Source organism: Mesoplodon mirus (genome assembly GCF_964341445.2).
Source record: "Mesoplodon mirus genome assembly, chromosome: 11".
Lineage (NCBI taxonomy): Eukaryota > Metazoa > Chordata > Mammalia > Artiodactyla > Ziphiidae > Mesoplodon > Mesoplodon mirus.
In genome coordinates this window covers 87,438,922-88,015,637 of record NC_138987.1, presented here as the reverse complement: position 1 = coordinate 88,015,637, position 576,716 = coordinate 87,438,922, and the positions used below count along the sequence as shown (strand labels likewise).

At 39.2% G+C, this 576,716-nt stretch overlaps 2 protein-coding genes and 2 pseudogenes across 16 annotated transcripts; 2 read left to right on the top strand and 2 right to left on the bottom strand.

Annotated features, from left to right (window-relative positions):
* The first annotated feature begins 105,710 nt into the window (after positions 1 to 105,710).
* On the top strand, positions 105,711 to 342,356 carry PLEKHA5 (pleckstrin homology domain containing A5). Of its 13 annotated transcripts, XM_082636504.1 has the most exons (31): positions 105,711 to 105,952; positions 106,102 to 106,181; positions 108,488 to 108,545; positions 248,681 to 248,764; positions 250,224 to 250,344; positions 252,770 to 252,874; positions 255,216 to 255,288; positions 261,992 to 262,092; positions 265,121 to 265,236; positions 269,391 to 269,858; positions 274,993 to 275,458; positions 279,404 to 279,487; positions 282,253 to 282,372; positions 283,208 to 283,261; positions 300,629 to 300,709; positions 305,872 to 305,907; positions 306,424 to 306,486; positions 307,670 to 307,750; positions 307,884 to 308,033; positions 321,142 to 321,243; positions 323,938 to 324,049; positions 324,955 to 325,001; positions 325,768 to 325,956; positions 326,783 to 326,900; positions 330,011 to 330,129; positions 333,287 to 333,496; positions 334,372 to 334,512; positions 335,039 to 335,163; positions 337,837 to 337,982; positions 339,356 to 339,461; positions 341,468 to 342,356. In XM_082636504.1, exons 1-30 carry the CDS (start codon positions 105,861 to 105,863, stop codon positions 339,448 to 339,450), a joined length of 3,837 nt encoding a protein of 1,278 aa, XP_082492630.1. In that variant the 5' UTR covers positions 105,711 to 105,860; the 3' UTR covers positions 339,451 to 339,461; positions 341,468 to 342,356. The 13 variants fall into 13 exon arrangements, with proteins under 13 accessions (XP_082492630.1, XP_082492626.1, XP_082492631.1 ...); XM_082636500.1 differs by lacking the exons at positions 282,253 to 282,372; positions 283,208 to 283,261; positions 300,629 to 300,709; positions 305,872 to 305,907; positions 325,768 to 325,956; XM_082636505.1 differs by lacking the exons at positions 282,253 to 282,372; positions 283,208 to 283,261; positions 300,629 to 300,709; ... (1 more) ...; positions 325,768 to 325,956; positions 339,356 to 339,461.
* Positions 278,135 to 278,415, bottom strand: LOC309812131 (ubiquitin-like protein 5; annotated as a pseudogene). The gene has a single exon. The product of its transcript is annotated as a ubiquitin-like protein 5 (transcript).
* On the bottom strand, positions 316,091 to 316,963 carry LOC309812096 (COMM domain-containing protein 7-like; annotated as a pseudogene). Its single transcript has one exon. The product of its transcript is annotated as a COMM domain-containing protein 7-like (transcript).
* A 42,235-nt stretch (positions 342,357 to 384,591) lies between the features above and the next one.
* On the top strand, positions 384,592 to 441,156 carry AEBP2 (AE binding protein 2). The gene is made up of 9 exons (XM_082636514.1): positions 384,592 to 385,319; positions 404,487 to 404,694; positions 410,246 to 410,353; positions 425,671 to 425,857; positions 427,354 to 427,478; positions 432,525 to 432,592; positions 434,675 to 434,788; positions 437,120 to 437,146; positions 437,707 to 441,156. The coding sequence occupies exons 1-9, from the start codon at positions 384,652 to 384,654 to the stop codon at positions 437,750 to 437,752; spliced, it is 1,551 nt and encodes a 516-aa protein (XP_082492640.1). The 5' UTR covers positions 384,592 to 384,651; the 3' UTR covers positions 437,753 to 441,156.
* The last annotated feature ends 135,560 nt before the right edge of the window (positions 441,157 to 576,716 follow it).

Below are 576,716 nucleotides of genomic sequence, written 5' to 3'. Positions count from 1 at the left end.
TTTCCCTGGGTCTCTCTCATGGACACGTAAGGTATACACGTTAATAAACTGCTGTTTGCTTTTCTCTTGTCAATCTGTCCCTTATTACAGGAATCTCAGCCAAGAACTCAGAAGGGTAGAGGGAAAATTATGTTTCCTTCCCTCCAAAGACAAAATGGGAGAGGCGCAAAGGGGTACACAAGCTAAATTGTCCTCCTCCATATTAGGAAGTTAATTGTTCATGCCTAAAACTGAAAAAATAGGAAATAAGAGTATAAACATGGTAATAGCTAAAAGAGTTAAAACTGGTTGCCCCTTTAGAGGAAGGATAGAGAGAAAAGAGAGGTAAGAGAGGAGACTTTTCAGTTTTATTGTAAGCCTCATACAACTATTTGACCTTTTAAATTACTCCTGCATAGTTTGAGAAAAAAAATAAAATCAAGTTAAGAAAATAAACTTAGTACAATGTAGGAGTCAAAATTTAGTAAATGTTTCTAAATTTCTTCTGACAGACAATTTCTGCCCTACTCTGTTTTCTGACACTCAAAGAGGAGCAAAAGCCTTCTTGGGGCTTTCCTCTTGTCCCCACAACCCCTCTCTGTCCCCAGCAGAATGCCTCAGACCCTGAGACTCTGGGCTTCAAGTTCAAAGGGACAGACGGGAGAGTCACTGGGGATGCCTCATCCTAATTCTCCCGTGAGATTTGGGCAGAGTTGTTTTCTCTATGATCGAGTCTGCAGAAAAAATCTCTCTCGATCATCTAGAAGTTTCTACTATGTGTAAGGTTGCCATGTCTTTGCCTGTGTTTTGATAACATACCCGTGAGCTTTTGGGCATCATGCTTTCACTTATTCAGTCATTCATTCATTCAAAAACAAATGTTTAATAAGGCCCTGCTATGTGCTAGATACTTACTATTAAGTTTCTTAAAATTATTTTTCCTCAATGTATGGTTTTCATACCTTAGGGATTAAGATATTTCAATGGTCTTTATAATTCCTACCTTTTTGTGTGTTAATTAGAAAAGGCAACCTTCTGTGATGTAATGATTAATTAAAATAAGGATAAACTAGATTATCTTAAGAAAAGAAAAGCTCCAAGATTTACTTTCTAAATTTAGATCAGGTCAGTTTAAATTTTCTCTTAACCAACATGTCAGTGGCCTCTCTTGTCACAAAAAAATAAAAATGTTAACATTTATCTAAAAGGGTTATCCACCTCCTACTGCTGGTTTATGAGCAAACAAAAATGTTAACATTTATCTAAAAGGGTTATCCACCTCCTACTGCTGGTTTATGAGCAAACAGACTTCTGCATTTCCTCTCAAGAGAGAAAAGTACATTTACAGAGTAGAATAGTATTTTGAAGTACTAATCCATGTATCCTCACTCCATCCCACATCACCCCCACCTCTTAGTTTCCAGTTATGGACTAAATGTTTGTGTCTCCCAAAAATTCATATGTTGAAGCCCTAATGTGATGGCCTTTGAAGGTGGGGCCTCTGGGGGTAATTCGATCATGAAGATGGAGCCCCCATGAGGGAACTAGTGTCCTTATAAAAAGAGAAAGAGAGCTGCCCTTTTTCTCTCCTCTCCATCATGGAAGGATACAAGAAGACGTGTATCTACAAGCCAGGAAGAGGGGTCTCACCAGACACTGAATCTGCTAGTGCCTTGATATTGGACTTCCCAGCCTCCGAAACTGAGAGAAATAAATGTTTGTGGTTTACATCACCCAGTCTATGATATTTTTGTGATAGCAGCCTGAACTAAGGTTACCCAAAGCAGGAATTGAAATCCCAAAAGTGGCCACCTGCCAAGCAAATCAGGAGCCCACACTCCAGAGACAGCCCATAGGAATATACACCTTCTGTTATCCACATCTCCATCAATACTAGCTTTTCTAACTAGCATAATGAATGTTAGAAACAAGGTCTCATTGTGGAAACGAGTGGAATTTCAGATATGTTGTTCAATGAACAGGATATGAAAGTCCACCCAGGGCTTCCCTGGTGGTGCAGTGGTTAAGGATCCTCCTGCCAATGCAGGGAGACACAGGTTTAAGCCCTGGTCCGGGAAGATCCCACATGCCGTAGAGCAACTAAGCCTGTGCACCACAACTACTGAGCCTGCGCTCTAGAGCCTGCGAGCCACAGCTGCTGAAGCCCGTGTGCCTGGAGCCCGTGCTCCGCAACAAGAGAATCCACCACAATGAGAAGCCCGCGCAGCGCAACGAAGAGTAGCCCCCGGTCACCGCAACTAGAGAAAGCCCGTGCGCAGCAACGAAGACCCTACGCAGCCAAAAATTTTTTTTAAAAGTCCACCCAGGCCTGTAACCTGTACCCTCAAGGATAATGCCCAAGGCTTGACCCACAACTGAACCTGTGTCCAATCACTGAGTCAGAGGACTTCTGGTTGCCTCATGTGACTCCAAGTGTACAGAATTCTGCCTCTGGATATTGCTGCATCTGCTTCAAGTAAACATTTTATGAAAGAGGTAGTTGGAGCACTTCAAAAGAACAGAGAGCTGGGACTTCATCGATCTTACGGAACAGTTTGTATAAATGTTTTTGAGCCTGCTTGCCAATGAATTTTTTTTAATAAGGTCTGTATTTGTGGCATAATTTATGGAGAGTAAGTCAGTTTTGTGGTGGTTACTATTATTTACTAAAATAACCTAAAGCTGTATGAGACTAAACTGGCTTAGGTTTACAGAATTAGTTGACAGAGAGTGAAGAGCCCTGAATGAAATTTGTAGTCATGACCAGGGAACAGTGCAGCATAAGAAAGCTTGGATCATATAGCTGAGAATTACTAGGAACATGAACATCTCAACAGAAGCTACTGTAGTGTAGTGACTACATCTGGAAACCATACACGATGACCTCAGCAAATGACAGCATGGACAACTACTAACCAAGGCCCAGATACTTCCTCCTTCCCTGGAGCCAAGAGGCTACTTAAATGCAATCAGAGAATTGCCTGCATTAAAATTTGAAGTGACTAAGTTTGCCAGGAATTGACTAAAACTATGGTTACTGCCATCAGGAAGAATCGAGTCTCTAAATAGATACTAAACTGGAATTTAGAAAAAAAAAGTCTAAGACTTTTCCTTTCTTGCACATATGAGTTTTGGATTTTGAGAAATTCATACCCACTATATGCCACACGAGGAAAAACAATTCTGGGTCTCTCTCAGTTTTTCTCTCCAAGATCTTTTAAGACTTGACACCTCTGTTGCGTTTTCTCCTCTAGTTAGGTCGTCAGGAGTGACCCCATGATCCCCCTAGACTCTTCTTTGTAATCCAAAGTCTGGTTCAAAGCCCAGAAAAGGGATGTTCACATCTTGCTGAAAACCAGGGAGAAAAGAAAGACGGCATCTTAAGTACGTAGGTATGTGTCTTAGCTTGCGCTTCTATAACAAATACCATAGATTGATGGTCTAAAGAACAAACATTTATTTCTTACAGTTCTGAAGGCTGAGAAGTCCAAGGTCAAGGTGTCAGCAGATTTGGTGTCTGGCAAGAGCCTTCTTCTTGGCTTACAGGCAGCCACCTTCTCACTGTATCCTCACATGGCAGAGAGAGAGATCATCTTTCTCACGTCTTTTCTTATAAGGGCACTAATCCCATGCACTGGGGCTCAACACTCACAAGCTAATTACCTCCCAAAAGTCCCACCTCCAAATATCATCACATTGGGAATTAGGACTCCAATATATAAATTGGGGGTGGGGGGACACATTTAATCCATAGCAGTATATATTGTGGCAGGGAGGAAAGTGGTGATGAGGAAAAAGTTATGTTGAATTCACCTCCCAGGAATTTTACTTCCTGAGGGAAGCAGGTAGAATCATCTTGCATTCAGCAAAAACTTAACTATCAGCCAGCATTAGGAAAGCACTAGTTTCACCAGGATGAGTAAAATATTTTCTGACATCAAATAAGGAGACAGACCATATAATGTGCTAAGTGCTGTGATGGGGTTAGGTACAGAACCAGAGTTGGGGGATGGAGAGAGCCCAGCTCTGACTGGGGGCATCTGAAAAGCCTTTCAGAAGTGATGAGATTGAAACTGGGTTCTAAGTTTCACCAGCAGAGAATGGCCTTGCCAGTGAGCAGTAACAGAAGATGTCAAGGCAAAAATGAAAGAAAAAGCATGGCGTGTTAGAAATGGTGACAAGTCCAGGGGTCAGAAAGTATGTGGGTGGACTAGCAAGACTATGCTAGAGGGTGAAAGTGTGGTCAGATTGCTAAGACTCATGAATGCTTTTCTGAAGAGATTGGCCTTGATGAGGTCAGCCAGGTCATCCAATGAGCCTGCAGGTCCCAAAGAGGTGCCCTAATGGGAGCACAAAAAACCAGAGCTCTGGCCCCCTCCACTCCACCCCAGACCACTTTGTATCTTTTATATATCTCTTATATTTCTAATTTGAAAGTAGAACTCCGCTGTTATTTTTAAGTTTTAAAATTGCTCATATAAGCAAATGAAAGTCATGAAAGATCTTTAATTAGGGAAGTTAAATGACCATGTTTACATTTCAGACAGCTAATTCTGGTTTCAGGGCAGGAGGAAAGATTAGAGAAAGGAGACATAAGAGGCAGAAAAGTCATTAGTTAGACTGTTAAAATAGCCCATACAAGGAATGACAAAGGGTCCAAACCAAGGTGGTGATAGTACGAGTGTGAACAGATGCAGGAAGAGGGAACAGATTCTAGAGACATTTTAGAAATTGAATGAACAGCCTTTTACAAGTCCTATTACACATGTAGCAGATTTCAACAGCATTTGGGCCTAGCAGGCAGGTAATCTGCTTTACCTTTACTTTGGTGGATTCATTTGCTTCACTTCAACTCCAGTGTATTACCACAGGGAGGTGAGTTAAGGACCTCTGGCAACATTCCAAAGTCCAGGTTGTTGAAGGTATTACAGTTTGTAGACTGATGTGACTTTGGAAAACAACATTAAATTTAGTGGCTTATGTACGAACATAGGAAAAGTCACCAATGCAGAGTGTCCGTTTGACTTATCAATTCCAGAAGACTGATGTGGTATTTTGTTGTCTCTTTTCTTCTCTCTTTCAATTTCTACAAGTAATATTTTTTCCAACCCTAAAAAAAGGAATTTGAAAAAAAATAAATTTAGTAGTAAATAAAGTAAGCCATAGATATAGTTCATTTTGTTGTTGTTGTGTTATACTATTTGTCATGATATCACATGATAGAATGGTTTACTAAGACGGATCCTTACCGTGTTCTGGCCTTATAGGCAGATAGAACAGACTGTTGACTCTATTATGATTTGAGATATGGTGATGAGTTGCTCAACCCTTATTCGCACATTCAGTCATTCAGTAACTACTTACTAAGCATCTACTTTGAAAAAGGTCTTATGACAGGTAAGCATAGTGGAATACAACACAGATGTAGTCTTAGGCTAGTAGAGTTTTCAGCCAGCCAGAGAGACAAACATTAAACAACCAGTTGCACACTTAATTATTTGACCACTATTGTGATAACTGCTTTGAAAATGAAAGAAAAGCTACAAGAGAGTCTAGAACAGGGGACCTCACCTAGTCTGCACTTCTGCGAGGGAGTGACTCTTGATGGGTGAGCTGAAGAACAGGCTGCTGCTTCTGCAAGAAAATGGAGAAGAGGGCCTCCCTGGTGGCGCAGTGGTTGAGAGTCCGCCTGCCGATGCAGGGGATACGGGTTCGTGCCCTGGTCTAGGAGGATCCCATATGCCGCGGAGCGGCTGGGCCCGTGAGCCATGGCCGCTGGGCCTGTGCATCCGGAGCCTGTGCTCCGCAGCGGGAGAGGCCACAGGAGTGAGAGGCCCGCGTACAGCAAAAAAAAGAAAATGGAGAAGAGATATTCAGGCAGAGTAGGTGGTGCAAAGCAGGCATATATGCACCGAGCAGCTGGAAAAGGCCATGGTGGCTGGAGGGCGGAAATCAACAGGAAGACTGGCCCGATGCACAGATTTGTACGCCTCGTTGGGGCTTGGTTTTAGCCAGAAGGCCAAAGGAACAGCTTCAACGGAATTTAAACAGAGGGTGTAGTTATCAGACATTTTTTTAAGGTCTTCTCCAACTTCTTGGTGAAAAATAGATTGGAGTGAGACAGAAGTGGATTCAGGGAGACCACATAAGTGGCTCTTGTCAGAAACTTCACCAGATTTCTCAGCTGCAGACCCTGATGCCAACAACCTGAGTTCCGGGAATAATTTTAACCAGAGCAGAGTGTACATACAGTTAGGCTCAGATACACCCAGCAGCAGAGTCTGGAGTGTATCTTGCTGTTGAGTTTGATGTCCTGTGCCTCTAGGCCACAGCCTTTGCCACTGCAGATGTGTGGGCCTGGGCCATGTGCCAGCCACTCTTTCAGGGTTTCCTTCTTCCTCATTTGCTACACATGGCTGAAGCCTCTTCCTAAAACCTGCCCCTGACCTCTGCCTGGCTTCACCAGTCCTTCACTTCTGTAGTCATTCATCACACACTGGATGGGCCTCTTAGAATAGCACGGTCTTCCAGATAGAGTTCTTTTCTACCAGCCGCTTCTACCTCAGCTATTGGTTCCCTCACTGGTTTCAGCCCTGCCCTAGGTCAAGGTCCTCACCTGGTCCCTCCCCTCCCCAAAAGTGCCTCTGAGGCGAGGCTGTCAGAATGATACAAAGTAAACTACAATAAGTAGCACACAATGGTGGGTTACCTATCTAGAAGCCTTTCCCTTTAGCAGAAGACAGCTTTCTTATTTCTTTTTCTTCTGAGAGAGCAAGGTAAGATTTATTATTTGTTAACAGTTGCACCAAAAATTCCAGTGTGGCTGAAGCACTGATGCATACGGTTATCAAAAGAATCAGGAACATGTTTTATAGCAATAAATATCACTCAGATTTTTTTCTCAAACATGTTTCATTGTTTAGGTCTTTTTGCTTTTAACTGGCCTGAGTGTCTGACTCCCATGTTTCTCTGGATTTCCTGCAGTACAAATGATACACCTCAGTGAAGAGAGATACCAGGATGTGAAAAGAAGAGAGTCAATTTAATCTGCATTTAATCTGTAGCAGGTGTGCTGTTGGATTTAGTAAGCATTTCTGGGTAAGCAGTGTTTTTTTTTTTCTTTCTTAGGAAGAGGCCTTGAATCACATGAGCAAAATTTAAGTAAAAACATGAAATATAATCTGAGCAGGATACAACAAATAATTCTCTACCCGTACACTTTCTCTACACCTAAAAGAAAAGAGTTAGAGGGGAAAAGTTTTCTCTGAGCTTGCTAGGGTACATTTCTTTTTCTTTTGTTTCCTCTTTTCCTTTTCCAGTCCAGGCAAGATGGGACCACCCATAGAAATTAACTAACATCTCATTTCCTGAGTCTGAAATCTGAAAAACATTCATAAGTTTCAGGATAACATCTTTTTACATCTGTGTTTGTGGTTCTGTTTTAAACACCTTTTTCTAAAAATAGAATTCTCAGTATGACCCGAACAAACAGGGACTGGGTGAAAAATGTTTCTGCCAGATTGTGAGATTGATGTGAATTAAAGTAGCTGAAATGTAAGCCCATGTTATTGTAATCTGAAGTGTTAGAGCGTGCCCTTCAGCTAAGAAATGCAAAATATTTTCAAAACAAGCATCATGTGACACTCAGCAGATTGAGTCATATTATAGCAGCTCTCCAGAGGAGGTAATTTGTTGTGCAGAGACTTTGGGAAGTTTTGCTAAAATATTGACCTTTTATTTCCTAATGCGGCTCAGAATTCTCAAATTTTTGATGCACTTGTTTTACATTTTGTTCTGTTAACCGGATTGCTGTCAAAAATTCTAAGGAATCTTACTATCTTTTAAGATAGAAGGGATAGCAAAAAAGATGTACAAAAAAAGAACAACAGAGTTTCAGGTGTTTTGATTTAACGCTTTTTATGCATGCGGTTTTGAAGTTCCCAACCATACTATTAACTTACCTACTTCAGCACTTTGTAACCTGTCCTCAGATTTGGGATTTTCTTTATCCTTTCTTCCATGTACTCTGATAGCACATATGTTATAATCTGTAGATTAGTTTAGTTTTTCTGCAATGATGAAAACATCAAAGAGTTTTAGTCACTTGAGCTGCCAGTTAGAAATTGAAGCTTCCAGCTCCACCTGAGCAGAAATAAACAAGCCCCAAAAGGAAAGGTGAGTAGGAGCCAGAAAGAGATCCAATGGCAAAGCCTCTGTGGGAAATATGGAAGAACAATGTTATTTTTGCTTACTAGATATGTGAGCACAGTGCGAGGGAGACCAAAAGCTGAGGCTGGACAAAAACAAGAAGCAGAGGCTTTGACTTATATCAAAATTGGTCAGGAGAGAGGCAATTGTCCTTTTCAAATAATTTCCAAAAGAGCTTCCTACCTAACAATACGCCCTCCATTCAGTTCATCTTTTGTCTTCTATTCCTTTTATTTCCTTTGGGGTTTTTTGTTTGCTTTGTTTTGTTTACATAGATGCTTAGCTTCTGGCTCTCATCATTTCTCAAACTCCAGCTCAGTGACTTTTTTTTTAATAACAAAGGACATTCCCAATTTAATGAATGAAATTAATTTTCAGATTTAAGAAATCCAGTAAATCTCAAGAAGAGTAAATATGAGCAGAAACATGCTTAGGCACATAATAGATAGAAGGCTGAAAACCTAGGAGAAAAAAACTTGAAAGCAGACAGACAAAAAATGGCAACTCTACATAAAGCAGCACACAATTTGAATGATGTTGATTTCCTACCAGAAACTATGGAGAAGAAAAACAACATCAAAGAGGTTTAAAAAAATCTGCCAAGACAAAATTCTGCATCCAGCATAAGTGTTCTTCAGGAACAAAAGCAAATATAGACATTTCAGGTAAATGAAAACAAAAAAAACTCAGCACAAGCAAACCTGAACCATAACAAATGGAAAAAACAAGTTTTTCAAGTTGAAGGAAAATTATACCAGACGGAATTATATATATATTTATATATATAATCATAAATAATTTGTATATTAAGTAATATATAATTACAAATAGATAATTTGTATGCACATTTGATCATTTTCATATCTTTCCTCCATATTTTTTAGCTGGGAGAATTAAAGAGGAAAATTGTTTTGTCAGTTTTGAATAAAAGATTCTTTAAATTCTATAGTGCTCAACAATTTTCAGAAGTTTCACACATGTGATTTCATACAATCCCACAATAACCTTTTTTTTTTCAAATTCCAACTCAGTGACTTTTTTTATTTCTTTGTATTCAGTAGGTTATTCCTAGGCATCTGATATCTTGTGGCTATATTTTTAACACCCATAGTAAGATTTTAGATATGTTCACTTATTTTTTTAATTAGTCCTCCGTCCAGAGCCAGCTCCCTCTGTTATTCTGTGCTGGCTCAAAGCTCTGACTCATCTTCCTGGTAAGATGCTGCCTATCTTTGCCAAAGAAAAAAGACCCATCTCTGAAGGAGGCAGAGCTAAAAGTTCTCCAAGGGCCCAATTTCTGTGAATTCATAATCCAAACATATACAACATAAGTGAAAGCTGAACAATTACCTCATAAATGTTGGAGAACATATTTGAGGTAGGGCTGTATGTGTCTGTGTTTAATTATCTTTATGATTAACAGAAAAACACTTTCGAAGGACTGAAACATTTTTAGTTCATCTAACCAAAGGAAGATCAAATTTGTATAGGGCCTTTCAACTTAAAGGGGTACTCTTTAAGAAAAAGAACACAGAATTAAAACTAGAAAATTAGGAACAAAAGTGAATATATGTTTGGAAAGAAAAATAAATCACAATTAAATACATTTTAAAAAACAGATAAATACATTAAACATCATACAATACAGAAAATAACTATTTTATTAATTAATTGCCTGTTAAGCCTCTCAGATACAAGTTTCTATTTTTTGGCTTCATACTCTGAAAAATATATACAAAATTAATTGTAACACAAAAGGAATTAAAATACAGTTTTAAATTGTTGCTACATTATATTGAGCTGCATAAATATGTAATCACATTACTCTTATACTATATACATTAACTAAGTTGATGAATATGCATAGGTATCTTGTCATCAGAGTGCCTATTTTTTCAGTCTGTATTTCTTTATTGTTGGCAATTTTGTGTACTATTTCATCTGGAACTGCTCAACTTTCCAAGGACAAAGAATGTCAGATACTATACGAAGTGATCTGACATATTAGAATGAAATGCACAGTCTGTCAAGAGACTTATTCTTACTTAATATTACTGTTTGTAATATTCGTATATTTTGTAACCTATAAACACAAGAATTATTAGATAGATTTTATTTTGTGTGATTCTCATCCAAAAAAGAAAAAAATATCATACATTTATCGTTGTACATTCTGCATTATTAAGTATGTTACTGACAGGAGAGAACGACCATTTTGATTAGGTGATAATGGGAAGGGGGATGTTTTGCTTACAATTCTACACTTCTGATGCTTAGAAGAATTTTCCACAGACTAGCTTCTGGCTTCCTGATTTCTAAGTCCTTTTTCTCTTCCATAATCCACATACTTCAGTGCCTGGTGCTATAGGACACATTCATATCACAACATGACTCCACTCTTGCACTTTCATTTTGTAATGCCAGATAGTCCGCAGAAGTTTCCTGGAAGCAATTCTTCCAAAGAGATGGCAATTATACATGGAAGTGACTGTAAATTTCTGCATCCCCAAAATGCCTGACACCAGAAGAAGGGTGCAGGAAAGAAAGTATTAGTGGAGACAGGAGTCTTAACCAATTGTAGTTAAAAGTTTGTAAATTTTACAAAATCATATGACCATGTGAACACATGGCTAGGGCCTTCCCAAGGCCTGGGAGGGAGCCATGCAAGGAAGGGCCTTGAAATGCAAGCTCCATCAGCTTCACAGTAAAGTTGCTTCTGCATCTAACCTCACTGACCTTTTAAAACAGGATGGTTAGACTCCTGGTTTCCTGCATATAAGGAGCTTAGAGGTTGTCACACCATCCTAACCACGAGTAAAAAGCTAAACAATTCTTCTCAGATCCATCAGAAGTCACAGGGTAAACTGCTGTCCCAAAAGTTGGAGAGACAAACAGGTGGATACAGAGAATCACAACTTACCAGAGCAGAAACCCACAAGCACAAACTTCTGTAGGAACCAGTAGGAAAACATAAACCATAAATTGAAGAATCCCTGTAGGTTCAGTGTGGACAAGTCTGAGAGCTAAAAACTGTTAGGGGCCCATTCATTGGGGATGGGGGAGGGGTATTTCCACACTTTTTTGAGTTTTACCTCCAGGAGCTCTATCAGGTCCTCACCGTAAAGAGTGGATACAAGTATCCTCATGCTTTCAGCAGGGAAAAGGGAAAAGGAAACTTTTAAAATATACCAGAGCATTCTGTTCTTCTTACAAGATCTGCCCTCAAGAGAAACGATTTTACAAGAGCCTAACCTATAGGGGTTTTATCAGAGCCTAACTGAGCTGAGGGAAGGGAAATATCCACCTCCAACTCCCTCTAACCATCCTGTCCCACCTAAGGGGGGAGGGGACTGAGAAGTACTGCTGAAGTTCACAGTCCAGGGGCACAAGCTCACCAAAGACTGAGACCTAATCATGGGACTATAGAGTGCTTCCCCTCTCCCCACACCTTACCACTACATTACTAAAGATCTATTTACTTAAGTTTCTTTTACCAAGTACCTCATGTCCACCTTTCAACAAAAACTTTCAAGACATACTAAATAGCAAAAAACATAGTTTGAGGAGCCTGAGCAATATCAGGATCAAAGTCAGATATGGCAGGAATGTTGGAATTATCAGACCAAGAATTTTAATAACTAAGATTAATATGTAGACAACTTATAAGTAAACAACATTAAGAACACATGGATAGTGTAAGCAGAAAGATGGAAAATCTAAGAAACAATCAAAAAGAAATTCCAGAAATCAAAAACATTGTAACAGAAATAATGATTTAGTAGACAGACATAGTTAAAGAAAGAACCTGTGAGCTTGAGGATATAACTGTATAAATTTCCAAAACTGGAAAACAAAGAGAAAAAGACTGAAATAAAGTAGAACAAAATATCCAAAAACTGCAGGACAAGTAAAAAAGGTGTAACATGTGTAATGGAAATACTAGGAGAAGAAAGAAACAATTTGAAGCTATAATGACTGAGAATTTCCCCCAATTAATGTCCAACACCAAACCTCAGATCCAGGAAGCTCAGAGAAAACCAAGCAGGATAAAAGCAAAAAACAGACCCTAAAACCCTACAACTAGGCATATCATATTCAAACTTCAGAAAAAAGATATAGAAAAAAATCTTGGAAAAAACCACAGGAAGAAAATAACTTACTTACAGAGAAACAAGATAAGTATTACATCCAACATCTCAGAAATGATTTAAGCAAGAAGAGAATACAATAAAACATATAATGTGTTGAGAGGAAAAAACCCACCAACCTAGAATTCTGTATCCTGGAAAATGATCCAGGAGTAAAAGTAAAATAACTTTTATTTTTTATTTTTCTTATTCTTACTTAAAATTGAGATTTAATTGACATATAACATTATATTAGTTACAGGTTCAAGTAACTTTTGAACACAGCATTTTAATACTATACCTTCATTCTAAATAGAAAGAACTGGAAGATGGTGGAAGAGTAAGACGCGGAGATCACCGTCCTCCCCACAGATACACCAGAAATACAGCTACACGTGGAACAACTCCTACAGAACACCTACTGAACGCTGGCAGAAGACCCCAGACCTCCCAAAAGGCAAGAAACCCCCCACATACCTGGGTAGGGCAAAGCGGAGAGATCCGCACACAGAGGATCAGTGCCGAGCGGCACTCACCAGCCCGAGAGGCTTGTCTGCTCGCCCGCCGGGGCGCGCAGCGCTGGAAGCTGAGGCTCGGGCTTCGGTCAGAGCGCAGGGAGAGGACTGGGGCTGGCGGCGAGAACTCAGCCTGAAGGGGGCTAATGTGCCACAGCTAGCCGGGAGGGAGTCCGGGAAAACTCTGGAGCTGCCGAAGAGGCAAGAGACTTTTTCTTCCCTCTTGGTTTCCTGGTGCGCGAGGAGAGGGGATTAAGAGCGCTGCTTAAAGGGGCTCCACGGACGGGCGCGAGTCACGACTGAAAGCGCGGAGCCCAGTGACAGGCGTGGGACGCTGGGGCTGCTGCTGCCGCCGCCAAGAAGCCTGTGTGCGAGCGCAGGTCACTGCCCACACCGCCCTTCCGGGAGCCTGTGCAGCCCGCCACTGCCGGGGTCCCGGGATCCAGGGGCGGCTTCCCTGGGAAAACGCACGGCGCGCCTCGGGCTAGTGCAACGTCACGCCGACCTCTGCCGCTGCAGGCTCGCCCCGCACTCTGTGCCCCTCCCTCCCGCCCGGCCTGAGTGAGCCAGAGTCCCCGAAGAGGCTGCTCCTTTAACCCTGTCCTGCCTGAGCGAAGAACAGACGCCCTCCGGCGACCTACACACAGAGGCGGGGTCAAATCCAAAGCTGAGACCCAGGAGCTGTGAGAACAAAGAAGAGAAAGGGAAACCTCTCCCAGCAGCCTCAGAAGCAGCGGATTAAAGCTCCACAATCAACTTGATGTACCCTGCATCTGTGGAATACATGAATAGACAACACATCATCCCAAATTGAGGAGCCCGGAGTCAGTGCTGTGCCTCTGAGGTGGGAGAGCCAACTTCAGGACACGGGTCCACAAGAGACCTCCCAGCTCCACATAATATCAAACGGCAAAAATCTTCCAGAGATCTCCATCTCAACACCAGCACCCAGCTTCACTCAACGACCAGCAGGCTACAGTGCTGGACACCTTATGCCAAACAACTAGCAAGACAGGAACACAACGCCACCCATTAGCAGAGAGGTGGCCTAAAATCATAAAAAGTCCACAGACACCCCAAAACACACCACCAGACGTGGACCTGCCCACCAGAAAGACAAGATCCAGCCTCACCCACCAGAACACAGGCACTAGTCCCCTCCACCAGGAAGCCTACACAACCCACTAAACCAACCTTAGCCACTGGGGACAGACACCAAAAACAACGGGAACTACGAACCGGCAGCCTGCAAAAAGGAGACCCCAAACACAGTAACATAAGCAAAATGAGAAGACAGAAAAACACACAGCAGGAGAAGGAGCAAGATAAAAACCCACCAGATCTAACAAATGAAGAGGTAATAGGCAGTCTACCTGAAAAAGAATTCAGAATAATGATGGTAAAGATGATTCAAGATTCTATTTCCCAGATCCAAAATCTTGGAAATAGAATAGACAAAATGCAAGAAACAATTAACAAGGACCTAGAAGAACTAAAGATGAATCAAGCATCGATTAAAAACACAATACATGAAATAAAAAATACTCTAGATGGGATCAATAGCAGAATAACTGAGGCAGAAGAACGGATAAGTGAGGTGGAAGATAAAATAGTGGAAATAACTGCTGCAGAGCAAAATAAAGAAAAAAGAATGAAAAGAACAGAGGACAGTCTCAGAGACCTCTGGGACAACATTAAACGCACCAACATTCGAATTATAGGGGTTCCAGAAGAAGAAGAGAAAAAGAAAGGGACTGAGAAAATATTTGAAGAGATTATAGTTGAAAACTTCCCTAATATGGGAAAGGAACTAGTTAATCAAGTCCAGGAGGCACAGTGAGTCCCATACAGAATAAATCCAAGGAGAAATACGCCAAGACACATATTAATCAAACTGTCAAAAATTAAACACAAAGAAATCATATTAAAAGCAGCAAGGCAAAAACAACAAATAACACACAAGGGAATCCCCATCAGGATAACAGCTGATCTCTCAGCAGAAACTCTACAAGCCAGAAGGGAGTGGCAGGACATACTTAAAGTGATGAAGGAGAAAAACCTGCAACCAAGATTACTCTACCCAGCAAGGATCTCATTCAGATTTGATGGAGAAATTAAAACGTTTACAGACAAGCAAAAGCTGAGAGAGTTCAGCACCACCAAACCAGCTTTACAACAAATGCTAAAGGAACTTCTCTAGGCAAGAAACACAACAGAAGTAAAAGACCTACAATAACAAACCCAAAACAATTAAGAAAATGGGAATAGGAACATACATATCGATAATTACCTTAAATGTAAATGGACTAAATGCTCCCACCAAAAGATACAGATTGGCTGAATGGATACAAAAACAAGACCCATATATATGCTGTCTACAAGAGACCCACTTCAGACCTAGAGACACATACAGACTGAAAGTAAGGGGATGGAAAAAGATATTCCATGCAAATGGAAACCAAAAGAAAGCTGGAGTAGCAATTCTCATATCAGACAAAATAGACTTTAAAATAAAGACTACTAGAAGAGACAAAGAAGGACACTACATAATGGTCAAGGGATCGATCCAAGAAGAAGATATAACAATTGTAAATATTTATGCACCCAACATAGGAGCACCTCAATACATAAGGCAAATACTAACAGCAATAAAAAGAGAAATCGACAGTAACACACTCATAGTAGGGGACTTTAACACCCCACTTTCACCAATGGACAGATCATCCAAAATGAAAAATAAGGAAACACAAGCTTTAAATGATACATTAAACAAGATGGACTTAATTGATATTTATAGGACATTCCATCCAAAAACAACAGAATACACATTTTTCTCAAGTGCTCATAGAACATTCTCCAGGATAGATCATATCTTGGGTCACAAATCAAGCCTTGGTAAATTTAAGAAAATTGAAATTGTATCAAGTATCTTTTCTGACCACAATGCTATGAGACTAGATATCAATTACAGGAAAAGAGCTGTAAAAAATACAAACACATGGAGGCTAAACAATACACTACTTCATAACGAAGTGATCACTGAAGAAATCAAAGAGGAAATTAAAAAATACCTAGAAACAAATGACAATGGAGACACGACGACCCAAAACCTATGGGATGCAGCAAAAGCAGTTCTAAGAGGGAAGTTTATAGCAATACAATCCCACCTTAAGAAACAGGAAACATCTCGAATAAACAACCTAACCTTGCACCTAAAGCAATTAGAGAAAGAAGAACAAAAACATCCCAAAGCTAGCAGAAGGAAAGAAATCATAAAAATCAGATCAGAAATAAATGAAAAAGAAATGAAGGAAACGATAGCAAAGATCAATAAAACTAAAAGCTGGTTCTTTGAGAAGATAAACAAAATTGATAAACCATTAGCCAGACTCATCAAGAAAAAAAGGGAGAAGACTCAAATCAATAGAATTAGAAATGAAAAAGGAGAAGTAACAACTGACACTACAGAAATACAAAAGATCATGAGAGATTACTATAAGCAACTCTATGCCCATAAAATGGACAACCTGGAAGAAATGGACAAATTCTTAGAAATGCACAACCTGCCAAGACTGAATCAGGAAGAAATAGAAAATATGAACAGACCAGTCACAAGCACTGAAATTGAAACTGTGATTAAAAATCTTCCAACAAACAAAAGCCCAGGACCAGATGGCTTCACAGGCGAATTCTATCAAGCATTTAGAGAAGAGCTAACACCTATCCTTTTGAAACTCTTCCAAAATATAGCAGAGGGAGGAACACTCCCAAACTCATTCTATGAGGCCATCACCTTGATACCAAAACCAGGCAAGGATGTCACAAAGAAAGAAAACTACAGGCCAATATCACTGATGAACATAGATGCAAAAATCCTCAACAAAATACTAGGAAACAGAATCCAACAGCACATTAAAAGGATCATACACCATGATCAAGTGGGGTTTATTCCAGGAATGCAAGGATTCTTCAATATACGCAAATCAATCAACGTGATACACCATGTTAACAAATTGAAGGAGAAAAACCATATGATCATCTCAATAGATGCAGAGAAAGCTTTCGACAAAATTCAACACCCATTTATGATAAAAACCCTGCAGAAAGTAGGCATAGAGGGAACTTTCCTCAACATAATAAAGGCCACATATGACAAACCCACAGCCAGCATCGTCCTCAATGGTGAAAAACTGAAACCATTTCCACTAAGATCAGGAACTAGACAAGGTTGCCCACTCTCACCACTCTTATTCAACCTAGTTTTGGAAGTTTTAGCCACAGCAATCAGAGAAGAAAAGGAAATAAAAGGAATCCAAATTGGAAAAGAAGAAGTAAAGCTGTCACTGTTCGCAGATGACATGATACTATACATAGAGAATCCTAAAGATGCTACCAGAAAACTACTAGAGCTAATCAATGAATTTGGTAAAGTTGCAGGATACAAAATTAATGCACAGAAATCTCTGGCATTCCTATATACTGATGATGAAAAATCTGAAAGTGAAATCAAGGAAACACTCCCATTTACCATTGCAACAAAAAGAATAAAATATCTAGGAATAAACCTACCTAAGGAGACAAAAGACCTGTATGCAGAAAATTATAAGACACTGATGAAAGAAATTAAAGATGATACAAATAGACGGAGAGATGTACCATGTTCTTGGATTGGAAGAATCAACATTGTGAAAATGACTCTACTACCCAAAGCAATCTACAGGTTCAATGCAATCCCTATCAAACTACCACTGGCATTTTTCACAGAACTAGAACAAAAAATTTCACAATTTGTATGGAAACACAAAAGACCCCGAATAGCCAAAGCAATCTTGAGAACGAAAAATGGAGCTGGAGGAATCAGGCTCCCTGACTTCAGACTATACTACAAAGCTACAGTAATCAAGACAGTATGGTACTGGCACAAAAACAGAAAGATAGATCAATGGAACAGGATAGAAAGCCCAGAGTTAAACCCACGGACATATGGTCACCTTATCTTTGATAAAGGAGGCAGGAATGTACAGTGGAGAAAGGACAGTCTCTTCAATAAGTGGTGCTGGGAAAACTGGATAGGGACATGTAAAAGTATGAGATTAGATCACTCCCTCACACCATACACAAAAATAAGCTCAAAATGGATTAAAGACCTAAATGTAAGGCCAGACACTATCAAACTCTTAGAGGAAAACATAGGCAGAACACTCTATGACATAAATCACAGCAAGATCCTTTTTGACCCACCTCCTAGAGAAATGGAAATAAAGACAAAAATAAACACATGGGACCTAATGAAACTTAAAAGCTTTTGCACAGCAAAGGAAACCATAAACAAGACCAAAAGACAACCCTCAGAATGGGAGAAACTATTTGCAAATGAAGCAACTGACAAAGGATTAATCTCCAAAATTTATAAGCAGCTCATGCAGCTCAATAACAAAAAAACAAACAACCCAATCCAAAAATGGGCAGAAGACCTAAATAGACATTTCTCCACAGAAGATATACAGACTGCCAACAAACACATGAAAGGATGCTCAACATCTTTACTCATTAGAGAAATGCAAATCAAAACTACAATGAGATATCATCTCACACCAGTCAGAATGGCCATCATCAAAAAATCTAGAAACAATAAATGCTGGAGAGGGTGTGGAAAAAAGGGAACACTCTTGCACTGCTGGTGGGAATGTGAATTGGTACAGCCGCTATGGAGAACGGTATGGAGGTTCCTTAAAAAACTACAAATAGAACTACCATATGACCCAGCAATCCCACTACTGGGCATATACCCTGAGAAAACCATAATTCAAAAAGAGACATGTACCAAAATGTTCATAGCAGCCCTATTTACAATAGCCCAGAGATGGAAACAACCTAAGTGTCCATCATCAGATGAATGGATAAAGAAGATGTGGCACATATATACAATGGAATATTACTCAGCCATAAAAAGAAATGAAATTGAGCTATTTGTAATGAGGTGGATAGACCTAGAGTCTGTCATACAGAGTGAAGTAAGTCAGAAAGAGAAAGACAAATACTGTATGCTAACACATATATATGGAATTTAAGGAAAAAAAATGTCATGAAGAACCTAGGGGTAAGACAGGAATAAAGACACAGACCTACTTGAGAATGGACTTGAGGATATGGGGAGGGGGAAGGGTAAGCTGTGACAAAGTGAAAGAGCGGCATGGACATATATACACTACCAAACGTAAGGTAGATAGCTAGTGGGAAGCAGCCGCATAGCACAGGGATATCAGCTCGGTGCTTTGTGACCGCCTGGAGGGGTGGGATAGGGAGGGTGGGAGGGAGACGCAAAAGGGAGGGGATATGGAAACATATGTATATGTATAACTGATTAAGTTTGTTATAAAGCAAAAAATTAAAAAAAAAGAAAAAAAAATAAAGAGAACTGGAAGTAAATATTAAACATATGATTTTTAATATATATATTATAAAAGAGGGAGAGAGGTCAAGAAATAGATAAGGGATATATGTGTATGCATGTACATGTGTATGTGTATGCACATACATATTTCTTAGCAATGTCTGTTGAGAAAACCTAGAGGTAATCACTCCCCAGTAGCAAGGAGAACAATTAATGACCAGATTTTGACTTCTAAATATATTTTGTACTGAGAGGAACCACGACTCCTTAGAGAAATGGTTGATTTCATCCTGGGACAGAAAAAATAGAAGAGGAACTGTGAATATCTTGTGCCAAAAAGTAAGAAAGGGCTTCAAAAATGTCCGGGATGGCAATAAAACACAGGAACAACTTTTTTTAATAGTCACAAAATTTATTATGTTAAAAAGGCAGATTAGAAAATGGTATTACGGTATTATCTAATTTTTTAATTTTTATGAATATTTTGCTTTTATAAATAGCTTGAATAAACATACACTAAAACATTACCGTTAAATCCAAGGAAGAAGGGATATATGTATACATGCGACCGATTCACTCTGCTGTACAGCAGAAACCAACACAACATCGCAAAGCAACTACACTCTGACCAAAAAAAATTTTTTAGTTAAAAAATGTTACCATTAACTATCTTCATGTGTAAGAACTATGGAATTTTCTTACATGTGTGTATGTGTGTGTGTGTGTGTGTGTGTGTGTGTGTGTATGTATATACTTTTTTTTTTTGGCCACGCCATGTGGCATGTGGGATATTAGTTTCCTGACTGGGGATGGAACCCGCGCCCCTGCATTGGAAGCTCAGAGTCTTAACCACTGGAATGCCAGGGAAATCCAATTATGGAAATTATAGTTCATTAATTAACTAAACACAGGAACCATTTTGAAAAAGATGTTACCTAGCCAAATCTAAAAATCACTATATTAAGATTAAAATAATTATATTATTATTTTAGGAAAATAAATATACTAACAGATTAAAACTCATTAAAGGAAATAAGAATCCATGAATTTATACTAATATAGAAAATATATGAATGAATGAATGAGTGAATGGGAAGAGAAAAGGCTTTTATATGACAAATATCAATTGATTTAGGCAAAAATCATCAATCATTAAACTACTGGATGAAAGTTTGGTGATGAATCGAGAGACTTGTGTAGACTTACAAAATATTATCTCCCCTGAAAATACTTGTTAATTAAAAGGAGAAAAGTAGAAACTTTACAATGGAGAGAACTCTAACCAAATGATCAAAGTGAACATCACCGGTGTTCAGACAAATCAACGTCATGTGCCTTATAATACAGGGCACTGAGAAGCACACATCACTTCTGTGGTATTCCTACCCAAAATACATAACCTCAAACTAATCACAAGGAAACATCAGACAAATCCAAACTGAGAAACATTCTACAACAATAACTGGCCTGTGTTTTTCAAATATATCAAGGATATGATCAACAAAAGCAGACTGAAGAACTTTTCCAGATTAAATTAGACTGAAGAGATGTGACCAGTGCAACATGTGATCCTGGAGGAACACTGGACCCCATTTTTTCTTTTTCTTTCCTTTTTTATTTTTTCTTTTAAAATTAAGAACTTCAGTTCCTTCAAAGATATTAAGAGAATAAAAGATATTGTTAAGAGATATTGTTAACAAAATATTTTCTCCACTGGGAAATCACATATTTGATAATCGGCTTGCATCCAGATTATATGAAGAATCCTCAAAACTCAACAATAAGACAACAAACGATCCAATTTTTTTAAGTGGGCAAAAGATTTGAACTGACACTTCATCAAAGAGGTTATATGCATGGCAAATAAGCACCATGAAAAGACACTCAACCTTTCTAGTTATGAGAGAAATGCCCATGAAAACCACAGTGAGATACCACTACCTACCTATTAGAATGACTAAATTAAAGAGTGTAAAAAGTGTTAGCAAGACTGTGGAGCAACTGGAGGTCTCATACAGTACTGAGGGAATGTAAAATGGACCAACCACTTTGGAAGACAGTTTGGCAGTTTCTTAAAATGTTAAATATATGCTTATCATGTGACCAAGCCATTCCACTCCAAGGTATTTATTTACCCAAGAGAAATGTAAGCATATGTCCACACAAAGATTTGTACATAAATGTTCATAGAAGTTTCATTTGTAATAGCCAACCACTTTTCTTCTACCTTAACTGATATAAAATCTAATCCAAGTCACATCATCTCTAGCTTTAATTATTATAATAACCCCTGCACTGGACAAAATGTTTGTGTCCCCCAAAATTCATATTTTGAAATCCTAGCTCCCAATGTGATGGTACTTGGAGGTGGGACCTTTGAGAGGTAATTAGGTCATGAGGGTGGAGCCCTCATGAATGGGATTAGTGCTCTTATAAAAGGGACCCCAGAAAGCCCTCTCTCCCTTTCTGCCCTTTGAGGATACAATGAGACAGTCGGAGGAGGCTGGACGTCTGAAGTCAGAGGGCCAGCATGGTCAGGTTCTGGTGAGAACCCTCTTCCTTCTGTTGGTTATAAGCCACTTATAAGCGACCCAGTCTAAGGTGCTTTGTTATAGCAGCCCAAACTAAGACACCCCATAATTGGTCTCCCTATGGCTGCCCTGACCCCAACCCCAGCAGTGTATTCTCAACATAACAGCAAAGTATCTCTCAAAGCATTAAGTCCTACAGGAGTACTTACATAATCCGAACTGCCTGCCCCACCTGTCTATCTGACTTTATCCCTTATCACTCTGCGGTTTTTTGTTTGTTTGTTTTTGGCTGTGTTGGGTCTTCGTTGCCCGGGCTTTCTCTAGTTGCAGCGAGCTGGGGCTACTCTTCCTTGTGGTGCACGGACTTCTCACTGCAGTGGCTTCTCACTGCAGTGGCTTCTCTTGTTGCAGAGCACGGGCTCTAGGCGCGGGGGCTTCAGTAGTCATGGTGCACTGGCTTACCTGCTCCATGGCATTCACTCTCCTTCTTACTTCTCAGTTCCAACCACATTATCTCCTTGCTTTTCCTCAAACACAGTAAGCATGCTCCTTCTTCAGAGATTTTTGCACTTACTGCCTAGAAACTCTTTGTCCAAATATCCACAACGACGACTCCCTTACCTCCTACGGGTCTCTGTTCAAATACCATCTTCTCACTGGAGATTCTTTCAGATAAACCCATAGAAAATAGCTAGTTCCTCACTGATACCCCCATTCCTCTCCCCTTTCTCTGTACTACTCCTCACCATCCAACATGGTGTGTATTTACTTTTTTAGTTATTTTCTGCATGTTCTCACCACCACTAGAATATAAGCTCCGTGAGAGCAAGAACTTTGTTCACTGCTGTATTCCCAAACAACTAGAATAGTACCTGGTAAGTAGATATTCAATAAATTCTTGTTGATTGGATGCATCAGTATTGTAACTGCATTATCTTTAATCTTTTGTTTGACATCTACAAATTGGTAAAGGTTTCCTGACCTATTAGAAGTAACTCAAGTGAGAACTTTTATGTTAAATTTACTTTGTTCCATATTTTATGGGCTTTTTTTTTAAGTGACTTGTCATTGTCTATTCTTCCTTCCCTCATCCCTACCACCTTAGTTCATTTCATTTCAAATGTGGCAATACTCTCTGATCATACATCCAAAGTGTTATGCTATTTTCTCTTCTTCATTTCTGAAGGTCTGTAATAGCTGAGTAGGGGAAGAAGGATCAGACCTAGTGCTAAAATGTATGGTAGACATTTTCCTAGTTCTTGGGAAGGAATGAGTAATTTTAAGAGGTAGAGAAAAAGAGGAAAGAAAAGAAAAATGGCTCTTCCTGGCAGCACTATTTCCTAACCCTGATTCTTTGGTTACTCAGTACATAGCATTTGAGAGCTGCTGCTCTTATAATGTCCCTCTACATTATCACGATGATTGAAAGGCATAATTTGATCACCTGCAGTTTACTGTTAAGGATGCATAGTAGTTATCACAATGCATAACTGAATTAATAGAGCAAGAATTTGTCCAGAATAGCTGCCACTGTTGTTTAATCTCCAGTTTCTGATCATATACCACTGGTCATTCCCCACACTTAACTAGCACAGTGTATGCTTCTTGCTGTGATGCCATTTTCTAACCCCGTCCTGCTGAGGTAACTTAGTTGCTTACAGAAAGAAAGCTGCCTCGGGAGTGGCTGAGATTCTTTGCTGCTTACAAAAAAAGAAAAAAATTATGCTATGACCAATGTGAATAATGATAGATAACTTGAAAAGGGCCAAAGAATTAAAAACAAGAATAAATCCTGAGGATGGATATTTGACAAGCTTTTGGCTTATAAAAGAAGAAAATCTAAGAAATTATAGAGGGAAGACTATTTTGATCTTCCAACTGGGGGTGGAGAAAAAGGAAGAAAAATGAAAACTACTAAGTAGAAAAAGGACTTACATTTGGGTAGTTATTTCCTTAACTTAGAATGAACAGGGTTGAAATTAAATAGATACTGCTGACAAAAAATGATTCCACTGGTAGATATCTTTGATATCAAGCCTCGCTATAGATGGGGATGTTAATCCTGCTCATTTCCAGTCTTCCCCACCTTGGATTAACTTCCCCTAGTTGCCATATACCTCTCTTCATGACCTAAATACCTAAAATGAAAGTCTGTCTCGATTATTATTGTTTCCCTAAATGGATCAAAACACTGCATATTCTGACTACAAAACAGGGTGTCAGAACCCAACAAATGTTTGCCACAGGTGTTTTTAATCCTAAAAAATTACCATTTCACACAAAATACTATAAACCACTCTTATACTCAGAGATCGTTCTGCAAGATATATGCCCTCTATCCAGAGTACCAGAAAGAAAACACAACACTTTTTCCCTTTGATCCTCTTCCCTCTTCCTACACAGACTTAATGAAGATATCTGCCTGACAATAGTCAGCCTGTCAAATTAGACAAGAAACAGCCCAATTTTCCTTGTTATCTGCAAAAAAAAAAAGGAAAACAAAAAGGATTTCAGAAATATATACACTTTATTTGGCTTTCAGCCCGTTCCTTGCTGATTATAAGAAGAATGAATAATGCTGAATGATTTTACAATTCTCTTACTTTTGATGCTCCCTCCTGAAAAAGGAAACTTTATTACTACTAAAGCCCATAAGCAGCATGCATAAAACAGGGAGAGAAGTTGCCACAGAGGAAAGTGGATAGTAAACATAAGTGGCTCAAATGCTTGATCCACTGTGCAGAAAACTCTACCTGTTAGAATGGAAGAAGGTAGTTGAATAGAAAAAAGGAAAGCAGGTTCCCAAAGGGCTTGAAAATCAATTCCAAGCTTCCACAAATAACTAGACCTGCTGATGACATACGTAAAAAGCTGACACAGTCATGTCTATTCCCCATGTAGCCTCTCTTGTCTTTTTCCACCATTCAAATTGATTCCTTCTCTTCTCTCCTCCTTTTCTATAACATTTCAAGAGCAGCCCTACATATAATGCAAAAACAATGACAAAATAGAGATCATCTCTTGTGTCCATTTGAGAATTTCTTGTTTGCATATACTATTGTATATTCTTATTAGACAGATATACTTAGATATGTGTTATCTAGGATTATTTCCTGTGACAAATAAGTCCATAATTGATACTATTTGATGGATTCATAAAGTTGTCTTTACTTTTTTTTAACATCTCTATTGGAGTATAACTGCTTTACAATGGTGTGTTAGTTTCTGCTTTATAACAAAGTGAGTCATCTATACCTATGAATATATTCCCATATCTCCTCCCTCTTGCATCTTCCTCCCACCCTCCCTAGCCCACCCCTCTAAGTGGTCACAAAGCACCAAGCTGATCTCCCTGTGCTATGCAGCTGCTTCCCACTAGCTATCTATTTTACATTTGGTAGTGTATATATGTCCATGCCACTCTCTCGGTCCCAGCTTACCTTTCCCCCTTCCCGTGTCCTCAAGTCCATTCTCTACATCTGCATTTTTATTCCCATCTTGCCCCTAGGTTCTTCAGAACCTTTTTTTTTTTTTAGATTCCATATATATGTGTTAGCATATGGTATTTGTTTTTCTCTTTCTGCCTTACTTCACTCTGTATGACAGACTCTAGGTCCATCCACCTCACTACAAATAAATTGGTTTTGTTTCTTTTTATGGCTGAGTAATATTCCATTGTATATAATAAAGTTGTCTTTAGACTCAATTTCCCTACGACATTTCAACTGATAAGCAACCCAATCCAAAATATTAATTCCATTATGGACATTGATCTTTATTGGCTGCCCAATCCATTCACCTTCCCCTGATTCTTTTGGGAAACTGCCTCTCCCCTGTTGTATGTTGTTATGGTGGAAAGACAATTGCATGGCTTTGGAGGCCAAGGGACCCAGGTCCTTTTTCTGGTAGACCCAAGGGTCAGACATGTGACAACCTCAGCCAACGAGGTTCTCTCTCCTGGGACTATAAATCCTGAGGGTGTGATGCAAGAATGAAGAAACCATTGTAGAGATGATTTCATTTCACTGGCAGCAAAAGAGAAGAGTTGTGCAAAGCAGGTGTCTTTTGCCATGGTGTCGTTGCTGTCCTTCCTGGTCCTCTAAAGCTCTCTTTGCTCCTCTCTGTTTCCAGGCTTAGCTTCTCAGCCTCCTTGCCTGTTATCCCTACATACACAAGCACCATATCTATCCCCATCCCTGCCATCATAGTCTTAAATAAATTCCCTTTTAAGTTAACAGCATTCAGTTTCTATTGATCATAATTAGAGAAACTGATAGAATACCCTAGAGATAAAAGTGAATCTTCAAAAAGTAATTTGCAAAATCTTTCTAATTTCCGTGGAACTACATGTAAGGGGAAAATTTGATAGGATGTTTCTCTGCTACATAGGGAAATAGAACACATGAATTATTCACATTTAAATACTCTCAGGATGTTCTGGGAAAATAGGAGCCAAACGTTAAGAGAAAAGGGGCCAGTATTGATGTAAGAGACCTTTTCTACATGTTAGGTCAGAGTCAGTGAGATATTAACAGATAAAAACAGGGGTATTTATCTTGACATACTGTGAAGACTGAAACATCTTAAAATTTCTCTAGGTTAGGGAGAGTTCTGGATAAAAGGCCAAAAGGTCAGAGTAATGGCAATGGAGTGAGTGGATGTGACAAGAGGACATGTCATCAATAGCCCCAACTAATACTTTTGCTGACAGGCAGCTGAGTCATGAAATGACAGTGAGCAAAGAACTGTGAATGAGTGGAGAGAAGCCCATGGATGAGCAGAGATCACATAAGAAGACAAAATTGCACATTCCCAGACAAAAGTTGATAATGGCTCCACTTGCTTAATACTAGTTATTAATTTGACTGAGAAACTTCAATATTTATCACTAATTTTATTCGGAATTTACTTTGATATCTGTCTCTATCTCTAATTTTTGTAAATATTATTGGAAAAAAACTCAAAAATTGTGATTGCTGTGAGAAAGTGATTTACCATAGTGTGGGCAATACAGAGCTTGCAAGTAAATGCAGTGCTTGTGTGTGTGTGTGAGAGAGGGAGAGACAGAGAGAGAGAGAAAAACAAACGTAAGTATACAGAAAAGCAATGGGGCAAGGAGAATGAAAGAAAACTCAATCCTGAATTGCCTGAATCAAGTTTCATACTGGAAAGAAATAAAAGCAGACATGAAAATTGCAAATGCTTAAGAAGTAATGGGAAAGAAAAACATAACAGAATTCTTATGTAAAAACTCTGTTAAAAAGAAAGAAGAGCAGGAAAAAAGTAACAGAACTGACTGAAGAAGGAGCAAGAGAACTAAAAATATATTACAATGTAAGAATAGAGAGATTCAGGAAAAATGCTATATATATGTCAAGGAAATTGCTGACAAGGAAAAGGCCTTTGGACTTCCCTGGTGGCTCAGTGGTTAAGAATCCACCTGCCAATGCAGGGGACACAGGTTCGAGCCCTGATGTGGGAAGATCCCACATGCCTCGGAGCAACTAAGCCAGTGCACTACAACTACTGAGCCTGCGCTCTAGAGCCCGCAAGCCACAACTACTGAAGCCCGTGTGCCTAGAGCCTGCACTCCGCAGCAAGAGAAGCCACTGCAAGGAGAGGCACATGCACCCCAACGAAGACCCAACACAGCCATAAATAAATAAATAAATAAATAAATATTTTTTAAAGGCCTTTGGATTGAGTCATACATATGCGTATTACTACAGCATTCATTTTTTTCTGATTTTTAGTGAAAACACATTCATCATTAAATTTGATGAAATACTGAAGAGCATTTAGAAGTTACCATAGATCTATTGATGATATTTCACCACCATGTAATTATTTCGGAGACCAGGCTGAATATATATGCATGTCTATTTCAGTGGCAAGAATTACTGAGCCAGGGATGTGAAGCCCTATAGCATCAAAAGATGTGTGCTTGACCAGCATGAATGAAACAAAAGGAGGTGAGTCCAAAGTCAATCATAGGTGCAGTTCTACAAATTATGATTTGTTTCATTATTGTACATGGTAAGAAAAACACTTTGGAGACAAACAAGCTTGCGTTCAAATTTGAGCTCAACTCGACTCTTTTCTGGGTGTGTGACCTCAGTTATTCAATCTCTTCAAGCTTCACTACTCTCATCTGTTTAAAAAAAAAAGGCAAATACTATTTTCTTCAGTGAGGGTTGCATTTGATAGAATAAAAGTATGGTTGGTGATATAGAAAGTGTTTAATACTAGAGTTATTGTTTAATACCTGGAGCTATGTAGTAAGATTTCACAAGCTTCAACTTGTTATTTCCCTCCTTTCCTCACCCCTACCACCATCAGAAGGAAAAAAAACCCCAACAGAAAAACCTCACCTGATACTCAGATGGAAACCTGAAAATTCCATTTTAGATTAAACATTAGGCTAGAGATTGTGTACCATTTTCAAGTTTAAAACATACTTTAAAAAATGTGACATATTAGCTTTGTCAGTCATTTCTACCTCAATTGATACATTTATGAAATCCTTGGCTGAGACTGTATTTTAATGGAGGTAGAAGGTCCATGAAAGACCTGAACCCATTTGCAATGGTGGCATGGATGAGAAGAAAAAGGGGAACCTGGGAGCACAGCGACAAATTTTACCTACTTTATGGTTATTTTCTAGGGACTAAGAGAGTTTAGACGTGTTATTTTGGAGGGAAAAAAAAGTCTGTTTGATATTCAACAGTTATGACATCGTAGTGTGCCATGAGGGTAAAATGTGAAAGCTTTTATTAATATTCAGGCATTCATAATACATTTTTATTTATACATAGCCTTTATTTCCAGAGCTCTTGGGACTTTGCAGACACATTACATTTCAGCCTCCATTTATCTTCACAAGTGTGTCACTAAAGTGTGTAAGGAGGAGGTATAACTCTATTATCTTCAGATTACAGATACAGGAAAGAGCAGACACAGATAAAGCAATTTGTCTATGGCCTCACTACACGTAAGTTGTTGAGCAAGGCATAGAACCAGTCACGTAATAGATACCTCTCCTGTCAGATAAGGACACCAGGGCCCTATCCCAGCTGGGACATGCCTTTTTCTGAACGTTTAGTATCAACAGATGGAAGGATGCAAGGTGGCGTCCTGTTCAGGGAAATCAAAATGAACAGTTCAGTCTCCAACAAATCATTGCAGGTATGGTTTCTGTGGATTTGGTGGCTGTTTGGTGGAGGCAGGAGTTGAGAATGGTCTAAAGTTCAGAGCAGCTTTATTGTCCATTAGATGAGCGTCTGTATAAAGCCCTTGGGGCCCTCCCCTGCTGCCCCTCCCGTCATACGCTCCTTTCACTGGCTTCAAACCTGGTGTTGCTGAGTGAGTCCCTCTGCAGCTCTACCACAGCTGAATGGGTCCTGAATCTTAAGCTGGCGTCTCCAGCCACCAAAACGGAATCACACTGCAGCCACTCTTCAAGGTATAACTTAGCACATACAGAGCTCTGGCTGTGAGCCAGTTCTGAGGCAAGACTTTCACTTTCTCTTTCCATCAGTTATTTTTATCTCAAAGGTCACCACCATTCAGAAGAAAATAAAGGAACACCCAACATGAATATTTTCACATGGGGTAATAAACAAGTACTCATTTGTTATTTTTGTTTATAAAAATCTACTTCCCGACTTCCGGGTAAGATGGCGGAAGAGTAAGACGCGGAGATCACCTTCCTCCCCACGGATACACCAGAAATACAGCTACACGTGGAACAACTCCTACAGAACACCTACTGAACGCTGGCAGAAGACCCCAGATCTCCCAAAAGGCAAGAAACTCCCCACATACCTGGGTAGGGCAAAGCGGAGAGATCCGCACACAGAGGATCAGTGCCGAGCGGCACTCACCAGCCCGAGAGGCTTGTCTGCTCGCCCGCCGGGGCGCGCAGCGCTGGAAGCTGAGGCTCGGGCTTCGGTCAGAGCGCAGGGAGAGGACTGGGGCTGGCGGCGAGAACTCAGCCTGAAGGGGGCTAATGTGCCACAGCTAGCCGGGAGGGAGTCCGGGAAAACTCTGGAGCTGCCGAAGAGGCAAGAGACTTTTTCTTCCCTCTTGGTTTCCTGGTGCGCGAGGAGAGGGGATTAAGAGCGCTGCTTAAAGGGGCTCCACGGACGGGCGCGAGTCGCGACAGAAAGCGCGGAGCCCAGTGACAGGCGTGGGACGCTGGGGCTGCTGCTGCCGCCGCCAAGAAGCCTGTGTGCGAGCGCAGGTCACTGCCCACACCGCCCTTCCGGGAGCCTGTGCAGCCCGCCACTGCCGGGGTCCCGGGATCCAGGGGCGGCTTCCCTGGGAAAACGCACGGCGCGCCTCGGTCTAGTGCAACGTCACGCCGACCTCTGCCGCTGCAGGCTCGCCCCGCACTCCGTGCCCCTCCCTCCCTCCTGGCCTGAGTGAGCCAGAGCCCCCGAAGAGGCTGCTCCTTTAACCCTGTCCTATCTGAGCGAAGAACAGACGCCCTCCGGCGACCTACATGCAGAGGCGGGGCCAAATCCAAAGCTGAGACCCAGGAGCTGTGAGAACAAAGAAGAGAAAGGGAAACCTCTCCCAGCAGCCTCAGAAGCAGCGGATTAAAGCTCCACAATCAACTTGATGTACCCTGCATCTGTGGAATACATGAATAGACAACACATCATCCCAAATTGAGGAGCCCGGAGTCAGTGCTGTGCCTCTGAGGTGGGAGAGCCAACTTCAGGACACTGGTCCACAAGAGACCTCCCAGCTCCACATAATATCAAACGGCGAAAATCTTCCAGAGATCTCCATCTCAACACCAGCACCCAGCTTCACTCAACGACCAGCAGGCTACAGTGCTGGACACCCTAAGCCAAACAACTAGCAAGACAGGAACACAACGCCACCCATTAGCAGAGAGGTGGCCTAAAATCATAAAAAGTCCACAGACACCCCAAAACACACCACCAGACGTGGACCTGCCCACCAGAAAGACAAGATCCAGCCTCATCCACCAGAACACAGGCACTAGTCCCCTCCACCAGGAAGCCTACACAACCCACTAAACCAACCTTAGCCACTGGGGACAGACACCAAAAACAACGGGAACTACGAACCGGCAGCCTGCAAAAAGGAGACCCCAAACACAGTAACATAAGCAAAATGAGAAGACAGAAAAACACACAGCAGGAGAAGGAGCAAGATAAAAACCCACCAGACCTAACAAATGAAGAGGTAATAGGCACTCTACCTGAAAAAGAATGCAGAATAATGATGGTAAAGATGATCCAAGATTCTATTTCCCAGATCCAAAATCTTGGAAATAGAATAGACAAAATGCAAGAAACAGTTAACAAGGACCTAGAAGAACTAAAGATGAATCAAGCATCGATTAAAAACACAATACATGAAATAAAAAATACTCTAGATGGGATCAATAGCAGAATAACTGAGGCAGAAGAACGGATAAGTGAGGTGGAAGATAAAATAGTGGAAATAACTGCTGCAGAGCAAAATAAAGAAAAAAGAATGAAAAGAACAGAGGACAGTCTCAGAGACCTCTGGGACAACATTAAACGCACCAACATTCGAATTATAGGGGTTCCAGAAGAAGAAGAGAAAAAGAAAGGGACTGAGAAAATATTTGAAGAGATTATAGTTGAAAACTTCCCAAATATGGGAAAGGAAATAGTTAATCAAGTCCAAGAGGCACTGAGAGTCCCATACAGAATAAATCCAAGGAGAAATACGCCAAGACACATATTAATCAAACTGTCAAAAATTAAACACAAAGAAATCATATTAAAAGCAGCAAGGCAAAAACAACAAATAACACACAAGGGAATCCCCATCAGGATAACAGCTGATCTCTCAGCAGAAACTCTACAAGCCAGAAGGGACTGGCAGGACATACTTAAAGTGATGAAGGAGAAAAACCTGCAACCAAGATTACTCTACCCAGCAAGGATCTCATTCAGATTTGATGGAGAAATTAAAACGTTTACAGACAAGCAAAAGCTGAGAGAGTTCAGCACCACCAAACCAGCTTTACAACAAATGCTAAAGGAACTTCTCTAGGCAAGAAACACAACAGAAGTAAAAGACCTACAATAATGAACCCAAAACAATTAAGAAAATGGGAATAGGAACATACATATCGATAATTACCTTAAATGTAAATGGACTAAATGCTCCCACCAAAAGACACAGATTGGCTGAATGGATACAAAAACAAGACCCATCTATATGCTGTCTACAAGAGACCCACTTCAGACCTAGAGACACATACAGACTGAAAGTAAGGGGATGGAAAAAGATATTCCATGCAAATGGAAACCAAAAGAAAGCTGGAGTAGCAATTCTCATATCAGACAAAATAGACTTTAAAATAAAGACTACTAGAAGAGACAAAGAAGGACACTACATAATGGTCAAGGGATCGATCCAAGAAGAAGATATAACAATTGTAAATATTTATGCACCCAACATAGGAGCACCTCAATACATAAGGCAAATACTAACAGCAATAAAAAGAGAAATCGACAGTAACACACTCATAGTAGGGGACTTTAACACCCCACTTTCACCAATGGACAGATCATCCAAAATGAAAAATAAGGAAACACAAGCTTTAAATGATACATTAAACAAGATGGACTTAATTGATATTTATAGGGCATTCCATCCAAAAACAACAGAATACACATTTTTCTCAAGTGCTCATAGAACATTCTCCAGGATAGATCATATCTTGGGTCACAAATCAAGCCTTGGTAAATTTAAGAAAATTGAAATTGTATCAAGTATCTTTTCCGACCACAATGCTATGAGACTAGATATCAATTACAGGAAAAGAGCTGTAAAAAATACAAACACATGGAGGCTAAACAATACACTACTTCATAACGAAGTGATCACTGAAGAAATCAAAGAGGAAATTAAAAAATACCTAGAAACAAATGACAATGGAGACACGACGACCCAAAACCTACGGGATGCAGCAAAAGCAGTTCTAAGAGGGAAGTTTATAGCAATACAATCCCACCTTAAGAAACAGGAAACATCTCGAATAAACAACCTAACTTTGCACCTAAAGCAATTAGAGAAAGAAGAACAAAAACATCCCAAAGCTAGCAGAAGGAAAGAAATCATAAAAATCAGATCAGAAATAAATGAAAAAGAAATGAAGGAAACGATAGCAAAGATCAATAAAACTAAAAGCTGGTTCTTTGAGAAGATAAACAAAATTGATAAACCATTAGCCAGACTCATCAAGAAAAAAAGGGAGAAGACTCAAATCAATAGAATTAGAAATGAAAAAGGAGAAGTAACAACTGACACTACAGAAATACAAAAGATCATGAGAGATTACTATAAGCAACTCTATGCCCATAAAATGGACAACCTGGAAGAAATGGACAAATTCTTAGAAATGCACAACCTGCCAAGACTGAATCAGGAAGAAATAGAAAATATGAACAGACCAATCACAAGCACTGAAATTGAAACTGTGATTAAAAATCTTCCAACAAACAAAAGCCCAGGACCAGATGGCTTCACAGGCGAATTCTATCAAGCATTTAGAGAAGAGCTAACACCTATCCTTCTGAAACTCTTCCAAAATATAGCAGAGGGAGGAACACTCCCAAACTCATTCTACGAGGCCACCATCACCTTGATACCAAAACCAGGCAAGGATGTCACAAAGAAAGAAAACTACAGGCCAATATCACTGATGAACATAGATGCAAAATTCCTCAACAAAATACTAGCAAACAGAATCCAACAGCACATTAAAAGGATCATACACCATGATCAAGTGGGGTTTATTCCAGGAATGCAAGGATTCTTCAATATACGCAAATCAATCAACGTGATACACCATGTTAACAAATTGAAGGAGAAAAACCATATGATCATCTCAATAGATGCAGAGAAAGCTTTCGACAAAATTCAACACCCATTTATGATAAAAACCCTGCAGAAAGTAGGCATAGAGGGAACTTTCCTCAACATAATAAAGGCCACATATGACAAACCCACAGCCAGCATCGTCCTCAATGGTGAAAAACTGAAACCATTTCCACTAAGATCAGGAACTAGACAAGGTTGCCCACTCTCACCACTCTTATTCAACCGAGTTTTGGAAGTTTTAGCCACAGCAATCAGAGAAGAAAAGGAAATAAAAGGAATCCAAATTGGAAAAGAAGAAGTAAAGCTGTCACTGTTCGCAGATGACATGATACTATACATAGAGAATCCTAAAGATGCTACCAGAAAACTACTAGAGCTAATCAATGAATTTGGTAAAGTTGCAGGATACAAAATTAATGCACAGAAATCTCTGGCATTCCTATATACTGATGATGAAAAATCTGAAAGTGAAATCAAGGAAACACTCCCATTTACCATTGCAACAAAAAGAATAAAATATCTAGGAATAAACCTACCTAAGGAGACAAAAGACCTGTATGCAGAAAATTATAAGACACTGATGAAAGAAATTAAAGATGATACAAATAGACGGAGAGATGTACCATGTTCTTGGATTGGAAGAATCAACATTGTGAAAATGACTCTACTACCCAAAGCAATCTACAGGTTCAATGCAATCCCTATCAAACTACCACTGGCATTTTTCACAGAACTAGAACAAAAAATTTCACAATTTGTATGGAAACACAAAAGACCCCGAATAGCCAAAGCAATCTTGAGAACGAAAAATGGAGCTGGAGGAATCAGGCTCCCTGACTTCAGACTATACTACAAAGCTACAGTAATCAAGACAGTATGGTACTGGCACAAAAACAGAAAGATAGATCAATGGAACAGGATAGAAAGCCCAGAGTTAAACCCACGGACATATGGTCACCTTATCTTTGATAAAGGAGGCAGGAATGTACAGTGGAGAAAGGACAGTCTCTTCAATAAGTGGTGCTGGGAAAACTGGATAGGGACATGTAAAAGTATGAGATTAGATCACTCCCTCACACCATACACAAAAATAAGCTCAAAATGGATTAAAGACCTAAATGTAAGGCCAGACACTATCAAACTCTTAGAGGAAAACATAGGCAGAACACTCTATGACATAAATCACAGCAAGATCCTTTTTGACCCACCTCCTAGAGAAATGGAAATAAAGACAAAAATAAACACATGGGACCTAATGAAACTTAAAAGCTTTTGCACAGCAAAGGAAACCATAAACAAGACCAAAAGACAACCCTCAGAATGGGAGAAACTATTTGCAAATGAAGCAACTGACAAAGGATTAATCTCCAAAATTTATAAGCAGCTCATGCAGCTCAATAACAAAAAAACAAACAACCCAATCCAAAAATGGGCAGAAGACCTAAATAGACATTTCTCCACAGAAGATATACAGACTGCCAACAAACACATGAAAGGATGCTCAACATCTTTACTCATTAGAGAAATGCAAATCAAAACTACAATGAGATATCATCTCACACCAGTCAGAATGGCCATCATCAAAAAATCTGGAAACAATAAATGCTGGAGAGGGTGTGGAAAAAAGGGAACACTCTTGCACTGCTGGTGGGAATGTGAATTGGTACAGCCGCTATGGAGAACGGTATGAGGTACCTTAACAAACTACAAATAGAACTACCATATGACCCAGCAATCCCACTACTGGGCATATACCCTGAGAAAACCATAATTCAAAAAGAGACATGTACCAAAATGTTCATAGCAGCCCTATTTACAATAGCCCGGAGATGGAAACAACCTAAGTGTCCATCATCGGATGAATGGATAAAGAAGATGTGGCACATATATACAATGGAATATTACTCAGCCATAAAAAGAAATGAAATTGAGCTATTTGTAATGAGGTGGATAGACCTAGAGTCTGTCATACAGAGTGAAGTAAGTCAGAAAGAGAAAGACAAATACTGTATGCTAACACATATATATGGAATTTAAGAAAAAAAAATGTCATGAAGAACCTAGGGGTGAAACAGGAATAAAGACACAGACCTACTAGAGAATGGACTTGAGGATATGGGGAGGGGGAAGGGTAAGCTGTGACAAAGTGAAAGAGCGGCATGGACATATATACACTACCAAACGTAAGGTAGATAGCTAGTGGGAAGCAGCCGCATAGCACAGGGAGATCAGCTCGGTACTTTGTGACCGCCTGGAGGGGTGGGATAGGGAGGGTGGGAGGGAGACGCAAAAGGGAGGGGATATGGAAACATATGTATATGTATAACTGATTAAATTTGTTATAAAGCAAAAAAATAAAATTAAATTTAAAAAAAATCTACTTCCCTTGTTTCTTGAGAAAAAATGAAATGAGATGGTAGAATAATTATTAAAACTGAATCTTTAAGAGTAAATGGTTAAGATCATTTATTTTGGATAAAAGTATGAAAAGATGTCTAAAGCTTTAAATCAAAGTCTTTCTTACTGCTTATGATTGTGAACAGCTTGAATTTAGGTAAGAAAAATGACATTCAAAAATTTGGAACGAGGGAGCTTCCCTGGTGGCGCAGTGGTTGAGAGTCTGCCTGCCGATGCAGGGGACACGGGTTCGTGCCCCGGTCCGGGAAGATCCCACATACCGCGGGAGCGGCTGGGCCCTTGAGCCATGGCCGCTGAGCCTGCGCGTCCGGAGCCTGTGCTCCGCAACGGGAGAGGCCACAACAGTGAGAGACCCGCGTACCAAAAAAAAAAAAGAAAAAAAAATTGGAATGGGGGACTTCCCTGGTTTTCCAGAGGTTAGGACTCTGAGCTTCCAGTGCAGGGGGCGTGGGTTCAGACCACCTTCTTCCAATTCCTCCTCCTACCAACTCTTTTTTTTTTTTAATTAAGAAAACTGCTCTTTTAGAGCAATTATAGCTTTACAGCAAAATTGAGGGGAAAGTACAGCGATTTCCCATAAAACCCCCGTCCCCACACATGAACAGCCTCCCCCATTATCCACATCCTCCACCAGAGTGGGACATTTGTTACAACTGATGGACCTACACTGACACATCATAAGCACCCAAGGTCCACAGTTTACATTACGGTTCACTCTTTGCGGTGCACATTCTATGGGTTTCGACAAATGTATAATGACACGTATCCTTCACTGTGGTATCATATAGAGTATTTTCACTGCACTAAATATCCTCTGTAATCAGCGTATTGATCCCTACCCACTTCGCCAATCCCAGCGAACACTCATTGCTGATCACTGATTTAACTGTCCCCATAGTTTTTCCTTTTCCAGGATGTCATACACTTGGAACCATATACTTTAAGACTGGCTTCTTTCACTCAGTAATACACATTTAAGTTTCCTCTGTGTCTTTTCATGGCTTGATAGCTACTTTCTTTTTAGTTCTGCATAATGCTCCACTGTCAGGATGTACCAGAGTTTTTTTTATGCATTCAGCTACTGAAGGACATCTCGGTTGCTTCCAAGTTTGGGCAATTTTGAATAAAGCTGCTATAAACATTCATGTGCAGGTTTTTTGTGGACATATATTTCCCACTCATTTGGTTAATACCAAGGAGTGCAATTGCTGGATCACATGTTTAGTTTTGTAAAAAAAAAAACACAAAACTGCTCCAAAGTGTTTGTACCATTTTGCATTCCCACCAGCAATAAACGAGAGTTCCTATTTTTCCACATCTTTGTCAGCAATTGGTGTTATCAGTGTTTTGGATTTTGGCTGTTCTAATAGCTTGGTAGTCTAACTCATTGTTGTTTTAATTTGCAGTTCCCTAATAACATATGATCTAAAACATCTTATCATCTGCTTATTTGCCATCTGTATACCTTCTTTGGTGAGGTCTCTGTTCAGACTTTTGCCTATTTTTTAATCTGGTTGTTTTCTTATTTTTGACTTTTAAAAGTTCTTTGTATGTTTTGGATAACAGTCCTTTATGAGATGTGTTTGCAGGTATTTTCTCCCACTCTGTGGCTTGTCTTCTCATTCTCTTGACAGTGCCTTTTGTAGGGAAGAATTTTTAATTTTAATGAAGTCTACCTTATCAATCATTTCTTTAATGGATCATTCCTATGGGTATCTAAAAATTCATCACATACCCAGGGTTATCTAGGTTTTCTCTATGTTATCTTCTATTCGTATTTTTTTTAATTTAATTTTATTTATTTATTTTTATACAGCAAGTCCTTCTTAGTCATCAATTTTATACTTATTAGTGTATACATGTCAATCCCAATCTCCCAGTTCATCACACCACCCCACCCTCCCATCGCTTTCCCCCCTTGGTGTCCATACATTTGTTTTCTACTTCTGTGTCTCAATTTCTGCCTTGCAAACCGGTTCATCTGTACCATTTTTCTATGTTCCACGTATATGTGTTAATATACGATATTTGTTTTTCTCTTTCTGACTTACTTCACTCTGTATGACAGTCTCTAGATCCATCCACGTCTCTACAAATGACCCAATTTCGTTCGTTTTTATGGCTGAGTAATATTCCATTGTATATATGTACCACATCTTCTTTATACATTCGTCTGTCGATGGGCATTTAGTTTGCTTCAATGACCTGGCTATTGTAAATAGTGCTGCAATGAAAACTGGGGTGCATGTGTCTTTTTGAATTATGGTTTCTTTTGCATATATGCCCGGTAGTGGGATTGCTGGATCATATGGTAATTCTATTTTTCATTTTTTAAGGAATCTCCAGACTGTTCTCCATAGTGGCTGTATCAATTTACATTCCCACCAACAGTGCAAGAGGGTTCCCTTTTCTCCACACCCTCTCCAGCATTTGTTGTTTGTAGATTTTCTGATGATGCCCATTCTGACTGGTGTGAGGTAATACCTCATTGTAGTTTTGATTTGCATTTCTCTAATAATTAGGGATGTTGAGCAGCTTTTCATGTGATTCTTGGCCATCTGTATGTCTTCTTTGAAGAAATGTCTATTTTTTTCTTCTGCCCATTTTTTTTAATATTGAGCTGTTTATATATTAGGGAGATTAATCCTTTGTCCACTGATTCCTTTACAAATATTTTCTCCCATTCTGAGGATTGTCTTTTTGTCTTGTTTGTAGTTTCCTTTGCTTTGCAAAAGCTTATAAGTTTCATTAGGTCCCATTTGTGTATTTTTGTTTTTATTTCCATTACTCTAGGAGGTGGATCAAAAAATATCTTGCTGTGATTTATGTCAAAGAGGGTTCTTCCTATGTTTTCCTCTAAGAGTTTTATAGTGCCCAGTCTTACATTTAGGTCTCTAATCCATTTTGAGTTTATTTTTGTGTATGGTGTTAGGGAATGTTCTAAGTTCATTCTTTTACATGGAGCTGTCCAGTTTTCCCAGCACCACTTATTGAAGAGACTGTGTTTTCTCCATTGTATACCCTTGGCTCCTTTGTCACAGATTAGTTGACCATAGGTACGTGGGTTTATCTCTGGGCTTTCTATCCTGTTCCATTGATATATATTTCTGTTTTTGTGCAGGTACCATATTGTCTTGATTACTGTAGCTTTGTGGTATAGTCTGAAGTCAGGGAGTCTGATTCCTCCAGCTCCACTTTTTTCCCTCAAGACTGCTTTGGCTATTCGGGGTCTCTTCTGTCTCCATACAAATTTTAGGATTTTTTGTTCTACTTCTGTAAAAAATGCTATTGGTAATTTGATAGGGATTGTATTGAATCTGTAGATTGCTTTGGGTAGCATAGTCATTTTCACAATATTGATTCTTCCAATCCAAGAACATGGTATACCTCTCCATCTTTTGGTGTCATCTTTAGTTACTTTCATCAGTGTCATAGATTTCTGCATACAGGTCTTTTGTCTCCGTAGGTAGGTTTATTCCTAGGTATTTTATTCTTTTTGTTGCCATGGTAAATGGGACTGTTTCCTTAATTTCTCTTTCAGATATTTCATCATTAGTGTATAGGAATGCAAGAGATTTCTGTGCATTATTGTATCCTACAACCTTACCAAATTCATTGATTAGCTCTAGTAGTTTTGTGGTGGCATCTTTAGGATTCTCTATGTATAGTATCATGTCATCTGCAAACAGTGACAGTTTTACTTCTTCTTTTCCAATTTGGATTCCTTTTATTTCTTTTTCTTCTCTGATTGCCATGGCTAGGACTTCCAAAACTATGTTGATAATAGTGGCGAGCGTGGACATCCTCGTCTTGTTCCTGATCTTAGAGGAAATGCTTTCAGTTTTTCACCATTGAGAATGATGTTTGCTGTGGGTTTGTCATATATGGCCTTTATTATGTTGAGGTAGGCTCCCTCTATGCCCACTTTCTGGAGCATTTTTATCATAAATGGGTGTTGAATTTTGTTGAAAGCTTTTTCTGTGTCTATTGAGATGATCATATGGTTTTTCTTCTTCAGTTTGTTAATATGGTGTATCACATTGATGGATTTGCATATACTGAAGAATCCTTGCATCCCTGGGATAAATCGCACTTGATCATGGTGTATGATCCTTTTTATGTGTTGTTGGATTCTGTTTGCTAGTACTTTGTTGAGGATTTTTGCATCTATATTCATCAGTGATACTGGTCTGTAATTTTCTTTGTTTGTTGTATCTTTGTCTGGTTTTGGTATCAGGGTGATGGTGGCCGCATAGAATGTTTTTGAGAATGTTCCTCCCTCTGTTATATTTTGGAAGAGTTTGAGAAGGATGAGTATTAGCTTTTCTCTAAATGTTTGATAGAATTTGCCTGTGAAGCCATCTGGCCTGGACTTTTGGTTGTGGGAAGATTTTTAATCACAGTTTCAATTTCATTACTTGTGATTGGTCTGTTCATATTTTCTATTTCTTCCTGGTTCAGTCTTGGAAGGTTATACCTTTCTAAGAATTTGTCCACTTCTTCCAGGTTGTCCATTTTGTTGGCGTAGAGCTGCTTGTAGTAGTCTCTTAGGATGCTTTGTATTTCCGCAGTGTCTGTTATAATTTCTCCTTTTTCATTTCTAATTTTATTGATTTGAGTCCTCTCCCTCTTTTTCTTGATGAGTCTGGCTAATGTTTTATCAATTTTGTTTATCTTCTCAAAGAACCAGCTTTTAGTTTTATTGTTCTTTGCTATTGTTTTCTTTGTTTCTATTTCATTTATTTCTGCTCTAATCTTTATGATTTCTTTCCTTCTACTAACTTTGTGGGGTTTTTTTGGTCTTCTTTCTCTAGTTCCTCTAGGTGTAAGGTTAGATTGTTTATTTGAGATTTTTCTTGTTTCTTGAGGTAGGCTTGTATAGCTATAAACTTCCCACTTAGAACTGCTTTTGCTGCATCCCATAGATTTTGGATCGTTGTGTTTTCATTGTAACTTGTCTCTAGGTTTATTTGATTTCCTCTTTGATTTCTTCAGTGATGTCTTGGTTATTTAGTAACATATTGTTTAGCCTCCATGTGTTTGTGTTTTTTACATTTTTTTCCCTCTAGTTGATTTCTAATCTCATGAATGCCATGAGATTGTGGTCAGAAAAGATGCTTAATATGATTTCAATTTTCTTAAATTTCCTGAGGCTTGATTTGTGACCCACAATGTGATCTATCCTGGAGAATGTTCCATGTGCACTTGAGAAGAAAGTGTAATCTGCTTTTTTGGATGGAATGTCCTATAAATATCAATTAAATCTATCTGGACTTTTAAAGCTTGTTTTTTCTTATTAATTTTCTGTTTGGATGATCTGTTCATTGGTGTGAGGTGTTAAAGTCCCCCACTATTATTGTGATATTGTCAATTTCCTCTTTTATAGCTCTTAGCAGTTGCCTTATGTGTTGAGGTGCTCCTATGTTGGGTGCATATATATTTATAATTGTTATATCTTCTTATATTGATCCCTTGATCATTATGTAGTGTCCTTCCTTGTCTCTTGTAACATTCTTTATTTTAAAGTCTATTTTATCTGATATGAGTATTGCTACTCCAGCTTTCTTGTGATTTCCATTTGCATGGAATATCATCTTCCAACCCATCACTTTCAGTCTGTATGTGTCCCTAGGTCTGAAGTGGGTTTCTTATAGACAGCATATATAGTAGTCTTGGTTTTGTATCCATTCAGCAAGCCTGTGTCTTTTGGTTGGAGCATTTAATCCATTCATGTTTAAAGTTGTTATTGATATGTATGTTCCTGTTACCACTTTCTTAATTGTTATGGGTTTGTTTCTGTAGGTCCTTTTCTTCTCTTGTGTTTTCCACTTAGAGAAGTTCCTTTAGCATTTGCTGTAGAGGTGGTTTGGTGGTGCTGAATTCTCTTAGCTTCTGCTTGTCTGTAAAGCTTTTGATTTCTCCATCGAGTCTGAATGAGATCCTTGCCAGGTAGGGTAATCTTGGTTGTACGTTCTTCCCTTTCATCACGTTAAATATATCATGCCACTCCCTTCCAGCCTTTAGAGTTTCTGCTGAGAAATCAGCTGTTAACTTTATGGGAGGAGTTCCCTTGTATGTTATTTGCTGTTTTTCCCTCATTGCTTTTAATAATTTTTCTTTTTCTTTGATTTTTGTCAGTTTGATTACTATGTGCCTCGGTGTGTTTCTCCTTGGGTTTATCCTGCCTTGGACTCTCTGCACTCCCTGGAGTTGGGTGGCTATTTCCTTTCCCATGTTAGGGAAGTTTTCGACTATAATTTCTTCAAATATTTTCTTGGGTCCTCTCTCTCTCCTCTCCTTCTGGGACCCTAATAATGCAAATATTGTTGCGTTTAATGTTGTCCCAGAAGTCTCTTAGGCTGTCTTCATTTCTTTTCATTCTTTTTTCTTTTTCTGTTCCGCAGCAGTGAATTCCACCATTCTGTCTTCCAGGTCACTTATCCGTTCTTCTTCCTCAGTTATTCTGCTATTGATTCCTCCTAGTGTAGTTTTCATTTCAGTTATTGTATTGTTCATCTCTGTTTGTTTGTTCTTTAATTCTAAGTGTTTGTTCTTTAATTCTTCTAAGTCTTTGTTAAACATTTTTTGCATCTTCTCCATCTTTGCCTCCGTTCTTTTTCTGAGGTCGTGGATCATATTCACTATCATTATTCTGAATTCTTTATCTGGAAGGTTTCCTTTCTCCACTTCATTTAGTTGTTTTTCAAGGGTTTTATCTTGTTCCTTCATCTGGTACAAAGCCCTCTGCCTTTTCATCTTGTCTGTCTTTCTGTGAATGTGGTTTTTGTTCCACAGGCTTCAACATTGTAGTTCTTCTTGCTTCTGCTGTCTGCCCTCTGGTGGATGAGGCTATTGAAGAGGCTTGTGCAAGTTTCCTGATGGGAGGGACTGGTGGTGGGTAGAGCTGGTGGTTGCTCTGGTGGGCAGAGCTCAGTAAAACTTTAATCCACTTGTCTGCTGATGGGTGGGGCTGGGTTCCCTCCCTGTTGGTTGTTTAGCCTGTGGCGACCCAGCACTGGAGCCTACCTGGGCTCTTTGGTGCAGCTAATGGCAGTCTCTGCCAGGGCTCATGCCAAGGAATACTTCCCAGATCTTCTGCTGCCAGTGTCCTTGTTCTCGTGGTGAGCCACAGCCACCCCCTGCCTCTCCAAGAGACCCTCCAACAGTAACAGGTAGGTCTGGTTCAGTCTCCTATGGGGTCACTGCTCCTTCCCCTGGGTCCCAATTCACACACTTCGTTGTGTGTGCCTTCCAAGTGTGGATTCTCTGTTTCCCCCAGTCCTGCAATCAAATCCCGCTAGCCTTCAAAGTCTGATTCTCTTGGAATTCCTCCTCCCGTTCCCAGACCCCCAGGTTGGGAGGCCTAACGTGGACTCAGAACCTTCACTCCAGTGGGTGGACTTCTGTGGTATAAGTGTTCTCCAGTTTGTGAGTCACCCACCTAGCAGTTATGGGATTTGATTTTATTGTGATTGCGCCCCTCATACTGTCTCATTGCGGCTTCTCCTTTGTCTTTGGTTGTGGGGTATCTTTTTTGGTGAGTTCCAGTGTCTTCCTGTTGATGATTGTTCAGCAGTTAGTTGTGGTTCCATTGCTCTCACAAGAGGGAGTGAGTGCATGTCCTCTACTCCGCCATGTTGAACCAATCTCCTCTACTAGTTTTATAGTTTTATGTTTTATAATACATTTAGATCTCTGATCCCTTTTGAGTTAATTTTTGTCAAAGGTGAAAGATCATCTCTAGTTTCATTTTTTGCATGTGGCTGTCCAGTTGGTCCATTGCCATTTGTTGATAAGATTATCTTTGCTTAATTGTATTTCCTTTTCTCCTTTATCAAAGGTCAGTTGACTGTATTTATGGGTCTATTTTGGGGCTCTCTATTCTGTTCTATTGATCAATTTGTCTATTCTTTCACCAAGACCACAGCGTCTTGATTACTGTAGCTCTGTATAAGTTTTGAAGTCAGGTAGTGTCAGTCCCTTAACTGTTCTTTTCCTTCGATATTGTGTTGGCTATTTGGGGTCTTTTGTCTCTGCATATAACCTTTAGAATCAGTTTGTTGATGTCCAAAATATAACTTGATGGTATATTGTTTCGTATTGTTGCATCTATATATCAATTTGGGAAGCGATGACATCTTAATATTGAGTCTTCCTATCCACGAACATGGAATACTTCTCCATTTCTTTAGTTCTTCTTCGATTTTGTTAATCAGAGCTTTGTACCTTTCCTCATATAAATCTTGTACATATTTTGTTATTTTGTACCTAAGTAATTTATTTTGGGGGTGCTAATGTAAATGGTATTGTATTTTTTAATTCAAGTTCCATTTATTCATTGGTGGTATATAGGAAAATAATTGACTTTTGTATATTAACGTTGTATCCTGCAACATAATGACTTACAAGTTCCAGGAATTTTTTTTTATCAATTCTTTTGGATGCTCTATATAGATGGCCATGGCATCTGTGAAAAAAGACAGCTTTATTTCCCTTTTCTCAGTTTATATACCTTTTATTTCCTGTTCATGAGCTGTTTGTTGCATTAGCTATATCTTCCAGTATAATATTGAATGTGAGTGGTGAGAGGGGACATCCTTGCCTTGTACTTGATTTTACTGTGAAAGCTTCAAGTTTCTATTAAATATGGTGTTAGCTATAGGGTTTTCGTAGATGTCCTTTATCAAGTTGGGAAAGTTCCCATCTATTAAAAGAGAGTTTTTATTATAAATGAGTTTTAGGTTTTATCAGAAGCTTTTTTTCTGCATCTGTGATAAGATCATGTGATTTTTCTATTTTAACCTGTTGATGTGATGAACTATATTAATTGATTTTTAAATGTTGAACCAGCCTTGCATACCTGGGATAAATTGCACTTGGTCAGGGTGTATAATTCTTTTTATACATTGCTGGATTTGATTTGCTGCTATTTTGTTTATGATTTTTACATCTATGTTCATGAGAGATATAGGTCCATAGTTTTCTTTTCTTACGATGTCTTTGTCTGGTTTTGGTATTAGGGTAATGCTGACTTTATAGAATGAATTATCAAGTCTTTCCTCTGTTCATATCTTCTGGAACACATTGTAGAGAACTGGTATAATTTCTTCCTAAAATGTTTGGTTGAATTCACCAATGAACCCATCTGGACTTGGTGCTTACTGTTTAGAAGGTAATTAATTCAATTTCTTTAATAGATTCAGGCCTATTCAGATAGTCTATTTCTTCTTGTGTGAGTTTCAGCAAATTGTGTCTCTCAGGGAATTGGCCAACTTCATCCAGGTTATCAAATGTGTGGGCATAAAGTTGTTGATAGTATACCTTTATTATTCTTATAATCTAATAACATCACCTCAAAATATGTAGAGCAAAATTTGATCCGAGCTACAAGGGTAAGTATTCAAATCCACAATAAAAGAAACAGTTTTTTACACAACTTTCATTAACTTATTAGAATAAGAAGACAAGAATTCAGGAAGGATATAGAAGAATCAAATAATATTATAGCACACCTGACCTTTTCCAATGCACATGGATTATTTACAAAAATTGTGCTCTCATGAAGATAGCTGAGAATAGGAAATTAAATAAAATAATTTAAAATGAAGGAAAGCAGACAGCTGCATGCAAAGCAATTAAGTTAAAACACACCCTCATGCCATACACAAAAATTAACTCAAAATGGCTTAAAGACTTAAATATGAGACAGGACACCATAAAACTCCTAGAAAGGAACATAGACAAAACATTCTCTGACATAATCATACCAATGTTTGCTTATGTCAGTCTCCCAAGACAATAGAAATAAAAGCAAAAATAAGCAGATGGGACCTAATAAAACTTATAAGCTTTTGTTTTCACAGCAGAGGAAAACATAAACAAAATGAAAAGACAACCTACAGACTGAGAGAAAATATTTTCAAATGATGTGACTGATAAGAGCTTAATCTCCAAAATGTACAAACAACTCTTACAACTCAATAACAACAACAAAAAAACCCAATCAAAAAATGGGCAGAAGACCTAAATAGATATTTCTCCAAAGAAGACATACAGATGGCCATTAGGCACATAAAAAGATGCTCATCATCACTAATTATTACAGAAATGCAAATCAAAACTATCATGAAGTACCACCTCACACCAGTCAGAATGGCCATCAGTAAAACATCTATAAATAACAAAAGCTGGAGGGGATGTGGAAAAAAGGAAACCCTCCTACACTGTTGGTGGGAATAAAAATTGATGCAGCCCCTATGAAAAACAGTATGGAGGTTCCTCAGAAAACTAAAAATAGAGTTGCCATATGATCCAGCAATCCCAGTCCTGGGTATATATCCAAACAAAACTATAATTTGAAAAGATACATGCACCCTGTGTTTGTAGCAGCACTATTTACAATAGCCAAGACATGGAAACAACCTAAGTGTCCATCAATAGATATTATCCAGATGAATGGATAATGAAGATATGGGGTGTGTGTGTGTGTGTGTGTGTGTGTGTGTGTGTGTGTATGTGTATTACTCAGCCATAAAAAAGAATGAAATAATGCTATTTACAGAAACACAGATGGACCTAGACATTATCATACAAAGCGAAGTATGTCAGAAAGAGAAAGACAAATACCATATGATATCACTTATACATGGAGTCTAAAATACAAATACAAATGAACATATCTACGAAACAGAAACAGACTCACAGATATAGAGAACAGACTTGTGATCGCCAAGGGTGAGGGGGATAGGGAAGGGAAGGATTTGGGATTAGCAGATGCAAACTATTATATACAGAATGGATAAACAAGTTCCTATTGTATAGCACGGGGAAATATATTCAGTATCCTGTGATAAACCATAATGAAAACAAATATGAAAAAGAATATGCATGTATAACTGAATCACTTTGCTGTACAGCAAAAATTAACACAACAACAACAACAAAAAAAATTAACACAACATAGTAAATCAACTATACTTCAATAAAATTTTTAAGAATAAATAAAATGAAGGGAATATAAAGGTAAGAACAGGGCTTAAGGTCTCTGTCACATATTCTTGTGTGTATGCGTGTTGTTTTGTTCTGTTGTTTTGTTTCATTTTGTTTTTAACAACATTTAAAAATGTAAAAATTATTCTTAGCTCACTGAGCCAAACAAAAACAGGCCATGGGTCAGATTTGGCCAGAGAGTTTTCATTTGCTGACTCCTGCAATAGATCATACAGACATTAAAATGATCATAAAAGGATATTATGAAAAACTTCATGCCAATAAACTTAAAAATTAAGATGACATGGACAGAAACACAAGCTACCAAACAAACAGAAGAATAGAAAGCCTAAGTTGTTTTACAACTATCAAAGAAACTAGATTGTTAATTTAATTCCTTTCCACAGAGAATAACAACAGGTCCAGATGGCTTTGCTGATGAATTCTTCCAAACACTTAAACAGACTTTTCTAGAGAACAGTAAATGAGGGACTATTTCCCATCATATTTGAGGGAACTTAATAACCTTGATATCAAAACATGACAAAAACATCCTGAGAAAGAAAAATTCCAAGCCAATGTCACCCAGAACAGATTGAAAAAAAATCCAAATAAAATATTAACAAATAAAATTTAGCAAAATATAAAAATTTGGGTTTATTTCAGGAATACAAAATTGATTGAACAGTTAAAAATCAAGCAATATAATTTATCACATTAATGGAATAAGAGAAAAATCATATGACTATCAATAAATGGAGAAAATATTGTGATAAAATTCACTATTTATAATGAAGATTCTTAGCAAACTAGGAAGAGAAGGTAATTTCTTTATTTCAGAAATAGTATCAGGGCTTCCCTGGTGGTGCAGTAGTTGAGAGTCTACCTGCCGATGCAGGGGACACGGGTTCGTGCTCCAGTCCGGGAAGATCCCACATGCCGCGGAGTGGCTGGGCCCACGAGCCATGGCCGCTGAGCCTGCGCGTCCGGAGCCTGTGCTCCGCAGCAGGAGAGGCCACAACAGTGAGAGGCCCGCGTACCGCAAAAAAACAAACAAACAAAACAAAACAAACAAAAAAAAATCTATTTTATCCACATCAGTGTATACATGTCAATACCAATCTCCCAGTTCATCCCCCACCACCACCCCCCACTTTCCCCCCTTGGTGTCCATACATTTGTTTGTTCTCTACATCTGAAAGTCACTTATTTTATGAAGAAAAGGGAACCACCCTTCTCATGCCAACATACTAGCTGCTTGAATAAAGTTCAGTGGTCAAGGCTGGGGAGAAAAGGATGTATTTCTGATGCCAGATAAAACAGAATAGAAAAATTCCAGGTTAGATACTAGAGAAATCTCTTAATGAAGATATTTTTCAGGCTAGAGCAACCTCCCAAGGGAAATGATTTGGAGTGACATCCCTTGAGACATTTAAATTCTAGTGGATAAAATACCCAAACCCACCACGAAGAAACACTCTTTGTAGAACTCATGGGAGAATTACTGGGATTTATAATAGGCCTTTTCTAAGAGGGAATTAGCCCAGGAGGCAGACCTGCTGTTGAATAAATATTATTTTTAATAGAGTGTGGCTGTATTGTCACTCTATTCCTTCTTCTTTGGAGAAGACCATGAATGGGTAGGGTAGGCAAAAATTAATAGGTTTATTTTTAAGCAGTAGATTTCTTCACCAAGCCTTCCTAATTATGTGTTTCCTCAAGAAACTCACATTTCTATTCTCATTTTCTTTTAACTATTTTTTAAATGTTATCTACCCCTAGGACTTCCAGCCCCTTTCTCTAGCAAATCAGCGTGTAACAGAGAAGAAAAGTTCAGAATTCACACAGCTTTCAATGTCAGATGCTGAAATTTAATCTCACCTTTTTCGAGTAGAATGAATTTAATGGTGACCCTCCATGCTAAGGCTTTCCCACTGCAGGGCTGACACATCACAGCCCTAATTAAGCATAAAGCCTTCCACAATGAGTACATCCCTTGTTTGGAATCAGCCTTTATATGTTAAAAAAACAAAACAAAAAAAAAAAACCCTGCCTTCTAAAGAGCCTTCATTTAAAAGTACAATTGCCATATCCTGTAAGCCCATTGATTTTTCTTCATTGTTAAGATGGAGAAAGTAAACAGAATTTCATATTTACTCATTTCATTTTCTGATACCTTTGCTCCAAGAGCTCCGCAATTCGGTCCCACGTGGATGAGAGGCTGCTATTTCCAGAGCTTGTCCGTGGAGATGACTGATGAATGACCAGACAAAATTCTGATTAATGCTCTATAATTAGGAGTTTGCTTCTACTTCAAGAGCTTTTTTTAAGTCCACAATTTTGACCACACCATGTTTTCTTCCCCTTGGTAATTGCTGAAGTTCGACAGCCACTGTGTTTGCTGCCTGTAACATATGGCTAATTGAATCTGAGCTGGGGAAAGGATGACCAGATTGTTAATTATGATCCACTCCACAGATCTGAGGCCTGAATAAATAGAAAACAAGGAAAATGCTGCTGAGCCAGAAAACATCATATCAGTGTTGAGTGGTTGTAGCAGGTTTCAAGTATTCCCAGAAATGCCTGAAGATCACTTCTTTATGGTTTGCTCTTTCTGTCTTTTAATCACAGAAGGCAGATAAAGATTAGACAGAAATTTGCCTTCATCTGTGTGGTTTTTGCAAGTCTGGACACTGGACACCTGATACATAGTTTCCTGAAATTCACACAATCTTACATTGGAACACTTTGCATTTCTAATAAGACAAAGACTGGATTTGCATCTTGTCGATTCTTCCCCATCCCCACCACTCCAGTAACGAAGATACACGTATGTGGACGAAAAATGTCACCTGCCGTATCAGTAAACAAAGGATGTTGTGACCATCAAGCCATCAACCACTGCAGCCCCCCACCCCCTGACTGTGCACCCTGAGGAGATTCAGGATGGAGAAAAATAGGATACTGGCCCTAGATGGTTAAGGTGTGTATCAAAGGAATGCTTTCAATGAGCCCAGACTCTTGCATCTTCCCATACATAGAAAAGTGCTAAATTCATTAATTTGAGTTGTTTGTTTTTCCTTCAATTGAAGAAATCTTTTGATGTTCAATACCTGTTTTGTTTTTTGCAAAACTTCTATATATCCTGGCTTGTCCCTTACCTCTTCGGAGCAGTCCCTCAGAGCTATCTGAAAGGCTACCTCCCAAGCTTAACTCCTCAACAAGTTCACCAAATAAAGCCTAATTCTCAGCTTTTAGGTTATGCATTTTTTTTCGGTCGACACACATATATTTTTAAAAGTGTACTTTGATTTTAAATGAATTTTTCTATAGCAGTTAACATAATGTAACATACCTCCTCTGTATTGCCTCCCCTAGAGATAGGGGGAAAGCAATAAATGAAACAAACGAAGAATATTCACTCATCAAACATTTTTGCTGAATATTTAGCAGTGTAAGCCAGTACTAGGTGTCGAAAGTGTATACAGATGATAAGACACTTTCTCAACTTTTTTTTAACCTTGTGGAGGTAAGCAAGGTGAGCAGTAGAAGTAAAATGTGAGGTAGGTTGTGGTATGTACATAAGAAAATATTATTTTCTTAATGTCCCTCACAAAGATGCATAGTAGGTGTTCAATAAAATCAACTGTAAATTAATAAAGGAAAGAATGAATATAATATACAGTTATACTTGATCTAGAGAGAAGTCACTTCTGATTGTGGGGTTCTAGAAAGGGTTTTGTAAGGAAGTAAATTTTTTGTTTTAAGTCTTAAATAAAGGAATAGGTTTATAGTGGATATGATGGGAGTCGCTCTACTGAGATGGCTCAAGCATAGAGGAAAAAAGATATAGGATATATTTGAGTGGCACAATAGATGTAGTTTGTTAGAGAAAGTCATATAATACTTCATATTTTGCAACGTGTCATAAATTTTAAAGATACATGAAAAAGAGTTGTGTAAGATAGACCTAGAAAGGTACATTGGGAACAGATCTTGGATGACCTTGATTACAGGCTAATGATCATGATAAAAAGCAGTGTTCCATCAATGTCTGTGGGCTAATTCAAATCTTAACCATTCATTCATAACAGGAAATGTTCTCTCCAAAATCTCTCAAGAACTCATATATTGGAATTAACATATTATGGTGGAAAGGATAAAGTTTGGTTCTAGCTGGAATTCATTTTCGGGATAAACCTGAAAGATAGTAGAGGTACCACTGAGAATAAACTCCATTGAAAACAAACATGCATGTTAGAAACCTGGTTCCTTCCACCTTTTTCTTAGCAGCTTGCCAGCTATAACTAAAAATAATTCAGAAATTTAATTTAAGGAACGATATCTATGGTGTCTTTTCTGTTAACAATCATATTTTTGTTGCAAAAATTTAGAAGAAGAAATTATCTGATTTAAAAGCTTGGTAGTGCTGAAAACACAGTTTCTTTGTAATTTTTTTAACATCTTTATTGGAGTATAATTGCTTTACAATGGTGTGTTAGTTTCTGCTTTATAACAAAAGTGAATCAGCTATATATATACATATATCCCCATATTTCTTCCCTCTTGTGTCTCCCTCCCTCCCACCCTGCCTGTCCCACCCCTCTAGGTGGTCACAAAGCACTGAGCTGATCTCCCTGTGCTATGCGGCTGCTTCCCAGTAGCTATCTATTTTACATTTGGTAGTGTATATATGTCCATGCCACTCTCTCACTTTGTCCCAGCTTACCCTTCCCCCTCCCCCGTGTCCTCAAGTCCATTCTCTATGTCTGCGTCTTTATTCCCATCCTGCCCCTAGGTTCTTCATAACCTTTTTTTTTTTTTTAGATTCCATATATATGTGTTAGCATACGGTATTTCTCTTTCTCTTTCTGACTTACTTCACTCTGTATGACAGACTCTAGGTCCATCCACCTCAATACCAATAACTGAATTTCATTTCTTTTTATGTCTGAGTAGGCAAGAATAAGTTTCTTTGTAATTTTGTGGCAAACACGACCAGTTGTTTACACAAACAGCTGTTCTTCCCTAATAGTATATTAACATTCATAAAACCTATTATTCTTCACAGGAAACATGGTCACCTGGAGACTTTCAAAAATAAAGTGTAAATTTTCATCTTCCCTTGCTAGTATAATTAGGTGAATAATTTCTGGCCAATAATATGTAAGCAGAAGAATTGTGTGGGGCTTCCCTGGTGGCGTAGTGGTTGAGAGTCCGCCTGCCGATGCAGGGGACACGGGTTCGTGCCCCGGTCCAGGAAGATCCCACATGCCGCGGAGCAGCTGGGCGCGTGAGCCATGGCCGCTGAGCCTGCGCGACCGGAGCCTGTGCTCGGCAACGGGAGAGGCCGCAACAGTGAGAGGCCCGCGTACGGCAAGAAAAAAAAAAAATAGAATTGTGTGCAACCTCTGGGAAGACAGGAGATGTGACTTTCTTCATCCCATTCTCCATCTTGCCGTCTGGAATGTGGACCTGATGGCTGAAGCTTGATCAGCATCTTGGACCAGGAGGTGGCCTAGAAATAGGAACAGAGCGAGATCTGGGAAGGCACTGGGTTCCAGAAGATTATGTAGATACCATGTCGCTTTAGATTGCTTTCCTGTGGACTTCATTTATGGGTACGGAAAAAAAATTCTATATTGTTTAAGCTACTATTATCTAGCGGTTTTTATCACTTAAAACTGAATCTGAACTTAAGTAATTTAAAGTTTGAGAAAGAATGAAAGTAATATATAAAGCATCCTATGGTAAGTTAAACTGCTGATAAGGAAACATTCACTCTTCCTCTTTCCATCCAAGGCATATGCTTCCATATCCCATTGGTGTTGGATTTGATCGTGTGACTTACTTTGACCAATAGATGAGTAAAGGCTTGAACTGTGCCTATGCGGCTGGGCTTGCCCTCTTGCTCTCCTTCTCATTGCCCTGGGAAAAATGTCCACTGGATAGCCATTACCCCTTTGACCCCAGTCTTATAATGAACACTCATGTAAGACACCTAAGCCCAGCCCTCAGCTAAAGCTTGGAGCAGCTGAACTCCAGATGACACCAAACGGGTAAACAAGAAATAAATGCTTGCTGTTTTATGCCATTGGATTTTGTGATTATTTATCATCCAGCATTAATGGACTAATGGACGTCTTCTCCCATTCAAATTTGTCAGGATTTTATGCATTGAGAACTGCACTCTGTGGTTTTCAACCACCCAGAAATCATCATTACAATTCATTACAGCATTAGACCAGCAGATTACCAGCCTTTTATTGCCAGTAAAGTGACTTAAAGGGATGAATATTTAATTCGTATTTACGCTATAGTACGCCCCACGTAATTAAGGTCAGAATTGAGTTATATGGGATGGCAAGTCCTTTCTATGCCCATTGGCTTTTACAATTGTGACAGTTTCAAATAGAACTCATAGACCCAGTTTGTCTGGAAATGTGACAATTTAGTAACCAACTGCCTTTGCTGTGACCACCAGAGCATTTGAAGGTTTCCTCTTGTATTTATACACTTGGAAACAGAAATCACCTCACACCATTTACTTTCTGATTTCTCTCATTCTTAGCAACTGATGCAATAATCATTCTTGTTGAGGACATCAATAACTACTTTACTACAGGTAATGACAACAAAAGAGGTGCAAATTATCGCAAGATAGGTAATCCTTCTCAAGAGAGCTTTTATAGTTTTATTACTCTGTCTGTAAAACTTTTCAGCCCCCAGGATCCAGTGTGGATTCTGGAGCTATTTGCTCAGATATCTGAGGAGGCTGTCCTCTCCTGATCTTCTTAAATAAAACTTTTCTTTATTTGTTCAGCTCTCCTAGCTCTCCCTAGCCACCATCACAATATATGTGGACGTCTTTCTCCTCTAGAATCCTGACTTATCAACAGTGGCTCCAGACACTTGGTTGTGGACCCATAGGACTAACAGGTTTCCACAGCCCCTCTCTATGAACTCATCCTTTGTGATCTGTGTGCTTGCCTTCTTGGCTTTTCCTGCAGTCCTTGACTTTTCACCCATACAGTAGATTGGTTAGTGATTCTCCCTTCTCTCATTCCCTCCTTCCCTTTTCTATAATAAATCTCTTGTTCTAATACTACTTATAATGGCTTTTATTTCCTGATTGAACCCATTTGGGGTTTGATTTGGTTTTTTATTGAAGTATAGTTAATTTATAGTGTTGTGTTAGTTTCAAGTGTGCAGCAAAGTGATTCAGATATGTGTGTGTGTGTGTATATTCTTTTTCAGTTTCTTTTCTGTTATAGGTTATTACAAGATATTGAGTATAGTTCCCATGCTATATAGTAGACCTTTATTGTTTACCTATTTTATATACAGTAGTGTGTATATGTTAATCCCAAACTCCTAATTTATCTCCCCCCCATCCCCTGCTAGCCCCTTTGATAACCATAAGTTTTCTATGTCTATGAGTTTATTTCTGTTCTGCAAATAAATGCACTTGTATCCTTTTTTTTAGAGTCCACATATAAGTGATATCATATGATATTTGTCTTTGACTTACTTCATTTAATATGATAATCTCTAGATCCATCCATGTTGCTGCAAATAGCATTATTTCATTCTTTTTTATGGCTGAATAGTATTCCATTTTATACACACACACACACACACACACACATACACACCACATCTTCTTTATCCATTCATTTGTCATTGGACATTTAGGTTGTTTCCATGCCTTGGCTATTGTAAATAGTGCTGCAATGAACATTGGGATGCATGTATCTTTTCGAATTATAGCTTTCTCTGGATATATGCCCATTAGTGGGATGGCTGGATCATATGGTAACTCTAGTTTTAGTTTTTTGAGGAACCGCCACACTGTTCTCCACAGTGGCTGTATCAATTTACATCCCACCAACAGTGCAGGAGGAGCCCATTTGTTTTCATAGCATTTGCTTCCTACTATGTCCTGCTTCCCGGCCACAACCCCACTGCTCACTACTGCCAATCAAACAGTCCTTTTTGAGCTCCTGTGCATACAGTGGCATATAAAATCAAAGAGGGAGTCTTCTTGGATTTTGTGTTTCAGTAACCTACGCCCACAGTTCTTTAAGTGCTATGGTGAATTTATAGGACCTGTATGGCATATTTAAATTTTTGAGCTGTCAGATAGTGCACAAAGTACTACTATTAAGTTGTTTGGACCTAACCGTTTAATAAATGGAACTGTTAGGATTTCAGTATTTCATTTGTTTGTTTGCTTGTTGTTTATATGTTTGTCTGTTTAAGCCTACGGATGCCATGAAAAAAATTATTGACACACTAAGGACACCATAAACCTAGAAAGGTGGGGAACCTCTGTAGACTAGTAAGGACTCACAGCATAGGAACAGTTTAGCAAAAACATAAAGAGTAAGAGCAAGGCTTTTCCCTCGATAAGACCCCTGACTATTACAGGTCTCCTTGGCACAAGGAGGTGGGGTAATCAGGACCCAGCACTCTTGTCCTAGAACCAAGCTACTGTGAGATAGCAGAACTCCCAGATAAGTTTTGGGGATCTTAAAGCAAAGGAAACTTGAGCCCTATTTTATAACTAGTCCCTAAGTATTGGCAAGAGAGGGTCTTCGCAGCCTCCAGAGCTTTACAAATGCCAGCATGACCTGGGAGCAGCAATATGATTCTCAAAAGCCCTAGAAACGTGTGGATGTAACTGAGAGCCCTGCCAGACCTGAAGGCCTCATTTCAGACAGAAATGAAAAACGCACACCTATAACACCTATGTAAGCATATAAAATGGAAGTGATTTCACCACTATTACGGCAGGTGCCATTTTTAAGAGATTCTGCTTTCTTTTTTAAGAAAAATCTGTCCAAACACGAAGAAGAATTTTTTCAATACCCCTGACCAAGCGAGATTGTGGTTCAAACCAAAATCCACCATGCCCACTGTGATATATTTTATAAATATTAGAACTAGAAAGAGATACTAAGAATATTTGTCCAGTGGTTTTCAAACATTTTTAAGTTCAGAAACTATTTCTTAGATAGAATATTCCAAAAAGAATATTAATAGACCCCAAGAGATAAAAGTGGTATTATGCTAGCAAAATTTTTTTCTTAACTCAAATTTATAATACGTGTTTATTAAGAAAACAACCAATGAAAACAGTAAAGCAATTTTGCAAATACCAAGATTGAAGATTGAAAATTGAAGATTATTAGTGTTAGTTGTAGTCTTAAATCAGATAGGATGCTCAATTTATTTCTGTATTTTGCATTCTCCATTTCTGTTGCTCAAGATACATAGTTGGAAGTGGTCAGAACTTTTTAATAGCTTATCTGGTTATCTCAGATTATTCTTCAATGTTCTAATTATCTATTGCAATGTAATAAACCATCCTAAAATGCAGTGGCTTAGAAAATCATAACAATTCCAGAATTCAGGCAGAACTTGGATGGTTGATTCTTCTGCTCCATGTGGCTTTAACTGAGGTCATTCTTTAACAGTACTTAGCTGACAGATGACCACTCTGGAGTGATCAAAATTATTTCACTCACATATCTGATTCTTTGGTGGGCACAGCTGATAGGTGGGCTCAACTAGGCCCTTCCCCCTCCCTGCAGACTCGGGGCCTCTCCATGTGGTCATTCCAGCAAGGCAATCAAATTTCTTTCATAGTAGCTCAAGGATCCAAGAGTGAGTTCCAAGAGGCCTGGGCAGAAGCTGCAAGTCTTTTTGTGAGCTAGAATTTTAGAAAATCCTTTCCAATATATTCTATTGATCAAGCAAGTCACTAAGGCCTGCCCAGGTTCAAGTGGAGGGAGGAATGGACTCTAGCTCTCAATGGAGAAATGGCATATGCATACAAAGAGCTGAAGGAATTGATGGAGGCCCTTTGAGAAACCAGCTACCACATTCAGGAAAACCAATCCAGGCATTTGAAAAAAAAGTGAAGTTTTAATATTTAATAAGTAACAAATATCTACAAACATTTCTTAACTGGTAAATATTCAATGTAGAGAGAATCAGTGAACGGATTCTTCAGACTGTCATTGTTTGGTGGAAAAATAATTTTCAAATATATATTGTTAAATTATGACATGTTCAATGGCATCTTTTTCAAAACCCCAGGTTCTTAGATAATTTTGTCAGATATTTCTTTAAATTCTCAAAGTAATCAGATTGTGTTATTTTGTGTATCAAGCCTAAAGTTTGTTTTCATTTCTTTACTGACACTCTAATCTGTAGCTGTAATTCATTGGGATCTTGAATTGCCAAACAACCATGAGCTTCTTCATGTTCTATAACTAATTACCCATAGCAATACAAATAGTCCTGAAAAACCTGCAGCTGAAAATTTGAGTTGATAAAATTGAGATTAGTATGGCACTATGGAACACTGTAGGCAAAGATGCTAGAATCCTCCTAATAGCTAATGTTGGTCTCATACAACATATGATGACTAAGTAAGTACATTTTGGCAACACATTTTCTCTGAGGCATGAATCCCTTGGTGCTTCTTCCCCCCACCACTGCTCTTACACAGTCATTGAAGACATTCCTACATCAGTAATATTTGAAAAATGATTTTAACTCTTACCATTTCTTTCTGGTTCCTATGAATCATGTGTTTGACACAGCATTAAATCATCTTCTTATATGCATGCCAGAACATATCATAAATTAAGCAAAAATGAAAAATCCACAGTATTTGCAGTATCATCAGTTGAATTGTAAAGAATTTGTATAATCTCGGCTTCCTTACTAATATCTCAAGTTCAGTAGATACATTCTAAAATCCTCTCTAGAATATGTTATCAGATAATGTTACAGATCTGCTCCCATATTTGTTACTAGGTTGTATCAGTTATTTGTTGCTATGTAACAAACCACCCCAAAGATCAGTGACTCAAAAAGACAATTGATTATTTTTTCCCAATCTATGAATTAACTGGTCTGCTCTTCTGCTGGTCTTGACTGGGTTCACTCCTGTGGTTGTGTTGATCAGCTGACTTGCCTTGGGTCAGAAGGTCCAAGATGGTCTCACTCATATGTCTTGGGCCTTGGGTCTTGGTGTTATGTAAACCATTCTTTCTGTGTGGTTTCTCATCATTCAATAGCTAGACTTCTTGACATGTAGCCAGAACATTCTAAGAGGGAGAGGCTTTGGAGGTCTAGCGTCTGCACAGTATAACTTCAGAAACATTCTATTAGTCAAAGCAAGTCAAGAGGCAAGTTCAGGTTCAAGGGGTCGAAAAATAGACTCTACCTCTTGATGGGAGGATTGCATTTCAAATGATGTTGTAACTTGATAGAACGTAAAGGTATCTTGCAAAACTTCACTATGTATATCATATTGAAGATTTGGGCATTCTTATTACCACAAAGTCAAGTCCCAAAGATAAATAATGGTTTACAAAAATAATAATGCTTTGAATTTTTCACTGATACTTTAATCTGTAACTATAATTCACTGAGACCCTGAATGGCCAAACAAATACAAACTTGTATCATAGTGACTTTGAAGAGAATATTCTGCACATTGCTTTCATTTTGCACACTGCTGTCAGTATGGTCAATAAAATGGGAAGATGCATTCAGTACTTTGTAGTATGACTCATTTTATTCTGAGCCTAATCAATACTGCATGTCTATCCTAAAATGTGAGCCTGGTCGATATTATCATTTCCCTCATCACATTTGCTTTTTAAATGTCCTGCTTTTAACTAGCAATCTATTTCTAGTTGCAGGAGAATTTTTCCACCTCACCTAAAATAAACAAACAAAAGCAAATATACAAACCACCCAAAACATGTAACAACTTTATCATAAAGCTCAGATAACAAGCATCCAAAATGAAAAATAAGCATTTAAACACACTGCCAATTGCATTCTCAAGCAGAGATACAGAAAGTAGTCACTCTGGACTATTTCACTAATGATTATATGGTGAGTTGGAGGAGGCCAGGCAGAAGTGTGCGTTTCTGACTTGTCATTTCTTTGATGGCAGTCTCTGTATTCACTTGTATAATTGCATTTGAGAGGACCTGGGCCTGAATTTTCAGGAAATTTTCAGAATTTCCTAAAAAAACTCTATTCTTCTTGATCAAGGACACATATATAAGGCAGTTAAATATAAGCACAGGAATCCTTATTCCAGGGTTAACCAAAAAAAGAGGTTGATGTGACAGTGGGTGGGTGGTCTCAGATATGTTAAAATTTGGGATTTAACAGCCTTAGTTTGTACCAATTGAATTTTTATTAGTTAAAAATTACCTTTTAAATGTGAAATTTGAATCAAATTTCTTAGAATGGCTGTAGCAGCATGAAAACCACTGATCTGGTTGAAAAGTGTTTTGTAAGTAGACAACACAGCCCAAAGTTAAGAATCTTGCCCACAAATTAAGGAACTAGGGCAAAAATCCAGGTCATGAGACTCCCAGTCCATCATCTTACTACACTAGTGGCCTTCAGCTCTGATTTTTATCTAACATTGGTTCTTCTATGTGCTTTGACCTTGAATATCTAAAGAAGTTTGGAAAGAGAAGAGAAGTTTTGTTAAGATCACACAAAAACACAGTAATTCATATTTCCAAGAACCAAAAATGACATTGAAAAGTCACTCTTTTCCTATCAAGTTTGTGTAGATGTATATAATGTAATATATCACAAAGAAGATGCATCTTATATTCCCCTTAGGCCATGACAAAATAAATCCTCTTTTTAGTTTCCATTTACTTTAAGTTCTTAAATAAGTCAGGATGAAGAGCTCTAGCTAACATAAATTGTCAAAGTCTATTCTTATTTTAGGGCTCCAATCCTCACCAAACTATTTATTGATTTAATTGCTCAGATACAATACTACCTGGCTGGGATAGAGACCTAGTTTGCCAAATTTTCCAAAAGGACAATTTCTACTCCCTCAAAACTATAGAATTATTACTTTCCTGGGCACCCCTTGAACACTTTATGCCAAAAACTGAAGAAAAGACAATATGTAGTATTAAGGAGATTCTAGGAAGCTAGGTACTGTAAATTGTTTCGGTATTTCTAGAGGGCAATTTGGCAATGAGTATTAAAAAGTCATTTTAAAATTGTGCAGTTCCTTTGAGCAATTTTGCTTCTAGCAATTTAACTTAAAACAATAATCTCCCTATGTATATAAATTTTCCTATAAATATGTTAATCACAGTATTTTCATATCATCAAATTAGCAACCACCTAAATATCCAAGAATACAAAATTGGTTAAATAAATATACAAATACAAAATAATACAAAATTTGTTATTTGCTCAAATAAATATATGGCGTTATATCCATACATGAGCCAGTAGGCAATAGTGACTGAGATCTTAGTATTTAGAGTGATACAAATCTGGGTTCAAGTCACATACTACCTGTCTGACAGTGAGTAAGTTATTTAAATTTTCTAAGGCTCAGCTTCCTCATGTTGAAATAACCTTGCAGGGTTATTGTATTAAATAAGTATTTAAAGTATATATAGCTCTAGTATACAGCAAGTGCTCAGTGGATCTTAGCAACTAATATTATTATTGGTTTAATCGAATTGTTTGGGAGCCATTAAACATCATTTTATAAAAGAATCTTTAGTCATGCTGAGAGTAAGAGTTACAAAATTGTATATTTTGATGCTAAATTCATGCATGCATTCATTCTTACACTGAAAAAACAAAACCCCGCTGGAAGATAATCACCAAAATGTTAAAAATTACTACCTCTAAATATCCAAATTCTGGATGATTTTAATTTTCTTTTTCCATATATAGTCCAAACTTTATACATTAAACAATTTTTATTTTATGTATATATAGGGGGAAATACTGTTTTAAAACCCTTCATATCAGCTTGCTTAAACTGCACACTGCATTTTCTCATTTCCATTTTTACAGGAGGGGAAAGCAGTCCTCAGGCCGCGTGAGTCCCTAGTGGGATGGTACTGCTCTCTACCCCTGGAGGGATCTTCCGACCTCAGTGTAACACAAGTTGCAGGTTTTCATCTTTTTATTACTGTTTGATTCTATAGCCAGACAAATTGTTTTTATACTCAGAAACCTGATATTTTAATAATTTAACAAAATTTGAATAGTCAAATAATTTCCAGGGGCAAAAAGCAGGGTTTTATTCTGCCCTCCCCCATCCCTTTTTCCACTTTATAAATAAATACATGTTGCTTATTGTGGTGAGGAGATGGGACGTTGAAGCTCGGAAATAAATAAGGTATAGTTCTTACCATCAAAGAGCTCATAATTTTAAAGAAATAACATTTGTATTGCAGTTTGCAAAGCACTTTGCATGTATACCTTTAATTCCCATAGGAACACTGTAGGGGGTAGGATAGTATTATTATACTGATGATCAATGAAGACAGAGAGGCAGACTTCCCTGGTGGCACAGTAGTTAAGAACCTGTTTGCTAGCGCAGGGGACGTGGGTTCGCGCCCTGGTCTGGGAAGATCCCACATGCCGCGGAGCAACTAAGCCTATGCACCACAACTACTGAGCCTGAGCTCTAGAGCCTGCGAGCCACAACTACTGAAACCTGCGCGCCTGGAGCCCGTGCTCCGCAACAAGAGAAGCCACCGCAGTGAGAAGCCTGTGCACCGCAACGAAGAGGAGCCCCCGCTCGCCGCAACCAGAGAAAAGCCCACGCGCAGCAAAGAAGACCCAACACAACCAAAAATAAATAAATAAATAGATAGTTGTTGTTTTTTTTTTTTTTTGCGGTACGCGGGCCTCTCACTGCTGTGTTCTCTCCCGTTGCGGAGCACAGGCTCCGGACGCTCAGGCTCAGCAGCCATGGCTCACGGGCCTAGCCGCTCCGCGGCATGTGAGATCCTCCCAGACTAGGGCACGAACCCGTGTCCCCTGCATCAGCAGGTGGACTCTCAACCACTGCACCACCAGGGAAGCCCCTGAATAACTGATTTTTATGATTTAAACTCCAGTTTAATAGCTGAAGTGATTTTTTTTTTAATATTACGACAGAGCAATAAAATCTAACCAATGATCAATATTATACCAAGCTTCTCTTCATTTCCCCTTTGTTTTGAGAATTGTAACTGATCTGTATTCACTATGCTTTAAAATTACCACGTAGTGTAAAGTAGAAGCTATATTAAACTCCAAAGCGAAAAGATTTTAAGAAAATATTACAAAATTTTCCAAGCTTATCTTTAAAAACAACAACAATAACAATAACAAAAAACCCAGAAACAAGGAGAGAGTTTAAAGGCTTTTCAGAATTTCAGATAAGAGAGGATGAAGGCCTGAACTAAGTAGGTGATGGCAGACATAGAGAGGTGTGGACAAATGCAAGAAAGTTTGGAAATTAAAATCAGTAGAATTGGTGAATGAGCAGATGTAGAGAGCAAGAAAAAAGGAGTCGTTCTAGATGACTCCCACACCTTTGGTGTGGGTTACCATAAGTTTCTTAGTGTTACCAGCTGAGGGAAATAATAGGTGAGAATATAGAGTTTCGTTTTCGATAAGTTGAGTTTGAGGTTTCCCATAGGATCGTAGGGTAAAGATGGCCATCAAGATACACATCGCCAAGGCTTGGCGCAGACATGGGCAGATGTAGTAGCAGAAATCAGTTCTGATATAACCACTTAGGGAGGAAGTAGGAGAGTGAGAGTGAGAAGATCACTGGGTTTTGTGAGGCCACCAACATGTACTGGGTGGGTAGAAAAACAGGAGTTTCTGATGGAAATAGAGGACAGTAAAGGAATAGAAGGAAAATTGAGAGACAAAAAGTTTCAAGAAGAAAGGCTTCTTCATCAATGTGAAATGCAGCAGAAGATCCCGTAAGGTAAAGACAGGGAAGCATGGTAAGTTTTTGCACTTTAGAGGTCAGTGGTAACCCAGAAAAATTGCTTCAGAAAGTATTGAATTGTTCCACTTACTGTCTTAGCCCACTTTATTAACTTGTTAACTTCCTTTCATGTGCCCTACCCAAACAGTTGACGGCCTGATCATCGTGGCCCAGATTTTTAAGGAGTGATAATACATTCCAGGGCCTTCTTTTTGAGATGAAGCTTTCTGGTTTATCAAGTGGTGCTAATGGTATTTCTGGGTAGTTGCATTAATAATGGTACTCCATTCTTTTAGCTATTTTATGAACACTAATCTTTATTCAAAAGAAAATTTGAGGGCCTATAGGTTTTATTTTTACTTCGATAAAAAGTTGTAAATCTTCTATTGATACTGTGTTCTTTTTGAATTACATTCTTTGATATTTACAGGTAGTTCTTTAGAGTTAAAAGTGATGTAGGATAAGTCAATTATATCTCAATTAAAAAAATAATTTTTATAGTGATGTACGTGTGAGAAGACCATTTCTAAAGCATGATCCACTTAATTCAGCAGAGCAAAGAGAAATAGGAAAATATTCCCTAAAATTTTTAGAATTTTTAGAGGGGATATGGGGATATATGTATACATATAGCTGATTCACTTTGTTGTACAGCAGAAACTAACACAACATTGTAAAGCAATTATATGCCAATAAAGATGTAAAAAAAATTGCTTTATAGGACTTGCTTTATAAATCATTCATGTAGTTAATTCAAATACACATTCAAATATTTATTGAGTGCCAAATGCTTGCCATAGGTATGCACGATGTTATACGGGGGTAAAGAGGAATTAGCTACCTAACTTTGCCCAGGAATATCACAGAAGCATTGGAGATGAGAATGTTTGATCTGAGATTTGAAGAGTGAATGGGAGTTTGCCAGGTAGACCACCTGGTGATGGACCTTCTTTAATGAGGGAGCAGCTCTGTGTAAGATGAATCAGAATGGCTCAACCAAAAGTGGAGGAAGCAGGGAGTAAAATTAGAGGGCTGTTGCAGTTACAAGTTCAAGGGAGATAGGACTACTCTACTTTGTGACAGGTCCTGTGCCAGAAGCTGAACAGATTAAAATAGTGTAGTCTCTGATTTTAAGAAGCTCAATGTCTAGGGGGAAAAAAAAAAAAAAAGACATGCAAACACTTCTGTAAGAGACCACACAAAAGAAAGAAAACGGACAAGCAGGTACGATGGGAGAAACAATCTTCTCCTTTGATATGTGCTGTTAAGAGTTGAATTATGTCCCCCAAAATTCATATGTTAAAGTCTTAAACCCCCAGTACCTCAGCATGTGACCTAACTTGGAAAGAGGGTCATTGCAGATGTTATTAGTTAAGATGAGGTCATCCTGGAGGTGGGCTTCTAATCGAATATGACTGGTGTCCTTCTAAAATAGGGAAATTTGGAGAATGCACACACACAGGGAGAGCATATGAGATGAAGGCAGCCATTGGGATGATGTTTCTACAAGCCAAGGAATGTCAAAGATTGCCAGAAAACCACCAGCAGAAGGTAGGGGAGAAGCATGTAATAGACTTTTCCTCACAGACTTCAGAAGAAACCAACCCTGCTAACACCTTGATCTCGAATTTCTACCCTTCAAAGCTAAGACAATAAATTCCTGTTGTTTAAGCCACTTAGTTTTTTGGGAATTCCCTGGCAGTCCAGTGGTTAGGACTCTGAGCTTCCACTGCAGGGGGCACGGGTTTGATCCGCTGTTGAAAAACTGAGATACCACATTCCGTGAGTTGTGGTCAAAACAGAAAACAAAAACAAAAAAACAAAACAAAAGAACAAGCCACTTAGCCTGTAGTAGTTTGTTATGGCAGCCCTAGCAAACTGCTAAACATGCCATAAGCGGCCTCATTTTGTCAAGTCAGCCCAAATTCATAAAAGGTACTATGAGTGCAACTAGAAGTCCATGAAGAGCCCTGTAGCCAGAATAGTCTACCAAATACCCTAAAGTTGAGAAAGAATCATGACCATGTCATAACCAAATATTTTCCATCTTAGAGAGTTAATAGGTGGAAAATCAATAGAAACTCATTTTCCTGATGTCTGTTTCAAAAATCCTTTTCTTCCATTTCCTAGAGCCATTCACAAAATCTTTAAGTTGGGACTTCCCTGGTGCCACAGTGGCTAAGAATTCGCCTGCCAATGCAGGGGACACAGGTTCAATCCCTGGTCTGGGAAACTTCCACGTGCCACGGAGCAACTAAGCCCGTATACTACAACTACTGAGGCTGTGCTCTAGAGCCTGTGAGCCACAGCTACTGAGCCCATGCACCACAATTACTGAAACCTGCATGCTCTAGGGCCTACTTGCCACAACTACTGAGCCCACGTGCTACAACTACTGAAGCCCATGCGCCTAGAGCCCGTGCTCCGCAACAAAGAGAAGCCATAGCAATGAGAAGCCCTCACACTGCAACGAAGAGTAGCCCCTGCTCTCAGCAACTAGAGAAAGTCTGCACGCAGTAACAAAGACCCAACACAGCCATAAATAAATAAATAAATAAATAAATAAATAAATAAATTTATATTAAAAAAAAAAGATATCATAGGGGCTTCCCTGGTGGCGCAGTGGTTGAGAGTCTGCCTGCCAATGCGAGGGACACAGGTTCGAGCCCTGGTCTGTGAGGATCCCACATGCCGCAGAGCAACTGGGCCCGTGGGCCACAACTGCTGAGCCTGCGCATCTGGAGCCTGTGCTCCGCAACAAGAGAGGCCGCGATAGTGAGGGGCCCACGCACCGTGATGAAGAGTGGCCCCCGCTTGCCGCAACTAGAGAAAGCCCTCGCACAGAAGACCCAACACAGCCAAAAATAAATAAATAAAAAGATATCATAAGGAAGAAGAATCAAATTGTTAGTTTTGATAACCTATAATTCAATTATATATCATTTATTTCTCACAAATAATTCAGACTTTGTAGTGACCACGTTTTTAGAAAAGTCGATAATGTTAAATTGCATAATACATGAATTCCCACAAAGTCAAATATTTGTTCAAATTGCCAGTAGTGGGCTTCCCTGGTGGCGCAGTGGTTGAGAGTCCGCCTGCCAATGCAGGGGACACGGGTTTGTGCCCCGGTCCGGGAGAATCCCAGGTGCCACCGAGCGGCTGGGCCCGTGAGCCATGGCCGCTGGGCCTGCGTGTCCGGAAAAAATTGCCAGTAGTCTTCTAAAAATAGTTCTTTGTAAAAGTGTTCTCAATGGAGATTTTGATGAGTTTCAACTTGGAAAATTTATTTCTTCTTTGCCTTTCCTTTATAATCTTATTTTATTCTAAAATCAGCTTCAAAGAATAGCTTTTTAGAAGAACATGTTATAAATTAACTGCATTTATTCCATATGTTTTTCTATTATTAGGCATAATTATTTATTGCAAATGACTGTGACTTCTCTTAAGATAAAGTCTTCCATCTGGATGGAAATGTCTTCATTCACTGAAAATAAAAATAATAATAATAAGCTTTAAATGCTCTACCATAATTTTTTTTGCAAGTCAAAAAAAAAGCTGTCTTTTTAAATCACACAGTTGTACTAAAAATCCCTTAGGCCATTCATCATAAAAAAAATCTAATTCAGCATTTATGTAAGATGAATGCTGCTTTTATTGCCCTATTGTTTGCAGGCTTTTTTCTTAAATATGACACCTAAATCTCTGCTGTTTCTTAGTTCCTTTTCTCTCTATTTAGAGAAGATTTAGGTCACATTTTCTTAGCAAATTACAAATTTTCAGCATTAGACACTTGTTTTTCTATGTCTGTTTTTCTATTTCAGAGTATTATTTTCCTCCAGTATTTTTATTCTTTCCTTGTTTCCCCAGCAAAACTTTAGCCAGTGCATTTAATTTTATCTCACATGTTTGCTAGCCAAAGGCACATTTCCATATGCCTTGTTCTCACTATTTTTTTTTTTTTTTTTTTTTTTTTTTTTTGCGGTACGCGGGCCTCTCACTGTTGTGGCCTCTCCCGTTGCGGAGCACAGGCTCTGGACGCGCAGGCTCAGCGGCCATGGCTCACGGGCCCAGCCGCTCCGCGGCATGTGGGATCTTCCCAGACCGGGGCACGAACCCGTGTCCCCTGCATCGGCAGGCGGACTCTCAACCACTGCGCCACCAGGGAGGCCCCCTCACTATTTTTTTAAGAACAAAACTATTTCCCATAAAATTGTTTCCTCTTCACTGCCCCACCTACACACACACACACACACACACACACACACACCATCACCACCACCACCACCACCACCAACAAAAACAGCAACAATAAAAACTAGATCTTCCAGGCTGAAAAGCTGCTCAACAGCCTGTGGAAGTCTAGGCAGGTCTGGAGCAGAACAAGCCCTTGTTTACCAGGAGTAGCTAAGCTGATTGGCTGCTGATTTAGAACAGACCTAACCAGTGTTTCTGGAAAAATGAAATAAAGCTTCTGTAATGAACAAAAGGTAGTTATTATACCCTAAACTTCATAAGAAAGGTAAAGGACAGATTCCATTGACTTATTTCTTTTTCTAGACAAGGGGCACTGTTGAATTCCTGCTGAATTCCAGATTACTGGACCAAGTGAAGTTTCTCCGAATTATGAAATAAATAGTGCAAGATGAGAGGGCTAATTTGACATATCTGAGAAGAGCTAGTACTACTGCCGTCTCTTCACCTCCACTAAATGTGGCAAGTTAAAATTTCTTGTGGGGGGCCAGCATCACTGTGACTTTCATTGTGGGATTCGGTATGAAGAGGTCCATTTTGCTCTTGAATAAAAGCTTTATTCGTCATAGTGGTGCTTTTTGAACATTCCATCTGTCTTATTCTTCTGCTTCATTCTTCAGTTGTTCAGAATCCAGAAGAGGCAGAAAGGCACTATTTGGTGGATCTTCACAAAGACCCCCAAATTGGATGAATTGGCTACTAACATGGAGAAATAAAACAAAAGACGTGGAATTAGAGATAGAAAAAATATATACTCGAGAGGGGTCAGGACAGGTGGCAAAGGGCTTTACACTTTAGTGTACGGGCAGGACATTTTGACCTCAATGGTTTGTAGAGGCTTATTAGCCAAGTTGATTTAACAGATGGACAGATGGCTTTATCTGCTACAGCCTGAAAGTGAAGCTTTGAGTTTGGGGTCATACAGAATGATGACTACAATTTATGGCAGCTTTGTCCAAGGATAAGCAACTGCTAATGTAAGAGACAGGACTGCTTGCTGGGTTGGGGGGATTGGTGTCAGGTGGGAGAACACTCTAGTTAAGTGCAGCTTCCAGCAAACACCTCTTGGACCACTTGGACCACAGAGCAAAAGGCAAGGACCAGTGAGCTTTGCAAAGGTTTACAGGCCCCATGAATGTTAGTCTCGCAAACAACTGTGCCAGACAAGTGGGTTTTAGCAAGGATAAGGGCAGCCGCGAGATGCAGACTGCTACAATTTACTACATAGACACAGCTTTCCTTATGCCTTCCAGGAGAACATCTAACTAAGGAGAAAGAGCCTCAGTGCACAGGCCTTTAAGACATTAAAGGGTGTAATATGTTTTGGTGTTTTTACCTTGTTTCTCAGCCAGGCCTGAGACTAAATTAGACAGATGCATACTCTGTGTGCCCTGAGCATTAAGATGACTCTGACTTCAAAGATTCACTGCCAGTTTTAGGAATCTGCTGCTCCAAAGTCCATTCAGCACTGGGGCTGAGGAGGGAGGGAACTGTGCAGTGTCTAATCTTGACCTCATGTGGCTTGTGCATGGGTTTAAGTCATCCCCCACTGTATGATCTCAAGTTGACTCTGTACGTGGTAATTACATATGAGGGGAAAAACTTCTCAGCAGACAAGTTTCTTCATCCTAATGGGCACAAAGGAAAAATGGAAATTAAGAGGTTTTGAATATACTGTATGAGAAAGAAAGACCCTCCAAATGAGACCAGGTGACCAAAATGCCATCACTGCAAATTTCTGAATTTTGCGATGTCTTACCTGCCAATCTCAAAAAAAAAAAAAAGAAACCAGAATGCAAAAGCAGGTTTTTACCCTAGCCATGTTAAATGCATAATGCTAAAGGTAACTTCTTTTTGAGAGGCTTCTCCCAATTAAGATTCTAGAATGAACATTTCAGATATTTTGAACTCTTCAGGTGAGAATGATGGAAGTATATCTTACTGGCTCCAGCAGGAATCAAGAGTCAGGAGACCTAGCTTTGTTTCCTTCAATGATTTTTTTTTCTTCATCCTTGGTTTATATTATAAAACTAAGGATAGTTAGGTTTATCTTTAAGAAAATTTGAACAATGGCAGGTTGACTATTTGTACAGTACCTGGAACTCTAATCTGGAATATTCCAAGTACAGATGTGTTACATCCCTATAAACCCATCATAAGTTGACAATATCATAAGTCAAAATGCATTTAATACACCTAATCTACTAAACATCATAGCTTAGCTTAGTCTACCTTAAGTTTGTTCAGAACACTTACACTAGTCTACAGTTGGGCAAAATCATCTAACACAAAGCCTGTTTATGATAAAGTGTTGAAAAGCTTATGTAATTTATTGACTACTGTACTGAAAGTGAAAAAACAGAATGATAGTCTGGATACAGAATTGTTGTAAGTATATTGGTTGTTTACCCTCCTGATCACGTGGCTGACTGGGAGCTGTAGTGGCTGCCACTGCCCAGTATCATGAGAGAGTATCATACTGCATATCACTAGCCCAAGAAAAGATCAAAATTCAAAGTATGGTTTCTACTGAATGCTTGTCACTTTTGCACCATGGTCAAGTAAAAAAAAAATCATAAGTTGAACCATAGTAAGTCATGAACTGTCTGTATTGTTATGAGCACTATATTTTCAATAAAGTATTTGGAGATGCTTTTTATATGTGCCCTTTCTATAAGTAACACCTTCCTGTGCAGTGTAGTTTGTTTGTTTGTCTCTGGTTGCATCATTGTCTCCCTTTCTCCTAGCTTTCTTTCCCTGGATTTTAGTTCATGTTTTAATGTGAGCTCAAAGAAGTACAGTATATACAGAAAAAACTGACTATTGTTAGACAAAATACATGTAGTACAAAATGATTTTACCGTCATAACCCTTTTTCTTTTTTAAAGGAGGAAATTAAATGCAATGTAAATGCTACATTTTTTATAAAACATTACCTTTTTTTAAAAAGTGAATTCATGGGCCTCCCTGGTGGCGCAGTGGTTGAGAGTCCGCCTGCCGATGCAGGGGATACGGGTTCATGCCCCGGTCCGGGAGGATCCCATATGCCGCGGAGCGGCTGGGCCCGTGAGCCATGGCTGCTGAGCCTGCGCATCCGGAGCCTGTGCTCCGCAACGGGAGAGGCCACAACAGTGGGAGGCCCGCATACCGCAAAAAAAAAAAAAAAAAAAAAAAAAAAAGTGAATTCATTTAGTTTTACAGAATATTGCTGTTACAGATATTATTACACCACTATGCTTCTATAGAGCATCTCAATTAACCAGACAGCACAGTTCATGCATTATACCTGTAAGCAAAGAAATATCTGTTGGCTTTTTTTCAATCATTGCTTCCTTCACTCCATAAGACTACCATGTCACCAGGTGGTAGGCTGAAGCAGAAAAACCATGGTGACTACAGAAACTCTTCTAATGTCACTACTAGTCTATAACCAACACATTTACTGCTAATCATACTAGAGTGGCCCCAAGCCCATCTGCACCCTAAATCTAAAGTATAACAGACCCGGGCTTCCCTGGTGGCACAGTGGTTAAGAATCCGCCTGCCAATGCAGGGGACATGGGTTCGAGCCCTAGTCTGGGAAGATCCCACATGCCACGGAGCAACTAAGCCCATGTGCCACAACTACCGAGCCCATATGCCACAACTACTGAAGCTCACGCACCTAGAGCCCGTGCTCCTCAACAAGAGAAGCCACTGCAATGAGAAGCCCGCGCACTGCAACGAAGAGTAGCCCCCACTCGCCGCAACCAGAGAAAAGCCCGCTCACAGCAACGAAGAACCAACACAGCCAAAAATAAAATAAATAAATTTATAAAGAAAAGAAAAAGTGTAACAGACCTAACCTCAATTATAAAGGAAGGAATCCACCTGGGCATAATTCCATTGCTCTTAACTAAGATTTTGTTTGTTTTTTTGGTTTTGGCCTTACCGAGTGGCTTGCAGGATCTCAGCTCCCTGACCAGGGACTGAACCTGGATCACGACAGTGAAAGCCCAGAGTCCTAACCACTAGGCCACCAGGGAAGTCACACTCTTAACCAAGATTAATTTTTACTTCCAAAAGGAATCCAGAGTAAGCAGAAACCCGTTGTCATCCAGAATGATCACGTAAGACCTCATCTAAACCTAGATGGAAATATTCAAATCGAGTCTTAAAACATCACCTCTTTAGTGATTCATCTAAATTGATTCTTGTAGGCTGAAAATAAGGTGACCTCTTAGAAAAAGAAGTGGTTTGTCTAAGTTAGAACTCAGGTAGTGTGACTCTAGAATTCCTGCTCTGGACTTCTATACTACACGGTCCCTCTCTTAAAGAAAACACTGCTCAATGCCTCTCCCTGCTTAGGAGCAGCAATGAGACACCCCTTCTCTGCTGACATCTGACAAACTAGGTGCCCAGTTGCATCCCACTGATTCTAGACATTTATTTGGTAGAGCTACCACTGCTCTCTTGGCTCCTTCATCCCAAATTACTTTAAGAGTAACCAACACATCCTATGTCTTCCAGACATCGTTGTCCAGGGAGGCGTGTCTTGTCTAGGAAGAAAGTTGTGGATTTCTACACAACCTTTCTTTCGTCTCTCAGACGCGTCTTTCTATTTGTATGCAAATTAGACATCATAACGGTAAACTTCTCAAAGGCAGGGATGTGTTTTCAAACTTTTTTGCATTTCTCACCATGATGAGTGAACAGCAGGGCTTTTATAATTTTTGTTAATGTGGATTTAAGATTCTTTTCTTTGCACGCCTATGTATTTTTTTCTACATGTTCTTACACAATAGTAGAGGTGTCATGTTTAGTAGAGAAGTAAAAGACTTCTATATTTAAACCTTTCTCTCTTTACCTTCCACGTTATTCTGAAACTGGCTGTGTGAAACAGAATTCATATTTATGGCAAAGAAAGAAAAATTTAAACACAAAAATTCTTCTCTGCCCTCTGGCTCCCTCTCTGTGCATTGTGTATCCTCATTATGCATTGACCAGACCTCCCCCATCAGTACGAATACCTGCTCAGCCATAAAGAGCAACATTCTCCCAGCATCAATAAGACAACTCCTTAGAAGATAACTTTCCTTCTGGATCTTGTAAAGGGTCACACGACCCGCCACGATGGCACTTAAATCTGGATTATGTAAACTGTCAACAATACGTCATTTGAGGTACAGTCCTCTGTCTCAAAAAACTTATATAAACTGTGTCTTGACTTCTAACAGGCGGAACAATTCTCAGAGCTTTCTGAGAGACTCTTCCTGGGTTATAATCCTCAAATTTGGCTCAAATAAAATTTTCCAATTCCTTTTTAGGTCAACTGATTAATTTTTCATTTACAGCTGGTATGATCTTGTTACTTTACTGCCACATACTAGCGTATCGGTGTGACGTAGGATTTCATTTCTTATATTCTTATGGCATGAATTATTTAACACAACTTCTCTAGCCTTCCAACGTCATTCTTCTCTTTAATATCTAAAGAAGGATCAGAGCCTCCCTCCAAGGAATGCAGAAAGCCCAGTCCTTCCCCCAGACTTTATGAAGATACACAGGAAGTTCTCACATGTTTCACAAATCCATCCTGAGTGTTTTGTGTCAACTCCCTCTGGGCTGCTGCTTCAGATTCTCCACTGTTCACGCCTGGCTGAAGTTCTCCAGGCTCCTTAACCTCTCCAAAGTGTAGACACAGTTTCCTCCCAAAGCATAGAAATGGATTTCCCCCCACCTTGAATTTAGAAAACACAGTTAACACATTTTAGGATATTTTACTAAGGCTTGAAGAAGATCTAAGAGATTATAAAAAAGAAAAGAAAAACCTGAACATTGATGTGAGATGTTAATCCTAGAACCTAGAGTTTATTGACATGCCTCTTCACAGGGAATCAATCTCCTAGGGGATCGTCTCTTTGGGCCCTGGTCTACTTGCAAGTTTACAGAATCCACTTCATCTCCTCTGGCCAAAGTTCCCTTTTTGATCTCATTTCTTTCCCAAGTACCATATCCCCAAACACTGTCTCAGATTCAGCTAGAGGAAGGAGAGCCATGTCATATAATCAAAATCTCTTCTGAGAAGCATGTAGCCTCCCAAAGAAGTCAGCAGACTTTGGGATCTATTTTTGGTTTTTTGTGTATTTGTTTGTTTTGTTTTAATTAATTTTTGTTGGAGTATAGTTGATTTCCAATGTTGTGTTAGTTTCTGCTGTACAGCAAAGTGAATCAGCCATATAGATATATATATCTACTCTCTTCTAGACTCCATTCCCATATAGGTCATTACAGAGCACCGAATAGAGTTCCCTGTGCTATACAGTAGGTTGTTATTAGTTATCTTTTATATATAGTAGTATGTATATGTCAAAGGAATCTATTTTTGGATGCCTATCAATAGGCTTCCCCAAAGATAATGCTGGGTATTTCATTTACAAATACTCAACTAAAAGAAATATTATTTACTTAATTTACAAATACCTAACTCATGAAATATGAGTCCTTCCAAAACAAAGGAGGATGATACCCTAAAACAAATCCACCTTCCATCATTTATGAAGGAGTTGCAGGTAAGAATGCTTGGTGGTTTAAAACATTTTATTCCCACTTCCAACCATCAACAATTTAACTATTAGGATCTATGGTCCTAGATTACTGCCACAATAGTATTATGAACTCTCTTCTTCTTCTTTTTTTTTTTTTTTTTTTGCGGTACGCGGTCCTCTCACTGTTGTGGCCTCTCCCGTTGCGGAGCACAGGCTCCAGACACGCAGGCTCAGCAGCCATGGCTCACGGGCCCAGCCACTCCGTGGCATGTGGGATCTTCCCGGACTGGGGGACGAACCTGTCTCCCCTGCATCGGCAGGCGGACTCTCAACCACTGCGCCACCAGGGAAGCCTTCTCTTCTTCTTAAGCATAGTTATTTCTATTTGATTTTTCCTTTTCGTATGCAGAAGAGCTTTAAAGACTTGTATTTCCCCCTTTTCTTACATTTAAGCACTATCCTATCACAGTACAGCTTACTGGATAATTCCTAAGAAACGTCATATTTGCCCTGTTAGCTTTGGGGGATATTAAGTGAGGAAGGGACTGGCTTATGAACCACTTAAGAAGTAAACTTCAGAAAAGCACTTTTTACGAGGAAGAAGGGAATGGAGTATGTGGCATTTTGTTTGGCAAAAGTGTCACTTTTTTCCTTATTTATTTTTTAAATTAATTTTTATTGGAGTATATTTGCATAACAACAGTGTAAAAGTGTCACTTTGAAAAAAATCTGTGAGCCGTTGCTTTAAGGGAAGCTTGTGCTTTACCCATTGAACTTTGTCCTCTTGTGATGGGCGTGGTAGGTTTAGTTAGAAAGAAAGAAGGATCCTGGCAGCTTCTCCACGCTTATCTGGAATTCTGGTTGTTTCTGCAGTACAGGGGTAGTATTCAATTTTCATATTTGCTTTCTTTGTGTATTATAAATACTCCAATATCAGGAACTTGAATTCAGTAAGAGTTTAAAGAGGAGAGGGAACTAAATACATATATATGTATACTTAGATAGATAAAGATATCTATATAGATAGATATCTATATATATATATATCTAATATATACATATATATCAGATATATAATATACATGTGGTGTTCCTTGAAATACCTCCAAATGAAGGCAAAAAGGTTTGTATACTGTCTCAACAAGTTTATCATTTTTTTTTTTTTCTTTTTGCGGTATGCGGGCCTCTCACTGTTGTGGCCTCTCCCATTGCGGAGCACAGGCTCCGGATGCGCAGGCCCAGCGGCCATGGCTCACGGGCCCAGCCGCTCCGCGGCATATGGGATCCTCCCAGACCGGGGCACGAACCCGTATCCCCTGCATCGGCAGGCGGACTCTCAACCACTGCGCCACCAGGGAGGCCCAAGTTTATCATATTTAAAATTCTGCCTAACAGTTTCTGTGTAACCCTGTTAACCAACAGTTGATATGCCTATATTTCTGATAAAATTTGATCCCCGAATATATTTTAAATTTCAGCACTAGTGGAAAAAAATTGATTTTTACTGGCAAAATTAATTTCTTTCAGCTAAAAATTCACGTTTAGGCAGCATAACCTTGGGAAATGATGTGTTTTGTACTCATGTCTTTAACTCTAAAACAAACTTTATTGTTCTGTTTTTACCAAAAAGAAGTAATTACACAAATGCTATATATGTACATTACTAAGTACTTAAAATCTTAATTATAATTATACCTGAACTTCTGCTGAACACCTAGGGACAGCAAAGACATGTCTGAACAGGTAAATCAGCACTTAATTAAATGACATCTGTGGCGCATGTGTTACACCCTTATGAAGCTCCAAGTATGACTACTTTCTATTGCACAATTTTTAGAGCAGTAACTTTTTTTTACTAATGTTGCACAAACATGATAAGGACACGAAAGACATTTTTTTCCCTCTGGCCACTGAACTTTCATGAGAATGTTATGAGAACCGCCTTTCTTACCACACCAGCCCCCATCCTTGACTGTGTTGCCTAATAAAGACCAGATTTTCCAAATATTATGTTTTAGCTGAGTTTACAGCAGTCATAAGGCAGTTATTAGGAATCCTTTGCATATAGCAAGGTTTATCTTAATAGTATTTTGAACTGAATATAAGGAAACATCTTTAAAATCGCATTATCCAAAGAATCATACTTCAACAGTTTGGCTTTCTTTGCATGCTCCACAGTGTCTATTATTAGTAATTAACTTGTCCCCACCACCTACCATCCTTCTGGGGTGAGCAAGTCATTCCTTAAGAAACAGTTTGTGGGGAAAAAAGAGACACCTTAATGACCCTCTATGGGACATTTTGTTTCTCTTCAAATGGGACAAAAGTGGTTCTTAGATGTACTTTTACATAACCTCAGTGGCATGTTGAAGTATGGGAAGCAAAAGACATTTATGCAATTATTAAGTCTGTTGTATATGTGAGCAAACGTGAAGATAGAGCTATTATGTTTCTATAGCATTATTCTAATGTTTTGTCTTCATTTCCAATGCCCAGAGTCATCTTTGGAGAATGCCAAAATGTTCCCTTTATTATAATATATGGTTGGTTTGGTTTTTTTCTTTAAAGTTTGTATCTATTTCTCTCCTAGAAAAATACTGTTTTGATAAATGAATTAATGATTGCAATCAAAAACTCAGTTTAGTAAAATTTTACAGAAAAAGTTTTGGTGGCATCCAAAAGGAAAGATTTGACTGATATACGAACGTAATTGCTCATGAAATGGAAGCAGAAAATATATTACATTCATTGTAACCAAGGTAAGACAGTTAAGCCAAGGTATGACCATTGCAATTGCCATTCAAGCATGGCAGATATTTTGGCCTGGCCTACCGACTAGTGTCTCCCATTTTCAGGTTAATTTCCAGATTTTTTTTTCCCAGAATGATTTCTCAGGGCTCCACATCCCCTGCTTTGAGACAGGATGCTGTGGCTCCCATAATGTTAACTCTATTCTCTGGGGTGGCCCGACCTCAGCATAGGGCAAACCATTCTCAGAATCATTACTCTGTTCCCATGACCTGGACCTGATTAAACAAATTATAGTGGCAAGCCCAGAAGTATTCCTCCAACCAGTTAGGCAGAAACTTGGGACCTAAGCAAGAGACAAGTCACAAAGGAAAACAACAAAGGGGAGATAATTTCTTCAGGCATAAGGACAGAAAACTGACAGTGTAAACAGGGGGCAGAATTTGATAAGCCTGGATGGAGATGGTGAACAGCAGCAGGAAACAAATACAACATCATGGTATGACAAGCAATTACAGACTCTGCAGTAAGCATGCGAGCAAACCTGATATATTAGCTAGTTGAAATGTTCCAACTACCGAATCTATGAATCTAACAAAAGAAATAGAATAATAACCAGTGCTTAAATCTCATATCAAAACTGCCCCTCAGTGTAACTCTATACTGCCTGTTTTGTTTTCATAACTCATTTTCTGTGTTTCTAGGTCAAACTAGCTATAGTCCATCTTGTTTTAAAAGTTCACCACTCCAGACCCATCTCACTGGTTAAAATAAGCAATCTTTCTACAACTTGTAAACATAAAACTTGCCTGGAAATAGCCTATTTGTTTTTCCTTGGTAAATGTTAATCATTCCAAGTTAACAACATGAACTTGAAATTCAACTCAGTCTAGTTAGACATGAATTCAACTGACTTTAAAATTTTAACTGGCAAAAAATAATAAAATCATTAATACAAAAGAGTATAGGGACATTGCCTTATGAATATTCAAAATGGATATTTGCAAGTGTTCCCAAATAAGGCAAGTTGCAAGTATTTGATTTAATAGTATTTAGTAGTTTGTCTGTTCTACAACTACGTTATGTTGGGGAATTAACATCCATAGACAATCTCAGGGCCAAATTCTTTGTAATATCATTTTTATACAGTTAAATGGATTAATTAACAAAAAGATACTTATCTTTCTTCTTGAGACTATGATAATTTAGCCAACCTATAATCAATCAGTTTATACTTTCGATAGTCATTTACTGGGGACCTATGTATATGAAGCCCTCAGCTAGGGCCTGAAGATCACCATAGACAAGAGAAATATGTCCCAAACTCATTACAAGAGAAAAGGAGCTTCTGCAGCAGAGACATTTTTGCTTTCCCACAAGTCTCCTGCCATTTTGTGAGGAGGAGCTATTTCTCATTTTACTACTACATGGTGGGGCTTCATATCGTGGAGGAAAATGAAATAAGAATAGATATGATGGTAAAGTTTCTATGTGGGGCAGGGGAAGGGGATACACTAACAACTAGGTTCTTCCTTCTCTCTGGGGATTCCAACTGAATAAGGACAAAGGATGAGACAGTGACATGGCATGGGAATCAAGAAGGGGAGCCTCTAAGAGTCTCCCTTTTAACAGTGTGGTAACCATGAGTGCTTTGTTACCTGTACTGGTTTTGGTTATGGCTCATGTTTCTCCCAAGCCTTGTGCTTTCTGTTCTTCTTAAAGTATACATTAAAAAATAATAATAAGTAATGAGAATAGTTTTGTCCTTAAAGATGATACATAAAGTAATATTCATTTCAGGATGATTATTTTTCTTTGAATAACTCTATCTTTATAGCTTGTACCTCTAGCTCATAGTAACCATCAATAGAATAATGACATTTTTTGTAGATATTTTTCTTAGATTATTAGTGTGATTTACAAACATCTTCTATCAGATAACAACAGTAAGAAGAATCGTATGTTTGTGAAGTGTTTTATAGTTTACAAACACTTTCACATACATTATCTCATTTGATTAACAACCCTAGCAGGTGGCCAGGGCAGACATATTTATCCCTGCTCTAAAGAAACTGAGACTTAGAGAGGTTATGGAACTCACCTGAGACATCACAGTAACTAGTAGGGAGAGGTAGGTTTTAAACCTAGGTCATGTGTCTTCAAGCCCAGGTCATGTAATCCAGGTTCAGTTTCCTCTCCTCCATATTTTGCCTCCTGTATTATGACCCCGAGTGGATTGATTGGTACCATGACTTTTAGCCATCAGTGTTATAGATGTTGATAATATAGATGATTTTTTCTGATGTTTAGTTAGCATAATGTAAGTGATAGGGATTAAAAGTCACTAGCTACCACTGTACACAAAGCAACCTGAAAAATATGATTAAATCATCATGGAAAGAGTATTATGAATGACCAAAAAAAGCAAGAAAATAAAAGGACAATATCCATTATAACAGGTAATTTTTAAAATTGTTTATTAGGAGAAAAACATTTAATCTAAAAGTTTAATAAAATAAATCCCCCTCTTAGTGATTGGCTAATATATTAGCCTTCCTGGGGGTAATTTGTGTACTTTTTAAAGATCTCTGTTTGACAAAACATGCTGCAGAGAAAATATTTAAGCTATTTTTATTATTTATTTATTTATTTTTTTGCAGTACGCGGGCCTCTCACTGTTGCAGCCTCTGCCATTGCGGAGCACAGGCTCCGGACGCGCAGGCTCAGCGGCCATTGCTCACGGGCCCAGTCGCTCCGCAGCATGTGGGATCTTCCCAGACCGGGGCACGAACCCGTGCCCCCTGCATTGGCAGGCAGACTCTCAACCACTGCGCCACCAGGGAAGCCCTTAAGCAATTTTTAAATCACTGAGCCTTTCAGTGACTCTTGTCTACATTAGGTCAACATCATTCTCCATTTGATCCTTCTTATACTATTCCCTAAAGGCAACACATTAGCAACTTAGAACACCACTTCTGGATAGTTACTCTGTTTTCTCTCCCCTTTTTTGGATATTCAAATTAATAGAGAAATAGAATAATTTTTGAAATTCTTCTTGTTTAACTCAATTTACAACATTCAACATGTATGAAGCACCAGAAGCCAGACACAAGGAAATATGGAGACCAATTAAACTTGGTCTATGAACTCAAGAAATATGCAAGAGCAACTTCTCTATGAATAACAAGAGTTACTTGTAGCCTCAATTTATATTTAGTAGATAATATTTTGGGCTGATTCATCAGCACTTACCCCTTTTTGGACAATGCTTCCCAGCTATAGAGATGGGCCCTGTGACTGCCTTACTCACCAGGGCTGGTCACTGGCCCAAGCTGAACTAATTAGATTTTCCCTCCTGAATTTCAAATGAGGACACAGAAACTTGTAAATTAGCTCTGGTTATAGGTCAGGTACACCCAGGAAATGAGGGCAATGGATTGGCTAGGCATGACGCTAGGGTTGCCAGGTAAAATATAGGCATCTTGTATTTTTGTTTGCTAAATTTGACAACCTGACACATGTGCCATGTCAAGTGAAGAAAGCTGCTCTGTAAAAAGAGAATAGAGGACTTCCCTGGTGGTCCAGTTGCTAAGACTCTGCGCTCCCAGTGCAGGGTGCCGGGGTTCCATCCCTGGTCAGGGAACTAGATCCCACATGCCACAACTAAAGGCCCTGCATGCCACAACTAAAGATTCCACGTGCCGCAACTAAAAGATCCCACATGCCACAACAAAGATCCTGCACGCGGCAATGAATATCCCGCATGCCACAACTAAGACTGGCACAGCCAAATAAATAAATATATTTAAAAAAGAAAAGAGAGAGAGTGAGTAGAAACATAAAGATAAGGGAAATTAAAGTCTATGGTGAATGTGCACTGGGGGAGGGGATGAGACTGAGAGAAAGAAAAAAGCATATCAAGTGTTGCCTTGGTCACTGACAACTTTTCAGTCCTCAGCTCCAGTCCCTCGGGAGATTTGGCTGTATTTCTTACTTTGAGTTCTCTGAGATACCTTGCCTCTTTATAAGAGATTTTTCTTTTCTTTAGATAGCTTAGAGAAAATCTGTTCCTTATATCAAATATGTCCTAAGGCATGTATAATGTTCTCGCACTTTGAGGGAAAGTTCTTATTCTTTCACAGACTTTAAAGAATTCACATGGTCCATAAGATGTGTGAACGGGAAACTTGTTTCTTATTTATCAAGAGTAGGAAATCTTGCCTCTCTGTAATATATATCGTGAAAGGTCTGGATCAATACTTATAAAAAATTCTGTATTTAGAAACCTATTCAAAATAGGTCTTCTTGGTCTCCTTAGAAGTGTCAGTAAACTCATTTGATGCACTTCCTCAAGATGTTATTCTAAAATGTTGTGCTAAAAGTAAAAACTATGAAGTGGCTAAATTATGAAGCCTTCAGGTATTTTACTGGTTTCAGTTATGCGTATTCTTCCTATTCCCTTTCCTTGCCTCTTTCCTTCTCTCTTTTCTTTGCGTATCCTCCCTCCCCCATTCTCTAACTTCCCTCCCTAAGTTCCTCCTGAGGAAAAAAGAGCCATCAAAAAAAAAAAAAAAAAAAAAATCTCTAACACTTCAGTGTAAATTAGTCGAAAGCATTATTCATACTTGGAGTATTTGCATTTTAAAAAAAGACTTTCAGAGAGGGAAGTCAACAGAACATTTCTGGGCTTGCTGTGAGCGACAACTCTGCATAATGTAGAGTTTACATTAAATAGCATTCGTTAATGGACTGGGGACAGATCATGCTGAATGGTCAAGAAAAACATCCTGCTCTGGTTCAATCTACCCAAGCTGGGACAGGGGCTAGGGCTGGAGAAGACTTTGTGGGGTGGATCTGAGGAGAGGATCCACAGGGATGTAAGCCACTGACAGTTGTCAGCTGAGCAACAGCCCAACCCCCAGAAGAACAAAGAAACAGAGCTGACCACGGGCCTAAAGGAGGGACAAGAGATGGATTTAAAACATGCGCTTGGGGCTTCCCTGGTGGCGCAGTGGTTGAGAATCTGCCTGCCAATGCAGGGGACACGGGTTCGAGCCCTGGTCTGGGAAGATCCCACATGCCACGGAGCAACTGGGCCTGTGAGCCACAATTACTGAGCCTGCGCATCTGGAGCCTGTGCTCTGCAACAAGAGAGGCCGCAATAGTGAGAGGCCCGCGCACCACGATGAAGAGTGGCCCCCGCTTGCCACAGCTAGAGATAGCCCTTGCACAGAAACGAAGACCCAACACAGTCATAAATAAATAAATAAATAAAATTTAAAATAAATTAATTAATTTAAAAAACATGCGCTTGATAGTACACTTCTAGGGTCAGTAGTATGGAGAGGTCAAGTAAGAGGAAATACTACTGTAAGATTCTTGATCTTAAAGTGAACACAGATGGACAGACCTCTTTTTCTTTTTATTTATTTTTGGCTGTGTTGGGTATTCACTGCTGTGCGCGGGTTTTCTCTAGTTGCAGCGTTGCGGTGCGTGGGCTTCTCATTGCGGTGGCTTCTCTTGTTGCGGAACACGGGCTCTAGGCGCTCAGGCTTCAGTAGTTGTGGCACGCAGGCTTAGTTGCTCCACGGCATGTGGGATCTTCCTGGACCAGGGCTCAAACCCATATCCCCTGCACTGGCAGGCAGATTCTTAACCACTGCACCACCAGGGAAGTCCAACAGACTTCTTCCTTCTACCCATAAGTGATCAGATTGTTCCCTCTCTGCAAAAACATCTACCCCCTACCTGAAATTCTAGTAATTGCATGTTCTTTCCATTAATCAGCAATCTCTTGTTAGAGTTTTAAGGAGGATTAGCGGTCATTCATAACTAAATTTCATTAAAAAATAATCATTAAAAAAATAAAAATAGAAGCCAAAAAAGATGTTAAAAACAACTTAATGTAAACTATGAAGAAACCAGTCACTTCTTAGATGTATTATAAAATGTAGACATGTCTTATGGCTAATGAGGAGGAAGAATTAATTTTGGAATAGGGGTAATTTGAAGGGTAGGCAGGCCCAGTAATAAGAAGGCAACACTGATAACAATATCTGAAGTGCTGGAGTTATAAGACAAGAACTGGAAGACAAGCACAAAGGAAGCCTTCTAAATCAAGTTTTTTAGTTTAAATTTTCATCTATAGTTGATCTGCCCCCAAAAACACTACTCCTAGAAACCAGATCCTTCATGCACATTGCAACCTTTACTTCAAGTGGGTGCTGATCTACTCCAGGGTGCACAGCTCAGTGAGCAGAGGGGGTATAAATTCCAGCCCCATCCCCCCTTTTTCTTAGTTGGGCATCTTGTACACAACTCATACATCCTTACGTACAACAGTCCCTTCCCCCCTGCTCTCCTGCCCACATCGACACTTGCACACATCTACACAGTACTGAATGAAATGTGACTCATCCATCAAGATCCAGCTCAGTAGTACTTCCATTGCAATATTCCCTGGAGAGGCTTCTCCTCTATTACTTTATACAAGCCTTAGAGAAGCACCATGGGATAGTGACTAACAACACCAACTCTGAAGTCAAACTGCCAGTGTTTAAATCCCAGATCTGCCATTTATTAATTGTGTAATTGTCTGCCTGTTCCTTTATCTATAAAATGAGGGTAATGTAAGTAGCTACCTCATAAGTTTGTTATGGATATATAGCAAGTTAATACATGGTAAGTACTTAAAACAATGTTAGGTACATAATGAACATTTAATAGGTATTTGGAATTTCTATAACGCAGCTGATGCGGGATAATACATCATTTAGCCCATTACATTTTTGTTAGATTTGCATGAGTCTAGTTTTTCTGTTCAAGAAACAAATTTTACTCATTTTTGGATCCATAGTGCCTGGCAAAATACAGGCAAGAGGTTACTCAGTATTTTTTTTTTTTTAAAGAAGATGTTGGGGGTAGGAGTTTATTAATTAATTTATTTATTTTTGCTGTATTGGGTCTTCATTTCTGTGTGAGGGCTTTCTCTAGTTGTGGCAAACGGGGGCCACTCTTCATTGAGGTGCACGGGCCACTCACTATCACGTCCTCTCTTGTTGCAGAGCACAGGCTCCAGACGCGCAGGCTCAGTAGTTGTGGCTTACGGGCCTAGTTGCTCCTTGGCATGTGGGATCCTCCCAGACCAGGGCTTGAACCCGTGTCCCCTGCATTGGCAGGTGGATTCTCAACTGCTGCGCCACCAGGGAAGCCCCTTACTCAGTATATTTTTGATGACTAAATGAATAATCTTCTAGCACTTGGAGGCCAAGGAGATTCCTCCCTTGGGAAAACAGTGTTGCAGAGGTCCCAAAGAATACTGTATCCTGTGTTTCTGGCCTGGAAACCCCAGATCCACTTACGTGAAAAGTAGAGATGCAAAAGTGGAGATGGGCGGAGGGTGTGAACCTGTGGAGCTGAAGGAGAAAGCAAACTCACCAGAGTCTGAGGGCAAAGGAGAAAATGTCCTTGGATAGGAGACGAAGATCTTCCTTTCATATCCTAAACCGTGACTAATCTCCATTGAGAATCTCCTCTCATCTCCTTCATACAATAAAGTGAGATGGACCCTCGTGAAACTGGGCAAGTCTTTAATTGGATGGACTCAGGTATAATTGTAAATGCTAAACAGAGGTATTTCAGATTAGTCATATCTACATGTAGGAAGTTCACCAGGGACATTGAATGGCACTTAATAAACTGATTGGCACAGTGTTGGTACTCAATACATAAGTGCTGCATTGATCCACAAATGACAGAAAGGATAAAATAATGAAAGAATGAAAAGGGAGTAAATGAATCAATCAGTTGCGGGGGTCAATCCACAAACTGCACCATGTAGGTGACTGGTTAGCGGTATCTTCCAAACTGTGTCCCAAGGAACACTGGGTCAGGGACATGCTGAAAGGTTCGTAATCATTTACATTTGAAAAAGGCAGCAAACTATACCATGGAGATTTTTTTAAATGAGCATTAGCTTATTACGGACTCTGTTTAGCTTTGTGTGGTTAATAGCATGGAACGTTTTTCCTCTGTAGCATGTTCAGTCATCTGGCTCTGATTGCTGAGAAATGTGAAGAACTGAATAATCTCAAAGTTTGAGAAACACATAAAGCTAAAATTGAATTATAGGCTCCAAACATTAAGTATAATGCACATTCAAAAACAAGAGCCATTTCTGTTATGAAGCTGTGGCATTTTTCAAAATTTCTGTGGTAGTTAAATGCTGTTTTAATTTTTATGTTTAACATATTTTTATTATGTTAAAATATACAGAACATAAAATTTACTATTTTAACCATTTTTAAGTGCACAATTCAATGACATTAAGTACGTTTGCCATGTTGTGCAGCCATCATCACTATCCATTTCCAGAACTTTTTTTTCATCCCAAACAGAAACTCTATGCCCATTAAACAATAACTCTGCATTCTCTTATTCCTCCAGCCCCTGATAAACTCTATTATGCTTTTTTGTCTCTAAAAATTGGCCTACTCTAGGTCCCTTATTTAAAATGAATCATACAGTGTACGTTCTTTTGTCTGGCTTATTTTACTTAGCATTATACTATCAAGGTTCACCTGTGTTGTAAGATGAATCAGAATTTTATTCCTTTTTTATACTGAATCTATATTCCATTGTATGTATATACCACATTTTGTTCATTCATCCATTGATGGACATTTGGATTATTTCCACCTTTTGGCTATTGTGAATAATGCTGCTAAGAACATTGGTGTACAAGTATCTGTATGAGACCCCGTTTTCAATTCTTTTGCTTATGTACCTACAAGTGGAATTGCTGGATCATATGATACTCTTTTTGAGGAGCTAGAGTTTTTTAACTTTTTGAGGAACTAATGTTTTTATTTTTTATGTGACAATATTTTTCTTAATTTCAAAGTTAATGAAGTCTAGATTTTGCTATGCTATGCAGGAGTTTATACTATCAGATAAAATTTAACAGGAATTTTATTGAATCATAATATTTTATAGGAAAAAGCAATTTCTCCACAATATTTAAGGCTAAAGAATATTCTGGGCATGTGGTTGGAGGTGACTGATATAATCAAGTAACATTACATCTAGGAAATGATAAAGACAGTAAAAATACATTTGTTCCTCCTGCTCCCCTTGCTCCCAACTTCAGTCATGGGTCAATGCAAAATATATCCCCAGTGTCACTGTCTCAGTTTGGCATACTACCATGTAGCCCAAGTGTCCTCCTTTTTCCCTTTTGATGACTATTGCTTTGTCCTTATCTACCCAAGGATAAGGCAAAACTGATCATTTCTTTGAATGTTTACATCTTCAATGTTTCATTTTCTCACTTCAAAAAAAATTGTTGTTACAGTCTTAGTTAACATTTCCACATAGGTTAATTTTTTGTTAAAAGTTTTACCAACACCTCTCAATCCTGAAAATCTTCCATTAATAAGGAGATCTGAAATAAACAAAAGTTTCTGGAGTTTTTGGTATGATTGGATACATTTCATCCCTCTATAGGACCCTTTTCTGCTTACCATCTTCCTCCATTTTATAAGCATTATTTATTCCTGAAAATTTTCTCCTTGGATTAGTTCTTTAAAAAAAAGAGAGAGAGATAAAATGGTATATAATGTTATATTAGTTTCAGGTGTACAAGAAAATAATTTGATATTTGTATATACTAGAAAGTTATCACCACAATAAGTCTAGTTTCCATACATCACCAGGCAAATGACTCCCTTTAGCCCACTCTCCAACGCATTTCCCCTCTGATAACCACCAATCTGTTCTCTGATTGAGTTTTGTTTGGTTTGGTTTGGGGTTTTTTGTTTTGTTTTGTTTTGTTTTTAGATTCCACTTATAAGTGAAATCATACAGTATTTGTTTTTCTCTGGCTGACTAATTTCTCTTAACGTAACATCCTCTAGGTTCATCCAGGTTGTCCAAATGACAAGATTTCCTTCTTTTTATGGCTGAGTTATATTCCATTGTATATATATACCACATCTTTATCCATTTGACTATTGCTGGACATTTAGGTTGCTTTCACAACCTATTGTAAATAATACTGCAATGACATAGGGGCGCATATATCTTTTCAAATTAGTGTTTTCATTTTCTTTGGAAAAATACCCAGAAGTGGGATTGCTGGATCATATGGTAGGTCTATTTTTAATTTTTTGAGGAACTTCCATAGTGCCTGCACCAATTTACTTTTCCACCAACAGTGCATGAGTTTTTTTCTCCATATCCTCTCCAACACTTGTTATTTCTTTCTTTTTTTTTTTTTTTTGATAATAGCCATTCTAACAGATATGAGATGATATCTCATTGAGGTTTTGATTTACATTTCCTGGGTGATTAGTGATGTTGAACCTTTTTCCTTATGCCTTTTGGCCATCTGTATGTCATCTTTGGAAAAATGTCGATTTAGGGACTTCCCTGGTGGCACAGTGGTTAAGAATCTGCCTGCCAATTCAGGGGACATGGGTTCGATCCCTGGTCCAGGAAGATCCTACATGCTGTGGAGCATCTAATCCCGTGCACCACAAATACTTGCACTCTAGAGCCTGCAAGCCACACTACTGAGCCTGTGTACCACAACTACTGAAACCCACACGCCTAGAGCCCATGCTCTGCAACAAGAGAAGCCACCACAATGAGAAGCCCATGCACAGCAATGAAGACCCAATGCAGCCAAAAATAAATAAATAAATAATAAATACATTTATTTTTAAAAAAGAAAAATGTTTATTTAGATTACCTGCCTGTGTTTTAATTGTGTTGTCTGGGGACTTTCCTGGTGGTTCAGTGGTTAGGACTCTGCGCTCTCACTGCCAAGGGCTCTGGTTCAATCCCTGGTCAGGGAACTAAGATCCCACAAGGTGTGTGCCAAACACACACACACAAAAAACAAAAACAAAGCAAGCAACAAAAAAAAAACCTGTGTTGTTTGTCTTTGTTATTGAGTTGTATGAGCTGTTTATGTAATTTGGATATTAACACCTCATTGGATATTTGATTTCAAATATTTTCTCTCATTCAGTAGGTTGCCTTTTCATTTTGCTGATGACTTCCTTTGCTGTGCAGAAGCTGTTTACTTTGATGTAATACCACTTGTTTGATTTTGCTTTTGTTGCCTTTACTTTTGGAGTCAGATTAAAAATTCAACATCAAGACTGATGTCAAGGAGCTTATCATCTATGTTTTCTTCTAGGAGTTTTACAGTTTCAGGTCTTTCATTAAAGTTTTCAATCCATTTTGAGTTAATTTTTGTGTATGGTATAAGATAGTGGTCTAGTTTCATTCTTTTGCATGTGGCTGTCCAGTTTTCCCAGCACCATTTACTGAAGAAACTGCCCTTTCCCCATTATGTATTCTTGGCTCCTTTGTCATAAATTAACTAACCATTTATGTGTGGGTTTATTACTGGGCTTCTATTCTGTTCTGTTGAACTATGTGTCTGTCTTTATGCCAATACTATTCAGTTTTGATTTCTATAGCTTTACAATATAGTTTGAAATCAAGACTTTGTCTTTCTCAAGATTGCTTTGGCTTTTTGGTGTCTTTTGTGGTTCCATACAAATTTTTTAATTATTTGTTCTAGTTCTGTGAAAAGTGCCTTTGGAATTTTGATAGAAATTGCATGGAATCGGGAAGCATGTTGTTCAGTCTCCACATGTGTGTGTTTTTTCCAGTTTTCTTTCTGTAATTGATTTCTAGTTTTATACCATTGTGCTTGGAAAAGTTGCTTGATATGATTTCAATCTTCTTTAATTCATTGAGATTTGTTTTCTGGTCTGACATGTGATCTATCCTGGAGAATGTTCCATGTGTAGTCAGAAGAATGTGTACTCTGTTCATTCGTCTTTCCCCATCTTTTATATTTTACATATTTTTATTTTGTTTCCCTTAACCAACTACTGTAGTTATGGTTAATTTTACTACTTTTGTCTTTTAACCTTCACAGTAGCTTTATAAGTGGTTAATCTACTACCTTTACTTTCATATGTTTTCATATGAGATTTTACTTTCATATGTTTTCATATGAAATTTTACTTTCATATGTTTTCTTGTTTTAGTTAGTGCCTTTTTTTTCAGCTTAAAGAGGTCTCTTTAACATTTCTTTTCAGGCTGATTTAGTGGTGATGAACTCCTTTAGCTTTTGTTTGTCTGAAAAAAATCTCTCTCTCCTTCAATTCTGAACGATAGCCTTGCTAGGTAGAGTATTCTTGATTGGAAGTTTTTTTTCTTTTTTTGTTTTTTTTCCTTTCAGCACTTTGAATATAGCATGCCACTCCTCTGGTTTGCAAAGTTTCTGCTGAAAATCAGCTTATAGTCTCCTGGGGGTTCCATTGTACGTAGTAAGTTCTGTTTCTTCTTACCATCTTCCCCTACTTTATGATCATTATTTATCCCTGAAAAGTTTCTCCTTGCATTCGTTCTTTTAAGTTGAAAAAATATCACTAATTTTAATTGGTGTTCTATGAGCTGCAATTCCCCAAACCAAAAAGCAACATGTTTTAAAGCAAAATTTATTTCTTCTATATTCTCTAGATCCATGTTTTAGAAAGAGGGATTTCGCAAAATTCACAAGTAGTCCTTAGAATTAAACTGGGGCCAAGGAGGAAGCTCGGAAGGAGGCAGGATAGGAGAAGAGGTAAAACTACACTGAGGCCAAAAAGGACCATGAGCTCTGAGAGCTGTGAAGTGAAGAGAGAAGAAAGATACAGTGATGTTAAAAAAGGGATTTTAGTTGTTATTTGATTTGTTTTTGTGTTTTGCCAGGGAAAACTAAAGGGAGAAGAAACTATCATAGATATAATTCTTAACTCATAAACTCAATCTAACTGCATTGTAACAACGTTGGTCAAGTAAATGATTACAACAAATGCTACAAGAAGTGTTGTGGGTTTCAGAGAATTCACAGAAGACCAGTACTGAACAAAATTTTTTGAATATTTTCTGGAATAAGAAAGTATGTTTTAAGCTATAGAGCATAGATTTTTGTGATTGTTTTAGTGGTTGTCACTCTTAAGGAAAAGTAATTTTACCACCATCTTTATCTTTGAAGAGTGTACTAAACCAACTTTATGTATCAAATACTAAGAGATATAGTAGTTCCTAAACTATTTTCCTTGCAAATCTGGGGCACAGAGCAGGTATGGCAACTAGGATCAAAGAATTACATATATTTTTCCCATAGTCAGTGGACACTAAAAGTATAACAATTATGAATACCAACTTTTGAAAGTAAAAAAAAAATTGTTGAGATCCACTAGTGCAAAATATTTAGATGATATTTACAGACAAAAACAAAAGCAAAAAGATAGAAAATGGGATTTTAGAGTAAAGGAATGACCAGGTCCAATGGAATAGACTTTTTTAGGCAGCACACTCTTGTGACTTATCCAACTCCTTTTAGTAGTGTGTTGCTTTCAGTATTGTTCTAAAGGAATTGTCCTCTTAGATAGAATTTTGTTATTCTGAAGTTATAAGCTTTTCGCCAAAAATAATTACTATTAACATTTTCTTATAATCCTCTAGATATTTTTCTCTGCATATTTTTCCTTATAAAATTGGGGTTTTAAAATGGCATCAGATTATTCATATTATTTTTTCAGCTTTTTTGAAGTATAATTGACAAAATTAAAGATATTTAAAGTGTACAACATATAAGTTATGAAAAGCAGAGTCTCTGGCGAATGGTGACACTAAACACACACTAAGTAACAAGTACAGCAGCCAAAAGTCAATTATTCGATTTGGATGAATTTTTCAAAGCATAACCCCATCAGGTTAATTAACACATCCATCACTTCATATATTTATCACTTTTTTTTTGGTAAAAACATTTAAGTTTTACTCTCAACAGATTTCAATTATACAATACAGTGTTATCAACTACAGTCACTATGTTATATCCTCAGAACTTATTCATTCTTTCATCTTGAAACTGAACATTTGTACCCTTTTACCAACCTCTCCCTACCCCCTCATCCCCCCAACCCCAGCCCCTGGCAACCACTTTTCCAGTCTCTGTTTCTCTGAGTTCAACTTTTTTTCATATTATTTTTGTGTGTGCATTTCTGGCTTCTGTAATTTTATAATTTTTAAAGTTGCCTTTTCATTTCACAAAATATAATTATTATAAAAAGTTTTTTTCCTATACAGTTACAAATATAAAATGTTACCAAGTGAGGTTCTAAATGAACCCTTGTCCTAGGTATTTTTATGGATAGGGTCTGGTAGATCCATCCCTATGACAGTGCTCTGGGTGAATTGATTCTAACTTTCCTATCTAGACATTAAAAAACAGAGTCTCATCTGTACTCCCATGTTGACTTAAGCATTATTCACAGCAGCCAAGGTATGGAAATGTAATAGGGGAGAACAAATCTGACTCCATGTTGGATCTGTTCCTTTTACTGTAAACTTCATGCTCTGTTGCCTGTGCTTAGTCATGCGGCCTCTGTACCTTTTGTAAAACAAAGTTGCCTGTGGCCTGAAATATACAGGATAGCACATTCTCAAAGCTCTGAACTTTAAGAGTATAACACCTTTCTATTCATATAGAGATAAAAAGTTGCATAACAGAGAATAACATTTGTTTTGTTGGAGGTTTACAGGAGCATCGTGACCTGACCTACATGGACAGCTGCAAGAACAAAGGATTCCGACAACAAGAAGTTTGCAACAACTAACCATGTCCCTCCCTCACCTGGCCTCTAAAGATGCTTTGTGGAAACCCTTTGGGAAGTTTGGGGTTTTTTGTGCTCGAGCCACCCATCTCCTTGTGTGGCCCTGTAATAAACCTTTCTCTGCTCCAAAAAAAACAAAAACAAAAACCATAGTCTCTGGCAAATGGTGACACTAAACACACACTAAATAACAAGTACAACAGCCAAAAGTCAATTATTCCATTTGGATGAATTTTTCTAGAGCATCTATCCAGTAATACACCCACTCCTTCCTTTACCATACACAATTATACATAAATATCTTTAGTGTAGTTACAGAATGTTGGTATTCTGATTCCAAATTGACTTCTATTTGTTATAATTTAGCTAAAATCCAGTTTTTCATGAATAAAATGAATCTGTCTCTAAATTCTAAGTTTAGATAATTTATCAAGTGTATTGTAGAGTCAATTTATACTTCAGTTGGGAGATTAGATTATATGACCTGTAAGAATTCTTTCAACTGTAAGGGAAATATTTCAATTCACCCAAGTTTATGATGGACATTTAGTTTAGTCTATCATGAGGTTTTATATATGAACCTTAATTATTAATTTTTCCCAATGGTAAAATATGGAATTGCTGTGCTTCTCTAGGTATTTAAGAAAATGTAGATTTTCATAGTTAAAAACAGGTGAAAAGGGGCTTCCCTGGTGGCGCAGTGGTTGAGAATCTGCCTGCTAATGCAGGGGACACGGGTTCGAGCCCTGGTCTGGGAGGATCCCACATGCCGCGGAGCAACTAGGCCCGTGAGCCACAACTACTGAGCCTGCGCGTCTGGAGCCTGTGCTCTGCAACAAGAGAGGCCACGATAGTGAGAGGCCTGCACACCGCGATGAAGAGTGGCCCCCGCTTGCCACAACTAGAGAAAGCCCTCGCACAGAAACGAAGACGCAACACAGTAAAAAATTAATTAATTAATTAATTAACTCCTACCCCCAACATCTTAAAAAATAAAAAATAATAAAAAAACCTAAAAAACTAAAAAAATAAAAAAAAAACAGGTGAAAAAAATTTTTGTTTTATTATAAAAACAAAATATACTCAATAAAGAACTATTAGCAAATACAATGAAATGAGTTTCTAAAGAAAAAACTAATTACTAAAAGTTAATCACTGCTAACATTTAAGTATGTGTCCTTCCCTGCTTTTCTAGTTATAAACAGACAGCAAGTTATATATTACAAACATTTTCCCATGTTAATAGTCCTCTAAAACCATGTTTTTAAAGACCATATATTAACAGCATAGGTATACCAAAATGTCCCTAACAAAACCCAAATTCTTGGGCATTTATGAGAAAAAAAAAATCACTGTGATGAACAACTCTGTACATATAACTTTGCCCACATTTCTTATTATTGTCTTAGGATAAATTCCAAGAAGTATTATTTCTGGGCCAAAGAGTATACCCATTTTAAGACATTTGTCAAATATGACCAAGTTGCCTCCAGAAAATTAATACCTATTCACCTCTCAGTGGTAGTATATGAGCATTCCACCTTCCCCACAACCTCTGTAAAAATGGATTTTTTCCGCCTTAAATTCTTTTTCTGCACCCAGTGTTAAGTAGTACTTAAGGAAAGAAATTGTCTTATAATTGTTCCCTTGATTCTCAATACAGTGCCTGCCATATAGTCTGCATTCAAGAAATATTTATTAAATTAAAGAAAGAATGAATCAATATATATGATTCTAAGCTAAACATGAGGTGAATATGGAAAAGTAATAGAATGTAGAGGAAAAAAAGAAAAACTAAATTAGGAATCAGGAGGCTAGTTCCGCTCCTAACCAGTTTCATCATATCAGGCAAATAATTTAACCTGTCCAACCTCTTCTCAGGACTGGCTTCATGGACATGCATCGCTTACAGTCACATAGGGGCCTGCCCTCAGAGAGAGCTTCTGATTTGTTTAATGCTCTGCTGTCGCCATCTTGAAACGCCTAAAAATTTTTGAACAAGGGCCAAACATTTCCATTGATGCAAACTGTGTAGCTGGTCCTGTCTCTACCTCCTCATCTGTAAAACATGATTAAAAAAATGAGGCCCATTCAAGCCACAGCAATTGTGATGCGATGAGTTCTTCCTGAATACTACCCACGAGGCTACTGTTTAGGTATGTAAATATCTTGAAACAACTTTGAGAATCATTCTGATTGCTTGATGGAGATCCTTTGTTCTGTGAATCACTCAGCCCTTTTCTCTAACCCGTCTCTGTCAGTGGTTTCCTCCAGCCTCTCTCTTCTGAATCAGCTGCATTATTGCACTGGATTATACTGTATTTACACCTGCAGTACTGCAGCTCTTAACTTTTTAGGATGAAGGGACTGGGAAAGAGAAAGTTACTCCTGATGATAAATTCCTCTGGTGCGAAAAGAAAGAATTATCCAGTATAATTTTCTATAATGAGGGTATTGAGCAGAAAAAAAAAGAAAAACTTTGAAAAATCAATTTGAGCTTCGAAACTTTAACTCGCAGATAATCCAAATCATGGAATAGTATGGTTCCTTTCTTTCTTTCTTCCCTGCTGCCTTCTTTTCTTCTTTCCTTTATTCCTCCCTCTCTCCCTCCCTCCTTTCTTTCCTTCCTTCCTTTCTTCTTTCCTCCCTTCCTTCCTTCTATTTCTAAAAGCAATTCATCTCCACCCCCAAATTAAGTATCATTTCATAGACGAAAATTCTCATATACAACTCTTTCAGAAGGGAACAAAACTCCTGCTCCAGTTTTATTTTGGAGTAGTCATTTTGAAACTAAGTGATGGACTATAGAGGAAAAATCACTGGAAGTTGCCCAGAGATGGGAACAGCATGCAAATTACTACTAATTTAAATTACCTTCCTTTCTTCTCCACCCTAGAAAAATGCCGTGTTTATTTTAAAACATTTATATCTGAGCAGTTCAAGCTATTTCAAGATGTTATCTGTTTCAACACGCATAATGAAATGTGGTGGGTAAATATTCCGCCATTTTACAGAGAGATGGAAAGTGAAAACAACCGGCCCAAAGTGACACAAGGCTGAGATCTCTGAGCCTAATGTTCTTTGCTGCATCTTAAAATGTTTAATAAAGCACACTCCCGTGAATGAACTGGAACCATTTGGAAGCATTTTTTTAATGTTTCCTAAAATGTTTACTCTTAAGACTTCATTATACGTAAAACAAACTAGATGATATAAATCTACTTGACAGCTTGGTCTTGCCCCTAATAAGTAGTGCTTTTCTACAAAGCATATGTTTAGGAGAATGCTGATGATACTGGCATGGTTGGTATTCTGAGCCTCTCCCTGAGACCTGGGTAGACAGAACACAAACATAATGTAACACATGTCCATCAGTGCATAGTTTGCAAAGACACCTATCTTGGTCCAAGTTTTCTGTCAATTTTGATCTTTGTTTGCAATAATGTGAAAACACATTGGCAATGTGTAGTCGTAGGGAGTAAAGTAGTATGACTATTTGAAAGGTCAACTAACTTAACTGTTATAGTTCAAATTAAGATGTCAAAGAAATTGTCTAATCCCCAGATGAATTAAAGTGGCTTCTGTAAGGGCCTGCCTCACTCTCAGGAAATAACAACGTAAGCAAAGAGACCACCTGGTTCATCTAAAAAAGTCATTAGGTGTTATTCAGGCATAAGGCAAACTTTGTGTAAGTAATTTTGATGTGTGTGTGGAGATTCACACATTAATTCTTTCATTCTTTCAAAAAGTTATTATCTGACATGTACTAGGCAGTGTGTGATAAGGTAGATACACACACTACTTATCTGATGATACATCAGATAAGATTAGGTTGAGCTGAGAGCAGCAGCACATCTCCCCCTCCCCCCAAACATCATTAGCTTAATCAAGATAAAATTTAATTTCTCCCACACTTGTAAGTCTGAAGGAAGCAGTTTAGAGTTGTTATGTTGGCGCTGCTACCTGAAGTCCTTAGGGACCCAGGCTACATCCAGGTGTCTGCTCTGCATCCCTTGGGTGTGGCCTTTCTCTACTTCTTCCCAGATGGAGGTACAGCCATCCCATCCACACCCCAAGCAACAGATTGAAGAAGAGGAAATAAGAACCAAGTATTTGCCAACCATCTTTTAAGGAAATTTCCCATAATCTGCCATACATTTCTCTTTTTACATCCTACTCACCAAAACCCAACCAAAGAGCTCATATCTAAGTTAAAGGGTGCTTGGGAAATATGTCTTTAGTTCATGCATCCATGTACCCAACAAAGAAAATCGGGGGTATCTAAGAGGGGAGAAGAGATGTCGGGGAAATTATCAATTTCTGCCATGCATGGCCCCAAACCTCTTGTACCTAATACTCTAATAGAGCTAAAGGAGGGAGGAAGAGGGGCAGAGTCAGCTTACACTATAATTTACCAATTTCAAGATACTCTTCTCCCAAGGCAATAGAAATAAAACCAAAACTAAACAAATGGGACCTAATCAAACTTACAAGCTTTTGCACAGCAAAGGAAACCATAAACAAAACAAAAAGACAACCTACAGAATGGGAGAAAATATTTGCAATCAATGCAACCGACAAGGGCTTAATTTCCAAAATATACACACAGCTCATACGAGTCAACAACAAAAAAACAAACAACCCAATCAAAAAATGGGGAGAAGACCTAAAGAGACATTTCTACAAAGAAGAAATACAGATGGCCAATAGGCACATGAAAAGATGCTCAACATCACTAATTATTAGAGAAATGCAAATCAAAACTACAATAAGGTACCACCTCACGCTGGTCAGAATGGCCATCATTAAAAAGTTTACAAATAACAAATGCTGGAGAGGGTGTGGAGAAAAGGGAACCCTCCTACACTGTTGGTGGGAATGTAAGTTGGTGCAGCCAATGTGAAAAACAGTATGGAGGTTTCTCAGAAAACAAAAAATAGAATTACCATATGATCCAGCAATCCCACTCCTGGGCATATATCCAGACAAAACTGTAATTCAAAAAGATACATGCACCCCTATGTTCACAGCAGCACTATTTACAATAGCCAAGACGTGGAAACAACCTAAATGTCCATTGGCAGATAAATGGATAAAGAAGATGTGGTACATATATACAATGGAATAATACTCAGCCATAAAAAAGAATGAAATAATGCCATTTGCACCAACATGGATGCAACTAGAGGTTATCATACTAAGTGAAGTAAGTCAGAAAGAGAAAGACAAATACCGCTTATATGTGGAATCTAAAATATGACACAAATGAACCTATCTATGAAGCAGAAACAGAATCAGGGACATACAGAATAGACTGGTGGCTTGCCAAACGGGAGAGGGGTGGGAGAGGGAAGGATTAGGAGTTTGGGATTAGCAGATGCAAATATATAGAATGGATAAACAACAGGTCCTACTGTATAGCACAGAGAACTATATTCAATATCCTGTGATAAACCATAATGGAAAAGAATATGAAAAAGAAAGTATATATATATATATGTATAACTGAGTCACTTTGCTATACAGCAGTAATTAACACAACATTGTAAATCAACTATACTTCAATTTAAAGAACTATTAAAAAAAAGAAATCTTTGTAGAGGTAGTGTTATTTAACAACATAACTCAGGTAACAATTTCTCCAGGAAGGCCACCTCCACCCATGGTTGCAAGATGGATGTCCTTTTTTTTTTTTTTTTTTTTTTTTCAGTATGTGGGCCTCTCACTGTTGTGGCCTCTCCCGTTGCGGAGCACAGGCTCCGGACACGGAGGCTCAGCGGCCATGGCTCACGGGCCCAGCCGCTCCGCGGCATGTGGGATCTTCCTGGACCGGGGCACGAACCCGTGTCCCCTGCATCGGCAGGCGGACTCTCAACCACTGCGCCACCAGGGAAGCCCTGGATGTCCTTTTTACAAGCTCTCTTCCATCTTGTGCAGTATCTATCATAACATTTATTACCAATATGATATTTGTTTATCTCTTCTCCACTCCCTCCCACCCCAAGTTGATTGTAATGCCTTGAGGGCCATAACCTGAATTTGTATTCTTTCTATTCCCAAGTATCCCTAGCCTAGGATGTGACATACATTATTAGATTCAAGAAAAGTGTCTATTACTTAAATTGGATAAATAAATAAACTGCAGATAGAGGCTCTCTAATCAAATATAACAAAGCTAGTTACCATAGAGTAGTAGTATAAACAGAATTTCTCCAGCTATCAAAATATTTAGCACCAAACTTTTTGCTTATGAACAGAAGCGATTCTTTTATTTTCATCAATATTTAGAATATCATCTAATCGTCTGAGCATGTTAAATATTGTTGACAAACTTAGAACTCATTGCATTTTGTTGATGATGAATGTTATGACAATTATAAAAATTTAAAAATCACCCTATTATCAAGATTGCCCCCCCAAAAAACTCTCTTAAAATACTTTAGTAGAAAACATGAAGAACTATTTCTATCTTCTCTATACAAATGATAAAGCTGGGCTCAGAATGACACAAGTGGAAATAGACTAACACACATGCCTCTAACCAACATTGTTTCTTAGGTTTATACCCTATACAATTCTAGTGGGGCAGGCCTCCAGCAGACGACAAGACTGTCGCCAAAATGGATTCCATGGCTCAGTCTCTCCTTCCCTCTGTTACCCATACACAACTTTGAAAAAAGAGAAATTTCAGCTGATATGATTTTTTTAAAGCCTTTTTCATTTCGGACCTATTCATCTCCTATGTAATTATTCATAATTTTTTCTTGACTTTCTTAGGTCAAACATGCATGCTCTAAAAAAAAATGCATGTTCTTCAAATCATAAATTCAACTGTTGGGATACTTCTGAATTTACAGTTGCTTGGTTTTAAGATAAATGTATCCAAAATAGAAGAGCTTTGTTTAAAAGTCTCCAGTTTTTTTTCCCATCGCACTGTACACTGTTATGTTATGATTCATTCAATTACTAAATATTTGTTGAATACTAACTATGTACAAGGCAGTGCCTATGATAATACAAAAATTTGCATTCACATTACATTTTCCTTAATTGGGACTATACAATACATTACAATTAGCTACAGGTATTCTATTTTAGGTTACTATTTATATAATTCTACATGTAACTGAAACATAGACAATAAGTTGGAAACTGAGGAAAATTGGTTAAAAATCAAATATATACATATACATGTATGTGTACATAATTTTCTATATAAGATATGAGTTGTTGGGGGAAAATTTCTTGCTTTAAGCAAGTAGTCACTCAAAATATTAAAGAAAAATTCTCTATTCAGAGAGTAAAACACTAATGATGAGGAAGAAAATGACTCCTCGTCTTTCTTTTTTACTCCTTGGGCTTAGGGCATGAGATCTGATAACTTTTATCACTTATAGCTATACACATAATTAGTGATTGTAAGTTTATTTGTTTTTTCCTCCAGTTCATTCAACCATCTGATTTTCTAAGTACTACATATTATTTTTTATCAATATTACTTTTTCTAGGAAGAACTTATATTCAAAAGAAGTTTCCATAGGGCCCTTTAACAAATTACAGACAATGCTGAATCCTTTCTGTCCTTCAATATCTCACTCAATAGAATTCAAATCTTAGTATTCTTTAAGCCAGGTAGACAGCTCTATAGAAAGCAGCTATTTTCATACATTGCTATGCTGGTCTTGGGCCCATGCCATTTTTTTCTCTTCTATATGGGATATTCTATGAAAAGCTAAAGAGAATGTTAAACCTAAGAAAGGAAAGAAACATGACTCACTGGCGAGTTGCAGTAATAAAAAACAGAACTAAGTATCAAATAAGGAGTGCTTCATAAAATATAGGGCACTATGTAAATATCAGTACCATTATTCAGTCATGTAAGCAAAGTTTATTGAATGCTAAGTGATAAAGATAAATAAAATGTTTTCATTTAGGAAGTTAGGGAGGAGAAAGAGATGTAGACTATGAGAACAATTCAGTAGAGGAGATATGGCAACATGGCGCAAGGAGCAGCTAGGTTGGCCCAAAGGAATCAGGGATGGTTTCCTAGTGAAAGGAAGTCTTGAGCTAAGAACATAAACATAAGTAGGGGTTTGTTAGGTAAACAGAGAAGAGGACATTCTAGGGAGAGAGAGTAGTGTGTACAGAGACTTGAAAGAGCTTGGCTTGTTCAGAGAACAGTAGGCTGCCCCATATGGTGACCATGTAGGTAGGCAGGGCTCAGATCAAGAAGGGTCTCCAATGCCAGGCAACAGCCTTTGGATTTGTCTTCTAAGTTTTCTGAGCCACGAGAGGATTTTCTGCAAGAAAGGAACATAATCAGATCTGCATTTTTAAAAAGATCATTCTGGTAACGGTGATGAATGCTCATATTAGGATATGAGAAATGAGGAAGAGGGTAACTTGGTGATATATTTAATGAATAATTAATATAATTTATTAACTGACTGGTTGTGGGAGGATGAGTCTGAAGTTTCTGATGAATGAAGTTTCTGATGAATTTCTTAGTGAATGCTGGTACCATTCACTAAGAGGGGAACACACGGGATGGTGCAAGTATTTGGAGGAAAAGTGACTTGTTTGGGAATGTTGAGCTTGAGTACTGGAGGACCACCCAGAAGGAATATTCCAGAAGGAACATGTCTAGAAGGAAATTTGATATATGGTAAGGAGAGAGGTCTAGGCTGGAAATAAGATTTAGGAATTATTAACCTATCAGGCAGTGGTTCTCAGACATTAGTGTATATAAAATCACCGAAGTGGCTGTTAGATGCCCATTCCTTGGTCTAATCTTCAGAGGCTCTGGTTGAATGGTCTAGGAGAGGCCCAGGAATCAATACTGAAATAAGCTTCCTGGTGACTGTGCTGCAGATGGTCTAGAGCAAAGAGCAAGAAGAGAACTACAAGGAAGTGGCAGCAAGAACCCCAAAAGTGGAAAGTTTCAAGGAGTGGAGGTGGTGACATGAATACAGCAGGGAGGTCAAGAAATGTTGGAGCTGAGGGCTTCCCTGCTGGCGCAGTGGTTGAGAGTCCGCCTGCCGATGCAGGGGACACGGGTTCATGCCCGGGTCCAGGAGGATCCCATGTGCCGTGGAGCAGCTGGGCCCGTGAGCCATGGCCGCTGAGCCTGCGCGTCCGGAGCCTGTGCTCCGCAACGGGAGAGGCCACAACAGTGAGAGGCCTGCGTACCGTGAAAAAAAAAAAAAAAAAAGAAAAAGAAATGTTGGAGCTGAAAGCATCCAGTTGACTTGGCAGCCTTCAGGGGAGACACTGGTGACTCAGAAGAGCAGGTGCAGTGACGTGGTGAGAGCAGACACTGGCTGCAGTAGGTAGAGAGTAACTGCAGGTAAGGAAGAGACCTAGTGAATGAAGCTTGGCTAGGAAGGGAATCCCTCATGGACAGAATTTGAAATCTAATGTCCAAAGGACCAGGTTCAAGCCCTAAGGTTGCCACTTAATGGCTAGATTATATAATATCTTCATGGAGCCCATTTTCTTATTTATACTATGTTAATAATGTCTATGTACAGAGCCATATGTACAAGTTAAGTATAATACTGCATGTGAAAGAACTTTGCAAATTGCCCTTCCAAATTTTTCTATTAGCAAACTATTTGAGTAGCAGAAAATCCTAAACAGTTATATACAGCAGACATCTTACTTGTGTCTGTCCACTGCGACAAAACATCCCTACCTTCAGCTATTGGAGTGTTCACCCCATGAAAGCAGAGGACTTTAGAGCAAAAAAGAATCATACGTAATGTCCTAAATAGACCAATGCCCTTACTTTACACATGAGAATCCAGAGGTGGGAGACAGGAATGAAGGTTAAATGATTTATTCAAAGTCATACACTAATTCATGGCAAAGACGGGCATAAATTCAGCCAGACTCCTGACTCACTCTAGCCAGCCCCCTCCGCCTGCATAATAACATACTTCTTTTAATTCTCCACCATTTAAATTTTGGTCTTTCTCTTTTACAGCAAAGAGAGAAGAAGGTGATTGAAGCTTTGCTGACCGGGATAAAGGAAGAGGTGTTTAATTTGACCAAGTCCAGAGGTTCAGAGGTAAGTTCCTTGAATACATTTTTGATATCCATCCCTCTGAGTCTCCAAGCCTTGAAGCAGATGCCAACTCAGTCTAGAATCTCAGCTGTAGTGGAGGGATCAGCCAGCAGCAGGGTTACTAGAGCTGCTACATATTTCTTTCAATTAATCCCCGTTTATAGTTGAAGAGCTCTCCAAAACACTAACATTAAAAGACTGCAGTTCGAGATAGGCCTTGAGTGGTTCATGAGACACCCTTAGAAAGCAAATGCTAGAGAAGGTTTGCTTCTATCAGAAGGATAGAGATGCTACTTCCACACTATACTTAAATATGTACATCTCCATCTTCCTTTCTAAGCCGCCCAGAGCAGGCCAAGACTTTTGATTCCTCTCACCTAGCAGAATGGCATATATAGTAGGGATATATAGTAGGGATCATATACAGTAGGCATCATATATAGAAGGGATCCTATAGATGGTTATTGAATGAATGAGTGAAATAGTTTCATCCATAACTCTCTTATCAGTTTACTCCTTAACAGAAGAATCCCTAATAAATTGACTTCTGAATATTATTTTTCTTCCCTTAGACCCTCAATCTCCATCTTTTCTGCCTAGATTTCCACTAAGCTAATTGTAACCTCTATTTTGCCCTTCCTCACAACTTTTCCTGATACATAACACTCTATAGTTGGCCAGTTAAAGGAACTGTTTACAATATTCTTTATTTTGTGAACTAATAATGTAAAACATATATAAGGTAACACAAATATAGTTGGAAAGACAACCTAACCAAAGTCACAAAACTTTGTCGGTAGATTTGAACAAACATTAATGTGCATGAATGAGAAATGTTTCTTGATAGTAAAGAAGAAATTTCTCTCTAGAGCCTCTTGCTCTACTTTCCAGAGCTTACGCTTTTATCATTTCCTTTAAAAGGGGGAAAAACTTGATTTGCTGTTTTCTAAGATGTCACTTTGTTCTCTTTCCTTTCACATATTTTAAGAAACTTCCCTTTGAGTTTTTCTTGTCACAGTGTGTATTTATTCTGTTATATTTGAACTGGAAGCTCTTTAGGACAAGGATTGTCCTCTATATATGGACGGAGCGATGTTTACTTTTAGTGCTCAGTACTTTTAAACCTCTTCTTTTTTTCAGAGAAGGTGCACTAATCATAGGCTAATACACCTCAGAAAGGTAGATCATGATGTATGAAATGGAATAGTTTCATAAGACAGAAAATAAAAAAATACAATAAAATGCAGAGGTTAGATATGAGTTTAGGTCTGAATCAGTTATTGAAGAGGTACAGAGTGATAAAAAGGGAATATGTTACTGGGAAATAACTGTTGGGAGGTCAAAGCACTGGGAAGAAAATGAAATTCAATAACCATCTAAGTACTGACTCAAGGTTGGGAAGGATTCAGTGATGGGGAAGACATGATTCTTCGCCTCCTGCAGTGAAGAAAACACACATGTACACGCAACTAGAAAGCAAAGCGGACCTGCATAAGGCGACAAAGAAACAGAGAAAGGACATTCTAGGAAAATTTAAAGAACAATACAGCTTTACTCATTAAGGGTGAAAATTATTCAGAGTGCCTCACATTCTAATGTATGAAGCTGCTTTTATTGGTTCCCGGAAGTCACGAGGGCTATTATTTTCCCAAATCAGGAGCACTTTGTATACGCCTCATTTTGTATATTGCCACTAAGTTTTTTATTTACTGCCTTTCCTAAATTTTGGGACACATGGAATTGTACTTAAGATTTTAGGTTACTATTTAAGCACAGCAAATGTGATTTCATAAGATACACATTTTTATTAAGTGAATATCACTTTTTGAAATATGCCTTGCATTAATGGATCTTGTAAATCAAAGATTCACAACTAAAAGGAATATATAGTAGGGATCCTATAGATGGTTATTGAATGAATGGGTGAAACATATGACAACATATGGTCCACTTTACTTCTCAGCAGTATTTGTCAAAAAGTCAAATGCTATCGCTGGACTAACAGGTACTAGAATTCTAAAGTTATTATGATATTAAAGAGTCACTTTAGATTTTTCAGTCTGTAACGATAGTACAATATAAAGTCAATAGCTCTTGATTTTCTTGCTATGTTACATCCTGTGACCACTGACGGTAATGCGAAACATTTCCTGCTGTTCACTGATTAAAAAACCCCACATTTTTCCAGAGACTGGGCAGGAGATAAGATGTCAAGAAGTAATGAAATGAAAGAGGATAATGCAAAGGAACCAAAAAGAGAAAAACATTAAAGTGGTGTTATTTTTTTCCCCTGTGTATGCAGATGGACAGGAAAATTAAAGCAGTAATTGCAGACTCCTTTTCACCAAAGACAGAATGGCCTTGGGGAATTAGAGGATGAGAGAAAAAGTCCAGTGAAACTACATTCTCATCCAGGCTCCACCTGAGTTGCTGGATTTGGCCAAGGTCATTTACCCTTCTGTGCCTTAGTTTCTATAACTGTTGAAAAAGATTTTTTTTTTAAACAACAGATATTTATTTTCTTTATTTCTTGCTCCTTTTTAAAAAAAATTATATTGGATTAGTTGATTAACAGTGTTGTGTTAGTTGCAGGAGTACAGCAAAGTGATTCAGCTATACATATACATGTATCTATTCCTTTTCAAAATGTTTTCCCATCTAGGTTATTACAGAACACTGAGCAGCATTGTGCTATACAGTAGGTCCTTGTTGGTTATATAAATATATTTTATTTATTTATTTTTTAACATCTTTATTGGAGTATAATTGCTTTACAATGGTGTGTTAGTTTCTGCTTTATAACAAAGTGAATCAGCTATACATATACATATATCCCCATATCCCCTCCCTCTTGCATCTCCTTCCCACCCTCCCTACTCCACCCCTCTAGGTGGTCACAAAGCACCAAGCTGATCTCCCTGTGCTATGTGGCTGCTTCCCACTAGCTGTTTTATGTTTGGTAGTGTATATATGTCCATGCCACTCTCTCACTTCATACCAGTTTACCATCCCCCTCCCCGTGTCCTCAAGTCCATTCTCTACGTCTGTGTCTTTATTCCTGTCCTGCCCCTAGGTTCTTCAGAACGTTTTTTTTTTTTTTTTTGGATTCCATATATATGTGTTAGCATATGGTATTTGTTTTTCTCTTTCTGACTTACTTCACTCTGTATGACAGACTCTAGGTCCATCCACCTCACTACAACTAACTCAATTTCGTTTCTTTTTATGGCTGAGTAATATTCCATTGTATATACGTGCCACATCTTCTTTATCCATTTATCTGTCTATGGACACTTAGGTTGCTTCCATGTCCTGGCTATTGTAAATAGAGCTGCAATGAACATTGTGGTACATGACTCTTTGAAAAAGATTATTTGCCTCTTTAGTGATTGGGAAGATAATTCTTTAGGGGCCCCAAAAAGTGGTCAGAAAAAGGTGCTATGAGAAAACCAAGTAGTACTATTATTATTGAGCTGTGTATCCTGTTGGCATGAGTCATCTTGGGGCAAAGACACAGAAGCAATTCCAAGTGTGGCTGAGCATCAGAGACAATTAAAAGGAGGCCAGTGCACTAAGCGGGTGTTAAGGTAGATTTTAGTTGCATTGAAATCTGCCCTTTACTCTTTCAAAAAAACCAAAGCAGGGGGGCACTTTTAAAATAAGTAGAGCAATGTGATTATACAAATAGACTTTCGAAATATTAAAGCCAGTCTGAATCCATGGTTTGCCACTTAGTACTATGACCTTGGCAAGTTTCTTTAAACTTCATTTTTCCCATCTGTATAATAACATCTAGAGGGCTATTGTAGGGCCTTAAAAACGTACAGGGTTACAAGGACTCAAGAAAGTTAACTATTATTGTAATTTATAGGAGATAGAAGAAAGTAGAAATTCAGATTGATAAATAAGTGAATCTTTTAAAAAAGTAAGAGAAAAAGACAGGTTTGTATTTTATAAAACATTATATGATTCAAGGGGTCTAGGGAGAGGCAAACTTGTTTTGTCAAGTCTGAATCCACCCCTATTTCATGAGTCTACCGCAACCCGTCAAACCTATGATATCTCGCACACAAAACACAAACAGGAAAAACCTTCCGTGTGCTTCAACAAAAACAGCTTTCCATTTTAAAGCCACCTATATATATATATATATATATATTTTGTTTGTTTGTTTGTTTGAAAAATCTCTTGGATACCCAATAGCTCTTTTAAAACAAAGCTCAGATGCTGTGTCTCTGTTGTTTTAAAGAGAGAGCAATCAGAGGAGCGCGGATTACCTCCCTTTGAATCTCCCTGGGGGCTGGGAAGCCTTCAGGCAAAGCCCGGGGGGCAGGACGCTTTTTTTTTTTTTTTAAATCGATCTCGGAACCTTCGCTCTGGCGGCGGGGGCGGGGGTGGGGCGGGGGTGGGAGGGGTCTGGCCGCGGGGCGCGGCGCCGCTCACCCATCCCCCCCCCCCGAGCGCGCGGCTGGGCGGCCGGCCGGCGGCCGCGGAAGATGCGGAGGGGCGGCGGCGCGGGCCCTACCCAGCCCGGGCGGCGGGGCGGGCGCCGCCCGAGGCGGTAGGGCGCGCGCGGGGGCGCGCCGGGCCGGGGAGGCGCGCTCCGGCCGCGCTCGCTCCGCGCTCCCTCCGCTGGTTCGCTCGCTCGCTCCCTCCTCCCTCAGCAGCCTCGGCGGCAGCAGGAGAAGGCGGCGGCGGCGGCTGGGGATCAGACATGGCGGCGGATCTGAACCTGGAGTGGATCTGCTCCCTGCCCCGCTCCTGGACTTACGGGATCACCCGGGGCGGCCGAGTCTTCTTCATCAAGTAAAGAGCTGGGGACGGCGCGGGGGCCCGGAGGGGGCGGGAGGCTGGCGACAGAGGGGAGCGAGCCGGGTCGGTGCCTCTCCGGCCCCCTCGGCTCCTCCCGCGCCCCCACTCACGCCCCGTCTCGGCCCCTTCTCTCACCCCTGCAGCGAGGAGGCGAAGAGCACCACCTGGCTGCACCCCGTCACCGGCGAGGCCGTGGTCACCGGGCACCGGCGGCAGAGCACAGGTAACCCCGAGCCCGGCCGGGCCCGAGCGGAGTTGGGTTTCGCCGGGAGGAGGCTGCAGAGCCCTGGCCGCCCACCTCCAGCCGGCAACCTGCCCCGAGCCGCCGTCCCCGGGAGGCGGCGAGGTGGGGCGGAGGCCGGCGGGCGGGGGCGGCCGCAGGTAGAGGGGCCGGGGGACTTCCCTCGAGTCTCCGGACGCCCTTCTCCTCCCCCTTTGATCGCCACTAGCCCACGGCGCCCTCTGCCCCATCCCAACCTGCTCTTCCTCCACGCCCCTGGGTGGCCCACTCCCCTCCCCCGGGAAACCTGGGATCCTGAGTTTTTCCTCCCGCGGCCACTCCTGAGTCCTCCGAGCGCCCCCCGGGCCCCCCACCTCACCCCCCTTTCAACCTTTAGGAAGTCCTTTCCCACTCCCCTCCTGCAGCCCGGGACCCTGCCTCTCGTCTGCCGGGAGAATGTGTCCACATCCTCCCCCTCCTCCCCGGGAGCTGCCTCCCTCCTCCTGTGCGGCTTCCTCCTCCGAGGTGGGACTTGTGGGTAGGTGGCTGTTGGAGGAGGAGGAGCAGAGGAGTTTGGGGGTGCTTCGATCCTCTCCGCGACAGAGCGGCTTGGGAAATCAGCACGCTTTCCCTCGTGCCCCCGGAGGAGCAGCCGGGGCCGGGGCAGGCATTTGCAGCTGCAGTTGCTGGCCAGCCAGATTCGAAGTCCCCGGCGGCGGCACCGAGGTCGCACACACGGCCAGGAGGCGGTGGGCGTGCTGGGAGGTGTCCTGCGTGTGGGCACTGGTGCCGTAATAGGAGAGGGTCGCCGGCGAAGCATATCTTCCTGGTGCCTTGGGTAGCTTGTTTGAATGCTGCATGTGAGTTGAGCTGGAGGAGAGCTGATTGGAGCTTCAGTGCTGGTCTGGCTTTCTTTTGTCATTCTTTGTGTACATTCTTGAAACTTGTTTGTCTTTGAAACGTAACATGTGTTCTCTTCCTGGCCTGCCTCTGTTTCGGGTGATTGGAAAGGCTTGAGAGCAGTTTGGGTGGAAGGTGAGGCCGGCTTCAGAAGTCTGCAGAGCTTGCCCTCCGGGATACTTCTCCAACTCTGAGATTCTCTCTTAAAGTTGCCAGGATATTGAACAAGCCTGCCTTCTCTATTAAATTCTGGAGTTCAGCGAAGTGACTAATATCTCTAAATTTGCAAAAAGGTGGAGGAGGAAGGGGAAAGCTGGTATAGCAAGCATGATGAGGTTACATTTTTAAGGCATTTCTGACTAATACGGCGTCATATTTCTTAACTCCCCATGTCGTCTTTGACTTGAATGTACATTTCAGTGTTTTGCATACGTAAGTCAACTTTGATGGCCTCTTTGCCTTATGGATAGTAACAGGTTTGTGTCACAAGAGATAATATGATACTTATTTAGCCTAATCGTCTCGTGGAATTATTCCATGATTATTTTGGCTATGTGAAATATAAATCTTTATCCTATTTACCCCCAAGGATTTGATAACATTCACACCTCAGAAAATTTTATTATATGATTTCAGGTTAATTTTATTTTTGAGAGATGATCTTGATTTTTCTCTGGTTTGGTTTACTTTGACTTTGTACACACATCATCGGTTTTTTATTTCAGAGCGGTTTTTTGGTTAAATCCAAGACACTGGTCGTTTGTAAGTAATATGTAGCACAGAATGGTGCCATCCTTCACCTGCATTGTTGCCAGGTTTATTACTTGAAACTTCACATCTCTTAAAGTCAGGTCTGTAGAAACACACATGTATGTATAAGTATGTGATTTCAGATTTCTTTCCCCCTAATTAAGTACTTAGGAAGTTCTTTCTCATCAGTGACACTTCCTGGATGGATTCACTTATGTAGCTGAAAGATATGGTCTTACATAGACACAACATACCTAGGAAGAAGTGGGTGTTACCTTTTACGCATAGTCTTTTTCTTTGGTTTTGGGGGAGTTTTTGGCCTACCGTTCAAGGGTACTTACCTAGGATTACAAGGCATCCCTTTGCTTTTTTGGTGCCAGGGCGTAGTTCCTCTCCACTCTGATCAAAGTGTATAATTATGTCAGATAACCTCTAATATTGTTGATACTTTTCTGGTGGCTTTACATTTGAATTGCCATTTTCCCAAAAATGATATTATATCTGAGTTTTATTACCAGTCTAATGCTTTTTAGGGGGGTTACAAACCTACTTAATAAATGAAAAGAGCTGATCATGAAAAGGAATAATTAAAATGGTTTGAAACTTACTGTGCTGTTCTATCGAAGTAATACTAATGGTGAAATGTATGTTTTTTTTAGATTTGCCTACTGGCTGGGAAGAAGCATATACTTTTGAAGGTGCAAGATACTATATAAAGTGAGTTTTTTTAATTATGATTTTTTTCCTTGGTAATTCAAATGTGATTAACCTTTGGTTGTATGTCTCGGTATGATCATGATTTCTTAAGGTTTATTGTATTATATTGACTTTATGCTTTATGAGTGTTGGAATTTTGAGGTAAAAGATGACACTCTTAGTTTTCTTATGTTGTTTGACTGGACCTTCATTGATTTGGCAGTTAGATCATTTATGGCCACAGTTACATTTTGGTGCTTCTGTATATATTTTTGAGTGATAGAGCATTACAGTATTTTGTCTTTAGTATGTTACCTTTTTTTTTCTTTTTAAGTGAATTCTGCTCATGTGTATTTTGACCAGAACTATTAATAAGTAGCAAAAGTGGTGTAAAGCTAGATTACTGTTTGATGGACAATAACAGGACTGAAAGTAACAAATAAATAATGAATATTTCACAAACATCTGTTGGAGCATTGTTTGTAATTTGCCTCAGTTTATTTAAATATATCTAAGTTTTAAAAATACATATCAAAAAAATACATATCGAAATATTTTACTGGTAATTGTGTTTGAATAAAAAGGCTTTCATTAGCACTTACAAGGGACAAATGACCAGTCCTAACGTTAAGTTAATTCTATAGACTATTGAAATAATTTTCTGTTCAGAGGAGTTAACTTGATAGTACTTGGAGACAAATACAATGTTTGAGGGCAGTATTATATAGGAAAATTTTTTATCCCTCAAGGGAAAATAAAGGTGGTTTTATCTTCATTTTAAATTAGAAACTGTTTACTTAAGAGCTTGTTTTTGTTGTTTTAAAATTTTTTGTTTAATTTTAAGGAACTGAGGCTTGAAAGAGAATGCTTAAATACAAGATTTGGTTGAGATGTCAATGGTTTAATAATAATAACAGGTACCTAGATAAAGACACCTCTGTTACATTGGGCCCAGTAAGGTATTTTGCTAAGTGCCATTTTAAAGATGATGCCGTACTTCACTAAATTATAATTACCTATATGGTTTTAACATTTTTTAGAATGATATTTGCATAAAATGGTAAGGGATATGTATAGTATTAGCTATGCTTGCTTTTTTGGATGTAGAAATAGAGAAAGCAGAACTAAGATACAGGAATGGAGTATAGTTTCATGATGTGGTCCTTCTCTGGATATGTTTAATTTACATCTTTTATTTGGAGATTGTGCTGTGCATTGTTAGATGGCCTAAAAAATAAAGGCATGAGTAAAGTGCAGAGTCACCAAGTATTTTTTCTAGCGGTTATTTTTATCCTGAATTGAACTGAGTTTGTATTGCCATGAAAAGGGATGCTTCTTTTTTTTTTTTTTTTGGACAAAGTATTGATATTTCTGAAGAAAGACAGTTTTTTTGGTGGAGTTCATTTATTTTTATCCAGTATAATTTTAACTACTGTACCTTAAGCCTAGCTGATCTACAGAGTAGGAGTAACATTACAATTCTCAATATTATTTAAATGTCGGTGAATGTGTACATCCTTAGATGAATGTTTGACAGTACAAAATGTTATTATTCTGTGTGGGCCAAATATGTATGTTTTAATTTAGAAGTAAGCTGTTAGAAAGACTGAGTTTTCTTTTGTTTTACTAGCCGTTTTGATTAGAGTTTCTTGAGTGTCATGCCTAAGTAAGTTTCTTAGGCAAATGAGGACAATATTAAGAAAGTGGTAATAATTTTACTTTAACTCAGGATACATTTTTAAATTAGTGGGTTTTAATCATGTGGTATTGATAGCCAATCATTGTGTCCAAAAGTAGCAATAAAGAATTTATATTATGAAGGTAATTTGTTCTAAAATTGAGCATGTTTTAGAAATATACACTCATTAAACGTCAAGTAAAATAACCATTGACAAATACATGACTTGCTGAATGTTGGGTGCTACTTCTTTTCCTTTGTGGGTTATATCAGAAGACTAATTTCTTTTAAGATTAGTTAAATCTCTAATGTGGGCTGAAATTTCCTAGAAATTTTTTATTTACTTGTGTTGTTATGAGCAATTAGGGATGCCTGATCATTCTAATATAATAGGGGCACTACTTTTATCTTAAACTTCACAATTTACAGAGTGCTTTCACACATGTTACCACGTCTGAATCTCATTTTAATTGTGGATGTAGTCAGAAGAATTACTCTTTCCATTGTCACACCACATAATAAAACAACAGAAACATGCCTTTGGAATTTATGGTCTGCAAAGACAGCAAGATGAGAAACAGCAGGAACGTGAACTATATTTAGAATGTTCAGAGTAGGAGAAAGGATAGGAGTCTTCAGTAGGAAAGTGATGACTGTTGGTGGATATATTTCTCATTGTTGGTTCTTATTTAGATGAAGGAAGGAGGTTACTCTCAAATTATAAGAAAAACAGGTGATCTAGTGAGCAGGGTGGATTTTGTTCACAGGGGAAGAGGCAAGATGAAAGGCCAATAAAAGACACATTGACCATCTTGTTATTCCTAATCCTGCGTTCCTGGGAGGCTCCCAGAGCAAGAACCGAGACTGAAAGAACTTGAGTTGTTTCTACTTTAGTTCCCAAGTGAAGTACATTTAACTCTCAAATTATTTCTCTCCTGAACAAATGTTGGTGTTTGTTCAAAATGGCAGAAGAAGAATTTATCTTTGCATAGTATTTTGGTACCAACAACTGCATCCCTGTGGGCATTAAGGAGAAGAGCACACTTGTGGGGAAGAGTTGGAAGGCAGCCTTGACCCTCTAACACGTTGCGCTCAGTCTTCCCGTCTTTAAATTAGGCTGGCTGGAAAAGACAACTTCTCAATTCCAGCCCACTTTCAAATTCCTTTGAATTTTATACTATCCTGGGAATTTACAGTATTCTACAAAATAATGAACTCAAGTGCCAAGAAGAGATAATGTGGGAAATGTGGAAAGTTACTTAGCTTTCCTATCCCAGTTAACTGTTTAATCTCCCTCTTTAAGCTTTGTGCAGATAACCGTAGATAAGTCTAAGCAGAGCCAGAGCTGTGTTGTGCTTGCTGTCTTTCTGTTGCCGCATTTTGTGTTTTGTGTACTTATCTTTCAGGGAGAGCTGTGTGCACGCAGTTAACAGTGCTAACTAATGTCAACAGAGGAGCCGATCAGAGTTGAGTTGTATAGATTTGAGCTGGACAATCAGTTTATGTTATACAGTTTTTGAAATTGGTTCTTTCATGAAAATCTATAGTTCGGAAACAGAATATATAATATAGAGAAGGTATTTTACTTTAAATCAGTTTGGCCAGAAAATATTAAAATTTGAAAATTAATTCTATATTGTAAAGGTAAATATTTAGCTTTAATTTTTTATGAGAAAAGCTTGCTTTAAGCTAGCCAGCCTCTAAATTATTTTATTACTTGTGTGTGTGTGTGTAAATATATATACACAGAGTTTGAATTTGATTATTGTTTCCATATTGCTTTGTAACACTTAATTCATGCTTTTTATCTTTAGGAAGAATGCTGAAAATTGCCAGTGATTTTTATAATTTATAAAGTGTAGCTTTAAATATTCAAATAACTTAGCTCATAAAGTATAGAAGGTAATCTTATATATTTGAAGGTTATAAAACTTTCTGCTTACTCCTTGAAATATTACTTAATGACTCTGTAATGACAGGTCATGGTAGCTTAAAATGGATGTGTCATTGACTATTACTTTGTGCTTCAAAGCTTTAAGATGTTTAATTTAAAGGGCTAAGTAAATCTTAAAACAGTGCTCTCCTAATAGTGAGAAACTTTGTTCTAATTATTTAGAGGTCATTGTCTTATGTGGCAGGTTTGGGGATCAAAAAGTGTCTTTGCAGGGTAATAAAGTAGTATGTAAATTTTGTGAGGTTATATTTTCATATTGCTTTTTTCTTTTTTTTTTTTTTTTTTGCGGTACGCGGGCCTCTCACTGTTGTGGCCTCTCCCGTTGCGGAGCACAGGCTCCGGACGCGCAGGCTCAGCGGCCATGGCTCACGGGCCCAGCCGCTCCGCCGCATGTGGGATCTTCCCTGACCTGGGCACGAACCCATGTCCCCTGCATCGGCAGGCGGACTCTCAACCACTACGCCACCAGGGAAGCCCCCATATTGCTTTTTTCTTGATTTAAAAATTTAAGTTCTGAAAATTGAACTTTTTCTTAGATATGCAAATAGAGCAGTGTTTGATTTTTGACTAATGAAGTTTCATTTCAGTATCTGCTGTAGTTGGATCTAATGTGTGCTTAGAATTTCAAACTAATCTGCAATGATGGGAATTCTAGTATGAAATAGCCATTTAAGGTTGCAAGTGAGAGGAAAATCTGTTTCTTCACAGATTATCACAATTCAAACTATGAGTGAAGACAGGGAGCACAGCTGCCACAAGAATGAGAATATATTGCAATATATTTGATATTTAAAATGGGTACAGTAGTACTATGATATTATAATTAGATATAGCAACACAATGTTTCAGAACAATTCCTGGACGCGGTACATCTTTTTCGTATTCATAACAGAGTTTTTGGAATAAGTAATCCTTTTTAAAAAAATTTTTTTTAATTTATTTATTTGGTTGCGCTGGGTCGGCAGGTGGGCTCCTTAGTTGTGGCATGCAAACTCTTAGTTGTGGCATGCGTGTGGGATCTAGTTCCCTGACCAGGGATCGAACCCAGGCCCCCTGCATTGGGAGTGTGGAGTCTTAACCACTGGGCCACCAGGGGAGTCCCAGAATAAGTAATCCTTACATGTGTAAAGCACTTTATGCTGATTTGATAGGTACAGCGTAACAATTGAACTATGGTTTCAACCTTCAGGGAGTTTGTAGTATAGAGAAAAGCATGCAGTGTATTACAAAAGGGAGATGGTGTGGGCCCCATGGACTTGGTTAGTGTGAGGCACTTCAACACAGCATTCAGTGAATTAAATCCTCCCAGTAGCCCCTAGTTTTCTTTTTATCCCCGCCACCACCCCTTTTTCAGGATGAAACTGAAGCTTAACGAGGTTAAGGGCCTGTTGTAGGTCATATAGTTTCACTATGAGTCACTGGCATTCAAATTAAGGTCTGGGCTGAAACCCTTCTAGACCTAAAAATACAGGGCAGTATAAACAGCTCCTATAGTATGTGTCCCTCCATAAGTAGGTTGCTTGGGGACAGAAATACCATTTCAGAGAAATAAGTACAGTGGTTAGGTTAGTAGGCCAACCTACAAATAGAAGCTTGTTTCACCCCCTATAAACCTGTTGGCTAGTATTATTTTAGTAGAACCTTGGAATTTGGTCCTTCCTTTACATCCACTCAAGAGTGCTAGACACTGTTCTAGGTGTTTGGTGATACAACTGAGACCCGGCCTTCCTGGAGCCTACAGTCTAGTAGGAAAAAGAGACGTTAAAACAAAACATGGAACAAACATGTAATTTTAAAATGGCGTCTTCATAAAAGAAAAGCAGAGTGTTTTGTGGCAGATTAGGAAAGTTTACCATAAAGAACAGTGTTTCAGTGATAAAATGTGTTTAAGTTTCAAGGGTGGGGTGACAGGATTTCCAACTTTAGTGAATTTTATCTGGGATCTCATTGTCCTTTTTAGCCCCAGGACGGTTGCTCGGGACCAGGCCTGCTCAGTGCCTTCTTGTAGTGCCTGTCTACAGCTTAATGCCAGCATCCAGTGAGCCTCTGAAGAAATGGTGTCTGTACTGATGATGCTGGCCTCCACCCTCCCGAGGAGTTAATCGGGGTAGAACAGAGGAGTCCCCACAACTCAAGTGATTGCATTTGGAGAGCCCTTCCTGGATCTCTCAAATGATTTTCCCCTAATGTGGCTAGACCTCTTTCTTTGTTTTCTTCTTATTCTCAAAGCTGGTGTAGTTTAGGAAGGGGGAAGAAATGGGGAGTAGAGAAAGAATTGGTTGGAAGAGTCAAAGAGTTGGAGGCCTTGAAGACTGGTAGGATGTAAACATCCCTGTCTAGGCACCTCTGTCTGTTCTACAAAGACAAGGGGTTTCTCAGCACTTGTGGGTCAATACTCTCTCCTGGGACCTTTTCATTTTTCTATAACAGATATGTAGAAGCTGGGGTTAATGGTGAAAATTTACTTGTGTAGATGTGTATGCGTAAATTGGAGTTAATATAAAAAATGATGCTGGTTTTCCGTCAGACGGTGTCTTAAGAAGTCAGAGGAGGAAGAAGGAGCTTACTTAGGCCGGGCTGACGTGGAAAGGCTGGAAGGAAGAGGCAGGAGCTGAGCTAGGCCTTAAGGGCATGGATGGAATTCAGATGGGTTGAGATAGATGGCTGATAACATAAATTCATGGGGGTGGGGACATGTATAATATGTGTGATGAGTAGTGATAACTGCCCTGCTGGTAAGTGATTAGAAAATGCTAGGATAATGGGAAGTCAGGCGAGGAATTCTGTTACGAGTACTGTTCGTTGTTGTGTCTGGTCTTTGAATGTAAGGCTGAGATTTTTGTTTCTTGGCAAGCCCACTGCAGGTGTTTTTTGGTATAGCATTAATAGCTTAAAGCAAAGGTTTTAAGGGAGATTTTAATATAGGCAGCTTGGGTTAGAAAGGGGCAAACCTGGAATCGAGGAGTCCCGTCCTGGCTCTGTTGCTGTAACCTGGGAGTTAGTTGCTGGAACCAACTTGGTAGCAGTGGGAATGGAAAGGAAGGAGACCATTGATCAAAGATACTGAAGAGGAGTTGACAGGCCTTGGGAGTCTTGCTGAGCTGGGAGGTTGTCAGAGAGGTCAAAAGTTACACAGAAGCCTTTGTGTCTGAGTGGCTACAAGAATGATTGGTACCCTTGACCAGAATAAGGGAATAGGTGGTTGGGGGAAGCTCTAGGTGGAGGTGTTAATGATGATTTGGTTTTTGAGCTGCTTATCTTGAGAGGGCATAGCATTTTAGGTGGCTAAAATCTGGCCTTTCCAAAGGACTCCCGACATTATCTTCTATTCCTCCCTCATGAATAAGAAATACAAACCACCCCCCTCTCCCCTGCCCCCACAAAATGCTATCTCAGCTACCTAATTATCTCCAAACAGTATGTAGATCCAAGCCAGGAATGTCATATTCATCCATCCAATTATTCAGTCAGCAAACACTGACTGAGTACTGTGTGCCAAGTGCTTTAGGTTTTATGAACGAAACAGACATGGACCTTGATCTTAAGGAGCTTATAGTTAAATTAAGGAGAGAGCAGTATCATAATCACAAACATATAGTTGTAGACTGATAAACGCTATGAAGTGTACATCATGCTTTGAGCAGATGTATTGTGAGGACTCGGCCCAGTGTGGAAGAGGCCTTTCTCACAAACATAAGGAATAAGCCTTCCTCTGAAAGTTCAGCTGCGAAACCCCACAGAGTGATGAGAACAGAGCAGCGCGAAGTCACCTGAAAGATGAATTGATAGCATCCTGGGCTTGAGATTGGACCATAACCTGAGTGAAAGCGTTGCTATAGCTAAAGAAAGACTTGGGGTGGGGTTGGTGTGATGTGGAAATTTAGAAAAAGGAGAAAAGCTGCAGCAGAAGTTACTCTCTACTATCTAGTAGAGAGCAAGCCTAAGCCAATTGATTTTGACTATTATTCCAGTCCCATTGGCAAGGTCTTCCAATTACTCAGTTGTTCACTGATGCATTTTTTTCCTTCACTCCTCATTGATACATTTTGAACTCATAATTATGTGCCTTAGCAATTAGGTACAATCATTAAACAAAATAGACCAAAAAACTTTACCCTTCTGGGGACTGGGATGGTGGAGGAGAGAATATCAGAAAAAGAAAATATAAGGTTTATGGTATGTAAGAATATATAAATGCTGTAAGAAAAAAATTAGAGCAAGGTGTGTAGGATCAGAAGAGTGAAGAGGGATGGGTGTGGGAGAAAAAGACAGTGGAATCAGAGAAGGGAGAGCCCGGCTGCGTGGCGGCCTCCTTGGTTGATGTAATTGGCTGTTACACGGGGAGATGTGGAGCCGTCGCAGGTCTGAGCAGAGGAGGAGATGCGTGGTCTGGCTTCGCCCTTGGAAAGGGTCAGTCTGACTGTTGTGTGAAGGTGAGACTTTGGGGGCCTGGTGGAGCCCCTCCAGTGTAAGGTCACTCCCTCATCAGATTCTCTCCTTATATTTCTTTTTAACACTTAACAAGATCATGATTAAATATTTAATTGTGTAACCCCATATTTCTTTTAAGCTGCCAGCGATTATCAGTGCCATTGATTTAATAATAGTAACAGCTTTTCAGAGGGGAGAGACATAACCATATTAAATAAACTCCTTGATCCTTAATTCAGAAATAGTATATTGAAAAAGCACGTTTTAAAATCAAGTCAGTGCTTGCTTAATACCCGTTTGCCTACACTCCTTATGGTAGGTAAGCTTCATGAAAAGCAGCTCATTGCTGTGTTTTTAGTCCCTCAGCTTAAATTTTTCTCATAGTAGTTCCTCAGTAAATATTTGTTGATTGATGAATTTTGATGATGACAGTCAACTTCATTCCATGCTATTCAGAAACCTTGTAATGTGGCTCTTTGTGAAATTTAAATATTCTCTTTATGTGACATCTATCTGTCCTAATATGAATTAGGAAATCAGCTGTTTCTTGAGTTTGGCTTCTGTGATACTCCTCCAGGAGACAGATAGGATCTGCTCCTGATTGTGGGACCAGATCCAGGATCAAGCCAAGATAATGCAGGGACCTGTGAGGGCTGTTGGGAGACAGCTGAATCCCAGACCTTGCCACTGACCATACCATTTCCATTTAGAAACGTTCACAGTTCAGGCTGCTGTGGTTTGGAGAACGGGGGAGATATACTGTCATCATTAGTATGAGTAAAGCAAGTGTAGACCACTGAACTCAGTGGGTCCTAGAGAGGCCTGAGAGAAATAGAAATTAGCCCTCACGAGGTACAGGTGACAGACATTTCAGAGCCGTGCGGAGAATTCCTTGGTTACTTAGAAGTAGCCTCCTAGCTATATGGGAATTATTCTCTGAAGTGGTCAGTAATTGCAGAAGCACCCAAGAGAATCCCTCTGGATTGTTACCTCCTTGAAGGCAGAGACTGTGTCATATCATCTTTATGTTTCCAGCACTTGACACATAATAGGCAGTGAGATGTTTGAAATGAAGACCTATTACAGATTGTAAGAAAAACAAGTCATTGCCCAAATCTGAACATCCCAGGACACTTTTCTGCTTCTCACTTGTCATCTAGTCAGGATTCATATTGTTGTAAATGTCAATGACCCAAAGCTAACTATTTTATAAGCAAAAGCAAACTCTTTTCCCACATTAGTTCCAGGAGTGACACAAGTGAATCCTTCAAGTCCCTTCCTCACTCACCTTTTTTCACTTTAGAAAGCTTTTCTCCACTTAACCAGAAAAATGTTTGCCCACGGCCCCAAATTACACCCTTTTAACTTTTTAACCCAAAAGATAAGGTTTCCTCTCTATTCCTCAATAAAAAAAATCTTAGACAAGGACTTTGACCACCTTGTATTACATGCCCATTGCTGGAGTGAAGATTGGCCCTCTGGTCTTAAGTAATTTTCTGTCCTTGGCTGAAGCCAAGATTCTTATCAGCCAGCCTTCCAAGAAACTGTGTGATGAGGGAGGAAGGCCTGGTCACCTAGGAAGTCAGGGTGTGAAAGGCTGCATGATCAGAGATCTGCTTCTCCCTTGTATACAGTGCACAGTGCTAAAGGCCAGGAAGGCCACGAACCTGAGCATCTGCAGACTTCCTGAGAAGTGATATTATCAATGATTTTCAAGGATGCTTTCTGCCTTCCATTGAAGAAGAAGTAGTTGAAGATACATGCAGGGTGGTTCATGCCTGGACCCTGGAGAATGAAGAGGAAGAGTTAAATACTGAGGAAGAGGGCTTCCCTGGTGGCGCAGTGGTTGAGAGTCCGCCTGCTGATGCAGGGCACACGGGTTCGTGCCCTGGACCGGGAGGATCCCACATGCTGCGGAGCGGCTGGGCCCGTGAGCCATGGCCGCTGGGCCTGCGCGTCCGGAGCCTGTGCTCCGCAACGGGAGAGGCCACAGCGGCGAGAAGCCCGCGTACCGCAAAAAAAAAAAAAAAAAAATACTGAGGAAGAAGCAATAGAAACCAATCCTATACTGGCTGCCTTGAGCAAGGGGGATTGAGGAAACCAACTTCGATTTGGTACAAGTGACAGTACAGCCTTACTGTGATCAAAGCTGCACCCTGCTACAGTGGGCCAGGGATTCCCTCTGGTTCTTCTGAAATCACTGGCCACTTCAGAGAATAATTCCCACACAGTGTCAGTGACTGAGTAATGCTACCCAAACTTGCTTGCTACATGCCTCCCGTGGATGTTCTACATGCTTTTTTTCTCCCCGTCCCTTCCAAGTGACTAAGATTCTTTACACATATTATTTCTTTGGAACAGACATGGTCTTCAAAAGAGAATTTGCCTCTGAGATGAAAAATAGTTTTAGACTTCATATTGAGTGAATTCCATCAGCTTTTGCTGAACTTGGTTGAAGGTGCATATAATACCCATTTTATTAAATATTTACAATGAAGCTGTTTAACCTAAAATTTAAAACTTAGTAAAATAGGACAGTATGGCAGTCTTAAGAAGAAACAAGGAATTACTCCTTGCTCATTTTTCATAGTATACAAAGCAATGGTGGGGAGAAAGTAACTTGTTAAACTTAGTGTCAGGCTTTTTTCTCTGTTTGAAAATTCATCTGTTCCAGTTTTATTTTGAAAATCTTAATCTATCAGAGTATAGATGCATCTAATAATGATGGCATTTAAAAAAATTTAGTAAAGAAATGTCAGAATGATTCCAAATCTGTGTTTAGTGTGTGTCCTTTTTTCCAACCTGTTTTATAATGTTAAGTGTTTCTTTCTGATTATAGAAGTAAAACATTTGGAAAAAACTGAAGAGTATAAAGAAGGAGAAAATAAAATCACCTGGTCTCATTATGCAGAGAGAATTTCTATTAATATTTCAGTATATATGCAAAAATATTTTTAAAGATTTGGGTCTTATTGCTAATACTATGTCGAATGCTGTTTTCATTAAAGTTATATCGTGTGTCCTTATGTCATTATATATTTATTCAATGGAAGATTTTTTTAATAACTCTGATGTTCTATCTTATGAATATATAATAATCATCCCTCTTTTTTTAGATGGCTATGTTGTTTCCAACTTTTTGCTGTGAGAAAAAACCTTATATAACATATGCATGTCTGTTTCCTAGACTTGAAATTATTGGGATAGGGTATGAGCTTTTTAAAAGGTTCATTACTTAACATTTTGCCAAATTGCCCTCTTAAGAGATTTGTACAAAGTTATGTTCTCCCCTTGGTATATGAAGTGTATAAAAGTGCCCCTGTTTCTCCATACCTACAATAAATACTCTGGACAGATGAAATTTGAAGGTAACTGATGGAGAATCTGTGTGGGTTGTCATTAGTGATTCAGATAGTTTGGAACAGGGATAAATCTTTCAGTTATCTGTTGCTACATAACCAACTATCCCAAAACTTAGTGGCTTAAAACAACAATGATTTATAATTTCTCACCTTTCTTTGGGTTGACTGGGCTCAGTCAACCTGTGATATAACTGAGGGCCCTCCTGCAGATACATTCAGCTGCAACTTGGCTGGAATATCCCGTGTCTTCTCTACTTGTGGCCTCTCATTGCTTAGTAGTCTATCTAGAGTTTCTTGCTAACAATGCAGCTGGCTTCTAAGAGGGAACATTCCAAGAAGACAAGCCCCTGGGTGGAAGCGTTTATCAAACCTCTGCTTGCATTATGCTTGCTCATGTCCTGTTGGTCAAAGCAAGTCACATGACCAAGGCCAAAATCAAAAGTGGGAGAGAACTATACAAACCTGTGAATACCAGGAGATGTGGTTCATTGCAGACCGTTGATGTAATGGATTACCAGAAATAGTAAATAAGTTTCAACTAGCATTGCAACTCTAATTGATGAGCAATAGCGCTTTGGAACACTGTGTTTAGAAGAATTTGGAGATCAACTTCTGGATCAGTAGGAAAGCGTATTGTGACAAGTTAATGATGTTTGCAAGGGCTTAGGTGAGGAGGTTGGTATAATGGTGTATTTACCATCCTTAATTTAATATCTGAATTTATATCATAAAGCCACAAACATAAACATGAAAGGCAATTCAAGAGCTTACATGTAAGCCCAAATACTTTAAAAACATTGGAGTACTTGAGTAAAGTGAGCCTTAAGCTTTTATTCATCCTGGTTTCGTACTGACAATTAATACAACTGGTAGTATAAGATATCAATAATTGGGGCTTCCCTGGTGGCACAGTGGTTGAGAGTCCGCCTGCTGATGCAGGGGACATGGGTTCGTGTCCCGGTCCGGGAAGATCCCACATGCCGCAGAGCAGCTGGGCCTGTGGGCCATGGCCGCTGAGCCTGTGAGTCTGGAGCCTGTGCTCCGCAACGGGAGAGGCTACAACAGGGAGAGGCTACAACAGGGAGAGGCCCGCATAACGCAAAAATAAAAAAGATATCAATAATTGGCATCTTGTGCTAGATTAGTTTGCAAGATACCCGTATTTCACACCAGGACTGCTCTTTCCCATTGCTGAGTGAAAAAGCTGTAGCAGGGTTCATAGATGAGGAGCAAGTACCTATACTAGTGATTACAGCGGTGCCCAAGGTCATAATATAGGTGGGTGGATGGCTAGATGGATGGAGACATAATCTCACATATATACGTATTTGCATGTGTGAGTGTGTGATTTTAAGAGCTTTACTGAGTTGTGAACTTGACCCTTGGATTTACTCGTGTGATTTAACCAGTATTATCAGTGGCAATATTTAAGAGTAGGCACTATGGCCTATGCCAGTGGTCCCCAGCCTCTTTGGCACTAGGGACCCCTTTCATGGAAGACAGCCTTTCCACGGACGGGGTGGGGGTGTGGTTCAGGCAGTAACGCGAGCGATGGGGAGCGGCAGATGAAGCTTCCCTCGCTCGCCCGCTGCTCGCCTCCTGCTGTGCAGCCCGGTTCCTAACAGGCATTCCGTGGGAGACTTATAGGAAAATGTTACTATTCCTCCTGATACAGTAGTGTGGAGTCTCTTTCATGCTTTTCCCTCTCACCCCATACTCCGCTCCCCCAGAGGAGGTTCTGTGTATGTCAGCAGTTTGGTGTGTGTCCTCCTCCCCCTTCTTTGCATACCTATACATGCATACATGCATACATTCATTTATTTTTACCAAAATGAGCTTGCCCTATATGTACAATTCTTTGACTTTTCCTTTTTATTTAATACCTTAGATCTTTTCGTATTAGTACTTAGAAGTCAACACCGTTCTTTCAGTAGCTACAAAATATTCATTAATTATTTAGCTGGACATTAATTATTTAGTTGGACATTTAGTGTTTTTCCTTTTTTTTTCTCAGTTTCTAAAAATGTTGTCTTGAACATACTTATACATAAACTGTGGCCGTATGCAAATGTTTTTATAAAATAGATGTGGAAATTGCTGAGTTAGGCTGTATATGTATTTTAGCTTTTGATAAACGTAGTAAAATCCTGCTAAACACCATAAATAGGGTCTGAACATATTGAAATGATTAAAATGCATAATTATAAGATTAATGAAAAGCAGTATTTTTCATTAAGTTCATGGAGTCACACACAAAAAATAGGAAAGTGGTAGAAAGTGGCACATTGTGCAAAACTACATAATGAATCAGAAAGCCCCAAATGAAAACAGGGCATTCCCCTCCTAAATTCCTTTTGGAATTGGAGTTGGTCCAACTATTGGAGCCCTTTGACAGTCACATTCAGATTAATTTGTGGTTTTACTATTTGTGGTTTACAGTTAGGCCAACTTCCAAAAAATCTTTACCATCTTATCCTCGCATCATGCAGTGTGTAGGATTATTGTCTCCTGTATCCTTGTCAGCACTTGGTGTTACCAGCCTTAAGTTTTGAGTAATCTAATGGACAAAAATGGTATCTTGTTTGAATTTGCACGTTGTTGGTTTTGGCCATGCTTGTCATCTTTCCCTCTATTTGTTGCCTATTTGAGGCTCTTCTACAAATTGCCTCTTCCATATATTTTCTCTATTTTTCTGTTGTTATTTTTCTTAATGATTTATGTCATTATGTACTTTTTTGTATTTTTGATATCTGAGCCAGTTAGCTTAGTAGAGCTCTCCAAGGTATTTTTGCTGTGCACCCTGATAAGTAAAATATTTTTGGTTATATACTCTCATTATATGTCTTTATTTATAGATTATATACGTGTATTGTTGTCGGTCTGTGTCTTACATCTTAGTAAAGCTTATTTTTTCCTTGTTTTATTGTGTTTTAACAATAAGTGTAAATAGGGGTGCTAACCTGTCCACAGCCCAGTGTAGAGTCTAGTGTGCATTCACCTAGGAAATCAGGAGTTGTGAGCGAAATATGATTTAGGCCCCTTCCAGGCCAGTTAGGTTGGCCAAGAAGAGCACGCTCTCTGTTCTGTGACCACAGTGTGCATATCTGTAAGCCCCTGGCCACTGAGTACTCTGGTGAAGTGGAAAGTAGCCAAGGGTCAGACCTTGGCTCTGTTACCTTTATTAACCGTACAACTTGGAGAAAATTGCTTACTCTCACTAAGAACCAGTTTCTTCATGTGTAAAATGGAGAGGGTGGTCCTTGTCTTGCCTACTTTATAGGCTTATGATGTGAGTTAATCTATGTGAATAAACTTTGAAAAACTGTAAAACATGGGGTACATGTGAAATACCTGGATATTTATTTTGCAAGGTCATAACATTGGGTATATAAGACAACATACTTCAGGATCGTTTATGCTGGAAAACAGTTGAAAATGGCTGGCCTACTAATTGTGGTTCAGAAATATTTCAAGTCTTCATCGTGTGCAGATTTTAAACTTCTTGAAGGTAGAAACTATTACACATGATGGTCAGTAAGTTTTGTTGTTGATAGTGTATGTACATTTAATAATATACATATTTGGATTTTAAAATGTTTTCTATTGGGGCTTCCCTGGTGGCGCAGTGGTTGAAGAGTCCGCCTGCCGATGCAGGGGACACGGGTTCATGCCCCGGTCCGGGAAGATCCCACATGCCGCGGAGTGGCTGGGCCTGTGAGCCATGGCCGCTGAGCCTGCATGTCCGGAGCCTGTGCTCCACAACGGGAGAGGCCACAACAGTGAGAGGCCCAAGTACCACAAAAAAAAAAAAAAAAGTTTTCTATTTAAGAAAGCCCTGTGATTTAGGAATTAGAAATCAGCTTATTTATGAAATACCCAGTGGCACTAAGGAAGACTTTCTTGACAGAGTAAAGTAGCTGTTGTCCAGGGCTGCAGAGAAAAGGCAGGAGCTGGCATGAATATATTCTCCAAGGTAGTGAAGAACTCAAGGCATTGTAACGGTAGGGTCTCTCATGTAAGCGGTGGAACTGCATTATGAGGAAGGCGGTGTATGATACAGCGAACCCAGGAGTGATGATGAAAAGGCAGTTTTGAACGTGGATAATGCTGTTTTTAAGAAATGTGTTTTATAATTTTTTTAAAAAGTAAATGAATTTAACTAAAATAAATTATTATTGTCTGTAGAAGGTAGTGGATGGAGGGAGGAGAAATAAAAGAACTGAACCCCTTATCATTAATAAAAAAGAATAAGAAAATTGGGATTGCAGCGATGTAAATATATAGGTTTGAAATATTTTACAAGTATTGACACTCAGGCTCTGCAACGGTGCTGGAAAACAGGTGCTCTCAGGCCCGTGCTGCTGGCTGGCCAGGCCGGCCCATGACCAGTAGTGGCCTGAGTAGGCTGGGACTGAGCTGTGGGCAGTGGGCCAGGCGAGGTCACATTCCTTCTGAATACTCTCCCCTCCTTCCCTCTCCTTTGATTCTCATAACAACCCCATGGGGTAGAAAGCAGGACAGATCTAGCCCAGTTCAACTCACTAAACCTTTTATGCTCACCCAGATGAGTGGGAAGGGGCGGTGGCATGCTTACTTATTATATCTACTTTCAAAAACTTACTTAAAACTCTTGGAGGGGTAGAAGACAGTGTGCAAAAAACAAATGAAATCCTTTGTATATTTGGAAGAATAGATGTATTTCTCAGAAATAGTTCACACTGAGGAATTTCTGTATTTCAGAAAAGAATGATAAAAGCACTTTTTTTTTTCTTACACAGAGGAATTCCATGTCCATTTTGAACATTTACCTAATAATCTAGATTTCTACTATGTCAAGTCAGGCCCCCACCCCTACCCCCCACCCCCTTTATTCTTATGTGACTGATTTTCAGTCCAGCTGCTGTTCCTTTCTCAGTGGAGCTGCAAAAGAAACTCTGAATTGGAAACAGGCAGTATTATTGGTAAGAGAAATAAAATCTTTTGATGGGGTTCTACATCCTTTCTGTATCTACCCAGCCTGCTATTAAAGCCTTCTTGCAGAAGACCCTGAGATTAAAATATTTCACAATTTTTGGCTTCAATTCCTCAAAAACATTACAGAAGAAATGTAATAGATTATTCAAGTTGAATAGATATGATTAATCTTGCTGTGTCAGTTACTGCTGTATAACAAACTGTCCCCACACTCCGAGGCTTAAAATAATCACGGTATATTACTGAGCACAGGTCCCTGGGTTGGCTGGGCAATTCCTCTAGTTTCTGTTGCATTTATTCTTGTCTGAGATCAGCTGTGGGTCAAGCAGGAGGCTCTGCTGATCTTGGCTGGTCTAAGATGGTCTTTTCTGAGATGGTGGGAATGACTGGACTCTCTTGCATGGTCTCATTCCCAGTAGGCTTGCCCAGGCTTGCTCTTGTGATGAAGGCAGGTGTCCAAACATGTGAGCCTTAGTGCTCCAGGTCTCTTGAGGCCTGGGCTCAGAATTGGGGCAGCGTCACTTCATGCACTGCTTTCCATTGGCCAAAGAAAGTCTCAAGGCCAGCTCGAATTCAAGGAGTGGAGAGATAGACTCCATCTTTTGAGGGAAGTTGAAAAATCACATTGCAAATGTTGTCAGAATGGCCATCATTAAAAAGTCTACAAATAACAGATGCTGGAGAGGGTGTGGAGAAAAGGGAACCCTCCCACACTGTTGGTGGGAATGTAAGTTGGTGCAGCCACTGTGGAAAACAGTGTGGAGGTTCCTCAGAAAACTAAAAGTAGAACTACCATATGATCCAGCAATCCCACTCCTGGGCATATATCCAGACAAAACTATAATTCAAAAATACATGCACCCTATGTTCGTAGCAGCACTATTCACAATAGCTGAGACGTGGAAACAACCTAAATGTCCATCGACAGACAAATAGATAAAGAAGATGTGGTATATATATGCAATAGACTACTACTCAGCCATAAAGAAAGAATGAAGTAATGCCATTTGCAGCAACATGGATGCAACTAGAGATTATCATACTAAGTAAGTCAGAAAGAGAAAGATAAATGCCATATGACATCACTTATATGTGGAACCTAAAATATGACACAAGTGAACCTATCTATGAAACAGAAACAGAACCACGGACATAGGGAATAGACTGGTGGTTGCCCAGAGGTGGAGGGGTTGCTGGGGGAGAGGAGTGGAGTGGGAGTTTGGGATTAGCAGATGCAAACTGGTATATATAGAATGGATAAACAACAAGGTCCTACTGTATGGCACAGGGAACTATATTGAATATCCTGTGATAGGGCTTCCCTGGTGGCGCAGTGGTTGAGAGTCTGCCTGCCGATGCAGGGGACACGAGTTCGTGCCCCGGTCTGGGAAGATCCCACATGCCACAGAGTGGCTGGGCCCGTGAGCCATGGCCGCTGAGCCTGCGCGTCTGGAGCCTGTGCTCCGCAATGGGAGAGGCCGCAACGGTGAGAGGCCCGCGTACCGCAAAAAAAAAAAAAAAAAAAATCCTGTGATAAACTATAATGGAAAAGAATGTATATATGTATAACTGAGTCACTTTGCTGTACAGCAGTAATTAACACAACATTGTAAATCAACTATATTAAAAAAATTAACAAACAAACAAACAAGAAAAACAAAGGTTGTGGATGTTGGGAGAGGTGGAGAGTTGGAACCTTTTTGTAATCTGTATAGAACATGTGCCCCTAAATTTACTGAACCCATTTGAAGTTCATGGTTCCTCTGTCTCCAATAGGGGATTACACTTGGTCTTGGTCACACTGCTGATCATGTGCTTCAGCTATGTAGAAAATTAAGTGGACCTGTGTGTGTAAATCTCTTCTTTATTAAATCAGTTAGTTCCTAACTCCTATAGAGCAGGGTTATTTTTTTTTTTCCCTTTTCATGATGTGTTTAGTTGGTTTGGTAGTCTTCCTGGGCTTTGTCATTCTAAGGTTCAGAATGGGTCCTAGTGCCTCAGTTGTGGGGTGTGGCGAAGATATTGTAGGTTTCAGTGTATTTAAGAAAGCTCTTTCAAGTATATAACCTCCCCTGTCCTACCATATCCAGAATCCATTGACCAGGCACTTGCTGTCATATTACCTCCCATGTTTTATTTTCCTCCTGGTACTTAGCACTGGCTCAAATTCTTGTTCATATACTTTTTGGTTATTTGTCTCCCCTCACTGAGATGTAAGCTTCCCAAGAGCAGGGACCTCCTCTGACCTGTTCACTGCTGAATTCCCAGAGCTTAGAAGAGTGCCTTCCTCTCCTTAGCAGATGCTCAATAGAGATTTGTTGAATATTTATAATAAAAATTCTGTGATTAAACAAGTCCGCAGCTCAGTAAAACACAGCGTGTTATGTGCTATGTCTCTGGTGCATTGTAGACACTCATTAAGTGTTTATGGAACCTTTAGGGAGGGTCGTGGGCAGTGGGAGCTCAGAGAAAATGAATAGTTGGAGCCACCAAGGGTTTTTCCAGATGAATGCGATGAAAGACAGATGAGCAGGAGAGTTTAGAGTAAGATTGATTTGTTGAAATGTTAGACTGTTGGATTTCAGGCTGGGAACGAAGGAAGTGGAGCAAGAAGGAATCTGATGAACTAGAACAGAGATTCTCCCAAGACCAGAGACCCCACAGAGGGAGAGTAGTAAGACATGCATGCTGGAGTCTGGGGGTCGTGTTGATGCAGTATGATCGCTGATGCGCTGGTAATTTCAGATCATGTGCCAGGTTATGGGCACGATGGGGTCCTGGGATTAAGGAAATGAATGGCTCAAGTGGTTGAAGGACCTTGAGGAGGGGGGAATTGACAGCTGTTGTTTGAGAGGGTGCAGCAGGACAGCTGGTGTCCTTAGGGGGAAGTCCTTAACAGCCAGGCTATTGGGGGTAATGCTTTGAGGAGAGGTTTGCTAACAACGGAGCACCGCTTCCCCAGGAAGTTTCTTTACAAGACAGAGGCCGAGTGGAGGCTAAATCAGGCACAGACTGAGCAAAGCCTGGACAGACCCAGCAGGGATGGATTGGGAAAGGGACTGGAGATGGTATGAACTTGGGCATTGAGAGGCTTGATGGATTTAGTTTCAGTAGAATCTTAGAGAAAAGTGACCCTGGGACTAACCAGACAAGAGGCCGTGACTCATTTGGCCAAGGGTAGTGGTCAGCCTGGAAGTTGTGGGCTCTGCCTGTGTGCAGGGATTTTAGGTGGAGCTCATGGCAGTTTACATGAGTTCTAAACAGATGTGTCCTCATTTATTACTTCAGTATTTTCATGGTAGGTTTTTCAGAATATTTTAAGTATCTTTTAAAATTAGAAATGGCATTTTCTAAATGTAAACTATTAAAAAATGTGAAACAATGATATATGCATATACTAAAGGCCAATGATTTAATCAATTTATGTAGCGCTATTTATCATCTAAAATCTGAGGATTAGGATTTTCAGATTAGTATTTTAATCTATTTTTTGGTCATAAAGTTTTTCACATAGGTATTAATCAAAGTAGATATTTTAAATGTAAATATTTAATCTCTTCTTTTTGCTGTTAGTCATTTTGAAAGTCCAAACTGTGTGGTGAACCAGAGCAGAATTTCATAATCTTTAAACCACGAAGTTGCGTAATAGGCAACAAAGTAGGAATGACAGCAGTGGAAGATCTTACAAAGTCCCAGAACCACCTGGCAGTAATTTTAGGAAAAACTTTTGACTATAAGCTCATAAATAGGGACTCTGTAACATAAAGAATAATTAATAGTAATTAGTTTCTTGCCTTTTAACCCTTTGGTCAGACTTGTTCCACTGAAACGAGCAAGGCAGGTTAAAATAATGTACAGAATTTAAATTGTCTGCTTGTGCAATACAGGTGAGTTTATTTTACATAGCAACAAATTGTCTAAACTCTGTGGGTTTAGACAATAGACAAATGCTTATTTTACTACTACTTGTGTCTGATGCTAAGTACTTTTTTAAACTTCTTTTTTGAGTATGTGTTTTATTTAATTATGAAAAATTTGATACATACCAAATGAGTATAACATTTGTCTGACATAAAGAAAAATACGATGGTTGATCACTGCACCAGATACTCAGCTTTAAAAAGAGAACAAGTCTCAGACCTTTGGAGCCCCCTCTTGCCCCTCCTTGATGCCAGTTCTCTGTCATTCCCCCTACCCCTTGCCCCCATGGGCAACCACCATCCTGAGTGTTTATAACATTCCAATGGTTTTCTTTAAATTTTAACCACATATGTTTGAGTCCATATACAATTCATGGCTTAATTTCCCCAGCTTCTTCTTATAACTTCATAAAAGTGAAGACATTCTGTATGTGATTTGCTTATTTTGTTAAACATAATTATTTGTGAGATTCATCCCAAATTGATGTGGTTCATTTTTATGACTGTGTTCAGTGTATGATTATACTACAATACAAACATTATCCATTGGTGGACATGTGTTTGCTCTTTATTTTATGGCTTAATGTGAGCATTATCGTATGTCTCCTCATGCACATTTGCAAGTTTCTCTCAAACATATCACTAGGAGTATAATCGAGGTGGTAAGGTGTGTTTCGACTTCTTTGAATAAATCTAAATTATTTTCCAAAGTGGTTGTACTATTGTACTCCCTCCAGCAGTATATGAGTTTTTATTGCTTCATATCTTTGTCAGCACTTCATATCGTCCAACTTTTACATTTTTGCCAGTCTGGTGGTTGTCAAATGTTTCCTAATTGTGGCTTTTACTTTGAATTTCCCAGGTTAATGAAATTAAGTATCTTTTATTAGATTCATTGTATATTCATGTTTCTTCCTCTGGGAAATGTGCTTATATCTTTTGTCTACTTTTCTTTTCTTTTTTTTTTTTTTTACGGTATGCGGGCCTCTCACTGTTGTGGCCTCTCCCGTTGCGGAGCACAGGCTCCGGACGCGCAGGCTCAGCGGCCATGGCTCACGGGCCCAGCTGCTCCGCGGCATGTGGGATCTTCCCGGACCAGGGCACGAACCCGTGTCCCCTGCATCGGCAGGCAGACTCTCAACCACTGCGCCACCAGGGAAGCCCTGTCTACTTTTCTTTGTGTCTTTTTTCTTTGGATTTTGAGGACTTTTTTTTCTTTATTAAACATAGATAGTAATCTTTTGCAAATCTACTCTTTGGGTTTGTATCTTGCCTTCACTTTTTTTAAAGGTTATACTCCCTTTATAGTTATTACAAAATATTGGCTATATCCCCTGTGTTGTATAGTATATCCTTGTAGCTTATTTTTATACATAATAGTTTATATCTCTTAATCTACATGTATCTTGTCCCTCTCTCCTTTCCTCTGGCTACTGATAACTACTAGTTTTTTCTCCATCTCTGAATCTGTTTCTTTTTTGTTATATTCACTAGTTTGTTTTATTTTTTAGATTCCACATATAAATCATAGTATACAGTGCTTGTCTTTCTGTCTGACTTATCTCGCTTAGCATAATACCCTCCAAGTCCATCCATGTTGTTGTAAATGACAGAATTTCATTCTTTTTTATGGCTGCGTTGTATTCCATTGTGGATGTGTGTGTGCCTGTGTGTGTATGTATATAGAATCACATCTCCTTTATCCACTCATCTGCTGCTGGACACTTAGGTTGCTTCCATGTCTTGGCAGTTGTAAATAGTGCTGCTATCGCTGCTATGAACATTGGGGTGCATGTATCTTTTCCAATTAGTGCTTTTGTTGCCTTCACTTGTTTTTTGATAAATTTATTTATTTTATTTATTTATTTTTGGCTGTGTTGGGTCTTCGTCGCTGCATGCAGGCTTTCTCTAGTTGCGGCAGGCAGGGGCTACTCTTCATTGCGGTGCGTGGGCTTCTCATTGCCATAATTTCTCTTCGCAGAGCACGGGCTCTAGACGCACAGGCTTTGGTAGTTATGGTGCCTGAGCTCAGTAGTTGTGGCTCGCGGGCTCTAGAGTGCAGGCTCAATAGTTGTGGCGCGTGGGCTTAGTTGCTCCACGGCATGTGGGATCTTCCCAGACCAGGGCTCGAACCCGTGTCCCCTGCATTGGCAGGCGGATTCTTAACCACTGTGCCACCAGGGAAGCCCTGCCTTCACTTTTTTTTGAGGGATCTTTTGATGAATATATAATTGTTTATCAATCTTCTGTAAGTCATGGCAGATTTTTTTTTCTTTCCAGTCCTTTTATCTTTTTCCATTTTACCCTTTGTATTTCTTTATGTTTCTGGTTAGTATCTCCAGTACAATGATAAGAATTAATAGAAGCAACCACAGCTCTGACTTAAAAATAACTGCTTCTAATTTTACCATTAAGAATGATATTTAATGAAGATTTTTGGAGGGTATTCTTTCTAGGTTAAGAAAAATCTCTGCTATTCCTAGTTTGGTAAGAACTTTTATTAGGAGTGAGTGTTAAATTTTACCAAATATTTTTTCTGCATCCATTTAGATGAATTTTTAAAAATTTGCTAACTCAGCAAATTAGTGTGAATTTTGTTTACTACACTTGTTAATGGTAAGCCAACCTTTCATTCTTGGAGTAAACCCAACTTGGTCATGATGTACCTTCTATTTTACACATTGCTCCATTGGGCCTGTTAATATTTTGTTTAGGACTTTGCCATTTGGGATAATAAGTGAAATTGCCTTGTAAATTCCCTCTCTGTACTGTCATTGTCTGGCTTTGAAATCAAGGTTGTTCTAGCCTCAAAAAATGAGTTGGAAGGTATTCCACTTTTTGTGTCCTGGAAAAGTTTGCGTGAGATTGGAGTCAGTTGCTGAGAAAGGTATATTAATAATTTTTGACTGTTGTGATGACTTTTCATTTTCTCTGTGAAGTTCTATTTGTTTTTTTTTCTTTAAGTTTTGAAATTACATTATTAGGATGCATTTAAGTGTAGAATTGTTATGTTTTGTTAAGTGTAGACTATGTCATCAGAATGAAGTCAACATTTTATCCTGGGGAGTTGACCTCTACCTCCGTTTATACTTATGGTCTTGCTTATTTGTCTGATTTTAATATATCATACCAGCTTTAACAAAAATTTTTTAATCTGGAAATTTAGTTTATATTTGTTGTGATTACTGGTATATTTAAAATTATTTCTGCTTTCTTATTTTGTGCTTTCCTCTTTTATACTTTCTACTTTTGCCTTTTTTCTTAGAGAAGAGTGTTTAAAAGGGTAATACATATATTGTCTTTTACATTAGACCCAAAATACTTAGTAGTAGATAACAAATTTTCCCCTCAGTAGTTGGCTTTACAAGAAAGATAGATTTCAATATGCACCACAAGTTCAGTAAGAGGTTATTAGAGGAAAAGCCTGATAAAATCCCTTCATAATTTTGGAAGAAGTTATTCTTTTTTTTTTTTTTTGGAAGAAGTTATTCTAAAGAAGAGTACTGATCTTTGTTTAGTGAGAGGAGTTAAATATGTTGGTTAAATGCTTTTCACTTTTTTTTGTTTGTACTTATTGGTGGAAGCAGAGTGTTTGGTGTGTTTTTTAGACTTAAACACTAGAATCTTCTGTTAATAGTCTGATATTTATACTGGCTTTCAGTGATTTAAAATAACATGTCATTTTTTATCAGGACACCAGGCAACATCAAGTGACTTCTGTTCTAAGGTCTGTACCTTGTGGGCACAGAGAAATGATAGGCTTTGTCCTGAGGGGTTCGTATGCCCCAACATTATATATTGGTGTTAAATCAATGTTAGGTAAGAGTGAGAAACCCCTTTCTTTGTATGTCAGTATTGGGCTAACCCTCTGGGTTCATACAAGCATGGCTGAAGCATAGAGTGGAAAATGAAGCAAAGGGGGGAGAAGCAGTAAAGGAGCAGTCAGAAAAGCAGGAAGGAATACTACTGGAGGTATGCAAGTGGACAGAATTGCCTGTCTTTAAACAGATTATTTTAAAGGTGTGCATAGGAACTCTTGGTACTTATCTGAAAGCTCGTTGTCACATACTGGGAAGATCTCAGAAGCTCTATGTAAAATAACTGAAGTGTGTTTTTATATTATCAACTTTTTGCCTGGTAAGATGGAAGTCCAGACAGTTCTGAACTTGTTTTGGTCATGAGATTCAATAAAAATGCTTTTTATTAGATGCTTCTGAATAATGAACCCAACTCCATCTAGTAAGAGAGCCCCTGCCAGGAATGGAAGAAAGCAAGATTCTTTCTTATTAAGTCCTTAAACCTTAGTTTTTCTTCAGGTCCCATTTGTGTACTGTTCTATTAGTCTTTAGTCAGACATCTACCTGATTACTGCAGTTTGGGGATCTGTAGATTTTTTAGTAAGCTTTGGAATCCCCCGTATCAGGACTTCAAATGTAACCTACTTAGAATCAAGTGGAATATGTTTTCTTCCGCAAAAGAAGATAACAGTTTAAAAGAGTGAATCATAGTCTCGGGCATACAATATCATTAATCTTTAAAATTTGTTAGTGCGCTGCACACAAGATTGCAAAGGGTTCATGTACTTAGGCGACAAGATTCTATCAGAGATAGAATTACTTCTCCTAATCCTCATAATAAATCAAACACATGGGGAAAAATTGTGACAGTTTCTGGCTTCTGTGGCACTGAGTGTGATAACACCTACTGTCCCAAGTATCCTAATACACCCTGAAACAACTCACATGGCTCTCTGAAGCTAACTCATCTCTGATGGAAGATCTTCTTTATCTTCAGAGACATTCCTGAAAAGTGTACATTGAATGAACCATCCTTCTCTCCGTAATAGTTGATATAGGCAGACCCAGGTGTACAGAGAAGGTAATTTTTATAATTAGTACTTATGTTTGCTTTTTGAAAGGATTATTTGTATTAGGAAGTACTTTCCATTTTAGAATCTTGCTTTTTGAGGTTTCCTATATCAGTTATTGTCTCTCAAGGTTAGTATTGCAGGGACCTCCCTGGGAGCATGTTCTCTAATTGGCAGAGGGATCAAAAGGTTAGATAGGAGCCTTTCCTTGCTTTGTTTTCTTTCCTTTAGGGAATGGAGCCAAGCCAGTCATTACAACTTCTGTGAAACAGAACAGGAAGTAATTGGAGATTTTTATAGAGCAGTGTGGAAAGTTGGCTCTTTACTTTAGAAAGTTGGTTGTATGGAGTTTCTCAGGTAAAAACCATGTGTTATTGGTGAAACTATATATGACACTGAATTCTTATGTTTCGGTCTTGGTAAGAAGGCACCCAAAAATCCAGTATGCCATTTAGAGTAAATGCTTCTTGGATCTAAAATAATACCACTGCTGTTAGTTCCTTAAGGTGATCAGCTTCTAAGACTTCTTCTTTTCTTTGTTCTAGCTTTATTGACAAATAATTGACATAGTTTAAGACTTTTTCTTAAAACAGAGCTTCCAGCAGTAATATTTTCATTATAGCCTTCTCAAACATTTGTTTGGTCTGACCTCTGGTTAGGAATTATGGTTCTGTTCCCCTGTTTTACAGAACGTGAAAATTCATGCATTTATTTAAGTATTTGAGCCCCTAATTTCTGTCAAACATTGAGCATCTATTGGGAATAATTAACCAGACAGACTTGGCCCTTTCCCTTACATATGTTGTAGTCCAAACACAAAAGCCCTTACATTGAGTTAAATTACAAGTCAGAAGTTTTACGAATTCAAATTAATTTTTAATTGCATGAGAAAAGATGAAATTAACTGAATATGTTACATAATCTGCCAGGCCCTGGGATGCAGAGGTGAAATAGGCAAGGTCTCCAAACTAGAAATTCTCAGAATTTCATAATAGATTTTGATAGTTATTATTTAGTAATGTAACAATATTTATCTAATACCTACTGTTTGCTAGGTATGGTGCCAGATGCTAGGGATAACACATTGCATGGTAATAATGGGAGGAGATTTTTTGGTTTGCTTTTTGTTTTTTCAAATTTTGAGAAAACAGTTATTTGAATCAGAGACAACTTTCATTTTTACTTGTATTTTAAGTTTTTGTCTATTCGTTTTATGTAGTATCTGCTGTTTATGGAACACTACGTCCAGGTACTCTGGTGAGTGTTTTATCTGCCTTACATCATTTACTGCATACATTTTACAGACCTATCCACCAGTTTTTGAGCATTTATATATGCAGAAACCTTAAAATGAGGACCTCAAACCTTAAAGACCTGGCAGAGTTGGAATTCAAACTTGGGATGGGTTGGCAGTTGTGGGGCTGTACCCTACCCAAAAAGATCTTTTAGCAGTTGAGTTTTGTGGTAAAACTTCCATTTACAGTATAACTAATAGATGATCAGATTATTAAAATTCACCAGATCAAAAAAGAAGCAGTCGAAGATTTGTGATACCCAGCTATGGAATTTATTCATCATCTTATGTAACCAATATCATATATATTTATGACCGGCTTAAAAAAAAACTTCCATACTTCCATATTTCAACAAATATGGCTATTGCTATAAACCTAGGGTCAAGTTTATAATGAAACTGAAAAAACAAAAATTCCATAAAATTTGGTTGAAAATTAGTGTATTTTCTTACAGTCAGGTGTCCTGTATAAAGGGAGTGTCTTATGCTTGATGGCATTAAAAATCGGTAGCTTGAAGAATGTCTTTTTTAGTAAAGTTTTGAATTTCTTATAGGTTCTGGGCTTCCATTGACCTTACAGTTCTCCATTTAAGAGACTAACAGAGAGAGTAGTGTCTAAGGTAGCTCAAACGAAGACATTCACCTGCTGTAGTGTTGCCTTGTCTCCATCTGAACATATCCCTGCCTCCCTGATTTCTCTGGCTACAGTAGAAATCTTGTATCATTTTTGGAGGGTAGAGAACAGGGCCATTTGCAGTTGTGATCCGTGGCATTAACTGACCTCAGTCTGTACTGACTTGCTTTATTATTTCCCTAATTATCTTACCACAGCAAATCAGGTGTGATTTTTAACTTGCCCATCTTTCTTGTATTTTAGGTTACTTGTAAGTGATGAGGCATCTCTTTTGTCATTTCTGATTTTAAATGGCATTAAATTAGAATTAACTCCTGAGTAATTCAACTGATGTTGTACAACTTAGAATATAAACCAGACAATACTGAAGCTAACATTCCAAGTAATCTCTTTTTTAAATCAATCAATCAATCAATCAGTCAATTAATTTTGGCTGCATTGGGTCTCCGTTGCTGTGTGCGGGCTTTCTCTAGTTGTGATGAGCGGGGGCTACTCTTCGTTGCGGTGCGTGGGCTTCTCATTGCTGCAGCTTCTCTTGTCGCGGAGCACGGGCTCTAGGCGCACAGGCTTCAGTAGTTGTGGCGTGCGGGCTCAGTAGTGGTGGCGCACGGGCTCAGTTGCTCCGCGGCATGTGGGATCTTCCCAGACCAGGGCTTGAACCCATGTCCCCTGCATTGGCAGGTGGATTCTTAACCTCTGCGCAGCCAGGGAAGTCCCTCCAAGTATTTTCTAGTGCACCTTTAACTTTTGCTGGGCACAAATGGAAATTCTCAGCCTCTGACTGTCATAAAAAGGGGTTGTTACCGTTTAGTAATACAAATTAAAACACAGCTGGGAATGAAGTAGTTAGCCCAGTCTCACAGGCATTAGCCTCCTTCTGTTTATTTCCTCCTGTTTGTATTCCTAGAAGCAAACAGCTGTGCATTCAATTTTATTCTTTATCCCTTCGCTTAAAATCTGGATCTCAAAAGAAGCAAACTGGGCATTTAGGCTTAGAAAAATTGCCTTATCTTTTTTAGTTGAAACAATGATTTATCCATAATATTAAAAAAAATTTTTAAAGTAGATTTACCCACAATTTCACCATCATCCATTTTCATCTAGCTATAGCCATAATCTTTGTATCCTTTAGTAATCTGCTGTTTTCACTAGATGGTTGCTGTAACATTTTCTTACACTTCTGTAGAGTCATTAAAATGTTAGCCTCTGCATAGTATTCCATTGTTCAACATTTCATTTAAAACTCTATGTAGTTCACTTAGTTCCAAAATAACATTACTTTCAGTAATGAATAACCTCCATTTTAAGCTTACTGTTCAAATGTCTTTTCTGGACATTGTACTAATTAAATATTAGCATTCTCTTAAAGCCATTAATGTTGTGCAAATTAGCATAGGTTAAAAGTTTCAGTTCAAAGAAAGTCAGGTATGAGTAAATGAAAACTTTTAATTTGAACAGTTGAAATTACTACCCAAAGTATTTGAAGTATTTCTTAGTCTCAAATCTACACAAGGCCTTGAGGGATGTGTCAAAGGCCTTGGTGAGTCCATTTTTTATGTAGTGTGTATGTAGCAGTGTTCATACATAACAATTTTTGTGTAATTGGTAGTAGAAGGCTGTTTATTATAGCAAGTTGATGTGACTCCTTCAGCTGATAATCTGTCTATAGTGGGATTAAGGTGATTTACCAATAGGGCATAGTTGGCTTCTGTGATTTGTTTAGTGATAGGTTCCCCACATATCTCTTATACATTACATATTATGTATCTGTCATCCATGGACTTAATTTCACTCTGTTAAATCTATTTTTTTAGTGTATATTATAAACATCTTTTTGTAATATAGTGCTTTCTTCTAAATTTATTTATTGTATGACATAGAGATATACTATAATCCCAGTATTGTTCATTTTTTTCAGATAAAGTCCTTGCTATTGGACACTTGGAGAATCACCTCCTCCCCATTCCTGTCATCATTATCATCATTTACCTTGTACGATTTTGTAGGCCAAATCATAAATTATTCCTTTTCTTTTAAGCCAAAGAATTTTTAGCTTTATTTATTATATGGCAGCCAAATGGGGCATAACAATATATTATGTGAAATAAAATTTTGTTTCTGAGTGTAAAAGAAATGCTCCTACTGGGAAATATAGAAAATTAATACCAAAAAAATACCTATACTCTACCATCCACATATACAAACTGTTGACATATTTTTAGTTTTCTACTTACACATTTATACATATAAGGGAATTGGGATCATAGTATACACATTCATAACTTGATTCCATTAATATGTCTACAATTTTTCTATTAAATAAATTGTCTTCTACATCTTTCTAGTAATTACTGGAAAAGCAATACATGCTGATGATAAATTCAGGCAGTTTATATAAAGGGGTGTAAGAGGACGGAAAAAGTTCCTATGCTTTCAGCCCCACTAGTGACAATTTCTTACTCTATAATGACTACACAGTATTGTATTATATAGATGTATCATAATGTATTTCATTAATTTCCTATTTTCAGTGGTTAGTTTTCTAATCCTTTTTGTTAAAATAATTTAATTCTATGATAAACATCCTTGAATATAAATTCCTTAGGACTTTTTTTTTAGGTAAGTTCACAGTTGTATTGCTGTGTCAATGAGTTTGAATTTTAAATTTTTGACATTTTATAGTAAGGTATTTTTAAATTAAATTTAGTGGGAGGGTGCAAAGCCTTTATAATTTTAATGGTGTCCTAAGAAATAATTTTTTTGCTACTTGAATGTTCTATGGCTAAATACTAAAATAAAATCAATAGTAATAATAGTGTTAATAATAATAATAGCTTGTATTTATAAAAGAAAGCAGTGAGGTTTTTGCTTTCATTTAAATCAAAGGATTTGTTATAGAAACATATTAATATTTTATGTTAGAAGTGTTCAGAATATTCCCTAAAGAAAGAATATAGGAAAACTTAAGTGTTTTTTATGGTATTTTTTTCTTTCACTCTTCAATTTTACCCTCATTTTTTGAAAGGAGGAGAAAAGCAAAATTTTATCTCTCTCTCTCTCTCTCATAGCTTATTTTGAGTTAATCATTGGTTTTTCACTGGGAAAACACTTCAGTAAATGTCATAAAACTTCCATCTGAATTGGCCAAAATATGTTTCTCTGTCTTTCCAAAGACTGAAATGTTAACCTCATTTGTAAGAAAATCCTTAATGTGTTCCGAGAAGACAGTTTAATAGTTAGCTACATATTAAAACACACAGCCAATACCCCTTTCCCACTCTGTGATTCCAATGTGCACCAAAGGTCACTATTTTAAACTCTCAGATTTAACAGATAGGGTCTTGCACAAAGTGAAAGTCAACCTTTTATAGATTCAAAATGGAACCTTTACTTTCTAAAGTGTGTTGGCTACTCTTCCTTCTCTAGGATTAGCAGGTATTGAGATACTGATATGTTGAGAATATGCCAGGGAAACAATTTCTAGGAGCAAAAACTTTTTGGCATTGAAAGAAGAGGATTTACTATAACATATGTGCTTTTGGAAATTAACCAAGATTGAGTTATGTGTGTGCCAGCTTCAAAACAGCACTGAGAATGTACTTTCCTTCAGGGCAAAGGAAAGAAATGTAATCTTGATTATTCAAATTAGATATCCCTTTTAAGAACAGAATGAGTAGATTTTTCTGGGGTCAAAAAGTAATCTTACTTTTGTTTCCATAATATGAATTTGTACACTTCCATTTAAGTAAATGCCCCCCCCCCCAAATTAGTCATCTGATGTAAATCAGAGATCTTTTAAAAGCAATTGTACTATGATGCAATCATTTCTGGGAAAGTACAGGAAGTTCACAATTAGGTTTATTGCTTTAGCAATTGCTTTGTATTTATGTTGAAATACAAGTTTGTTTTAATATAAAATGGAATTATTATACATTTACTTTAGTTTAATGTTTTTCCTTATTATGGAACTTACACTTAAGTAATTTGAATGAGAGGACAGGTTGCTACTCCAACTTTCAATTTACTCCCACTGGAAAGTTTTTAAACATTAAATTGCTTTACTTAACAAATACTTAGTGAGCTCCTACTATGTGCTAGGCAAGCTCTGATTTTTTTTCTGCCAGCATCTTGGTAGATGATTTTAAAGTGATGACCACTAATTTATGCATTATTCTTCCATAAGAAATGGATTTCTATTTAATTTTAACTCTCCTTCCATATACAAGTGTTATATTGAACCTTTCTGGGAAAATGTTTTCTATTGAGGCAAAGAAAATGGGTAAGTTATGGGTAAAACAGATTTTTCTTGAACATGAAATTGCTGGACATAATTCATCCCTTCAAGTCATTTCCGTGAAGACAATATTTTTTTTTCTTGCAATGTTTTAAGATTTAAAGGAACCAAAATTATAAGGCACCGTCTCTCTATGCACTTTCTAATTCGACCCTTCAGTTTTAGGATATATTCCTTGTCAGATTGCTTTGTGAATTTAAAGAATAAAGCACTTAAACATTTCATCTTTTAAGAATGTAGGACTTGTGAATAAATTTAGATAGAAATTTTGTTCCAAGTATTATGTTAGCAAGGTAGTGATGAAATAATACTTGAAATTATAGGGGGAAAAACTAGACAGTGTAATTAGACAAGTACTGTAGTAAGTATGGAAGGGTCAACGTTCACAATTACTTTGGAAAAATGCAGCTGGCTTTTTCATTTCCTTCTAGTGTTTACAGTCTTGGTGTGTCATCGCATCCCAGTATTTTCAAATAGCAGTAGGATGCTGTTACATCAGCTTGAGCTTAAAATATTCTTATTTGAACATTAATTGCTAGAATAACAAAATGTTTTTCTAAAGCTATTTTACTCATACATCAGAAGCAAAGAAATTCTAGTTTTATTTTTCTATATGTCTTGTAACTACACAATTTTTGCTTCATCTTTTAAAAGAGTAACATTGTATCATGTAAATACTATTCCTCATGTTGATTTTCTGGTTAATTGAGAATGTGTTTTGTGTATGAAAAACAAAAAAGGCATTTCATTGAAAAATTTTTAAAGAGGTATAGCATAGAAAAATAATCAATTTGTGTGTGTTTTAAAATTTATGTTAAAGCATTGAATTTATATACTGAATTTAAGCTTGGCTTCGCTATGTGTATCTGGTTTTAATAATAAAGTGTAATCAACTAAAATTTGTACAAAATATCAAAATACTCCTTGTTATTTTTTTTTTTTAAAGATGTTTACCCCTGTCAATATTTTCATCATTTCTTAAACTTTTACTTTCTTATGTTCTGTTCCTACATTTGTTTGGTGCTTTGGTGCATAATTAATAAACGTAGTTCTTTGTCATGAGTCATATTCAGACTTTATATGAATCATTTGTTTAGAACTTGCAAAAGTGCATTGTCTCATAGAAATAATGTGTAGATAAATCAGTCAACTCATGATGTGTAATACTGATAGTACTGGAAAACTTAATTCATCTGCAGTATTTTGGGGGGCAGATACATCCCTCTACTGTAACATTGTAAGGATTCTCCTTTGCCTTCCCCCTCCCTTCTTAATCAGGTGTGATGGAAACCTCTTTCTCTAGCTCTAAGCTTCGCCAGATGGCTCCTGGGCTTGCTATAGGGTCTCCAGTGGAGTTTTGTTCTGGGTACATGGAAGCTGGGGAGAAGACCCATATGAATAGGAACAAACCTGGGCTTCCCATTTGGACACTTCTTAGTCTGAACTAGGTGCTTGAGAACTAACCAAGTTAGTACCAAGAACTAACCAGCAGGTCCTCTATCTTCACTGTTCTCTATTCACTCAGTGCTTCTTTTCTTCCTGGCCCACTTCCAATGGGGACACAGTCTTACTCTTTCTTCTTCCTTCCCCGGAGCAGTTTCATAGCCTATGTGCTGGTTTCTCCAAGTATGAGTGTATGTGTATGTGTTTTCCTTTATTCATTCCTTCTTTCCTTCCAACACTAGGAAGATGAGAAATAAAAACTCTTTCTGCAGCCCACCTCCCTTCCCAGCCCATTCCCTCTACTGCCCACCTCTCCCTATCCGACTGTCTCCTTGTCTGATAGACTCCCTTCTATCAGTTGTGTAGCCACACAGGTTGTGGGTCTTTGGGCATTAAAAAGCTATGATTTGTCCAATTGAGAGTGACACGCTGACTACCCTAGACATTTTATCACTGATATTGGTGTTAGGGTTTAAGGAGCAAAGAGTCACAAAAGACACTTCAGAGTTTAGGAGAGGAAATGTATTTAGAGGCTGTGAGTATAAATAATAATCATATTTGAGGGGAGAGGAGAAAAGGGATGCAGAATTGGCCATAGGTTTTCCTCTTTGCCCTCTTTCTCTTCCCAGGTTCCTTGCATTTGAAGCCAGGCAGATGGAAGAGGGGCGTGAGGAGGGCGGACGGGGAAAGAGGAGAGAAGGAGGGGGGAATCTCTTGGAATAGAGCACCGAGAGGGAAAGTCTGCAGGGTCTTAACCGTCCTTTGAAGCAGAAGTTCTTAACCTTTTTAAAATCTGTATTGCACACACGCGTGCAACTGTATGATTGCAGAGCAGGCCAATTATGTTGAACTATAGATAGGACAATTTTCAAGCATATTTGTGATACAGCAATATCTATATCACATTAAATAAAGTCTAAAAGTGAGTCTGATAACTGGTAATTTTGGAGTGGCAATGAGTGTAAATGATATTTCAGGATATCTGCAGTGAATATAATATGATATAAAATATCTGAATTTTCTTGTTGATAAAAATCAGAGGTGCTGCTAATACAAGTGTGGCCTATTATCTATATTCATAATTAAAGGAAATGTTAAATTTCAGTTAGAGATCAGTGATGATAAAGGATAATTTCTTTCTCGCCTAACTTAATGGATTTTCTGAATTCCATCCCCAGATCTCTGTATTCCCCCGATTCCTTGGGGTACTATTTGTATGTAGGGAAAAAAAGCAAATTGGAGTCTATCTTCACCTTGTAGCCCCTTCCCAATGAAATAAATTATACCTGTAAATATAAAATGCAGGGAATGATTGTCATATGTCATAAATTATTAAGGAATTTTTAATCTTCCATCAGAAGCTGTTTGCATATCAGCAAACATCTACTCAGTGCCCGCAAAGCCAGGCATGGATCTAGGTACTTTTAGATAATTTATTTGATTTTGTATATTTTCTCTTATTTATGGGTAGCATTTAACATGTGCCTTTTTAAAAAGACATGTGAGGGGTTTCCCTGGTGGTGCAGTGGTTAAGAATCCGCCTGCCAATGCAGGGGACACGGATTCGAGCCCTGGTCTGGGAAGATCCCACATGCCGCGGAGCAACTAAGCCTGTGTGCCACAGCTAATGAGCCTGCGCTCTACAGCCTGCGAGCCACAGCTACTGAGCCCGTGAGCTACTACTGAAGTCCACGCACCTAGAGCCCGCGCTCTGCAACAAGAGAAGCCACCGCAATGAGAAGCCCACACACTGTAACGAAGAGTAGCCCCTGCTCACTGCAACTAGAGAAAGCCCACGTGCAGCAACAAAGACCCAATGCAGCCAAAAATAAATAAATAAAATAAATAAATTTATTAAAAAACGTGAGATTCCTTCATGCGAGAGCACCAGAATCACAGCTAACTGCTGAACAATCATTGGCAGGAAGACACTGGCACTCACCAAAAAAGATACCCCACATCCAAAGACAAAGGAGAAGCTGCAGTGAGACGGTAGGAGGGGCGCAATCACAATAAAGTCAGATCTCGTAACTGCTGGGTGGGTGACTCACAGACTGGAGAACACTTATACCACAGAAGTCCACCCACTGGAGTGAAGGTTCTGAGCCCCACGTCAGGCTTCCCAACCTGGGGGTCCGGCAATGGGAGGAGGAATTCCTAGAGAATCAGACTTTAGAAGGCTAGAGGGATTTGACTGCAGGACTTCAACAGGACTGGGGGAAACAGAGACTCCACTCTTGGAGGGCACACACAAAGTAGTGTGTGCATCGGGTCCCAGAGGAAGGAGCAGTGACCCCATAGGAGACTGAACCAGACCTACCTGCTAGTGTTGGAGGGTCTCCTGCAGAGGCGGGGGGTGGCTGTGGCTCACTGTGGGGACAAGGACACTGGCAGCAGAAGTTCTGGGAAGTACTCCTTGGAGTGAGCCCTCCCAGAGTCTGTCATTAGCCCCACCAAAGACCCCGATAGGCTCCAGTGTTGGGTTGCCTGAGGCCAAACAACCAACAAGGAGGGAACCCAGCCCCACCCATCAGCACACAAGCAGATTAAAGTTTTGCTGAGCTCTGCCCACCAGAGCAACACCCAGCTCTACCCACCACCAGTCCCTCCCATCAGGAAGCTTGCACAAACCTCCTAGATAGCTTCATCCACCAGAGGGCAGACAGCAGAAGCAAGAAGGACTACAATCCTGCAGCATGTGGAACAAAAACCACATTCACAGAATGATAGACACGATGAAAAGGCAGAGGGGCTACATACCAGATGAAGGAACAAGATCCAGCAATCCCACTACTGGGCATAAACTGAGAGAAGACCATAATTCAAAAGGACACATGCACCCCAATGTTCATTGCAGCACTATTTACAATAGCCAGGTCGTGGAAGCAACCTAAATGCCCATTGACAGACGAATGGATAAAGAAGATGTGGTACATATACACAATGGAATATTACTCAGCCCTAAAAAGGAACGAAATTGAGTCATTTGTTGAGACGTGGATGGATCTAGAGACCGTCATACAGAGTGTAGTAAGTCAGAAAGAGAAAAACAAATATCATATATTAATGCATGTATGTGGAACCTAGAAAAATGGTACAGATGAACTGGTTTGCAGAGCAGAAGTTGAGACACAGATGTAGAGAACAAATGTATGGACACCAAGGGGGGAAAACGGTAGTGGGGTGGGGATGGTGGTGTGCTAAATTGGGCGATTGGGATTGACATGTATACACTGATGTGTATAAAATTGATGACTAATAAGAACTTGCAGTATAAGAAAACAAACAAACTAAAAAACAACTAATACTAAACTTTCTTTGGGTTATTTGTATGGAAATATGTTAATATAAATGTTTCAGACATATGAAATTTCTAAAAATCTTAAATATTCTGGTATAATGTTATAAGTCATAATTCTAGTTGTTACTTTAAAATATGTATCTCAGAAATAACTAAATTTCCTTGTCAATTGCATTATTATGAACTTTCATCAAATCTTTAACTGTGGTCATTTTTAAGTCTTTTGTCATTTACAGACAGTTCTGGGTGTACTCTGATGCTTTTGCAAAAATGTTCCTATAAAAGGGCTTCATCTTCAAGGAATTCAGGAAAGACTCTGACAAGTACAGGTTTCTGGTAACTGACTATCCTGCTGAACTGAATGAATAAGCATTTTCAGAACTCTAATGGAATACTGATGAATTCATAAAAGTGCTAACAAAAGATCAAGATACAAAAAAATTAATTACATGGGACTCAGTGAACTGATGAGGATGATTATAATTTTTGTGACTTTCTGTTTGAATAATAAAACAAAAAAATCCCACAGGGACTCAGAGGCAAAAAATACACAAATCAATTTTCACTGCAAAGTAAAGGAGCTGTTACAGTGGAGGAGTGCTGGACTGAATGTCAATATTATGACATAGTATGAGTGTGTTTCGTGTTTGGTAATTGCAATCACTGTAGCTTTTGTTGTGGTCATACATTGACAGTGCTTGGTGTCAGTTTATTTATCTCTTGTAAAAATAAAATACAGTGTGTGTGTGTGTGTGTGTGAAAAAAAGCAAACAAATCAAAAAAAATACGATCATCTCAATAGATGCAGAAAAAGCTTTTGACAAAATTCAACAGCCATTTATGACAAAAAATCTCCAGAATGTGAGCATAGAGGGAACCTACCTCAACATAATAAAGGCCATATACGACAAACCCACAGGAAACATCATTCTCAATGGTGAAAAACTGAAAGCATTTCCTCCAAGGTCAGGAACAAAAAGGATGTCCACTCTTGCCGTTATTATTCAACATAGTTATGGAAGTCCTAGCCATGGCAATCAGAGAAGAAAAGGAAATAAAAGGAATCCAAATTGGAAAGAAGTAAAACTGTCACTGTTTGCAGATGACATGATACTGCTATACATAGAAAATCCTAAAGATGTCACCAGAAAACTACTAGAGCTAATCAATGAATTTGGTAAAGTTGCAGGATACAAAATTAATGCACAGAAATCTCTCGCATTCCTATACACTAACAACAAAACATCAGAAAGAGAAATTAAGGGAACAATCCCATTCCCCACTGCAACAAAAAGAATAAAATATCTAGGAATAAACCTACCGAAGGAGGTAAAAGACCTGTACTCAGAAAACTATAAGACACTAATAAAAGAAATCAAAGATGACACAAAGAGATGGAGAGATAATCATGTTCTTGGATTGGAAGAATCAATATTGTGAAAATGACTATAGTACCCAAAATGATCTACAAATTCAATGCAATCCCTATCAAATTACCAGTGGCATTTTTTACCGAACTAAAACAAAAAATCTTAAAATTTGTATGGAGGTCTTCCCTGGTGGTGCAGTGGTTGAGAGTCCGCCTGCTAATGCAGGGGACACGGGTTCGTGCCCCGGCCCGGGAAGATCCCACATGCCGCAGAGCGCCTGGGCTCATGAGCCATGGCCGCTGAGCCTGCGCGTCCAGAGCCTGTGCTCCGCAATGGGAGAGGCCACAACAGTGAGAGGCCCGCGAACTGCAAAAAAAAAAAAAAAAAAAAATTTTGTATGGAGACACAAAAGACCTCGAACAGCCAAAGCAATCTTGAGAGAAGAAAATAGAGCTGGAGGAATCAGACTCCCTGACTTCATATTATACTACAAAGCTACAGTAATCAGGACAATATGTTACTGGCACAAAAACAGAAATACAGAACAATGGAACAGGATAGAAAGCCCAGAGATAAATCCACGCACCTATGGTCAACTAATCCATGACAAAGGAGGCAAGGATATACAATGGAGCAGACAGTCTTCAATAAGTGGGAAAACTGGACAGCTCCATGTAAAAGAATAAAATTAGAACACTCCCTAACACCATACACAAAAATAAACTCAAAGTGGATTAAAGACCTAAATGTAAGACTGGACACTATAAAACTCTTAGAGGAAAACATAGGAAGAACACTCCTTGACATAAATCACAGCAAGATCTTTTTTGACCCACCTCCTAGAGTAATGGAAATAAAAACAAAAATAAACAAATGGGATCTAATGAAACTTAACAGCTTTTGCACATCAAAGGAAAGTATAAACCAAACAAAAAGACAGCCCTCAGAATGGGAGAAAATATTTGCAAATGAATCAATGGACAAAGGATTAATCTCTAAAATATATAAACAGCTCATGCAGCTCAATATTAAAAAAGCAGACAACCCAATCGAAGAATGGGCAGAGGACCTAAATAGACATCTCTCCAGGGAAGACATACAGATGGCCAGGAGGCACATGAAAATCTGCTCAGCATCACTAATTATTAGAGAAATGCAAATCAAAACTGCAATGAGGTATCACCTCACACCTGTTAGAATGGGTATCATCAGAAAATCTACAAACAACAAATGCTGGAGAGGGTATGGAGAAAAGGGAACCCTCTTGCACTGTTGGTGGGCATGTAAATTGATACAGCCACTATGGAGAACAGTATGGAGGTTCCTTAAAAAACTAAAAATAGAACTGCCATAGGACCCAGCAATCCCACTACTGGGCATATACCCTGAGAAAACCATAATTCAAAAAGAGTCATGTACCAAAATGTTCACTGCAGCTCTATTTACAATAGCCAGGACATGGAAGCAACCTAAGTGTCCATCATCGGATGAGTGGATAAAGAAGATGTGGCACATATATACAATGGAATGTTACTCAGCCATAAAAAGAAACGAAATTGAGATATTTATAGTGATGGATGGACCTAGAGTCATACAGAGTGAAGTAAGTCAGAAAGAGAAAAACAAATACCGTATGCTAACACATATATATTGAATCTAAGGAAAAAAAAAACAAAACATGGACATGAGGATATGGGGAGGCAGAAGGGTAAGCTGTGACAAAGTGAGAGAGTGGCACGGACATATATACACTACCAAACGTAAAATAGATAGCTAGTGGGAAGCAGCACAGGGAGATCAGCTAGGTGCTTTGTGACCATCTAGAGGGGTGGGATAGGGAGGGTGGAGGGAGGGAGATGCAAGAGGGAAGAGATATGGGAACATATATATACGTATAACTGAATCACTTTGTTATAAAGCAGGAACTAACACACCATTGTTAAGCAATTATACTCCAATAAAGATGTTAAAAAAAGAAAAGACATGCACCCCACTGTTCATTGCAGCACTATTTACAATAGCCAGGTCATGGAAGCAACCTAAATGCCCATCGACAGATGAACGGATAAAGAAGATGCGGTACATATATACAATGGAATATTACTCAGCCATAAAAAGGAATGAAATTGGGTCATTTGTAGAGACGTGGATGGACCTAGAGACTGTTATACAGAATGAAGTAAGTCAGAAAGAGACAAACAAATATTGTATATTAACGCATATGTGTGGAATCTAGAAAAATGGTACAGATGATCCAGTTTGCAAGGCAGAAGTAGGAACACAGATGTAGAGAACAAACATATGGACACCAAGGGGGAAAAGTGGCGGGGCTGGTGGTGGGATGAACTGGGAGACTGGGATTGACATGTATATACTAATATGTATAAAATGGATGACTAATAAGAACCTGCTGTATAAAGAATAAAGAAATAAAATAAAGGCAAAAAGAAAGTCACAAGACCTTTCCCTAAACAAGGGAAACAAACATACAAACAAAAGACGTGAAATGATTGACAAAGCACAATGCAAAATACGATACAGATGAAATCAGAGGTAAGTTAGGTTGACCATCATAGCTAGTTAATGAGGCACAAGAGTTTGAACCCACCTATGTTTGTCTTTCCTCCATCCTGCCTGGGGTGGATGTGTTTGTGCCCCAAATGTTACGTCTGCTCTCTGTTGCTGGTGAGTTCCAGTGTCCTCTGGAAAACCGTGGCTGACTTCTTGTTCATGTTTTCCATTCTAAGTTTTTCAGTGTGCTTACTCACCCAGATCTTCTTATCTGCTCTTTGGGAAAAATAACTCTGCCATTTGGGGCCGTTACAAATTTCTAATTTCTGAGTCTCACTTGGGTCCTCAGTAATACTCAGTGACCCTTTAAATGGTTTCTAATACCTCTTCAGAGGTTATCCAACAACCCCGTCCCTTCTCTCTCTAGAGAAGAGTAAGGCTGCCTGATAAGAATTTTTTTTTCTTCCACCACCCAAACCAAGGTACAGTTTTATCCCATCTTTGCTTCCATTCTGTCTGTTTTAAAGGAGTGACCTTTATTCTTTTCTTCCAAGAGAAACTCTTCTTCCCCTCCTGTTGTTGATCCTGTTGCAACCCTGAAGTCTCGAATGTTGCTTATATCAGAGGTCCCCAACCTTTTTTGGCACCAGGGACTGGTTTCGTGGAAGAGAATATTTCTACGCACCGGTTGGGGAGGGGGGATGGTTCAGGAGGTAATGCGAGCGATGGGGAGCCCCAGGAGAAGCTTTGCTTGCCCACAGCCGGCTTCCTAACAGGCCGCGGACTGGTACCGGTCCGCAGCCCGGGTGTTGGGACCCCTGGCTTATATGGTCACCCTTTTTACCTTCTGTTTCATGTCTTCAGATCAGAAAACTGTCTCAAGCCTCCCCCTTTCTGAAAGGCATCCCTTAACTTCCTCACATTCTCGGTATTTCTTTCCCACTTCGCTCCAAATTATTTTTTAACAGCCATATTCATTGGTTCCTTTTCAGTGTGGCTACTGTTATCCTTCTTCTTTGACACCGTTTCCCACTCTTTAAAATCTCCTTGTTTGCCTGGCTCAGAATCCTCCCCATTGGTATCCCAACACCTCCCCCTCCCCATTTTTTCCTCAACTTTTCTCCTCAAAAATAGCCAATTAAAGAACCTCCTGCCAGGAGGTAAAAGCAAAATCGAAAACAACCTTGCTCTTTCCTCCATGAATACTGGTTTAGGGGACACACGCATCCACTCAGAATATGCAAAATACCTAAAAGGTTATGGTTTTGGAGCTGCTGAAAAATTTTCTCCTGATAGGGTGAGGATGATGTTCCCACAGGTGGACAGATTACTGGTCTTCTAGGAAGTATCATGTGAAGTTTGGTTTTCTTATTTAGTATTCTGTAAGTGGCTTTGTAAGGAGTACGAACTCTTATCACACCATTAAGTCAAGCTTACATGCATGCATCCTTATACCTGGTCCATCCCTGATGCTTGGCACACGTTTGCTGTTTTATTTAGAAACGTAGCATGTGAGTACCTCACTTCTTTGTTGTTTAACCCTTGTTTCCTTTCAATCATGTAGTAAAGCTTCAATCAAAAGAATCTGATTTCTGAATAGGAACCTTTTACGTTAGCATCTTAGACATCATTTTTACAGATTTTGGGAGAGTGTTTAGTTCGCTCACATCCTTAATCAGTTTTGCATAGGCAGTGATGGAATCTTTGACATTCAGAGATAAGGTCTGAAGTATGGAGTATAGAAAAGAGCTCAAACTAGAAACCTGCAATACCTGTTCAGCTTGTGCGGTAACCAAGACAGGGCAGGTTCTCTGCAGCATCTGCTCTGGGGAAGTTCCTACGCTTAGTGATTTATTATAATGTCTTGTATTCTCTAGATCTTCTGTATGTTTTGGTCAGATTATTTAAACACAAAGACCAAATTAGCGGGTGTGGCAACATCCTAGTTACACTGTGAGCAGTTTTAAAGAGGGTTCCCAAAAGGGAAAGTAATTAGTATTGTCCCAGGTACCATTATTTACCTGCCCTTTCAATTTGTAAAATATATAGAAGTGTGGAAGATTTAGTAACTTTTCAGTAGCAAGGATGGATTTATTTATTTATTTATTTATTTATTTATTTATTTAGCGGTACGCGGGCCTCTCACTGCTGTGGCCTCTCCCATTGCCGAGCGCAGGCTCAGCGGCCATGGCTCACGGGCCCAGCCGCTCCGCGGCATGTGGGATCCTCCCAGACCGGGGCACGAACCCGTGTCCCCTGCATCAGCAGGCAGACTCTCAACCACTGCGCCACCAGGGAAGCCCAGCAAAGATTTATTGAAGGCTAACTCTGGAGGCACCATGATTGGACCCTTAGGGAATACAACATTGGGAAGAGATCCCATTCCTAAGGGGATATGCATGTGTAGACAAGTTTACAGACTAGGAAATTGGATTTCACTAAGAAACTCTTTATTTCATCTTGGACAAGTAGTTAACAGGGTGTTGTGATGTAAATCCGAAGGTAGCTGCCCCGTTCTTCACTGAAATACCAGAGGTAGCTGTGTGCCTGGACGCCAGGACTCGCTGGCTTTTGTGTTGCTCCTCCCACCCCTCCCTTACTTCCTGTAAAAAAGGAGTGGAGGGCTTCCCTGGTGGCGCAGTGGTTGAGAGTCCGCCTGCCGATGCAGGGGACGCGGGTTCGTGCCCCGGTCCGGGAGAATCCCACATGCCGCGGAGCAGCTGGGCCCGTGAGCCATGGCCGCTGAGCCTGCGCGTCCGGAGCCTGTGCTCTGCAATGGGAGAGGCCACAACAGTGAGAGGCCCACGTACCGCAAGAAAAAAAAAAAAGAGTGGAATATTGGCAATTGCATTTAGTGTTCCCATTATACTTATTTTCACATTTTACTTTCATGAGTGACTCATTTGAACTTAAAAATATGAATTAGAAATTAGGCATTTTAACTCCAGCTCTTTGCTTCGTATTGACACCAGCTATATTAATATTTATCCTGGACCAAAGGATCCCTCTTCTTCAGCTCTTAGGAGGAAACCAGTCGGGGCCCTTGCTTATCCTGCTGCCTTGCAAGGCACAGGCTTCTGCATCATCTTCAAGCAAGGGGTCAGCACTAGCCTTTCTTGGGGAGAAGTGGGCCCAGAGAGTTCCAGGGCATCTGGGAACTCAAAATCATTAGTGGATGGACACAGATGTCCACATCCCAAGCCTCAGCATCTCACTCCTTAAAAAAAAACAAAAACGAATTCCCTTTCACTCTTTTCAGAAATAAATAATATTCTGAAATTATGGTGCCCAGCATTTTCAGCTAACTGTTGTGATACTTGTTAACACAACGATTTTTCAGTTGGTCAGTTTGACTTTAGAAGTAATTATGAGAAACTACTATGTTTATTACCAAGTGCTCTGGAATACCCATGTACTATTTAAAAACCTAGTTTTTATTAAGACCTGATTTTTTTTTGAGGTCTACCTACGTTTAAGCTACGTATTTAAAGACCTTTGTACCTAGTAGATGACAAAACTATTTTTAGGAGCAAGGTATTTTGTGATTAAGAAGATAGACTTTGGAATTGGAAAAACCCAGATTTGAATTCCAGCTTTAACCTTATTAGCTGTGTTTTAACCTTATTAGCTATGTCCTTGGGCAAGTCATTTAACCTCTGCATCTCAGTTTCCTCATCTATGAAATGGGGTTAATAACATCTAATTTATAGGATTGTTGTAAGGGCCAAGTGATGTAAAGTATGAATAGTACGAAGTAAGTACTCAATAAGTGATGGCTGTTTTTTTCTGGCCATTCCTTTATGTAAGTTGAATAAAAATAAAAGATGGGCACTTTTCTTTTAATAGAATTTGTTGCATGAGCAGAAGGTATTTATAGCATGAGTAGAAGGTTTGAGCAATTAGATCTCTTAAAATATATACTTAAACACTTTCATGTGTTTTATGACATGGAATTTTAGAAATCGACTTAACTGAAGGAAGCAAAGAATGTAAAGAGTGTGTTTTCAACAGATACTTACATAAAGCATGCCGTGTTCCAGGTCTTTGTACTTTTATAAATATTAATACACTTAATCCTTGTAACTAGGAAGTAGATTATTATTTTTGACATGTTACAGAAGGAAACTGAGGCAAAAGGAGATGAGTGACTGCCCAAGGTCACACAGGTGGTATCTGGTCCCAAAGTGCTTACTTTTAATGTGACACTATACAGCCTCTCCTAGTGCACTTTTTTTTTTCTATAAATTGTGTGGGGGCTTTAAAAAAACCAGTAACAATTCTTTTTTAATGCTAAAACATAAAAGAAGTCCCAGATTAGGACAGGGTTGAAGAAAATTTAATCTAAATTTAATACTTGATTTAATATTATCTAGCTTATTCCAGGTAATGTTGACCTCATTGAAATGTACTATAGTCACACAAATACTTCATGGTACTAAACGTCTTGTTCCTGACGTTTTATACCTAAATGGCCAAAGATAACAGTGTTACCTAATTATGTCTACTTTTGCCTCTGTTTTTCATTTGAGTGTCTGGCTCTCTTCTCCTGGGTGGGATCTTTGTGTCTGTACTCAACTTTCGCACATTGTTGATTATCACCCCTAAATGGTCTGCCACATCCCAAATTTGTCCTTTTGTACCTCAGCTGACTAGTGGCTGTGAGCCAGGAACTTGCGTCCCTGGCACCTACTCAAAGTCTGTCAGCTGTCCAGGAGAAGTTCCAGATCATGCAGTTTACCAGTTAAGTGTCAGGTTTCTGTGTTGGTAGCTATTATATGTAATGATAAACAACTTTAAAAAAAATCCCTGTGTATTTCACCTTTTCTCCCTTTCTTCCTTTTGAAAGTAGTAGTTATCATGGCAACGTCAATTTAGTTTTTCCTAATTATGTAGACCATTTGACCTGTGATTTGTCACTCTTTGTGACCCTTGTGTCTGATACTGTGCAGTCCACCTTATATTTTGTTTAAATTGAGTTAACAAGTTTATCAAATAAGCCAGCTTTAAAACTTCTATACATAGGGACTTCCCTGGTGGTCCAGTGGGTAAGACTGCACGCTCCCAGTGCAGGGGGTGCGGGTTCGATCCCTGGTCGGGGAACTAGATTCCGCATGCATGCCGCGACTAAAAACAAACAAAAAACTTCTATACATTTTCTTTCCACTACGAAAAAATAAAAAGTGAAGGAAGTTGTTGCATATATTCATCCAGACAGATAATCCCTACTCTCTGTTTTCATAAACAGGATGATAACTGTTCACACACCCAGGCCCCACCTTACCTTACCCCATACTTACCCAGTTGTTGTATCTGTTCAGGGTGGTTTCCCTTTTTGCAGTCCAGGCTTTGCCCATAGACCAGTGATGAAAGCAGTCTCGCCAGGGTAACCTTGGAGCCGTAATCTGATCTCAGATTCTTCTGGGAACCAAGGAGAGCTAAAATGTATCGTTCAAAGGGGGTGAACTGAATGTAGCTTCCTTACGCAGAAGACGGATAAAAGTGGCAGTAGATGCAGTCGCTTATTTGATTTAGGAAAAACCGCAGAAAGAAGTTTTGATTTTGGTGTTGGCATCACGCTCACGTGAGACTCTGCAGGTCTTCTGAGGCTTCTTTTTTTTTTCCACTTTGGAAACATGGCTGTGGGCGGATTCGCTCTTGCAGAGATATATTTTATAGTCCTTAGCTATGCTGACAGCTTCAGGTTTTGAAATCCTGTCATTTCCCTGTAGGTTTGACCCGAGATACTTTCATGCCACGGTCTTTCATTTCTTCCATTTTCTTTATTCATTTGATCGACCAGAAGATGTGAGTTCAGCCTCTCCTTTGCCCTAGGTTGTGTGTTCTTCACCAGCGTTACTGTGGTGAGCACAGATGTCCTCATGGAGCCTTTGTTTTGGTGGGGGGGAGGCAGTCAGTAAACCAGCTGTCACACAAATCAAGGTCAAATTGCAAGTGTGATAAGCTTAGTGAAGGAGGGGCTCACAGTGTCATAAGACCTAGTCTGCAGGGAGTTGACTGAATCAGAGATCCACAGGATAAACGGGAATTATCCAGGCAAAGACAGAAAGGCGGCTCATTGTAGGCACAGGGAAACGTTTGCCCAAAAGCCCTCTGGAGGGAGGAAGTGTGGTGGGTTTTTGTAGACCGAGAAGTCTGGGGCAAGCTGAGGCAGGGGAAGTAGGCACGGAATCATTACCAGGCAGGATCACGAAGGCCATGTTAAGGATTTTTGTGTTTGTCCTCAGAGCAGAAGAGTGCCAGCATCACATTTCTGTTTTGAAAACCTCATCCAGTGAGACGAGGTTAGAGAGGCCAGAATAGATGTAGAAAAATGAGTTAGGAGGCTATTGCAAATATCATTGTAACGAATTTTCAGATACAAAATGGTGCCCATATTTCACTACCTTTGTGCTTTGTGTTGGGATTTCCCTGGTGGAAGCTTGTCTTTCCACCTGACTTGCAAAGGACTTTGAATCTACTTGGAAGTAGGTAAAGGGGAAGGTTACTTGAGACCCCCAACTATCTGGCCACGTGATCGCAGATGATTAACTGTCAGTCTTAGAGAATAAGCTCAGGTGTATTGAGGTCCAGGTGCTATCGTGCCGTCTGATGATTTCATTGGCTTCTTATTTATTTATTTGTCTGTTAGATATGTGACTGGTGGTGGTGACCGTGGTGCCAGCAGCAGCAGGAGCAGTAGTGATAGTTGCAAATGTACAGTTATGTCGGACAGCGTCCTGGGTGCTGTGCATATAAACATCCATTTATTTCTTATATAGTCGCATGTGGTGTTCGACCTTTTTCTTTCTCTACTTATAGATGAGGATGAGGCCCAGAGAGATTTATGAAATTGCAGAGCAGGGTTTGAACCCGGGCAGCTTACTTGTAGGAACCAAGCTCTTAACCTTTCCTTAGTGGTGAAAGGTCAGAAGTGGCCAGTTAGGGAGGTTAGAGCCCGAGGTCACACTGCACAGTGTGTCGTGGATGCAGGACTCCAGCCCAGGCACTCTGATGTCAGAGCCCAGTGATATTTCCAAGTGAATTACGAGCATGGGAAGAATAGTTTTCTTTAAGTCAAAGAAGGTCAGGTTGCAAGTGTCTACAACTAATTCACTTTACAGAGTGGTGGCCGATTTTCTTTTACTGTTTTCTAAACATTATTTTACATCATTGAGAACACAATTATACATAGCTTTGAAATCACATGTCATTGTAGAGGTGCACTGTAATTAAACTTCCTTTAATTTTAGATAATAAATTATTTTATGTTGAGAATAATTAAAAGCATATGGTACTTACCCACCAGAAGGGAGACAATGAAAAAGAAGTGTTGACAAGGATGGCGGAGCAGCTAGAACTCTCCTGTGCTGCTGGTGGGAGTGCAAATTGGCGCCATCACTTTGCAATATTTAGTTTGATCATATTTTCTAAAGCTGAACATATGCATATCCTGTGACCCAGTAATTCTTCTCTTATGTAAGTACGCAACAGAAATATGAATATATGTTCACTAAAAGACACATAGAATAACAGCAAAAAAAACTGGAAACTACTCAAATGCCCGTCAGTAGTAGGTAAATAAATTGAGGCATATTCACACAATGAAGTGCTATACAGCAATGAGAAAAAAAGAGTTTAAAACTGCGTGCAACCATAGAGTTAAATATCATAAAGATACGTTTTTATGCATAGCTTTCTAGATCTTTTAAAATACTTACGTGCACATATAGATTTCCTTAAAAAGTGAAACTGCTGGTATTCTACTCTACTAGTCAGGGTAGACGAAGCCACTGAATGTAGGCCTGGAATGTCATGGCACAGACACAACAGTTTCTTTTTCTCCCACACAGCAGCCCAGGGTAGATGCTCCAGCTGGGGGTAGGGTGGGGCTGTTTCCACTCCTCACGGTGTTTCAGGAACTTGGTGTTTCTGCCAACTTCAGCATGTAGCTCCAAGGTTACAGCTCCGGTCATGTTCTGTTGCAGAAAACGTACTCACAAGGCACAGCAAACTAAGTGTGTCAGGAGGAAAGATGGGGGCGGAAATGTAGTCTACTGTGTGCCCAGGAAGAATGTACTTTAATAGTCCATAGTCTTTGCCGTGCACATTATTTTTATTGTTTGTTTTGTTTTTGTTTTTGTTTTTGTTTTTGCGGTATGCGGGCCTCTCACTGTTGTGGCCTCTCCCATTGCGGAGCACAGGCTCCGGATGCGCAGGCTCAGTGGCCATGGCTCACGGGCCCAGCCGCTCCGTGGCATGTGGGATCTTCCTGGAACGGGGCACGAACCCGTGTCCCCTGCATCGGCAGGCGGACTCTCAACCACTGCGCCACCAGGGAAGCCCCATTTTTATTGTTTTTTGATCTGTTTCCCACCCCCACACTTACTAGTACTACATTGTGACTATCTTTTCATGTCAATGAATAGAGATATATCTCACTCTGTTTTTTAATGGCAGTAGATTATTTCATTGAACGAATGGGATGATTATAATTTAACATGCTCGTATTGGCAGTTTTTGTTTGATTTATTTTTGCTAAGCATTAACAATGCTAAAGCGAATCCTTGATAAGAAAAGTGTTTTCAAAGAGTAAGTTATTAGAAGTAGAATTTGATGGGTCAAAAGGTAAGCCCATTTTTAAGGTTCCGATACACATTCCTGTATTGGTCTCCAAATTGATTGTCTTCAGTATCCATTTTTGTTTGATAAATTCGTCATTTTCTTTTGATTTTTAATATGCTTTTCATTTGTATTTTGATTGTCATTTCTTTATTGCCAGAGAAGTTTTTGTTCTGTTGTAGTGAAATCAGTCTTTTCCTTTTTTGATTTCTGTTTTTGGCGTCATGCTTGGATTTATTCTTGGCTTATAAAAGTAGCTGTATTTCCTTCTATATGTTTGTGTTTTTATTCTTCATATTTACATTTCTAATCCACCTGGAAACGGTTTTGCATAGAGTCTAATCTATTTTTGCCAAGTAGTTGGTTACTAGTCGCAGTAGAATTAACTTTTTAAAATGTATAGGATTGGATGAACACATAAAACTATTATGAAGTATTTTAAATTATCCTTCTAATTAATGACTAGGATGGAGTACGGGAGAAAGTTTTCAGTTCTCCGGGCCGTTTGAAGCAGAGAGAGCCACATTGCCTCAAACAGAAGGCAGCATCACTAAGCATTAAACACTGTATCGTGGAGAAGGTGAAGTCCCTTTCGTTGGCTCAGAGGTTATGGTATGCTCTTAGATTTAGGAAATCTTCTCCATGCTGCAAGTTGGTCCCCAGTTGTAGGTTTATCATCTAATTACATGAGGCTCTACTTGGCTGCCATTTCCTGTGCTCTTCATGCCATCTCACACCGAGTCATGGGGGAGGCGGGTATACCTGCAAGGCTGTGTGCTGAGTGAAGTTAAAATAGATTCTTTTTAGTGGAAACTGGGATCATGATAACTTTAGCGACTGTGGGTTTTTTTTTTTTTTCCAACTTTGTTCTTTTTTTTTTTTTTAACATCTTTATTGGAGTATAATTACTTTACAATGGTGTGTTAGTTTCTGCTGTACAACAAAGTGAATCAGCTATACATATACATATATGCCCATATCTCCTCCCTCTTGCGTCTCCCTCCCACCCCTCTAGGTGGTCACAAAGCACCGAGCTGATCTCCATGTGCTATGTGGCTGCTTCCCACTAGCTATCTAATTTACATTTGGTAGTGTATATAAGTCCGTGCCACTCTCTCACTTCATCCCAGCTTACCCTTCCCCCTCCCCGTATCCTCAAGTCCATTCTCTACATCTGTGTCTTTATTCCTGTCCTGCCCCTAGGTTCTTCAGAACCTTTTTTTTTTTTTTTTAGATTCCATATATATGTGTTTAGCGTACGGTATTTGTTTTTCTCTTTCTGACTTACTTCACTCTGTATGACAGACTCTAGGTCCATCCACCTCACTACAGATAACTCAATTTCATTTCTTTTTATGGCTGAGTAATATTCCATTGTATATATGTGCCACATCATTTTCTTTTTTTTCTTTTCTTTTTTTTTTGCGGTACGTGGGCCCCTCACTGTTGCGGCCTCTCCCGTTGCGGAGCACAGGCTCCGGACATGCAGGCTCAGCGGCCATGGCTCACGGGCCCAGCCTTTCCACGGCACGTGGGATCCTCCCAGACCAGGGCATGAACCCGTGTCCCCTGCATTGGCAGGCGGACTCCCAACCACTGTGCCACCAGGGAAGCCCCCACATCTTCTTTATCTATTCATCTGTTGATGGACACTTAGGTTGCTTCAATGAGGGACTGTGTTTTCAATGAGCACTTTATATTACTTTAATTTCCTTAACCTGCGTGACTATTAAAGTTACTATTTAAAATAACCTAAGTTCTTGAGCCTCTCTAGACATTATATTAACATAATCCTCTCCTTCGGTTTACATAACATGCTTTGAGCAAGTCTGTATATGTGCAACAACTGTAAGGTCTCTGGAAGAAGAAAGAGGAAAGCTTGCTTGCTTGCTGTGTTTTGCTTACTCAGCAGTCACGCCCAGGTTCTGTGAGCAACAGAAAGAGAAACAAAATTTGGGTCCTGGACTGGTGACTCAAGGGTCAGCTGGAACCACCTGTCCAGCCTCCCAGGCTCACAGTTAGTATTTGTTAAGGTTCCTTGTGCTGCCAGGACAGAAACTGAAGTCTAACCTCATCAAAAGAACTTATTTGTTCAAATGGGTCACTGAAAGGATTCTTGGGAAGCTTGCAGTCTTGAATGAATTGTTGCCCAGGCAGATTTTGTGCGGGGCAGGAATCAAGGGCCCTAGCAGTAGGAGCTTCTGAAGCCTCTGGAGCGCTTTCAGTAAGATGACTCAGCTCTGACCATCTCTTCACTCAGGCCTCAAATTCCCAAGTGAGAGAATCAGATTTGCTTGGTGGATGGGAGACAGAGCCATATGTGGTATCAATAGATTGAATCATAATAATTTGCTGTTATTGGGCTGTTTTTGAACCCAAAAAGCATTTTTTTATGCTTCAACTTTAAGAGTACAGACGTGGCCTTTAGGGCTCTTGTAAGTGTCAGGAGAACTGTGGAGTGGTGAGCCTTACCAGCTAAGGTCTGTGACATATTCCTTTGATCTTCTCAACTCCGCGAATCTCATCTGATTTCCTCATGTTCTTTTCCATTTTGCTGTAAACACCGAGAAAAACTCTTAACCCTAGATCAGCTTCCCTATGCAGGGAAGTTAAATACTGCTGGGGAAAATGACAACCCTTGAGATGGCCCTCTTCCACTTGTCATTGGATGCTGGAGATCTTCCTAGGCGTCATCCTTCTGTAAGGCGTCCTTGGTAGTGTGGGTTCTTTAAGCTTCTATATGTTGTCTCCCCCAACACCCAGCCCCTGAAGGAGATCTTGATTACTTTTGAACCATAGAGTTCAGTCCATTAAAGCCTTGTGTTTTGAATAGAGACAGCCTTTGGATTGGCTTCAGGATATAAGCTGTTGCAGATAAACAGAAGGAACCAACTCCTGGCTGCCATTTTGCTTCATTTGTTTTGAAGTATTCTCCTTGGCTGACTTAATGGTTTTTGAGATTTACTTTTCATTGAAATCATGTATTTGGATTCCATCAGTGGAAAAAAATTTTTTTCTGCTTTATGTGTAAATAGGCTATCATAATACAAAGTAAACTTCAGAGTTTGTACAGCCACAGTGAGGTATACCTTATTTATGCCATAGATGAAACAAATCAATTGTGGCAAGTACATTTGTGGAAACCAAAAGACTCTGAAGTGGACGCAGTTTATTGCTGTGATTTACAAACTAATAGCTATCTAGCAATTTCTTTTGGGTAGGAGAAATAAAAACTTGGTACCAATATCTTTGCCTTTGTTTGAATGTTAAATTTACTTAAAATTCTGTATCTTCCCATGTATTCCTCTTCCCCTGTACACAAACCTGCACACGTTCTGATTTTCATAATGCTTTATTACAACTAACATCAATAAGAAAGAACTCTTCTTTCCCTTATAAAGGGAAGGGTGTAACAGTAGTGGGTAATGCCAAATTTTGAGATTTCTTTTAAAAATGTGTTATATTCAGAAATAAAGGTAAGTGAATGATGGTGAAATAGTAAATCAGTATTCTGGAGCCAACTTGATGAAATGGAAAAAGCTGTGCTTTGGAATCAGCCAGACTTGGCTTCGAATCCCAGACCGGATTCTAAGCCATACAACCCCTCTGAGTCTCTTGTTTCTTTTTCTGCAAAGTGAGATTAACCACTGTCACACAGGATTAAAGTAAGATACTTTGAGTGCCTGGTATATAGTAGACATGCCAATAATGAGATGCAATAGTTATTATTTCAAAATAACTTATGAAAGACAAAACAGATTGCTTGGTTTATTTTATTCTGATAGTAGTCCTAGGAAGTATGTGTCATCTTTCTCTTCTTTTTCGCTTAAAGAAAAATTGGGTTATCCATAATGGGTTTAGCAGCTTGGCTGATGTCGTACAGCTAGTTTAGACCCAGTGGTTAACTTAGACCAATTTTCAGCTTTATCTTTGGACCTAAGTAAAGGTCTATTTAAAGATTATCAATTTAAAAAAAAAAAAAAGGTGGGGGTAGTGGTTGTAAACTAAAGCCACCACTAATGAATGGTGTTAGTGTTGCTTGCCTAGTTGGTTTCCGCTGATACTACATGGAAGGGAATCAGAGCCCTCTCTTCCTGTCCAGTACTGGGAGGGCCTCAAACACCTTCTGGCCTTTACCCATCCAGTTTACAGTGATTCGTATAACAGTGCTGAGTTGACTGCCTCTGTCTAGCAGTGGTAGACTCAAGTTTCACGTTGACTTCTGAGACACTTTGAAAGATTGGCCAGTGGTTTAGTACCTACTTTTCTAGGGAAAACAAACAAACAAACTACTACATTAAATTCAAACATTGAATCTAAGATGAACCCAATTTCATAAACATTAAAATGTGAAACAGAATGTATGACTCCAGGACTTGGGAGGGCATTATGCTACGTGAAGTCAGACAAAGTCAAATGCTGTGTGATGGCACTTACATGTGGAATCTAAAAACACAACAAACTAGTGAATAAAACAAAAAAGAAGCAGACCCACAGATGCAGAGAACAAACCAGTGGTTACCAACGGAGAGAGGGAAGGGGGGAGGGGCAATATAGGGGTAGTGGGGGAGAAAAGGGTTATTATGGGCTTATATGAAATCATTTGTGTGAAACTTCTAAAAAGTGTAAAGCACTACAGAATTTAAAGCACCTTTCATTCAGTTTAAAATATATATATACATCCAGGAAATATATAAATTGAAGAACCCATTAGCGAGTCTTTTTTGTGACCTTGCATGTGTTTATACAATTAGGGTCTCCCAAACCTGTCTTCTGCATCCCACAGGATCATCAGTGGCTCCTGTGAAAGGGCTTAGGTGAAAACCAGGTTAAGATTTAATTGGGCCACAGTCTCTTAGACTAGAGCTTGGACTGGGCATCTGTTGGGCCATTACTGATAACGTGCAGTTCTTCTACCTTGTGTACCTTTTTCTCCGCTCTATTTTCTAGAGCAATTTTAGGTTCACAGCAAAATAAAGAGGAAGGAGATCTCCCGTATGCCCCCTGCCCCTACACGTGCATAGCCTCCCCATTATCAACACTCCTCACCAGAGTCCACTCTTTTTTGTAAACTGTTTTGTCATTCATTCTCTTCTGATTCCTCACGCAGCCGTGTGAGATAAGATCTGAATGTTAAGTACCATGTGTAGAGAGAAAGCAATATGCAAAATAAATGACTATTTTATCAGTATTTACTATGCATTGTTGATTGTGTGTGTTTTGTCTGTTCTAGAACTGCCTAGCAAGCCCTAGCCCTGCTTGAACCACTCTAGGAAGTAACCTGCATATAAATCCTGCTTTAAAATGTCAAACAAGGTCAGGTAGAAACCCTGATCCCAGTGAGCTCCATCTCTTGCTAGTTTTCATTTATTGGTAAAACACAAGTGTGTGACCTTTGCTGTATGATCAAAAAAAAACCTTTTTGTGGTTGGCTTATCTGGAATGTTTCTTTTTTTCCCCCTTAAATTAAAAAATAAACCCTGTGCCAAACCTATACTTGGGTATTGAAGTTTCTGCGAGTATTTTGTTTCTAAACAAAAAAGTTGGAAGTACAAGAATGAGTGAGGTAAAAACGTTTAATTGTATGAGGGACACTGGCAAGGTAGCAATTCAGAAGAATCTTAATGATGCCATTTTTATCTTGGTCCTTGACTTTAGCCTAATTAAATTGTGGGAAACTCGGGTCATAAATTGAAGAGTCACACTCTTCAATTGGAAAGGTTTCTTCTTAACCTTTGGAGTGGAATATGGATCACCCATCTGACTTGTGGTAGGTGGGATGGTGTTTTATTTATAGAGGTTCATTTTCAACATGGCCTTAAAGACATTCAGTGAATAATTTAATGGCTTTCTTTTGTGTTTTAAGTTTTGCTTTACCATATTTACACTCTGTGTTTACAGAGTGGTTTTTTTTCCCTGTAAACAAACTGTAAGGGGGAAGCAAAGGGCATCACTGACTATGATTATCTAAGGTTTTTTTGTTGGGCATTTAAACCCAGTTAATGGAGATCAATAAATTTCTGCACAAAATATATGACTGAAATCTCCCTGTAATTATTTTATAGGTAGTTTATCATCCTTCATTTTTGGAGTCCACATGATTTTTTGAAACTTGGCTGTCCTTCCTCGTATACTTCAGTTAAAAGTGAGCAGCCTGGCTGGCTGGGAGGGTAGTTGAATTACTTGGGAGGGTGACTGTGCCACAACTCATATGCTTCAAAAACCACAGTTGTAAAACTCTTGTTTATAGTTGTCATCTGTTACTGTTGCTAATTTCTGATTGTCTTTGGGGATTTGGCCAATAAGGCAATTGCACAAAGTTCATAAAATCTTAAGTGAAAATTTTTCTGCAGTTTAAGATGTAAAATGAGAATCATAGCTACAGTAGAGATAGAGATACTTCTCCTAGTCTATTTATTTCCCCTACTCCAGAGAGAAACCCCAAGCAGCCTGGCTTGACTTAATGGGGCGGGTGTGGGGAGGTGCTAGAGAAAACCAGCTTTTTTTTTTTTATAGCTTGAGACTGTAATGCCAAGTTATGTCCCCCCAAACTGAGATTATTAAGAAGAAATCAGTTGAGGGGGTGAGCATTTAAATTCTGTCACAGACTGTGATAAAAGGTCTGGGAAACATGGAGACGATCAGCTCCTTTAACTGCACCTGGGAAGATTTTAATATTTCTTTTAATATGAGGATAAAGAAACACTTGATATTGACTGTGAGTTCCAACAACACCCTGTAAGAATAGCTGCTTGTAAGTATAGATTTACCCTACTTAAGACAGCTGAATTAGCTCTTCTGAAATTTATGTGGATTTATTTATATATTTATTTAATTTAAACCAGAAAAATGTTTTAAAAGAACAAAGTAGGAGGACTCATACTACTTGTTTTCAAGGCTTACTTTAAAGCCCCAGTAATCAAGACAGTGTGATCTCAGGGAAAGTCTATAGAATAATAATATAGCAGTGGGATAAAATAGTCTAGAAGGAGACCCACAGAAATATGGTCAATTTATTTATTTATTTTTACAAAGGTGCAAAGGTATTGCAGTGGAGAAAGGTTAGTCTTTTTAACAAGCAGTGCTGGGACCACTGGACATTCATATGCAAAAAAAAGAGAGAGATAACTTCAACCCGTATCTTATGCTTTCTATAAAAATCCAAATGGATCATAGATCTAAATTTTAAAACTATAAAACTTCTAGAAGAAAACATAGGAGATACTCTTTGTGATAACATGAATACTATATTCTCTGCCATATTCAGTGGGTCAGTCATGTGCTGCTGGGTTCTTAAGTTAGTGGTAGTGATTGTCGCCCTTGTGCCGGGACTGTGTTTTGCACCTGGGCAATAGAATGGGAAGTTTTTTGTTTTTTTGGTTTTTTTAAGGAAAATCGCTCCTGATTTTCCTTTCTTATTTATATAGGCTCAGGCACACAAAATTGTGCCATCTGTTTATGGGAAAATACTGTTTTAATTTCTTTTTGTTGCTAATTTTCAACCTTTGCCCATCAGAATAGTAAGGAAAGGATCCTCAGAAAAAGACTGGCTCCATTCTTGGAGCCAGCTACAGTTGAGGGTGGAGACTCCAGTTCTAGCTGGGACCAGCACTTTTTTCCCCCAGACAAAGCCATGACATGGTGCTAGTGCTTTTTATTAGCAAAAAGATCTCGGGATGCACAAATCACTCACCATTCGAAACTGTCACTATCCTACTAACTAACCCCTTTGACTCCCTGGAACCGAGTCAGGAGAGAATAGCCTGGTGATGGCCTAAAGTGTCATGTTTGATTTATAGTAATTAACCATCTCATCAGAGGAAGCACCATGTATTTTTATCTTTTAAGGCTTGAGTTTGGCCAAGTCTCATTGGGATCCAATTCATGTTAGTAGTGCGGAAAGGTCACGAGCTACACCCTGTGCCCTCAGCCCTCAAAAATCAAATAGTTAAGTTTCAAGCGTTGGAAATGTGAATTTTTCACCTTTCGATTCTCATAAACTGAAGCTACTGTTGCTATAGCAATGATTTTCCACCTACATAAAATTTGTGTTTGAGACTTTTTTAAAAACACAGTTTTTAAAACTATAAAATGAATAAGCATAGGCATCATAGTCCTGAAATAATTATTCAAATGGGAGAAAGGTGATTTGTGTTTAATAATTTTATGAGTGGAAACATGAAAGCTCGATCACAAATCTCAATGGGTAGGAACAGAAAGTCGAATACAAGTCTAGTTAAATGTGATATATCTCATTTAAAACAACAGTTGAGGGCTTCCCTGGTGGCGCAGCAGTTGAGAGTCCGCCTGCCGATGCAGGGGACACGGGTTCGTGTCCCGTTCCGGGAAGATCCCACATGCCGCGGAGCGGCTAGGCCCGTGAGCCATGGCCACTGAGCCTGCGCGTCTGGAGCCTGTGCTCCACAACGGGAGAGGCCACAACAGTGAGAGGCCTGCATACCACAAAAAGAAAAAAAAATAAAAAATAAAACAACAGTTGAAAAAATTAAAATAACATAGATGCCAGTGAGTGACATGATACTATTCCAGCAACAAGAAGCTTTTAATAGCAGTGGGCTCTTAAACAGGCTTATTTTTTATTCCTGCTAAACTACTCATAAAATGATTATAGAGAAAATTTGAAGATGGTAAGTTAATGCTTTGAATATATTCAGTATACACGTGTTTTCCCAAGTTCCTAACATATTGAGTACTTAAAAAAAAATGAAACGTCTAGGAAGTGAGATACTACAGTGTTGATAATCTTGTTATGATTTAGTTTTATTTTTTTAAATACACATATTTTTCATTATTTATATTTATTATTTATGTTTTACTCTGTAATGATCAAGTTATTTCATTATGTCCTTCTATAGGTATTTCATGGTTCTATGAATCTGTGAAGAAGCTCTTAGATTTATGGGATTTATACCTGGAAGCAGTCTTAGGGATCTTTCTGCCCAACTTTTTCATTTTATTGAATGAGGAGCTGATTCTTTGAGGCTGAGGTGACACCTATGGGTTATTCAGCTTATTGGAGCAGAGCTGAGACCGGAATTAGACAGACCCTGGCCTCTTGGCTGTTCCCCTGCATGATGCTGTGTCCCTGTTAGTTCCCTCCACACTAGAGTGCCACTTGGTTGCATTTTTATTGATCTTTACAATAGATTTCTACATATAAAAACAAATCTACATGTGGTCATTTCTGTTGGACAGAAGTAAGTACATGAATTCTTAACAAGCAATTCAAATGACAAGCAAACTACATCCAGTTTTCATAATTATTTTTGTAATGAGAGAAATTTTATCGAGTGACCTTGAATATGTAGCACTTTAAAACATTTGATTCCCAGTAAGAAAATAATGAGCAGACTAGTAGAAAATGTGGGTAAAAGATGGGAACAGTGAAAGTCAACTCACACTAAAACAAATACAAATAGCCACTAAAACAACGCCAGCTGGAATGAGCTATCTTATTCACCTGTCAGATTGGCCAAGAATTAAGTGTGGTAATACCTCGTATTAGTGAAGGCATAGGGAAATAGTCATTCTCTTTTACTACCTGTGGGAATGGTCAAATATAAAATGCTCATAACCTTTGATCTGTAAATTCTATGGCTGCAACTTTGTCCTACAAATATAATAGTAATAGTATGAAGTTAAACTTTTCATATAGTTTATAATGATGTGCAAGGATGGTTATTGAAGTTTTGTTTTTATACATTTACACAGATCAAAAAAAAGCAAAAACTGGTAATTGCTCAAGTATCTTTTAATAAGGAACCAGTTATATAAATTATAGGACTGTAGAAAATAGTAGAAAATATATGTAGCAGTAGATCAGTATGTGTTGAAGTCCAAGATTTATTAAGAGGAAAAAACAAGCAAGTTTTAGAGATGTTTGTATACTAATAAAGGTATACATATTTATGTTCTTTCTATTTAAAAATTCTGGTAAGATACAAATGAAAATGTTAGTAATAATGTATGTCTTGTGGGTTTTATTCGGTTTTATGAGGAATATTGAGGATAGAGCAGAGACTTCCCTTTTCACTTTAAATCTTTCTGTACTTTGTGAAATATATATATATATATATGTACTCTCTACACGTATGTTGTTTTTGTTAAATTTTTTTAAACAGTAAGGTGTGTTCATTGTTAAAATGATTTTGCTTATTAACTGCAAGGGAGGAAATCTTCCCTTATTTTGAAGTAATTTTGAAAAACTTGTTCTTGATTTCTTTATAAGTTAATTTCTCTTAAAGAAAAAGCATATTTAGTTCCAACATTTAATTAAAGTTATTGAGAGTCAACCAGAAAAGTTTCAAAATCAGTAGAATTCTACCCCACTCACGTCCTATACCCCAGTCTTCGTTCAGGAAGATAGGTTTCTAAGAAGTACATATATCAAAAGTCATAGAGGTAATTTTATTCTTTGACTCCGTAATTCCATTTCTGGGTCTAGGTGCTAAAAAAATAAAAATTTTACATCTTCATAATAGTAGAAAATGACTGTAATACAAATGTCTAGCAATTGACTCCCGTTGACCAAACTGTGAGATAAGACGGAATGTTATGTTGTCTTTACAAATACTGAACACAGATAAGGTATGCATACAAAATAGTACCAGTGGTTAAAATAATGCTTTTTGAGTGCATTTGAGTATGAGACATGCATGGTAGAAACCAGGTTTCCTATTATATTATATCTAGACATTGCCTCTGTTTGATAGAAAAGGAAACTAAGGGTGAGGGGAGCTCAGCAGTTGTCATGTAGATGAGCTTTGTTTTGAAGCCCCAGTGTCAAAGCCCATCAGCTCCCACTCCAATCCATCCATACACTCACAGTGCATGCTGTCCCTCAGGAAGAAGTTCTGCACTCGTCTTTTGGAAATATTGCTTAAATAATCAGTAATAATGATTTTAAAGCACACCAAGAGTAGATCTGGAGCCTCTTTGAACTCTGGGATGCACAAGTGGTGGTTCCCTCCATATCTCATTTCCAATCTATAGCTGAGAATAATCAGACCTGTACTATGACCTCTGTGTACTTCTGTAATTATAATTTATAGGTAGATTTGTAATTTGAAGGATAATTCATAATAAATGATTTTCCTACTCAAAAATGCTTCATTTGTCTTTCCTGTGGTAGGAGTACTTGTTGCCATTGTTAACTTTCTATGATTTAGGCAACACGGCTGATCAGTTTCTCTGTGCATACCTTTGTGAGTTAACTCTAGAGGTATATAGGTCCTAGCTTTGAAAATGAGCAAATCATTCATTATGGAGTTGAGCCTGTGATGGTGTCCCCATCATTTCCATACTCCAGTTCGCAGCTTCTGCTGCTCCTGGTCTGCAGTGATCAGGTTCCAGAGGCCACTGAGCACCGCACCCCACCCTCCCCCACAGCCTTCAGGGCTGGAACCGACCCCCAGCCCCCACTCTATCAGTCCCCTTGGTCTGTTACTCCTGTGTGCTGCTCAAGTATTATCGTTTCCTTTGTGCATCTGTGACATGAAAGAAGTGGAGGAAGCACTGCTAGCAAAACAGATGTTTATAAAAGTGTAACACAGGTGTCAGTTTGATTTTCACTCGTACCTTCCATTTTGTTCAGAATTCATTATTCCCCAGGTGAAAGCTGCAGAGAGAGAGAGGAAATGTCAAACTGATCTCATCATTAGTTAAAGACATATTCAGGGATTTTGGAATTCTAGGCCAGCATACTCAATTTCTAGGAAAACAGGGAAATCAAGACCTGGAGAAAACAAACAACCCAATCAAAAAATGGGCAGAAGATCTAAATAGACATTTCTCCAAAGAAGACATACAGATGGCCAAAAAGCACATGAAAAGATGCTGAACATCGCTAATTATTAGAGAAATGCAAATCAAAACTACAGTGAGGTACCACCTCACATCAGTCAGAATGGCCATCATTAAAAAGTCTACAAATAACAAATGCTGGAGAGGGTGTGGAGAAAAGGGAACCCTCTTGCACTGTTGGTGGGAATGTAAATTGGTACAGCCACTATGGAGAACGGTATGGAGGTTCCTTAAAAAACTAAAAATAGAGCTACCATATGATCCAGCTGTCCCAGTCCTGGGCATATATCTGGAGAAAACCATAATTACAAAAGATACATGCACCCGAATGTTCATTGCAGCAGTGTTTACAATAGCCGAGATATGGAAGCTACCTAAATTCCCATTGACGGATGAATGAATAAAGAAGATGTGGTACATATATACAATGGAATACTACGCAGCCATAAAAAAGAATGAAATAGTGCCATTTGTGTCCACATGGATGAATCTAGAGATTATCATACTAGTTGAAGTAAGTCAGAGAAAGACAAATATCATATGGTATCGCTTATATGTGGAATCTAAAAAAATGATACAAATGAACTTATTTACAGAACAGAAACAAACTCACAGACTTAGAAAACAAACTTATGGTTATCAAAGGGGAAAGGTGCAGGGGGAGGGATAAATTAGGAGTTTGGCATTAACATATACACACTACTATATATAAAATAGATAATCAACAAGGACCTACTGTATAGCACAGGGAACTCTACTAAATATTCTGTAATAACATAAATGGGAAAAGAATCTGAAAAAGAATATATAACTGAATCACTTTGCTGTATACCTAACTTAGTGTTGTAAATCAACTATATTCCAATATGAAATTAAAAAAATTTTTTAATCCCCCCCCCCAAAAAAAAAGACCTGAGAGACAGATTGCAACTGTGGGGCTTCCATGAAATAGGCTGTGCGGTAGGATGCTTGACCACGCTTTCCAAGGGGGTAGTTAATTTTATTCTTAATTTTCATGATTGAAGTTACAAAATCCACGTAATGAAACAGATTGTGCTGATGTGCACAGAGGTAGTATGGAGCCTGCTCACCTATGTTTGGTGAGATACTGACAGGGTTTTCCTGGTTGACGTGCGTCTGTCCTGAGCAGAAAGTGGTAGAACTTCTCCTTCCTCCGTTTCACTTCCCATCTCTCTCACCGGGTGTTAGTTTCTTCATCTCTACAGAGGAGGTGTGGGCTGTCATGTGATGATGTCTGTTAATTGCTTTCTTTAAAAAGGAGAAAAGAAGAAGAAGTAGAATTATTTATAGTGAGTGGAGGTATGTTAGTCTAATTAGTTGAAATCTAGAAAGCCATGTATATCTTACTTACTTGGTTTATTCTGTTTGGAAATAGAAACCAAATGCTCTGTAGAAAGCAGGGAAAATCTTATCTTTGTGTTGTTTTAATTGCAAACACACAATGCCTGTTTCAGAAATTCTTATGACTCTTCTTATGACTAATGATTACATTACATTTTAAAGCAAGGCATTTAATTCCTTGGCACTGGGAAATCAGTTTTGGGGGTACAATTTTTTTAAGTGTGAAATTGACTCTTTTATAACTATTCTTGAATACTTTTCCATTCCTTTTTCTTTCTTTTTTTTTTTTTTGATTCCATGCATTATTGTTAAAGACCTCAGCATAGCAATATTATTTGTATTGAAACAGAAGAAACAAGTGTGATACTCTGGGGTCACAATTTTATAAATTTATGCATACTGCTAGAGACTGGAAGAGAGCCTGAAAAACAGTTGGAATTGCAAAAGAATGAAGTGTTAGTTAAATATAGATTTTTGGAATATAGGCTTTTCCCTGTTGCATGGGGGAGAAATGGGCTTTTCCAGTAGTTAACAAGTAAGTTAGTTTCAGGGTAGTTGAGATTTAGCCTCTTGTTTGTAACAGAATAGTAATATAACTTTTTTTTTTTGTGAAAGAGATACAGAAAAAAAATAGAATGAGGTAGAAGGTAACCTGATAAATTTATATGAAAAAATGGCATTTATTTAAGCAAAAGTCTTTCAGAGCCTCCCTCGTCTCCTATATAATTAATGTTATACTTAGTTTTATGCTTCGTACCAGAGTGCAGTATACCAGTGATTTTTTTAGAGCTTGGGAGTGCCAGAGGTAGTAAGCAAATCTCAAACTGTCAGCTTTGAGATTTATTATGTGTGTCTGCTGTTTGAGTCCAAAAGGGCTTAACAGCTGAATATAGATTTTTAAATCACCGTTGGGATTTAGATTTTTACTCTGAAAGACTAGGTCATTTGACAGTAGTCAAGGGCATTTTCATTCTCAAGACTGTTTTGCAGGCCCAGCAGAAAGCTCCTCCATCAGCCCACGAGGGGCGTCATTCTCCGGGCTGAGGCGTACTAATCTGGGGTATTACACATACAAAAATAATACAACAGGGGCTTCCCTGGTGGCGTAGTGGTTGGGGGTCCGCCTGCCGATGCAGGGGACGCGGGTTCGTGCCCCGGTCCAGGAGGGTCCCAACATGGCACAGAGCGGCTGGGCCTGTGAGCCATGGCCGCTGAGCCTGCGCGTCCGGAGCCTGTGCTCCTCAACGGGAGAGGCCACAACAGTGAGAGGCCTGCGTACTGCAAAAAATAATAATAATAATAATACAACACAGGGGGATTTGTTCTGTAGACTGATCCCAGCAAGTGGGTTTTAAATTGGCAGCGCGCAGATAGGAAACAATTGGTCCAGATACCGAGGATTAAAGGTATTTAGAATGTATATTGTGTTATTATGTTTGATGTGCAAGAAATTTTTACACCTGAAAGTTTGTTTTAGGAACTCACCAATATGAAGACTGATCAGTTGGGGAAAAAAATTTGACAGTGATTATTGCAATTATATTTTCAAAGATACATGCAGTACATTGATGATGTAAAATATGTTGGTTACGTGAGAGTTTTAAATTAAATGACTGATTGGATGCAATATACATACTTTAAAATATATATCTATATTTATATAGATCTTTGAAGTATAGTATTTTCTTTTAAAGAGAAGAAAGGTTCTGCAGGCTGTGCTTCTTCTTCACTGGTTCCTCAACAAACATCCGCAACAGCATTCAAACTTGGGCTTAGCAGAGACCAACCAAGTCAGACCCCTCTGGTGTGGAGCCTGGGGGTCTACTTTTCAAGAACCCCCTCAGATGATTACAGTGCACAGCCAGGCTTCCGAGCCACTGTTCTAAAGTTCTGTGTGTTTCACATGGAAAGGCACGTAGTTGAAAGAAATCTTGTAGTTACCTTGTAGTAATTGTAAAAAGAAAAAAAAAATCAGTTTAGTTCTTTAATATTCTGGAAAATATCAGATTGAAAAGAATACCTCCCTCTCTAAGAAATAATTTCATTCCTTACCTGAGATGCCCGGAACTCAACATAACCAAATAGAAGATGGTAGAACAGCTGATAGCTACAGACCAACACTGGCATGAATTAGACTTGAACTAGGCTTAGATTATCAAGCAAGTTAAATTCAGCACTAAGCTGAGGTTAAAGGGAGGAGGCATGTGAGTAACTGAAGTAGAACAGTAGTACTGTGTAACCTTTTAAAGAAGTTTGAAACCTCTGGTTGAATGAAGCATAGTAATTTCATAGAACTGAAGTATAGACTCTGAAGGCTTAAGGTACAGTGACTCACTGTAATTAAAAGTGGAAATGCTGGAAAGCATGAATGTGGCTATGTTGATTATTATTTTGGTATTTTAAAATGTGATGCATGGAACAGGTTAGTACATTAAGATAATTAAGGTAAGGTCATATAAAGAAATGTCACTAGAAACCTGAGAAAAGTGAAATGGCATCAGGCATTTATAATTACAAGCAAGGATAAATTTGCTGGGGTTCGTGTTTTGGTACCAGTGGCTAGGGGAGGGGTGATAAACAGAAAGATATTTTTGCTGACTGGTCACACAACTGTGGGTCAGATGTGACTCATTTCATCCATTAGCTTAATCAGTAAAACTGAGTGTGTTTATATCTGGAGGAATTCAAAGATGATTACTACATAGTCCTTGCTCTCAAGAAACCTGTAGGTAAATAAGACAATATAGGTGTGTAGGTGAATAGAACGTATACCAGTAACAACAATAACAGAACGTTGACTTTTTTTTTTTTCATCGATACAGTAGTTGGAAAAGGGGTTTGTTTACTGGAGAAGCCAGTGCTAGAAGGGTTAACTCATGTACTGTCAGTTGTTAAAGTCACAGTATTTAAGTGGATAAATAAAATGGTGCTTAAGAAGATATGTTAAGGATCTGATCTGGGAGCGGGGGGGATCGGTCAGGAGGGGAAAAGGGAAAGATGGTAAAAGGAGGTACTGCTTCGTGGTGATCTCTGTACTGCAGTACCGGGGATTGGGAGTTGTGGTCCATCTGGTGGAAAGAGAGGCATAGCTTGGCACTGTGGAATAGGTCACAAGGTCCAACCGTCTGGGAGAAGGGAAGGTAATGATTAGCCGTATCACTTGTGTCGGCCAAGTGAACTAAGATTGAAGGAGGAAGCCACTTCTTGAAGGGAACTGCATTAAAAATCAAGACTATATACCAGCTACGCTGCCAGCTACTTGTACCATTTAATCCTTGAAACGGCCCTATGAGGAGGATACTATTATGTTCCCCACTTTTCAGTTAAGGAAGCTTAGTCCACAGAAGTGAACAACTGCCCTAAATCACAAGGCTGGGCGGTGGTAGAGCCAGGATTTGGACCCAGCGTTGTCTGACCTAAGAGATGGCGTATCACCTCCTTTAGCCTAAGTGGATCGTTAGTATCCAAAGCCAAATGGAGCTGGGCAAGGCAGGGACTGATGACTGGTACAAGCAAAATTTTCTAGGACTTTGTGGCTGGTGTACTACTTTTTGCGGGGGGGGGCATGGTTTTTGATAGATGCACAGTCTAGATAAATATCATGGAGCAACAAAGGATATGGAAGTGAGAGAGTGGCAAAATAAGGGCCCAAAGACTGCGTTTGAATGGGTCTTGTAGTGTTTTGAGGCAGGAGTACAAGATGGAAGGGTAAGATGGGATCTTTCTGAGATCCGGGAAGGATTCCTAAAGGCAGATTCTTAAAAAGGAACTTAGGTTTTACTTGATTATATTCTGGAGAATTGAAAGCTTTCAAGTGGGACATTACATGACTGAAGCTGATAATAGGATGCGAGTTAGAGTATTATTTTTATCCAAGGGATTTGTTCTGCTTCAGCGTGGTCCCAGTGGATGTCGAAGGTAGCAGATAGAATGAGTCAAAGGTTGGTTGAACAGGGAGGAAGATGTCACTTCCACTTACAGTTGTTTGAAACTATTTACATCATCACTCTCCTTGGGACAGTGAGGGTGGGAGAAATTCGTGGAGCCCATTCGGCACCGAGAGGTCCCTAGTGCTGTGCTTACAGAGTGAAGGCCGTGATCTAGATGGACATCAGCCTTGCGTGATGCTGATATCAGAGAGACAAACCCAAGTCTGAAGATTATTTAGCTGTGTGACCCCAGACAAGTTAATTGGTCTGTCTTTTGTGGTACGCGGGCCTCTCACTGTTGTGGCCTCTCCCGTTGCGGAGCACAGGCTCCGGACGCGCAGGCTCAGCGGCCATGGCTCACGGGCCCAGCTGCTCCGCGGCATGTGGGATCTTCCCGGATCGGGGCACGAACCCGTGTCCCCTGCATCGGCAGGCGGACTCTCAACCACTGCGCCACCAGGGAAGCCCCTGGTCTGTCTTTTTAAGTCTCAAGTTCCTTCTGCTAGAGTAGGATTAGTAGTAGTACCACCCTCACTAGCATGAGGAGTAACTGAGTTTAGCCCAGTGTATTAGTCTTCTGTTGCTGTTGTAAAAATTAGACACACTTTACTGTTGTAAAAATTAGCCAGCAGTGTTGCATTTCTCCCAGCCTTCTTGCACGGTTCCACCCCCCCTCTGACTCTTCTGCCTCCCTCTTCCGTGTTTAAGGGCCCTGGTGATTCCATCAGGCCACCCAGCTACCCCAGAACAATCTCTCCATCTTGTCTCCCCATTTTAACTACGTCTGCAAAGTCCCTTTTGCCATGTAAGGTAGTGAAGTAACCGAATCGCGGGTTCTGGTGATCAGGACGTGGATATCTTGGGGGGGGGTACCCTGTTACCCCTACAGTGCCACGGTGCCTACAAATTGCTGCCATTTAAGCAGTTTCTAGTACTATTAGTATTATTGTCATCATCGTTACTGTTAATGACAGGACCACTCGCCGCTAGCATTTCACTGGTAACGTTAGTGTCACAGCACTGCTGAAAGCTTTATTTTCATTTGCTGGATCTGTTGGATCTGTTTGGCAGACATGGATCTGTTTGGCTCTACTGGATCTGTTTGGCAGAGATGTCAATCTGATAATATAAGTAGTTTAACTTGAGGTGGCATGTTAGTTTTTAGAAGTACTCAGGAAGGAAAATTCTGAACTCTTAAGTTGTGCAAAGATTCTTTTTTTCCAGATAATAGCATATGGCGGTCATTAATCAGCCTTGTCATCAGAATGTAAAGTTATGTGTGCCATTTTATTATTAATGATTTGCAAATAAGAGGACTGGTAACTGTTTTCTTCCTAATACATTTCTAATATATCTGGTTGGTAAGAGACTACATATTATATAATTTGCTTTATATTTTATGGTTTAAGTAGTTGTTTTTGAACAGCAAATAGTTATATTTGTAAAAAGCAGAAAAAAATTTTATACTGTTGGCTTGCTACTTATTTTTTTAAACCTTCAGATTTATTTATACACCAATTAAAGCCCTGTAAATTACACTTGAACAGGCGTTAATATGAGCACCTAAAATGTTAAGTTTTTTGTTTGGCCAGATGAGGGCACTTTTTCTTTACATTTCTGGAGTTTGAGCTCTGAAGCAGATTTGTTTTTCTCCATCCAAGCTGTTACTTACTTTCTGTTATTATTGCCAGTGAGAGAAATAGTTCTGACATTTTTAATGTTTTGATTGTGTTGTATTCTTAGAGGTTGATCTTTCCCCAAAAGGAAAAAGCTTCAGCTTCTTGCAAAATTTTTGTATACGGGAACTGTAAAATGAATGACAATTTCTGTGGTACAGGGTAGTTTCAAGAAATACATGTGTATGTGATTTGTAGTTTTGCTTATAATTAGTAATAGCAGTTGACATTTACTTTTATCCTAATTCGAGTACTCTGTCCATAGCAAGATGAAGTGGAATTAGACAGACTCCTCTTTTCCTCATCAAACTTCTTATGCCTACTTTACATTGAATCAGTGTCACTTTGTATCTCCATCAAAATCCAAGTAATGAAGAGGAAATAAAATACCAGAAATATTTTGTCTTAAAAACAAACCCAAAACCAAAAATAAATAAATAGAAAGGTTAGATAGACCACAGTCCAACACCTGTAAGTAAAATATCGGATGTAGCATGTTTAACTTTTTTATTTGTAGTGCTGGCTGTCAAGGGCTAGGGTGAGTTGAGTAGGCTAAGGTTTCTAAGGTTATGTGTGATGGTACTAAAAACAGTACAGGGCTTCCCTGGTGGCGCAGTGGCTGAGATTCCGCCTGCCGATGCAGGGGACGCGGGTTCAAGCCCTGGTCCGGGAAGATCCCACATACCGCGGAGTGGCTAGGCCCGTGAGCCATGGCCGCCGCGCCTGCGCGTGCGGAGCCTGTGCTCCGCAACGGGAGAGGCCACAGCAGTGAGAGGCCCGTGTACCGCAAAAAAAAAACAACCAAAAAAACAGTACAGACTGCAGTTGCTTCGTGTTGATGTGAATAATCTAAGGAGAAAACCAAAGACAGAGTCATGTTGAGGATTATATTAAAAGGCCCCCTTCACAAAGGTCTTGTCATCTCCCCATAGATAAAACACGTTTAGGACTTCTTTTGAAAGTTAAGTTTCTGAACAGCAATGAAACAGGGAACTTGCTTATTAAAGTTTAAAAAACACTAATGAAAATAAATGTCATCAAACTTGATTGACTTGAAGGAGATTAAAAAGGGGAGAAACCACCATGAATGAGTCCAAAGAGCAAGTTTGTTTAAAATCGTGCACAAGTTTAAAAGTCAGGAGAAGAAATGAATTAGTTTTAAAATATACGTATAGCAAGATGAGGATGAAGAATACCTCCCTGGAGCAGTCAAGAAAGCTGCTGTCAAGTGACTCTGGAAGCGGGTAGGGGCATCAGCTTAGTGAGCCAGCCGACCTTAGTGTCCCCTATGACTGCCCGGCAGCGCTGTGATCACCATCATCACAGCCCTTACAGGGGCTTCTCCTTCACTTACTCTCGTCAGCGTCCCTGTGAGACACGTATTATTATTCCCATTTTAAAGATGAGGACATTTAGGCTCAGAGACATTAAGCAATGCGTTCAGTGCCACAAAAACTAGAAAATAATGTGTTCTCAGGCCAAAATTCATGTCATAAGAATTAAAGACACTTTAAAGATAGGAGGAATATCACCAAGAAGCAAGGGCTTCGGGTTGAAAGGATGGAGTTCCCAGTCAGCTCTGTCTGCCTCAGAAGGCCGTCTGAGCTGCTTGGTACCTACGAGGAAAGATTTGTTACGGCCTCAGCAGCACGCACATCTCCGGCCTATCGATGGACTGTTCCTATTAGTCCCTCGGAGAGAAAAAAACAGAGTATCTTAGTGTTTAATATCTACCAACATTATTATTTTTTTAACCTAGGGGATTACTAAGAAAAAGGAAAGAAGACAGTAGTGGCTTTTCACCTTAATTCTGTTTCTGTTCCCTGACTTTCTGTTTTATAAATTTTAGTAGTGGTCTTTTGCCTAGACCTTACCAAGACACAGACTGCTGGAATAATAAAGCCAAACTTTTTTTTTCCTTCTGACAATCCTTTTTAGCAAGTAGTAAATATCTTAAACCAGGAAAAGTGTAGATCTTTAATAAGAATTCAACTTTTCTCTCCCTTTCATTAAACATTCATTGGGAGACTTCTGTGTACCAGCCGCTCTGCTTGGCCTGTTGGATACAGATGTAAGACACAGCTGTGCCCTTGCTGTTGGTTTATAGTCTGGGGTGGGAACTCAGGAAGTACACCAGTCATTATGGTGAAATGGGATAAATACTGTGACAGCGGGCGGGGTGCCCTGAAAGCACGTACCCCAGCCTGGGCAGGAGTGGGGGCACGGCGTCATGGAAGGAAGATGTGATGTTTGAGCTGAATCCTGAAGCACAAGTGATCAGAGTATTTCTCACACTGAGAGGGACGAAGGGCTGGGTTTTAAAGGGGAGATGTTTGTTTTGGATATTTGGGGCGCAGTACTTAGGTTCTGAGGTGTATATATTTGGTTTTTTAAAATGTGGGAGTGGAATTTTTTTAAGGATTTTTTTTTTTTTTTTTGGTCTGGAGGTGAATATTTGAGACTCGTTTGAATAGAAGTGACAGAAAAGATAGATTAGTGATAGAATAAGGTAGAAAAAGAGGGGAGGAAACTGGGGAGTGAATGCCTGAGAAAGTCAGAGAGGTTCCCGGAACCTCAGAGTCAGAAGCCAGACCGGTGCTTTGGGAAGAGGTGACGCGGCGTCTGCGGAGGGGGTGCAGCGCCCCTACGTGGAGGCGGACGAGGAAGGCGCCGGCTGTGGTTAGACCGCCAGTCAGTGTCGTGCAAACTTAGATTTCAGGTGACGTTTGAGAAATGTGCCTGTTCTTCTCTAAGCCTTTTTTGCACTGGTTCTTGACCTTGGAGAGGGCATCCAGGGGCCTCTTTGAAGCTGTGTACAGACGTCGACGGGTCTCTTTATTTTGTTCCCTGCCCATCGTCCTCTTTCTCCTGACAATCTAACCTGCATTTTCTTTGGGAAATAACTCCCTGCTCACTCTCAGGCCTGGCCTTGCCCTGTATTTGATGCACACCTGACCTTAGGAATGTGCACGTGATGTGACTGGACCAGTGAGACTTGACCCTGGGACTTTGCTGAAGCTCTGGAGGGAAAGAATCTCTTTGGTTGGCTTTGAAGCTGTAAAGGGGTAAGCCTACAGCTGTCCTCATGGGACAGGAGACTCGGGGAGGGAGCGGGCTGAGGGGCTGAGACGGACAGACACACACCCCTTTATCGTGTGAGTTGAGTCTCTGGATCGATTCCTGCACTTTTCAATTTTTTAAGCCAATAAATTTCCCTTCTTTTGTTTAAGTTCTTTTGAATTGGATTTCCTGTCGTTTGAGGCTCAAAGAGTCTCTCATTCCTCTGAAGAATACTATGTACTTAACGTATTTTAAATCCTGCAGATGATTCAGGGGTTTACAGATGAGTAGAGGCCCACTGAACAGAATTAAATGCTTTACTCTGTTCATTCATTATCAGTAAGATTTGCCCCACAAATGTAGATTCAGTACTGTTATCATTAACTAATTTATAATGGTCATTCTTGGGACAGTTTGATCTTTATTACAAACATACGTGTAACATTTTGTTTTTTTATTGTAGATGAGGGGAATGGGACATTTTTATTAATGCCTTTTAGATTAATCGAGGGTTAACCCATTTATCTCCTTCAGCCTCTTTCAGTAAGGATATCCTTTTGGAAATGTTGGGATTCCATTTTATTCGTTATCTGTCTCTATAGGCTTATAAATATTCTTGCCAACAATAAATCTTGGATCTAGGAAGCAAGACCATGAACCATAAAAGCAACATAACTTGCCAAAGGCCTCATAAAATAAAATATGAAGTCGTCCCTGACTCTAGCTAAGTTAAGTTGAAGAAAAAGGAAAATGGTTTTGCTAATTTTGTCATTAGGAGTAGGCTTCCAATTCAGTAGAAAATGATGGATATTTAAAAATTTAATTCAATAAAAACTATTTACTAGAAGGCAACATTAAAAATACTAGGGCAGTTGGAAAGTACTTGCTCTGATAAAAAGATTTCCAAGGGCACTGTGACATCTGCCCTCTGGGTTGAGTTAGTGAGGCTGGCCACAGAGAGGGTCATTATTTCTTTCTGGGCACTGCACGTGCCATGGATGGAGCTTCTCCCAGGCACACACCGATGCTTGTTTGGCTTACATAGAACAAAAAAGTTGGATTATAATCACCTGTGGAGAGCTGAGAATGTGCCTGAATTCAGTCTACTAAATTTCTTGTTTTCTGTAGAAAGAGACATTTCATAAGAGAATAATACCAACCAATTTCTAGTTAGTAGGTAGAAGAAAAGGAGTAAGAGTAAAAAGGTTAGATTGAAATTGAGTCCCAGACCACATTCCCTATGCTCTGGTCATGTGTTCCTTGATACTGGTCTGATGTTCTCAGCCTCCATGCTTTTTTATTTTATTCTCTATCTAAAATACCATTTATGATTTAGTATTAAATTATGTAATTTATGAATTAGCACTGATTAGCATTAGTATATGAAGTCCTGTACTCTAATGCAGCTCACACTCCAAGAAGCTTTTTGAGGCATTATAGTCAGACTTCATCTCTTCCCACTTATGAACAAGCATCCTCCCTTTCTCCGTCCCTCCATCTGTGCCGACTTTATGTATTTGTTTCCTACTACATGCTTTAGGCATTGTAAGTGCTAGTGGGCCAAAGAAGAACAGTGTGCCATTCCTGCCCTCTGGTGGTTGAAAGAAACATTGCAAACAAGTGATTATAAAGATCTGTGTGCTATGACTCTGCATCAGCCTTGGCATCATCCGTTTCTTTCATTCCTGCTGCGTTTATTCATTCACTGATTGGTCAGTCATGTAATGAGCATCTTCTGTATGACAGGCTTTATCAGTACTCTAATGGTGCCTTGTCTGGTGTAGCAGCATTCTGGGCTTCAGTAGCAACAGTTTATACATAGTGAGGTCTTTCAAATGGAGTGACAAAGGCGTGCTTTCGATGTGTCTAGCTGACTTTCTGCCTCCATATTTGGGTTGCAAAGTGTTTTCCTATCTGCATCTAACATTTCTAGGCCTACTGAGCTTCAAATTGGTTGTACATGTGATGGATGAAAAATAAAGAAGTATTGTACCTTAGTTCTCTCTTGCTGCCTAACAAATTACGTCGGAACTTAGCAGCTTAAAATAGTAAGCATTTAATATCTCAGAGTTTCTGAGAGTCAGGAATTACGGAAGTGACCTAGCTGGGTGGTCTGGCTCCGTCTCTTAGGGGAATGTGGTCAAGACATTGGTAGGGGCTGTAGTCACCGGAACGCTTGGCTAAGGCTAGGATATGCTTCCAAGTCGATCCTGATCGGTGGGAGGCCACAGCTCTTCAGGTCATGGCGCTTGGCTTCCCCTGGAGTGAGCGATTCAAGAGAGAACGAGAGGGAGGCCTCAGTGTCTTCAATGACCTCGCCTTACAGGTGAGGCAAGAGGACTGTGTAGGGCTTGACTGCCAGGAGGTGAGAGTCACTGGGGGCCACCTTGTCTGTTGGCCACCACGTGTTACAACCCCATGTTTGTGAGCCTCTGTCAGTGAATCTGGGCCCATACGAAGAAGACACTAGTAAATCTTCAAATGGAAGTATTTTAGGGTGAAATAAAGGGTTGAAAAATTAGACCAGCTCATCTTCACTTTAATTTCATTCTTCATTCCCCTGGGAGAATGCTGATAAGTTCTCAGTGCTCCCAAGCTAATGCTTTTATTTATTTATTTATTTATTTATTTATATATTTATTATTTTTTTTGCGGTACACAGGCTTCTCACTGTTGTGGCCTCTCCTGTTGAGGGGCACAGGCTCCGGACACGCAGGCTCAGCGGCCATGGCTCATGGGCCCAGCCACTCCATGGCATGTGGGATCTTCCCGGACCGGGGCACGAACCCGTGTCCCCTGCATCGGCAGGCGGACTCTCAACCACTGTGCCATCAGGGAAGCCCCAAGCTAATGCTTTTAAACAGAGCACTTAGAAATGAGTCTCATGAGAACAAATTTTTATGAACGTGAGACAAACATTTTCATTTTTAAAATCTGTGATCTGTTTCTGTTTCCGTGCCACTCAGTGGTGAGAAGTATTTCTGCAGAGAGGATGCTTAGTGATGGCTGCTTGTTTCTCAAAGATTCTTTGTCAAATTGCTTACATATTTTAATTTGAGCAGTGAGCACCATTTTGGGTCTACGGCCTGTCAGAACGCCGCTAGCCTCAACAAGGTTGTGATGAAAAATGGCAGAAATACAGATGATCGGGTGGTAAGGAAAGTGTGGCCACCTCATGCATATGCAGGTTTAAACATTGCTAGGTTACTAAGCACGGATGTGAGCAGAGCTGAGAGTAAAGTGTCTAGAACAGAATCTTACTTTAGTATTAAGAACATCGGGTCTTTGAAGTAAAATTAGAAAGGAAAATTAAAGTTCCCACTCCTCTCTGCCACCTTCCCGCCAAGTAATTTTCCTCCCCGTTTTCCATCCCACCTTAATGCATGTTTTCATAAGTAAAATCTGTTTTCAGGTTGGTATGTTCATTTTGAAAGTACAGCAGTACTACTTTCAGCATTGTAAATGGATGGGAAAGGAAAGTATGGGAGGATATAAACCACTTAAAATATTAGAATTCTACTGATCTGGTTTTCATGTCGATTTCAATACCACTATAGAAACAAATCATATTAGAAATGACATTTCTAGCTATGCAATTTTATTGATGCTTCTGGTCATAGCCAACCTAGAATACACGTTTCCATGGAGTAACTATAATAGCCTATAATGTTTGTTTATCTTTAAGGTCTTATTTTGCAGATAGGACTCATGAAATTAATATATTAATAAGTTTGTGATCCCAAACGGCAAGAGGGTAGATGATAATATATTATACATTGAGATTATTTCCTTTAGAACTTATTTCATTGACCATATTGTATCACATTGATTGATTTGCGTATATTGAAGAATCCTTGCATCCCTGGAATAAACCCCACTTGATCATGGTGTATGATCCTTTTAGTGTGCTGTTGGATTCTGTTTGCTAGTATTTTGCTGAGGATTTTTGCATCTATGTTCATCAGTGATATTGACCTGTAGTTTGTTTTTTTTCTGTGACATCTTCGTCTGGTTTTGGTATCAGGGTGATGGTGGCCTCCTAGAATGAGTTCGGGAGTATTCTTCCCTCTGCTATATTTTGGAACAGTTTGAGAAGGATGGGTGTTAGCTTTTCTCTAACTGTTGGATAGACTTCACCTGTGAAGCCATCTGGTCCTGGGCTTTAGTTTGTTGGAAGATTTCTAATCACAGTTTCAATTTCAGTGCTTGCGATTGGTCTGTTTATATTTTCTGTTTCTTCCTGGTTCAGTCTTGGAAGGTTGTACTTTTCTAAGAAGTTGTCCATTTCTTCCAGGTTGTCCATTTTATTGGCATACAGTTGCTTGTAGTAGTCTCTCAAGATCCTTTGTATTTCTGCAGTGTCAGTTGTTACTTCAGACAAAGCACCGATCCTCTGTGCGGGAATCTCTCCGCTTTGCCCTCCGCACCCCTGTTGCTGCGCTCTCCTCCGTGGCTCTGAAGCTTCCCCCCTCTGCCACCCACAGTCTCCGCCCGCGAAGGGGCTTCCTAGTGTGTGGAAACCTTTCCTCCTTCACGGCTCCCTCCCACTGGTGCACGTCCCGTCCCTATCCTTTTGTCTCTGTTTATCCTTTTTTCTTTTGCCCTACCCAGGTACGTGGGGGAGTTTCTTGCCTTTTGGGGGGTCTGAGGTCTTCTGTCAGCGTTCAGTAGGTGTTCTGTAGGAGTTGTTCCACGTGTAGATGAATTTCTGGTGTATTTGTGGGGAGGAAGGTGATCTCTACGTCTCACTCCTCCGCCGTCTTGAAGGTCTCCTCAGTCTTACTCTTTTCTTTTTTTTTTTTTTGCGGTACGCGGGCCTCTCACTGCCGTGGCCTCTCCCATTGCGGAGCACAGGCTCCGGACACGCAGGCTCAGCGGCCATGGCTCACGGGCCCAGCCGCTCCTCGGCATGTGGGATCTTCCCAGACAGGGGCATGAACCCGCGTCCCCCGCATCGGCAGGCGGACTCCCAACCACTGCGGCACCAGGGAAGCCCACAGTCTTACTCTTAGTATCATTTTTTCCAGAGCTTTTCTGAAGCTTCACTGTGCCTTTTTCATAGAAAGAAAATCATCAGTTCACAATACAACCATCATCACCTTGAGCTGTTTTTGTTCATCCTGTCTCATTTTGGAGTAATCTTGAAATCTTCCCTCCTATTAGACAGTTTTAAGAAATGTTTGGCTCTAGTATTTATATTTTCAGTGGTAGAAATACTGCCTTAATGATAGGAGAACTTCCTCATGGATAATAATGCCTTCCTCTTGAAGCATTACAAATTAGTAAGTGAATTATCCGTTGAGTGGATAAATTTATTTTTTATTTACCAAAATGAATGCTCTTTGATCAGCTTAATGCAAAGCCTGTACCAGGCACTACAGAAGAGAGAACTGGAAGATACTTCTGCATGGAAGATACGTCCTCTGTCTGCAGCCCTTGTCGTAAAAGCAGAGTAGCTTTTTAGCTACTGCATATTAGTAATAACAATGGGAACGTTTACCGGGTGGAAAATATAATTGTTGCTGGGACATTACAGAGTTAAAAATCAACTTAGAAGCCCAGCATATCTGATTATTTCTAGCATGTTGGGAAAGTGAAGGTGATTCATTTGGTCAGAAGTCCCAGTGATCTCAGGGTCACTTCAGGTTCCCTATGTGATCTTCCTCTTCTTGCTTGCCTTACCCTTTCGAGACAGCCACTGAGTGTGTTTCAAAAGGGATGTCCCCAAGGAAAAGGGACTTCCCTATTCCCAACCCCCAAGATGGACAGAACTGAAGTTAGGAAAAAGCCGATTTCCACGTGGATTTTAAAATATCAATGTGAAAACAAAATGAGCAGTGAAGCCCAGGTTTTTAACAGACAGTCAGAAGAGAAGTCAGAAAAGGAGAGCAAGTTGGTGAGAGCTGGGAGAGTATGGTGACTCATTAGTTTTCTAGGATGTTAATGTATTTGGCATTTTGTGTCACTGGTGTTAAACTTTTTTGACCATTATCTGCAACAAGAAATACATATTATTACATGACCCAGTGTTCACATACAAATACATTTCTTTAGATAAAACTGAAGTGAAAAATTATTTTCCCCTTACTACCTGTACCTTCTCTTCTGTGTCATTATTTTAAAGTGCTGGCAGAAAACATCCCATTAATTGCATTTCATTATCCTCTCATGGACCAGACCAGGGGTAAAAAATACTGCCTTGGGAAACAGTGAGATTCACATGGGCAAGAACAGAAGTGAAGTGAGGATTGCTTTTTGGATGTAACTGTTACTGTGGGTTATCTGCCAGTTTGTAGAAATCCAACTACTTTGATCATCTGACACACAGCTTTCCACCCAGCAAGTGTCAAGTTACTGTTGAAGAAACAGCACAGCAGTCATTACTACTCTACAGCCAAATCAGTTGTTGCTGATATCAGTCTCGTCCCCTAAACTCATCCTATTGCAAGACAGGAGATGCTTGTTTATCAACTGCAGCTGCCACTGACCAAAACAGCTATACAGAATAAGCTAAACTGTAACTTAATCAGATGAGGAGGATCCCCTGTGACTTCACATCACTCCAGAACTTTGTACTATAACCATTTCTTGTCATCCACAGTTCCTGCAGGGCAGGAATTCTGGAGCTGCTTGGTAGGGCAGTTCTGGCTTAGGGTGTCTTATGAAGTTTTAGTTTGATGTTGGCTGGGGCTTGGAAGCTGGGGATGGAGGGTCACATGGCTAGCAAGTTGGGACTGGCCAGTTGGTTTCTCTCCACATGGACCTCTCCACCGGGTTACGTGCCTCTCGTGACATGGCAGCTGGCTTTGTCCAGAGCAAGCCATCCTAAAGACCAAGACGGAAACCCAAGGAGGTGCGATACTTAGGTGTGTGTACCAGGAGGTGAGGATCCTTGGCTGTCTTAGAGGCTGGCTACCATTCCTTAAAAGAATATCTTTATTAATCATTGCCTTGATTTTGTGTGTGTGTGTGTGTGTGTGTGTGTGTGGTACGCGGGCCTCTCACTGTTGTGGCCTCTTCCGCTGCGGAGCACAGGCTCCGGACGTGCAGGCTCAGCAGCCATGGCCCATGGGCCCAGCTGCTCCGCGGCATGTGGGATCTTCCTGGACCGGGGCATGAACCCGTGTCCCCTGCATCGGCAGTGGGACTCTCAACCACTGTGCCACCAGGGAAGCCCTGCCTTGATTTTTTAATGAAGGGAAAAGGAAACATGTAAATGCCTGTTTTATTTTTTAATTTTGTAAGCCATTTCATTTGCGGAGAAGTGCTGACATTTCTACTTTTCACGGGAAATTTGGAGAGAATCCAAAGGTATAAAAATGATAAATTTTAGAAAATGGTATTCATGAGGAAATACTGAATCATTAAGCAAGTTATATTTAAAGTGCAGAATTATGAAAAATTAGTTAAATATTGGGAAGAATCTAAATGGAATTAATAAGGATAGAAAATAATTTAGTAAAATTAGTAATGCTAATCATTAAATAAGTAAAATGACCCATCAACTGATTGGTCAGAGACATGTGTCACTAAATTTTTACAGAGTAGATAGAAGACTGTCATACACATTTCACTTAATTGCTGCTCTAGATTAGGAGTTGGCAACAGTGGCCTGTGGACCAAAGCCAGCCTGCTGCCTTTTTTTGTAAATAAAGTTTTATTGGAATGCAGCCACATCCATTTGTTTACATGTTGTCTATGACTGCTTTCTCACTACAACAGCAGAGGTGATCATTGTGACCAAGACTGTTTGGTCCACAAAGCCTAAAATATTTGCTATCCTTTGCAGAATAAGTTTGTCGACCACTGCTCGAGATTTAGATTTTAGACTTTTAAATACAAGGTTAGGTTTTGTAGTGTTGATGAGATGCATAAATCCAAGGACTGTAGCATGTAAGTGGACTTGTAAACACAAAAGAAGGTGCAGTGTCAAGTGTTTTTAATTTTTTTTAGAAGAAAAGTCTTAATAATTAGAAAAGGAGTAGAATATAGTGAGATTCACAAGAATAATGCTTCATTAGGGAAGACTTTGTTTATTAGGGTAATTCATGAGCTTCACATGGGGCTCGTGGGGGAACACATGAGGCCAACATCTGAAAAACAAATGTGAACATTATGTTGACTGAATTAGGTTATTGTGAAAAAGCAATTTAAAAATTTTAATCAGTTTCTTACTCTGAATTGGAAGTGAGGAGTGTTATTATTTACTTGGAAATCTAACCTGGTTTATGATTTCCTTTTTTTTTTTTTAAACATGAAAATATAGTCTTAAGAACATGCCCCTGAGTAATACCCGTTTTCTACCCATCTACTGTGGGATGACTTGAAGAGATACAGGTACTTATCAGTCTTATAATATGCTGCAGACAAACCGAAGAATGAAATTTCTAGGTAAGAAGCACAAAGTTTAGAGCTCAGGGTCAGACGAGTGAGGACAAGATACTAGGTACTTATGTGCAAGGGTTGCATATATTTCTGATAGTACCAGCAGCATATATTCTCCAGCTGGATTGGTTTTATGGTCATTATTAAACACTACTTTTCTAAACTAGTGAAAAGAATTTATACCAAATATAATATACTTTAAGATTATGGTATAAAGAAGAAAAGATTTAGAGGTGAAGTTATTAGTATTCCCTGAAATTAACAGCTACCACTTATTGGGTACTTACACTGGGCCAGGCATTGTGTCAGGTACATTTCAAAAATTAGCTCCTTTGGGCCTCCCTGGTGGCGCAGTGGTTGAGAGTCCGCCTGCCGGTGCAGGGGATACGGGTTCGTGCCCCGGTCCGGGAGGATCCCATATGCCGCGGAGCGGCTGGGCCCGTGAGCCATGGCCGCTGAGCCTGCGCATCCGGAGCCTGTGCTCCGCAACGGGAGAGGCCACAACAGTGAGAGGCCCGCATACCGCAAAAAAAAAAAAAAAAAAAAAAAAAAAAATTAGCTCCTTTAATGCTCACAGTAACTCCATAGGGTAAGAAATGACGTTATCTTCAGTCAGCACATGAGTAACCTGAAGCTCAGAGAGTTTAAGTTGCCCGCATTTAGTAGCAGGACTAGGGCTTGAATGTGGGGGCATCTTGCTCGGGTCTCTCCACACCACGCTGCTCGCCTGGGCACCTGTCACCTTGCTTCTGGCTCCTGTTGGTTTCCTTTCTGTTTTCCCTTCTTCCCATCTCTTTTTCCCTTTTCTCATTTCCTTTTTTCCCTTTTTATCAGTTAATTGCATAACTGATAAATGCTGTGGAAAACAATTTATAAAATCCAAAAGGGTACAAAGTATCAATAAAACATGAAGGTCACTTCACCCATGCTGCCAGCAGTCACCGTTCTCTCACCTGCTTCTGGGATGATGTACATGCACCAGAGACACCTGCCAGGATGGGACACACAGTTCTGCCCTGTTCTTTTGGACAGGTGCACGACCTGTTCCGTAGTACAGATACTTTCATTTATGCAGCCATTCCTGTTGAGTGTCCTTTGGACTCTTGGCATCTTGTTTTCCCTCTTTGTTGCTGTTTATGTAACTTTGCCTAATGAGCATCTGGTGTTTGCCTTACCTACACTAATTGAGACGACTGAAGTGTATCTGTGAGTCTAGGTGATCTTTGAAAAGCCATAGTTACGTTCTTCTGCGACCTTAAATGGTATTTTATTGAGTCTAATTTCTTGAATAGGATTTTGTTTCTGTGTCATGAATTCTTGTAACCCTTTCTTAAACTCCTTGAGAAGTGTCCTTCTTTGCTCATTTGTCAACAGATTGAGTTTTGTGTGTCAATTCTGATTTAAAATTTTTTAGGGATCTGCTATTTCAAGCAGATGTTTTAAATTACCACAGAAAAGTGATTTTTAGAGTTGATTTGTCATAGGTCATTAAGCTGTAAAATCATATATATTGTTAAATCTATGTAGTGAAAAAATTTGAGCCACAAACTGTCAGGAAGTAATTTTTCCAAAAGAACATTAAGATAACCTAATTTCTGGTGTCATTTTAGTAATTTATTTAAATGAAGATCACAATTTACCATCATTGTTGATATATTGGTTAATTATACTTTTTATACAGCAGTTTTGCTTATTTTGGAAGGTCTTTTTTTATTTTTTTTTAGAAAATCAACTTTTCTAAAATGCAATAGGACTTTGTGTGCAGAGTGGCTATTTGTATATAGCAGACACTGGTACATATTTATAAATGATAGAAGGGGGGTGGATGGATAGATGGATAGGAGGGAGGAAGGGGAAAAATAAAACGAAAATTAAAAACTTATCATGTCTGTCTAGCAAGAGTGTCTTACAAAGCAAGAAGAAAACCTACCCTGTCTGCCTCTTGTTTTAGGTACATATAAATAGAAGAGAGACACGAGGTGGCAGAGGAGAGAAAACATGAACTCCTTCTAACCCCTGCCCTCAATTTTGTAGCACTGAGACTGTGGGCAGCCTCTGTCTGTTTCACCTTTTTCCTCATATAGGATGTGGATAGTAAATCTGTCTGACAGTATTCTTTTTTTTTTTAACATCGTTATTGGAGTATAATTGCTTTACAATGGTGTGTTAGTTTCTGCTTTATAACAAAGTGAATCAGCTATACATATACATACATCCCCATATCTCCTCCCTCTTGCGTCTCCCCCAACCCTCCCTATCCCACCCCTCTAGGTGGTCACAAAGCACCGAGCTGATCTCCCTGTGCTATGCGGCTGCTTCCCACTAGCTATCTATTTTACGTTTGGTAGTGTAAATATGTCATTGCCACTCTCTTACGTCGTCCCAGCTTACCCATCCCCCTCCCCATGTCCTCAAGTCCATTCTCCACGTCTGTGTCTTTATTCCTGTCCTGCCCCTAGGTTCTTCAGAACCGTTTTGTTTGGATTCCATATATATGTGTTAGCATACGGTATTTGTTTTTCTCTTTCTGACTTACTTCACTCTGTATGACAGACTCTAGGTCCATCCACCTCACTACAAAAAACTCAATTTTGTTTCTTTTTATGGCTGAGTAATATTCCATTGTATATATGTGCCACATCTTCTTTATCCATTCATCCGATGATGGACACTTAGGTTGCTTCCATGTCCTGGCTATTGTAAATAGAGCTGCAGTGAACACTGTGGTACATGACTCTTTTTGAATTATGGTTTTCTCAGGGTATATGCCCAGTAGTGGGATTGCTGGGTCATATGCTAGTTATCTGACAGTATTCTTGTGCAAATGAAAGATTGGTCATATATCCACAATACCTGCAATGATTCTCAACAGGTTGGTACCATATTGCTGTTGAAGCTGCTTCTCTGGCTTATGGTTTTTAGCTCTTTTTCTCTGTTTTCTTTCTTTCTTTTTTTTTTTATAGTACAGAATAAAATGACCTTTATTATGTTCAATTTTTAAGACTAAATGTGAATGCTATAGTGAACAAAGATATCTAAATGTAAATGCATTTTAAAGGATTTACCACATGTACTTCAAACTTAAAGGAATAATAAGGTTCATGATGTACAATTGATCCTTGAACAACACAGGTTTAAACTGCATGGGTCCACTTATACATGGATTTTTTTCAGTAAATATACACTATAGTACTACACGATCAGCAGTTGGTTGAATCCATAGATGCAGAACTGCAGATACGGAGGGCTGACTGTAAAGTTATATGCAGATTTTTGACTGTGTAGAGGGTGGGTGCCTCTACCACCTTCTGTGGTCAAGGGTCAACTGTAGTTATTTGTTAGGGAGTTAGATGGGCTATGGAAAGAACACATAGATAAATTATTCACACTAACTGCTGGATTGGAAATTTGGTTCCATGGATTTTGTTGTGGCATGCTTTTTTTTTTTTAATATACAGCAGGTTCTTATTAGTCATCCATTTTATACACATCAGTGTATACATGTCAATCCCAATCTCCCAATTCATCCCACCACCACCCCCTACCCCCGGCTGCTTTCCCCTCTTGGTGTCCATACGTTTGTTCTCTACATCTGTGTCTCAGTTTCTGCCCTGCAAACTGGTTCATCTGTACTGTTTTCTTTTCTTTTTCTTTCTTTTTTTTTTTTTGAGAAATAGAGTAGTGATTTTTGAGTAGTTTGTAATTAATAGAGTGAGAAAATAAGCAAAATGGGCTTTTTGGATTCCAGAATTGATTGACGATGTTGACATTATTAAAATTTTTAAATCCTTATTTGATGGCTGTGGCAGATCGTTAAGTCCTGAGAACCTGTCTTCTTATTACATTTAGAAGTGAATATACCGCCTGCCAGCTGGACCTCCTTCCCTGCCCTTCCATGGAGGTGGCTTTCTTCTCTCCTGGCTCCACACTGCACTTCCAGCATTAAGAACCTCTTTGTTCTGGTCTTACTCGTACTCTTGGCAGCATTCAGCATAGTTGGTCCTTGACACCCTTTCCCCCTTGGTTTCCATGACATCATGTACTTTTGGGTTTCATGCTGCTTTTCTGGGCACTCCTTGCTGGCTCTTCTTCTGCTCCAGCCACATTGGTTTCCCTGCCATTCTTCAGATATGCCAGTGATACTTTAGATCTTAATCTACCTCAGGGCCTTAGCATTGCCCTCTCCCTCAGCCTGGCCCTTCGTGCACATCTCATCTTTTGAATGAGCTCACCCAGACCCCCACTTAGTTCCACCACCCTAGCCACACCCTTGATTCCTCTATTTTTTCTTTTTTTCATAGCACTTACCCACCCTGTCATACAACACAGTTTACTTATTGGTTATGTTGTATTTGTCTTCTCTGAGAGAGTGTAAACTCCATGAGGGCAAGGGTCTGACTTCTTCACCCATACTCCAAGCACCTGTAATATGCGTTGTGGATTGATGAAGGCACAGCATCTGTCCTGTGTTCCCTTTTCCGTCACCTCATTCACTTCGAAGGTGCTTTGCACACCGTTTGCCAGTCACCCATAAACCCACATCTCCAGCCAGACCTTGTACCCCTTCCCCACCTACTGACCTCACCACATAGTGTCTCATGGACATAATCAGAAGAACAATAAAATCTTTGCACTGTCCTTAATTTCTCTCTTTCCTTCACTTACCCACCTACTCGCAACCTCCAATCAGCAGGCTCTGTTGACACTTCCTCTGCCCAAAAAGAATCCCAGATCTGCCCACTTCTCTCTCTCTCTCTCTCTCTGCCTTACCTCACAGCTGTGCCACCATCACTTCTCACCCAGACAATTCCAGTGGCCTCTCTACTGTTTTCGCTTCTCTTCTTGACCCTTTACAATCCATTCTCCATGCTGTAGCCAAAGGCCTCTTTTTAAAATGTACAGATGTACAAATCGCATCACATCACAGCCTTTGAGTGGCTTTTCATAGCACTTAGAATAAAATCCAGAGCTCCTTCTCTGGCTCATAAATCCAACACCAGTGGACCTGCGACCTCTCACACCTCATCTCTCAGCTCTTCCTCTCGCCCACCACACTCTAGTCCCTGGGCCTTCTTTCTTCTCTTTAGATATGGTGGCCTTGGAGCCTTTACACTGTCCACTCTGTCTGGGTTTCTTTTCCGCCTTCTCTGCCGTTGTTCAAGCCAGTGCTTAAGTGTTACCTCCTCAGGACTTTTCTTGGCCATCCAGCCTTCAGTCAGTCACTTATCTTAGCCTAACCCTCTCCCACTGTCTTGTAGTCAGCCCTCCATATCCACAGTTCTGCATCCTCAGATTCAACCAACTACAGATCAAAGATACTTAGAAAAAACATTCCAGAAAGTTCCAAAACACAACACTGGAATTTGACTCGCACCAGCAACTATTTATGTAGCATTTACATTCTGTTAAGTATTATAACTAATCTAGATAATGATTTAAAGTATACGGGCTAGGTTATATGCAAATACTGCACCATTTTATACAAGGTGCTTGAGCCTCTGCAGATTTTGGTGTCCTTCCTTGGGGGGATCCTGGAACCAATCCCCTGTGGATCCTGAGGGAATATGGTACATTCTTTGTTTATCGAGTTTCTTCCCCAAGGGAGAGTAAGCTCCGTGAGAGCACAGACCTGTTTGCTGCTCTGTCCCTAGTATGTAGAACCGTGTCTGGCACAGAGTTGATGCTCAATCACTATTTGTGAGTGTAATGAATATAGACAATAATATTGCACTATAATGATGTAATGTGATAAATATTGCTTCCGTAGCAATCATAGTACAATATATAAATGTATCAAAGTAACATGTACACCTTAAATTTACAAAATGTTACATGTCAAATTTATCAAATAAAACATTTAAGTAAAAATAAATATTTGTGGGGACTTCCCTGGCAGTCCAGAGGGTAAGACTCTGTGTTTCCACTGTAGGGGGTGCGGGTTCGATCCCTGGTTGGGGAACTAAAATCCCATATGCAGCGTGGCCAATAAGTAAATAAATAAATATTTGTAGAATGAATGAATGAACAAAGGGAACAAATTGCTTTTTTTAGGTTATAAATTTCTGTGATACTTACGATAATATTTTAACCAATTGACTAAGAATCCTTAGAATGGAAAGAAATGGACTATTCTGGTTTTGGGGAAGAGACACTAAGAAATACGTTCTGTCTCTCAGTAGAAAGCAGAAAATGGTTCTGCCCCACCCTCATTTTTTCTTTTCACTTACACAATACAATATCTTTAAAAATATTTTTCTCTTATGTCTTTATTTAGAAGCAAAATTTTACATTCGCTTTTGTTTTTCTCGTAAAGCACGAGAGACTTTCTTATAGTCTTAAGCATTGTCTATAACAAGAGACAGCTTGAATTCCCAAATAATGTATAATTACTTCTATTCATTATCTTGTCACATGCTAAGTAGATGCTAAGGGTTTGTCACTGCAATAAAAGTCATTGGGATATTTAAGTTTACTTTATGAAAATATGTTTTAAAATTTACAATTCTCCTTTTGTCAGACAGTAACAAATTATTGTGCAGAAGGTATTCCTTTACCAAAGACTTTTGCAAATATATGCCCTGGATTTTGCAGAGACTCTTCCTGTTATTTATTTATTTATTTATTTATATTGTACATTGCCTGGGCTCACTTTATTGCTATATATTTGGAAAAAAATCCCAGTTGTATTAGTTATTAAGATTGCAATATTTTAAAAAGTCACAGGGCTTCTACTTTTTTTCTCGTTGATATGCTCTGAAGATCTTTGAATTGGAAAGCAGTAAAATATGAATAGGACTCTTTTACCAACAAGATGTATAGCGTCAGTACTAATGACTGATTGTTACTGTGTTGTACTGAGGAATGTCATCCGTTTGTCCCAAAGAAGAAAGTGGTGACAGTGGTGGCTGTGGCTGCTTCTAACTTGTGGCTTATTTCTCCTCTTCAAGAGCCTGTTGCTTGGGGCTGGGGGTGGAAGTGGAGATTGACTGCAAACGGGGCCTAAGGGAACTTCTAGAGGTGATGGAAATGTTCTTGAAGTGGATGCGGTAATGGTTGCACGACCTATAAATTTACTAAAAGTCACTGAATCGTGCACTTACCAGGTATGAGTTTCATGAATGTAAGTTTAACTTCAATAAAACTAAATAGAAACCGGTTTAGTCCTCCTTGCCTCATGTTCATTACTTCTCCCTTAACTATCAGTTCTTCTCTTCACAGTTACTCTCATCTCTTACCCTGCCTCTTTTCCACATTGTCTCTGCTATTGAAAATCTTTTTTTTTTTTTTTGATAATTCTTCCTCCTTCATAAGCTTACTGCCCTTTAGATCTCATTCAGACCATGGGTTTTGGGGTCCAAAATTTTGGATCCAAATTCCTGTACTGATTATCAGTGACACTGGGTAAGCCTCTTGAGCCTCAGTCTCCAGATCTGTAAAATAGGTAGAATAATAATCAGATCTATTGCATAGGGATGTTGCTAATATTAAATGAACCCATATGTTTTTAACATTCTGTAAGTGTTATTTATTGCTTTTTTTTTTTTTTTTAAGCATCCTAACAGTTGAGTTAGTATAGCAAGTTCCTGGTGAACACACCAACTAGGGAATCATAGCATAGCTGTACCATTTGCCAGCTGTGTGAACTTGGGAAAGACAGTTAAAAAGCTCTTTGCCTTCATCTTCTCACCTCTATTTGAGATTTTAAATAAAGTTATCACGTAACGTTGTTGCAGGGGCAAATGATGCAACCCTTGTAAAGTTAGTAGCACAGTGTCTGACAAAAAGTAAGCCCTCAGTAAATATACTTGTTATTAAGTCTCTTGAGGACTCAGTCCCACCTGAGCCTTTCCTAAGCTGATTTTCAACCCCACAGTGCCATTAAAACAGTGTTCCTGGGGTCTGTAGTGGTGAACCCCAGATGTATATTTCCTTCAGCCAATAGTAGATATCACCAGGGAGCTGTCAGGATGCTAAACTCCACCTGTTTCAAACTGAGCTAACTCTCCTTCCTGTCCTCTCTCCTTTTGCTGAGCTCACTCTCCCTGAGATGCAACCCTTCCACCCGTCTTTTGCATCTGTCTTCTCTGGCTTAATTAGTCGCCTCACTGCACCCACTTGCCCCAACCAGAATCCTTGTAGTTGTACTCTAGTTTTCCATCTGTTTGACCCCTCCATCCAGTATCCTATTGATTCTGTCCTTAAAATCTCTCAAATTTATTATTTCCTCTCCAGTCTTCCTCTTACTGTACTACTTTTGACTCTCCCTCTAATTCTCATATCAACGATCAGTCCCCAGCCATTAATCTCCCTTCCCTCATCCATTTTCTGCGGACAAGTTGCCATCAGCAATATATTTAAAAACATAAATAGGACCATGTCAGTGCACTATTTAAAATTATTTCGTGGGAATTCCCTGGCGATCCAGTGGTTAGGACTCTGCACTTTCAGTGCCGAGGGCCCAGGTTCAATCCCTGGTTGGGGAACTAAGGTCCTGGAAGCTGCAAGGCGCAGCCAAAAAAAATTGTGTCTCTGAAGAGCTAGCAGTGATAAATGTGTTCATTCCTGTGTTTAGTGCATTCTAGAATTACTTATAAAGTCTTTCATAAACTGTCCATGTGCCTTGCTGGCCTCTTTCTGCTTTGCTGCCCCCATGCCATACACACGCTTCCCGCCTTTCCCCACCCATACGCATCTGCCCTGGCTTTCTGCCTTGCCCGTGTTGGTCCTTTGTTTGCTCTGAAAGGTCCTCTGAGGTATCCGTCTGCCTTTTTGTACCAGAACATCTTCATTCTTCCTGCCAATCCTGCTCAAATTTAACTGATCTGTAAATCATGCAAAATTATTGTATCTTTAACATCCTCCCTTCCCTGTCTCTATCATTGTCTTTCAATTATTATTATTATTTTTTTTTTTTTGCGGTACGTGGGCCTCTCACTGTTGTGGCCTCTCCCGTTGCGGAGCACAGGCTCCAGACGTGCAGGCTCAGCGGCCATGGCTCATGGGCCCAGCTGCTCCGTGGCATGTGGGATCTTCCCGGACCGGGGCACGAACCTGTGTCCCCTGCATCGGCAGGCGGACTCTCAACCACTGCACCACCAGGGAAGCCCTCAATTATTTATGTGTCCACCTTGCTCTGTAAACTCATGGGTACCTCAAACAGCGGCTCTTAACCAGAGGAACCTCAAAATCACGTAGGGAGCTTCTTCATAATGTGTGGCCCCCACAACGAGTGGGCAGACTGAAAGATTTCTGGACCCTGAACGCGTGTGCTGGAGTGTGTTTTTGCTACCCAAATGATTCTGCTGTGACCCTCTGGTAAAAAACAAAACAACAAATTGCAATATAAGGCTCGTATGTTCATTTCCATTCTCCCTCCTCCCCTCCGCTTCCTGTGGTGAGGAATGAATGCCAGGTATGTTTATTACACAGATCCATCCAGCCTCGCGTGTGTACATGCAGTGAAATGCACTAGAACTGTGTACAGGTCTTCAGAGGTTGCTCACTCTTCATAGACATAGGTTATATCTTCTGTTGAATTTTTACAGATTCATCCATTCTTATCAGGGTAGCACTTGGGAAACTTTTTATCAGGTTTTGTAGGTAGAGAAAGCGAAAGCAAGTAAATTAAAGAATGAGTGACGAGAGAGAAAGATTTAAAAGAAGAGAAAAAAAAACAGGCCCTCTAGGTAAAATCAAAGGATACATGTAATTACAAGATGACCTCAAATTTGAATCAGAATGCTGAGGTCAGATTTTTAGGAGAGAGGAAATTCAGTGTGAAGAGCTATTAAGTGATACGGAAGAATTCAAAAAAGTGCTTTGGACAAGGGATTCATTATGCCATGTGCTGGAATAAATAAATGCCTCTTTCCCCCGTTTTTGTATCTGCCTGTCTTTCCACAGTTGACTCTTCCATTCTGCTTTCTAGCACATGACCCGAACTCTCCCATTATTCAGGGTATAAAATGCTTCTTGCCGTCTGCTTCCAAGTACCGTCCCAGAATAATTAGCTTCTTTGTCCTCTTTTCCCTCGTCCCAGTGTTGACACTTTCTGGTCCCCATACCAGTTCCCGGGTCCTCTGCTGTCCTCCCTCCCAGTCCCTGACCTGGCCGTTTCCTCTTCCTTCCCTCTCCTTTCTGGGCCAGATCCTCACTCTTCATCTAGGCATTTCAAAAAGTTCACCCCCTCGCAAAACCTTTTCTAAATTCCCCTCATAGCATGCTTTCTGTCTCCCCTCCAAACTCTCCAGAGCACGGAAGAACCTCTCTTCTGCCGTGGTGATATTACCTTAGTTATTTGTCCACTTGCCTCATCGTCTGTAAGCTCTGCTGGAGACAGGTAGTCCTTCTCGTTTTTTACTTCCACTCCACCCGCATTGCCTTGCACCATGTGTCATATATAGATTTTTTTGTTTGTTTGCTAGTTTTCAGTGAAGCACTTTTCCTTTCTCATTCAGGAATCATAGAGCTTTCCTTGAGTACTTGAGGTAACTTACTCTTTCTACAGAATCCTCACCCTGACATGTACAGTACACAAAACTTACTAGACTTAGCAGTACACGAAACATATGCATATTGACAGTTTTTGATAATTTGCTTTTATTCTGTGTTCCTTCACTTCCTGTGCTTTTTCGTTAAAGATAGAATGTTTATGTAGCACGCAGCACCCGTAGACCTTGTAGGTGCACTTACGAATTCTTCTTTGGTAGAACGAGTTGCTTTGGTAGAATGCTAAAGAAACTAGTGTGTTGGTACGTTTCCTTGAACTTAACACTTTTATTTTCTAGAAGGGTGTTGGAATTAGATGTGGTTCCATAAATGGTTCTCTGTGTTTGTTTGTTTTAAAGCTTTAACATTTTATTTTTTACAACCTCTCTGAACCTTTAAGGATCTTGCCCCACCATTTATGAGGGACCTTATCCCGGCTGCTACCATGGAGTTTGTCCATTTCCTATGCCTTCTTACTTTCCCAGGCCTTCCATGTTAATTTGGGGGTGGGGGGAGGAAGGAGAGAGTTCACAAAATGAGACATTTGTAGCAGGGCGGGGTGTACGTAGTTTACAATAGGGAAGTGGAAGAAATAACCAAGAAGGGTTGTGAAGAAAGGAAAATCATAAATTAGCACATGGGCCCATTTAAAGGGCAGCCCCACTCTGTCAGTGGTTTGCTGTCCCAGGCTGGGTGTGTGTTGAGTGCATGGACACTTCCTATTTTTGCTTGTCTGCCCAAGGTGAAAATGGGAAGTGGACATTTGAGAATTGTCTGGTTGGTTTGGTGGGGCTGGCTGTATCTGCTGTGCTAGGTTTCTGTTTCTGGAAGACTGAACTGGTCATAGTGAGCAGAGGATAAGCTTCTTGACCATATTTCCATCATATAAAACTGTATGGTCTTTGCAGCAAGTTACTCAACACACCAGGCAAATTAGCTATTTGGTGACAGAAACATGCATACACAAACTATTTGGTTGATTTGTGTGTGTGTGGCATTTTGGTAAAAATTGTTCTTGAAAATGCAAACAAAAAAAAATTAAGTCCTATTTAAAGCTTTATCAACATTTGGGTGAGGTCTGTTTTATATAAGCATGTAATCTGTTATATAATGTATAATCTATAGGTGAGAAAGATCCTATTTGCTATAGTTTGAAGAGAGCAGACATTTTTAATAAACACACTGAACATTCTAGTTTACTGGTATTTACTAATATTTCCAAAGGAGAAATTAAAATACTACTAGATAGTCTGTAGATGGTTTTATTTAGTGAGTAGGCAAGAGGACAGAAGAAGAGGTTAAAAAGTGAAATATGAAAGGCTTATAGTTTGCTTAATGTATCAGTGGTCAGATTTATTTTTGAGGATCACATCCTGGATATCTTGAAATTTCCAGTTCATTCTATTCTAGCATTTTGGATGCTTATGTGGACATAGTTAATGAAATATAATTAATGAAACCTAAGGACTTGTTTGAATACGGTATAGAAATAATCATTTCCAGTCACATCACGTTAAATGAACCACAAAAATCATGAAATTAAAAACAAATCAGTTATCATTGGGTGGTTCCGTTTAGTTTATTGCAGTAAATGATCTTCGACTGAATTTGCAGCTCTCGGAGTTTGGAAGTAGGCCATCACATGCCGACATGAAATACCAAGTCATTTAAATTAGATACCGAGCATGCTCATATGAAGTACTTGTTCTTGGAGGCTGCAGTGTGGTTCAGTTTTCTTCTAGTGGAAATAGCAGAAAAGAGATCACGGTGTGCCCTTTTGTCATCATTCTGTCAGGGAGCATGTAATTTGTCTTTGGAAGCCAGAGGCTTGAAACAAAGAGAAGAATGCAGCTTTTAGCCAAAGGCTATTTGGTGAGTTAATTAGCTGTTTTATTCTATTCTGTAATTCCTAGCAAGGCTCTGTCTTTACTTATATCTGCTGCTTGTTTTGTACTAAGCTGAAGCTTTATGTAGCAAGTAACTTAGCTGAGCCTGGGAGAGAATTGTTTCTGCTGTCCAAATCTCAATCTTTTGAAACATTTTCAATATATTTCTCAGGTGACAAGTTTGTAAATTGCTATGATGATATTCCTCCGTATTCTCCACAAATTTCGTTTGCTCACTGGTGCTAAATAACACTGGCAGAATTGCGTGCTGAGGGAGTTCAGGATTTGTCTATGTGAACAGTTTAACATTTTTGTTCTTGTATTTTAATTAAATTGTAATTTCTGCTTTCACATTTTTAAACTGTATCTAATAAAGTAGTGGCCTAAGAGCAAGAATTTAGCCTAAGAGCAAGAATTTTTAAACCGTATCTAGTAAAGTAATAGCATAAGAGCAAAAATTCTTTAAAGAGAATGAGAGGCTCCGTTGTGATAATATGTCCATGTATGTTACATAGGTGGTTCAAAAATAAATTGGCTTTATAATATAATTGGTCATTTAAAATACTCTAAAATAAAATGAGATTGACAACACTTTGTGAAATATGTTACAGTTATTCAGGATTCATATTTGGAATTTGTTCTGTTTTTAGCTATTGAATTAGCTACAGAAGTGTTGGGAGTACAATAATAGTTTTGCCATTTGGGACTCTTCTCACTTCCCTTGAGCTCATAGTATGGTGATTGCTAGGCAGATAATCTTACTTAAATGTTTTGTGATTATTTTTTGTTATCCAACATGTTCATGTTTTTCCATGAAGTTAAAGGGGGGAAATCTTTTTTTGCAATTTTTTGTCATGTTATCTTCTCATAATATCAAGCAACATATAAAATCTGTAAATTATTATTTCATAATGAAAATGGTTTTATTATATATTTATAATAGATAAACTTGGCAAGCAGATCTTCAGGGTATTCTCCTAGAAATTAAAATTGCATACTCTGCTCGAGATAAATCGTTGTATTTTTTGAAGATTTGAAGAAAAAGCATAAAATTACCATATTTATTTCCTTGGGGGAAAATCATGTTTGTGAGTAAACGGAAATGTCAGGTAGGGAATTTGAAGTATAGACAGTGCATTAAAGAGCTCTAGAGAAATGATGAGGGAGTGGGAGGAATAGGAAAAGAATACTAAAAGCCCGGTGCCTTCAAACACCAGGCAATTATGTGATGCTTTCCTAAAATACCTTTATTTTGAGAGCTGCCCCCACTATGCCATTTTCCAGGATTGGCACATGTGAAGGAGGTGGGTGTATACTTAAGCTTGTATATTCATGGAAAAGGCAGGGTTAGCAATTAGAGATGAGCACTGGGTGACAATACTCAAAAACTCTATCCCCACTTCTAAATACTGACGCACTTGTGTGCCCTTGGGTGGCAGCTATACCCTGTTTATTTCCACTTATTTTTAATATAATATTTTACCATGGTAATAGGAGGTTCATTTAAGGTTTCTAAAGTAATAAGATGATTTCTTGGACTGTTGCAACGATTCATGAGGGCTGTAAGTCATTCACAGATAGCTGCTGTGGGGAAAGAAGCAAGTATTGCTTTTACAGAATCCTATCAGCTGTTTTCTTTTTTAATCAAAAAATTTCAAATGTGTAAGTTCTCTGTGGTCTTCAGAAATACACATTCCATGTGTATTATATAAGTAGAAGATTACAGATTTTAACTTTTTCCCCCATATTTACTCACAAAATAATCATGAAATTTGCATGGCAAAATGATACTTTACACTGTTTTCTCTTACGTATTTAGTCCCATTTACCTCTAATCTTAGATCTTCAGTAGAAGAGAAATGGATAATAAGTAGAAGATCTATTTAAGAAAAATATTAAGAAATACTGGGAAAATGAAAAGAGGGGACTGTGAAAAGAAAAATTACTGATGACAAGGATTTCTTTGCCAGGTTTCTGAAGATTAAGTGTATACCTGTATATTTTGTTCATTTCCAAATCATTAAGTTCAGTTACTCATTTAACTTAACATCTGCCAATTAAGGAGCATTTATTTCCATAGCTTTTATGGAGTTCGGTAGTGCTTAGAGATCCTAAGTGGTGTTACTTGAAAATGGGGACAGTGGTCACGTAAGTTTGGGTAATAGTGGGACAGAAGGGCTTGTTTATAGCAGAACTTCTTGGCCTTTAACATCTTGTTCAGAACTTTTTCCTCTGGAATATGGTTTACTTTTGAAAAGAAAAACCAGTACATGGTATTAAACATTTAGCAAACATTTTAGTAATTCTGAATATGTATTTCTTTCTTTCTTTTTTTTTGCGGTATGCAGGCCTCTCACTGTTATGGCCTCTCCCATTGCGGAGCACAGGCTCCGGATGCGCAGGCTCAGCGGCCATGGCTCACGGGCCCAGCCGCTCCGTGGCATGTGAGATCTTCCCAGACCGGGGCACGAACCCGTGTCCCCTGCATCGTCAGGCGGACTCTCAACCACTGCGCCACCAGGGAAGCCCTGAATATGTATATCTTATATTGAAATATATGGAAAAGTGAAGGAAGAATTATGGGTTTGCATATATCTTCCAGAAAATTACCTCAGTTCTTTTCTCATTTTGTATTTAGAAGAACCGTCTTAGAATTACGATGTAAATGGGATTTATAGGGTATGATTAAATTTGGTGATAAAAATGGTGATATAAGCTAAAATTACATTCTTAAAAGTCCCAAATGCTAGAAGTGTAGGCAGTGAATACCCTGTGGAGGATTTGGGGCACAATATGACCAAGTAAAGATTTTGATAATTCTCACAAGTTCTAATTCATACTCTTAAAGTTACTCCTAGATTAGTCCCATGGAGAAACAAATTAATTTTTAAAATATGATTTGTAATGGGAAATAACGTATTTATAATCTGTTGGGCCTGGGTTCTAATCTAGCTTTTGCCACTTGTAACTGTAGGCAAGTATCTGCATTTCTCTATTTTCTGTGTTTTCAATAGTAAACAGAATGTCAGTACTTTTATTTTAGATTTATAGGAATTGAATTTTATAAAAATAACCCAAGGATGATGTTAGTCAAAAAGTAGGTGTCGAATAAATATCTGTCTCCTTAATTTCCTCTCCAAACAATTACATATTTTCTGTATTAAAGTTTTTTCAAAATATTACCTATCAGCTGTCTGAAATATCAGATTCATAGAAGTATACTGATTTATAAATAATAATGTACTTGGAATCTCTTTATAATAATATATTTTAAAAACCTGAATCCATACATGATAAAATGTTAAAAGGGTCTCAGTTGCTTAGCCAACTTCTATAAATAGAATAATTGCTAGATACCTTTTATGTTCCAGCTGTGTTTGACCTGGTAGACAAAGTGATAAATATTTTAGCTAAAAAAATACCTCAAATTTGTTTCTATTAGTATATAAACAATGTTAGATAAATAAAATCACACTTATTGAAGTGTGAACTCTTAAATTAGTGGAAACCCAACTGTACCTGGTACACAATTGACACTTAACCTTTTTTCCATCTCATATTTTTCAATCCATATCAATGAATAACCTATTTAAGAGCTTATATTTTCGGTTCTTTTTGATTCTTTACTTTTGTGAAACTTGCTGTTTTTTTAAAAAACAAAGACCTTTTCACACTACTATTGTTTAAGAAACACATTAAAATTATCAGACTCTGTTATGTAATCGCCATATGAGCCAATAATAAGAATAGATAGGGACTTTTTTTTTAACTGTAAATAATTCTCTGTTGACCTTGATAGAATTTTATAATTACTTGTAGCCAAGAAGCCTGGAACTCTGCAGCCCATCCATTGAAAATTTGGTTAAATCTGGCCCAACATAGTCCTTACAGAGAGCAAAGTTGTTCAGCTATCAGAGACTGAATGGGTGCGTGGGTCGGCACTGGAAGAATACCTCAAATGCTTTGTCTTTGGGGCCATAGCCATTGTACACTAGCTTCTCTCTAGTACATTTCCTGTAACACTGGCTTTTTGGCTAATTAAAGGTCAGTTAACTAAGTTGATATTAAACTTTTAAGGAGAGCTCAGGGGCATGAATGATGTAAGATATGTGCGTCAAAATATACGTATATGTAATCCCCTTACTTAACCTAACGTGACATAACTCTTTAAATAGGCTATTAATAGATGGTCACTAAACCCTCAGCAAATTCATGTGAGTTTACCCTCAGTCTGTTGTTTCCTCGATGTTTTGTTGATGGTGCCCAGATTACCTGCTCCATTTCAGGTTGTCAGCCTCCTTTGATTGCACTTCCTGACTTAGTGGCTTCCTGGTTATTTTTGCTCATCTAGATCCTTCTTAGCAACCTTTTACCAAGTACTTGCTTGCATTTATAGCTCAGACATTTAGTCCAGGAATCACATTTCAGTATTTGTGTCTTAGGTTCGTTTTGCTCTTTCTCCCTGCTAATCTTGGATTCGCTCATCCATAAGCCTTTTTTTTTTGGCCATCATGCGGCTTGCGGGGATCGGGAACGTAGTTCCCCGACCAGGGATCAAACCCAGGCCCCCTGCAGTGGAAGCGCAGAGTCCTAACCACTGGGCCGCCAGGGAGTTCCCAGGATGCACTCATCCAGATCTTTGCTCGCACCTAGCGCAGAAGAAAGGGACTTTCAGTTAGCCACACGCATGGGATCGGTCTTGCCTAACTTACTCTAAACATTTTCAGTTTTGTGTAACCACTCCACAGGTGTCATCAGTTTGAGCAATAAAAAGTAAGAACTACAGGTCAGAATAAACGTTAAAAATAATAACAGCAACAGCAACAATAGCCTTACAGGACTTCCCTGGTGGTCCAGTGGTTGGGACCCCGTGCTCCCAATGCAGGGGGCATGGGTTGGATCCCTGGTGGGGGAACTAAGATCCCGCGTGCTGCATGGCCCGGCGAAAAACAAAAACAAGAACAACAGCCTTACATCATTTCCAAAAAAAATATCTTCCTCCCACCCATGTTAAGCTTAATGTTTGAATGCAAACAAACCGTCTCAGGCTCTACAGTTTCTAGAATGTCTTTGTTACGTTGGATTGACTGGCTATGGGCATGCTCTCCTAGCCAAATCTGCCACACATTTGTCTTAGGGCTTTTAAGCCTTAAAACGGTTTGAACTACAATGTACTGTAATAACCTCAGAACGACTTCTCCTCAGCAGCTCTTTAGCCCATTGGCCCTGAACTGAATTTTAAACTTTTTCTCTTCCCTCCTGACGAGGTGCTAGTTCTTTCCCATTATCCTGAGCTGCCAGGGGAGTTACAGAATGGCCTGTAGTTGACTTGAGTCTCTAGCCTTCTGCCTCTTCAGTGAAACACATCAGACTCACGTGGAGGTAAAACACCTGTTGGCTGCTCCGCTGGCCCACCCACTTACTTTAGGGGCTCTTTGTTTTGATTTTGCTTTGAAAAATTGATAGTTTGATGTGGTTAGCAGTTGAGGCTCTTATTCTGGCACCTCTGTTAAATTTGAAATTAATTTAAACTGTGTTTTTTCTTGCTTTAACCTAACAAGTATACAAGTTCTCAAATACGATTGTATTCTGAGAAGGGCGGGTCCAAAGGGTACTGGATCTGGGGGCAAGGACTCCTACCCCGAGCTACTTGGGAGCCTGAGGTAGGCTTGGTTGCTTTACCCCAGGATGATCTGCCCATTGAATGTCGGTCTTGTTTGGTTTCTGAGGGTGGACATAGACCAAGTTTCTTATTAAGCCTAGCATAGAATTGTATTTTGGTGGTTTAGTAGCCATTTTTACTCCACTGTAAAGGACTAGACATTGAATATGCAATTTAGAGAACCTTTAATGAAAAATACATGTCTTACTTAAATCCTGCAAATATTCTGAGATTTTTATTTCTGACATTTTTCACGTATAAGTTTAAAACCTACTTCGTAAAGATAGAAAAATCACAAGTCGAGAATAGAGGATCTGTGACTTATTTAATACAGATGGAATTTCCCCTGCCCAAAGCCATCATTTAGCATGGATGATTTCCAACGGAAGGGGTTCAGAATTAAGGGTAGGGACCTTCTCTAGCCTTCTTCATGTCTGGTAGATAGCTTGTCTGCTGTCTAGCACACATCTCTGAGGGTTTTTTTTAATGGTTCTGATGAACTATGATAGAAATTTTTCTCCTGTCTGTCAGAAAGTATGCTTTGGATATAAAAATAAATTTTTCTTGGAGCTATACTTTTTTCTTAAGAATAAATCTCTGAAATTGCAGTTTAAGTCAATGAGAAAGTATGATTTTTCTCTACTAAAAGCAACTTAATAAGTATTTCAGAAGCATATCTTTCCTTTGAGGCCAAGTTGCTTATGGCAAGAAAGGGAGAACTGTGGCAGTTAACATCTAGCCAGCAAAATCCATCTGGGAGACGGATAATTTAATCTTAGTAAATAGCGCAAAAATCTTTCTGTGTCAAAAAATAGAAATTGTAGGGCAAAGGATGTGAAGATCGGGAAACTTAACCAGCATGTCTGTTTCCTGGTTGGTCAGAGACGTTCTCATTTTCACTACCTTTTTTCCTCTACTTCCCTAAAGAGTTAATAAGGAAGCAAGAGTTTTTTCCATAACCAAGGAGTTGACCGGTTTGTAGATTTTAGCAATGGCATTTGAGACAGTTACTGATGTCATTCTAGACATCAACCTGAAGCTTAGCACATTGGATGCTTTTTTTTTTTTTTTTTTTTGCTGTACGCGGGCCTCTCACTTGTTGTGGCCTCTCCCGTTGCGGAGCACAGGCTCCGGACGCACAGGCTCAGCAGCCATGGCTCACGGGCCCAGCCGCTCCGCGGCATATGGGATCCTCCCAGACCGGGGCACGAACCCGTATCCCCTGCATCGGCAGGCGGACTCTCAACCACTGCGCCACCAGGGAGGCCCACATTGGATGCTTTTTAGGGCTTATGGAAGAAGATTACGTTGTACCCTTTTTCTTTTTTAATACTTAAAAATTATCTTAAAAATACTGTAAAGATATTATAGGCCTACAAAGGATAGGGGTAAAAATACGCATATGCTCACTATCTAGTATGAGAGGAAAGAAATTGCCAGTACTTTTTTTTTTTTTTTTTTTTTTTGCGGTACGTGGGCCTCTCACTGTTGTGGCCTCTCCCGTTGTGGAGCACAGGCTCCGGACGCGCAGGCTCAGCGGCCATGGCTCACGGGCCCAGCCGCTCTGCGGCATGTGGGATCTTCCCGGACCGGGGTACGAACCCGTGTCCCCTGCATCGGCAGGCGGACTCTCAACCACTGCGCCACCAGGGAAGCCCTTGCCAGTACATTTTAAATCTTGTACTGCATGTGTACCATTTACGACTGCATTGCACATTTCAATTATTCTGGCATAGCTGAGAAGTGATTTAATATTAAATATGTAATTCCTCGTTTAATGTTAGATTTCTATCATATATTTGTAAATAATTTTAAGAGACAACAATATATTGTTAAGTTTCTCTTTTTTTCCTCCTGTTTTTTGTACAACAGATTTGAATCTTCGATAGTGTTTTCCTCTGTATGAAATTGTTCTCAAGAGTAATTGAAGCTACTTGGTCAGGTAACTTAAGATGGTGACTTTCAGCAGTACTGGGGGATCATGTTAGGGCTGGAATAGAAAGACCATAGCTGTAGGAGCAGTTTTTGTAAAACAACTGGACTGTGAGTATAAAGAAAGGAAGATAGTGGAAGTTGTTCCTTCACAACTTTGGGACTTTGTTCCTGGGTCTTGTAAAACCCCCCTCCCCTGGCTAAGTAATGGTCCCTGGATGTGTACTGATCATGTCCTAGTCCCTGGAACCTGGAAGGTCACCTTACATGGCAAAGATTTTGTACCTTGAGATGGGGACATTATCCTGGATCGTGGGAGCTGGGACTAAATATAATCACGAGTGTCCTTATAAGGGGAGGTGGGCAAGGGGAGATTTCAGGCATAAGAGAAGTCAGTGTGACCCCAGAGGCAAAGATGGAATGTTGGGGCCACAAGCCAAGGAATGCCAGCAGTCACCCGCACCTGGAAGAAGCAAGGAACTGATTCTCCTCTAGAGCCTCCCTGAGGGATCGTGGCCCTGCCAACACCTTGATTTTGATGCAGTTAAGCTAATTTCAGCCTGATTTCTGGTCTCCAGAACTGTGAGAGAATAAACTTCTATTGTTTTAAGCTGCCAATGTTGTGGTAATAGTCCTAAGAAACTAATAGAACACCACCAAACTGGGTTCATTGGGACACTCACCTTCCACCTTTGTCATGTCAGCCTTCACAAATCTCTGCCAGGCTGCACAGTTCCTTCTATGAGATCTGTCACACTATCAGTGTGTAGGTATAATCTCACAGCCTGAACGAGGTACCCGAAGACTTGGGTATTATTAATCCTGCTTAGCTCTGAGACTTTGAGGAATTCCTGTGTAAACGTACCTGCCTTGCTCTAAAAAGGATTGAGACAGCTTGCTCACAAATTTGAAAGCCACACAGGGAGAGAACCTTAATTTAAAACAAATAAGAAAGATGACACATAGAAAAATAGTGATAGAAAAATAACAAAGGAGAGACTTTGAATAAGTCACTTTACCTCTGCTGGCCTTTGATTCTCAGCTTCAGATATAGGCCTGTTATTACCATCCATGTGAGGATTAGGTTGAAAATTATAAAATGCTGCTAATGTATTAAGGTGTTTTATAATTGTCATGACCATGTTTTACCCCATGACCACAGTGTTTGCTGACTGAATTTTTGGAAGAGATGGAGTTCTTTTTCCTCTTTGTATGTTAACACAAAACATTTTTCAAATCATATATCTGATAAGAGACTTGTATCTAGAATAAATTTTTTTAAACTCCCGCCGCTCAATCATAAAAAGATAAATACCCCAATTTAAAAATGGGCAAAAGATCTGAATGAACACTTCGCCAAAGAAGAGTAAGTACCTGCAAAGATGCTCAACATCATTAGCCATCACAGAAATGCAAATCAAACCCATAATGAGCTGTCACTTCAGACCCACTAGGATAGCTCTAATCAAAAAGATGGGCAATAACATGTGTTGGCAATGGTGTGGAAAAATTACAGCTCTCCTCCATTGTTGGTGGGAATATAAAATGATGCAGCTGCTTTGAAAAGCAGTTTGATAGTTTGTCAAAAAGCTAAACATGGAGTTACCAAATGACCGGGTAGTTCCACTCCTTGTTGTATATCCAGGAGATTTGAATACATATGTGTATACAAAACATGTACGTGAACATTGCTCCTAGCGTTATTCAGAATAGCCTCAAAATGGAAACAACTCATGACAGCTCATAAATGGATAAATAAAATGCACTCTATCCATACAATGGACTACTGCTTGGTGACAAAAAGAAATGAAGCACTAATACATGCCATAACATGAGTGAGCCTTGAAAACATTATGCTAAATAAAAGAAGTCATTCACAAAGGACCACATATTATATGATTCCATTTATATGAAATATCCAGCATAGGCAAATCTGTGGAGACAGAAAATAGCTTAGAGGCTTCCAGGAGCTGGGGAGAGAAGGTAATGAGTGACTACTCACGGTACAGGTTTTCTTTTGGGGTGATGAAAATGTTCTAAAACTGATTATGGTGATAGTTCCCCAATTTTGTGGCTATCTAAAAACAATTGTACAATTTAAATAATTGAATTCTATGGTATATGAGTCCAAAAAACTGTTATTTTTTGAAGTAATGCTAGATCATCGTAAAGAAATTAGAAAATACAGAAAACTATAAAGACCATAAAAACTACTGGTAATTTCACCAACAGAGAAACCAAGAACATTATTTATATATTGCCTTCTGGTTTTTTTCCCCATATGTGTTACCCCTCTCTCCATGTATACACATTTTCTTTCGTAATGGGTACCATCTGGAATATACAGCGTTATAATTCTACCTTTTCACTAACAGTTTATTTTGAGCATTTTCCAAAAGATTTTTAAAATAATTTTATTGTAAAAAGTGATACATGCTTATTGTAGAAAATGTTTTTTAAAATGAACAAGGAAAAAAGAAAAAAGAAAATCATTCATGATCCTGTTTTAATATTGATATTTTGCTGGCTCTTGATTTTTGTATGTTCAGTTTTAACCTGATGGTATTGAATAATGGCTGTCTTAACTTCACATGACTTTTCCATATCTAATTTATGTGGTTTTTCCCCTTATTAGCTAATGCCTGTTAGCTCAGTCTGTCTTTCAGTCACTTCTTTTTAATTTCATTTTGAAGCACCAGAGTTACTGAGTAGTAAGATAGAGGAAGTCATTGAATCTCAGTCATGCTGAGTTTGAAAAAGTAGATGAAATTAGTGATTTTATGCTTCCTTCCATTACAGGGATTAGAAGAACTTTAAATATGGAGTAGCCATCAACCAAAATCAAAAGAGAAAGAATTCCTTTAGTTTTGATAAAAATATAAAGCATCTGTTAAACTATTACTTTTATGTAAATGTGTTGATAAGTAGGTTTTGAAAAGTTAATCTGTGCTCACATGTTTAGTTTTCACCTTAAGTATTTATAACTTTCGAAATGTTATGTGATCAGTATGCTCATAAATTCACCAGTTATTTCATGTACTTCATGTTAACAGTTGTTGAGTGCCTATTATCTCATGTAATCCTCACAACTGTCTGTGGGAAAAGTATTATTAATCCCCATTTCAGAAACAGGAAAACATGTTGAGAGCGGTTCTTTGAAGTTCACAGAGCCTGGTAAGTAGCGGAGCCAGGATGTAAACCCAGATTTAAGTATCTTCAGAATTCTTCATCTCCAACCTGAAGAACTCTTGTGTTTTTTATATTGTTCCAACCCCCGTGCTAGCTTCTGATGAGCCTCAGACAGCTCTGAGTCTGACCAGTAGAGGGGAACAGGGTCTAAAAAGGTAATTTCTGTCAAATAATTAAACAAACATTTACACATTCCAGACCAGGTGGCCTGAATCTCCAGAGAGGGGCGAGGGATCCTTCTGGGGCGAGTACTGAGGACAGGGAGAGAAGTGTGCAGAGTGGGAGATGGCACAGCGGAGGAAGTGATCCCTGCTGCCAGGGACCTGAGAGCGTGGGTGGCTCCTCAGAGGACATGATGTCTGTGCTGGGTGTTGAACGATGATTCAGAATTTGCTAGGCAGAAGAGCAGGGATGGGTCGCAGTCAAAACAGAGTGACCAGCAAGACTAAAGGCCTGTAGATCTCTTCAAGGAGCAGTTATTCCAGGGCTGCTAGAGTATTGGGGGTGAGGAACTTGCGGGGAGGGAGCTCAGGAGGGGAGGAGGGCAGGTCCCTGTAGCACTGGTGGGCCATTTGTGAGGGTTTAAGTAGGAGTGCAGAGCAGGACACATTTGTGTATTAGAAAGATAAACGTGCCACGGTGTGGAGGACACATTGGAGGAGGTGGAGACCGGGCCTGGATGCCTTAATGTTTGAAAGGGAGGCCAGGATTTCAAACTCTGGCAGGAGAAAGGGAGAGGGGATTGGTGCAGTGGATGTTAAGGTGGCAGAATCTTAGGGTTCGATGAGCTGGGATAGGGGAGAGCAAAGGGGTGGGGAAAGGCCATTCTCCAGCATTTGGATTATATTTGAGATGAGAAATTTAGGAGAGAAACAGGTTTAGCTGGGAACAAAGAGGTTTGGACATTTTGAGTTTGAAACATGGATAGGATATTCCTTTTGCCGAGAGAGCACAAATTAGTTATAGGACCCCACAGAGCGGGGAAAAATACCAGCCAAGAGATGTAGATCAGAATGTATAGGTTTAATGAAAACACCAATATTGTTATTGCACAATAACTGGAGTCATTAAATAAAGACTGAATTACATCACTTAAGGATGGAGAGTGTAAGTGAAGGAGGATTGAAGATAGAACCTGAAAGGAAACCTCCTGTCTGGGTGGGGGGCAGAGGAGACCTGGAGGAGATCGTCAGCAGGAGAGAAGCGGAGGAGTGAGGTTAGGAAAACCAGACCATTAACTGTACCAAGTGCTGCACGCACGTCAGTCCTCTGAGGTGACGGCCAAGAAGCAGCCTTTGACTTTGTCTGTTAGGAAGACATCAGCGACCTTCACTGAGGGAGAGGGTGCAAGTGGGGTGACAGTCAGCGGAGGAGTGAAGGGGGGCAGGGGGAGTGCACGCAGCCAGTGTGAACTAGTCTTTGGGCTGAGAAAGAAAAGAGAAATTCATTGACAAGATGCGTTAAAGAATGGGGATGGCTAGGTCTTTCCTGGTGGCGCAGTGGTTGAGAGTCCGCCTGCCGATGCAGGGGACACGGGTTCGTGCCCCGGTCCGGGAAGATCCCACATGCCGCAGAGCGGCTGGGCCCGTGAGCCATGGCCACTGAGCCTGCGCGTCCGGAGCCTGTGCTCCACAACAGGAGAGGCCACAACAGTGAGAGGCCCGTGTACCGCAAAAAAAAAAAAAAAAAAAAAAGAATGGGAATGGCTAAACTGTGTTTTTTAGCCGGTAAAGTAGGAGCCAGGAGAGAAGAGATTGAAGATGCAGGAAAGAGAAGAAACATTGTTAGAACAAGGTCCCAGGGAACTTGGGAAGAAAACAGGTCAAGGATATAAAATGGGGGTCAGGCATCTCATCTTCTGAAGACTTGAAGGAAGAAATAAGCATGGACGTAACTTACAGTTAAGATGTGAGCTCTAGGGCAACAAATGTTTACTAGGGAGCCCAGGAAGGATTGAGTAGGTAGCTTAAGGAGAGTGACAGAAAGTTTTAGAGTGGCTGCTGAAGGGAGAATAAAAGCAGGTTTAAAAGTTGCCTGCCAAGTGGTGTTAACTCTGAAGCTGGAAGCCAGGAATTGTTAATCACATCAATCTGCACTGGTAGATAGATGCTACCTTTTATTTGAAAGCATTTTTTTCTTTTCTTTTCTTTTCTTTTCTTTTCATCCCCTCCCTCCCCTCCCCTCCCCACCTCTCCTCTCCCCTTCCCTTCCTTTTTTTCTCCAGAATTTATTTGCTTACTAAAAACTAGTCCTTCCCTTCTTTTGCAGTACTTGAAATCCCTGTCAGTTTAAGTTTCTTTAGGTTAGTGCAAAGTTTTTTTTTTTCAAATGTGAAATATAAAAATGTTATGAGTTATAAATAATATAGAAGCTATAACGGAATCCAGACATTGTTATGTGCTGTCTAGCATGCAGAGACAGACGGCCAAGGTAATATGGACTCTGACATGTTAACAGCTGAGATTTTAGCCATGTATGTGTATGTGCATGTGTGGGTTGCATATAAGTAGTTTGGATCCACCCCACCCCACTTCAAGTTACATTTGAAATTTCCAAAAGCATTTTTGTATTTGAAACCATAAATTCATATCCTGAAAAATGTCCTAGTAAGCCATATACAAGACCCAATCTTATTCCCTGAGACCCCTTTAAAAAATCTATTTAGCAGTTTGTAAAATCACAAATTATTTAGCAAATGTAGAGAAATCTGTTCTAAGCAGTTGCTACTGGAGAGCCATGTTATAGCTCAAAGAAGTGCTGGGTTTTGGTTTTCTGACTGAGTTTGTATCTCCAAAGGTAAAGGGATAATTTAACAATTAGTCCCCAACTTATAGATAAGATGTATTAGAAGAAATTGCATAATAATGAGTTTGATATGAATTAGATTTATTTATATTGGGTTTTTTTTCTAGGAAAGTTAAAGCAAAAGGTAAGACAATATGATTAGTAAAATAAAAATAGATAAGTTCAAAACTAAAGACCATCACTAAGTGCAAACTTGCAAAAAGTAGAAGTCAATAGAGTTACTATAATTGAACTCCACTTTTAGCTCTTTTTCCCAATGTAAAATGGAAATGTAAGTTACCATGCTGTTAGAAAGAAGATGCATATCGGTTCATCCATAAGACATTTTTTTCCTTGAATAGAATTTCTCATGTGAGTTTTTATTTGGGAACACTTAATGGTGTAATAGACACTCTACAAAAATTTTGCAGCAAAACAGGCAGACTTCCTACAGCTTTTCATTACAGCTGCCTTTGAAAAAAGCTAAGGGAATGACATTGGCCGTATCTTAATGTAGGCGATTCTTAGAGGGTCTAAGCAAAAATGGCAGAGCCTAGGCTGCTTAAGAGATTCACTGTCGGAAAGGCTGCGGTCCAGGGACCACTGCTAGAACAGGGAGGGGAGACGGGAGGCCAAGTCATATTTGCCTGCAGATATGAATCTTGTCTCTCTCGCTCTTTGCATTACCATATAAATTATTGAATTGGTTTTAATTTTCACAAGAAATCTTGCTGGAATTTTGATTGCAATTGCACTGAATCTGCAGATCAATTTGGAGAGAACTGACATCTTCACAGTATTGACTTTTCGTGATATACCATGAGATATTCCTCCATTTCTTAAGAACTTTTAAAACTTCACTCAGTATTTTACAGTTTTCTACATAGAGGTCTTGCACAACTTTTGATATGCTGGTACTTTATAATACACATGGAATGACATACATGTGCTTCAGAAATAGGACAAGCAGGTTGAATTCCTAATTATAATTATAACAGTTGTAAGCTCTAAGCCAATAGTCTGTTTTATATGGCAGTCCACCCTATGTCAAAAAGAGGTGGGATATGTGTGGGTTTTCCAACCTTTTATGCAGCAGATATACTACCATGTGCTTCATAGACATTACTGTGTGTCAAGCACTGTTCTAAACACTGGAGAGATCGTGATAAACAAGAGAATAAGGTACTTGGAATGCAGTTTACTACCGGAAAAGGTAAGGAAGCTTGACTAAAGTGGTAGATAAGCCAGAATTGCAGAGTATATTTAGGCACCAAGGAGTTAAGAGGCTAGGCAAGTATGGGATGATATACAGGGTATGTAAAGAGGTTGGCATAAGGTCTAGCACATTAGTACTTGATAAATTTTAATTGTGCTGGTTGCAGCTGTTGTTACTACCATACCTATTGTGGGAAAGGATGGGGACAGAAGCCAGAGTCTTGGAGAAATACCTGTGTTTAAGGGATCTGAATAAAAATATAGCACATGGGGCTTCCCTGGTGGCGCAGTGGTTGAGAGTCCGCCTGCCGATGAAGGGGACACGGGTTCGTGCCCCGGTCCAGGAAGATCCCACGTGCCACGGAGCAGCTGGGCCCGTGAGCCATGGCCGCTGAGCCTGTGCTCCGCAACGGGAGAGGCCACAACGGTGAGAGGCCCGCATACTGCAAAAAAAAAAAATAGCACATGAAGAAAGTCAGAAAATTAATCCAGAGAGCCTGGGTCAGAATTTAGGGGAATTCAGTATTGTGGGATTCAAGGGTGTAAAGATTTCCAATTGTCAAAAGATGCATGGACATCAAAGGGATGAGAAAGAAGCAGAGACCATTGATGTAGCAATTATGAGAATATTGATTGACCTTTGAGAAAGCAGTTTTAGTGGCATGATTGGTATGGACTCTCTAGAGAAGTTTGGCAGAACTTGGAGAAAGATGGAAGAAGCAAGGGAAGAATGCTTTTACATTTGAGAAAACTTAGTAATATTTGCAACCTTTAGGAAAAACTGAATGGATTACCTTAATTTGTCTATTGCTGTGAAACAAATCATCCCAAAGTGTGGTGTTCAAAACAGCAGTAAACATTTCTGCGGATCATGAATTTGTCATATGATTGAACTGAATTATTTTTGCCTGAACCTCAGCTCTTGACCTTCTTTGTAAATTAAAAAGTTGGGGACACCAGAGATTTTTTTTTTTTTTAATAATACCAACTATTTAACCTAGTTGTCAAGGACACTACAGAATGAGGAATGAATATGTTTTGTTCTCATTTGGGAAAGGAGCCTTACTTTCATTAGACCCAACAAGAACAGGAGATAGCAACATATTCTTCTGTATTAAAAATTCATGATCTTAGCAGCAGTATCCAAAAATGCTGTAGAACAGAAATGTTTCCCCATAAAATAAATTATTTTCTCTGTAAAAAATATGTCGAAAGTTGTATGTATGATTGACTTTGCTCCAGTGGAAGGGAGGAGGGGATTTCAATAATAGGTATATCTGAAGCAGAAGGTAACACATGTTGCCTGGATTGGGAGGGTAGGGTTAGATGGGTTTCACTTCTCACTCTCTGCCTAAATGAGATTTTTTTTTTTTTTTTTTTTTTTGCGGTACGCGGGCCTCTCACTGTTGTGGCCTCTCCCATTGCGGAGCACAGGCTCCAGACGCGCCGGCCCAGCGGCCATGGCTCACGGGTCCAGCCGCTCTGCGGCATGTGGGATCCTCCCGGACCGGGGCACAAACCCGTGTCCCCTTCATCGGCAGGCGGACTCTCAACCACTGCGCCACCAGGGAAGCCCCTAAATGAGCTTTTGAATCATCAAATCATATGTATATATTTCATTTATTTATTTCTGTGTGTCAACAGATTATTCTAGGCATTGGGATCATTGGCCTATTTTCTTCTATATGTCATTGTATATTTTTTTAAAAACCCAATATAGTTCATTTTAAATAAAAGACACTACTATGTATGTAGTGAGATATAGTATAAAATACTTAAAAATGTAATTACATTTCCAAACTTGAAATGCAGTCAAACCTCTTAATAACAAATCTGTTGATTATACTTCTATTTTTAATCCCCTAGGGCTGTAGACATATATTTTTTAAGTTTTGGGGGGGTTTTTTTGGTTGTTTGTTTGGTGTGTGTGTGTGTATATGTTTTGTTTTGTTTTTAGAAACAACTGCAAAAGATTTGTGATTCATTTGGATATGTACTGCTGTGGATTACCTCTGTTTCTTGCTTTTTAAATTTCCTACCATGAATTGGCAATCATAATTGAAATAGAAAGACTAACTTACTATATGATGAGTGCTTATAGGTAACCTACTCTTATTTAAAAAGCATACTAATGTAACATTTCACATATCCCTATATTTTAAAAATACAAGTTAAATTGTTTTTAGTTTTAGGCTTCAGTTGAATTTTTTCCCTATGGATTTTTTTCAGAAGGAAAGATGATCTTCAACCTAATGAATGGCCTGAATTTCTGGTATCATTCAGGGAAAGCTGTCTCATATAAGATCTTAAATAATTGGTTTTGGTGGATCTGGAAGTGGGGGAGGGTCATTTAAAAAATGAGAACAATAGAAGCACCTTTCTTTCTGGTTGTGTCAAACACTATAGAGTAACAGTTAATACATACACTTGCCAAAGATTTTTTTTTCCTCAAAAAACAAATTCACACAAAGAGAAAGTCAGAAACATCTTCAATAGATGTTTTTTAAAAACCAGTGTTTGAATGCATCCATCACCTTGACTCATTGAATACAGTTATAATTCCTACAGAAAATAGAGAAGTTAATTTCCTTTGAATTGTAGTTAGCCATATCTCCAGATAAAATGCCCAATACCACTTGAGAAAAATGCTCAGTTAACCGACTTGGAATCTGCATCATTAAGCTCTACTGAGGTATGGAAATGGAGCATAGATGTTTGCCAAAACTCTGATAGTGGACAGGCTATGCCATTTATGTGGCTTGTATTTTAAACAATACAACTCTCAGTCTTTAATAAAGCCAAAATGTGCTCAGAATTTATAATGAACGTGTTAAAAGCTCTGTAGTGCACTGTTTTCATGAATGTACCTTAATTTCTTTAATTATTTCTCCATAAGAGATTGTGACATTTGGGACTGATTTCATTTTATGTGCTGCTTTTTAGAAAAATAAAACCAAAAACTCAAGTAGTTAGTTATCGGTTCTGTTTTTGCTGACCTAGATGAAATGATGAGATTGATTTATAATCTGTTCTCTAGTAAATTATGTAAATCTGAACAAAAAAATAATTCATTAAAATGTCTTTATTCAACAGTAAGAAAACAAATAATCCAATTAAAATATGAACAAAAAAAGATCTGAGTAGACACCTTGCCCAAGAAAATATGCAGATGGCCAATAAGTATATGAAAAGATGCTTAACACATTTGTCATTGGGGAATTGCAAATTAAATAATAGTGAGATAACACTACACACCTATTAGAATGGCTAAAATCCAAAAAACTGACAATAGCATTTGCTGGCCATGTTGTAGAGCAATAGGAACTCTCATTCATTGCTGGTGGGAATGCAAAATTGGAAGACAGTTTGGTAGTCTCTTATAAAGCTAAACATAGTCTTACCATATGATTCCGCAGTCATGCTTCTTGGTATATACCCAAATGAGTTGAAAATTTATGTCCACACAAAAACTTGCACATGAATATTTATAGCAGCTTTATTCATAGTTGCCGAAACTGGAAGCAGCCAAGATGATATCCTTTAATAGGTGAATGTATAAACAAACTGGTACATCCATATATAATGGAATATTATTCAGCAGTAAGAAAAAGTGGACAGGCCACAGAAAGACACAGATGAATGTTAAATGCATATTGCTAAGTGAAAGAAGCCAGTCTAAAAACTCTACTAACTGTATGATTCCCACAGACATTTTGGAAAAGGCAAAACTATGGAGTCAGTAAAAAGATCAGGGGTTTGAGGGAAAGGAGGGACCAGTTGAATACTTGAAGCACAGGGGATTTTTAGGGTGGTGAAACTGTTCTGTGTGATGCTCTAATTGTGGTTATCTGACAAAACCCATTGAACTTTACACACACAGAGTGAATCCAGACTATATGCAAATTCTAAAAATCATTTAGGAGGTCAAGGGATCCCAGGATAGAACGCAGACTGTGACAAATACGTGACACAACCTTATTGGACAGAGTGGGGCAGAAAGGTGCTGACCAAAGCGACTATGGAAGTGAATGGCATCTCTAAGACTAAAGACAAAAGACTCTGTACATAAACACTCTATTCTCTAAGGTCAGGAAAAACAAGGGAACTCTGAGAAAGTGTCACAGCCAAGAAAAAGCCTAAGGACATGACTAGATATAACATGATGACTAGATATAACATGGTAACATGACTAGTTAACATGGTTAACTGTCCAACCCTCTTCCAGATTATAGGGTACAAACATCCTCAAACAAAGATGCATTTTTTAATTTTTCCAGAGTTACAGTTGATTTGGATTTAGGCATGTGTGAGTTCATTTTGTAATTAGTGCCGAATTGGTGCATAGCAATTTATCTATTATGTACACCAAACATTTCTGTTCTTTATAAAAATCTTGATAGAAGTATCTTTGGAAAATGTAAGCAGTGCCTAATTTAATGATTTGTTCGTTCTCAGCTGCAGGAATTACAGAGTGCAATTGTGCGTGTGCACCCCTTACACACAACACCCCCTCTTGCTAATAAGCACACTCAATAGTTGTTGAATGAAATAGTGAATGAGTGAAGAGCTGGTTCAAGCACTAGAAACTTTCATTTATTCACAACCCGCCTCTTCCCATGAAGAATTTGAAATGGCCTGTAACAAAAAAGACAATAAATTAATAATGTATAAAGAAGGGAGGCGAAAAATCAGTGCCAGAGAAAATACATGTTTGAGTCAGACCCAGAAGTGTACGTAAATATTTTTTGAAACAGAAGCACATCAGGTTTCCTTTTAGCTACTCTTTAATTCTGGGATGACATGCCTGAGAGCGAGGCGGATACTGTAGACACGTGCAGTTGGGTCAGGCGTGATGCCATCGGGGCGGGGAGGCTCTGCCCTCCCTGCCAGCAGCGTTCACGTCTCCCGACACCATGCTTGGGGACGTAGCTGCCAGTTTGCTTTGGTCTAAATTTTTGCCCAGTGCACCAGCTCACACAATGCCAGAGATGTTACTAGATAAACATTTGTTTTACTTGGGTGGGAAGCACACTAGACGTGAGTGAAATTTTTTGTTGTTGTTTCCTTCAATTATTGTGCACATCAAATCTATGACTTTATCCAGATAGCTTTTCAGTTAGTTAGTCCTGGCCTAATTTTGATTCCTGCCCCCGAAATGTTACTGAGGGCCTCCTCCCCGCAGCCTCTGGGTTCTAGGGGTGGAGGTGTGCTCTGCTGTTGTCTCTGGGATTTTATTCCCTGCTGTGGATGCGCACACTGTGCTTCTGACATCCGGGCATCCACAAGTTATGCAAATGGTATCACAACTGCCTGCTGGTGGACTGTGATCGTAAAATGCCATGAGATGTGAGAAGCCTCCCACTTTCAGAGCTGTTAAATGTTTTTAAAAACATGCTTCTTGGAATAAATGAATAGGGTGCTCTAAGCATGTTTATATAGTTCTTATTGTGAGATGGTAACTGTACTAGCACTTTTGAACACCAGCAACTCATCTGGGAAATCTGGGACTTTCAGTCTATAGCCATAATTGTTCGTTTTGTTAGAATAAATAGTTGCTTTTTTTTTTTAACATAAGGTTTCATTTGGCATTTCTCAAAGCATGGTATGCATGTCCCTGGTAGTATATTAAACGATTTTTAGGTATGTTGTGAGCTGAGATAAGCCACCTTGGGCATTTGCCTTTGTTAATTCAACGCTGGCAAGTACCTGTAGCCTCTGACAGTTACAGGTAGACTTGACCCGTGTATGCCATCAACTTGTGAAATATGTATGTTTTGTATTTTTAGAATCTGTCAGCATTGGATTTCCTCTCTTGCAGCCACAGTGGGACAGCAGTTTTAGGGCAGTAAAGGATAGACACCCATGAGAAGGGTTTTTGCCGTCTCTTAATTCCCTCTCTGAAGTGCAAGGCAGTACCCAGCTATTGCCTGTGCCGCTGATTCCAGCCTACGTCCGTAAGGGCGAGGATCTCAGTATCTAAATATTTCATGGCCCAGGACTGCTGCTGTTGCTCGGCCTGGAGGAGAGATGATAGCAGCTGACAGGGGGGTCCCTGCTGCCGCAGCCATAGCCCAGCCACCTCCGATTCCTGTCCTCAGGGTAGAAATTCCGGACCCGTGCAAAACTTGCTTACCACATCGAAAACATCTGCAAACAGGAAACTTTATAGACAAAGATGGAATTTTAATTCCAGAATGTGTGGAGTTTTAACACAGAATTGCAAATGTTGCTTGCTCTTTTCCCTTGTTATGTTGTATTGTAGGGCCTGCCTTCTTGGAAGGACCAATCTGATCCTTGTAGAACATTTTCATTAAAACAACAGCGGTAGCAAACCATCTGTCTATCCCATCTTTCTCTTGAGAAGCAAAAACAGACTTACAAAGTGATTTCAGAGGGTCCTAAACCACCAAGAAATCTCCCTAGGGCTCTCCACAACAGTAAATAATTAGGTTCTATTTCATTTGTAATTTAGATCAGAATGCTTTTTAACTTAGCTTTTTCCTGAATGAACTGGGTGGGCAATACCATTTGTGTTGTGGGAATTAATCTGAAATTCAGTATAATAGACTCACATTTTAAACCTTAGAATGCTGGATGTAATGGAGAAGATCCCAGATTATATCCAATCAGAGGAAGAATTATAGAATGCTATGCTGTATTAAAGCAAGTTGAAATATTAATACTTCTGATCAGGATTGACTAAATTCCAATGCACATCTTCCTTCACATCTTTACATATTTCATATTACAGCTACATTAGTTACTTTTTAATTCCTGTAAAATTCATATAGCATAAAATTAGCCATCTTAAGGTGTATGATTCAGTGGCATTCAGTATATTCACAGTGGTAGGCACCGATCACCACTAACTAGTTTCAAAATAATTTCATCACCCCAAAAGGAAACCCTGTGCCGATTAAGCAGTTGGCTCCCAATTTCCCCCTTCCCCACCTAGCCCCTGGTAATCATTAATCAGCTTTCTGTCTCTATGGATTTACCTTATCTGAGTATTTCTTATAAATGGAATCATACAATATGTGATGTTTTGTGTCTGCCTTATTTCACTTAACATAATGGTTTTGAGGTTCAACCATGTTGTAGCATCTATCGATACTTCATTCTTTTTTATGGCTGAATAATATTGCATCGTGCGTATATGCTGCATTTTCTTTGCTCTTTCACCCATTGATGGACATTTGGGTTGTTTCCACCTTTTGGCTTTTGTGAACAGTGGCTAGGAATATTTGTGTACAGGTATTTGTTTGAGTACCCGTTTTCAGTTCTTTGGGATATATACCTAGGAGTTGAGTTGCTAAGTTGTCTGGTAATTCAGTCTATACCCGTTTTCGGTTGAGTACCCGTTTTCGGTTCTTTGGGATATGTACCTAGGAGTTGAGTGGCTAAGTTGTCTGGTAATTCTACGTTTAGCTTTTTGAGGAACCACTGAACTGTTTTCCATAGCAGCTGCAGTTCTACGTTCCTGACAGTACTACGTATTTATGCTGGGATCGCAAACTGACTCTGGGGCTTCCAGATGAAATTCTGAATGATCGAGATGTTTTATTTTTGGTCAGATAACACCAGTATATATTTTTTTGGAAATTTTTCAAAGGAAGCCTATGAAAGTGATCCATTTCTAAAGTTTGTATTTGAGTATCCATCATTTGTTAGGCCATTGATCCTCAGGCATCTGAACAAAAATTTTAAGAACTGAATTTACTCTGTTATTTAAATTAATATATCTAGTCCTTTCTTATTTTGTCTTCTAGATCTAATATGTATATAACACTTTTGAAATATTTAGCTGATCTAGCAATCAGAGAGTAATGGACGCACAGATTGTTTAGAGTAGGAAAAAATTCCTGACTAGTAATTTTCAAATCAAGTGTTTTATTTGATTGACAGAAATTTTACTGCATAAGGAAGTCGGTTCTATCCTTCCCGTTTCCAGCTGGGTACATCTTTTCTTTCATTTTCTGTTGGCAGCTTAATCTTCCTTTTGTTGGTCGTTGCTAATGTTTTCCAGTCACTTAATGCACTGAACTGGTTTCTCCATGCTGAATTACATTTTGATTGGTTTAAACATGGTTTATTACTTTGTCACAGAATGTGATGGACCCCTTTTGGTGCCTAGCAAACTGCTGTCGACACATCGCTCCAACTTTCTTCCTGTTGGAAAGAGTCCAGACTTTGTTCTAGTGGTTGTTTCCTCCATGTGTTCTGGGAAGGTGAGCCTCCTAAGCCCCAGGGTATAGATCATAAGTATTCTTAGGGAGTTAGTCCTATGCCTTATGCCATAGGTAATTGGTTTAAGCTGAAGAACTGTGAAGGTTTTCTTCATTTTCTTAAAAAAAAAGAAACCTAAGACAGGAATTCGTTCCCTTCTTTACCATAGAACATGATACTTGGAGCTGCAGTGGCAACGGTGGAACTATGAGAGAAAAGTAAGGCATTCACAGAGGAGGCCCGCCCAAGCGCCCTGGCATTATTGAGCTTCTGAGTTAGTCAACCCAGAGACTGCCCTGCCACTTCTTGCAATTGGAGATGCTAAATTCTTCATTGTCTGAGCCACTTTTTAATTGATCATTCTGTTACTGAAAGCATCCTAACTCATACCAGAAGATAGATAGAAAATGTTTTGTTAAAATGTGAAAAAACAATATACTTCATAATTCCCACGTGTAAAATTCAGGAAAGTTTATAGGTTAAAAAAAATTGTTTTATAGGTAAAAATTCAGGAAATTTTATAGGCTGAGACATTTTCTTTAAATGCTTTCCATTTACCACTGAGGTAACTATTATCCTCTGTCATATAAATTATGAATATAAAGATGGGTTTTACCTAAGGGAAGAAACAAGTAGAACTAGTTTTGTTCACACGTACATAGCAGCTACTCAGCCTATTTGTGCCTGAAAGTAGTTTTGTGGCCTAGAATGGAATGCCCAAACTAAACCTGCTGAATCAGAATCTCCTGAGGTTTGGTTTGGTAGTGTGTATTTTAAGCCAGTTCTCCCATGATTCTGAGGCAACCAGTATTTGAGTTTAGGAATCACTGACCTAGGATAAATGTCTAAATTTCTCAGTGCTTTAGAACTCTAAATACTGCTGCCCTTTTTGCTGGTAATAAAAAAGTATTTGAATTTCACATTTCAGAAGCTAAATTTATACTGAGACATTGATTGTCAAAGATATGAAATATATGTGAAAGTGCCATTCTTGAATTTGTCCTTTGTTCTCTCTGTACTGTTTATTGAGCGGCTTTGTTTAGACATGGCAAATATTGTATAATTTGAGGAAAGCGTTTTTTTTGTTTTATTTCTTTCCTGTTCTGTTTCATATACCTTGTAAACCACTTTACTTTTTCCTAAATACATTGTCTTACTCAGGACTCTTTTGTTATGGAAATCGAACTCAAACTTTTAGGCAAAAAGAGGAATTAGATGGTTTATATACTCAAACTCTGTAGAAGGCATGGGTTCAACTCTGGGGAATGACAGTAGGGTTTGGAAGTAGTAACCCTTAACTCTGCAGGAGTTTTGCTGCTTCTCACTGGTGTTTGGCCTTATTATCTCAGATTCCACCCATCCTCTGTGGGTTTATGCTCAAAGCCCATTTACATTTGTCTCTGCTTTTTTGATCCACGTGTCTTTCAGAACAGTAATTGTTATTGCTTAATGAGCTCTAATTATGTGTCAAATACTGTTATAGGGGCTTTAATGTTTGTATTCATCTAATCCTTATAACAATCCTATGAGGATGCTGCTGTTATATCCGTATTAGAGATGAAGAGCTGAGGCACAGAAGAGGTACAGTAGTTTTCCTAAGGCCTGACCTAAGCTTCTGACCTAGGCAATCTGGTTCCAGAATCCATTTATGCTATAGCATCTCATATTCTTACTTGTTTTTTTTTATTTATGTAGTTATTTACCCACAACTAGTTTGGACATTTCATTTCTTTTTCTTTCTTTTTCTTTCTTTTTTTTTTTGCGGTACACGGGCCCCTCATCGCTGCGGAGCACAGGCTCCGCGGCCATGGCTCACGGGCCCAGCCGCTCCGCGGCATGTGGGATCCTCCCAGACCGGGGCACGAACCCGCGTCCCCTGCATCGGCAGGCGGACTCCCAACCACTGCGCCACCAGGGAAGCCCTTTCTTTCTTTTTTTAGTTCTCCCACAGGAGCCAAAGCAAATGCTTCTTCTGCAGAAGAAGCAATATCTTCAATAAATATTCGTTGAATGAATTTTTAAAATCTGTTAATAGTAGCCAAGGAAATTAAATCTCAACCCAGGTTTGTTTAATTTTTCTTTTCAACACTAGACAGCAGTATGTGTAACATTTCTAATAAACTTCTAATGTAAGGTATTTTCACTTAAAAGCAGAAAAAACTTGTAGGCCAAGGAATTTGTGCAAATGAGGTGTAAAAACAAAGAAATTACTCCTGCAGTGCCAGAAATGTGAGTGTAGAAGTGTAGTACATTAAAACCTGTTTTGTTTTGTAAGGGAGAATACTCATACCTCAAACTTGGCCTTGGCAGGCAAACGGTCTTGGAGTTGTTGCCACAAAACCACCTGATTGTGTCTGTTATATAATGTCATGAAGAGAAAGGGATGACTCATGAGGATCTTTCGTGGAGTCATTTGTAGATATAAAAGTCTCTTTGTTCCCGAGGCTATGTCTCAATTATGGGTCTCCATAACATACTCCATCCTGTTCTGCGGTAGTAAAACCTTTAAAAAACATGCATGTTCTCTTGCCTCCTTTCAAAAGAGTAAGAAGTACTTCTATTGACTAAATGAAGCCGACACACAAAGCACCATTATAATAAGTTTCTTTGAGGCCTGTTTTTTGATGATAATGAAACTGGTGACACTGTCATATGTTTGATTCTATTCCCGCATCAAAAATAGGCCATGCATCTTCCAGGCAGACGGTATAAGTGTAGAATCTATTTAGTACTTGAATAATAGATGTTTTGTTGGTAAATCAGGCTCTGTAGAAAACCAGTTAGATGTTATAATTTCTTTCAGAATGGAAATCAGTCTATATACAGGTAGGGTATAAGTCACAAACTATCGTTCAAAAATGTATATTCATCCAGAGTTGAAGTTAGGACCTAGTCAAGGAAATTAGGTGTAAATTTGTATTTGTTTTCCTTGGTTGTTTATATATTATTTCATATTCATCAATGTGTTCTGGAGTCTGAATTTCTTTATTATGTTAGAATTTAAGATTATCTTTTATAAAATGAATTTATTATGTTAGAATTTAAGATTATCTTTTATCATTTCCAAATCTAACTTTTTATTAGTTACCATTGCACGTTAAAGTACAAAATTAGCAAAGTTTTCATACTTTACTTGTTGTGCACATACACTTTTACCTGGAATTTTTCTAGAATTGAAATGGTTGCAGTTAAAATATAGGTAAAGATGCCAGAGCCTATCAAAAAATTGACTACTCAGAATCCATTTTTTTCCCTATCAAGTGAAAAGCACCCAGAGATATTTTGAGAATTCAAATATTCAAAGGAGGTATAAACATAACCAGACATTTCACCTGTAGCTCAGAAGTTGAGATGTCATTTGCTAGTCGTGAAAGGGAAGAAAGATGATCGGTTTTAATGCCCATATCATTGCTGCCTTTTAGATTTTATCTCTCACTTTGGTTTGTATTTGGTTTTATAGATGTGTAAACTTATTAGAGTTAGTCCACTTTCCGTGAGTATATATGTTCTATTTATTTTGCAGACTAGTTGACAAACATCTTTACTGACAGATCCTTTGAGATACAGGTGTGTATGACTGCACATTTTGTTGGTCATGCTAACTGTTCGTGATATGTGTTACTGCAACTACCTGAGTGAGGGAAATTGGGGGAAATCTCTCCAAGGAGGTGACATCTGAGCTGGACCAAAAGTGTAAATTGGTGAGATACACAAATTATGACAGAGCTCACGTGGAAGAAGTCATGGCTAGCAATCTCACACAAGAAGTGGAAAGAATTTTAAAAGGATTGGAAGAAATAAATTAAAGGGATTATATGATGGCCAAGTCAGTATCTTATTAAACTGGCCTTTAAGGGCCAGCTTGGTCATCAATGACCTGAGAACTGGATATTTTCAAATTAGAAGGTTCCTTGTCCTGTTAGTAAGCAAGTATATTTAGTAGCTACCACTCCCTGGGGAAGAAGACTCTAGTGGTATGAAGGGCTTTTTCATTATAATTGGTTCCTTCCTAAGCAGGTGTTTGTGGATTAATCTGATTCTTAAATCATTCAGCTCTTCCAATTACTTTTTCCAAGGGTTTGCTGTATTATGAAATTTTAGCACTAACCCAGCTGGTAGTGTGGAACAACCCTTGAACATTTTTGTGTAGTGAGTGGAGAATACCTGAACTGTTACATCAGTGTCGAGTGAGGATGACTCCAGCGCTCACAGTGATTGTCTTCCTTAGTGGTGTTGAGTTGGTTTCTGTGCTGAACTTCAGTTGATGTAGCGGTTACCTGTCCGTGCGCTAAGTTCATGGGACATTTGGATTCTATCTCAGGCTATCGTTGGGTGTGAGTGTTCGATTTCTGTGAGTTGACAGATTTACTCTTTACCTGATTGCCACTTTTGAACAGAAGATAATGAGGATGTGAGACACCGTATTTTTGAATTATAGCCAGTCCTTTGTATCCAAGGGTTCTGCATCAACTGATTCTACTAACTGTGGATCAAAAATATTTGGGGCGAAAATTCCAAAAGGTTCCAAACAGCAAAGCTTGAATTTGCCTATTTACATACCATTTACAATGTGTCAGATGTTATAAGTAATCTGGAGATGATTTAAAGTATGCTAGAGGCTATGCATGTAGGTTATATGCAAATACTGTATCATTTTAGATAAGGGACTTGAGCATCCATGAATTTTGGTATCTGAGGGATGAGGGTCATGGAACCAAAACCCCACAGATACTGAGGGACGACTGTATTTTTAAATATACTTTTGTAAATCGATACCTTGATGTTTCTTTTTTAAGTCATGAAGATATGGTGGTTGATATGCCAAGACAAATGAATTTGTAAATTTGGGAGAAAGGAAAAGGAGTCTATCCGTATTCTTACTTTACCTTTGTAAAGTATGTACCTGTGTACCTCTCCATCTGGCTATTTATCTGTATCCTTTATAATATTCTTTATAATAAACTGGTAAATGTAAGTAACTGTGAGTTCTGTGAGCCACTCAAACTAATCAGTCACACGTGAGAAGGGGGTTGTGGAAACCTCCATTTATAGCCAGGGAGCCAGAAGCACAGATAACAAGCTGGATTTGTGATTGGTATCTAAAGTTGGGCGGGGGTGAGATGGGGCTGGGGGGACAGTTTTGTGGAACTGAGCCTGTGGGCTCTGACGCTATCTCCAGGTAGATTGTGCCAAAGTTAATTGCCTGGTAGTGTTAGGAGAAACACACCTCTGAAATATGTGGTTGTGGTCTTCTCGTTGTACTCATATTTTTCTGACCTGAAAGATTTGCATTAATTAAGTGACCTAGAAGATAAAAATCAGTAATCTAGTGATGGGACATTTGAGCACTTTGTATTATCCATACTGTATGAGACACAGTATGGAAAAGACATTGGTAGATCTGTTTCTCACCCATTAAAAGAGCTTCTGGGCTTCCCTGGTGGCACAGTGGTTGAGAGTCCACCTGCCGATGCAGGGGACACGGGTTCGTGCCCCGGTCCAGGAAGATCCCACATGCCGTGGAGCGGCTGGGCCCATGAGGCATGGCCGCTGAGCCTGCGCGTCCGGAGCCTGTGCTCCACAACGGGAGAGGCCACAGCAGTGAGAGGCCCGCGTACCGCAAAAAAAAAAAAGAGCTTCTGTTTTGGGTATTAGTGATGAGTAAATGGGCACCAAATTATAGAGACAGTTGGGTGCTGGATTGAGTCGTTTGGATTCATGCCTGTTTTGCAAAGTGAAGGCTGGGGAAACAGGTCACATAATGCAGGGTCAGGTTTTAAGAACTGAGTGGTCAAGAGTTTTAAATGCCACTGAGAAGTGAAGTAACCAAGAACTGAAAAATGATGGTTATCACAACTGAATCCTCAGTTGTTATCACAAACAGCCCTAAAGAACATACCGAAGCACATTGTTGGTGGCACATATTTTGGAGGCCCCCTCACTGGGCTTTTTTTCTGTGGCTTTTTAACAAAGCATGGTTCCTGCCCTGTAGTGTAGAGATTCATGAAAAGAGAATCAAGATGAATTGAGATTTAGGATTCTCTACTGATTTAAAGAAGCTCATTAGGTCTGACAAAGTAATGCGGCATACATCCACGATCTACCTCAACTTCCTTCCTAAAAATGTCGTTTGGGCAGAATCAAAGAAGCTAAACTAGCCATCCCTGACTTTGGGGGAAAGCAGGACAGAATCTTACAAGGCACCTGTAAGAATTGTCCTATTGGTATGCTTTTTTTTTGTCTTTTTCCTTAAATGAATAGTTTCTCTGTTAATTGGGCACCTTTCGTAGGTGTAAAATTTAGATTACATGTTAAATGTGTGCTTTCTCAACTACTGCTGCCTCTAACTGAAATCTCCTCTTGAAATAGGTCAGCTGTCATTTACTGTACTTTGTTAAGTCTTTTCCAGATTCCCCCAGGCATTTAGCCACTTCCTCTTCTGTGCTCTGCAAATCAGGTTATGTTATAACGATCTGTTTACAGCTCTCTCTTCCCTATTAAACTGTCAGTTCCAGACTGTTCTGACCTTGAGAGGAGGGGCCTTATCTTATTCCCTCTTTTATGTTCCTTGCCCAGCCACACTGTTTTACCTGTGGAGGTCCTTTAAACCGTGGGTGGTGGGTGGAAGGACCTGAGCCTCCCAGGTCCTAGAGAAATAGTGCAGGGTGCTAGTAACTTCATAAACCAAACACTGGTCGACTTGTTAGTTCTCGGTATCCCTGGTAATCTTTCAGAGTCTCTTTACAGATCTGTGCTGCTCCATTATTCTTTTTCTCCTGGCAGCCATATACAGAACCACCATGCCACTGTGATTCTGCAAACATAGTATGCTGCCATTTTATTACAGAAATGTTTGCCTTCAGATGGGATAATTTTATAGCATATACAACAGTGACTGCACCTAAACCAGATCTGCTAGAATAACATAAAACTTCCTTCTTAGATCATTTTAAAAGTGTTTTGTTAAAACTGTCCTGATGGTGTGAACAGTTGAAGACTTACATAACACAAGGTCACATTGGTTTGGGGTAGATATAATAAGCTTACTACATTTTAACCTTCAAATATTCTGCTTAGACATTGTTATGATTTGTGTCATTTAAAAGGGGCTGTCCCTTGCTTTTAGAACTACGGAAAAAGTTATTTTGTTGACTTCTCTGACGTTTTCAAGAATGGGTTTTGTTTTCCTTTTTAGTGTAAGAAGTTTAAACAGAGACTAATTGAGGCTAGCAAAACCTTCACTTTGAAGAAAAAAATAGGACAGATCCATGAATGACTGACTACTTTTCTAAAACATATGCAAACCCTTCTGGTTATAGCAAACTGTGTCGGCTTGCTTGTCTATATTTCAAGCTACATGATGAAACAATTTTGTTTTCTCAACTTGAAATGCTATTTTTAATTTTTGTTATAGCAGTTCCCTATGAAAGGAGTGTTTCAGCTCCAGTTATGTTACATGCTAAATTTAGTTGTAAGACAACTCACTTTGAGGTATCTGCACATTTTTATGTCATTAGCATTCTAACAGGATATTTCCAGTACGTTTTGTAAAATGGTTTGTCCGTACTCTTGGTAAGAGTCACCATTTTGGTTGAAGGGCACGAAATGCAGAAGAAATATAGTCGGTCATTAAATATGAGTTAACATTTAATCAAACACTTGTTATGTGGTAGGCACTTTTCCAATTGCTTACATGGTTTTTCTCATTTAATTCTCACAAAAATCCCATGAGGATTAAATTATTATTTTTATTTTTCATATAAGGAAATTGAAGCATGGAGGGTCTAACTAACTTGCCTGTGGTCAGAAAACTATTGAGAAGAAGAGCTGGGCTTGAACTTGGAGTCTTCTGACTCCAGAGCCTACGTGCTTGTGGCCATTAGCTAGACTGCCTCCTGTGTGAATAAGCATATGAAGAAAGGTTTAACCTCACTTGCAATTAAAACACACACACAGGGCTTCCCTGGTGGCACAGTGGTTAAGAATCCGCCTGCCAATGCAGGGGACACGGACTCGAGCCCCGGTCTGGGAAGATGCCACATGCCGCGGAGCAACTAAGCCCGTGCGCCACAACTACTGAGCCTGCGCTCTAGAGCCCGTGAGCCACAACTCCTGAAGCCCGGGCACCTGGAGCCCATGCTCTGCAACAAGAGGAGCCACCGCAATGAGAAGCCCGCGCACCGCAGCGAAGAGTAGCCCCCGCTCAGCGCAAATAGAGAAAGCCCACGTGCAGCAACAAAGACCCAACGCAGCCAAAAATAAATAAATAAAATAAATAATTTTTTAAGATAATAATAATAAATAAATAAAACACACACACACAGTTAGAACCGTAGATTTGCAGAGGAGGAAAGTTAGATTTTCTGTTAGATTTGCAGAGGAGGAAAGTAATTGTCAATACCCAGTATGTGGGAAAGGAGAAATCTAATGCACTGAGATATAAATATAAATTGTTACCTCTTTTTGGAGGGCCAAGCATGCGGATATTGAAAACATGCACATGCTTTGACCTGTCCATCCCACTTCTAAGAATTATCCTACACAGCTAAATACAGAAAAGTACAAAGGTATCTAGACCGTGGTATACATTAAGCACTATTTATAAGAAAAAATTTTAAATTAAGTGTCCAGTAGGAATCAGGTTTTGGGAATTGTGATGTGCAGCCATCAAAAAAGAAAAGTTAGGGATATAGTTACTGACATGGAAAGCTGCCCATGGCATATTGTTGAATTTAAAAAGCGGGTTGCAAAACAACATATATAGTTTGATTTCCTTATATTGAATAAATATGTGTTTATGTACACACAAACTCTGGTCTAAAAAGAATGTTCACCCAAATGTTAATAGCTGTTATCTTTACTGCTAGTTGGTATAACTTAGTGATCAGATGTATGGGTTTTGAGTCCTGCTCAGTCACTTACTAGCATTGTGACCAGAGGCAAGTTCCCTAACTACTCTGTGCCTCAGTCTCTTCAGGAAAAGGGAGATCATTACAGAACCTACATCTTTGGGTTCTGAGGTTCAGATGAGTTTGTAAAGTGCTTGACATAATAAGTGATCAATTATTATCATTATTATTATCATTTTTAGGTGGTGGAACTGCAGGCAACTTTAGCTTTCTTGATACCTTTTATTAGCAGAATTTTTTGAAATAAGTATGTATCAACTTTGGAAACAACAGCAACAAAAAAAATGTTTTTAAAGGAATCATTTAAATAGGTTTGCTTACAGTTTTAACAGAAAATATCTGTGTAGAGCTAAGGTTATTTAAAATTCCTCCCAGAACATTCTTCATGAGCTGTTTGCAACCACATATGCTGGTATTTTACCCTATGCTATGTGCCAACTTCAAGGGAACTGAAATCATATTTTACTCTTATGGCTGGAAGGCATGCATAATCACAACAAACTCTTCTGGAGAAGCTGCCTCAGTTTGCAGCTGCAATGACATACTGGTGCGTGACGTCAGTCTGGTGTCAGACTGGCAGAGTGGCAGGCTGGCCGGCAGCCACAGTGCATTTCCTGAATGCTCAGTCCCCACAGCACTCATTTGGGAGCAGCTCAAAGACAAAGCAGTGGAGTGTGATTTTTATTCCAGTATCCCCTTTTGCCTGTAGTTGAATGTCTGTTTACGAATGTGATTTTGATGGAGGCTGGTGAGTAATCCTTGTTACTTTCATGTATAATAATAAATAGCTGATGGCTAGATGAGTGGTAGTCCTTTTTTCTCAGTTAATGATCCTCTGATAAGTAATCTGTGTAGCCCTAGTGCCAGGTACAGTACCCAGTGCAAAGGATTTACATATTATAAATATTTCTATAACTAAGTATTGTATTCTTGTAGAAATGTAAATGCATTGTTAGGCTCTTCAAATGACTGGAGCATTTTAAGATGTAATCTTCCTTTTGGTCTCTCCTTAACTTGAAGTTGCATAAATGCACAGTAGTTGCAAATTGCTTGAAACCCTAAAGATTTTTGTTTATTGTTTTAACTTCTTCAGAGGAGCAGCTTGATTCCCCCCCCCCCTCACGAGAGCCAAATGAATAATTCTCAGAAGTTCCTTTGGAGAAGATGCTAACAGTACTCGTTATATAATACTTTTATTAAAAAGTATATTACTAGTCTAAATTAATTAACAGTTAGCTGAGCTGCTAGTTATTTAATTCTTTAATTATCTGATAATGTGATTCAAAATAGGAATTCACAAAGTAGGATCCTCAAAATAGGAATCCTCATTTACCTAAAATTTAAGAGCAATATAATGGCAGGAGATTATTATAGACAATATTTTGGCATTTAAAGTAATTAAATTACTACTGCCTTTGATTGTAAAGGCTGGCAACATGTCTTTAAAGATTTCTTATTAGCAATTTTAATTCATGTCTCTTTGAATTGCACTATATGAATTGATTTAGTTGTTTTGAAATCATTAGTTTAAGAAGTAGGCTATGTTGGGTAAGTTTTGTGTGTGGGGGGGCTATTTTGCTTTTTTTTCCCTTCATTTTGAGTGGATGAATGATATTTTAATTTCATACTGTTTATATAGTATAAACTGAAGCCTTTAAAACCTTACGCTTTGTCATTTCTGGCATAATTCTTTTCTTACAGGTTCAGTAGCAGCCTTGTGATTTCAAGGTCTTTTAGAGGAATTTTCCAACAAAGTTTTCTCTTAAAGAACAGGCACTTTTTACCTGTAAGTCTAGCTGAAGAAAAGACAATATGAAAATTTCTAATAAATGTAAATATTTTCACATCAATTTTCTGAAGCAATTAAAGAATAAGACTATTTGTACATATTTTTTAAGTGAATAAGATAAGTGCTGAAAGGAAGTGATCTAAATCAGTTGTTTATATGCAAATGTGCAAAGATATCAATAATTGCCTTATTATGACTCCTAATACATTGTATTTCTTCTATATTTAGAAGCACAGGATATAGAAGTGGGGTTTCAACTTTATTTTATTTGACTTGACAGTCTTAATTCAAGATCCACAGTTTTTCCCATAAGCTGCAGAATTTTCAGCTGAAAATTCTGCCCAGAGCTAGAAAGTATATAGAGAATTCATTAATATTTTTATTCCCTTTAAAATTTATCTCAAATCTACCTAAAATATTTTAACATGGTTTTAAAATAGCCTATATTTTAAACTTAATCAGTAAGTTACTGTAGCAATGATGAATTGGAATATATTCCCTATACGTTCTAAACAAAGACGTTTTTGAAGCATTATGACATCAGAGGTCATTGGCCTAAACGCTATTAAAGTTCAAGTGAAGACAAGCTACTTAAACTTTTTTGTAGGAACAGGAAATTAAATCTGGCAAAACAAAAAAGAAGGGAGGATGAGCAGAGCTTGTTGCGGGGGGGGGGGGGGGAACCTGAAATTGACTTAATAGTCTGACTCAAGTCTAAAGCACTGGGAATAAAGTGCTTGTCTGTTTTCTAGTGAATAAGGTGTGCTTTGAGGAATCTTCCCACCAAAACTGAAGCCTGATGGTAAAATATAATTGCTGTATTCTTCAAGTTTGAAATTTAGCTTAATTAGTAAACTCAGGTGGAATAGTAATTCTTTAAGCCCGTTATAGTCTTGAGCTATATTTTTGTTTCCTAGTAGTGGACAGTACAAAACCTTGTGCTTAATAGATGCTTAACGAATATTTGAGCATGAATAAGTGAATTGATGAAGCAAGTGAAATGAGTGAGGAGAATATCTTGATCCTGTATTAGAGAGATTTCATCTTTTCTGGGATGATGAACACCTACTAGTTATCTAACCAACTAATAGCATGCCGTGGCCTTGCATTCTGTTCGAAGGAAGTGTCTCCAGAGTAGAATACGGCCATCGCAGTGGCCTACAGTGGCCATTGGAGTTCATTGCCAGCTTTGCTCACTGTGTCTCGGTCTCTGCTGTGGGAAGTGGGCCCTGCCCTGGTATTCTGAGTCAGATTTCTGTCCACCTCCTACCTCATCTGTAAGTGAGAAATTTCTCAGTACTTGGGGATAATGATTTGCTGACTAAACTGAGCCTTAGTTAAAGTGCTATGTGCGTCACTTAAGTACATTATTATTTGGACCTTTTCAGAGTTAAGAAATATATATTCCTTTGAAATTGAAGTGGCAGAGAACCTAAGAATGGAGCAAATACATTGCTTCAAAACTTATATAATAAAATTTTTATATGTAGATTTTCAGCCCCATTTCTGTGCCCCCATCCCTTCAATCTATGTTAAACTCTGGCCACATCCGAATATTCTTGCTGATTCATGGAGGTTCAATTCAAATGGCAGCCACTTCTGTGCCACCTTCCATGCTCTTCCCCTTTCTAAGCAAGATCAGTCCCTAATCTGCCTCCCCTTTGTGTTTCGTTTTTGGTTATATTACTCCTCCTATTTGTTTATGTATAACATTGTTAAGGCTGTTTGTCATCAGTGCCTGTCTCATATTGAATGAATGAAAGTATTTAAGTTACACAAAAACACAGCCATTTTGAAAGAAAGTACCGTTTTTTAACAAAATCTTTTTGTTGCATAAAGGTATCATTTGACGTATTAGTAACTCCCCTTTTGTTCTTGAAGTGGTTGTTTAGATAAAGCTCATGCAATATTAAAATGATTAAAAACTATGCACTGAAGGATAGTAAAATTCAATGATGACTTTTTTTTTCTATTTGAATTGAGCTGTTCAATCTGTCAGCTTGATTCTGTTGGGAAGAATGTTTCATCTACAATAAAATAATTGGATCTTTTTTGCAACTGTGTGGTTATTTAAGTGTAGGTTAGAATTAGGTTAACTTTTTAAAGTAGTGTATAACCACCCACAAAAGCAAAAGAGATGGTGTTTAAATTCCTCTTTTTCTAATTTGTTGTTTGCTTCCTTCCCAGTGGTATAGTAAACTTACATTTAATGCATGTTACAATAAAACAGTACTAATTAGCATTCATTAGGGACTAGCAGAGTTGTCTGAATTAGTGAAATTCTAGGTTATATATATATTTTAATGCCACATTATTGCTTTTAAATGCCAAGAATATTTCTGACTACTGACATGTTTCCAAGTTGGAGTTCTGCTTAGTTTTATTTTAAAACTCCATTAGATTTTTGTAATTAGTAGTTTTTTTATATACAAGTGACTGTCATTTTTCAAATAAATATTCTTTGAAACCTCTAAAATATACCCTGTGATCATTTTTACTCTGTTGTGTGGTTTTACAAGGACTTTTTACATAGATCATTCAAGAGTAAGCTTTAACCTTAGATTAGTTGTACTTCACATTAAAGAAAGGGCAGAGAGCCAGCAACATTTTAAAGCAAGGGTGTGACATAATTTTACTTCTTTTCAGGAAAGCTAACTCTACCTGCACATTCAAGTTTAGCTACTGTTTAGTGAGGGCTTTATTAGGTAATGGATGGTGGTGCTACCCGGTACTTGATCCTTTACAAAGCCCCATGGAGTAAAGTTTGTTGTTGTTCTGGTTTTGGTTCCTGTTTTACAGAAAGAAGTTGAGGCTCGGTGAGGATGGTCTAAATGGGAGATATCCTGATTAAAATGAATTGGATTTGGATGTTAAGAGTCTTGGAGACATAAGAGCCTAGACTAAGGCAGTGATGGAGATGCCGTTCGCTGTCTACTTGCGTAGGGTAATTTCTGGGTAGCATCCAGAAATGTCACTTGATTCTTGAGTGCTTGACAGAAAACTACTCTGGTGGATTAGCTTGTACATTCTAAGAGCCATTTTTTTGTTTTAACCATAAAGTGTCATTTAACCTTCCCATTTAAAAGCTTCTTAAGAATCACTTAAATGGCTTCCAAGTGAGAGAATTATCTAAATTATTTTAAGCATTTTTGTGTATAATGTAATTTATTAAGTGATCTAAAATGTAGCTGTCCCATAACCCTCAGGATGGATAACAGTTATTAACGTGCTGGGTACATTTTGTTCATAACTAGCATGGTGTTAATTGAATTATTCTTGCACTACTTCCAAAATTATTTAAAATCTATTGTAAAATTTATTTTGTAGATTCTAAATGAGCATATTGGTTTTATTCAGGAAGGTTTTTTTCAGAAGATGATTTAGAAATTATCTGTAAATACAAAACACTAAAACAGATGAATTTATGTCTCATTTTTTGAATTTCAAATTTTTTTCTTTATTTTGTTCCTAGTCTATAATAATGCTTTCAGCTTTGTCCTTTTGCAGCATTGCATCATACTCCTATTTTCCCAGCGGGAAAAGCGAAGTTTTCTGTTCCTGTTGGGTGATTCTGTAAAACCCACTCTTTACTGTTGTTGTTATTTGTACTTAAATTCTTTGGGACCGATAAACAAATGTGAGGTTACATTTACAATTATGTTGTGATAATGTTGTCTGAGCCACTAACCGTGGAAAATGATTGCAAAGGCTTAGAAAATAAGAAGATGGAAAAGAAATACTGGGTTTAAAATTAAGTTGGAATCAGAACAGGTTTCATTACTGTGCTTCGGATAGAAATAGTCTTGGGGTGATGGTAAGCAATGAGACAGAAAGGAGAAGAGGGAAGATACACGTCCATGGTCTGTGCAAGAGGGAAGGACCTCCAAGGAAAGGATTGTGTTGTGTCGTGCTGTGTTTCAGTTACATTGGGAAAAGATGTAGGGCAGAACGTAGAAGTCCCACTGGCTGAGATGAGTCAAGGAAGGGGCAACTGTTGAAACGGGGGGAAGGGGGACTAAACAGGGCACAACTGAAACCTTGGGACCAGGTCTCCATGTGACTTTGACACCTTCGTAAATGCTGTGAGCCTCAGTTTATTCACACGTAAAGTGAAGATAGTAATGCAGACCTCAGAGGGTCTGTGTGAGGATAGGTGGTCAAGTTGCCAGTGTAGCGTGCGACAGAAGGAGTGTGTGAGCAGCACTGAGTGTGACGTCACGTGGTGGCTACTATTTAGGTGATGATTTTAATGTTTATTGTTGGGAGCGAGGATCACCGAGGCCCTCACACCTGTTCAGTCCTTCATTTCCCCCAAGAAATCTGAGCCAATCCATTTCCTGAATGATGAGAGAAGAGAGGAGAGATTATAAAGGGTTAAAAGTGTAGGGAGAATTTGTAGATGTGGGTAAATGAATCACTGAGGTTTGAGCAGGATGTCTGGAAGCAGTTAGCTCTAAGTTAAAGGCAAATGGCATTTAGAACTAAATGTGGGGAAAGGAAATATATACTTTACATGTTTTGCAAAGAAAAAAAATTACAGTCTTTTAGATTGCTGACTCAGTGGTTATTTCTCCACATAACTAAGGCTCAAGAATTCAGTTTCTCTCAAGAAAAGGCATGGTACTATTAGTGTTTTCTTTTGTTCTTAAAACACTGCTTTTAATTGTAGGCATAATTTTCCGTACTTCAGTTTCAAAATAAATTGCAGGGCTTCCCTGGTGGCGCAGTGGTTGAGAGTCCGCCTGCCGATGCAGGGGACACGGGTTTGTGCCCCGGTCCGGGAAGATCCCACATGCCGCGGAGCGGCTGGGCCCGTGAGCCATGGCCGCTGAGCCTGCGCATCCGGAGCCTGTGCTCCGCAACGGGAGAGGCCACAACAGTGAGGGGCCCGCGTACCGCAAACAAACAAACAAACAAATAAATAAATAAATAGCAGAGTCAGTCACTGTGGTAGTCAGATTTCAACATAACATTTTTCTCCTTTTTATTTAAAGGAAAATGAATTTAAATAGTTATCTGCATAAGACATTAAGCAACTTTACATTTAACAATATTTTAAAATTTACCTTGGACCACCATAGAACCAATTGTGGAATTCATAACTAGAAAATAAAAATAATATTTAATAACTAAATCACTGCTACAAACGTTTTTTAAACCTAATTTGAGACTGAGTCTCAGAGGGTAACATACAGCGTTATGATTTCTATTGATAAAAGCTGTTCAACTTTTTTTTTTAACTGAAGTATAATTGATTTACAGTGTTGTTAATTTCTGCTGTACAGCACAGTGATTCAGTTATACATATATGTATATATATATATATATATATATATATATACATTCTTCTCCATTATGTTTTATCACAGGATATCGATTACAGTTCCCTGTGTTACACAGTATGACCTTGTTATCCATTCTATATGTAATAGTTTGCAAAGCTCTTCAATTTTAAAGTAAGTTGAAAAGTATAATTGTCTGATAGTGTAATGAAACCAAGGCCAATTTGAGAATGTACAATATTCTTTTTGGTTTGAGTGGAAGGATCTTGAAGAGTTGTCAGTGAACATCTGAGCTGTTTGCTGTCTGGTTTTCTACCTAAAGTTGAGAAATACAATCGCTTCCATAATCCCCACATCTCTCTGCCTTGCTCCAGTCTAACAACATTGTGGGTATGTGGCAGCTTGTGTGGGTTGGGCCCTTGTAAAAGTCCAAGTCATGATACTGGCTTCTCTACCAGGGTTGCAGAAAGAATTGCCAAACCACTTTCTTAGACTAAATTAAATCCTTCTTTCTCTCCCATAAGGGAAATACATGATTCTGAGCAAATCATACAAATGGATTTGCGGCTGAATTTAATAAGAGACAACCAAAATCTCTTCTGTGGGACAGAGTTTTCTAAAATAACATATTTTGTTTGTGCATAGTGGATAAATTTTCAACCTTCTTGCCCTGGATACACGTATAAAACACTACCTAATAAACCTTGCTTTGTCTAATGTATTACTCAGAAGAATTATTGGCTGTTATTGACAATGTTAATAGCAATTTCAATATTTATTTCTTAAATTAAAAAACAGAATGGATTTTGCAGTAAAGTGGTCATTGGTGTTACTCGTGAAGCAATGGTATTTAAAAAAAAAAACAAAACACAAAAACAAGTACTCCCGGGGAGAATTGCAATACTAAGAAGTAGCCAGTATATAGTTATTAATGGCCAAAACATTAAAAAAAACTTCTCCTAACACCAAATGCAATGGCAACAAAAGCAAAAATAAACAAGTGGGACTGCATCAAACTAAAAAGCCTCTGCACAACAAAGGAAACAATCAACAAAATGAAAAGGCAACCTACCTAATAGGAGAAGATATTTGCAAATCATATATCTGATAAGGAGTAATAATCTCAAATATATAAAGAACTCATACAACTCAATAGCAAAAAAAAAAAAAAAATCCAGTTAAAAAAAATGAGCAGAGGGTCTAAATAGACATTTTTCCAAAGAAGACATACAGATGGCCAACAGGTACATGAAAATGTGCTCAACAATACTAATCATCAGGGAAATGCAAATAAAAGCCACAGTGAGCTATAACCTCACACCTGTTACACTGGCTGTCATCAGAAATATAAGAGATAACAAGAGTTGGTGAGGATATGGAGAAAAGGGAACCAGGAATGTAAATTGGTGCAGCCACTGTGGAAAACAATATGGAATGTCCTCAAAAAATTAAAACTAGAACTCCCATGTTGATCCAGCAATTCGACTTCTGGGTATTTATCCAAAGGAAACAAAAACACTAACTCAAAAAGCTATCTGCACTGCCCCCCAACTCCCACATTCACTGCAGCATTATTTACAATAGCCAAGATATGGAAACAACCTAAGTGTCCATCAGTGGATGAATGGATAAAGAAGATGTAGTGTGTATGTGTGTGTGTACATACACATACATGTACATACGCACACGATGGAATATTATTCAGCCATTAAAAAGGAAGGCAGTCTTTCCATTTGCAACAACAGGGATGGACCTTGAGGGCATGATGCTAAGTGAAACAAGTCAGACAGAGAAAGACAAATACTATATGATCTTACTTATATGTAGAATCTTTAAAAAGGGAGAGAGAGCTTATAGATAACAGAAAACAGATGAATGGTTACCAGAGGCAGGGGAAAGGGTAGGGAGGGTGAAATGGGTGAAGGAGGTCAAAAGGTACAAACTTCCAGTGTTAAAATAAATAAGTCATGGGGGTATAATGTACAGCATAGTGACTATAGTTAATAATACTATTTTGCATATTTGAAAGTTGCTAAGATCTTAAAAGTTATTATCACAGGAAAAAAAATTTCTGTAACTGTATGGTGACTGATGTTAACTATTAACTAGACTTACTGTGATCATTTCACAATATATTCAAATACTGACTCATTATCTTCTATACCTGAGACTAATATAATGTTATATGTCAATTAATTTCAAGTTTGAAATTAATTAATTAAAACAATGCAAAGGAAAAAACTTTTTTTCTGAGGGTGTAAATAAAACCTCTAGAGTTTCTAAAGTTCAGCTTAAATCACCCACTTTACCTTCCCAGAGCTTCCCAAAAGAATAACCCGGTAAAGCATTTTCCTCTTTTATCAGACAGAACAGGAAAATCTAGTTTTGAATATGCTAGTACCAGTATTTTCTTTGAAAACCTATTTGAGTTGCTTTCTCTAAGAAAAATGAAATGTTTCCTTAGCTAATAGCCTTTCCCTTCTCTTTCTTCCTTGCTATTATAATATAACCTCATTTTATTCACTTTCCTCTCTGTGAGCCACAGACAAAATTGTGAATCTTGAATGGTGTGAGTTCACTTACCGTTGATTGAATTAGACATAGACGCATATGTCTGGCTAATGAGAGCCTGGACAAGGATGGCCGGGGAGCTCTTGGGAAATTTCTTGGAAAGGAATATGTAAGCAGAGACTTTACTTTCACCTCTGGACTCTATGGTCTGCATGTGATGTTTGGGACCACAGCAGCCAGTTTGGGACTATGCAGATGCCTAACTAAACAGGACAAGCCAATCAGTGTTGCCATATTATGCAGTCATGAATAATATCTCCTTGAAATCTCAAGTGTTCTTATTTTTAAATCAGGAATAGCGCCTTTCCATGCTTGGTTCAAAGAATATAATACCGTGTGCTGTACTGATTCATTATATGCAGCATTGCTCTAATTTTTCATTTTAATTTTTCAATCTAGTACTCTCAGTACTATATTCATTTTTGAAAAAATCAGACAAATCCTGATGTTTTAAAGAACTTCTTGTGAGGGTATTTTACCTATTTATAAATATCTGATATAAAATTTACATTTACGCTCAACAAAAGTTGCAAAGTTTTGGCCTTACTGTTGGATGACAGGAGTTTTATAACCAGATTTCATTTGTCCGTTCATAGTCAGTTGTGTTAAATACTTCATCTTGGGCTTCCCTGGTGGCACAGTGGTTGAGAGTCCGCCTGCCAATGCAGGGGACACAGGTTCGTGCCCCGGTCTGGGAAGATCCCACATGCCGCGGAGCGGCTGGGCCCGTGAGCCATGGCCGCTGAGCCTGCGCGTCCGGAGCCTGTGCTCCTCAACGGGGAGAGGCCACAACAGTGAGAGGCCCGCGTACTGCAAAAAATAAATAAATACTTCATCTTTTACCTTGTGTAGTTTGAAATAACACTCCATTAAGAATGAAACAGTTCCTTCAGTGTTACTGAAGTCAGTGTTCCTGACTTTTATCATTATACTAAAAAATGTAAACACCATATTAGCAGACATCTTTTTTCCTCTCTTTCTAAACCTGTAATTTTATTGGGGTTTATATTTGAAATGTGCATTTTATGCATCTTTTTAGTGTATGGGGGTTGTTTCCTTAGGGATGTCGTTGGTTGGAATCCTCCCTCTGCTCTCCTGCTGAGAGCAGACTAGCAACGTGGACTGAACCAAACAATGTCTTCCTTCGGCAAGCCTGGAAATGGACACCCATCATCCCTGGTCTTCAGAGCGCTGCCCCACAGTCTCAGTTACTCTTCACATAACAGAACCTGCCGCTTAGAGTTGACTCTTAACCCACTAAATTTTGTTTCCATAAATAGGTTATAGGAGCCATGTAGTTTATCAGCTTATTCCCATTTGATGTAGAGCTCAGAACTGCTTAAACAGCACACCTTTGCCCAGGTTTTCTTGTACAGTTATTTCCATGCTGCATTGTTCACTTCACAGATAAGATCTGAAAAAGAATAAGGGAGTAATGAATTTCTGTTTCATCTCCAGTAGATATGTCATTTTTAATTTGTTTTTTATATAATTTGGTGGAAATATACCATTTTATTCACACACTGATTTATTCATCTTAATATCTTTTAAAACCAAATTATTATTGAATGGAATAGTTCCATAAAGGCTGGAATTAAGCAGGTCTTTCATTTGATTTTCTAGTTTTAGTAAATGATTAAATGTCTAGTAATAAATAGTGAAGAGGGCATAGTGCCAAAGAACGAGCAATTTGTGTTGCAACTTGTCAATTTCTTGATAACCTTTTCTAAAAATGGCATTGATTCAATCCTTTATCTGGGCCTTTGATAGAGCATGATCCTCAGATTCAGCTATTGAATATGACCAATTTCCTTCAGTCCTGAACTCTCTGGAATAGCAGAAGCCTTTTTTTTTTTTTTTTTAAAGTGTTGTCTGTCATTATTTAAAAACCTTCTCGAATACTATGTTAAAAACATAGCTACTCTTGCTCTGGAGCTTTTATATTAGAATGACTTTTCTCCTCTATTTTTTGTTTTTGGACATATTAGGGGTATCTTGACCAGAAGCATGAAAGCCAAGAGCAATCACAACTTTATTCCTTTACAATAAATACTGAGTAGTGGGATAACATGAGTTTTTAAACAGTTTGGGGGGTACATGTTAATATGAACTGTTACAGTTTAAACAGGTGACTGAACAGTAGTCTGATGACAACAACATATGCTCAAAGTCCTGTAGTTCATAACAAAAATAAATAACAGTTATCGAGGGCTTGTCTGTTCCAGGCCATGTTTATACTCTTTACTCTTAACATCCCCACTAGACAGTAAGTTCCATGAGGGCAGTGATTTTTACGTTTTATTCAGTGCCATCCCCAGGTGCCCAGAACAGTTCTGAACAAATAAAGTAACAACCTGTGACATAGCTACTGTTACCTAATTAAGGCAGTTGGGGCGTGGACAGGCACAGTAACTTGCCTAAGGTCACCTAGCTAGTGAGAGGAAGAGCTGGGATTCACACCTAAGTAGTCTGCGTCATGGACCAGTGGTCTCAATGGCTGCTTCTGTTGTCTCTAGAGAAGAACAGGAACACAAAGAAATAATAAATGTGGCTTATTTGGTAGAGTTCATTGTTAGAGGGCTCTGATTGTCTAATGCAGGGCTTATCAACCTCAGCACTGTTGATATTAGGGGCTGGATACTTCTTTCATGTGGAAAACTTTCCTGCACATTGCAGGATGTTGAGCAGCATCCTGGCCTCTACCCACTACATACCAGCCCCAGTTGTAACATTCAAAAATATTACCAGACAATGAATGGACAACAAGGTCCTACTGTATAGCACAGGGAACTACATTCAATGTCCTGGGATAAACCATAATGGAAAAGAATATAAAAAACAATGTATATATGCATAAATAAGTCAATTTGCTGTATAGCAGAAATTAACACAACATTGTAAATCAACTGTACTTCAATAATGTATATATTACCAGACATTTCCAAATGTCCCATGGGAGATAAAAAATCATTCCCAGTTGAAAACCACTGGTCTAAACCTACACATTAAACCATCACAGACAGAAGTCTGGAAGTAAGAGTTAGGTGGAGGCGAATGCTTGATCTCATATTTAGAAAAGTTTGGACCTCCTCCTATGCCACAATGAGTCAGAAAGAAGGGAATTAGTTTGTTCTGTGACCATAAGTGTATTTTATATCAAGACCTGAATTTTATCCCTTCTTTATAAGGATTCCTCCAGAAGCACAAATTTGTATAAAACCATATCTTTTCAATTTTTTCCCTTTCGGTCATGAAGAGCATAAAATCTCTGGCAAGGATTTTTAAAATAACACCTTGTCTAGTAAAGCTTCAAATGCATTTTTAGTAGCACAGAGGTATGTTAGTTCATAATTTAGTAGTACAGTCATTTTTGCTGTAACACGGCATGTGTCTTCCTAAAAATCGCCTCTCTGTGCAAAATTGGACAATGAAAGCATGGGGCTTTTGTGGAAAATGGGTTTAGGGGCACAGCACTAAAAAACCTCATTAGTAACACATAAAAATAAAGATAGGAACCTAATGAAAGTGGTAGCACAGTTTCACATGTATTAAATGGTTAGAAGATACAAAAATACTGCATACACTCTCAGCGTTGAGAAAGCCCTGCAGTTTGCTTGTGGAAATGGAATTGGAAGGGTTTCAGCTTGTGAATTATTGGGAACTGTTGGAAGTAGGGAGTTGTGAAATTAGAAAAAGTTGTATCACTGCATGTGGATGGGTGTGTTTCATAAAGCAGGCAATGAACTGAAGTAGCTGGTGGACATTGGAGGGTGTGCAGGAGTGTGATTTGTGTGCTCCTAGGGGCTGCATCATCAAGGTGCCGTTTCTGCACTCACCTAGACTTTCTCATGGACGGGATCATGCATAAACAAATGCAGGATTTATGTGACACTCAGATTGTTCCTTCATATATGAATTGAATTGGAATACACTTCTACATGAATGTTATAGGAAAACTGATGGTACTCTTGATCTGAATTTTGAGGCCCTTCAAAGGAGGAGGAAAAAAAAAACAACCTTTGGACTACAAAAAGGCTGAGCGTAGGATGAAAAGATACACTTTGTAAATAATGCTGGGGACAAACTGGTAGAATTGAAGGCTGGAATCTTGTCTTCCCTGCCCCCTCGTGGCCCTAAGCAGTCACTCTTCTTTTGCACCAAGGAAGGTGGTCCTGACATGATACCTCGGCCAGCCACCTCCCGCAGTGCCCAGTTGCTGTGTGTATTAAAGAACTCATGTGTTATGCACTAAAAGAATTCTGTGCATTAACAGAGATAGCTTTTTCCTTATGTTTTCAAAGGTTCATTTGGATTTCATTTACATTGCTGTCATTTATTGGCACTCAGTATGCTTTTAACTCATATTTTTACTTTCTGTGAGTAATTTAGAAATTATGTTTATCCTTTACCATTACAGTACTTAAAAATGCAACATTAGTATAAAAATGAAGTGTAAATGCCAACATAATAAGAAGGAATGGTTTTTAAATTTTAAAATGTGTATAAAAATAGATTTGCACAAGAGCAGTGAGAATTGACAGTCCTTTCAGGTAGTGGAAAATTACGACGTTTAAACAGTGAAGACTGGAATTTGGTTTGGCTGATATTTTGGTTTGTCATACTCTTAATTTATTTTAATTCATTTTTAACAAAATGATTAGAAAACATTACTCTCATTTTTTATTTGCTAAGTATGTTGTTTTATGGGAGATGACAATTTTGTAACTAAACTAATTGCCTATAAAATCCCAATCTTCTGAATTTGGATTTTATAGAAACCTAGTAATCTCGAATGACTATAATTTAAAATATAAGTCAGAACAAATGAATAAACATTTCAGAGGACTTCTGTGTTTACTTTATGTTAAAAAAAGTACTTGTACAATAAAAATGTCAATTTCATTGAAATAGCATCCATTTTCGGGGAAAAGAATGTTTGTGCTCCTTTTTTTTTTTTTTTTTTTTTTTTTGCGGTACGCGGGCCTCTCACTGTTGTGGCCTCTCCCGTTGCGGAGCACAGGCCCCGGATGCGCAGGCTCAGCGGCCATGGCTCACGGGACCAGCCGCTCCGCGGCATGCGGGATCCTCCCGGATCGGGGCAGGAACCCGCGTCCCCTGCATCGGCGGACCCGCAACCACTGCGCCACCAGGGAAGCCCTGTGCTCCTTTTTGACTGTTCTTTATTTTAATGTCTCCATTGCCCTGTTTCCTTGTCTAATGGGTACTCAAGTCTACTGTTCCAGAGGTCAGAGGAATCTCTTATCCCAGTAACCGTTGCAGGGCCGTGTTGTTATAATTCACAGCTTCTAAAATATTAGGATTAGAGTCTGCTATATTCCTTCTAGACAAGATGACATATCATAGGAAAATAATACAATAGGGGGTTATTTGTTTTATTTTTTCAATATTGGTTTTTATAAAAAGAATTTTTATATTTCTGTTTTATCTTCCACTCAACCAACTCCAGCTTTTTAATGATCCTCCCCAAGAAGACACTTTAAGGAAAAAAGATGCTATCCTCCAGTTTTCATTATTAAGGTGTCTAATCTCTATCACAAATTTACTCCCCTTCTCCCCCACAGTGTTTTATTCTGTTAAAACATGAGAATTCACATACCTTGACACATTCGTGGTATTCATCACATTTGGGTACTTCATCGTTTTCCACTTATCTCCAGAGGCTGTACTTTCTTATTCTGTTATCAATTTATTGCTTATTACATAAACTGATATCCCATTATGAGACTTCAGGTTTCCACTATTGTACTTTTTTTTAATTTGAATTTTATTTTATTTATTACTGTTGTACTTTTTAAAAATCAACAGTTAAAATAAAGTCACTTGCATTCTTTCTATGTAGTGAAAATATCACCACAAATAAATATCTAAATCCACCACCTTTTAACACCTTTGGGCTTTAAAGGTGTTATTGAATGTGTTTTGTAAAAGAAAAAACCACCGCAAAAGGCTGATAATTTAGTAGTCTTGTAAACACCAGTTGGTGTAATAAGCACCAATTAACTAAAGGATTAACAGAAACACATTATATTCCACCAATCATTCCGTTGTCACAATAGTCATATAATTTTTTTAACTGTATACCTTTTCTTTTATACGGTTTTAGTTTTATTTAATAAAGTTTCTAGTACTTGAGTAACCAATAAAAATAATATTAGTGAAAGTTCAGATTTGGAAAAGGAACTTAAGTATCTGAAGTTTGTCAGAAAGTTTGTGACCTGTGGTTATAAATGTCCTACAATACAGATCACATGTAATAATCTTTTAAGATTAACAAAGCAGTATTCAGTACAACATCTTGACAATTTTCTCCATAATGAAAGTAAGTTTTCTAAGATCTAGCACACCAATAATTGATCTTCCTTACAGGTCGCTTTGTGGTATGTTACTAAATGGGAAAAAAATATTTGTTTACAAATGATGTATATTTTTTTAGTATATCAATGTATATTGCATATTATTTTGGGCATCTGTTATTTTTGGCTTGGATAAATAGTTTGGGATTTTTCTCCTCTCATTTCTAGAAAACAATAGAAGCCTAATTCTATCATTTGACCTGGAAAGAATAGTATTTCTTAGGCAAAGGTCTTATTCTCCAAAAAATAGTCACTCTTTAATCAAACCAGATTTTTTTTCAGCAAACATAATAAGTAGATTTTTCTTTGTCTGTGTTGTTGCTTGTGTATTTCATTTAAGATTTTTGTTTTCTCCTTCAGATTCCATTTTTCTATAGCATACTTCAGGTATCATAAAAATCAATCCCATTACATTATTTATGTAAAGATTCCTTTGTGAAACCAAAACGCCATAAATTATTGCTCTTTCAGTGGTACTATGTTTTAATGTGCCAGTGCCCATCTGGTAGTACTGTTAGATTTATTCTTCCATACATGAATTTGGCATTAGGTTTCTGTAACGTACCTAGATTGAGATACCAAATAATGAAGGTAGGTGGATACTCATACTTTTTTGTGGCCCACCTGTCACGTAAGATACAATGATTGTGGAGTCAGATCAACTTACTTTTGTTTATACAATAGAAGAACAAATTGAGGTCATACTGGGGGTGAGCATGGGGTTGGGAGTGGTGAGTCTAGCTGTACTGTAAAACTGTAAGTAACGTTTACACAAATGTGTACACATGGTAGATAGTAGAAAAGGTTATGTAGGAGTGTCAACACCTGGGGGTTTGAATTGCATCTCCTTTATTCACTAACTTTAATGTTGCTATAAAGAAATGGCTATTTTGCTACCAGGATATTTTTTTAAAGTTTGTGGTAATAGCACGTACATTTTCTCTTATTCTGTTTTCTTCCAGCCATAATGAAAGGAAAGTGACCTGTAAACATCCAGTCACAGGACAGCCATCACAGGACAACTGTATTTTTGTAGTGAATGAACAGTAAGTAAAGCGTTTCATGGAATGCCTCTGTTCAAAATGGGGTTAGTCTAAGTGTCCATCGACAGATGAATGGATAAAGAAGATGTGGCACATATATACAATGGAATATTACTCGGCCATAAAAAGAAACGAAATTGAGTTATTTGTAGTGAGTGGATGGACCTAGAGTCTGTCATACAGAGTGAAGTAAGTCAGAAAGAGAAAAAAAATACCTACGCTAACACATAAATATGGAATCTAAAAAAAAATGGTTCTGAAGAACCTAGGGGCAGGACAGGAATAAAGATGCAGACATAGAGAATGGAATTGAGGACATGGGGAAGGGGAAGGGTAAGCTGGGACGAAGTGAGAGAGTGGCATGGACATATATACACTACCAAATGTAAAATAGAGAGCTAGTGGGAAGCAGCCGCATAGCACAGAGAGATCAGCTCAGTGCTTTGTGACCACCTAGAGGGGTGGGATAGGGAGGGTGGGAGGGAGACGCAAGAGGGAGGAGATATGGGAATATACGTATGTGTAGAGCTGATTCACTTTGTTGTACAGCAGAAACTAACACACCATTATAAAGCAATTATACTCCTATAAAGATGTTAAAAAAATGGGGTTAGCATTGAAATTGCTGTTATCCATACTTAATACAGTATGATTTAACGGTTTTCTTATCTGGACATTTGCAGTCAAGTATAATAACAGAATGTTGTCTGTTTACTATGTATGGTATAGAAACATGACTTAAAAATTTTTTTCATGAGGAATGTAATTCCAGAAGCTGTTTTTACAATAGCTCAGACACAGATAGTAAACTCAAGAGCGCAGGATGCAAGGTCAGGGAAACTGTAAACTTGGTAAAATTATTAAACTAATTTGAGCTTAGTTTTCTCATCCTTAAATCAGAGGCAGTGGCAATTACCATTTCTAAGGACTTTTATAAGCATCAAATGAAATATGTGTGAAAATAGTTTATATACTATAAATTTGTTCACAAAAATTAGTTATTGGTATCATTGTTGTTATTTTCTTTTCTTTTTTTTTTTTTCTGGCCTCGCCTCGCGGCTGGCAGCATCTCAGTTCCCCAACCAGGGATCGAACCCGCGCCCTCAGCAGTGAAAGCACAGAGTCCTAATTACTGGACTGCCACGGAATTCCCTATCATTGTTACTGTTTTCAATATTAGAATCGCTAATCTTGTAATTAAATTTTTAATGTTCCAGTTAGATGACCAAGTAGCATATCTGTATTAAGGCTTATTAAAATAAACATGATATTAAGTTGTGCTTAATTATTTTTAAAGTAGTTATAAATATTAAGCTCCAACTCTAGAGCTTATTAAGCTCTAACTAGTACCCAGCTGTTTTGAAAAAATCAGACACCAGCACTGTTTACTCTAGGGAAATGTTATTGTACAGTAGTTTACATAAACAGCAAGTTCTAGCGTTCTAGCATATTATATTTTCAGGACCGTTGCAACCATGACATCTGACGAAAAGAAGGAACGACCTATAAGTATGATAAATGAAGCTTCTAACTATAACATGACTTCAGACTATGGAGTGCATCCAGTGAGCCCTGTAGGCAGAGTAAGTTATTTTGCTTACTGTTAATTATTGATAACTGGTATAATTGGTAATATCTATTACTGTTACTCTTAATGGACTTAGAATTTTAGAATAATCATTTCGTTTTTATTATTTCGTGAACCTAATTACATTCGAGGTAATTGACATAAGAAGCAGTGGCTTAGAATATAAAGTAGTAAGCTTATATTTTAATAATTTAATGATTTTTTAAATATTGTAGAGTTCAGATTTGGAATTTTACAAATGTAATGGATGTTTGTGTGAGAAAATGGCAGTTTAGTGAATCAACTTAAGTTTTAATGGTGAAGATAAATATAATGGCCTAGAACTCCCATTTTCTGACTGTTAAGTATGCCTAGAATGATATATATTCTATCATATTATACTGTTTTTTTAAAATGTAAAATCTTTTACTGCTAAAGGGAAACCCATCAAGCCACTGTGCTTGATGACTGATGTTAGAACCCATGATTTGAAAAGTGCCATAGCCACATGGAAACAGAAGTGGGTGGTTTTTCTTTGTAATCAGAAACAAAAATGTTAATTGTTTAATCTCTAATCCCAGACTTGTGTGTCTATAAAAGTTTGTAGTTATTGCTTCTTGTACTTTAAACCATAACGTTAATGTTTTAAATTTAGAATTTTAATATTAAAATGTCTTCAGACTCGTAGAAAACCTGCTGCTAAATCTGAATAAATAGTTGCCGTAACGTTAATGCTCAGGTCCTAAATTAAGGATAGCAAGAAAATCAAGGGATGATAAAAGAATTTTCTTTATTTAGAACATAATTGTGTATTTTATAATAGTAAAACAATTGCAATAGTAAATTATGGTTATTGTAAAGAAATGGGTAATAGACAATTATCTATTTTAAATGCCTGGTAAGGTTTTTTAAATGAAATATTGTAGAATATTACAAGTAAATATAAATTTTCAAATAATGTAAATTATTTCTAATTCTTGTATAACATAAAACACTAGCAGGATAACTCAGCATTATAATGCTTGTAAATTTATACTAATTAAAATCTAGAAAAATGACTTACCAGTTGAGGGCCAGTAAGTCATTGTCTGGAAAGAAGGTTAGAGCCATGCCTCACACTTTACACCCAAAATTTTCCAGATGGATCAGGTGTCAAAGCGGTAAAAACAAAACTCTAAAAGCAATACAGAAAATAATGGAGGTTTTTTTTAAATAAACTCAGAATGCAGATGGGCTGTCTAAAATATGACATAAATCCCAGAAGTCAAAATAGAAAATGAGAAATCCAACCACAGAAATGCATGCATAATATCTGTAATTTATATGATAATTAGAGAAGTAAACTGAAGAGTAGGTATTATGTATGCAGTTATTTGAGGGGAAAAAAAGATATTCCATAACTATGAAAAGTTATTCAGATGGATAGACACATATATACACAGTGGTATCAGTTGCCTCACAGGGTTGTGTTTGGGTTGTTTGGGTGCTGGGGTCCAGAGGTGAGAAGTAGACTGGTCCTTTTGTATCTTTTTGTAACATTTGAGATTTATACTGTGTTTAAGCATTATCTGTTCAAAAGTAAATTAAAATGTATCCCCCAAAAATGGTTGATATTGGGCCTTAAAATTCTATTATGTACTGATAACAAGCCTCATAAAAGGAGATTCTAATGTAATGTACTAGATTTCCAAAGATTCTAGATAAGTTGAAAAATAAGAGATAAATTGATATTACTTACCTTCATAGAGAAATTCAAATTCAGCTTCTTTGTCTTTATGTTTGTTGGTTACTGCTATCATTCGCACCAAGATAAAATGTTCGCAATAAACACAGCAGTATTTTAAAAGATTATGTGTACTTTTAAGAATATGGTAAACACCATCTGTCTGGTATTATCCACGTTCAGAGTTTGTCCGTAAAGAAGAAAACACTACATGACGTTATGCAGATCCTTCCAGTCTTGTTTTGACTTGATGTGATATGTTTGTTTCTATTTTATCTGTTAGATTTGCTCTTGTGACATGGCACTGTTAACTTGCTTTAATTGGAGCAACACGATTAAATGCAGATATAAATCAAAAAGTACTGTCATTTGGTTTATTCTTTAAAATGTGTTAATATTATTTTTACTCAAGGTTCCTTCTATTTAGCAGGTAGTGCCACACACTGTGCCTTTTTAAAAATTGTACACGCAGATTTTAAAGGAGAGGGATTTGTGATCCTTCTGTAATCTCCTACAGGAGGAAAAGTCTTTGTGCAGAATTCTTACATTTGAAACAACTAAGACCTAAAAGTGGAATTGCAATAATTCACCTGAAAAGATTAAATCCTGGAAGTTTCAGAGAAATCTGAAAAGAGATTAAAATTATGAAGATGAAAAATAAACTCAGTATCTAGGCATTAATACCACATTTTCTGTTGGGCTTTTTTTTTTTTCTTAGACTTCACGGTCTTCAAAAAAAGTTCATAATTTTGGAAAGAGATCAAATTCAATTAAAAGGAATCCTAATGCACCTGTGGTCAGACGAGGTTGGCTTTATAAACAGGTATCTTTTTTTTTTTCCTATTTGATGTGAAAAAAGGACAGAATCAAAAGGGACCTTTTCTGCCGAAGGCACCTAAGACAATTGTATAGAGTGGAGAAAGAGCTGTAGTGGGCATCCAGATTCTGCACTTCTTATTACCACGGAGAGAGTTAGGGGGACAACGGAGAAAGAAAAAGTAATGGATGTTACTTAGAGATATTGTGGGCGGGGGTGGGCAGGTAGTTCTAAATTTGAAATTAAATATATGCTGCCTGAAAATGTTAAGAACAGCATGCTAAAATTATCTAGGCAGAAATATTTTTTAAATGGAAAAAAAACAGAGGTATTGTACATTTTTCTATCCTATAAAAATCATTCAAGAAATGTAGAATTATGTACTTCTCTGCTTTAATTTATAGAGAAATCTGATCATAAGTTGAGATTTTTCTGATTTTTTCAGATTTTTGCTTCTGTGCTCTCAAGACTGCTCTCTTAAGTGTCTGTACTGTTTTTTCTTTGTTTGATCAAGCATGGGTCACTCAGATACCCTGATAAGTTGGGGTTTGTGTAGTTCTGTTATCTGGGAAACCTGATAACTAAGCTTTTTTGGAACATTGTTGTACGTTTTGGAATTAGTAGGGATGCATGTACGTTGGACTTGGTGACATCTATTTGGATTGCTCAGAGGCTTTTGTTTTCTTTTTCACCTTCTGGTTTGCAGCTGGGTTTCAGTTAAATGAACTCCAGATAACTGAGATAACTCGGCATTCAAGACCTTTATCTTTCTTTGTCTTGTCTCTCTGATTCTACATTTATGATGCAGAGCAAGTTAAATATTACTTCATTGATAGTGCTAATTGATTCTGTCAAATATTGCTAATTGCTTTCAGATGGCCTAATAATTATATTCATTAAAATTCATAATGACTTTGTTACGAAACATTCATTAGACCTTGTTCTGTCTGAAAGTTGGGTGGCAACTAAACTACTGTATTGGCAGAAGACCCACTTACAATCCAGAGAGTTCCCATTCAGATTAGTTTCGCCAATTTCTTACTGAGTTGATTGGGTGTGTAACTTGGATACCAGCTTTTCATTTTTACTTAAAGATCACTTACTATATTTTAACCATCTGACATTTAAACTTATCCAAGCTAAAAGGTTTTTTTAACTAGACTTTCTAATGAGTCCAAATTCTATTGAAATAGCTCCGTGTGATATTGAGCTTTATAGAGGATATAGGATTCCTTATTTTAAATGATTGCTGTTCTTATTTCTTGGTCCCTTGGTTAATTTAGTATTGCCAAAGCGTTACCAACCAGTTTCTCTACCATGAGTGTTTATTTTATAAGGTTTGTGACTTACAGAGAATATTTGTTTGTAGAGCCGCTTAAAGATCTAAACTTTTTAATTATCTGTACTAAAGAGATAATTAATTAGTAGATTGAAAATACCATGTAATTTGGGAGGGCGGGGGAGAGCTTTCCTTAGTGTAGCTGTCAATTTTAAGGACAGATCCCTTACTTCAGGAGATTTTTACCCATATAATTTCTTCAGTTCTAAAGACATTTTTAGATGATAGTCACAACTAGAAAGTAAATTAAGAAATATAAATCAATGCACATACAAACTGACCTCTTTTTTGCCTTTGTGTGTGTTGTGTGTGTGTCTCTCAGTCTGGGTCTGGGTCTGTGTTTCGTTTTCTCTTGTGGTTTTGCTCTAGTGCATGTGGGAAGGTAATTTTCATTGAAATTGAGATTTTTTTTGAACTTGGCATTTTTATTACCTAAATAACTTAGAAAAAGCTGCCAAGTAGGTACTCTTTTCTGCTGGATAAGCAAAACCCAAGCTGTTTGTGTAAGAAGAAAAAAAATGTTTATAAAATGTGTTTATATGCTAAGGTTCCTTTAGTTGCAGTCATTGAAAATCACATTACCTTTGGAATAATCTCAAATCACATACTTTTCTTCTTGTTGAAGATTAACATATTTATTAAATCTGGTTTTCCAGAACGCACACACTGCTACACAGTTACATTATTCTCATGCTAGCAGACGTGTTCAATAGAGTGGATGTCAAATTGCTTGCAAATATGAAACCAAATCACATTTCTTCAACAGAATTCCTTTTACATGACAGTAGTACTCTTCAAAGACCAGTATACTTGGGAATATCTTAATATGATACAAGTCCCTAGAAAACTAACCCAAAATTTTGCTTAGCATTTTAGTTAGCTTTCTGTATAGCATATGTCAAACACACCTTGTTTTCAAAGCTTATTTTAAACAAATAAGAAAACCAGAAATGAGTTTTAATTTTCTGAAATGAAAAAAAAATCCTTTAATATGCTGATCTAATGCAGGACAGTACTGGCATGAAGCTATGGAAGAAACGCTGGTTCGTGCTTTCTGACCTTTGCCTCTTTTATTATAGAGGTGAGTTTACTGTAAACAATAGAATGTATGTTAAGTATCAGATAGACTTTTAAAGAGAAAACATTACAAATCTTATTGCTATTTTATTATCAACAAATAGTATCAAGAAAATCTCTTCTTTATTGACATGTAATTCTGAGTAAGGCGGGAGGGACAGAGGCAACATTGTGCTTCAAGCAGACTGGCCTTAGTTTTGGTCCAGTTTCTGTAATCTGATTGTGCTGAACTGATTTGTTCTGTGTGAAAAACATGTGAGTATTCACTCTATAACGTTATCCTTGAATTCAGCGCCTAATAGGTGAAAAACGTTAGTTTGATGTTTGATTCTTTTTACTTGTCAGTTTTGTCAGATCTAGCCATTAGTCTGTTAGATATCCCATTCTCCCCAGCAAATGATTTTAGTGCATTAGATTAGAGACTGCTATGATGTACTAGCAAATAAGAAAAATAACATAGAATGTATTTATTATGATCCCTTCCAGCCCTCCACACACACACACACACACACTTTTTTTTAAAAACAAAAAGACCTCCATGAAACACTGAGAAAGTTACAGAAGAGATACAAACCAGGCTATTAATGTTGGTGGAGAAGAAATAAAGGTATTATTAAAGGCAGTCTTCATTTCTCTCTTTCTCTCTCTCTCTCTAATTTTTTTTTCTTTTTTAAAAATTTATTTATTTATTTTGGGGTGCGGCGGGTCTTAGTTGTGGCTCACAGAATTTTTCCTTGCGGCACACAGCCTCTTTGTTGTGGTGCGCGGCCTTCTTTCTCGTTGTGGCTCAGGGGCTCCAGAGCATGTGGGGACTCTGTAGCATGCGGGCTCTGTAGTTGGGGCACGCGGGCTCAGTAGCCCGGCAGCATGTGGGATCTTAGTTCCCTGACCAGGGATCCAACCCGCAACCCCTGTGTTGGAAGGCGGATTCTTTACCACTGGACCACGAGGGAAGTCCGTCTTTTATTTTTCTTCTTCTTCTTTTAATGTTTTCTGGTTAATAAGTTGTTGATTAATAACAATTTTAAGTCACAGTCTAGAGAAGTCTCTGATCATGTGCCATGTGGATCTGTTAGATACCACAAAGTTGGTACGAACAGAGAAAGGGGTGCATAGACTGTGCTCTCCCTAGAAATCTGCTTCAGCTACAATATAAAATCGTGAATCTGGACAACCATTCCTTCTTCCTTAAAGTCTGGTTGGAAACAGTCACTAAAGAATTAGATTGTCAGTGCATGATTACTCATTTATATTAGCAGTTTTAAAATTTACTTTGTGGGGCTTCCCTGGTGGCGCAGTGGTTGAGAGTCTGCCTGCCGATGCAGGGGACACGGGTTCGTGCCCCGGTCTGGGAAGATCCCACATGCCGCGGAGCGGCTGGGCCTGTGAGCCATGGCCGCTGAGCTTGCGCGTCCGGAGCCTGTGCTCCGCAACGGGAGAGGCCACAACAGTGAGAGGCCCGCATACCGCAAAAAAAAGAAAAAAAATTTACTTTGTGATTGTCCAGAAAAAGGTATGACAAAATTCTGTGGTCATCTATCAAAGCAACATGTGCATATTGACCTTCAGAATTAGAAATTACTAGAATTGTATTCATCTTTTTTCCCCCACTAAATACTGTGGTTGAGAAGTACTGCTGAGTCAGAATTAACCAGAACTATAAAATTTCATTTTGTCATAGAGATGTTGGTCAGGCCGCAACTGTGGTATTATCTTTAGTTAAGTGCCAGACTTACTCTACAATTTTCCTTAAAGGTTTTCCCAGTCTTGCAGAAAGTCAGGATTTGTAACTCATACATTATTCCTAAGCTTATAATTTGTACTTTTCTCCCTTTTTCAGTACGTTTTATAGACTATTTAGAACTTTAAATAAGAACAAGAAAATGTTTGTTGTTTCTCATATAAAAATTTCTTAGTGTTAATTTGCAACAAAAAGCGCACTGAGTTCCTTGTCTTTTACTGTTATTATTGCTCATGGAAAGGTGCTTGCTACTTTTCACCTTTATTAAAATAGAAAAACTTTTAACCTAATTTGAAAAAAGTAAAGGTGAATTCAGAAGCCATGTTGAGTATGAGATTCCATATTATTATTAACCATATGCATTTTACATTCAATGTATTTATTAATTTTAGTACAGTTCCCCAGACAGGAGGAATGTGAAAAAGAAGAAGATATAGAAAGGAAAGATATAACATTTAACTCACTTCCATTCTTCAGGTGGTTGGAAAGAAGCATATGATACTACACTCTCACTATTTTATCAATAGGAAATGTCAGATTTTAAATAAAAACTGTCAGATTTTAGTGAGATGATCATAATAGCTTGCAATTTTTGGAGCGTTTACTATATGGTAAGCACATAACATTATGATCTTGTCCATCTCTTCCTCACAGCCACCTGATAAGGTGGCAAATCTTATTATTCCCATTCACACGAGAGGAAACTAAGGGCAGCAAGGTCCAATTGCTGGCCTGTCTCCCCAAGCAAGTCTCAAAGCCAGGATCTGCACCCAGACACTTCTCCTAAACACCCAGATCTCGTCTTCTCTCTCTCTCTCTTTTTTTTTGGTCACGTTGCACAGCTTGTGGGATCTTAGTTCCCTGACCAGGGATCGGACCCTGGCCCACGACAGTGAAAGCGTGGAGCCCTAACCACTGGACCACCAGGGAATTACCAATCTCGTCTTCTCTTGTACCCTGAATACAATGGCCCCATTCATTTCTTCCGTATGTCTCAAAGCATTTAATACACTAACATACAGAATGTGCTGTCAGAATTTTTTGACAGGTCAGTCTGTGTTTTACGGATATGGGAAATAATACAGAGAGAGAATAAGAGCTTTGCTGTTTTTTTGCAATGGGATAGCGTCCAACACCAGATGGAAGCTCAGGTTCCGACTGTTCTTTACAATATACCAGGCATATTGTGAACACTGTGATAAAGTACTGAAATTGCTCTATTCTGTAGTCAGTCTGTTGAAAAAATTTACCATGGGACGCAATTCACTCAACGAATGTTTACTAAGCAGGACCTGCTTCGTTCCAGGTATTTTCAAAATAGCAGTGAAAGAAAGCTTCCATGAAGCTTGTCATCTAGAGAGGTCAGGGAGACAGTAGATAGATAAATAAACAAGACCATGGTAAGTGTTTTTAGGAAAATAAGGCCATGGTATGAAAGAGGGGCATGGGGCAAGGGCCTCTTTGGACCAGGGCTCTGTGCCGATGTTTTAGGTAGCAAGATCCCAATGACGAGGAGGAGGCCGAGTAAGCAGAGCATTCCAGGTGGGGGGAGCAATAGTGCAAAGGCTCTGTGGTAGGAAAGTGTTTGGGATGTTGAAGGAGCAGAAAGAAACCAGTGTACCAAGCAGGGAGGTTAGCAGTAGGGGAAGAGATGGATGGGAGATCGCACCAGCCTTGGATTCTGTTGGAGTTGAGGTTCTGCCCAAGATACCATAAGGAAACAGTTGTGTATTTTTAAGCGTAAGAGTGATATGCTTTTGATTTACATTTCAAAAAGCTCACTCAAGCTGCTGTTAGAGAATGAGTTATAAAGGGGAAGGAAGGAAGCAAGAGTTAGCAGTTACTGTGTAGAAATGATGATGGCTTTAGGCTAGGGTGGTAGCTAACAGGGAGCTCTTTTTTTTTTTTTTTTTTTGCGGTTCGCGGGCCTCTCACTGCTGTGGCCTCCCCCGTTGCGGAGCACAGGCTCCGGACGCACAGGCTCAGCGGCCATGGCTCACGGGCCCAGCCGCTCCGCGGCATGTGGGATCTTCGGGGCTGGGGCACGAACCCGTGTCCCCTGCGGACTCTCAACCACTGTGCCACCAGGGAAGCCCCAGGGAGCTCTTTTGATGCACCAGACATCTTATTAGGTGGTAGGATGCAGAAATTAACAATATAAACCCATCTCCTTATGGAACTCACAGATTAGCTGAAGGAGTCTGAGAAAAAACGTTATAGTCTTCAGTTGTGTTGATGAGTGTTGACCAGGCCTGGACAAGGAAGGGATTAGGAAAGAAGGGTGATCTTGACAAAGGACTTAGCATATACAAAGCAGGAGTGAGCATGGCATATTTGTAAAATTACGTATAGGACTTAAGGAATGAAGGTTACGTCTGAAGACGTGGCAAGAGTAAAGGCTCAAAAGTAGATCAAGGCACAAAAGGCGTTTGTTTGTTATTCTAATGAATTTACACTCCTGTCTTGAATACAAAAATAGTATCAAGATCAAGTGTACATTTTAGAAAAATCACCGTAGCACTTGAACTAGAAGCCAAGAGACCAGTTAGCAAAATATTGAAGTATTCTGGTGAGGGAACGATAATGAGTAACAGTACTCCGGGCTGTAAGTTATTTACCCAGCTGTAACTGTATGTATTTCTTGTCTTGTTCCCAAACGTCTTTAAAGCGAAAGAAGGAATGGGGGAATCTAAAATGTCACTTGAATCCACTAAAATGTTGAGATTTTTATGGTTCCTGCCCCAGGTTGTGTTCCTCAGGAAGCGAGCCTTGTGATGGAGATCAGGGTGCAAGAGGCCTACTGGGGAGTGTTCTTGGTATTGGGACCTGGGCCCGGGGACGGAGGGAAGTAGGATAGGGCAGAGGGAGAAGTTAGGCTGCTGTGCAGGCTAAGAAAGGCCCGGCCGACTCTCCGTCCCCAACGAGGATTTCATTCTTTCTACAAACATCACTCAGTTCCTACCCTTCGCTTGGCAGTATACGAGGCCCTCTGGGTGATAGACACTAAGACAGTTACCTAGGTAGAGTTAAGACAGTAAAAAAATGTCAGTAAGACAGTTGCCTAGATAGACAGTTACCTAGGTAGAGAACTAAATGATTAGGAACATTTAAGTGACCTCGCAGGGGACTCTTCGGATAGTCATTTGACAGATGAAGATTTTATATGCCTTCATTTTTATGTAATAATGGCAGTAGTTACTGAACACTTGGTATGAGCTGAGTGCATTATTGCGTTCATTATGTCTGTTAACTCATTTAACCCTCACAACAAGTTCCTTAGTGGTAAGCCTTGTTTTCCTCAGTTTTGTAGTAGATGAAACTGAGATGCCCAGCATCAGTAACTTGCCCAGGATCTCAGAGCTGCTTGGAATCTGGCCAGGAAACAGTCCATGATAATCCAGTGAAGTCACCCTGTGCTTATTGCTGCTGCATATTCTGAAATAACTTTAGGAAAGTCAGTTTTCCAATTATGCAACATAGAAGAAGGTATTATTTGATAAAAAATAATCTTTTAATAAAGATGACTTCAAGCTGTTTCTGATTATATGCTTTATATAAGCATAAAATTGGATTTAAAATTAGAATATGACTCAATTATAGAAAATTGTCATGTTCTCTATAATTGATGTCTGCTGTCTGCCTCTTTTTTTTTTACCTTTTAGAATAAATTTGCACTTTTGTTCATTCTTCCTTGTATTAGTGAACTATACCTGAATGAGTACAGTATAGTAAAAGCAAAATTTTGTTCCACTGTTATGAGACAAGCTATAGAAATAACCTCTAATGTGACTTTTTTCTTTTGGAAGTTTCACCATATAGTCTAGAAGTGAGGGGAAAATAAATAAAATCCCTCGTTAAGTTTATAATAATAAAAAAACATGGCAAGCATAATAAAAAGAATTATTTCTCATTTATGGTTTTTCTCATTGGTGAGCTCATCAGCCTAATGCACAGCTTTATTAACTTGTCTTTTGGGTCTCTAACAATGTACTATGTATTTCAAGTTTCATAAACATCTCTGCCCCCAGGCAGCAAGTTAATAATGTGAATCTATACTGTGCCGAGATTAATGTTTTATCATTTTCCTGGGTATATTTTATGTGCTTGCCTTGTAGGCCTGTAATTTATTCCCATAACTTTATTCTATATTGTAGCAACTGATTAAAAACAACCCTTCAAAGATATATGCTTAAAAAGCATATGATTTTTATAGCATAGTTAACAATAATGTATTTATGTGTATCATCATTTATTCAAGATTTTTTGAGTATCTCCTACTGTTGTTCTAAATGTCTTCTTGGAGTTCACATTCCAGTGAAGAGAGAAAGAAGATAAATAAAAAACTAAAACATACAGTGTATCAGCAATAATTGGGGTGGTGGTGAGGGGAGACAGTGCTGGAGTTCCAGAAGGAGAAGAGAGGGCTCTGGGATGGGTCAGGGTGGGAAGCACTTTAAAATAGAGCAGTCAAGGAAGGCTTCATTGATGAGAAATTGAGCCAAGTCTGAAGGATGTGACAAGTGAGCCGTGCATTTGTCCTAGCTTTAAAACGGTTGCACATTTATATCCTACCAGCAATGTGGGTGGATTCCTTTTATAACTTTTCTGTGTCATCACTTATATACTAATGTAGTTTCAGTGAATCACATGTCAAAGGGCTTCGTAGAATGCCGTCTATATGCCAAACAAATGTATGTTGTTTTTCTGTCTAATTGACATTTTTCTGACATGTGGGCCAGTTTCTGATTTGCTTAGGATAGGGAAGCGTGTTGAAAGTAAAGCAGTATATATACTCTGCTGTTTAATATTTTCTTTTAAAACCTTACAAAGAACTACCTAAACAATACATGAATTCTTCATTCATATATGAAAATCTTTTGATTTTTGTCAAAATAAGTTTCAAGAAAATTTATTCTGTTTCATGAGAACATTTAAAATTCTAATCAGATGTTCAATTATCTCTTAGATGAGAAAGAAGAGGGTATTCTGGGAAGCATACTGTTGCCTAGTTTTCAGATAGCTATGCTTACCTCCGAGGATCACATTAATCGCAAATATGCTTTTAAGGTAAGGAAATAATCATACTTTTTTATTCTGTATTTGAATCTTGCACTGATTAAAAAGTGGATATTGACCATGGATTATTATAAAAAGATATTTTAGTAACAGTTATTTTTATATTTAAAACATAATAGTGGTCTTAGGGTCGAGGAGGAGAGTGTCCCTTTAATTAGGCAGTACATGCTCAAATGTTTAGGGGCCAAGCATCTTTTATGTCTCTACTTTCAAATGGTTCTAGTTAAAGCAAATATGTTAAAATGCTAATAATTGATAGATATAGCTGTAGGTGTCCTGGTGATCATTGTACTATTCCTTAAAGGTTACTGTATGTTTGAATTTTTTCATAGTAAATTTGGGGGTGGTGTGTTATTTAACATAATACATGTGTGTTCATGATTTTATAGGATATTTGCAAAGATATTCTTGGGTCTAAGTACTTCATGAACATCAGATAGTTTTGAGAGAATATTGCAGTTGAAACATTAAATCTATTACTAAATCTAAGCAGACCTGAGCCTCCCTCCCCTAACTAACAATACCCACCCATCTCTGTGATGTGCTGCCTTGTAGAGCGCCCTCAAGTAAGAGGCCACTTGAATGCTAAGTTGGTTATTTTTGTTTTCAAGGACCATACTGCATTCTTTGCTTTATGATTATGGCTGAAATAAATTTCAGAAGTCACCTATTTTTTTTTAAGTCAGTGTTAAATTAAGAACTCTGAAGGGTTTAAATTTTTCATTTTAAGGAAGAGAGGAAATACAAGGGTAACATTCTGTTATTTAACAATGAAAATGTTTGCACCATTATAAAATTGATTCAGTTTTTAATTCCTGTCCACTTTTAAAGAATACTCAGGACTGCAGCTGATTTACAACTTTTGCCAATTAATGTGTTACATTATTAGCTATGGAGAAAAAAGAGGGAAAGGCAGAGTGGTGGGAGGGTGATGGGTGACCTCAAAGAGAATGTAATATCTGAGCAAAGACCAGTGGCTACAAGGGCAGTCGCTACCCATTTCAATAAATGTTATTAACAGTATGAACCAGCGAAATGGAATTAAGTATTTTAAGATGCTATAGCAAACTCGAATACCGATAACTTAAAGTAATAACTTTTTAAAAGTACACTGCCCAACTCTATGATACTAACACTGTTATTTGGGCACAGGTTTAAATTTTTTTGTTTGCTCATCAACTTGTCAAATGTTTATTGAATCTGTACTAGTCATAGGACATTTTGCTGGGTTCTTAAACTCTAAAAAAACACAGATTTTAAAAAATATATAAATAAATAGAATGTTAAAATAGCAGTAAAAGTGACCATGCGTGTTAAGTATACTGTCTCTGTAATTATTGGGTTTAATTTTGATTGGATTTTATCTATAACGAGAATAATGATTTCTGTTTCAAATTCTCTTCTCTGCCATGTTGTTTTCTCTGAATTTATGAGCCACTTTTACTACTAAGTCCGTTGGCACTGATGCTGCTGCTTTCACAGTGGTAAGTAGAAACTATAGACAATTGTTGAACAAAACTGTGGAACTTAAAGCTAAATCGGGAACTTTGCCATCATCTTGTAAATATTCCCATTTGATGGATCACGAGCTTGGGTGTGGTTTGTTAGTGTCTTGAGTCCTGGCTACACCTGGGTCTTCTGAGCACCAGCCCAGTGTTCCTTCCGTTGATCACAGATAGGGGCAGTGGTCTTCATCCATTTCTCCAAAACCCCACTCAGCCAGTCCAGTGACACTTGGTGGTGGTTTTAATCATTTTAACAACCGGTGACATTTGACCTGTTTCTTTCACGTGGTTTCCGTAGATAGTGTTACATCCCTTACGTGGTCAAGTGAGATTTGTTGGTTCTGTAGGTTAATTTGCTCACTGTGTTGATTGAATTTATTTATATCCTGATTCTGAAAAAGATTCTGAAGCAGCTAATTTGGCATTGTAGGTAAAGCAGATAGTCAAGATCTCTGAGTGAAGTGTGTGGCTCCAGATATACTCCTCTCATCTCTTTAGACTGACTGTGCTTAGTACCCTTCCTTCTGCCTCATTCTATGCTGAAATAGCTTTTGTTTCATTTTCCTTGTCCTTCAGTGTCTACCAGGGAGCTGTCACAGGCATTCTTAAATGGAAATTAAGAATGGTTTCCCCCACAGAATTCCCCACCCTGGCCTTTGTTTTCTTTCTCCCCCCCCCCTTTTTAAAGAAATTTTATTGAAGTCTAGTTGATTTAACCATGTTGTGTTCATCTGGCTTTGTTTTCTGCTCTGATGTAGCTACTGCTGCTGTCCATCTTTGCGCTGCAGGCCCAGGGCTAAGCTGAGCACTCAGTGCTTGAACTTGGGTAGCTATCCCTCAGCAGCGCCTTCTTTGTGTTGTTTTCTGTTTCTCTGGATAGAGGCAGATTGTCACCATAAAGAAAGAAACCTACTTGCCCGTTATATAGGCCTCAAACCCAGTGTATTTACATTTTAACTCTGAAACTTGAGAAGAAAAGCTAAAGGGCAGTGCCATTTTGGGTCATTTATAAATCTTTTAGGTTTGTGTATAGGTGTCTGTAAGGATTAGTCAAAATGCTTTAAACAGCAGCACCTTTTAAGGGCTAAAGGAATTGGTAACACAAGAGGGAAATGCTATGACATGTACATTTCAATGAATTGTGTTGCTGGTTGCTCTGGAACATTCTTGAATAGAGAGATGTGAATTGTAGTAAATGGAAATTGCTAGGGATGTGTGCATGGAACAGGGACAGCCAGGTGCTTCCTTTCTTACCTCCTTCCCCTCCTATACATCTTTTTTTTTTTTTTAAGAAAAAGAAAAATGGTAAAGTTAGGAGAAGAAATGTAATATGTATATAGTTTATTGAATTGTATTTTTCTTAAGTCCCTCATTTCTATATCGGTATGTAAGACAAGTCTGCTTTCTTTGAAATTGGATAGTAATGATCTGTGTAGAGAGCCACTAAACTTTCTTTCTTTTTCTTTTACAGATACCATATTTCTATTTTAAATGATCGTGCCATTTTCAATCAGGCAGCCCATCCAAACATGCGGACCTATTATTTCTGCACTGACACAGGAAAGGAAATGGAGTTGTGGATGAAAGCCATGTTAGATGCTGCCCTGGTACAGACAGAACCTGTGAAAAGGTAAAGGCTTGTAGGGAAAATAATGGTGATTTCCACTTCCGTTTTATTCCATGCCTTGCAAGTATGTCATGATCATAGTACATATCATTTTAGTAGTCATGATATGAAACCATTTCTTCCTCAGAAAGCAAGGATTAATTCATGTTTTATATTAAACGAATACACCTTTAGTTAGTTTGAAATACTACCTGCATTTTTATTCCACCTACCCTCCTTATTCATTTTCACCTATCAGTGTACTGAGGTGAATCCAGAATCCTAACATTCCAACTGAATGTTCTTTCTTCTTACAGAATTACGTTTAATTTCCGGTAAGTACATTTTCAATTGCTATCTTAAAAGTACACAAGACAGTGTTTTTTAAGGTTCTGAATCTTAGAAGAGAATTTATAGTCATGAAGTTAATTTCATTGTGTTTTTATATTATGTTGTATGTTTTTCAAGTTTAATAAATTAAAATAAAACTTTTTGATGAGTTTCGTTTCTTTGGCATTTCTGGGTTAATTCTGATTGTTTTATGATGAATGTCTCCAGAAAATAGTTCATCAAGCGTTTAGATTATTTCTAAGTATATCTACTTCTTGATGAATTCTACCTTCTTTCTTTTAAAACTCCAGGGCTTAGATTCTTCAGTAATATAAATATGTACTGTTAAAATTGATCTAAGTGTGATTTTTTCCCCCTGCTTTAACATATGAATCATTTTAATATTTGACTATATTAAGAACTAGTGAGAGGAAATCTGTTTCTAAAATATGTAAATAGCAGCTGAATAATGGGCTTACAACATTTTTGTTATATATTCCTATAAGTTGAAGAAAGATCTATGATACAGTTAAATTTTTCTTCCAGTCAGCAACAATTGAGTGCATATCGCATATAAGGAAGATCGCTAACTTGCAAATTTGATCTTTTTGCTCTCTTCTCAGGAAATTATAGGATTGTTACATTGTAAATCTTTTTTTTTTTTTAAGTGTACCTGTTAATAAAGTCTTTTGACTGTGTTGGTTAAAAGACTCAAGTTGATGCTATATAAGTAAATTTGTGTTTATTTTTTAAAGTATCTATTCCAAATTAACTTAACTAATCACTAGTAATTAGAGCTAGGGAAAAGTATGGAGAAAAAAAGGAAAGAAGGTCCAGGGTTGAACTCTGGGACACCTGTTTTTAAGAGTAACCACCTCGGGGCTTCCCTGGTGGTGCAGTGGTTGAGAATCTGCCTGCCAATGCCGGGGACACGGGTTCGAGCCCTGGTCCTGGAAGATCCCACATGCCACGGAGCATCTAAACCCGTGCACCACAACTACTGAAGCCCGTGAGCCACAACTACTAAAGTCCGCGCTCCTAGAGCCCATGCTCCACAACAAGAGAAGCCACTGCAGTGAGAAGCCCGCACGCTGCAGCGAAGAGTAACCCCTGCTCGGCACAACTACTGAGCCTGTGCTTTAGAGCCCGTGCTCCGCAACAAGAGAAGCCACCGCAATGAGAAGCTGGCACACTGCAACAAAGAGTAGCCCCCGCTCGCTGCAACTAGAGAAAGCCTGTGCACAGCAACGAAGACGCAACGAAGCCCCAACGCAGCCAAAAAAAAAAAGTAACCACCTCAACCGTATACATTTTCTGGGTTGAGAGCTAATAAAAGGAAAATCTGCTTTTGGAATTCCATGTGTAAAAATGACCTGAATGGACATAAAAATGGGGTGATTATGATTGACAGCTAGAGAAAATTTGTAGGTGAAAAAAATTCTTTGAAAATCTTAAGATAATATTAACTTAAGAGTAGACTTTTCAGGGAATTGTTTAGAATACAGAAATCAATATAATAATTAAGATATATGATTGCCAGGTAATTTCAGTATTGTGTGTTCACTTATCCCAGAATTTCAACTTCCATTTTCTTTTCTTGTATTTTCCACTCTAAAAACTAATAATTACTCATAATTTATGGTGATAAAGATGATATTCAATATTTTGTTTTGACTGTGACAACTATTCGTTGAATATGTGCCCACAGCAATTTTTAGCCAGTTGTGTTGATATAATTTGCCCTATTAGCCAGGAATTGTTGAATACCACCTATGTGCCCAACCTGGTGTCAGTCACCATTATCCTCTAGAAATTATGTCCTTTATTCTACTTCTAGCTCTTAGCATTTTTATTCTGCCCTGGTAGTCTTAATCATTCAATATGAAGGTACCTAATTACTATGCTATTTCATTTCATAAGATAGGGAGATTTTGTTTACTTGGTTTTAAGGTATTGGGCTCTTTTTCCCGTATGGCCAGAATACTTACAAATGTTTATCATGGCATATCACCTAAGAGATAGAACATCCAGTGTTTAACTAGGCAGTTCATTTCTTCTAAATTTATAAAGTATTTAACCTGTGAACTACAATGTCATTGTCCCCGAGTGTGCAGAACATTGATGGCATTAAAATTCTAAGCATAATATACATTCTCTGAATAATTTCCATCTCTGGGCCCATTATTTTCATTTTCTATATTTGCATGTATTTTCTGCAGTAACTTAAATGTCAGTTTTTAAAATTGGATCACAAGTTTTACATTATTTATGTTATCTTAGCATACATTTCTGAATCAGTTTTAGTTCCACTTAGAGAAAAGTCAGCATGTGTCTTTTTTGATTACATCTCTTAAATCTTTGAGAAAAAAATTGAGGAAAAAGTCATTGCAGTTCTAATTTAAAATAATAGCTTTTGGTAGACTAGAGGTAACTAATTTTTAAAAACCTTTTCAGATATTTGATATTCAGTGTTAAAAAATCCTCCCCACCCCTGAATTTAGCACGGATGAATGTGCTTTTAGTGTAGATCTTCTCTGACTTTTATCTTTCAAGGGAAAGAAGCTCTATAGGCTATCTTAGTAAACTTAACAGTGTCTAATATTCCTTCGAATCTGGAAGCTGTGAGTTATATCTAACATAAATATATGGATAGTCCATAACTGTACTCCAAAGAAGATAGTCACATTTCCTTTTATTTTTTCTCACTGACTGTATTCCTAACTAGCTATCTCTGTACAGCTGTATAGGATATGTATAGATTATGTATTTTCTACACATCACTGAAACTGGCAGCAATAGCACTCTTAGGACCCAATAGGAGCATTATTATGTATTGAAATGTGCAAGGTTGGCCAGTTCCCGAGAGGGGCCTCCCTGGTGTGGTATGATCTTGGCAATTTCGTGCAGGTTCAGACACTCAGCTTGGTCTTGTCAGATCCTGGAAGTGATTGGTTTCAGGGAAGCTGATTCTCATCAAAAAGACCCAGATATAACAGCTGGCATGGTGAGCAATAAAACTGTCCACTGGCCCAGGCACATACTGCTGAGCAGCCCATTCTTCCTGTGGTGATGTGGACCCAAGATGCCAGATTCTAATCCACAATTGCTTGATGAGATGGAATGGTAGTGGTAATAAAGTCTGTGGCAGCCACTGATGTACTCATGTAGTCCTCACAACAATCTTGTCTCCTTGGTGCTACAATTTTCCCCATTCACCACAGAGAAGATTGAGGCTTGGTCAGTTTCTGCACCTTGCCCAAAACACCGCTAGTAAGAGGTAGAGCTGTCAGCTGAGCACATGCAGTCTGGCTCCAAGAGCTCTTACCTGAAACTCAGGTCCTCTTGAACACAGACACAGAGAGTTAATCAGTCATATGGTTCAGATCTTTGATAGCATCAGAGTGTAATTTCCATTGCCACAAACCAGAGTCATGTTTGTCTCATGGTGAGTTAACCCTCCTGGCTGGAAACCATGTTATTTCAAATGACGAGTTACTGTGGTCTTTTAAGTGTGGATTTTTGTGGTTTCACTGTCAAAGGGCAGTCTTATTTGCTTTCTTTCCAGATTTCTAATGGTGGGGACACTCATCACTTTTTTTCCTCTAGTGCTTTATACATTGTATATTTTAGGTTTAATTTTTTTCCCCTTTCTATTTATACATTCTGGTGTCGTACTTGAATTTTCATACTACAATACTGGGGATTTGTGCAAACTTCTCCTCTGTGACCGTTTCGGGGTTTTTTTTGGTAAAGTCGAGGGTAATTTTATATTTTTCCTAGATTGAATCCCAGAAATAACATGTGCATTACTTCATCTGATTTACTCTGGCTTTCTTCTCTGATTTCAGAGTGGATAAGATTACATCTGAGAATGCACCAACTAAAGAAATCAATAACTTTCCCAACCATAGAGTGCTCATTAAACCAGAGGTCCAAAATAACCAGAAAAACAAGGAAATGAGCAAAAATGAAGAAAAAAAGGCATTAGAAGCTGAAAGATACGGATTTCAGAAGGATGGCCAAGATAGACCTTTAACAAAAATTAACAGTGTAAAACTGAATTCTCTGTCGTCTGAATATGAGAGCGGGTCAACGTGCCCGGGTCAGACTGGACACTACAGGCCAGTCAATGTGAATAGTCCAGAGAACAAAACAGTCAATGTTAGCCTGGCAGATCTTAGAGGTGGAAGTCACCCAAATACAGGGCCCTTACACACAGAGGCTGATCGAGTCATACAGAGAACGAATTCAATGCAACAGCTGGAACAGTGGATTAAAATCCAGAAGGGGAGAGGTCATGAAGAAGAAACCAGGGGGTAAGTGTCTTGTTACGTGTTGTGAACCCAGGTTTCTTTCCTGTTATGTTGGTGGGAGACTGATTTCTGAGATACCAATTCAAAGTATTAAGTTCAAATTGCGTTTGAGATATTACAGCTTCGTTACTCATCTTGTTTTGATGGTGATCAGATAGCAGTGTTTTTTCTCTGCCTCTCAGTACTCTGTCACCCAACTTGACTTACAGCAAGGAGTCATCCTCCCTGGCCCAGCACAAGAGAAGGCATAGGCTGTGGGTACAGATCATGTTTGTTTGGGATGAGGAAAGGAGCAAGACCTAGCCTCACCCCTCTACATGCACACGTGCGTACACACATACACACGTGCACACACACACACACACACACAGAGTGAGAACTTGTCTTCACTCTCCCCACTGCCCTGCTGTTTTCCACTAGTAGCTTCTGCAGCTTGATGTCATGCAAAGCTCTCCTGAGACATGTAATGTGGAGACCAGAAAGGCTTAGGCTCTCTAGTTCTCAGTCTCATTCCTTGGCTTTCTTAAACTCATAATGCACATGGCTAAGTATTATATTTATTCATCTAAGCGTTTATTCATTCATGTACACATCTGTTCTTTCATATACTTATTGTATAACTACTCTATGGTAATCATGGGGCCAGAAAGTGAAATACTGAAAAGATATAGTCCAGATTTCTCACAAAGGTTCTTAGTCCACTAGAGGAGAAAGTTAAACAGACAGGTACAGTATATGGTGACAAATACAGTGATGGAAGAACAGGATGTTGTAAGAAGATGTTTCGGGGACAACCAACACAACCTAAGGGTTCAGGAAAACCTCTTTGGAGGAAGTGAAATATGGGGCAAGATATGAAGGATGGTATGCTTGTCTTGGTTTACATATGCAAAGCTGATAGAGCTGGGAAAGGACTCTGAAGACATGAGTCTGGCTTAGGCACAACTGCTGTGATGATGGATGGGAAGCGAGGCTGGAGAGAGAAGCCAGAGGAGATGTGTGCAGATGGGTGTTTCAGCAGTATCATCCCTGCTGCAGAATCTGGAGAATGAATTGGAGAAAGTTCAAAAACTATTGGAATGAGTGAAATGAGGAGAGGAAGGGGATGTATTCACGATATAATTGACAAGGCTAGTTGGGTGCTTGGATGTGCTTGATTGCAAACTGGTCTCACTCAAGTCTAATTTGAGCGGCTGGGGGAAATCAAGAATGACGCCCTGCTTTTTGGTCTGGTCATCAAGCGTCGCCCGGTGCCTTTCACTGCATAGAGAAGGTTTGGGAAGAGAGAAGGAAATGAGTGATTGGACAGGTTAGATCTGAGGTGCCTGCAGTCTGTACCTCCAAAGAGAGATCTGGACTTGAATAAGATTTGGGGTGTCATCATTATATCAGATATGCTTAAAGGTAAGGATGAAAATCAGAAAGAACATTTACATTTAAAGGGAAAAAAAGGCTTCCCTGGTGGCGCAGTGGTTGAGAATCCGCCTGCCGATGCAGGGGACACGGGTTTGTGCCCCGGTCCGGGAAGATCCCACATGCCGCGGAGCGGCTGGGCCCGTGAGCCATGGCCGCTGAGCCTGCGCGTCCGGAGCCTGTGCTCCGCAACGGGAGAGGCCACGGCAGTGAGAGGCCCGCGTACCGCAAAAAAAAAAAAAAAAAAAAAAAAAGGAAAAAAAACGGATGGTGGGCCTGCAAAGGAGACCAAAAATAAGGGCTAGAGGAAACGGAGGAAAAGCAGGTGATTGTGGATGAGAAAAAGTGTTATGTTGTTGTTAGGTGGGAAGCTGGTGATGCAAGATTTATAACGTACTTTAATGAACTAACAGTAAAATTAACTGAAGACTTCCTGTAACTCTTACCTCTCCATAGTAGGAAACCAGAAAGCAATGAGTCACTAATGTTTTGGTTAAAAGAAGATGACCTTTTGTAATAGTGGCATGTCCTTCCGGTCTGGGTGGTTGTCTGCCAGTCTCTTCTCTCAGGAGTGCAGCTCAGCCAGGGCTGCAAAACCCGACTCCCGTGATGTTGCTCACTTCCGTTTTCTTCTCCTCCACCCTCAGTGCTCACTTTTCTAATTTTCTCAAGGGACAATTGTGAGAAACAGTTGCTGTTTCAAAAATAAAATTTGATTCGGCAGAAGAAAAGCCAGAGGTAGTTCTGGGCGGTGGCGGGGAAGAAAGGATGTTTGAAAGTACTTATAAAGGTAATTGTTTTCAGGGAAACAATAATGAAAATCCCAGCCAGAAGATTTGCTGCATCTCTACCCAGCTGATTAAATCTCACTTCTCAATAGAAGCACTTTTCCTCAAATAAAATCATACTTTCTTAAGGTTGAATGGGTATAGTTAAAGGGGTTCAGTATCTGGAAGTTAATTTTTTTTAATTGTTGAGCCTAAGTATTAGTTTTCAAGCACTTGTTAAAGTCCTTGGTTGGGTATAATTAACACACATAAAGGCTCTTTATTTTGACTGCAGACCTTCCAGCTTCTGAAGGCTAGTCTTAGGTTATTTTGAGCTAAGGTTTTCTCCACGTTGCTCCACCAGCTTCAGCTTCACTGGCTGGAGTCCAGTTTGGATCACTGAAATAGATCATCTACATTATCATATGAACTTCATGCTTAAGAAACAGTTGCAAGGTTTTATAATGAAATAATTTTTATTGGTGGGAAGAAGCATAATAGTAATACGTGGTATAATTCGTTTTGTGAAACTTTATGAAAGGCTGGCTTTTATTCCTAAAGTTCTGATAGAAAGAATAGAGGTTTAATATGTAGTCATATAGTAGATGCCTGCATCTGTGAGCAGAGCCTGAAAGTTTCTTTGTGAGTCGCGGGCAGCGTTCAGATGCCTGAGCCTAAGCCATTGTTCTGCGTGGCAGAATCACAGGTCAGGGTTTTCATGGTGTTTGACAGGCAACTGCTGATGAATGGAGCACTAAACCTGATGCAGGCACTTACAAAGTTCATTTCTTAAGCTTTCACTTAAAAGTAAATCACACTTTGCTTAATTTGAATTTCTTTGGGGGAAAACCACTGAAGGAGAATGTAGTTTTTTAAAAAAGAGGTCTCAAAATGGTAGAAAGTATACGGGATAAAAATAAATATACTTGATGACAACCAGATTTTCCATTAAAATTCTCCAAAAGGAGTTCGAAAGATGGCAGAAGAGCCTTTTATACTTTGTGGTCCCTAATTAGCCGAACTTGGTAGGAAAATAGCCTGTTGTTAATGATCACACGATAAGTGTTCAACTTCAGTATCCATCTCTGCTCACGTGTTATGAATGCTTGGGTTTTGTGTAATCAGATTTTCTGAACTGGAATTTAAACATTAGTCCACAAGCAGTTTTTCATGTATTTTAGATCGAAAATGTGTGTCCCCTCTTTATATGATTATATATGATCTTTTTACAGATTTCCAAACAGGGTATAAAGTTAATATTATTTATGTTTTCAGTATATGCTTCTATGATATAGTTCTATGCCTAATCCAGAGCTTCTTGCACAGCAAGGTCTCTATAATATTTCTTGAGTTTATGAATGGCCAAATAAACCAAGGTATATTGGAGTACGTTGCTTGAGCGCTAGGACAGAATTTCTTGGATCATCTTCCCCTGTCTGACATGCTTCCAGTTTCTGGCTTAATGGAGAAGGTAGGAATAGGAAGGGAGACCAAGCAGGGGAAAATTAGGAAATGTACATGAAGAGAAAGCAGCAAAAAATTAAACTCTTTCTACTGCTTATATCAGAGTATTATTGGGTACTTTTCTCCCTCACTTCAGCCCAAAAGTCATCAGATGGTTGGCCCCTGTGTAGTGGTTCTTGCGGTGGAGGTATGGGAGGGAGGGTGACGGGGATAAATTTTGAGCAAGACTGTTTTAAATCAAGACATTGAAAAGCGGAGGGGTGATCAGCATGATGAAGGAAATTCAATTCAGGGGAATGGTTGAAGAAATTGGAAATATTTCAAGTACAATATAAGACATGGGATTTTAGAGTTGAAGACCACTTTGTGATCAGATCGTCTTCTAGATGAGAAAGTTTCAGTTGGCCAGATATCAGTAGCATGTGAAGGACTCTAGCACTTTAAGATTATGTCCTTCCTTATTTAGGGGTATCTTTTTATCTTTAAATATATCATTGCAATAGAATAGTAACGTTTTTTAAAAATAATTTTCATACTTTTGGCACAAATTTTTAAATGGAAAGTTGATAACCCCAAGTATTAAAAGGAGTATGATCTCTTGGTCTTCGCCACACACACACTTGAACATTCTCTCAGTCCCAGAAGTGTAACTTTTCTAAGGTCTCCGCACTTAGTGGGAAAGCAAGAATGAAAGCTTGGCCCTCCTGGTTTTTGATCAGCTGCTTTTCCCCACTTGACTAATAATGAAGTTCACTAATATTAAAGCATTGTAAAATTCCAGAGATTTGCAGTTTTGTATCTGAAATATTATATTGGAAGTATTTTGTCTTTAAATAATTAAATTTTGAGCTTTGGCTTCAAGTCATTTTTATTTCTCAAATTAAGAAAAGTTATCAATGGAAATTATTCCTTCAGGCCACAAAGGTACTGATTGATGTACTTCTTCCCATAAACAGTCCTGCTGTCAGAGGGACACGGTACAATAGAGCATCACCACCTGCAGTCCTTCATGTCCTGTCTTCACACTCTTAGGCACAACTCAAAAACTCTAGTGTTCCATCCACACGCAGAAACCCTATTTAACTATTCTGGTGAGATGTGTGAAGATGAGATTCTAGGAGTTTATTTATATAAAAACAAATAAGATATGAGGACAGACCTGAGATGAGATCTTGAACATTCTTATTTCTGAAAAAAGTTTAATACTCTTCTTTCTTGCAATAAAACTGTACCTTGTGTGGAATTAATAGTCTTTTATGTGAGTGACATAGATGCTGTTCACTTAATATATTAAATCCATTGAATTGAATTTCATAAAAAGATTAAAATTTGTTCATTAATCACTTGTACCCTGTATAATATTTTGGTCTTTAAAAAAAATAAGTCCTAAGTATATGTTTTACCTACCAGGAGGGAACAAAATTTTACTCTAATTTAGAATCTGGGAAACAACTCTCCTTCATTTTTACGTTCCAATTGTTCTTTTATTTCAGAGTAATCTCTTACCAAACATTACCAAGAAATATGCCAAGCCACAGAGCCCAGATCGTGGCCCGCTACCCTGAAGGCTATAGAACACTCCCAAGAAACAGCAAGACCCGGCCGGAAAGTATCTGCAGCGTAACTCCTTCCGTTCACGACAAGACAGCTGGACCTGCGGCCGAAGAGAAGCGGAGATCCATGAGAGACGACACCATGTGGCAGCTTTATGAGTGGCAGCAGCGTCAGTTTTATAACAAGCAGGGCACCCTCCCTCGCCATGGCACCCTGACCAGTCCTAAAACCATGGTTAATATTTCTGACCAGACAGTGCACTCCATCCCCACGTCACCTTCCCACGGCTCCATAGCTGCTTATCAGGGCTACTCCCCTCAGCGAACCTACAGATCAGAAGTGTCTTCACCAATTCAGAGGGGAGATGTGACGATAGACCGCAGGCACCGGGCCCATCACCCCAAGGTAAGACGTCTGCTCATCCAGGGTTCACTGCTCCTCCAGGGATGCTGCGTTTTACTTCTAGTACACGTTTCTCTCTCTCTGAATGGGAGAAACAAGAAAATGGGGAGGAGGTAGGCAAGGCCAGCTCTTTTTTTGTTTTAAAAATTAAGGAAGAGTATTTTGCAGTGTCAGAATCTCATGTAGAAAACCTAAGCTTGCAATGCTTCATCTCTCAGGAGCAGCTCTTTGGAACAGATGCATTATGTATTCTTCCCTGCTTGATAGCATGTCTCATCAGCTTTCTCTGTAGGTTAAGACCACACACATTTTGATTGGCCCTTCATACATACAAATTCTACACCCACCCTCTTCTAGCATCCCTGCAGTCTTGTGTCAGGCCCTTCATGTTCTTTGTTAAGATAAAAGTGCCGACCTCAGGACTTCCCTGGTGGCGCAGTGGTTAAGAATCCGCCTGCCAGTGCAGGCGACCCAGGTTCCAGTCCTGGTCGAGGAAGATCCCACATGCTGCGGAGCAACTAAGACCGTGTGCCACAGCTATTGAGCCTGCGCTGTAGAGCCCACAAGCCACACTGCTGAGCCTGCGTGCTGCAGCTACTGAAGCCCATGCACCTAGAGCACGTGCTCTGCAACAAGAGAAGCCTGCGCACCGCAACGGAAGAGTAGCCCCCGCTTGCCACAACTAGAGAAAAGCCCGCGCGAACAAAGACCCAACACAGCCAAAAATGAAATAGATAAATAATTTTTTTTTAAAGTGCTAACCATATCTTCTAACCAGCAGAAGATGTGACATATTGAAATACTCCTCAGGTGCCCAATTGCATATTAAAGTAACAATGCTTACTGATATATATACTTTTTTTTTTTGTCCATGCCTCATGGCTTGCGGGATTTTAGTTCCCTGACCAGGGATCAAACCCATGCCCTCATCAGTGAAAACAAGGAGTCCTAACCACTGGACTGCCAGGGAATTCTCTATATATACTTTTTTAAAAATTAGGTTATAGAGATCATGCTTTAATTTGCACCTTAAGTTGGTATAAGCCTTGCTTAGTAGATTTTTTGAAGTGAATTCGAGTGCTTTGCATCGATCAGCTTTTCATAATGCTGAAGCAGTTGTTTTGATCAGTCACCCTGTGTGCAGCTGGGTCTCTAATGTCTGTCCTAAAGTGAAAAGGAATTTTCCTGTCACTTTCTTTTTAATTCTCAAGAACACCTTGCTTTATTCCATTTTGAAAAGCACCTTTTCTTATCCTGGCGATGGGCTGACTCCTTCGGTTACATCATTGCATAAAGCATTTGCTTGATTTTTCCATAAATAAGCATTAGTTAGAAATTAATAAGTCAATCAGGAATTTTCTTCTGGAGGAAGCTTTAGTTCGTCTCACCAAAAAAAGCTCACTTTGAACTCTGCTGTAGCAAAGGTCAATGTTTTGTCACTTTGTACATCCAAAGACTAATAAAAATAGTAACAGTATTCGAGAGAAATCTGATCTAATACAAATTATTAGTGCGTGGTTGATGAGTGTTCTCATGGCCAAAATTTACCATCTCTTGCAACAGCAGATATGAGATGCGTGTGTGCTCTCTAGCCAGTTTTCCCAGTCAACTAAACATCTCCTCCTCTCGAAAAACTTCTCCAACATCGCCAATTTTTCTTTCAAACTGTCCCATCATCTTCCTTGATGCGATCAGTGGTTCTCAAAGTAGGGTTCATGGACCCTTAGGGAGTACCTGGGGGGTACCTGAGGGTCCCCATGACCCTTTCAGGGAGCCTGTAAGGTCAGAACTATTTTTATAATAATAAGGCATTATTCATTGTGTTACCATTTTCTAATAGTGCGAAAGGAACAGTGGATAAAAGTACTAGCACCTTAGCCTAAGTCAAGGGAATGGCTCAGACTATCCTAGTGGTCATTGTAATGCTTCACTGCTACAGACTTGCCATAAAAATAAATCCCTTTGATGAAACAGTAAAAGATAATTTTATTCAATCTTGACTTTTCATTCCATAGCATTTTAATATTCTGTGTGATGAAATGGGAAATGTACTTAAAGCATTTCTCTCTGCATACCAAAGTGCTAATAGTTGTCTCAGGCAAAAACACTTGAGTGGTTATTTGAGTTGCCAGCAGAACTAGCTCCATTTTTGTTTTTGTTTCTGTTTTTGTTTTTGTTTTTGTTTTTCAGCCTCTAAGTTTTTATTAATATGAGTTTTCAAAAATAAGCATCCAGGGGCTTCCCTGGTGGCACAGTGGTTGAGAGTCCGCCTGCCGATGCAGGGGACACGGGTTCGTGCCCCGGTCCGGGAAGATCCCACATGCCGCAGAGTGGCTGGGCCCGTGAGCCATGGCCGCTGGGCCTGCGCGTCCGGAGCCTGTGCTGCACAACAGGAGAGGCCACAACAGTGAGAGGCCCACGTACCGCAAAAAAAAAAAAAAAAAGCATCCAGGGACCTCCCTGGTGGTGCAGTGGATAAGACTATGCACTCCTAGTGCAGGGGGCCCGGGTTCGATCCCTGTTCAGGGAACTATATCCCACATCCATGCCGCAACTAAGGAGCCTGCGAGCCTCAACTAAGACCTGGCACAACCAAGTAAATAAAATAAATATTTTAAAAAAACCAAACAAGCATCCATACTAGTGTTGTGGGATGAGGGTGGGAGAAGAAATTCTGCTCTATTGGTAATAAAGCTCCAGGTTCATCCCGTCATGGATCTCATAGTCCCCCAGAGACACGTGGTCCTTAAAAATCATGTACCACTTCTTCAAAACAATCGTGTTCCAATGGGTGCCAGTTTGGGCTGCAGTCAGCCGCTAAGGTCCCCAATGGTATCATCAGTATTGCATTTAACTCGGACCTTCGTCCCTAGACGGTCATTGCAGACAACCTCGATCATCCTGGCTGGAACTCGAATCACCCAGAACCATCTGACGCCACAACCTTGTCACTCTAGTGCAGAGCCCAGGCCTTTTTTTTTCTTTCTTTCTTTCTTTCTTCTTCTTTTTTTTATGAAACACCATTTTTACTTGAAAGAACGAATGACAAACTATAGCTGTTCAGACTTGGTATTTGACAGACACTTCCTCAGAGTGAAATGTTAGCCTGTCACTTAAAGGAAAGCAACCCACAGTATCTGTCACGGACCACAACATTTGAGCTTTCAAGCAAAAATTAGAATTTTGGAAATCTTGTATCTGCCTCTGTGAGCTTGACAGCTCTCTGGTGCTTAAAGATCAACAATGGTATTAACAGATAGGCGCTACTGATCTTGTAGACTAACATGTGCCAGCATTTGGAACATCTGCATAACTCACTGAGCCAGTATTTTCCGCATGGCCAGTGTTTGATGTCTCAAAATCATGGATGGGTAAAAGATTCATTTAAAGTGCAAATAGACCGATGAATGGATGTCAGTGTGACAGAGTACAAAAAGTTCATTGATACGGTTTCAGATACCACTTTGCAACTAACCTTTAAGAAAGTACCACTTTTTGACCTTTAGTGCCGTATCAAAGAAGAACATCTGCAAATATCCAAAAAAAGCTATTCAAGTTCTCTTCCCTTTTCCAATTATGTATATCGAAGGTGACTTTTCTTCATGTACTTCCCCTAAAAGAGATGATCACAACAGATCGAATACAGAAGCAGATATGAAAATCCAGCCAGACATTAAAGAGATTTGCAAAACTGTAAAATAATGCCACTCTTGTCACTAAAATCTCCTTTTTAAGGATGTAAAGGGCTCCTGAGACCAATAAGTTTGAGAACCACTGAGCCATACTGTATGGAATTATTCTGTTCATCAGTGTCTGTATTTTAGTCCTGAAGTTTTAGTATCTGTCTTCTTTCATAAGCACCAATAGCAATTTTAAATGGCATTTTATAATATAATTTTCATCACTGACATTGACCACAGAATTTATACTGTGCCTTTATCTTCCTAGCACCTGTATGTGCCTGACAGGAGGTCAATGCCAGCTGGCCTAACCTTACAGTCCGTTAGCCCCCAGAGCCTCCAAGGCAAAACGGTGAGTACCATATCTTTATTTACCATATCATGTTTTATTTATGTGCTACACATGATAGCACATATCTGACATAGCTTTTAAGTTTAAGTGGAAGAGATACTCATCAGTAGAATTTGGAATCATGTTGCCATTTCAGTGTCTTCCTGATACCTTTCCCTGAATGTCTGACTGCCTAAATACAAGATGCTGTTTTCCAGAGTCTTTATAACCTGGGAGGGTTTCTTTACTTCACTGAATGTTAATTTCCTCTTCCTTAAAACGGAAGTTGGAGTACTTCCTTAGGGAAACAAATCCAGCAAGCAACTCTGTGTCTATAGTCAAACCACAGGCCTGTCAAGTTTCTCCTGTGGATTTTTATATAGATTAACTACCTTAGAGCAGAAAAGAAACTGACTTACATATTTATGCAGAGAAAGAGACACTGTTAGAAATACTAAGTTCAAGCAAGTACTTACCTTTATCATTTCATAGTCAGTGTTATTCCTGTTATGTTACCAGGAGTTATGTTACCAGGACACTATTACTCTTCAAATTAAAGAGAAAAGGTGACTTTTCATCACTTCCTTTTATTTTAATGGCATTCTTTTATCAGGGGAACTATGCTTTCATATTAGTAGGTAGTCTTAATTTCTGTGAAGATATGATTTGAGGACCATATAGTTGTTCATTATTTAAAATCCTCTTCCTGCAGTAATCAAAACAAGTTTATCTTCTATGTATTTTTCAAACATTGTTTTATTTCATCTCTTACATGCTTAGATATAAGGCAGATTTCTTGGCTTTAAACTACTTGTGGTTTACTTATTAAAGGCGATAGATATTGCTTGACTATAACTAAAATTTTTTAACTGTTGGAAATTTTAAACATTAGATCATTGATCTGGCAAACAGACCTTAATCATAAGATAATGCTAAGTATCTTATTATGAAATTTTCTCTTCTACCTTGCACCCTCTAGTGGATATTTAGGACAAAATTTATTTACCACCTCCTCCTTTTGGAGGAATCAATTGTGCCTCTTTTTATTTTGCCTCAAATTTAAACATCTAGCAAACTTATTGTAATCTTTCATGCTTTTGAAAATCTCTTTAACTCCATAAGTAATAAACCAGAGTTTTTAGATTTCTTCTTTTAGTATTTCTGTCAAATATCCCTCTGGGTCTTAGACCATCTAATCCCTTACCCCACTCTCCTTTCTCTCTGGCAAGACCTCTAGAGCTTGATATGACGACATAAGATATGGACTGTCTCACAGTCATGAGGTCACAGGATGTGGTTGGCCTCAGAGCAAAAGCATCTCTCCTTTTCCTGTTAAGAAGTTTCTTCTTTAAGTCACACATGCACACACATTCTTTGACTGTTAAGAAGCTATTGTCTCGTCTGTGTGGATACTCAGAGAATCCAATAGTAACTATGGTTTACTTCTGACATTTTTTCCTCTTGAAGGCAATAGCCTTTTATGTAACTTCAAGTAACAGCTAAAATTGGTTTGTAACAGATGCAGACTACTATACATAAAACAGATAAGTAACAAGGATTTACTGTATAACACAAGAAACTGTATTCAATATCTTGTAATAACCTATAATGGAAAATAATCTAAAAAAAAATATATATATATATGTAACTGAATCACTTTGCCATACACCCGCAACTAACATAATATTGTAAATCAACTATACCTCCATTTTCTATAAAATGATTTGTGACCCTAAAAAAATTTTTTTTTATGGACAATAAAGAGCAACAGCAAATGAACAGAAGAGAGCTAAGTGTAACGCTGTGCTGTAGGCAAAACAAGTCAATCTCGGGAACGCTTTTTGGCTCGGAAGTTTTAAGAGCACAGCTGTAGCTCTTAAGTGAGCAGAGTCTCCCTGTGGTCTCTGTGCAGTTTTTAATCATAACAAAGCTCAGTCAAACACCGAATGATGTTTTATGGCCTGTAAGACTGCCAATGACCATACTTTACGGCATTTCTAACGAAAAAAAATATATCGGATGGGCCTGTTAAGGAATTGTATCTACCTTTGAAAGTTTATTCCCCTCAGAGATCAGAGTAACCAATCAGGAACCAAAAGGTTCTCTGCTCTCCGCCAAGGGTGGAAGGAGGGTTTATGAGCACATGGAAACTTTCTGTGTGTAGTAAATACATTTTTTTCTTCCTTAAAAATAAAAACTGGTCTTTTGGTCAATATAAAATATCCTGTAGAAACACTAACAGTGACATTTAAAAATATAACTGGGAAGCAGTTAATAGATCTCAGGTACTGACTGAGCTTAATGATGTGAAGATGTCATCCAAGTTTTACATGAATTTTAATTCTTTTTGTTTACCTTCTGTTCTCTAAGATAGTGTTGGGCATGCAGGTATTGTTCTATTGCTATAAAAGTCTTAGGTGTCATTTTTAAACATCTCATTAAAATATATTTTAATAATAGCTCTCATGTACAAACCTTTATAATGGTGGGGGTTTTTCTGGCACTGCACTTTTTTATACTTAAGATTTAAATATTCTCTCATGAGTTCTGAGAAGATGCCTTAATAGACTGTTGTTTTGCTGTATCTTACGAAGTAATACTGTTCCTTCTATTTCTCTAGATATCTATGCATTTATGTATGACCTATCATTATAGTGCCTAGGCACTATGTTTGATGTCAACCATAAGAGGAAACTTGCCAAGAAATCTTGGTTTAATATCTGTCACTTAAGACCACAATTAATCTGTTTTTCCACTGTTTGGATTCTTAAATTGTACTCCTTCAGCCAGAGGAGCTTACGCTGCTGCTTATAAAGCTGAGACGGCAGCAAGCGGAACTGAGTAGTATCCGGGAGCACACGTTAGCACAGCTCATGCAGCTAAAGCTCGAGGCGCACAGCCCAAAGGTCAGCTCTGGAGAGATGTGTCTGTGTGTCTGCTCTTGTCACTCACGCTGAGCCATTCATTATTAATCGGTTTGATCAGCGTCATTCCCGTGAGCATGAGCCCATCCCACCACGGCGGCGACGACATCGGCATCTCCTATTGACCCTTTGAGAATTCCCTTGGTTATACGTTATGAAAGGAAAACGTGGGTCGGCTGCATTTCTTCGTAGCCTCCCACCCACCCACTCACCCACTCACCCACCAACTTTTGGTTGTGAGGGAGGAAATGCGTGCAGACTTCAGAATACTATTGTCATTCCTCCAACGCTAACTTCCACCCCCAGTAAAACAGAGATTGAAGAGTCCCGTCGTTTCCCATAAAGTAACAAGTTGAGAAGTGATTAGCGTTTTCATAGTACTGCCTTTTAAATGTCAAAGATTAATTTCGTGTGTTCTTGATTTTTAAAATGAACACACGTAAACATTTCTCAAAGGGTTTAATAGCCTCTGGTTATATGAGAAACATCCAAAGAAGTAGTAACATATTGCAGAAAAGAATTAACATGTAAAGCTTCTAACCTTGAGTCTGCTAAAGCCATTTGAAGGATTTTTCTGCTTAATGTTTCAGCTTATATGCATGTCTACTTAATTTCTTACAAAACTAAGTGTAATTTATAATCATTGAATGCATCATCTGTGCCGTTTACAGGGGAGCATGTGTGTGGAAGTCGTTGTGTGCTGTGGTATAATATAGGTTGTGACAAACTACCTGTTTTCCCTGTTTCAAAATTGACCTTTTCATGAATTCCGCACCCTCTTTCTCTGTCCATTTGTACCTTGATTGATGCCTACTAGAATGAAATCCTTTCACATCACCTTCAAAGGAACACCATATATTTGGATCATCAGGTGGGCCTTGAAGAATTTTTCTTACTTATCATACCTTATGTTTTAATGTTTTCAATGTAGTACAATTTTCGGGCTACTCAGATCTTCCAGTCATTTTGCGTTAATAGTGTGACTTTTACAAGTGGCAGGCTAAGAGACCCCTTACCAGGGGAATTCAGGAATACCAGAATAAGCAGGTTAGAAAGGACAGTTGTGGAGATGAGGTGGGATACAAATGCCAGGTCTCTGGAAATTGAGAGCCTGGATTCTCTAGATTTCTTTTTTCTTATCCCAAGAATACTTGTACTTATTGGCTTGTATCAGCTTGGAGGTGACCTAATTAAAGATATAGGCACCCAGCTGTGAATGCCTTGTTGAAGGCGGCCAGGAGGAGGTGGGTGTGGTGTTCTTTGTATTCCCAAGGGGAGGTTAACGATGGGTAAATGTTGAAAAGTGAGTGGAAGTTGGTGAACAAGGACTGACACTCCTAAATGTTGGCATTTATGAACTTACCTGTTAATATTTAATTTTAATTTGATGAGGATTTTTTATATGTTCTTAAACATAAAATTTCTTCTAGTGAATGCTTTCTTTTTGCATATAAATTAGGCTAGAATTTTCTTTAGCTTGTTTTCAAAACGTTCAAACTTGAATATTTTATCAGATGAAGGAGGTTACTGCGGAAAATGCTGTCAGACAGTATTTACATATTCATATTTGCCCTGTTTGAAACAAAATAATAATGTACTGCTTTAAATTAGTTATATTTAAAGAGGGATTTTTCATTAGGATAACCCTTGAAAAGATGTTCAATCATGTTTCTTTTAATTTTTAAAAGAAATATGCTTTTGTTAATTTGTAATTTATTTTCCCACAAAATGTTTTCATCATAGTTTTGCCTATTGGGATGCTTTAGAAATCAGCATTTCATGAATCCAAACTCTAGTCTTCACTTCAGAGACTGGTGCTATTAAATTTAACCACAGTGTACATTATACAATCTAATAAAGACATGTTTGCCAACAAAATAATAAGATAAGCCTTCCCTCAAAATTCCACACTGCCAGAAAGCTTCTAAGATACATGGGGAATGACTTTCTTAAAAGCACCTCTGTCTATAAAGCTAGAGATTGTTCTGACAAACAATGGGATATTACAAAAATTAGGGTTAAAAACGATGATATGAATGAGACTCTGAAGTTATCTAGAATCTCTGGAAATAAACTTAGTGGTTTATTAATTTATTGTTAATTTACTGCTCACCTCAACAAATCAAAACTGGCATTGCAGACCCATAGAACTTGAGCAGCTCTTGGGAAAGGACAGGTAAATATAGCGAAAAGACCACCATTTGCTAAGATGATGCCTCTCCTCACCTCCCTTTCCCGGATTGAGCTGTTTCTTCCCTTGGCCTCAGTGGCCCAGATCCATCCAGTTGAGGCTTCTGTTCCCGTCCTTTGCTCCCTTGGCAAGGTGACTTCTACAATCTCAACTTTTAGGCGACGCGCTAAGGAGTGCCGCTCTAGAAGGTGGAAAAGGCAAGGAAATGGCATCTCCCCCCTAGAGCCTCTGAAGGGAACATTGCCCTGCCCACACTTTGGTTTGAGCCCATTGAGATGATTTCAGACTTCTGGTCTCCAGAAGTATAAGATAATAAATGTGTGTTGTCTTTTAATTAATTAATTAAAATTAAAATCTCAACTTTGTATCGATCCTTTCTGTCCTGTCAACATGTCAGCAGAGCTTTTCCAGTAACTCACCTTTTTATTATATTAGATCCCAAAATAGTTACATTATTCCACTTTTAAAATTTTGTGATAATGAGAAGAATTGTAGAATTTGATTGTTTAAATGATGATTTGCATTGAAATAAGACTATTTCTGATGGCAAAAATTGGACCATTTGTAGATAATAATTAGATAGTGCATTAAAAAAATGGTGAGGGCTTTGCCCAGAAACTCAGATATACTTAAATGTGTACATCCTTAAGGTTTCCTAAGGAAAAACCTCTCTTTAAATAAATCAAAATTTTTTATGATTTCAAATAATTGCATTTAATATAAATGAAATATTTACCTTTGAACTGTCCTGTATTTTACATCAGTAGTAAGGTTATTAAGTTATGTAGAAAGAATTCTTGGTAATTTTGAATTTTAATGAAATTTTTCACTCAGCTCAGACATTTCCAGCTTTTAATCTTGTTACTGCCAGTAGCTGATTCTAGGTGACCAGGTTTATTTTTATGGGCATTATTGGTTGCCTGGGTTTATAAACTGATTCACGAGTTTTATATAATTATAAATTTGAAAGTAGATTTTAAAACCTGAAAGTCAGAGGCTCTGGTCACATTTTATATAACTGTATATCATACCAAGAGAACATGTACTAATTGATACTCTTTCAACACTTATTCTGCTTGCTCAAATAAATCATCAGAATAACCTAAGGCCAATATTTAATTGATTTCAATTCTCTTAATCCCTATCGCTATTCATGAAAAATAGAACCAAGGGGTAGTCTCTGAGTTACTTCAGAGGTAAATTCATTTCTGATATTATAACAAATAAAATATAAAAATGCCTTGTCTGAAATTCTGAAGATTTACATATTATACAGTCAATCGAAAACTCTTGACTTCTGGTGCCATATCACCATCATGAGGACAAGTCATGTACTGAAGTGTCTTTAAAAATAACAAAAGCTATACTAATTATACGGTATAATTTTCTTCTGCTTTTTGTTTTACTCTGAAGGACGCTATTACAGTTTGTTTATGTTTTTATAGCCCAGTTAGTAGACTATTCAGTGTCTACATTTCTTAAGTTGAGCCTAGGTTTGTCATTTTTATGAATTTTAAGATAAAGCCCCAAAGTATAACCTGTGAAAGTATAATAAGCCTAACTGGGTACTTTATGAACCTCATCCAGGTTCTATTTCGAAAATGAATAAATACATAATATATCAGTAACTCATTTTCTTCTCATTTAGCTTAGTCATCACTGAATGTTAGAGAAGCTTTTGGGTACTGTTTAAGTGAAACTTGGAAATTTCATCCTACAGGATACCTCTGCAATGGATTTGACATTGTCTTTTCCCTCGTTCACTCCTCTACTACCAGATGTAGGAGAGGGGAGAAAGGCTATAAGTGCAATCTTGCAGTGACCCTGTACTTGCCAGGAAGTTGGAGTAAATTCGAGATTATCAGCAGTTGTAAGGGCATCCCCTCCTGAAGAATGGAGTGTCCTGTTGCCGTTCTTTGACGGTGAGGGAAAAGAGACTGTCTTGATACATTTTCTTTTTTTTCTCAGAACAGGGCAGATTGAGCATGAGTTTTAGAGCTGTATGACCCTGCTGAACATGTATTTGATGACTAGGAGTTCCTAGTATTTCGTGGAGCCACGTGCACATCATCTGTTTGAAGCCAGCGTAACAGGTCCCCATAGAAGCTGACTGTTATCCACTGCCTGCTGTTCAGCTGGGGCATATATATCCACTTCAGCAGGTCTAATGTGGCAAGTAGGGACTTCATTTTCTTACTCTTGTCCCTTATGAGGATTTCCTCCGCTGTCTAGTTCTCGGCTCCTGTAGTCTGGACCAGGACCGGTTTTACTGAGCAAAGGAATGAAGCTGGGATCGTAGAAACTAGAGCGGGGGCTGAGGAGAGGGAACTAGGCAAGGCCTCTGTGGATGAAGAGCTAGAGCAGGGGCTGGAGCTTCTTCGATCAGTCGTAAAGGGAGGATTTATAGGACTGGGGAGATGAGGCCATGTTCCCGTCCCTTCATCCATCTCCTTCCCTCCATTTGTTTCTTTCTTCCTCACTTGCTTTTTCTTTCTTTTTCTGTTAGTGATTGAAGAGCAGTTGTGGGGGAATTTCTGCCAGCTTTCCATGTAGGCCATGGTAACAGAAAATGAGATGCTTAAGAACTGAGATGAAGAAATGTGTAGGGAGGGATGGACAGAAGGATCTAGAGACGTTCAGCCCTTCACAGGCCTTTTGCAAGCACGCTGCCCCCTGGTGGGTACTGTTGAGCGTATACCAGCCCTCTTCTCCCTCTTTCCCCACCTCCTTGTCCCCCCGACCTCATCCCCCCCACAGCCACCAGTATGATTAAACAGTCCAGTAGCCAGCCTCCCCGTTACAGAAAACCTGATACAATAAATGGAGCTTGACTCCTACAGTTGTGAGCTTTGCTTGTGCTGGTACTGCAGCAGATATTTTTTCATTTTTTAAACATAAAATGGTAACATCGAATGTGCTTTCACAAATGGCCCTTAAAATTATGACATTCTGGGCTTCCCTGGTGGCGCAGTGGTTGAGAGTCCGCCTGACAATGCAGGGGACACGGGTTCGTGCCCCGGTCCGGGAGGATCCCACGTGCCGCGGAGCGGCTGGGCCCGTGAGCCATGGCAGCTGGGCCTGCACGTCTGGAGCCTGTGCTCAGCAACGGGAGAGGCCACAACAGTGAGAGGCCCGCGTACCACAAAAAAAAAAAAAAAAAAAAAAAAAAAATTATGACATTCTGCCTTTACCCCTGTCCCTTCCAGAGTCACGGTAGTTAACTGTGTCAGAAACAGCTGCGTGAGAACGGGAAAGGAAGGGACATTCCTCAGTCAGTCACACCTGTGCTGGGGATTGCCAGAAGTTCTTTGTGAAGAGAATATGACTATGCTATGATAATTTTATGAAATTCATTTGCCCCTCCCTACCCAGCCGGAGCTGTCTTTCCCCACCCCTCCCCAGCATGGAACATACCTAAGTCATTTCTGAATTTAGCATCAAATGGTATATTCTTTAACACCAGATGGCTAAAGGACCTTATCCTCAAATTTTCATGGAAAAGCTGGAAGTTTCTCCTAACAAACCAGTTTGCCATAGTACAAGAAAGGAAAAATACAGCTCAAGCATACCTGTGGTGTTCTTGTTGCATGAAAATGTTGAAGGTTAGCAAGTCAATAGCTCAATCCTTCTTTTATCAGCACATTTTTTTAAAGTATGAGCAAACGCTTGTGAGGAGAAGAGTCATTTTTGATCATACTAACCTCTAAAACATCTTGAAGAGTAAGCTGAAGTTTCTAACTTGCAAAAGTTTTGTAGTAGCATTCAGGTTTTATAATGTAATTCTTTTATAAAGATTAATATTTTATGAGCCGTGCGCTAAAACTACTAGTGACTCTTGGAAGAAGTCTGATATTCTATTAATATTACTGGTTGCTGTGGACCTTGCTCATCAGCATGCTTTCTGTATCCTTTCAAGAAACCACAATGTAAAAACAGGAACTCTGACCACTTTTAAACATACTTATGCCAAGGGAAATGCAAAAAGGAACAGTTAGCTGGGTGTATGTAATTGGTACTGAAACCATTCAAGGTAAAAATCTCAGTACTTTCTTGCCTTTTGTTCTTTGTGTTCATGAAAGACAGCTTCCCTATAAGGGGAGAAATGCTAACAAAATGATTGAAAAGATTCTTGATGGCTTTCATTGTTGTCCATTCAGCAACCTCATTCTATTGAGCTATTAAGCAAGATCCCATTTTCTCTAATATTTGAACGGGTCCTAGAGCTTCTATTTTTAGGGATGACTGAGAGCTACAGGAGGTAATGTTTCTAGGGGATATAGAAAAGGCATTTGAAAAAAGCAAACTAAGGAAACTGGAAAACTGAAAGAATATTATTTAACACTTACTAACCCAAACTAGTTACATAGTGTAGAATATCTGTATTTTCTTTTGCCGTGCTATTCAGAGCATTCCTGTCTCTCTCTCTCTCTCTGTCTCTCACACACCATTCCTCCTTTTTTTCTTTTTCTGTCTCTCCCTTCCTCTGTATATTTGATCATAGAAGTGGGAGAGGGAGATGACACTGAGAAAATTCTTAATCAGGATATGACATCATAATGGCAGAATATAAATAAATGGACAGTGGGTAGATTAGAATTTAGAAAGTGGAAAGATTTAATACATGTGTCAATACTCTGATCTCTCAGCCTATCGGATGCTTACCCATTATTATCATGGTTCTCCTGTGTTTCTTACCAGTGATTCATCTGGCCCTTCTTGATAACTGTTTTCACCCCTCTCAACCCTAACTGGGGAAAGTGCCCTGTTTCTTGGTGTTCTCTCATCTGAACATTCATCTACTCATTATTTTACTAGTTGTCTCTTTGTTACTTTTCATCTCTAGCCCCTGGGTTTCTCCCAGAAAACAGAGCCTGTGATGTGGGCTTCCTTGATGTGGGCTTGTTTGCAAGAAGTTTACTTTGGGAAGTGATTCCAAGGTACAGGAGTAAAGAGATTGAGACTGTATACTATCAACTGCCATAGGCAACTGGGGCCTCATCTGATACTTCTTGACAAACAAATAGAAACCCAGCTGAACTAGAGAAGAGTACTCACTCCCGTCTTCCACTGACCAAGGGTTGTCCCTTGAGACTAACTCTCTAGCACACTGAGGTTATGCATGCATGAGCACCCAGTGGGTTCCCATACACCCAGCAAGACCTGAAACCGAAGATGTGGAGAGGGGCCCAAAAGGCATCTAAAACATCTCTCTCTGCAGTTTCTGTTACGTAGTTAGAGTTGCTCACGGAGATCTCCATTTGCAAGTTCTGCCTTCAGTACATCTCCAGCATGTCCAAAATTAAGGTTGTTATCTGATCCCTCAATTCCCTGACCAAAAAACTGAAAGCAGAAGTGGTTCAAAATATTGGTCACCTTTAACCCCATTGATGTAATCCTTGGGGATTACATCATCCTTGGGGAAGAGGTTGGTGGACTTCGAGAAGGATTAGGACCTTTCTTCAGCTGTTTGCTTAGACCTAGAACATAAAGTGGGAAAAGAGGAAAGTGTCCTCCAGCTATGGCTCGGACAGCCTCTCACAGCCTGGTGGATGAAAAGAAAAACAATGGGCAGGCTACCTGGACGGACCCCCCGTGTGATGGTCCTTGGCACCCTGCCTGCTGTCCCACCACTCTGAGTGTGGAGATTCTACAACTTTAAAAAAATGGCAGAATTAAGTCATCCAGCCTCCTGGAGCTGTATTACATTCTCCTAATATTTCATGTGCCCAACACCAACTCATGTTAAAGCTAACAGTACCTTGAAACCGGAGTTAAAAGTACTTTCAAAACACTTTTACTGAAAATGGGAAAAATCATGCGATTCTGTAGAACCATCCTGAACAGATTTTACTTTAGCTGATACATAATATCTGCATGGTGTTTAGTCAGGATCATAGAAGCCACCAAAACACCTTCCACGTACATACTAGCTCCTTGTTACCATTTAGTCAACAAATCCTGGCAGTACTCAAAGCACCTGCCTCATTGTTTTTCAACTAAACTCAGGAAACTTCAAACTCCCGGTTCCCTACAAAATAAAGTCTCTTTTTGGTTTGTCACTCAAGCCCTCATTTCATCACCACCACCCCCTACCAACCTGTGAAACACTTCCTCCCCCATAAACCCTTTTCTCCAGCCAGCGCCTCATCGTTTCTCAGATACTACAGAAGCACCCCCATTCTCTACAATGTGCACCTGCACAGCGTCTGTCCAACCTAATAGCTTAAGTATCACTTCACAGTTTTCAAAGTGCTGTTATATACCGTGTCCCATCTGCTTCCAATACTTGCCTCTGCAGCATGTGGCCAGTACTTTTATCCCCAGTCACATTGAATGACTTGTCCAAAATCACAAAGCTAGGATGAATACCTTGTATTAGTGAATTTTCTTTCTTTTTTTAAAAAAATATCTATTCTTCTATGGAGGTTCCTTAAAAAACTAAAAATAGAACTACCATATGACCCAGCAATCCCACTACTAGGCATATACCCTGAGAAAACCATAATTCAAAAAGAGACATGTATCAAAATGTTCATAGCAGCTCTATTCACAATAGCCCGGAGATGGAAACAACCTAAGTGTCCATCATCGAATGAATGGATAAAGAAGATGTGGCACATATATACAATGGAATATTACTCAGCCATAAAAAGAAACAAAACTGAGCTATTTGTAATGAGGTGGATAGACCTAGAGTCTGTCATACAGAGTGAAGTAAGTCAGAAAGAGAAAGACAAATACCGTATGCTAACACATATATATGGAATTTAAGAAAAAAAATGTCATGAAGAACCTAGGGGTAAAACAGGAATAAAGACACAGACCTACTTGAGAATGGACTTGAGGATATGGGGAGGGGGAAGGGTAAGCTGTGACAAAGCGAAAGAGAGGCATGGACATATATACAGTACCAAACGTAAGGTAGATAGTGGGAAGCAGCTGCATAGCACAGGGAGATCAGCTCGGTGCTTTGGTGCTTTGTGACCGCCTGGAGGGATGGGATGGGGAGAGTGGGAGGGAGGGAGACGCAGGAGGGAAGGGATGTGGGAACAGATGTATATGTATGACTGATTCACTTTGTTATAAAGCAGAAACTAATTAAAAAAAAGAAAAAATATCTATTCTTCCTTTAAAATCAGGAGTTGTTCTTGTACCTATAGAATAGTTCTATTTCAGTTTGCTGATCTTTGTTACCTGAAGAATATCAGCTCTTGGTTATATAACTGGTTATTCTCCTATCTTAACAAGATAGGAAAATGAAAACAAAATTTCCCCACCCCTCCTAAAATGCATAATATTTCTACAGTTCCACAGTTTATTTACAAAAGCAGATATTTTTATAAGCCAATTATTGTGGCTTTTGTTTGCTTCAGTCTTATTTTAATGTATTTTTTCAGAAAGTTCATTCAGCAGAGATTTATGGAGCTCAGTGTCAGGATGTTAGAGCTTGCAAAGTAGAATTGTAAATGATTTTCAAAGCTCAGGAAGGAAATAAAGTTGAGCATAAATGCCAAAGTCATTTCTGGGATCAACCTAAGGATGTGATTATGTAGTTAAAACATAAGCTGATAAATCTTTGAATTAATGGTAGGAATTCTGCTACTCAGTGCCAATTTTAACTCAGTAAGAATACAATTGCTATTAATAGAACCCAGATCCTGTATCTAGAAGATATTTTACTTTTGACTTAAAGCTCAAATATATTTTCCTAGTAGATTTACCCATTGGCCAGAACAAATACTTTTTTTTTAGCTAACAGAGATGTAAGATTTTCATTTTCGGAATGTTTTGTCCCTTTAAAATAGTATTGTTTTATGGTATCGTTTTACAAAATGCTTGCAAAGAAGAGAAAAATAAGACCATTTCAAACACAATATTTATTTATTTCCACAATAAAACATTTTTACAAAATGGATTTTGAGCTTTTTTAATATTTTCAGTTGCCTGTGGATGCCAGGAATAAAGATGGTGGCATCAGATAATACATTACTTAAAGTTAAAGGAACAATTGTTTAAAAAAATACAGTAATTAATAAGGAAAACAGATTTAAGCCACTGAAGTAAAAATCAGGTCTATAAAATGTATCCTGTAGCCAAAAGGATTTTAATTTTTTTTTAAATTCTTGAGCCTCATAGGTGAAAAAGGATGAAACTCACGGTAAGTAAATTATATATGTAAATTATTTGGAAAGACATTAGCTTAGGCCTTAAAAGTTTCCTTCAAAATATACTACAGGTATATACCTCAAAATGGTGGCTTAAAAAATTCAGCAATTTAAATAAGGTTGTGTGCAGAGATTGCTCTCCTTTTGTTCTGCTGGATTAGGGGTGTTTTCATATTTCTCAATAAATGGACCTTATTCCTGAAGCCAGTACTTACAGCATCAGTCAGTCTAGAAATGCTCTTTTTTTTTTCCTTCTTTTCTTTTAAGGAAATGTCAGATACATTTGACTTCTGTGTTAGTGTCGCAATTTGTTTTTTCTTTTTCTTTCTTTGTTTTTAATCTGTCTTTCTCCCTTGAAGAAAAAGAGGATATGTTATATGGTCTAGCTACATCATTTAAAGTACCACTGATTTTTCTGAATACATATAATAGTAATACTTTCTTAAAGTTTTACCTTTAGAAACCATATATAGCATAGAAGAGTTTGTTCTGATTGCTTTAAAATTTCCAAAGAAATAGACCTCCGTACTTTGCCCCATTGGCTATAAAGAGACTTATTTACATTCTTCTATTTAAAAAGTCACTTCAGATTTTCCTGCTTCCTGTTAAACAATGCGTGGTTTCTATAGGTAGTCATACCCTTCAATCTCAGGTTCTCGGACTTTCAGAAGTGCCTGGAATGAGAGTGGAAAGGCATTTACATTGTCATTATCCAAATGACCTGTTTACAAAGGCCCCTGCATTCCTCACAGCTTCACCCTGGGCATGTCAAATTCTTTAGCCTTTTATTTTTGCCACACATCTTAAAAGTTTATTGATCTAGACACAGGAGGACATTCTTGAGAGATGGATTCTTCAGAGATTAGGCTATCAGGGTTTTTGGCTATTGTTAAGACAGATTCCCAACTTAAAAATTCTTTTTCTAAGGTGTCTTTAAGAACTCAGGAAAAATCCATTTTCCATTTAAATGGAAAATGACAGCACAGAAATGGGTTACTAATGAAGGACAATAGCTCTGTAGGGCGGATAGAAATCGTCCAGACTTCTTGCCCCACCCCCAAAAGAGGGAGGAAGCTGTTACTGCAGAATTCAGACTCCACGAAACTCATATACTCGACAGAGCTTGAGCAGATGTTTTCCCTTATGGGAATGAGATCCAAATCTAGGGGGAAATTATACTTACTTTACTGGTCTAGAATTTCTAGACTTACAATCCAGTATAATAGCCACTAGCCATATGTGGCTACTTAAGTTAGTTACACTTTTATAAAAATAAGATTTATTTTCTCCGTCACACGGGCCACATTTCAGGGGCTGAGGAGTCATTGGTGTGGCATGTTGGACTACACTAATGGAGAACATTTCCGTCATCATAGAAAGTTCTGTTGGACAATGCTATTCTAGATGAATCATTATGTAAACTTTTCAAAGAGCAGTTAAGGGACTTCCCTGGCGGTCCAGTGGTTAGGACTCTGCGCTTCCACTGCAGGAGGCTCGGGTTTGATCCCTGGTCGGGGAACTAGGATCCCGCATGCCGCGCGGCCAAATAAATAAACAGCAATTAAGCCACTACTTAACCACTTCTTATACCTAAAGGGGGATTGGGAAATTAATCTTCCCAAGGATAAATTATATGAATGATTGTCCTGGCTTTGCTCACATCTCGTCTTTCTCCTTCCCGCCCCTCCCCCTAAAAATTATTCTGGAACATTTATCTCATGACTTACAATATCCTGTTCTTTCTGCATTCCTAGCTGGTCCAATTTCTGTAGAGATAGAGACTTTGAAACGGATATTAGAAGTTGCTAGGATAATAGAACAACTGGCAACTGGAAATTGGATTCGTAGTAATACCCTGGCCCCCCACCCCGTGATTCTGCTGAGTCCACTAATATTATTAATAAGGAGATTCAGTTGATGTTTTAAGGGGGTTAAGTCTCTTAATGCTGTATTTCATACAAAGACAAGACTATTTTAGTCTACATGCAATATACTTGTGTTTAGATCATTAGTTTGAAATTTTTCACCTTTTGATAGTTGCACAGGTATCCTTACCAACATTTAGTACCAACTCATCAAGATCTTGAAGAATTCCTTATTGGTGATGGTTGAATTGGTCCTCAATGACTTAAGTTAGTGCCAGGGTAGGACCATTGTTCTCAAGCCTGATTTCCTGTCAGACCTACGGCGGATCTTTAGAAAGACAAAAACAAAGTACAATTCTCACGGCTGTCTGCCCCCCAGCCCCCAGTGAGAGTTGCCAGAGCCCACTCAACCCTGACTGTTTTGAAAACTCCACAGGTGATTTATTTTTTCTCCTCAGTCAGGTTTGAGAACTACTGAGATAAATAATGACAAGGAACGCCAAAGAAAGAGGAGATGTCTGGGGTTTTTTTTGAAACATAAAACACTATCTTAGTGCTTTCTAACCTTTTTCCTACATGGCCCACATAGGAAAGTGACAGTAGGTGTGTGCACCTTGACAGAAACTTGAGGCCATGCTGTTGGGAGCGTGTTAGGCCCTCTGAGGACTGAGGTGGTCCCCAACTCCAGACACCTGGAACCCTTTCCCAGCCCGCAGGTGTCAGTAGGGAAGTTCCGCTCAAGATCCTGCCAGCTATGATGCGGTTGCATACAATTGTGTTGAGTAAGTTTTTTGGTGATGGGTTTTTAAATCAAGATATTTCTAACAGTAACATCAAAGGATGCTCTGTATTCATACTAGCCCAACATACCTCAAACCTCAGAAAGAGGCTAGAGTTAAGTATCTCATTTTCTAGGTGTTTTTTTTTTTTTTTTTTGCGGTACACGGGCTTCTCACTGCTGTGGACTCTCCCGTTGCGGAGCACCGGCTCCGGACGCGCAGGCTCAGCGGCCATGGCTCACGGGCCCAGCCGCTCCGCGGCATGTGGGATCTTCCCAGACCGGGGCACGAACCCGTGTCCCCTGCATCGGCAGGCGGACTCTCAACCACTGCGCCACCGGGAAGCCCCTCTAGGTGGTTTTTGTAAACATTTGGACTTACAAATTTCAAGTAAAAATATGTGTTTTTGTTGTAAACAGAAATATATTGGCATTGCCTAAGTGTATTTCCAAGATATTTCCTCTTAGGTTTTCTTATTTATTGCTGAAGTTAATTATGAAAATAGTGTCATCCCCAATTCATACATTCTCATTTTTATTATTATAAAATAGTGGACCTTTTATAATAGCTTTATAATTTAGCAATTAATTGGAAACTAAACCTGTATTACCGTTTAGTTCAAAGAAGGAATTAAAGCAGGAAGCGAAGCATTTAACTCATTTTCAAGTAAATTATTAAACATCCCCCAAGTACTAATTAGTCTTTCTCTTGCTCTGATTCCTTAAAACAAAAATACATTAGCTATTAGCAGCAGTGCCTTAATGCTGCCTAGGATTCTTGTAGTAGTCAAACCAGAAGAGAATTGCTGGATAGTCCTTTTTTTTAAGAACTTGAGCATGAAATTCTAAGGTGCTCATGGAGCATTATGTATTTGGTGGGGGGAGGGGGGAGTCATATTTTACTGCTTTAATTCAAAAGCTGTTGTATAAAGTTTACCTAGCAAAAGCCAGATAGCATGTGCTGTTTCAGTGTAAATTTCAGAGATGATCAGTTTCTAAGTTTTAAAATACAGATATTTCATGAAACAAATGAACCTGTCTACGAAACAAACAGACTCACAGACATAGAGAACAGACTTGTGATTGCCAAGGGGGAGGAGGGTGGGAGAGGGATGGACTGGGAGTTTCGGATTAGCAGATGCAAACTGGTATATATAGGATGGATAAACAACAAGTTTCCACTGTATAGCACAGGGAACTATATTCACTATCCTGTGATAAACCATAGTGGAAAAGAATATAAAAAGAATGTATATGTATATGTATAACTGAATCACTTTGCTAAACAGCAGAAACTAACACAACATTGCAAATCAACTATACTTCAATAAGATAGATCGATAGAGATATTTCAGAGGTGATTTAGTGAAAGAAATCACTAGCCTATTTCTAGGATCTATTTGGAGAGAAATATTATGGAAATACTGGTATTTCCAATTCAGTAAATCTGGAAAGAGTCAAATTTCAGGCAAATCGTTGAAATTGTTTAATGCGGACTGAACACCCATTGTGTGGGATCCTGAGTACTGTGTTTAGCTGGCCTCAGCTGTTGCATGCCATGTGCAAGGAGAGTGCCACCACATACGGGACCACTCCCCTGTGCAGATTTTTCTTACCAGCCCAGTCACCCTAACAGCCCTTGGTCAGGTGAGTGTGGTGCCCAGGGGAATTCTGAAATAGTTCTGCTGCTTCTGTCTGCAGATAGACTTATCCCATCTCTCTGACTTGAGTAAAATGAGATTCCCAAGGAGTATGTAAGCTGAAGAACATTCACTGTTATCAGATTACACTTGACTTACTTCAACACCTTGAGAAAGAACATTGTAGTTACTTCTGCCAAAAGGAATCTTTACACCAGCCCGTCACCTTCATGTTTTAATGGTATTGTCTACATCAGAGATTTTCAAGTTGCGCATTATAATTATCTGGGAATCAGGGTCTCTGTTCTTTTCAAGTTCCTCAAGTGATTCTGGGTTAAGAACCGCTGGTTGAAATAAGCTTGAACTTTGATTTCTGAAGTAGCCAATAATAAAAGGGAAAAAAGATATTAATAAGATAGTCATAGGTATTTACAAATGCATTAGGGCAGCTTACTTTTTTTAGTTAACATTTCTTCAGTTAATTGCTGATGTGGATACAGACTCATACGGCAGAATAAAGGTTGTGAGAACAGTTCTCTAGATCAGGGCCTCACTGCGCTAAAGCACTCCAACAGCTTTGAACATGATACAAACACATGTGCTAAAATTTTTTCTTAGCCTCTTTGTGTCACCAAGGGGTGTTTGCCAGAGGATATAGTTGTTCCATTAATCTAGTTTATTTGGTATTTATATATTTTTATCCTTGGCTCTCTAATAACATTTTTTTTTTTTTAATGAGAAAAGTAGTATCTATTCAGTGGAGAAAATTTGGGAAATGTAGAGAAGTATAGAGAAAAAAAAAATAATGATCTGGTCCCACAATTTAAAATAATTACTGCTAACATTTTTCATTTCTTTGCTGTACTAAATTGTCACTTTCCAAAGATGCCTTCTAATTTTAATATTCTAGGATTTGATATTTACATTTGAAATTTTACATAATGAAAAACAGTCAGTTCCAGAAGTGATCTCTGAGACACTCTGTACACTTTAAATGTTATTTTTTGTTAGACAGAGAAAGACAGATACTCCATGTTATCACTTATATGTGGAATCTAAAAAATAAAACAAACGAATGAATATAACAAAACAGAAACAGTCTCACAGTTGTAGAGAACAAACTAGTAGCTACCAATGGGAAGAAGGGAGTGGGGAGGGGCAAGATAGAAGTAGGGGATTAAGAGGTACAAGCTACTATGTATAAAATAAATAACCTACATGGATATATTGTACAGCGTAAGGAACATAGCTGATATTTTATAATAACTTTAAATGGGGTAAAATCTATAAAAATACTGAATCACTGTTGCACACCTGAAAATAATATAATACTGTAAATTAACTATACTTCAATTTTTAAAATTTAATCTTTTTTTTAATGTTATTTTTACTCTTAGTATTTTTTTAGTTTTTCTGTTCCTAAGTCAGTGTCTTCTTGCAAGATCCTTCTCAGTGACTTAATATTTAATGATCTTTGACAGGTAAATTAAACAGAGTCATTTTTAAATCACAAACGTGGCTTCCCTCTATAACATACATATTTACCCTCTCAAAGTATTCCACTAAATAAATCAAGCTTGATTACCCTTCTGCAGAAATCATACTGTCTCTTCTCCCTTTATAAATACATTTCAAGTAAATTCCTCAGGCCTAGAGGCTGAACACCAGTCATTGATCTGTACCATCAGATCAATCATTGATCTGCTCCACTTAAAGGTGGGAGCCGCCATATTGGCAGACCTAGCCCTTTGACAGTGGCCTCTTTGTAGTGCCAGATTTCCGAGACTCCACGGCAGTTTCAGTTTGACCTTGAGTGACTTTTACAATTGGATACTCTCTGACCTGCATTATTTCTTAAATATTCATATGCTCCTGACCTTCTTTCAAACCCCAGTCCCTCAACCACCTCCCCCCAACCCCCCAACCTCTGAGTCAAGTACTCTTCTGTCTAATTTTCATGGCATGCTATTGAAAAGTAGCAAGTATAGATGAGATTGCTTTGAAAATTAAAATTAAATAATATTAAAAATGAAGAGAGACTTAAGCTACCTATGTTATACAAAGTATGTATCAATGCAGTCAAATGATTGAGCCAAAACCAAAGGCAGTTACACTGTTCCAAGATCAACATTTGGTTCAAATAAAACAACCAGCGTTCCTTTAAAACATAAACTTTAAAATATAAAGAGGTCTTAAATTTCTGTAATAAATGTTTTTTTCTGCTAAAGAAAAATTTATATCTATAGTTGTCTCTTTATGTTACTTTCCAGCACTGTAAAATTTTTCCCTGCACTGCATATCAACACAGTTCTTACCTGTGTGCATGAGATGTCACCTATAAATGCCTTGGTCCCTTATTGGATAACATTGGGGAAAAAAAGTAGTTTGAGTTCAACCGATGAAGTAGATTTAACTGATGTATAGAAGTGTGAATTTAACTAATAAGTAAATGTGTAGATTTAAAAACAAATTACTTACCTTGAATAAAACTTTTTAAAAGTAGATTAAACCAGTCACAGGAGGTTTCTCATTTAACAACCAAAACAGGTATTATTGACATGAAACATTGGTAACTAGACTGAAAATAAAAATGTCTAGGTGTAACATTTTCAAGATTTAATTTTTACTTATGCATTTAATCTTAATATTAGTAAATTTTTGTTGCAGATTTAGCTAAATCAGTAAAGTAGCATTTGTTAACCATGATAGAAATGCTTATTTTCTATAATATGGGGGATGAAAATTATATAAACTAAGTATTACAAATTACAATTATAAACAGACTTGTCTGCTTACAAATGGTACAAACTTTGTTGGCCTTTTACCATATATATATATAAAACTGTCTTTTGAATGCTTTAATTCTTGAGTCCAGAGCCTGCTAAAATAAATATTTTTCTAGAGGCAGTAATTAAGTACAATATAGCTGGAAATGTGAAACATGGTTTCAGCCTTTTAAGGAGCTAGGGAGATTCACTTAGTCTTTGCTGAATAAATTTTAGTTTGCATGTCTTGGAAATCATTCTACATACAGTGTTATACTTTGAGAAAATCCAAAATAGAGTATATATATATATGTCTTTCAAGATTAATAAAATGTGTGATTGTCTAAGTGACAAGATATATTATTATATTATTTGTAGAGAACTAAAATTTTTCTGAATAACCTTATAAAGAACTGAATATCATTTTAAGCTTTTTTTTTTACTATATAAGTAATTGATTAAGTCATGCCATTTTTCTCCTTTTAAGTTTATAGGTTGTCGCCCTTTAGTTTATCCCTTGAATCTTGATGCTTTTATTATCTATTCTAGTATATATAGAAATATTCATTAATTGACAATATTGGTTATGTTTATAAAGTAAAACCTTTATTGTAATTAGTAAACTTTTTTATAACCTTGGAAGTATTTTATAGCATTTAATACTTGTTTGAAATGGTTTATATTAAGTTGATTCTATGCAACCTTGGGATAATATGTAAACAACTGCACTATTAGGAAGATATTAAAGTAGAGGCTATATTTACAGTGTCGTCTTTCAAATCTAGCTATGCTGTAAACTGATGTTTGCTGTATGCTCCTCCTGATTTGAAATAGATGAAAGAAAATGAACCTATTATCACCATGGTTCACACAATGATTGAGAACTCGGCGCTAAGACCCCAACTGTACCAGCAAGTAAGGTCTTGGACAGTGAATGATACTGCTTTATCATCTGCAAAATCCCTCAGTGACAGTTTTGGTTTATCCTCAGAGTTACTCATAACATTAGTCTTTTTCTTATTCCATTTTCTGTTTCTGTCTTTTTGGAAAAAACGCAATTCATCCGTGCTTTTCAAGATGCTGCAGTTCTTAGCATGGCTTTGCTGAACATTTTGCTGTTGAATATTAAGTGTGCCATTTTCCTGAAATTTTTGTGCAGAGTATTTGATTGATATGTACTTGGAGGTCTGCAGTACACTTGCAAAATTTTTACTAACTTGCCATTAATTTTGATTAACTCTAAAAGCATAACTGATTTTTAGGGAAAACTTAAAAAAAATTTCTTTTTCCTTTCAGGGGCTGCCTCCCTACCCCACCCCACCCCACCCCAATGTTTTAGGAATAGATTATATTTGTATGGGAGTTATTTAAAGGTTGTTTATGTACTGTGGTATGGTAAAAACTAAAGATAGCCATTTCTTACCATACTGGGAGTATCTTCTCCCCGTATTCTTTTCCCTCTTATGTAGTAGTCATCATGATCATCATATCTTACCCCATTCTTTTCCCTAACTCAAAATATGTGCCATGGAGTTGGCTGGCTTTAATTTAGGACCTTGGTAATCTGCAGATCTGCAAAAGAAGTCATGTTATACATTCCTCTCCAGTTTTTTTGTATTTCATGGTCTAAATGTTCTTAGCTGTGTGTTTCGCAACATCAGCTTCTTCCACTTCAACCCCCTCAAATTACTGTGGCCTACGACCTGTTACAATATTTTAAAAATCATACAGAGGGAGCAAATTAACTAACATGAAAAATGAATATACATTTTGATTAAAATATGTAAAAGCACCTGGTAAAAAGAAGCACCTTGAGCTCGCACTGGCTTTAAAGGCCTCTGGTTTGCATCGGGCGCCTTGAGGGTCTGCATCATGGGCCCTGTAAACTGGGAGACTGAAACAGTTGGTGGGTGGGTGACTCTTATTTCTGAGCACAGTTTTCAAAACATTTGAAGTATGTTAATGACTGAGCATAGTTTTTAATTAGCAATAAGGAGATAAAGTACTAAATATTTAAAGTTAAACAGCTTTTCTTTTCAAAAGAAAATGGAATCTTACCACTCCTTTTAAAGTCACCAGATTTTAGAACCTTGACACTTCATTCCAAAAAGCCACACTGACAACCTTAGCACTTGTTCTGGAATTGATACCTTTTTCAGTGTCTGAAGCTGTCAGCTTATAATTTTATATGATGCCGATTGATGTGAGATCAAAGGCCTTCTGTTTTAATAGGTTATGGTTTCATTTTTCACATTTTGCATATTTACAGTAAGAATGAGAGCTGGGATTTTCTGTTCCATTTGGTTTGGTTTTTCTTTTTTTATATTGATCGGTAATCAAGGTTGATGGTGCAGAAGTCATTGCTGATTGAAATCACTCAGTTGCACTAAACGTTCTTACTGGAGTCCTTCAAAAATGTGGAGGTATCTGAGACTGGTCTTATATAGCATCAGTAACCTTGAATACTGAAAGAGTAATAGATTCATATAAATATATTTCCTCATATTGATACTTGAAAGAAAAAAACCTGATATTGTATAGAACAGGAAGATCTGAATGTGTAACAGCAGCAGCCATGCCTGGGTATGACATGGGCAGCCAGGTCATCAATATTGACTGTCAGTGCTATCAAATCTAGGGAGTTTTTAGATGATACTTTTCTTTAATCAGCCAGTAGTAAAGTACTTAATTATGGCAGAGCATCATTGGTAGATAAAAGTGACAGATGCATTTCTTAAACTCTGTTAATATAAACTTCTATAAATTGAAATTACATCTTTTTTTTCCCTCCAGACTTCCATTATCATGTTATTATTCAAAGAAAATCTTTGTGAAAGTTTATATTGTACACCTGATGGTTTGCTTTTCTGACATTGCATTGCAATGCTGTGTTAATAGGTTCCTGAAATTTAGCTGAAAATAAAGTGGCAATATAGTGTTTTATGACCAGTTTTTCTGAATCATAGCCATTCAGGTTTTCTCTCAGGAGAACCTCTGTGTTTACATCTTCCTAGAAGAAGGAGGATACCTGAGAAATTACCTAGGCAGTAATTTTTTTTTTTAAATTTTTTGGCTGTACCACACAGCATACAGGATCGAGTTCCCCGACTAGGTATCGAACCCACACAGTACAGTGGAAGCGTGGACTCTTAACCACTGGACCACCAGGGAAGTCCCAGCAATTTTCTTCAAATTAGTCAAAAAAAGGGACCTAAAACTGAATCAAAACAAATGCTAAGTGAGCTTCAAGTTGAAAAACTCCTCTGCGTTTATTAATCATTCTACCACCTTTCACGAGTACAATTTTGTACCAGAATTTTTTTTTTTTTTTTTTTTTTGCGGTATGCGGGCCTCTCACTGTTGTGGCCTCTCCCGTTGCGGAGCACAGGCTCAGGACGCACAGACTCAACGGCCATGGCTCACGGGCCCAGCCGCTCCGTGGCATGTGGGATCCTCCTGGACCGGGGCACGAACCCGTGTCCCCTGCATCGGCAGGCGGACTCTCAACCACTGTGCCACCAGGGAAGCCCATGTACCAGAATTTTTATAACATACTTAATATCAGTGAAATTAATCACATGATAAATAATTGCTTTAAAGGTTACAGACTAATTAGCAAATACATACAGTCCGACGAGCATTTTTGAGTTTTCATAGAAATTAAAGTCTAATTTTATCAAATATTTCCCCAAAAGTCTTTTTTTGTGTTTTGTATGTATATTCATATGCTTTTAAAATATATATACACATATATATATTTCACATACTTAAAAAGGGATACTATAGAAAGTTGAATTTTAATTGGCAAAAGTGATTTTGTTTTAACTTAATGCCAAACCAGTTTTTAAAAAGATTATAAGATACCTTACTATGAAAAAGTTCTGACTTTCTAAATATAATATACATATCCTTATATAGTCAGTAGTCTGTATAATACGCTTCTCACATTGAAGCTTGAGCACTGTTCAAGCTTATATAATTACTATGTAGCCCCCTTTCACTTACTTTTCTAGTGTTGCTGAGGTACCTCAAACAAAGGTATTCAAACTCAGAGCTTTTTTGCTAAAGATGAGTTTGAAAAATTCCAAGAAGTATTGCCATGAAACATTATTTCATGCAGAACTTGAGTTAATCAGAATATTCATGAAATTACATTTTTCTTATTAGTAGAATTTTCATATTGAGGACAAAATAGTAAACTTCAATTCTAGATGGAAATTTTTTTAATAAATTATATTCAGGAATTCCCTGGCTGTCCAGTGGTTAGGACTCTGTGCTTTCACTGCCATGGCCCGGGTTCAGTCGCTGGTCGGGGAACTAAGATCCTGCAAGCCATGCGGCATGACCAAAAAATGAATTTTTTAAATAAATAAATAAATTATATTCATCTTTTCTTAAGAAAAACTTCAGTCATTATTATCAGTAATGGGAAATAGTCCATGCTTACAAGTTAATTATTTAAAGAATAATCTTGTTTTCTTATGCTTTCCTTCTGACAGGCAAAAGAAATGAATTCAATATAGTGGAAGGTTGATTATTTTAAGATTTTTATTAGTTGATATTTAATTATCTTTATTGAATAAGTTGATAAAAGGTTTAAATAAATTTTCCTTGGTACCAAAGATATAGGTACAACAAAATAAATCTAATTTATATGTGTAATATTATTTCTATGGCTTTAAGGAGATACCACTCTAAAGTTATAAGTACACAGTACACATCTTTCTTTTTTATAATATGCCAACTGATATGAAAATGAATATGCAGTAAGATTCCCTAAATAAAAATATTATACCATTACCCTAAATATTTCTTACAAATTACTAAGTTTCCATTTTAAAATACTTGTCTTTTTTTCTTTTGACCCTGGGATATAGGGTACAAAGCATATTTTAATCTAGATATAGCACTAGCCACTAGTTATGTTCAAATTATGCATTCCATGGTTTAGTAAAGCTGTTTGGCGTTTAACTTTAAATATTAAATAAGCAAAGTATATGTAGACATTTAGTAGCTAAGGCTTTACATCTTTTTTTTCTTAAAAATGAGAAATACTGATTTTAGCATCATCTCACATTTTTTATTCTGGATCTAAGCATTTTAAAACTTATTTTTCATTACTTCCTTTTTTCAAGTGGGAATATAAATTATTTTCTTGGATCTAGGTGCTTTAATTTAGAATGACAATTGACGCTTCTCAGGACATATTCAGTGGTCTTTATTTTAAAATAGTGCACAAATATTCTGACTTCTGTCTTTAAATTCATTTTTCATGTGATGTTCACGTCTATGAAAGTTTTGTGGCTTATAATCACTGTGTATACCCCTAAGTAGTCACAGAATCATTTGCATGAGGTACGTGAAAGCAATGTCTTGAAGTGAAACATGGAAATCCAGGATTTATTATTGTATGTTTGGAATGCTTACATTTTTAATCTCCTGATTCCCACATTCCTAGATCCACTTAAAGTTATCTACTGTTTAAATTTTGCCTCTTGAGATGTAAATGTCAAGCAGTTTTTTACAGACAGGTCATATATAGTTGTAACTTTTACATTCTTGTGCATTTGTATATGTATATACGAAATTTAATTTTCCAATCTAGAATGTAGTTGGGATACATTACTCCTATCCCCGCTTTGAGAAAAAGTGTACCATTTAGTAAACATGCAATAAGCCCCAATTACATTTTCCTACTATGTTTTTGTTACTGTCTAGCAGTCAATATAAAGTTAAAAGACAAGGGAGAGAGTGCAGTTTTGCCTGCAGAGGTGCTATGATGTGACCTGGGGTATAACTGACTGGGATGGCTTATTGGAATCTTGGTAAACACCATCAGAAATGAGGATTTGCCTGACCAAAAGATATTTGGAAGAAGCTGAAAAAAGGATGTTTAAATACACTGAATAATAATTCACTACATTATAATGAAGCAAATGGTGTCAGCAAACACATAACCAACTTTTTATGCAATTTGACTGTCCATAGTTTATAACGTAGGCTTTCAGTTTTAAGAGGTTTTTGAGTGCTTTACCTCTTTTCGATTAAACCCATCCTTTTCCTCCATTATCTTTTAGTTCTTAAGACAGAGGAACAAGATAAGTCTATATTGTGTATGTGTGTTTATATATTATGTATATGTATACAATGTGTTATAGGTTTTGTTAATAAAATTGTACTAAGATGTGTTGGCATCTGAGTGTACACATACACAGTTGTGTGATTATGTGTATACCGTGAAGGTACGGTTTTGACTGTTGAAATATGCCTGATTCAGAATTTGATTCAACACAGTTGCTACGATTGTATTTGTCAATTTTTCATTTAAATAATGTGTGTCTTGCAAATGGAAAATGTAAGGTGCTGTATGATTTTGTTTGGCCAGCTTATTATTTTGTTTGACAAGCCTAAGTTAACATCATTCTTATGTATCTTGCATATTGTATCACTGTTAAATAATTTTCTATTTTTGTAATGATCTGTGTTTGAATTAAACTTCTAAAAGTATAAGAATCATTAAAAACCCATTTTTGTTACTGTTATATAAATCTAAAATATTAACTATAAGCTAATTAAATGTGTATTTTTTAATTATTTTTAAAGTTGCTCTATGACATTTTCCCTTATAGCTGTCACAGGATGAATGTAGAGGCACATTATACAAATACAGACCTGAAGAAGTAGATATTGATGTACGTATTTGCATGCGATATATTATCAATGCTCTGTCATAGTTTCTGGCAAAACACTGGAACTAAGCATGACAAAAAAATTTCCGCTTCCTCTCCTGCCGTCCAAAATGACATCAAATAAGTAACATTTTCTTTTTTTGCGCCAATTAAATCCTCACCTCCTTATTTATTCCCTGCCCACCCCACGCCCATAGTTAGCAGCTGAACATAATTTAGAATCATTTAAATGAAAGTAAAGACTATTTCTGATATAAAATTATGCAGGATTGGAGACAAAGTAAAATTGTCATCTATACAAAGTATTGGCCTCAAGAAATTCCGTCACTGCATCCTTTGTTGTTGTTGTTAATCATATTTTACATCACTGACGTCCCTATTTATATCTCATTCTCCCCTCCTTTCCCCTGGTTTTATTCCATTGAATTGTACCTCTTTCTCATTTCAATTGTATCCCATCTGATGTTGCTTGAGTTGTGTTGTCTAACAAAGATAAGGTGGTTACTTTAATGGATAAATGGCAAAGAAAGTGGAATCTCAAATTTCTTGCTTTCTTATCATTATGCAATAATGTTTGGGACATAGTTACAGTTTGTCCAGGGTTTTTATTTTCAGACATGCAGTGAACTGGTTTATTGCGGGACTGAAATTTTATTAAAGTACCCGCTCATATTTTTATAATTTAATAAATTGGGGTATTAACCTTAAAACTATTGAAAGTGATTTTTCTCCATTAGCAATGTTTTTATTTGTATTATTGTAGTTAGAAGCGATTTTTCTGAAGAACATAAGAACATAATTTTAAAAATATAAAAACAGAATCCAGTCTGTGTTTTAATTTAAGGACTGCATAATTACTTAACCTGTCCAGCAGTTTGTAGAGAAAATATCTTAACGACATTAAAATGGTTCATTAAAGTCATATGAGACTGCCTGATTACTAAGAATCTTTTGAATTATATAGGTTAAATAGTATGGTTGAAAATGCTTTTTTACTCTATATGCATTTTTTAAGCATTCTATCTTTATAAACTATATTTTAGTTTTTATTTTACTGATTGAAATAAAGGCTGACCTAATTAGCTATTCTATGGCTGTTTTAAATGTGTTTTTTTTATTATGCCTAAATCCAATTACAGGGAAAATTAAAAATTGCTAACAAAAGATGTCTTCCCTTGTAACCTAGGTCAAGTTAAGCCGATTATGCGAGCAAGATAAAGTGGTACATGCTCTGGAAGAGAAACTTCAGCAACTCCACAAGGAGAAAGTAGGACAATTATGTTTATTATCTACAATTGATGTTACTTTATATCATTATTATCAGGACACTGATAACTAAAGTAAAAAAGAATTAATTCGATGATGCAGAATATTAAGCGTAATCATTTTTATTATAATAGTACACGCTTGAGCAAGCTTTGCTGTCAGCCAGCCAAGAGATAGAAATGAATGCAGATAACCCAGCAGCCATTCAGACCGTGGTGATACAGAGGGACGATTTACAAAATGGACTGCTTAGCACGTGTCGAGAACTCTCTCGAGCCACTGCCGTAAGTAGCAGATTTTCTGTCCTAGTAAGAGTCGCTGGAATGTTATGTAGTTCTTTTTTTTTTTCTTTTTCCCTATTTATTTATATCTCTATTTAACTGGGCTTTCTTTAGGATTTTTCTTTATTATAACAAAAATTTAATTTGTTAAAAAAATTTAATTTGTAATTATTAGTTAATTATAACAAAAACAAAGGGTGGTCTTTGTTTTTTTAATTAGTGGGGCTTTTGTTCTTTGTGAAATAGTTTTACAGAGAAGATAAATACACCTGGTTATATATTATGAAAATGAAAAGTTCTTAAAAATGTTAAAATTTATAGTGTTAAGAAAATACATGTTTTATTTTAAGGTAGTAATTGGATTCATTTAACCACCCATTTCAATTACAGGTTCCTGTGAAATGCTTTTAAGACGCTGTCAACATTACCATTTTATAGCTGCAGTGTGATCTAAGTTTAGATGATAATTTTGAGTGAGAAATATAATTAGCAGAATCTTTTAACCCATAGTCAAGTTACTTGATAAAAGAGTCTCTTGGGATTACCAAATCTAAAAGTCTTACTTAGAGTATGTAAACTGAGTGTTTTATGAGTTTAAACAGTCTATTTTAGATCCTGTGATGTCATCATTTCTAAAGACAGTAAGAGCACCTGCCCAAGCAGCCCTTTGAAAGAGGAAAAAACCACCTGTTATAGAAAACTGCTAACACACCCTTGACTATACCTTCAGTGGGCTGTTTAGGGGGCAGCTACCTTTTAAGAAAGTACACAGACAGTATAGCTTAACTAAGAGAGGTCTTTCCAAGCTGCGAAGCTACCAGAATCTCAACATGACTTCAATTCTAAACACTAAATTCACATTCCAAACATGAACTGTTTTTAAAGGAATATACCATGGTTTTATATAAATCAAAACCTGGTTTTTGTGCCTCTTAAGTACCTTATATTTAATATACTTATTCTTTTTTTAAAAAAATACTATTATTGGGACTTCCCTGTTGGCGCAGTGGTTAAGAATCCACCTGCCAATGCAGGGGACACGGATTCCATCCCTGGTCCGGGAAGATCCCACATGCCAGGGAGCAACTAATCCCATGTACCACAACTACTAAGCCCACATGCCACAACTACTGAGCCTGTGTGCTGCAGCTACTGAAGCCTGTACGCCTAGAGTCCATGCTCTGCAACAAGAGAAGCCACCGCAACGAGAAGCCCGCGCACCGCAATGAAGAGTGGCCCCTGCTCACCACAACTAAAGCCCACACACAGCAACAAAGACCCATTGCAGCCCCCCACAAAAAAAATGTGATGAATGATTGAACTGAATGACTTACCCAACATTACAAAGCAAATAAATGCAATGCCCAGAGGTCAAATGCAGGTCTTCTAACCATAGTCCTGAAGACTTAGATCTACATGGCTTTTTATAATATCATCATAAAGAAACTATATGAACCTAAAATGTTGTCTGCAAGCGAGAAGTCATTTAATTCGTCAGTGATGGGTAGGATTTGGAAGAAAGAGGAAGTCCACACAGGACAAAATGCTCTGAACCATACATAGCCCAGAGATGAGAATGTGCAGGATATGTTTGGAGAAGCAAAAAATAGAACTGACTGGCTGACTGAAATAGAGGATGCTGATTATGAGATAAGAAAGGGGAAGAGGGGTTAAGCTGTCAGTTCCAAGCTAATGAAAAGCTCAGTATCCCTGTGACAACCTGAGTCAAACCAAAATTAAGTTAGAAACTATTTCATGATTTCATGTCTGTTATGGAAAGTTCTAGGGAAGTACAGTGTTCCATTAAACTGTTACTTCTTCCCTTACCAAATAGGTTTCATAACTTAAATCTGATCAGTAGGCTTAGGATTTGCTCCATCCCAGAGTAACTCCAGTCCTGATGGAAGTTTTATCAGAATATGTTCAAAGAAATTAATCATGTTTGAGTATCTCATTTTCTGGTTGTTATCCCATATAATCACGTCCCTGGGTATTTTTTCTTTGCCTTCAGCATTATTCAGTGGTCATTACAAACCCTCAATATGTTCTTCTAAGACACGTTTTAATGCATAGAATACAAAGTATGTTATTTGTGCCTTTATGTAAACATACTCATTTTTGTAGCTTAAGGCTATAAATGATGCATTTATAACAATACACTGGACATATGGTTGGCACTCAGTGGTTGTTGATTAGCCGTAAATTTGAACTACATTTATGCCAGCAGAATCCCAAAGGATTCCTCTGATTCTTTCACAGTTGATTTGGGGCATTGGTTCAAATCCAAGCCTTGAGTTATAAAAGATACAACATAAGAGGTATAACATTAAGGCCTCCATAGATCAAAGCTTTGATTCTGAGAACATCTTCTCCTCACCTGGTCGGCCACTAAGGTATTAAAACTAGGATTAACACAAGGTAAACATGTAAAGCAGTGTTCCCTTTGTGTTTGATTTAATTCTTTTTTTTTTTTTTTTTTTTGGCTGCATTGGGTCTTTGTTGCTGCACCAGGCTTTCTCTAGTTGTGGCGAGCGGGGGCTACCCTTCGTTGTGGTGTGCAGGCTTCTCATTGCGGTGGCTTCTCTTGCTGCGGAGCATGGGCTCTAGGCACGCGGGCTTCAGTAGTTGTGGCACGTGGGCTCAGTAGTTGTGCCTCACGGGCTCTAGAGCACAGCCTCAGTAGTTGTGGCTCGCGGGCTTCAGTAGTTGTGGCACGTGGGCTCAGTAGTTGTGCCTCGCGGGCTCTAGAGTGCAGCCTCAGTAGTTGTGGCTCGCGGGCTTAGTTGCCCCGCAGCATGTGGGATTTTCCCGGACCAGGGCTCAAACCCATGTCCCTGCATTGGCAGGCGGGTCCTTAACCACTGCACCACCAGGGAAGTCCCTTGATTTAATTCTTTTTTTAAAAAATAAATAAATGTATTTTTTTATGGCTGTGTTGGGTCTTCATTGCTGTGCGGGGGCTACTCTTCGTTGCACTGCATGAGCTTCTCATTGCAGTGGCTTCTCTTGTTGCACAGCACGGGCTCTAGACGCGCGGGCCTCAGTAGTTGTGGCTCACGGCCTCTAGAGCACAGCCTCATTAGTTGTGGCGCACGGGCTTAGTTGCTCCACAGCATGTGGGATCTTCCCGGACCAGAGATTGAACCCATGTCCCCTGCATTGGCAGGCGGATTCTTAACCACTGTGCCACCAGGGAAGTCCTTAATTGAATTCTTGATGCAGCATCTCCTCTCCCTAAGCCCCACCCACCAGACACACACGTGCTTTAAGCATATAATGACTTTGTGTGCTCTCCTGGCCTCTACTTCTTTTTTTCTTTCTTTCATTTTAATGTTTTAAATTTTATTCTACTTCTTTTTAACTTAAGCCTGATTCGTGAGAAAATTTTTTATAGCAGTCAGTTATACCTTGAAAGTTTTCAATGTGTTGCTGCCTTTGCTTAGGTTTTCTTCTGAAAGCAGAGCCTGGGATGAGGGCCTGGGCTCAGAAAGTTTATTTGGGAGCGATTACAGGAAGCCGAAGTGAGGGAGGGAGTGTGGAAAATGAGACAGGGAGGAAGAAAAGCCAATAGGGGTTTCAGTTCTGAGTTGGTCACCACTGTGGGTGACCCTCAGGGGACCGTCTGAGGAAATGAGCTGAATGTTTCCAAATTTTCCGCTGAGAGGCGGAGAGGCTAGGGTATCTATCACTCCTTGGTCGAAGTTGCCCCAGGGTCCTTAATTCACCCACATTTCCAAACCGCCTTAGCTAATTGACCACGAACGCTGGCACACGTGGAGCTGAACCACAGTTTCTTGAAATCAGGTGGGCAGAGGGCATAAACATCTGCTGCAGTCACCTCTCTTGGGGAGTTTACATTAGGCCTTATCTCTAACTGTAAGAGAAATATCCTCATGCTTCATCCGCTTAACAGGTGCTGCTTTTATTCTTTCCGACAGTTCAAGGAGCCAGGTAAAGCAGACGCTATGCACATATCTCAGATGAGAATGTGGGGCTCATCCAATAAGATATATTTGTATTTCTATATTTTGTACATATATTGTCTGGTTTGGTCCTTAAGCAAATGCTTTGTAAAATAGATATAATTATAATCTCCATTTTATTTTCATTTTTATTACCTCCACTGCACAGATGAAGAAGAAACTCAGGTTCATAGAGGTTAAATGACTTGCGAAAGTGACATGGCCAATATGAAAAAGTCAATACCTAAATCAAGGACTTTTTAAATTCTAGGGCTTCTATACTTTCTGTTCCACTTCACTGTCTTTGTGGTCACTGATTTGTACTTTCTGAAACATGGAATCAAACCTAGATTCTTTTACTCAGAAATATAAAATTGGGATTTCATAGTTCAATCCTGGGTTTTGGCACCAAATTAATTAATTAATTAATTAATTAATATTGGACTTTCAGATATCAGAAAACAAGTATAAAGGCCCCCAGTCATCCCAAATGGCTGGTAGATGGCTTATGCATTTATCTACTGCAGAATAGGACCAATATATGAAATAATAGTAAATACTGTGAATATTTCTGGAACAGTTATATTGAGTGCCAAATTCCATTATAAGTGCTTTTACATGTACTTAAGCCACATAATAACCCTTTGACAAGGGTACTATTATTACTATGATAAAAATGGAAAACTGAAGCACAGAGAGATTGCCCAGGGTTACATAGTGAATAAGCATTATGTATAGACTTCCATTAGACTTATTTATGTTTTAAACCGGCTTCTGCATAGGAGGGCCATGAGTAAACGGAGATTTTAGACTAGAATGGGTAAACTTAAAGGGGCAAGGGAGGAGGACAAATGAACCTCCTTGAGGAGAAGCTTGCACATTAAATGTTTTCATATTCTCATTCTCAGTGTAACAAAGAGCTACTGAGAATTATGGTGACAGCAAAGTGTGATTTTTTTTTTCACAGAAGATCTTTGACATCTATGAATTGTCACGAATACACTTTGAAAGATTTCAAGATAGTTTTTAAGTACCCTGGTCATTTCATGATTACAATACTGCATTCCCAGAAATAGAGACAGTCAGGTGTGATACACCTCCTGATGTGCTGCAGTGGAAAGTACCCAGCAACACTTGTGAGGTTTGGAAAATCAAATGTGAATCTCAGCAAGCCTCAATATCCAACTAAGAGTTTATAGGAAATACAGGAAACAGAAGAGCAAACTAAGCAATACCACAGGAATTCAATTAACAAAATCTAGCATCAGAGAAATTCTACAGAACAAGTGACCCATTCTCTTCAACAAATAAGTAGCAAGGGAATAAAGAGGTGGGGTGTAGGGAAATTGTTATAGTCAAAAATATTTTTTAGGAAATTCCCTGGCAATCCAGTGGTTAGGACTTGGCACTCTCACTGCTGGGGCCCCAGGTTCTATCCCAGGTCAGGGAACTAAGATCCCACAAGCCTTGCGGTGCCACCACAAAAAAAAAAAAAAAAAAAAAAAAAAAAAATATATATATATATTTCAATATTTTTTAAAGGAATACATATTAATGATTTAAATAAGTAAGAATTTGCCTGTTATTTTTGTTTCATTTTCATTTCTTTTCTTTAGAAATGCATACTGATTTATAAATGAAATGATATGATGGCTGGTGTTTGCTTTCAAATAATCTCACAGGGATAGAAAATGGATGCTGTAGATGAAACCAAATTGGCCATGTATTGATAACTATTGAATTTGGGTGCTAGTGGGCTACTTTTGTTTATATTTGGAAATTGCCATTGTGTATGTCTGAGAAAGGTTAAAAGAAAATTCACAAAAATGCTAACAAAAGGGTAGCATAATAATAGGTCTTTTTTTTCATCTTATCCTGTATTCTAATTTTTCTACTTGTTTAAAATTAATTTGTTTTATTTTTGGCTGTGTTGGGTCTTTGTTGCTGCACGCGGGCTTTCTCTAGTTGTGGCGAGTGGCGGCTACTCTTCGTTGGGGTGTGTGGGTTTCTCATTGCAGTGGCTTCTCTTGTTGCGGAGCATGGGTTCTAGGCACACGGGCTTCAGTAGTTGTGACACATGGGCTCAGTAGTTGTGGCTTGCGGGCTCTAGAGCACTGGCTCAGTAGTTGTGGCACAGGGGCTTAGTTGCTCTGCGGCATGTGGGATCTTCCCGGACCAGGGCTCAAACCCGTGTCCCCTGCATTGGCAGGAGGATTCTTAACCACTGCGCCACCAGGGAAGCCCCTTCTACTTTTATAATTATAAAAATTTATTATATCTTCAATTTGTACAGTAAAAAGTAACGACTTTCTTTGAGATGGAATATTGTTTTGTTTCAAAGAGAAGATTAGAAGAGAAACTAAATATATGAGTTAACGATTATAATTAGCCAATGAGTTAAAGATTATAAGTAGCCAAAACAGATGACTATAATTGTTATCGTAAACTAGAAATTTAAAATAAAGGTAGCTCTGTAACCATTCCTGATTTAGTTGAACCTCACTTTATACCGTTTGAATTTGGTCCCTTGCAACATCTTTTTTGGTTTAAAAAAGCCAATATTGGGGAATTCCCTTGTGGTCCAGTGGTTAGGACTCCACGCTTCCACTGCAGGGAGCCCAGGTTTTATCCCTGGTCAGGGGAACCAAAATCCTGCAAGCCGCGCAGCGTGGCCAAATAAATAAATAAATAAATATTTATAAGCCAATATAGTAGTCATTATTAGATAGTATAGTAAGATATGTGCTTAGTAAATAGTGATTTTTATTTGAGATGCAGTTATGTACTAAGGCAAGTATAAAATCATAAAAGGCATTCTTTTTTTAAAAAAATTATTCAAAGTACTAAACACATTCTTAAAAATCTATAGCAAGAAATTTCTACATCCTGAAGGTAAAAACGAAATCAGATTGACTTTATCTTGACTGATCTCAAAAATCAACTGCTTCTAATACCCAGTTGACAGAATTGTTATTGTTGAGTGGTAGTGGCCAAAATTAATATTTTTGTACCTAATCCCCAAAACATAACAGTAAATTTAGGTAGCGCAGTATTTTAATTATCCAAGGTTTAGTAGTGGACATTAATCTGTAATATTTAAAATCGAAGAGTTGGCGCTTAAGAAGCTAATAGTCACATATCTATATTATTGCCTCGCCTCTATTTTGAAAAAGAACATCTACTGCCAATTCCTCACCAAAGCCTTATGCTTCATTTTTTTTTTTTCTTCAGAACCTATTTTATTCTTCTTCTAACCACCAGAGAAGGTCAGCTTGAACCAAAACAAGCTGAAATAGCCTCAGAAGGCCCACCTCATTACACACAACAGGGCAAAACCTGAAGTGAAGCCTCAGTTTTTTTCAGAGCAGACCCAGCATGTATTCTTACACAGGTGTCCACTAAAGACTGATCAACAAAGCACCACCACCACAAACATACAAACTCTGTTGGGGGCTCCCCCGTGTGTCATTCACGGAGTCTGCTGCTTCCTCAGCCATAAGCAAGCCCTTCCTTGTTCTTTTTTTTTTTTTTTTTTTTTTTTTTTTTTTTTTTTTTTTTTTTTTTTTTTGCGGTATGTGGGCCTCTCACTGTTGTGGCCTCTCCCGTTGCAGAGCACAGGCTCTGGACACGCAGGCTCAATGGCTATGGCTCACGGGCCCAGCTGCTCTGCAGCATGTGGGATCTTCCCGGACCAGGGCACGAACCTGTGTCCCCTGCATCGGCAGGCGGACTCTCAACCACTGCGCCACCAGGGAAGCCCCCTTCCTTGTTCTTTTGCAGGGCAAGGTCCTCAGTGTGTAGATTGATAGACCGTTTGTTTACTCTGGAACTTGGAAAGGGAGGTGACTCAACTTATTTCCTCCCCTGCATCTGAGATGCAATCACTTCTCTGAATATCTGAACGGTGACCTGCGAGATAGGTGGTAAAGGGTCCCTCAACAAAGACACTTCAGGACCAGCCTGTCAGTCTCCTTAAGTACTTAACCCTTTGTTTTTCAGAAACCTTTGCACCTGGGCTCCCAAGGGGCAAGCAGGCCCAAAGGAGCGGCCACAGGCAGGCCTGGGAGCGAGCGGCCTTTCTGAGCAGTCACCCGGGAGGAGGAGGGGGCAGGGAGGGGCGAGGTGGAGATTCAGGGGGACAGAAATCAGCTGAAATGCTCCTTGCTGGTTCTGACTCGCTCCATCTCGTGCAGGAAGCTGTAGAACTGAGGCAAGGTTAATTCTATGTATAAATTTTCCGTTTGGGGCTTCCCTGGTGGCGCAGTGGTTGAGAGTCTGCCTGCTGATGCAGGGGACATGGGTTCGTGCCCCGGTCTGGGAAGATGCCACGTGCCGCGGAGCGGCTGGGCCTGAGAGCCATGGCCGCTGAGCCTGCACGTCCAGAGTCTGTGCTGTGCAATGGGAGAGGCCACGACAGTGAGAGGCCCACGTACCGCAAAAAGAAAAAAAAAAATTTCCGTTTGATTTCCTTTCTTAACCACCAACTTTAATTGTAAAAACATACTTCCCACTTTTTCCAGTTCTCTGCTCCCAGACGTCACTCCAAATGTCCACTCCATATCTATAAGCTGGTTAATCATCAGAGTCTGACCTCTGGCCCATCGAGCAAGGGTGGGAGCATTCTGTTTCCACTTTTCAGAAAAGTAGGTGGCTTTCTCTTCACTGAGACCCAGAGTTATGAAATCAGCCCGGACCTGCTCAGCTGTGAGACTCTTCTTCAAGGCACCATTTGAAATCAGGAGGAGGCTCTTCACGATGCTTCTGACGGGGCCGGGGCTGATTTGCTTGGTGGTGGCAAATTCAGAGAGCTGAGCCATAAACCTTTCCACCTCTTCTGGCTCAGTGAGGCAGTGGAAGAGCACTTCCTTCAGGGCTGAGAACTTCTGCGCGCCCAGCTGGTTCAGCTGCTGCGCATAGCCACCCTCGGCCCTGGGCACGGGTCGGGTCCTGCGCGCAGTGCGGGCGGCGCATAGCGTCCGCTCAATCCCAGGGACCCCCAGCTCCCGCGCCTCCCCAGACTTCCTCCTTCACACTGCCCTTCAATTTTTAAATAGAAAATAGAACAGGGATTTACCTGGTGGCACAGTGGTCAAGAATCCACCTGCTAGTACAGGGGACACGGGTTCGAGCCCTGGTGCGGGAAGATCCACATGCCATGGAGCAGCTAAGCCCGTGCCCCACAACTGCTGAGCCTGCGCTCTAGAGCCCGCGAGCCACAACTGCTGAGCCCACGTGCCCTAGGGCCCGCGAGCCGCAGCTACTGAGGCTGCATGCCGCAACTACCGAGCCTGCGTGCCGCAGCTACTGAAGCCTGCGCACCTAGAGCCCGTGCTTCGCAACAAGAGAAGCCACCGCAGTGAGAAGCCTGCGCACGGCAGCGAAGAGTAGCCCCCTCTCGCCACAACTAGAGAAAGCCCGTGCGCAGCAATGAAGACCCAGTGCAGACTAATTAATTAATTGATTGATTTAATTTTTTTAAAAATCCTCTCTCATCTTTTCGGTAGTCTGGTGTTTCACTGCCTCTGAGGATTGCAAACCTACTTGTAGTTTGTTTATTTTTTTCCCCACGGTGGCCGAGTCTTGCCTCAGTACAGACTATAAAGAAGTAACCACTATTAAAATGTACTTGTTCCAAGTCTTAAACTTGGACTAAGTCAAATTTTTTTAAAGTTTTCTGCCATCCCTCTAGCAACTCCACACATGCACACACGCATTTTTTTTTAAAACCTTTGTTAGAGTAGGTCATATTCTCGGAAAAGTACACATGTTTAACTGCGCAAATATGGCTAACACCCGTAGCAAGGCACTGAATTCTACTAACGTGCCAGAAACTTCCCTCCCAGTGATGGCTCTTCCCCAAACACCACTGCCTAACTTTTAAACTCTACATTAGCTTTGCCTGTTTTTGAACTTAGCAAAAGTATAATCATGTAGTATATACTATTTGCTTTTTTTTAACATTATGAGGTTCATCCATGTGGTTGTAAATTGCAGGATTTAACTCATTCTCTTAACTGTATGGCATGAAGATCCATGTTTTTATTGAAAGCACTGCTGTGTTTCCTGACTTGTGCCTGTGATTTTAAGATAATTGTATATTTGCAAGTCATAACCCCTTTTAATTGCCTTAGTGTACCTATATATTATCTTCTTGACAAAAAAAATACTAATCTCATATTTAAAGATTTTTAACGTTGTACTTGTATAAGCCACTAAATTCTTTAATGAAATACTCAGCCAGGTGTTAGGAGGACTGATGGTATGCCAGTGCTGCTGCTTTTCTTTCTGTCCCCGTTGACTTGTATTACTACCCACCCATAATCATGCTGGAGGAGCCCAGAGGTAAAGGCAGAAACAGGCCCAGCAGGATAATGGGACTCAGGCCAACTGGTACAGTACAATGGCAGGACTTTCCAGGTTAGGAAAATTGAAAGTATATTGTGTTTCTTCACCCCTAGAATATTAGTAGAGTAACCTCTACCTCTCAATCTCTATTTTTCATGTGTTTCTGTAAGAAAGACAAGAATTCCCACCATCCTAAAATGTTCTTGTACTTAGTTGCCTCTGCAGCACCTTTGGTCTCCCCTTGAACTTTTCTACAAAAGAGGCTCAGTGTCAGCCTGGCAATGCCATCTCATTTCATTGCTGGGCTGCCACTGGGTCTGTTATCCTCATTTTACCCTCCCTGAAGCCTTCAAAGGCCCACTATTTAAATTTGCGGTTTTTGTGGTGCTTACAATTTAGAAGATGGCTAGAATCAATTTTTCTTTTCTTTTTTGGCCACGCCACATGGCTTGCAGGATCTTAGTTCCCCATCCCGGGATTGAACCTGCGTCCTCAGCAGTGAAAGTGTGGAGTCCTAACCACTGGACTGCCAGGGAATTCCCTTTTTTTCTTTTTCTTTTCTTTTCTTTTCTTTCGTTTTCCAGGCAATTTTTCTTAAAGGAGATCAATATCCTTATTGATTCAGGTGAAAACAGTTTGCTGAAGCCAAGTCAGGAGGGTAATATTTACATAATATAAATGAGATTAAAATCTTTAGTCCTGTACCACTTTGCCTTTTTAAAATTTAATTCACTGTGAAATCTGCATAATAGACTCCCTAAATTATATAATATAGAGATGATTAAAAAATCTCCAGTGGTTTATCTCTGCTTTTTTAAAAAACATAATCCATTGTAAAACCTGCTTATGGACTTCCCTGGTGGCACAGTGGGTAAGAATCCACCTGCCAATGCAGGGGACACGGGTTTGAGCCCTGGTCCGGGAAGATCCCACATGCCGTGGAGCAACTAAGCCCGTGCGCCACAACTACTGAGCCTGCGCTCTAGAGCCTGCGAGCCACAACTACTGAAGCCCGTGTGCTTAAAGCCCGTGCTCCTCAACAAGAGAAGCCACCGCAATAAGAAGCCCGCAATCCACAGCAAAGAGTAGCCCCCCCGCTCAGCGCAATTAGAGAAAGCCCGCCCGCAGCAACGAAGACCCAACGCAGCCATAAATAAATAAATTAATTATTTTTAAAACCTTATAAGGAGACATCTTAAATTCAAAAATCAGTTATTCCAAATGGCCCAAATTTTAACTCATTTTAATTTTTAAAGGTAATTTTCATTGCCTAAGTTTTTAAGCAATTGTAAGCTAGTTGCAGAATATAGAAAATAGAGAACCTCTAGGATCTGGAATATTGCTGCTTTTTTTTTTTTTAACTGTTAAGATGATTTTCAGTAACCTCTCTTCTACATTCAGTACCCTCTTTTCTTATCCCAAAACTATTGCTGTTGTTAAACATTTCCCAGGGGAGCTTTGCTAAGAGCAATTCAAGTCAAGAAATCTATGGTCAAGGGAAGTTCTTAGACAAGAGTTACTAATTCATTTTACAACAGCATTCAGTAAACATTTGTTGGTTGTGTCATGTGTGCCAACACCACGCTAGATACTGGTGACAAAATAGTGATCAAATATAGTTCCTGTCCTTAGTTTATCAATTTGACCTCATACCACTCTCTGAAATGTCTGAAGAGCATCTACACTCCTGTGGAATAGCTTCCCTGAAGCAGAATGACATGACAATGTAGTTTTGAGCACTTGTAGAATTATTCTATATTAAATAGATGACAGGTGGATAAGGATCAAGTACGAAAGTTTTCTCTGTGATTTGAGGGTTTGGGGGTAGTTTTTTTTTCCCCAAAGGAGAAAAGTATAGGTGGGTAGTACCTCTATTGAGTCTCTAGGAGCAAAATTCACTAGATTAGTTAGCTGAATTAGCTTCATTACATTACTGTAAATTTATTCTAAGTGAAGTCACGTCAGGCTTCTGGTGTTATTGAAAATCCAACATGCTAAAAAATACAACCTATTTAGTATTTTTATTCCTGGACAAATTTTAATCATGTCAGATAAGTAAGTGCTTTATTTATGCCTTTTCTGCATTTAAAAAAATCACTTTCAAGAAAAATTTTAATGTATTACTATGAATAAAATAACGCGTTTTGGGCTTCCTTGGTGGCACAGTGGTTGAGAATCTGCCTGCTAATGCAGGGGACACAGGTTCGAGCCCTGGTCTGGGAGGATCCCACATGCTGCGGAGCAACTAGGCCCGTGAGCCACAACTACTGAGCCTGCGTGTCTGGAGCCTGTGCTCCGCAACAAGAGAGGCCGCAATAGTGAGAGGCCCGCACAGCGCGACGAAGAGTGGCCCCCGCTTGCCACAACTAGAGATAGCCCTTGCACAGAAACGAAGACCCAACACAGCAAAAATTAATTAATTAATTAATTAACTCCTACCCCCAACATCTTCTTAAAAAACAAAACAAAACACATTTTCTCAAAATAAAACTCTTTAGATATTAGAATCAACTGAATATTTTGATGTCATGAATGAATAAATAATGTTCAGGTGGGTTTGTTTGGGGTTTTTTGGTTGTCTAGGGTTTTTGGGGGAGTTTTTTTTAGTACTTTTGAGTATAGCAGCAGCACAATAATAAATAATTCAGTTCCTCAGTAAATTTTTCTTGAATTGAGCAAAAAAGAGAGGAAAAAAATAAAGGAAAATGAGTTATAAAATTTTTTATGTTGTCCATTGTAAACTACAGGATTGATAACACACCAGCACATTTTCTCCATTAAAGTAATTAAAGCTCTGATTTCAGGAACTGGAACGAGCATGGAGAGAATATGATAAGTTAGAATACGATGTAACTCTCACCAGGAACCAGATGCAAGAGCAGCTAGATCGCCTTGGTGAAATTCAGGTACAGAATTATAATATTTTTACATTGTTTTAACTGGCTTTGACTGGTACTGTACAAACCATCTTGTTAGCTTCATGCACACCCTAAACAGTTTTTGCATTGTTGGCTACCTAACATCTGGGTTTCAATACTTTCAATGATAGGAATCTTACAATCTCACAAAGTAGCCCATCCCTCACTGTTTAAAAGTTCTTTATCCTATTGGGCACATGGTGAGCCCTAGAGTGTTCTGTGCTCCTAGCTAACTATGTCACTTAGCACTGAAGTGTCAAATTATCTTATCCATTCTATATTAAATCCCTCTCATTTATCAAACCGTTATTTAGCCTATTGTCTTGACTGCTATTTTATTAGAATAGAGGAAGATGCAGCACCATTTGGCATAAAGAATCCAGTTCTGTGAATAGGCAGATATGGAACCAAGTTCCAGGTGTTTGTTTTCATATCTATAAAGTTGAAATAACAACACCTGTCTTAAAGTGTTGCCCTGAGGAATGGAAATAATACATATTTAAGAAAATAATAAAAGTCACTTTATGCTTGTGACCCTATGTAAATTTGGTCATCTACACTGGAAGCCCAGTAGACTCAACAAATCAATACAACAAATAAAGAGTAAGGTTGACTCCTAGAATGTCAACTGTCTTCTATGCGTGCTGTCCAAAATAGTAACCACCAACCACGTGTAGCTGTTGGGCACTTGCAATGTTGCTAGTGTGACTGAGGAACTGAATTTTTAATTATCTAAATTTAAGTAGCCATGTGTGGTTGTGACTTCTGTACTGAACACTGAAGTTACTAAATACAATAGAAAAAAATGGTAAACATCTAAAATACAACCAAGGGATCAACAAACTTTTTCTGTGAAAGGCCAGATATTAAATATTTTAGATGTTGCAGTTATATACGCTCTATCACAAAATCTTTGGTGTTTGGGGGTTTTTAATAATCCCTTAAGATTATAAAATTTATTTTTAGCTCACAGGCCATAAAAAAGAAGCCATGGGCCAAAGCAGTTTGCCAATCCTGATTTAACCTAACAAAAAGAGTTCATCATGAAAATTTAATTACTATATTATAGGACATAAGAGAAGACCTGAATAAATGGAGAGGTATAATTGCTATACCATGTTCATGGATGGCCTGATTTAACATTATCACTATGGAAATTCTTCCCATAAGCACAATTCCATTCCAACCAAATTTCCAGAAAAAATTAACAAAATGATTCTATATTTTTAGGGTATAATAAAGACCACAGTAGTTAGACATTTTTTGAAAAAATAAAGAACTAGGAAACACACCTTATGAGAAGTAGCATTGCGCATGTAATCTTAGGCCAGTTACATAACAGCTTTGTACCTCAGTTTCCACAGCTGTAAAATGAAAATAATAATAATACCTACCCCTGTTGAGTTATTATCATGGTTAAATGTGTTGATTTTTTTTGAAGCACTTAGAATAGAACCAGGCAAATAAAACAGACTATATGTAAGTGTTTGTTAAATACACAAGTAAACATGAAGACAATATAGAAAACTTGAAAAATGACGTACTAGGAAGAAGTGAAGTATCTTTGACCTCTAAAAATTCAACAAGTCACTGTCTAGATTTGCAAAGAACTTTTTAATTTGGAGAAACAATGCATTAGAAAAATAGACAAAGAACATGAGTAGTTTTAATTAATGGAAATTTTAACTCACATTGCTAACAAGTGTTTGAAAAGTTGATCAGTGTAACTAGTAACCAGAGAAATCGCAGAATAAAACAAAAATGAGATTTTCATTGTACACCTTTCAGATAGACAAAAATATGTATATTTTTAAATTAATGCAAAAGTAATACATATTCTATATGTGCAATTATCTGATTTTTATAGTTTATATTCCCTCCCTATAAGTCTTTATCAGTATTCACATCTCAGGGCTGACATAATTGTTACAGTTATCATACTTATTTACCTATTTCTTTTATAGTTATATTCCTAAAAATGATATTTATCATTTTTGTATTTATCAATAAGAGTCGTTAGAGTTTTACTAGAATCTTACTAAGATGATCTTATTTTGGCTTCAGTTAGAGTATTTAGCCTAAGGGACATGAACTGGGGTAGTAAAGAAATAACTTTAGGATAGAGTAAAAATGGCAATAATCAATTTTGAAAACTGAAAATTTGTCCTGCAAATACATTTAACTCTATCAGTAAAAACTCTTCAAATTGCCCTTTCTTTTTTTCTTTTTTGGCATGTCTCTATGTTCTAGAACTTAAGAGGCTAAAATACTTTCCTTTTTTTCCCCTAAAAATGTTTTGTTTAATTTGGGATTTGTGAGTTTCTGATCTGTTGTGTTTTTGTTTTGTTTTGTTGATTTTGGTTTGGGGAAGGGTTCCGCATTTTTAGTCCCATCTAATCAGTATTCCTTCCTGGGATTGTAAGTAACTCAACACAGTGTGTATTGAAAAGATGTGAAATAGTGTGTGTAGGTCTGAAATATTAAATTTTTCTGTTTCTCTGCTTTTTTCTTTTATCTTTGCCATTGACATTGCAAAATTGAGAAGGTCACACAGATCATATTAAATATTCTCAAAACTTAATCCACTGCAATTCTCATTTTTAAGTATATAATTAGTGGAATTTATAACTGTATTTAATGATTTTTTCCCCCTGTATGTGGTCTGTCCATTTTTACTGATAGACTGAATCAGCAGGAATTCAGCGTGCACAACTTCAGAAAGAACTCTGGAGAATTCAGGATGTCATGGAAGGACTGAGTAAACACAAACAACAGAGAGGCACTGCAGAAACAGGTACATTAGCTTCATCTTTTATTCTGCACTAATTGACCATAATAATATATCTAAATGGAATAACACATAGAATTGGATTTCTCTTGTTATTTTAATGGATTTTTGACATTAGAAAACAGGCACTTCATAATATTGAACCAGTACCCAAGTTTATATGTAATATAGAAAGCAAAGTTTTACCAACCACACTCACACAAAAATGAATCATTGTTTTGTGTCTATAATTATAAACGCACACAGTGTTTTGGTTTTGGGAGTTTTTTCCCCACAACAGAAAATGTTGTTTTTCATCAATATGTTTTTTTCTCCTTAACAATACAATACAATAACAGCTGTGTAAGAATCATTGTATAGATGAACTATAATTTATCTGTTTCGGTGTTGATGAACAGTGTAGGTTGCTTCCAGGTTGTTGGGTGGGTGGGTGGGTGGGTGGGTTTTTTTTTTTTTCTTTCATAAGCCATGATGTATGGAACATTACTGTGTACATAATAAACACACCTGCTAGTACTAATGGGTTCTAGGAAATGAGAAATAAGTGCACATTTTTCATTTTGATATGCACAGCCAAATTGCTTTCCTAAAAGATTATATCAAATCATACTTAAACCAGTAGTATTTGAGAAAACCCATTTCCCCATACTCTTGTTTATATTAGATATTTTAGTTTGTATTTTTTAATGTATTGGGGTTTTTTAAATGTATTTTATTGAAGTGTGGTTGATTTACAATGTGTTAATTTCTACTGTATAGCAATGTAATGGGTTTTAAATTCAGAAAACATTAATAAATGAGGGGTTAGAAACTGAAGGCTTTGTTTAAAATAAATGAAATTGTTCCTTTTTTCTGTAGATTTAGGAAGATATGTTTAGTGTAAGTAGTTACATTTTACAATTTTTTAATAGGTATGATAGGATCAAAGCCTTTCTCAACAGTTAAGTACAAAAATGAGGTAAGTTTGGATTGTTTCTCTAACTATAAATTAATTTATAATTAAAACATGAATTAGAATTTTCTCTACTCATAACAAAAATGTTTTCTAAATATGTTTGAGTTACTGTTTTGATCTTGAAATTTTGCTGGTTCAGTAATTTGGTTCTTCTAACAAATGTGATCTTCTTCCCTTTTCTTAATGGAAAAAAAAATAGAATCACTACTTCTCATCTATGTTAGAACTTTAACATTGTCATACTTTTTCTACTCTAAGTAATTTGAGTATTTATTTATCATTGTTTGGTATGATAAGTAGGCTGTGTATCATGCATACCATAAAGAAATGACAACTACAAAGAGATACTGTCAACCTAGTTGAAAGCATCTGTGGTCTTGAATTTTATATAAGAGCCAGTCAAAAAGAAATGGTTTTTTTTCTCTTAAAAATTAGCAAAACAATACAGGGTGAGATTTTTTTTAATGAATTCTTTCCTTTTATTTTTAAAATGAAATACAGTAGTTTCATACATTTGTTTTGATGTTGAACTTTAGAGTAAAGCTAACCTGTGTGTTACAGAAAAAATTAAATGCAGTCAAATTTAAAACCCAGTTATTGGCTATCATAAACATTTTTTGGTTTTACTTTTTAATATGAGACTTTTGGCTTGGCAGTGTCCCTTTAATTATCTTAAAGTGAATGTAAGTTAACTTACCATTGCAAAGAATTTCGATATACTTAATTCAATATGCTTATCTAAATAAGGTGACTATTCTACAATCTTTAGGAAGAGGAAGTAGTCCCACCTCGTCCTCCACTTCCTCGGTCCTATGACTTTACAGACCAGCCTCCCATAATCCCCCCTCTGCCCAGTGATAGCAGCTCCTTGCTCTGTTATAGCAGGGGCCCAGTCCATCTGCCCGAAGAAAAGAAGATTCACCAAGTTCAAGGATATCCAAGAAATGGATCTCACTGTGTAAGTGGCTGCAATAGCCACAGAATAATCAATTGTACATGCCCTCATTTTTCAAACTTAATTTATTTTAGACTCAAACTTTTTTTTATTATAACACCACTTTTAGCCAGCACTTTTCTGTTCATATATAACATTATCATTTGTTTTTCCTGTTTTAGTTTTACCATTCTTATTTTGTAATATTTTCACAGTTTTAATAAAATTTCATAGTTTCTTCTTTTCATGAATATTTTCATAAAGTGGTTACTTTATGTGCCTGTGTTTAAGGAGCCATATTTTAAATATACCATTTCAGGATATTAGAAGCAAAATGTTATCTTTAGATCAGAAAGACTCAAGGAAAAGAAGATTCTTACCAGGAATGATCAAAAGGTTGAGATGTGGGCAGTTCAGTCTAGGAAAACTGTTAGAGGATGTGGACATTGCCAAGGAAAGACATTACCCATGGAAACTGGAAAAAAGGAGTTTGGGGATTAAACAAATAAATGTAAAATGTAATAAGCAAGGAGACAAGGAATAGGGCCAATTGAGTTAATATGATATAATTATTTTTAGACTTTAGTTTTACTATGATAAAAATGTTCTGATGACTTTGTCCCTAAGAGGAATATTCTTAATTTTAAAATCAAAAGATATGCTGGTTAAAAATCTTTTATAAAGTCTTTTTTTCTACCCTAATTGTAACATATATATTAATTGTGTTATACCCAAGATAGCTGACTGAGGCTTTTAATTGTTAGAGTGTGAGTTTTTAGAGATAAACATTTTAAAAGAGACTTTCGCCTTTTTGTGTGTTTTGTGTGTGATTACATATCTTCCTTTCAAGGGTCCAGATTATAGACTGTACAAGAGTGAACCAGAGTTAACAACAGTGGCAGAAGTTGATGAGTCTAATGGAGAAGAAAAATCAGAATCTGTTTCAGAAATGGAAACTTCTGTTAAAGGTCAGCGTTTGAGATATGTTTTATCTCCTGCGTTTTTCAGACACCTTAGAAATAAATTTAGTTTATATGTTGACACAGTACATATACAAGTCCACAGTCCCTTATCTGAAACCTTTGAAATCTGATGCGTTTCTGAATTCAGAAGTTCCAGATATTGGGAAGATAACATGACCCATAAACCACATATCAACATGTCATCTCTCTCTGCTGAGACAAATATGGCAAAATGGGATTTTTCAGAAAAGTAATTTCTGATCATAACCCGCTAGTCAATTTTTTTTTTTATAATCTGCTAAAGGGTCATAAAGCTTGAAAAATAGTAAGTGGTAATATTCACATAGCTTTTTCCATAATTGGAATATTCTTCTAGGTTTTCTAACGCTGGGTTTTGTGTGGTTGTTGTTTTGGGGTTTTTTTTAATTAGAAAAATACTGCCATCTTGAAAACTTAATATTTATACACCTTTCTCATTCTCATCCAAATCATATCTTTTTCTCATTGAAAGTCTTTGTTAACTTTATCTTTTCATACACAGATGTAAGTGAAACAGTCATAGTCTTCGTCGTTACCATATTTGTGCATATAATTATAAATATGCAGGAAATATCAGACTGCAAACAAAAGTAAATGTTTTTGGCAAATAGGTAACTAGATACCTTGCCAATCCTCCACAGATTATAAATGCTGGTTCATATCATTTTAAAATATTTTTGAGACTCTTCAACAAGTTGCAGAAAAGTAAAGAGAGGGATGTTCAGGCCAAAAATTACATGAAGGGTAGTGCATTAGTCTGCTCAGGCTGCCGTAACAAAATACCGTAGACTGAGTGGCTTAAACAACAGAAGTTTATTCTCACAGTTCTGGAGGCTAGAAGTCCCAGACCAAGTTCTGAGAGGGTTTGGTTTCGGGTGAGGACTCTTTTCCTGGCTTGTAGATGCTGCCTTTCCTCTGAGTGCCTGTAAATTCTCTGGTATCTCATTTTATAAGGACACTAATCTTTGGGGGCCAGGGCCCCACCCTTATGACCTCATTTAACCTTAATGACCTCCTTTTAATCCCCATCTCCAAATATAGTCACATCAAGGATTAGGGCTTCAACAGAAATTTTAGGAGGACCAATTCAGTCCATAGCAAGAGGCATCCAGGAAGTTAAGTGGAGCATGAAAGCCAGCTTTCACCTTGTGACAGGACAAAGCTCAGAGCATGAACAAATTAGGAGTCTGCTAGGAGATCCCCTCAAATAAAGCTGAGGCCCTCTGAGGGCTATACTCTCAGTGAAAACTGATTAACTCAATTTCATCAAAATTTAAAACTTTTGCCCATCAGAATGGAAGAAAATATTATCAGTACATATACCTTACAAAATCCTTGTATCCAGAATATATAAATAACTCTTGCAAATCAGTAATAAAGATAAACAACCCAATAAAAAAGTAGGCAAAAGCCTTGGAGAGTTAACAAATCAGGTATACAAATGGCCAATAAGCACACGGAAAAGCTTACAACTTATTAATCATAAAAGAAATGCAGTTTTAATGCAAATAAAAATCACATTTCATACCTTCTAGAATGGCTAAACTTGAAAGACTGACTACCTAGTGTTGGTTAGGATGTGGAACAATTGGAATTCACACACATTTCTGAGGTGGTATAGGATGGAACAACAGTTTGACAGTTTCTCATGAAGTTAAACATGCAGTCATCATAGCCAGGAATCCTATATATTTATCTAAGAAAAATGAAAACATAATCCCTCAAAAGACATATACAAGGGTTGTTATAGCAGCTTTAATTCATAATAGACAAAAACTGGAAGCAGTCATATGTCTGTTAACAAGAGTATGGCTAAACAGGTTGTAATACTTCTCAGCAAAAAACTGATAGATGTATTTAGTCATAATAATGATATCATCTGAAATATGTTCTCTAATATGGCTTGAATTCTTCCTGGAAGTTTTTCCTCTTTTAAATTTTGGGTTTTTGGTGTTTTTTTTTAGTATATAATCATAAGCTCTCATCTAATAAATTGTCTGAAGTGTACAGATCGATTACAGTGTAATTTATTTTGTACCACATGACTTAAAGTCGGGCTTTTAAAAATGGGCCACTGACTGGCATAGTAGAAGGCTTTTCTTTATTTGAACTGTAAAAATTACTTGTAATACATCAGTCCAGCTCTTCACATTCTCAAATATACAACTGTAATAAACACAGAGTTCATAAACAATATTAAAACTTCATTAAGCTGCAGATTGTTTGGTTCATAACCTAAAGGGGCCCTGCATGATTGACCACCATTTGTCTTTGGGGGGAAAATAAGATTTCATTTTTCTACTTAGTTAATGTAACTTTAATGAGCCCAAAAAGAATGATTTTTTTTTCAGCAAACTAGTGAGATTTGAATAATTTCTTATTTTACTTGTGTCCTCAGTGGACAATAGTGTATATATTCTGCTTACACAAGATGACTATGATACAGGTGAATACATTTTATGTGAACTGATCATTAGCTTTTATTGTTGTGTTAATGATTTTGTGTGTGTGTATTGTTTGTTTTCTAATTATAAAAGTAGTGTGAGTTCATTATAGAAATTTTCAAAAATGCAAAAGTAAAAGTAACTTCAATTATCTGTAGTTAACTATTGTTAACATTGTTAGTGGATTCTTTATTGAGGTGGTGCAGTGTGATTGAAAGAGACCAAATGGGAATTAAGGACATTTAGGTAAATCACTTAACCCTTCTGGCCATAACTTTCCTCATCTCTGTGAGAGGATTAGATTAAGGTACTTTTAACCTCTGAAAATATTGTAAATACTTCATGAAGAAGCAGAGCAACAAGGGAAAACGGGCCAAAGCAGAAGCTCTAGCCGTGCTGCCGCTAAGCTATATGTACTTGAGGAAGTCAGTTAACCCAGATTCTTCACTTCATTTACCTTCTTTTTTTACAGGGTTGGTAAAATAAGTAACAAAAGGCTATTACATTTCCCTGTCTCTTTTCAAATGATAAATTTGCCTTCTGATTTTAAAAGCCTCAGAAATTGAATATGTCCAAAGAAAGCAATGTCATGTGAAGATGTTTTGTAGAACTTAATGCTGTTTTTATTTTTAGGTTCCCACTTTCCTGTTGGAGTAGTCCCTCCAAGAACAAAATCACCAACACCCGAATCTTCGACAATAGCCTCATATGTAACTTTAAGGAAAACTAAGAAGATGATGGATTCAAGAACGGTATTTAATTATACATTAATTTCTAGAAGGATTCTCAACCTATTTATTGCCACCTTGTATATGCTTTAATTTTTAGAGGTTTTTTTCAAAACTTTTTTTTGGGGGGGCCACACCACACGGCTTGCGGGATCCTTCCCCGACCAGGGATTGAACCTGTGCCCCCTGCAGTGGAAGTGCGGGGTCCTAACCACTAGACCTCCAGGGAATTCCCATCAGAATTTTTTTTTACATACTCTTAAGAAAAATTTAGTAATTTTAATTTTTTAAATTACATTCAGGGAATTAGCACCTCAGAGGACAGGCCTAATCTGGGTTTTCTTTGCTCAGACTCCACATGTGGTCTTTGGGGCACAATTTGTGGAATCTGTTCTCAGATAGCTGCCCTGTGTTACCTCTCTTGACACCTCTAAAAATTTCCTTAGGAGAGTGATAGACATGTGCTGTGGTCACCCAAGACAGCCTGAGTTTGCAGGGCCTTTCCGCTGCAGTAGACTTGGAGTTTGCTAATCCTCTGGTTACAATGAGCAATGTGAATTGAGAATGAGAAGCAAATCCTGTACTTCACACTTTCATCTGAGATCCATTTAATTCAGACTGGCTTTTAACCAGTCTAATCTTGGTCTTCTTGGGAAGATTCTCAAAGGACTTAACTCCCTTTCCCCAAGTACTCTCTAGAAATTTGGGCTGCAAAAGAAATTTTACTTTTCATCTTTATAAATTCTATTTATTTGGTATGAGATAACTTAAAACTATAAGAAAAGACTGAAAGGTACAACAAATGATAAGATTTATGATTATTCTTGAAAGATATTAAAATATGGTACAAAGTATATGCCAGAAATTCTGACAAATTTATATATATAAGAAATATAATGGTCCTGTAATACTCTTGTTCATAGAGTCAGGCATTTTTTAGATTAAAAGGGTGTTTTCTTTGGAAATTATAATGTGAAATAAGGCAACAGAAAAAAAACTTTAAAAATGCATGTTGAGGGCCTCCCTGGTGGCGCAGTGGTTGAGAGTCCGCCTGCCGATGCAGGGGAAACGGGTTCGTGCCCCGGTCTGGGAGGATCCCACATGCCGCGGAGCGGCTGGGCCCGTGAGCCATGGCCGCTGGGCCTGTGCGTCCGGAGTCTGTGCTCCGCAATGGGAGAGGCCACAACAGTGAGAGGCCCACATACCGCAAAAAAAAAAAAAAAAAAAAAAAAAATGCATGTTGAGATCAAACAGAAAGATATTAGTGGATTTATATTATTCTGTAACTATCTTTTTTAAAAAATAACTATCTTAAATACTAGAAGAAAGACTTCTACATAACCAAATGCTGGGGGGAAAGTATAGAAGACTAGTTACCTAATACTGTACCGGAAAGTCCTTTATAAGCAATACAGATACCAGAAGAAAATACTTGCAGTATAACAGACAAGTTTCATAATATTTGAGGAATTAATATAAATCAGTTATTTTTAGGGTTTTTTAAAATGGAAACTATGTAACAGTGATTCACAAAAATATGAAAATTGCTCAACACTGATAATCATTTTTAAAGTGCTAACTAAAACCCCAGTGAGATACTCTTCTCCAGTTATACTGGCAAAAAGATCTAAAAATTAATAATACCTGGCATTTTAAAAGAATAAATAGATTTGTACAATACGATAACTTGGAAAAGGACGTTTCAGTGAGACAACACTTTTGCACAAACACAGAAAAACCAGGAAGAATACATGTTTGTTGTTACTAAAAATAAAAGGAAAGAGTGCTAAAGTAGCCAACTTCCCAATCAGTATCTAGAGTTTACCTTTATTTAAAAAAAATTTTTCACAAAAGCAAATGCTTTGTTTCACAAATGAGAAGCATCATTTTTTTTTTTTTTTTTTTTTTCTTTTTGCGGCATGCGGGCCTCTCACTGCCGTGGCCTCTCCCGTTGCGGAGCACAGGCTCCGGACGCGCAGGCCCAGCGGCCATGGCTCACGGGCCCAGCCGCTCCGCGGCATATGGGATCCTCCCAGACCGGGGCACGAACCCGCATCCCCTGCATCGGCAGGCGGACTCTCAACCACTGCGCCACCAGGGAGGCCCGAGAAGCATCATTTTTGCACTCTAAGGCTTTTCATTTTTCATTCTCCTTTCAGTTTCTATGTGAGCTCTTCAAGATATTCTGTACAATAGAAAACAGTTCTAGATCTGTAGCTACTGCCCTGCAGACACATTTTAGATCGCAGTGAAGAGAAGAGGATCTTGGCCGTTATCCTGACATACTGCTTAGTCACAGAAATACTTACCTCTGCCCTGGGTTCTTTCCAAAACACCAGCAACTCCACCAATGTCTCAGTCAGTTCCCAGCAGTTCAGTCCAGAGGACACAAACCTATGCATTCTATTCCATAGATCTTAGAATATGTTTAATCTCTAAAATTTCTATTATATAAAATAAGCTAGAGTTTCCTTATGGCAGTTATTGATATACTTATTTTGGATCTCATACCAATATTGTTTTATATCTTTAGTAAGAAAGTGAGAAGTAAGAACTGGTTGTTTAATGTGACTAATATTTTTAAACCCTTCAGTAAACCATAAAAATGAGCCATGTAAATGTGTGTGTATGTATATATATATATATATATATATATAAAATATAACCTTCTGATTTATAGAAAATAGATTCTTCCATAGTTTTTCATGAACTAAGGATGTTTTCTCTACCAGTCTTTTCACAGTAAAAAATGTGTGACTTGAAACATTACATTTTTAGTATAATAGAAGAAATTGCTGAGTTTTAGAAGCTATGCCCCCTGTTTTCTTCTAGTTTGAGTTTTATACAATTTCCTATCTCAGGGCCGTGGGGTAGGGTCACTCCAGAGCTGCCGTACTTTCTTGTATCTTTTTTTTTAAAAACAAGCGAATCCCCTCCTTAAGCTCCTCTTCTCTCCCCTCCCTCCTACCTCCTCTCTCTCTCTCTTTCCACCGCTGATCCTGCATCAGTGCATGCATGAAGTAATCTGCCTTTCTGGTGTTATCTAAATGACATCCAAAACCTCCACTTTAGATTTTGCAAACAAAGTAAATGCATTGTAGGACATTTTTTATTCTGACATACTTTTCAGAAGTTATCCTGTATTCAGGTATTCATCTGTTTGTTTACTTTCAATTTAAAGGAAAGACCAAGAAGTGCAGTGGAACAGCTCTGTTTGGCTGAAAGCACTCGACCTAGGATGACTGTGGAAGAGCAAATGGAAAGAATCAGGAGGCATCAACAAGCATGCTTAAGGGAAAAGAAAAAAGGATTAAACATTATTGGTGCTTTAGACCAGTCACCCTTACCAAGTCCTTCAAATTTAAGGGATAATCCATTCCGGGTTACCCAGGTATATCAATTGCTTTTACTCATTCTTGTGGGTAAATCTAATATCCCTTGAATCTTAGAATCATAGAGTTACATGGTTGATGGGCTTTTAAATGTCAGCAACATGGATAGTTATATTATTCAACTCTTATAATATGCCAGGACAGCTTAGTAAAATGGAAATAGCCCTGGGTTCAGAAAACCAGAGCTAAATTACTTGTTGGATACCCTCCTATATGTTGTGGACTTAATATCCTCTACTGTAAATCAAATAAAGATACAACCTGTCCTGTCTACTTCATGGAGGTAGTAAGAAGATAAAAGTGCTTTCAACAAATGTAAAATGCCACGCAGGTTAGCAGGGTAGTCCCCTGTTCCCCTCCCAATGAAATGTGTATTACTCTGTATACTAATTTAGCATGACCTAAATTGTAGCGAGAGGGTTTCTAAAGAAAAGTTCTACTATTCATTACATTTTAACTTCAGTCTTATAAAGAGACACCATTCCATTTCTTATTACTTATTTGTTTGTTTGTTACCCTGATCCATAAATCAGAGCAGACTAAGGAACCTTTCCAGTGGCTTCAGTCTGGTCTATCCCTGTTAGTAGACAGGGACCAGCTGAAAGTGATTCCCTGTCATCATAGAAATCCTCTTTCTGTCTTGTCTAATGGAGAGCAGGCATTGCTAATGGTGATTCAACGAATTAACAGTTGAATAACTGCACATTCTACACATTACAAAATAGATGAATAATATATATGATTCCTCTGTTGTTTTTCATAAGGAAACCTTGCAAGTGAAGAACCAACTTAAAAAAAATTTAATAGGTACTATCTAAAAAGTATGCATGACCGTATAGTATGAATCTAAAAATGCTGTCTATCTGTTGAACAGACTCGAAGGAGGGATGATAACCTTAAGGAACTGGATGCCGTCATTAGAGAAAATGACGTGAAGCCAAACCATGAAACTCCTGCCGCAGAAACTGTTCGACTAAAAGAAGCTGAACCTCAAAATACAGATTTCAGTGAAGAGGTAGAGAGATTATTTTAGGACAGTGTTACAAAGGGGTGGATTTTTGAAGATAAGATCAAGTGAGAAGGTTGAAAATAGTTACATGTCATTCTGTCACAGGGGCTATATAGATCTTAGTGAAATGATAGGCTTCGTATAATTTGATTGATGTATTCAGCCACAACAAAAACTGGGTTAATTGAAAACTTAAAACATGATCAATCAAGGCTGGAATAAATTATCATTAACCCAATTAAAGACTCATATCCCAAAGCAGCTAGCTAATGGCAATGTACCTTTTATCCTAGTAGCAAAGGACATTAAATTTTCTTTTTAGTGTTTTTATTTTAATTTTTGAATTTTATTTTATTTATTTTTATAGGACATTAATATTTTTAATGCACTTGAATATAAATTTATATTTCAGTAAATATTTGATAGGGTATGGGTTTTTAAATAAACTTTATTTAGGAATCATTTTAGATAATTCACTAATATATTAAATGTGGTAAAAATGATTTGAAAAAGAATTTTTCTTCTTCTATAGTTTAAAAAAACTGAAAATGTTTTTTCCGAAACACTTTTCACACCTGAGCCAAATGGAGTAAATTCTGAGGAAGTGGTGGATAAAGAAGAAAACAAAGAAAAGATGCCCAAGGATGTTCCATACAGGTAATAATTAGGAAAAACAAACAAAGGAGTCATTCACAAAATTGTATACCTGCTTAAAAATGGTAGACTTCAGAGTCAGAGGTCTTAGATTCCAGTCCCAGAATATCTCTTACAAGATAGGATCTTGAGCAAGTTACACAACTGTCCTAAATGCAGGTTCCTCACTTGTAAAAATGAGCATAATAATAGTATCCATCTCACAAGTGTGTTATAGGGATTAAATAAGAAAATATGTGTATAGCACTTAGCACTGTGCTAAATACCTAGCAAGTGATCAATAAATACCTTTTTTAAAAAAATGCCAGAGGCACACAAGCTACAGCAAAGTAAGCACCTCAGCGTTGCCTGTATAATGACAGACATTGATCAAATATCTAAGATGTCTAATAAGCATTCCAAAAATTATAGTGATTTGCCTTTTTTTTTTTTTTTGCGGTACACGGGCCTCTCACTGCTGTGGCCTCTCCCGTTGTGGAGCACAGGCTCCGCGGCCATCGCTCACGGGCCCGGCTGCTCCGCGGCATGTGGGATCCTCCCGGACCGGGGCACGAACCCGTGTCCCCTGCATCGGCAGGCGGACTCTTCAACCACTGCGCCACCAGGGAAGCCCTTGCCATTTATTTTTTAACTATATTTCTTAACTAGCATTTTTAAATGCATATCCTTAGTCTCACCATCCATAAAAAAATTCCTAGTGCTGGAAAAGAGAAATGCTGTGATTTCATGTTATTAGGAATGCCTTTATCTCTTCAATGAATAGCAAGAGAGAATTTGAAAAATATTTGGCGATAGCTGATAAGAAAAAATCTCTGCTGAATTTTTGTTAATAGATATAGATTAGAACACATCCAGTATATTACAAATCTATGAGTTCATAATGATACAACAACAACAAAAAATAATTTGTTGGCCCCTTCAGAGGATGCTAGGGAATTGACTTATTGTTCCAAAACCTGGTACATAAAGAGAAAGAAGTAAATATTTATCCTACCTTTCCCAAACAAACTGCAACCAGAGTGTTTATGAGGAAACTCTTCTTTATTAGAAGAATTTTTCACTCAATAAAGAATGAGAGGGCTTCCCTGGTGGCGCAGTGGTTAAGAATCCGCCTGCCAATGCAGGGGACATGGGTTCGATCCCTGGTGGAGGAACTAAGATCCCATGTGCCATGGGGCAACTAAGCCCACGTGCTGCCGCTACGGAGCCCATGTGCTCTGGCGCCTGCACACCACAAGTAGAAAGCCCACGCACCACAACTGCTGAGCCTGTGCGCTCTGGAGCCCCCATGTGCCACAACTAGAGAGCCCGCACACTGCAATTAAGACCCAACGCAGCCAAAATTTAATTAATTAATTAATTTTAAAAAAAGAATGAGAGACTTAGAATATCACTGCTTTGCTAAAACCCTGTTAAAATAATGGATGAACAATATTCCTCAGTGCTGCTAAAGCTGTTAGCTAAAAAAATATTTTGTTTTTTTAAAGATTTTTTTTATGTGAACCATTTTTAAAGTCTTTATTGAATTTACTACAATATTCTGTTTTATGTTTTGGTTTTTTGGCCATGAGGCATGTGGGTTCTTAGCTCCCCGACCAGGGATCAAACCCACACCCATTGCATTGGAAGGTGAAGTCTTAACCACTGGACCGCCAGGGAAGTCCCCTGATCATTTTTAACATCAGGAAAAGAGACAGCCTATTAATGCAGTAGTGCCAGACACCCACCTAATAGAGTATTACTTGCCTCCTTTCCCCCCAAACCTAAGTCTGATCAAGCCTAAGAATCGTATCAGTTTATAAAACATATGAGGGATATAGTCATCAAAATCCAGAATGTAGTAAATTATTGGACAGATAAACCAGGTTCTTTCTTAAATAAATGACAAAGAATAAAACGGGTGTGTGCGGTGGTATATTTTAAAGTAGACTTTAAGGGACTTCTCAGGCAAATACAGTGTATGGACTTTGTTGTTTGGATCCTGATTCAAACAGATAACTCTAAGATGTTATTATGAGGCAATCAGGATCACTTGAGCATTGACTGGGTATTTGATGGTATTTACAGACTGAATGATATGTCTGGAATCTGCTTTAAAATAATTTGGGTAAGACTTCCCTGGTGGCGCAGTGGTTAAGAATCCGCCTGCCAATGCAGGGGACATGGGTTCAAGCCCTGGTCTGGGAAGATCCCACATGCCGCGGAGCAACTAAGCCCATGTGCCACAACTGTTGAGCCTGCGCTCTAGAGCCCGTGAGCACAACTACTGAACCCGTATGCCACAACTACTGAAGCCCGCGCACATAGAGCCCGTGTTCTGCAACAAGAGAAGCCATTGCCATGAGAAGCCCACGCACCGCACCGAAGAGTAGCCCCCACTCCCAGCAACTAGAGAAAATCCGTGTGCAGCAATGAAGAACCAATGCAACCAAAAATAAATAAATAAATAAATAAATAAATTAAAAATAATAATAATGATAATTTGGGGAGTTGGGGGCTGAGGGTTTAGAATGAAATAAGATTGGCAAAATGTGGACAAAAATGCCAACAATTGTTAAGTACAGATGGTGACATCTTTTCTGTATAGTTAAGATTTTTCATAACACTAAGTTGGAAGAAAAAAATTAATTGCATTCTAAAATAACGAACTTTAAAACTTCCATCTATTTTCATTAGCCCTCAAGATGAGTCACAGATCCCAAATCGTAAACCAGAAGGCCACCCTGAAGAAAATACAAAGGACAATATTCATGAGCAGGAAGAAACTGTTATTTCTTATGAACTAACTCCTGAGGCTTCTAGAGGAAGTCAGACAATGGCAGGTAGATATTACATGTTTCCTAATTTTCTTACTGGTGCTTCCTCTGAACCTCTGAATTTATTTGCCATGTGGAGACTCTAACAAGGGAGCCACGCAGGAACATCAACTGCAGACCAAGCAGCCTTTGCCTTCCCACACTTGCACCGTCAGGAGGGCTGCAGTTGCACCAGAGCACAGGGCCAGCCCTGCCTGAGCAGCTAGATCCGCCCTCTCTCCTGTCTTGGACGTCAGTTCCTTCTCTTTGTTTTGTTTTATTTGTTTTTTTAATCTGAACCTTTACACATACCTTAAACTTTTTTCTAAGAAGATCTTTTAGTACTTTTCTCTGACGCTGGATTCTCAGAGTATTCATAAGCCTACCCCTTTGGGAACTGTGGAAGATTGAATATCTACACTAGTAGAATGGATTTACTTACTTAGCTCCTACTATAATCCACATCTGGGTTTTTCTTTGATAGTGGAACATCATGATCCATAGCATGTTAAGAAAAAATAAAATTTTCTTTGCTCTTCTTTTATACTTTCTGGATTCTTCACACATCTTTTTTCTTTTTTTTTTTTCTTTATGACTTTTGCCAAGGGATGGGGGTAGGGGAATCATCCCACTAGTGTAATGTATCAGTTTTGCATCTCATAGTCCATAAACAAAAAGCTATCCCTAGTAATTCTTCTCTTCCCCCACCAACCCCACCTCCAATCATTTTGAAGAAGGGTAGGTACAATGAAATTCAATTATGCAGGACTGTTCTTAAGAGCATTTTCTGTATCATATACATATAACATGGAAATTTATATCATCAGCCATGTTCCTTTGTAACCAGTATGAAGCACTTTTTCCTTTGCCTCTTATCACTCACAAGGCAATGTGTACAGAAATTGTCACTTTCTTTAAAAATTGTCATTGATCACATTCGGTTATTATTATGCCAAGTCTGTATTAAAGGTTGTGTGGGTGTATTAAAACCACAACATTTATACCATCTGCAGTATTTAGTTTCATGCAACTAGAAAAGCTTTTAAAAATGAGACCCAACAGGGGTGAGTCACTGATAGACACCTGAAAACTAACCTTGAAGCCAAAAAAAAAAAAAAAAAAAAAGAAAAATTTATTTTTTTCCAGTTTCATTGAGATATAATTGGCATATAACATTATATAAGTTTACGATGTACATGGAAAAAGAATTTTTAACCAGTCTTCAAGGGACATTTCATACTGAATAATCTGTTGCCAGAATAGCAAAAAACAGAGCCGAAATGCAACTAAGAATTCCTTCCCGACACACGTTCTGTGTTGGGAATCGCAGCATCAGGATTTCCTTCTCTGAAGGTGTCTCCAGGATTTTGATCTCGTCACATTTTCTCGGTGTGTTTTAGCGCAAAGCCTGTCCCCGTCTCCCGAGTCCTCGGCATCACCCGTTCCGTCCACTCAGCCGCAGCTCACAGAAGGCTCACACTTCATGTGTGTGTAGTCTCAGAACAAGTACGTCGTTTCCTTTCATTTTTGTGCTTTACTGTTAGAGCTTTCAGCCTGACTTTTGTTGATTTGGTGAATAAAAACTGTGATGAATTCCGGCCTGTGTGTTAGGGATAGTTAGCAGAGCAAGTGTTTGAACCACGGGCAGTAACTCAAAATTTCCAACATCAGCCCTTCAGTGATTTGCTACATAACAACATTTTCTCTGTCTCTTCTTTCCTCACCCATAAAAACAGCTAAACTTGGAGGGAAGGTTTTGCAGTGTTTTGCAGCGGTGCTCCCACCTAACGTTTCTTTCCACAGTTGGGTCTGAGAATTCTATTCAAGTTGTTACATTTTGATACAGAAATGTTTTTTACATTCAGCGTGACCTATCTACCACACTGGGAGTTTGCTAATCATTTTTAAGAATAAAGAAAAGTTTATGGTACAGCCAACTAGATATGGAATGTAAAATCTTTAAGATCCATCAGAAATTATTTCTAAATAATTATTTTTTTTTAAGTCAGGGAGGTAGCTTTTAAAAAAGCCACAGGTGGGGACAGAGAGACGGGGCCTTTCTCAACCGGTGTTCCTTAGACCACACTTTTAGAACCACAAATAATTTCCTAAGGTGTCTTACTTTTAAACTTTATCAACAATGGCTAAATTTTACCTCAATTTTGTACTTACATACTTTTTTTATTTTTCAGAAAAGCTGTGAGGTATGGAGTGAACATTTTATGCCTTTTTCTGCACTTTTTTTCTCAGTATCTACCAGATCTTCTAGTGTTTGGTGCCTTCGGATTATCACCAATTTCTGTTAAACAGTTATAAGCTGAGAAAACACCTACAGATATTATGAGCATGGCTACAAACATGTTCTTTGATTTTTAGGTACTCAAAATAAATGAGTACAAATACCAACTTAGACTAAGTTTTTCATCCAGTAGTGCTCATTTTCTAGCATCTACGTCCATTCACACCTTTTTGTAGCAGCTATAATCTGTGTCCCTTTTTTTCAGCCAGAGGATTTATGTTTAACTGTCTTGTCATTTCCGTAACTTTTATTTGAGATCATGTCTGTCTGGAGCCTAAAAGAGGCTTTGTTTGTTGTCACTTGGTATATCTTTAGGATTTGTTGTACTTGTTGTAGTCTTAACCTGTGTCTTGCCTCTGTCACTCATATATTTAAACTTTTAACTTAATCCATTCAGAAGTGGCAGTTGCCACTAGTGACAGAATAACACCAAACACAGGGATAATAAACATTATGCTCATTTTATTCCTCCTGTGCAAAGAATTGATTGATGGCCTCTGTCTGTCTTAGTGGTGAAATGTACTTTGAGAGCCACTCCCATCATCTCTTGGTTCAATAAACAGGTTACAATTCATTGTACTTGGACCATTCTGATAACAAGAATGTTCACAGTTAAAACTGGAGTACATTTCCAGGTTCCTTAAGCTGTTATTGTTTGATTTTGTTTTGTTTTACTTTCATTCCAAGAGCCAGTAGTATTACGTACTAGAGGAAGGTACAGTGATTGCCGGATATTTTCTAGCTTTGTGGTGTGCAGTCACCACAACCAACCAGTGGCATTCAAACTTGCATTATTTTATAATCCATCTTCTCATTGTGCATGTGTCATCTTTCTGAACTAGTAGTTTTGGCAAGACTTAGGAAAGTTTTACAAATGACACTGCTATGTAGGCAGCTTAATATAGTATTACATATTTTAGTAAAGTTGTGCAAATCTCTGCTCATTTTGTCAATCTTGTGGATTCAGCCACAAGTTTGGGTCCTTTTTTTCATCTGAATTGCTATGCACATATTGCATTATGTTTCTTTGCTTTGTGAATTAAGCTTATGGAAATGAAGAGAAGATGTCCTTCAATTGTATTATGTTTGGGGATTTTCATGGCCATGCTTGTCAGTTCTATTGCTAGAGAATGTGGCCCTTAGTTACTTCAGGAAATGGTCATTCATTAACTTTGCAGGTGTCAAAGTAATTTTACTTCTTTGTATTTTTCAGCTATACTGACTTCTGTTGAAACCATTCAAAGCTGAGGACATGGACCTTTGGCAATGTGAGAAGATATTGTACAGTATATTTTAAATCTATGAAATTCATAGTTCTGATGCTTTTGGCCACAGAGCATCATTTTATCACTTCTGGAAAATGTTTATTCCAAAACAGCTTTAATGGCCCATATGTACACTCAAGGTTATGTAATGTAATCTCAAGGTTATTATTCTGACACCAGCTTGCTGCTATGATTTCAGAGCACATAAGTAAAGGTGCTTTTTAGTGTGTGGTCTACAGCCAGAGCTTACTTAGTTGCTGATTTCCAGATTTTGATGTTTCTAAAGTCTAGGTGGATTTATATTTCTTTTCACTTTTCAGTACATAAATTTAGTTATTATTTCCAGTGAAGCTTGTTTTCCTTTTTTTTTTTTTCTTCTTCCTCCCATTTCGGCTACTGCAATGCTTTGTTTCACCCTTGATTTGTAAAAATTTTATATATATATTTAAAATGTGCCACTTTATTACTGCTAAGTGAAGTATGTCCGTTTCCTGCTATAATTATTTCTCAGTCAGATTGCATTGTCAGCAGTTATGCCACACTCTTGTCAGCTTAGATACAAATGTTATCGCTTACTTTTTTCTTAAAAAGCAATTTAAAATGTAGGTATTTTGAAGTACTGGGCTTATACTTCATTGAACTAGATGTGTACAGCAATAAGCAGGTTTTCAAATCCAGTACTTAGTTTGTGTACAAATGTAATTATGTTCATTGTGTATATATTATACAATGAGCACATGTAATGTAAGTATTAAAGGCTACTTACTGTTGTTTAAATGCAAATGTTCATATCTCATTTCTTTTTTATCATGTTAAATAAATGTTGATGTTCTTAAATCACTTGTGTTAGAATTTTTGCTCTTCCCAGCTAAAATGGAAAGTCTGAGACTTTAAGAGACTTCTAGATGAAAAAGTAGTCTGTTAATCTTACTGGAAAGAGCATCGTAAAAGAACCATATCTGTCATCCAGCTCGGCTCGCCCATGTCGAAGTCGAGAAACTTGAGGCCCAGAGAGAGAAGCTGACTTGGCCACAGTCACACTACATTTAATGACAAAATTTGCACCAGCGTAAGGCTTTTCTGACTTTTCAACACCACTGGGCAAATGTAGTTTTGTCAAGTCTTCTATACCTATTTCTGTTGGTTTCCGTGTCATAGAAGGCATCTGCAGCCTCGCTTTGCTTAGTGGACTGAACTTGGGGTCGGGGGTCGGGGGGGCAGAGTTATTTCTCTGACATGGGTAACTAGAAACCGTTTCATCCTCACAAGCAGAGATCATTGTCTCTTACACCACATTCTCTGCAGATGTTCACGCACTTCAGAATCAATTACATTTCCTTTCCACTATAACCTTTTGTTCAGGCTGTATATTGTTCCCAGAGTACAAGGAAATGCGAGGCTTTGGGATTCCTATATAAAATTGCTGAAACTAAATTGGTGCGGGTCAGTCTTTTTTTTTTTTTTTCCATGCTATGTTAAAGAGGATTTAGATATAATGTAAAATGCAGATGTATAAGAATTCATCTGCTCCAAACAGAAACACACAAAATGAAGTGCAAATAGATACAGGCTTTAACGTAGGAGGTGAATGAAAAGAGAGGTGAAAATGGGAGAAGAATGTTTAGCTCCTTAGATCCATATGAACATGTTTACACATATTACCTTTTTCTAAAGATGACACACAGAAGTCTTCTCCGGGGAAATAGTCAACAGATTATGATTTCCCTTTAAGTCATGACACAATGATTGTTACCAATCTTTTATGGGTGTGTTGAGGGGAGAGCTGATGTTATTCTTTGGGATTTGTTTGGGGTTTTATGTGGGGCTTTTGTCTTTATGTTTGCCTGGTGTGTGTGTGTGTGTGTGTGTGTGTGTGTGTGTGGTGTGTTACTTTGGTTTTACTTGAAGCACTTTTTAAAATATATTTATTTATTTTTATTTTTGGCTGCTTTGGGTCTTCGTTGCTGCATGCGGCTTTCTCTAGTTGCAGCGAGCGGGGGCTACTCTTCATTGCAGCGTGCAGACTTCTCATGGCGGTGGCTTTCTTTGTTGTGGAGCACGGGCTCTAGGCACGCGGGCTTCAGTAATTGTGGCACACGGGCTTCAGTAATTGTGACACACGGGCTCCAGTAATTGCGGCACACGGGCTCAGTAGTTGTGGCTCGTGGGCTCTAGAGTGTAGGCTCAGTAGTTGTGGCACACTGGCTTAGTTGCTCCGCGATGTATGGGATACTCCCGGACCAGGGCTTGAACCCTTGTCCCCTGCATTGGCAGGCGGATTCTTAACCACTGCACCACCAGGGAAGCCTCGCTGGGCCCCATTCTTAAAATTTCTGATTCTGTCAGTCCGGATTGTGGCCCAAAAATTTGAATTCTAATTCTAACAGGTTTCCAGGTGATTCTAATGCCGATGCTCCAGGTACCACACCTTGAGAACCACTGGCACATAATAAGGCTCTGTGTTATTTTTTGAATTTTTGTTTTATTTACATGTGGTAGTAAAAAATTAGGATAAATTCTGTTTTTATTTACAAAGGTGTGCACAGAGTGTAGAAAAACTAAAAAAAAAAAAATGCAACAACTCAGAGATGTTCTACCCCTAGGCCCAAAGGGGTAAGGGGAGAAGTAAGTGGAACCCATAGAAGAAAGTCACTTGAAAGAAGCCTTGATCTTTTTTCAAGAGACCAAGCCAGCCTCAGTGTACACAACCCTGCAGGGATGGGGCCAGAGCAAGAAGTATTCCCATGGCACTGTCTTATTGCCAGGACTCCCAGTGGCTGAACCCAGTGGATTCAGAAGTCACAGGAGTTGTGTTGAGTGTGGCCGGGAACTGATGGGGGTTTCCCAGACCTTCTCAGAAGATCCTTGAAGTCAAAACTGTTTTCATTATAACACTAATGTGGTATTTGCCTGTTTCACTTTCGTTCCTTCAGTAGAGAATAGCGGCGTTTCCCAAAGGCTATCTGACCTTTGATAACGTCAACAGACTGAGTGCAGAAGCAGATGTGAAAATCCAGCTGTCTTCTGTTAATCCCGATAGAAAAGAGCGGTACAACAATGGAAATCAATTCTTTTTTATTAAAAAGCATGTTATTTATGTTAACACGTAGTGGGTTTATTACTGTCATTTTCGATGAATGAGAATATTTTAAATGTTTCTCAGCTTTAATTTCTATTGCCGTAAATGCCAATAGATATAACCCACAAAACAAGCTATTTCGAGTCCTCAATAGTTGTTAAGTTGTGAGAATCCGGAGACTCAAAAGTCTGAGAATCTCTCATATAGTCCTTAGAGGTCAGCCTCCTGTTGCAGGGCGCAGTTGAAAGCTTTGAGGGACGAAGGAGATACCAGCCCACCTTCCTAAGGACAGTGCTACTTACAGTCACTACTTGCAGATCACCACCAGTCTGCTCCTTGAACTGAAAGCCCCAGTTTCTGTTAGTGACACCCAGAGCCTGTGGGTCCCTCTTGGGTCCTGCAGGCTGCAAATCATTCATGAAAAATGACTCAGAAAGCCGGCGTCCATACATGCAAAAGTGTAGAAAGGCTGAGGCTCCCTGGAATATCTGTTCTCTCTCTTTTCTCTGTCCGCTTCAACACACACTTTTGGCCTTGCCTCGGTCCCCAGCTGTGTTTGAATTTTTACTCTAGCCCTCATACCCAATTCATACTTCCTTATTCATAGCCTTGGGTGATTACGAAAACACCAGTTCAAAATGGGTAAATGAAGACGTGTCACTCCACGTCAACATGGAGGAGCACCCCTGAAAAAATCCATTACATTATTCACCCAAATGATGTTATTTGTTATACAGTACGTGATTTATATGGAGATATTCGTGTCACCTGTAAGAAATTGCTATTCTCTGACTGCCGGACTGTCTGGTTCCACCCAATGTAAGAAAATGAATGATTCAACCCTTTGTATTTGAAGTAGCAATTCACGCTGTTCAGAAACTTGTTCAGCATATACCTTAAAATAGCAGCTGCTCAAAGATCCCTAGCTTTTTTTTCTTTTTTTTTTCCTTGGAGACATAACATACCTCACCAAGATCCTTCCCAAGTGCGTTGGGCTTGTGGAGACATCTGGAAACTGCCAAAGAGCAGGCCTGAAACAGAGCTCATGTCTGTAATATCCTACTGGAAAGTGACAGGGATGTAATGGAGTTGCTGGAATTTCAAACAAATTGGCTGCTAGCCATATCCCCCAACATTGCCCACAGCCAAAGACGAGGGAAGCAGCTGCTTCCAGTAAGTTCCCTGGTCTAACTCGCAATTTACAAAAGAAGGAATAGAAGCATTCACTAAATGTATGAATTATCAGTGGTAATCAAAGATAGACAAATTAAAATGAGACAAATTACAATGAGGTATCTTTTTTACCCATCAGTTTGGAAATGGTGCAAAAAGAAGTGATAATGCAGTCCACAGTCCATGTTGTGCACTTCAAAATTTGTTAAGAAGTAAACTTATACGATGTTATATGTCAATTATAGCTCAATAAAGCTGGAAAACAATTTTTTTTTTTTCTGTGGTACGCGGGCCTCTCACTGTTGTGGCCTCTCCCGTTGCGGAGCACAGGCTCCGGACCCGCAGGCTCAGCGGCCATGGCTCACGGGCCCAGCTACTCCGCGGCATGTGGAATCCTCCCGGCCCGGGGCACGAACACGTGTTCCCCGCATCGGCAGGCGGACTCTCAACCACTGCGCCACCAGGGAAGCCCTGGAAAACAATTTTAAGACGGCGGATCTCACGTTAACTGTGCTTACTGCCTGCACGCACACAAAAACACGATGGGACACAGGGACACTCTGGGAAGGGTTAGATGTGTATATTCCCTTGATTGTTGTGATAGTATTACAGGTCTTTGAATATGTCCACGTTCTTCAAATTGTGCAGTTCTTTGTATATCAATTATACCGCTATAAAGCTGTTTTGTTTTGTTTTTTATAATATAAAAATAACAAGTGATAATATCCTGAGTTGGCAGAGTGTAGAGAAAGTTGTAAATTTATATAGAGATAGCCTGGGACCTGGGACCCTTTACTGGAGTGCAGAGTGTAAACGCCTCCTCAAGCAACAGAATACAAAGAAACTATAAAGGACTAAAAATAACTGCATGCATGCTGCAGTCCCAGCCATTTTGAACAACAAGCTACAAAAAGGTTACAAACCTACTGCCGTGTCTGAGGTGCCGGGAGCAAAAGCAGGATACTGCGCATGACCCCTGCGCACAGCACCACCGAGGGAGGGGGGTCAGGGAGGGCAGACCACCAAAGCCACGCCTCTGGTCCCACCCACCAATCCGCCTCACCCGCACCCATTTGAGGAACCAGCCAGCCATCCTCGGAAAGCGAGCAAGGTCACCTGTTTCTTGTTTTCGTTCCCTGGTGCTGCAGCACGAGCACCAAGAAAGCCTTGCGTGAAGTTCTCGTCTGTCCTCTTATCAATTTCTATTGATTAAAGAGTCCAAGGACGCAGGTCAGTAATAATACAGGGCTGGTGGGAGTGTCAATTGATAAAACGTTTCAAAAGTATTTAAAAACGCATACTCTGATCCAACAATTCTACTTCCGGGAATTTTTCTTGGAAATAACCTAGTGAGTACCCAGCGGCATTTTGTGGTTTGTTTTGTTAGTGGTTTAAGTAAGGTGTCTATCTCATGCCATTAGAAGTCCAACAGAGGGGCATCCAGGGCTGTCTGGAGACTGAGGGGTGCTGTGAGGGAACCGGACTGCCCTCTTCCTTCTCTGCTCTAGGCAGTGACTGCTGTACCTGGGGCCCCCAAGTGCAGGCCCCCTCGGGAGCAGGAAGCCCAGGAGGCAGTATTAGCTGCTTCCATTTCTGTCTCATTGGCCAGACCCAGATGTCATGGCCACCGGACCTGCCGGGGTATCTGAGAAAGCAAGTGTTTATCTTACCAGCTTTTAGAATTGAACAGGGCAGTGAGAAGGGAGTTGAAGTCGGTGTTGAGTAGGCCAAGCTGCAAAAAGTACCCCACAACCTACATGTCCATATTTGGGGAACTGTTCAAATAAATGAGAGAATACCCATTGTAAGCAGTCACTTCTTGTGGTGTGGTTAATCTATGAAAAGTGGTTCACTGTATATTTAGTGAAAAGAGTAGTTGATAAAATAGTATGTTTCATAGGACTCCATGTTGTTAAAAATACATGTGTATACTATACATTTGCAGAAGAACCTGATATATATGATAATGTTAATTCTGGATCTTTAAAGATTTCTACATTCCCTGAATTTTTTGGGCAAGCAATCATGTCTTAGTTTTAGAATAAGGAACAGAAAATAAATTTCCATTTTTAAGTTCTCACTGGACCTGAAACAGGAGGTAAACGAGTCAGTCAGTTAAAATCAACCTGATGAGGCCTTTCTGCCCCCACTTAGCCCTACCATCCCAACTTACTGATTCACTAAGTCTGGAGCGTATCCAAGGAAGACGCTTTTTTTTTTTTTTTTTTTTGCTGTACACGGGCCTCTCACTGTTGTGGCCTCTCCCGTTGTGGAGCACAGGCTCCAGACGCGCAGGCTCAGCGGCCATGGCTCCCGGGCCCAGCCGCTCCGCGGCATGTGGAATCCTCCTGGACCGGGGCACGAACCCGTGTCCCCTGCATCGGCAGGCGGACTCTCAACCACTGCGCCACCAGGGAAGCCCCCCTTTCTTTTTTCTTAATCACTCTGGCTAGAGTTTATCCATTCTATTGATTGTGTTTGATGGATTGTGTTTCCTTTCAAATATTTTCTAATTTCCTTTGCAACTTCTCTGACCAATGAGTTACAAGGAAATTTGTTGTTTAATTTCCAGATATCTGGGCAGCTTTCCAGATAATTTCTGTAATTAATTTCCAATTTAATTCTATTGTACTAAAAAGGAACACTCTGTAGTTTTTCAATCATTTTACGTTTATTGGGATTTAATTTGTCTCCAGATTTTCTCTATCTCAGTAAATGTTTCATGTGTACTTGAAAAGATAATGTTGTTCACGTCTTTTGTGTCCTTCGAGATATTCTATCAGTTGCTGAGAGCAGTAGTGGAAGCTTCACCTAAAATTGTGATTGTGGATTTGTCTATCTCTCCTTTTGGTTCTGTCAGTTTTCACCTAGCATATCTTGAAATTTTGATATTAGGTACATGCATATTTAGGATTGCTATGTCTTCTGAATGAATTGACTTTTTTTTTGTCATTATGAAATGTATTGCTCTTTAACTCTGGTGAAATTCCTTGTCCTTGTGTCTGTTACCCAAAAACTGGGTTAGCCTCTTGGTGGGTATCAAGCCGAAAGACCAAGCCAAAGATCTGGATGAGGAAGGATTTATTATTACTTGCACCAAGTAGGGAGAACACCAGGGATCTTTCCCAATGCAGTGTCTCCCTGGACAGCAAAATTGGGTAAGTTTTAAGCTAAGCATTCATGCATATTCATGAAGGGGCTTGGGTGGTCTAGTCCAAGCTTTAGTTGACTGAAGTCACTGAGGATCAGAAAAAGTCAACATCATCATCCCTTAGATTCCAGTTGATCTGGTGGTTGAGCAACAGAGGGGGAATTTAAATTCTGCAAGACAGCACAAGACAGTGCTTTAGGCTAGTCTTTACCATTGAAATAGTAGTACTGGGTGTCTTTACAACTGATTTGTTATCTTTGCTTTTGTTACTTCACTTGCCTGATAACAGTCTTCTGTTTCTGCATTTTTTGTTCCCTTAAGGTCTTTAATCACTGAGACCCGTTCAAGGGCAAGCATTGTGGCCAGGCTTGGATCACAAAATGCCTTAGGCCAAAATGGCTTCTCTTATATCAAGAAAGCCCTGCCTGGTTCTCTATCTCCAGCGACCCCTTGCCGTATCTGCTTGCATGTCTACTTTGTCTGGTATTAATATAGGAACATCACCCTTTTTATGATTGGTGTTTGCATCATATATCTTTTTCTACTTTTTACTTTCACCCTATATGTGTCTTTATATTTAAAGTGCATTTCTTTTTTTAAAAACTTACTTTCTTTATTTTTGGCTGCATTGGGTCTTCGTTGCTGCATGCGGGCTTTCTCTAGTTGCGGCAAGTGGGGCTGCTCTTCGTTGCAGTGCGTGGGCTTCTCATTGCGGTGGCTTCTCTTGTTGCAGAGCATGGGCTCTAGGCTCGCGGACTTCAGTAGCTGTGGCATGCCGGCTCAGTAGTTGTCACTCGTGGGCTCTAGAGCGCAGGCTCGTAGTTGTGGCGCACAGGCTTTGTTGGTCTGCGGCATGTGCAGTCTTCCCCGACCAGGGCTTGAACCCGTGTCCCCTGCATTGGCAGGCGGATTCTTAACCACTGTACCACCAGGGAAGCCCAACGTGGTTGAGTTTTCTGTTTGTTTATTTGTTTTGTTTTGTTGCTGAGCCGTGAGGCTTGCAGGATGTTAGTTTCCCAACCAGGGATTGAAGCCGGGCCATGGCAGTGAAAGCTCCAAGTCCTAACCACTGGACCACCAGGGAATTCCCTCAACATGGTTGAGTTTAAATCGACCATCTTGCTATTTGTTTGCTATTATCTCATCTGTTCTTTAGTCTTTTTGTCTTTTTTTCTTCTTTTGAATTGAGTGCTATCTCTGCTTGGGATCTCCCTCCCTGCACCATTGTCCTCAAAATGCCTATGGAGCAAAGTAGGGCTTATCTCATTGGTTTCATTTCTCTCAGCTTTGTTCACAGTCCTGCACTCTTGTTGTCCACTGTCTGAAAAGAATAGTTTCATATATTTTGTCCAGTTTTCTAGTTGTTTACAGAGGGAGGGTGTATGCAGTCCCAGCCACCCAATCAGGGTTTGAAATTAAATTCTAGAATAAGTGGTGTCAAAATATCTAAAATAGGCCCAAGATGGAGTTGCTCATGCTAAGCCCCACATCAGCAAACCAAAACTTAACTAAGTTTCTCTCCTCAGCTCTCCCAGGAAAGGAACACCTAGGTCAACCAGTCAGCACTTGCCAGCTCAGCACAAGTTACCTGACCCAGCTAGAGTTCCCCTTTACCCCATATAAGGAAGGTGGTCCTGCTTTAACCAATCAGGGAATGCCTAGTATAATTCCTTGTTCCTTCTAGCTTTTGTCTATAAAATCTCTAGCCTTGCACAGCTCTTTGGAGTGCCTTTCTATCTGCTAGATTGGATGCTACCTGATTCATGAATTGCTGAATAAAAGCTTACTGGATCAGTACATTGTCTGTGGGCTTAATAGTACTTAACAAGTTTAAACTAAGCAAAATTAATTAGAAGTACATATCTACTAGTCAGGAAAATATTTCTAAAACTTATTTCTGTTCTCGTTCATTCAGCCAAGTTTTATTGAATGCCTACTAAGTGCCAAGCACTTGGTATGGCTCTTGGAGATGCAATGTGAGCAAAAATAGATATGGCCTCTGCAGACTTTTAGTTTGGGTAAGGAGGTACTAACAGGAATTCAACCATGTAGTTATTTGTTCTAGAAACTTCTTATGAAAGCATGTAAAGGAAGCGATCCAGCAGGTGTGGTAGAGATGGTGGGGAAGACTTTCTCACGGAAGCAAATTTGAGCTGAGATCTGAAGAGTGAGTAGGAGTTACTTAGTAGAAGGGGAACAAGCCAGGGGCTTAGGAAAGGCTTTGGTTGGTAGAAGGAGCCTGAAATCAAGCCAGATGTGATTGCAGTTCTCAGCAGTTTTCTACTGCTTGAGGTATCTTGAGCAGGAGATTGACATGATAGGATCTGCCTTTTGAATAGATAAGTGTGTCATTCTTGTATATGCATACAATGAAAAGATTCCACTGCATTGAAAACAAATGGACCAGGACAACACGTTTCAGCATGAACACTAACAGGAGCTTAATTGAGGTGCGGGTGGAGAGCGGTGGCAGAATGACACATGCAATGTGACTTCATCTCTATGAGGCATGAAAGCATTCAAGAAAATACACAGATACACAAAGGGACGCATACTAATGTTGTAAAAGTATACAGATGTGTGAGGAAATGATAGAGGTGTCTACCATGCTGATTTGGGTGTTTATCTGCAATAATTAAATACAGGTAGACTGAGGAGAGGAGAAGATGATTGGAGAGGTTACAAGAGGGACACAACCAGGTGTATTTTTATTTTATTAATTTATTTACTTAGGCCACGCCACACGGCTCGTGGGATCTTAGTTCCCTGAGCAGGGATTGAACCCAGGCCCTCGGCAGTGAAAGCACAGAGTCCTAACCACTGGACTGCCAGGGAATTCCCTATTTTTATTTTCTTAACATGTGAGTTGGATACATGAATATACATTATTCCTTACTACTTTCTGTATGTCTGAAATACTTCGTTAACATCACTTTGCAATACGGAGACGAGATTAGAAAAGATCGAGAATAGATATGGAATAAAAATAATAATTGAGATGCAAAAGCTCTAGGAGATCATTATAGCAGTCTACTTGAGAGATGATGATAGCTTACACAGGTGAAGTGATAACAAGTTGGAGAAATCTAGCTGTATTTGAGTAACATTTATATTTAAGAGGTAAAATCAGCAAGATCAGCATATGCTTACATCTGATCCATATACCTTTCTGTCCATTTTATTTTCTAAGGCTCTCTTGATTATATCTACTTAGATCTGATGCCAAGAGCTCTGTGCATCAGTGCCAAATTGAATCTCGGAGACAGAGTTTGGGGTGAAGCAGAAAAGAGTAGTTTTATTGTTTTGCCAGGCAAAGGGGGACACAGTGGGCTCCTGCCCCCAAAAACTATGTGTCCCAACCCAGGAGGATTTGATGAGGGGTTTTATAGCAGCGGTTCAAGGGTGGGGCTGCTGATAAGATTAGGGTGTGTGCAGGGCCTGCAATCCTCTAATCTGGTCTCAGGTAATCTTGATGAGCTTCTCTGGTTCCTGGCCTCAGGTGGTTTCTTGGCTACTCCTCCCTTGATTAGCAGCTGTTTGAATCTGCCCTTTGGAACTCAGGAAAGGTCATGGAGGTTGGATTCTATTTCCTACAAGCAAGAAACAGGGACAGAAAGGCTTGTGTGCCCAGGAGCCTCACAGGATCCTGCTTGGTTTCAGTTCCACCCTCAATGCCACTATGATTTCCCACCTGGATTACTACACCAGCCTCTAAACCAAACGCAGAGTTACCTCTTACTTTCAGTCTATTTTCTTCTTTTTTTGGCCGCACCGCGGGACCTGTGGGATTTTAGTTCCCTGACCAGGGATCAAACCCGTGCCCCCTTCAGTGGAAGCATGGAGTCCTAACCACTGGACTGCCAGGAAAGTCCCTCAATCTATTTTCTTCCCTTTTTTAAAAAAAAAATATTTATTTATTTGTCTGCGCCGGATCTTCGTTGCCACGTGCGGGGTATTCCGTTGCAGTGTGCAGGATCTTTACTTGCAGCATGCAGGATCTTTAGGTGTGGCATGCAGACTCTTAGTTGCTGTGTGCATGTGGGATGTATTTCCCTGACCATGGATGGAACCCAGGTCCCCTGCACTGGGAGCACGGAGACTTAACCACTGGACCACCAGTGAAGTCCCTGGGATTTCCATTTGGGGTGATGAAAAAGTTTTGTAACTAGATAGTGGTGATGTTTTTACACAAGATAGTTGTGAACGTACTAATGCCACTGAATTGCACGCTTTACAATGGTTAAAATGGTAAATTTTATCTTACGTGTATTTTACCATAACTGTTTTAAAAAAGACAGAGGGCTTCAGAGTCTGTGCACTTAATCCTCTCACTACCCTGTCCCCTCAAATCTGACTGCTGGCGCACGCTTCACGGAATGTAGAGACGCAAACACTCACTCACACACACTGTGCCCTCGTCTAAGAAATGCCTCCTTACCCTTGAGTCATCTTAGACCTCATTCTTCTAGAAGCCTTTCTGGACTGTGTCACCCCTCTCAGGATGAAACCCTCCTCTTTTGTGTCCCTCACAGCTTTAACTTCTCCCTTATCACAGCACTTAGTAACCACTGAGGCCAGCAACTACATGTGTGTATCATCGCTGTATCCCTGCTACTTAGCAGAGTGCTTTGCACATAGTAAATCTTCACTGAATGCATAAGTATGTCATAAGTGTTTGTTGTTTTTTAATATGGGCAAACTTGTTTTATTGAGCTTCGCTTTATTGTGCTTCGCAGGTTTGTGTTTTTTACAAATTGAAGGTTTGGGGTAATCCCACGTTGAGCAAGTCTATTGGCACCGTTTTTCCAACAGCATTTGCCCACTTTGCTTTTCTGTGTCACATTTTGGTAATTCTTGGCAATATTTGAAATGTTTTCATTATTATTATATCTGTGATGGTGATCTGAAGGCTCAGATGATGGTTAGTGTTTTTTAGAAAATGGACTCAAATGATGACCAAAATCTGTCACAGAAGTGATGACAACTGACATTAAATGTATGTTTTTTGTTTTTTGGGTTTTTTTTGCTGTTGTTGTTTTGGCTACACCGCGAGGCATGCGGAACTTCCCCAACCAGGGATCGAACCTGTGCCCCATGCAGTGGAAGCGCAGAGTTTTAACCACTGGACCACCAGGGATGTCCTAAACATATGTTTTAAAGGATGATGATGGAATTAATTCTAAAAACCTCCTTTGGGCTTCCCTGGTGGCACAGTGGTTAAGAATCTGCCTGCCAATGCAAGGGACACGGGTTTGAGCCCTGGTCCGGGAAGATCCCACATGCCACAGAGCAGCTAAGCCCGTGCGCCACAACTACTGAGCCTGCGCTCTAGAGCCCGTGAGCCACAACTACTGAGCCCGTGTGCCACAACTATTGAAGCCCACGCACCTAGAGCCCGTGCTCTGCAACAAGAGAAGCCACTGCAAGAGAAACCCGTGCACTGCAAAGAAGAACCAAAGCCAGCCAGCCATAAATAAATAAATAAACAAACAAACAAACCTCCTTTGAGGATCCACCGTATTTCCAGCACTGTGCTGCATGTTGTATAGGATGTATAAGACATAGTTACGGCGCAGAGGGACGCTCTGTTAGCACTGCCCAAACAAAGAGGACACCCACAACTTCATTGCTTTTCTATTCTACTTGCTGTAGTTGAATGACAGTGAACCCTGCCTTTCTCCCTTCCTACCAGGGGTCACTTCTTCAGCAAGGTAGTGGGGATGGTGGCATGAACCGGTCTGTGGTCACTGCTTACGGTTCACCCAACCATCGGCCCCTCCTCAGACATCATAACTTCCCCCAAAGTTTCCTCTTCTGTACGTAAGAGAAGTTGGGAAATTCCGCAGTCCTGTACTTGGCTCTAAGGAGAAGCTCAAAAAATATTAGTTCCCTTTGTCCCCTCTCCATCCTCCCAAGGGCTGCGAAAGAAGGGCTGTGTGTTCTGGAAGCCCGGCTCCAAGTTCAACCATTTGATAGACTAAAATGTTTCTTAATAAAAGAGAAACTAGAAACTTACGAAGAGAATGCCTGCCTTTTTGTAGAAACATGGCTTTTAAGTTGTTTGTTAATGATATCTAGGTTCAATGGAACTATAATGATTAGAGAATCAAATCTCTGTCAGAGCAGAAGTCTATGGGATTTTTCTAGAGAGAAGGCCATTAAAAGACACTTTCTCTACCAAATTCTTATTTTACCTCCTAAGATTTCTTCCCAACTAAGATATCCTATCTTTGCTAGCTATTTCTCCAGCCTGTTGCATCTTGCCTACAAAGATAACAAACAAATTAACATTAATAAAGCTCCGTCTTGCTGGCAGGTTGGATGAGAAGGCTTTCAATATGAGAAGTTGCTCTGGAACTGTGGTGGAAGGTAACATGGGTTATAACGTGAACCGGTTTGCAGGGCAGAAATTGAGACACAGACGTAGAGAACAAATGTATGGACACCAAGGGGGGAAAGGGGCGGGGGGGGGGCAGTGGTGGTGGGATGAACTGGGAGATTGGGATTGACATGTATACACTGATGTGTATAAAATTGATGACTAATAAGAACCTGCTGTATAAAAAAATAAAATTCAAAAATTCAAAAAAAATTAAAAAGAAAACTCTGTGAATGTTATATATATAAGTATATGTTATATGTATATATCAAATCAATCAATCAATCACTGTGAATTTCAGCAGTTCCTAGTGGTGACCTCTTGTTATAGCAAGGAAATAAACTCAATGTGTAGACAGATTCACAAATGAGAGGAGAAACACAGGGTTATTTTTCTACCCCTCGAATCTCACTTAAAACATTCAGGTACGAGGGACTTTCCCAGCGGTCCAGTGGTTATGACTCCGCCTTTCAATGCAGGGGGCGTGGGTTTGATCCCTGGTCGGGGAACTAAGATCCCACATGCCTTGGGGTGCAGCCAAAAAATTAAAAAATAAATAAATAAAAATAAATAAATTGCACATATCTTAAAAAAAATTTCGGATGTGAAATAATTGTGTTTAAATGAAGAATCTAGGCCAATTCACTCAGCTTGTTGAACTCTGGTGCCAAGGAGACCAAAGGCTTCCCCCCAGGGGACTAAGGGATTCAAACACAGGCACATTTTCTTCCATCATCACCACCTCTAATCCTGCTTTGTCACCTCAAAAACAATGCTGTAAATTCCCAAGGGATTTAAGAAAGCAGTGTAGACAGAACCTTTTCAACACTCCTGGGGAAAGCGTGTCTTTATATTTTCTTTAATATATCAGTAGCATCCTCTTCACATTCAAGGGCCTGCCTGATCTTAAAAAATAAACTTAAGAAACTTATATAAGTGAATAATGTTGAAGTTCATGTTCAAGGGCAGCATGCCTCTTGACAAAGGAGACTTGGACGCGTAAGAGCCTCACATTTGTAAGTGCTTTAGATCCTGATTTCCTTTTAGGTCACAGGTCTCTTTTCCCTTGCCAACCTCATACATAATGCAGTGGTATCCACTTTCAGTGAAAGCTTGATTGATTTCTTCTCTTTCAAAAGCAATCATGAGAACGAAGCAATTAAACTTAATAACACACAGTAGAAAGAAAACCGCTGTTTGTGTTTCAGTCTTACCTCAGGAAGATCATATGGCTTTTGCATAATTTTAAAGAATTTTATAACAATAGTTACATGGATTTGGGGGGGGGGTATACTCTTAATTGAATCAACCTGTCCAAACAGCTCACAATTTATGAAGTTGAAGTGTTCTTAAGTAATTGGATAGGAGGTTTCTTAGTAGGATATTAAAGGGCATTTCGAGTGAATAAGGACAGCATTGTAGATGTAACTTACGACTTGGGTTTATCTTACAAATAGGCAGATATTAATGACCGAATGTCCTATCTCTTCCAAAATGATAGAGAGCAACAAATTATTGTCATTTATTTTAATCAGCAAAGATTTTAAAACTTCCTGAAGTGTTTCTTTAAATTTTTAATTAACTTCTTCATTGAGATTTCCCTCCTAATCAACATGCAGGTACACTCGGTAACTACTTCTTTCTTGTTCTTATTAATCTGCCAATGTTATGCTTTTTATAAAAATATAGAGAATACTTTTTATAAACTAATTGGAACCAAATAAATTAAATCTACATTTTATTTCTTTATTTCTTTTTTTAAAATAAATTTATTTATTTTATTTATTTAGTTTTGGCTGCGTTGGGTCTTCGTTGCTGCGTGCGGGCTTTCTCTAGTTGCGTTGAGCAGGGGCCGCTCTTCATTCCAGTGTGCGGGCTTCTCACTGCGGTGGCTTCTCTTGTTGCGGAGCACGGGCTCTAGGCGTGTGGGCTTCAGTAGTTGTGACTCATGGGCTCTGGAGCACAGGCTCAGTAGTTGTGGCGCACAGGCTTAGTTGCTCCGCGGCAAGTAGGATCTTCCTGGACCAGGGCTGGAACCCGTGTCCCCTGCATTGGCAGGCAGATTCTTAACCACTGCACCACCAGGGAAGCCCCTACATTTTAGTTCTAATCTAATTTTCACAAAGTTTTAGAAGTTTGAGTTCGGGGCTTTCCTAAAAGGGAAACCCCGGAGTAATTCTTAGCTCTGAGGTTTTTCACAGCGCCTTACCAATAAATATAATCTATCCATTTAGGTAGAAACTTTAAAAACTTTTTAAAGATATTTTGGCTGTTCTAATAGGTGTGTAGTAGTGCTACAGCAACTCTCATTCATTTCTGATGGGAATGCAGAATTGTACAACCACTTTGGAACATAGCTTGGTAGTTTCTTAGAAAATTAAACCTACTCTTAGCGTACAATCCAGCAGTCACACTCTTTGGTATTTACCCAAATGAACTGAAAATTTGTGTTCACACAAAAAACATGAACACAAGTTTATCTCAGCTTTATTCATAATTGCCAAAACTTGGAAGCAACAGGGCCTCCCTGGTGGCGCAGTGGTTGAGAGTCCGCCTGCCGATGCAGGGGAGACGGGTTCGTGCCCCGGTCTGGGAGGATCCCATATGCCGCGGAGCGGCTGGGCCCGTGAGCCATGGCCGCTGGGCCTGCGCATCCGGAGCCTGTGCTCCGCAACGGGAGAGGCCACAACAGTGAGAGGCCCACATACCGCAAAAAGAAAAAAAAAAAAAAAAAAAAAAAAACTTGGAAGCAACCAAGATGTCCTTCAGGAGGTGAATGGATAAATAAATTGTGGTACCTCCAGACAATGGAATGTTATTCAGCCCCAAAAAGTAATGAGCAATCAAGCCATGAAAAGAGAAGGAAGAACCTTAAATGCATACTACTTCCTGAAAGAAGCCATTTTGGAAAGGCTCCATAGTGTATGGTTTCAACTATATGACATTCTGGAAAAGACAACTATGGAGACAGTAAAAAAATTAGTGGTTTCCAGGGGTTAGAGGGCGGGAGGATTTTTAGGGCAGGAAACTATTCTGTGTGATACTATAATGATGGACGTCATTATACATTTGTCCAAGCCATAGAATGTACAACACCAAACATGCACTATGGACATGAACCCTAACATGCACTATGGACTTTGGGTGATTCTGATGTGTCAGTATAGGTTCATCAGTTGTAACAAATGTACCACTCTGGTGCTGGATAGGGGGAGAAGGTATGTGTGTGTAGGGATAGAAGGATATGAGAACTCTGTACTCTCTGCTTCATTTTGCTGTGAGCCTAAAACAGCACTAAAAAGTAAAGTTTTGATTTAAAAAATGTATTGAGCCCTTCCTACTTTGAGCTAAGCAATGTGCTAGAGATACAAAGATGGATTCTGACAACATATCTGCCCTGAAGAAAGAGCTCACAGTCTTGCAGGAGACAGAAACAAAGAAACACTTGATGCTTTAATGGAATGATGGGTGTTGCTACCGTGAAAGTATATCTTCCATATAGGGAGATCCAAAGATGGGATTTTCTTCTATGGGATGGGGAGCACAAGGAAAGGATTTCCAGAGGAAATGGCAGTGAGGTTTGGTGAGACGGTGGTGGTTAGAGTTCTTTTCTACTGTGCTACAGCCAGACACCAAAGAAATGATTCTTAGTGTTGTCTCCTTTCCACTCCCTAAAAAATGTGTAACTGAGGGCTTTCCTGGTGGTGCAGTGGTTGAGAGTCCGCCTGCCGATGCAAGGGACACGGGTTCGTGCCCCGGTCTGGGAAGATCCTACATGCTGCTGAGCGGCTGGGCCCGTGAGCCATGGCCACTGAGCCTGCGCGTCTGGGGCCTGAGCTCCACAACGGGAGAGGCCACAATAGTGAGAGGTCCGCGTACCTCAAAAAAAAAAAAAAAAAAAAGTGTAACTGAGAGGGAACTAGGGAGGGAGACATACCAACCGATGTTTTTCTTGCTCTTATGAGCAGCCCAGGATGAGGTCCAGATAACCATTGAAAATATTAAAAGATTCTATTCTTCAAACATATTTCAGTACCTGTTAGGAACCAAATGATGAGTGGAAGAGAATTTGGTCAAGTTCATGAACTACATAATCAACCCATGCTTCAGCCTCCAGCTTTTCTCACTTTATCTTCTGTCCCCCGTGATATCGGGACTAGCCCTAGACAGAAATATCTGGAAGCACATCATTGTCTCAGGTGAATATCTCCAGCTGCACGTTTGACATCTCCACTTGAATGTCTCAAAAGCACCTTTAATACAATGTGCTGAAAACTGAGTTCACACACTTTCGCTCTAAACCTAGGCCTCCTCCAGTTCTTAGCTCGTCGTTGGCGTCACTTTCTGTGCAGCTGCGCAGACGGACCCCAAGGAGCTATCGCAGTCATGGCTCTTCCTGTCTTACCCCCGACATCTGCCTCCCAGTCCTGCTGTTGGACCTTTGTATTCCTCAAGTGTATGCTCTTTTCCTCATCTCTTCCTCCGGCTCCGGACGCACAGGCTCAGCGGCCATGGCTCATGGGCCCAGCCGCTCCGCGGCATGTGGGATCTTCCCGGACCGGGGCACGACCCCGTGTCCCCTGCATCGGCAGGCAGACTCTCAACCACTGCGCCACCAGGGAAGCCCCAACACTCACTTTTTATCTCCCCCCAATCCCTTTTCCTCTGCACAAAAATGGAAACTTGAGCACATCCTTCCACTTAAAATCCATAGTATCATAAATAATAAAGATTTAGGGAATTCCCTTGTGGTCCAGTGGTTAGGACTCTGCGCTTCCACTGTAGGGAGCACAATCCCTGGTAGGGGAACTAAGATCCCGCAAGCCGCATGGCCAAAAATAATAATAATAAAGATTTAGTTTCTGTCCCTGGTTCCTGGCATATAGCTCCTAAAACCCTTGGAAACTCTGGAGTGATGAGAATATCTTTTGTATGCTATTGAGGTGACTGGTGTCTGGGGACACCTGGATAGCTCTAGGCTAGGGACTGTTCACCAGGAAAGACCAAACCATGTGATTAGAGGGTTGGAACTTTCTGCCCCTCCCCGCCCCCCACCCAACCTCTGGAGAGGGGAGAGGGGCTGGGGGTTGAGACCAATCACCAAGTCCAATCACCAATGACCAATGATTTAACCATTTGTGCCTGTATAATGAAACCTCCATAAAATCCTCTAAATAATGGAGTTTGGAGAGCTCCTAGTAGGTGAACGCATCAAGGTACTGGGAGGATGGCCCACCCACCCAGAAAGGTCATGGAAGCTTCGAGCCTCTTCCCCCATACCCTGCCCTACGCATCTTTTCCACTGGCTGTTCTTGAGTTCTATCTTTTATAATAAACCAGTAACAGCAAGTAAAGCAATTTCCTCAGCTCTGTGAGTCATTCTAGCCAATTCCTAAATCTGAAGAGATGGTTCTGGGAACCCCCAAATTATAGTCGGTTATTCAGAAGTAAGAGTGTTCTGGACTTGCAGTTGGCATCTGAGGTGGGAGCAGTCTTGTGGGACTGAGCCCTTCAACCTGTGGGGTCTGACGCTAACCCCAGGTAGATAGTATCAGAATTGAATTGAATTGTTGCACATCTAGTTGGCATCAAAGAGTTGGAGTCATGGTGTTGGAAAAGACAGAAGTGGTGTCAGAAGTGGTATAAGTAAAAGCAGCCCAAAACCCTTCAAAGGGTTTCCATTGTTTATGGACCAAAGACCAAAATCCCTTAAGGTCCCACAAAGTGCTGCACGCTCTCTGGCTCACGCCTGCTCCTTTTTCAGCCTAACTGTGAGCTGTTCTCCTCGGTCAGCAGTGCTCCAGGCACCCCGGAGTCCTCTCAGTCCCTTGAATATACCTCCTCTATCACCCCTTGCTGCGGATCTTGGCTCAAATATTACTTCCTGAGGGATTTTTTTTTTTTTTGATGTGGACCATTTTTAAATTCTTTATTGAATTTGTTACAATATTGCTTCTGTTTTATGTTTTGTTTTGTTTTTTGGCCCTGAGGCATGTGGGATCTTAGCTCGCCAACCAGGGATCAAACCCCCTGCATCAGAAGGCGAAGTCTTGACCACTGGACCATCAGGAAGTCCCACTTCCTGAGGGATTTTTGTCTTCAACACCCTCCCCTCCACACGCCAAAACTAGACCCACTGCCCTGTTATGTGCTTTCAGAGCAATGTACTTTCGCATCAGAGCAGTTATCACAGTTCATCAGTATAAATCTGGATGATTATTTATTGTCTCTCTCCCCATTAGAATGGAAGTTCCCCTAAGTGTAGGGACCATGGCTGTTTTGTTCATCATTGTAACCCAGCTCTTAGGAGAGTGCCTGTTCTATAACAAACGATACTAAATATTAAATTAATCGTGTTTTATAGTAGAGTGAGGAGAAAGGGCTGCTAAGCACTTTTCATGAGAGGAGAGACCTTTAAGATGCTGGAATGAAAAAGGGCCACTAAGCCATTTTCTAAAAGTTCAAGGAAAATAATAAATTTCTCTGCAAAAAGGCTTCATGGGTTAACTATAAGGTCAAGTTATTTGCTTTTAGTGAAAGGAGATGCGTCAGTATGGTATCTCTGATGACCCAACCTCACCAGAAGCTCTGATTGCAAGATTTATTTACCTTTGACTAAAGATCAAATTAATGGATACATGTATGTATGTATGTAAATAAAGCAGTGCAGTTTTGTAGACAATATGAGATGCAGCAAAGGAGTAATAGAAAGCTGGTCAGCTTTGGAATACCAGTAACTCCAAGATTGGTATATAACCTTGGGCATGTTACTTGATATCTTTTAGTCTATGTTTCCCCATGTGTAAAATGGTTTTAATAGTTTTAAATCAGATAGGGCTGTAAGGATTAAAAATGAAATAATACATTTAAAATACAGTCTTTGGCAACTAGTAGTGAATATAGCCTCATGGTTAAGAGGAAGGCTTCTGAAGCCAAATTGCTTATAATTTCGAGCTCCACTACTCTTGCCGTTTTACTTTGAGCAGGTTACTTACTTCTCTGTGACTTAGTCTATACATCTGTGAAATAAAGATAATATAGGGACTTCCCTGACAGTCTAGTGGTTAAGACTCCGTGCTTCCAGTGCAGGGGGCGTGGGTTCGATCCCTGGTCAGGAAAGTAAGATCCCACATGCCATGCAGTGAGGCCCCCCAAAAAAGATAATATAAACTTCCTCACAGGATTGTTATAAGGAATTAGAAGTATGTAAAACACTTCGAATAGTGGCTGACATATAGTTGTGCTAAATAAGTGTTAGATATTGTTAAGGGGCATGTGAGTACTGCTTCTAACGTGACAGGTTGTCACGTGGAAGCTGTGGACTTCCTCAGTGGACACCTCCAGACCTGCCATTCCCATCAGTGCTGGGACGCATGGGACAGATAAAAGTCACATGCCCAACATATTCCCGTGGCAGATCCTCATTTTTAGACACTACCCCCTCCCTCAATTCTTACAGCAGGAAAGTAAAGAACTGACAATAACTTGTCATTGTCACAGCAATCGAAGTCCGTTTGTTGTGGTGACTTGTCAGGCTCCAACAGGAGTCTAGTGGTCAAGAAAATGTCTCAGCTTCTCTTCCTGCTTCCTTATTATTCCCCAGGAAAGAGTGTGTTCAACAGACCATCAGGTCTGAGGGTGCTGACTGGGGCATCCTACTAGGGGTAGAGCCTGATTGGGATGGGGAATAAATAAATCTGTGGTGTGCAGAGCAAAAACAAAACAAAAAAAGTGTTCGATATTGTTAGCAGCAGTAGTTCTCCTTGCCTAGTAAATATTAGGTTTCATGACCTGTTCAAAATTTTGTGTCAAGGGCTTCCCTGGTGGCGCAGTGGTTGAGAGTCCGCCTGCCGATGCAGGGGACGCGGGTTCGTGCCCCGGTCCGGGAAGATCCCACATGCCGCGGAGCGGCTGGGCCCGTGAGCCATGGCTGCTGAGCCTGCTCGTCTGGAGCCTGTGCTCCGCAACGGGAGGGGCCACAACAGTGAGAGGCCCGCTTACAGCCAAAAAAAAAAAAAAAAAAAAAAAAAAAAATACATTATGGGACTTCCCTGGTGGCGCAGTGGTTGAGAGTCCGCCTGCCGATGCAGGGGACGCGGGTTCGTGCCCCGGTCCGGGAAGATCCCACATGCCGCGGAGCGGCTGGGCCCGTGAGCCATGGCCGCTGAGCCTGCTCGTCTGGAGCCTGTGCTCCGCAACGGGAGCGGCCACAGCAGTGAGAGGCCCACGTACCGTAAAAAAAAAAAAAAAAATGTGTGTCAATTCAGGAAAAATAATATGAATCATTTTGAAAGAGTCACCAGGTGTAAGATTAACCTCATTAAAAAAAAAAAGTTTGTGTATCCGTTCACCTGCTGGAGAACATCTTGGTTGTTTCCAAGTTTTGGTAACTATGAATAATGCTGCTATAAACGTGTATGCAAGTTTTTGCGTAGACATAACTCTTCAGCACACTTGAGTAAATACCAAGGAACACAATTGCTGGATTGCATGGTGAGAGTATGTTCAGTTTTGTAAGAAACTGCCAAACTGTCTTCCAAAGTGGCATTTTGCATTAAGCCAGCAAAGAAGGAGAGTTCCTGTGGTTCCTGTGGCTCCTCGCCAGCATTTGGTATTATCAGTGTTTTGGATTTTCACCATTCTAATAGGTGTGTAGTGAGATCTTATTGTTTTAATTTGTAATTCCCTAATAATATATAATGTTGAGCATCTTTTCATATACTTACTTGCCATCTGTATATCTTCTCTGTTCAAGTCCAGTGCATTTAAAAAAACTTTTTTAGGGGGTGCCTTGCCACATGACTTGCGGGATCTTGTTTCCCCAACCAGGGATTGAACCCAGGCCCTGGCACTGAAAGCACTGAGTCCTAACCACTGGACCACCAGGTAATTGCCGTCCAGTGCATTTTTAATCAGGTTGTTTGTTCATTTTCTTATTGCGAGGCTTTTCCCCCCCAGACACCAAATATATGGTGTCTTTTCCAACACCATCAATTCGCCAATTCTCTGACACCAGCGTGGTATCCAACAATTCCATTCATCTGGCAATGTCTACCTGAAGTTAGCATCAGATCCCACAAGTTAAAGGACTCAGGCTCAAAAGACTGTCCCACTTCAGATGCCAACTGCAGATGACATACCCAGGCTACATACAGTTTTGCCTGACCAACTACAAATTCAGGGGTTTTCAAGAACCACTCTCATGTTCAATAATTTGCTACAATGGCTCACAAAACTCAGGAAAGCATTTTAATTATATTTAGGATAAAGGATACAACTCATGAAGAGTCAAATGGAGAGATTCACAGGGCAAAGTATGGGGGTAGGAGGAATCAAGAAGCTTCCACACCCACTCTGTATATACCACCCTCCTAGTACTTTAATGGGTTCACCAACTCTCTTAGAGCTCAATGTCCAGCCTCCCTTTCCCTCCTGAGGTTGGTGGGTGGAGCTGAGAGTTCCGCCTCTAATCATTAGGTCTAGGTTATCTAAGGGCCCCACCATGAGCCACCTCATTAGCATAAATCCATTGTGGTGGAAGGGGCTGGTTATGAATAAAAAGATATTCCTATTACTCAGAAAATTCCTAGGGTTTTAGGAGTTCTGTGTTAGGAACTGAGGCAAAGACCAAATATATTTTCACCATACCCAATTATTGTTGAGTTTTAAGAGATCTTTGTATATTTTGGATAACAGTCCATCATTAGATATGTCTTTTGCAAATGTTTTCTCCCAGTCTGTGGCTTGTCTTTTCATTCTTTTGGTAATGTCCTTCACTGAGCAGAAGTTTTTAATTTTAATGAAAAATAGCTCATCAATTATTTCTTTTATGAATCATGCTTCTGGTGTTATCTTTTTTTTTTCTTTCTTTTCTTTCTTTTATTTTTTTGGCTGTGATGCACAGCTTCTGGGATCTTAGTTCCCTGACCACGGATTGAACCCGTGCCCTTGGCAGTGAAAGTGCAGAGTCCTAACCACTGGACCACCAGGGAATTCCTCTGGTGTTATATTTAAAAAGGCATCCACCATACTCATGGTTATCTAGGTTTTCTCCTAATCTGTCTTCTAGGAGTTGTATACTTTTTACATTTTTCATTTAGGTCTATGATCCATTTTGAGTTAAGTTTTGTGAAGGATGTAAAGTCTGTGTCTAGATTCTTTTTTTTTTTTCTTTTTGGATGTGGATATCCAGTTGTTACAGATTTTGCTCCTTTGTCAAGTGTATATTTTGAGTTAAAAAAAGGTATGGCACGGGCTTCCCTGGTGGTGCAGTGGTTGAGAGTCCGCCTGCCGATGCAGGGGACATGGGGACACGGGTTCGTGCCCCGGTCCGGGAAGATCCCACATGCCGCGGAGCAGCTGGGCCCGTGAGCCATGGCCGCTGAGCCTGCGCGTCCGGAGCCTGTGCTCCGCAACGGGAGAGGCCACAGCAGTGAGAGGCCCACGTACCGCAAAAAAAAAAAAAAAAAAAAAAAAAGGTATGGCACAGATTAACATTTTGCTACGCTACCCTTTGTATAAAAATAAAGATTAGGCTTTAGAGAATACATATATGTAGTTACCTAAATATCCATAAAATGTCTCAGAAAGAGTTACACTCCTTACTGCAACAAAAACAAAATCAAAACAAACTTACAGGGCTTCCCTGGTGGCGCAGTGGTTGAGAGTCCGCCTGCCGATGCAGGTGACGCGGGTTCGTGCCCCAGTAAGGGAAGATCCCACATGCCGCTGAGTGGCTGGGCCCGTGAGCCATGGCCGCTGAGCCTGCGCGTCCGGAGCCTGTGCTCCGCAACGGGAGAGGCCACAACAGTGAGAGACCCGCGTACCGCAAAAAAAAACACAAAAATACCCCCAAAAAACCAAAAAAACAAACTTACAATATTAGTTGTTTTGGAAAGGAAAAATTGGGCAGCTAGGGGTTAGGGATAGAAAGACTTTTCCTATATATCCTTTCTCAGTTTGGATTAATGTGAATGAATTACCTATTCTAGTCAAATGACAAAACTAGAACAACTTAGTAGCAAGTTTGATGTCCTTTATTTAAGGGAAATATTCCTTGGATTTGGGGAGTCCAATGCCTCAGGAACAGCGGAGCAAGATCTGGGGCAAGAGCGAGTTTTACAGATTATTAGAAGAGGTAACATGGAAATAGGGCATGATGGGCTAGGAGGCGGGGGATTTCCTTATAAGGCCAGCCATCCTATTTTCTATGGTCAGGTAAGCTAGTGAAAGCTGAGTTAGAGGATTTTGATTGGTTAGGTTCAGTTTCTTGACAGGCGTTTCCCATAAACACAGGCTGATTTAGGTTGAAATTTGTGATGTGGGCCAGGCCACGGAGGCTGGCTTCGTTTTGTGAGTCCCAGTGTACAAGTTGTCTTGACCAATACAGAAAAAGAAAATATAAAATATGCAAAAATTACAAAGTTTTTTTTGTGTGTGTGTGTGTTTCTCTTCTGGAAGATGTATTTTATGCATATATAAGCAAATATGTATTTATCTTTTCTACCTGGAATAGAGTTTGGCTTAGGATAGGCGATAAACTAGACAAGGAAGAATGACACTCCAGAAGGAATCCAGCTTGACTACAAAAGCTAGCGGTTTTCAACTGAAGATTTGTTGTTGTTGTTGTTACGCGGGCCTCTCACTGTTGTGGCCTCTCCCCTTGCGGAGCACAGGCTCCAGATGTGCAGGCTCAGCAGCCATGGCTCACGGGCCCAGCCGCTCCGCGGCATGTGGGATCTTCCCGGACTGGGGCATGAACTCGTGTCCCCTGCATCGGCAGGCGGACTCTCAACCACTGCGCCACCAGGGAAGCCCGATTTTTTTTTAAATTTTATTGAAGTATAGTTGATTTACAATGTTGTATTTAATTTCTGCTGTACTATAGCGAAATGACTCAGTTATACATACATATATTCTTTTTCACATTATTTTCCATTATGGTTTATCATAGGATATTGAATAAAGTTCCCTGTGCTGTACCGTAGGACCTTGTTGTTTATCCATTCTATATATAATAGTTTGCATCTGCTAACCCCAAACTCCCAATCCATCCCTCCCCCACACTCCCTCCCCTTTGGCAACCACAAGTCTGTTCTCTATATTTGTGAGTCTGTTTTTGTTTCATAGATATGTTCCTTTGTGTCATATTTTAGATTCCACATATAAGTGATATCATATGGCAGTTGTCTCTCTTTCTGACTTATTTCGTTTAGTATAATTTCTAGGTCCATCTATATTGCTGCAAATGGCATTATTTCATTCTTTTAAATGGCTAATATTCCACTGTATATACGTACCACATCTTCTTTATCCATTCATCTGTCGAAGGACATTTAGGTTGCTTCCATGTCTTGGCTATTGTAAATAGTGCTGCAGTGAGCATTGGGGTGCCTGTATCTTTTCGAATTATGGTTTTCTCTGGATATATGCCCAGGAGTGGGATTACAGGATCATATGGAAACTCTATTTTTAGTTTTTTGAGGAACCTGCACATTGTCTTCCATAATGGCTGCATCAACTGGTGTTTTTAATTAGCTTATTTAATTTTGCAATACCAAAGCAAAAAAAAAAAAAAGTTTTCTGTATCATTTAATCTACCTGCATTGGTATTTCCCTGGCAGGTGGCTGCAGAATCACATTAGTTCAGTTACAGAATTTTGCACTATATTAGGCACAACTATTTCCCTTGGGTCCTCATTAAATGCCTACAGCATTTGTGCTAAAAACAAAAAACCAAACAAAAACTCCATTGCATTATTCTGCATACCCTTAGAGAAATAAACAAAAGTGAATGAATATCTTCTCTCAAAGGGTTAAATTCAGAATTTTTTTTTTTTTAAAACCCACTGGAAAATGGCTTCCACATTCCAAAGGATAAGGAAGGAAAACTATGAAATCCTTTTGAATGGATTTGTTCAGCAGGGGAAGAGCTGGCTCATTTTCCACGTGGGCTGCCAAGTTCACCAGGCGTGGGGGGAAATGATTTTATTCTTTCTTACTTCACATACATTTTTAAACTGCAGTCTTATGGAAATGAAAATCCCATTTGGAGATCAGATTCTTCAGATGGATTTAATTTATATACCATTTGACCAAGTCAATCAGGCCAGGCTTAGTAGATGACTTTTTTCATTACAATGTTGTGGGCTTTGCTGAGGAATCTTTTTTTTCTAGGTTACAGAAAGTCGATGTAGCAAGTACTGCATCTAATTTAGGTTTTGTAGCTAATTATCTGTGGACTGCACGAAAATTTTCTTCTGAGCAATAATTACGTTGCCTCTCCTTAAAAACAAACTTTCTGAATTATTGTCTGATTTAACCTTCTAAAATCTAGAGTTTTCCCCAGATTCACTGGTAGCTAAATATGATCAAGGGGACTGAGTTCAGCCTGTAGCTCGTGTAGTTGTCAGAAATGTGCAAGGATGGAGCAGACCAGGGCAAGAAAACAATACAAGCAAAGCTTCTCCTCTAAGAGATCAGACTGTCTCATTCTAAGAAAGGGCCCAGTGTCCAAACTTTGCTGCTACGCCTCCTTTTTCTTATTGTTTGAAAATACCAATGAGTTCATTTTATGTATCTTACAGAGCTGAAGCCTGTTGCATTTAACAGATAATTGCATACCAGCAAGTGCACCCACACGAAAATGTGTGCCCTGGGATTAACAGAAGAAACTTTAGCCACTATTCTCCCTTCAAGGGAAGTTGGAGTAAAGCATGCCTCCTGCCACTTCATTATGTCAGAGGTTTGTGTCTCCCGTTAGTAAATCCACAGAGAGCAGGGACTTCCTGCCAGCCAAATAGTGTAGATGGAATAGATTCAAATATTTGAGACAGAACCTGCATTGTGTCTGGTCTTTTCACAGACGTTTTCTCTAGCTGAGGGAGTCTGTGCGAACGCCCTCCTCTCTCCACAGCCTCCCTGTGCCTCTAGGAATTGCTTCTCTCCTTTTTCTAGGCTTTCTCCATCCCCTTCTCCAACCGGAAGAAGATTTCTGAATTCTCTGCCAGAGACTCTACAAATCCTGGCACATAGTAGGTGTTCAGTCAGTATTTTCTGAATAAATAAAAATACCAAATTATGACATACGTGATCTGTTTGCCGGAAGGCTGGAAATGATCAAAACCCTTTCTGCCCATGTGGATCTTGATAGCCAAGAATTCTGGGGCAGGAAGCATTTTGAAGACCTTTCATTGCTGTGAGCTTGAAGAGATCTGTCATTGATATGCCAGCAATGTAAAGAGCTGCATGGGAGGCAATGGAGAGGAGACATGACATGCTTTACAAGTGCTAAAATGCATCATTTGTTTTGGGTAAACTAACTTTTGTTACTTAAAGTTAACTTCCATATCAATGGCCTGGAGAAGTTGATGACAGAAGTGACTAGGTTCACTAACAGTTCTCAGAGATGCTAACAGATGTGAAACGCACACCATTCGTGAAACACACAACCATTTTTTTTGGTGTTTTTTTTTTTTAATTTTTGGCTGCATTGGGTCTTCGTTGCTGCATGTGAGCTTTCTCTAGTTGCGATGAGCAGGGCTACTCTTCATTGTGGTGTGCGGGCTTCTCATTGCGGTGGCTTCTCTTGTTGCGGAGCACAGGCTCTAGGTGCGCGGGCTTCAGTAGTTGTGGCACGTGGGCTCAGTAGTTGTGGCGCACGGGCTTGCTCTGTGGCATGTGGGATCTTCCCTGACCAGGGCTCGAACCCGTGTGCCCTGCATTGGCAGGCGGATTCTTAACCACTGCACCACCAGGGAAGTCCCCACACAATCGTTTTGCTGACTGATAAACTAAAGGACTGGCAAAGCTTTTGGCAAATGATTGAAAGTCAGCATGTGGGAACTTGGACTACAATTTGGGAGTGGATCTTCTGAAATCATTTAACTCTACTAAACAAACCAACAAACCTACTCTCATATTTTATAAAACACAAAGGAAATCATCTTAGGATCTAGCGTTCATCATTAGCTCTAGTGTTATACGAACGGCACAGCTTATTTGATAATTCACAATATTAGAAACTGGTCAGAGGAGAGGATGCTCCTCATCTCAGCACGGTACCCCCTTGGGCAGGCAGTGTGTGCCCTGACTGCTGTGCCACAGGCCAGGTAAGGAGACCCAGCCTGGCCAGATATCCACATGGACTCGAGAGAAAAAGCAACGAGAATTTCCTCTTCTGCCTTAGCTCACTGAACCAGAGGAGCCTCAGGACTCTGGAGAGGGCCGTTTTGCATCTCCGTGCTGGGATTTTACAAATTACTACCTCATAGGGTTGGGAGGATTAAATGAGTTAATCCACATATAATTCTTAGAACAATGTCTGGCAGAAGTAAAGACAATAAATTCTCCTTCTCCTGGAACTTCCCTGGTGGCGCAGTGGTTGAGAGTCCACCTGCCGATGCAGGGGACGCGGGTTCATGCCCCGGCCCGGGAAGATCCCACATGCCGCGGAGCGGCTCGGCCCGTGAGCCATGGCCGCTGAGCCTGCGCGTCCGGAGCTTGTGCTCCGCAACGGGAGAGGCCACAACAGTGAGAGGCCTGCGTACCGCAAAAAAAAAAAAAAAAAATCCGCCCGCCAGTGCAGGTGATATGGGTTCGACCCCTGGTGCAGGAAGATCCCACATGCCACGGAGCAACTAAGCCCGTGCGCCACAGCTACTGAGCCTGCACTGTAGAGCCCGCGAGCCACAACTACTGAGCCTGGGCGCCTAGAGCCCGTGCTCCGCAACAAGAGAAGCCACCGCAATGAGAAGCCCACGCACCGCAGTGAAGAGTAGCCCCCACTCACTGCAACTAGAGAAAACCCACGTGCAGCAACGAAGACCCAACGCAGCCAAAAATAAATCAATAAAATTAAAAATAATAGTAATAAATAAATTCTCCTTCTCCTCCCCTTCCTCTCCCTCACCCTTTCCCTCCTCTTCCCCTCCTCCTCCCTTTCACCGTCCCTTCCCCCCTCCTACTTATTATTATTTTTACCATCATCTCAGGTCTTGGCAGGTCCAAAACCTCCACCACTGCTGGAACATTTCCTGAAGGAAACAGATGTATTAACTCTCTACTAAGCTCTTCTAGAGAAACTAGCATTTAATGAGCACCAACTATGTTACAGGCAGAAAGGCTTTACTTATGACTCTTTCACTCCTCACAATAATGCTAAAAAAGTAATGATGATTACTCAAATTTTAGAGATGAGGAAACAGGTACGAGCAAGTCAGGTGAAGCCCAAAGTTTCCTGGAAAATGGTTGGCTTGGATTTGGAAAGGTCTATTCAGTACCCATTTCTCATCACCCACATATGAGGTAGAGATTATAGATCCCTGCCATTCGGGTAGAGCAGGTTTTGCACTTTCCCAGGCCACTGCCTGGCCAGCATGTACCCTCTGCAGGGCTGTCTTGTCCTGACAAAAGCACCTTTCAGCAGTCACATGTAGGCTTTGTCTGGATTCTCAGAGGCCTTAGGAATCTCAAATCTTCAGGTGCCAAAATTCAGGTAACCTATGAACCGTTACCAAGAACGCACGCTTTGATTTCCAAAGTTTTTATAAGAGGAAATCCTAAACTCCGTGTGTGATGTGCTGAAATTGTTTGTACAGGTGAGGTGCCTGAGATCTCAGGGTGGGGACAGGGCAAGGTGAGGGAGGTACGCAGGACACAAAATTTAATAAGACACCTTCATGCAAGCACAGGCGTGGCATTCTCCCGTCCCAGGCGTTTTCTGTCCCAGGCGTCTCTCCTCGCCCTAGTCCCCGCCTGACTAGTCAGCAAACATTGAATAGCTCCGGGTACCTACGTGGGGACGGAAGGCAGTAGAAAAGTGGTTTGAGGCCAAATCCTAGGGAGCCTTCAGAGCCGTACCTGAGAGTCTGCGTATTACACCACTGGCCAGCGTTTCTCCAAGTGTGGTGTTGGAATCATCTTTTCTTTTAACTTCAGAATTCTCAAATTGACTAGAAAGGTGTCTTCTACAGAGAATACATGTTAGCTTGGCTGAGTCTTTTGGAAACCTTCTTCCTTTCTGGGAAAGAGATAAATGAGATGATGTTGGTAAAAGTATCTAGTAAAGTCATTATGAGTTCTATAATTTTCTTTAACATATTTTAGCCTGTATATTGGGATGTTACATGTGTACCACTTAGATTAGGCTCTAATTCAGATGCTACCAGCATTCTAATCTGGAAGGTACAAGCCAGTAACAGCCAAATGAAAGGCAAGATCCTCATTGGGTCTAGTTTTTAAAAATCAACTGTAAATGCCTTTTGGGGACAAATGTGAAAATCTGAGTACAGGCTGGGCATGAGAGAATATTAGGGATTACTGTTAATTTTATTCAACGTGATAGTGGTATTGTGATCATGGGGAAATGTATTAGGTTGTTAGAAATGCATCATAAAGTACTTAAGGATGAAATATCATGATGTCTATAATTAACTATGTAATACCTGAGCAAATATGATAAAATGTTAAGAGTATTAGCACTAGGTGATGAGTATATGGGTGTTCATTAAACTATTCTCTCCACTTTTCTGTATGTATAAAAAAATGTTTATAATGAAAAGCTAAAGAAAAAAAAAATAACACACAGTCCAGGGGTGGTGCTTTTCTTGCTTTCAGAGGCAGCTTTTGCAAATGCTTCTGTTACCAGTAACTTGACCAACCATGACACTTTATAATTTGCCAACCAAACATGAGAAATGGGTTTTACTGGTAAAAACAATGGCCTATGGAACAACAGGATAAATGTTGGAAATTAGATTTTTTTCTTCTGGCCAAATGAAAGATATTCAAGATATGTGATTTTTAGGGGCTTCCCTGGTGGCTCAGTGGTTGAGAGTCCGCCTGCCGATGCAGGGGACACGAGTTCGTGCCCCGGTCGCCTGTGCTCCCCAACTGGAGAGGCCACAACAGCGAGAGGCCTGCGTACCACAAAAAAAAAAAAAAAAAAAAAAAAAAAAAGATATGTGGTTTTTTTTTTTTTCACCTCACCGTGCAGCTTGAGGGATCTTAGTTCCCTGACCAGGGATTGAACCCGGACCCTCAGAAGTGAAAACGTGAAGTCCTAACCGTTGGACCACCAGTGAATTCCCAAGATATGTGATTTTTCTAAAAATCACATTTTCCTCCCATTGTGTAGGTAGGGTGTACAAATCCCAAGAGGTCTGTAGCCTGTACCTTTAGCAATGATGCCCTAGGCTAAATCCTTCAAGGGGTCTCTCACGAGGAACACTGGAGGATTCTGGGTGCCTGACCTAATTCTCCCTTTGGATTCTTGGCTTTTACTTGAAGTAAAATTTTGGGGGGGCTTCCCTGGTGGCACGGTGGTTGAGAATCTGCCTGCCAATGCAGGGGACACGGGTTTGAGCCCTGGTCTGGGAGGATCCCACATGCCGCGGAGCAACTAGGCCCATGAGCCACAACTACTGAGCCTGCGCGTCTGGAGCCTGTGCTCTGCAACAAGAGAGGCCGTGACAGTGAGAGGCCCACGCACCGCGATGAAGAGTAGCCCCTGCTCGCCGCAACTAGAGAAAGCCCTCGCACAGAAACAAAGACCCAACGCAGCCAAAAATAAATAAATAAAATACTGAATACATAACTACTTAAAAAAAAAAAAAAAAAAGAAAGTCCCAAGTTGTCACCTGTGCTTCTGAGCCACTCGCTATAAATCAGGACTCCCATGACCCCCTCCTCAGGTTTAATAATTTGCTAGAATAGCTCACAGAAATCAAGAAGACATTTACATTTACCAGTTTATTATATAATAAAGGATATAATAACAGATACAGAAGAGCATCCAGATGAAGAGATACATAGTGCAAACCAGAAGGGTCCCAATCACAGGAGCTTCTCTCCTCATGGTTCATGAACCTGGAAGCTTCTGAACCCCATAATTCAGGGATTTTTATGGAGGCTTCATCACATATGCATGATAGATTATTAACTCAAGCTCTAGCCCCTCTCCCCTCCCTGGAGGAGGGGAATGGGGCTGAAAGTTCCAAGCTTCTAATCAGGGCTTGGTCTTTTGGTGACCAGCCCCCATCCTGAATTTATCCAGGGGTCCACCAAGAGTTGCCTCATTAGAACAAAAGATGCTACTATCATCCAGGAAATTCCAAATGGTCTAGGAACTCTGAGTCAGGAGCTGAGGTCAGAGACTATATATTAAAACAAAAGATGCTCCTAGCACCTATATTACTTAGGAAATTACAAAGACTTTAGGAGCACTGGCCAGGAGCAGGGCACGGCGACCAAAATATATATGTTCCTTATTAAATCACAGCATCACAATAAGATATGGAAAATATTATTGCATCAAAGTAGCAGTGATTAACACTCTCAGGTCATCTGTGGAACTATATATATGTGTGTGTGTGTGTGTGTGTGTGTGTGTGTATATATATATATATATATATATATATATGTTTTTTGGGGTTTTTTTTGGCTGCACCTCGTGACTTGTGGAATCTCAACCAGGGACTGAACCTTCACCCGCAACAGTGAAAGCACAGAATCCTAACCACTGGACTGCCAGGGAATTCCCTACATATATGTATTTATATACATGGACCAGAATCTATAGCATTTCGAGTGTACATTGATAGCTCTTTCTGATATAAATAAAATTCAATATTTTATTGATATAAAATTAAAATACTGTAAATGGTTTAATGTAAAGTCCTGTTTTTATTTCCCTTTCTATCCACTTACATTCCATTATCCATTCTCCTGCTTACATCTTCAACTCTTTTGGATTTTTGCCCTTTTGACTTACCCTCCTGGCAGAGCCCTGACACTGGAGCAATCCAGTATACCTGTCTTGGATTCCTACACAAAATCTGCAAACAACCCCATCCTCCCATCCAATGAGAGTGTAAAGGTCCTGTGGTCTGGCCAATCTCAATCAGTTTGGGTGTGAATCCCAGGACCAACTGGGAAGATTATAATTCCTTCCCCAAGGTATTTGGGGTTGAGATTCAGAGAGTCTTGTCAGTTTCTTCATGGCTAAAGATTTGAGCAAGAGTGCTATTTAAAATATTCAGTGATTGGAATGATATGGGCACTGGCCATTCAGAATGGATAGAAACCATGTGACAGTAGGAGGGGCCTGGGGGGCATCCTGATGCCTTTTGTTGTCCCTGTAGTTGCTGGGTCTTGGGAAGGATCTGGGAGTCCTAGGAGGTAGTGTGCTTCAGGATTTTAAAATCTCTATGTGGGGAATTCCCTGGCATTCCAGTGGTTAGGACTCTGTGCTTTCACTGTTGGGCCCAGGTTCAATCCCTGGTGGGGGAACTAAGATTCTGCGACCCTTGCAGCACAGCCAAAAAAAAAAAAAGATCTCTATGTGAAACTTGGGAGTTCTGAGCAGCCATACTTCCTGCCGTGTTGTCATATTGCCTCTGTAATAATTTATTTTAAAATACTTCCTTATAAACAGTGTAATGTACTTGTGTGTAAATTAACTTTAATCTACACTCTAGGGGAGGTTAGTTATCATTAGAGTTACCCTATTAAGAATTCACGCTCCAGAGGTGGTTAGTTATCATCTGAAGTGCCCTAATCAGGAATCCATACTCCCCAGGTGGCTACTTAAGCATTTCAAGGATCTTTATTGAAATTTATACCAGAAGGTTCATTAATTAGCATAAGGGATGTTAGAAATACATTTTCATTGGTGAAATAAATGATGTCCCAGATATATGGCTGGCTACAAAGACTTCACAGCCCTGTCACTCTTGTGAGAATGAGGTACAAGAACACCTAACCAGAGAGTAAGCTCTATAAAAGTAGGAATTTTTCTTGACTTTACCCACCATAGGTCTTTATCCAGTGCTGAGAACAGCGCTTGACACATAGGAGACACTCCATAGATCCAATATACGGTGAATAAGTTGCTAGAAAGCCCAGCAACCTACTACCTTCTCAGTCTAAATTGTATATGGTTCTGTGTTATCTACCTCTCCCCAGTGCCTTCTATTCAATTTTTTAAAATAGTGTCTATTGTTTCCTTTATTCTTTTATTTTTGTTTTTTATTTAATTTTGTTTTTTATTTATCTATAGTTGATTTACAGTGTTGTGTTAGTTTCTGGTGTGCAGCAAAGTGATTCAGTTACATATATATGTATTATATATATATATACACACACACACACACACACACACGTATATATATATATTCTTTTCCATTATAGTTTATTACAAGACACTGAACACAGTTCCCTGTGCTATACAGTAAGCCCTGTTTTTTTATCTATTTTATATATAGTAGTTTATATCTGCTAATCCCAAACTTTTAATTTATCCCTCCCCACCCGCTTTTCCTCTTTGGTAACCGTAAGTTTGTTTTTTATGTCTGTCAGTCTGTTTCTGTTTTATAAATCAGTTCATTTGTATCTTTTTTTTTAAGATTCCACATATTAGTGATATCATATGATACTTGTCTTTCTCTGTCTGGCTTACTTCACTTAGTGTGATAATCTCTAGGTCCATCTTCTATTCAGTTCTTGGAGGCATCTACTGACAGACCTGAATAGAAGGTTGAGTGATTCTGCTGTTTGGATATTGCTGCACCCACCTCAGAGTGAGCGTCTCCTACAGGATGCTTTAGCGTGCTTCAGGACAGAGAGTGAGGATTTCCTTAACCTTACATGAGCAGGTTATATCTTTTTTTGCCCACTTGCAGATAAAAATTTACACATTTGGAAGAATGTTGACGAAGGCTCGCTTTCCTTGTAAGCTACCACCTGACATCAATGTTGGGTGGGAGAGGGGGCATGCTTAACTTCTGCGTAGTCCAATCAATGGACTTTGAGTAAATTGATATTTACTCAGAGTACCTGACAGTTGCTGAAGGACCCAAAAGGCTGAAGTCAATTGGCAATACATGAGAAAACTGTGGGACAGACACACAGACAAGTTTTTATATTGGTGCTGTATAAATGAAGGATCCTCTATTGTAGGGAGGCATTGGTGCTCTCCAGCCGTGTGGAGGATGAATCTGGGAGGCTCTCAAGATTCATCATCAAGGGATCAGAATCGGGAGACTGGATGTTAGTTACCTGGAAGACTCCGTAGAACAAGAAGAGAGTTGGCCAAGTATATAGACTTGGGAACCAACACTTAAAGAACAGATGATCAAGAAGAAACGATGAAAGGTATTGGCAATCTATTATAGATAAGTGTGGCATCGTAGAAATCAAGAGAGAAGAGGAGAATGAATATGCCACAAAGTGCACAATGCAGAATTTGACCTGAGACTTATTTTCATCGTAGTGTGATAGCAAAGTTGTAAGGTAAGAACTGAAGAGTATCCCCTAGATTTGGCAATTAATGATTTTACTGAGAGTAGTTTTCAAAAATGTAATGGGGTTGGATATCATTTAGCAGTAGAGGGACAATATATGGGAGGTAAGAGAGTGCAACAAGCAACTCTTGTTCATGTTTTTAGAAGTTTAGATGAAAACAGAATTAATACTTACAAGGATGAAAAGACCTGATCGGGTTCATGAACTGAAAAGAAAGAGCCAGTAGAGAGGGTGGGATTGAAGACACAGAGTAGGAAATGGACACTGATGGGTTAAGATGTAAAGTAAAGGTTCGTTCATTTGAGTGAAAACTAAGTTGTCATTAAAAAAAAAAACCAAACCATGGTATTTATGTTATTCACTTTTCACATTTTGCTTATCCTTTCATTGCTAATTTATAGAAAAAGCATTTTACTAAATTCAAAATGAGAAACTATTCAAAATACCAGACATGCTTATGATGTCCTTATTGTGGAAAGTTACCAGCCAAAGCAGTTACGTCTTAAAATGGTCCTACTGACGACAGAAACTTTAACTCAAAAACTGTAATCATGAAGAAGATGATGCTGATAGTGATGATAATGATGGTAACTAACGTGCTCTTCTGAGCCCCTTAGGGATACTCAGCTTTTGATCTTTACAACAACCCTGAGGGAGATACTATTATCAACCTCCTTTTACAGATCAGAGAACAGAAGTTAAGTTGCCCAAGGTCACAGGTGTAAAGGGAAGAAACAGGACTTGAACCCGGGCAATTTGGCCCCAGAGCTCATGCTTTTTTTTTTTTTAAATAAATTTATTTTATTTTTATTTATTTTTGGCTGTGTTGGTTCTTTGTTGCCGTGCGTGGGCTTCTCATTGCAGTGGCTTCTCTTGCTGCGGAGCATGGGCTCTAGAGCGCAGGCTCAGTGGTTGTGGCCCTCGGGATTAGTTGCCCCGTGGCATGTGAGATCTTCCCGGAGCAGGGCTCGCACCCATGTCCCCTGCATTAGCAGGCGGATTCTTAACCACTGCGCTACCAGGGAAGCCCCCAGAGCTCATACTTTTAACGCCGCACCACACAGCCTCTCCAGTTCGATGAGATGAGGGATGCTACAATGCTTTAGAAACCAGAAAGTGCTACAGTAAATGTAAGATACTTCTTCTATTTAAAAAACAAACAAACAAACGTAATAATTAGTTGGTTGTATTTTTGTTGGATGACAATCTACAGATTGGGGAAGGTTTCGTCAGATTTCTAGTTCTTTTCCAGCTTTAAAATCCTATCATTCCATCTTTCAGTAAGATGTTCTCTCTTTTCACACGTACTTTCTTTGGATGTCAAGTCAATCAGAGAATGAGGTCATTACACTGCTAATGATTCCGCTCACCATGGCAGTGTCAACCCGCAGAATGAGGAACTTCAAGTAAAGGTGCAAAACCTGCTACGGCTGCGTATTTTAGAGAATTTTTCAGGAGTATCTTACATGTAGTATAGCAGGAATCTCAGCTTGAATCTAAGCTGGGTCTGATGCTGGGGTTCCCGCGTGTCTCGGCATGTCTGGCAAACTGGTAAGGCAGGGCTGAAAGAAACCTGCTGACCTGGGGGCTGAGACTGCTTCCTTGAACAGGACTCACGTTCGTGGAAAAGAAAATTAGACAGCGAAGCCCTATGAGAAAGACTTAGTCATTGGATGGGGAGTAATAAATACAGCTTGGGGTAGCTGTTACTCAAATCCATGGCCAATCTAGGCCCATGAAAGCATGTCTGGGTTCCTAGGAGAGACACAGCTCTGAGTAAAACCATAAAGAGCTGTTTCATTGAAAACCATATATGATATCGCGCCAAGCAGTCTGCTCGGGGTTCCCCTAAAAGAGGTCAACACAGCAATCTCCATTTCTTCAGGCTACACCATGGCTTTGGCTGTTTTATTTGTATCACAGGCCCTGGTAGGAGGAGCCTGCAGTGTCTGGTAGGAACAGAGCAGGGGAGGGGGCCACTGGGTGAGCAGAGAGCCCCCCCACCCCAGGGGCTCCCCGAAAACGGGCCATGACCTGCCTGTGTTAGCAGGCTTGGTAGGTAGAATCGCCGGTAAAATTCAAGTTATTGTTGCTAATTTGACCCATTGGTACTGTGGCTGATGAGTTTGAATACTATTCCTAATCAAATAGCTCTTACGCAATGGTGTATTATTGGGTAACTTATAATTATGCATAGAATCACATACCCTCCAAGCAGGCAGGAGGGAAATAGAACAGTGATTCTCGACTAAAGGATCAGTTTTTTACTTTCCAGTGGACTGAGGCTTTTGAAAAATACAATAAAAGTGAATTACCAGATGGGACTTGCCTGGTGGCGTAGTGGTTAAGACTCCCGTTCCCAATGCAGGGGGCCTGGGTTTGATCCCTGGTCAGGGAACTAGATCCCACATGCATGCTGCAACTAAGGAGCCCGCCTGCCGCAACTAAGGAGCCCGTGAGCGGCAACTAAGGCCTGGCACAACCAAATAAGTAAATAAATAAGATAACAAATTTAAAAAAAGAGTGAATTACCAGAATTATAAGATAAAACATAAACTGATGACATAAAAACAATAAGCCTCCATTTTTTATTATTAGGTTCAGCAGATGTAAAATTACTCTACCATGTTGTTATAAAAGTTTCCTGAAGCTAATTTCAGCATGTATCTAGCTGCAGGCTGGTAACGAACAGGGGGTGGATGGGCACTGGTCTGCAGACCACACTGCTTGCATTTCATCCAACCTCTCACCTGATGCCACCTGAAAAAAATTCTATCACCCAGAGGTCCTGCCTTTAGTCAGACACTTCACTGAATGCGATAATGACGTTGTGACACTGTGGTTATGTTCGAGAGTGGCCTTGTTCTAAGGAGACGCATGCAGAGTAATGATGTCTGCAACTAAACCAAGAGGGAGAGGAGGAAAGGGAGAGTGGGGAGGGAGAGGGAGGCGACACAGAGAAAGAAACAGAGACAGAGGGACACAGACTGTGCAAATGTGGCAAAATGTTAGTAATTGATGAATCTAGGCGGGTGTATAGGTGTTTATTATTGAATTCTTTCAAATTTTCAGAAAATTTGCAATTACAAGAAAAAACAACAAAAAACTTCTCCAGTGATGGGAAACACACTTTTCTCCAAAAAGCCAGTTCTAAGATAGCTCGTTTTCATCTTCAAGTATAAATACTGCAGTCGGAGCATTCATTTGTGGCTTTGATACCTGCCATTTCCACGTGTCTAATCTCCATTCACCTTTCAGTCTTTTCACATTTTTCTCCATATCATCTATAACATTAGATACCCTTATAACTTTAATCATAGCACACCTTTAAAAAATTTTTTCTAAATATATAGACACACAGACACACACACACACACACACACACTGTGGTATATAAATATACCTGTCATCTTTTTTTTTTTATTAGTTTCTGCTTTATAACAAAGTGAATCAGTCATACATATACATCTGTTCCCACATCCCTTCCCTCATGCATCTCCCTCCCTCCCTTCCTCCCTATCCCACCCCTGCAGGCGGTCACAAAGCACCGAGCTGATCTCCCTGTGCTATGCGGCTGTTTCCCACTATCTATCTACCTTACGTTTGGTAGTGTATATATGTCCATGCCTCTCTCTCGCTTTGTCACAGCTTACCCTTCCCCCTCCCCATATCCTCAAGTCCATTCTCAGGTAGGTCTGTGTCTTTATTCCTGTTTTACCCCTAAGTTCTTCATGACATTTTTTTTTCTTAAATTCCATATATATGTGTCAGCATACGGTATTTGTCTTTCTCTTTCTGAGTTACTTCACTCTGTATGACAGACTCTAGGTCTATCCACCTCATTACAAATAGCTCAGTTTTGCTTCTTTTTATGGCTGAGTAATATTCCATTGTATATATATGCCACATCTTCTTTATCCATTCATCCGATGATGGACACTTAGGTTGTTTCCATCTCCGGGCTGTTGTGAATAGAGCTGCAATGAACATTTTGGTACATGTCTCTTTTTGAATTATGGTTTTCTCAGGGTATATGCCTAGTAGTGGGATTGCTGGGTCATATGGTAGTTCTATTTTTAGTTTTTTAAGGAACCTCCATACTGTTCTCTTTTTTTTTAAAATAAATTTATTTATTTATTCATTTATTTAACTTTTGGCTACATTGGGTCTTCGCTGCTGCACGCGGGTTTTCTCTAGTTGCTGAGAGCGGGGGCTACTCTTCGTTGCGGTGCGCAGGCTTCTCATTGCGGTGGCTTCTCTTGTTGCAGAGCACAGGCTCTAGGCGTATGGGCTTCAGTAGTTGTGGCACACAGGCTTCAGTAGTTGTGGCTCGCGTGCTCTAGAGCTCAGGCTCAGTAGTTGTGGCGCATGGGCTTAGTTGCTCCGCGGCATGTGGGATCTTCCCGGACCAGGGCTCGAACCCGTGTCCCCTGCATTGGCAGGCGGATTCTTAACCACTGCGCCACCAGGGAAGCCCCTACCTGTCATCTTTCAAAGTCAATCTTTTTATTCAAGATTTTCTGTAATCTCATCTTGAACTCTTTTTCAGCTTTTTAGCTTCATTTTCTCATGGTTAATTAACAGTCACAAATTAAATTTTTATGCTTTTCCAGCGTTATTGCTTCTCAGTCCTAGAATTCCCCCTCACACAGAATTCTAGTCTATTCACTCTTCAAGATCCAGCTCAAATGACTTAAACTTAAATGTAGTATATCTTACATACACAACTGTTCAAATCCTACATTCTTCGTTAAGTTTTCCTTAAGTAACTCAGCAAAAATCTCTAGGGCTTCATACAGTGCTTGGCACATACACTTAATATACACTTTTCAGCTGCACTCTCTCATAGTTCTTTTTCTTTTTGGCCTCACTTCTCGGCATGTGGGATCTTGGTTCCCAGACCAGGGATCAAACCTGTGCCCCCTGCAGTGGAAGCGTGGAGTCCTAAACAGTGGACTGCCAGGGAAGTCCCTCTAATAGTTCTTAACTGACAACACAGCAAGATAATACCTTCCTAGTCTATCTCAAAGAGTGGCTTTGAGGTCAACATATTTGCGGTTAGCATTTTGCATTGTCTGTGTGTGTGAAGGTATCTGTAAGCCATAATGCCCCATACTATTATTTCTTATTTTTATTTTTGCTTTCCCTTGAGGCAGCATATGGAACATATAACAGCTGTCCAAAGGCCTAAGGCAATAGACATAATACTGGGGTATTCATGGTGTATGAAGACTTTCTAAGATGTGTAGGAGCGCCGAGCCTGTTTTAAGGCAGTCCAGTTCTCTGATTCTCACTTCCCTTTTACCTAAAAGGATCTGCCTGAAAATGTGCCCTGGGGTCAGAGGGTAATGTGGGCTCCTTTGCAGCTTCCCTTATCCCAATTGCCCCTCCCCTACTTTACAAAAGAAAGGCATAATTCTGCCCCACCTCACATCTTCCTAAGGTGCTGTACTCCCGGGGATGCAAAAACCTCCAGGACACCGAAAAAGGAACAATTGACTGGTGAATGAGAATGAGTAACACATCCTTTTACAAGTCAGGTGGTTTTCAATTACTTGCTTTCAACAAAGTTGAAAGAGAATCTAGTCTGTGTTGTCAGCAGATAGACCATTAAAAGTATTTTTTTCTTGTTAGATCTTTGTGTGACTTTTTGGGGCATATAATTTGGAAACAGTTCGAAGAATTGAGTTGCATTGCTGTAACAAAACTCCATTCATTCTCATGTACTTATTTATGTGAACAAGTTTTCTCAGTGCTTACATCCATGGAACTGAAAGCTTGGAATAGAATTGAAGTAGCTCGTTCTCATTCTAGAAATACTCATCCACTGATAAATAATCCCGTTTAAAAAAGTATTCAATTCCATCTTTGTGAGGTGCATTGCCAACAAAACTTTACTTTTGTGTTTAATATTTATTTATAAATATTTTGAAATATATTTGTTTTGAGCAGTTGAAATAAGACTTGAGTGTTATGATCACAGGAGATTTAAAAACAACCGTTAAATTTCAATTTCTGTACACATTTTTGTTACAAGGAAATATAAGATGATCGATAAAACAGTTCGAATATAAAATATATTATTAAGATAAAATTCTGGACAGGATGTAAAATGTACATGAGTCCCAGAAGATAAAGGATGGAAATTGCCCAAGCATAAAAGAGATCAGATTCTAAAAAGTGGATATTGGTGGGTGTTAAATCTCTACGGTATTTAGGGTTCATTGGCTACGTTTAAAAAAGTGACAGTTATAAAATATAAGAAGCTGGAAAAACTGTGGATGTCACTTTAAACCGTATAAGGATGTACAAAATCGTTTTAGAGGGCTCAGGAGCTAAAAAGTTTGAAGATCTTGAACACACATGTCTGCTCTGAGACTGTGGTTTAACCATTCCTCGGGTTATTCGAACGCAGGTTAGATGATAACCTGTGGCTCTATGTCGCGCGTATGGACTCAGTACCTCTCACTGTATTATTGATTTTTACTCATTTTAATCGCCTCTCCTCGTAGACTGTCAGCTCTCAGAAGCGCAGGGACTTGTTCGATTCTTGGCTCAGCGCCTGTGCGAGGTACTTTGGGGACGCTCCCCAAACACCCCCCGGAATGAATGACTTTATCTTGAGACCTCGGAGGGCTGTTAGAATCGCCGGCTAGCGCTCAGGTTTTCGTTCCGCGTGTCCCGCCCGCAGCGCGAGCAGGGAAGGCGTGGGAAGGCCCCGCGGAAACTCTGAGTCCTCGGCGGGTCGGGGCGGAGGCCAGGCGGGGACCAGCGGGGGCGCGGAATCCGCGGCCGGTGGGGGGAGGCGCCACCGCGTGCCGCCGCGCAGGCGCGCAGCTGTCTCCGCGTGAGTGCGCGCAGTCGCGCGCCTGTCCCCGCGCGGGCTCCGTAGCGCGTGTGCAGGCTGACGCAGCTCGCGGGCCCTCCTCCTGCTCTGCAGCGGCGTCGGAGGAGTTTTGGGCGTTCGGGAGGGGGCACGGGAGCGAGAGTCCAGAGAGGGAGGCGGCGGCGGCGGCGGGGAGGAGGAGGAGGAGGAGCAGGCGCCGCCATGGCCGCCGCTATCACCGACATGGCCGACCTGGAGGAGCTCTCCCGCCTGAGCCCTCTGCCCCCCGGCAGCCCCAGCCCGGCGGCGCGGGGTCGGGCTGAGCCGCCGGAGGAGGAGGAGGAGGAAGAGGAGGAGGAAGAAGAGGCGGAGGCCGAGGCGGTGGCGGCGCTGCTGCTGAACGGCGGCGGCGGCGGTGGGGGCGGTGGAGGCGGCGGCGGAGTGGGGGGCGGCGAGGCGGAGACGATGTCGGAGCCGAGCCCCGAGAGCGCCAGCCAGGCCGGGGAGGATGAGGACGAGGAGGAGGACGAGGAGGAGGAGGACGAGAGCAGCAGCAGCGGCGGGGGCGAGGAGGAGAGCAGCGCCGAGAGCCTGGTGGGCAGCAGCGGCGGGAGCAGCAGCGACGAGACGCGCTCGCTGAGCCCCGGTGCCGCCAGCAGCAGCAGCGGGGATGGGGACGGCAAGGAGGGCCTGGAGGAGCCCAAGGGACCGCGGGGCAGCCAGGGCGGCGGCGGGGGCGGCAGCAGCAGCAGCAGCGTCGTTTCCAGCGGCGGCGATGAGGGCTACGGGACCGGGGGAGGCGGAAGCAGCGCGACCTCCGCGGGCCGGCGAGGCAGCTTGGAGATGTCGTCGGATGGGGAACCCCTGAGCCGCATGGACTCCGAGGACAGGTCAGTGCACTGAAGCGTTTCCCCTTCCCTTCCTCCTCTTGTGCTCCTAGGCCACTCCGAGGGGCCCGAGGGGACTTTTTGCTGAGATCCCCCTGCTCCCCGAATCCTCGGCCCCTCCCCCCGGCTCTCAACTAGGAAACCTCTGCCGGCCGCCGCGCCCCTCTCGCTGCGGATAGCGGCTTCCAACTCTCAAACCCTTTTCCCCCCAACTCTCCTTTCCCCGCCCTCTTTCCCCTCGGCTCTGCACTCCGTACGGACCGAAGGACGGCTCCAACTCGGAAACAATCCCCAAAGTAGGCCCAGATCCTGTGGCGGAGCCGAAGAGGGCCTTGATGTACGCACCTCGGTACACAAGGTTAGCTTCATCCAGCCGTGTTCGCGAATACTTGTCAGAACCGTAATTGACAAGTGTTTTCCAACATGGCTGGTCTCGCTTGGATGTAACAGAACTTCCTTGTTCAGGGAGGAGACCCCCAACCATCACTTTCCTTTACTTAGGAAAGTGAAGACTATTCTTTTATATTTAATCAGCGCTTCCAGAATTCCTCATGTGTGGCCATTAACGTGGTCTCCAAAGTGATTTTAGTAACTTCTATTTCGTTGGTGACCAAATTGGGGAGAAAGTTTTAAAAACGTATAAATCGTAGTGTAAAAGAATAATGAATTGGTGTCCTTTAAAATAACTTTGCGGAATCGAAGAGAGTTGGAATTGTAACAAAATGCAGTCTTAAGGTACAGCATGTTAGTATGCGTTTTAAAATCTTTATACAGTAATGCTTCAACGTGAGAGTCATGATTTTAGATGATAATATTTAAAGTCATGTTTTGGCGAGATCTCTGAAGGGATTAGTAGCATTTTTCTAAAGCTTCTTAGAAGGAATGTGGAGACTGACAAAAATGCGCTTCATTTTTTCGGGACATTAAGAAGTTTATTGTTATGGTATGTTTCAGTTGTTACTATCATTACTTTTGATCTCTGGAAAACTTCGTATTTTAACTAATTGGTTTTTAATGTACTTTTTAAAACAGAGAAGCATGTCATGCATATTATAATGCATCTAAAGTATATTAGTTATTTTGATCATCTGCTAATGTTTTGATGAGCAGTAGAATTTTTAACAATCTTTATTGACTTGGATTTAAAAGTTAAAGTATTCTAAAGTTCTAGGAATTCTATTGTTAACATAAAAATGAACACAATGGCTTATATTTAGTGTTATAAGGAATTCACAGTTCTAAATATTTTGAAAATATAGCATCAAATTCTGTTTGACATTTACTCTAATGCCTAGTTAAGGAAACATCTTGAGTGGGGTAAAGTAGAGAGTGCAAACCTTGGAAAAATTGTCCTGAACTATACAGGCATGGCAGGAATGAGAATGTCTTCAAGAAAATTAAAAATTGATGTGAACTGCACAATGAAGCGTGTGCCATTTATCATTTTACTGTATACTCCTTCTTTGGTACCAGTAGATATTTGAAAGTTGACATTAATTTATACAGTCAGCATCTACCACAGTTGTTCCATGTACCTAGTATACACATACACCCATAACACACTTGCCTAGCACTGCACGATTTAAATGCCTTAATCAGTTCATTTCCACAACTCTGGCACAAGGTAGGTATTATTTTGACTTCCATTTAACAGATGAAGAAGCAAGTTGAGTGTCTTACTCAAAACAGTAAGTATAGAATGGAAGTGGTGGAGCTGGATCTGAACAAAGGTTCTCTGCTATTTCCACTTCACAAGAGTTAGAATAATTCACTTTAAATAGCTACAAGCAGGATGTGCCAGGTATTTGGTGTTTTTTTTTTTTTTTTTTTTTAGTTAATATCTGTTTACTAGTCCTTTTAGGAGATAGTAATTGGCCAAGCAGTATTTCAGGAAGTGGAGTTTTGACTTCATTTTTATTAGATATTCACTTGAATATGTAATTTTTACATCATATTTCAGAGTAAGGAGTAAGATATTGGTGCCAAATAAGGTTAAAACCTGATAACCAAATGTACTTGCTTTTCTTGATGCTTAAACATTACAAAACACTGTAATCATTTTACCATTACAGGGTAATAAATTTATCATTTGTATGAAAAAACCTTATGTGACTAGTGAAACTGGTTGTGGTCTTGATAATCTTAATTTTGAAACTCCCCCTTTTTTGCCTTTGAGTTTTTTTTTTAAGAGTTATTTTAAATTTGCAGAGGATTCATAATTCTTATAAACTGTCCTGCAGATTACATCAATTTACGGATTTTATAGATTGATTTCACGGTCGGAAGTCTTTATATTTGTAACTGATGGGAGGATATAGTGGTTTTAAAGTGCTTTTTAGAAACATGAGGCATCCTATTGCACGGATTTTATTATCATTAGAATTTACTCTTTTTGTTAGAATGCCAGTTGAGTTTTTCTTTCACTTTGAAATTAGTTTATACTTTTGAGTTTATCTAACATACTTTATAAGTTGTTGAAATGATCTTAAATATTTTTAACTGTAAGTGCTCCGTTTTAAGAAAGAACTAACTGAAGATTTGGATATTAAAGCTTGTGATCCAAGGAGTCAGTCTACAAAACGTATTTGAAGTGTTGTGAAAGTGATTAATTTATAAAATGATTAAATCACACTTGGTACCAAAAACATTGTTTTTCCCAGGAGAAAGTTATTCAGAACCAGCCTAAGTGTATTGGTGTGTTTATTGTGGTAAAGTTAGAAAACCTTAAAGTTAATACGTAGTTTACTTTTAGTTTGGTTATAAAGATAATGGGATTTTCTTTGAGGGGAATATTTAGCTGCGTGAGGCCACTAAAAACTAGCTTTTATTTTATTCTACTTTGAATCTAAGCTTAAGTACCTTTTAAAAAGTTACCACCTTTTAAGTTAATTTCAGAGGCTAAGTTGACTTTTAAATAGAATTTTAGAATGCCTCTGAAATATTTTTAGTGTAGAAATTAGTTCTACCTGTTGAATCAGATTATACATGAAAATACTCTTCAGTTGCTTATCTGTATAAGCGAATTGATAACAACAGCCTCTGTTTTGTGGTTATTTGTCTCTATTACGGTTCCCCCCTCTCATCTAGAATATAAGATACGACTTATTTTGAAAAAGCCACCTTTATCAGACTTTCTGGTTAAATCCAGGTGTCAGGTGAAGAGTGCATGCATAAGGTTGGGGTGATAGGGAAGGGCATTTAGTATGAAACTTAATGATCAGCAAAGACTACAGGCCCTTACTGTTTTGTGGATTAAAATTTGGATTACCAACCTAATGGGTTGCAAACTTTGAGGTATAATTAAGATTGTTTTGACACTGGGAAAACAGGGTTATGTTGCGCACTTTCCCAGTGATATGATTAGGAAAATCTTTTTTCTAGTATGGAGGCTAAACTTTTAAATCAGATTAATATTAGAAGGCTGCATGTTGAGGTTATCATCAAGACCTATTAAGGCTCTGTATGGTTGAGGCAATAAAATACTTTTATAAGAGGTAAGATTTTGCTCATACTTCATGATGGAACTGCTTTTCACCATTCACTTTTCAACTCTGAAGCAGCTGTTCATAGTCTCTCCAGAATCCCTGTTTTAATCTACCTTTTAATTTTGACTAAATTTAGGGAAGAGCTTCTAACAGGTCTCAGTTGTCATTGATTACGGATTGTAATTCTCAGTTAAGGAAGATATGGCTCTGTGCTAAAAAGTGAACGACAATAAAACTACAGCTTTCAGGATTGAACTTATATGGAGAGATTCTAAGGGGCCATTTTACTTTTAAGAAACGTTGAGACTACTGCATTGGGTCAGTTAGGAAATCTTGTGTGCAAGCTCGTTTGTTACCAAGCATAGGTATTTACTGTGTGCAGGAAGGACTCTACTGGATATTGTGGGATACAGGAAGACAAAATGCTTCCCAGTTCATCCATCTTGCATATTGCTCTGAAACTTTTAATTCCAGAGTGTGGTTTTGCCATAATTCCTAGCACAAAACTTTATTGACTCTAAACAAAGTTAGAGATGTCACACCTTGCCTGTTGTATTAGCTATTTATTGCTGTGTAACAGATACCCCCCAAATTTAGCAACTTAAAACAAACATTTGGTATCACATGTGGTTTCTGAAAGTCAAGAATGGAGAGGCTTAGCTCGGTGGTTCTGGCTGAGTCTGCTGTTGCAGCGAAAGTGTTGGCCAGCACTGCAGTCATCTGAAGGCTGGACTGGGGCTGGAAATCGGCTCACTTAATGTAGCTTTTTGGCAGGAGGCCTCAGTTACTCACCAGGTCAGTATCTCCATGAGGCTGTTTTTGTGTTCTTAGGACATAGCAACTAGTTTCCCCCAGAGCAAGTCATCTGAGAGAAAGAGAGCCAAGGGTTTTATGACCTAAATATACCTGCTCACATATTCTTCATACATCTTCACTTAGCAGGTACATTTTTCCTATTTTTCTTTTTATTCATACTGTGATACATAATAATTGCTTCAGATTTTTGTTGACTGAGACAACCTTTCAAAACCCATCAAAGGGCTTCCCTAGTGGCGCAGTGGTTGAGAATCCGCCTGCCGATGCAGGGGACACGGGTTCGTGCCCCGGTCTGGGAAGATCCCACATGCCGCAGAGCGGCTAGGCCCGTGAGCCATGGCCGCTGAGCCTGTGCGTCCGGAGCCTGTGCTCCGCAACAGGAGAGGCCACAACAGTGAGAGGCCCACGTACCGCAAAAAAAAAAAAAAAAAAAAAAACCCATCAAAATGCCACAACAAATTCTTTCCTGGTCTTACTAAACTTGATTTTAATTTTTTTCTTTTTAATTACTGTGTTTGTATTTCTTCTTTATTTTTTCATCTCAATTTCTGGCTTTGTTATGTAGGGATGTAGAATATTGCAGTATAAAGAGCCTGTAATCAAGAGTCAAAGGACACAATTCAGATTTTAGCATTGCTACTTATATTATGATTTTAAGTAATATCTTTGACCCTTAGTTCCTCAACTGCAGGATGACAGGGTTAGGTTTAACCATGAAGGTGTTCTAAGGTCCACGTGAACTTCTGTTAAGGAGCCCTATGGACCGTTTGGAAGAATCCATGTTGTTCAAAGCACTTGAATGCTTGCTTCATCCTTTTTGTTGTAGCATGGTAGTTTTGAGAGCAGGGACAGTTTAGCTCATTTAGATCTTTGTAGTATCTAGCACAGTACCTGCATATGGTGAGTACTCTATTAGAATTAAATTGAAATGCCTACAGTAGAATTTGTATAAAGAAGACTGTAAAGTGAGGGCCAGGAATTGGTGCCTTTGGCTGGATCATTGTATTTAGTATAGTGAGTTTAAGGCCAGTTTTTCTCTGGGGGTGTACTCTAGTAAGGCCTTTGGGGTCGTATGCAAAATTTTATGTGGGCGTTTCTCTGAGAAGATGTCAGCAGTTTTTCTCAGAGTCTTAAAAGGGTTTGGTCTAAGTTAAGAACTACCAATTTAGAGGCGATCCAGAGGTGCATAATAAATACTTTTTAAATGATCGGACAACTTTGAAATTGTAAATTTCTGTAAAAAGCTTATTTTAAAAGAAGTATAAGGATGGAAAATCTGAAGTGGATAGTCACCCGAGGGTTCTTTTTTTTAAAACCATTGTTTAGGAGCATTTATTGTAGAAAAATGCCCAACATTTTATCAAAGGTACATGGAAAATTTGAAGTTAAGGAGAGAAGTATAGGGAGAGAAGTTGTTAAGAGTACAAGGTGAGTCAGAATGTTTGGATTTGAATTGTGGCTCTCACTGAAGCTGGGTGACCATGGGACAGTCATTTAAGTTATTTAATGTCTTTCTACTACTTCAGGTTTCTTACCTGCAGGAGGGGGACAGTAATAGTTCCTATCCTATAAGATAGCTGTGGGGATTACACGTACAGTATTTGGCATACAATTTACTAAGCATGTATTATGTGATAGGTATTTATTCTACAGATGTACATAGAACCCCCATTATGTGCCAGGTACTTTTTTAGGTGTTGGGTACACAGCAGTGACTAAAACAAAGCACCTGACCTCATGGGCTGGGGAGACAGACTGTGCACAAGAGCTGATAATAGTAAAGCTAGCATTGGTCTTTGGTTGAAGCAGTTTAAGATCTGAAATGCCAAAAGTACTCTACCAGCTGTTAAATGTGTGACAAGTATCTGTAAATGAGTGCTGCAGAAACTTGCAAAAGGATACGCTATACCAAAATATTTCATTACAAAATCTACATTTTAATCCTTTTCTTTAATATATATGGTTGACCTAAAAGGCCTCTTAATACCTTTTATTTTTAATAGTTTTTAATATGTAAGTAATGCTGCTGATCTATTACTAAAAGGTTTCGGGATATGTTTTCAAGTAATGGTAATGGATCTGCAGTTATCTAACAGCATATTGAGTTCATTTTTATGACTGGTAGTATACATTTGTGAAAGTAACAGTGATATTGACCTTAGAACTAAATGGACAATTTGGGGCATGGATAGGAGATCAGGTAGATGTTTAGATGTTTAAAAAATCATTTTTGGTCTTCCCTGGTTGCGCATTGGTTAAGAATCCGCCTGCCAATGCAGGGGACACGGGTTCGATTCCTGGTCTGGGAAGATTCCCACATGCCGCGGGGCAGCTAAGCCCGTGCGCCACAACTACTGAGCCTGCGCTCTAGAGCCTGTGAGCCACAACTACTGAGCCTGCGTGCCACAGCCTTGAATCCCACGCGCCTAGAGCCCACGCTCCACGACAAGAGAGGCCACCGTGATGAAAAGCTCGCACACCGCAACGAAGGGTAGCCCCTGCTCGCCACAACTAGAGAAAACCCGTGCGCAGCACCGAAGACCCAATGCAGCCAAAAATAAATAAATTTATTTTTTTTAAAAGTCATTTTTGAGCATTTACTGATGGTTAGCATTTAACCCTGTTTAGTGATAAGAAAAATGTGCATCCCCAGATAGTTTTTAAAGAGAAGACTAAAAAGATGATTCCATTGTTTTCTAGTTTTCCTGTAAATTGTTTGTGACACAGTACGTTAAAATTAAAACTGTGGAGTGTTATAGTCGATGACTAAAGATTTGATGGGAGAGGGACTGGATTTTAGGGTTAGTTGAGTGATGAAAAGAAATTTCCAGGAAGCCTAAATGAAACATAGGAAGGAAAGAGCCTAGCATATTCAGAAAACTTTCTGCCTAGATTAGAGGATCCACATTGGAACTGGGAAATAAGAATTAATGACTAAAGTGTGACCTTCCATGCCAACACAACTGTGCCCATCTTTCTCTCTATAAGCTTGTGAATTGGATTCTTTGCCTCTTCCCAGCTTCTGTCTTTGTAACTCCTAGTCATGATCAGGTCTTTCCTTGAACATTTTCTCAGGCAAACTATCCCTGATTCTTTGTTGGACACATTGCTAGCCCTTCAAGTTCTGCATTGCCTTTATCACAGTTTGAGTAATTATTTACTGTTCATCTCTCTTCCTAGAATATGAGCTCCTTGAGAATAGGAACTACGTCTGTTTTGAACATTGCACTATCTGCAGTACCTGGCACAGTGCTTGACAATCATTTTAGTTATTTTAAAATATATTTTGAATGAATGATGAAACTTGTGTTACCGGAAAGTTAACCACACGTGGCAAACGTAGAGAAGGAAAGCTTGGGAGCTGGGAGACCGTTTAGGAGGTGGTAGGAGGAGTACAGGTGCGAAATAAAGAGACTCGAGCTGGGGTAGGAGTTGGGGAAGAAGTCATGCTTGAGAAACTGAATTAAAGGAAAGAAAAGCTAATTTCCTGAGTGATCAATAAGAGAAATAGTGTTACTACTTCTGAGTAAAAAGTTTTTTTCTTGAAGATTTAACTGGAACAATACTTTACCATATTTTTCTAGACACATCTGTCACTAAAAGAGCTAAAGGAACATTGGGTAGTGAAAAGGCGTGAACCTCTAAGTCAGAAAGACTTGGCGTTATAATTTAACTTATCAGAAGTTGCTTCCTTACCTTAAAATAGAAGTATCTGTCTGTCTGTCTATTTATGGCTGCATTGGGTCTTTGTTGCTGCACGGGGGCTTTCTTGAATTGCGTCGAGCGGGGGCTGCTCTTTGTTGCGACGTGCAGGTTTCTCATTGTGGTGGTTTCTCTTGTGGAGCACGGGCTCTAGGCGCACGGGCTTCAATAGTTGTGGCACGTGGGCTGTAGAGCGCAGGCTCAGTAGTTGTGGCACACGGGCTTAGTTGCTCCATGGCATGTGGGATCTTCCTGGACCAGGACTCGAACCCTTGTCCCCTGCATTGGCAGGCAGATTCTTACCCACTGTGCCACCAGGGAAGCCCTAGAAGAAGCATCTTAGTGTTATGGTTAAATGAGACGGAATATGTAATGGGCCTAGGGCTGTAATTAATTCAGTGTCATTTATTTCCCCCTTTCTCATGTGTAAAATGTGGAAAGAATACTTTATTGAGAATAATCAGTATTGTAGTACTGGCATTACTAGAGACTGCCTGCAGGATATTTGGCAAATCGTTTCATTTCTCTGAACTGTAGATTGACTCTTTTTCTTGAAAGTGAAGGTTTTGGACTAAACAGTATAAAGAAATTTGGAGCTCAGATGTGATAAATCTGGTGTAGATTTGGCAAGTGCTCTAATGGGAGTCAGAAGATAAATATATGTATCATATTGTGAATCACATTCTTTTCCATTAGCCAGCTTCTGTTTTTGTAACTCCTAGTCACGATCAGGTCTTACCTTGAACATTTTCTCAGGCAGACTGTCCCCAATTCTTTGTTAGGCTCATTGCCGCACTCAGGTTCTGCATTGGCCCTATCCCAATTTGCGTAAGTGTTTACTGTTCATCTCTCTTGCTGGAATGTATGCTCCCTGAGAATAGAAACCTATTCTGTATATATGCGCTGTGTGTGTGTGTGTGTGTGTGTGTGTGTGTGTGTGTGTGTGTTTCCTATCCTTTAGACAAACCAAGAATATTGCAGGTGTGTCTTTGCTCCATCCAGGATCTCAGAGATACTTTAGGTTCTTCTGAGTTCAAAAATCACCATAATTCTAATTCATATTTATGGCGTTGCATTGAAATATCCATTTGTGTTTGTGTTTGTCTTCTCCAGGCTTTAACATTTTTAAGATTAAACTCAGGTCCTATGTATCTTTATACTTCCAGCACTTACCTGCAGTGCATTCACCTGTTAACACTCCGTATATTCAGGAACTCTGTAATCGGTTGAATTCAGCTGAATGTGGATGTACCTGATACCTATTTCTTCTGGATGTACCTGATACCTATTTCTTCTTTCTCACTGTTATTAGTGTGGCTGCATGAAACAAGGAGTTGAACCATTCTATGCCTTATTTCTTCCCCCAGTTCTTTTAAGCAGCGTATGTGAAAGCAGTATTCGAAAAAAGTTGTGATTATTTGAATACTCTAATAAAAGCAGGATTCCCCAACTTATATTTTGTTTCTCAAGAAAAAATATATTTACACACTGTTTTAGAAGAAAACCCACTGTTGATTGTCTAGTTTGCTTAAGAATCTGAGACTTGAGCTTATTGAAAGGATTCGGTGAAGTTCATCCACAGAACCAGCGAGGCGAGGAAGCACGCACAGACTATCTCGTCTACAGTCACACAGCTCCTGGAGAATGTTGGCAGTCCTGGCTCTAGACGTGGTCTTAGCTACTATACTTACACTGCCTATAGGACTGTTGTAACAACCTTGACCAGGGAAGTTTAATGAAAATATCAGTAGTCTACATTAGCGGCTGTTTTACTTTTCATCCTGTCTCTTTAGCAAAGAATAACTTACACGTGCTTGAGTTCATTGACATTTCTGGGCTTTATTCTCATTTGTAATTATATAGTTAGACTTTGTAACCTGGATTCCTCTTAAGACTATGAAATACAGAAGTTAATTTTTTAAAGTATTATAGTTATTCAGTCTTTAGGGGAATAGAGAGAGTCTTTATTGACATTTTATTTCTTTAATTTTAACACTTTTCAAAGCCCTTGACTTGTTTTCTGGTTTTCATTTATATTTTGAGTTTCTAGAAAGATAAAGTGTTATCAATTAGAGAAAACACAGATTTCAGAAGGGTGTTAGTATTTCTTAGTAAATACACTTACTAGTTCATTTCTAAATTATAAAATTTTTGTCATTACAAAATTATGAATATATAAATACTTATTAAAGTACTGAGGATGGGATTAATGAGCAGTAGCCTTTCTAGTGATTTACATTCCTGTTGGCAGTCATTTGAACATGTCTTCTGAGGTGTTGAACTCTACTGTAGTTATTCTTGTCAGATATGGGTACACTGAAATGATCTGATAAAATCATTTTTATGATTTAACACTAACTTAAAAAAACACGAAATGAATATGTGATTGCTTCTGTATAAAATATGGGTATTTTTCATAGCAGATTTTTTAATATACCATCGTTGTGTATAGACATTTTTCTGGAAACCTTTTTAAGACGGTAAAAGATGACTCCTTATAGTGTAGTTTTATTGAAGTAGAATGTTTCTAGTATTACAATCATTTTGAAGATAATTGCTTGCTGATCTCTTAAACTGGATGAAAAATGTGGGTGGAGTAATCTTAAAGGGCATAGACTAGAGATGAGAAACAAATTGAAAATGATGTGCGCAGTGCATAGTGGTGATAGAAGAATGCAACGTACTTGTTTTCCATGAACTGTATTTCATCATTGTTGCATAAAGTCCCTTTTGGCCAATTTGGTGAATACTGCTGGGTCTTGGGGAAAAATCTTTTGTCTTTATTCAGAGAAGTAATTGTAGGGATAGAGAGTAGTCTTTTTCTTGATTAGAAAAATCCATTTAACTTTTTAAATTACAGTGATAATAGCTTATAATTACAGTAACAATAGTAATAATAATATCTTGGTGTTGGCTAATGATTTTTAGTGGCCTCCAATTAATTTTAATGATTATCTCAGTGTGACAAAGCCATATATTTTACTTGCCTTAAAAAAGCCTACTTAAGTTTGTCACTGAAAACTATGAGCATTTACTGTGTGCAAGGCACTAGCTAGGGTTAGGAGTTTACTCTGAGTAAGAGGTTTATAGGTGACTCATAGTACAGATCAACCAGATCATAAAGAAGCAGAATTCCTTCCACCTTAGGTGGGTAGGAAGGACCTTAGGGAAGTTTGACCTGAGCGTATATATAGCACATACAATAAACTCAGCACTTATCTTTCCTTTTTTTCCCCTAATTGTTTCTGAGTTTAAAGCTCTGAAAGCCTATAGCACCACAGCAGTTTGAAAGACCAAACCAGGCAGCCTTACAGAAATCGGATGTGGTCTAAATTCCTTAATCCCAGTTAAGACCAATCTCATAACTTACTCTTTGTTTTTGATAAATAAAAACTAAAGTGTCCCCTCGTTGTTCCTGGAGTATTTTGGAGTTGGATTTTACGCTGACATTGTTTGGCTCATAATCTGGTTCAGTGGCCTAAGTTCTAAATTTGGAACAAGTTCTACCTGAGAATAGTGTTGCTTTGTATGACTGACCTTGAATTAATTTTTTTCATGGAGCTAATTGACTTGTAGAAATCAAATTTAATAGTTTATCTTGTAAAACCATCTGACTCATCTGTTGTTCAAATGAGTCAAATTACATGTAATGCTAAATATCTTTTGTGTGTGTGTGCTGTAGATGTACAAAAGCAAGGAACAGCTTCTTGTGTGTGCACACCAGATGAAACTGTCACGTTATCTTGGTATGTAATATAGGCGGCATTTCAGTATTTCTTAAATCAGTAATTTACTCATTTTTCTTTTGTATAAATGTGGCAAATAGATTGTTTGGCATTAATGTTTTGTACTTGTATGACGGGGCAAGTCACATAATTTTTGTGTTTTTGTCCCTTTTATCTGCTCAGTCTCTTTTATCCGTAAGATGAGGCTACTAATACTTGAGTAATAGTAAATAATGAGTAATTACCTCATTTGGTTGCTGTAAGTGTTACATGAGTTAATTCACATCAGGCATTGTTCCGGTTACTATGACTACATGGCAATCAACTCCCAACATTTAGTAGTTTAAAACATTATTTTGCTTACAAATCTACAGTCCGAGCAGAGCTTGGCAGCTTGGAGCAGTATAAAGTCTGGGGACTGCAGTCACCAGGAAGCTCGCTTGCTCACGAAGCTGTCACGTGTGTGGTGCCTGGGCTGAGAAGACTCAAACAGCTGGGAGCTAAAACAGCTGGGGCTCCTGGCATCTCTCTCTAGTTCTGTGTACTTTCTTCACAGGATCTTTTTAGCATAGTGGCTTCAGGGGAGCCAGATTTCTTTATAGGGTGAGTAAGTAGTTCAGGGCTCCCAAGCTGTGTGTCCCAAGAGAGCCAGGTCGAGCTGTATTGCCTTTGATGACCCAGCTGTGGAAGTTCTGGCAGTGTCACTTCTGCAAGAGTTTTAGGACTGCTCAGGTTCAAGGGGAGGTAGTATAGATCCCTCACTTCTTGATGCCAAGCTGTAAGAAGAGGATGTGGGAAGTTGTGTGTATGGGGGTGGCTGTCTTTGGAAAATACAGTCTGACACAAGCGCAAAGAACAATGCAGGGCATATAGCAAACAGTACTGGTTAGCTGTTGTGATAAAGAATGGGAAGTCAGATTTAAAAACAGCACCTTACTTTTGTGATACAAATTTTGATATCGTAAGTTACATGATCCCTTTTTTCTTTAGGATAAAGTCATAAGATGTAACAGGCAGGCAGTTCATAGTTTTCTTGAAGTATCTGTTTCTTTTAACGGGTTCAGTTTTAGCTTTTAATTCCTTTGTCAATGCCTAGAATAAGGAGCAGGTCACAAAATCATGGTCTCTTCCAACAAAAGGAGCCGAGGCCTGGTATGGATAATTGAAGTAGAGAGTTCACTCAAAGTTGTATCCTATCAGGCATACAATTTCAGATTTCTCAAAAATATAGGATTGTTACTGGTTGACCAGCAACTGGCACAATTTGACATCAATAAGGGCTTAACATCTCCTCCACAAAGTGCCTTAGTCTGCCTATGATAGAATATGGTCTTTGTGTGTTTTTTTTTTTTTTTTTTGAGGTACGCGGGCCTCTCACTGTTGCGGCCTCTCGCGTTGCAGAGCACAGGCTCCGGATGTGCAGGCTCAGCAGCCATGGCTCACGGGCCCAGCCGCTCCGCGGCATGTGGGATCCCCCCGGACCGGGGCACGAACCTGTGTCCCCTGCATCGGCAGGCAGACTCTTAACCACTGCGCCACCAGGGAAGCCCTGGTCTTTGTTTTAATTAATTGAATTAATTAGATTCAGTTTTTTGAATTAAAAAATATAGGATTGTCTTACATGTTTTGTACTGTTCTGGATTTTAATAATTTTGATTACAGGTATGGGAGAGACACAGAGTAATCTTTCTAGTATTGAGTGGCAATTTTATTATAGATGAAAGGAACATCACCTTTTAACCAAATAATAGCTTACCTTGTTATATGATTAGATAAGGAATCCCCTGTGTGTGGTTATGTTTACCTACAACTTGATAAGTACTTTGAAAACTATATAGTATGCTTATTTCTATCCAAAGTTTATTACCAGTTACAAAATTAAGCTAAGTTGGGCTTCCCTGGTGGTGCAGTGGTTGAGAGTCCACCTGCCGATGCAGGGGACACGGGTTCGTGCCCCGGTCTGGGGGGATCCCACGTGCCGCGGAGCGGCTGGGCCTGTGAGCCGTGGCCGCTGGGCCTGCGCGTCCGGAGCCTGTGCTCCGCAACGGGGGAGGCCACAGCAGTGAGAGGCCTGCGTACCGCAAAAAAAAAAAAAAAAAAAAAAGTTACTGAAGGGCTTTCCTGGTGGCGCAGTGGATAAGAATCTGCCTGCCACTGCACGGGACACAGGTTCAAGCCCTGGTCCGGGAAGATCCCACATGCCGTGGAGCAACTAAGCCCGTGCGCCACAACTACTGAGCCTGTGCTCTAGAGCCCGTGCACCACAACTGCTGAAGCCCGCACGCCTAGAACCCGTGCTCCACAACAAGAGAAGCCACCGCAAGGAGAAGCCTGTGCACTGCAATGAAGAGCAGCCCCCGCTCACTGCAACTAGAGAAAGCCCACGCGCAGCAACAAAGGCCCAATGCAGCCAAAAATAAATAAAATAATAAATTTATTTAGAAAAAAAAGTTACTGAAGAAACCATAAAGCTTGTTTATGGACGTTACATTTATCACTGTTACAGGATCAAAATTCAAAACTGAGAACATTAAAAACATTTATTTAATCTAAAAATAAACCAATTATATGTAACAGGAAGTTTTTTTTCTTTTCTTTTTTTTTTGGCTGCGTTGTGTCTTTGTTGCGTGCTCACTTTCTAGTTGCGGCGAGCCGGGACTACTCTTCGTTGTGATGCGCGGGCTTGAGTAGTTATGGTGTGCGGGCTCAACAGTTGTGGCTCGCGAGCTTTAGAACTCAGGCTCAGTAGTTTTGGAGCATGGGCTTAGTTGCTCCATGGCATGTGGGATCTTCCAGGACTAGGAATCGAACCCATGTCCCCTGCATTGGCAGGCGGATTCTTAACCACTGTGACACCAGGGAAGTCCCAGGAAGTTTTTTTAAATGCAAAATAACTTTCAGTTAAGAAAAATAGAAGAGTGACATTGTTTTATATTTAATGTTTGGCTGAACAACTAGTTTCTCATATCTGCTTCTGCATTCAGCCTGGTGCAATGAATTGATTTGGTTGAGCCATATGAAGAAAATTTGGGCTCATGCAGATATTTAGTTGGAAAAGGAAGGAGTATTTTATGTTTTTTTTTGTTTGTTTTGTTTTTGGTTTTGTTTTTGTTTTTTTTGCGGTACGCGGGCCTCTCCCGTCGCAGAGCACAGGCTCTGGACGCGCAGGCTCAGCGGCCATGGCTCACGGGCCTAGCCGCTCTGCGGCATGTGGGATCTTCCCAGACCGGGGCACGAACCCACGTCCCCTGCATCGGCAGGCGGACTCTCAACCACTGCGCCACCAGGGGAGCCCAGGAAGGAGTATTTTAATATACTTTTTAATATAATTGTGTGGCTGTTTGATAATATACCAAAACTTGACAAGTGATAGGTTTTTTTTTTTGTTTTTTTTTTTTTTGCTACGCGGGCCTCTCACTGTTGTGGCCTCTCCCGTTGCGGAGCACAGGCTCTGGACGTGCAGGCTCAGCAGCCATGGCTCACGGGCCCAGCCGCTCTGCGGCATGTGGGATCTTCCCGGACCGGGGCACGAACCCGTGTCCCCTGCATCGGCAGGCGGACTCTCAACCACTGCGCCACCGGGGAAGCCCGACAAGTGATAGTTTTTTTAAGATCATTTGCAGTGTGGAATCTGAAGCCATGTCAGCGAACTTTTCTTACTGTTACATCAAGACCATGGTCTCTTCCTTCTCTCTCGTAACATAGCATCCGTGTTTTGCTTCCTCTGCTCCTGTGTCTTGTCATTTAGCAAGCTGATCTTGTCAGTGTTGATAGCCCTATTGACAGTGGTCATGTCCACCAAACGTATGTTTTGCTTGGAAGTAATTTGCGTTATCAGAGAGAGGCTGGCTATTCTTGTATGTATGCGTGAACTGGCCCTTGAATTCTCAAGGGAAACCATTTTCATAAAATCCATGTAGTTAGTTACTCTAGACATTAGAGTCTGGTCTGCCAGATAGTTTCTTAACAAGGCCCATGGAAAAGAGGAAAAAGGGAATGTTGTTATGTTAAAAATGTCTTACATCCTTCCCTAAATATTGCGTAGGAATCTCTTAACAATGTGTGTGTGTTTTTTTTAAACTTACAGGTTTTCTGTCATCGTGTGTGTGTGTATGTGTACGCGCACATACGTGGTTGTCTTAGCTTACTGTTCTACAATATGAGACAATTCTTTAGATAGTCCGGTCAGTTTCAGTTGGGTAATAATAATGAAAGAGATCTTTTAGAGTCTTGCTACTTAAAATGTTGTAGCAGCATCATCAACAAGTAGGCTCTTGCTAAAAATACAGTATGTCAAGTCTTACCCCAAAAGCACCGGATCAGAATCTGCAATTAATAAGATCACAGATGTTCATATACATATTAGTTTGAACAGCACTGCTTTAAATTATTGAAACTATCTGAATAGAGTGAGTGCTTTTTCTGGCTTAGGTTTTCTTAAAAATACCAGGCCGCTTTTGTTCACATTTGACAGAATCAGTAAGTTCATTGGGAAGGAGAACTAACTGATTGAACGATCTTAATATATGCTTGAACCTAGACCCAAGGTCAGGTGGAATGTCACCTTTTAGTTCTGAGCATCTTGTTATCCTACTATTATAGGAAGAAGGACTTCCTATGAAATCTATATCTATCTCAGGGTCCTGTCAAAATCAGAAATTGCTTGTAACTCGTCTCCTGTGCTCTCCTGCATCAGGACTGTTGCCTTTATCAGTCTTAAGACTGGAGAGAACCACTGATTCCGGCATGGATCTGGGGCTGAAAGGTAGCCTGGTGGTTTAGGATTAGACACTTTCTAGAAGTTGGAGGAGTCAAGAAGGGATCATGAGGCAGGACTCCAGTTTGCCCTGCTGGGCTCTGGGAGGCTCTCTGAGGATGCTGCCCAATTGTGGACTGTCTCTTGAGTCTTCCAGGGTAGGGGTACCTGCCCTTTACCTCCTCTGCCATTGCATTTGCAGCTTGTTGCCAATGGTAGACAAAGTTCATGTCCTCTAACACCTGCATTATGTTCTCCTTTTATGAGGATCCATATCCACATGAAGTACTGTTTTTCAAGTGAATAATACTGCACGTAGAGAATATTGCACTTAAAATTGTTAATATTTTGTTTGCCTTTGGGGTTAATCAGTATGGTTTACGAAAGTATGAACTTTACAGTTAAAATGTTTTAGAATATATGAAGCAAGCGATAAGGAAAATAGGTAACCATTTGGCAGATAAGGGCCTCATGAGACTTGAAATTTCTAGTGCTGAAGTAAAAACTTGTATTTCAGTATATACCGTACTTACAGTTTATTCCTGCAGAAACAAACAGTATATAAGTAGATTTTCAGATATTCAAGAATTGATTCACATTGGAGAGTTTTCTTGAGATTACAGAGTTTTAGAATGAAGTTTTAAAGTTGCAATTTAGAATCTATGTATTGACTGGTAGATAGTTAGCCAGATGGACTTAAATACGTGAATATCCTTCAAAGGGAAATCTGAGACATTTTTCACATCTGAAGCATCCTACAAAAACATTTTTGTTATCTTTGTAAAATGGGTGCATTTGATGTTAGACACAAGTCATTATTAAGCTTATTTTAAAAGTTCAGTTTAATTCTTGGGTGTGAACAAATAAGGTTGTAGTGGTTACAGGTGAATGTTCTTATTTTTAGAAGGCATGTGCTGAAATAATTGTGGTTGAAGTATTATGTTTGCAACCTGCAGATGATTGAGAAAAACAAATTATAGCAATATAGCAAACAGGGCAGGGACTTCCCTGGTGGTCCATTGGTTAACACTCTGCACTTCCAATGCAGGGGGTGAGGGTTCGATCTCTGGTTGGGGAGCTAAGATCCCACATGCCACGCAGCATGGCCAAAAAACCCCCAAAAAACGGAAAAACAAAAAATAGGACAAAGTGTTAATTGTTGAGTTCAGATTTAATTATTTTTATTAAGATATAGTTGATGGTACAATATTATATACATTTTCAGGTGTACAGCGTAGTGATTGACAACTTTTAAAGGTTATATTCCATTTACTAGTTATTATAAAATATTGGCAGTATTCCCTGTGTTGTACAGTATATCCTTGTTTATCCTAGCTTATTTCTGTTATATATAGTAGTTGGCACCTCTTAACCCCCTGCCCTTGTCTTTGCTCCTCTCCACTTCCTGCCTCCCTACTGGTAACCAGTAGCTTGTTGTCTCTATCTGAGTTCAGGTTTAGATATATTTTTCTGTGTTTTTGAAATTTTCTATAATAAAAGCTTGGGAGTAGGGAAGCATACCCCTTAAAAGTTAATATCAATTTTATAATTTATTGGTACTTAAATTACAAGCAGTTATATAGCTTTTAATGGATTTAGTCTGAAGCATTCTTACTGTTGGTCCTTCTGTGATTGATGCCATGTCCATGTAATTTCTCTATGGAGAAGATACTGAAAAAAGAGAATTAGAAAGTGAATTGCTTTTAAGATGAAGGCAAAGTGTATTACATTTTATTATGATGTGAAATTTTGAACATTCAAAATTACTCAATTACTTTTATTTATTACTTTTATTACTAATATAATAATTTTTTAGTAAATAAAAGAATTACTAACATGTAATACTTTGTTTAGTAAATTAAAAGTTAAAGGGCTTGATTGGCATTTTCAGTCTTTTTGGTGCGTAGGAGTTAAAAAAAAAAAATGAGGGCCAGGAAAGTACTTCTTATTTAGACTTTGGTAAAATCAGAGAAACTTTTATTGCACTCAGATTTCTCTCTTCTGCCTATTATTAAGAAGGGAAAATACAGCAAAATTTCCCAACTTCTTTGAGATGGGAAGAGGTAGGATGTGATAGCAGTTGTATTCTCAGATTAGTGAATAGAAGAAAAGATTTCAGATCAACAAGTGATTTGCAAAACTGTAAAGATAATCTTTTGATTCTGAATTATTTGCAGTTGGAATCTATACTTTATTACTTTATCATGCCTCTTAGAACTGTGGAAGGGATGAAATGTGATGAGCTCTGTGTGTGTGGTTTGGTTTGGTTTATTTTCTGTAGGGTATGGTGTTGGGGACTTCATGTCTGCCAAAAGTTGCTCAAATTACCCCGTATCTGGTTTTGAGGAACTAGCTTTTCTTGCCTTGATTTGCACTTTATTGCAAGTAATATTTATTTGAAATTTAGTTTCAGAGAATAATTATTTGAAACTAAATAATTTTAAAGCAGTGTTGTTTTCCTTGCCTCGATTTGCACTTTATTGCAGATAATATTTATTTGAAATTTAGTTTCAGAGAATAATTATTTGAAACTAAATAATTTTAAAGCAGTGTTGTTTTCTAATGGAAAATATGGTTAGTATGCTTTATGGGGCAGAATGTCAAGTGGTAATCTTAATTATTTATAAGATCATATTCATGTTAGTGAATTTCTAGGAATAACACAGCCTTTTTTCTTCTTTTGTAGCATAAGCAGTACTATAATGGATGTAGACAGCACAATTTCCAGTGGGCGTTCAACTCCAGCAATGATGAATGGACAAGGAAGCACTACTTCTTCAAGCAAAAATATTGCCTATAATTGTTGTTGGGACCAGTGCCAGGCTTCCTTCAACTCTAGTCCAGATCTGGCAGATCACATCCGTTCCATACATGTAGATGGTCAGCGAGGAGGGGTTGGTTTTGTCATTTCTTTTTTTCACTCCCTGTTTTCATTAGTTTTATTAATTTATAATTGCTAGTTAGGCTTTTTTTTTTTTTCAAAGTAATTTGGGATTGCTTTTACACAGGGTTTATTTTTTTCAAATGTTTTTTTCCCCCTTTTATTTACTTCCCACATATTTGATGGAATCAAATTAAATAGAACATATTATGTGTTGGATTTTAATTTGCTCTTAGGTATATTACTTTGAAGAAATTAGACTTTCTGCAATACAGTGGGAGTATTGTAAATGAATACTCTGTATTTCAAGCTTCTGTTGTTTTGAGTTGAGGAGGTTTAGGAATTGGCACTGTTTGGGACTTCTGTTGTTAGAGTGGTCTTAAGTTATCCCTGATGCTGAAATTAACTAGAGAAACTATTGGTACCAGGATTAGTATAAACAGTCCTGTTAAATGACAGTCTGTACTCATTATTTGTAATAATTGATCATCTTTCCCAGGTCTTGTCAGAGCTGGCTTAGTATTGACCTGTATTCTTTCAGGAATCCATTTAGTTGTGTCAGTTCATATACTTTTTATTGAGTAATAAATAAAGAGCTAAAGCAAATTAGGTGAGTCACAGTGTAATGGACCAAAATATTTATAAAATTGATAATATTATAATTTTTTTAAACTTTATCTAGGTTTATGTCTTGAATAGTTAACCATACTTAGTATGTTTTCCAGAAATTAATGTCACATTGTAAGTACAGATAATTTATTAGGCCACACATTGCCTGTCAATGTGCCATCACTTTTGAGATATACTGATACTAAAATGGTTAAAATCTTCTTGGTTTAAGTAAGTGGGTAACTGTTTCCATGGTGGTATTGATATTTAGATTGTATTACTAATCTTTTTTTTTTTTAAACACACAACCGTAACAGGCACTCCTCACGTTTTTACCAATGGTGTTGCATTTGAAATTTCTTTTAAGAGATATTTGCTGTTATCACAATATGTTATAATGTTTCAGCAATCTTTTAGTTACTTGATAAGTAAACATTTGTCATATTATTAGATTTAACGTATACGGGGTCTGGGTAGACACCAAAGCGTGTATTAATGAACTGTGCCCATCATATGGTATTTTCACTGCATAACCCACCCAGCTCAGTGGTTAGGCTCCGTTGGTAACAGTCTTTATTTCCCCCATATATATATTTCCCCCATATATATATATGAGCAGATATATATCTATATCTATATCTATATCTATCTATCTATATATATATATATCTATCTCAGATTTTTAGTGAAACTATCTTAACTAAGTTGGTTTCTTGGTTATTACAGAGTTGCCTTTTGTGAGCCAGTGCTTCTTGTCATTTGGTATATATCACTAAGGTAGTCTTCTGAACCATGGAATGATGCTTTTTAGTCACTTGACTTAGCAACTGCCTATAGGATCCCAAGCTATGTAGGCGATCTCTTAGGAGGTATAGGATAATTTCACATTTCTAAGTCTTGATCCTACAAGTTGAGTTGGTACACAGCCTTTAGGAGAATGTTTTCTGCCTTTTACAGATTTGAAGAAAAAATGGAGTTAACAGTCTGAATGTATCATGTAATCCCTGCACCTGCACGTGTCTTACTGATATTACAGAGCTAGGCATGAAGTTGTGATATCTCTACAGTAACTGTAAACTTGCTGAAATGGAAACCCCCTCCCCCATGTCATTTCTTGAATGCTTATTCATAAAATTACTTTATTACAAATAATAAGATTTTCTGGCTAATTTTAAGAGTAATGCTATTTTGACTTCAGAAAGATCTCCTGATCTTTGAAGGACACTAGTTGCTAAACTACAGCGTAAAGGATCAGCTAAATGAAGAAAATAGTTTCCATTTATTTCTACATATCAGTCTTTGATATCTAGACTTAAGCTTTCAGAATGAAAGTGTGAATGAGAATTTGAAAACTTGATACTGCTAGATAAGACAGGAAATCTTGATCTAGTTTGTGCTTTAAAATAGAATAGTTGTGTCTACGGCCGGCCGTACCACCCTGAACGCGCCCGATCTCATCTACAATAGAGTAGTTGTTGGTTGGAACTTTTTTTTTTTAAAACGACCTCTTGGAAGGGAAATTAAAAAGAAATCATTTCAATTGTTTTTAAGTGTACAGTTCAGTGGCATTAAGTACATCACATTGTTGTGCAGTCATCACTACTGTCATTCTCTGGAACTTTTTCATTATCCCAAACTGAAATCTGTACCTGTTAGACAATAACTCCCTAATCCTCTCTTCCGCTAACCCCTGGTAACCACTATTCTACTTTCTGTCTCTATAAAATTGACTATTCTAAATACCTTATGTATAGTGGAAAACAGCTGATTTTGATGACATTTTTAAAGAATTTTATTTCTCTTCTTTCTACTCCAAGTGTTAAACTGTCATAATGGAACAGAAACAAATGAGGAAATTATTGGTAATTCTGCAGGATTTTATGTTTCTAATTACTGAAAGATGACAATTTTTCTGGAGCAGTAAGTTAGTAAGATCTAAATACTATATTAATTCCTGTTCTTTTTTTCATCCCACTCTAATCTTCACCCTGGGAAAAACAAAACTGTCATATAACAGCTTAGAAACTTCTTTACCTTCCTATAAGCTGTTTATGTTGCCATGTCATGTGGACTTTATATTTGAAGGATGAAATCAGGTGGAGTTTAGGTTTTCCTGACCCTTTCAAAGTGGGTGGGTACTTAATTCTACATTAAAAGTTAAACTTACCATTTAAACATCTTTTATGAATATTCCTTTTTAAAAAAGAATCATGAGAGTACTTTCTTGTATTTAAAAAATAAAAACAGGGACTTCCCTGGTGGCGCAGTGGTTAAGAATCTGGCTGCCAGTGCAGGGGACACGGGCTTGAGCTCCGGTCTGGGAAGATCCCACATGCCGGGGAGCAACTAAGCCTGTGTGCCACAACTACTGAGCCCATGTGCCTAGAGCCCGTGCTCTGCAACAAGAGAAGCCACAGCAATGAGAAGCCTGCGCACCGCAACGAAGAGTAGCCCCTGCTCACCGCAATTAGAGAAAGCCTGCACGCAGCAACGAAGACCCAACGCAGCCAAACATAAATAAATAAATTTATATTTTAAAAAAAAGCAAGAAAAATTTAACCTTTTTTGTTAAGTAAAATAGAATTGTGTTCTTCGGCTCATATTTCCGTGCATGACTAGATTTCAGAAATGAGGCTGAGCTGTTTTACTAATCAAATTGCAAACCCCTGTGTCCTCTTAATATACACGTAAGTCTTGGTAGGCAGGGAACTTAATCTTGTAGGATTTCAGTGGTTCCGCAAGATCGATTAGTGTTCTGTTTTTTTCTGTCTTAACTATTTCTTACTTTAAAAACAGTTGCCAGAAAGAAATCTGTTTATGTTTCTTGTTGCAGGGGTGCTTTTACGTGTGTCATTTTATTAAGTTTACTTTTGTATATGTTCTTTGGTGTGTTTGAGGGAAGAGGGCCAGAGGGAGATTTTGAGGAGGGACGATAATAGGATATTATTATTCAAAGACTCGAATGAGTTACCTCTATGTTATTTAAAATGATACTTTTAGACTCTCATGGTTAAATCCGAATGCTGCTAGGAAGTGCAATCAATCTTAGGAGGTTACTTTGTGTTTTGATTGCCAATCTGGTATCTCCTGAACACAACATGAAGTTGGTCATGTCTTTTGCAAGAAATGAGAAATATTTTATTCTTGTATTTGGACAGTTTATTGAATATTTTGTCCTCTGTTTATTAAATACCTTTTAACAGAGGAAATTGAAAATGTTAGCACATTTAATGTGGCTAAAAATTATAGGATACAAAATTATAGCCTTCATTTTCGACAGATCTTGAAAGAGCAGACTGATTTGAGACAAAATAAATATAAAAGACATTTGCTTCTCTTTTACATGTTCACATTTTGTGAAAAACTGAGCTAGTTTTTTCCTAAGAGCTTAAAGGAACCGTGAGATCATTCATTCAACCCCTTCCTGACTTTAGATTGTGTCTCTCTTATTTAATATAAAATCTTTTTGTATCATTTTACTGCAGAAGGAATCTAATTAGTAAAAGTAGGCTTTTTTTCACTCCCTTTGAGCATGTACATTATACTGCTTACTGGCTCTGTATTTGAGTATATTTGACTGATTTTACTTTACTAATAGTAATGGAATTTTCCTTATGCATGCTTATTAGACTTTTACAGGTTGCATTGTATTATTTTGCAGTGGGTTTTACAATTTACCTAAAGAAATTTTTGTCTACATTCATTTAAAAAGTAGCTTTTAATTCTGGTAACTTTAGGAATCATTTTATAAACATGTATTAGGGTCAGGAATTTTAAGTACCAAGGGGGAAATGTTATAACTTATAATAGCTGCTTAACTAAAAGAAACCAGCAAATCTGTTGTAGAATCAAGATGTGCGATAACATTCTTAAAGCATATCAAACAGCAGTAGCAGTGTTGCTTGTTGTAAAATGATTTTGAGTAAAAATTGATCTCAGTTACTTTAGACTGTTTTTCTAGACTTCTAAAAAATTTTATTTTACACTTACTGTTTAATGATTGTTTCCTCAGTCCTGTGTGTATCTTTGTTCTGTTCTATATGCAGTACATTATAATCTTCAGAGTGTGACTGTATTTATAATTGTTCTAACCTTAGAAAAGAACAGAGCCTATATATGGTTTTTTGAAGGTAGCAGTTACAGTAGATTCATACTTCTTTTACTGATGATGGGGAGCAGTTTTCAGTGTTCAGTTTGATAAAAATAGAATCGGTCAAAAAGTTGATACCTCAATGGTAGGAAAAAGATTATGTTGTTAGTTGTTAACCCAGTCATACTCAGTTGCCTGAACCCAAGAATGTGGATCTATTATGATGATAGAAGTATCTCATGACATTACTTTTGCAACTGTATTAATTTTAACATTCTGTATTAGATTTTGCTTTATAAGCAAGATAATTGGAAATCATTTTTAATAAGTAGAACAATATAAACATAAGTAGTGTTAGTATACATTTGAGAATAGGAAATCAAGAGCAGAAAGATTGTAACTGGATAATTTGCTTACTCATTCTTTGAATCAGTGTCCACCAATTGACTGTTTTGATTTATTTTCATTGGTTCTTTATACCTTAATATATTTCTGATATTTACAATTAATACATGCTTGTTCCCTCATGCAGTAAATATAAAAAATGTAAATAATGGTCCATGGTTCTAGTTCCTAGGGCTATATGGTTAATATTTTGTATATTTCCTTCTGAATGGCACTTTGGGATTGGTGTATCAGTTCCTTATTGAGGGAATGGACAGCAGCCTTAATGGGGAAGGGTTAAAACTATGCCTCTCATTCTGGAAGTTCAGAAAGTTTATCTACAGTAAGCATTTTGATTGCCTTGTACAACAAATGTCTCTTTGTCAATTGAAGACTTCCAACATGTTTATTTGAATTTACAAGGAATAAAAGTCCTTGTTGAAATAAGTGATGAAAACAATTATGGCTCTTCTTTTAACAGGTATTTGTTTGCTTATGGAAAGGTTGTAAAGTATATAACACTCCGTCAACCAGTCAGAGTTGGTTACAGAGGCATATGCTGACACACAGTGGAGACAAACCTTTTAAGGTAAGTAAGTGTATGTGAGTTTTTTCTTCACTTCAAGTTAACGTGTTTTTTAGTGGGCATACTTTTGCCCTTCTAGAAGTTTTTTAAAGAACCATTTGTTTTAACATTCCCATAGATGCATGGAATTTATAAAATAGATGAAGGTAAAGATAATTTAATCCAGTTTTTAAAATTTGAAGACCAGAAAAAAGTCACTGTGAAGGTAGGGTCTTGAAAACAGCTAGTGTGCAGATCTGTGACTTGAATGTATGTCTTTAAAATTGCTTGGTTGTGGTTAATACCTTGTGCTCTAATTATATTTTCTCACTGTCATAGGTTTCAACCTTTTTATTAGCAAACAGTACTGATTATTATATGAAAAAATAAATTTGTAGAACATTAAGGGATTTTATTCCTTTCACTCAGTTTTGAGGTCATGCTACTGAGCTCAGTTGTAAATTACCCTGTCAAATAGATGTATTTGGGGAAATCTGTACAAAGAGCAATTTTCTGTAAAAACCATTTTTCCTTTCCTCATTAAAAGTTAAAATATTTTGGTTTGTAACTATGGAAAGCATATACCATAGAGATTAAAAGTTTGTATTTAAAGAAGTTTCATAAGTTAACACAGTATCTGCTGGTATATAAATACTGTGCCAGAAACTTCCCTTGGGTTTCGTTAGAGAAAGAGATAATTCTTGTAGAGTTGTTTTTTTTAAAAATTACTGAATTTTTTTGGAAAAGACAATCATTAACAATTTAAAAAAATTATAAAGAAAAAATTTATATTGAGAAATCTTGCTCCCTTTCTTGTTCCTTATTTTCACTCCCCCAAATACATTGTTCTTAGTTAGTAGTGAGTTCTTTATGAAACTACAAGCAGATACATATGTAGGATCATTCTCCTTCCTTTTACACAAAATCTAATAAACTATATACTGCCTGTATCTTATTTTTTATAAGCTTTTTATTTTAGAGCAGTTTTAGATTTACAGAAATATTACAAAGACTGCAGAGTTACTGTATGTCCTATACCAAGTTTCCCCTGTTACTAACATTTTTATTGTATGTATGTGTACCTTGCTTTTGTAACATACTTTCTAGTAGAGATCTTTTCATATCTGTTCATAGAGAATATTCTCTTTTTTAACAGTTTCATAGTATTCCATTGTGTGGCTGTAGCAGTTTATTTAACCAAACTTGTATAGATACTTGGGTTGTTTTTAGTCCTTTCCTGTTGCAAATAGTACTGCAATGATAAATCTTTGAACATATGTCATTTTATACATGTGTAATTGTATATGTAGGAGAAATTCCCAAAATGATGTGAGTGGTTGGATCAAAGGCTATATAAGCATTGGTAATTTTGATAAATATTGCCAAACTGCCCTCTCTAGGGGTTGTGCCCTCATCAGCAATGTTAGAGCGTCTGCCTTCTTCACAGCTTTGCTAAGAGGGTGTTGTCAAACTTTTGTGTTTTTGCCCATCTAATAGATGAGAAATTGCATCCTGATGTAGTTTTTTATTTTTATTTTTTGGCCGCGCCTCATAGCTTGTGGGATCTTAGTTCCCTGATCAGGGATCAAAACCCAGGCCCATGCAGTGGAAGTGCCAGGTCCCAACCCCTGGACAGTTAGGGAATTCGCTCCCCTGATGTAGTTTTGCTTTTCCTTTATTATTGATGAAGTAGGGCGTCTTTTCATACGTTTAACCATTTGGATTTCTTTTTTTTTGGTTCTTTTTAGAAAAGTCTCATTGAGCTTTCTGTTGGCATGTGGGTCCTATGATGTTAACCCCCTAGTCTTCCCTATAGTCATACTGCAGATCCTGGCCTTGAAGTATGTGACCTGGGACAGTTTTTTGAACTTGCCATCTAACATGTAACTGGTAATAATAGTTACCTCATAGAGTTGTACAGTATATAGCTAGTACATGTAAGAGATTATTGTTGCTAAAGTAAAAGAATCATTTCCTTTCTCATTGTATTTCCATATATTTTTCTTTAAGGCAGCAATTCTGTTGCTGGTCGATTATGATGTTCAGGTTAATTTCACAGCCTGTACAAATGGATTCCGCCCCCCCCCCCCCCCGATCTCTTTTTAGAAACTAGAGAAGATTCCCATTGGAGAGGGGGAAAGAAAAATGTCTTTAAAAGACAAGTTAAGGAGTGTGATTTAGTGAGGCATTGTTCTATAAGTCATAGGAATCATTTGAATCAAAAAAACATTTTTTGATGTCTGCAGTACATGGCAATGTGCTAGGCATTTGGGAAGCAAGGTGAGGAGGAAAGGCAGGCCTCTGCTCTTCAGGGAGCTCACATCTTTCGGTTTATACAGATGTACGTAGATTTAAGTAGTGAAATGTCCCTATAGGTCGCTATAGTGACCTTCAAAAGGTTCTCTGGAAACATGAATTAGTGATGAATGGGGCTGGAAAACAGTAGTAGAAGGTGAGTGAGAGTTGGCTCTAGAGAGGAGGTGATGTGATGATGCTTGAGGCAAGTCCCTTTGAAAAAAATTTTTTTAGTTGTAACATGATATAATGTACAATAAAGTATGTAAAGTACACTTAAGTGTTCAGCACTTTAAAGGTTTGTTTCGTATGTTTGTACGCACCTGTGTAACTACCATTCTGCTGAAGAATATTTTCAGTAAAACCAAGTTGCTTAATGTCCCTTCCCAGTCTGTCCCCCTCCCTCCCCTACCCCAGGCCATGTTACGATTTCTATCATCCTGGCTTAGCTGTATGAACTTTTGTGTTTGGCTTTTTTTCACTCAACAAAATAGCAGTGAGATTTGTCCTTGTTTTGGGTATCAGTCATTAAAAAAACAACAACTGCTGTGTAGCATTCCAGTGTCCAATAAACCATACTTTATCCATTCTTCTGCTCATGGGTTTCTAGTCTTTGGCTGTTATTAATCAAGCTGTCCTAAACACACTCTTCTACATGTCTTCTGATGGCACACATGTACTCATTTCATTTCTCTTCATTGTATAGTTAGGAGTGGAATTACTGAGTCATAGAGTATGGCATATTTAGCTTTAGCAACTACAAACTCTCTTTCAGATTGGTCATATCACTTTAAATTACCACCAGCAGTGAATGAGAGTTTTAGTTGCTCTGTATCTTGGTATTTGCCATCTTGTTAATTTTAGCCATTCTGGTGTCTGTGTAGGGTTATCCCATTGTGGCTTTTAATTTTTATTTCCCTGGTGAGTAATGATATGTTGCACACATTTTCATGGGCTTTTGGCTATTTGAATTTCCTTTTTTGGGTGAAATGCCTATTTAAGCCCTTTTCTATTTTATTGAATGATTTGTCTTTTATTATTATATAAAATTTTGTATATATTTTGGATACAAGTCCTTTGTCAGATATGTATATTGTAAATGCCTTCTTCCAGTCTGTCTTTGGTTATCCTTTTCACCTTTCCTAACGAGATCTTTTGAAGAACAGTTTTTAATTTTAATGAAATCTAATTTATCATTTTTATGGTTAGTGCTTCTTGTATTCTATTTAAAAAATCTTTGCCAACCCTCAGTATATGAAGATGAGGAGGATCTTAACAGAGCAAAGAGTTTTGTCTCATGGTAATAGGGAGATCATTTCAGAAGTGTGTGTGTGTGTGTGTGTGTGTGTGTGTAAAATAATTTACATATCATAAAACTTACCAAGTGTATAATTAGTTTTTAGTGTATTCACAGGTTTGTGTAGCTATCACCACTAATTACAGAAATATGTACTTTTGAAAGAAAGAAAAGGAAGCATGAAAGAATGAGTGGACTATTTAGGGAATAACATGTATTTTCATGTATTTAGTGATACTTTGTGGTGGCAATTTGAAAATATGTAAAAAAAAATTTCTGACTAGTGAGCTTGGACTCTCTAGAAATTAAGTATAAAAGTAATTGGTTGCAAAATGTTTTCTTTGCATTACTGTTCTTATCTCTTATTACCTATTAGTCTGGAATCCGATTATTTTAAGGAGTTTGCATTGTATTTTTTGTCTTTTATTTTTACCGTAGGCTTCCAGCACGTGCCAGAGAGTTCAGTTGTGTTCATATCTTAAACAACATCAGTGTGGCTGCTTTGTGGTTGGATGGTTTGTGTGTGGGATAATTGATAGAATCATCTTGATGAGAAATTTTTTAAACTACGCACTGTCTTTACTGAAAACACTTAAAGTTGTTAATTCTTTAGAATGAAGCCGGAATAAATAAAAGGGCTGGAGGATAGGGAAAGGAAGGGCTAGTGTAGTGCCTAGTGTTGCCTGGCTACGACAGACCTTGGGAGTTCGCAGCCAGCAGAGCTTTTCCTTAGTTCCTGGTAGACTCGCTCTTCTTCCTCCAGTCTGTCACATGGTAATAAGTGTGTTATAAAGGTTATGCTTGCTTCATATGAAAACATTTGACATTGAAAAGCTTAAATAAGAAGATAGTGGAACTATAATCTAGCTATCTATTATATTTGACTTCTTAACATATATGTACAAAGTAGAGAAATAAATGGGATCATTTTGCACCTACATGTATTGTACCTTTTTTTGGGGGGGCGGGCCATGTTGCCTGACTTGCTGTATCTTAGTTTCTGGACCAGGAATTCCCTAGCCTACCTTTTTAGTTTTGTATTGGACATCATTTCATGTCAATAAATTAACTTTTTAGTGGTTGTGTGATCTTTCTATGTAATAGTTTACCATATTTTATTTAATCATTCCTTGATGGATTTTGTTGGTCCAGTTTTCCACAATATAATCAGTTAACACATTTTTATAAACTACTTATGTGAGCTAATATAAATTCCTAGAAGCTATTTTGCTCAGTCAAAGGGTATATGTCTAGGCTTGCTTTTGAAAGGTATTATTCCCCCTACAGAAAAACATACCAATTTGTATTCTAACCAGCAGTGTATAATATAGTGCCTGTTTCTCAGCAACCTTGAGTCTTGTTGTTCTATTTTATCTTTACCAATCTGCTGGTATATGGTAACACATTTCTACTTATATACAGTGTAGACACATACAGTGTAAATACAGTATAAATACTTTTCTATATATTCACATCATTTTTCCCCTGTATTAATTATTTTGTATTTTTAGAATGGAAATCCTTTTGAGCTCATTATTCTTTTTTATAAAGTAGGAAAAAATTTCCCTCCTGTGATAGGAATTAAATATTTTCCCCATTTTGACCTTTTTCTTGACTTTTTATGGTGCTTTTTCTAAAACACAGATTTTTTGAGCTTTTTTTTTCTTTTTTGCGGTACGCGGGCCTCTCACTGTTGTGGCCTCTCCCGTTGCAGAGCACAGGCTCCGGACGCACAGGCTCAGCAGCCATGGCTCACGGGCCCAGCCGCTCCGTGGCATATGGGATCTTCCTGGACCGGGGCACGAACCCGTGTCCCCTGCATCGGCAGGTGGACTCTCAACCACTGTGCCACCAGGGAAGCCCTAAACTTTTAATTTTGAAAAATTTCAACTTGCAGAAAAGATACAAGGACTCCCACATATTTCTCACACATGTATGTGTAAAGAACTCCTGTATACCCTTCAGCCAGATTCACCAGTTAACATTTTGCCACATTTGCTTTCTCTGTATCTTTCCATCCATCATCAGTACATCATCCATCTCTCCATCTGTCTCCCTCCCCCCGTCTCTCTCTCTTCTTTCCTCCCTTTTTTCCTACATGCACACACACTATTTTGGGGGAACCATTTAAGAGGAGCCGTATCCCTAGATACTTTAGTGTGTGTTATTTCCTAAGATCAAGGACATTCATTTACATAATCTTAGTACAGTTACCAAGTTCCAGAAATTTAACATTGATGCCATCAGTTATTCAGATTTCACTAATTGCCCCAATAATGTCCTTCATAGCCCTTTTTCTCCCCCCTTGGTTTAGAATCCAATTGAGAATCATGCATTACATTTAGTTTTCATGACTCCTTGAAACTTACAGTTTCCTCAGCCTGTCTTTATCTTTTATAGTGCTAATATTTTTGAAAAGTATAAACATTTTATTTTGTAGTATGTTCCACTTGGGGGTTGTTTGATGTGATCAGATTCAGTTTATGCATTTTTGGTGAAAATAGAATAAAATTGTCACTGTATCACTTCAGGGGACACTTGATGAGAGTTTGTTCCATCATGGATGAAATTACCTAGCATCACTTGGTTAAGGTGGAATTTGCCAGGTTCTCTACTGTAAACTTATTATTTGTCCCTTTACAATTAATGATTAATTTTTGCAGAGATACTTTGAACTATATGAATATATTGTTCCCCATTAGAACTAGTTTTAGTATCCATTAATGTTTCTTGCCTGAATCATTTATTACTATGAGGGTTATAAAATGAGTTTTTTTCTCTCTTCCCATCTAAGTTTGTAAGTTGATATTCTTCTTTCAGCGCTTTCTGCTCTTTATTCTATCAGTCAATCATCTATCTACAGAATGGCTCATGTATTATGTTATTCTTTTTTTAAAAATAAATTTATTAAATTTTTGGCTGCATTGGGTCTTTGTTGCTGCACGCGGGTTTTCTCTAGTTGCGGCGAGCAGGGGCTACTCTTCGTTGCAGTGTGCAGGCTTCTCATTGTGGTGGCTTCTCTAGTTGCAGAGCATGGGCTCTAGGCACACGGGCTTCAGTAGTTGTGGCACGAGGGCTCAGTAGTTGTGGCTTGCAGGCTCTAGAGCGCAAGCTTACTAGTTGTGGCACACGGGCTTAGTTGCTCCGCGGCATGTGGGATCTTCCCGGACCAGGGCTCGAACATGTGTCCCCTGCACTGGCAGGCGGATTCTTAACCACTGCGCTACCAGGGAAGCCCTGTGTTATTCTTTGGCTTATAATACGTGACTATCATTTTGATGCTCATCTAATACAGATTTTTATATATCAATTTTTGCTCATGTGGCTTCTGGAGCAACTGTCTAAAGATTCAGATGGTAAAAGTCCATTGGAGTGTTGGTAATGGTAAAGGCTAGAAACTGGAAGTCTGTAAGACCTAATTGAGTTGACGTGGGAAATAAATGAAAGTCATGGATGTGTCATTTAGGTTTAAGTTACATTTGATGTTTCTTAAACTTGTTTGTTTTGTGCTTGAGAAGAAGTTAATGTCATATGAAAATAATTGATCTTGTCAGCTCGTTATGAAATTTTAGTTTTGTAAAATCAAACATACTCCTAAAATGTAAATATAGTTTTTTCTTTTAATAATGTTTATCCTTTATAATTAAAGTGCAAAGATTATTCCTAGATAAGCACCTTCCGCCCCAGCTTCTCCGCATATTCACTTTGTCTTGTGTATATACCCTTGCTTTGTATGTGCATTCAGAGTTTGCGTGAGGGGGAGTTGCTGCTGCCATTCTGTTAAATGTAGTGAAACCTTTTATTATTAAAGGTTTGGAAAACATTACATGTGTTTATAGGACTAGGATTTTGTAATTCTTTCAACTATTCTCTGGTCTTTTTTTTTTTATGTGATTTTGATTCTTCTTAGTCATTTGGTGTTAAGCTTTATCATGGCTAATTGGCTTCAACTCACCATGCTCAGAAATATTTTACTTAACTGAAGAAAATAAACATTAGTCATACACAGCATGTTTGGTGATTGTTCTGATTTCCTTTTTTGCCAGTGTGCCAGTGGCTTGTCTGGACAAATTTGTGTAGTATGTTAGAAATTACATAGTTGTACTTTTCAGATAGGCTCCATAGTTTTTATTTTTCTTCCTACATGTTTCTCCCCTACTCTAGTATTTCTGTTTACTTTGAACACAGTACTTGTAGTCACTTAGTTGTCATGGGTTAATGAATTTATTGCAAGTTTTCCTCAGCAACTAGTCTCCAGCAGCTCAACATGATTGGCTTCGTTCATAATAGTGACACATCTGAATGACTTCTTATTGTGATAGAGTATTGCTTGAAAAACTCAGATTTTCTTTCAGGCCTTATACATGAAATAGACAATCTTTTTAGGTGTTTTGGAATCAAGAACCTAGCCTAAATTGTCGATGAAGAAGAAAGAAATTTTATCAAACCAGACTTAAACTATTATATCTTTATTACTGTGGGTGGCTTGCAGTTGTGCACACAGGCAAGTTCTGGTCATTTTTACAGGACATAGTGATGCTAATAATACATCATTCACTGCGATGGGTGATGCAATAATTTCCTTCTTCAGTTCCTTTGTAACCTGTTTTATAATGTTAGTCGATACTGATAATTTAAAAAATCTTGGGGCTTCCCTGGTGGCACAGTGGTTGAGAGTCCGCCTGCCGATGCAGGGGACATGGGTTCGTGCCCCGGTCCGGGAAGATCCCACATGCTGCGGAGCCTGTGCGTCCGGAGCCTGTGCTCCGCAACGGGAGAGGTCACAACAGTGAGAGGCCCGCGTACCGCAAAAAAATATATATATCTTTTGCTTTTCCCCCCCAGTTTTGTTGAGGTATAATTGACAAATAAAATTGTAAGATACTTAAAGTGTACATCGTGATGATTTGATATGCATTAGTCAATTGTGAAAGTATTCCCTCCATCTAGTTAATTAATACATCCATCACCTCACAGATATATGTATAAAATACATTGTAAAATTATATATATATTTATTTATATTTTTAAATTATATATATGTGTATATATATATATATTTTTGGTGAGAATCTTCTGCTTTTCAACAGACATTCTCTGTAATAACACAAAGCTTTAAGTACCCTGTTCTAGCTTTAATTCTCCTTTACCTTTTTGTATGTCTCTGTGTGTCTGTGTATTTGAAGCTCTCACGTTCCCTAGCCTTGGCAGACAGTTTTTAGGAGGCTCCCACTGACCAAAGATGGTACAGTTTGAGTAAAATAAGGAAAATAGCTGCAGTGAACATGATGATACTGAAAAACAAAAGGTGATTCCTCTTCCCTCCAGAAATGAAAAACCCATTGGTCACTGTTGAGAATGGTAGGGATCTCATTCTTTGGAAATCTGGTAAGAGTCAAGAGGTAGTTCTTTTTTTACTATACGAGCTGTGCCACTCAGTATGCAAATTCTGGTGCCTCAGTTGCACCCATGACCAATTAAATTAGAATCTCTGGGATGTGCTGCCAGCCATTGCTATATTTAAAGAAATCTTTCTGGTGATTTGGATGTGTACCCAGGCTTAAGAACTTCTGTTTACAAGATATTTCTCTTATGGCGGGGGGGACCTGTAAGAGAAATACCGCTTATTATAACACTAGGTGAACTTTGTTAGTTATAAAAGCTGATAACTAAGCAATATTTCTGTGGTAAATGAGGTTACCAATTCAGTGCTCGTTGAAAGGAGGAAAAAAGGCACAGGGGCAGAAAGATGTATGCTGTGTTTACTATGTGCATGTTGCATATGGGATCTTGTTTCTACTCTTTCTTCTCTGGGCCTCCTCTTTTTTTTTTTTTTGCAGTACGTGGGCCTCTCACTGTTGTGGCCTCTCCCGTTGCGGAGCACAGGCTCCGGACGCGCAGGCTCAGCGGCCATGGCTCACAGGCCCAGCCGCTCTGCGGCATGTGGGATCTTCCCAGACCGGGGCACGAACCCGTGTCCCCTGCATCGGCAGGCGGACTCTCAACCACTGCGCCACCAGGGAAGCCCTTCTCTGGGCCTCGTTGATGTCACACTCGCCTGTTGTTCCTCCCCACCCAAACTCAGGGGCTGCTGCTTCCCAGTCTGCTTTGCTGACCTCTGTTCTGCCTGACTTCTAAATGTTGGAGAGTGCTGTCAAAAATTCTCACCCTAGGGGTTCTTATTTTATCTAGTTCTTTGGTTTTAAATACTTTGTATACTCTGATTACTCCCAGATTACCTCTAGCCCTGACTTCCCCTCTTGGATTCCAGAATAGAATATTCAGCTTGGATGTCTAATAGGGCATTTTGAACTTAACATGTACAAAATCTTGGTTTTCCATTTCAAACGTGGTTCTATTTTAGACTCCGTAAATAGTAAGATCTTCCATCCAGTTACCCTGACTTTAAGAGCCCTGAAATATTCTTGATTCTTCTCTTAACTTTTCCTGTACCACCCCACCCCACCATGCATTAGCAAATCCTATCGATTTGCTTGCCTCTCAGTGTATTTTGAATATTATTACTACTTCTCACTCTATTATTCCCAGTTCTTCTAAGGTTCACTTAGTTATTACTATTTGAAATCCTTGATAACTCCTCTCTAAATTAAAATCTATTTCTTAGCATGATGTGTAATATCATATCTCATATTTACCTGCTTCTCTACTCTCATTCATTCCCTTACTTTACCTTCATAGGAAATTGTGTTCCAGCCATACTATATTACTTGTAGATCTCAAATGGGTCACATTTTGCCCTCATTGTGGTTTTGTATAGGCTGTGCTTTCTACCTGAGAATCTTAAAAGCTTTTTGTTTTGGAAAGATTTTAGAGTTACGGAAAGGTTGCAAAGATGGTACAGAGGGTACCCATGTACCTTCACCCAGTTTTTTCCCCCCGATCTTATCATCTCACATTCTGTGGTACATTTGTCAAAACTCAGAAACCAATGTTTCTACCTGGAATTTTTGTTTTCCTTTAGATTACCTGCTAATAAATACTACCATATCTTCTGTGAAACTGGTGTTTTCTGCTCTATGTTTCAGTGGCCCCTTGTAGATTTTCATACTACTTAACAGGAATATGAGTATGAATAAGACAGTCTTTGTACTAGCAAAGACAGTCTTAGTGTTGCTTCATTCGAACAAATCTGTTTGAAAAAACTGTCATTCCACGTTTCAAATTTTATAACAGCTACTTGCCCACAAGAGTAGCTGACATATTGAATGTTTCAGTGGATTTGGGAGACAGAACATTTAAAACACTCAATGTCCAACAACCAGTTTTTTCCCTGATTGTTGAAACAGGCTTTTTTTTTTTTTTTTTTTTGTAATCAGAGCACCATGTATGGTAGCTTGAGTTCAGTAGTCATTGTTGTATGTGTGGGTGAAACATTGAATATTTGAACAGTAAAATCAGTCAGCACCATGAAATGCTTGTGTTAAGAGGAGTGAAGGCACTAAGGTACTACGACCGTTTGAGGCAGCAGACTTGTCTCTCACCTTGTTCTCTGGGATAAACACTAAATGAGTGGAATACTGATTAGATGATGCTTAAAGTTACTTTCTCTATTAAGGTAAAAGAATTTGTATTTTAGTGAAAGGTGTGTGATTCTGTTGTATTTCTTTTCATTAAAAGTACCCTTTTTCTCTCATTCTGAATTCTCATTGTACTTTCTATATTTTCTTTTTTAGATTTGTTTCTGATTCTTGACTGATGAATAATCAAAATGAAAGATAAAACAATTTTCTATTAGAATTCTCATTATTGATTTTATGTCCTGAGCATTGAATCATTGCTGTTTAAAATAAACTTGCAATATTTACTCTCTCACTTCTAGATACTACCAGGGCTTATCCTTTGCAGTTTTGAAGGAACCCAGGACAAAATGAATCTGTTAGCCTATTTGGGCCCTTGTAATTAAGGATAATCCTGGATGGATTCATATCGCAAAATCCCTTTCAATTTAAACCTGAGGACTTGGATCTGAACTGTTATTATCATTGCTGCTTTAAATGTAGTTACGTAGCAAGCAGTTCTAAAATTTGAAATGTGGAGTTTCTCAACAAATTTTTTTGAATAACCAGTACTAAACTGGGAATCCAAGGGCAAAGACTGTTTTCTTTATACTGTATACCTTGAAGTATCTGACACATGGGACACAAATAATGCTTATTTAAAGTATGTTTTTATTTATTTTAAAAAATTTATTTATTTTATTTATTTATTTTTGGCTGCGTTGGGTCTTCGTTGCTGCACGTGGGCTTTCTCTAGTTGAGGTGAGCGGGGGCTACTCTTCATTGCGCTGTACGGGCTTCTCATTGCGGTGGCTTCTCTTGTTGCAGAGCATGGGCTCTAGGCGCACGGGTTTCAGTAGTTGTGGCTTGTGGGCTGTAGAGCGCAGGCTCAGTAGCCGTGGCTCGCAGGCTCTAGAGCACAGGCTCAGTAGTTGTGGTGCACGGGCTTAGCTGCTCTGCAGCATGTGGGATCTTCCCGGACCAGGGCTCGAACCTGTGTCCCCCGCGTTGGCAGGCAGATTCTTAACCACTGCGCCACCAGGGAAGCCCTAAAGTATGTTTTTAGGTTAGGTGTTAGGAAATACAGGGATGACATCTAAAATTGAAAAGAAAAATAAGTACTGCATGGCTTAGTCTATGGCAGTACTGTAGAATAGAAATATGCGTGACCCAAACGTGTTGTTTAAAATTTTCCAGTGCTGTGTTAAAAATAATTGAAACAAGTGAAAATAATTTAAGTAATATCTTTGACTTAACCGATTATATCATTTCAGCACCTTATCAATATACAGTATAATTAATAAGATGTTCTGTTTTTTGGTACTAAATCTTCCAAATTTGGTGTGTATTTTATACTTACAACACTTTTTAATTTGGACTAGCCACAATTTAAGTGCTCAGTAGCTGTATGTGTCTAATGACTAAAATGTATTGGACAGTGCAAAACTAACCCATTAGGGCAATTCTACTTCAGCACTCTTAATTCAGGTGCTAAACAATTCATCTTTACTTATTTTATTTTTTTAACCATTTAAAAAAAATCGAAGTGTTGTTAATTTACAGTGTTGATTTAGCTACAAGTGTACAGCAAAGTGATTCAGTTATACATACATATATATAAAATGTATATATATTCTTTTTCAGATTATTTTCCATTATAGGTTATTACAAGATATTAAATATAGTTCCCTTGCTACACAGTAGGCTTTGTTGTTTATCTGTTTTATACATAGTAGTGTGTATATGTTAATCCCAAACTCTTAACATCCCCCCATCTTCATCTGTATTTAGATTTCATAAAATTTGCAGTTGGAGAAGTAGATTCACACACTCAAGTTTTCCAAACATATTTAAAAGTTTTTCAGTAGTTAAACTGAATATCAGACTTTTAAATTAAAAATTAACAGTTATTAAGGAAATACAAATAAAAACCACAATGAGATAACACTTCATACTCACTAGGATGGTTTTAATAAAATAAATGGAAAATAACAAGTCTGGGCAAGGATGTGGAGCTATCCTTGTATAACCTTGTATTTGTTTATACATTGTGAATACACTGAATACCACTGAATTGTATACTTTAAAATGGTATGTTTTGTGAAATTCACCTCAAAAAAATTAATAAAATTAAATAAAAGTAAAAGTTCAGTTTCTTATAGTAGCCTTATTTAAAATGTTAAGTAGCAGCATCTGGCTAGTGCCTTCTGTAGTAGACTGTGGTGTTCTATGGCAATGTGGTAATCTACAGAAGACAAACTTTAAAAACCATTATTCTTTTCTGGTACTCAAAATACGTGTAGTAAGTTTTTAAATTCTAAGAATTCAGCATCCGTTAGATGCTAAACTTCTCATGGTCAGAATCTGTAGCTGAATATTCTTGATGTAGGCTATCTGAGGATCAGACTATTGATAGGATTGTAAGAATTAAATGAATTGGTAAGCACTGAATATGGCTAATTGCTTCTTTTCAGGGTTCCCATAACACTCTGTTCTTTACCCCTGACTATAGTCCTTTGAAGTTGTTGCTTTGTATATATTTCTTGCTGATCACATGTAAGCACTTTCAGGGCAAGAACTGTATCTTAATCATCCTTAAACTTCTGTCATCTTACATAGTACTGAATATGGAATAGATGAGTATTTGAACTAAAATCTTGAGTCATTCCTCTGCCTCTTAACCTTTTGTTAGCAATGCTGAGTACAGTTAGAGCCCATAACATGTCTCTTGTATATTGAAATAAATAGAATAATTATTAATGGCACTGTATAAAGATTTTGCTGTGAAATATCTTAGCATTGATTTTTATCAGAATCTATAAGCCAGTATATTTAGAAATACCTGTGATTTGCAAGATGCTTCTGGTAATATATGTATATTCATAAAAGTATGTTCCTGCCTTCAAAATGCATGGAAAAGATGAGTTGGGATAAATTACCTAATTACGCTCTGAAAGTGTGAGGGTGTCCTCAGAAGAGGATGAGCTCCCTTTCACGTGGGCAGATTGAGAGAGATTTTGTGAATAAAGTTATAATCTCTACTAAGAGAGGGTTGTAATGTGTTTTTAGAAGTTTAAAATGGTAGAGGTACCTAGATTGAAAGAAAGAGCCTGGAAGCAAGTGGATTTTTTGCGGTATTATCTAGAAAAATGTAATTGAGTTGAACCACCTGGGAATAATGTGATGGATACATTTAGAAGCATACGTGGCAAATTTGCATACTTGGAGTTTTGTTGTCAAGTCAGAAACTAAGCAACTTTAATAAATTACTAATAGAAGACCACCAGCAATTCAGCTGTGGATTTTGCTATTTGGGGATCGTTTGGGAAAATATTTGTTTTAATTAGTAACATTCATTTGTTAGAAGACCTGCAAATACTATTTTCTAAGATCTAACTAGAAATCACACACTTGTACTGTAGCTAATTTGAGCATTGTAATTTTAGTGATATCCAAACATTCTGCATTCATTGTTGGAATAGCGGATCTGCCAGGTGACTTGGGTAGTTAAGTTGACCTCTTGTTTTCTCAGTCTTGCAAGTACAGAAGGCTGAGGAGGCAGTATTTAATGGAACTTATAGAGGGTTGCATAAGACCAACTCTGAGCATACAAGTTGTCTTCTGTGAGCGACTAGATCCAGTAGTTTAAAAGTCAGTATTATTGTATTTCTTTCTTGTCTGTTACAACAGTGTAGAGCAGTTGGGAGCCTGATGAAGGTTTTGAAGTAGCATATATCTTTTTTTTTTTTTCTTGTGGCTCTGCGGCTTGCGGGATCTCAGTTCCCTGACCAGGGATTGAACTCGGGTCACGACAGTGAAAGCCCGGAATCATAACCACTAGGCCACTGGGGAACTCCCTGAAGTAGCATATATCTTAAAATAAAAATAACTTTGAAAATCCAGGAATCCCAGTAACTGTTCGATTGTCTTATTCTTTGATGTGAAAACAACTTACTGCTCCTCTTAGAAAAGTGATTAAACTCCAGATTTTTCTGGGAAGAAGATTCCACTATTTTTGTCTTGCACATGGTGGGAAGAGCAGTGAACTAAGGAGTCGAAATTTTCCAGGCTCTGTCGCTGCTTAATCTGTATTATTTTGTGCAGCCTGTATCCTTTCCGGAATTAGTTCTGTAGTGTTACTGATTTACTTCTGAAAATATGAAATATTCACTCGTTCATATTTTGCTTGTATCCTATACAGCATCCCTGACATTTTTTTAATTTTTATTTAGTGTGTTGTTGGTGGCTGCAATGCCAGCTTTGCTTCTCAGGGAGGGCTAGCTCGCCATGTACCCACGCACTTCAGTCAGCAGAACTCCTCAAAAGTTTCTAGCCAGCCAAAGGCCAAAGAAGAATCTCCTTCTAAAGCTGGAATGAACAAAAGGAGGAAATTAAAGAACAAAAGACGACGCTCATTACGTAAGTGTTTCCCTGAAAATCAGTGTGTATTAGATGGTTTGGTTTTTGTCTTGGGCTTTCATGCAAATTCAGTTTTTACCATTCTTCAACTCTGCTTATCTATTTTTGTTAACAGTAATGAACAGATAGGATCTTGGTCTTTCACTGTGAGAATTCAGTGATGTATGTTTTACCTCTAGTAGCTAAGGGAATGTAAGTATATGTGGCCTTAGAATACAAGCTCTGTAATTAGATTTTTTTTTTTTTTTTTTTTTTTTTTTTTGCGGTACGCAGGCCTCTCACTGTTGCGGCCTCTCCCGTTGCGGAGCACGGGCTCCGGACGCGCAGGCTCAGCGGCCATGGCTCACGGGCCCAGCAGCTCCGCGGCATGTGGGGTCTTCCCGGACTGGGGCACGAACCCGTGTCCCCTGCATCGGCAGGCGGACTCTCAACCACTGCGCCACCAGGGAGGCCCTGTAATTAGATTTTGAGGGCTACTTTGATTCTCTTCTAAATTAAGACCAATTATGACAGTGTTGGTATTTCTAACAATATTTTAGAAAACTTGGGCTTCCCAATAATGGTATAAGCGTATTAATCTAAACGTTATGACTGAAAGCATTTTTCATATACATTTATTTTACTTATTCATAATCTATAGCTGTTATATTTCCATTTCTCAAATAAGGAAACAGTCTAAGGTAGATCAAGCAGTTTGTGCAAAGTCACATTGCTAATAACTGGTGGCATTGAGAGTTAGAAAGAATTTTGGTGGACTCATTGGCATTAAAAATGTATTTATGGGACTTCCTTGTCGGTCCAGTGGTTAAGACTGTGCTTCCACTGTAGGGGGCACAGGTTCACTCCCTGGTCGGGGTACTAAGATCCCACATGCCAGGCAGCAGGGCCAAAAAATTAAAAACAAAAACAAAAAACCCCAGTATTTATAATTTTCTTAGATTATTGTTAGAAGAGTTATTCTTAATCAAGAAAATGCTTGTCAAAAATTCCAAAATAATAAGACCACTGTGTCAAATCTGGAAACATTTTTGATTACATATTAATGTAAAATGTTCATGAAATGTATTCCATATGTTTGGCTGAGGTGAATGAGATCTGTGTGTAGTGCACAGATGGAGACATTTATCAGATTGTTGAAAATGTAGGGCTGGTGCTCAGGAGAGATGCTGGAGTAAAATATAAAATTATATGAAAAAGATAGTAGCTGAAACATGCAATCGTGAGGTCGGAGGCTAGAACCTCACACACCAAGGGGCAGAATTAACCCACACTTACTCATTGGTTGGAGTTCTGCTTTTGTACATCCTTACCTTGTTAGCTAGGTTCTGTGTTTTGAAAGCAAAGAAAATCTTGCATTTAAACACTAGACAGATACTTATTCGTTGTTTCAGTCTTTTTTATTATATATTTTTGTGGAAAATGGACTACTGATATGGCTGCTTGGAGACTGTTATATTTTTCTAAATATTCTTTACCTCTTTTATATTGACTTTTAGCACGACCACATGATTTCTTCGATGCACAAACACTGGATGCGATAAGACATCGAGCCATATGCTTTAACCTCTCAGCTCATATAGAAAGTTTAGGGAAGGGACACAGTGTTGTTTTTCATAGTACTGTAAGTATTTGATTTTTTTTTTTCAAATATTTCCCACAATTTGACATTTTAATGATTATGTTGAATTTTTTAGCCTTTAATTTGAACTATTTAAGAATATTGGGGTGGCATTTGGGCTACTAGGCATTTGAAGATCAGTCTCTGACCTTAAGTAAACTAGGTGTCTTTTCTGACCTCTGGTTTCCTTGCAGGTAAAGTTAGAGCATTAGACTTCTTTTAACTCACATCCCTATGTGGTGCATGCTCCTCCATCACCCATCAAATGCACATCTAAAGTTTGTGTTAAAGCCTTCCATCAAATGAAAGGTTCATGAAGGAGGGAATTTTAATCTGTTTTGTTCTATGAATATATTCCGAGTGTCTAGAATTGTGCCTGACACATAGTAGGAACTCAGTATGTTTGTTGAATAACTATGTTGTTCTACTTGGAAAAAGAAAAGTATTGACTTTGAAAAGGCAATAATGAATTTATTTTTGGTTAACTAGGAGTTAATAGAGAGCTCTTCTTTCTTCTCATGCCCCCTGCCATTTTTAATATCCAGTCATCTTTATATTGCTATAGTTTGGTGTAGGTCTGTTAGTAGAAATAAACTTTAGACCAGACTTTTGGTGGTTTGAATCCCCGGAAAGAGAGATTATTTAATTTTGCCTGTTGAAATAGAAAATATACTAAATTTAGGTTTTATTTTTATATTCTAATCAAAATACATGAGAATTTAAATATAAAAGATCAGTATTGATATCTCTACTGGTTTGAATCTCTTATTCTTCCCATCTCCTCTAACAATGAGGTTTTCTTATATTTTCATTTTTTCTTTTATGTATACTTCCAATTCAAAATGCCCAATTTTGATTTTGATTCCCAAAATTAAAGGCAAGAAGGTAGAGGATTAGACACAAAGGAAAGGGAGTCTTTTCTGAGATTGGAGCACATAATGGTGTGAGTTTGGGTTTAAGGAAAGTTGTACCATACTTACGCTCTTTTAAAGAATGTTGTAAACATAATTATCTAAATAAGAATGAAGACAAAGTAAAAATGTCTGTGCTGGGAATTTTGTTGGGATTCAGCAAGATCAGGAGCTTGTTCAACAGTGATGGTTAGGATTTGATAACATACGTTTATGATTTGGTAGGTCTATAATTGTTCTTTTTCTTTTAAGTTGAAATCTAACATTTATTATCCAAGTTTACATTTATGTATTGTTAATAGGAGATAGAAAATATTAATCATTTTATAAGTTGAAATAAGTGGAGGATTGACTGTAATCATAAAATATTTCATGATTTGATAAAATAGACTTTTAATTATCTTACTGAATAAAAGCATGTCAGATAAAAAAATAAGTTAATTTTTTTATCCATGAATTTTTTTTAATTGAAGTATAGTTGATTTACAATATTGTGTTAGTTTCATGTGTACAGCAAAGTGATTCAGCTGTATATATATACATATATACACACACGTATATTTTTTCAGATTATATTCCATTATAGGATATGACAAGATATTGAATATAATTCCCTGTGCTATACAGTAAATCCTAGTTTCTTATCTGTTTTACATATAGTATTTTGTGTCTGTTAATCCCATACCTCTAATTTGTTCCCCCTTCCCTCCCTCTCCCCTTTGATAACCATAAGTTTGATTTCTATTATTATTGTTCTTTTTTAGTCAGTAAGATGTGTTCACCAAACGCAGAGTTGGCATTAGGGGTAATTTGTTCATTTACTTAAATATTGAGCACCTACATGTGCCAGGTACTAATGATACAGCAGTGAACAAAACGGGCTAAAACAAAACAAGAAACCGTGCCTACACTCTAGTGGAAGAGACATGATACACAGGATAAATTAGTAAAATTAAAAACTTAAAAGGAAGTGAGGGTATGAGCCATTCAGTTATTAGGGGGTTGAGCATCATAGCCAGAGGGAAAATCAAGCATAAGATCCTCAAGTGGGGACATGCCAGTATGTCTGAAAAGCCGTGAGGAGGCCAGTGTGGCTGGAGGAAACAAGTAAGGCAGAGAAAGTAGGAGCAGTCGGAGAGGCAATGGGGAGAGTGTTGTTGGACTGAGACATTGGCTTTTGTTCTACGTGTATTGGGAAGCCATTGGAGGAGTCTGAGTAGCCATGCTCTGTTGTGATTTCTTTTAAATAAAATTTTTATTGAGATATAATAAATACAGACTCACCCATTTAAAGTATACAAGGGAATTCCCTGGCGGTCCAGTGGCTCTCACTGCCGGGCCTGGGTTCTGTCCCTGGTCAGGGAACTAAGATCCCGCAAGCCACGCAGCACAGCCAAAAAAATACATATGCAATTCTGTGAGTTTTGACGGTTGTACTTACCTATGAAACCACCACACCACCACAGTTGAGCTGTAGAACAGTCCTGTCACGCAGAACATTCCTGGTGTAGCTTTGTAGTTCATCTCGGCCTCTGCCCCCTGCTTTAAGAGAACTCGCTGATCTCTTTCCTCTCATGCAGGTTTTAATGTGCTCACTCTGGTTTCTGTATTGAGAACAGATTGTAGGTCAGGGTTGGGGAGAGAAGGGATCAGTCTTTTCAGTATCTCAGGTGAGAAAAGACCAGAATGCTTGAAGTGGAGATACTAAGAAGGGTTAGATTCTGGATATCTTTTGAAAGTGGTATTGACAAGAATTATGGATGGATCAGATGTCAGGTATGATAACGAGTGGAAAGGATGACTCCAATGTTTTTGGCCTGGGCAACTAGCCAAAAGGATGGAGTTGCCACATAATAGAGGCTGTGAGGTGAGCAGATTCAGGGAGAGGGGAGTATCAAGAGCCATAATTTCAGCACATTCTATAGAACATCTAGTGCTTCTGTCACGCAGGCAGAAGGATATAAGAGTTTGAGCTTAGAGGAAAGGTGTGGCTACAGATAAGAATAGAACTTTCGGGGCTTCCCTGGTGGCGCAGTGGTTGAGAGTCCGCCTGCCGATGCAGGGGACACGGGTTCGTGCCCCGGTCCGGGAAGATCCCACATGCTGTGGAGTGGCTGGGCCCGTGAGCCGTGGCTGCTGAGCCTGCGCATCCGGAGCCTGTGCTCCGCGGCGGGAGAGGCCACAACAGTGGGGGGCCCGCATAACGCAAAAAAAAAAAAAAAAAAAAAAAAGAATAGACCTTTCTAGCGTATTAGTGTTATTTAAAGGTATCAGACTGGATAAGATCACCTAGGAAGTATTAAATAGAAAAGAGAAGAAATCAAAGGACTGAGGTTTGGGGCCTATCAACGTTTAGTGATTTAAAGGGCAATAAATCTGATGAAATAATGGTCTAGTAATGAACAAGTATCTCTACATGTTAGAGAATAGAGGTGTTGATGATAAATAAGGTTGTGTTTTAAAAAATGAAGCATCAACTTCATGCTTTCATTAGAGCAGCTCTTTGGATGAAATCCTTAGGCTCACCATGGGAGGAGTAAAGATGATCAAAAAAATGAAGGAACTAGAAATGTGATATTAGGAGTCTGGAAGAAAACTTAAAATTTACTCAGAGTGAAAATAGTCTGAAGATGAAAATAAATTTGCGAGCTGTAGAAAACATCTGAGAGGATTTAAGAACATGATTGATTACCTATGTTTATCATAAATTTTAAAAACCAGGAATAAGAGTGATTCACACCCCCAAGCGACATTGGGGTGGCAGAGGTACCTTGACTGAGGAAAAGTCACAAAGGTGTAGTATAATCTGAAGAATGCTTTCTCCTGGGGGAAGTGGAAGGAAGAAACATCCCTAATGGGAAAAGGTCTTCCTTGGAGCTAGGTGAGGAAGTTCTCTAAGGTTCCATGAGTATGACTAGAAAGGTTGGTGGAGGCAGTTTGTGTTAAACAGTAGTCAGATGTTCAGTGCTAACTGCAAAGGTAAGTTTCCTAGTTACCAAATTAACTTTTATAGGAAATAACCATATTTATAGGGAAAAGATTTGCATAAAAATATTTATGTGAGGTACTACGCCATGCAGTTTGCCTAATTTGTCTTCTTTAACTGAAACATTTTCTTTTGAGCCGTCTCCAGAAGAGGTCAGCAGAATCCTGGTTACCAGTCAGTTGGCTTGCTGTACTTGGTTGCGTTGCATTATTTTTATATCTTACTTCTTTGTAGAGATACTTTGTTTTAGCATCTGCAGATCTGTCTTTGAGCTTTTTAATTGATTCCATTACCGAGTCTAGAATTAGGGTACTTAACTATAGGTTTTTAAATAATGGGGCCAGAAACTGTTTTGTATTTGTATGAAGTGCTGTTTTTACTTCTAATATGTTTTGAGAATGACACATAACATTACTTTGTGAGGCTGTTTGGAACTTAAACTTGGCAAAAATATTGAGATTTAGATTATTAAAACACTAAAGAGCTAATTTGGTTAATATGGCAGTTCTAAGAGTTAATAAAATACCATTTTGATCGATTTTTAAAAATCGTTACCTTAGTTTTCTGAGTCTGGTAATGAGTGACAAGCATATTGTTTTTACTACATTTATATAGGTCTTTATGTTCTGGTTGACCCACACTTTAACTTAGGTAGATTCCTAACTGAACTGAACACTTATTGGTTAATGTTTCATTTAAAATAACAGAAATCAACCAACAAACAGAAAACTCCCAAGCAAACGACAAATACCTTAATCCTAAAAAGAAGACCTCTCCCTTTCTAGCATTATTTTTTCTTTACTGTTCATTTGTTCTTTAAAAGTATTTCAGCCAATATGGATTCTTGGTTGGCAGTCTGGCTCAGCTAAAGACTTTGTAGAGAGCAAAATAAATAGCATTTTCAAAGATAATATGGTTTTAGTATTTGGCTGTACAAAGCTACTTCAGTTCCTTTTTTTTTTTTTCTTTTGTGAAAATATATGATCAAAGGTGGGAAATTTCTACAAACCGGGGCAGAACAAGATGTTGTGGTGGTAATATCTGGTCGAGGACATGAAAACTTAAGTTCTTGATTAGGACCAAAAGCGTTTTTTAAACTATTAAAATGATCTTTTATAAAGAGTTTTATGATTTCTTTTATATCGTTACTAGGTAATAGCTAAGAGAAAAGAGGATTCTGGAAAGATAAAACTTTTGCTTCATTGGATGCCTGAAGACATGTAAGTATTTGGAATACTATATATATAACTAATAAACTGATCAGTCTTATTTTTATTAAAATCTTATACTCAAAAATTACTTAAGCTATTGGGTTCAAAGTAAAAGACTTATAGAAATGAAACCACAAAACATTTTCAGGTTGTCAGCCTTAAAAAGATAATCTGTAAAAGCTCTTAAGATTACCTGGCTCAAGGTATAAGCTTTAAAACTAGCTTTTAAAATTGTTTTTAATGGAAGCTGTTAAAGCAATTTTTAATCATTTTTAGGATGTGATTATTTTTAGAATTTTTAATGACCCTCAAGTAGGATAGGGTGCAAGCAACCTTAGTTGTGCCTTTGTTTGAATCATTTATTTTAAAAATTTCTAAACATTTTCCAGCACACAATTAATGATAGTTTATAGAAAAAAACAGTTGGTCAGTTTTCCAGGAGCGTTAAATTTTTCTTTTGAGTTTTAGTACCCTTTTATTAGAGCAATTCTGGTCCAAATGCTCCTTAATTTCATGCTCAATTTTCCTTTTATTCTCAAAAATAATTTTTTTTGTTGTTGCAAAAGGTAATGAAGATGTATCATAGAAATCTTATCAGCATCAAGAATAAAATAAGTTCAAATGAATGGAATCTCATTAAAAATTAATAATATGTGGTTAACACTTGTTATTAAATATTTTTCTGTAATATTGTTTCCCAAACTCCAGTCTAAAGAGATGTTAATGAATCTGATGTGAATTAAGAGCTTTAAAAATAGATTTGGAAGATTACAATGCATGTTAGCATATTGAAGTAAAGAAATCTCTTTAGCTTTTTAAAAATCCTGTAATTGTCAAACTTCTATTAGTGTAGAACATATTTCCCACTTCCTTTTACCCCCGTCCCTTCCAGGTTTTAGGGAAATGCTACTCTAAAATATTTTGAAATAGAGCATAAAATTTATTTAATGAACTCCTTTTTACTGAACATTAAAGTTACCCATTTTTCTCTACTGTTAAAAAAAGAGACAATTAAAATGTCTTTATTTACAAAGTATGCAAAATGTTATGGGTTTTAATAGGCATCACCTTCCTGAAAGTTTGTACCAATTTCTGATCTCATCTACTGCATTAGAGAGCTTATTTCCCTGGCTTATTATCAACACTGACTATTGGCATTCTTACATTTTTCATTTCTTCGATTATGAGCAAGATAATTTAAAAACTGTATCTTTGGTGAATTAATGGTTTGTGACCTTTGTCTCCCTTGTTCCTTTTTACCTAATGAGTGTTCACTTGTTTCATATTGACTTGTAAGAGCCCTTTTTATATTAAGTTTATAAACAGTTCCTTTAAAAATATCATATTCAAATATCTGTATTTTTAGTATTTTGGAAATCGATCAATCCAAATATCAAAATCATTTTATTTGAATTTTTCTATAGGATTAAATTTTTTTAAATTCAGGATTTTGGTTGTATGTGCCTTTTTTTTAAAGTGGAAATTAATCTGGGGGGGGGTTTATTTCTTATTTCTTCAGAAAGAAACTAAGTGTCAGATTTTCATCAAGTTAAGCTCAGATATAGTTCCACTTAGCAAACTAAAAGACAGTGTGTTCTAATATTTGTTTCTAAGTTTGATGTGGCTTTGCCATCAAAAATTCATAATTCAGGGCTTCCCTGGTGGCGCAGTGGTTGAGGGTCCGTCTGCCGATGCAAGGGACATGGGTTCGGGCCCGGGTTCGGGCCCCGGTCCGGGAAGATCCCACATGCCGCAGAGCAGCTGGGCCCCTGAGCCATGGCCGCTGAGCCTGCGCATCCGGAGTCTGTGCTCAGCAACGGGAGAGGCCACAACAGTGAGAGGCCCGCGTATCGCAAAAAAAAAAAAAAAAAAAAATTCATAATTCATTTCCAGTTTTATGCCTAAAATTTCACCTTGCCATTTTTTAGCTGGGACTCTACATCCCACTACTTAGATCACGGAGTTTCCTTGGCATCTGAGAAGCTCGTTAACCTAGATGCCCCAGTCAGACTAGCAGAAAAAGCTAGGTAATGTGAAGGGTAAATTTAAAATTAATGTTACTTTATATATGACTTGTTTTTTAATTCATAGTCTGCCTGACGTGTGGGTGAATGAAAGTGAACGACATCAGTTAAAAACTAAAGTAGTTCATTTATCAAAGCTACCCAAAGATACTGCCTTGCTTTTGGACCCAAACATATACAGGTAATTTAATTCTTGCTTTGATGTTTTATTTTTTTGAATTGTAATCTTAAATCTCCTTAAATTTTGGATATAAAGTTAGGACTTAATTTTTAAGTACTGAATTTCAGTATCAAGCATATCTTGCTTTCTGGAGTTTCATATATGGAAATTACATCACAATGATTTATAAATTGTAGACTAGAAGGGTAATATTTTGGTAAAGTTTATATGCCAGGTTAATTCCAGATTTACCTTAAGTAGCTTAAATTGTGATATACATAGTATTTTGAAACTAAGTTCCTTTTGTTTAAGTAGGTAATTCTTTTTTATAATATCACACGTGTTGACCTGGGACTATATCACATGTGCCCTAAATACCATTAATGGTTGAAGTTCTTAAACTTGTACTCTCGCCAAACTTTTCAAAAGAGCATTTTAAATATTGCTGTGTTTTTATTTAAGAGGTAGCTCGGAGTGTTCACGTTTCTAACAATTTTCTGATCTGACCTTTGTTTTAGTGTGCTGTGCATATGAAGGTATAGGGGGGGAAGGAGAAGAGACCAACATTTCTGGCTATGTGCTGAGTCACTGTGCTAGGTGCTTTACATATACTTCATCCTCACAGCAGTCCTGTGAAGTAGGTGTTCCTATGTCTGTTTTACAGATTGGAAATCTGAGGCAAGAGGTTAAATAGCTTAAATCTGAGGCAAGAGGTTACACAACTAGGATGTGACTGAACTCCATACTGCCTCTATCCACATGACATATACTAGGGTGATTAAAAAAGTGGTGAAAATGTTTAAAAGGCACTCTTAATGAGTGAACTTTATATATTTTAAAAAGGAATTCTAGTTTAGTATAACAATAGGTTGGGTAAGAGTAAGATGACATAATAATTGATAATCCCAAATGTGAATTTTAGCTATTGTAAAGGTACTATGTCTTATGCCAAATTTTGAAACAATTAAATACTTTGAAGGTTTTGTTCATTCCATGACTCAACTTTTTGGAATGTGAAGCATCTTCTGAGAATGAAATTCTCACATAATGGGCCTTGCCATGTGTGGAAACATTGAGACTCTTCCAAACTTTTAAAGCATCTTTTGGTGAAGGTCCTAAATGTAATGAAAACTTGTTTTTTGTGGGTTGAGCTAGGTTAGCAAGAAATTAACTAGCAGAGAGAATAGTGAAATGACCTTAAAGGAAAAGATTGAGGGACATTCACTACCAAAAATATGAGAGAGTTATGATTTACCTTTCTCTTTATAAAGAAAAATAATTGAATATTCTTTATTTATTGGCACCTAATTTAGGGTTTATTTCTGCTTATTCTTTGAAGGGAGTGATTAAAATTTGCATTCTAAAAGAGTGGTATTTGGGGAGAGCCAAGACTGGTAGTAAACATGCCTTAAGCAGTGAGTTGACAAAGGGGCATGAATCTTAATTATAAGATTGAGACTAACTTCTGTGTTTCTGCCCTGCATTCTACTTCCCACTCTCAAAGGGTCTTCCTTTTTCACAGAATCAGCTTATTTTTGCTGTTCTTATGCTATATAGGAAAGAATTAAGATATTTTGGTGAAAGTGACAAATAAATACCATTCAAGCTCAGAACTGATGTCCAGAAGTACATAGGACTTGCATCACCTGTTTTCAGGGTATAATTCTGCAATTATTACTGATTACTGGAGTAATGAAGATTTCTTAAGATATATTTGGTGCTTCTGTGGTGTTAATTTTCTTTAGCTGTAAACCACCGTCCACCCCATCTTAATATTTAATCTTGGGTCTAAACTTTCATGCTTCTACTCTTCTGGAAATTAGAATCAAGTCTACTCTAAAGTGGTACAGAGTCCTAGAACCCACTACATTTGCCGTGGTGTAACATCTTAGCAATGCCTGGATTTTGACTGGGGAAACTTGTGAAATTAAGAGAGGAAAAAGCAATTATTCTAATTTGTTTCAGGAGAAATAACTTGCAGCTTATGCACATCTCAAAATGAAAGCATGACAAACCTTCCAAAAATATATTAACTTCAAAATGAGAGTAAAAAAGGACATATTTATTTGAGGTTTAAACATTAGTTTTAAAGTATGGTTAAAATGTATGTGTTAAACATGAGATTCTTTTTTAGAAACACATTATCAGGCTACAGAAAAAGGATTTCTTAACAAGCTATATATATTATGTAACTAAATTTATATCCATCATGTGAATGCTTTGGAAGTAAATTTTCCTGGTGATCAGTGATCATCACATTGCCTATTTCTTATACATATTTGTATTTTTGAAGCACTTAATGTGTTTTTCATTCAGTTGAATAAAAGAATACTCCTTTTTCTCTTTTTCTAGAACAATGCCGCAGAAGAGGTTGAAGAGGTAAAAAATAAATAAATACATAAAAAGCAAACAAGCGGGGACACCTGCAGTCTTAGTCACTGACAATGGGTTTAGTAAAAGTTGCACATTAGAGTCAACCCCCTTCCTTTTTTTCCTTAAATCCAGTATTTAGAATAATATTTATGCTTAGTGTAAACATTCTGTGAATGAAGTAGGCTCTTCTGTGGAATATATTAATATATTACTGTATATCCACATTTTCATGGAATGGTACTGTGGGAGACTGAGCAAACACTCTTCTGGCAACTTGGTAGAACAGCTTCTTAAAGGCTTTGCATGCTTGCTGCTTTAAGCTGCCTTTTTTTTTTTTTTTTTTTTAAACCCTTTAGTGATTACAGTAGTTTATATTGAAAAGAAAACCAATTACAACATGTGCCCTTAAAAATACCAAAAGCACTGTAAGGATATTTGTCTTGACAGTGTCTATTGATTTGAAGTCATATAAGGAAATATTTAGACAATGAAAATTATCAAAAGATAATTTACCTTTCAATTATGATAAATAGATGTGATTGGTTGCCATTTGTGTTCTTTTGCAGAACTCTGATAAGAAAAGTGTTCAATTTGTATTTAAGCAAACAGTGAACGACATTTGCAATCAACTAAAAATTCGTCTATCGAATTAGGGCTGAAAATTTCTGTTAAAGAGTGTTGCAGTATGTCTGGTGGCTCCCCTTTCAGGACTAGGGTTTTCTCATGGAGTACAGTATGTTAATATTTACCTATATAACTAATCTGTTAACGGTTTTTGAAAAACCTTTATTTCAAATTATTTGAATAATCCTCATATTTTCATTTTAACCTATATAAGCCTCTAATTTTTTTTTTCTGAGGAAAGCATTTGGTTTATGAGTTGTTTTTTCTTAACATAAGAAAAATTGTATTTTTGTTTAAAGTATCTTCAAACTGAATCCTTTATGCACCAAAGTTGGTTTTGAAAAGGAAAATAAAATCACTTTCTTGCTTGGTAAGCAAGAAGCCATATGGATTTTTTTTTAACTTACAGAAATGGAAATATGTGTAACTTGTTAGTATTGTATCAAACAAATGTTGCATAGAGATAATAGAACGTTGCTTGTAAATAATTCAGCAGATTTGTAATATATTTTTATATTATGAAACGTACTGTAGATGTTTTTCTAGAGGCATGAAAAGTTAAATGTATATATTATGGGTAGAGATAATATTGAAGGATATTGTAATTCACTAGTGCTGCCAGAGGAATTGTTAATAAAGCACCTTCTTTAACAATAAATGTCTTTTGCAGACTTAAGGGACTATGTACTACTGTTAATATCTGTAAGAACAAAACACATTGAACATCCTTCCAGAAAGTCTTTGAGGGAGGACCTATACCCATAATAGAATTATGGCACTCATTTCTGACAGTGACCGTGAAATCAATTATTTCCTTACTGTTGGAAGGACATATTGTAAAGTATGTGGTTATATGCAGTCAAACTGCAGAAAATACTCCTGATTAAGGAGTTTTCACTTTACTACAGTGATATAAAAACCAGCAGTTTTTACACTAAAATTTTTTAAAGAAAGAATAGACAAAAATATAGAATTAATAAGCCTTTTGGTTCCAAAATGGGAAAGGTTCCATGATACATAAATCATTTCTCATTTACTTTAAAAAATTTAAAAAAAATAATAAAAATTATGGGAGACTTTATTCATTAACAATGGGGTAAAGAGCTATATACGTGAAGTGAGTCATATAAAATTAAATGAAGTGCAAATAAAAGCACTGCTTCTATAAGACATTCTGGAATGGTTGTTTAATAAGGGTATTATTCATATGACTTGTAGCAAATGTGATTTTATTTTTAAAAAGAAGAAAAGCAGTGTGTTTTCTTACTATTTTTTTGTTTTCTTCTGCTTAAGCACTTCATCAGTTGCTTTATTCTGTATCTACGAAGTAATCTGCAATCTCCTTTGTTCTTTTTAAATTTTGATTTGTTATAAAATTGCCAAATAGAAGTGTTTCAGATATATAGTTTGTACCTGTATTTTTATTTTATTGCCTCATGTTCTTGTAAGTCATTCTTAATTGACCGATGATTGTAGACCTTGCCTGAGTATTTTTTCTAATAAAACAAAGCAAATCACATTTAGTTTCAAAATTGTAACAATTCAATTAAATTTTAAAGCATCTAAAATATACATTTATTTTCTTCAGGGGCACAGCGAATAGATTCGTTTTCCCATTGTATAGAAATACTAAGATGTCAAAACCAAATTTCATGGTTATTGATTAGCCTCTGAGTACTCAGTCACTCAAGATACTCTGCTGCTTATCTGACTTTGTTCTGATACTATTTACACACCAAAAAGAATATTGAATTAAAATGAAATAGTTTTATAACTTGTATGTATACATATATACACACATGCAATTATGATTGGGAAACAAGTGTGGAAATTTTTATTTTATAGTGTTCATTTAGTGATAGCTATCCATCTATATTATTCTTCCTACCACTGTGGCCCCCCCCGTCCCCCAATATATGACATATTTGTAATACGGCACCTGAAATAATTAATCTCTTATTCAAAATCCATTGTCTTTTCAGCAGCAGGCAAAACTGCAGCTCACAGGCATACCCATTCATTTACTTGTGACTGCTTTCTCCCTGTTGTGGCAGAGCTGAGTAGTGACACTTTATTGCCTGCAAACTTAAAATCCTTAGTCTCACCTTTTAAGGAAAAATTTGCCAATCCCTGGTTATAGTTGATAAGTTGTTTTGAAAAATAAAGCTGTACCGCACAACTTATATTTTAATATGATAGTATTATCTTGGTAATAAGCACATTAAATTTCAGTGAGCTGTTTAATGTACATCAGAGTAAATATTGCCATATTAGGTACATGCAACAAATGATGCGTTTTTTTTTTTTTAACTTTTACATTGGAGTTCTTAATAGTTACTAACATTTCGCCGTTTGTATTTTGTTTTACTAAATAGGACTAAATGAGATTTTGTAAATCAGATCATGTTTAAATCATACGGCACATCTGCTCTATCTGAAAGAATCTTGGAAGTGGAAAATACTGTAAAATTTAAAGTTGTTTATTTTTCTAATAAACTTACTTTTTCATATATAAATCTTCCCTAAAGTGGACACACATTACCTCTGAATTTCAGATGAAAGGAAATTAAGATGGATAGTAATTGACTCGCAGTGTGTATTTTAAGATTTGTTTTATTCTCATTTGAAAGCATTGATAATCACATCAGTAAACCTTTGTGAAACTTTTTTCCCTTTCACACCTTAATAAAGTGTTTTAAATATGCAAATACTCTTAAAAGGATAGAATTTGCCACAGTTATTTAAGACCTCTTTTATTGTTTGCTGTTTAAATTCTTTTTTTTTTATACTGTATGGTTAATAAAAGTGTTAGCTATTTGAATAAAATATAAAAATGGGAAAATATGGTTTAAGTCTTTAAAATAGTTGATCCGGGGGGGCTTTTTATATGGTTACAACTATTTTTTTCTTTTTAAGTCTTTAATACCTCTGCATAAGTTCTCTAAAAGACAAAGAGAAATTCTTAGTTTAGGTAGATTCTCAATTTGAAAAACGGATATCTGTATAACAAGGCCTAGGGTTGCAGACCTACAAGGAGATGCTTATATATATAGTCTTTATTAAAAAGGGAGTTGAATCATATATGTCATTTGAATGTCTTGGGGGTTTTGGGTTTTTTTTTTTTGAGAGAAGTGGCACTTTTTTGGGTTTCAATGAAAAATATTTTTCTATTCTAAAAATGTATAAAGTATTTCTTAAAAGGTAAGATTTTTAAAGAAAATGTCTTACATATTTTTCTTTTTTAATTATTAAAGAATCTGACCTAGTGGAGAATGTTTTGCAATTCCAGCACTATAGCTTTAATATAAATAAGGTTTGAGGATTTTTTTAAGGGTTAGAGTCTTTTGTCATTTCTAATGGTATGAGCTTCAGTAGCCTTAAGAATGTGACAAATGATGTATTATTTTAAATTAAAAAATTTGAAAAAATGTTTACATAGTCCAGTTCATTCTCTGAATCAGATTTGCCTGGTATATAACACATGGTTCTATTACTCTGAAAATTAAAAAGGACTTTTAACCAGTTAGAGCAGGAATTGCAACCCATATATTTTTCTAGGTCAGTAATCTTTCTACTATACCAAACAGCTTTTCACAGCGTGAGAGAGGAAATAAATGTGCGTTGTGATACCACTACAAATTTGTTTTCAGTGTTTCTGCCATAGCTAGTCCCTAGCATGATGCATGGTACAAAATTAGTCTCTGAAATATTTGTTGAATGAATACTGTAGGTGAATACTTGCTAAAGAAAGGTATTTTGGAGAGTACTGGTTGAAGCAATCTGGCTTAAACCACACTCTGTGATAATATTTAACTTTATATGTGAACCTATAAAGGGAACTATATTTCAGTTTGTCTAAACATTCTCAATGGAAAGAATTATTGATGTTATATTTTTACATACTCAGTTGTAAGTATTTTTAGTTTGTTTAATTTTGTTAAAAATGTCCTCAATCATGTTTCTGTAGAGGCCCCTCCCTTTTTAACTGAAGTATAGTTGATTTACAATGTTGTGTTAGTTTCTGGTATACAGCAGAGTGATTCATACACACACACACACACACACACATATTTGTAGAGCCCATTTTTAAAATAATTAAGACCTCAGTCATATTTATGATGTGAATAACATGTTTTGAAGTAATAACACTATTTTAAAGGAGTTACCCAGTATTTGATTACTTTATCTTATTGTTTTCATCTCACAGCATTGTCACCCAAAGGACCTTTTCTCCTCTTCAGTATTTATAAGATTCTGCTAACGGAAAAGTTAAATTTTATAAATCTTACAAATTTATTATGAAATTGCCAAGGATTTATATGTTCCTGTTAAAACCATTTCAGAAATTCGTTTATATTTGGATGACTAATAAGTCTCATATACGATTATTACATGTTTGAGGGATTTTTTCCTTTTAGAAAAGTAAAGTGAACATTGTGAGCATTTACTCTTGATAGCTGGACCCAGTTCAAGTAGTTTAGTGTAAACATCATTGAGCGTTGCATAAGAGTAGGTCAGAAGATTCCCAGCTTATGTCTTCTTTTTTAAAACTTGAGGTAACGTTGGTTTATAACATGTTGACTTCTGTATACACTACAGTGTTCTCACCATCAAAAGTTTAGTTTCCATCTGTCCATCACCATACCAGTTGACTCTCTTTGCCCATTTTATTCTCCCACACACTCCCCCTTCCCTTCTGGTAACCACTGCTGTCTCTCTGTATCTGTGTGTTTGTTTTCGTTTGGTTTTCTTCATTTATTTTTATATTCCACATATGAGTGAAATCATACAGTATTTGTTTTTCTCCATCTGACTTATCTTCACATAATACCCTTAAGTTCCTTACAGATTGTTGCAAATGGCAAGATTTCATCTTTTTTTTTAATGACTGAGAAGTATTCCATTTCGTGTGTGTGTGTGTATGTGTGCATATATATACACACATGCACACACACCCACATCTTCTTTATCCATTCATCTGTCAGTGGGCACTTAGGTTGGTTCCACGTCTAGGATATTGTAAATGATGCTGCTATGAATATAGGGGTGCATACGATTTTCTGAATGAGTGTTTGCATATTCTTTGGATAAATACCCACAAGTGGAATAGCTGGATTATATGGTAATTTTATTTTTTAATTTTTTGAGGAATCTGCTTACTGTTTTCCATAGTGGCTGCACCATTTTGCATTCCCACCAACAGTGTCCAAGGGTTCCCTTTTCTCCATATGCTCTCCAACACTTGTTATTTCTTGTCTTTCTGATAACAGCCATTCTAACCAGAGTGATGGGGTACCTCATTGTGGTTTTGATTTGCCTTTCCTTAATAATTAATGATGCTGAGCATCTTTTCATGTACCTCCTGGCATCTGTATGTATTTTTAGGAAAATGTATATTCAGCTGTTCTGCCCGTTTTAAAATCATGTTGTTTGATTTTTGTTGAGTTGTGTGAGTTCCTTATATGTTTTGGATATTAATCTCTTATTGGATATATGATTTGCCAATTTTTTTCTCCTATTGGTAGGTTGTCTTTTCATTTTGTTAATGGTTTCCTTTGCTGTGCAGAAGCCCTTTACTTCGGTGTAGTCCCATTTGTTTATTTTTGCTTTTGTTCCCTTGCCTAAGGAGCCAGATCCAAAAAAAATATTGCTAAGACCTTCGTCAAAGAGTGTACTGTCTGTTTTCTTATATGTGTTTTTTTTTGTTTTTTTTTGCGGTACGCGGGCCTCTCACTGTTGTGGCCTCTCCCGTTGCAGAGCACAGGCTCCGGACTCGCAGGCTCAGCGGCCATGGCTCACGGGCCCAGCCGCTCCACGACATGTGGGATCTTCCCGAACCGGGGCACGAACCCGTGTCCCCTGCATTGGCAGGTGGACTCTCAACCACTGTGCCACCAGGGAAGCCCTCTCTGTGTTTTTTATGGTTTCAGGTCTTATATTTAAGTCCAGTTCATTTTGTGTATGGTGTAAGATAGTGGTCTAGTTTCATTCTTTTGTATGTGGCTGTCCAGTTTTCCCAGCACCATTTATTGAAGAGACTATATCATTTCTCTGTTGAATGTACTTTGCTCCTTTTTTATACATTAATTGTTCATGTACGTGTGGATTTACTTCTGGGCTCTGAATTCTGTTTCATTGGTCTGTGTGTCTGTTTTTCTGTCAATACCATGTTCTTTTGATTACCATAGCTTTGCAGTATAACTTGAAATCAGGAAGTGTGATACCTCCAGCTTCTGATTGTATTTTATTTCAGGGTTGCTTTGGTTTTTTGTGGTTTTGTGGTTTTGTATAAGCTTCAGGAGTTTTTGTTTCATTTCTGTGAAAACTTATGATTTTGATAGGGATTGTGTTGAATCTGTAGGTTGCTTTAGGTAATGTGGACATTTTATCAATGTTAATTCCAGTTCATGAGCACAGAATGTCTTTCCATTTCTTTGTGTGTTCTTCAGTTTTATTCAACAATGTCTTAGAGTTTTCAGTACACAGATCTTACACCTCCTTGGTTCAATACATTCCTAGGTATTTTATTCTTTTTGTTGTAATTGTAAATGGCATTGTTTTCTTAATTTCTCTCTCTGCTAGTTTGTTGTTAGCATATGGAAGTACAACAGTTTTTTGTATATTTTGCATGCTGCAACCTTATTAAAAAAATTTTTTTTAATTTATTTTTGGTTGCGCTGGGTCTTTGTTGCTGCACATGGACTTTCTATAGTTGTGGTGAGCGGGGGCTGCTCTTCGTTGTGGGTTGTGGGCTTCTCATTGTAGTGGCTTCTCTTGTTGCGGAGCATGGGCTCCAGGCGCGCATGCTCAGTAGTGGCGCACAGGCCTAGTTGCTCTGTGGCATGTGGGATCTTCCTGGACCAGGGCTTGAACCCATGTCCCCTGCACTGGCAGGCAGATTCCCAACCACTGTGCCCCCAGGGAAGTCCCTGTATTTATTATTTTTAACAGTTTTTTGGTGGGGTCTTTAGAGTTTTCTATGTATACATCATGTCATCTACAAAGTGGCAGTTTTACTTCTTCCTTTCCAATTTGGATGCCTTTTTTTTCTTTTTCTTCCCTAGTCACTCTAGCTAGGACTTCCAGTACTATGTTGAGTAAGAGTGGCTAGAGTAAGCATCCTTGTCTTGTTCCTGATCTTAGAGGGATGGCTTTCAGTGTTGCACTGTTGAGTATAATGTTAGTCATGGGTTTGTCATAAATGGCCCTTGTTATGATGAGGTATGTTCCTGCTATACCCATTTTATTGAAAGTTTTTATTATACATCAGTATTGAATCTTGTCAAATATCAATATTTTTCTACATCTATTGAGATGATCATAGGATTTTTATCTTTCATTTGGTTGCGGTGATGTATCATACTGATTTGCAGATGTAGAACCATCCTGCATCCCTGGAATAAATCCTACTTGATCATGGTGTTTGATCATTTTAATTATTGTTGTATTTGGTTTGCTAATATTTGTTGAGTACTTTTGCATCTATGTTCATCAGGACATTGCCTATAATTTTCTTTTTTTGTGTTGTCCTTGTGTTGGCTTTGTAAAATGAGTTTAGAAGCATTCCCTCCTCTTCAGTTCTTTGGAAGAGTTTGAGAAGGAAAGGTATTAGCTGTTCTTTGAATGTTCGGTAGAATTCACCTGTGAAGCCATCTGGTCCTAGACTTTTGTTTTTTGGGAGGTATTTGATTACTATTTCAATCTCTCTCGTAGTGATTGGCCTATTCAGGTTTTCTATTGATTCATGATTCAGTCTTAGAAGGTTATATGATTCTAAATATTTATGTATTTCTTCTAGACTGCCCAATTTGTTGGCATATAATTTTCGTAGTATTATAATCTGTTGTATTTCTGTGGTATCCATTGTAATTTCTCCTTTTTCGGATTTTATTTATCAGAGACTTCTTAGCCAATGTACCTAAAGGTTTGTCAATTTTGTTTCTTTCAAAAAAAAAGCTCTTAGTTTTATTGATATTTCCTATTTTTTAGTCTCTTTCATTTATTTCTGCTCTAATCTTTATTATTTCCTTCCTTCTGCTGACTTTGCTCTTTTTCTAATTTCTTTAGGTGTAAGGTTTGAATATTTATTTGAGATTTTTCTTGTTTCTTCAGGTAGGCCTGTGTTGCTGTGAACTTCCCTCTTAATACTACTTTTGCTGCATCCCATAGATTTGGTATGTTGTATTTGCATTTTCATTCATCTTCAGGTATAAAAAGATTTATTTGTTGACCCAATAATTGTTCAGTAGCATGTTGTCAAGTCTCCACATATTTGTGAATTTTCCAGCTTTTTTCTTGTTTTTCATTTCTAGTTTCATACCATTGTGGTTGGAAAAGATGCTTGATCTGAGTTGAGTTTTATTTAAGTTATTGAGACTTGTTTTGTGTTCCAAAATTTTGTCTATGCTTGAGAATGTTCCACATGCTCTTGAGAAGAATGTGTATCCTGCTGCATTTGGATATAGAGTTCTTAAAGTCCATCTGATGTAATGTTTCAGTTAAGGCTGCTGTTCCATTGTTGACACTGTGTCTGGATGATCTGTCCATTGGTGTAAGTGGGGTGTTAAAGTCCCTTACTATTATTGAGTTGCTGTCAATTTCTCCCTTTAGGTATGTTAATAATTGCCTTATGTATTTTGGTGCTCTTATGTGCATATATATTACTAACTTTTATACCTTCTCGATGAATTTTCCCCTTTATCATTATAGAGTGTCCGTTTTTGTCTCTCATTACCTTTTTCTATTTTGGCATGAAGTCTATTTTGTCTGATATGAGTATGGCTACACCTACTTTTCTTTTGTCTGCTGTTTGCTTGGAGTGTCATTTTTCATTCTTTCACTTTGAGCCTATGTTTGTCTTTAGAGCTTAGTCTCCTGGAGGCAACATATAGTTGGGTCTTGTTTTTCTAATCTGTCCAACCACCCTATGTCTTTTTTTGTTTTTTGTTTGTTTGGCCCAGCCATGTAGCTTGTGCGATCTTAGTTCCCCAACCAGGGATTGAACCTGGGCCATGGCAGTGAAAGTGCTGAGTCCTAACCACTGGACTGCCAGGGAATTCCCACACCCTGTGTCTTTTTGATTGATGAATTCAATCCATTTATATTTAGGGTGATAGTTGATAAATATCAGTGATAGTTGATAAAATACAGTTGCTCTGTATCTCCATTGTTTCTTTTATTTTGTGTCTATTTCTGTCTGCCATTTTAGTTTGGTGGTTTTCTATGATGTTTTTCTTAGTTTCCTCTTTTGTTATTTTTCGTGTCTCTGATCTAGAATTATATTGTATGGTTACCATGAGGTTTGTATAAATTTCTCATAAAGTGGTTCTTTTCCTGCTGATAGCCTCTTCATTTGCCTATATGACTTCTGTCCTTTTCCTCTTCAGCAGTGTTTTTGTGGTCCCAAATTATCCCTTTTTATGTTGTAAGTTGGTTACCAAATTGAAGTCGCTTTAGTTATTTTTACTGCTATTTCCCCTTTAACCTTTATGTTGTAATTAAGTGTTTTAACAACCTATTCTAATACAGAGTTACAGTTTTCTGATTCTGTCTATCACCTTACTCAAAAGTTTTGTGTACTTTTTGCCTTTTCATTTCAGAAGGAAATTGTCCTTTCACCATTTCTGGTAAGGCAGGCCTAGTGGTCATGAACTCCCTCAGCTTTTGTTTGTCTGGAAAAGCCTTTATTTCTCCTTTGTATCTAAGGATAACTTTGCTGGGTAGGGTATTCTTGGCTCACAGTTTTTATCTTTCAATATTTTGAGTATGTCACTCCGCTCACTCCTGTCCTGTAGTGTTTCTACTGAGAAATCTGCTGGTAGTCTAATGGGGGTTCCTTTGTAGGTTGCTCTTTTTTCTCCCTTGGCTGTCTTTAAAATTCTTCCTCTGCCACTGACTTTTGACAGTTTAATATGATGTATCTGAGAGAAGGTCTTTTTGTATTGAGGTAATTAGGTGTTCTCTTAGCTTCATGGACTTATACATCCAGTTCATTCACCAGGTTTGGGAAGTTCTCAGCTATTATTTCTTTAAATAAACTCTCTTTTCCCTTCTCCCTCTCTTCTGGGATACCCATTATTCTTGTGTTGCTCTTCCTAGTAGAGCCTGATAGTTCTTGTAGAATTTCTTCTTTTTTTAGATCATATTCTTTCTACCTGTGTCATTTCTAGATTTCTGTCTTTAAGCTCACTTGAAGAGATTTCTCTCTTCCATACCACCTGCTTTATTTCCAGTGCTTTCTACAGTTCCAGAAGTTTCTTTTTTTTACAGTTTCAATTTGTTTGATAAAGTATTCTTTCTGTTCATTAATTTTATTCCTGAGCTCTTTGAAATGCCTTTCCGAATTTTCTTGTAACTCATTGTGTTTCTTCACGACAGCCAGTCTGAATTCTCTGTCAGTTAGATTGCAATATTCTGTGATTTTAAGTTTGGTATTTGGAGAATTGTCATTTTCTTTTTGTGATACCATGTTACCATGGTGTTTCATGGTGCTTGATGAATTTTTCCTCTGCCGGTGCATTTGAAGTAGTGAATACTTTTCTTTAGGTAAAGCTTTTTTTACTTGATTCTAACAATGCAACAGGTTAGTAGTTAGAGGCCTTTTCTTTTGTTTTCCAATAGGTGGTGCTGTAGCACAAGTTTTTGGTTTCTCTTACCTGAAGTGCCTCTGGTTATGTTTGAGAATCAACGCTCTCCACCCTCCACTGCCTCTGCTGGGGGTGTCACCTGGTGCCCCTCTTGTTGCTGCTTGTGCCTCTGAGTCACTGGTGCCTTGCTGCTGCCGCTGCCACTGCTGTTGCTGGTGTTGCTCCCTGAGGCACTGGGAGGGCAGGCACCTCTGACACGCCCAGGATTGCCTGGGTCGTGGGCTCTGCCACCACAGGGGGAGGTGGGGGAAAGCCAGGATCCTGGGTGCCTCTGCTTCATCTGGGGTTATTGGGTGACACTGCTATGGGCGATGGTGGGGTAGGGGGCAGACTCACGGGTGCCTCTGTAGCCGGAGGTTTGGGGTCGCAGGCCCCTGTGCCACTGCTGCCAGTTTCACCCTGACCGCAGGCACTGCTGTAGTTAGGATGCTGGAGTCTCGTGCACCGCCTCCCCTACTGCTACTTGTGTTCTCCTGGGCTCAGCTGCTGCAGCCAGGGGTACTAAACTCAGGCACCTCCTCTGGGGGTTGTAGTCCACTCACCTTTAGATGTACAGGTGTATGGAATTCTCTGGTGTTCTGGTTTAATGAGCAGAGGAACCTCTGTTTTGGATGTTTCACTGGATGTAGATTGAAAGGGAGTGTCTCATGCCGCCATGATGTTGACGTCACTCCCAGCTTATGTCTTCTTGAATTTCATAAATTAAGAGGGCTTAATTGGTTATCTTTGTGTATTTTTAGTACTGGTATAATACCTTTAAAAGATTGCAGTGAGTGTCATAAACGTCATTCTTTGTAGAAGTTGAGGGCTTATTTAAGTTTCGTTGTATTTCTTCCTTTTCTCTATATGTTCTCCCCTAAATCACCCAAAATATCGAATTTCCTTTTTAAATGTAACTCAGAATTGCCAGCAGTTCATTCAAAATTTATCTTAAACATCAATAGTATTTTAAAAATACTTAGTTTCTTTGTTATTAAAATTAAGAAATGATGGAATTCCCTGGTGGTCCAGTGGTTAGGACTTGGTGCTTTCACTGCTGTGGCCCAGGTTCAGTCCCTGGTTGAGGAATGAAGATCCTGCAAGTCACATGGTGCAGCCAAAAAAAAAAAAAAAAAAAAAAAATTAACAATACAGAAAATAGGGATAATAGGGTTACTTTCAACTGACCATACTTTCCTAGTCTCCAGCTTAATATTTTGTTGAATTCTTACAAAATGTTTATTTTGTGCTATTTAAATTGCTATTATATGCCCAGTTCTACTGTTTGGCTTTTACTCAAGGCATTCATATAGCTATTCCTTATTCTTTTTTATGGCCAGGGGTGATGTACTGTAAATCGTTTAACCATCCCTGCTTGTTGACACTGAGATTGTTTACAGGTTTTGTGTCATGTAATTAATACAGTAGCATCCTTGAAAATATACTTGTAGAGAGATTTCTATACTACAGTTTCCTGTGAGGGACTACTAGCTGACTTAAAGAGTTTGTGAGTTGTGTCTATTACAAGTTTTGGTATTGCCAAAATATTTTCCTAGAAACATGGTGCCAACATAAACTCCCATCGACTGGTTGTGAATGCTCTTTTCCCTGTACTGCACCAATACTTAAATACTATCAATCTTTAAAATTTTAGTCAATCTAAAGTGGAAAAGTGGGTTAAGAGTATGAATTGCCTGGATTTAATTCTCAGTTCAGCTGAAAATTGACTTGGTGGTTTTGGGGAAGTTAAACTCTCTGTACCTGCTTTTTCATTTATAAAATGGCATGCTATTATCACTTTCCTGATAGGATTTGTTGTGAGGTGAAAAGGAGATGACATGTAGTCGTTGTTTTGCATGTGTGTGGTTTGAAGAGGGCAATCCTCCCCCCACCCCCTGCCTCTTCCTGGCTTGCAGGATCTTAGTTCCCTGACCAGGGGTCGAACCCGGGACCACGGCAGTGAAGGCACTGAGTCCTAACCACTGGGCCACCAGGGAAGTCCTTGAAGAGTACAATCTTAATCTTTCTGTCGTCTTGTGACCCCTTGAGACCCACTGTGGATGTGGTCTTTTCTTGTCATTGGAAGAAATCTCATGCAGGTTCCGTTCGTTTTTCTGATTATGCTTGGGTAATAAAAAGCTCCCCAATCTCATGTAGTCATAAAAATAATCTCATTTTAACATTTTATTAATTTCATTAAGTATTTATCTCTTTTTTAATATAATTTAGATTTTGTTACTGAAGTATGTTTTTTTAATTTTTAAGTATTTATCTCTTAATCAATTTTAATTGTACTATTAGATGAATTTTGACAGATGCTCATAACCATGAAATCGCCAACACAATCAAGATACAGAACACTCCCACCACCTCCCATAAGTTTCCTCCTGCGGGGTTGCAGTTCGTCCTTTCCTCCAGCCCCAGACACTGGCAACCGCTGTTCTGTATTCTCTCTTAATGTATTGATAGATTGGTTTGCATTTTCTAAGATTTTATATAAATGGAATCATACATACATGTACTCCTTTGTGTCTCATTTCTATCAGAATAATGATTTTGAAATGGATCAATATATACTGTAAATAGTTACATTTTCTGCTTCTACAGTGATATTAAACTTTCTTTTCTGTATTTTTTGTCTGTATTCTAAGTAGGCATTGGGAACACTAAAAATTATCTAAATTCTTCTGACTTCAGTTATTATTAAAGATTTACTAAATATAATAGACTTCTGGCTCTGGGATATGATTGGGCAGCATTAAAGACATTATTTAAGGCAGTTGTTTTTTTTTAAACAAACTTTAATCATAATTTATATCTTTTTAAGGTGGTTGTGTGGTTTAAGATGGAAGTTTTTAGGTATTTATACTGGAGATATGAGAACAACTATTTCTAGCAAAGAAATATAGCTGTCATACTTAGAATGTCATGAAGTTAGCTGTTAGCCTACAACATTAATAAAATAGTAATAGAAAGCAAAACTTCAAGAGCATCTGCAAAGTGCAAGGCACTGCAAACATTCTTGGTCTCATGGAACTGAAAAGGGTGTGGATGGGAGATGAAAGGCAATCTGCAAATGAATAAAATATACAGTGGGTTGTGTGGTGTAAATGCTGTGAAGAAAAACAAAATGAGGATGGGGAGAGAATCTGTGATGCAGTGTAAGTAGGGTAGTTGGTAAGGCGACCCTTGAGCAGAGCCCTGAAGGAGCTGAGTGAGTCATGCAGGTATCTATGTGAGCGAAAGAGCGTTTCTGGCAGAGAACAGCAAGTATAAAAAGCCTGGAGGCAAGAGCAGTTCTTCAATAGGTTATCAGGCTCTTAACATTATCCCAGCATGACCCCAGGTATTGGTGATGCTGCATTGAACACAACATTACAAGAATAATTCCAGCTTCTTGGAGCCGACGTTTTATCAAGCTTGGTGTGTTGTTGGGCGGGCGTTGATGCGAAAGGACTTTGAGGTGGCGGGAAGGTCCGAGGACTCTTTGAAGAAGTGACTGTAAAGAGCAAGGGCAGAGGCAGGAACCAGAACGGATGGTGGTGAAAAAGCTGGAATTTGGGTGTTCATTTGCAGGTAGATTTGGATGGGGTACGAGAGTCAAGAATGACTTCAGCTTTTGGGGTGTGAACGAGCGGACCGGAGCTGCCATCCTGATAGTGATGGGAAAGACTGCGGTGTGGAGAAGGTTTGGGGAGGGGTGAGTTAAGCTTCGAGTGGTTTATGTTTGGGATGCTTATTAGACATCCATGCAGGGGTGTCATGAGTCAGGAATATATAGTGGGAATGATTTAAAGTTGAAGACAGTGAATGCAATTTACATACTTTCTTTGAAATCTAGGCTAAGTTAAATGTTTATAAAGACGAGTTTATCATTTCACCTCCAGTGAAGAGTTCATAGACTTCCTTTGGAGTCTGGGCTTGAGCAAAAGCAGGACACTGGGCCATTTTTGAACAAGCTAAGCAGCAGGAATTCAAGCAAAGACCTAGAAGAAACAGTTTTTGATTGGTTTATCAACGGCCAAGTGGTGGTAAAGAATGATCAGTGGTTTTAGAGTTGCTTGTGATAAAAAAAAAAGTTAGGAACAGAAAGACAACTGCTTATCCCTTATATCCTGTATACCAAATACTGGTTTAAGTGAATCATCTTAAATCCTTTCTACAATAAGGTGGGATAAGAGGGCATCAACATTATCACTTGGAATAATAGGAATAGTGAACATTTCTCAGACAACAAGGGCCGGACTCTGTTCTGAGTGTCTTAGGCATACTAATTCATGTAATCCTCAAGATATCTCTGTGAAGCTGGGATCATTCCATTTTATGGTGGAGAAAACAGGTGCAGAGATTAGGTGATGGTTAAGTGATGTTTCCAAGATCACACAGTAAGTATTTGGGAAATCTCTTGGAGAATTTGTGAATAATATCCCGGAGGAAGTGACTTTCAACTTGACATAGAAGGACATGGTGAAATTTGCCAGAGGAAATAGCATGTGCAAACAAGACAGAAAATTTACTACAACTGTGAAAATGGTCAGTGCCCAGCACGTATTTAGTACTTTGAATAAAAATGAATCAGGTGTTCTGTTCATACTTTCCAGACTTGGGAGGAGGAAGGTTCTAGTGCGTTAACATAATTTCTGTGCAGTGTGAAGGGCCACGTTGGAGGTTTGCCTGGACGATCGTGGCAGCGCCGAGAGCATCTGGCCAGCCTGGAGCACTGGGGCAGTTTCCCTCGGAAGAGAACTCAGAGTTACCTTTTAAAGATTACCTGGGACTCAGTGCTGGAGAATGGAGGACAGGATGGAGTAGTTTAGGACAGCGGGCGCTCCGTGTGCCGGATGCTGGAACGGCCTGTGTGAGGCGATGCTGGAGGTCTGGAGTGGTGGAGGTGACCCTGCAGAGGTAAGGAGGGACCTCTGTTGACGGCCTTATTTCCATGCATCACAGTTTGGGTTTCATGTGGGAGATTCATGGGAAACTTAAGGTTTCACGAAGGGAATGAATGGTCAGATTTGTTTTGGCCACTGTGCCCAGTAGTACATGAGAACCTGGGCCTGGTAGAGGGGTGATGGGGAGACTACTCAAAGTCTATTCTGCCTCGCTCTCCAGAAAGGGGAAAATAAGAAAATCATAATTTTCAAAAGTGTGTAAGTTTTACTGAAAAGTAGGTCCCCAAGAATTGAAAATAATAGAATTCGTTACTGGGGAAATTAATATATTTTCTTTTCTTACAGTTCTTAATCAAATATATTATCTATTAAATTCAGACTTGCTTCGGTGAAGTTGAGGGCTAGACTAAGTGACGTTTTTAGCTCTGTGTTGTGTGTTGCTCTAATTGTACCATCATGTTTTCTTTTAAAGTGGGGTGTGAAGTACAGATTTTATCTTTGTGAGAGGTAAAACATCAAAAGTGTCCTTAAAGCACTTAAAGACGGTCTTGCCTTTATGGTGTATCATTCAAACTGGCAGACAAGTCCTGCCTAGATGTATTTCCAAATAGGGGAAAACATAGGCTCATTAACATGGGACTGAGCCGAGAATTATTTGTTTTTTGCTTCTAGCATTTTGATTTAGTTTGTGACATTGTGCACTTAGCAACATAGGGAATATTCCCTGAAATAGAGAATGATATTTAGTACAGAGAGATTTGTTGATGTTTGTAGTTTATAAGGAAATTTGAACATGAGGCAGGTATTCACAACAGATTCGGTAAACATAAAATAATTGAAACTTAATCCTTGCCAGGAAAAAAAAAAACGCAAAGTACAGAAAGGAATCATAGTGACCCGTAAATATGTGTGTGATAGGCATTTCCTGTGGTTGGGAACATGGACCAGTGGGTCTGCCTTGGATGCAGTATTATGAAGATTGGCAGTTGAGGTACTTCTAGAAGATACTTCTGAGGATCGTTTCATCCATTCCTTGGAGAAAGTATAAAACTGTTGGTTTGGTCTCTACCTTTTTATTTCTCTTCTTGTTTCAAAAGGTTTCATACTATAATGAAGTATGAAGCAAGATAATATTTTTAAAAACTAATAAATTTAATACATAGGAAAAATTTCAATGTAAAGTACAGCTGGGATGATGTCCGTGAAATGCATGCTCTGAAATTTTATGCATTTGCTAGAGATTGATCATCAACTTGCTACCTCTAAGCTTATCGTGAAGCTAAGGTAAAGAGGAAGTTGCCAGGTTCATACTGTTTACAACTCAGTCATTAAGCCCTTAGAATTAGCGGAACCGAGGGCTAGGTAAATTTGCATATCCTTCACGTTTGATCCTTACACTTAACATATGAAATGTGGGTTTCATTATTTTTGTTTTACAGATGAGTTACTCAGGCAACTTACCCAAGACTATACAGTCAGCAAGTTGCCGAGCCGGGAGTTTGAACCACTTTTGCCTGATTCTATACCTAGAGGTCTTACACGATGCCTTTTGGATAAGTGGTTTATTATTTGAATGTATTTTGCAAACCTGTGTTAAAAGCATAAGCATCTCTGAAAGAAAACATCTTAGTTACTGTCGAGGAATCTTAACCAAGTCTTGCTCATCTTTCTCCTTGTCTCCTTCCAAGCGATTTTCACTTATTAATGCAACTCTGCCTAAGGATTGAAATTGCTTTTAATTTATGACAAACAGCAAGGTAAGTGTTGTACAAAACCATTGGAAGTATTTTATCTTCATTTATTCCTTCCTTAATGCTCTTTATTTTTTCAGAATTGAGTTTCTGACATATATCATTTCCTTCTCTCTGAAGAACTCTTAATACTTTTTGCAAGGCAGGTCTACTGGCAAGAAATTCCCCCAATTTCTGTTTGTCTGAGAAAGTATTTCTCCTTCACTTTTGAAGGATAATTTCACATGATACAGAATTCTTGGTTGCTGGGTTTTTTGCTCTCAACACTTTTTTTTTAGTTAATTTTTTTATTGGAGTATAGTTGATTTACAATGTTGTGCTAGTTTCTGCTGTACAGCAAAGGGAATCAGCTATACATATACATATATGCACTCTCTTCTAGACTTCATTCTCATATAGGTCATTACGGAGCACCGAATAGAGTTCCCTGTGCTCTACAGTAGGTTCTTATTAGTTATCTTTTAAATACAGCAGTTTGTATATGTCAATCCCAATCTCCCAGTTTATCCTCCCACCCGCCCTTACCCTCTTGGTAACCATAACTTTGTTTTCTACATCTGTGACTCGATTTCTGTTTGGTAAATAGGTTCATTTGTACTGTTTTTTTTTTTTAGATTCTGCATATAAGCAATATCATATGATATTTGTCTTTCTCTGACTTCACTCAGTATGACAATCTCTAAGTCCATCCATGTTGCTGCAGATGGCATTATTTCGTTCTCTTTTATGGCTAAGTAGTATTCTTTTTATATATGTACCACATCTTCTTTATCCATTCCTCCATTGATGGACACTTAGGTTGCTTCCATGTCCTGGCTGTTGTAAATAGTGCTGCAGTGAACACTGAGGTGCATGTATCCTTTCGAATTATGGTTTTCTTCAGACGTATGCCCAGGAATGGGATTGCTGGATCATATGGTAGCTCTATTCTCTCAACACTTAAATATTTCGTTCCTCTTTCCTTGATTGCATGGTTTCTGAGGAGATGTCTGATGTTATTCTTATCCTTCGTCCTTAAAGATAAGGTATTTTTCGCCCCCTCTGGCTTCTTCCAAGATTTTTATCTTTGATTTTCTGCAGTTGGTATATGATATGCCTGCATTTGGGGGGTTTTTTTTGGCATTTATCCTGCTTATTGTTGTCTGAGTTTCCTGTATCTGTGGTTTGCTGTCTGATATTAATTTTGGGAAATTCTCAGTCTTTATCACTTCAAGTATTTCTTCTGGCCCTTTCTCTCTCTCATTTTCTAGAGGTATTCCCATTACACATATGTTGTACCTTTGTAGTTGTCCCACAGTTCTTGAATATTGTTTTTTCTTTCTTTTTTTTTTTTTAAGTCTTTTTTTCTCTTTGCTTTTCAGCTTCGGAAGTCTCTGTTGATATATCCCCAAGCTCATAGGTACTTTCCTGAGCCCATCAGTCTTTTTTCATTTCTGTTACAGTGCTTTCTATTTCTAGCATTTCTTTTTGATTCTTTTAGCTTTCATCTCTGCTTACATTACTCATCTGTTCTTGAATATTGTCTACTTTTTTCATAGCATGTTAATACTTATTCTCTTAGCATATTAATTTTAATTATTTTAAATTCCCAGACTGATGTATACATGCTGTATTTTAAATGGATAACCAACAAGGACCTGCTGTATAGCACAGGGAACTCTGCTCAATGTTATGTGGCAGCCTGGATGGGAGGGGAGTCTGGGGGAGAATGGACCCATGTACATGTATGGCTGAGTCGCTTTGCTGTGCACTTGAGACTATCACAGTGTTGTTAACTGGCTCTGCTCCAATATAAAATAAAAAGTTAAACATAAGTAATTAAATAAAATAAATTCCCAGTCTGATAATTCCAAAATGCCTGCTGTATCTGAGTCTGGTTCTGATGCTCGCTCTGTCTCTTTAAAAATGTGTTTTTTACCTTTTAGTACCCATGTAATTCGTTGAAAGCTGGGTGGGATGTACCTAGTAAAAAGAACTCTGGGTTTTAGTGGTGTGAAGCGTTCTTTAGTCCTCTGAATGTTCAGTATTTTCACTGTAAACATCTTTACTGCAAGCAGCTTCACCACAAGCAGTTTCACCACATCGCTAATTGGCCATAAGGCAATTATGCCGTTAAAGATAAAATAATGAAAATAAAAGAGGAACATTAAAAAAAAAGGACATAATGAAACATGAAGAATCAATAACAAATTTTAAATGATTTTATTGTGAAAAATAAATCCAAAAAGCATTCGAATACATTTAAAATATGTGTAGATTCATGCTGATAGTTGTATTTGAGTATATCTTAGAGGAGGAAATGATACCATCTTTCTCAAAGACAGTCAGAAAGATTCAGGATCTAACGTCAGACATAAATTCTTTACGATATAAAGAGATCTAAGTCTCTTCAGATTTCCCTAGGAGTAAAATGAACAGACTGGGGGCTTCCCTGGTGGCGCAGTAGTTGAGAATCCGCCTGCCGATGCAGGGGACACAGGTTCATGCCCCAGTCCGGGAAGGTCCCACATGCCGCGGAGCGGCTGGGCCCATGAGCCATGGCCGCTGGGCCTGCGCGTCCGGAGCCTGTGCTCCGCAAGGGGAGAGGCCACAACAGTGAGAGGCCCGCGTACCGCAAAAAAAAAAAAAAAAAATTGAACAGACTGGGATGCTGCTGTTTCTTTTCCATACGTGTAACGTATGTAAGTGGTAGTACATATCTGGACTACCTTTTTTAAAGTTCCATCACACTCTCAGTTCCTTATATTTCACTGAATCATCTAAGCCAGATTCTGTGCCAATACCAAAATTCCATCCACATAATGTTCTTCACTATCAAATAGCAAAAAGCTTTCACCATTTTCAATAAACTTTTACTTTCAGGAATCACATAACCATTTCTGTTTTGGGGCATCAGAGGAGTATGATTCCACTTTTGCCTCCAGCTTCTAACATTGCATGAAAAATTTGGTAAAGATGGTGTTAGAGAACAAACTGTTGGATCTAAATTAGCTAAAATATCGAGAATGAGTGCTCTCGAAGACTATTGTGAATTATTAGCCATAGCTGGGTAAGCTCTTGGTTTTGTCGAGCGTGAGAATGGTGGTGCTCACCAAAAGATCTGCAAACTGATTTGTTATTTTCTAGTATAGTATGCAATCTGGCTTTACACTCTCTTATCTCACACTTCCAGTAAGTTTTCTATCACCGTATTTTCTATCAAGTTGATATACATTTGTTATTCTCCACATCTTAAAACCTCCACACATACTCATCACTGTATAGACCATTGAGGCCCAAGATTTCTATGACATAAAGATGGGAGTACTGCCTCAATGGAGAAACGAAACCGAACTCTTAACCAGCTGAAACCAAACTGTGAAACAAAACCATCGGCCAGTTATTTTGTCTTTTACTGCAAAATTGCCTTATGGCCAATCAGTTGTCTGGCGAAACTGCTTGCATGAAGCTTCTTATGACAAAATACCTAGAGCCAGTCCTATGATTAGGTGAGCCGGTGCCTAGGCTGTGACCTTCAGGAGTGCTTCTCAGTCTTTTCTGCCTTAGGTGGGGCAGGGTGGCTGGAGGAGGCTGGAGTTGGGACTTTCCCTCTCCCACCTGGAAGATTCTCCCAGGTCAGTTAGGCTCTGATAAAACTCCCGTAGGGTTAGGCTCTGGTGAAGCAGTTTCTTCTTTTGAGGGTGGGCCTTGTTAAGAATTGCAGAATGCTTTGGGTGTACAGTTGACCCTCTGTATCTGCTGTTCCGCATCCTTGGATTCAACCAACCGTGGATTGAAAATACTTTGGAAGCAGAAAATTCCAGTAAGTTCCAAAAAGCAAAAGTTGAACTTGCCATACTTGGGCCACTATTTACACAGCATTTGCCTTGCATTTGCAACTGTTTACATAGCCTTTACATTGTATTAGGTATTATAAGTAATCTAAAGATGATTTAATGTATACAGGAGGATATGAGTAGTTGCATGCAAATTTATATGAGTCTTGAGCATCTGTGGATTTTGGTACCTTCAGGGGTCCTGGAAGCAACCCCCTGCGAATACTGAGGGACGACTGTATTTCAAAATGACTAATTTTCCCTCCTGCAAAGAGCAGGAGGGGACTTTTCTCTCTTTTCACTGTGAGAATCTGGTAGAGCTCCTGGAGGTAAAACTCACAAAAGTGTGATGGGGCCCCCAAAACTGGGTCTCAGAGTTTTCAGCTCTCAAAGTTGTCCACACCGTGCCTCCAGCAAATTGCCAATTACAGTTTAGGTTCTCCTATCCCGTTACTGGTCCATGGAGGTTTCTGCTCTGGTAAGTTGTCATTCTCTGTATCTGCCTGTCTCTCCAGTTTTGGGGGCAGTGGTTTGCCCTGTGACCTCAGTTCTCTGATGGGTCTAAGAAGAGTTGTTGATGGACAATTCAGCGTTTTACTTGTTAGGGCAGAATGATGACTTTCAAGCTCCTTACATGCCAGGCCAGAAATCCGAAGTTTAGTCCATTAGAAATAAATAGTAATCTGCTATTGATTCATCCATTGCTTTGGCTTCATTACTGTGAGGGTTAAGCATGTACAAGGATCAGGATTGTGTTTTCAGACTACGTTATGTGATTTATGTCATCTTACATTAAGCATTCTCAAACAGAATTACAGTATTTTTCTTTTTATGATTTTTAAGTTTTGTTTTCCTCTACATGACTCCAAAGTGGAGGAACTTCAAGGAAAAGGAGGGCTCAAAGGAGGACTGAGGAAATTCATTCATTCAGTACTTAACCGAATTTCTACCATGTGCCGTGTTCTGGGGATACAGAAATAAACAAAACGAAAGGCCCAGTCCTCATGGAACCCACATCCTAATGGGGAAGGGAGGGCTGAGATAATAAACAGATGCATGAAGTCAGTGATGAGGCCGTGAAGGAAGACAAAGCAGAGTGAGGCGCCAGAGAAAGGGAGGGGGTGATTTTAGCACAGCCACAGAAGTGCCCTTGGAGGTGGTAACGTTTGGGCAGAGAGAGACCTGACTGACATGGGGCGCAAGGCGTGCATGTGTGTGGGAGAGGATGTTCTGGGCGCAGCCCTGAGTGGGGAGGAGGCCCGGCCTGCTGATGAAAAGAAAGCCAGTCGGCATGGCTGGACCCCAGCGGGTGAGGGGAGACGCCAGGCACATCATGAAGGACAGGGATCAGCAAACTTTTCTTCCTGTAAGAACAGTAATTTATTTTTTTATTTTTTTATTTTGGGGGCTTTAAGGTCCCTGCCGTTGTAGTGAGAAAGCAACCACAGATGTTACACAGACCAGTGGGCAACTGTGTTCCAGAAAAACTTTTTACAGGAGCAGGCAGTGGGCCAGATTTTGCACGTGGGCCATAGTTTGCTAATTTCTAACATAGGGTCTCATAGGCCATTGGAAGGCACTTTGGGCTTTAGTCTAAATATGACCATAGTCACTGGAGGGTTATGAGCAGGTCAGTGAAGCGATAGGATTAATGTTAAAAGGATTACTGGTGGCTTCACAGGGAACAGAACATTTTCTCCACCCAGGAATGGAAGCAGGGAAAGCTATTGGGGGTTTTGTATGAGTGGAGGAGAGAAGGTGCCTCGAACTGAGGTAGGAGCAGCAGTGGTGTTGGCAAAAAGGGGTGTTAGATGAAGTGTGTGTGTGTGTGTGTGTGTGTGTGTGTGTGTGTGTGTGTAGAAGTGGCCAAGGATGACTGACTCTAAGACTGTTTGAGCAACAGTAAAAGGCAGTTTAGGGAAGACTTCACAAGGGTGAGATTTGGTGGAGAAGTCAATGTGGTTAAATTTGAGATGCCTGTTAGACATTTACGTGCCAGAAGTGAGGTAGGCAGTTGGAGGTATTCCAGTCTTCTCTCTTCCAGGGAGAAGAGAAGGTGTGTAAATCATCTGGGAGCGTGAATGGAATAAGGAAACGTAAGAAATCCTAGACAGCCCTGAAATAGCACAAGGTCTGTCCTCATCAATTTAAAGTGAAAGTAGATGCCATTACTGTGTACATTCTCTCGCTGCCACGAGGAGCTGTGTGGGTGCAGGTGTGGAGTTGGTGGAGGGTTGGATTGAACTAGAACTTGGATTTTATTAAGCAGGTAGAATGGAGGAAGCGAGTCCTGGGAAAGTATGTGGTCTGTGGAATCCAATTCGGGTGGGCAGTGAAACATGAATAGATCATAGGTCCTGGTGGGGTTGAAGAATTGTTGGACTCATTGTTACGGGAGGAAGTGAAATAGAAAGGCAAGAGTTTGGTCAGATTTTGCTATTGATACATTACTTGCTACCAGAAAGATGCAACACAGGACCAGGGGAACGGGTGGTGGATGTGAATGAAGGTGTGATCGTTGGGTGTAAGGAAGTCCAGTAGCTGAGAGGCTAGAGTGGACCCTTATCCTTCACGTGCATTTTGGAATCACAGTGATCATCCGAGTAGTACTGGAGACCAAGGCAGTGAGCTTGGAAGCAAGTGAAACTCCTCAGTGAATGTGAAGATGGCACATGAGCCAGAAGATGGTTGTAACTGCTGATTTTAATCAGCTCTGTGGCTTCAGGTCAATCAGTTAACCACTCAGGTGTCAGTTCCCTTCTGTTTGTGGTAGTGAAACACAGCGAGTGAGGGGAGACTAGAGACGCATTACAAGGGACAAGGATCGGCAAGCTTTTTTTATATAAAAATAGTAAATATTTTTTAAAATGTTGGGGGCTGGTGTAGCAGCATTTTTATAAACGTGAAAACCTGGACTATCATAGAAATTGGAAGAAGCAGGAAAGGGCTGGGAAGGGAAAGAATGGAAGTTTCCTTCTAGGGCAGTGATATCTTTGAGCATTATTTACTTCAGGCATCAGTTTAGTGAATCCACTGATCCGGAGTGTTCAACAGTGATACAATCACAAAACTGTCACCAAAGTCAAAAGCCAAAATACTTTTCATTGATTATAACTGACTTTTGTATCTCAGGTTACCTTTGTCTGTATTTTTCAGTCTCTACCATAGTGTTTCAGATGTTAAAAGAGCTTTAATAAATTGTTATCGAATGAAGATAAAAGACTTCCTAAAGTTAGCTGTTTTTAAGAGGCAATTTTCACCCTTTATGCAAATACAGTATGATGAAAGATTAGGAAGTAGTGGTTATACTTCTGCATAGTTTGCTTAAACTATGAGGCATTTACTAGCTTTTTGTATGTAAATAATTTTAATGGGTATAAAGTCTTTCTATTAATAAGGACTTCGTAATGTGTAATATTGAACAACCAGTGTGTGTTGTAGCTAAAGTATATTTATAATAAGATCAGAGTGATTTAAAACTTAATTAGGTCATGAGGAAGCAGGAAAATTAATCCATTTCCGATAAGGTTTGCAATTTGATTTTCACTTTCTCAAGGATTTCATAGTCTCAGATACGGGTATTTCTTTTTTCCTTTAAGCAGTTCCTAAAAAGTCATCTGTAAAGGAGTAGTCTCTAAATTGAGGTGCTCACTTTTCATTGTGGACGTATAGCTGTCCATTCCCATAGAACAAAATCAGTCCAAGACCAGGGCAAGGCATAGAATGTATGCAGAGGTATAGTGAGTTTATAGAATATTTAGAAGGCAGCAGGAAAAAAATCTTTTATCTAGAAATAATCTTTCTCCTGGCTGATGGTATGGGGCCCACAGCAGATGCTTAAGTTGTTGTTAGTGAGTGAATGGTGATGCCAGGATAATGTTAGACTTTGTCTCTGGAATTCTTTTTTTTTTTAATGTAAATTTATTATTATTATTTTTTAAATTAATTAATCAGTTAATTTTTGGCTGCATTGGGTCTTCGTTGCTGCGTGCGGGCTTTCTCTAGCTGCCGCAAGGAGGGGCTACCCTTTGTTGCGGTGCGTGGGCTTCTCATTGCAGTGGCTTCTCTTGTTGCGGAGCACGGCCTCTAGGCGCACAGGCTTCAGTAGTTGTGGCACGCAGGCTCTAGAGCGCAGGCTCAGTAGTTGAGGCACACGGGCTTAGTTGCTCCGTGGCATGTGGGATCTTCCCGGCCCAGGGCTCGAACCCATGTCCCCTGCATTGGAAGGCGGATTCTTAACCATTGAACCACCAGGGAAGTCCCTCTGGAATTCTTTTAAAATTTACAAATCTCCTAAGAACCGTTATGTGCATTAGTGATACAGAATGGAGATAATTTACCTGTGCAAACAGTACTGGACTGCAGCTGGCTTTGGAAAGGCTAATGTTTTTGACAAAATTTATTTGCCTACTTGGCTAAAACAGCAGTAACTTTCATATCTAGCTGTAGTTTGTGCAAACTGCTTTCATTTTATTGTTGTAGCTTTTTACTCTTTGTCTAATAAGAAATAGCCGAATTATTTTTTTCTAGGTGCCATACAACTGGCTGAGAAAAGTTGCTTTGGTCATAACTACGAGGAGGAATTCGGGATAGCTTTTGTTTTTCACCCAGGAATAGCCAGATAGAAGTAAGGAGAAAACTTAGGACAGTATTTGGAAAATTGGTAAAGAAAACTCTTAAGTTGTTTCAAGTCTTGTATGTATAGAGTATTGAACAGGATGATTTCAGTCCTAAATCAATTATTGTTTCAGTGACAAGACCCAGCCAGACTGATTGATCCCAAAGGAAATTGTGTAGCACGTCTGAAGGAAGCTTTCCTTTTTGGTTTACAAGATTATCTAATCCATAAAGAGGATATAGGTATAGAATACGAATTTAAGTTGTGTAGGCTTTTCTTTGGGGGAGAAAACAGGTCCAGATTTCAGAAGACACTATAGTGCTCCAAATAGTTAAATTTTTATTTAAAATAGCAACTGGATAGCATAAAAGGAAAAATAGCCCCTTGGTAAAAGAACAAAAAATTAGAGAAATTCTTAGTCAATAAAGTACATTTTCCAAAAGTATTCCAAAAGAAATCAAATAATTTCCTTGGAAATTTTCCAAATACAGTATGACAGTAACATATATTCAATATAGAGAATTTAGGAAATACTGACAAAAAATAATGAAAATAAAAATTTATCATCTAATCATGTTTTAAAAATCACTGTTAATGTATTAGATATCAATGTGTGAGAATTTTTTTTTTTTTTTTGGCCGCACGGCTTGCAGGATCTCAGTTCCCTGGCCACAACAGTGAAAGCTCGGCATCCTAACCCCTAGGCCACCAGGGAACTCCCCAAGGATGTTTTTCTTCTAGCTACACAGACAGATCTTTTCCATGTTGGGTTAATAAAGTATCATGTATATGCTGAGCATCTTTCCATCATTGGACTACTCCTAGCACTGATGTTATATTCCACTGTATGTATGTGTCATACTTCAGTCAGCTGGGCACCTATTGAGTATTTTACTTTCCAGTGTCTCACCAGTATGAATAATGCTTTCACAAACATCCTTGAACTGAAAACTTTGTGTATTTGGTTACTTCCCTAGATGGAATTCCTACAATGGGAATTATTTTCTCAAAGAGTAGAAACATTTTTAAGTTCCTGGTATCTTTTGTTGTTTGCATTCTAGAAAATGTATGTGGCATTGGTTTTAAGTGCCCTTCCAACCCTTAATATTATCATTAAAATTTTTTAAAAAGTAAGTATAGCTCATTGTTTTAATTTACTTTTATTTTATTACAGTAAAGCCTGGGCATATTTTATGCTTATTGACCAGGTCATATTTCTTATTTTAATATTCATATGTAAGAATATTCATCCTTTTCTCTTGTATGTTGCAAAAAATGTTTGTCTAACTTTGTTATTTTTATATAGATTTTGAGTCAAAACTCAATCTTTTTCATTATGGATCTTTTCTTTGTTAATGTGTAGAAAGTCCTTTCCGATGAAATATCAGAGTAAGCTATTTTCTTCAGGTTATTTCTTGATTTCATTTTTTAGAAAATGATTACGTAAAATTTCAAGCATACTTAAGAGTTACAGAGAGGAGCATAACGAATCTGTGGTCATCACCCATCTTTAACAAATATCAGTACATGGCCAGTCTTGTTCCATCTATATCTGCCTCCAAATACTCTTGGGGTATTTAGAAGCAAATCTCAGGCATTTGAGTATCATTTAATCTGTTGATATTTAGGGTTGTATCTCTAAAAGATAAGGATTTCACTTTTTCAAACATAACCACAGTACCATTATCACACATAAAGAATTTAACAGTAATCCCTAATATCAATCATTCAGTGTCATTTTCCTGATTGCCTTATAATTGTTTTCAAAAGTTTGAAATTAGGAATCAAAAAAGATTTGTACATTTCCTTTGGTTAATACACATTTAAGTTTCTTTTAATCTGTAGGCACCTCCTTTATATTTTTCCCTTTCCTTCTTCCTTTTTTCCCTCCTTCTTTCCCTCATTTTTTGTTGTAGAAATGGCTTAAAAAATCAGGTGATACAAGTCCTCCAACTTTGTTCTCCTTTTTCAAGATTGTTTTTGGCTATTCTTGGTTTTTTGCACTTCCATATACATTTTAGAATCAGTTTGTTCGTTTCTACAAATAGACTTGCTAAGGTTTTGATTGGAATTGTCTTGAGTCTTTAAGTCAATTTGGGGAAAATGATGAGTTAACAATATTGGCTTCCAATCCATGCATATATCCATAGATTTTTTAGGTGTTTTAAAATTTCTCTCAGTTATATTTTTAGTTTTCTTTGGCTAGGTTATGTAGATGTTTAAATTTTCCCTAAATATTTTGTGGGTTTTGATGCTATTGTAAATTTTTTTTTTAATTACCACTTCTAGTTGTTTGGGTTTTTTTCTACTTTTGTTTAATTTTACTATTTTGAATATATAAAATTTAACATCATTCAAAAGTCAAAACTGTATATTAAAAAAAAAGTGTACTTAGCAGTCCCATTTCATCTCCTATACTTTCTGCCTCTTTCCTACCCACTGCCTATATAGAATAATTTTATTAGTTCTGTTTTAATCTTTGAGGGTAGAATTACTTTGAAAGTCTAAACACTCTAGAAACTCTGATCTGTCATGTCTCACTTGGTGTTGGAGGGCAGTCAGTTTGGACTCAACATAGAGCGTTTTAAAAAACAGGGAGTGTTTCTGACACATTTTGTGTCTCCCTGTGGGTAGAAGTGATGACCCACGTGACAGGTTCAAAGTATAGACTTTTTCTAAAATATATAATATGTAGTAGGCAAACGTAATTTGTGGACAGAGAGATGTCTTACAGTACTTTCGCAAGCTTTTTCTCATCCTTGTTTCAAAATGTATATATAATGTAAATATAACTTATCCCTTAGGAAAACATTAGTAAAAATTGGATAAGGTCAAAGGACAGCAGTGGCAGTTCCCTAGTCCTGTTTGTTAGCCACAAGGAGATGTAGTAGCCAGATGGGCTGTCCTCATGGTTTCTGGCTCTGTGCGTGATGGATCATACTTCACCTCCTTGAATTTAGGTATAGCCATCTAATTTGCTTTGGCCAGTGAAATAAGAGTGGAAATGGCATATACTTCCAGGTGGAAACATTTAAGAACCGGAGCAAAATTTCCCTTTCACTCTCTCCTTCCCACTGCTGCTATCAGTAGCATGTTTCAGATGGTGAAGCCTCTCTCAGCCTGGGTCCCTAATTGAGGAAACATGGAACAGAGGCCCCACTGGTGTGCAGTGGGTATATAATTTGAATAAGAAATAAACCTTTCTTGTTTTAAGCTACTGACAATAGGGGTTATTTCTTGCTGCAGCATAACCTGATTTTTCCCCTCTAATATAGGAGAAGTTTATTAATTTTATGGTAAATGGTGGAGGTGTGGGACTTCAGACCTAGACAAAAATTGAACCAAGGGTCTCCGAGAACAGAGAGATGTGGAGATCATGAGTTCAGTTTTCGACCATTACTAGTAAGCAGCAACAGTCTGTCTAAAAAGTGACAAAGGTATTATCATGTGGACTTTTTTTTTGAAAAATTAATTAATCTATTTAGGCTGCACCATGTGGCTTGCAGGATCTTAGTTCCCCGACCAGGGATCGAACCTGTGCCCCCTGCAGTGGAAGCTCGGAGCCCTAACCACTGGACCACCAGGGGAATTTCCATAAAGTGGACTTCTTGTTGTGGAGATGTAATGAGTCTAAAGTTTACTGTCTCATGATGGAGAGGAGCTTATGGAGAAGATAAGATTGAAGATGCAGAAATGAGGGAACATGATAATAACCATATCCTGTAGAGGCTGGGACAGATGGGATCTCCAGAGCACAAGAGGCTTAGACAGGAGGCGGGACGTTACTCTTTTTGAAGCAGGAGGAGGAAAGGAAAATTGGTGGGTGCAGATGTAGGTAGGTTTATAGATTTGCTGGGGGAGAGTTGAGAGATAATAATTACAATAGCTAATGTTTAATGCTTCCTAACCCATTGCTGATCTGAGTGCTTTATGTAAATTGTAGCTCATTTAATCCTCATAACATATGTCATACTGTTAGTCACCCGTATGTCATAGATACTGTTATTCCTATTTTACAGATGAGGAAATTAAAGAGGTTCTTGATTTTTTTTTTTGGCCATGCCACGCAGCTTGTGAGAGGATCTCAGTTCCCCGACCAGGGATTGAGCCTAGGCCCTCAGCAGTGAAAGTGCAGAGTCTTAACCACTCTGACCACCAGGGAAGTCCCAAGAGGTTCTTGTGAATTTGTTTTTGTCTTAGATGTTGGAGGTGAGGTCATCTGATGGGATTGAAGATGGAGGTGAAGTGGGAATAGCTTCTTCAAAGTCCATGCATCCTCACCCCCAAAATAACTTCAGATTAAAAAATATATATTTAACAAGGGCAATGGATATTTTTTGTGAGAGCCCGTGTGAAAGGAACACTGGTCTTCCCTCGTTAGCTCTTACACCAGTAGCAGCTCAGGAGGTTGTTACAAGAGGGGGAGGAGCAGCGATGTGGTTGGTGGAGAGGCTAAAAGAATTATCTTGAGCTGAGTTTGCATAGCAGTCACACAATGTGTACTGAGATGGTCTGTTACATATCAACTAAAGTAACAAAACCATTGAAAGGTATCTTCACTTAGAAGTTTCAGAAAATATCCAGTCCCTTTCTTTAAAGCTGTCCATCCCTAGAAGTTATTGTAAAATTGCCCATCTTTGTAAGAAAAGCCACTCTCTTCTCAGAAATCTTTGTAATCCTGGTTGATCAAAACTCCTGTCTCGGCATCAAAGTTTCTAGGCTTTAAGTGCCTATGTTTTCTTCTTTTATTTCTTCTCCTTTCACGCTTGTTAAGTTTTTCATCTTATAGAATTTTGGGTTTTGATCACCTCCCTCAGTGGTTATTTCTTGAGAGATATGGGAGGTCCTACCTCCCCCCAACTGCATGGGTCTAGTGTATCAGTTAAGGAAGAAAACAGAAAAAGTGAGTTTTCGTTTTAGCATAATGGCAGTTTAGTCTGACCCGAATATCCTTCTTAGCATAAGTTGAGGTTGCCCTGGAGAGGGATAGTGGTGGTTTCTGTTGTATGTATGTGTGGGGATGAGGGACTGTGGAATAGGACTGGATGAGATGGTGAGGCCCTCTTGATGATCTAGACAAGAGACTTGGTTTCTATCTACCATCCCTGGAGGATGTAGGAGATAAAGACTTAGCCTAGGTGAATTAGGGAGTTAGAAGTGAGATCCCTGCAATCAAAACAGGATTCAGGAAGGGAGTTGGAGAGAAATGTCAAAGGACTAATTAAATCTGCTCAAATGTGGTGTGAATGGGAAGAATGAATATGAATAACCACAGAGAGCTGAGATGGAGAGGGAATGAAAGATGAGTAAATGTTCACGTCGAACTAACATGTGACCGGATGTTTGTGGAAATAGATTTTGGTTTGTAGAGACGTTGTTTTTGTTTTTGGTGGAGAGATTTCTGTAAATACTTCTGTCAGAGATGTGAATTAATAGGAAAAAAAGGAATTGATATTTTGGGTTTTAATTCTGCTGCTGTGGGGAATTCCCTGGTAGTCCAGTAGTTAGGACTCTGTGCTTTCACCGCCGAGACCCGGGTTCAATCTCTGGTCGAGGAACTAAGATCCCGCCAGCCTCGCAGCTCGGCCAAAAACAAACAAACAAGCAAACAAAATACTGTTGCTGCTGTGTATTTAACGGGGAAGCCTCAATTATCCCTGTTACCACTCCTACCCCAGAAGATGAGCCCAGCATTGTTTCTTAAAGGTCTGAGTGGCTCTACAACCTGCTTTGACCTCCCAGCCCCAGTGAGGAAAGTGTTGGGTTTTGTATTTCAGATCCACTGATGGGGATCAAGCTGGATAACTCAGAGAATAAGAGGATGGAGGCAGGGTTGGTTGAAAGCTGATTCTGGGAAGAAACTCCCTTGACGTTGAGAAGAGTGGGGAAGGCCATTGGCCTCTAACACCCATGACTGCATGTATGAGGGTGACGGCAGGAAGCCTGTGCAGACTGGACTTTAAGGGCCTTGGTTTTGGGAACATTACCAAGTATCTGTCTAGCTGAACCTGAGGTTAAGAGGAAAGGACAGCTGGGATTGCATCTCAGAGCCGCCCTGAAGTGATGGTGACCAGTGCTTGTCAGCATCTTCAGGTGAAGAAGGAAGAGTGGTAACCATGACACCCACCACAGACTAAAGCTCCTCCCCTCATTTTCCAAGCGCTGTATCATCCCCCAGAATTTTTATGTGATCTTGAGGAAACAGCTGGGAAGATCTTCCCTCAAATATTAGGACGGAGAATGCTCTTCCTTCTAAAATATGTTACATTGAATTTTCCACTAATTCTACTAGGTGAAGGTAGGCAGGGACCAAAACCAAATTAATTTGATTTATAAAAATTAAAAAAAACCCTTAAATCCTATTATGAAGCAAATTCATACCTACTCACATTTTTATAATTAAAACCTATGGGAATCAAATGAAAAACTGCTTTGCAAACGATACTTTGCAAAGCACTTTGCTTTTGAAGTATTATTTTTCACTGGTTAATTACTTTCACTTCCTCTATCATTGTCACATACTCCCAAATATGTAACATATTCATTAATTTCCAGCCTTATAGTGAAACCAGATTATCCTGTTGTCTTCCCTTTTTTCCTCTGTCTTTGGATAGAGAGGCTCTCTGTTACGCTCATTTGCTGGGTGATTTTACGAGACCTGGCAGAGTGAAGCCAACCAGCAATGCATTTACGGATTTAGGTACTTATTGATTTACTTATTTGCACTTTTATAGCACTTATGTTCATAGCATTTACTATGTGCCATATAAAGCTAGTAAGCACTTACGACTAAAAGCTCAGTAAAAATCTTGACAGATCTCGGCATATGGGTTACTTGGGGATTCTTGTCTCTGCCCTTTTGTCCTCCGTATGTGAGCATCTGGCTGGTGGAGAGAAGCCCTATTGGACTTATTTCTGTTCTTCCAGCGCTTCCTGCCCTCTTCTGCTTCCATGTCTGTAAACATGCTGTTCCTTCTGCCTGGAACATTCTCCATACCTTTCCTCCCGGATACCTGGCCTTAATCATCTGTCCATCCTTCTGATCTTGGCTTGAGCATCACTCCCTCAGAGCAGCCTTCTTTGGTGCCTTTCTCCTGATGAGGCTCCCTTGTGTTAGGTTAGGGTCCTGTGGCACCAAATACTGATCATATTTGTGTCCATCTTTGTGTCAGTATGTTTTCTTCACTGGAGTGTAAGTTCCCTGGAGCCAAAAGCTTTATTTCTCTTGTCCTCCCCATTCCCCCTTTCGGTGCTTACGTTGTCTGGCACCTAATGGACACAAAACAAACGGAAGTGGAGTTGCAAATAAATGTTATTGTTGCGTGTATTCTTGATTTTTGTTATGGAGACCTTCAAAACTCAGTTTCTAGTACCATGAATAACAGCGGACATTTCCTGACTTATAAGACAAAGCTGGAGAGAGGTGTGATGCAGCTCTCGATAGGAAGCATGGGCTGCAATTTGACTCTTAGCTCATGGCACATAAGTTCATTGATGAGGTAATTGTTGCTGAACTCCTTGATCACTTCAGCAAAGATGACAGTACTCCTGGGAATCCAGTATTAGTTGCTCTGGTGGGAAAAACCAGTTGTGTTCAACTGGGGTTCAGTTTTTTGTGTGTGTGTGTGTGTGTGATACGCGGGCCTCTCACTGTTGTGGCCTTTCCGGTTGTGGAGCACAGGCTCCGTACGCGCAGGCTCAGCGGCCATGGCTCACGGGTCCAGCCGCTCTGCGGCATGTGGGATCTTCCCGGACTGGGGCTCAAACCAGTGTCCCCTGCATCGACAGGTGGACTCTCAACCACTGCGCCACCAGGGAAGCCCCAGTTTTTATTTGGATAGAGTATATTTTGGTGTCATGTGAGTATCTAAAGAACTGGTCTAGTCCTCAGTAAGGGAATTATGGAGGACTTAGTCAGCATGGCCTGGGAGCTTGTGAGAAATGCAGAATCTCAGACTCCACCTGAGGCTTCCTGACCCAGAATATGCATTTTAACAAGATTGCCAGTTGACTGGTAGGTCCTTTGAGGTTAGAGAGGCACTGCTTTAGCACAGTAATTACATCACAGGCAGTTGAGGGGATCAAAGGAGAACCATTAATACATGTTCATTCGTTCATTGATTCACCCACAGAAAAATGATCTTTTAAGCATGTAATTTTTATTAGGCATTGGTAGTTTTGGCAATAATAACAATAGCATGAACCAGGCACTTTACATCATGCCTTATTTCTAAATCTCACAACAACCTTGAAAGAAAGGTGGTATTAGGTCCATTTTACAGAGAGGTCTGACAAGTCCCTTATCTTTATACCACTTTTGTCCTGAAAACAGAGGGTGTAAAATCTTGTATTCTGAAATCCTAAATAATCTTACCGCTCATTTTTGGTGTACATGAAAAAAGTGAAACATGATCTAGTGATTTATGTTCAGTGCTAAGCTTCACACTGAAGAAAGATGCAGAGAGGAGAAAGCAGAAATTGCTAAATAAAAACATTACACTTCTCTTTCCACACCAGATATAATATGGGGAATAATTCCACAATAAGTGGAATGATATTCCCATTTGCCTCACAATCTTTTTGTGGAGAAGCAAAATTAATTTCAAAACATGAAATCTGAAAAATCTCTGGAGAGCTGCGTTTCTCAGTGTTTTGCATCAAATCTTTTGTTTGACCTCAAAAGCCCAACAATGACTTCAGGTGAAAGCAGAAAAGAGGGTGATGCACTTGCCTGGCTACGAGCTGGCCACTGATTTCTGTGGGTCTCAGGGCTTTATCATTAACTAGGTGACTAGAAAGGGCACACCGCCTTGCATGCTTCTCTGTGCAGTGGGGCAAGATAACAGTTTTTATTACCAATCACAAATCAGCTTGCTTCGCTCACCAGAAAGCTGCCCGAGGCCCTGCTCTGTGTCTCCACCTTCTTGTTTGCCTGGGAAGAGAGATTCCAGCTGCAGGCAATTGACGCAATGAAATGCCTTTGCTTTCTACTCCAGAGCATCGGGGCCAGAGTGTTTGCTGGGCAGTAAAGAGTTTTCAGTGTCATATTCCTGTTTTCCAATGCTGCAAGAAAGACCATTGATGATTTTAGCACCAGGAAACAAAGATTGTTTCCTTACTAGCCAAAAAAAAAAAAAGCACCTTACAAAATATGAACCAATTCAGGCAAAGCCATGATGTTTGAGGTAAATATAATTCAAGCTTTTCTAAAGCTAAGGGATTTGGGATACCCACCCCGTAGCTTTGCTTAGGATCATTATAGGTTCTGTGAGCTTGCTTTCTGTTTGAGAGGAAAACTTGCCTTTTGAAGAAATGTGGCACACACGCTCTTAATATAACATGAAAGAAAAGGTTCTTCATGCCAAGAAATCCCTCACGTGAGATGGAATCCCTTTAAACAAATCTGGTGGCAAGCTTTTTCTGAAAGCTTGAAGGAAGGATGAAATAATCTTAAACTGTGTTCATGGCACTCCCCCCTCAGCCTTTCATACGGAGTTTGCAAAGCCTGCCTGAAAACTCAGACACAGACCCGGCAGCCCCTTTTGTACAGCCAAATGGTGTGCAAAGCCTGCTTCTCTGGCTAATTGGTACAGCTTCCAGGTGGCGGTGATGATGTTTAGATCTACGGCAAGGTCTAGGTCTGCCTGGAGACAGAGCATGTTTGAAAAAACAAGGTGTCAGTATTTCTGGGGTGAGGGTAACCAACCAGGGCCTCTCAGGGTCACGTTCAAGTTCATAACCGCGATTCAGCAATTCAACACCGAGGGAAACAAGCACCTTTGCAGGTTTTTGGGTTTTTTCTTTTCCCTATAGCCAGGGACTGAACTTATTTTCTTTTATCACACTGGGCTCTGTTCAGTACCGTTTTGCATCATGTACCATCTTGATGCTGCTGGGAGTTCAGGGACTTTAGCCTTCAATCCCCGAGTCTCAGTAAAACTCCACCCATCTTCATATTTGCGAGTTTTTCCCATGCTGTTAACATTCCTCTTTAAAATGGAAACACACTGTTTCCATCTCAGCCCTGCTTTCTTGACCTTCCATATCACTGATGATTTGTAGAAATCAAATAGGCATTGCTGCCTCTGCATTCTTTTCCCAATTTGAGTCTTTCCTCTGTTTAGAGAGATGGCGGCCTGCTGTTCGTGAGGCCCCTTCGACCTCAACCTTTGGAGAGAATTCAACAAAGGCAAGAACTCAGCCAAGAAATTAAACTGGATCAAACTTCTGAACAGCATCCAAAACACAGTATTGGGGCTTCTATCATCCCGAATAAGACCCAAATAACCCCTGAAAGTTACTTTTTTCAGCGACACAAACGTAATAAAAAACATGGAGATGTTACTACCTTTTTTTCTTTCTTTTTGATCAGTAATATCCTACGGTGAAAGAAAGTATTTTGTTCATATTGGAAGTGGTAGCCTTCATGAATCCCCCTTTCTTTTTTTCTTCTTTTTCCCCCTGACTCAATAGATGCAATTTTGTTTTAAGTTTGCTTTTGTTGTCATAAAAGTAGGAATTTAGCTCTCTACCCAAAGACGTGAGAATTATTTTTAAATGTATGACAAATCTCAGATGGGTCTAGTGTAAAGAATGTACACTTGTTGAAATATGAAAGGCAATCCCTTGAGAGGATTGTGTGGGAAGCATGCTATTTAAATATTTCTATGCTTTCCCAAATCATCCTTGGCTTCCTGCCCTGGAGAGTGAAGCCTCATTCCAAAGGGGCAGGAGAGAAATTCTGGATTAGAAATCAAGAGATACAAAGGCCCGAGCACCATACCTACTGCGAATGTGTTTTGTCATCTTGGGCAAGTCATTTCCTTTCCCTCTACACCTTGGTGAACTGATCAGTAAGATGATGTGGTGAAACCGAGGCAGTGAATTTAAACTTGATTTTGTTTTTTTCTTACTGCAGTGTCCTCTTATCAAACATAATCTTACATAAACTTCAGTACATCATTTAGATAAAAGACAATTTATGAGATCTAAATAAATCTTTATTAAAAAGTTAAGCCATAAGAACAGAGGCCATTTGGGCGTTCATAAACAACTGAAATGGGAGTTGTATTAATTTCCTAAGACTGCCGTAACAAACTACCACAAACCAGTGGTTTTAGACAATAGAAATTTATTCTCTCATGCTTCTGGAGGTCAGAAGTCCAAAATCAAGGTGTGGGTAGGGCCATGCTCCCAGTGAAGTCTCTGGGGAGGATATTCCTCCTCTGCCTCTTCCAACTTCTGGCAGCCCCAGGCATTCCTTGGCTCCCAACAACATAATTCCAATCTCTGCTCATCTTCCCATGGCCGTCTTCCCTCTGTGTTTGTGTCTCTATGTTGTCACATGGCAATCTCTTCTCTGTGTCTGTTTTCTCTTATAGGAGCATCAGTCATTGGGTAAAGGGCCCACCCTAATCAAGCCTGACCTCAGCTTAACTTGATTACATCTGCAAAGACCCTATTTTTTTTTTTTAACATAAATACCGTATTTTCTTTTTCTTTTTTTAAAGACCCTATTTTCAAATAAGGTCACATTCACACGGACTGTGGATTAGGATTTCAACATATTGTGTGAGGGGATGCAATTCAACAATAATAAGAGTGACAGATGACAATTGCAGGGTTATATTAACACCAGAAACCAATTCACTTCTTTTTTTTTTACATCTTTATTGGAGTATAATTGCTTTACAATGGTGTGTTAGTTTCTGCTCTATAACAAAATGAATCAGTTATATATATACACATGTTCCCATATCTCTTACCTCTTGTGTCTCCCTCCCTCCCACCCTCCCTATCCCACCCCTCTAGGTGGTCACAAAGCACTGAGCTGATCTCCCTGTGCTATGCAGCTGCTTCCCACTAGCTAGCTGTTTTATGTTTGGTACTGTATATATGTCCATGCCTCTCTTTCGCTTTGTCACAGCCCACCCCTCCCCCTCCCCATATCCTCAAGTCCATTCTCTAGTAGGTCTGTGTCTTTATTCCCTTCTTACCCCTAGGTTCTTCATGACATTTTTTTTTTCTTAGATTCCATATATATGTGTTAGCATATGGTATTTGTCTTTCTCTTTCTGACTTACTTCACTCTGTATGACAGACTCTAGGTCCATCCACCTCACTAGAAATAACTCAATTTCGTTTCTTTTTATGGCTGAGTAATATTCCATTGTATATATGTGCCACATCTTCTTTATCCATTCATCCGATGATGGACACTTAGGTTGCTTCCATCTCCTGGCTATTGTAAATAGAGCTGCAGTGAACATTTTGGTATATGTCTCTTTTTGCATTATGGTTTTCTCAGGGTATATGCCCAGTAGTGGGATTGCTGGGTCATATGGTAGTTCTATTTGTAGTTTTTAAGGAACCTCCATACCGTTCTCCATAATGGCTGTACCAATTCACATTCCCACCAGCAGTGCAAGAGTGTTCCCTTTTCTCCACACCCTCTCCAGCATTTATTGTTTCTAGATTTTTTCATGATGGCCATTCTGACTGGTGTGAGATGATACCTCATTGTAGTTTTGATATGCATTTCTCTAATGATTAGTGATGTTCAACATCCTTTCATGTGTTTGTTGGCAATCTGTATATCTTCTTTGGAGAAATGTCTGTTTAGGTCTTCTGCCCATTTTTGGATTGGGTTGTTTTTTTTTTGTTACTGAGCTGCATGAGCTGCTTGTAGATTTGGGACCAATTCACTTCTGTATTTTGTTTGGTAGCACCATATGGAGAAAAATCGTGGTCCACACTAATAAGTAAATGTAAATGGTGGTCCTTTTTTTTTAAATGTAAACATGTCATTTTGCAATCTCAATCTTAATCCCTTCATTTAAACTGATCCCGAGGTCTGAAAGAGCCACATTGGGAAATTTATGCATCAACATTAAATTACTGACAATTTCCTGAACAATACTCACCTTCCTTACTGGAGAGGGTTCACTTTTTAAAAGGACTTGATCACTGGATTCAGGAGGAAGCTTAGATCATCATTATACTTGGCTGACACTGTGTTTTCAAATGTCATCATACCCTGGGTTTAATGGCACCATTTGAAACCATCTTGCTAGTGGCATGTCCCGTCTGACATTCCCTCAGAATTTCAAAACAGTAGGGAGTAGTGTTATTTTGTATTTTAAGTCTCAACTTGGTTTCAGTTTTGTTGCTGAAACTTCCTCTGCAATTGTAAGCTGTAACGTGGGGAGCCCATTCAGCGAGTTGAAAACAGTATGTAGATAGTCCAGCTGGTCCAACTAAGTTACATTCGAGAGATGTTTAATTAATGGAGGTTTTTTCCTAACACAAAAGTTATTTATATTTTTATTTGAAATATCTGCTCCAGAACCTTGTCTTGAAACTACTAAAAGCTTCAATGTAAAAACATACATTCTGGAACTTACCACCCTTATCACGAAAATAACTCTGAAATGTCCCCAGTTTAAAGACTGTGCCTTAAATTTGACAGTTCTATGGCTTTATCCAACTTCTTGCAAAATGCTGCACAGACAACCATTTCGTACAAGTGCAGTGGCCACCAGCATGTTTCAACAACTTCTTTTATCTGAGCAACTCTTTCCATAGCCTCAGAATAGACATGCTACATTTTTGACAAGTTGTTCAACGGTATATTATAATCTAATCTGAAAACAATTTTTTTCCCTCCAGTTGTGTTTTATCTAATACATCTTCCTTGAGTTCGTTTGGATGACTGTATAAAAAACAAGCAAAACACAGAGACCAGCAAATCCATATTTTCATTCAATTGAATCATAAAAGCTAAGCTTTAAGAGAATTCACCAGATGTGTTTTGATGTGTATTTTGGGGGTAAGAACAGTGGTGCTACCCAGCGTGATGTGGGTCCTCAAGGATATTTGCAAATCTGTGGGAGCCTTTTGCTTGTCTCAGTACCCAAGGGCACACCTGGCACTAAGTTTCTTTGAGCCAGGGTTGCTAAGTGACTTGTACTTGTCTCACCTGAAATGCCAGCAGAAAATGAGGGTAATTATGTTTCTGTAAATGTCTGCTTATTTAACATAGCCTAGGCTTTAACAAGAATTTGTCTTTTCCTCACTTGTAGCTTTGGATGCTCCTGTTAAGGAGTTTTCATTGACAGATTTAAATTTAGTTCACATAAAATCTGTGCTGATGATGCTGAGCAAGAACATCTGAGTTCCTTGCTTTTGGGACTTTTGTGTTTTGTTTCCAAATCCTCTAATTTAGCAGGATTAAAGATGGTATGATTTCACTGCATGAAATACAAGAAGTTGAGCAGTTTTAGATACACTGAAACGACTTTGGATGACAGATATTTCTCATTGTACTTCCTTGACTTCAGAAGATTTCCTGTGAAACTCATAGGCATTTGCTTTCATTTCACATACTGTTGTTACAGTGGTGTGGTTGACCATTGCTTGACTATCACTTTGGGCCAAATAGGCACTTTTTGCCTTGAGACAATCTTATTTTACTCATTATCTTATTTTCTCATTAAATTTAATTCCTTAACCAATGATTCCTTTCTACTTTTAAAGGTAATTACTTTGTCTCATGAGAAAAAATATTTTAATTTAAACAAAAAGTATCCAAAACTTACCATAACACTTAAGCCTAAATAATTATCATGACATATGTTACTTGTTTGCCGTACAGATTTCTGTGGCTTTCTGACAAGGGCAAGCACTGAGCAGAAGCATCTGAGCCTTGTCTGGCATTTGATGAATCTGATTAATGCATGTTAGGGTAAGTCTACTCGCCAGTATAATTTTACGGGAGAGGCCACATGCAAGTCTAACTTGAAAAAAAAAAATGGTGCAGAGTTACTACTTATTTGGTTCAGTGTATTATATATATGCTAGAGATGGCTGAAAAAGCTATAATTTAAGGTCTGTATAAAAATGAAGAAAACTGAATGGGAGGTAACAGAATGGTGATCTCCGATGTGTTCAAAATTGGTGTTTTTAATGACATTTTAAAAGTAGTTAAAATCTAATGGCTGATTTCTGACCAGCCTGAGCTCTCAGCCCCTTAGTGGTGTTCAGCTTGGTCTAGTCCTTTTCATCCTTGTCTTTCCCTCAGTCCAATCTCGTCATTTCCATGTCAGCTTCATAAATAATTCCAGTGTAAGCATGACCCCGTCTCAAAGTTTTTCTCCTTTTCCCTTGCCCAGCTCCCAATTCTAACCCCCAAGAGCTGCCTCAGATAGCTGAGGAGGGGACACTTCACTTCTTGGTCTTCCCTTGGCTTGTTTCCCCCGTGGAGTAAATGGCAAGGCTGTCTCTGTTTATTTAATTCATACCAAACAACCTGGCAAAAATTATGGCTCTGAAATTGAGCTGCGGAGTCCTCTTTTACTTATATCAAGAGGTTCAAGTAATGTACATACCTTTGCCCTGAAGATGGTCTCCTGGCAGGTGGACACCATGCCTACCCACGTGGGGCCCACAGAAACTTCTGGATCTTCACCATCCCCTTAGGAGCTGCAGGGAAACCCAGGGGGATGTCTCTAGCTCCTCTTTGGTATAGATACACCTTGTTGCTTTCTCCACAGTCTTGTCCCCTTACAATGAAGAGCGATTCTGTATGGCTGGGGCTTTCAAAATACCCCAACGTTGGAGCTGAACACGTGTCTCTTTACTTTGGGATTTCCCAGTGAAAGGTTTTCCATATTGCCTTCTCTCTCCTGGTGACTGGCCACTATGCCACCACCATGTTTCATTCCCTGAAGCTCTCCTTTTTCTTTCTCCTACTGGGATCTATTTGGGGCAAGAAATAAGGGAGCAAAAGGAAAATCTGTCCTCCCTGTTTGTATCTACTTTTTGTAATATTTTGTTGTCTTATCAGAGCAGGAATCAGGGAGGCAATTTCCTTTGATTTAGAGATTAAGAATGTGACATCTTTTTTTCTCCTTGTTTTACAGTCAAAGATACGTTGACAAGTTGTAGGAAGATCAGTCATTTTACTGGGCATGTGGGAAAGAGCACATCATTAATACTTTGAAATATCATCATGCCACATAAATTAAGCAAACACAATGAAACAAAACATTAACACTTTAAAATCAACCATTTCTTCTTCTTTGAAATTCACTTGAAACTGGTTTGGCTAGAAGATGCCTAAAGTTCCTTCAAAGAAACTCTCTAGTTTTCCATTTGCTGAGTGATGACAACAATTATACTTTGATTTCTCAAGGATTAACACAGCAGGACAGAATCACTGGTCATCCCCTTAACCACTGGCCATATCAAAGAGATTTTCTTTGTAGAGAAAATGCCAGTTGGTGTTCTGAAGGAAGAAAGGAGAAAATTATAGAATCCTTAGAATAAGGGAAGCAGAAACCCTGTTAAAAGGAAAAAACTTCTTTCCCTAACCCATGGACCACTTCTGACGCCAGTTGTGTGGAGTTTTTTTTTCGCAAACCAAACAGTTCTCCAACTCTCTCAACACCATTTGGGTGCTACAATCCAACTCTGACACTACCGACTCAGAATTAGCAGAGACCCCACAGGTTGAAGGCTCAATCCCTCAAGACTGCCCCCACTTCGGTAAGTCCCAGGATGTCACCTGTACTTCTGATCAACTGGCTATAAATCAGGCATTCCCACAACCCCCTTCTCCAGTTCAATAATTTGCTAGATGGCTCACATAAGTCAGAAAAACATTACTTACATTTACGGATTTATTATGAAGGATATAATAAAGGATGCAGATGAACAGCCAGATGAAGGGGTATAGAGGGCAAAGTCTGGAAGGGTCTGGAGCACAGGAGCTTCTTTTCCCTTGGAGGTGGGGTGTACCATCTTCCCAGGATGTGGATGTGTTCACCAACCCAGAAGCTCTCCGAACCCCATAGTTTTGGGATTTTTATGGAGGCTTCATCACGCAGGCATGATCAATTATTAATTCCATCTCCAGCCCCTCTCCGCTTCCTGGAGAATGGGGGATAGGGCTAGGGAAAAAAAAAAAAAAAAATCCCAAGCTAATCTAATCACGGCCTGGTCTTTCTGGTGATCAGTTGCCATCCTGAGGCTATTCAGGAGCCCACCAACAGTCACCTCATTAGAACAAAAGACAGTCCTATGACTCGGGAAATTCCAAGGAATTTGGGAGCTCTGTGTCAGGAACCAGAAGTAGAGACCAAATGTATATTTCTAGTTATGTCACACCTGTGTTAGGTGAGATGAACTTGACCTGATAGGTGTAACATTCAGAGGGAAAAGGCAATGACTAGTGGGGCCTAGGGAGATTTTAGGTAGCATCTATCTAGCCCTTTTCTTAAGCAGGCACCAAAGAAAAGCTAGTTTGGACTGGAAAACTCATGAGATATTTCTGTAATTGTGAAGGGCCAAATAAAGCACATCCAAACAGTATATAAAGATAGAAGTGAGGAAAGATTAATGATTATGTATATATATATAATTTTCAAATAAAAAATTAAAAGATAATTTTTCAACAGACTGTTTATGTAAAGACGATATTTACATTTTGAAAAGATCATAAAAATGTAAACAGGGCTTATGTAAGTTGGTTATCAGTATACTTTCTTTGAAAAATTTTAATAAAACTATCATTGAAAAGATCTGTTACTTTGATATTAATGCATGTTTTTAAAAAGATAAACCAAAGGAGATATTTTCTTGAGAAGAACCAATAGATATTATAATAGATATGATAGTGTCTTAAAGAGCTATCTAAGTAGTTAACAAAACCTAAAATGCTTTTATTTAATTATTTTCCCTTTTGTTTAATCCATACACATTTCAGAGAAAAGTTCATCCAAACATCAGATTAATCTTTTAATTCATAAGAATGCTTATTTGGAAGATTTAGTGTTCTATTCCCAAGTATCTTGTTTATTAGATATTCAGTGTTCATGTGTTTTGCTGAGAGAAATCATAATTAAACTTCCCGTGGTTATAGTTGGGAAACCGTACCTCCTTTCATGGTGATAAAATGTTGCGACACACTATAAAGGCACAATGTCCTTGTTACAAGTTTATTGAATTTTTATGAGGAGAAAAAGGACAGAGAGGGTTATATAAGATCTTATGTGAAAAGAGATTCTAAACCCAGAATCCAAGAAACATAAAAATTCTAAAACACAATTCATGGAGGGAGGCCTGTGAAGAAAGAAAGAGGAGGTCTTTCAAGACCATTTAAATTGGTGAATTGAGACTTAATTTTGGCTTAGTTATCAATTAACAACAATTACTTCTTTCCCAAGGCAAGGGGCCAAGGCAAAACATGCAATTTGTTCAAAGCCTATAATCCTTTTACTCTGGTGAAAACAAGTGTAATATAATTACTAAAAATAAATATATCATCCTTTTAAATATTTATATTTTTCCCCTAAATTTTGATACTTTGGCTGGCAACACTGAGCAAGTCAGTTGGATACTTATATATCAATAATATGTCACATGGTGTCATTTGAACTGAAAACATTGAATTTTGTCAAGTTTAAGTACTTGCAACAGTATGACAGTGAAAATGTCACATTTCTCCTTTTAGGTCTCATTTGTTCAACATGTAAAGTAAAAGCAAACTTTTGCTGCCAAGTGTTTTTCCTCCAAAGCTTTTTCATGTGTATTCATTTAAAAAGACAACAATTCAGTTGAAAAGACTACAAATCCAATGGTTGATGCTTCCAAAAAATAGGATAGTTGTCAGAGAAATCAAAGATGAGCAGGTGGAGTTATGTTTGTAAATCTGCTTGGGAGTTAATCATCAAAAAGTTTGAGAAAAAGCGTTTTCATGGTCCTTCAAAGGGTAAGAATGATTTCCTGGAGACTAAGGTAGCTTTAGTTTGGATTGCCATCCACAGGATAGCTAAGACTTCACTTTCCATGAGCATTTTCCTAACCTTGAATAGCAGCATATGGTCTGCAGATCGCCTTGCCACCTGAAAAATGACTCTGAACAACAGCCAGATTTTTTCTGTTCTTTATAGAAACTTTTTTAGATGAACATATTTTCTTCTTTATCAGCCTTTTCTCTTCTGAAGTTTTATGCGAAGAGGGACATTCTCTAAATCATTTGTCTGAATAAACTAATCAGATGTTGCTTCATACATGCCACATAGTCATAGAAATATCTTCTCAGAAACTCTAGGTTGACCTAAGAAATTGCTGCTCCTGCTTTTTTTCAAAAGAATAAAACAGGATTTTACATGATGTTCAAGAGTAACTCTGAAATGTATCTCTGATTTAGAGAACACAGGTCTGTTCAATGATTTTTTGTTTTAAGGACTCTAGAGATTGGTAAAGTAGGAGAGATGGATTCTAGAATTTTGTCTTCTTATGAACTCACTGTGTGGCCTACAGTTTTTCCCCTGGAGTGAACACATTGATCTAAAATAGATGATCTTTACAGTGTTTCCAGTCATATGACTTGACTTCCTTTTCTACATTATCATCAAGTACTATGCTCATATTTTTTGTCAGTTATTTATTCCTATATAACAAACCACCTCAAAACTTAGTGGCTTAAAAAAACAAACATCTAATCACTCATGAGTCTTTGGCTTGACTAGAATTATCTAGGGTGACTCTTTTGCTCCATGTGATGTTGGTTGGAGTTGAGGGTATCTAAAGGCTCAACTGGGCTAGAATATCTAAGATGTCTTCTCTATTGGGCTAGCTGTTGGCCCAGAGCTCAGCTGGTTTCACTGACCTTGATTATCCTCAATTATCCTAATTCTTCTTACAGCATAGTTCCTGTCTTTCAAGTGAAGAAAGTACGAGTAGTCAGTTCATTTAAGGTTTGGGCTTGGAAGTCCCCCAGCATCACCTTTGCCAGATTCTACAGGTGAAAATAAGCACATGATTAGCTCAGATTCACGGAGAGGGGAGACTAACTGTATCTCTTTTATTTATTTATTTATTTGGTTGTGCCGGGTTTTAGTTGTGGCAGTTGGGCTCCTTAGTTGCGTCCGGTTGGCTCCTTTAGTTGTGGCATTTGTGCTCCTTAGTTGTGGGTTGCAGGCTCCTTAGTTATGGCATGCAAACTCTTAGTTGTGGCATGCATGTGGGATCTAGTTCCCTGACCAAGGATCGAACCCTGGCCCCCTGTATTGCGAGTGTGGAGTCTTAACCACTGTGCCACCAGGGAAGTCCTTAACTCCATCTCTTGATGACTTGTGGCATATGCACACAGGGAGGGAGGGAATTGATTGTGGTAATATTTGAAAACTATCTACCATGGTCAACCATAGGGAACAAAAATTCACATCCCTCCCACACACAGAATACAGTCAGCCCTCCCTCAAAGATTCATCTTATTACAGCATGGGCTCAAAGTTTAGTATTTCTTTATCTTATTAGGTTCAGGTGTGTTATGGACTAAATGTTTGTGTGCCCCTCCCCCGTGTTGAAATCTAATCTCCAATGCGATGGTATTTGGAAATGGGACATTTGGTAGGTAATTAAGTGACTGTAAGAATAGACCAGAGGTTTAGCTTGCTCTCTTTCTGCCATGTGAGGATACAATGAAAAGTCAGCTATCTGCAATGCAGAGTAGGGATCACCAGAACTTGACCATGCTGGCATGATGATCTTTGACTTTTAGCCTCTGGAACTGTAAGAAATAAATTTCTGTTGCTGATAAGCCACCTAATTTATAGTATTTTTCTAAAGCAGCCTGAGCTAAGACAAGGTGTGGCTGGGACTCTTTGGTGTGGTTTCTTAGGAGCAGACCCCTGTAAACAAAAAAGACAAGTTTCCTGACACTCACATATCCAGCATATTATGATGGAAGAAGCCTAGGCTAACCAAAGCGGGGAGGAAGGGGTCACACAGCTGTTGCTGATGCATAGCAATTTTGAAATCAAGCTGAGCACATCAGTATATTTCTGCTACAGAACAGGGAATGTTCTTTAAGTTAGGCCCAGCCTTGCTCCTTGACAGTGGTTCTCTGTGGCTCTTGGTTTTGTCTTCTGGGTTCTTGATTAACCCTCCAAGCCACACTCCCCTTTCTGTAAGAAATGGTGTGTGCCTACATCTGAGTAGCGTTCTTAGCTTGATTTCTGCCTAGAGGCCTCTTTTAATTTTGAACTGCCTTGACCTGTTTAGTCCAAGCTTTCAAAAAATTTTTTTTAAATTCATTTATTATTATTTGTTTGGTTGTGCTGGGTCTTAGCTGCGGCACGTGGGCTCCTTAGTTGTGGCATGCAAACTCTTAGTTGTGGCATGCATGTGGGATCTAGTTTCCTGACCAGGAATCGAACCCAGGCCCCTCGCATTGGGAACGTGGAGTCTTAACCAATGTGCCACCAGGGAAGTCCCCAAGCTTTTAAAAACTTTGTGGACTTCCTACATAACGTGTGCTCCTACCTAATTTGTGGATCAAGTTATGATCTGCTCCTCTCGATGAAAACCACACTTATAGATCTCCTCCTACCTTATGCTGAGCCACAGGGTGCTGTGGGAGCAATGCCCTTAAGATTCTTAGCAGTCCTATGGTCTGTCTGAGAGGATCTATGAGGCACCAACTTATATATGTCTGAGGTTTAACCCAGGGTCTTAAAGCCACATTCTTAATCTGAACTTTGCCCTGAGGCTGCATTTCACTGGCATATTATTATCTCCCTTTTACATATGAGACTTAGATTTTGAACTTCAGGAAAGGAGGAAATTCGCAGTATGTATATTTGGAAGTCATTTAAACTTCTAATAGGGGAACCAGAAACATATAAGACAATTAAAAAATAAGGAAGATTCTGACTCTACTACAGGTTCAAAATGCTGGAGAGTCTGAGAAAGCAGGGCAGAGCAGACAGTCTTCTTGGAAAAGATGGCATTGGATTTGAGCAAAAAAGAAGGAGAGAGAGAGGTGTTTTACGCAGAGAAAAGCAGAGGAAGAGGATCAGACATGAAAAGAAAGTATCTATCATTGGGCTGTAGGGGACCCTTCTAGGGTGGATAGTGGTGATGAGGATGATAGTGAAGAGTATTGAGAGATATCACTGGAAATGAAGGTCTGGGTAAATTTGGAAGACTTGAACTAGGCCTAAGAGTTTGGATTTAATTGAACAAGAATTCAGGCTTTTTCCGTATGATTTGCTCATTCTACTTGTCTGCATGATCATTTACATGTCTTTGTATTTTAATTCTCTGGGAGATTATTGTTCTTATAGTATTTCGATCTGAATAATGCATATGAAAACAGTTTAAAATGGAAGCAGTGTGGCATAGGAGCTGAGATCTTGGATTCTGGAATTAGGCAGACCTGGATTAAGACCAACTCTACCATCTACCATTTGTGTCTTTTGGTGCAAGTGTCTTAACTTTTCTAAGCCTCAGTTACCTCACCTTTCATGGAAATACCTACTTCAGAAGGTTGTTGTGAATATCAAATAATATGTAAAAAACACTTAGTATAGATTAGGGCACATGGTAAATTATCAGTAAATATTGTTATAAATAATTATTATTGAAATTTAAAAATTATTGTTACAGACAGAATTGGTTCCCCCTAAATTCTTATGTTGAAGCCCTAACCCTCAATGTGACTGTATATGGAGAAAGAACCTTAAGTAGATAATTAAGGGTAAATGAGGTCAGAAAGTTTGGGGCCCTAATCCGATAGGACTGGTGTCCTTTTAAGGAGAGGAAGAGATATGAGAGACCTCTCTCTCTCTGCACCTGTACACAGAGGAAAGGCCATATGTGGGCATGGTGAGAAGGTGGCCATCTATCCACCAGAAAGAGGCCTTCTCCAAAACCAACCCTAATAGCACCTTGATCTTGGACTTTTAGCCTCCAGAACCCTAAGAAAATACATTTCTGTTGTTTAAGCCACCCAGTCTGTGGTATTTTGTTATGCAAGCCCTAGAAGACTAATATACCATTTAATGAAATTGCTCTCAACAATAAGATCTTATAATAAAAAATTGAAAATCCTATTCTTTTGTATGCCAACAGAATCATTATCACAGAACTTTCCTTTTAGCAAGACAATGAAGACTTTTCCATCAGCCTAGACGATGATAGTCGAAACCCAAGTGTTTAGTTGCACCTTTAGAAATTCATCATAAAATGAACTGGTGAGCTGGTTGTTGACCTGAGGTGACTGGGTCACATATCTTTTATGCTCCAGCAAAATAGTCCAGGTTTGTTAACATGGTGGCAGCGTTCCAAGAACAGGACGGGACAAACTCCAACGTGAAAGCACTTATTAAGCTTCTGCTTGCATCACATTGGCCAAAGCAAGTCACATGACCTACCCCGATTCAAGGGTAAAGAAATAGACTCTACTTTTGGTTTGGGGGGAAAGAATTTGAGGCCATTTTTGCAATTTTCCACACCTTTTATGTTGCCTACAGAACAAGACCTCTAAAGTCCAAGCTAAACTACCTGTATTGAACAGTCACAGAGCTGTCAGTCCTGTCAAGTGGTACTAGAGCTGCATGTACTTACAAATCTTACTGAAAGACTGTCCTCAAACTCTCTTTTTACATATGACTAATGCTGCACATACTTGCTTGATCTTATGTTCTTGTTTGTTCAGGAACTGGTAGGAAGGACGTAGAATCAGCTTCCAAAGAATCATTCATTGTCTGTTTAATCATGGGAATTAGATGCTAGTTTCACCAGTGAAGAATTATGAACATTCAGAAACTCCTAGAACTGATATATTGTCCAGTTGTATGGACAATACAGAAAGGTCTTTTGGTTTTCTTTATTAAGAAGAAATCAGTTGGTTTTTGTTTGTTTGGTTGTTTGTTTGTTTGTTTTTTACTTCAGGCGTTTCAGTATAACACTGCAGAATTGTAGAATGCCATCTTCTTCTGTATTCTATGGATGGGGGCATGGATGGGATTTCTGCCACATAAATTCAGTTCTAAGAATCATCCTCCTTCCAATTCCAGAGTAACCAAGGTCTTCCTGGTTATCTGTGAAGCTGTCCTATATTTCGAGGGATTTTAAGACCTGGGGTGGGGGGTGATTGATCCTCTCCTTTGAGTCTGGTGCATTCTCTGAGTGAGGGCAACAAATGGTTTAAACATGGTTTTTGAGTTACTAAACTTGCTGGAATTACTGGATTTTGGATTATACAGTGTGTAGAAAGAAATTTCTTGATGCGAGTAATTTGCAAGCCTAGAATATTTTGTTTTCCTCTGCTACAAGCTTTATTGTTTCCATCTGGTCCATGGCTTGGGCAAGGACTCCAAGATGGTTAAAAAGTTGCCTAAAAACAAAACAAAACAAAACAAAACTGCCTAGTGGCTGCAGGGAGAGGCTCAGGCGGAAGCCCTGACACCAGGGGGGATTCCAGAGAGGCCCCCCCCAAAAGGCTGCTAGGCTTCTCAGGTTCCTGGTCATGTTTGAGGGTGAATGGTACTTGCCCAGCCCAGCCTGGGGGCCGCCAGCCTGCGGAGGGCAATCAGGTGGGTGCTGACTTCGGGATGAGTTTCACCTGCTCATCTCTTTAAGGAGGCGGCTTCCATGAAGTCAGACTGAGTCAGCGCGAGCAGAGCGCGGATGAGTTTCACCTGCTCATCTCTTTAAGGAGGCGGCTTCCATGAAGTCAGACTGAGTCTGCGCGAGCAGAGCGCGGATGAGTTTCACCTGCTCATCTCTTTAAGGAGGCGGCTTCTAGGAAGTCAGACTGAGTCTGTGCGAGCAGAGCGCAGGGCGTGCAGATCCCAAGCTTCTTGGTTCAGCTTCTTCTCCAGGGCCTTGGCGGCTTCCGTGTCGTCCAGGGTTTCACCCCACTCGTTACGGGACAGCTTCTGCTTGTCCTGGAAGAGGGCGTGTCTGACGCACTGGTTTTGCATCTTCAAGAGACACCCGGCACCCTGGTGCTTCTCCTTTGCCAACTCGACTCCCAGAAGCCGGGGCCCAGACTCTCTAGAACCACATCTTCGCGGTGAAAGTAGACGCCCGGAGAGAGGTAAGTGTAGGAGGCCTGCAGATGCAGGTTGAGCGGGAAGTTGACTCCCGCTCCACTTCGGCCTCCACCTAGGTGGACTTTTTCTGGCGAATTAGGGAGCTCGCGGTTGGTTGGCAGTAAGGAGCTAAGCACAGAAAGCGGTGTTGGCTGGTCCTGGAGGCAAAGGATGGTGGGGAAGGTGGTCCAGGAGGTTGCAAGTGGGAAAGAGGGTGGTCAGAGGCTGGCAGAAGGGGCGTCCCGGGCTCTGTTGTGTACAAACGCCGTTGAAGCGAGACAACGGGTACGCGGGGCCGCCGGGTATACCCTGCGAGCTAAAAGGACTTTTGAGAAACTTTTTCAGGACTTGACCTCATTTATAGCACAGGATGTATACCCAGATATATATATCTGAATAAGTTTATGTTCTGTCCAGTTGTAAAAGGTGTATTTAATCATTTGTTAAACATATTCAGAAACTATTTCTGGGATGACTTCTAGAATAGATTCTTGTGTAGTAAATAATCTTATACCTGCTTTGAAAACTATTTCCACCTGCTTTTGGAGAATTAATGATGCTTCCTTAGCTCAAATATGTGGTTTTTGGTGAGGCTGACTTTCTCTGCCACAAGATGGGCCTCTCACCGTGCCTCATTTTCCAAGCACCAGAATGTTTGATCAGGGATGGGAGAAATTAGTTGGATCAATCAGAGACTTTCCGTAGCTTTTTTTTAAGGAGAGGGTCGTGGGCGCTTTTCTCTGTGGTCTGGTAAGAATGGTGCTGGATTACCCATATACAGCCATGGAACTTCTAGAAGCAATCATCTTTATGCTCTTGGTTCTCTGCTTCCTTGTTACTCCAAGGCATCATTATTGCCTTAGAGAAGAGAGCAAGAAAACGGAATTTCAGGGTTTTCTTTTTTTCTTCCAATAAGCAAGGTTTTGAGAGTCACAAGAGAGGACCTGAGGGAATCTAGACTCAAAAGTTTAGACTACAGCTTATACAATTAGCTAGAAACTTGAAGAATGAGATGGGTCTCATCTGTACCCTTGAGACCAGAGGAGGGCGCCTGGGCTAGGGGAGATGGGGCATTGCTTATAGGAGATCAGAGTTGGAGTGAGAGATCCTCACTTCGTCCAGGTGAAGAAGATTTGGGTCAGGATTAGGAGCCTGATGAGTTTCACCTGTGGCTGTCTTGAGGCAGCCAATGGGAGCCCAGCTGATGCTTGTAGCCCATCACCCTTCTAGGGTGCATCACGTGCTGTGTGTAAATTGACTTTGATAAGCTCTATTGAAGTCCAGTCTGTATATTTCATGGGTCCAGTGCAGTTCGCTCCCTGTTTTTACCTCTCTTCTCCAACGACATGGTAGGGAGGAATCTTAGATCCAGAAGAATGATTTGTTTTTCCCCATACAATGAGTAGTTTTCTCAACACCATCTAATAAACAATCCGTTCTTTTCCCATTACTCAATTGATATCATATGTAACACTTACATATATAAATGGGCCTGTCTCTGGCAGGCCACCATTTAAAATAAGAGGCCTCAAACTTCCTGCATTTTCCATAAAAGCTGAAGGACAGAAGGAAAGAGCTGTGGAATACACCCACACCCTGTCAATGGCCTGAGGCGGCCGGCAGGCAGCATTGGAACTGCAGAACTCATCAGCGGCGCCTCCATAGGTTTTTAACATCTGGGGGACTGCACAAATGGAACTTCATTAATTTGAGTGGAGAATGTTGGAGAATTTGGCAAAGCAGGGCTATATCCACACTACTTAGTTGAAAAAGAATAACAAGCTGGGGAAAAATGGGAACAGAGCAGGTGGGTTACATAGAAATTTCTGGAATGTTCTGAGAACGTTTTGGGTTAAGAACAATTTTGTGAACTTGCCGGAGAAGCTGATGACTGTTTCTCTAAGAAAATGTATTCCAGTTTTCAACTCAGGATGTCTGGAACACATCTCCCATGATCACAACTCCAGAAGGATTCACAGGAATTTCACTTTTTCTTTACTCTGATCTCAGAGATGGGAATTGCACCCTCTGTAAGCTGAGCCTCCACAGATAGAAGCAGGAACAAGCTTGTCCAAAATGCACATGGTGGGTGGGAATGTTGACTTTTATCTCTGTGGAGAAAAGGAATTTTACAGAAATGAGAGAAAGGTCTCTGGTGCCAGGGTCCTAGACATACATATCTTTATGAAAAGTAAAAAGAGGGAACAGAGTCCAGGGCTTAGTGGGAAAGCAGGCCGGAGTTCCCCCTTTCTGCATGTGAGCTCTTGACTTCTTCATGTGCTGGTTGGTTTGCAAATGGCTGAAACTCACTGAAGCCTGGACGCTGTTCAAATCCCGCCTGGCATAAAATGCCATATTGATGTTGTATCTCCTTCCCTTTGTGTTCTGGGGACCAGTGGGATGGATCAGATGCCTGGGCATACATACCCTGTGAACTCGTGGACTGGGATGGGACTAACCATGGCCAGCATCTGCCAGGTTCTGTCTGTGAAGCTAGGGAACATTGTTTCCCCCTGACTTAATTGGTTAGAACATGAGACAAAGATGGGATTTGATCAGTCTTGAACAGATTTGGTTCAGAAAAATCTTATAAATATACTGAAAGTGGCTAATATTTTCTTTTGATCTGTTGCCTAGATGCAATAATTTTGTGATAGAAAAATATATCTATCTTAGCACATAGAAATGGAAGTATTAGGTGTTAGAGAAAAACAGATGGATAAGCTCTCTCTGTCCCCCTGCTACCACACCCCGCCTTTCTCTATCCCCATTTCCTCCTTTTTAAAAGTTAATTTAATAGATAAAGGACATCTTTAAGTGACTGTAAAAATAAGGTTCATGTTTAGACCATTTTCCCAGCTGGAGCGCTCTGGGTTTTGTTTTTTGTGTGTGTGTGGGGTACGTGGGCCTCTCACTGTTGAGGCCTCTCCTGTTGCGGAGCACAGGCTCCGGACGCACAGGCTCAGTGGCCATGGCTCACGGGCCCAGCTGCTCCGCGGCATGTGGGACCCTCCCGGACAGGGGCACGAACCCGTGTTCCCTGCGTCAGCAGGTGGACTCTCAACCACTGCGCCAGCAGGGAAGCCTTGGAACGCTCTGTTTAAAACTCTGTTTTCATGGCCTGAACTGTTTATTTTACATTCAGAGATATGGGCACATGGGAACCATTTGCAGAAAATATCTTTGTTTGCTTGTACGATTGATATAATACAGAAGCAAAGGGTAGAGTTTCGACAAGCTGCCTTTCCAAAGCCAGATTTACACTCTCTCCTTTTACTACTATTGGCAAGTACATTTATAAGAAAAATAAATGGAAGTTATGGAAAGTAACAAAGAGATAAATCCATTCTGTCTTTCAAAGTGTATGTCACACCCAAGATTTACAGAGGAGAAAGTTCTCAGGGATCATTTGGGGTCAAATTCTGGTGGCAATGCTCAGGACCATTTCACCTACTTGAGCTGAAAAATTAATCATCGATGATAAGTGTTGTGCCTTGGTTTTGACTCTCAGCACATCTATTACCAATGATTGATTGCAGAAGCTTTCAGATTTCTCTCTCCACGTTTGATTTCAATTTCTCCTTCCCCTAATCAGTCCGTCCTATATTCTTCCACCAGAGCGAGCTTTAAAACGGCAGATCTGACAGTGGCTCCTCCCTGCCTTAAATTTCATAATGGTGGTTCTTTATTGCTTCTAGAAGAGGTAAAAACGTGTGGTCTGTTGGCTGAAACCAGCTGTCAATCATATATAATAATTGTTTTTGACCACATCCTATGAGCCTGAAAAAACATGTAATAGTTGCCAACATTTAAAAATTGGAGAATTTGACAGAAAACTCTGGATACTCTGCTGTTGTTAAAGTGGAAGGCCTGGCAAAGCCTTAACGTGTTGTATAAAAATAATTGAACTGCTCCACTTGGAAGGGCACAGTCTCCCCAGTTTCCCACACTTTCTTTTTTTCTCATTTACATGATCTCATTTTGCTCATTTGCACAATCCGTTTGGCATTTACAGGCGTTGTCACCTCCTGGGCCATGGGCTCAAGTCCAGCTCCTTAGCCTCACACGTAAAGACCATCTGAATCTTAATTTTTAAGGCTCATTTCTCACATTTATTTTCTCTTCTTGAGCTTTATACTCCAAAAATACAGGTTTCCTCTAAGACATTGTGTGATGTTACCATTTCCCAGGCCTTTTCATCCATCTGAAAAGCCTGCCCTGCTTACCAAATTTATTTTTTCCTTGTTTTTCTGATTTCCTTAGAGCGAACCATGCCTTCCTGGTGGTGTTTTTTTTTTTTTTTTTTTGGAGCATCTGAACATACTTCCATTAATGATTACATTACCCTCTATTTTACTTATTTATGTAAGTTCAGGAGAAACTTTCTCTTATGAGCGGCAGGTGTAAAATTCCTTGTGGGGAGATGCAAGGCTTTGCAGAGGAGGAGCTTCAACACGCTTGCTCAGGACCTGCAGCTGAGCCCACAGAGCTCAGAGGACCAGCTGAGTCTCTGTTCAGGTTCCTCTTAGGGAATAGGAACGGGGGTCTGTGCAGTGTGGCTGGAGGGTAAAGTTGAGAAGAGGAAGGAGGCTTGAAAGGAGGGGCAGAATTTCAAATGGAAGATTTTTCAAGTAAAAACTGTCAGAAGAACTGAATGGAGAATTAATTGAAAGGAACGAGAAGAGGTTGGCCCTGGAGGACGGACTGGGGGTGGAGAGCGGGGACAGGGGTTGGGTTATGGGGTAGGCCAGTTGCTTCTCACCATAAGCCTTCTGGCGTTTTTGATGTTTCAAAATCAAATTACTTTGATAAATCACTTAAATTATAATTAGGAAAACAAATGTAACAATTGGTAGTCTGTGCTGTGATCCTCTTCCATGGTCCCAGAAATCACCATAAAGAATTTTAAAAAATCACCAAATTTGGAGTGAATCTTTTTCTTTAGGAAAACCAGTGAAGAAGCTGGGTTCTAAGTACTGGCTGATGTGAGCCCTGAAGTGTCAGCTTTTGAATGGCGCAGAACAGCTGGGATCTTAGCTACATTTATGTTTTTCTGAGTACAGTCTTAAGAGGATTGATCAAACTAATATGTGCAATTGATTAAAAAAATATTGCAGAAGGCTTGAGATAAAAAGCCACAGTCCCACGCTTTTGGCCCCAGGGTCAACCTTTTTTTTTTTTTTTTTTTTTGCGGTATGCGGGCCTCTCACTGTTGTGGCCTCTCCCGTTGCCGAGCACAGGCTCCGGACGCGCAGGCCCAGCGGCCATGGCTCACGGGCCCAGCCGCTCCGCGGCATATGGGATCCTCCCAGACCGGGGCACGAACCCGTCTCCCCTGCATCGGCAGGCGGACTCTCAACCACTGCGCCACCAGGGAGGCCCGGGTCAACCATTTTGAATTCATTAAACCGATTCTGTGTTTAGTTCTTCTGGTGGTGATCTTCGTATCCCGAAATAATATGCTAAGGTCACTGCAGCAATTATATTTTCTAAAGATGATCAAGACAGTATCTCCTCCTATTTCACATAACTTTCTTTTTTAAAATGCATTTTATTATGGAAAGAATACTTAATGAGTTCTACCCTCAAATTGTAGAGTGTACAGTGTAGTATTGTTGACCACGGGTGCAAGGTTGATGGCAGATCTCTGCAGCTTATTCAACTTCCTTGCCCGTTGATTAGTGATACCTCCTTTCCTCTGCTCCCCACCCCCCAGGCCCTGGCAACCACCGTTCCACTCTTTTTTTTTTTTTTGGCGGTACGTGGGCCTCTCACTGTTGTGGTCTCTCCCATTGCGGAGCACAGGCTCTGGATGCGCAGGCTCAGCGGCATGTGGGATCTTCCCGGACCGGGACACGAACCCGCGTCCCCTGCATCGGCAGGCGGACTCTCAACCATTGCGCCACCAGGGAAGCCCCGTTCCACTCTTTTAATTCCATGAATTTAACTATTTTAGGTACTTCATTTAAGTGGAATCATGTATTTGTCTTTCTGTGACTGGCATATTTCACTTGGCATTTCCTCAAGCCACATAACTTTCTAGAAACTTCTTATTCTCCTATCAAGAGGTAGACTTTGTCTCCCCTCCCCTTGAATCTTGAAGGTTCTTCCGCCCACCCCACCCCCCCAATCAAAACATTTTTATTTCTTTAGCTTCATGGCTGAAGCTTCCGTCAGGATACAGGCAAGACCGTTCCACACACTGATGCCATCAACCATATAATCGTGCAAACAAGTCCTCCTCAGATAGCTCAATAGGTGTGTCGCCGTTCTTACAGCTTTATAGCTGAGAAAATAAGTAGTCATGTAGTTAGTGTGTAAACAGAGCACAGTGTTCAGACTTGACCCCGCCTCTCGCTCGCTCAGGCATCCTGGGGTCGCAGCAGGCTCTTCCTCTGGCTCCCTACCATCGCTTCCAGATGGCAGAGCCAGACGCCTGGATCAAGGAGAGCCACTTGAGCTTTGGGGCAGGGGCCTCCTGACCATCAGCAGTATAGTTATCTTTGGAAATTTACCTGTGGCACAGAAAAGCTGTCCTGAACTGGGATGTACTAAAGGGGACTCTGCCGGTCAAAGGGATTGAACTCCTGTCCTAAGCCTGACTGGGCCTGACCTTCCACTCGCAGAAGGGACTTGTTGAGCCTGGCTGACCTCATAGTCTGTGCTGTCCCTCGAGCCAGTGAGTAATGATGGGCTTTCCCCATGGGGTGATGCTAACAAGGGGGTGAAGAGGAGGAGGACATGGTGCCTGATACAGTCTTACACACATGAATGTTTGCTTGTTGATCTACATGAAGAAGAGTAGACAGTGACTCAGTAAATTACCCCAAAGTAAAGCCACAATTCAGATCAAGAAATAGAACGCCGTCAGCAACCCAGGAGCCTTCCCAGAGCTCCCTGCCGTCACTACCCCCTTTTCTCCCAAAGGTAAACACCGTCCTAATTTCTGACACCATAGTTTATTCAGTTTTAGAGCCACAGAAACTCACACGTGGGAAATAATAAATGTTTATTCTGATATCATCATTAGATATGCCTGTTTTTGGACTTTATATAAATGCAGTTGCACGGTATGTATGTTTGTGAGATTCATTCCTGTTGAGGCATATAGTTTCATTTTTCACCCCTGTTCAACTGCATGCATGTATCATGATACATACAAGTACCTTTCCTCCTATTGAAAAATTTGGGGTTGTTTCTAGCTTTTGGCTATTACAGGTAATGCAGCAATGAACATTTTCTGGTATGTAATTTTAGGTACGTCAGTATGCATTTCCCTGAGGTATATATAGAGTGAATTGCTAGGTTCTAGTGTATATGTAAAATTTTCATTTTTTTCCAGCTTTATTGAGATATCATTAACATATAACATTGTATAAGTATTGCAAAATGATTACCACAATGGGGTTAGTTAACATCTCCATCACCTCACATAATTATCCCTTTTTATTTTGTGGTGAGACATTTAAGTTCTACTCTTAGCAACCTTCAAGTATGTAATACAATATTATTAACTATAGTCACCATGCCATACACTATATCCCCAGAATTTATTCATATTATAACTGGAAGTTTGTACTTGGATATTTCCCCATTTCCCTTACCCCTCAGCCTCTGACAACTACTGTTCTACTCTCTGTTTCTATGAGTTCAGCTTTAAGATGTCACATAAATGAGAACATAGTATTTTGTCTTTCTCTGTCTGACTTATTTCATTTAGCATAATGCCCTCAAGGTCCATCCATGATGTCAAAAGTAGCAGGATTTCCTTCTTTGCCATGGCTGAATAATATCATTGTATATTTTCACCACATCTTCACTATCCATTCATCTGCTAATGAACACTTAGGTTGTTTCCATATCTTAGCTATTATGAATAATGCTGCAATGAACATTAGAGTTCAGATATCTCTTCAAGAAGTTCATTTTACTTCCTTTGGACATTTGCCCAAAAGGGAGTTCCTGGATTATATGGTAGTTCTATTTGTAATTTTTTGAGGAACTTTCATAAAACTCTTTGCCATAGTGGCTGTACCAATTTGCATCCCCACCAACAGTTCATAAGGGTTCTCTTTTCTCCACATGTTCATCAACACTTGTTATGTCTTGTCCTTTTAATAATAGCCCTTCTAACAGTGGAGGTGATAGCTCACTGTGGCTTTGATTTGCATTTCCCTGATGATTAGTGATGTTGAGCACTTTTTCATGTGCCTGCTGGCCACTTGTAGTCTTCTTTGGGGAGTGGTTTTTTGACTGCCTTAATCAATAGAGTATTGTGGAAGTGATGTTCTGTGACTTCCAAGGCCAGACCATAAAAATGTCATGGACTTCTTCTTTGTTCATATGTGATGGAAGCACGTAGAAGCAGAAACAGAGAGAAGATGCTACCCACAGCATTGAAGTTGGAGGAAGGGACCTAGAGCCAAGGAACGCAAAGAATATAGCTCTAGAAGCTACAAAAGGCAAGGAAAGGATTCTTTCCTAGACTTCCAAGGGAGCAAAACCCTGAGGAACATTAATTTGGTCTCAGTGATACTGATTTTGGACTACTTGTCTCTAGAACTATGAAAGGATAAAATTGTTATTTTAAGCCACCAAGTTTATGGTAACGTGTTATAGCAGCCATAGGAGACTGATACAAATGGCAAAAAGTACAAGAAAAGATGCTCAGCATCATTAATCATAAGGAATATACTGATTAAAACCACAATGCAGTATCACTACATATCTTTTAGAATGGCTAATATGGAAAAAAATTAATAAACTGATCAGTGCGTATTGTATACTAATTTTAGTGAAAAATGGGGTATACAAATATATTTGTATAAACTCTAGAAGGATATCCAAGAAACTGAGTTTACATTTGGGGTGGGAGTAGTTGGGACCTTGGTGCAGGGCGTGGGGAAAAGTGAGAGTGTTTTGATTGTATTTTTATATTACTTGATTTTTTTTCTGAACATGTGACTATATATTTTTTTAAGTGAATTATGCAATAGAAAATACTTCTTGAGGGATGTGAGTGAGGCTTCTTGAATGGCAGGCTTTGTAGTAAAGTGTGGGGCCAGGGAGCCTGCTGTTAGACTCAGGATCCTTTTTTTTAAATTTTATTATTTTATATTTATTTTTGGCTGCGTTGGGTCTTCATTGCTGCGCGGGGATTTTCTCTAGTTGCGGCGAGTGGGGGCGGCTCTTCGTTGCAGTGCGCGGGCTTCTCATTGCGGTGGCTTCTCTTGTTGCGGAGCACGGGCTCTAGGCACGTGGGCTTCAGTAGTTGTGGTACGCGGGCTCAGTAGTTGTGGCTTGTGGGCTCCAGAGCACAGGCTCAGTAGCTGTGGGGCACGGGCTTAGTTGCTCTGCGGCATGTGGGATCTTCCCGGACCAGGGCTCAAACCTGTGTCTCCTGCATTGGCAGGTGGATTCTTAACCACTGCGGCACCAGGGAAGTCCCTAGACTCAGGATCCTTAAGTTCCGGAAGAATTTGTTGCAGGGCAACAACATTACCACTGGCTATTCTGGTTCACCCCTGGCTATTCTGGTTCACCCCAGATGGTGCATCCTATTTCATTGGAGATAAGTCATTTTTTATTTTCCAGCGGTGGGGGGGAACGGGGTTATCTGGAGGCTGACCCTTCTGCTCAAGGAGGTGGATGGAGAGGAAGCCAGTCTGTGCACATTCAGTTATTCCAGTGTTCAGCCTCACTCTCACCACGTAGTAATCAGTGTTTCTGAGTTTCTAGCCCTTCTGGAACTCTGCTGGGCAGACTGTCTGCATCCTTATCCACAGCCCTCTCTATGCATATTCTAGGCTGCCCTACTTTGTTACTAGTCTTCTGCCTTTTAACTTCCAGAAATGTTTCGAAATGCTCTTTGGATGTGTCTGTCTTCTCTCCTATTCTCTGTTAACTGAAGTTGATACATTTTAATACTTTTGCTATCATTTGATTATGGTCTTGGGAGCGAGAGGAAAGCAAGATGGTCAGTCTGCCATCTTGAAGACAGTTTCTGGGCTCTCTTCCTCCCCTGACTAGTCTGTGAGCTCCTTGAGAGCAGGGAAGTTTCTTATTCCTCTTTATATACACAAAGTATATTAGTCACTGTCCAGTCAGAAAAACCGAAGCCATGCTAGAGATTTCAACAGAGGGAATGTAATATAGAGAATTGTTTCCACAGATATTGGAAGATAGAAAAAACAAAAGGGGGCACTGAATTAACGTGAAGAGAATTCCAAGGAGGCTGCTACCAATCCGAGTCCTGGGGAAACAACAGGGAAGAGGCTGGGATTGTAAGAGCTAGAACCTCAGAGTAGGGGAACTGCATCACTGGGCCTCTGAGTGGTTGTGACAGAGCTGCAGCTGGTAAATCTGAGGGCCTGAGATGAGGTTGGATATGGGTGCCAAAAGGGCTCGAGGTAGGAACCAGCTGTTGCAGCTGTGGCCAAGTGCCTCTGACAGGAACACTAAGCAAAAGGGGAGAAGGAAGGAGGAAGTTGCTTGTCTCCTTGGCTTGGTTGCCTCCCCCTCCCCTCCCCCTCCCCACCTCCCTCCCCTCCCCCTCCCCACCTCCCTCCCCTCCCCTCCCCCTCCCCACCTCCCTCCCCTCCCCCTCTCCACAGGAAGCCTGCTGGCAAAGGAGTCTGGGAACTGTAGTTTTCACAATCTCTCCCAGCATCACATAATACAGTACAGAAGACTGGATTTGGAGTTGAGAGACAGTAGCTAAAAATGGCACAAAGAACATCTGTATCTTTGTACACATACGCTATGTATTTTTTTGGGGTGTGTGTGTATACACACACACACACACAAAAATATGTATTTCTAGCCCAGATCTTTCTTGAGGGTTCCAGACTTGTATTTATCACTGTTCATCAGTTATTGCCTTTTGGTTATTCCATGGGGATATCAAAGGCAAACACAGAAAATTAACTGGTAGGCACAAATCAATTTCTCCATATCTCATTCTACCTGAAAAAAAAAAAGTGCTACATGTCAACTTTGGATTCAGTGAAAACAGAAGCAGAGGGCTGTTTCCCAAAGGAAAGATATTTACCAAAACCAAAAGAATCATGTTTTGACCAAAACTTGCTCTTCTTCATATCTTATAAAGGACAACATTGCCCAGCCACCAAAGACTGACTTAGGAGTCATTCTCTACGACTTGTTCTCCCTCAGTCCCCATATCCCAGACCCTGAGTCTTGTCAGTTTTATTTCTTGGTGTCTCCTAACTCCATCTTCTCTCCTGTGCTGCTTCTGCTGTTGCCTCCATTGGGCCCTGATGACATTTTCAGTGGACACTGCAATTACTTCCCAAATTGGTCTCCCAGCTGCCATCTTATCCTTCTACTCATTTTGCTGCTGATCAGATTGGTCTTTAAAAAATATACAAATCTGGGACTTCCCTGGCGGTCCAGTGGTTAAGACTCCACACTTTAAATGCAGGGGGCGTGGGTTCGATCCCTGGTCAGGGAACTAAGCTCCCACATGCCACACGTTGTGGCCAAAAAATTAAAAAACAAACAAACAAACAAATCTTACCAGATGAATGTCAAGGTTATATCCTTTAATGGATAAAGGTGTTGGTGGCGGGTGATGCTTTGAGACCAGTCTAAACTGGGAAGGGGAGAGCAGTGCTCAGAGTCAGTGACTGACAGAAGGTACAAGGAAAAGAGGGCTGAGCATGAACATGTTTGATTGAATTCCTGTTTCGTGCAAGGGTTAGAGGGTGGAATGGAGCAACAGAGGAAAAGATTGATCTTGAGGCTTAGAAATGGGAAAGGTGAGATAAAAGGAACACGAGATAAAGGTCAGAAAGAGAGGAGAGAAGATTCAAATTGGAATCATACCTGTTATTTCCACTGAGATGGGAAGTCACAGAATTTTCGCATTAATATGCAGGAAATTATTTTATAAATCACAGAAGTGTCTGTAACAATTCTCTAGAAAGATGTAGAAAAAGAGACCTCAGTTGATATTGTAAAGGAGAGGGAAAAAATGTAAAAGAGGGAATGAACTTGGGGTTGCCTTTTGAAGTTCAGAAGAACAAAGTTGAAAAAAAATTTTTTTTGCAGAGTTGCTTTTTGTGTATGTGTTTGTGGGTTTAATATCAAGAGAGGCACCGCCATTTTCATGTGCCTGGAATAGCAGTTTCTGACATCTGTTAAATAATCCTGAAACAAGAACAGTGCAGGCCTGGCTGGTGGCATACAGTGTGGTTTATGGATTAGGTTTGTCTTCTAAATGGTTAAGTCTGGTACATCCATTATTTGAAAATAAGAGAATTAAAAACAAAATTAGGAAATTTATGGAAAATTGATAGCTGATAAAATACAATGTGCTGACATCACTGTTAGAAATAGCTATGGCTCAACTTTAAAAAAGCAAAACAAAACAAGAGGCAGAATAGGGAAATGGACCTTTTCAAGCAAGAGGGGAGATGTATGGCAAAGAGACTAAATCTATTCAAAATTTTGTTGCTTTAAACATTTGAATATGGTGGATAAGAAGGTAGCTAATATAAGATAGCTATTTCATTGTGATATGGATAAAAATATTGCCGCCCTCAAAAACTTCCTTAATAATGCTTTGAGTTTAACTTGCAGTGGTGACAAGTCATGGTGGGTACTTCATGAATAAAGAAAGGCTTGTGTGGATTAAATACTAGAATAATTGCATTGTTAAAATGTTTTGGTTGATTAAAAAAAATGCTTTGAGTATAAACACATTATAAGAGATCAAAAACAAAACCAAGAAAAACAGATTTTACAGTATAAATATGTATTAGAATTAGTAAAAGAAGCCCTTTGTAGTTGAAAAACAAAATCAAAAGAAATCCCGGAACTTCAGTTTACAGAGAGGCTATAACAGTTGTACCGTATGCGTGCCCATGTGTGATTGGGTGTGATGTGCTTTGCACAGAAACACCTGGCCAAGGTGGCCTGTGCCTGGGTAGGGCCTGACTTAGCCTGGAGGAAGAGGAGGTCTTTTTCTAATTTGTCTTCTTAGAAGGAAACTTTTTATAATTCATGCCCCAGAGGGAGTACTTTTTCCTAATTCATTAAAAGTTTTGTGCAGAGTTCGCAGCACACATGAAGACCAGGAGGAATCCTTGGATAAGTGTGATAGAATATTGGTGTGGAAATACGTAGGCCCAAGTTTAAGACCTTCTTGAATTATTAACCATGAGTGTGGCCTTGACCTCTCAATCTCAGTTTCCTCATCTGTAAAATCACCTAGATTACCTCACAGTATTCCTGGGCGTGAAGTGTGATAGCATATGTAAAAGTGCTCTGTAAACTGTAAAGCACCATGCAGTCTTGATTCAGCAGATGTAGACTGAACAACTATATGTGCCAGGAACTGTTAAGGTCTGCAGATACAAAGCTGAGAGAGACACAGTCCTTGCCCTCAGGGAGTTCACAGTCTGTGATGGCAGATGCACCCATAGCCAGAATGCACTGTGATCTATAACATAAAAACACGGTGGATTTGTACATGATTGAGGGACCTCTTGATGTAGGATCCCTGGACCCCTAGTGCTCCTCATCAGAAGTTTACACAGTCGATTAGACAACTTCAGATCTATAGCATTGTGTATATCTGGGGAGAAAAATACACAGGTACTGGGCCACTTCTATCATGAAGCTACCTTTGTGCACATTGGAAAGAGAAACCCCTTCTGGACAGATGCATTGCAAAATGTGTCCCGCCTTCCCGTACAAAGACTACTCAGAAACAGACATCCCTCTGGGTGGATTGGTTCAACCTCGGGCCGGGGTGCAAGGACTGGTGGTCAGAGGGCTGGACCGAAGCCGTCGCTCACCCCCGCCTGGCAGGGACCACCGTCTCGGGTGCAACCTGAATCAATAAATGTGGTGACCTGGCAGGGGTGGGTTTTTGTCATTCTCGCTTTTGAAGATTACAATTAAAAAAAAAATCGGAGCAGGATGCAGTACGTGCACCCATATGTGCATGCAATTTAGGGGAAGGATTTAATTTTGTGAACTTGGCTTACAGAGACAGACTGATATCCTCCGGGGAGGGATCGGAGCACTTTGCAAAATAACTGGGGAAGACACTTGGCAGCTTTCCTGTGGGAGATGGAACAGGTTTTAAGAGTTGTTTCAGAGTCCACACAGAAACCAGGGTGAGTCATTAGAGGGAATTTTTTTTTTTTTTTTTTTTTTTTTGCGGTACGCGGGCCTCTCACTGTTGTGGCCTCTCCCGTTGCGGAGCACAGGCTCCGGAGGCGCAGGCTCAGCGGCCATGGCTCACAGGCCCAGCCGCTCTGCGGCATATGGGATCTTCCCGGACCAGGGCACGAACCCGTGTCCCCTGCATCGGCAGGCAGACTCTCAACTACTGCGCCACCAGGGAAGCCCCATTAGAGGGAATTTAATGCAGAAATCGGTCAAGCAGGTGATGGAATTGCTGAGAAGTTAAACAGGAGGTGGGGAGCCAACCCTGATACTGGCAATGGCAGGAAGCTAGTGTCACTCCTAGGCTGGAGGGACACAGGTGCTCCTAGAGCCTAGAGGCCGGGGTCCCTCTGTGGAGAGTGAGACCACCGTAGGCTGGGTTGTATGAGTGGCACCCCAGAGGGAGCCGAGAAGGAGAGGGAGAAATAGCTTGGGTTCTCCTTTACTCCACGGCCCCAGTCTCCCTCCCCTTCCTCTCCTGGCCGATTTCAGATCCTCTGACTACAGGGGAGCCTTGGACATGCGGCGTGCAGGGCCAGCCCCCCTGCCATCCAGGGCAGGCCCGGGGAAGCAGAGGAATGCCATCTGGGGGCTCACAGGCTCAAGCTTGGAACAGTGGGAGAGAAGGAAATCTGAGACTAAACTGCATAACCAAGAACTCTACAAAGTGCTTTTAATAAAGTTGTTTAGAAAGCAGGCACGTGGAGGAAGAGGGGTTTAGGTTGGCCATTAAAACGTATCAGTACACAGTGACCAACAACATGAAACATGAAAATTTTCAATTGATATGACTGAAACTTGGTGAAATGGGCCTGTGTTATTCACAGTGGAGAAATTACCTTCCTTCGTTTTGTCACAGGTACCAGCCATATGGAGGAACAGCCAGGGTGAAAGACAATGATAGTCTCATTCCCTCCTAGCTCAGATCAGCCTGATGATGAGCTACGACAACAGCCCCTGCCCTCATCTCTCCCTATTGCTCAAGGGAAGGAGTGATTGTTGAGGTCTTTCAAAAAATGCCCACTACCCCTGGTGGGCGCCCCCTCGCCATTCTCCTGGGTGTTGAGGTGAAACCAGCTCTAGTCGTGAACCCGGATGCCTGGTGCCAAGGTCAATTCTGCTGTTAGGGCCTCCAGTGCTTTTCTTTGGAGTACCCACTTGGCTCTCTCTTGTGCAAACATCCTCTAAGGCAGTGCTGTCCAGTAGAATTTTCTGTGATGATGAACAGTACTTTGAATGTGGCTACTGTAGCTAAGGAACTGAATTTTAAGTTTTATTTAATTTTAGTAATTTACCATTTAAACGTAAATCTCCATATATGGCAAGTGGCTGCCATGTTGGACAGTGTATCTTTATGGTACTGAGGCTGAGCCTTTGGATAGTCTCACTGGTTTATTCCACAAGAGGGAAGACGCTTTCCTTTGCTTTCAAGTCATCCCAGCTAATTAACTCAGACCATTAAGATAGACTAAAATTTGACTGCAGCCTTAGATTTTAGAGAATTCTCTTGTTTATGTCCCCAAGGCCCCATGCAACTGGGGGGTTTCCAAACCTCTCTTCCTGATGAAGTCAGAGGAGACAGACTTGTGGAAAAGTTCCTTGGCCAATGTGAGGCTAGGAAGAGAGGACCTCGGCAGTGCTCCGATGGTTCACAGTCGCAGAATCCTGTGGCAAGGCACCTGGAAGGTGTTCTTTTTCCTCCCGAGAAAGGTACAGAAGGGCTAAGAGGGGGATCTGTGACATCTGTGAGCTAGCCACCCAAGAGCAGGGCCAAGACCAAAACCACAACAGAAATAACAAAACCAGGATGAGATAGATCCCAGAGGATGTCAGTGGAAGCCAGAGTATGGCAGTGGACCAGAAGTTTTCTTGCCCTACAAAATTGACTCCTGGACTACATTTCTCCACTTGGTTGAAGGAATCAGAGAGGAAAATCCTGAACTGACTGAGCTTAAATGTAAATTGAGAAGATATAGAAGTGACTAAAGTTACTCCCCACCCCTGCCAAAACCTGAGTTACAGAGCAGTAATGGAGTGATGCTTTCATATGTTTACTGTGGGCATGGTCAAGCATATTTATAGCCCCCTCCCCCCAAAAAAGATTAAAACAACAACACAAACAAATTAAAACCCATCAGTAAGAGACTAGGTCATTCGTGGAATTGCCATACAAGGTAGTACAATGCTATGGTGAAAATAAAGGAATTATTGTTATGTGAATCAGTGTGGAAGAATTTCCAAACTATTGAGTGTAGGAAGCAAGTCATTAGAAGAAGATATGCAAACATATAAGATGATAAACAGGCAAAACTGAGTAATACTTGCTCTAGGGATACAGACAAAAGTGGTAGCAACAACTGTTTAAAAAAAGTAATGCTAAGGTCAGGGTAAGGAGTTACCTCTTGGTGTCAAGGAGGAGGGTGGGATCAAGAGGGCTTCCATGGTAACCGTAACATTCTTTTTATTAACCTGTGGGGTGGGGACAAAGTTGTTCACTTTAAAAATTATGATGGGGCTTCCCTGGTGGCGCAGTGGTTGAGAGTCCGCCTGCCGATGCAGGGGACGTGGGTTCGTGCCCTGGTCCGGGAAGATCCCACATGCCACAGAGCGGCTGGGCCCACGAGCCATGGCCGCTGAGCCTGCACATCTGGAGCCTGTGCTCCGCAACGGGAGAGGCCACAGCAGTGAGAGGCCTGCGTACGGCAAAAAAAAAAAAAAAAAAAAAAAAAAGACTCTTTTAACTTCCAGTTTTTTGGAAAAAGAAAAAAATTGACCTGTAGCACTGTATAAGTTTAAGGTGTACAGCATGATGATTTGACTTAACTGTGCTCATCATTTCATGAATTTTGTTAAGTGTAGTGAACATACATCCTCTCAAATAGATACAAAATTGAAGACAGAAAAATATTTGTGTGTGATGAGAGCTCTTAGGATTTACTTTTAACTTTCATATATAGCATGCAGCAGTATTAATTATTTATCAAGTTATATATTAGATCCCTCGTACTTATTAAAATAACCCACAATGTTGAGGGAATAGGATATGTACAATGAGATATCATTTCTATAAAGTTTAAAATCATGTAGAGCTAGATATTCTTCCTAGGGTCATATGGGAAGTATAACATGTACCCCCAATGCAGGATAGTGGTTAATTCAGGGGGGAGAGAAGAAGAAAGGATCATGCAGGGTTCATAGGGGCTTCCGTTGAAGCAGTTGTTCTCATTTTTTATTTCTTTAGCCGAGCACCATTGGTTGTAGTTCTGTATGCCTAAAATATTTCAACAGAGTTATAAAAAGCGGAAGCCAATGTGGCTTCATTGGAGAATATGCAGGGAGTGCAGCCTCAGAAGAGCAGAGGGAGAGGAGAGGAGGAGACCCGAGGAAAGACGGATGCCAGGTTACCTCCAGGTTCATCACAGCCAGTGCTGGAGACAGACAGGAGTCTGGAGAAAACCTGTGCGCAGAGCAAGGGGAAAAGCAGGGGAGTGTTAGGCCTGCTGGCTTAGGTTAAGCTAATGCTAACGATGGCCCTGTGAAAGTAGAGGGTCCTCATACTTTCTTTCATTCATTCATTCAACACATTTATTTATTTATTTATCTATTTATTTATTTATTTATGGTTGTGTTGGGTCTTCATTGCTGCGCGCAGGCTTTCTCTAGTTGCGGTGAGTGGAGGCTGCTCTTCGTTGCGGTGCGTGGGCTTCTCATTGCAGTGGCTTCTCTTGTTGCGGAGCACAGGCTCTAGACGCGCGGGCTTCAGTACCTGTGGCTCGCGGGCCCTAGAGCACAGGCTCAGTAGTTGTGGCATATGGGCTTATTTGCTCTGCAGCATGTGGGATCTTCCCGGACCAGGGCTCGAACCCGTGTCCCCTGCATTAGCAGGCAGATTCTTAACCACCGTGCCACCAGGGAAGTCCCCATTCAACACATTTTTATCGACTGTTTCCATCCGAAGGCTTTGTTCTCCTCCTCTCCTATTTTGTGCATCTTCAACAACTGGAGACCAAAGTGGAAGGGATTGAAGAATTCCAAAAATAATCAGTGTAAAGTAGGTACGGGGTTAAAAAGGGGTTAAGAGACTAACTTTAGCATCTTGCATTTTTTTTTGTTTGTGCGTTTGGTTGCTTATTTTTGTGAGGCAGCCTAGGACAGGAGTTAAGGATAAGGGTTCTGGAAGAAAGCTTCCTGGGTTCAAATTCTGGCTCCACAAGTTTCTAGCTGTGTGTTCTTGAGCCAGCTGCTTAACCTCTCTGTGCCTTACTTCTGTTGTCTGTAAAACTATGAATGACTGTCCACTTTATGGAATTGTGAGGATTAAATGGATGAATGTATGTAACGATCTCAGACACATACCATATAAGGGTTTCCTATTATTAATTTTAGCCTCAAGTTTATTCATGTTTTCAGGGCTAAGTTAATTACTACCTTAGGAACATGTCAGAAATTATCACACAATTTGTTATTCAGGAGGACGTGAATGGAGTGAGGTGTGGTGGGGCTGGGACAGGTATGTCCAAATAGATGGGTTGACTAGAGATAAAAACGTAGGTGTCATTAGCATCCAGATTTCAGTGGCTGGTCTTAAAACTCTCCAGATGATGCTGGATACTCTCCATTATGAATAAAAACTCTTCCCACTACTTTTCAAGTGAGAAGTTTTAGCCTTGCTTCATTGCTCCCATTTACTTTCCTCTTAAAACTCCAAACTAATGCCATCCTGTCTTTTTCCATGCATCCATTCTTGCAGCAATAGACATCAAAGAGTGAGGAGGTACCGGTTTGCCATCTAGGAAGAACGATAAAAGTTATTAGTAGCATACATGGGACCAAATAACATACTTTTAAAAAGGGGCACAAGCTTGCTTTGAAAAAGAAAACACAAATTCCTGTGTGATTTAATTCTGATTCATAACAAAAACTTCATGGGCATTCAGCCATCTAGTTCTCTACTTTTTTTTTTTTTTTTTTTTTTGCTGACAAGGTCCAGAAAACATATTTTATTTTTATTTTTTTCCCCAGCTTTATTTCAGTAACTAGAGATGAAAATCGTATGTTTGAGGTACTTCTATACAGCATTTCTTATATCTGAGATATTTTTATGTCTCTGAAATGTATTCACATTCTCCATGCATGTTACTATGCTGAAGGCTGTTCAAAGCAATGTAAGTTGGTGTCCTTCTCAGAAGGCCTTCCCAGTTATGGTCTGTGTCAGAAGCCTGCACTGCCATTTAGGAATATAAGCAGCCTTCTCTAGTCCTTAAGACCAAGGATTAAAAATTAAACTTCTGTAGAAAAATAATTCTTGGATAAAACTGCAGACTGGCTAAACTTTCCATCCTGTTTATTCGATTATTATTGAGTCCCTAATTTGTGCCATTCATGTTGATTCTGAAGATGCAGAATCTAATGACAGACTTTTTCCAGAACACTTCATTAAGGTTCTAATTTGGTTGGTGTCCTGTGTCACTATGTTCATTGTCATTGATTTTTCTCTTTGTGCTTACTGATTCCTTGGACTACCTATGCTTTTCCCTATAGTTGTCAAAGAGGTTTTCTTCTCCAAAGAAATGCCAGGTTACTGTCTGGGGAACATTAAACAACTCTATGGTGATTGTATTCTGAAAACCTTTTAGGATGGAAGTAGCCTAAAAGTGGTCACTTCATCTTATTTTGCTTGGCTTATTTGTCATTTATCTTAGTCTTCAAACCAAGAAATCTCTATATCCATCTTAGTGTGTGGTCTCAGGTTCAGAAAGGATGGCTTGGTGGGGACTTTTAGAAATATTAAGAACTCCTTTGGATCATTTACCTACTCAATGTAATGGAAAAATGACACCAAACTCTCTCTGAAATTGCAATTAACTCATGAGAATAATGAAGAGGAATCTACCAAGAGAGAACATTTCACTACTTGGTGATAATTTAGCTTTTTAAAATTATATTAAAGAAATCACTAACCAAAACAATAGCAGCAGTGTTTCTACCAGAACAGACATTTCTAATTAATTCCTTGGCCATTAAACCCTTGAGGCAATACACAGGAGCAATAAAAAGGTAGTGAGAGATGAGTGATGGAGAAAGTTTCCCTTTTTTGCCTGTCAGCATTACCAGTCATTTTTTTTTCACTCCTCTAAGTAGCAAACCATGAGCTGCAAAAACGGCTAGAGAAAATATGTTAAAGTATTAAATAGTCTCTACGTGGCTATTAAAATAAAAATTCTATCTGTATATTGTAGAATTAAGTGAGTCAAAGGAAAATATTAGCTCTTACTACTCCTCCAGGAGTTCTCTTGTTGCATTAACTTCCCACCAGGAAGACTTAATGCAACATGAGCTTGGCTAGAAAGAAGCAACATGGCTCTGATTTTCTTTCCAGAAGGTAATGATTTTTGAAACGGGAACATTTATTTTCCTTTGAAATTGTGTACATAGATGCTTCTCCAAGAATGCCAAAACTGAACATTTTTCATCCTTATTTTCCTTCTGATTTGGGGGCATACAGTCATTTGCCTTTCATAACCACAGGTGGCTAAAGGCTCTCCCTTTTTCCTTAGCATCTTTCTTAAGTTCTTTCCTTGGATTAATCTTAAACTGAATTTGAATAGGGATTCACTGTTTGCAACTCGTGGCTAGTGAAGCTTCAGGTTCCGTTTTTCTCCACGTTAAACGGTCTCTGAAATGGAGGAGTTGAGTTTCAGTACCTTCCACTGTATAAATAGGAAATATCTAGGATTGTACTGGGCTCCATACCTGCCCAAGGCACCTCCTCTGAATGCGAGTGCATAAAAACAATGCCTGGGGCCTCCCTGGTGGCGCAGTGGTTGAGAGTCCGCCTGCCGATGCAGGGGATATGGGTTCGTGCCCCGGTCTGGGAGGATCCCATGTGCCGCGGAGCGGCTGGGCCCGTGAGCCATGGCCGCTGGGCCTGCGCGTCCGGAGCCTGTGCTCCGCAACGGGAGAGGCCACAACAGTGAGAGGCCCGCATATCGCAAAAAGAAAAAAAAAAAAAAAAAAAAAAAAAAACAATGCCTGACTTTGTAAAGGCTTTACAGTTCATAAGGTATATTGACATACTTTATATCATTGCATCTTGACAACCCTTTGAGGGTAGGCATGGCAGGGATTACTGTGTCCTCTTTATACGATGAAGAAATTGAGGTTTGGAGAGGTGAAAATAATTCCTAAGGTCACTCATCCAGTAAGCAGTAGAAGCAGGACTAACACTCAAGTTACTGAAGCCGTTCAAGGTCCTCCTACCCCATTAAACCACATTAACTCTATGCCACTTGCCCCTTGTTATAATGGAGTTTTCAGATACCCAGAAAGATGCAGCTACAGTGTAAATGAAAACGAGGCACCAGATATGGGAATGACCAGATGGGGGCCCAAGGTGCCCTCACTAAGAATTCTACTTAGTGACGTTGGACCCTTTAGTCAAGTGACTTTGGTCATCTCCAAGAGAAGCGTGCTCCTTCCCACAAAAAAAATCCCAGTGTTACATTCCAGAGTTTCACAAGCATTTTTCTGACTTGTGGGTTGGAAAAGCTGACTGACTTGTCTTCAATAGTCTCTTATGAAGGCCTCCTGATAGAAAATACTGGCCACTGTTATGAGTCAAGGAAATCATGACTTCAGTCCTGAAGAACACTTACTGCTCAATGAATGGAATGATTCTTCTCTCTATTTGAAGTTCTTTTGACCTTGTAGTTTGATTATTATAACTTCATTTTATGAATTAAGAAGCAAAAATCTTAGTACTCCCGAATGTACTCTAAGTTCATAATAGTAACTTCTGTTTTTGATGAATACATACTGTACTAACATTATTAGTGCTACATGCAAAAATGAAAATCTCAAAGAATGAGGCAAAAAGCCATAAATGGCATATTTTCTTTATCCAGTGAATCTGTTGGTTATTCCCTGGAGCATGTACAGCCCACATTGGAAATTGCTGTTCCAAAGAACGAAAAAAAAAAAAAATATCAGCCACCATGGAGAATAGTACAGAGGTTCCTTAAAAAACTAAAAATAGTTACCATATGATCCTGCAATCCCCCTCCTGGGCATATATCTGGAGAAAAATAATTCAAAAAGATACATGCACCTCTATGTTCATAGCAGCACTACTCAGAATAGCCAAGACATGGAGGCAACCTAAGTGTCCATCGACAGATGAATGGATAAAGATGTGGTACATATATACAATGGAATAGTACTCAGCCGTAAAAAAGAATGAAATAGTGTCATTTGCAGCAACATGGATAGACCTACAGATTATCATAGTAAGTGAAGTAAACCAGAAAGGCAAATATCTTATGATATCACTTATACATGGAATCTGAAAAAAGATACAGATGAGCTTATTTACAAAACAGAAATAGACTCACAGACATAGAAAACAAGTTGATGGTCACCAAAAGGGATAGTAGGCAGTGGGGGAGATAAGTCAGAAATTTAGGATCAACAGATACACACTAGTATATATAAAACAAACAAGGACCTACTGTATAGCACAGGGAACTATATTCATTATCTTGTAATAACCTATAATGGAAAAGAATCTGAAAAAAAATGTATATAACTGAATCACTTTGTTGTACACCTGAAACTAACACAACATTGTAAATTAACTATACTTCAATTAAAAAATTGGTTAAAACACTAGTAGACCATATTGATGAACATATGAAATCTTGTCACATGTTTTGTGACTCATTTTCACTAGTCCAAGTCAAACGCTGATTTCCAAGTGCATATGTTAAGATTATCTGCACAGATATGAGATGGGAAAAGGGGAGAGAAGAAGAGATGATGATGGTTTTCTTTAGATAATTTCGCTCTTTGAGATAGGGGCTAATATTTAAGAAATTCATATGTATTTGAGTAGAAGTTCTCAACACTGTTGAAACTCAACTGTTATTCTTACAAAATGGGAATTAACCATATATACTTTGACTTTTCTTTCCTGTTTTTCATTCATTCATTTTCTTTTATCTCCATATTCCACTCCCATTTTCCTCCTCTCATCCTAGAGCACCCACTCTGATAATAGTGAGTACAAATAGCCTACTATCTGCCAGGCACTGTTTTAATGTATTCAGTATATATCCTGTTTCTGTCTGTATGCTCAGAAAACAGCCATGGTCTTGCATGCATTTTTTTCCCCAAACATTTTATTGTGAAAAAATTTCAAAATACAGAAACATTGGAAGACTTATATAGTGAACACTGTCTAGATTTTTACAAATAACATTTTGCAGTATTTACTTCATCACATGTCCATCATCCCTCTTAATTTCTAGATGCCTTTCAAAGTAAGTTGTAGACATCAGCACCCTTTACTTGTTAACACTTAAATATGCATGTTATTAATTAGATTTCAGTATTTGTTTATTTAGTTAAAATTTACATAGAGAAGTGATCCACTTTTAAGCATTACCATTCAATGAGTTTTTTTTTTTTTTTTTCTTCTTTTTGCGGTATGCGGGCCTCTCACTGTTGTGGCCTCCCCCGTTGCGGAGCACAGGCTCCGGACGCGCAGGCCCAGTGGCCATGGCTCACGGGCCCAGCCGCTCCACGGCATATGGGATCCTCCCAGACCGGGGCACAAACCCGTATCCCCTGCATCGGCAGGCGGACTCTCAACCACTGCGCCACCAGGGAGGCCCCATTCAATGAGTTTTGACAATTTGTATATGTACTGTTAATTTACATGAATGTTAGTGTGTTCTAAAATGTTTTCTGTGTTTTACTTTTTTTCACTGAGCTCTGTTTCTGGGGTGCATCTCTGCTGCCATGGTACACCTAATCAGTTGCTGACCACGCTCACTTTTCAGGGTAGTTGTGACTTAGAAATAATCCTTTAGAAATACTAAGTAGAGTGCCCTTCTAAGGCACTAAATGATCATGAGCTTTTGTTTTTCATTAATTCCATATTTAACAAATAGTTATTCAGTGTCTACAGTGTGATGGACTTTGGGTTCATCGTGGTGACCTCTCTTCTGCCATCAGTACCCACAGCCTTTCAGGGAGAGAGTCATTTAACCATAACTCGTTTTCAACAGTAAATAATTGTGTGTTTTCTTATCACACTGAAGTGTGCTATAGCTGTAGTTCCTTAAAACATGCAAAAGGAACATTTCAAAATGGGTTAACTGGTTAGAATTAAAAATGAATTTGGAAACCTGTCTGTGGAAGTATCTGCTAGTATGCTGTTTAGGGGAGATAATGAAACAGCTAACACTTACTGAACGCTTGGTCTGTGCCAGCCACTGTGCTGAGCATCTTACAAGTATTATCTCATTAATTATCACAACCACCCTACAAGGTAGCTGCTGTTTCTCTCATTTTGTAGATGAGGAAAACTAAGGTCAAAGAGGTTAATAAATTGCCCAAGGGTAGGTAGAGGACAGGGCAGAGTGGAATTGGAATTTAAATCCATCTCTCTCCAGAGCTGTGCCATTAACGTTTATTGTACTGAGAAGCAGAGGAGAAAAAGAGCTCCAGTGAGTGGTGAATATTTTGACCTAGTAGGTCACGGCAGGTTATTATTTTTGATCCTGTGGAAATTCTGTTGTTCCAGTGCCCATACACATCAACAAAACCACATGACAACATGCCACATAGATGTTGCTGCTTCCTTGTGTACTTTGCATGGAGGCAGTATTTAATGGGGTTAAAATATTAACCTCATTATCTGGTGATTTGTATTTCCTGGCCCCTGATGTTCTAGCACACACAGATGGGAAAGGCCAAAAGAACTAAAACGATGGGATTAGACTAGAATGGAGGGATGGGAAAGAAGCTGGTAATAGGTTATCTGAGGAGGAGGAGATCCCAGTAGTTACTGGGATACAGTGGCACGGGTAGCTCTCTGTGGAATTTCCCCCAGTGGTTCTTTTTTGTTTGTTTGTTTGTTTTAGATGTTGGGGGTAGGAGTTTACTAATTTATTTATTTATTTTTGTTGTGTTGGGTCTTCGTTTCTGTGCGAGGGCTTTCTCTAGTTGTGGCAAGCGGGGGCCACTCTTCATCACGGTGCGCGGGCCTCTCACTATTGCGGCCTCTCTTGTTGCGGAGCACAGGCTCCAGACGCGCAGGCTCAGTAGTTGTGACTCATGGACCTACTTGTTCTGCGGCATGTGGGATCCTCCCAGACCAGGGCTCAAACCCGTGTCCCCTGCATTAGCAGGCAGATTCTCAACCACTGCGCCACCAGGGAAGCCCCCCCCCCCCCGCACAGTGGTTCTTAATGAGGGATGGATCATCCTCACCAGACATTTGGAAACATGGGGGCTTTTCAGTTGTCAATCACTTGGACGTGCTGTGAAACTTAATGCCCAGGGTCAGAACTGATAAACATCCTACAGTGCCTGAGTCAGGCTTACACAGAGTAGAATGGTCTTTCCCCAAATGCCAGTTCTGCCCTTGCTGAAATCGTCACGGGCTAGGCCTACTGACCCCAAAGACACACCCTAGTGGTCAGTGGTTGAAGAATGAGGAAAAGGCACAAAGAAGGCTTGAAAAAATTCTGGGAAGACATCAGATGTATCTTTAATATGTTTTATTTGTATGGTCACAGTGCTTGTGTGTAAGAGACTGATTGATCAGTCTTAAAGGGCCTTGTGTTATATTGAGAGAATTATTGAATTCTCTCATATGTTGACATGGACGTGACCTGCTAATGATTTAAAAATGGGTTATGATGAACTGTTCTTCTAATGCACTGCCAGAATCTGATATCATTTCAAATGTTTGCATCCTATTCCTCAATGAAATTTGCCTATAGTTTTTTCTTATGTTAATAAGAACATGATAATGCATAAAATAAATGAATTCCCTGCTTGAGAATAAATAATATAAATTAGAAATTATTTGTACTTTAAAAATTAGGTATAATTCAGCTGTTATATTATTTGGGCCTGGTGTTTTTTGAGAAATGGTAGACCTTTACTTTGCTTTCCGGTGTCTTGTGATTACTAATCTGTTCAAGTTTTCTACCTCCTATTTAGTCCTTTTTGTTACTTTTGAGACAATTTATTATTATAATTTTGAAATTAACAAGGTCCCTGTGGAATAACAATGTCTGACCCAAAGTGTGGCACCATACAGTTTCTCTAGGAAGATTTGGGTATATTTATAGGTCTTTCTGAGACTCGTGAATCAAACTTTTTCCCTCAGCATCTTCTAAAGTTAATTTATAATGATGATAATTTACGAAAAGTACTTGACATAAGCCTAATCCTGTTCTGGGTCAATAGACATAGCAAGTCCCTGACCTTGGCATTGGCCGTCTTTGGGGAAATGATCCCTTGTGTTGTCTCGCACGTTCAGGACAATTGACTCCTCCACATTGATCTCGATGTTCTAGTTCCACAAAAGTTTTCACCCTGTAGATGTTTTGCCCTTGTGTACATGAATATATGCATTTTAATAAGACTTATACAGACATTGATGATCTTTAATTTCATTACTAAAATAGATTTTGGAGTAAATTAAGCAAATTAAATTCCTGTGCACTCTAGCCTTCTTGCTTATTGTGGTTATTAAGCCAGTCCTCTCTTGTGATTAAGTGACTCTGTTGGCCTTTTCCACTCTGGACCCCATAATCTTTATTGAAATAGAGGCACCCATTGCAAAGGCAACTTTCCCACTTATCTTGATCCACAGAGTTCAACCATTATAGTGCTTTTCAAAGACATCAACATTTAACTATTCCTCAGTGCTGTGGTAAAGATGTGGGGCCTTCTTGGGAGACATAATTGGGAACAGATAAACATGTTGTATGTGGTAGTTTTAGTTTAGTTTATTTCTGTCTCTAGATCTCTGTATTTTTTTCCTACTACATCATATAATCTTGTATCTCAGCCTCATTTAGGTAGGCCATGACTGAGTCCAGATTTGAGTTAAACAACCAAGAAAACAGTTAGAAGCAACCTGGCTCACCCAGAACTAGTATATTGGATGAAGCATTTTTGGCGTTTGTTTCTATATGCATGACTTGAGTAAATCTAAAATGATGTTCTTCTCCCTCTAATCTAGCATCCCCAGAATCTGTTTTCACATTTATTCTCCAGATTTTTGGTAATAGAAATTAACCAATTCTTGTGATTTTTTTTTCTTGTTGTATACTCATGGTTTGATTTTGTAATTTACCTCAAAGAGCGTTCTGGAGTATACATCCAGTTTTAGGAAGAGAAGCATTGAAGAGGGGGACATGGGGAGAATTGACACCCCTTGCGGTTACTTGCTGAGGTGAGGTGTTTATAACCAAGCCTCCTGTAGTAAGTCAGGAACAGACTAAACTTAGTGGAAGAGGGAACTACTTTATCTGGCAAGGGAAGATGGGTGGTTTTATTTTTTTTTAAGTTTGTTTGTTTATTTAGCCTGCTTTTGGTCTTCGTTGCTGCATGTGGGCTTTTCCCTAGTTGCGGTGCGCAGGCTTCTCTTTGCGGTGGCTTCTCTTGTTGCGGAGCACGGGCTCTAGGCACGCGGGCTTCAGTAGTTGTGGCTCGTGGGATCTAGAGCACAGGCTCAGTAGTTGTGGCACACAGGCTTTGTTGCTCTGCGGCATGTGGGATCTTCCCAAACCAGGGATCAAACCTGTGTCCCCTGTGTTGGCAGGCGGATTCCCTGTGCCACCAGGGAAGTCCCAGATGAGTGGTTTTAAATCCAAGGTTTGGGGTATCAATGGACTCAACTTGAGTTCCTAGGGCCTCACTCTTTCTCAATCAGTTCCCTAACTTGTACTCAAGAGAAAGACTGTGAAATCAACCTGTGTTGCAGTTGTGCAAATTAAGGTCATATTCAGTGTCTGACCTTCCGTGATCTCAGCCAAGCAACTACAAGATATAGGGGACTCTTTCTTAGGGTAGGTAGTCATAGAAACCCTTTATTTGATGACTGTACCTTGAGCTAAGAATTTTAGACACTGAGTTTGCCATTTTCTCTCTTTAAGCTTTCCTGTGAGGAAATGGGGATCATGCAGTCTTGCTAACAGTAGGTGCTGCATTGCGACTTACTACAGGGTAATCATGTAGATCATACTTTGCCCCATGTAAAATGAACTACCAGTCCTTGAAAAGTCATGTGATCTTCACTGCCTTCAAACCCAGTTCAGGAAGAAAATCAGTCAAAGATTCCTGTTTCTTTGAGGGTCTCTTGATGGCAGACTCTTTGGCACCAGTGACTCTGGCTTACTTTAAGTTTGAATCCTCTCTTGCTAGTTTTAACAGAAAGGGCTTTATTAAAGGGTATATAAAAAAGGGTATATAAAGAGTATTAGGTAGCTCACAGAATCTCTGGGATGGTCAGATAATCAGGCTTCGACATTAGAAATACACATTTCACATTGTACCAATTATATCTAAAGGAAATCCAGCCCATCCCTGATACAGTGCCCTAACATCATTTCCTTTTACCCTGAAGATAATTTCCAGTGAAGACAGTTGTGTAGAAATATGTATTTAAGGGTTTCCTTAATCCTTTTGGCTTATGTTACTAGTAATAGAGTCAAGCAAAGATATTAAAACTGAAAGGTAAATCCTATACTCATTCCTAATTGGCAAGGAACGCTGCATTAAATGTTTTATAAACATTATGCTGAAATAAAGCCAGTGACTTATGCATTTGTTCTTTCTTTTGCCTGAAAAGACTGGCCATTGACTCTGATTTACCTTTGGGTGAACTTTTGTTTTTGATAGTAAGCAGATTTTTTGCTCTGAGGTTCAGGAGTTGGTGCTTTTACTTTTTCTTTTTAAGGAAAATAATTACTTTAGTGACGTTTGGTTTTCCAGCTCTGTTAGCTGTTAGTAGAAACCCAGTTCCTGTTTAACACGAAATTCTTCAGTAAATGAACATTGACAAAGAACTGTTTTCTATACTCCTTTCAAAATGCCCTTTGGGTCCCATGCATAGGGTTTCAGAATTTTTAAAAATACCCAGGTACTTGATTTCAGGTTAAGTGACCATGGTCCCAGCAGTCAGGTCTTTCAGACAAAGAAACTCTGCTTCTATGAGAAAAAAAAAAAAAAAATCCTTTAAAATAACAGGAAATAAAAATGAAAGGAAGGCCTAACTATATATTGGTTGTTTATTCCTGTTCTGTTGGTCAAATTTGCTCCATTCTCTCCTCCCCTCCTTATTTGCTGATGCTAGGGCCCCCATAGCGTTTAGTTTATTCTCTTAGAAGCACACCATCATTTTAGAAAATGTACACAGTTCAGGAGTGTAAACTCATGCAGAATCTTTACTTAATCTGCCTTGAGTTTAATATCCTGTGATGTTCCATCTCCATCCAGGAGACCTTTCAAGAGAATGATCTCAAGTAACTATTTTTATGCCCTTTGGTGACCTCAAGTAAAAATCCCTAATGGTGACTGTTCGATTATGAATGGATTAGTCTGAAATTTGCACATAAGTGGGAGTGAAGTGAGGAAGAAAGTTGTAAATAGCTAAGGCCTCCATTGGGTCTAGGCTTTGTCACAAAGTGTTGGTGAGGGACTTCCCTGGTGGTGCAATGGTTTAGAATCCACGTGCCGATGCAGGGGGACACAGGTTTGAGCCCTGGTCCGGGAAGATCCCACATGCTGTGGAGCAACCAAGCCTGTGCGCCACAACTACTGAGCCTGCACTCTAGAGCCTGTGAGCCACAACTACTGAGCCCACGTGCCGCAACTACTGAAGCCTGCGCACCTAGAGCCCACAAGCCACAACTACTGAAGCCCGCGTGCCTAGAGCCTGTACTCCGCAACAAGAGAAGCCACCACAATGAGAAGCCCGCGTACTGCCATGAAGAGTAGCCCCTGCTCGCCACAACTAGAGAAAGCCCGTGCACAGCAATGAAGATCCAACGCAGCCAAAAAAATAAATTTATAAAAAAACAAAAAAACCCCAACATGTTGGTGAGAATCCTGAGGATGTACAGAAGCAAAGGCTTTCCCCATCTCTGGTTGGGTTTCTGAGAACAAACTCTCAGACTCTGAGATTTCTATGCAGGAGGTTTGTTGGATGATTTTCTCATAAATATTGCCTCTATAGAAGTGAAGGAAGAAGGATTGGATGGAAGGAGGAGTTCAACCATGATAGAATTTTAACAGTGGCCTCAGCGATCCTATGGGGAACCAGTGGATCTGGGATGGCTATTTGGTGAGGTCTTGGATTGAGGCAAAGGCTCAAGCCTTTGTACCTCATCACTGAATGTAGGCTTCCCTTGGGGAGGGAGCAACTTTGGGGGCAAATTTGCCCTCCTTCTGCCGAGGGCAATCCCAGAAAGTGATACAGCCAAGAGGCCTGGCAACAGGAAGAATGACTGCCTTGGAGCTGAAGGGGGGAATCTGGGCAGTGCCCCCCAGTAGACACTATACACCACTCTTTCTTCACGACTATATTTGCTTTTGCAGTTCTATCCAAAACAACAGTAGTCTTGGGGTTCGTGTTTTCTGAAACAGGCAATAGTCCGGCTTTTGTTCAACCGTCTTCATTTTCCCAGAAGAATTGACTAGTGAGAAAGCGACATATATCATGAGAAATGCAAAGGGTCTGAGACTTTGCCCTATTTGCTAGCTAATGAGTTAGCCTGCCACAGTTTCATAGATGCTGGCAGAAGACAAGATATTCTTGGGTCAGAGACAAAAGACTGTTAATCACGGCACAACAACCAGTGTGAACTTCATGTTCACACAACTCTTCCTGTCCTGTCCAGTCCCACGGGGGTCCCATGGAGTGGCCCATGTGGATATTGTGTGTGCAGTGGTTTTGCGTTCCAGCTGAGGAACTCTAAGCTTAAGAAACCCAGAGCTCAGGAAGCCTCGCTATTTCATACTGGGTTGCAAGCAAATCTGCTCAGACTTTCCCTAAAAAGACAAACACAGTAAATTCTGAAATGACTTCTCATTACTGCATGTTTTTTATTACTTATTGTTTGGGCTCAGGTTCTTAGGATGAGATGTCAGAAGCTTGGGTAAGTCATTGGATTGCTTTATTACTTAAGGTGAAGGTAAATACAAGGAAGGTGAAGTTTGGGAGAGAAGAAGGAAGCATTACTCAAATCATGAGTCATTCTGCAGTCGTAATTGCATAATTGATGGGCGTGGTTGTTCTGGATTGCAGCCCTGCCACTCTCTTGAGCTGTCTTCTGGCCAGCGTTGGCCACAAAACAGCCATCCCTCATCTCCACCACTGCTGTGATCTCTAGATGACACTTTCAACTCAGACACCAGTTTGAAGTTGGACTTGGGTCTGATTCTGTCTCCTGTGTTGGATCATCTGACTTGACAGTGACCGTGTGGCACTTAAAACTGGGGAGTCTACACTTGGCAGCTGCAATGGACACAAAGATTAAGAGCATCAGACTTTGTCAAATGCTTCAAAGCTGTGATTCCATATCACACCACACCTAGGTCAAGAAAACATGTCAAGGCCTATTTGGGTTTACCTGGGAGGGCCAGGTGGCCATCTCCTTCTGTTTAGAGATGAATTGTTCTGTCTGACCATATGCACCATGAAGTCTTGGCAATGGCATGGAACCACCTTTTCTAGTTAATGGAACGTTTAAAGCTATTTGCAGTCCATTGTCACTCGAGTCCAAAAGTTTAGATGTGAGCCTTGAAAACAACTTAATCATGAATTTCTGACTTGCGTTTCCAGTTGTCTAACTCCCATGGTAGAACTGTTGCTAGAATGTTGTGCATAAAAAGTGAGTCAGTGAGTCCTTAGGTTCATTTTCTAGGCTTGTCTATTGCGGCTTCATTTTGTAAGTTCCTGGGTATGTGCTTCAATGGCATAGTCCATAATGGCTGTCCGAGAGTCTAATACCTGAATGGTATTAAACCAGAAAAAGCTTAGCATGCACATAAAAATGAGTGCGTATTAGTTCTGTTGTATAGAGGAACTGATGTTTAGCAAAGTTAGGTAACTTGACCAAGATCATATGACCACTAAGTGAGAGAGTTGAGATTTGAATGCAGCTCCGAGTTCAAAGCCTTGTTTTTAAACCACTGTGGAAGGTTTACCCTTGTGCAATGAGACTACTTCCTATTTTATGGGGCTGTACTCTGAAAGTAGTAATGGTAGAGATTGAGCTATTGATGCTATTATTTTGGGGAAATGACCCTTTCACAGATCTTGGGAAAACTCAGTGGAAGCTTAGGGCTGCACCCGTAATGCCTCACCCCTCAGTTCATTAGTTAGAAGTAGAAATTGTTTTGTTGAATTGGTTTGAAAATCTTAGGGCTAAAAGCTCAAGTTAATGAATTTACCAATCACATAGCTATGTGCAAGCCTTTTGGAAACAGAAAATTTATAATTTAGGCCAACTTGACATGGGCAAATGAAAAATACATAGCTACCTAGGTGAAGATTCACCCTTTCTTTGAAGATTTTCAGGTTAATGCAGCCCCTTAAGGACTGGCCTTAAGATTAGTAAAAGAATGTAATTACTCATGAGGTATGATATGAGAGGTATTCTGAACACACAGACACCCCAATCCCCCAAACTTTCAAGGCTTTGTAATAGTTTCTGAAATTTTACCATTAGAGATTCATTCCTTTGAGATGTAATACCTTTTTAGACTTCACTCATATGTATGAACACTGAGGGAGGAACACCTTAAAGACTTTGCTAATACCTAAGCGGGGGTGGGGGGGGAGAATTGGCAGCTAGCTGAGAGCAGGACCCTGAGGATTGAGATTGACTAGGCAGGAGGGAGAAGCAAGGTTTTCTGGGCTGGAAGGTGACCCACTTTCCAGCTTGGAACCCTTAGCTCTGCACTTTCTCAGTGTGTCTTCCACAAGCTCCAAATTTCTTTAAATTTTGCTATGAAACATACTGTTTGCTTTTCACATCTGTTTTCATATTGTCATATAATTGTTCCCTAGCTCTGTTGAGAAACATGTTTTTGTTTCAGACATACACACATGGGCTCATCCTAAACCTCACAGCTAATGCAGGAGTAGAGATGATCTCTTGGACCTCAGTGTCTAGTATGGCACTGGTTAAAGGTCAGCGTTCAGATAAATGAGTTTTATGTCCTTCCTTGAACTATGGCAATCATGTAGCAAGGAGATGAAGTAACTTGGTGAATGATGCACAGTTAGGAAGCAGCAGAGTTCAAGTGTTTCTGTCTCTAAATCCAGCACTTTGTTCTGTACCCAAGAGACTCTGTTTTGTTAAAAGGAAGGAAACAAAAGTAGCAGGGCCCAGGAGATTATCTTTTCTATTCCATAACTCATCTTGTCCCGAAGTGTGGAATATAAACTAAACCTTTATCTCCTTTGGGATACCCTAATCTCTGATTTTTTTCCTGGAACTCTGGAGAGAGAGCATTCCAATTACCTAAGCTTTTCAGCCAGAATTTCTCTCCTTAAACCAGTAGGATTGGATAGGAGAGTGTCAGCCAGGCTGAACACTCTTGTCCAGCTTTGTATCTTGAGGGAATGCTATTCTTTATTGATTGAAGCCACTGCAGGGAAACCCCTTGCAAATGATAGTGTTGGGATGTAGGGCTTAAATTTGCCTTTTTGTAATGTTTGATTTTCCTGAAGATAGAACTGTGGCAGAATTTTCCATTTTAAAATATTTGAAATCAGTTCACTTTTGGAACAGCTCGATGTTGCTCTTGCTTAAGGAAAAAATGGTTTCATACTACATTAATTATGTTGCAGCAGTAACTATGTAGGAGTGCCAGGCTGGGACAGTTTGTGCTCAGAGAATACTGCTATTCTTTCCATGAGTGTGTTATCAGGTTCTTTAGGGTATAGCCATCGATGACGTAGGGGACCCAAGATCCAAGTTATTCTTGGCTTCTCTGCCTTCTCCCATTCACTCTCCATTGTTCTCTCCATTATCCTTGTTGGGTCTTTAGGCTGAGTCTGGAGTCATACTGGTTAATGACTTTCTGCAAACGGATCTCTGACTACATTTTACAGTGAAATTTCACAGTGAAATTGAATCTGAGGGTTTTGTAGTCTGTTTTAATCTACAGCTGGCCTTGGCTCTTACTATCAAAATAAGCATTAAAAAAAATTAGTCAAGTAGGAGACTAATTTTTTAAGATTGCCATCCAGCTGAGAGTTCAGTCAGCCTTAAAAAAAAAAAAAAAAGCTTTCTAAAACAGGTTCCATTTGGGTATCAGAAAGCACCAGAGTGCTTTGTGTCATGTGTTAATTTTGTATTAAAAGATCAATCTTCACACACCCTGATTTTATTGAGGCCCGGATGAATTCCATCTCCATGACTGTGGCTTGCATTCCAGGAAAATTTGCGTGCCTTTTCTGTTCTGCTTTTTCACGGATATGTTTTTAAATCATTGTGGTCTAAATGTTTAATTCTGGAAGAACCCACGTGATAAAAAGCTGGAATTGCTTTAGATTCTACCATCTGTTTTACTATTTGTCTTCTGTAATGAGAATGTTAAATGGAGCTTCCCTACCTATTTCTCTTTAAGGGTCTGATTTAGTGCATACGGGGAAAAAGAGAAACCGTATGTAGGTCTTTCCGGCCAGTAAGGCTTAGTTGCCAAATATTTTATGATGGTCTTCGGTTGAGCCATAAGTTATATAGGAGGGCAATTCATCCATCTTTATTCCCAATTCGTGTACAAACTGTATAGCAAAACGTTTGTGAATACCCCATGCGGTAAAATGAAGTTTCCTATGCAATAGATACATTTCGGTGGGATTCCCTCTGTTTGCTTATTTGGTTGTACTATCAAGATGGTTTATGTTTTAAAAATATTTAGAAGGGAGACAAGGGAAAACTCCGGAAAATCTGATTGCTAAGCATCTTACTTCACTAGGGCCAAACAGCAGGCAATGAGTTTTGACTCTAGACATATGAACAGCAAAAGAAGACAGCTGCTAGATACTATAAAATAGCTAAATTCTCCATCTGGTTTACAGTGTGGGTGAGGATTTGCTACGAATCTGGATTGAATTCCATGCCCCAGTTAGTTGACAAATATGGCGGGTCCTTTTAGTTCTAGAACATGAAGTGTGGTCCTAAGCAACAAAGAATTAAACTCTCTTAGAAGTAACAGTAAAAATGGGGTAATGATAAAAACAATACCACTTTATTTAAAATTAGCTCTATGTGGTTTCTAAGAATGATTTTTTACATCCTCAAGAATCTGGCAAAGAATAGAAAAATCATAGGCTTAGTTTAAGTTTGGGATGGCAGTGAAGTGAAAAGAAGCACAAAGACATTTGTTAGAATCAAAACTGGCCTAATGAATAAGACCACACTTTGAGTCTGGTATTCCTTCCTTCTAAAAATGTTATTAAAATTTTTTTATTGAGAGATAGTTGATTTAGAATATTATATAAGTTTCAGGTGTACAATAGAGTGATTCATAATTTTTGAAGGTTATATTCCATTTGTAGTTATTATACAATATTGGGTACATTTCCTGTGCTGTACATATATCCTGTAGCTTATTTATTTTATACATAAGTTTGTACTTCTTACTCCCCTACCCCTAACTTGCCCCTCCCCCTGTTCCCTCTCCGCCCTCCCCCGTGTAACCAATTGTTTGTCCTCTGTATCTGTGAGTCTGTTTCTTTTTTTATTTGTCTTTTCTCTCTTTTTTCACAAAGCATAATCCCCTCCAAGTCCACCCATGTTGTTGCAAATGGCAAAATTTCGTCCTTTCTTATGGCTGAGTAGTATACCATTGTATATATGTACCACATCTTTACCATTCATCTGTTGATGGACACTTGTGTCGCTTCCATACCTTGGCAATTGTAAATAATGCTGCTGTGAACATTGGGACGCATGTATCTGGTATTCCTTCCTTTGAAGAAGTTCTTTTGTTTAACAAAACAGTCAATATTTTTACTTTAAAAATCATTTTTAATTTATTTTAATTTTAAATTGAGCTATTGACATAACATATTAGTTTCAGGTGTAAAACATAATGATTCAACATTTGTATGTACTGTGAAATGATCACTGCAGTCAGTCCAATTAACATCCATAACCACATATAGTTAGAAGATTTTTTTTCTTGTGATAAGAACTCTTAGGATCTACTCAATAATTTTCAAATATACAATACAGTATTATTAACTATAGTTACCATGTTATGCATTGCACCCCCAGGCCTTATTTACTTTACCCCTGGAAGTTTGTAACTTTTGACCCACCTTCACCCATTTTGTTTCCCCACACACACACACTGCCCCAACCTCTGGCCACCACCAATCTGTTCTCTGTATTTATGAGTTCTTTTTTTGTTGTTGTTCAGTTTCCATGTGTAAGTGAGATCATATGGTATATGTCTTTCTCTGTGTGACTTATTTCACTTAGCATAATGCCCTCAAGTTCCATTTTACATTGTTGCAAATAACAAGATTTCTTTTTTTATGGTTGAGTAGTCTATTATGTATATATACCACATCCTCTTTATCCATTCATATATTGATGGACACTTAGGTTGCTTCCATTATCTTGGCTATTGAAAGTAATGCTGCAATGAACATGGGGGTATATTATCTCTTCAAATTAATGCCCAGAGAATTTACTATTCAGATAAGTACCCAGAAATGGGATTGCTAGACCATACAGTAGTTCTGCTTTTAATTTTTTCAGGAACCTCCATGCTGTTTTCCATAGTGGCTACACAAATTTACATTCCTACCGACAGTGTGCAAGGATTCCCTTTTCCCACATTTTAGCTAACACTTGTTATTTCTTGTCTTATTTTCTTGCCTAATTGCTCTGGCTAGGACTTCCAATACTATGGTGAATGAAAGTTGTGAGAGAGCATCCTTGTCTTGTTCCTGATCTTAGAGGAAAAGCTTTCAGTATTTCACTGTTGAGTATGATGTTAGCTGTAGGCTTGTCATACATATCCTGTATTATGTTGAGGTATGTTCCCTCTATACCCACTTTGTTGAGTTTTTATTATAAATGGATGTTGAATTTTGTCAGTTTTTCCTGCATCTTTTGAGTTGATCATATGATTTTTATGCTTTATTTTGTTAATGTGATGTATCACATTGATTTGCAGATGTTCAACCATCATTGCATCCCTGGAATTAATTTTACTTGATTATGGTGTATGATTCTTTTAATCTGTTGTCGAATTTGGTTTGCTACTAATTTTGTTGAGGATTTTTGTATCTATTTTCATCAGGGTTATTGACCTGTAATTTTCTTGTCATGTCCTTGTCTGGGTTTAGTGTCAGGGTAATGCTGGCCTTGTGAAATAAATTTGGAAGTGTTCCCCCCTCTTCTATATTTTGGAAGAGAGTTTGAGAAGGATTGGTATTAATTCTTCTTTAAATGTTTGGTAGAATTCACTCGTGAAACCATCTGGTCCTGGACTTTGTTGGGAGGTTTTGATTACTGATTCAGTCTCCTTACTAGTAATCAGTCTCTTCGGATTTTCTTTTTCTTCATGATTCAGTCTTGGTAGGCTGTATGTTTCTAGGAATTTATCCATTTTTTCCAGGTTGGCCAAGCTTAGAATATCGTGTGTCATAAAGTAATGAAGTGCTCAAAGGATGATGGAAACATGTCAGAAAGATACAGAATCCAGCTTAAGTGACTCCCATTAGTCAAAACTGGGATGTCTTTATATGTGAAACCTAGAAAAATGGTACAGATGAACCAGTTTGCAGGGCAGAAATAGAGACACAGACGTAGAGAACAAACGTATGGACACCAAGAGGGGGAAGTGGTGGGGCCGGAGTGTGGTGGTGTGATGAATTGGGAGATTGGGATTGACATATATACACTAATATGTATAAAATGGATAACTAATAAGAATCTGCTGTATAGAAAAGTAACATAAAATTCAAAAAAAAACCCTGGGATGTCTTGAGCATCAAAATAAATAATGATAATATCAGATATAATCCATTAATAGGATGAAACTCTAAGTCACATTGATATAAATAAATGGTAAAGGAGGAAAAGGTTTTCCTTTTAATAGTTTGCCAATTAATAAATGAAGGATGGGCCTCCCTGGTGGCGCAGTGGTTGAGAGTCCGCCTGCTGATGCAGGGGATACGGGTTCGTGCCCCGGTCTGGGAGGATCCCATATGCCGCGGAGCGGCTGGGCCCGTGAGCCATGGCCGCTGAGCCTGTGCGTCCGGAGCCTGTGCTCCGCAACGGGAGAGGCCACAACAGTGAGAGGCCCGCGTACAGCAAAAAAAAAAAAAAAAAAAAAAAAAAAAAAAAAAAAAAAAAAAAAAAAATAAATGAAGGATGACAACTATCATTGTAATAAATGGTTCAGGCAAAAATTGTGAATGCATGCTAAAACCAATGATGAAAGTTTAGTAAGGCATTGCCTATTTGGGGTCTCAAAGTATGTTCTTAAAAATTACTAATTAATTACAAAGGGCAAAGTGGTAATCTTACAGTGGAGAAACCGGGGAAGCATCACCTTGATCAAAGTTAACATCCCCAGTATTGGGACAAATAATGGGTGCTTCCTGATACGATGCCCCTAGGAGGATGACCATTACTTCTGTGGTATCCCTTTAAGAACTGCATAACCTAAATCTAATCATGAAGAAACATCATGATTAATGCAACACCAGACAAACCCAGATTGAGGGACATTCTACATAATAACTAGCCTGTATCCTTCAAAAGTATGAAGTTCACGAAAGACAAAGATTATAGATCTGTTCCAGATTAAAGAATACTAAAGAGTCATGACAGCTGACGGCAGTTTGTGATCCTGGTCTCAGGACAAGGTGATCGCACATTGCTTCTGCTCCCTCCTCCCCCGTCATTCACACAGCATGTGTACTAGTACTGAGTCATTGTTAAAATCCTAATTTTGATAAGTGTACTGAGGTTATGAATGACAAAGTCTTCGTTATTAGGAAATATACCATAAAGTATTCAGGAGTAAAGGGGCATGATGTCTCAACTTATTCTCAAATGATTTATGAAATACCCACATACACACAAACATATATCTGGAGAGAGACAAAGAAGAAAATGATAGTAATTGTGGAATCTGATCAAAAGTTCTGTAGAATTTCTTGTAGTATTTTGAAGTTGAAGTTTTATAAAAATTATATTAAAAAAACGGTGTCGCACAGGTCTGAGTAAATAGGCAGTAGATAGGCTTGTAACAAGAACCCTGTGGCATTTGCTGTACCGGGGGGATAGGCAGAGTGGACAGTTGTGGAGGACCACTCCCTCAACAACCTGGGGCAGAAGACAAATAATACAGTCAGTCAAGGAGAAAGTAAAATCCTTACTTGTTTCAGAAAACGCTGAGGTGGGAGGTCGGAGGATCCGACCGTCACATTGCTTAGTGGTCACTGCACAAGGTGTGTAGAAAGATGTGCTAGGTCAGTAGCTATTAGAAAGCTTAGAAAGCCAGGGAAGAGTTTTCTTTGCTATATAATTTAGAATTTCTGATGTGTTCTACTTGGGTTTTTTTGTTTAATACAGCAGGTTCTTATTTATTTTATACACATCAGTGTATATATGTCAATCCCAATCTCCCAGTTCATCCCACCACCACTCCAGCCCCGCCACTTTCCCCTCTTGGTGTCCATACGTTTGTTCTCTACGTCTGTGTCTCTATTTCTGCCCTGCAAACTGGTTCATCTGTACCATTTTTCTAGGTTCCACAGATATGCGTTAATATACGATATTTGTTTTTCTCTTTCTGCCTTACTTCACTCTGTATGACAGTCTCTAGATGCATCCACGTCTCTACAAATGACCCAATTTCGTTCCTTTTTATGGCTCAGTAATATTCCATTGTAAATATGTACCACATCTTCTTTATCCATTTGTCTGTCGATGGGCATTTAGGTTGCTTCCATGACCTGGCTATTGTAAATAGTGCTGCAGTGAACGTTGGGGTGCATGTGTCTTGTTGGATTATGGTTTTCTCTGGGTATATGCCCAGTAGTGGGACTGCTGGGTCATATGGTAATTCTGTTTTTAGTTTTTTAAGGAACCTCCATACTGTTCTCCATAGTGGCTGTATCAATTTACATTCCCACCAACAGTGCAAGAGGGTTCCCTTTTCACCACACCCTCTCCAGCATTTGTTGTTTGCAGATTTTCTGATGTGCCCATTCTAACTGGTGTGATGTGTTCTACCTGTTATTTGGTTTTTTTATGATAAGTAGAATGTTGACCAAACTAAAATAAATTTTAATTAATAAATTAAATTGAATTTTATTGACCCTCCTTCCCCCTTAACCCTTGGCAACCACTGAGATTTTTATTGTCTCAATAATCTTGAATACTGGATAGTTGGGATCATACGGTTTGTGGCCTTTTCAGATTGGCTTTTTCCCCTTAGTAATATGCATTCAAGGTCCCTCCATGTCTTTTTCATGGCTTGATTGCTCATTTCTTTTCAACGCTGAATAAGATTCTTTTGTCTGGATGTACCACAGTTTATTTATCCATTCACCTACTAAGGGATATCTTGATTGCTTCTCAGTTTTGGCAGTTAAGAATAAAGCTGCTGTAAACATCTGTGTTCAGGTTTGGATGAATATAAGTTTTCAGTTTCTTTGGGTAAATACCAAGGAGCATGATTGCTGGATCGTACGTTAAGAGTTAGTTTAGTGTTATAAGAAACTGTCAAACTGTCTTCCAGATTCGCTGTACCATTTTGCATTCCCAGCAGCAATCAGTGAGAGTTTCTCTTAATTCACATCCTTGTCAGCATTTGGTGTGTCAGTGTTTTGGACTTTGGCCAGTCTAATTGTTGTGTAGTGGTATCTCATTGTTTAACTTTTTAATTCCCTAATGACATCTGATGTTGAACATCTTTTTCATATGCTTATCTGCCATTAGTATATCTTCTTTGAGTTGTCTGTTCAGGTCTTTTGCCCATTTTAAGATCGGATTGTTCATTTACTTTTGAATTTTAAGAGTTCTTTGGATATTTGGGATAACAGTCCTTTATCAGATATGTCTTTTGTGAATATTTTCTCCCAATCTGTGATTTATCTTCTCATTCTTTTTTTTTTTTAAAGGATTCCATTTTAATTTTTTTTTTTTAAACCCACATTTGTTTATTTATTTATTTTTGGCTATGTTGGTTCTTCACCTCTGTGCGAGGGCTTTCTCGGTTGTGGCAAGCGGGGGGTCACTCTTCATCGCGGTGCGCGGGCCTCTCACTATCGAGGCCTCTTTTGTTGCTGGAGCACAGGCTCCAGATGCGCAGGCTCAGTAGCCGTGGCTCACGGGCCCAGCCGCTCCGCGGCATGTGGGATCCTCCCAGACCAGGGCTCGAACCCGTGTCCCCTGCATTAGCAGGCAGACTCCCAACCACTGCGCCACCAGGGAAGCCCTATCTTCTCATTCTTTTGAGACCTTATGCTTTTCATCAAATCAAGATGCAAAGAGGGAAATTTGATCTGATAAACAATTCAGAGTATCTATTAGATTAAAGCAATCCAGTTCCTAAAAGAATATAAATGTTCCTGCTTTTAAAAACATAAAGGCATTTGTCCCCAGGTCCTCAATGAAGGGGATTTTTTTTTTGTAATAATAATGAGAAAGGGTACTTACTGCAGGCTTCTCTCTCCTACCCACCAAACCATGTAATGACCCGTTTTTATTTTGAAGAGACCTTGGAACATTTAACACTGTGTATTAAGATTATAAAGCAGGGGACTTCCCTGCTGGTCCAGTGGTTGAGACGTTGCCTTCCAATGCAGGGGGTGCGGCTTCAATCCCTGGTCGGAGAGCTAAGATCCCACATGCCTCGCGGCCAAAAAACCAAAACATAAAACAGAAGCAGTATTGTAACAGATTCAAAAAAGTCTTTAAAAATGGTCCACATCAAAAAAGTCTTTAACAAAAAGATTATAAAGCAGGAAGATATTCTGGGAATGTATATGAGAAATAAAATTGACCTTTGCCAACCTGTAAGGTGAATGAGGGAAGGGCTTTTGTTAGAAATGTGCAGAGGTGGAAGAATAATTAGGGTGCTGAGATAGTGCCTAGACGATCATTAATGGTAGCAGCAAATAATACGCACCTGTCGAAAAGGGGACTCCCAGAGTGCAGCAGGGGCAACTAGGCATCCCCAAGTCACGCTAAGCAGAGGCCCTGGCAGCTGGTTGGGAAAGTAAAGCGCATTCCTAGCATTCACTTCCCAGATCACAGATTCACACAGCTGAGCAAGCCATGCCACAGTGGGGTAGCTCCAGAGACGGTGTCTACTACCACGTTCCATAAGGAGTCTTCTTACTGTTTACTCCTCGGCTAACCAAGCCTTCAGCATCTAGGAGGTATTCTGCAGCCACAGAATTGTTTCCCTGCCTTTAGCGCTATAGAGTTTCTTTCTTTTTCCACCCTCTATCCCTCTGCTCTTTTTTTTTTTTTTTTTTTTTTTTTGCGGTACGCGGGCCTCTCACTGTTGTGGTCTCTCCCCTTGCGGAGCACAGGCTCCGGACGCGCAGGCTCAGCGGCCATGGCTCACGGGCCCAGCCACTCCGCGGCATGTGGGATCTTCCCGGACTGGGCATGAACCCGTGTCCCCTGCATCGGCAGGCGGACTCTCAACCACTGCGCCACCAGGGAAGCCCCCCTCTGCTCTTTGTGTTTATCTTTCCTCCCCCCTCCCTCCCACCCTTCCTCTTTTCTTTCTTTCTCTTTCCTCCCTTCCTCCTTTCTTCCTTACTTTTTCTTTTTTTTCCCTCCCTCCCTTTTTCCTTCCCTCCTTTCTTTCCTTCCTTCCTTCCTTTCTTTTTTTCTCCCTCATCCCTCCCTCCCTCTCTCCCTCTGTTCTCCATATTTAATTACTGGGAGGGGAAGGAAGAGGAAATAGAGCTTGTCGAAAAGCTATTTCAAAAGTCTCTGCCTCTGTGTTTCTTCACCTGGTTTCCCCACTGGCATTAGTGTACCGTTCATGGGTGGGTTTCTATTCACAACCACTGCCTGAAGTGTGCTAGGTCTTCCCCGAAACCTTATAGTAAATACAACTCCCCATCATGCAGATTGATGTCTATACGATCTTTTAATGTAGATCAGTGACTTCACACTGATGTAGCATCAAAAACATCTTTTAATACCTTACTTGTCAAAGTCCTGAAAAAGTTAGCTTCCCCATGGAATTTGTATTAGAACTCACCTTGCCAACATTTACTTTAGAGGTGAAACAAAGCTGATGTCCACCCACATTGTACTCAATCAGTAACTCTTTGTGCCTTTAGAGAAAGAAAGGAAATTCAAGTCCTAAGTTCACTTTCATTTCATTCTTCTGGCTGCTGGAGCTTTTATGGGAGGTGTAGTTTGGATGTTTTAGGTGAACTTCTCTAGAGAGAGAACTGAGGACTGTGAGAGTCATAAGCACACCTCAAATAGTTATGTATCACTGCTAGTTTGAGTACAGAACATCTAGATAACATCCTCATGCGTGTCGCTCTTTACCAGCAAAAGGGTGCTTTGTGGAAGCTCGGCTCCACTCGTTGGTGTAGAAAACCAGGTAACAGGGTCAGTGCAGAAGCCTACTTTCTCCCTTCTTCCTATAACCCTGTTGAGTTTGGGGAAGTACAGGGAAGAATTAAACATCTTTGCATACTGGATTAAACTAGGAGGCGGTAGTCCTGCTTTCTTTGAGAACTAGCATAAGGGGCCATGCCGTTCAGTTGTGCTGCAACTTGTAGTAATTTTGACTACATAAGCAGGGACTCGTAAATGACTATCAACATCCAAAGCCTTGGCACAGGGCTTCGGGGCGGTATATAGGCCAATGAATGATGCCCTAGTAATTGAGTTACCTTCCATCTTAAGTTTATAGTCACTTGTGAAGAATTTGAAGTATCTGACAAAAATAAAAGTCCTGGGCTTTGGTATTCTGTGATAATTAAGCTCACTTACTACCATACTGTTGAACCTGTATGCAGAACATAGGTTTAGAAAACATGTATTGAGTTCTTTACATGTGGCAAAGAGCCAACGGTGTCGCTGCCCAATCTCCTTCCCTCACTTTTTGGCCTCCCATCCCCTCCCCAATTCCAAGTTTTTGTCTGCAGTGCAGTTGGTACCCAGTCAGGTACCACTTGCCTAAGGGGATGGTAGACATGGGAAAGGAGTGAGCTCAGTTACTCAGCTATGAGCACCAGAGAGAATTTTCCTCATATGGAATTGATAGAACCAGATTGAAAATGTAAAATGTTATATGTCATGCTCAGGATATAGAAATTACTTGGTTTTATTGAATAGTCTCTTGAAATGATATTTGCTTCTCTAATAAATTGTCCTTAATGATTATTCCCCTGCCCCACCAGTGACAAAATGAGTGTCAGTAACATGGAGGAGGTAGCAGTGTCTTGAGTTTGTTTTAAAGCAGGACTGACTCAGTTGACTCTTAGCAGGACTTTATGGAAACCCTCCACTTTGAGTAAAAGCCCAACTTCCCCCATTGGTAACCCCCTAAGCAGAGCACATATGGCCTTGAAGAAATGTGCACATCATCTGTTTTCTTCCTTCAGTCAGGTTGGAATGTGCTGCCCTTGCCTCTCTGTTGAGTCTTATGAAGTATCTCCAGGGATTTTTAAGGCCAGGCAAGAAAATGCTCTGAAGGCAGATGAAAGGAAAGTCTGTACAGGGAGCCCCAGTACAAGCCAGAGAGCATTTTCTGTATCTAAAGGCAGTCTGCTTTGTTGCTCCTGGACAGAGCCCTGGGAGGAAGGGGAAGCATGGGCTGCCTTCCAAATGGTAAGGACCATTGCGTCCAACTCTTGCTTGTATGAGCTTCTTTTTGGTGGAGCGTCTTGTCATACGTGAGAGAAGAAATGGATGACGTGGTCTTCTGAACTGGAATGCTTCCCTGCTACCTGTAGCTTCTAAAATGTTATACCTTAATTTTTAGGAGATTTTGTGTTTCATCCAGAAATCGACTGATAGGACGTTGTACTTCAAAATATTTGATTTACTTCAATTATGAAATTTTAAAGGTGGAAACTTGCTGGAAGGATTCTGAAAAGAACCACTTAAACATTACGAATAAAACAAAATGTCTTGTCTGAATTTGGTAAACAGGTTGAGTCTTTTCAGTGCTACTTAATGAGCCTACCGAGATGATGAAGACCCTGCCCTTTTGGATCCTTCAGCCCAGTGAATGGTCACGCCACCCAGTGCAGTGTGAGAAGGATGTAATGGGGCATGTTCAACATGCCATTGGAAGGCAGGGGTAAATGTGTCTGGAGAAGATTGGGAAAGTGTCTGCTAGGGCGGTGCCATTGATGATGTCACCCAGGTGGTTACCAGGGGCAGGAGAGCGGTGTTGGGCTGCACCCTGCAGGCCCGTAAGCCTTGTGCTTGCCCAGCTTCAAGACTGAAGAAAGAGCAGAGTCAACGACAGAGACATCAGTGGTTTAGTGGATGGGGGAATCGTATATGTCTGAAGCAAGGTCCTGGAGCCACACCCCACCGTGTGTGGCGGATGAGGGGCAGAACATGGCAGTAGTCTCTGCTCCCAGGGGGAGAGGGAGGTTACCAGTTATAGGGGGAGTTGACGTCAGGTTGGCTTATTGGTAACCAGGGAAACCAGCAGAGGCGCATGCCCCTCACTGCTCCTTTGATAAGCTATCATGGTGGAGATGTTCGGATCTAAAAATTAGAACAGTTGGGCTTCCCTGGTGGCGCAGTGGTTGAGAGTCCGCATGCCGATGCAGGGGACACGGGTTCGTGCCCCGGTCTGGGAAGATCCCACAAGCCGCGGAGCGGCTGGGCCCGTGAGCCATGGACGCTGAGCCTGCACGTCCGGAGCCTGTGCTCCGCAACGGGAGAGGCTACAACAGTGAGAGGCCTGCGTACCGTAAAAAAAAAAAAAAAAAAAGGGAGAGTCAGGTGAGTAGGGTGTAGATGAAGCAGGGACTGGTTGAGTAGGATATGTACAGAGAGCAAGAGAACAGCCATCTTGGTGGCCTGATACAAGGGGAAAGGACATTGCAAGTAGAGGGATGGGTGTGCGCAAGGACAGCGGGGCGTGGCGTACTGCCTGTGCTGGGACAGTGGGGAGGTTTAGTGGCTAGAGCTTTGCGGTCGATGTGGCATAAGGTGAGTCTAAGATCCGCTGGGGTTAGCTGCAGAGGGGAGGTTGGGAGCGTGGAGGTAGGGTGAGGGTAACTGGAGCATCCTAAACCGGAAGCGGGGGAGCTGGGCACAGGAGGCAAATGTGACCTAAAGATAGCTTGTGTGTTGAACAAGCAAAATACCTAAGAGGTCAACTACACACAAATTAGTTCTCGTCTCGTACTGACCCTGTGTAATTTATTCAGTGGGGTGAAATTCCCTAGTCTCAGGATGCAAACCCCAGCAGGCCCATGACTTTGCCGTTTGCTCTTAGTAAACTGACTGTGGTACCTGGGCTGCATATGTACGGTCCTGGTTCTGTATTTACAAGTGTCTAGTTCATTGTATTAACATATCAATATTATTCAAAGGTAGGACTCTTCCTCATCCACCCTGTAGCCGGGGTCTCCAGTGAGTTCCTTTCCCCACTGCTGATTCATGTGGAACAGGTGAGTGGGTCCAGTCGTCTCAGGGGAAGCAAGATCAGGTCTGTTACTCTCCATCCTTCCCCGTCTCTGGATGTAGTTTTGACCCCATCAGTGGGAAAGAGCTTTCCGTGAATGGATGGCTTCACTCTCTCCAGACCTAACAGATGTTTAAAGCTGGCTTTCTTCCTCCTGGGAAACCAGTTCTCAGACTTGGCATTGGTAAATTTTGGATATGCTTACCTGGCACCTTTCTTTGAAGTTTTACATGCGTTATTTCTTGGGATCTCTGTGAAAATGTTAATTTCAATATCCTGTCACATATAACATCTGGGTGTGTGGAATATGGAAAGCTGACTTGGAAATAAGTTGAGAAAAGGGAGGAATGGCGTGGGTAGTTAACATTAAATGATTAACGTTTATTGAGAATTTATAATGTGTGAGGTGCTGTTCTAAGCACGTGACAGGGATTAATGCTCTCAATTGTCCTAACTCTGAGGTAGGTACTAATATTTCCCCCATTTTATAGACAAGGACATAGAGGTACAGAGTGTTGAAATAATTTGCCCAAGATAAGAGTCAGTGGCATTGCTGGGATTCCAGCCTCTGGGCATTCTTGACCCCACGGATTTCTCTTAATCTCTGTGCTCTGTTGACTGCTACAGGATTAAAACAATCCAGAATTGGCCCAGAAATTGGGCTAAATGCTTTATGTAGGGACTCACATTTAACCCCCTTTTTTTTTTTTTTTGCGGTACGCGGGCCTCTCACTGTTGTGGCCTCTCCCGTTGCGGAGCACAGGCTCCGGACGCGCAGGCTCAGCGGCCATGGCTCACGGGCCCAGCCGCTCCGCGGCATGTGGGATCTTCCCAGACCGGGGCACGAACCCGCGTCCCCTGCATCGCCAGGCAGGCTCTCAACCATTGCGCCACCAGGGAAGCCCTGAGACTCACATTTAACCCTTTTAACAATTCTCTGAGGTATGTTTCATTATAATCCCTGTTTTAGAAATGAAGACATTGAATCTCAGAGAGGTTAACTGATTTGCTGAAGGTCACATAACCAGTGGAGCTGGGATACTAACTCAGGTTGCATTGATTGCCAAGGTTTTGCTCTCAGCTGCTGCCTTCCTGGTTTCCTCGTAGAGAAGGCGGCGTGGCAGCTCACAGGTGTGCACTATTTTGGGAATAGCACAGGAGTTCAGAGTGTAGACTCTGGACCCAGACCTCCTGGGTTTAGGTCATGAGCCCTCCCTTCCCAGCTGGGGGACATTGGATGAACTCTGAACTGCTCTGCTATGTAGAGTTCTTACTCTGTGCCTCATCCAAGTTCATCTGTAAACTGGGCATAATAATGGTACCTACTTTGTAGAGTCCTTTTGAAGATAAGGAGTTAACATGGATAAAGCACTTAGAAGATGCCTGATGCATAACAAATGATCTACAAACGTTAGCTGTTGTTATTACATAAATATATATAGTAATTCAAAATAGAATCAGGAGCTTTTATTGTTAGCTGTGCCTGTTCCTACACTATTAATAAACAGGAAGTATACGTTCAGGTTGTGGAAATAATCTTCTTAGTCCCAGGGACTAAGAACTTCTGTACCAAGTAAAATGGCTTTCTGTCAAGGTGGTAATAATTCTTACGTTGCTTTTTTTGTTTGCCTTAACATTGCTATCTTGTCATTTGAGTACACCCTTTGAGCGATTACATAGGAATACAGTACTTCAGGTTTCCTTGGAAAGAGCAAATTTGAACAGTTTGCTTTTGCTCTGATCAAAAGCTTAGTTGACATTTACAGCCAAGATAGGATCATACACTAAAGTTTATCATATGAATCCAGTCTGTTCCTTTGACTTGGGTGGATTCATTTATTCAGAAAGAAATTATTGAGTGCCTTCAGTGTGTCTGCCACATTTCTAGATATTGAGGATACAGCAGGGAACAAAACAGAAAAACACCTGCCTTCAGGACACTTATGTTCCAGTGGGTGTGACAATGAATAAATAAGTAAAATATGTAGTAAGTCAGACAGAAATAAGGCAATGGAGGGAAATACAGTTGTGAAAGAGAGGACATGCTGGGGAGTTTGTAATTTTAAATAGTGTCAGGTTTGAGTGTGATGATGTGATTTTTTTTTTAAGCGCCTTTACCATTTGGAGATACAGTCAGCCTCCTATCTGTGGGTTCCTCATCCTGCAACCAATCCCCTTGCAGCTGCCTAGGGATGGTTGTATATACAGATGTATTATGGTGAAGTATACTGAGGTGTGATGGTGAAAAAATGTCTGAGATGTGCTTTAAAACAATCCAGAATTGGGCCAAGGGCATCAGGAAGGTGTTACAGCTCAAGCAAGGAGGCTTATGTTCAGTGTTGAAGCAGTGATGAGTATGTGGGAATTCGTTAACCCGTTTGCTCTACTTTTCTGTGTGTTTGAAAATGTCCACAATAGAAAGTTAAAAAAAATAAACATTACAACAATAAATACGTACCCCAATTAAAACAATAGGATTCCATTGCAAAAACACAGACAAAACCCCCTAAATCTACAAAGTTACAAAAACAACTGAAAAAATAATTACTTAGATTATTAAACAGATACAATTTATGTAACATTATTAAAAATTAACAAATGGATCACGTTTCAGAGACGGCTTCACTGAGAAGGTGCCGTCCAAGTGGAGACCTGAGGTGGGGAGGAGGAGGTGGTGAGGATTGGGGAGGTGGGGACGGGGGTGGGATGAGCATGGAGCCCCGGAGAATTGTGGAGGAAAACCCTTCAGACCGAGGAATGCAAGGGATCCAAACTGCGAATCAGGTAACTGTGACCGTTGTTGGGGGAGGAGCCTTGATTGGTCGGGGAACACCTGGCCCTTGCTGATGCCCTTCCGGTGTATCATGGTTGCAAACTGAGGAAGCACTTTGCAAATCCGCATGGTGGGGTCCCGTGCCTCATGCATCCTGGCTTCACCAGGGCCTGGCCGAGATCCTGTGCTCCTTGAGTGTTGACCATTCATTTTCTCGTACCTTCTCCTACAAGCAGTCTGTAGGGTAGACGGGGAAAGGAATCTGTATTCTCATTTAATACAGACGAGGTACCATTTTCTACCTTCAGGAGTTTCCATTTCAGAGCCCCTTGCTAAGTGGTGAAGCTCCTTGATTTCAAGTTCCGTGGGCCTTTCCCCTGCCCCACCTCACCCCAGGATCTGTTAAGGGGCCCAATCCCCCTTAGAGAAGGATCAACTGATGATTGTTTTTGGTGGTGCAGTTTGAGAGGCAAATAAAAGCACGAGTGCCTCGTTTGTAGACTCTTGGGGCCAAATTAAATTTCCTCCAACTCTGTGTGGCCAGAGAAAATAAGAAATCTTGTTAAAGTATAAACCCAGGCATGAAACTGTTGCTCTAAAGCTCAGTATCACTTAACAGTGAAAAAAGTAAAACAGAACAAGACCGACAAAAGCATTTTACATGCTGCTTAGTTACCTAGGAAACTATGTGCATATGTCTATGTGCACATACATTGAATTTCAAGTTTTAAACTTTCTTTCCGTATGTAGAATCTTTATAACCAGCAGATAATGGGACTTTGGGGTTTAATGAAAAGATTTGTACGGATAACATATGTTTCCCTTTATAGAAAGTAATCTTTCAGCCTGTTGAAAATGCCTGAGTTTTTAAGTGCCTATGGAATAATTTTATTTGAACCTTAAATCATATAGTGTTCTTATTTATTTATTTTTGGTGTGTCATTTTTCTAAGGGTCTTATTTTTAATTCTGGAGGCCTGTTCAGAATAAGAATAAGGAATACTTCTGTGTTTTTAGTTGATTCTATGTGGACATCCATTGTACAAATGTTAAAATATCTTAGGTGTTGAGGAGGTATATAGAGGGTATATTTAGAATTGTAACTTCATGTTCTTTTCTTCATCTTTAGCGGACAGATTTAATTAACAACCTAAATGAGTTTCTTTGCTCTTAGAAGAACATGCTTTAGGGAAATTACCTTAGGGTAAGTTAGAGGCAAGTCTGCAATTTCTTGATCTTAAATTCCATTTGGGAGAAATGGTTTGAGTTAGTGTAGAGTTACCCAACTTGGGGATTCATTGTCTTTTAAACACACACTTTAAAGAGGTCATAAATTTGTGATAGAACTTCCTGCAGGGGTCTGATTTTATATTTTAGGCTCATCCTGGATGTGTCCTAAAGTCTGCAATAATATGTCCCCTGCAGGCAGTTCTAAAGGGTCAGCCATTTGAGATTTCTATGGAAACCAAAATAATTTCAGTAGAAATAATTAAACCCTGGGAAGGTCTATGGCTAGCCATGGTGATAATTCTTTGTAAATAGTAATGTTGGCGTTGAAGAGTTTACATCAGAAATGTAGGCTTAACCTCAAAAATACATACTAAAAAGCTTTTTCTGAAGTTATAATGGAAAACATTATCATCACCTGCAAGTTATTTGAATAACTTTTAAATTGGCAAGTCTTTTTAATTTATTCTTTTATCGTGAATTTCTACTCTTTTTTGTATTAATGTCGACAAATGTGGCCTGCATCTTTTTTTTTCTTTTTTTTTTTTTTGCGGTATGCGGGCCTCTCACTGTTGTGGCCTCTCCCATTGCGGAGCACAGGCTCCGGACGCGCAGGATCAGCGGCCATGGCTCACGGGCCCAGCCGCTCCGTGGCATGTGGGATCTTCCCAGACTGGGGCAGGAACCCGTGTCCCCTGCATCAGCAGGCGGACTCTCAACCACTGCTCCACCAGGGAAGCCCTGCATCATTTTTTGAATTTTGCACTTTATGAAGTTTTCTTTTTCACTTACTATATAGTTGAATTTTGTAAATGCTTCCTAGTTACTAAAAAATGGTATATTTTTAGGAAATATAGTTTTATTTACTGTGTGTTTGTGTGGAATACTGTGTGTGTTCATCTCTAGGAGTTTCCCTGTATATTTCCATAAGTTATTGCTTTATTTACTTACATGCTGTGTTAACATCAATGTAGACTGTGACTTTGATCAAAATAAAAAGACTTCTTAAAACTCAGCAACACATATATATGTTGGTAGAATATTACCTTATTATGGCAATATAACATTTTCTTTTTCTGTAAAAATATGTGACAGACTGCCGCAACTCCGTAGTCAGTATAAGAAACTATTTCTTAGAAAAGAAATGTACAAAATCTCACCGTGCTAGGAAGCCTACTTGAGTTGTGGTGAGGTCTTCTCTTGTCTTCTCTGCAAATCATCAGTGCATTTGGATCTTCTGTAGCTGGGGGCAGGGGGAGTCTTTCAAAGGAGGGGTGATGTGTACCGTGGGAGGTTGCACCAGGTCCAAACTCCATTTGGAGTCTTTGACGTTGAAAGGCAGCTGATGTGTGAACAGGGCTAAAAGGTATCACCAAGAGAGACCTACTTCATTGGTGAAAGTATAAGTTCAGCTGGCAGGGTAGTACTCCTGGTTGGAGAATAGTATTCAGAGGCATCTCCTGCCATCCTAGGGTGAGTCACTGGTAGTGCAAAATGGGTCCTTGGATGAAGAACATGGCGGAGGAGGCGGCAAGCAGGCTTTCCAGTAGAAGTCTGCTGGCAGAGGGTAGGGGATAGTCTCTGGTGTAAAAAGACCCTCCATCTTGAGACTGTCACTGATACGAGGGATGGGGAGCATTGACATTGAGAAGGTGTATGAATTTAGGTAATTTTGGACTTCTATAAACATTTGCTTATCTTTTTTTCTTCTAATAAAATATATGTTTGATACCTGTTGGCCACTGTGATCAATATTTATGGAAATGATATTCTAGGGCTGTACTATGGTTAGATTTGTGATTTTTTAAAATTAATTTTATTTATTTTTGGCTGCGTTGGGTCTTTGTTGCTGTGCGCAGGCTTTCCCTAGTTGCAGTGAGCAGGGGCTACTCCCGTTGTGGCGCGTGGGCTTCTCTTGTTGCGGCGCACGGGCTGTAGGTGTGTGGGCTTCAGTAGTTGCAGCACTCAGGCTCAGTAGTTGTGGCTCACGGGCTTACTTGCTCCACGGCATGTGGATCTTCCCGGACCAGGGATCGAACCCGTGTCTCCTGCATTGGCAGGCAGATTCTTAACCACTGTGCCACCAGGGAAGTCCCTAAATTTGTGATTTTTGAGAGGTTCCTCAGGCAAATAAAGTATGAAATACCCTTAAAATAAAATCACTTGGGCCTGTCTTTGATAGGACAACCACCCTGTTCTTGATTTTTATTTTTATTTTTTTGTAGCATTGATATTTTCCTAGTGTTTGAACTCCAAAATTCTCTTCAAGCTCTTGAAAGTCTGAAATGGCATATGTGTTGTCGAAAGGATTCAACCTGTTGTGGTATCCACTGCATTTAAAATCTCAGGCTCTGATGAATCCAGGTTATTTAAGCCTGACCAAATAAGTATTGAAAATCTTAATGAAAGGAAGCTTGATGTTATTGGCTTATTTCCCACCTTATTGAGTTTCTGTCACAGTTGCCTGAACAATGTTTGGTGACTTAATTTAATTTACTTTCTTTCTGGGGGACAGGTGGAAAAGTAATTCACATAGAAATAGGAAGACCTTAACAGCTAAACAGATGGATGTAGATAATTAGGATGTGGAATGGGAAATCTGAAATAATTATACTGAAATACTGATTGGACTTCACAAAAGGGGTTGAATCGTCTGGTAAACTTGCTTGCAATGCTTAAATACTTAAAAACAAAAACAAACAGGTTGAAGAAACTGATTTCATAGCCATGGCCTTCTAGAAAAGAATGCCAGCCGAAACTAGGCGTCCTGGTTTGCATTTTCAAAAGTTACATCCCCGTTTCACCTGTAGTGTAGTGAACTGCATGGGCTCTGAAGCCAGGCTACTAGGGTTCCCACCTTGAAGCGACCCCTTCCTAGCTGTGTGAATTTGGGCTGGTGGCAGAATCTGTCTGCAAAATGGCGATGTGACGGTAACCAACCAGATGGGTTTGTTGGGAGGATGAAATGACTACATGTATGGGAAATGCTTAGAAGAAGTGTCTGGCACATCTGGAGTGTGCTCAGTAAATGTGAGAAGTTATAATTTCCAAGTAATGTAATTTCTCTAGATCTCAATTTTCCTATTTGTATAAGAATACATTTGTTCTGGGCTTCTTGGTAAGGGCAATAAGAAAGGGTCTCACTTGTTCTGAAGGAATTTTCTCTCCAAGAGGAGAGAGAAAATAAGCTCAAAGGCCAAAGGCTCAAAACAAAATAAATGATATCAGAAGTCACTTGGAATCTGGAGAATAATGGAAGGCTTGCTGGAGAAGGTATCAGTTATGCCTTAAAGTGGTGGTTGCCAGACTTGGGAACGTTATAAAGTGATAACATCTAGAAAACAACATTAGAAACAAAATACAGATGGCAGACTTTATTTTGCCAAATAATGGGTGATGGGGGAGCCTCTTCTGCCATCTAAATATATCACTATTATTTTATAAAAGAAGGCATTTAAAGGTGAGTTATCTCAGTCCAAGAACAGTGCTTTAAATTCAGTGTATTTGTTTTTCTGGAAACTTACTACATTGTCATTTTTCTATTTCCTTTTTGACTTGGGTACAATTTCATCATGGACCAGCCAATTGACATACCAGGTTTCGGAAATACTACTTTTTTTTTTTTAAAAGATGTTGGGGGTAGGCGTTTATTAATTAATTAATTAATTTTTGCTGTGTTGAGTCTTCGTTTCTGTGCGAGGGCTTTCTCTAGTTGTGGCAAGCGGGGGCCACCCTTCATCGCAGTGCACGAGCCTCTCACTATCGCGGCCTCTCTTGTTGCGGAGCACAGGCTCCAGACGCGCAGGCTCGGTAATTGTGGCTCACGGGCCTAGTTGCTCCACGGCATGTGGGATCCTCCCAGACCAGGGCTCGAACCCGTGTCCCCTGCATGAGCAGGCAGATTTTCCACCACTGCGCCACCAGGGAAGCCCGGAAATACTACTTTTAAGGATAAGAGGGTTTCAGTAGCTAGTAATCATGGGTGGGAAGAGAAAAAGGGACTTTAGCAAAGACATCTGTATAACTGAAGGCACAGGGGGAGAACATTGGGATAATTGCCGTTAGCTGCTTCATTAGGCAAATCCCACATCCTAGTGGTATAATGAAATCTGTTTATTTCTCACTTGCATGAAGTCCGATATGGGCCAGGCCATCTTTCTTCACCTCGTAGCTATGCCATTTGGAACGTGTGCCCTCCAAGGTTTCTGGTGGTGGAGAAGAGAGGCAGAGGAAGTGCTTGGCTGTCAACGGCCTCAGTCTAGAAGTGATGCCCTGCATGAGTGACACCAGTCACTTGGTCCTGTTCTTACTACAGAGGGAGCTGGGAAGTGTAAATGCCTGAGTGTCACCATGGTGGAAAAGTAGGAGGAGTTTGGGATTATCTGCAACTGTGGATTGAGAGTAAGGGGGTGCTGAGAACTGCAAAAAAAAGTCAACTGAGATAAATTGAAGAAAATGGACTCTGGGCTAGGGAGTTTAAGCTTTATTAGGGATACATTAAACTTCTGGAGCAGGGACTAATATCAGACCCTTCTTTTTCTCCTTTTTTAAAATATTGAGGTAACATTGGTTTATAACATTATATGATCATGTATACCTTATATTTCGATTTCTGTGTACACTATAGTGTGCCCACTACCAAAAATTTAGTTTCCATTTATCACCATGCTGTTGATCGCCTTCACCCGTTTCAACCTCCCCACCCCTCCCCCTCTTTCCCTCTGAGAACCAGTACTCTGTTCTCTGCATCTACATTTTTGTTTTTGTTTCATTTGGTTTGTTTTGTAGATTCCACATATGAGTGAAATTACACAGTATTTTTCTCTCTCTGTCTGACTTATTTCATGCCATCCATATTGTCACAAGTGGCAAGATTTCACCTCTTCTTATGGCTGAGTGGTACTCTGTGTGTGTGTGTGTGTGTATGTATGTATACATATCGTATCTTCTTTATCCATTCTGTTGATGGGCACTGAGGTGGTTTTCATACCTTGGCTCTTTTAAATAATGCTTCAATGAACATATGGATGCATATATCTTTTTCAAATTAGTGTTTTTGTATTCTTATGATAAATACCCAGAAGTGGAATAGATGGATCATATGCTAGTTCTTAATTTTTGGAGGACTATCCATACTATTTTTCACAGCGGCTACACCACCTTATATTCCCACCAACAGTGTATGAGGGTTTTCTTTTCTCTACATCCTCTCCAACCACTGGTTATTTCCTGCCTTTTTGATAATAGCCCTTCTAGTGTGAGTAAGGTGATGTCTCGTGGTTTTGATTTGCATTTCCCTAGTCATTAATGATGTTGAACATATTTTCATGTGCCTGTTAGCCATCAGGATACTTTCTTTAGAAGAATGTCTGTTTGGCTGCTATGCCCATTTTTTAATGGGTTACTTTTGTTGTTGAGTTGTATGAGTTTCTTATATATTCTGGATATTAATCCCTTATTGGATATGTGATTTGCAAATATCTTCTCCTATTCTGTAGGTTGTCTTTTCATTTTGTTGATGGCTTCCTTTGCCATGCAGAAGCTCTTTCGTTTGACATAGTCTCATTTGTTTATCAGACCCTTCTTAAAGAAATAGATTTAAAGAGAAACAGCATAAATGAGGGTAGTCATTCTAAAGTTAAATTTGAAAGATAGGATGGGAGTAGAATTGATAGAAATTTTTGGCAACTGCTCAGATACCAGGGGAACAAAGGAAAAACTAAGAGAAAGGCGTTGAAGTAAATTCTAAGGCCTCTTGGAGATCGGGTGGGTGATAGTAAATGAAACATGATCAGCAGCCTTTTTTTTTTTTACATCTTTATTGGAGTATAATTGCTTTACAATGGTATGTTAGTTTCTGCTTTATAACAAAGTGAATCAGTTATACATATACATATGTTCCCATATCTCTTCCCTCTTGCATCTCCCTCCCACCCTCCCTATCCCACCCCTCTAGGTGGTCACAAAGCACGGAGCTGATCTCCCTGTGCTATGCGGCTGCTTCCCACTAGCTATCTATTTTACGTTTGATAGTGTATATATGTCCATGCCTCTCTCTCACTTTGTCCCAGCATACCCTTCCCCCTCCCCATATCCTCAAGTCCATTCTCTAGTAGGTCTGCATCTTTATTCCTGTCTTACCCCTAGGTTCTTCATGACATTTTTTTTCTTAGTTTCCATATATATGTGTTAGCATACGGTATTTATTTTTCTCTTTCTGACTTACTTCACTCTGTATGACAGACTTAAGGTCCATCCACCTCACTACAAATAACTCAATTTCGTTTCTTTTTATGGCTGAGTAATATTCCATTGTACATATGTGCCACATCCTCTCCATCCATTCATCCGATGATGGACAGTTAGGTTGTTTCCATCTCTGGGCTATTGTCAATAGAGCTGCAATGAAAGAGTCATGTACCAACATGATTAGCAGGCTTTGTGGCGCTGTGCTGTGCTTTTGCTGAATGTTACGAACCAGTGGAACATCCAGATGGAAATGTTCAGGAGACAAACATTTCAGCCTGGAGATGAGGCAGACATCAGGATCAACATCAGGGAGAAGATAGCTGAACTCAGGGACTGAGAAGGCATCACTGAGAAGGGAAATGCAGAGATGAGAGAAGATGGCAGAGAGAAAGCCTTTAAAGTCTGCATTTTGGGCCCTGTGTGAGTGGAAAGGGGACAGAAAGTTGAGAAAAAGAAGCCAGGGCTTCCCTGGTGGCACAGTGGTTGAGAGTCTGCCTGCCGATGCAGGGGACGCGCGTTTGTTTGGTCTGGGAAGATCCCACATGCTGCGGAGCGGCTGGGCCCGTGAGCCATGGCCACTGAGCCTGCGCGTCCGGAGAGGCCACGACAGTGAGAGGCCCGTGTACTGCAAAAAAAAAAAAAAAAAGAAGAAACCAGAGGAGTGATGAGGGAGACCTGGGGAGAAACCAGAGGGCCCTCCTGATCCATCTTCCTGTGGCTAGAGGAAAACAAAACAAAACAAACATGAGCTGACAAGTCTAATTTTCAGTTTGTGGCCCCAAACCTCAAGGAAGCCTATGGAACTTCCAGACATCTTATTGTATTCTCCCTAATGACGTCACCTTACTCATTCCAGTGAGGAATATCTTACACCTTCTCCTCTCTCATTGAAGCTTCAACACTCCCTACCTCTCCTCACTCTTGGCCAATAATCTTGCTTCTTATTTCATGGGGAAAATGGAAGCAATCTCAAGAGAACCACCTGATCGTCCCCCCACCCTATCTCTGCAGGTCCAGCCTCTGGTCTGGCTGCTGTCACTGTGTGTCCTTTCTGGAGCAGCTTTCCTTGCTTCATGCTGAGGCCCTGCCCCCCACTTGTGTGATGGCTTTCCTCCTCCTTGCTTGGTTCTGCTCCTCAATTATTCTTCCCTTTTCTCCTGCATCACTGTTTCCTTCTCTCTGCTGGACCCTCTGTACCAGGACATAAGTGTGCTGGAGTTTCTCCCACCTTTAAAAGCTCTTCCTTGTGCCCCCAGCTCCCTCTAGTTTCTGCCTCCTTTTTCTGTTCCTCTTTATGCAAAACCCCACAGGATTTCTCTACCCAGCGTCCTTCCCCTGGTATTTCCCCTAGTTCACCCTAATCAGTCCTTTCCCCACATTCTGCTGAGAGTGCCCTTGTCAGCATTGGCAGTGACTTTCACTTCGCTAAATCCAGTGGTCAGTCCTTGGGACTCGTTTACTCAAACTCTAAGAAGCTTTTGACAAAGTTGATCACTTCGTCCTTATTGAAATAACAACTTCTGGAAATATATTTTTTTAAATAATTATTTATTTGGCTGCACCGGGTCTTAGTTGCAGCACACGGGATCTAGTTCCCTGACCAGGGATCGAACCTGGGCCTCCTGCATTGGGAGCGCGGAGTCTTACCTACTGGACCACCAGGGAAGTCCCCAAATTGTTTACTTTTTAATTGTCTATCTCCTACACTAGAATATAATAAGATCAGTGAGGGCAGAATAAGTGAATGAGAATGATCTATTTTATTCATCTCTATATCCCAGTATTTATTCTCTGTTACCCAGTTCCTAGACAGTACTTCTGTTTAGGACTGTCTACTACCCTACTGTATCTGGCACAGGTAGGAAGTTCATAAGTATGTATGAATGAATGAGTGAACAAATGAACACATTTTGTTCAGAATTTTGCAAGTAATAGGAAGTGGGATTTGGGGATGATGACCCATGTGTGTGCTCTTTGGCACGGATGGTAGCTGAAACATTTGATTCTGCAGACAACTTCTGGTTTCCCTGTTCTGCACATCTTCACCCTCAGTGACTCTTCCTGCCCCTCTCAAGCTCTCCATCTCCTCAGCACTCCTCAGATAATTCAGCCTTAAAACTCTTTTTCCATTGTGAGAATTGTATAACTTGGGGGAAAAGGGCAGTGAAGTGTTAGGGATCATGCTGCCATCTAAAGGACAGAAATGGTAGGAGTCCTGTCTTGTTAGCAAAAGCAAGAGACCAGATTGGAAACTTCATTAGCAGTGAGACAGATAAGACCAACACAGCCTGCCCAGAAAACCTGGTTCTCTCTGGTGACCTACGAAATGAAGGTTGTTGGGTAATTAGTCTGGGCAAATGTCTGCAAAAGATTTAAAGTCAGAAAGTCATCTGACTTTTTTCTCCCCTTTATTTTTACTGTGTGTGTGTGTGTGTGTGTGTGTGTGTGTGTGTGTGTATGTATGAAGTAGAAGTGGACTTTTTTTTTTTTTTTTTTTTTGCTCAGAGAAAAGATTAAAAAAAGTTAGCAATGGTTGTCTTTGGGTGATGGAAATATATGATTTTTTCCCTTTGTTCCATTTCTCTGATGTTTCTTCAATGTATAATATTACTGAAATGATTTTAAAAAAATAATTTAATTTTAAAACTTAAATGGGGGAATGAGCAAGGTTGATCTAGAAAACTCATGCCTTGTAAAGGTCAACTTGAAAGAAATCTTTAATCAAATGGAAATGTATTATGTCTAAGGAGTAATAGGATACTTTGTGATTTCTCTGTTTCAAGAGGCCTATTTCCTAGGCTCAACTTGACAAAAATGCAAAGAATTAAATTTGGAAAATTAATTTAGTATGATTTAGTATAAATCAGGATAAATAGCCAAATTCCAGAAGATAGTTGGCTAGGTCAATAATTCCTGATTTTTATAGGTAGAGGCTTGAGAGAGATATTTGACCTGTGAGAGAGAGAGGCAGCCCAGGAAGGTCACAGAACTGCACTTGGGCTGACAAACAGGAGAGGCTGGAAAAGAACAACACAGCTGTTAAAAGTCAGGAAAAACCTAGAAAGGAATCCCCAGAGTAAATACGCTCTGTCTGCAAGGATTACAGCCGCAAGGGAATGGTTCTTTACTGCGTCCACCAGAAAGCATCAGCCAGTGCCTCTAGACAGAAAAAATTATTTAAGCTGGAAAGAAATTGTTGCTAAATGTGAAACCCATCTCATAATTGAGTAGCTCAGCAAAGGCACTTTGAGCTCATGGTCATTAGAGATCTTTTACGGAACAAGAGCAACCATTAGGAAGAAACCTGGCTGGGGTATGTCTAATGTAGGAGAGAACTAATGTCCAATGTAGGCTTAGGGAAATGCGAGGATTCCAACGCTAGGGCACCTGTCCACGCTGAGCTGAGGTTGGGGTTAAGGACCGATCCTTTACTGTCGACCCACAGAACCTTGAGGGAGGACCAGGGAAGACGAGTCTGGTGGGACAAGCCAGGCATCGTGTTCCTGTATTATAGGTCTTGGTGGATCATGTTCTGCAAATGATATTTGCTGAATAATAACAATAGCGTTTGTTGAGGAGCAACTGTGTCAGGAAATAAACAGTGCTTTCCAAATACTATCAGTTACTTCATCTGGTTTGGGAGAAGATTAAGTGTTATTAATATAACATTAAAACAACAACAGCCCCCAACTAAGGGATCCCATTTAAGTAACTGTCCTAAATTCACACAGCTGATACATGTGTACAATACAGTCTGAGTTCATTAACAGCTACACTCTGTTGCCCTAGAACTTGTCTTCAAACACTTTTGCTTGCGTGACCTCCTAAAGAATATTGATAATCAATACGCACATACTTCTGCATCCTTTTATGTTGACACCTAAATTTTTTATCCTAAGTTGAAGATTTTTTTTTGTTTTGCGGTACGCGGGCCTCTCACTGCTGTGGCCTCTCCCATTGCGGAGCACAGGCTCCGGACGCGCAGGCTCAGCGGCCATGGCTCACGGGCCCAGCCGCTCCGCGGGATGTGGGATCTTCCCGGACCGGGGCATGAACCCGTGTCCCCTGCATCAGCAGGCGGACTCTCAACCAGTGCGCCACCAGTTGAAGATTTTTACAAAGTTGTAATTAATACATGTTTAATGCAATACTTAAGTATTGCATTATTCTCCTTGTACTCCTTGAAATTGTGTTTTCATTCCACTTCTCTTACAGAATTTCATCCTAATGTAACGTAGTTTTGCACGCTGTGTGGTTCTCTGTGATACTTTGCTGTGTCAACTTGGCAGGCTCTAGTGCTCAGCTACTCAAACAGTAGTCTAGGAGTTGCAGTGGAGATATTCTGTGGATGTGGTTAAGATCTACGGTCAGTTGACTCTAAGTCAAGGAGATGACCCTTCCCCATGTGAGTGGCGATGTATCCAATCCTTTGAAGGTCCTAAGAGCAATAATAGAGGTTTCCTGAAGAAGAAATTCTGCCTCACAACTGACATATTAACTCCTGCCTGAATTTCCAGCTTGTCACACTGCCCTACTGGTTTCAAACTGCCAGCTCCCACAATCACAAGAGCCAATTCCCTAAAATAAATTTCTCTTTATCTCCCATTGGTCCTGTTTCTCTTGAACCCTGACTGATACGTTCACTCTAGCAAATTTAATTGCAATGACAAAAAATACATAAATTGAAGTTAAAAATTACGTATCTTTTTCTGTGACAGTAAGTTTATGATATTAAAATATTTCCTTAGCATTGAACTCTCCTAAACTGCAGTAACTCAAAATGATATAGGTATATTGAAATATCTGATACCTTTTTTAAAAAGTAAAAATATATAAGAAATACATCTCTTGATTAGATTCATTAGGGTGTATGTATGTGAAACTGCTTATGGGGCTCTCATTGAAGAAATTACCAAATTGTCTTTTTGTTCCTGGAATCATTTTAAGGTTTGAGATGGGTGAGAGATAGGCCTTTCTTCTGTAAATTGAAGTAAAGTGACTGTAAAAGACTAGAGTGCATTATCGGTCAGAAAATAACTTCGTCAAAGGAAGGGATACCAGATATATGCACCCCAATGTTCATAGCAGCATTATTTACAATAGCCAAGATATGGAGGCAACCTAAGTTTCCATCAATAGACGAATGGATAAGGATATGGTGCATATATACAATGGAATAGTACTCAGCCATAAAAATGAAATTTTGCCGTTTGTAGCAACATGGATGGACTTGGAGGGCATTATGCTAAGTGAAATAAGTCAAAGACAAATACTGTATGATAATCACTTATATGTGGAATCTAAAAAATAAACTAGTGAATATAACCAAAAAAAAAAAAAAAGGTTCACAGATATAGAAAATAAACTAGTGGTTACTAGTGGGGAGAGGGGAAGGGAGAGGGGCAATATGGGGGTAGGGTATTAAGAGTACAAAATATTCTGTATAAAATAAATAAGCTACAAGGATATATTGTACAGCACAGGGAATATAGCCAATATTTTATAATTATAAATGGAGTATAACCTTCAAAAATTGTGAATCACTACGTTGTACACTTGTAACATATAGTATTGTACATCAACTATCTATAAAAAAGTAAAAATTTATGTGATTGGATGAAAGCATTAGCTGATGCAATGGTGATAATCATTTTGCAAATATATAAATGTATCAAATCAACACATTAAATTTACATAATGTTATGTCAGTTATATCTCAAAGCTGGAAAAAATATAATTAAAAAAAGTGAGATAGGGGCTTCCCTGGTGGCGCATTGTTAAGAATCCGCCTGCCAATGCAGGGGACACGGGTTTGAGCCCTGGTCCGGGACGATCCCACATGCCGCGGAACAGCTAAGCCCCTGCGCCACAGCTACTGAGCTTGCGCTCTAGAGCCTGCGAGCCACAGCTACTGAAGCCCACACGCCTAGAGCCCGTGCACCGCAACAAGAGAAGCCACCGCAGTGAGAAGCCCACACACCGCAACGGAGAGTAGCCCCCGCTCGCTGCAACTAAAAGAAAGCCCACGCGCAGCAACGAGGACCCAACGCAGCCAAAAATAAATAAATTTATTTAAAAAAAAAGAAAGTGAGGTAATAAATAGATGTTATTTTAAGCTGCTAAGTATGTGATAATTTATTAACCACTGTAAGAAAGTAATGAAGCATTTGTTCATTAAAAAAAAGGTCTGAAGAATGCTTTGAAGTGAATACCCATAGAACTACTACTCAAATTAAGAGATAGTATCAGTATATTGTCAGCCAGCACCTTAAATGAACTTGTGGGTCCCATGTTCACACCATGGAACAAACACTTTCTGGTTTTATTTTATCCCTTTACTATCTGGGAACACATTCCTAAGTGCAAGTTTTTAAAGTTTGTTTGAATAAGATTGTATATAGATGTAAAAATATACAGGGAATATATCTCTTAACTAGATCCACTGGGGTATATATATGTGAAACTGTTTATGGGGTTTTCATTGAAGGCATTACCAAATTGTATCTCAGGTCCTGGAATCATTTTAAGGTTTGAGGTGGGTGAGAGGCAGGCCTTTCTTTTTTAAGTTGGGAGCCAAGTGAGCGTAAAAGACTGGGTGTATTATCAGTAAGAGCAATTACAGGGATGAAAACTCGTTGCTTTAAAATTAGCTGTGACCTTGTACTCAGTCTGTAATCTTTGCACACCTCCAGGGTGAGCATGGGTGTCTTCCATGGGAGACTGCTGCTTGTTTCTGTCAAATAAGGTTTCAAAGTTACCTTGTTTCTCTCTAATGTCTTGGTTGCTGACCTGGTTTGGACTCAGTGAATTGGGGCAAACCCTCTGGTTTCTGCTTGTTTTCTGGCTTCTGTTAATTGAGGCGTATTGTTTCACTCTGGTCTTTGGAGTCACTGTCCATTCTGGGTCTATTTTTCTGGTGTTTTTTTTTTTTTTTTTTTTTTGCGGTACGCGGGTCTCTCACTGTTGTGGCCTCTCCCGTTGCAGAGCACAGGCTCCGGACGTGCAGGCTCAGCAGCCATGGCTCATGGGCCCAGCCGCTCTGCGGCATGTGGGATCTTCCCAGACCGGGGCACGAACCCGCGTCCCCTGCATCGGCAGACGGACTCTCAACCACTGCACCAACAGGGAAGCCCTAGGCTTACGTGCTTTTTACATTTCCTTCTGAGATTTCAGTTTGCCCTGTTTCACATTTTCTGAATGCTAGTGAAGATCAAACCATAAAAAATTCAAAATTTACCAAATTTTAGACATTGAGGGAATATTGTAAGTCATAATTTCTGTGTGTGTATGAAGTAGATTTGGAGGTTGTGCACAAGTCATTTAAGCCTGAGGGGTCTGAAGCTGTGAGAGAGAAGTTTGAGGACCCACATTCCTGTAGGACTTGCTCCTCCCTCTGTGACAGCACATGACATATATCCATCCCTCACTCTTTCTGTCTTGCCAACCGTTGTTACTGACCTGGGCAGTTGAAACAGAAAGGAGGTGAGAGAGATGAGGAAAGGGGCAAGAAACTTCTTGCTGGACATCTACTCTTGCAGAAGGGGATTTGCCAGTTTTCAAAATGGACTCTTTCTCCTGGGATGCTTTCTTGTGTTCTGTGGACACCCATTTCCTCTCATGGTGGGGGGCTGCTCATCTGTAGTTCTCTCGTTCCAGCAGAACGCTCTAGCTTATGGCATCTGCAGACTCTAAAAGTCTGGTGGTCCACCTCTGGCTTCTGTTTGCATTTGCTGAGGTCTCATGAACCTCTCCAGCTCGATTGAATGGGATTCAAGGTAGTCCCTATGCTGGCACTCTCTCTCTCTCTCTCTTTCTCACAAAGCCTGCATAGTGCCATTGCTTGCCCATGCAGTACTTGTGTGTTTATTAGGAAGACGTGCACATTCCTCAAGACAGTTTGGTTCTAACTGTTGGGAAAGTGTGGTAATGTATGCTGGTTTTGTTAGAACAAGACCCTCTGCTGCCATGTGCAGAAAATAAATATTCTACCGTGTGAAGACCCCACCCCCACTTAGTTAGATGTTGTACTCCTTTTAAAAAAATTATTGAAATATAGTTCGTTTACAGTATTGTGTTAGCTTCAGGTGTACAATAGAGTGATTCAGTTATATATAAATATATATACTTTTCTTTTTTTTACATTCTCTTCCATTATAGGTTATTACAAGATATTGAGGAGAGTTCCCTGTGCTATACAGTACGTCCTTGTTAGTTATCTATTTTATATATAGTAGTGTGTGTATTTTAATCCTAAACTCCTAACTTATCCCTTTACTCCTCTCCCTTATGGTAACCATAAGTTTGTTTTCTATGTCTGGAATCTATTTCTGTTTTGTAAATAAGTTCATTTGTATCCCTTTTTTAGATTCCACATATAAGTGATATCATATGATATTTGTCTTTCTCTGTCTGACTTACTTTACTCAGTATGACAGTCTCTAGGTCCATCCATGTGCTGCAGATTTCGTTCTTTTTCATGGCTGAGTAATATTCCATTGTATATATATATACCACATCTTCTTTATCCATTCTAGATGTTGTACTCTGGTGTTTCTTTTTTTTTTTTTTTTTTTGGCTTTGGCATGCAGCTTGTGGGATCTTAGTTCCCTGACCAGGGATTGAACCTAGGCCAGGGCAGTGAAAGTGCCTAGTCCTAACCACTGGACAACCAGGAAATTCCCGAGATGTTGTACTCTTATTTTTTAAATTTTTTATTTTTACCCTAATAAATTGCAAAGACATTCTTTGTTCTCTTTATTCTCAGTTTTACTGATTTTATTAGGCAATGTGGCTTCCTTTTTCCATGTGAAACCTGGATCCCAGGCTAAGGCTAACCTCTACTCAACAACAATGCAATTAAACCTATTCTGTACCAATTCAGTTTCTATCTATAAATAAATAGAAAAAAACTACTAAGAAGAATACATACTTTATTGTTACATTTGTATTTGAGTAATGTTTTTTTGAATTTTATTTATTTTTTTATACAGCAGGTTCTTATTAGTTATCCATTTTATACATATTAGTGTATATATGTCAATCGCAATCTCCCAATTCATCACACTACCACCCCTACCCCGCCACTTTTCCCCCCTTGGTGTCCATACGTTTGTTCTCTACATCTGTGTCTCTATTTCTGCCCTGCAAACCAGTTCATCTGTACTATTTTACTGGGTTCCACATATATGTGTTAATATATGATATTTGTTTTTCTCTTTCTGACTTATTTCACTTTGTATGACAGTCTCTAGATCCATCCACATCTCTACAAATGACCCAATTTCATCCCTTTTTATGGCTGAGTAATATTCCATTGTATATGTGTACCACATCTTCTTTATCCATTTGTCTGTCAGTGGGCATTTAGGTTGCTTCCATGAACTGGCTATTGTAAATAGTGCTACAGTGAACGTTGTGGTGCATGTGTCTTTTTGAATTATGGTTTTCTCTGGGTATGTGCCCAGTAGTGGGAAGGCTGGGTCATATGGTAATTCTGTTTTTAGCTTTTTAAGGAACCTCCATACTGTTCTCCATAGTGGCTGTATCAATTTACATTCCCACCAACAGTGCAAGAGGGTTCCCTTTTCTCCACACCCTCTCCAGCATTTGTTGTTTGTAGATTTTCTGATGATGCCCATTCTAACTGGTGTGAGGTGATACCTCATTGTAGTTTTGATTTGCATTTCTCTAATAATTAGTGATGTTGAGCAGCTTTTCATGTGCTTCTTGGTCATCTGTATGTCTTCTTTGGAGAAATGCCTATTTAGGTCTTCTGCCCATTTTTGGATTGGGTTGTTTGTTTTTTTAATATTGAGCTGCATGAGCTGTTATATATTATGGAGATTAATCCTTTGTCCGTTAATTCATTTGCAAATATTTTCTCCCCTTCTGAGGGTTGTCTTTTCATCTTGTTTGTAGTTTCCTTTGCTGTGCAAAAGCTTTGAAGTTTCATTAGGTCCCATTTGTTTATTTTGGTTTTAATTTCCATTACTCTAGGAGGTGGATCAAAAAAGATCTTGCTGTGATTTATGTCAGAGTGTTCTTCCTATGTTTTCCTCTATGACTTTTATAGTGTCCGGTTTTACATTTAGGTCTTTAATCCATTTTGAGTTTATTTTTGTGTATGGTGTTCTAATTTCATTCTTTTACATAGAGCTGTCCATTTCTCCCAGCACCACTTATTGAAGAGACTGTCTTTTCTCCATTGTGTATCCTTGACTCCTTTTTCATAGATTAATTGACCATGGGTGTGTAGGTTTATCTCTGGGCTTTCTATCCTGTTCCATTGATCTATCTTTCTGTTTTTGTGCCAGTACCACACTGTCTTGATTACTGTAGCTTTGTAGTATAGTCTGAAGTCAGGGAGTCTGATTCCTCCAGCTCCGTTTTTTTCCCTCAAGACTGCTTTGGCTATTCGGGATCTTTTGTGTCTCCATACAAATTTTAAGATGTTTTGTTCTAGTTCTGTAAAAAAATGCCATTGGTAATTTGATAGGGATTGCATTGAATCTGTAGATTGCTTTGGGTAGTATATTCATTTTCACAATATTGACTCTTCCAATCCAAGATGGAAGAATAGTACATGTCTCCATCTGTTTGTGTCATCTTTAATTTCTTTCATCAGTGTCTTATAGTTTTCTGCATACAGGTCTTTTGTCTCCCTAGGTAGGTTTATTCGTAGGTATTTTATTCTTTTTATTGCAGTGGGAAATGTGAGTGTTTCCTTAATTTCTCTTTCAGATTTTTCATCATTAGTGTGTAGGAATGCAAGAGATTTCTGTGCATTAATTTTGTAACCTGCAACTTTACTAAATTCATTGATTAGCTCTAGTAGTTTTCTGGTGGCATCTTTAGGATTCTCTGTGTATAGTATCACGTCATCTGCAAACAGTGACAGTTTTACTTCTTCTTTTACAATTTGTATTCCTTTTATTTATTTTTCTTCTCTGATTGCCATGGCTAGGACTTCCAAAACTATGTTGAATAATAGTGGCGAGAGTGGACATTCTTGTCTTGTTCCTGATCTTAGAGGAAATGCTTTCAGTTTTTCACCATTGAGAATGGTGTTTGCTGTGGGTTTCTTGTATATGGCCTTTATTATATTGCGGTAGGTTCCCTCTATGCCCACTTTCTGGAGAGTTTTTATCATAAATGGGTGTTGAATTTTGTCAAAAGCTTTTTCTGCATCTATTGAGATGATCATATGGTTTTTCTCCTTCAATTTGTTAATATGGTGTATCACGTTGATTGATTTGCGTATATTGAAGAATCCTTGCATCCCTGAGATAAATCCCACTTGATCATGGTGTATGATCCTTCTAAGGTGTTGTTGGGTTCTGTTTGCTAGTATTTTTCTTTTTTTTTTTTTTTCCTTTTTGTGGTACGCAGGCCTCTGACTGTTGTGGCCTCTCCAGTTGCGGAGCACAGGCTCTGGACGCCCAGGCTCAGTGGCCATGGCTCACGGGCCCAGCCACTCCGTGGCATGTGGGATCTTCCCAGACCGGGGCATGAACCTGTGTCCCCTGCATCAGCAGGTGGACTCCCAACAACTGCGCCACCAGGGAAGCCCTGTTTGTGTTCTTTATGTTTTTTTTCTCTGTAATTGATTTCTAATCTCATAGTGTTGTGGTCAGAAAAGATGCTTGGTATGATTTCAGTTTTCTAAAATTAACTGAGGCTTGATTTGTGACCCAAGATGTGATCTGTCCTGGAGAATGTTCCATGTGCACTTGAGAAGAAAGTGTAATCTGCTGTTTTTGGATGGAATGTCCTATAAATATCAATTAAATCTGTCTGGTCTGTTGTGTCATTTAAAGCTTGTGTTTCCTTATTAATTTTCTGTTTTGATGATCTGTCCACTGGTGTAAGTGAGGTGTTAAGGTCCCCCACTAATATTGTGTTACTGTCGATTTCCTCTTTTATAGTTGTTAGCAGTTGCCTTATGTATTGAGGTGCTCCTACGTTGGGTGCTTAAATATTTACAATTGTTATATCTTCTTCTTGGATTGATCCGTTGATCATTATGTAGTGTCCTTCTTTGTCTCTTGTAATAGTCTTTGTTTTAAAGTCTATTTTCTGATATGAGAATTGCTTCTCCAGCTTTCTTTTGATTTCCATTTGCATGGAATATCTTTTTTCATCCCCTCACATATAGTCTGTATGTGTCCCTAGGTCTGAAGTGTGTCTCTTGTAGACAGCATATATATGGGTCTTGTTTTTGTCTCCATTCAGCAAGCCTGTGTCTTTTGGTTGGAGCATTTAATCCATTCACGTTTAAGGTAATTATCTATATATGTGTTCCTATTACCAGTTTCTTAATTGTTATGGGTTTGTTTTTGTAGGTCCTTTTCTTCTCTTGTGTTTCCCACATAGAGAAGTTCCTTGAGCATTTGTTGTAGAGCTGGTTTGGTAGTGATGAATTCTCTTAGCTTTTGCTTGTCTGTAAAGCTTTTGATTTCTCTGTTGAATCTGAATGAGATCCTTGTTGGGTAGAGTAATCTTGGTTGTAGGTGCTTCTCTTTCATCACTTTAATTATGTCATTCCACTCGCTTCTGACTTGTGGAGTTTCTGCTGAGAAATCAGCTGTTAACCTTATGGGAGTTCCCTTGTATGTTATTTGTCCTTTTCCCCTTGTTGCTTTCAATAATTTTTCTTTGTCTTTAATTTTTGCCAATTTTATTACTATGTGTCTTGGCATGTTTCTCTTTGGGTTTATCCTGCGTAGGACTCTCCGCGCTTCCTGGACTTGGGTCGTTATTTCCTTTCCCACGTTAGGGAAGTTTTCGACCATAATCTCTTCAAATATTTTCTTGGGTCCTTTCACTCTCTTCTCCTCTGGGACCCATATAATATGAATGTTGTTGCATTTAATGTTGTCCCAGGGGTCTCTTAGGCTGTCTTCATTTCCTTTCATTCTTTTTTCTTTATTCTATTCCGTGGCAATGAATTCCACCATTCTGTCTTCTAGGTCACTTATCTGTTCTTTTGCCTCAGTTATTCTGCTATTGATTCCTTCTAGTGTATTTTTCATTTCAGTTATTGTATTGTTCATCTGTTTGTTCTTTAATTCTTTAGATGTTTGTTCTTTAATTCTTCTAGGTCTTTGTTAAACATTTCTTGCATATTCTTGATCTTTGCCTCCATTTTTTTCCCCAAGGTCTTGGATCATCTTCACTGTCATTATTCTGAATTCTTTTTCTGGAAGGTTTCCTATCTCTACTTCATTTAGTTGTTTTTCTGCAGTTTTTATCTTGTTCCTTCATCTGATACGTAGCCCTCTTCCTTTTCATCTTATCTATCTTTCTGTGAATGTGGTTTTTGTTCCACAGGCTGCAGGATTGTGGTTCTTTTTGCTTCTGCTGTCTGTCCTCTGCGATATGTTGTATTCTTGACAGCATACAACCTGCACACCATATGTGGGCTGTAGGCCCACATGGCCTACAGGAAACAGTCTTTGATTAATTAAACTCTGGAAATGAAGGCTGATTCCAACAAGACAGCAAACTCTTTATCATCTTGTTGCCAAATTAGTTAGCAGAATTGTTTTTTCTTAGAGTAGTCTCCTTGAAGCTCTTTTTGCCATAAGGGTAAGGGTATGTCTTTCCCCCAAACCCAGTGGGATATTGAAGCACTGGCATTCAGAGGTATAACAGCTACCTTCAAAGAAATCCTCTTCACAAATTTTAAACTCTACCTAACAATCTGTTCTTTTATAATCTTAATGCTCATAAGGAATTTCAAGAGTCATATACCAGTTTTTTGGTTTACTCCTTTGTAAATATTGCACGTGGGTCTCATACCACCTTTTTCATCTGTTTGTATCTTGGTGCTTTATTTGGAACTTCTATTTTAACATTCTATTTTAAATGTAAAATGCAAATATTTCTCCAAAGATGATAAACATCTTTCAGTTTACTTCATTGAGAATAACTTAACATGGATAGAACTTGTCTTCATTGGAGAGCTAAAATATACCAAAGAGTCTTTTTTATAGGTTTTGTGTAGCAATGACAGGCAAATTTCTTTTAGAACAATTTATTAAGGAGGAATATCATGAGAGTCTTGTATTTTTGTCCCTTCTGTAAGGCACAAAGAAAGGATCATGTGAGAGAGATCCCTGGGGGCATTTTAAGAGGATATGGGTTAAAGCTGCAAATAGCAAGATTTAAGGTTAAGTATGAAGAGTTTCCTGACATAGAAAACTCTTTAATACTAGAATGAAATATCAAAAGGACCCTCCCTCCATCACTGCCTGCCAAGCTGACTTCTTGTGGGCTATCTAAACTGCTTTGTTTTCTGTAAGTATTCATTGATCTCTGCAAGTTGATGATTGTTAATTATACTTAGTCTCTGATTAAACTAGGAAACTTCTGCTAAAAAGATCTAGTTACAATTTCTTTCTCCACAGGTATGTAGAATTACCTAGCCATTTTAACCCATATAAGCCAATATAGCCTTGTGATCCAGATTCTGTCAGGTGTCATAGTAAACAAAAGAAAAACAATAGTACGAGAGCCAGCATACAATCTAAAGCAATTAAAATCTCTATTCAGTTTCTTATGTAAATATATGGGTAGCAAGTGGTGATGAGTATTGGGGGACAGTTTTCCATGAGTGTCTCACATTTTCTTGTGAAGGAAAGGACTGACTGCCCTTTGTTCTGGACTATCTTTTCAAGGACGTTTGTACATCTAACAGCCTTGGAGGTTAGAGATTATGTTTCCTTCTGGAACAGAGGACAGTCTTGAGTGGTAGGCAGAATAATGGCTCCTCCAAAGATGTCCATACCTTCATTCCAGGAACCTTTGAATATGTTACTTTATGGGAAAAATGGGAATTAATGTTGCAGATGGAATTAAGAATGCTAATCAGCTAAGTGATCTTGAAATAAGGAGGTTATCCTGGATTATCAAGGTGGGTGCAATGTAATCACAAGAATCCTTCAAAGTGGAAGAGAGAGACAGAAAAGGTTAGAGTGATTTGATGTAAGAAGGACTCCTCTTCTGATAATTTTGAAAATGGAAGAAAGGGGCCATGAGCCAATGAAGGCTGGTGGCTCCTAGAAACTGGAAAAGTCAAGACAGTGGGTTCTCCTGTCAACACCTTGATTTCAGTCCAGGGAGATCCAATTTGAACTTCTGACCTCCAGAACTATAATACAATAAATTTCTATTGGTTAAGCCACTAAGTTTGTGGTAATTTGTTACAGCAGCAACAGGGAACTAATATTTCTTGGTAGATAGGGATAGCGTTTCCCTCTGGGGCCAAGTAAGCACACTCACTATGCAATGTGACAAAGAAAATGTTTCTTTTCAGGGCAAAGGCAGGCATACTATTTTCCATTATAAAATCTTCAGGTTCCCTGAATTGAGGTTTTCTCTGCTGTAACACAACTCACTGTGGGTGCAGGTATGATCTGACTTTCTTTTCATTGCCCTGTGGGTGTTGGGGCTTGGAGCAACTGGCTCAGATGCTGACACTCCAGCTACTGCTGTTGTGGGGAGTAATGCCCTGTCGTTTGTCTCTGACCCAGGAGTGTCATGTCTTTTGCCAGCATCTGTAAAATCCCGCAGGCTAACTTGCTAGTTTGCAAGTAGGCTCTTCACGTTTGTTCAGTGTTAATGCACTTCTGCAAAGTTTCTCTGAAAATCCTCTAAACCAGGGCTAAACAGGTAATGATTGCTTTCACAGTACTGTGTACTTTCTTCTCATAAGGATGAGGTGTCTCAATGTCTCTACCTTTGCAAAGGTCAGAGATCAGTTGGCAACAGATTGGAAATTAAAAACAAACAACAAAAAACTGGGACTTCCCTGGAGGTCCAGTGGTTAAGACTCCGAACTTCTGCACCTCTCCTGCGGGGGGTGAGGGTCTGGTCCCTGGTCAGGGAACTAAGATCCTGCATGCTGTGCAGAGTGGCTAGACCGCATCTCCCGCCGCCCCCACCGTCCTCCCCCTCCAACCCCCCCAAAAAACAGAACGTTGTTGTGTACCACAGATCATTTAAGAAGCATTTCTGTGTTCTGAAAATTGCTGTGATAGCTGCTAGAAAGTGTCTTGTCTTTTGATTTCATGTACAGAATTTCCTTACTGCCTTGCTTCTCCTGTTTATCTTTTCTTTCTCCACACCGTGCTGAATGAATGAAGAGAAAATTCTTGGGAATTAGTCTCTCAGAGCTCTTCTCCCGTGAGAGAAGCTTTCCCACTCTCAATTTTTGATGAATTAGATTTCCTTCTTGGTTATACCATAAAGCTCCCTGGCTTCTATAGCCACTTTCTTGTTTTTATCGTAAGCTCTGTGGCAAAAGTCACGTCAGTGGTTCAGAAGCCATCCAGACCAAGAATTTTGTTGCATAGATGTGAAAACCAAAGCCTCTAATGACCAGACAAGCTATTGCCTTGTTTAATTCTTTTTTTTTTTTTTTTTTTGCGGTACGCAGGCCTCTCACTGTTGTGGCCTCTCCCGTTGTGGAGCACAGGCTCCGGACGCGCAGGCTCAGCGGCCATGGCTCACGGGCCCAGCCACTCCGCGGCATGTGGGATCTTCCTGGACTGGGGCACGAACCTGTGTTCCCTGCATCGGCAGGCGGACTCTCAACCACTGCGCCACCAGGGAAGCCCTCAGACCTAACTATCAATACATCTGTCTTGGGAGAAACTGTCTAAGCTACTTTCACTCCCCTTTTCCGTGACACAAGGTCTGGCTCAGTTGTTAGTTTGTTAAACAGTATTGCTTCCCTCCACTCCTCCAGAAATATAACTGTGAAATTGAAATCACTGTATTTTACAGGCTGACTGTGGCTAGAGAAATTGACCTGTGAAAGAAGTGGGAAAGAAACTTAAACTATGCTTATAATTAATTCACTCAAGCATCTTTTCAGGGTCTGACACAGACAAGGCACTCTTCTAGAAACTGGAACAGTGCTTGGAATAAAGGCTGGGAGACGGGAACTTCCTGAGGAAGGTTGAAAAGGACTTGATTTGGGAAGAAATTGACAGATGTATTCCAGGGTCTGTAATTGTGAACGAGTTTGGGGATTCTAGAGAAGGGGAATTTTGTGCGGTTTTATCCTTGGATTGTTTTGCCAGGAGCATGTCATTTTTTTTTTTTCCAGAGTCAGAAGTTTGAACCATTTCTTTCTCTTAACAGGTGTAGTAAGAAAAGCTAGAGATTAAAAAAAAATTTTCCAATTAATTATCTTTGAGAGAAATAATTAAAAAATCTTAACTGCTTGTGCTCTTGGATGTCACTAATAGATAATGTGGGTCAGAACTTTGTCTATTAAGCAGTGGACCTGTTACCCAACGCAAGTTCATGTGCCTGACAGACAGTGAGGCCAAACAAATTGAAACGTCGGACTTTGGAGCGGAGAAAGGGCCATGCAAGGAGAATGAGTGGCTCGCGCTCAAAAAACCCCGAACTCCCCAAAGGGTTTCTGCAAAGCCTTTTTAAAGGCCAGGTGAGGGTGGAGGGGGGGCGTCCCAAGGTGTGTGGTCCGCTGGTGCACAATTCTCTGATTAGTTGATGATGAGGTAACAGGGCAGGTGACATTATCAATGCTTAGACGCCAGTAGGTCTGGGGGCTACATGCTCATGATCATCAAGTAGTTAACATTCCATTTGGTGGTGGTTTTTAGCATCTGAAAAACTCAGGAAATGTGCATGAGATACTAATATCTGGGTACTTCAGAGAGGAGCTGCAGCAGAGGATATGGGGGAGGGGTCTGTTCCGGGAAGGTCCCATAGGGTCCTTCTGGGTTACAGACCCACTGAATTCTCTGTGCTGCTTCTGGGTTAGACATCTAAAATGTGTGCTCCATTTGTTCTGAGGACTGCAAAAAAAAAAAAAAAAAAAAAAAAAAAGGAGCTGGGGATTACCAGGTTGGGTAATGTATAATCTTAATGTAGTCTGTGCAAAATACATTATGCATAAAATATCCAATTTTTAAGGAAAGACAGTTGGGTTGTATAGAATTTTGATTCATAAAAGAAACGTTTCTTGATGGAAAAACATAAAAGAATAGTTTTGTGCGTTTTGGTAAAGTTATGTAATCTAAGCTTTTCTATTCTGACCACTACAAAAGAGAGAAGCTTCCATGTGTAGCAAAAATTCATTGCAAAAGCCAGGAGATCAGTCAACTCTGCTCCATATCTGTAAGCTTTTGAGTATGAGGATGTTCTGCATAGCAACAGAAGATGCTTCAGAACAAATTATGAGTCCTTAAGAAGAGGCAGATGAGTATCTTTTTTATTAGTTGCAAAGGAATGGTTATTACCAGAAATATCCTGTATTGAGCTTACATCCTGAAGCTGTCTCTCAAACTGAATTTATGTATAGACAAGAGACCACATGTAATTCATTAACTGATACAACTGTAGGTGAGGACAAATACGATTTCTACCATTTTTATAACACTACATTCGGATTTAGGAGCAGTTTGTGTTTATTGGTTGATAATTAGCTAGTCAAGGTGATTAACACATAATATTTAACAAATCTTCCTTCAGTGGGAAATATAGAACAATGCTTATAATACATTTTTACATGAAGACATTTTGCTGTAGAAGAAACATATTGTGATTCATATTCCCATTCTTGGTATAGGCCGTTTGACCTACTAAACTTAAGCCAGGCACCACTCTATACCTGGTAACTTTTTCGAGAATTGGAGAAATGATGTTTGGAAAGAGAAACTATTTGGGAGTATACCTTATAAGTCTGTAAAGTACTGGTAAAATTCAGTGATGGAATAAAGATGTTTGGAAAAAATACTTTTCACAGATGAGCAAGATAAGAAAGCAAAGAGCAAGACAGAATTAAGGAATATGTAAAAATAAGTAAACATGCTGTATTTCCGCTCATGGGATAGATTTTTCAACAAGTCCTAAGGACCAAAATATAAATGATGACGTCTTAAGTTCCTTTGTGGTTCTGTTCTAAGAAGTAATTAAATCCATTTAGTGTTCTGCCTTTTTACAACATTAATTTATTCCTACTTTGACCTTAAGGGTTCTAACAGAATTTATGGTTCATTCATTTGCATAAATGTTGTAGATTGTGTAAAAGTATCTTTAAATGAGTTAATGTATATGAGGCACTTGGATGAGGGTCCGGTACATGTTTGCACTATGTAAATGTTATTTTTTCACAAGAGGAAAAAAAAATCTTAAAATCTCAAAAATCTTAAAAATCTAAAAGCATTTAAGCTGTTTATGGTCAATCTTTAGAGTGCCTTTTGGTCAAACTTTCTGCAGCTCAGCATGACATTAGATTGAATGCAGTGAGCTTGTTTCCCAGATGGCTGAATGACGTTTTTGACTCTCTTAGGATGACTTTGAGGCTCTTTGTCTGATGGTTTATGTCAAAGGATCTCTTTTCTAGCCCCTTGAGTTTTGGGGGCAAATGGAGTTGTTTTGAAGTAACCAACCATTAGATGTCGCTTTCTTCTCATCACTTTTGGTTTAGGAACAATATCCTGGGTTTAAGCTTTTTGGTTTTTTTCTTTTTTAAAAAAATGCCTATAAATAGTCTTTATGTCAAAGCTAAACGGGAAATTTAATTTTAGATTAGTAGATAAGGGGCACAGTACTCAACTCCTTGGAATGATTAAACTTTGTGCCTGTTTTAAGTGGCCTGACTCAATGTCCCTAGTTGACTAAATTTGGAAATGCAGTATTTGTGTTTTTCTTTCTTGCTGAAATTAGCATAGTCCTGTTTCTACACCAGACACATTTGCCTGGGAATACCTTTATTCTGGTCAAAGTTCATGGGTTTTTATCTATTGATCGCTGGGTAAAAAGTCTGTTCTTCAGATATCCTTTTAGAGTTGCTCCTTCGGGAAACCTCAGTGACCCGCCCCCGCCAAATCGCTTAGGAAAAAGCCTTAGCACTGATGACACTCTTGAAATTGTTCACTTATCTTTCAGCTGTATTGAACCTTCAGTATCCTTGGAAATGTAGACTCCTTTTCACTCTTATTACGTTCCCAGTTGTTGAAGGAGGTCATTGAGAGGACGTGACCGCTGGTTGACCCTCGAGCTGGACCCCGGCAATCAGATGCTCCTCACCCCCTCCCCTGCCCTTGGAAATGTACGTTCTGCCCACCGTTCGCCTACTAGGAGCCATTTTCTAGGTTCTGGCCTTGAGAGATTGAGGTGGTGTTGAGACTATCTGGACTGTTTCTGTGTCTTAACCCTGTTAAAGCCTCTCTATAAACTCTTAAGATTCTGGAGGGCGTGTTTGGAGATCTGTTCATTTTTCGACCCCCCAAGACAAGCCTCGTATGTAAATTCCCTTGCTTGTTAAATCTGCCACCTACCCATCTGGATGGGTCTGCCTTTCCTTCGGTCTCTCCTCGCCCTCAGTGTACAGGTGGCCAGTTTCAGATTTCAGCCAGGGGAACTCTTGAAGCTTCCAACCAACACCAGTGCATTTCACAGCCTTCTTCTATCAGGTGCATCATCAATAAGTATTTGTTAAACGAATGAATAAATAATTAAATGGGGCAGAAAATAATTTGGGAATGGTTTGATCTTGTTGCCTGCTATGTATCCAGAAGTTCTAGCTCTTTTCCTCGCCTGGAACTAGCCACGCAGAGGCTTGTTTTGAAAAGGTAAGTCATAGTCTGGATGGCATGAAGCCAATAGGAGCTTTCTTCAGCAAGAGGCAGAATCGGGGCAATACTGGTGTTCACTTGGCTTCTAGGCTCCTGTCCGTCTTTTATCTGGACATTTCCTTTAGTGTACACAGTACCAGCTTCTAGATGAGGTGGGGTTTTGTTTTGTTTTGTTTTTCAGGAATTGCTCATCAAAAATTTCCTTGGGGTGGGGCTTCCCTGGTGGCACAGTGGTTGAGAGTCCGCCTGCCGATGCAGGGGACGCGGGTCCTTCCCTGGTCCGGGAGGATCCCCCATGCCGCGGAGCGGCTGGGGCCGTGAGCCATGGCCGCTGACTATGGTAACAGGACTATGCTAATTTCCTGTGCGTCCGGAGCCTGTGCTCCGCAACGGGAGAGGCCACGACAGTGAGAGGCCCGCGTACCGCCAAAAAAAAAAAGAATTTCCTTGGAGGAAAAAAAAAAGTTCCTTGGAACTTGGAAGAACAGAATCTTAAACAGAAGGATGAGGGTAATTATAAATTAAAGTGAAGTTTTTACTTGCAGTTTTGAGTAATTGTTTCATTGCTCCAATTTACTGTAACTGGGAGGCCTGGCCTGATGCCTATGCTGGCTTTGTCCCCTGGAGGGGAAAAATGTCACCTAAAAAACTTGTGGAGATTATTTCCCAACATTTAAAGGACTATATCCCAGACCCTTCTGTAAACCTCAAGTTCAGAAATAGCACTAGATGAAAGAATTTCCCTCATAGAATATGATAAATTAAAACAAAATGTAAGTGGCCTTCGTAAATCTCCAATACTGGTATAAACAGCAGACTAAACTCATTTGTTAATTATCACAATAAACTCAGCCACAGTAAATAAAGTCCTTAGCATGGCCATGTTATATGACCTCATTGCTGTGTTATTAACTGAGTTTTTAGTCCTAAAGATACGATGCTTACTTACTTCCTTGGTATATTGTACGGTGAGCTTGGGAGTGTTCCTTCCTCTGCAGTTTTTTGGAAGAGTTTCAGAAGGATAGGTGTTAACTCTTCTCTAAATGTTTGATAGAATTCGCCTGTGAAGCCGTCTGGTCCTGGACTTTATTGGGAGTGTTTTTTTTTTTTTTTTTTGGCGGGATGCGGGTCTCTCACTGCTGTGGCTTCTCCCGTTGCGGAGCACAGGCTCCGGATGCGCAGGCTCAGCGGCCATGGCTCACGGGCCCAGCTGCTCCTCGGCATGTGGGATCTTCCTGGACCGGGGCACGAACACGTGTCCCCTGCATCGGCAGGCGGACTCTCAACCACTGCGCCACCAGGGAATATCCTCTTGAGAGTTTTTAATCACTGTTTCAATTTCAGTACTTGAGATTGGTCTGTTCGTATTTTTTCTTCCTGGTTCAGTCTTGGAAGGTTGTCCCTTTCTAAGAATTTGTCCCTTTCTTTCAGGTTATCCATTTTCTGGGCATAGAGTTGTTTGTGTTATACTGCACAGTGAGATCGAGTCGGGTTAGTTAAAGCAAAGCCCTCTAGACCTGCTGGCAGTTTCTTGGTGTCACATTTAAGCAGAAGCAGCTTTAACAGCAGTGGAGATGATTTTGGAGACAGTTAGGAAGCAGAAGGTGTGAGACTGGAGACAAGATACTCTTGAATCGAGTTCTTTCTTGAAATAATAATTGACATTTTTTCTCTTTTGCAAAATTTTATGTGTTTCTTGTGTGGAGTTCTTTGAGATTTATTTCTTTGGTGGTCATAGGCTTTGCTCCTTTGAAGAATTGTAACTAGTAAAGATCATTAGCAAGTTTAGGTATGAGAATGTGTTCAAAATTTAGGAAAAGCTCATCCAGTATGATAGGATGAGAATTTATATAGATGTCCAAAAACAAAAATGTAGCTTTTTACATTTTATGTAACTTGACCTCATATTGCTTTTGTTCTTACTGGCGTGGAAAGGAAAAGCTCTGTAAAGTGGCCAATTAAGAGTAAAGCAGTTTTTCTCTTAGAACCATGTCTGTTAATCTTTTTTTTTGCGGTACGCGGGCCTCTCACTGTTGTGGCCTCTCCCGTTGCGGAGCACAGGCTCCGGACGTGCAGGCTCAGCGGCCATGGCTCACGGGCCCAGCCGCTCCGTGGCATGTGGGATCTTCCCGGACCGGGGCACGAACCTGTGTCCCCTGCATCGGCAGGTGGACTCTCAACCACTGCGCCACCAGGGAAGCCCTCTGTTAATCTTTAAAAGGGGTCTCCCCTCATTCCTCCTTCCCAACATAGTGTCTGGATTCAGGCATAAGCTTCATATCTTGATAAGCTTGGTGCCCTCGTGGTGGGCTGGTTGGATCCTGTTCAGGGCATTTTCCTGACTTCCACTGCTGATGACCTTGAGATCTGCCATTGCCTCTGGAGGTGAGGTCTCTGTAAGCTTTCTGCCTTCTTCTCCAGATTGCAGGCCTCTTCCAGTCATTTTGAAAGACTACACTGGGAAAAAGATTACTGAGTGCCTTAATGGAAAACAAGGCATAGTCTAGCACACTCTTTTGGTTACCTGATTCTATGGGGGCTCTATCCCTTTCATTGTCTTTGAGCTATTTTACAGTTCTGTAAATTGTGGAAAACTAATAATGATGCAAATGACTCTTGTCTACAGAAATACAAATTAATTGTACCCAGTGGAATACACTAGTTCATTGCCCTGTGGATACATCCATTTTGCATCTATTTGTAAATTTATTGCAGCATTCATATATATGTGTGTGTATATATATGCATATATATATATTTGTTTAAAAAGTATAGTTCCCTGTGCTATATAGTAAATCTGTGTCGCTAATCTGTTTTATGTATAGTAGTGTGTATCTGTTAATCCCATGCTCCTAATTTATCCCTCTCCCCTTCCTCCTTTGATAACTGTAAGTTTGTTTTCTGTCTGTCAGTCTGTTTCTGTCTTGTATATTGATTCATTTGCATTATTTTTGAGTCCATATATAAGTGATATCATAATAGTTGTCATATATATGTGATAGTAGTTGTCATATACATATACTTTGAACCAGTCATATCTTACTGGTTCCCTCCTTAATTAATGAGTTAAATACAGTCTTTGAGTGTTCACTTTATATTTGTGTCAGAGTCAATATTATAAAAATATTATCTTTTTTTTTTAAATAAAATTATCCTTTAACAAGTCCATCTTCTCAGAATTTCCATGCTTCCCATGGGGACATATACAAATTTTAGGACCCCCTGCATGCTGTACACAACTAATTGTGGGCAACTAGAAGCACTGTCTTTGGCTCATTTAACTAGCCAGGCCTGAGGGGCAAGAGAGCTGTGGTCTGGATGTTCATGGAGCTTCTTCCATTATTTGGGAAGTCATGGTCCAGGAGGGTGGTACGCGGGCCATGATTTATTTCTTGGGATCCCAGACAGCATGTTGTCCTAGGCTTTAACCTTCCAATTTTTTCTACCTTTTGCTGGCTACTTGAACTTTTATTTCTTTTTCTGTGCACAGGAAAGCTGCTTTGGTGTCATAACCTGCATCCTCTCTACTTTGTCTTATAGAGAAATTCTGTACTCAGAACTTAAAGCTCTGTGTTAATAGGAAAAAGAAATATTTTAGGATTAAAAAAACTTGTTTCCCTGAAAGTAAAGCCACTTATCTTAGTTGTATTCAAATATAACCTAAAACTTAAAGTTGACTTCTTATACGTCATTAGTACCATTGATTTTTACTTAAAATTACTTAATGATTAATCATACTTAAAATTGCTTTAAAGAAATTAATACCATGTTATTGGTGTGAAAAATACATTGGCTTTATATCTAAAAATATTATCCTTTCTTTATTTTGAAAAAGCATTTTTAGGTTTACAACAAAACAGAGATTTCCCGTTTACCCCTGTCCCAGTGCATGCATAGCCTCTCCCATCATCAGTATCACTCACCAGAGTGGTACATTTTTTACCAAGGACAAATCTGCATTGGCATAGCATAATGACCCCAAAGCCCACATTTTAAAGTTTCTCTTGAGATTTTTTTCTTTAACCCTAAATGTGTTATTTAGAAGTGTGTTGTATCATCTCTACATATTTTGGGATTTTACAGCTATATCTGTTATTGATTTCTAATTTAATTTCACTGTGGTCTGAGAAGACACTGGATGATTTTTATTCTTGTAAATTTAAGGTGTGCTTTATAGCCCAGAATGCGGTCTGTCTTGGTGAATGTTCGAAGTGAGCTTGATAAAAATGTTTGTTCTGATGTTATTGGATGAAGTAGCCTATATAGATGTTAATTATATCAGTTCGATTGATTGTGTGGTTGAGTTCAACGATGTCCTAACTGATTTTCTGCCTGCTTGTTCTGTCTCTTCAAATTGTTTTTTGTCTCTTGGTATGTCCTGTGATTTTTTTCTTGATAGCCAGACACAATGTCCTGGGTAAAAGCAACTGCTGTAAATAAGCCTGCAGTAACGTGGTGGTGAGGGACGTCTTAGGCTTTTAGTGAGCCTATGCCTCTGAACTGTGAATTTAAGTGTTTTTCCGTTTTTCTTCCCTGTAGGTGGAATAGGATGGCTAGAATGGGCTAGAGTTGGGTGTTTTTCGTCTCCCTCATGGAAGTTAGACCCAGCTGGGGTTGGGTATTTCCTTTCCGCAGGTCAATTAGGTTCTGATCGTACCCTGGCAGGTTAGGCTCTGGTTAACTAGTTTCCCCTGAGGTCAGATGTTGTTAAGAAGAACAGAGTGCTCTTGTGTATTTAAGAATGTTTCTTTTTCTCCCTTTGCTGGAATTTATTTATTGGGGAATCTGGTTGAGCTCCTGAAGGCAAATCTCACAATATTGTGGAGGGTCCCCCATGACTGGGTCCCCCTGAAATTTTTTAACTCTCAGACTTGTCCACACTGAACCTCCAGCAATTCATCAATTACAGTTTAGATTTTCCTACCCCTGCACTGGTTCTCACACTGGTGTCTGCCAGTAAGTCTGTAACAGTAATCTGTGACTCCCTTGTGTTTGCCTGTCTCTCCAGTCTTGTGACACAGGTTTGCCCTGTGTCCTCCTCTCTTACGCATCCAAAAAGAGTTATTGCTTTTTCAGCCTGTTCAGCTTTTGACTCATCAGTACAGTTAGGGATGAATTCCAAGCTCCTTGCCTGTGGGACACCTACTATCATTATCTTCTTTTCATTATTGTGATTTTTTCTGTTGGCTCCATTTGTTCCAGTGTATAACCCAGTGTGTTCTTTGGCACTGGAGAAAATGCTTCCATTGCAGCATGTTCAATTAATGCTGTATCTCATGTGTACTTCATATTCTGGGCTGAAAATGCTTTGCTAACACTTTGAATCTGCCTTTTTTTTTTTTGGTGGTACGCGGGCCTCTCACTGTTGTGGCCTCTCCAGTTGCAGAGCACAGGCTCTGGACACGCAGGCTCAGCGGCCATGGCTCACGGGCCCAGCTGCTCCGCGGCATGTGGGATCTTCCCAGACCGGGGCACGAACCCGTGTCCCCTGCATCGGCAGGCGGACTCTCCACCACTGTGCCCCCAGGGAAGCCCCTACCTTTATTTTTATAGCAAAGGTCAGTTTAGTTCCTTTGCTCTCTATTGCTTCACTGAAACTGGTTTTTTGTTTGTTTGTTTGTTTTCCTTTTTCTTTCTTTCTTTTTTTGATACTGATCTCTGGCTTTTTTCCTCTAATCACATTTATCCCAAGGGTCATCTGTTTTTTATGCATCTTTTCATTTTATAAGTTGACCCTCTTGATATTTTTCGCTACGGTTTGATTTCTTATATGTAAGCAATTTTTGTGCTTGGCTGGAAAGCTCCTTGAGACAGTCTGAAACATTGCTTTTTCTCATTTTTGTGTAGAGCATATGATGAACTTTATATCATATATCTTGCCTTTTCCTGAATTCAATATTTCATGCTTTAATTTATCCAAAACATAAATTTTTTGGCTTCTAACCATCTTTTCTCTTTCTTAGATTTATTTACTTTATCTTCTCTTACATCATCAACCAACTTTTTTTTTTCTTTCTGTGGGAGGAGAAGCATATGGGAGGGCATTTTCACAGAGAATCAAAGAAAGTTTTATTACTTAACATCTCTGGAGATCGGACTATAGGGATCTGTGTTGAACTGTGGATTTTGGGCCATTGTCCAGGGCCAGTCACTAAAAGCATACTCACCTTGTACTCAATTTAATTCCTTTCTTTGCAAAGTTAGACATTATCAAGACCTCATAAAGCTTCAGTGTTTTTCACGTTTAGTTAAACCCATGGCTGTTAAATCCTTGAATGTCAAAACTAAAAGTAACCCAGAGTTTATAAACTATGCTGGTGTAGAATACTAATTTTAGAATCACTTATCTTTATGACTGGGCATTAAGCACAATAATACTAGCTAATAGCTGTTGAGTGTGCCCTATGTATTGAGTACTGGTCTTAACATTTTCTGTGTATTAATTACCTTAATTTTATAACAATATTTTGAGGCAGGTAATATTATTACAGTATCATTGTAAACACAAGGAGCTTGAGTCATAGGGAGTTTAGAATCTCCCCCAAGGTCACAGCTTTAAAATGTACCTGGTTTTTGTCTTAATCAGGTATAGCAAGGTGTGTACACATAGAAATGATTATCATGAAGGAAGAGGTTTTTACTCACAATTCTCTGGAAATACAGGCACAGTCCAGCACACAGGGCCACATGGGGAAGCACCAGGGTCAATCAGGAGGCAGAAGGAGCAGGAGGAAAACATGGGCAAGAGTCTTCATTGCAGTGTCCCAGGCAAGGAAAGAATGGGAGAGGCAGTGTAAGGACGCAGAGGACTGGGTAGTTTGAATAATTTCAGTGGGCTCTGGGGCCTAGGGACTCCCCTGGTTTTCTGGTACCTGACCCTGGGATGATTAGGGCAGAAGAATATTGCTCCCTGGTGTGTAAGAGCCAGTTACAGGGGTTGGTTCTGAGTATGGGCTCTGGATTAGTTGGATTGCATATGAAGGGTACATTTGAATTGACTAGCTTTGGGAGGGGCAGTCTCTCCCCGTCAGGAAGGCCCTAGATGCTGTACCATCAAGAATACAGGAAATAAGAAAATACTGTTAATACAGTCACACAACTAGTAAATAACAGAGCAAGGATTCCTCTGTAATATTTTGATCTACGGCCTTCTGACGTCATCTTAGTTGGTACTGATGGATTGTAGATAATTATAAAATATGACATATGGATTAAAATGCCTTCCCGAGTAATATTACTGTGCTCCCACATAACTGAATGAAGAGCTTCAAAAGAGATATAATACTGCTGCTCTAAAGCTGTTACTTGACGTTTATTGGGTCCCAGCAGTGTACTCAGTCCATCCCCATATATTGAGGTGAGGCGGCAGCTGGTCCTACTTTGTAGACTTTGATTGACCTCAGTTGTGATCGTCAGCCAGGCCACAGTGGACAAGTCTATTAGCTTTTAGGTTACGGGAACCACTATAAAAAATAATGATCCTGACACGTATTTCAAAGCAAAGCTATAATCAGTTGTAAAAGGCCTTTTATGAATTACTTTAACTGACCTTAAGCTAGAATTTTAAAACATTTATGCTTTTCCCGGATCTATGAAAGATGCTGTAGTAAAACAAAAATAAAAACACCCTGCATTTGTCCCAATCAGGAGACAGGGTGATAAGGGCAATAAATAAGTGTCAAACTTTGGATGATACAGACTAAAAGTGCAATGTGAATTTAGAGAAAGGATTTCAGATTGTTTTGAGATGAAGGTAATGGGTTACTTAATGTAACCCATTTGAGCTTTAGTTGTTTCATTTGTAAATTCAGAATAATTGCACTTAACCCCTAATATTGTGGGATGAAAGTGAAATAATGTGTGTAAAATAGAGTACTGACTTACCATTATAAGTCAATTCAAATGGGCTACTGTTATGTTATACATGTATTATACATTGTATGTATATAAATTCTATATATGTACAGATCTACCAATCACAGACAGAACAGCTTCACTACTAAGATGTTAACTCTTCCTTTTCCCCTCTCTCCCACTTTGTCTTCTCTTTCCTATCAGTAAAGATAAAGGCATGTTATTTCTGGAGTTCGTTGTTTTAGGTTACTTTAAGGAGCTGATTACAGATACCTTCTCACCCATACGCAGGACATGGGATGGGAATTGATAACTGATACTACTACAGATACTCAATTTTTCCTTATTAAAACATGCAGTAACAATAGCTATTCTGAGTTTGGTTACATTGGAGGGTTGGTGTCACTGTCCTGACTTCTGGAGAGGTCCCGTCTCACCAGGTAGGCTGTATCTCACTGGGCAAGGGCTGTCTTCCTGAGTCACCTCAGGACAGAGGATTTCCTTGGGTTCTGAGGATCTGCTAGATCAGAGACTCAACCTGATGTACATCAGAAGGGACTTGATCTCCATGAAATTACAGCTATGTGTTTTAAAAAACATTTTATACTGTGGTAAATACTAAATAACATGAGCTCTACTTTAAGTATACAGTACGTATTGTCACCTATAAACATAATGCTTACAAAGCAAATCTCCAGAACTTTTTCATCTTGCATGATTGAAATTCAGTACCCCTTAAATAGCAACTCCCTACTCTCCCCCCTGCCCCTGGCAGCCACCATTCTACTTTCTCTTTCTATGAGTTTGATTGCTTTTGATACCTTATGTAAGTGGAATCATGCAGGATTTATCTTTCTGTGACTGGCTTATTTCACTTGGCATAATTGTTTACTGCTATGGAAAACAGTTTCCTTGAAAAAGTAAAAATTGTTTACTGCTGTGGAAAACAGTATAGAGGTTCCTTGAAAAATTAAAAATAGAACTACCATATGATCCAGCAATCCTACTTCTGAGTATTTATCCAAAAGAATTGAAATCAGGATCTCAGAGATATGTGCCCTCATGTGTTCATTTCAGCATTATTTACAATAACCAAGAGGTGGAAAAAACCTAAATGTCTACCCACAGGTGAGTGGATGCTACAACATGGATTATAACTATGTTTCAAGGGAAAATCTGGGGGGAGAAATTTGTACCTTTCTGTCATTCTCAAAGGGATCTGGGGTCCAAACAAAGTTAAGTATCACTGCATCAGGGGAGGCCTAACATTGAACAGATTTGAGGTAGGTTAAACCTGCCCTTGTGCTTCCATGTCTGGGCCTGCTCCAGGTAATGATGTGCTCACGACACTCCTCTCCCTGCCCCAGATTTTAAAGGGTGCTTCTCTGTAGTTGCTCACTTCAGTCTGCACTTTCTGGATGGAGCCCTAATAGGGACGCTACCATCCTATCCTTTAAAAGCATCCTTGTCCCAGCACTACTCTTTTCCAGGGAAATGAAAATGTACAGAGCCCAGATGTAATGACTTGCCTTTCTCAGATGTGAGTATTTCTATGGAATTTCAGGAACCGAAGCTGAAGAATGCAAACGGTAGATTTGGGGCACAAGGGCAAATTAGAATGGTGGAAGAGATTATGTCAGCTTTTTCAGGTCATAGGGCATACACATTCTCCACGTGCAAGACAGATCAGCCTACTTAAAAAAAAAAAGATCTGTTTAACAGTGGCACCTAAAATTCATTTCTGGATCTTCAAGAAGGTATCCTTAAAATGAATGTTACTTTGGGAAATTCCCTGGCGGTCCAGTGGTTAGGACTCCGTGCTTCCACTGCCAGGGGCACGGGTTTGATCCCTGGTTGGGGAACTAAGATCCAGCATGCCACAGCGGCCAAAAAAATAAATGAAAAAGGAAAAAAAAAAAGAATGTTACTTTGTAGGAAATGTATCCATTATTATAGTTGCCTTTCTTAGGATCACAGTTTCAGGGGTTAAGGGTTCTGTTAGTTTTTCCTCTGTGTAAGAGCTTGTGGCCGGAGGTTTCTGTCACACAGGACTGAAGAATAAATCTCGGGTGAAAGTTTAACTTTTTTTTTTTTAACGCTCAGGACACTTCTAATTAACTTAATTTTTTCCAAAGCAGTTTCCTAGTAACATAAAGATTTGGTAGTGAGAGAAGAAGTTCCGAATTTTTTTTTACTTATAGCTCCCACCTACCTTTTAATGTTTTCTTAAGGGATACCTTAACCTTTTGCATGATCTTTAGTAAAATTTGTGTAATTCATGTAACAAAAACAAAGTTACACTGTATTTCCTATAGATTTAAAGTATTGGGATGGGGTGCGGGGGAGAGATAGTTAGGGAGTTTGGGATTGACATGTACACACTGCTATATTTAAAAAGGATAACCAACAAGGACTTACTGTATAGCACACCTGAACTCTGTTCAGTATTCAAAAACCTAATTGGTAAAAGAATTTGAAAAAGAATAGATACATGTATATGTATAACTGAATCACTTTGTTGTACACCTGAAACTAACACAACATTGTTAATCAAGTATACTCCAATATAAAAGTTAAAAAAAAATAAAGTATTGGGATAAACTCAAGTGTATTCTGTATAGACTACTCTGTTTTTAGAGTTTAAATCGCTTTCTCATTCAGAAACTAAAGAGAAGCCTGTAGTCACTGGTTTAAAGATTGATTCCAAATAAATCTGTAGACATAGTACTTCCCACCCCAACTTCATTCCCATTTTACCCCCTTTATTTCCTTACAAAACAGATGCAAAATTTAAATATTTCTCTAATGTTATTGGCATAACCAACTTTGTCAAAGAGCCGTATGGTTTATGCAAACACAGATAATCTTGGAACATTGACATATGTAAGTAATTTAAAAAGCCTATGCAAATAGTAGGAAGCAGATGGAGCATTGCCATGGAAATCACTAACAAGTAGAAGA

Coding starts and splice junctions, on each gene's coding strand:
- PLEKHA5 (XM_082636504.1), top strand. CDS start 105,861: ATGGCGGCGGATCTGAACCTGGAGTGGATCTGCTCCCTGCCCCGCTCC. Junction 108,546..248,680: donor GGTGCAAGATACTATATAAA/GTGAGTTTTTTT, acceptor GTTTTCTTCCAG/CCATAATGAAAGGAAAGTGA. Junction 248,765..250,223: donor ATTTTTGTAGTGAATGAACA/GTAAGTAAAGCG, acceptor TTATATTTTCAG/GACCGTTGCAACCATGACAT.
- AEBP2 (XM_082636514.1), top strand. CDS start 384,652: ATGGCCGCCGCTATCACCGACATGGCCGACCTGGAGGAGCTCTCCCGC. Junction 404,695..410,245: donor TAGATGGTCAGCGAGGAGGG/GTTGGTTTTGTC, acceptor TTCTTTTAACAG/GTATTTGTTTGCTTATGGAA. Junction 437,147..437,706: donor CCGCAGAAGAGGTTGAAGAG/GTAAAAAATAAA, acceptor GTTCTTTTGCAG/AACTCTGATAAGAAAAGTGT.